The sequence below is a fragment of the Motacilla alba genome, chromosome 3 (assembly GCF_015832195.1).
Source record: "Motacilla alba alba isolate MOTALB_02 chromosome 3, Motacilla_alba_V1.0_pri, whole genome shotgun sequence".
In the NCBI taxonomy this organism is placed as follows: domain Eukaryota; kingdom Metazoa; phylum Chordata; class Aves; order Passeriformes; family Motacillidae; genus Motacilla; species Motacilla alba.
This window is the reverse complement of record NC_052018.1, coordinates 6235727-6667963: the sequence shown is the minus strand read 5'-3', so window position 1 is coordinate 6667963 and position 432237 is coordinate 6235727. Positions and strand designations below refer to the sequence as shown.

Below are 432237 nucleotides of genomic sequence, written 5' to 3'. Positions count from 1 at the left end.
AAACTGTGGGTTTGCTTACCCTGTGCCTCCATCAAATGCCTTGTGTGGACTAATCCAGCCTTCCCCTCTTCTAACTTTCTGTGATTATGATAAATAATTTATGGCACAGGCTGAATCAGGATTTGTTGCCTGGTATGAAGTGCACAGGCTTCTGCAAAACACCCCTTGGTCTTGCTGTTAGCCTACAAATAGGGACATTATTATAATAAACACATTATAGCCCTGGCTCTTCTGCCTCCTGCAGTGACACAAATTGGGGGTGACACTAGCTCGGCAAATGCAGCTACTCAGTCATGCCAAGAGCGTGAGAGATGAAGAGCCAAAGAGTCGAATCAGGAGATTTTCTGGGTCTGGCAGGGAAAAAAAAGCTGGTCTGGCAAGAACCAAATTCTGCAGGTCCCTGGCAGATGCAGCCTTTGAACTCATGAGCATGGTCACGTGCTGTGGAAGAAGTTTAGTGCGTCCCTAGGACACCTGAGCAATTCCATGCTGGGCTTAAAAAAAAGCTGTTTTGATGGCAAAATTAAAAGTAACCTGGGTTTTGTGCACCTCGTACTGAAATACCCTCAAGTCATTATTTTTGTTTCCCACTCCCTTTGTCTTGCTCTGCTTTCCCCTGCTCTGTGTCCTACAGCTGCATGCCTGAGGACCTCAGAGGGGAAGGATGAGGGGTGGCAAGGGCTGGAAAGGGCTGTTTTCCTGCATCCATCCCCAAGGTGATGCACTCCTTTACACGATCCCCATGGGTGAATGATGCCAGCAGTGCTTTGCTGCCATGGATGGCCATGTGGGTCTTGGACTGAGCTTGACACCCTGAGCCACTGGTGCTCTGTTCCATTCCAGACCCTTCTGAAGGAATCAGACTGAGATGGCATGCCAGATTTTAAATTAATAGATGTGTATCAGTGGAAGAGGCAGTGATACAGCACCTGGTGTGCATCCTAAAAGAGCTCTCCACTTCTTTTGGCACACTTGCCCCAACGTACAAAACCCACAGGGGACTCAACCCTCTTGTTTGGGTTTTGGGTGTTTGAAGATGTAAAAACATCTTCCCTAAGGCAGCAAACCTCCCTTTGAGGTTAGCACCTCTAACACTGCCCCAGAGCTGCCCAGGGAGGTCGTGGCATCTCCATCTCTGGAGACATTCCAAACCCACCTGGATGCATTCCTGTGTCACCTACTCCAGGTGACCCTGTCTTGGCAGGGGGGTTGGACAGATTGATCCCCAGAGGCCCCTTCCAACCCTGACAATTCTGTCATTCTGTACCCAGTGCTGCCCTGGGGTTGTGTCCTCAGGCCAGGTCCCATCTCCCTTCTCAAGTGTCACCCTCCAGGGTCTCCATACAAAACCCACAGGACCGTGTTTCAAATTCCAGGAGCGTTTCCCAATCAGACTAATTGGTTACTTGCCATAAAAAAATCCACCACTGCCATTACATTGCAAACCTGCACTCAGAGGGGATGGACAGACCCAGGGACACTCCATGACAGGTGAGTCACCTGAAATAACCCCTCATTTGTCTGGAATCCCAGCAGCTCCTGGAACATGAGCTGCACGATCATCACTGCAGCGTCAGCACCTGCTGATGCAGCACTGGTAATTATAGAGCTGAGGCTCAAGCGAGCACAGCACAATTAACATCTCTTAGGTGAGGCTTGAGAGCTGCTGGGCTCTCCCAGACCTCCTCCAGGCTGGAGGTGACAGCAGGATGCCATCAAGAGCTGCCCTAGAGGTGGTGGTCCTGTGGTCAGTGCATGGATTTCCACCCTGCTGCTCCAAGGCTGATGTTTGGGCTCACAGTCCAGCCTTTAATGCTGGAGCAATAAATTGCAGGTGATTTTTGGAGGAAGGCCAGATGCTCTCCACTGGCAGCTCCAGCAGGAGGGAGGGAAGGGGTGACAGTTTGACGTTAAGGTTTGCAGCACCCATCCTCTGCGTCATTATTCACTTTTTTTCCTGAAACCTGGATAAATAGTAGAAGATGTTTATTTTCAGCACTGAAATGCTGGCATCTTACACCTCCCATCTCTAAATGTGCAGCCATTTCCTTCCAAAGGAGACATTTTTCTGAAAATAGAAAGAAATGCGTATTTTGACCAGAGTAAGCAGTTATTTTCCTGCATTTCTTGATTTTTGGAGCATCTGGCAAGCTGATGTTACCACATTAAAGTTGCTCCACAGACTCCCCATCCTAAGGCTCTGGAAAACCTGGATGGCCAGGGACACTAAAGCACCTGGAATTCCACATTCAAGGCCAGAGACAGTCCCTGTGTCCAAACATATGCCCAACACTGCCGTGTGCCCAACACACTCCCAGCACTCCCAGCCTGGGCACCAGTTCCAGGCTGGAGTCTGTGAGAGTTAAGTGGTCCTTTTTAGAAGGTCCTGTTGTCACAGAACAAAGGGTAATGTTTTAAAACTAAAGGAGGGTAGATTTAGACCACCCTCATTTTACGATGAGGGTTGTTACACGCTGGGATAGGTTGGCCAGAGAGGTGGTGGATGACCCGTCCCTGGAAAACATTTAAGGCTACAATGGGTGGGACTTTGAGCAACCTGGTCTTGTTGAATATCTTGCCCAAGGGGTTGGACTAGATGACCTGTAAAGGTCCCTTCCAACCCAAACCATTCTATGATTTTGTGATCTCTGAAAGGGCTGAGAGGGGCTTTCAGGGTCTCCTTGTGGGATGTAGGTGCTCAAGTTCCATGCCAAGGACCTGCACTGGCTCTCAGCTGAGGTGATGGTGCAGAGGGAGTCCCATCAAGCCCCACGTGGGACATGTGGTGTTTTGGAGGGCATCCATCCCCATTGCTGCAGCGAGCAGGCTCCCCAGCATCCTCCAGCTTGGCACCTGGGTCCCCACAGGGTTTTGCTGGCATTTCAAAGGAGCTCAATGCCTGGCACATCACCACATCACCCCATCCCTTCTCACTGCTTCCCTTGGCTCTTGGCAGTGATGGAGCTGGTTAACGGGCTCTACTGGAGAGTTTGATATTTAACTCACTTCCACAGTCAGGCTGGAGAGGTGACTCAACGAGGTCTTGCCCTGGTTCAGCCGGGAAAATCACATCCTGTTCTTTTAGCTGGAAAAACACTTGGCCACAAATACATCACATCATGTTGTACATGGAGGCATCTGCTCCTCACCCAGGCTGATGTCACCTCTCCTGACCCCTACGAGGAAGGGCCAAAAACTGTCACCAACCCATGGGCTCTGTTATTGATGCACACAACTGCCTGGGCTGCTGTAGTTTCAAAGGGCAGCCCTCATGGTGCTCAGAACTTCAAAACAACTCGCCTTGTGCCTGGGACTGAGCTCATTCCATCTCACCCCAGTGACTGGTGTGGGTTTGTGCCTGTCCACGTGTGCGACTGCACATCCCCACCACAACTGTTTTAATGAATCTGAGGAAACGAGCACAAAACCATTGAGCCATACTGATTTTATGTCACTGCCAGGCTTTGCTCTCAGCTTGGGAGCCAGGGAGATAAAATACAGCTCATTTTGTTGATGCCAGTGAGGTTTAAAACTCAAGACAAATTAATTGCATCTGTATTTTTTGATCGTTGAAGGCAATTTTGTGAAGCATTTGTTAAAGATGCCACTTAAGGAGGAATTTGCTAACTGCACAAGTTAATAACTTTAAAACTGCTACTCAGGCTCCCTGCAAATGGGGCTTTGTGCTGTAAATCTCTTTGAGGCTCATAATTCGATCCTATTTAAAAGCAAATTTTCTTAGATTTAGAGCAATGAATATTTAAATGCTACCAGTTGAACAATTTTCAATTTTGAGATCATTTCAAAGCCAGGAGAGTTTACAGCATTCGGCTACTCTGCCACACTTCAGAGTCTGAATTGATCTGAACTAGTAGCTGACTCTTAAGCTGCTTAAACAGCTATAAAGGGTTAGAGTAGTTTAAAGGGTTAGGGTAGTTTAAGTAGAATATCGTGTTTTCAGGGCTTTGGTTAAAGAAATGAGAGTTCACAGGCTGTCAAAGCAAGCAGCTCCAGAAGAAGGATGTGACAAGCTTCACTAGAAAATCTCTCTGAAGCACTCAGCATCTTCTTTGCCTTCAAACCTTGTCTGTTTTTTTTTTTTTTTTCCTGAGAAAAAATAAAGAAGAAAAATGAAATGAAAGGAGCATGTTGAACATTGACACAAAATGCAGAACATAGGCAAAATGGTTGGGAAATTCTGTGAAGGTGGGTTTGCACTGACAACAGCCTTGTTTCACTCCCTGTATTTGACACTTCTTCAGTACAAACCACTTCAAAACACAGTAATGCTCTGAAAAGAGGCAATGAAAAAAACACATGAGCTTTGCTGTGCTCATGTTTAGCCCCTCCAATGTCAGATACATGCAAATTAAAAAACAAAATATGAAGCTTTTAAAAACTCTGTTGTGAGCCCAAACCAGATCTGCGCAAGATTTTGGCCAGGGTGATTATTTCAGATGGGAAAGCAGACAAGGGGAGAAGGAGAGGTTGCTGTTTTGGGTTTGGTTTTTTTTTTTGTTTGGTTGGTTTTTTGTTTTGATTTTTTTGTTGTTGTTGTTGTTGTTGTTGTTGTTGTTTTTTCCTTTGTAAGAGATATTTATGCCACTCCTAGCCATAGGACTGGCCTCTGTGTCCGTTACAATCCATTCCTTTTGACTAAAAGCCGTGCATATGCCAGTATAGCTGCTCCATCTGTGCTGTTAATGCTGGACTGTGCAAAAAACCACTCAGGTTTTGTTGGATACAAGAGACAGCTGAGGCAGAGGAAAGACCCCTTAGCTTGGCATATCACAGATGGAGGAACATGGAGAATCTGTTTCCAGGTGTTTCTCTAACTGCACTGGCATCAGGACAGCATCTGTGCTGGCACAAGCCTCCCACACCTGTGCCACAAAAGCAAGGTAAGAAGCAGTGCAGCTGAGGTGAGCTGCAAAGGCTCTGCCAGGGCTGTCTCTGCTGCAGTCACTTTACATCAGCCTGAGGGTTATAGCAATGGGACAGGGCTGATGTACCAGGCTGCACCATGTCCCACTTCCCCATGGTCCTGTCCCTGGCTCCAGAAGCAGATTTCTGGGAAATGCATCATGAAAGGCGATGTAATTTCCCCTGCAAACCCTCCTGTCTCCTCCAGAGCCAAGCTCCTGGGCTCTCTGGGTGCTGGTGATCCTCTGTGGGTTTCTCTCCTGTGACCCCCCAGGGTTCCCTGGAGAAAGCAGGACAAGCCTTTGCCATCCAAAGCTTCTGTGTCAGACCTTGTACCAAACACTGGCTAATCTGTTTCGAGCCTGGCAACCCCAGCTGATGCCTTTATCCATCTATTAATTTATTTGTATTTGTCAGTGGCTGAGGCACCGAACAGCCTGTCCTCTCCCAGTTCCATAACCCTCACCATGTTTCTACCCACCTCTTTTTAGGACAAATCCTGACCTACTCATGTTTGATCTTCCCTGCATCCCTTCTTTGAACGTCTCCCCTTCTGCCCATGGTGAGCTGTGATAATGGATAAGGCAGGACCACTTCCAGACCAGGATTATATCCTGACAGCATTATTGCTGCAGAAGAAAATGCCAGCCCTGACCAAATATCCCCTCTGAGGGTATTGCCAGGGTTTTCATCAGGGATGGGATATTTAGCATTGCCACGGTAGGATCCAGGCAATCACTCAACTGGAAAAATAACTCAGGTGCTGTGTAATGAGATCTGACAGAAATGTAGCAGTAAATGATTTAATTACTCAGCCTGTTTCAGTGATGGTGCCAGGATGGATGCAGCAGTGCTGGGTCCCTGCTGCTGACAGCAGCATCCTCCCATAGCCCAGCAGCATGCCTGGGGCAAGCCTGTGGCTTGTGACCTTCCATCTCACCGTAAATATACTCCAAAATTGAATTATGCTATTTAGAGTGGGTTTATTAGTGGCATAGCTGATGTGTGTATGTATACACTGAATTATTCCTTACATTGAGGGCCCCAGCAATCCCATTTCTTCCTCTTCTTCCTCAGCACCATTTCCCTTTTCCTCACTCCCAAACTGCTCCTGTCTCATTCCATCTTATCTCCATTCTCTCTTAGAACACTTTTTTCAACAATAACATCACTCTCCAAGATTATGATATTCCCACCAGTTCTTATTTTTCCAGTTTCTCTGTAGACATACACAAAAGATCTGCGTTGGTTTTGGGTTTTTTTCAGAGAAACACTCAGCACTTCCAGGAACTGGGTGTCTTCAACAAGCAGCAATGTGTGTGTTGTTTTAAAAGCATCCCACCCTTGCTTTAACTAACTTTTAACATGTCCCAGAACTGGGTGTTCTGGGACATATTTCTCCATGGCTTTGGGCTCTGGGTCAGGGTTAGAGCACCAGGAGGAGCTGATCTGGCAGGATTTTGTACCCCCTCTAAAGCTGGCAAGTGGCAGATCCTCTTTTTCCCCACAGCACTATGCAAGAATATTTGGAAGTAAATAACTTCTGTATCACCAGCGTTAGGATTTTCCTGTGTTGCCCGGGGTTTCTGGCTTGTGAAGCACCTTTTGGGACAAGCCAGCAAAAAAATTCCTGCATGATGGAAGCCACCAGCTGGTTTCATCATCCCTAAAGCTTTCCAGGAAACCCCAACCCAGAAATTCATGTTCCCCTTCCCTCACCCTGTCCACAGCAGTGGTCAGCCTTGGGAGCCAGAGATGTCGTCACCGAAATGAGTCAGAAAATGCACGATTTTAGGGAGGGGAATTCTCTGTGATGGTTCTTTCTACTGCGGCTTTGCAAGCAGATCATCTCCAGCTTGGCTGCAGCGAATCCCAGCGTCTCTCCGAAAGGTTTTCGCCCTCTGGAGGCTGACATTAGCAAATCAAATGCAAATTTTAAAGAGAAAAAAGGCTCAAATCTTACATTTGCAGGAATGCAGCCCTCATGAGAATAAATATGCAAAGTGCTGGTGAACTCCAAAGTGCTTTTACTGAAAAGCTGGGCACAGAGTCATGGCAATATCAGAATCACAGAATGGTGATTTGGTTGGAAGGGACCTTAAAGATGAGCGCATTCCAACCTCCTGCCACGGGCAAGGACACCTTCCACTATCCCAGGTTACTACAAACACCATCCAACCTGGCCTTGGACACTTCCAGGGATGGGGGAGCCACAGCTTCTCTGGCCAGCCTGTGCCAGGGCCTCACCAGCCTCACAGGGAAGAATTTCTTCCTAATAATCAATCTAAATTTCTCCTCTTTTATTTTAAAACCATCTCTCCTTGCCCTAACACTATCTGCCCCAGTAAAAAGTCACTGTCCTTCTTTTCCGTAAGCCCTCTTTAGGCACTGGAAGGGGCAAAAAGGTGACACTGAAAATATCAGCTCAGGCTTGTTTTGCACTAGGCTTGGTTTAGCCTTATTTACTTATCTTACTTTATTTCCCTGTGTATTTCTGCCATGACTTCATCCCAGTTCCCTGAAGACTGTGATAGCCTCCTGCTCCTATGGAGTTTTCTTGTCAGCCTCTTTATATCCTCTGTCAAGCTGCACACAGCTCAGCCTCACAAGTCCCAGGAGAACAGAGAGAGGGCTGTGCATGGAGGCACCCTGCCAGGAACATGCCCAACAGAGGCTGCTGGCCAGGCACGGGTGATGTGTTTCAGTGAGCTGGAGGCAGAGACACAGAACATCCCCTCCCAACCCTGTTCCTGCGCAGGACACCCTGTATTTTGTGTTTGCTCTCTTCCAGCCAGCCCAGGTCCCTGCACATCTGCCAAGAAAACAGCTGGAAGGCAGACGTGTGAACAACAGCTAGCACCTAGATCCTACCAGAGACAGGAATTCCCATGGGTGCTGGCACATGGTAGGAGTCTATATAGGAATGGGGCTGCTAAACATCTTTTTGGACAGGATCTTTTTGTCTAGAGCATTATTAGAGGACAAACTTCTTAGCTGTGTGTTAGAATAGTACACAGGGTGATGGTTTTAAAGTGAAAGAGGATTGATTTAAATTAGATAGAAGTGCTTTACAATGATTATGGTGGAACACTGGCACAGATTGCCCAAAGAAGTTGTGGATGCCCCATCCCTGGAAGTGTTCAAGGCCAGGTTGGACAAGGCTCTGAGGAAACTGATTTAGGTGAAGATGTCCTTGCTTGTTGCAGGGACCTTGGACAAAATGACCTTTAAATGTCCTTTACAACCTTCCAACCTAAACCATTCCATAATTTTATAACACAAAGCACATAACAGATGTGAGGGGTACCAAGGATTCCACAGCCTCAGAAGCCTTTGCTCTTTGCTCCTGACACCTTCTGTCCATTTACCTGTAAGAAGGAAATGCCCATCCATGATCTGCGCACATCAAGAGCTCAGAAAATTCCCATATTCCACCAAAACATCACAGTTCTACACCACCACCCATGGCTGGGAGAGAAGGTGTGCAATATCATGAAGCAGCACCTTCTTACGCTGCTCATCCTCATTTCCAGTCTCGACAAGGTGCCCACCTGCACCTCAGCAACATTCAACACTTCTGCATGGGCTCAGCTCCATCCCACAAGGCTGCAGAAGGGAAAGGCACACGTCTTTTCCAAAGGGAAAACCAAAGATTGTGGGAAAACAAGGTCCAGACAGGAGGGGTTCATAAGGAAAACCTAGATGGGATTTTCCACATTCTTGGTCCTTGATCCAGAGAAGTCACAAAGGTTTTTCCAGTGCTAACTGTCCACTCCTACAGACCAGGCTTGGTTTGGCAATTAACTTCTCCATGGGACTAATTTGACTTCCCATTTCTGAGCTGGCTGAGGTTCTGCACTGCTGCCAGTACAAGGTCCACAGGTCACTCAGTCACCCACAGGCTGCTCTGGGCCAAGAGCTCATCACTCTCCAGGGCCACACCAGCCACCATGGCTCCCTGGGGCCAACACCAGCAAGCCTGTGCAGGGCTCAGCTCAACAGGCTTTGGTTTTTCTTGGCCCCTCAGCACCTGAACCCACACAGCCAAGGGTTCAGCACTCTGGGTCTTCCCACAGGACTTGAGGAGATGTTCTTCCATGTCCAAGAGAGATTCTTCCCACGCTTAGATAGGCCAGTACTAGGGAAAAAGCATTCTACAAGGCAAACCAAGAGAAAAAAAATCCCTTGCATCTCCCTCTGTCTCAATAAAAAAGCAAGACCGTATCCTACTGTGCATTATTGGGGTTGTTCTGTCTTGATTCCCATCTTAGGGGTTTGAGGGCAATTTTGGCAGGTTGGCTCCCTGGGGCTGGCACTGGTTGTGGGAGCAAGCTGAGAGAAAATTCCCCCCTGTTTTCAAGGCTATTATGTTTTGTCCATGAACCAAGTTAGATTTTAGCAAAAGAGAAAGACATGTCACCCCACAGCAGTAGGACAGGGGGTCACTTGTTACAAAAGAAGCTGGGACAGGGGACACTTGTTACAAAACTCCCAGCAGTTCTGGGTACCACAGACATCAAGAGTAGGACAACATCAGTTTGTTGCATTACCTGTGCAGCCCAACACCTCCTCAGGCCAGAAACACCATTCCCAGCTCCTGGAGGCAGGAAATTTTTTAATAATTTAAAACTATGGTCTAAATGGAGGTAAACACACTTTGGTGGAGGAGTGGAGATGCATTCCAGTGCTGGGGTACATCTGGTGTGTGCTGAGGTTGCCACACTGAAGCAGAAGCCAGCAGGGCACTGTCACAGCTTGGTGAGAGGGGACAGTCACAGGGGTGTGATCACTGCTGCAGATTTGGGGTCAGCTTTGCCAGTGCTTTGCAGGGAGCCCAGGAAGGCGCCAGCGATGTTTTGTATTCTGTCTGCAGGGCTGGGATTTGTACAGCTGAGCAAGTTTTAATGTGATGTTTTCTGAGGCAAGAGACGTGGAAGCCTGAAGTGCCGCTATTATGAAATTCCAGTCCAAGCAGTGGCACATTTTAAATAAGCAATAAAGATGCAAGAGCAAGTCAGTACCAAATAGCAATTCCACTGTAAGATCACAGAGCCATGACCAGGCACAATCTGATTTTTTATGCATGTTAAAGTAATTGGAAATTTGCCTTGTGCTTGTTCTTCATCTTATTAAAGGACTTGCTGCTATGAGGACGTATGGGGTCATTTCCAATGTTTTTAGGGCTCTGCATAGTTTCTTGGCCAGGGTTCACATTGTTCCAGTAAACAGTTACCTGGTTGTTTACTGGAAAAGCCAGGATTCCAGGCCTTCTTTGGAAGATGATTTAATCATCTTACACAGCATTTTGCACTTGGATAAGCAGGTCAGCAGCCAAGACTCAAAGCAACAACAGGGTCTGTCGTGGCCTTACCTCCTGCCTCGAGCAGCAGTGGTATGCAGGAGCAAGGAACCCAAGGAGTGCACGCACATGGCTGGGTCTCTGCAGCTCTAGCATGTTTCTTCATGCCTGATGTGCACATGCCACATTAGCAAAATGTGAACATTTGACTCAGCCTGGCCTGCACTGAACATGAGTTGGAGGCCCAGCAAGTAAACAAACCCATAAGTCATCCTCCAGCCAGGCTGCCAAGAGGCTCTTCAATACCCAGGCAGAATTCAATGGGTGCCACTCTGCCAGACTGTGTCTGCAGCCCGCCGCTAATGAGGAAAAATCATCGCCGTCGAGCTCTCCTTTGGCTCATCTCAGCACACACAGACAGCTGATCCTGCAGGCTGATTCCCAGCTGGCCCAGTCACAGGAGAAGGAAAGGGAAGCTCACTTCAGGCACAGCAGCACAACCCTGCCTTGCTCAGCCCCTGGTGACTCACGAGGCAGAATTGCACCATCCCAGTGTGACACAGACATGCCACGTGATGTCCAGCACATTTCAGGAAGCAGCTGGTGCCTCCACTTAGCCCCACAAACTGACTTTTGGCACGGTCATGCACTGTGTAGTGCCTGGTCGAGTCATCACCCACTAGGTAGTCATGTGTGTGTCTGTGAATGATAACTGTTGTCAAACAGGTGAAAAGTTCTCAGCTGTAAAGTTCTTTGCCTGTGGAAGAACAAGAAGAATCAGACCTATGTGAGAAATTAAACTCAAAACCAGGATGACAAAAAAAAATATTTTCCCCCATTTCTAAGCTGTCTCTGACCTATCACCATTTTACAGCTGTCCCTACGTGTCCACCCTGAAAGCTGAGTGAAGACTGCTGCCTTCCTGGCATCGTGGAATCACAGAATGGTTTGAGTTGGAAGGGACCTTAAAGATCATCTAGTTCCAACTCCCCTGCCAAGAGCAGGCAACTACTACCCCAGATGCCATCACCCCTCGGCTGGGAGCTGCAAGAGTCAGTACAGTTGGGCAAATGTGATTTTTTGTGAATATTTTACCCTGCCATCCTGCAGAGTCTCTGTACATCACACCTGTGCTGCTTGCCTGTCCCATGAGTGGGGCACGTGAGGCACATTCCACTACTTGAGAAGGAACAGGGACAGGAGGAAAATGGCATACCAAGGGCAGAAAGGGTGATGGTGAAGAAAAGAGAATCAAGAAAGAAGTTATGAAAGACGGGAGCAATAAAAGAGAATCTCTGTAGAAAGCTACAGCAGAGCTCAACAAGATATGTCACATGTCCCTCTGGGTTCATTAACCACTAATAGGATTTATGAGAAGGATTTGTCACACTCTCAGGAGTATTTAGGAAAATAAAAAATAATCTGGAAAAAATCTTACACCCTATAAACATCTATCCTTTCTAATGAACACTTAATGCTTGTTAGGAGTGATGGAAATAAAAGGAACCAAGTGGGAGGCGAAGAGGCTCCAGTTTGAGATGAAGCCCCTGAGGTGTCTGAGGACCTGGAGTCCTTGGCTCACACAGCTATTTAGGGCTGTGCAAAGTACCCTGAGCATCTGTCCTGGCCCCCAGACACCACTTGGTGGCTACAAGTGGAACCTGGAGCTCACACCTCTGTCTCTGATGCCCATGAGCAGCTCAATAATTCTTGAGAGCTTCAGTAAAACTAAGCAACAGAGCTTCCATGTGCATGTTTGTACGGGTGCTGCAAATCATGGGCCAGGCTCAAGGCAAGAAAGATCACATCCAGTTGCAGGGAATGCCACAACAAGGATGGACCCAAATCCTGCACTATATCAGTGAGCGTCTAAAACAGCTGCTGGCATCCAGGAGCGCTCACCCTTGCTTGTGAGAAATTAATTTCAGGCAAGAACCTACCTGAAATAAGCTGTGCCACCAAAACCAACACTGGGGACATTGGGGTGGTTGCTGCTGCATCCTGGCTGCCCCACAGAGCGAAGCTCCTCAAGGTTTTTTTCATCTTTTCTGGGTTTTAGGAGTCCTAAATACAAATCAATTAAGTAATGCCTGAGGCACTTTCAATGCCCTGTGCTAAACCGCTCTGAAAATCCCCAGCTTTGGACACGAGGTGGCAGGCTGGCCCCAAGATGGGGAGCAGCCAAGGCAGCTGAAATGGCCAGAAACTGTCCTTTGTCACCAGAGAAAGGTGGTGACACTGAAGCTCAGCTCCTTCTTGTCACCTCTCAGAGAGGAGAGAAAGGGCACAAGGTTCCTGTGGGTCTTGGAGTGACTTAGGGGGAGGAGTATGAGGTGAGTGACCACATACTATGCAAAGATGTGACAAGACATGAGAAGATGTGAAAAGATCTTGTCTAAAACCACCTGCAGCTTGGGAGGAGGATGACTGAGGGAGGGGAGCCCACCATTTGGTCATGGGCATTGTGGGAGGCTGCCCAGAAGTTAGGTACTGGCAGCACTCTCAGCTTGCCCACTTGAGTCGTTTGGTCTCAGGGCTTGGGGTGAGACTGGAGATGGCACAGGCAAGAGTTGATCCCATAATTTGGACCTGCCTCACAACGTAGGGTGTCCAGTAGCACAAGAGAAAACAGCCTCAAGTTACGTCAAGAGAGATTTAGATTGGATATCAGGAAAAAAATCTGCAGGAAAAGGGTGATCAAGCACTGGAACAGGCTGCACAGGGAAGTGGTGGAATCAGCATCCCTGGAAGTGTTCAAAAGGCATGAGGATGTGGTGCTTAGGGACATGGTTTAGTGGTGGTCCTGGCAGTGCTGGGTTAATGGTTCGACTTAGTGACCTTGGTGGTCTTTTTCAACCTTAATTATTCCATGGATTTGTCTGGTGACCACTGGGCTGTTTCTAAGTCTGATTACCTTGATCCTACCCCTGCCCCTGCCCCTGCCCTGCAAACTGACTTTGCAGCTTGACCTGGGGCCTGCCTCATCACCTCAATTTACCTGAGCACTTGGACTCGACTGAAGCTGGCCACTATCTTCAAAGCTGCACCAAACCTGCACCAGCTCTTTTGGCAGGGCAGCAATGGGGGCCAGGGTGCTCCCCTCCAGGCACTGGGGCAGGAGTGCAGCACCCCCATGGAACACAGAGCTCCCAAAGGAGCAGGAGCTTCCCGTGGCTCCCGGGGCTCCTTGCCCTGCAGTTTATTCACAGAGCAGCTTAGATTATGTTGCAAGGAGTGCAAGCACGGTGGGACTGTGGAAAGAGCAGTCTAATCCACCTAGTCTGACCGTAGCTGCTGGCAGTAGGAGACCAGAGTGCTGCCTTTGACACTGGTGTAGGCACCTGAACACTCGGCACCAATGGCTTGATGCTCCTCCTCCCTCTTGCCAGCTGAGAGCATCCCCAGCTCATTAAGCCGATTTGCATACAGCTCTTATGTGAGGTCTTGAGGAGGCGCCGGGCACATGAGTGAAACATCATGAAAGCTTTCCCGGAGGGAACAATCCAAGGAAATCCCAGTGCTAGAGCTCCAGTTTGCCTCAACAGAGGGGAATTCAATTAAGGGCTGATTTGATTTGTGTAGCTCAGGGTAAAGCCAGCTGACTGGGTGTTGGACATATTTTTGGCTCTGCATCAGCCATAAATACCAAGAATTGCTTTAAGCAGGTTGGAACAAACATACTGGACCAAACCCATCCCTGGCTGCCAGCTGCACAGTCAGGGTGGGCAGCGGAGGCAGAACTGCCCCTCGCTGATGGACGACTGATGCGTGACTGCTTGCAGGGGCTGCCTTCCCCACACACCCCTCTGTATATGAAAATAAACCCCAGGGGGAGGAGACTCTGTGGGAGGAGACTCTGTGGATTTTGGCAGTGCTGGGTTTGTCTTTCCCTCTGCTGCTGCTCCTGCCTTCCAGCCCCTGCACAGTGTGTGAGACCTCGGAGACCTGTGCAGCTCATGGCACTGGAAACTCACCTTCCCACTTCCAGAGCTTTTGATCTCACAGTGTCTCTGGGGACACTGAGATAAGGATAGCCACCAGTTAAGATCAAGCTTTGCAGAAGTGGTTAGGTATCCTGTGTAACTCATTATCTTCCTGTTAACATTTTCCTTTTCTTCCTTTGAAAACCCACTGTTTGTTAAATCAACTGATTCATCCTTTGCCAGCTCAACCGGTGCCCAGTTTGGTTTCTTTCTTCCAGTTTTCTGGCTGGGGTGACTCAAGATGGGTGGTTTCCTAGTGATCCACCCCATCTGAACCCACCTCTGGTGGCTATCTATTAAATCCTATTAACCACTGTCTGCCCTGAAGCCTGAGCAGCTCGCCCTCCCTGTGAGTGCGTAGGGAATTTTAGCTCTTGCATGCCAAGAGCTGCTGTGCTCATAAAATTAATGAGAACTTTGCTCCCTGAAAACAAGACCCCCTGCACTGGTGTGCTGCTGCATAAACACAAATCAGCTCACGTGACTCCCATGGGCACCTTGTCTGGCCCCAGGGTCCCTCTGTTCCTGAAGGTGCTCATGGACTTGCAGGACCAGGAAAACTCCAATTCCTGCTCACACTGGGAACAGAAGAGCTGCACGCAGCTTCCCAGGAGCAGGATGAGACCTGAAGGCACATCCAGAACTGCTGCTTGCTCACTGCAGATGGCACAGGGCACATGGAGCACCCCTGGGAATCAGGGAGCAAGCAGCACTCAGAGACTGGCACAAATGAGATGTTCATTAGTTCTCCCAAAACTTCCCATATGCGCGGGGAGTTGGAGGGTCCTTCTTGAAGGAAAACTCATTTGCAGTACAAAGCAGTCCCCTGGGCTGACAGCATGGAGTGCTTTCTCATTTGCTCAGGGAGCAAAATGGAATTGCACAGCTCCCAAAGGGAGGAATGAACTGATTTGAAAGGATTTGCCCTTCACATCTAAAGAAAGTCATTGGAGCTGTGCCTGAGGTCCCATGAGAAGTATCTGTGCAAACGTCTTGCTTGTCTGAATAAAGCAAGGACTTCTTGGTAGCACTGGGCAAAATTCCTCTCTAAATATAATGTTTAAATGGGAGGATACAAATTTTCTGCTGAAAACACTCAAACAGGAAAATTCATGTGGGTAAGTTCACTAGACTTTATTTCCTCTTCTCTGTGTGACCCATGGGGGTTGAATGGAACTGATCATCTCCTCCCACTCTTAAGCATGTCCCTTTCTTGTCCCTAACCAGTGGCATCTCCACCAGTTCCTCCATCTGCCACTTTGCTTCATCCTGCCACAGTGGCTACAAAAGCCAGCTCAGAAAGCATCCATGAGGTTGCCTGCCAGCTCCATGGGCTGAATCCAGTGCTTCAGCAGGGCATCCTCTGGGTGCCTGGGAAGGGGAGGCCAAAGGGAGCAAGAGCAGCCAGGCTCACTTACAGCAGTGATGACCTGCAAGGGCAGCTTGACTGGATCATGCCATGCAGTCCTGAGGGGGCTTATGCCAGCTAAAAGCTCAACTAAAACTGGGACGGGGATCCAGGAAGGATTGAGGAATCATTGTGCAGTTTGGAAGAGCTGTGTCTCCCATGGACTTTGAATATTGTTGGTAACTCACTGCTCCCAATATCTTAGTTCTCCCAATTAGAAAGAATGGCTGGAATTGTCTGGCAAATTTTGAGGCTGGTACAAAGATCTCAGGATTTCTGTGGCAGTTCTAATATAAAAGTAGACAGGCTCTTGCTAGTCAACTACAGCTAAACCTATTATTTTCAATGCTTGGCAAAGACTGCACTTTAGTATTAAGTAAATATTCCATTCTTGGAAACATTTCCCTTTAAAACAAGCAGGCTGGATGAAAGGCTTCCCTGTCTTTCCCTACCACAAAAAAAAAAAAAAAAAAGGGGGGGTAAGATTTATTTTCTTGCTCAGCCAGCAATGCTGCTGGACACCCATACCTCAGGTTTTCCTTCCTGCTGCTATCCTGTCTGCTTATCAGAGAGTATCACCTGTTTATTTGAGAAAAGACAAACAGACTTTGCTCATCAGAAGCCTCTCAGAGACATCCTACGAGCATCCTTTGCAGCTGAAACTGGACAACCCGCAGCCAACAGGAGCATGCAGCTCAGGCTGGTCAGATTTGCTGTGTTTGGAGCTGCATTGATGTGGATTTCCAAGCAGAACTGAAGTGAAAGCTGGGCTGTGCTCCACCTGGAGCAGCTGACCAAATGTAAAGCTTCAGAGCAGAAGGAGGAAGCAAAAGCTGCTCTTCCCATCAAGGTCAGGGGGAACTGGTTCCTTTCCCACCTGACCTTGATTTTTGGCCATGGGAGTGGGCATTGTGGCCATGGGAGTGGGCATTGTGGCCTTGTGTGCACAGATTGGTGCTGCCCAGATGAATAATCATTGGCTGGTAGTGCTGTCCTTGGCAGCAGCAAGGGACTCTGCTCTGAGTGTGCTGAGCTAGATGCTGTGGAAAGGATCTGGGGAAAGGAGAGGGAGCAGGGAATGTGCCACATCCACCCCACCATGTTCCCCCTAATCCATATTCCCTTCACCTGCTGCCACTGGCACAGCCTCACCCTGTGAGACCCTTGCGAGGGGTGTCAGGGGACAGAACGGATCCTCTGTGTTCCTCACTGGGGTTAGGACAGGGACAGTGCTTTCAAGTGCAGACCAGTCCCAAGAAATTTATCTTGCCAGCTTCCCTTTCGTAACAGGAAGGATAGCGGGCAAACAATAAATGCAGGAAATGTGCGACTGACCCAGACAAAGGTAGAAGGTTTGCTCTGGATCAGCCTTGTGTGCATATGGGAACAAGGAGAAAAGCCAGTGCTGGGAGCTTGTGAGTCTTCTTCATGGGTGTTTTTTTGGCTGAGAAATGTTAGTTTGTCACCAATTAAGTGTTGTAGAAATGTGCCTGACTCCACAAATCTATGGATGGAACACTGACAGCATTACACGTGCTAGAAACCAGCTGGAAAAGATGAGATAAATCCTCCACACCTCTGGATAAGACTCTGCTTCAATCTCAGTATCATTTATCAGATAATTAGAGGGGTTTTTACTTCAAAGTATTTTCCTTATATTTCCTTCTGTTAGACACCCTATTAGAGATTCTCATTTAAGTTCCCAGAGCAGATTATATGTTGTACAGTATATGATGAATTTCAGCTGGAGGCAAAATGCAGCTTTCAGCCACCTCTGATCTCAAGTGTCTTCAGTCTCCATTCCCCAGTCCTTCAGACAGATTGGACACTCCAAAAATTGGGCTGAGAGAGAGAGTCTGTGGGGTATCAGTCCTTCTGGAAGGATCAGCATGTTCAGGGATGTGGGATTGAGGAGGAAGAATCCCAGAGGAGGAGCTCCACCTGCCAGTCCACAGGTGTAATTGTCCTCTCCATCCCCCCCTTGTGAATGAAGGATTTATTTTTGTGCCAATGAAGTCATGTTGGTGCAAAAGTGGAGTGAGAGAAAATTTAAGCTAAATATTTCTGTCCTTTCTGTTCAACTGGGACCAGTAATAAGGTCAAACCCATGCCCAATGTCAGCTGAATTTGCTGAATGCCCTCTGTAAGCTAAGAGTGGGGTTTATTTTCATATACACAGTCCACTGTTGATATTTTTAGTCCATTTGTGTGCTAATTGTGTGCTAATCATTCAGAAAGAACCACCTTTGCGTTGCACTAAGAAAAGGGCCAGGTGTGTTGGTTAATAAACACAGAGACCTTTTAAATCTATAAACAGCATTTTTGGGATGTGTTAACCTGATTGTTTGGTATTGCCCTGTCCTGTGTTCTTTCTCTCCTGGAGGGTTTTTTTTTTGGATGTGCAGTGAGAGTTTTCTGCCCATATCTGTTCTGTACTGAGCCACAATCCCACAGGCTTCCCAGTCATTCCTAGAAGTGAGTTCTGAAAGGCCATTGGGGGAAAACAAGTCTGGAAGGTGCAGCCCAAGGTATTTGGCTTGGCCAGGATCAGTCTGTGATCCACACAAATGCTTCCCTGTATGGATAACATCTGGATCTGGTGAAGCTCCTCAGGAAGGGACTCTCAAAAGCCTCTAAAGCTGAACATGGATTTATCCAAATAAGTACTGAGCAGGCAGAGGTGTCTATAGGCTTGGACAATGGCTGATAAGGACTTTCAGAGTAATCAAGAGTGGTATCATTGATAAGGGACACAGAACTGAGGTGACAATTAAGTACTGACATCCTTACAGGCATTTCATTTCAGCCAGGGAATTGTTTCCTTTGAAAAGCACAAGCACATTCCAGTCAAAGCTGTTGTTGGACCCAGCACCTCACCCCTGTACCTGTTTTACCTCAGAAATACCAACACAGTGCAGTCCCAGCAGATCCAAGAGATGTAAATGAGTCTGTACCACCATCCTCATCTGGCCCAAACCCTTTCAGGTCCAGTTTTAGCAATCCCTTCACCAGCTCTGCATGGATGGCAGATGCCAGGCTTAACCTAAGGGGTCAGACTGGTGTGACTCCATACCACAGAGGCATTTTTGGTGCTGGCAAAGGAGAGAAGAGCCAAGCAGAAGCCAAACTTTGGTCTCAGATTGGGGAACTGAGTGTCAAATCCGGGTTGCATGTGGCATTTGACCCCTTTGGTGTTTACTCCTTTGTTGTCTCACACTGAGATGAGTGTTTTCCTTGCTAATAAATGAAATTTTTTGCTGTTCTGATCTGTCTTTCCCTATCAGTCACTTTCCTTTTTTTCTTACTTTTCCATCACAGAAAGCCTGGCAAAATAAAGCCCTTAGTGCAATCGAGGCCCCACCAGGAGAAAAGCCTCTCAATGGTGCTGCTGAGAGAAGGATCCTACATCTAGCAAGGTGTAAGTGAGTGGGTACTCAAATACCTGGTCTACAGCACTTTGCTCTTCCTTCAGCTGGATCTGAGCCCCAAGGCAACCAGTCCCTCTCATGTGTAATGGCAAGACAGGACACAGAACTGAGGGCAAAGTGTTGTGGTGGGAGCAGATGCTCAGAAATTAGGTGCTGCCTCTTGAGATGTCTGGTTTAGCTAAATTTGAGTTTTGCCATATAACTGCGTCTCGATGCACTGAAATACCCCTAGAAGTCAGTTCCTATAGATTCAGATGTCTAAGAACAACTGCCATGGCTCTGAGAACATTACTTTTGGAGGCTCTTTGTTCCCCTGAGGCTTCCCTCTGCCTAAGGTCAGCTCTGCAAGGGTACAGCTGTGTAACCAGGGAGGACGCTCCTGGGAAGACAGCCAAGGTGTGAAGAGCTGGGAGACACCTCAGTGGGAACTCTTCCTTGGGTTGGAGCCACATTTATGTTTTCCCTTGGTCCTTGGCCAAGCCACATTTTATGCCTGCATGTGCCCAGATTTATACCCTGCTAATCCCAACAGGGACTTGCTGAAGTGACCTCCTGGCTGCACCTTGGACCTGCAGCTTTGCTATGGGCTCATTTGGTGGGACTGAGGCCTAAGCTGGTCAGCAGAGCTGCTCTGCTTTCCTTGTCCAGGTGCCACAGGGCTGTGCCCGTCAGTGAGGGTGCTGCTCCTGCCATGCGGAGCATGCGGAGCAGCCGGCTTCTGCTCCCTGCACTGGGTCTCTCCTTCCCCTGTGGGTTAAGCATCCACATGGGCTGCTGTAATCCAAGTTCTAGGTCTCTCAGAAGATGTGTTTTCACTGGTTTGTCTGGAAATTTGTCAGGTGAAACTTCCTTGGGAACGTGCTGTTGCAAGTCAACCAGGAAATGTGCTGGAGATTCCATGCCAATGGAAAGCACTTGAAGGTCCAGGGTAACGTTGCCTAGCATTTGGTGGTTCTGATCTGTAGTAGAATTCAGTTTCTTATGGCTCATCTATCTTGAGTAAAAATCAGCAAATGGACTCATGCACATCACGGATCAGGCGCAAAGCAAAGCCTCTTGGTGGAAGTTTATCCAACATAAACATGCCAGTGCAAAAATTCTACCAGGTGGTTCCCCTCTTGGGAGGAGTGGGAGTGGCTTTTGTCAGCATTCTCTTGATAAACAGCTAAATGTACCAGATTCCTTCACTCTATGGAGAAAATAAACTTTACCCTTCCTTATTGCTCTTACAGGGCTGTTTCCTCATTTCATAGAGCTATAAACAAACAAGGAAATCTGTTAGAAGACGGGAATTCAGGTGAACTGCCTCTTCACCTCTAGTATGCAGATCAAAATCTGCTTAAATGCTCCTCCAGTGGATCCAGGGTGCCTTTATCTGTTGTTCTGGCTCCAGGCTCATTGCTGTGCCCCATATTCTGGTTACTGGCCTGGGCATCTCTCTCTGGACTCCTTAGGGTGCAGGAGCATTTGGAACTCTTCAGCAATCTCTCACTTGCTTTACATAAACCTGTAAAAATAAAAAGTTGTTTTGTGAAAAATAGAAGTAAGGAATTTTTCTCCAGCTTTCTATCCAACACCTTCTACTGCAAGATCTTGGAGTCACAGCAAATTACTTATAATACTCACCAGAGCAACAGTCAAGCCCCCTCACCTTCCCTAGACTCTGCTCTAGTCCATCTGTGTCCTCTCCAAGTCTCTGTTTCCAGTTCTCTCCTGCATTTCCAACAGATCTATCCTTTACCTCCCAATGGTGCCTCTAAATTAATTTCTGTGCTTTCCATCCCTCCTAACACCATCACGCAACTCCCATGACTCCTGCCTGGCTCTGTCTGGCTGCTGGCCTGACAACTGTCTTCACCATGTAGTTGGCAACCACTTCACTGTGTTTGACTATCTGTACAGCTTTTCCAACTGCTAAGCAGCCAAATAAAACAAAAAACAAAGTCCTTTAGGTGTTTGTTCTTTAGCCCGGCCCTGAGAAGAAACATGTAGGTATTTATTAACTTTGAGATTACAAGAAATGGCAAAATGTCTGTGTGGTGGTGCATCCCCTACTCCCTCGTGGGGTTCACCATGGTCTCAGAAATGCTCATTAAAACTTGGCCTTGACTACTAACAGCCCCTGGGCTGAGCTCCTCTGAGCTTGTCTGAAACACTGTCTGCACCCAGGAACTCGTGCTGGCTAAGGAGCCCCCTGGGTTTTAACAGCCTTGGGAACTTACTTTTCTTAATAACCACCCAGGTGGAACATTTTTGGTTTTGAACTTTCAAAGAAAGGTACCGACCTGAACTGTGGCCAAGATGGAAAATTACTGTGACCAAAACCAGCTCTGTTGTGACTCTCTGAACAGTGGTCCAAAGTGAGACCCTCTGATCTCTCCAGACTGCAGCGAGCTGAGACCAGCCCTTCCCATTGAGTGGGGCCTCTCTGAGCCACACAGCTCCCAGGCTGGAGGTACCTGGGGACCACAGCTGAGGGACAGAGACAGATCCTGAGCTGAGATCCCCACTCCTTGAGACTCAACCCTTCACCTGCTGAGAAGGTGCAAAGGCACCAGGCATCAGTACTTCCCCGAATTCAGGAAATTTTTGCAGGTATGTACCTTGTACACCTTCCTTCAGGTGTGTCTACTCGTGAGTGTGAATATGCAAACACACTTTGACTGTTGCTCTCTTAGATGTTTAAGCACTTCAGATTTGTAAGTAGATTAGGCCTACAAGTGAGTTACTGTTGTGTCTGTAGGAAATTCTATATGAATGTTTTGTTAAATTGTTTGAATTAAGCTATAGACTAGGTGCTGTTAAATTTCAGTGCTGTTAAACCTTTTAGGCACAAACTGTTGGTCAAGTCTGGGGCTTAGTTTAGAAAGGGGATCTACTCTGAACCTTGTGACTCAGCAGGGAGGTCTTTCTTAATCCTTTCTATCCTTATCCTTTTCCCCCACACAGACTCTCCACCAGCCTCCATGTAGATAATTTTTGGATAAATTTCAGGTTTAGATTGATTGATTTTCAGTTCTAGTTTGTTTTTTCTCTGTGTGCTTTAACCATCCAGTTAAGTAGGACAGTGAATCTTGCCAACAAACTTTGTTGCACTTTCACTTTTTTATTAAATCTGCTTTTGCCAGTACCTTTGGTGGTGATTCTTTAAGAGACCTTAAAACACTCATTCACCACACTCTGTCCTTCAGAGAAACTGTGAGATCAGCCTAAAAAGTGTTACAGAAGAAATTAAGAAATGTCACAATACGCAAATCTAAAAATCAGTTTTCTTCTCCCAATACACATGGGGCTGTCTCTTACAAGTGCCAAGGATGTGCGGCCAAGGGATATTTGTGGCATTGTTGTCTTCTTTTTGACAGTAGAAAGAGTGCTTCTTGTCCCAGAGCAAGGAAAGACAGCAAAGAATAATTTGTTTTAATAAAAAAGATAGGTCTGGGTGCTGGACCTATGCGTCAGAAGGAACATGTGATGGTCTCATTCATGTCTGCAAAGGAAAAAAAAGATCAGACTCACACAAAAAAATGCCTTTCATATGGAATTGTACCAAATACAAGGTTTCTGTATAGCCAGAAGTTTGTGCTATGCCTAGACATTTTCTATGCAAAAGAGTAATTGCCTTGATGAATCAATGGACTATATATATACATATGTATATATGTATTTATTCATTTAAACATACTGACTCTGCAAGCTGCAATCAATATATCCTTTCTGAATTTGCCTTTCTTTGTGCTCAATTACCTCTAGTCATCCGTGTGACTCCAAAGCTCCTGTGGAGAGATCTCACCTCCATGGACATTTGGTGTGGTGGAAATTTGGGGCAGAGGGGTGAATGGAAAGCAGCTGTGTGACAAGAATGCTCTTTACCAGCATGATCCACAAAGATGTTCTGACTGGGTCAAAAGGTCTCTTCTCACTGGAAAGGATATGCAAATCTAAATATATACACAATGCCCTGAACGTGTACTTCAGTCAGCGCGATGGGAATCAGGCATCATCGCACAGCCCATGTTCTTTTAGAGTCAACAATTTAGAGTCTCTCACAGATAGCCAATCCCTTCTTTTTCACCTTCTAAGCTTGAAAAATGCTTTGGGGACCTGCCCAAGGTATTGTACCTTAATCTCATAGGTGACATTTGCTGTCAGAGCAAGGATTTTAAAGGCACATCTTCCTAGACAAGTTTATTTTCCCAATACTTACCTGTGCAAGGCTTCCTCTCTCCTGTAAATAAATCAATACTGGGTAAATTGAGTACTGAGTGAAAGCACATGAGAACATAAGGAAAGGTTATACGTATAGGTTACGTATAATTTATCTTCCCACTTTTGGGGCTGTCTTGGAGACAAGAGGAGAAGAAGAGTTCCTGGAACTCTCTCCCTACACCCTCCCACCCCTTGCCCCAGGAGAGGAGCACCATTTTCTTGAATCACAGTTGAACACATGAACTTTTCCACCATATTGGACTATGTGCCACATTGATCAGACTTCAAAATAAAGGTCTTGGCCCTGAAAGCAATCCCAGCTGAGTTCTTCATGTGTGTGATGTGCTTCCATGCCAAAGTCTGTGCACTGCTGGAGCTTGTCACTTCAAGAGATTCCCTATCTGTCCCGTCTAAGTCCTACAGGTTCTGTTTGACTCCAGCACCAGGAGATAGCCTCTTCCCTCCATCTCCATGGGTTCTGTCCATCTCACTGGTGGCACCTCCTGGCAATGACAACATTCTTCCATCTCCTTCTGCTGGTGTCTGCTCTTGCACACGTGTCTAGCCTGGGCATTGTCCCTTTGATGTGTCAAGACCAGGACCATTCCTTGTGAACACATCCTGTCCCATCTGTGTATCTTCAGCTACTACTTGTCCCATTCTCTTGGAGCTCTGGGTCTGTACACCTTCAGCACAAATGTGCCCCCCTTACAGCTGGGTTTCTCTGTGTTGTTACTATTAATTCTGTTAATTGCTTTTATGGGCAAATAATTACAATAATAAGTGGGAATTCCACAGCACAGTGCATTGTATGGAGTGTTGAAGACCCATGTTATGTAGGATACAGCTTTGCAGAGCTCTCCACACCCAAGCCTCTAGGGTGATGATCACTTCTGCTTGGTAGTGCACCATTCAAAAATCTTTTCTTCATTGTCCATTGTCAGATGAAACTATGGGAAAACAGGCCATTGCCTGCACCCATCCATTTTAAACAGGGCCCAGCTAACCCAGAGGAAGCTGCTTGAAGTTTCAGAAAGGGATGGGTGGGTTGTGCTTTGTGGGAAGGGACTCAGAAATCCCTGGAGGAATTACCACATGTATTCTGCTAGGGAAATCCAACAATCGCAGGAGCACAAAGGCTACCAGTAACAGGCGTTTTCCACTTCCTTGATTGGCTTTCACAGAAGCTCAACGAGTTCTCCATCATTCTCCATAAGTCCCTGCTTTGGCCGGGGTCTCTGCACTGGGATTTCCTATCGGCTATGAAGGCCCTTGGCTGCCTATTGTCAATAACTGCTTTTAGCAGATGAAGCTTTACATAACCTCAGACAAAACATGTTGTTAAAACCACAGTCCACTGAGGCAGACAGAGCCCGAATTTAACAATAAAAGAGCTCAGTAGGTCTAAAGGCTGAAAGAGTAGGTCCTTTATTGAGGATGTCAGATAGCTGTGTCTCTATCTAAGCCAAATAATGAAGAAAAATGAAGAAAAGCAGCCAGCTGTTACACAAATATGTCAAGTATTTGTGAATCACACTGAGGTTTATGTGTAAGATTGATTGCTGAGATTATGAAAAATATGGACCTTTGCTTTTCAATTAAGTTTCTCGGCTTCAGTTTCCCACATTTTCTTTGTCTGTGCTTTTTTTTTTCCCCTAGAAGATTAAATATCCATTTATCTTTTCGGCCATTCACAACTAGATGGTTACATTACACATTATTGTAGTGATCATCCTGCTATAATGAAATTCATACAAGTGTGGTAACTAGCCTAAAAAAATCTCATTATTAACCGAAATCACTTCAACCTAAAAGAAACCCATAAAGCTGAGTGATGGTAGTGTACAACCAAAGTACTCTGAATACCCAAACTGGTTGTTCTGTCACTGCAATGAATTCCTGGTGCTTCAGGAAAAAAATCATCTTCAGAGACCTTGTTCATGAACATAAATCGTTTCTGTGGACCACTGGCTGCAGGGAGACAGTGCAGGGCACGATGCTCCTTTTGGAAACCATGCAGCCTTCAGCACTAGAGTCAGTTCTAAATATATTCCTCAAGTCAGATGTATAATGAGACATTTCATTACTTCCTTCCTTCTCGGCACACTACAGCAAAATGAGTCAGGAATTAAGAATTAAACTTTGCTCTCCCCAATATGAGCAAAGTTTAATTCTTTGCCATCTGCCAGGATCACGAGGACAATTGAAATATCCCTTTATTTTCCATGTGCACATTAGAGTGTTGCAAGCCATGGCATTCCTTGATGACAGGACAAGCTTGTGATGAAGCAAAACACCAGCTTTATCTTCTTTCTAGTGACCCATGGCAATAATGACTTCTATTGGATATAGGTAGTGCAATGCCCCAGATACAGAGGTTGCTGTTAAATAGAAGGAAATATGGATCAAACCATTAACCAAAAGCACATTAAGATGGGATGTGCTGCCCAGGCTCCCCCACTGTCTCTTTTTCTCCCTCTCTGTTGCTAGAAAAAGTATATGTCAGTGAGCATGTGGGTGAGGTGTATTCAGCAGTGAAATGTCCAAATATTTGTTCTTGCTTTTGCAGTATGACCTGCATCAGGTAGAGTAACTTAAAAGTGATCCCGAGTGGAGATATCAGGTTGCTAAAATAAATTCTTGGTGTGTGCAGAAAGATGGGTGCTATTATGGGCAGGATCTGGAGTCCCAGATGCAATTTTCCATCTTAAGACATCCTCAGATACATGGTCAATACACGCCCCAGTCAGACCCTGAAACACAGAGGGGCAAGCTGTTCTCAGCTACTTGTACAGTCAAGGGGTAGAATCTGACACCTCTCATCAGAGACGAGAGATGCCATGGGCCATCTGATGGGTTGATGTTGGCCCATGGGACTGCAGTGACCTCGCCAGAACATCAGAGATGGTGCAAAGCCAGGAGAGACAGCAGCAAGGAACATGGTGTCCAGGGAAGTGGTGGAGGAACTTAAAAGATGTGGATGTGGTGCTTAGGGACATGGTTTGGCATAGGGCTCGGCAATGCAGCATTAATGGTTGGACTCCATCATCTTAGAGGTCTTATCCAACCAGATCCCTTTTATGATTCTGTGATTCTAAGGAGTATCCTTCATTTATCAGCATAACCAGGACTGAGCTCTGGGGCACCTTCCCCACCTTCCAGGGGTACAGTCAGCTTGAAAAACCCAGCTGAGAGCCCCAGCTGGAGGCAAAAGGATCTGCACAGTGCAGTTTATGGACTATTCCACGAAAAGTTGTTCTTCTTGATGCATGAGCCTGCCCAGATTTCTTCTGCATCTTGACAAGGAGCCCTTGTGGCACAGCTGCATTGCTGGGGTGTTGCTGAACACAGGCTCCATGTGGAGTGGCTCTCCATTATTACTTTGCAGAGTACCTCAGGACCTTGTGGAAGGAAATGCACCACAACTGAAAGTCTGAGGAGCACCTGTGGGCTCCAGATTATTCAGTATAGTGAAAACTGAGACTCTCAGAACAGCTAACCCTGGGTTAAAAAAAATAAAAATAAGAAAAATTTCTTTTACTTTCACACCCCTGATGACCAAAAAAGTGTGCTGCTCACCTTGAAATCACACTCCCCAGAGCTCTGTGAGCACCCCCACACAAGTGTCCCTTACATCCACTTTCCCCCCAACAGCAGGAAATCACTTAGAAAATATTTCCAGGTTCCTTCCTGGCCAGAGGTCACCTCTGTATTTCGAAGCAGCAGGAATCACCATGTTCTGTGACACAACAAACGGAGGAGGAAGACCTGTCCTGCCCTTCCAGCTTTCAAGCTTGTGCTTTTTAGCTGCAACTCCACCCTGCACTGGTGGAGAAGGGATCAGTTCCCACTGATCGCAGGAAAGGGAGGTCACGGGGTTTGCTTGATTAAATCACCACAAGCCAAAAGGTTCTTTCTCTCGCTCACTGAGAATTGCTCACGGGCTGTTTAATTTGTTCCGAAAAGAAAAGCAAGACAAAAAACAAACCCCAAGCCCAAGAAGTGACAGCACACAGGGAAAAGCAGGTGTGTCTCCAGATCCTGGGAAAACAAAGGGCAAAGGCTGAGGCAGGAGGTGACACTTGGAGGGAAAGTTTCCATCCCAGCACAAGAGGACAAGTTTGGAAAAGACTCGGACGGGACCAGCACTTGTTGCTCTACAGGTATGGATGCTGTGTGTGAAATGTGCCATTGCTTTGACAATGCTTTTGGGGAGGGCAAGGGTGGCTTGAAGGAATTTTTGGGTCTGGATTCTGACAGTGTAGTGCAACCTTTGCATCACCAGTAAACCTGCTGCAGTTTTTGCCAGGGGAACAGCAATCGTCACAGGTTTCATTTTGTGGTGATTACTTGGCAGTTTTCTGTAGGATGGTTTTGGCTGTTCAGGGTATGAATTAAGCCATTCAAGCTCCTGACAAAGTGCTACTGCCTGTTCACTTGGCTGGTGAATGCTAATAGAGGTTATGATTGCTTTAGTTTAAGCTTGGGGCTGCAGAGGTAAAGAGGGAAGTGCAGGGAAGTGCTGTGCTAATCCTCATTGCGTTTATTACCTCCTAAGTTGCGCTGCAGAGTTTCGGAGAAAAAAAGTCAACTGCAATAGTATTTAGAATTTTTTCTTCTTTTTTTTTTCCACTTTGTTTTGTACTTACAGTGGCTGGAATTTGCAGTGCAGATGCAAGCGCTGTATTTTGTTAGCTGTAGAGAACAGTGGGTTTGTTTCTTTTAAGAGCAATCTCCCTTTAGTTTCATTTTAGGTGAAACTTGCTGACAGGGGAGAGGGACTTGGGGCACTCAGGGCCACAGGCTGAGAAACTGCTGTATACTTTCTTTGAGCATCACATTTATCTTGTTTCCATTATTTTTTAATCTGTGTTTTCAGCTGCTTAAATGAAAGCAAATTTTATGGTGGTGTGCTGGAGTGCTGCTGCCAGTGTTCAGTGTCAGGGGGGATACAGGGAGGCTTTCTGATGCTTTCACCTCCTTTGATGTCTATATCTCCAAAAGTTCTGCTCCATTTCCAAACATCTCTGGTGGAGAAGTATCTACTTGGCTTAAATGATCATGATTCAGAAAAAAAGCAGTGCAGTGATGTGACCCTGTACAACCTTGTTTCTCTCTCCCCATCATGGGAAAGCAATGCTCACCTGTGTGCATGAGGAGCTTTTGGATTTGGGGGAGAAAGGTGTTTTTGTTTGAGTGCTGTAACTCACACTTTCAGTGGCAGTTTTACGAGGCAATGGGCTTATGACAAGCATGGAAATAGCAAAGCAAAGGATGTTGTGAATTTGAAAGCCTGAGGCCCATTTCTTCTGCTTTCATCACTTGCTGTTGCATGATGAAAATGGTATTTTGCAACCCACAGATTTTCCTCTCACCCAGAAAATTCCTCATCTATTTCTGTCACTTAACCTGTCCAGTGATGTCTGGCAACATTGCAGAATGAAGTGATATTTAAAGAAATTTAGAGGCAAGTCTTTAGCACCTGGGTAGCAGTGACACTTCACTGAACTCAGTGATGGGTCAGCCACCTCAGCAGGAACCTGCTGTGACTATTTGGCATCTGTCACTATTTAACTTCCCTAAATTCATCTGAGTTTGCCTCCGGTGATCCAGGTTTAAAAAACAAACATAGAGAACATGCGTAGGCACTGGGAAGATATCTTTGTCCTGATCTTCTTGGTTATTTTTATTTTTTTAACACCTCTTAGGCAGGCTTAATAAAGAAGTTCTCCAACATCTGAATTGGAGACGTGGGAAATTCCTCAAACTAGGCAGAGCTTCCTCTCATTGTTATAACACAAAAGACCAGTGCAGCCTTTACTAGAGTTCCTTTTTTTTAACCCATTCATCTTGACCAAGAAACCTATCTGCTGCTGCTACTGCTCAGGGCTGTGATTCACATTTTCCCAGAAGACAGCAGACAAGCATGGAAGTGAATTTCATCATCCACAAGGACGGCATTATTTTGGGGTTGTATTGCACTTGAAACTGAAATGGTTTGCTGCTGGCATTAAACTCAGCCTTGAGCAACAATCTATTTTCAAGAGCAACAATCTACTCTTTTCAAGATCAAATGGGATGAATCTACAATGAAACCAAACTCCTTGCAGAAAACCATTTCCAGTTTTCCATGAAAGAGTTTCTTAGGACCGTGATCTTCAGAAGGGGTTCAACTGACATCCATGAGCAGATCCACCCCAATTGCATGTTTATACAGAGTTTATTTCTCAAATGATCCTGCATGTGGCTCAGCCTGCCTGGGGGCAGTTACCGCCCATGGGTTAATCTGATCCTGCACCTGCCCTGCTGGTAAGGAGCAGCAGCTCTACCCCTTATCTATGCTGGGCAGCATCCTGAGAGGACTGAACCAGCACTGGGTGAGGGCAGGAGCTGCGGGGCTGTGATAGTGGCCCTGAACTGGTTGTATTAAGAATGTGGATGAGATGGAATGCACAAGGTTGGTGTGCAGGAACAAGTAAAATGGAAAAGAGATAGCAAAAGATTTGCAATGGCTTGTTTCTCTCTGATGGACGAATGATTGATTCCTCGTTTGTGCGGTTGGGAGTTTTTTAGAAAAGATGAGCTCCTGCAGAGCAGATAATTCACTGTAGCAGGTTGTCTAGTAATTACACTGCTATATTTGCATGTTATAATGCTGCACCAGTGGACTTTGTTAACGAGTTTTTGACTACATTTGCAGCCTGTTCCAAATGCTTATCTGCTGTTGATGGTGGCCTGGAAGAAGTTTCCCTCTCACAGCCATCCCATGGCATGACATGGATATTGTAGCCTTAATCCACCATGTCTGCACACAGTTTATATCTTTTCTACAAACTTCAGTTTATTCCTGTGGAAGCCTGCAATGAATTCTGCCCCAAAACCCTCCCCTCTCCATCATAATTCCCATCTGAGCAATCCAAATAAGATGGGTGTGCTGGGATTGAATTAACTTTCCTCATAAGGTGCTTTGTTTGGATTTGTGGCTGAAACAGTGTTGACACCATACCAATGTTTTGGCTATTGCTGAGCAGTGCTTGCAGAGAGTCAAGGCTTTCCTTTTCTTCCCACTGACTCCGTAGTGAGTGGGATGGGGGTTGGGAGAGATTACAACAGGGAAAGCTGACTTGAATTCACAAAAACGATGTTTCAAACTGTATAACATCGTGTTCAGCAACAAAAAAGTAATGGTGGAAGTCAGGGTTGTCTTCCAAACCTGCCATTGCTTGGACATTTTCTGGATATATATCTGCTTGTGGGAGGTAGTGAAGGATTGCCTTCACATCACTTTTTTTTTGCTTTACTCTTTGTTTCCTTATTAACCTCTATTTATCTCAATCCACTATTATTTGTACTTTTTCTCATCCTATTCTCTCCTCCATCCCTCTGACAAATGGGCGGTAAACGAGACCCTGTGTGGGTGTTAGCTTCAGACCAGGGTGAGCCCACACTAACAGGATATCTAGCCCACACTTCAGACACCTTGCAATGGACCACTTTTGCATAAACAGAAGTTTTTTCCCAGCCCAGGAAAAGAACCTTTAAACTCCCTTGTGTCATCTCCATCGGCTGATTTACACAAAGCAATACTTGTTTCAGGAAGACCTCAAAAGTCACCTAATATCCTTCTCCTGGCATTGATTTCCTTCATTCTGGATGAAAAGGGAGCCACATCTCATTTGCCTTCTAGATACTTCCACAAGTTTTGCTTTATCAGATCATTAGTGCAGCCACTGATGGGTTTTTCCTGTCCCAGGGTCTCTCTAAGTACCCTGTGAAGCGGAGACAGCAAATACCATCCTTGTTTGGCAGCAAGGCACACAGATTGCCAGTCTGCTTACAAAGTTGGCTGCTGCCAACCCAGGGTCTGTTTAAACTCACCTCACCAGCATGGAGAGTGCCGTGGCAGCCAAGTTTGAGGGTGTTTGTGAGCAGCAGAGCTGTATGCATGCCCTATTTAAATCTTAATATGAAATATTAATTTCCAAATGCCTTCCCTCAAAACATAATAGAGCTGTGATCAAGTATGTAATTTACTGTCTTCGGAAATTCCTCAAAACGACAGAGCTTCCCCCAATTGTTCATGCTCAGAGGAAAAGCTCTACTAGAGTTCCTGCTTTGGCTCAATCCTGTGAGCACAGGCTTGGCCCTCCATGACCATTAAACTGAGTGTGTGAAAGCCATCTTCATTCCAAAGGTGTCCCTACGTGCCTTATGACAGGCTATTCACAGAATGCCCCTTGCTCCTGAAATTGTTTCACTGTGCCTTCTTGAGAGAGAAATTCTTTAAATTCTTGCCCATTGTCCCTAAAATTTGGGTTGGCTGATCCTAGGCCTGAGATCCCGGATGAGCCTGTGCATGCCTCAAGTGTCTCTGGCAATTAAACAGGACTGATGGCACTTCCTTCCTTCCTCCTGTTATCCATCCTGTTTCAAGTCTGTGGCTTAAAAGGTTCAAGTGCTGTTCATAAACACTGTCCCTTATTGCAGTTAGGACACAGCATGTAAAATCATAGAATCACAGAGTGCTTTGGGTTGGAAAGGATGTTAAAGCTCATCTCAGTCCAGCCCTTTCCATGGGCAGGGACACCTTTCGCTAGACCAGGTTGCTCCAAGTCCCATCCAGCCCGGCCTTGGATACTTAAAGGGATTGGGCAGCCACAGTTTCTCTAGGCAACCTGTGCCAATTCCCCATCACACTCACAGGGAAGAATTTCTTCCTAATCAATCTAAACCTGTCCTCTGTTCATTTAAAGCCATCTCCCCCAAAACCCCTTGTTCTGTCACTGCAGCCCTGTTGTTATCCCTTTAGGTACTGGAAGGAGCTCAAAGGCCTCCATGGAGTCTTCTCTTCTCAAGGCTGAACAGCCCCAGATCTCTCAGCCTGTCTTTTTAGGGGAGATGTTCTATGTTACTATGGAAAATCTGCTTTCAAAGCTGCCTGCTCTTCTCCTGAGCACCTTGTTTCTGAGCAGCCATGCCATCGTCCTTCCAGCACTGCTCCAGCATCATAATACCAAACTTTCAAATGCTTAATCCATCTGACAGCAGTAAATGGAAGCTTCCCTTGTCCCCTTTCGAGGGTGTTGAAGCAGAGGAGGTTCCTACTGAAGCAAGGCCTAGATTGCTGGCAGAGTCAGCAGAGAGGAGCACAAAGGACTCAGAAAACTTCTTGTGGGAGATGCAACCAAAGCTCAGCTTCATCCCAGCTTCATCCCATTGAGCTGGGGGATGAGTGAGCTGGCAGGGAGATGAAGAACCTTCTTGTGCCTGAAATGTGCATTTTATTTTAGGCCGTGCTAGAATTAGGAGCAACAGTGTCACAGCAGCAGGGCAGGGTGTGTTAACCCTGAGGCCATCAGCAGGGCACGGCTCCCCTCCATGGGCCTGAACTCTCCTTTTCTCCCTAAACAAGGAGCCCAGGCTGTGCTGCTGACTGGTCCACGCTGTTCTTGGGATTCCTGTGAGTCTTGGCCATTAGCATTGGCTGAGACAGGGAACATGGTAACTGTGGAGTAGACCTCCTAAAAGTAGGCAGAAAGAGACCTCAGCAGCTCATCTACTCAGGCCCTACATGTCATGGCAGGTGCTTGTTTAAGCTCCTCAAAGGCTCCCTGTGGCTGGAGAAATGCCATTCCTTGGTGTTGTATCTCATGGTCAAACTTGCCATCAGGTTTAAATTGTCTTTGCAATGCTGTGTTTTTGTGCCATGTGAACCCAACAAGCACCACAGGGGTTCACAAGTTTGGATCATCCCTGGTCTCAGTCTGGAGATAAGCATCTTCATCCTTGGCACCAGGTGTGAGATCAAGCCACAGTATCATCAACACAGATGGGATTTGTTTGTTTTACTAGTGTTCAGAAGACTTTAATGAATAATAGACATTAAACAGGCTTATCTTCAGACTGAGAAAATTTTGAAAATATTATAGACAGGTGCAGCCTTCCAAGAAGTTAAAATAGTAAAGTGCTTCCAAGAAGTAAAAATAGTAGCACTATTTAGCCTTTCTGAGTTCTCCTGTGCTCTGAAAGACAGATCAGTACAAAAATAGGAAGTGAAATCACTGGAACAAAATAGAAACAATTATTTTTTTTCTCTCAGGCTTCATCATAAGAGAAGGCAATTAAGAGACATGGACAACAGAGACCTGTCTTCACTGGGTTAAGGGAGTTCCCTCTATTTATATGATTCTATGTGCAAAAGGTGGGTGCTATTTTGTACTTCCATCTTTTTGTTGCTAGGTGTAACAAGCCAGGCCCTCAGACAGGAAACACCTTCTGTCCAGAGCATGATTGTACTCCAAAAGGCTGACACCTACACAACTTACAGGAGCTTCCTACACAGCCAGCTGCAGTAATAACAGGAAAAAAATCAAGAGGTTAATAAAATGCAATGAGCAGGAAGCATGCAGTCATCAGTCTTTCTAGTACTTTAGTCTATAGAAGTAACCCATGTCTGGCCTGACTCAGGGACCCAATCCAAAACTCATTGCAGCACATGGAAATTCCAGTGCAACAGATATTGTTAGACCTCACTCTTTACTGCATTGATATGGGAGTACCTGGCAAGTTCCTCCTTCCCCTGTACTCCCAGAGTACTGAGCTTCAAATATCTTGTTGTGTTACTTCTCACTGTGAATTAGGGCTGCAGCCCACTGTAGATGCTCCACAAAGCACAAGGAGAAGAAAAGGTTCATGGGTACATCCCTTCTTCCATCCCAGTCATTAGAGGTGAGCTGGTGTGTGCTTTTCCACAGTCTTTCCAAACATGTGGTACCCAGCCAATACAGAGGGCTGAAATAGGAGGGTGGAATTAATTGGCTAGAACTTTTTTTTTCTTTTTTCTTTGTTTCTTCTCTACAAAACTCCAACATGAAGGTCAAGGAGGAGGACTTAGCTGGAGTAGAGAAAAACCCGAGTGGAAGTGAGAAAGAATTGCCAGGAAGAAGACAAGAATTGGGCAGGGCTTTCTTTTTCCAGTAAAGTGCTGATTTAAATGCCATTTCACTTTGGTTGCAGTTATCACTGTTTTCAGTCTGGCATGTTAACATGTCATGTGGCATGGGGAACATTCATCCCTTTACTTATGAGTGCCATGACATCTGTTTGCACAAAACCAACAAAAATAAGAATTACCCCTCTATTCCCACAGAAAATAAAACCCCTGCTCATGTCTGAGAGATCCTTGAGCATCCCATCAAACTCAGCCCCCTGCACCATGCTAGGCACAGAGCTGGAATACCACAGTTCCACAAACATCACAAAGAAAGCATGCCACAGCTTGTTTATTGCCTGTTTGAATCCTTATCACCAAGCAGTTCAGTTTTGTGTCCTTGATTAATTTCTGTTTATTTTATTTTTGTTCTTATTCAGATGTGTTATCTAAGGTCAGTGCAACTTCCCTTGTTCCCCCTTTCCCTTTCAGCCAACTCTCCCATGAAATATTGTTGTGCTTGGGTGTGTGTTTCTTAAAGTCATTGTGTGTTTTCTGTCTGAAACAAACATTGTCTGATCATCCAACTTATTACGCACCACCCAAAGGTCATGCTTTATGCAGAGAAAGGAAAGCTCTTCTGTTGTGGCTGAGGAACAACAAACTGGACAGGCACTGAAAACAAGGCTTTAGCCCCAGAGTTCAAGACTCTGGGAAAATGTTCCATAGCTCTTTGCAAATGGTAACCAAGGTTCAGCTGATACAGGCTACTGGGCAGCCATGGAGCCAAACTGTGCCAAACTGTGCCTGTGCCAGCAGCAGATCTGCCCTTTCACACCTTCTAACCTGTAGCAGTTCCTGGTTCCTCTCTCCAGGCATCCTTCACCTCCACAGATCTCACAGCACCATAGGCCTCATCCAAAATACCTGGAGGGAGGCAGAGTTGTTCAAGCCACAGGAAAATGTTGGCATGGGGGTAACTGAGCTTAACTATGTTACCAAAAAAAAAAAAAAAAAAATCCAGCCAAAGTGGAAAGATGTAGAACAAGTACCAAAGAGGCAGGAGGACTGCTGTGCTAAAATGGCATAGGACTCTTCATCCTCGACAGCTGATGGGGAATGTAAAAGTAACATGGGGTAAAAGGCCATGGAAAAATTTGTTCTATCTAGTTTGACAATTAAGGATCAAACTTGACCCTAATGAGGGGTAGATTCAAAGCAAGCAAAGGAATTCAGACCTCCTTGTTCCTGCAAATTATGTATTCTGCACAGTCTCATGGGTTTTCCTGTAATTTACTTCATTTGAGTCAGCTTAGTAGGCCTTTAGGGCTGTTAAACACCAATGATCTGCCTTTGCCTCCAGAAATCCCTGTAGCTCTAATAGCCAGAAGTGGAAATAACATTCTGAAGATGAGCTGCTGCAAACTTACTTCAATTTTGTAAAACTCTTCCCAAGGGCCTCTGCTCTAGCTCTTGTTGGATAAGAACCAACTGGGCTAGACAATCCTTGGATCCAACCAAGGGCAAATCTGTTCAGGACATTAAGCTAGCAGAGCCCATTAGAAAGGAGGGAGAATGGTCTCTCAGTGTGAACAAAGGAGTAAAAAGCACAGAGTTGAGGGCTTTTATAATGAGGCTTTAAAGCAGAATATGTCTGCTTGACCACACAGGGAGCTCTTGGCCTCAGTGACCCAGGACATGTCTCACAGCCAGAGCGGAGGGCCAAGAACTGAGGCTGTGGACTAATACCCACCTCACAAAGAACTGCTGGTTGAAGATGTGTTGTGCCTGCAAGGTTGTTTGTTTTCTTCTTCCTGCTGATGCCGAAGGTGTATTCATCTCCATTGCAGTACAAGAGGGGCAGCTTTCCCAGACACAGCATGTAGAAAGCTTACAGCCAACAGGAAAAAAATACTTGTATGTGGGATGGCTGCATGGGGAAGGATAACTCTGTGTCTTCTAAAACAGAGCTGCTTGCTTCCACTTCTGCATTTATAACCCCTTACCAGAGAAGCCACTCCACGGTGGGTGTATCTTTAGGTCCCCTCATCTGTTATATTTAGACATTGTCAAGATCCCCCTGTGCCTTTCCTCTTCCAGGCTAAGCAGCTCTCTCAGCCTCTCCTGGTATGACAGATGCTCCAACCTCTTAATCATCTTTATGGCCTTTTGCTGGGCTCACTTTAGTGTGTATCTCTTGTACTGGGGAGCTTAGGAGCTGGGCATTGTGCTTGAGATGCATCCAGAATCAGGAAATCTTCTTTTTCTTAAGTCTTGACATCAAATGAGAAATGTTGTCAGAAAGATTCTAGAAAAAAGACATGACTGGCAGGATAAGAAAAGCTTACAAATATGTCTGACTATAAGAGACAGAGTTGGTGAGTAAGACAGAAGGATAAGGTGGATTAGGCCAGGTCCCTCTGGGTGAACAGAGGTTACCTGAGCAAGGAACCCAAGTAAGGAGGCACAGGTCTGAGAGAATGTCTGTAGAGGCAGCTCTGCTGCAAGGGATTATACAGAATGCCAACAGCATGTTATTTCTGCCTCTGGTAGACCCCAGGTGTCTGTATCATGCTACACTGCCAAGGCCACAGAAGCCATGAGCTATCACAGAATCACAGTATAAGCTGAGTCGGAAGGGACCCACAAGGATCATTGAGTCCAGCTCCTGGCTGTGCATGGGACCATCCCCAAAAATCCTGCAGACATCACCACCCTGCCAAAGATGTCCTTTCTGTCCTAACACAGTAATGTGGCTGTTAGTGCAGGTCCGTTGTCACCCAGCCCCATGGGAGAGGCTGGCCAGAGGTCCAGCCTTAGTGTGGTACCTTCCCAGAGGGGTCAGCTGTACAGCTGGTCAGTAACCAGGGCGGTGTTCATGCCTCTCCAAATGTGCCAGGCTGTTTCTCACCTTCTCCCTTCCCTGAGATAATGCTTAGCCAGTAACTGTGGCAGCTGATGCTTATTCATGCAAGAATGCCCTCATTGATCTGGCAGATTGCTGTTCTCCAGTGACAAGCGGTAAGTCCAACTGTGAACTGTGCCAGAAGGGTTAGGAAAACATTGCAGGGCTGACTGGCACTGTCCAGAATGTGTTAAAAATGCTCAAAGAAACTTCTTTTGTCTGCTCTCAGAGTATAAAGAATGCCTGGAGAATGTGATAATTTGGACATTCAGCTGGGCAGTGTTCTCTGTGCTCTCTGTCATCCAGCTAAATGGTTGCTATTTCAGCTACTGTGCCCTGCAAACGTGAGTCCTAGAGAGTTGTTCTCTCCTTGCAGGAAGTCCTGCGTGGTCGTGGTATGATTTGAGCCTGATCTTCAGATAGCTGGGTCTAAATTATTTTCATTTTCCATGTAGATTATTTGGCTATGTAAAAAGGTCATCAACAATTCACGGGAACGCTGACAGAGGAATAGGGGAATCTAAAGTCATAATCATAGGTCAAAAGGAAAGATAAATACTGCACAAACAAGGATGGAAAATGTGAGCTGATGCAGAAAAAGGTGTGAACCATAGCCCTCCTCCGGAAATATTGTTTTGGGAAAACCCTTGATAAGGCTGTAGGTACAGTTTACCTCCTCTGTGCTTAAACCTGTGAGAATATTGTGCTGCAAAAGTCAAGAAAGGAATTCCTAAACCTGTCTAAGGTAGATTGGAAAAGAACTCTAAGGTCATGAGTCCAACCATCAAGCCAACACTGCTAATCCACTACTAAAACATGTCCCTCAAGTCCACGTGTGCACATCTTTTAAACACCTCCAGGGATGCTGACTACAACACTGCCCTGGACAGCCTACTCCACTGTTTGACCACCCCTTCCTCGAATAATTTTTTTCTAAATGTCCGAACTAAACCTCCCCTGGAGCAATTTGAGGCCATTTTCTCTTGTTCTGTTGTTTGTTACTTGGGAGCAGAGTCCGACCTCCACCAGGTTTCACCTTCCTGTCAGGGAGTTGTAGAGGGTGAGAAGGTCCCACTTGAGCTCCTTTTCTCCAGGCCGAGCTCCCTCAGCTCCCTCAGCTGCTCCTCACCATACTTGTGCTCCAGACCCTTCTCCATCTCTGTTGTCCTTCTCTGGACAAGCTCCAGCACCTCAGTGGCCTTCCTGTGATGAGGAGCCCCAAACAGAACACAAGATTTTTGATGTTTCACCAGTGCCAAGCACAGGCGAACAATCTTGCCCTGGTCAGTCCAACACAGGTCTGAGAACACAGATCTGTGCTCTTGCACATCTCTGAATCTCTTTGAATTAATTCATTGCACAAATTGAAGTGTAGAGATACACAGGTAATTAGAAGAGACCAGCAAACAATCTACCCATCACCCCACTGCAACAAACCCACATGGAAGCAGAATCAAAGCCTCTCCTCCATATCAGCAATTGTATAGCCTGTTCTTAAAAACCTCTACTGAAGAAAACTTTGCAGCCACCCTGGGTAGCCTAATTTTGTGCTTCTAAATGTTAAAATTACATATTTTTCATAATCACCAGCATATTTGTATGCATATTTTGCTAAAGATTGTGTAACTTCACAACATTCTTCAGCCAGCTATCACTGTGAGTGTCCATGTCAGGCCTTTTCCAAGGGACAAACTGTTATTGTGTCCATACCTGAGTCTTGTCCTATCTAATCTGAACAACCTTCAGCCTGTTCACAAGATTATGGCTCTTGTCACTGAGGTTATACAACGCTCTTGTCTTTGCATTCCCATGGCTCTGCTTTGGATGCTCTCCAATACAGCAATATCCGGACACAAGGCTCCAGCCAAAACATCAACAGCATCACACAGTGCACTTCTGTTACCTCCCAGGTCTTCAATTAAAAATATTTGCTAAAAAATTAATAATATTTCAACATCATTACAGTGAGTGAATTTAGGTAGAAATTTCTTAGGACTCCCTCCAGAATAATTTCTGCAAGATTGAGATGGGCAAAACTATCTAAAGTCATGTGATAGAGATAATAAAGGAAGCCCCAGGCATTGTCAGATTCACCCCAAAAACTGTTATCTCAAAGTAATCTACCTATAAGCTCCAATATGCTTGGGATTCACTCTGTCCTCACATGTTAAAAACACAGCTTTGTATGTCTGAACACACAAAATTCAGACTCAAGAATATCAGATGGTGTAAGAATCTGCAGTGTTGCATCCAGTTTCTGAGAGGTTCTGGCATCTTTTTTTCTGCATTTGGATACAATTGACAGTGGGGTTTGATTACACAAATTGCTGAGATATTAATTTCTAGAGATGAGACTGAAGTGTGAATGTCCAGGACTGGAATGAGGAAGGGTGAGTCATGAGAGCCACAACAGCTTCATTTCTAAGTTGTTTCCACATTTGCTTTCTCTTTGAACAGTATTTCCCAGGGTGCAGCTGGGGGAACCTCACCGTGGCCTGTCTTTCATGACAGATGAAATGTGTTCTCATGCTTTTGCATCAGCACATTTCCAGTGAACTACAGGATCCCTGTAGCTCTGCCCTGGTTTGGATGAGCACTTCTAGTTCAGAGCAAGTGTCCTCTAGAACACCTCTTGCTTTCTGGAGCCTGTGAAGGTTAATGGCAGACTCAATTGTTTAAATAAAAATGTTGTGGGGTTGAGACTTTGGAATCCAGGAAGTTCACAGTTTCTGGTGACATGACAGTACATGATGAGTGAGTTCAGGAAAAAACATCAGGACGATCAGAACATCCCCTGTGCTTGCATACCAAGTTGATTACATACCTAATGTTCTGACATTGTATAATTTTCACATTCTCCTGCAAAGTAAACCAAGATTTCTCATACCTTTAGGCTGCAGTTTGATGATAAACCTTGAGCAGAAACCCTCTTTTAAGAAAGCCTTGCTGACATTCTTTCATATTCTCACATCCCAGGATGCTCTTTCTTTAAATTTTTGGAAAACAAAACAAAAAACAAAACAACAAAACGACAACAAAACAACCCAAAAAAACCCCACAAAAGCAAAGAAAAAAAGAGGGTGTTTGGGGAAAGCAGGTAACACAGACCAGTTTTCCAGTCAAGGCCTGGCAATGTGGAAAGTGTGGCTCCACCACAGGCAGAGGCAACTCAGCCTAAGCCAATTCTTCAGCCTCTTCATCTCAGCCTCTGCACTGGCACTGCTGCTCATTCAAACCTACAAGCAGTCAGCCGAGGGAGCAACTTTGGGAGAAAATGATCAGCTTTTTCTGTAGGGATAGACCATGAACTTGTGTTGAGCAGCTTGCCAGGGCAGAAAGGAAGATGTCCTCCTTGTCCTTATCCTGCCCTGTCTGCCAGCCCTTGTTCCATCTCTTTTCCTTGCTTGGGGCCACTTAGCTGCTCCTCTCCTTGCTCTGGCACTAACTGGGACCTTCTCTAAGCTGATCAGACTCAGAGGAAAGTGAGCTGGGCACCTTATTGGTGCTTTGGTTTTCTGCAGGGACAGGGAGTTAAACTGAGTAAGAATCTGGAAGGCACCAGCACAAGGCCATCAATAAAACCAATCTGCAGAGAGAGAGGTGGTGGCATTAAGTGCTGTAGATGTAGCCTTGGTCTTCTACTTGTTCAGATTCCTGAACCAGCTTGGGTGGGCAATAAATCAGACCGATGGCACCACAGCAGTGAAGACAAAGACATGCTGTAAGGGTGACGAGGGCATCAGTCATGCCAATTTAATCACCTTAAAACTGCTGCAAGCAGCTGAGGTCTGACTCATCACCTTGCAGGTGAGCAGGTTTGCAGAAAAGGAAACAGACCTGTCTCATGAATTAATCAGTGTTTAAAAAATAATTCCCCCACAACATGAGCTTAATCCCAGGGGTTTCCACAGAGCTCAGTCAGTCACTGCCTCACACACTGCTGTGGAAACAAATTCCATCGATAAACCAACTGTTATCAAACACTGTAGGGACAAGGGTTCCATTGTTACTTGGACAGATGTCCCCTATTTGTGTGTTCTTGGCTCCGGATATTGTTCAATATAGAAACATACATGACACGTCAGAATTTCCCCTGATTTCTGGGAATTCCCATAGCCATCAGAGCCACAGGTCTGCATCTCTGTGCAGCTTCTCCAAGGGCATAAATGTGTGTCCACTGAGCCTTCCAGGCACAGCCCGCAGTAAGCAGGCTGGCAGCTCAGGTGGGAAAATTTTAGGGGTTTTCTCCTTTATAGTTTAAGTCAAAGCCCACAGACATTTTGCCATAGCTACGAAACATGATTTTGCTGCTTTCATTCCTCAACACCCTCTTTTGTTAGAACAAAGAAGGTGAGTAACAGCAGGGGAACAAGTTAGTCCACTAATCTGCAGATAAGACACTGAGGGACTCAGATCAGTGCAGGGGGAAATAATGAGTACAACCTGATGAATGGTATCAGGAAATATCTCCTCTTAAAATGCCTTGTGGGTTTTCTGCAGTGGCATGTCTGCTCAGCCTCACACTTGATATTTGAGTGCAGGCTCTAGAGGCAACTTTTCTGGGCAGCAATAACTTGTTCAACTAATTATAAAAGTTCCTGTGGTTTAATTTCTCTTTGAGAGAGCAGACTGGGCTATGTAGGAAGCAGATGATGTTTAAGATGAATCTAATTAGAAGATCCTCTCTTTGAACCACCTGAGAAGGTAAATCATGCTAAATCTCTGGGTGTTTTCTTTATTTTCTAAAATGTGTGATGGTGACTATTGTGCTGGGTGGATTTGCAAGAGAAGGTGTAATTATTTTACAGCATTCATGAAAAAGAAAAGTTTAGAGAAAAATTAATAAGAAGGTCATGTATCTCCCTTATGTCCTGGGTTAAAATGAGACCTTGCTATTTACCTCTAGGAATCCTCTGCATTTTAGAATTTTACCAGCCTAAGTGCTGTGGACAATGAGCATTTCGTAGCAAATCTGGACTTCTTTAGCTCTCTGGGTCTTTATAAGTTGAAGATACTTATTGGTTCCCAGGAGACAGTTGGTATGAGAAACGTGGAATGTGTCTGCACATGTGCTTTGCCCACTGAAGGCAGACAGATACTTGAGAATTTGGTCACTAAAAGTTTTACGGCAATGCTTTATTCATTGAGAAATTAAATGAACAAGGGGAACAGACACATTGCCTGAGAGAAACATTTAATACTTTTCCCCATTTGCAACTTGTTTGTTGGTTTTCTGGCTTTCTAGATACTGGCTTAGGAAGTTTTAGAGCTTTAAATGGTTACCAAAGCCTGAGTTACCAGCAGCCCAGCTCTCATTTACATGAGTTGTCCTCTATATGGTGTCTTATATGTACCATTAACAGGGTGTTTGCTGTCAGCTGCATAAAGTCACACAAAAGATGTGTTTGAAAATAGAGGCTGACCCACAACATTTGAATATGAAGGCAAGTTGGGGAGCAGGGCAAAAGATAAATGCAAAACTGTGCCAGATGTTGTTTACTCTCATCATAAATTTTGTTTAATGACCCTTTTGCCTTTTTATTATCTGTTTCATCAACCTGTTACCAGTGTGACACAAACTCTTTGTGCAGATTAAGTTTTTTTACCATATGTTGTGAGAATATGCTGAATATACAAAGCTACCAGAGACCTTTGTTTAGTTAGTGCTTCAATTATTAAGTCATGTCACTATCTCAGGAACTTGTGTCACAGCTTATAATGTTTCCCTCATGATCCACTTTAATCAATTGTGATCTTGGGATCAGCCAGATCCATGGAAGTCTTGAGTTTGTTACAAGTGGATGATGTCTTCAAAATAGGAAAATAGTCTCTTTTGTAGAATTCTGGATAGAGTGACAGAGATGCCCAGGAAACTGAAAAAATTTCTCCACATTTTTCCCCTGATTCTGTTAGCTATTCATTGATTGGATTAAAAAAAAGCCTGTAACATTCTTTTATTTTAATTGATTTTTGGAGTGGGGTGGGAAGATACTCTGAATTACTGTGATATCCTTTCTGGTTATTCCTGCATAGGAGTATAAGAGAAGCTATACTGTGTTAGCTCAGATGTCTAGATAAAAGAGGGTTTTTTTTCTTTCTTTCTTTATTTATTTTATTTTGTTTTGATTTACTCTTGTTTTGGTTTTGCTTTGTTTATGTTGGTTTGGAGGGTTCAGGTTTTTTGTTTTGGTTTTGGTTTTATCCTCCATTACTATCCTAAAATATCTTAAAATTAATTTTCCTTCTTTAATTGCATCTCAGAATTCAGTTGACATTCTCTTCAGGTCCCATTTCTGAGTGGTAATTGTCAGTTCAGAGTCCATCACAGAATACATACTGCCAGGATCATTTCTTTCTACCTTACACTTATGAGTCCTGAATTTCATGATCAAGTCACTCAGTCTCCTGTGACCCCAATGCAGGTCTTCACAGGCAGACTTTGCTTTTGTTAGTCTCAACCAAGTAAAATTTTCCATGGTGTTGCATCACTGATCACTGCCTTTTCCACATCACTTGAGAACAGAGAGTGAGGTACAGGCTTACACCTCATTCCTGCAGAGCTCTGGTGATAACATCTCTGTATTGGAAAAGAAAATAATTTATCCCTGCTTTTGCCTCCTATCTTTTAACCAGGTCAGTATCCAGGTGAAGTCCCACTCCAGATGGATCTCTCTGAGAACCACATTTGGTGAGAAAAGTCACAAATCCCTGCTGGGCACCCGCCTTGGTGATATCAAGTACATGCTTGACTACAAACTCCTTGCCATCCTCTTCCAATTCACGAGGTGAGACCACAGATCATGTTCATATAGTTGTTTTCTGTCACGGAGTTGATTGAGCAGGAAAGTGCCAGCAAAGCCCCAGCCTGCCTGGGAGCACCAGCTCTGATAAATGATGGTTGCAATAGGCAGCCACTGGTGCACTCAGGAGGTGCTGATTTTTCTGTTTTCCTCTAGTGACTCACTGCCTTGCAAAACTTGAGTTTGGATGAACAGCCTTTTCAATGTGAAAAGATTGTAATTTTACAAGAGTTCATTATTTTAATCAGGCTGACATTATCCACTCAGGCTCTGTTCAGTACTGTGCTTTCCTCAGGGCTTAAAATCTTTCCTCAGGGCTTAAAATTATTTTCACAATCCTCATGGGTTATGCCTTTTTCTCTTTTTCTTTAGCTCTCTACTAGTTGTTGATTCTGGAGCTAAGAAAGTGCTTTGTTAGGAATAACCAGAAAGTGCATATTCACAGCAAAATATTTATCTTTTATGGATTCTTCACCTCCATTTCTCTATTCCCCTTGGTTGCACAAATGTGTCAGCACTTTTGGGTCCATGAATGTTTTACCTCTCCCTTTATGTTTCATCATCCAGTCTGCTGTGTGACTAAATTAGCTCAGGAATTAATGAGGTAGAAAATGTTATTGGGGTGTGGGTATGTGTGTGTGTGATTTCAGGCACCATATTATATTCTTGTGTGACATGGTCCTTAGATTCTAGTTTACTTATTTGTTAACTTCAGTGCAATTAATGGAGAAGTTTGTTAAAACCTCAAAATAACACAGGTTATTTCCAGGAGATGCTGCTCTTCATTATGTCCATTGCTAGCCAAGGGGTAACAAACACACAGACTTTTGTACCTGAGCCCATGGTGATGCCACAACCCTCTCCAGAGTGGGATACAGCGAGTGGCAGAGCTCTCCCTGCTGCAAGAGGACAGGCCCTCACTTGCACAGCAACATTCCTAATTGCTCCCTCATCTCCTGGCTGTGCATTTCCCAAGTCCCACCAAGAGGGATAGTTGAAGATCCAAAGTCAACTTTTCTCATGGCAGATTTTCAGCACCTCCTTTGTCCCTGCTAGGAATCTGCTCAGAACTCTGCTTTCTTCAAGCAATTTCTTTCTCTTATTTTGATTAGGTACAGCTGACTTCAGGCTGCACAGCAAAGTCACCAGGCAAAATGCCATCCCCAACCACTACAGGTTTCCACTGCCTGTTCCTGCTGGTCTCAGCCTGCTGCCAGATACCACAGGGCTCAAACTTCTATCCGTTGTCCTACGTAGTGAGTATCCTTCCCCACCTCCACTGGTTTTCATTGGGTCTCTGCCTGTATCGCCCTGATGGTGTCCTTTACACCCACAAAACCTTGGAAGAAGTCAGAATAAAACCAGGGGGATGGGGTGGAATCTGAACCCAGAGTGTGTAAAAGGGATGGGGAAATCCAAAACTGGGCTCTTCATGTTTCCCAGTTTAAAGTCCCTCCAGAAGGCACTGAATAAAACACATCTTGTTTCTCACTGTGTTGGTCTGCAAGGGATTTCAATTGCTGTCACTGGAGCTAAGTCTGCATAACATATATGTGGGCACTGCTCCTGGATGGAATTCACCCATCCGAGGAGAGAGGAACCAAATACATCTAGAAGTGACATGTTTGCAGGTAGGTGACAGGTCTGTCTCAACAGGACAAGTGCACACGACCAAAACACTGCTCCTGAGTGTGTTTAGATGTTGGACATGTGCACATGACCAAAACACTGCTCCTGAGTGATTTGTGTTTAGATGTTGCCCATGAACTGAGATTTTACTTTCGTTTCCCAGTTTTTCAATAATCCTCACAGATCCTTTCTGTTTCACCAACAGTGTGAATTATGGAAAGCCATTTTGTGCTTCATCCTGTACATGTGTTTGTTAACAGACAGTTTCTGCACATTTTTCCCTAAAAAAAAAGACAAATTTTTCCTAACAAAAAAGATGGAAGAGGAACAGAGAAGCCAAGGTTCTAACCACATGGAAGTAAATATAATCTGGTAACTCTACCAACTCTTGGTCATCACAATTAGTATTAGACCAGACAATAGTTATTTTATCTTCTCCATTGTGAGCAAATGGAGAACCTCCTTTGAGAAAGTTGAAAAAAAGGAAAGGAAATTTGAAGAGAAAGGTGGGAACTCCTTAAGCTCTTTCTACCACTACCCCCTCCTTTGGCAAAACAAGGTATGTGTGGTTGCAGCAGCCCCATTTGCACTTCAGCAAATGTCTAACAGTGGCCAAATATCTAATTTGGTCTCATTTTCAAGCTGTCTTCATCTCAGCACTTAGGTGTTTTCATGAAAAATAGCAACACCTCTTTTTTTAGCACCACTGGTCATGGGACAGCTTGCAGATGAGTCATTACTTAATGGTGTGAAATATGTGAAGTATTTAGCAACCTAGCAATACCCTTTGGTTGTTTGGGAGAATAACTGAAAGAGGAAATCACTGAGTCCAAACTCGGAGGAGGACGTGGGTCACAGGGCACTTTCTGTACCTCCTGCAGCCAACCTCTAACACCAAGGTACATCCCAGCAGTGCAAAAAGTGCCAAGCAAGATCCTCGCCCCAGCACAGCTGTGATACAAAACCCAGCTCTAATCACACACCAGATGGTTCCTTTATGTAAAGAGATGACTCAAGAGTTGCCAAGCTATTCACTCTTTCTGTAAATAAAGATTACAGTAGAAACCAAGAAACTGGCAAAGCTGCAAATTTCCTGCCTGTGTCTTTGCTTGTTCTTTAGCCTTTCTCGCTAACAGTGGTGCCAACGTATTTTTAGGGCACAATTTAAAAAGAGATAAGATGGTCTGAATCTGACTTGGCTGCAGCCTCTGTAAACTCAGCCATAGTGAAATGGTGCTAACCCCTGCCATGGTCAGCTGTGTGTTACTGATGTCCCCAAAATAGCTGATCTGGGAACTGAGCTGGAGCCAAGGCTTTTCAGTCCCCTTTCTTCTCCTGCTCAGGCTGGCTCTGCTGCTGCAGAGGAAAGCAAAAGGTGATCTAAGTCCAGTTTCTGGATTCAAAGGCTGAGTGGCCACATTTCCAAGCAGTTCACAAGGCTGGCCCAGGACTAAGTGCACTGTGACAGCCCTGTGGAGGTCTTATGGCTCAGACAGAAAAATCCAACTGAGCTGGGACAGTTGGCTTGCAGAGACATGCAAAGAGGCATCTGCAAACTCAGTACATCCCTTAGCTGGTGCTTAACCCTTCCCTGCTTGGAAGACAGAAATTTTCTGTTTAAAGAGGAAGATGGATTGGGAGGTTGGAGAAGTGAGACCAAGATTACTGGGAAAAAATTATCTATGTCAGTATATTCTTCCCTAATTTCTTTTGCCAGCAACAGCAGCTGAAGTTTCACTTTGTTATTGTCATGGACCTTCACTGGTTTTTTGTTTTTTGTTTTTTGTTTTTTGTTTTTTTTTTTTCCCCACAGATTGACAGCACACTAGGGCAAGAAAGCTTCTACCCAGAGATGCAAAGGCAGAAGCGAAACAGTACGTACACAACTATATGGTAACAGAGCAGGTTTCTAGTAGGCCCAGGATGAAATCCCTGTTAGGGCAGCATCTCTTGATGTACTGAACTGGGAACATCAAGGTGTGGTTGTAGTTTAACCCCAGCCAAGCACCACAGTGCCCCTCGCTCACTCTCCCTCAGTGCGATGGGGAACAGAAGCAGAAGGATAAAGTGAGAAAATTCACAGGATGATATAAAGAAAAGATAATCTTATATGGCCCAGTCTGTGGTTGGCAACCCATCAGCTTACTGATTCTAGGGGGAGAAGGGATGAGACAGCTCTTCTATGAATGGATTGTGTCATTTGTATCAGCTTCCTATGCTCCGACACCAGAGAAATCTGGCTTTTGTTAGACAAGGAGCAGATAGAACAGAAGCAGAATATCTGCTGAGTGGAAAGCAAGAAGATTTCCTGAGCAGAATGCCACACTAAGCTACCATTAAATAGCAACAAAGACCCCCAAATGCTAAACTAGAGGCCATCAATTTGTGATTTACCCTCAAACACAGCTTTGCAGTCTCCTTCTATTTCTCTTTCAGTGCTTATTCTTGACCTCCCCCTTCCGGAGCATACTTTTGACATTGAAGTAAGCCTGCAGGATTCATCTTACCTGGAGCCAATCAAAGACTATTTCAAAAATATTGATCTTCCAATTAATATTTCAAATGTACAAACAACAGTTTCAAACATCAGCATTACAACAGGTGGGTTGGTTATTGATTTGTTTATTCTGGATAATGGGGGGTTTTGTCAGTATTTGATGTCTCCCACTTTTACCACCCATCATGCTTCAGAATCAGCAAAACTGAACCATCTCTGCTCCTGCTGAAAGACCCAGCAAGGCTGCAGCTGTAGCACACAACAGCATATTTGTTATCTGTCTCTCACCACTCCTCTTTATATAATGTTGGCGTTAGGAATAGCTCTGAATGCTTTTCCTAAGGAAGGGACAAAGCCAGAGGAAGCCTGAGCCAAAGGATTTTGCTCCAGTTTGGCTAACAAGCACAGTCTGAGTTACTTTCAAGTTTCAGGAAGCTGTGACAGCAGTTATCAGACTGTTTACTTCCCTCCTCCTGTATCTGGACGTAGATGGCTGTAAGAGGCTGTACTCTGACCCTGACAGAGACAGGCTGCATGAGATAGAGCTCACTTAACCTATTCTCACAGGACAAGACAGGTTTTATTACATGAGTTGTGGTTGTGCAACATCACATCCAAGTAATACAGCAGAGCCTCACACCAAGCATTTACAACAGCAGAGGAGATTTGATACCTTCTTATAATTGAGCCATAAAACAGCAAAAGGAAGTGTTCAACAGTTTCCAAAACAAGTTGCAAATGCATCTTATAAAGGCCTTCAGGCTCACATGTAATGACAATGACACATTAAGAGCAGAAAAAGTTACAGTGATGTGCTCCATTTTGCTTTTTTTTTTTTTTTTTTGAGGGGGTTTTTTGGCTTTGTTTGTTTGGGGTTTTTTTGTTTGTGTTTTTGGATTGGTTTGGTTTGATTTTTGGTTTTGGTGGTTTTGGCTTTGCGTTGGTTTTTGTTTTGGTTTGGGTTTGGTTTTTTTTGATTGGTTTATTTTTTTTAGTGCTTTAAAGCACTTAGTGATAATGCTACCTTCTCTCACACAGCACCTGCCAGGGGTCAGAACAACTAGAACACAACACCTCATTAGCCACTGGGACTCTGAATGATCTTGCTCTTACAATCTCTAAAAGCCTATACACTTGCTTTCACCTCAGGTGACATAAAAATATCCAGTCTAAAAAGTATTATGGCACCCTGGCCAGTATGCCAGATAAATTTTTAGGATCAGACTTCACATCTCCATTCAGTTACTTGAAAGCAATTGATCAGACTTTTCCCTGTGCCAGTTGGGTTCCCATTTCTTGTTAGTCATTTACAATTAGTAGAGTAAAATTTGCAAGCTGTCAGATCATCATTTTGGCATCATTCAAGTGAACTCACAAGAAGGGCAACTTTTTGAGATCCCTGTCGTGAAGACACAGAAAGGTAAATATTTATCTTGCAATAACTATGCCCCGTTACCATTCTCATGGTATTTCTCTGTCTGTCTGACTCCAGTTTGCCTGCCCAGTGGAGAGAATAGCAGCTGCTGTTTCTGTGAAAATGGATATGCCTGGCCCAGCACGGTGTGCAGTGATGTGATGCCCTGCCCTTCTCTGAGCCTGGAACCAGCCCTGCCCTGTGGCTACATGCAGAAAATGCCTTTCCATGGACCCTACTGTGAGCCTCAGACTGAAGGTGAGGAGACGCAGGGCAGAACTTCATCGCTGTGCAGCTCACACACTGCTTGGAGGTCAGAATAGTGATGAAAAGTGTGATGAAAAAGCACATCAGGACTGAGGTGGCAACCACACAGCCTGTGAATGTGGAAAGTGCAGAGATGGTCTAAAGCTCTTCTCCTCGTGATATGGGTCCACCTTGACCCAAACACTTGCAGATATTTAGTTGCATTTGGAGCCCTAACTCCTGGAATCACTCCCATGCCTCATTGGGACTTTCACCTTTTGCTGAGCCAAGAAAGTTTCATCTCATCAGATTTTCAATAGATGTTCACCTCATGAGCATTGTCTTTGATTATTTTGCATTTATTTTATGTCTTTCCTTACAGAGTCATGTGGTATGGGAGAGCCCATTGTACTGTATATGTCAGTCAGACTTGACTCAGACTTCCAGGACGATCTCAAGGATTCTTCCTCTCTGTTATACCAAAAATACAAAGCGGACCTTGAAAAAGCGGTAATGACTTTGGTTTTTTTATCTCTGAAGGTCGAGAGCCCCCTAAGTAATGTGGTGTTTACCCCAAGTGCCTGGGTGGTCAGTGTCTCTGTGGGGAGCTGGGAATTGTGCAGCAGTGGGAGCTGCAAAGTGGGGCAAAGCTGACTGCATTGATGGCAATGAAAATATTCCCATTTAATTTAGTATACTGGGAAGTATTTAGGGATCTTTTGTATATGAAGCATGAAAAAAAAAATCCTATTATTGGTCCTAGCTTAAATCCATGTGGGTACACATGGAACGAAACCATGAAGAGAAATGTGTTCCATGTCACCAGGAGAGCCCCAGGCCTGTTGTATCAGGTGTGCTACATGTCCTTACTGACATCAGGAATGGAGAGTTTCCTATTTTAAGCACACTGTAGTAATACACAGAGGACTTACACTATCTCATCTGTCTTTGTTTACAGTTTAATGCCAGCTACAGATGTCTACCAGGCTTTGTTTCAGCAACAGTAACAGGTTTTAGGTAAGTAAATAATTTCATTTTTTCCTGGACAACACAAATCTTCCTGTCCAGTCTCAAGGAGACACAAGTCAGCAAAGGTTACACTCACTCTGCCTAGAACCCACTCCCAGCAGGCACACGCTGAATAACAGAATAATTACTGCAAAGCAAAGCCCAAGTATGAACATGGAAATGGGGTTGTGGGTAGAATTCATCACTGTGCAAAAGTCCAAGAGACACAATCATTCCCCATCTGAAGCAAAGCCTTTTATGGAAAAGACTGAGCTCCACCCAAAGGGGAAAAGAATGCAAATAAACCTAACATCACTTCCTAGGCCATGAGGAAGGTGAATAGAACATTGACTCTGGATACAGCCTCGGATAAAAGAGACATTGCTACTGTCCACACATATTTAAATGCAGCTGCATTTTAGGTTTCTAAGGAAAGTTTACTAGAAACAAACATCAGACAAGAAAGGTGTCCCATAAAGGTGTTTCTTTTCAGGGAAGAGCTGTAGCACAACTTTCTAGTATAACAGAGCAAATGTTGAGTCCCAAGAGGAGTCTCCACGGGGGAGTCCTGTGAGGTATTCCCATCCATGCAAGATGGGTCACCACAACACAGAAAACCACTAACATACAAGGATATTTAATTCCGATGCTCATGTCATTCTTATGTCTGTTTAGCCCTGGAAGTGTTTTTGTGAACTTTGAAGTAAGAACAGGAGCAGCAAGCTTCAGTCAGGTTGGAGATTCCAACAGAGCTGTACCGCAGTTTCTGGATTCATCATACCAGCTAAACCCATTTACCTTCACAACAGTAATCACTAGTAAGTTTAAAGCTCTCAGTACTTTCCTTCAACCTTTATTTTACTATTTTTAGCCTGAATCATGTAGCTGCCCTGTAATGTTGATAATTTGCTACTGGACTTTCTAGAAACGTTTATTTCTTAGCTGTTTCATTTTATCCTGTATCACCAAAGCTTAGGACCTTCATGCGAGGACCATGCATGCAGTACCCCCCATGAAAAACCAAAGACTTCCAGCTACTCCACTGACCAGTTATTGGTTGGGCTTGATTATTTCAGAGGTCTTTCCCAGCCTAAATGATTCTAAATGATCCCTGATCTGATCCCTGGTCTGTCCAGGGGGAAGTTGAACATCCTTAATTCACCTCCAGAACTGAGACAGCCCTAAGAATGTCAGGCTGCCAGCACTTCCTACTCTTTAAAGCAAAACATAAAACTCCTGCAGTTTACATGACAACACATTCCCCTTGGCTCCCTTGGCACATTTTCCGTGCTGCTGCTGGACAATGTGTTACAATTCAGCTGCTGATCAAGTGCCCTGGAGGTCTTCTGCTCTCAGTGCACCAAGTGCTGGACTGTCTGTCTCAGAGGATTACTTCAACCTGGTTGCTTCTCCTCCCAGCTTATCTAATTAGAAAGTAGTGGTGGTGATAATAATATTTCTAACTCTGCATAAAACCTTCTGGAATTTTTAGCTGAGAAAGATACTGAAAGAATATGTTGAAGGAAAATCCCATGGCCTGTGTCAGAGGTGGTACCCTGCAGCTGATGTGAAGAACCTGGGACCCCTGTAAGATGAAAGATACCATAAAGATGTGAGGTGGAGTGACAGTAATGCAGAATGTTGCTCTCTGTCTTCCCAGATCAGACAAACTTCACCGTGAAACCCTCGAACATTTTTGAAGGGGACACAGTAAGACTGACCTGTGAGATAAATTCAACATTTTCCAATGTGACCTGGTATCACTTTGACCAGACCATCTCAGCCGGCTCCCGGTACTCAATAGAGACAGTTATAGCATCCAGAAGATCAATTCTTAAAATTACCAATGTTACGACGAAGGATTCTGGTATGATTTTCCCTTGTTAAAACAGCACGTGTAAATTTTTATTGTGGTTCTATAAAACCATTCATATAAAACCAAACCTATTGCGGTTTTCTAGTTCTATAAAAAGCAAAGATGAATGCAGTGGCTGCATTTTCTAGAGGAAATGGGAAAATGACACTGCCTCTCATAATTTTCCTGTTGTTTTCATTAATGATCTACGTGTTGACTGGCATTGCCAGTAAGATGTGAACTGACTGAAGTGATTGTACGTGACAGAGTGTTCTAAGTGCCAGGCTTCGTTATCACACCAGGGAGATGGTGGTGACTGCAAGGCTGTGAGGCCTTCCCACCCTTTTGGTGTGATGACTGGAGGCTGTGGTTGAATTTGTCCTTAATGCCCTTGCCCCCTACACACACATGACCTCACTAAATCAGAGCTCAGAGTTACAGTTTTGCATGGTTAGGGACGTTTGAAAATCAGAACAGGTAAACTGGCGGCATTTTTCTGGGAGGATCTATCAGGAGAATTATTATGTATTATCACAGCTTGGGCTCAAGCTTCCACTCAGTTTGTGTCTTTGAACCATGAATTCTACATTCAACTTCAGAAAGGGTAGCCTGTCACCAGATATTTGGGCACATGTATGTGAGGTAGGAATAGTGGATCCAAAATTCTTCGGACTGAGGATGCCCTGAATCTGGGTGTTTTCACTCCTATGTAAGTGGTCTGCTCATTTGGCTATCCCAAAGGGGAAGGGAAATCCACATACTTAAAATGTGTGGAAATTTGGAGCTCCTATTGCCAATCTCAAAACCAGGCCTGGCTGCATCCAGGGGACTCGTGCCTGAGAGAGTGGCTGATAAAGAGAAAGGGACCTGTGGGTCCTGGTCGGTGGCAAGTTGAATGTGAGTCAGCAGTGTCCTGGCAGCCAGCATGTTGAATGTTGGACAGCCATGTCCTGAGGAGGCATCAGGCACAGCATCACCAGCCAGGCAAGGGAGCATATTGTCCTGCTCTGCTCTGGGTTGGGGAGGCCTCACTTCGAGTCCTGGGGGCAGTTTGGGGCACCAAACTACAAAAAAGGCATCAAGCTATTGGAGAGAGTCCAAAGGAGGCCACAAGGATGGTGAAGGGCCTGAAGGGGAAGCTGTATGAGAAGGAGCCGAGGTCACTTGGTCTGTTCAGCCTTGAGGAGACTGAGGAGAGACCTCATTGTGGTCTTCAGCTTCCTCATGAGGGGAAGCAGAGGGGCAGGTACAGATCTGTTCTCCCTGGTGACCAGGGACAGGACTCAAGGAGGTGGCACGAAGCAGAGTCGGGGAGGTTTTGGATAACTGAGAACAGTTTTTCACTAAGTTTTTCACTGAGTACTGGAACAGGCTCCCAAGGGCAGTGGTAACAGCACCAAGCCTGAGAGTTCAAGAAGTGTTTAAACAATGCTCCCAGGCACATGGTGTCACTGTTGGAGTGACCTGTGCAAGGGCTCAATGATCCTGATAGGTCTCTTCCAACTCAGCATATTCTGTGATTCTGTGATAAATACTCTGCTCTGTTTGGCAGCGCCTTCTGAGCAGCTTAAGAGCCTCCGCTCCGAGGCCAGTTCTGGTGGAGTCCACCCTGGGCACCTCTCTGTCACCTATTCTCTGTAGGAATCCTTTTACCATGACATTCTGCTGCCAGAAGGACTGCAGGCAATATACAGATCCCAAAAGCACCTACTCAGCCAGATTTGAAGTATTTTGGTCTGAGAACACTGATCTCAAGTACCCATCAACAGTGAGTCCTAATCTGGATACATTTGACACCAGGGGTCTGCAGAAAGCATTCTGCAGGTGACCTGAGGGTACATATTGATCAGCAAGTAGCCCAGCCACTGCAGAGCAGGGACATGTGAAAACCAGCTGTAGAAGTAGTTCCTAATTCCAAAGCAGAGGCAAACTCAGCAAAAACTGTTGTTTATGCTTCACAGGTTCCTACAGTTGCGTGTTCATAATGAGCAGTCTGTATCACACAGAGATACACAACGCCACAGAAATAATATCTGTCTTTCCACTGAATGTCACTCCAAACTTTGAGGATATCGATGTCACATGTAACAGTCCTGAAGTGCAAGCAAAGGGTCTTTGGCTGTCCTGTTGCATTGACAGACACTTGACATCGCTTAAGGTTTCCTGGAAAGTAAATGGAACAATCAACATTACAGGTAAGATTAACAAAAGGTTGTCTTTTGCCTGCTAAATTTGCTCATTGCTCAAAGGTCTCCTCCTAAGGGGCTGCCCCAAAGTCCTAGGATGAATACAGGGTATGCTCCAAACGTGGCAGGGGGAAGGACAGACTCTGTATGTGCTGTGCAGGTGCCAGTGGTTTCAGGCATCTTCATAGAATGATGCCTTAAACAGTGCTATCCTGGATGGAAACAGCTGCCTGGACCTGCAACAAACCACCTTCTTCCAGAAAGTTTATTTCTGCATGGTCTGATTTTGAGAGCAGGGATGAGTGCATCAGTCTGTAGTGCTATCTCCAGAATCACCCTTGGGGTACAAAGATCTTTCATGTACCACATACTGAGATCTGGCAGTCGTGAGGTACTGTGCTGCACTGTGAAACAGCTGCGATGCAGATAAATATGAGCACTGTTTGTCTCTCCACCCATGGCTGTGATACTTCACATACCAGTTGAGTCAGAGGCATCCCGTAAGGCTTTCCAATATACCGAGTTAATAAGGCACCAAGTAAATGTGCTACAAAGAGCTACAGAGTAACATGAACAGAAATACTCATAAATATCTATGAACCATCACCCTAAAAAGTCTATTGCCTCTCTTAATATTTTATGAGCATGAAGTAACTGTTTATTGTTAACTACTGGCGGTAAATGAAACGGCAGAAAGCAGGACAGCAAACTGAGATGAAATCTTCAAAGCTCATGCATGCAGTCACTTCCTCAGAGGACAGTTACCAGAGTGCAGCAGTGCTGGCAGGGAGAGGGGATCCTGGCCCACTGCAATTGCCTGTTTTACTCCTGATTCCCTGGGCTTTCCCCCAGGAACTCTGCTCTGCTCTCATGTCAACTGCGCTGTCAGCTGCAGCGTGGGACAGCTTTAGTGCTCTCAGCTAAAGCAGCACTCTTCAGATTTTAAGTTGAATGACTGTCAAGTACCTCCACATTTTTATTTCAAAATTAGACAGCATTAAAATCTGCAGTGTTTACTCCTGTTTTACTTAACTTTACTCGCCCTAAATATCACCGATAATGAGGTTAGGCTTAATCAGAATACTCTTCATTTTGATTGACCCTGAGATTTCCAAGCAGTGTGGCTGCATTCTGACTGGTTTTGGCAGGAGGAATCTCAGCACAGAGCTGAGTGCTGCCACTCTGTGAGTGTTGCCACAGTAAAAGGTGTGAATGAACTTCAGCAATGATGAGTTAAAAGTGCCATGATGTCAATTACATACAAACCCACAAGGGTTTCCATGGCTGGAGTAATTGCTTGTGCTTTCCAGATGTATTTTTGGACAACTGTAGTCCTTCAAACAATGCTTATTTCTCCCTAGGAGTAACCATCTTGAGTGGAAACTGCACTGGATACCAGCTCAACATCAACGAGTCACTGTGCCCCCCTGAGAAGTCAGGTGCAGTGACCACATACACGTGTGAGATGGAGACTGGACACGGAGCCAGGCGCGCTCGGAGCATCGCAGTCACGTACCTGCGGAAAGGTGAGGGGCTGAGATTTATGACAGAGCAACAGCTCTTTAATGCACAGATGGCCTCTGTGACAAACAGAATTTGTGAGAAAATGATTAAAAGTAACTCTCACTAATGTGACTTTTGTCCTGTGTTGTCTCAGCCCACGTAACAATAACTTCAAGCACAAACTCAACAGTTTCCGAGGGATACGGGTTCAATGTAACATGCGAAAGCGATGTGAGCAATTATGACAGCATCATTTGGAAAATCCAGTCTGAAAATGACACAAAAACAGTAGACTGTGATATGTGCATCAAAAATAGCAAATTTCCAGCCATGTCTGTGCTCACAGTGAAGTCTGCCTCACAGGACTGGAGAGGTGAGTAAATCTGGTCTCTTTGGCTACAAAGGCAATGAAATCTCTGCACCAGATCATTTACAGCATCCTGAGCCCTGCAAATCACTGTGCAGCCTGGCCACAATAAATAAAAAGCCCCCCAGAGTTAAAATTTTAAGTGTTGGAAGACAGCAAGGCTTGATGTTGCCAACAGCACTGTATTTGTTCAGCATTCATGACCATGCAAAAGCTGAGGAGCACTTCTGTCAACTGAGACATGGTTTTGTATCACTTCTTTTAGGCACCTACATCTGCACATTCTCCCAGAAAAACCTGGACAGTTCTGCCAACATTACCATGAAGGTGATTTCCTTGCCCCTGAAGCAGAACATCCTGATAGACCCCATTGAAACATCGATACAGTGCCAAGTGCCACTTGCCCTCGAGTGCTGCATAAGTGCAAAGAGAATGGAAGACTACAGGGTTACATTTGTGGTTCAACAAAATGAATTTCCAGTTGGTAAGGCACAATAAACTTGCAGAATCATTAGTTTCACTCTGTGTCACAACCCAGTCTCTGGGTTTTTTGTTTTCAGTTAGGTCTGTGTAAACAAGTCGCACTTAGTGCTTTCATGACAACCCGAGAGCACTTCTGAGGGTGCAAAAAAAGAGAAATGGACTTTTTTTAGGATGTTGAGCATGCCTAGGGAACATGTCTGGGATTCATACTGAACTGAAGTCACTTGCTATAGTGATAAATACATAATAGGCAAACTCAGTGTTTGGTTTGACTTGTTAGGCAGGGAGAAGTGACCATCCTGACCCTTCTTCAGATTGGAAATTGCTGAACTCTTTTTATTTGCTTTTGTCTTCCATTCTGCCACTTTTTAAAATGAATACTGAGAAAATCTTACTAAAGAAAATCTACTAATTAATGAAAAATGTAGAATAATCCATTAAGAATGCAATTCAAAAAAAACTACTGAATTTTCTTTGAGGATACAGGGAGCACATCTTTAGCAATACAAAATCCTATGCTTCTATGTCTTCAAATTTAGGGCAATTCTGCAACTTCCCTGACATGTTTTTATATCCTATAAGTTTTCAAGCGAGTTGCTTTTTATACACGAGAATTTTTTGAGTGACTTTCAAAACTGTTAATTTGAAAAAAAAAGAAACCAATACGATCTACCAAAAATAACTTGGGAAACACTCAGGAGTGCAAAAACAACAGGCTTAGTAAAGCAGGTGGAGACTGAGGAGGCCTTCAGTAGCTAAGAAAAAGGCAAGGATGTTGCTGGAAGAGACTGCAGCTGGAGACCCACCCTGAGGCACAGGCATTCTGAAAAGCAGTGGGAGGGTGGCACAGATCCTGAGTTCAAAAGAACAATGTAAGAACAACCAAGCACTATCCCAGCCTAACAGAAACACCTGTGGTAAAGGCAGGAAGAGTATTCTCAAAAATTATTTTCAAAGCAAATTTTGGTTACTGGACAGTTAAGAGGGTTTGGGGAGGATTTGCTCACACAGCAGTAAATGAAAAGGTATTGATCATGCAGCAGCTGCCAGATTTATTATGGAAGGAGTAAGACACAGAAGTCAGCATACAGACAGGGAACTTTTTCACAAAGGAAAGTTGTTTTTTTCCTAGTACCCACAGAAAATAAAGCTTTGCCAATGCTTTCTGCTGGTTTTAGTTGACTGACCCCAGATCTGTATTAACTTGTCTTCATCCATCCATACAGAGAAAAAGAAAAAAGACAATTTGCTTTGCTACACGTACAATCACACAGAAAAAGAATGCAACAAAGAGAAAGACATCGAGGCGCATTGCAAGTTTGTCAACCGCATCGGACAGGGAGTTGACAGTGAACATATAACACTGCACTTGATACCTGGTAAGGAAAAAAGTTACTGTATATAGCTGTTATATAGGATGCTACAATATCTTTGTTAAATCAGGTGCCACAAATTCATCACCAGTGACATCTAACAGAAACAGCTTTTTGTTATCCAAGAACTTTTGTCTGCTTTTCTGATGGGAAATTTTTACACACAGAGGAAAATATCCGTTTTTATGTAATTTAAAAAAAAATAGACAAGATGTGTTGTCTTTGCTGTATTTGAGAGGAGACTCAGTATGTTCCAAAGCAGTGACAGTTTAATCACTACTGCAGGCTGCACCACCAAGCTTCATCCCCTGTGTTGAAAAGTGGTCATGCAGCTTCCAGCTTGCACCAACAATTTAGCAAGGATCAAAGACTGTGGTGCCTCATCAGGCTCAGGAGGACAGCCTGTGGGAGAGCATTTCCACTTTGAACACAAGAAGGGCAACCTCTGTGAGGTGCTGCAGAGACCAGGGCAGCTTCCAGTCAGCTCTGCAGGGAATGCTTGGTAATTAGAATTCAGCATTGCTAAATCCAGCTTTGATGTTTAGTTCTGACAAGAGTTTGGATATTTCAGCTCTTTTATTCTAAATTGGAAAGGAAGAGATGTTGCACATCCCCCTGATGCAGAAATGTTCTTTTTTCCACAGCAGTGGTACCTACAGTTGAATCACTCTATCTGCCAGATTTCACTCTCCTAGGCAATAAATATGCAGACACTTTAATTACTTTAATCACTTTAATCAGCAGATACTTACTGATATGACTAAGCCAATCAAAGACAATTAGCACCACCCCCGGTTCATCAAAAAGGTGTTGAGGCCTCACCATGAAGATCTTAATGAATTTCCTGTTAGTGGTACAGCAGTACTGAGTACCTTAACAGAATAAATTTTATATTAATCATTGTTCGTTTAATGGTCAATATAATCCCACTCCACCTCTGTCTAACCCTGTAGTCTAGCAGAAATCTAAGTCTTTGGGTGTTGGTTTGTTGATTTGATTCAATACTCAAAAATTGGAGCTTTATTAGATTTCCTTTTTAATTTCCTTTTTTAAAGTTAAAAATTAGGAGTGTGAGACATATACATCCTGAAATATCGTAATTAATGAAAACAGTATGCTGAAATCCTAATTTAAAGATCTTTGAACAGATCACAAGTTTTGTGGGGGAAACAAATTCATCTCATCTCCCTGCTTCTTATTTTCTATCTGTCTCCTTCCTGTACAGGTAAGAAAATTTCCTGCTCAGACAGCTTGGGCATTGGAACAGAAGGGGCCAAATTAATAAAGCCCTGCTGTGATGTAAAAAATCCAAAAGGTTTTACTCGAGGCAATACAACTTACAAGTGTATCAACAGCTCATGGAAGGTTTTAAGGAATGACTGCCTTTCTGGACCAATAAACGACCTGCTGAGTAGTGCTGAGGTAACACTCATGGATCTGTGGAGGTTGGGATAGGGAGAAAAAGTGTTGGTTGCTTGATTTTTGCTTATCATAATCTAAAATATATGAAGCATTTAAAAGTTTCTTTTAAAAGATATGAAGAATGTTTGGCTTTATTTACACCAGCCAGCAAAAGACCTGAGGCCCCTCCCGGGACACAGAGGGCCTGAGGCACTGCATGGATAATGGCCATACACATGAATGCTCTGTTCCCAGGCAAGGTGACCTTGTCCATGGCATCCATAAGGAGCAGTTCCTGGCCTGGAGCGTTCCCTGAGCTGTGCTACAGAGCACACCAACAGTGAGGCTGTAGGAACAACTCCGGGCCACTGCCCAGCCTCATCCCCATGCCCTTCCTTCAGTGCCCACATCCTTGGCCACTGCCCTTGACAGATGGGTGCCAGGCCTTGGTTTTCAGCCTTGGTATCATCCTACAGTGCTCTTCCCACCCACAAACCATCCAGAGTCACCTTTCCCTCAGCCAGGTTAGAGGATTTCACACATGGGATGTGCTGTTATCTTCTGTTCCAGTCCTTGGTCAGCAGCCCCGAGGCAAAAGCTCAACTACCCTCCTACCTTGCACAGCTTAAGGAACAGACAAAAAAGGAGCTAAGCACAATAAAGAATTCTTCAGCAAACCTAGGTGCAATCGTTACCATCCTGGATATGGTCTCCTCTATCCCAGTTGAGGCAGAGGAGGGCACTATGCAGGTAAGGTTTTATTTTAAGTCTTATCTACACCTACCAAGCCCTTTTGGCCCCTTTTGTCAAAGAGGATTATGTTCTCCCTGAAGAAGTTTCACACTTGCTTAGGATCGAGATCAGGAAAGTGTTAAGGGAATGAGATGAAGTGACAGCAAAGATACAGAGAAGTTTATGAAAATTCAAAATCATGAGGACAAGGAGTCTATGCATGAAAGAGAAGCTGCTGTAAGCTTAGCAACTAGAAATATTTTAGGAACACATGGATATCTCCAGCATTCTAAGACAGGAAAGTACAAGGGATGATGGATAAAAAATTGGACATGAGCCAGCAACGTTCTCTTGCAGCCCAGACACCCAAACATGTCCTGGGCTGCTTAACAAGGAGTGTGACCAGCAGGTTGAGGGAGGTGATTCTGTCCCTCTACTCTGCTCTGGTGAGACCCCACCTGGAGCGCTCCATCCACCTCTGCGGTCCCCGGGGCAAGAAGGATATGGACATGCTGGAATGGGTCCAAAGGAGGGTCACAGAAATGGTCAGAGGGCCGGTCAGCTGTCCTATGAGGACAGGCTGAGAGAGTTGACATTGTCCAGCCTTGAGAAGAGAAGGCTCAGGGAAGAGCTTATTGCGGCTTTTCAATACTTACAAAAAGGCTTTTTGTCAAGGCCTGTAGTGACAGGACAAGGAGCAATGGTTTAAACTGAAAGAAGGCAGGTTTGGGTTATGTGTTAGGAATAAATTGTTTGCTGTGAGGGCAGTAAGGCACCGGAATAGATTTACCAGAGAAGTTGTGGATGCCCAAAACCCTGGAAGTGTCCAAGATGAAGCTGGATGTCCCTGCCACCTGGAAGGGAGGTTGGACTGGATGACTTTTAAATGTCAAAACCATTCTGTGATTCTATGATTCCATGAGTAGAAGTAGGAATAGAAAAAAAAGGCTGAAATAGTAATAGGGAGAGTAAATTCCAGGAACCATGATCAAGCAAGGAAAATAAGTTGGATGTAACAACAAATGAATAACAAAAGAAACCTTAGAAATAATTGGGAACCTTGATTATGAGGTCCAGAGGAAAAGCACTGCCCTTCTGAACAGAAAAGTGCAAAAAGTTTTGATAGTTTGTAGACAGAGAGCCCTACATGAGATACCAAGAAATCAAAGACAGCAGGAACACTGAGAGAGAAAGGAAAGAGGGCTGGAGATGCCAAAATACCAAATAATATATAAAAAAATAGTCAGACAGCTCTGTTTTTGGAAACCTTAACTTGCAAACAGAGTATGCAGAGGGTTAACAACTGAAGACTTGATATGAACTAAGCAAAATAAGAAAATGCTGGGCTTTTTCGAAAGGCACTTCTAGGACCATGCATAAATTACTATTAGAAACAACAATTAATTGTGTGGGATTTCAGTAACTGCATTATTCTGTTGTTGTTCCAGAATTTCTTATCCACAGTGGACTTAATTGTTAACGATTCCACAACTGAAGCTTGGGAAGACCTGAATAATGAGAAGACACAACAAAGTTCTTTGTTACTACAGTCGGTAGAAAATTTTTCCTTGCGCCTCCAACCGGTTAATAACACCATTCCTTCTGTCTCTGCAAACACTGTTCATCTCCAAGGGGTAGTTGTCAAGGAAAATAACAACGCAGATTATAACAAGGACTTCCGCAGTGCAGGAAACCTCACAGTAAATGTGCTCATTAGTAAAACTGAAATCCAGACGCTAACCCAAAATTCAACCATTGTCAGTGTGATGTACTCAAAACTTGGACATGTTTTGCCCCGGAAAACATTTGAATTTGTGAACGGTTTATTGATAACAACAACTTTGAGCAGCAACAGAAGCCAGAATTTTGAAGTTAATATGACATTTGCAAAGAAAGACTTGTCTCTAAAGATGCCCAAGTGTGTCTTTTGGAACTTCACACTCAACAATCACAGGGGGGACTGGGATAATCGTGGCTGCACACCCACAGAGTTAGAAGATTCTGTCATTTGCTCCTGCAATCACTTGACATCATTCTCCATCCTGATGTCACCTGATAGATCCTCCGAGCTAATCTTTGAAAATTATATTTCCTACATTGGCCTGGCCATTTCAATCGTGAGCTTGGTGGTCTGCATCATTATTGAATCCTTGGTCTGGAAGTACGTGACAAACAACACAACCTCCTACATGCGCCATGTGTGTATTCTCAACATTGCTACATCCCTGCTGATTGCTGACGTTTGGTTCATTGTCACTGCCTCCATCACTGACCAAAACCAGCAGATGAGCAGAGACATCTGTATCATGGCCACCTTCTTCATCCATTTTTTCTACCTGTGTGTGTTTTTCTGGATGCTGAGCCTGGGCCTCATCCTTTTCTACAGACTGGTGTTCATCTTACACAACACGAGTAAGACTACTCAGAAGGCGGTGGCATTCTGCCTGGGATACGTGTGCCCCTTTGTCATTGCAGTCACCACCATTGCTGTCACACTGCCAAAGAACAGTTACACAAGAAAGGATGTCTGCTGGCTCAACTGGAAGGACAGCAAAGCTCTCCTGGCCTTTGTCATACCTGCCTTGATCATTGTGGCCACGAACTTGTTCATTGCCGCAGTTGTTATAATAAAAATACTGAGGCCAACTATTGGGGATAGGTCAAGTGGGCAGGAGAGGAAATCTCTGTTTCAGATTGGCAAAAGTGTGGCCATCCTGACACCACTGTTAGGCCTCACCTGGGGTTTTGGCCTGGCCACCATCATCAAAAACAGTCATCCAGCTTTTCACATCCTCTTTAGTCTGTTCAATGCTTTGCAGGTGAGTTGCGCGCATTTTTGTTTCCTCTATATTGATTTAACATAGAGACATTATTGTAGTGCTGTGCTTGGCAGGGCATGAGAACACCAGGGAAAAGCTTAAATTTGCCTAACACATCCTTATTCCAAAAGGACTCTTTGGGAAAGCCATTCCAAAAATTCAGCAGTATTTAATATTCTCAGCTGCCTTAGCAGATGTGCCGTATAGACAAAGCTGGCTTAAAGATAACTCCCTACTTTGCCAGTAGTTTTGGGATCAGCTTCACTGCTGAAGACCAGGAAAACAGCCCTGTTGTGTTCAGGTGGGCAAACTTGAGCATCCCTGTTTCCATTTATAGTGCAGCTGGAGGCATCATGTTATGCTTTTTTGGGTTCCAGTATAAACCACAAGAAAGTCACCAAGATCAGCTGAGAAGTACTAATGATAAAGAGAAGAACTGACAAAAATATACCATTGAGAGTTTTTAGTCAGTATGACTTTTGCAACATATTTAGGTGGTCAGTAGGATCCCAATACAAGGAAATTTCTTCAGGACTATATAGTTATGTGTATTCTCTCTTTAAAGAGAATTCTTAAGATTTCCCATTTTTAAGAACAGCATCAAAACTGTTTTCTTCAAACCAAACTCACTGGCCTTTTTCTTGGAGCCTACTAATTTGCCTGGAGAGTACAGGTAGGACATGTCTTCCATACACACACATTTATTTTTCCAAATACATTTAGTGCTACCAAACTATCTGTGTCAGTTTGTAGACCAGATCAACACAGAATTGAAATAGACCAGGCCTGGGGAGCTGCCAAATGAGCAGTCCACTATGTGATATGCAGTTAGAAAAATGCCCTCTATCAAAGAATTCAAAGTCTAAATTGTACCATGGACAATGTTGGAAATATTGCAATTATGAGATATGCAACTTATGAGACATTGAAATTAAAGACTGGTGTCATCAAAATACATGTAATTATCTGTCTCCTAGGGATTATTCATTTTGGTGTTTGGGACTCTCTGGGATAAGAAGGTAAGGATTCCAACTATTTCTTACATTATGTCAAAATACTGTTGGAATTTGAACAGAATTTCTGTATTTACTGATTGACTAATTTTTTTAAACAAATAGATACAAGAAGCCCTGTTGAAGAGGAATTCATCATCCAAATGGAGTTCACAGCAATCAAAGGTTGGAATCTTGACCTAAAAATGTATTTCAGTTACTGCTGAGTAGTTTAATGTTGTCTAGAGCACTTTAAATTCTGGATTATTTATTAGAACAAGTCAGAGAGGACACTAACAACATAAATATGATTATATCCTCTTTTTAAAAGTTCATTATTTTCACTATAATTGGTAAAAAATGAGAAGGTGGTTAGTGGACATTGCTTTAAATTCCACAAGACAGAAATTGAAAAAAACCCTGAAACTTTTAGTTTGAAAACAGAAAATTTTTTGGCACTAGTATTTATTCACAACCTGAGAGAAATGCAAGGGAAACTTCTTGGGGAATTATTATTTCAATTTACACTTCTGCATTTATAACACCTTAACAAAAAATGCCAGGATGTGTAAGAAACTTAGAATGGTTTGAGTTGAAATGGACCTTCAAGATCATCTAGTTCCAGCACCCACCTCCCCCTCTTCCTGAGCTGCACATGGTGCTGGCATCACCCTTCTATGACAATAAAGCTTGATTTTATATTGCTATCTGAACAGGGTTTATTCAGAAGAGCCTGTACAGGTATTGCTAAAGAACTAGGAAGCCGACTTAAAAGCAAGGATAATTAAGAAGATGAGAACACAGGCTCAAAGGAATTAAGGAGTCCATTAAGGTTGAACTGTTAATTCAGAAGAACAGCATTGGATCAAATCACTCCAGTTTCTGCAGGAATTGCTGAAATTGGAAATGACCCTCGAGATCATCTTGCACCACATTCCCATCAGAGCATGGCCAGCTAGAGCTCAGAGCTGTGTCCAGTTGGGTTTGAGTAGCTCCAAGGATGGAGACACCACAAGCTCCATGTGCAGCCTTTTCCTGTGTTTGACCACCCTCACAGTGAAAGAGTTTCATCTTAAGTGGGATTTCCCATATTTCTATTTGTTCTCAAAGCCTCCTGTCCTTCCACTGGGCACCAAGGAGAAAAGTCTGGCTCTGTCTTTACCCTGTCCTGATCAGACAGCCCTGAGTATGTCCTGGCATTGGGTTTGTTCCTCCCAGGGGCAGGAGGACTTTGAACTTCCCTTTGCTGAACTTCATAAGATTCCTGTCTTTCCATTTCTCCAGCCTGTTGAGGCCTGAGAATGGGCAAATAAAGGAATATCAGTCCTTGATTAAGTGTTTTATATGTGATTCATTTACCTTCTTTCTCTACCACCTTCTGATATAGGTGACAATACACAACACTGCCTAATTTCCCCCCACCAAAGTACATATAAATAATGAAGAAGGACTGGACAGCAAAAGATGTCGTTTTTGTACCTTTTTTAAATACAGCCTTGGAGGAATCCCCTTAAATTCTCCAACCACTCCAGAACCAAAAAATAAACTCAATTTTAGCAGCAAAAAGTTCCTTCCTTCCTTCCTATCCGGACTGCAGAGAGCTGTCTTCCAATGCCCTCTAGCGTGTCAAGTTAAATTTGCCTCAGATTATCTCAGGCTATTGGCTGTCAAGAACAATCCCCATTCACATAAATCTTAGCTATTGTGGCTACCTAAATGGCCATACTGGCACAGATAAAAGAACAGGATTCCATACTGCCTGTTAGGACAGGCTCTGGTAGCTAAGTCATTCCCCCTGGCCAAGAGTTAGAGACAAACAGGTTGTGCTCTGTAGTTTTTTTTTAAAGTTGATCTCCTCCATCACCACCATAAACATGCAAATGTGTGAACTTGATACCTCACAAACATCTAGCTTTGCCTTCTGTGGATTGTTTGCTTATACTACTGAAAAAATTTTATTGGAACCTTTTATTTTTCTCCCTAAAATGGGGCTACAAAGAAAGTTCTTTTGACAAAAAGCATTTTTCTCTCTTTCAGTCATCCTCCCTGATCCTGGTGACACCAATGCTTGCTATGAGCTACCCATTTTCAAGAACCTTTAACAACTTATGTGGGAAAACAGGTATGTGATAACAGATCTCCCTTACTGAAGCACAGACAGGATTTGGCCTTCACTCTTGCTCTCAGGGCCTGCCTGTCCTGATATCCATTAATCTGTTTGTCTCTCCATGCATTCATAGATTGTTTTTAATCTTCTAATGCAAAGGAACTGCAACAAGTCAACTGTAGCATAATGCTAGCAGCGAAATTGTCTATCTCTAAAACAATTATTGGATGTTTCACCAATTCTAAACCCCACTAAGTGAGCTTTGTTTTGAGCTTAATGAGATCATGGCACAGTTCATCTGTTGTTCATGTACTCTTCACCACCTTGGAACTGTATTTCTTCAAATGTTCTCTGGCTGTCATTTTGTGGATATCTCCACTTTAGTTATGACTTCATCTTGCAAAAAGCATTTCTGGAAATAACATTTAATTTCTAAGTGTCCAGACTTTGTATCCACATATTGTTCAGAGAAGATAGTGACACTTGGGTCTTAGTTTAAAGCCTTGTGGCCATAAGAGGGGAGGGAGCTGGGATTCATCTCAGGAGCCTGTGGATGTGTTGTGCTCTGGATGTGTCCCTGTGCTCCAGGAGAAGCACTAAGTGCCTTCATTTGTGTAAGAAAATCATTGCCCTGTGGCACGGTTGGCATTCTGACACATCCTGGCTGTGGCACCAAACACCCTGAGCTCTGTGGTTGCTGGTATTGCTGTAATCCAGGCAGTGCCAGGGCTGCAGGGCAAGGCAGAGCCACCTCGGCCACCAGCACAGCTGTCACTGTCCTTACTTTGCAGTGACAACATCCCGGGCTCTCTGTCCTTGTCTAACCCCTGTGCCTTGTTTTGCAGGCAAATACAGAGTATCTTCTTCAGAGCCATCCACCTCTTCCACTGAAAATACTTCCAAGGCATATTCCTTGCTTAACTGAAGCACTGCCAGTGCTAAATCATGTAACTCTGAAAGGACCTCTTCCAAGGCACACACAAAAAGTTCCTGGGAGTCACCGGGAAGCAGACTGCTTCATTTTGACTGAATTGTGCCTTGGTGAATTCTTCTGGAATAATCATTTCTGGTTAATGTGTAAGGCAGGGAAGCTGAGAGAGGAGGAATCTTACAAGGTCTGCCAATCCCAGAAGAGACCACAAGGATTTGAAGGCCTTCATGTGCAAGAAAGGACATTGAGAGTGAAGAATTCTCAACCCTTAAGTGGGTGCTTAGCACTATGCAGTACTGAGACATGAATTGCAGTGCTTCACACAGTTGTTGTCCAGTGGATTTGGTATTTCCCCATCAACTCTCCAAATGATCCCAAAGGCCTGTGTAGATACACAAATACCTCACAGCTTCTCATATTAGAGTCTGAAAAGGCCGTAGTGGTTTCCACTTTCTATTTAAGACTTTCTGGAACTAAAAATTTCCAACTGAGAAGGCCCATTTCAGATCTTCACTTTTGACTTACATAAAATGAAGACCGTGGTGATTCCTGCATGGTCTTCTTTCAGATGGAAAGACTGAAAGCTCCATGTGGCACTTTTTTGAAGAAAAGGAAGTTCTGCCCTTAACAATATTTTTCTTTCCCTTGATATGTAATGTGGAAAGACAGAGATGGTTGCTGCCCTCTGCCACAGAGGGGACTGCATTTATTTAATGCATAGAAATGTTAAGAATGCAAGGAGTGCCTTGTGTAAAGTCTGTATGTTTGGGTCTTCTCTCAGAGGAGAAACACACTTGAAGGACTCAGAATAAGCTCTATAGTGAATATAAATCATCATGTGCCAGGCAGGATGAATGGTTTTATATAAATTATTGCTCTAATACTACATTTGTGGAACCGTTTATTTCAAGCCTGTACACCTTTAAAGGCAGGACTCCTGTCTTGAGAAGAACTTGAAAAGTATTTATAATGCACACAAATGTTGCAAAATTTATTGTACAATATGGTACAATATGGTAGAATCATTTCTATTTGAGGTCAATATCAAATACTGCAGCCACATGGTACAGTTCTGTTTGATTATCAGGGAATCAGGCCTGTGTTTGCCAATGGTGAACCTGTTCCTGGAACTTTGGGGTGAATCAGGATGGGAAACTGTTCTCCACAGTTAGAAGCACTTATGATGGCTTGGTATGGGCAAGAGTTAATGAATTCTGTGTAATAGCTAATTAGTGTAAGTACACCAGCAGAGCTCCAGGGAAAGTGAGTGATGATGCACTGACTTACATAAGTATCTGTACCCTTTAGAATTCTTGAGCAATTTTTGTAGGAACATTTCCAGAATCTTAATACAGGTGTTTTGGTGTGATTTTTAACAGTGTTTTGAGAGGTTCAACCAGTTATTTAATCTAAGTTTGAACCGTGGCTGAGAGTAAATGCATAGGCTCTCAAAACTTCTGCTTGCTATGGGATGAAGAAACAAAATTTTAAAATACACACAAGAAAGGGAGTGTATGAATTTTCATCATACAGCAGCTCTACATGACACATTTTAACTGCCACATCCCTCAGAGAAAAAACAGATTGCTGCCAAGCTGTTGGCAGAGCTTTTCATCCATATGATGACTGGTTTTCTCCAAGTTACAGTTTTTCATTGAAAATGGGTGTCTTATGACCCAGGTTGAAATTTGTGCCCCCTGCAGTTCTTTATCTTCTAGCCATCATGGAAATGAGGACGATAGTTAAGACAATGGTTCCAGCAATTCCACCAATTGACATTCCCAGGATGTTCCCATGGACTTGCCTTGACTGACACCTCTCCCCAGTGAAGAAGAAGGCTTGTCCTGATGGGCACCTGTGAAAACAAAGCACAGATTTAGTGGATCAGGAGCCTTGTCATGCCCTCACCCCAAGGTCCTCACATTTGCTATCCCAGATGAGCAGTTCCCATTGGAGGGGTTCATGTCACAACATTCCTACCTTGGTAGGAGGCTATTTACACACCCTGGAAGCACCACAGAATGGGGCTTCTTTGCTTCATGCTGAGAAACCTGCCCTCCTGGCTGCTGGTAGGAACTAGCAACTGTGGTAAAGTATGTTGTTTCTACTGTTCCTTGGTGCTTAGACCTCTGAGGTCTGTAGCTCTGAATACTTTTTAGCTGCATTACTTGAAGAAGAAAGCCAAGACAAGGAGGGAGGAGGTCTGTGGTACCTGCAGCTTGCTTTTCCTTTCACATTCACACAGACTCCATCATTCTGACAAGGGTTTGGGTCACAGGGGTCTGGCAGATAAGGCAGCTGGTCTTGGATGGGCTCCATGTCCTGGGCTGCTCTCTTCTGCCTTTCAAGAATGAGGCCTTCCGTGAGGGCAGATTGCACAGGTTCAACAGGAACTTCTGTGTTATTGAGGTGAATTATATCTTTAAAAAAAGGAGAAAGACATCAGAATCAGTGAATGATGCTATGTGTAGCATGCTTTAAATCTGGGGCTCACAGGGTGCTTTCTGGACCAGAGGGGCTCCTTGTCCATTTTTCCTTTACAGAGCTCTTGCTGTACCACCACAAGTTCTGTGTATTTAAAGCACAAGGTAGAAAATAATACTGAAATTACAGAAACTAGTTAGGTAAATCTGTGATGATCTATGAGGCTGTTCTATTTGGAAACAAACACAGTGGGGATGGCCTTTAGTATGTTCGGTGCTTAGAAATGGACATAGCCACTGGTCAGGGTGCTTAAAGGTGTCCAAGAATTTCACATTTCAAAACTCACTGCCATTTAGATCCCTCTTAACTCACAATCACTTTAGTCAACTGTTACTATAAGACATGAAAAAACACAATGTGATTATGCTGCTGTTCTTAAGGTAAAGAGAGCAGTTTATTTTCTGACTCTAACATTTATAGATTTTTAAAAGTGACAGAGGATTGGAGGGTGAACGTGTCACCTCTCCAATGACACTGGACAAACTAACAGTCTATAAATTATTATTTTTTTATAAAATAATGTAAAACAATAAGTTATTTACAGAAAGTGTGTGAGAAAGTTCGTTACAAGAATGTAAACATCAGAAGGTTTAGAGAATCATCTTAAAATATCAGGGCGACAGTCAATCTCACCCACCTGACACTAGTCCTACTTCTGTGTCCCATCACAGAAATGCTTTTTAAAGTTGATCCCCATTAGAAGAGATTTTGGAGACAGGTGTCAAGAGTTATTTGAATGTATGAAAATAGAAAGAATCACCTATTTTGTAAGGAGAATCAGGAAAGGGGTCCTTACCATTAAATTCTGCAAAAATAATAAGGTCATCATTTTTCAGGAAGCTTCTCCGTCTCAGCTGGCTGTGAGATATGAAGTTACTCCACCCCCAGGTTATACTTCTGTTGCAATTGCACGACTCATCAAACCTTCCAGCAATTGATGGTTTATCCCATATTATAATTCCACTATCTGCAAAGAGAAAATGAGAATCACAAAGCTGTGTAGCTCGAAGTATGACATGACTTTTTCCTGCATTACTGTGTTAAAGAGGATTTATGGTATAAAATCAAGTTCAGGTCTGAAATTCCCAAACAAATCCCAGAGGACTGACAAACTAAAGGTGCCAGGTGATCTTCAGGTTAGGTCTGCATGAGGATTCATAGTCTATGTGAGGCCATTGAAATTCCACAACTTCTCTTTCACTGAGAACTAAACAAACACAAATTGCCTCCTCACTGTTACCAGCTAAGAATTCCCTTCTGAGTAAGGACACTCCCAGACCAGTTTGTAGGTACCTATGGTTTAGAATTTAGTTGATTTTTTGTCATTACTATGATTTTGTTAAACATATTCATATTTAGGGTTTAAAAACTCCAACTAAAAATTTTTGTATTTAAATTCCACTAGAAAAAAGTAGAAAGAGATGAAGATTCATGTGTAGTATTTTATTCTGTACCAAACTCAGTTTTGTCTATTATTCTTATTTCTATCATAGAATCACAGAAAAGTTTGGGTTGGAAGGTACCTAAAAGACCATATTGTTCCAACACCCTGCCATGGGCAGGGACACCTTCTACTAAAATAGGTTGCTCCAAGTCCCATCCAGCCTGGTCTTGAGTCCTTCCAGGGCTGGGGCATCCACAGTTTTTCAGGGCAGCCTGTTCCAGTGCCCCACCATCCTCACTGTAAAAAATTTCTTCCTAATATCCAATCTAAACCTGTTCTCCTTCAGTTTGAAGACAATTGCCTTTTGTCCTGGCACTGTGTGCTTTTGTAAATAGTCTGTCTCCATTTTTCTTGCAGGCTCCCTTCAGGTACTGGCAGGCCACAACTAGGTCCCCCTGATTGTTCAGCCTTCTCTTCTCCAGGCTGAACAATTCTGAATTAACACATCTGTGAGAAAGGGTGAATGTTGTGCATTTCAAACCATGTAGACTGAGGTTCACTGAGTGTATTGAAGTTGACTGAGCCTCCAAAATGCAGTTTTAACTTAAATTGTTTAGTGACAGAATACTGCACCCTACTGTCATTCCATCAACCTGTGGTAATATGTCACCTATCACAATGGACAAACCACAGATAGAAAGGAAATTGCCAGCTCTTGGGAAAAATCTATTTTTAGAGTCAATCTCAGATATCCAAGGGGTTGTTTATAATAACATCAACCTCGTATATGTCACTTTTCATGTTCTACAGTCTTTCACAGGCAGGAATTCGAGTCACACACAGGGAAGATGTACACTGGAAAGTGTACATCCCAAATTGGGAAATATGGCCAAAGTTTCTCAGCTCTGAGTCCTGCACTAAGTTCTCTTACTCAGATTCCTTGGCTGTCATTGTCAACATTCCTCCAGGCAGACACCCCTTACCTGAGCTAACATGGTCCTTGCTGGTGGTGAAGCTTTTGCTCGAGGACATCCTTTTCAGGACGTCGGGGTCCTGGTCCAGCACTGTGAGTGTTACCTGGCGGTTCAGAGCCGGCCACTCCAGAACTGCATCGTTCTCTCCACTGCACAGGTGGAAGGCAACACGAGCATAGTTACTGTTCTGGTAGTTGGGCAACACGCTGATGCCAAACCCATAACCCTCAGGGCTGTAAAACCGGGGGCTTTCAACAACGCTGATGGATGAGTTCTCAAGGATTTTGCTGAAGTTGCGAATGACCCACACGGCTGTGGGACAGGGGGTCTCTGTCAGAGTCACATCATCAATAGCAATCCCACCCAATGAAGAGCTGGGGTTGCCCTTCAGTCCTTGGAAGAGGTAACGGAATTTCTTCTGAGCGTTGAGGGTTACGTGGGCAATTTTCCAGCTGGAGTCACTGTCCGCTTTGGCAAAAGGAAAGAAAAACATTGCCATCAGTGGGATTAGAGACATTACAAAGCAACTTGCTTCATCTAACTGTCCATCCCAGCTTTGGACAACTGGACCCCTCACAGAGTCCTGAAGGCCAGAGATCTTAAGTTGATATTGTGACTATAATACATCCACATTGTTTTGTGATCTAAATGCTTTGGACATGTTGTACAAGGAATTCTTCACATGTCAGGGAATGACAGCCTCCAGTACAAAGGACAACAGCCTAAGGGCTAAGATTAAACAAGAGGATGGGAATCAACAATCTAATGTCTTCCTAACACTTTTTCATGGATTTATCCTTCACTGTAAACTGCTGCAGCCTCACGTAGGTAGATTATGATAGGTCTTGTGTTTTGACCAGATAAATCACATGGAAATGCAGTGGCTGAGTTTGTCCTATTTAGCAAATCACCCAAAGTGGGAATCCAGTTCACATTTCCAAAACAGCATATGCTTTTATATTCCAAACTATCTAAAAATCAGTCTGGGGTTCTTATTGACTGCAGAGGAGCACCTGAATAGCCCACTCTTAGATCATATAACAGCCAGTGGAGACACAGTCAGTGGTCTCCAGCATGGCCTGGGGTCCCTCTCAATCACTGAGTGCAACATAATATTAGGAATGTTGTGACTTCTGCTGTGAAGCACCAAAATTACATTATTACAACCCACAGTTTCTCTGCTAAATGTGCTCATGTAAAACCAAAATTCTTAGCTGTATTGCAAGATATTCTGGTAACTTCAGGAAAGTCTTCTGGTTTCTGAGCCAGTCTTCTGCGTTCATGGTCAGAGTAAGACAACTCCTCCTCACTACCCAATTATTCATCTTATTTCCAGAATTACCTTGAAAGGTTTGAATTTTCCTCATCTTACGAATGTTCCCAGTGCCATCATCCTCTTTCAGCCAAATGATCAATTTGTCAGAAGGGCTTCCTGTGGTCCTGTAGAAGAACTGGAGACACTGCTGAGTTCTCTTTGGATAAAGGATTCGGGACTCCAGGATTGCCACCTCATCTGCCTGGCCAGAGTTGGTGTTGAAGTACATGAAGTAGCCAGCATCTGGGAATAAAGGGTAGTCTGTCACTGCCTGTTTACACATTTCCTGCAAAGCTGCATGGTGTAAATTCATCATTTCATCTGCACTCTTTTAGTAAACAGAAGAGCAGTACTTAACATGAACAATAAAGGAAATGACAGGTGACAACCATCCAAGACAGACTGGGATAAGAACAGGAGTTGCAGTTCAGCATATATATGGAAATCACTGCTGTCAGCTCATGTCAGTTTTGCATTAGTTGGTCTAATTGGAATTTGGATTCCTCAGGAATGTCAGAGATATATGAAGCAGAGAATTCAGTGTTGACCACAAACAATTAGTAGATACATTTTTTTTACTTGATTTATACTGAAGATAATCTAAAAATGAGGTCTTAAAGGTCATGTGCTATATTACCTTGTAAAGAGTAAGATAATTTCTTATCAGCAATAAAGATAATAAACAGGGGTTGGACAGAAAACATTGTCCTGATCTTGAACATGCAGAAGGTCTTTTTTTACAGCTTGTCCAAACACTTCAAAACTCAGTGACTCACCATAAGAAAATTACTTAAGAATTCCTGCTCCTCTATTTCCCATTAACATTTTTAAGTGTTCTTTACTTTAGTTTTGAAGTGTCTACTTTTATCCTCATATTTACAAGGATTCACCATTTGTACCCCTATCATATCTTGGTATCACATGAAGTTGTCATGTTTTATCTGTATTGTGTTGCTTTTTAGTTATTCAATTTAGTCAATGATTACATTAATAAGTTAATTTTTTTTAGTTGTTGTGTGAAAGTTCCATGGACTCTCGTCCAAGATAACATATCTTAGAATCACAGGATGGTTTGGGTTGGAAATAACCCTGAGATCATCTTGTTCCAACAGTTATACCTGCAGCTGCATAAAGGCAGTGCAGCTTCCTGCAGGGTTAGTGAAAGGCCTTGAGCTGTTTATCAGGTTCTCTCTAATCAGTCAGGGGAATTATCTCCATTCCTTTCCATATTGTAGCAACATTTTGAACTCTAATCCACAGAAACCTTGCTAGAGATTGTTCTATGCAATGTATGACACTTAACCTTCAGTTAAACTTATTTTAGTTTTAAGGGTATTAAATCCAAGTATGATCACTCTTGCTCCAAGTGAGAAGCAGGGCTGTGAGCCTGTTGTTGCAATTGTTATAGTAACAAACCCCCAAATGGTCTAGACTCTACCTCCTTTTTGATAAGAAAGTCAAATAAAGGCAACATTAAGTACCTATGGCAATTAGAATATGGCAGACTTCAGCAGACTCCCTAAATGTTTAGCTGTACTTTCCCTCCTCCAGTTTAGCCAGCAATAAGTCAAAAACCCAGAATATCAAAACTATCTGGGGAAAATAGGATCCATCTATGTTAGAAACTTAGAATTTGCCCCCACTTGAAATTATTGCAGAACCAGTTCTCAAAATGTCAGAAATTCCTGGTGGAGTCAATGACCATTTGGAGGTGCCAAAAGGAGAAACACTCCCTACTCATGCAATTCATTTCTACACTCTGGAGATCCTCAGAGGCACCCACCCCTCTCCATTAACTCTTAAAAAACATTGATGCTTATTTTGTACTGAGTCACTGGATGTTAAAACCTAAGTGCATATTAAATGCTCAGTTCAGGCAGATTGGATTTTATGTGAAAAACTCAAAAACTCAGTTAAATTATCTTTTTCAGTTACAATTGTACTGTACAACAGGGGTGAGAAAGAGGAGAGAAAGAATTAAGAATCAGCTGAGGGTTAGAAGCATGTATTTCCAGAAAATATCAGGTGGTTTTCTTGAGTTATATTCTTGGGCCTGATCAATGGCTATCAGCATTATAAAAGATTGTTAACAACAACAACAATTAAAAAGGTTGTTAATAACATCTGTTATTTCCAGTTGGTGGGTCACTTGAGGGGAATAAACTACTCCTGAGTGCAGCAAGACAAAGAGTAACAAAGCACAAGTGAATGAGCTTTCAGTCAGGAGTCCTTCCCCCTCTACTGAGGCAAAATTTACCACAGAAGTTCACTTTCATCTTGGAATTGAGTTGTCGTTTACCCTGTCTAAACAATGACAAATTAGGCTCTTGCTTTTCAGAACTGCCTGTTGGGATTTAATCTTTATTCTCAGCTGTGAATAAACCAGCACCCTGTGACTGTGACTCACTACTCTATTTTTGAGAATGTCTTCCTTTGAAAAATGGTGAAATTACCACACCAAAACAAATTATCCCTGAACTCCTATCATAAAATCTTTGCAACTTTCTTCTACTTCCAGGACTAGAATTCCACAAGCTTAACTTCCCATTTGCATTGCAAACAAAACATTTATGAGTGGCTACAAGTGCTGTTTGATTCTTATCATGAGGTAATATAACTCTTACACAGACTTTGGAAGTTGCAGTAAACTGTTTTCCTGGTTATATTTAAAAGACCTCTAGTTCAGATTGTTCTTTGTCCCTTTGGCTCTTGCTGGTGTGGACAACATTCCACTACATTGATAAAGTTTGGTGAGAGTGGGAATGCAAACACTGTCTAAAGTCTTTACCAACTTCCCTGAACCCATTATCGCAGTCAGCCCTGGAGGAAACCCAGCTCAGAAAGTGTTTTGCTCCTTTCTTTTACCTCTACAGCGCCCAGAAAGTGTGTGGTCCTCCTGCCCCATCACACTGCCCTGTTGGTGGACCCAGTCTTGGTCATGCTTGCTGCCCTGGATCATACCACAGATGTTTTCAAGCTCAAAAGAACACTGGTCCAAAAAGGTGTGAGTTGAAGCTGAAAAAAAATACACACATGGTCATCTCAGAGTGAGCTTCTAGCTCATAAAAATTTCTTCTTTAATTTTGGGGGGGTTTGTTTACAGTAGTATAACCATCCTGTAGAGAAGACAACCCTCACGTTAGCAGATGTGAGCCAAATGACTCAAAAGAGGAAACATTTGATTCCTGGAGGGATTCCCTGGATAAAGACAACAATCTTTGACCTCTTTGCAGAAGGTTAAGAAGCCCCCTGTGGCAGTGACAGATGCTGACTGTCTTGGTGTCTCTTTGCCAGCCTTGGTGTATTCAACGATTCCTCGGCTGAGGTTATTGTTCTTCATAGCAGTTCTCTCATTGATTAACTTGAGCTCTGTCCTTCCACTCCAAGCAAAGTCCACCCAGTTACCTTGGGCTGGTTCAGCTGAGTTTGCCTTCAAGGTGATGCTTCTGCTGGCAGCACCAAGGGGTCAACAACTTCTCATGAACAACCGTGATCAGTGATAATATCTTCAACCAGTTCAGCAAACATCTAGGCAGTGTGGGACTCTAGACCTAGCCAATCTCAGGTGCAAAATAATCTGATTAAGTCCAAATGTCAGTAAAAGAGGACAAAGTGCGGTTGCATCCACCTCAAAAAAGCTCAACAAGGCTGCCCACACACCACAGGCAGAACACAACCATAGATCTCCTGGGAGCAGCATCGAAGAAAAAGCATGGATAGTTTGTTTTTCCTTGACTAATCTTTCCTAAAATAATGACAGTGAGAAGAGTCGAAAAGGGTTGAGAAGGGAATAAACTGATTGTGTTTATCTGCACATCACAGGTCCTGTCCCATACCTCTTTAAGCACATTTGAGAAGAAGTTTTGTGAGTTTAGAGACATAAGAGAGGTGAACCAGCCTGGCTCAAGTATAACCAAAGAAATTGTTTGCCACGGTTAAATTCTGACTTACTGCAGTTGTACATGCGATTCAGTCTTTCCAGGTCAATGGCACTGAGGTCTAGACGTTGTCCAATAATGTCATCAAACGCTGGTATCTTTGCTGTGATTGTGGGGACACTTTCATTTTTGTTAAATGAAAGTGGTTCATAGTGCATCAGTGATTCGTAGTCATAAGGGGTGTTCAGATCAGTGATGTAGGTGTCGTCATACTTCGCAAAATTGTGCTCTTTGCCTGGTAAAAGAACAGAAAAGTGCTTCCTTTTTAGAGAAAATGGAAAGGAAATGGCATTACCATGTCCCTTTGGATACAGTTTTCTAAGGCACAAATTATATACCCCAAAGCAATTACTTCACAACAAAATATTAAAACTTAGCAAGATTTGTGGTTGTCATTTGGACAACAAAGCAGTGCCTCTGGATTGCAGTTCCATCACTGAAGTCACAGGTGACTTCAGTAAATTCAAAAATTAATATCAATGAGCTGTAAAGAATGGGATACATGGGAGGTTAGATTAGAATGAATAGGAATGGTTCAACAGTAATGATCCTGAAGAATTAAGTTCAAGGATTAATGTTCTCCATTCCAGAACCTGTGAATATCGATGGAAACATTTTCCAGATATTAGATCATATATGGAGGAGAGGCCCTGAAGCTCATAAAGGAAACAAATATGACAGCCCAGAAGTGTCTTCAGGTTCTGCTCTTTGAAATAAACAATGCCCTAGCAATCTCTGGGGAAAAAGAAAGATATTTTTACCCTAGATTTACAATATTGATATGATATTTCTATTGAAATGGCTTTTGGAAACATGTTTCTTGGTGAAGTAATTTGTACTTAAAGAAAGTTTTTCATTATGAATGTGTCTGCTAGGGCAAAGAGAGGGAGCCATTTCTCATGCTTTGGTATAGAAGTAAAAAGAGCTTGCCAGCATTTACAATTGCAAAAAATGTTTTCAGAATATTTGGCATTCTTTTACAAAGACAAAACTGCACATGACTGTGCTGATGGGCAATTACACTTTCTCTGCTTAACAGCTGCCCTCCCCTTCTGCAAATCACAAAGGTCTTCAGTTCAAGGCTTGAGATTATTTAAGAGCTTAGAATTGTTTTCTTACAGAGACTTGAATTGCACCTTTTATCAAAAAATTTTAAAAAACCTCTTCTATTCACTCCTTTTCAAATATATTATTGTTATGCAATACAGAATCAGATCTCACAGGCGACAACAGGAAAAACTGTCTAGGGATCAGGGGGACTGTGAAGAGTTTGCTGAAACTCATAAAGCTCCTGAATATGGTGATATTAAACCTGAAGGCAAGAACCTGCAGACACACCTGGGCAGGAGAGAGCACGACAGAGCCCTATTTCATATTTCCCCTGCAATCTAATAATTTCAAGGGGTTTTTTTAATGTACAAAGTGAATATTTTCAGTTTCATGAAAGCCTGAATCTCTGAATATAAAACCTTTCAGATTTTGAAAGGATCTTTGCGTACAGAAGAGTTACTTCAAAACTCATCATGTAAATAAGTTTACAATTTGCATTACATGGTAAAAGGAAACAGATTCAGAGAGGGTAAGTAATTTGTTTAAAGTAAGAGAGCAGAGCAGTCCAAGAGCCAAGAGGAAATAAAAGTCCTGATTTCCAAGCAGGGCCTCTCTGTTCTGGCCTTAAACAATGTCCGGGTTTGACCAGAGAAGTTGCACCAAAATTTCTTAATTTACAGTGGTCTCAGGTGTGGCCCACTGTTTTTAAAATTCTATCCTTAGGAAGGTCTTTAAATCTAGAAGTGAAAATGGGATATTGATAAATCTACACTTTGCAAAATCTAACTTGAAAGTTAAAACCCACCTGCAATAATTTCATCCCACCAGATATTCACGTAGTCATCCCGGTCCATCCTCGACTGCTCATGGTAAAATCCTAAAGCATGCAGGATCTCATGTTCCACAATTGCTCTGTAGTCACACCCTGACCCAATTGAGAGGTTCTGTCCAGTCTGCAGGTCCCCCACCATGGACCAACACCTGAGAAAAAGGGAGAGCTTACTCTCTATTCAGTAGTTTTCTTCTCTGTATTTAACTTTTCAATCTGCTCACTGCATTTAGAGTAAGATTGTAAAAGTTTTTAATATGAAAAGAGTCACATAAATCATTATTTGGATGCTGACCACATGCCTTGATACCCTAAAAATACTCTAGCCTGAAAACAGACTAACCCCCAGAAACTATCACTTCATTATTTATCCTCTGTGTCAGGGAAGATCACCCTGCATTTTCGAAAGCCACAGAAGTTTTGTCCTGCATCAGCTGCCATTTGGCCAAGAAGCATAAAACACACAACCTACATGGAAACAGTAAACTCATCAAAACAGGCTGACCATTTTTGCAATAACTTGGACTAGAGAAAAGACCCAGGAGTATTTAGAACAGCAACATTTGGTCCTTTTTAACAGCAACCATGCTTGCATTGGCCAGAGGTATGAAAACACATTTCTAGTATTAAGATCTTCAACACTGACTTGTCAAAAATCATGGTGCTTGTAAACTTGTAAGAGAAGTGTTGTAGAACACTCAAGGAAGAGCTGAAGGCAGAAACATGAACTTCCGGGAAAACAAGAAATATTCACAGCTGATACAGTGAGAAGAATTTTGTGCTTTTCTACATTTTCTTTCAGAACATACTTAGCTGTAGGAAATAAGTCCTTTCAGTTCTTGTAAACTTGAATCTCTGTGCATAAAACTCTTTCAGATTTTGAGAAACCATTCATTAAAGAGTCATGTCAAAACAATAGAAGTATTACAATAGATTCTCTTTCCACTTTCTTTTCTTTTCTTTTCTTTTCTTTTCTTTTCTTTTCTTTTCTTTTCTTTTCTTTTCTTTTCTTTTCTTTTCTTTTCTTTTCTTTTCTTTTCTTTTCTTTTCTTTTCTTTTCTTTTCTTTTCTTTTCTTTTTTTTTTTTTTTATGCCTTCCCAAAGTTTCCAGAGTTAAATTCTAGTTCTTCACATTCACATTCTTGGCAAGTTAAAAGGATGCACATGGAGGTCTTCATCAAAATGGAACAACCCTAGATGGAAAAGTGGAAGTAGTTGATGACATCCCAGAGAGGCTGGGATTCACCTTCAGAGCTCATCCTCCAAATAACAGTCAGCAGAGGGAGCAGCTGCTTGCAAGCCTTTTGTCTAAGAATGTAAGATGAGGTGTTTTCCCGATGACCTCTTTTTCTCTGCTGACAGCAAACCTGCTGAAGTCAAATGGAATACGTTCCCAGCTGATTCTACACGGCAAAATTAAACAGAAATTGATATTATCCTTACCCATCTTGCTTGCTAAAGAAAATGTAGGTTCTTTCTCCTTCATACGGCTTGAAATCAATGCAGGACTTCAGGCGGAACATTTCAAATGCCTGGAGAATGACCCCTTTAGCATTCAGGTCTGGAAAACAAGGACTGAAACTTTAATACGTTGCAGTTTGTTCACCTTGGAAAGGTAAGATATGTAAAGATACACACGTGGAACCAAAGGAAAAATGATTGAAAAGAGAAATTATTGAATTTCATTAAATTGTGGTTTGCTATGTTAGCTGTAAAAGAAAGAAAAATAACTTTGATATAAGCAAGACTACAATAAGTAGTTATTAGTGAACTGTAATACTTTTAATTTGAAAGAGTTCTGAAAAAGAAATTTTTTTTTATCACAGTGACTGCAGTGCAAATAAGGATTGGAGATAAAATCTGAATAAAGTGTCTGCATTACCTAGGTCATCACCCAGAATATAGGGAATGGGAAACTTCCATCTGTAGGTCTCATTTCTTAAGGCATTTCGCTGATTTTTCTGAAAAGGGAATTAACAGCTGGTAATGCATCTACTGTAGGGAGATGAGCTGATTTGTAGCAAAAATACAATTAGGACAAGCAACAGAAAGCTTTTAATTACTTACAGGGAGCAAGATATCACCCTGAAAGAGGTCCAGTCCAGCAGCTGAAATGGAATTTATTCAAAAATAGTGTCAATGAATTTCAAATATATTTCATTTCATAAACCACATTGTACCTGCTTATACAAAGCTAATGTCCTTGGGCATCTACAGAAAATAAATAAGGACCAGCCTCTATATACTGAGTTACAGATAATAATAGAAGTAACAGGAGTTTCTAGTTTCTACTCAATATTTACTTCCTGGCAATGTCTTCTTGGCAGAGCCTGTTATTATCCATGGTCACCTTTGATGAGCTCTGCTTGCTCTCAAGTAGTGACAAGAGTCACACAATGGAACAGTGATCAATAAACATCTAAGTTATTTTCCATATCTGCAAAACTTTATAAAAATCATATAGAGATGGACAGAAAATGCAGTTGGGACTGCAGAGTCTTTCCGAATCATACAGTGTTTTTCTGTCTTAGCACCATGGGTCTGTCCAATATTCAGGAACAAAAGGCATCTGCATCCCTTGTTCACATAGAGTTACAGTCATGGAAATATTCAGGTGTTTCAGAGAGTTCTGAGCTCACTTGATTTTAATGCTCTTGTTACCACGAGCTACCTGAACATCAGTCTCCTTTACAAATACTGAAAATTCAGCATTATGCTCACAACTCTTCAGGCCTCATGAGAATTTAGATGTGAACTCACCCAGGTTGATTTGGGGAATGTCTTTGAATATCTCACCAGCTCCAGCATCTGCAAGACAGTCAAAACATAAAGTGTTCGGATGTGGTGGCTCACAGCAAGTAGAAGGAAATGCTTCAAAACTCAAACCAGCTCACACAGCACTTACCAGCTTCACTGGAGAGCTGTCCCACCTGGAGGAGAATGGAATACAACCAGTATAAGGTATGAGATGCCTCTGGACTAAGAGGAGCCTGAAGAAATCAGGTTTTACTTACAGAGACTGGAGAACCATAGACAGAACACAGCAGAAGTGTCAGGCTGAATGGGAAGATGCTGGAGCCCATTTTTGCAGTGGGAACAGAAACTGCTCCCTCTCGTCTCTGGCAATATATAGGGCACGTTGCTGAGCTTTCCATGGAGCTTCAGCCAATAAGCACCAGACATTCCACCTTTGAAACATTGTTGTAACAATTAGATTTCCTCCTGGATGGCACCTGCTGGCATTGCTCTTATCAGCTACCTAAGTCCATTTGGAGGAACATTGCAGAGAGGAATGTGGTAACTTCAAGTCTTCAAGGCAACTGGTGAAAGACCCACCCAGGCTTCACACAACAGCTTCTCCCTCTGGCCCAAAGTTGCTGACTCCTTCCCCTGTGTTTGTTATCTGTCAGCATTATCATCTTGACTGCACAGGAGAAAACCCACACTCTTAAGCAGAATTATTCTGGGTTTACAGCACTCCAGTGCCATTAGAATTTGGCCCAGTGCTGCTTTCAATTAATAATTAACATCACATTGTAAAGATTAGAAGTAAGAGAGATATGATTGTGAATCCCCTGACAGTGTCTTTCCACAGCTGATCCCACCCCAGATCTGATGCTCCATGCACAACCTGCCACTCTCTGCCTCCAGAATAGTCACTTAGAGCAGTAATCCTTGGCCTTCCAGATGGGTTTCAGAGATCACAAACTCTTGTCCTGCATCTGGCTATCTTCTTTCTTATGGATATGGGTCAGGAAGGGCTCCATAAATCTCTAGTTTGGTGTGCATCAGTGTTCCCACAGCTCCCATGTACCCTGGAGTGCCTGAGTGCCTTTAGCTTAGGCATGGAATTCTGCTCCTCCATTTCACATCTGAAATTACAAGTCATGGATGTGAGGATGCTCACCTCTATGTTCATAGAAAAGGGCTTGTGCCGTGACACCACTACCCACAGCACAAGGCAGAGAGCTTGAGTAAGCAGGTTTTGAGTAGGAAATGGGCCTGTCCTAAAAAGAAGTCAGTCCTTCAAGCTAAGCAACATATTTTTCTCTCAAAAAATCAAACTAGGAATCAATTCATAAGAGATAACATTGCAGAGGAAAAAGTGTAGAGATCTTTTCTTGTTTAGAGAAGAAGGGCCCCAGAGCGTAAACCTTCACCTAACATAAATGAATGTTCTTCAGCACTTTCTTTTAGGAAGGATTGTTGCTGACACCTAAGCTGAAAAGGACATACTACTAGCAAAATAAGCATGTCTCAAGATACAGCATGTCAAGGCTGTTTTCACAGGCAAGCAAAGAGAGTCAAAACACGGCAGCAAGGCCATATTTCCAGATGTTTGGCAGTGGATGTGAGAAAGGAAGCAAAAAAATGAAGCAAAAGCAGAGCTGTCTGAAAAACACTTGGGTTTTAGTACCCTTAACTTTAAAATATCTCAAGAACCTAAAGCAGGTGTCTCAAGGTAAGTCATTCTGAGGGCATATATTTGTTTCCATAGATACATATAGGGGGTCTGTTGGATGCCTTTTAGGCACTGTGCTGGGCTCTAAGGTGTTCCTGGAGCTCCCTCTTCTCCAGGCTGAACAGCCCCAGCTCTCAGCCTGTCTCCATAGCAGAGGGACTCCAGCACCAGTTGCATTTTGTCCTCCCTGGAGGGCAGTGCAGGCACATTATTCCATTGGCTGCAGCTGTGTGAAAAACTTGGTGATGGGAAAAGCTGCTGCTCTTCCACTCTGGGAAGTACAGCATGTGCCTTTGGTCTCTTACTCCACATTGTATGAAGTGCCCAAAATTGCTCTGCATCAGTATTCCCACATGCAAGGGCACATCCAGGATTCCTTGACACAGGCACTACCTGGTGTCACTAAATGCAGATAATACCTTTTGTTAATCTGCTTGCACTGGTTTTAACTCCACTGTAACATAGAAAAACTCAGATATAGAAACGTAGCTGAAATTCATGTCCTTCGTAAAAGCAAGAACAAAAACAAATGTCTCCGGAGCTGGAAAAACTGTCATATCAATGTGGCACCAACCACATTTTTAATAAAAAAAACTATCCATGAACGTTCCAAATTATTAGGTAAGTCTGTTTAGCTTTGCAAGGCTGGAAATCAACACAAAACTGAATTTGTCAAATGCCTACAGGTTAACAACTCCAGCATTCAGATCTGAAATACACAGCAGAGGATAACAACAGCAGTTGCTCTGCTTTTAAAGTATTATAAATATCTATAATTCTAGATAGAAAAAATGAATAAGTGTACCTTAAAAATAGGAGAACATATAAAAATATCTGCTTGGATGAAAGAGCAGAAGGTGGTTAGCAAAATTCCCTGACTGGAGTAATTTTGGCAAAGGTCATACAGAGATAATCTTTTATTAGATAAACTGGAAGTACTGAGACAAACAAGCAGCTTTTGGAGATTCAGGGCATTGTTCAGGTACCACTGGAAAATGTTATTGCATGTTATAATGTAATCTGAAATGTTGTCAACTTGGAGCTCAGGGCCAGCAAAACAAGATACAGGATAGATACAGGACAGATACATTTGATTTTCAAAGCAATTTACTATTTATTTTTAGTCCTGTATAATTCAAAATTTAAAACAGTGTCAAAATCAGAGGGTGACAAAGATAATGCCCTGAACTACTTTACATAGAAAATAACTACAGATCCCCTTAGCCTGTACTGAGTTCAGAGTGGTAGGAAGAGAAAAGACACAAAGGGTAGAGGAGATCAATAAGAATGTTTTACAGAATAGGATTCCCTCACTTGATTACTCATCTCACTGCCCTGGCTGCACTTTGCTCAGTGCAAGCCCCACTCTGAGTGACAATCAACGGGTACAAAGGGACAGAAGAACCCAGATCCTGAAGCCTGACACTGATCAAACAGGGATCAGGCTCAAAATCACAACACTCTCCACCACAGAAAAACATCTCCGCTCTTTGTGACACCCAGCACAGCCCCCCTGAACCAACATTCAAATAGGCAAGAGTGACACCGGCCCCGGGTAAGGGGATACCCAGCACATTTACATCCCTGCACCTGCCCTGCTGCCCAGAGCAGCGACACCAAATCCCCCCCAGCAGCAGCAGCAGCAACAGCAGCAGCAGCAGCTCTATAAAGCTCCTCTTGCCATCCCTGACACTCCACCAAGAGCAGCCACTGACCTGCCTCAGGCTCTGCTGCCACAGCCCCCTTGGCCAGCACAGCTCTGCTCCCCAGCTCGCACCATGGAAGCTTCTCCCTCTCCACAGCAATCCAATGTCACTTCATATGGGGCTATAACTGTGGCCATCATCACCCTGGTTGAGTTTCCTGGCATGTGGATCAATGCTTTCATCGTTGGTGTGCTTTGCATTGGCTGGGTCAAAAAGAAAACCCTGAACTCTAATGAGAAGATCTTGCTGCTGCTGGGATGCTCCAGGATTTCCTTTTTATGCTTCACATGGGTATCCCACTTCCTTTCAATAATTTATCCCAACTACTTTTATGGTTACCCGACACTTCAACTCCTTACAACTTTTCAAACCTTTTTTAATTATTCCACCATGTCAGTTTCAGCCTGTCTTTGTGGTTTCTACTGCATAAAAATTGCCAATTTCAGGAACAAGTTCTTCATCTACCTGAAAGTAAAAATCGACAGGATGGTGCCCTGGCTCTTGTTGGGGTCAGAGATTTTATCCTTGGCTATCAGCATCATTACCTATGATGTCATGGAAACTCTGCAGAGGAACAACGTCACATTCACATACGAAGAAAATTTTTGGGAAGCAAGAATTACAATGGATAAACATATTTTCTCATCATTTTTTCTCGCAGGCTTTGGATATGCTGTCTCATTCACAGCAGCCATATTTTCTGCTCTTCTCCTTCTCTTTTCTCTCTGGAGGCACAAGCGCAGGATGCAAACAAACTCCATGAAGGATCTCAGCATGGAAGCACACATCAGAGCCATGAAATCGGTCCTCTCCTTCTTAGTGATGTACAGCATCAACTTTTTATGTTTGATCCTGATAATAATTTATACCACAAAGAAAGAAAATATCAAGACCCTCCTTATATCCCTATATCTGTATGCTTTTCCAGGTATTCATTCCCTTATTCTGATTTTCAGCAATCCCAAGCTGGAAAAGGCACTGCTCAAGATGCTCTCCTCTGTGAAGTGCAAGTTTTCCATGAAGCAGGAAATGTGATAAAAGCTGGAGCCCATGCAAAATGTTGATCTTTTACTGTAGAAAACAAGTAATTTCATTGCTGATGCAGCTCTCCAGGCAGTGTAGATGATACTGATGTTCACTCTTCCACATCCAAGTTCAGAAAACTTCATTCGTATCTTCTGAGCTAAATTATTGTGAGCTAAATACATTATTGTTGCATTTAGATTTAGCTAATTCTTTGAGATATATATTTGTTATTAAGAAAGTCATTTAGCCCTGATGCTAGGAATGATGCCTAAGCCCCTGTGTGTTGAAGGGATTAATGTGGGCATGAGAGTCTGCTGGTGGGGTGATGGATCATCAGGCAGAGCCCCTTTACCACTGCCTGAGCCCAGTGGAAGAGGGAGTGATGCTAATGAAGTGTTCAGCCCCTGCCCAAGACTCACAGCCTTTGCAATCAGAACCCTGGGTATCCCTCATCTGCACAGCTGCTGGCTGCCCACCACCATTTACCATGGCAGCAGTAAGGTATTTTGACTGCAGCCTCACCTGCATTTCTCCCAAAAGGATAGATCTGGCAACTCAAACCCTCCCTGGCAGAGCATGAGAATATGACCCCGGTGTGCAGACAGGACTACAGGATTGCTTTGCTCTCCTCCCCAAAGCAGGGAACAGCTCTTTGTAAAGATTTCCTCTTCTGACTTTGTCAGATTGTACCCTGGTGAAATTCTGTTCAAAGGCCCACCTGGTGGTGAAGTTGAGCTTAATGAGTTACCCATTGCTCTTCCTTATTGGCTTCTTATTCCCTCAATGTATTTTTAGAGCTAATCCAGTGAGCATATTTATTAGTGGCAATTCCAAATTTGTATTTCTACAATAAAGTGCATTATTTGTGATTCTGTGACTCTGAAAGTTCTTATTGAACATGACAAGACTTACATGTTGAACTTGCCATAATCAGAAACTAAACTGAGCAGCACCCAGGCCTTTTCATCTCTGAGGATCAGCAAGGGCTTCATTTTCTGCCAAATGTCTATCCTCTTAGTGGAAGAGACAGATGTGAAACACTGGAACACCAACTGGCTGTAAAAATGGAATAACAGTACTGCCACCCTGCCACAAACATTTTGGTGTTCAGAGATTGAAATGGCTGCAATGAATAGGTTTCTCTCTATTTTGGTTTACCTTTTCTTCTGCTGTGGCCCTCTGCTGTGGGACACATTATGGCTGTATCACTGCCTGGCAGTGGCTGATAGCTCTGTGGGAACACTCTGATCCCAGTCACTCACCAGAGGTGCTTACTGACCCGCAAACAGCGAGGCAGGAAACGGCCCCAGGCAGCTCAGGGGGTGCAGAGCCCCCTCCCCACTCCAGCCCTGCATGTCCTCGGTGCCCCACTGCCTGCAAGGACAGCACTGCCTTCTCTGTGGCACGGCTCTCCTGGCCTGCTTGGACCTGGAGATGAGATTGGCTTTTCCCAGTGCACTCTGGCTCAGTAAAACACCCAGCTAACAGGCTTTGCTCTCGATTGGGGAAACAGCTTGAGGAGACAGGAGTGGAGGAGACAACTTGTTAAGAGCTGACTGCAGCCCCTATTTGATTTGCCCCTGTGCTGCTGTGGGGGAGGAGGTGGAGGAGCTGGGGATGAAGGAGGGAAGTTGAGCCTCAGGTATAAGGGCTGTGGTGGCAATGTGGTCAAGGTTTCAATTTGTTCCTCATTATCCTCCTCTATTTTCTATATTTCAATACATTAACTTCATTTTCCTGGTGTCTAATACATTTTGTCCATGACAGTAACTGGTGAGTGATGTCCCTGCCATTATTTCAAAGCCTGAGTGTCTCCAACTTGTTTTCCACCCTTGCACTTCCTGTGGGTGAGAGAGAAGGAACAGCTGGGTAGAGGTCTGGCTTCTCCCTGAGGTCAACCCATCACAGCAGGTGAGACACAAAATATTGCCAGCATATACAAAACAGAACTTGAATTGGTCACTTCTATCAGCAGCTCAGGTCCAGAGGCAGATCCTAATCAGCTCTTTGAGACACATCTCCCCTGTGAAAGGCCTTGAAAGGACAGGAACAGCCACACCTCTCCTCTTTCCCTGCTGCAGGTCATGCACTTCATCCTTTAACCTGAAAGCCACAGTTTATTAGACAAGAAGACCCTGGAAGACCCATCTTTTTTCCCTACATGCCCTGCAACATCCACCCCTCACAACCTCACATACTTGCACAAGGCTCAGCAGGCAAAACCCAGAACCTTACAGATGTTACCACACAAAACACCACAGCCCCAATGAAACACGCTGCAGAACCCTTCTTCCAATTCTCTGAAACCCCAGAGAATGTGACACCCAGCACAGAATCCCTGTCCTGTGCACCAGCCCCACTCAGCTGGCACTGGAGGGGACAGGCTGCCCATCAGTACAGCCACCCTGACCAGCCCATGGGGACAGATGCAGGATGTGCCCGGCCCATGGAAGCTGAGACATGAGAGATGTCAGAAGTCAATGGGAATGGCTGCCCAGTGCTGGCACAGTATGGAAAACTGCTCTGGGTCACATTCCAAGTCTTTATGATGGCCAAAAAGAACACAAGTAGGAGCATGTGATATGAATATTCATGTAACATACTGCTGGCTCTTATATCCCACAGACCACATGGCTATCATCATTTGGAAGAGAGACAGTGCTGGTGGTTCATTTCCTGTAGCCACAGAGCTCTTGGTTGGGGTTTTCATTGTCCTGCACCCACCACAGCATCAGATGAGCTCTCCTTGGTTCCTGGGGCCCTGATGTGCAAGGCCAAATGTGACAGCTCCTCTACTAACCCAAAGGGCATGGGCAGTCCATGCCCTACAGAGATTAACACAACTTGCCTGGGAAAAACCTCACAGCTTTCAGGGTCTACATTCATTTGGAAGCTTTAGGGCACTGCTGTGTGGGGGAAACTCAGCATGGTGCCATCTTTAAAAGCCTTCACTTTCCCAAGCAGATGAGATTGGAGCCCTGGCACAGGGACTTGTCCCAATTTTGACCCTTTTACATTCATATGCTCACAAACAAACTTGTAAAAAGTACCAGCTTTATGTTCTTGGTTCCCATCACCTGCCCCACCATGGGGCTCTTCACTTCCTCTTAAAGCAATGCCACAGGAAAAAGAAGCACGGATTTCAATGCCTGTGAAGCATCAAAACAAACTCCACTTTCCCAGCATCTGCACTGAACATTGCAGCACCCAGACTCTCAGACTAAAAAGGACACTGAGTCCCCTGACCTGCTGAGCACAGCCAGGGCTCTGCATGATCACCATAGGCAAAAAAAGGGACAGAAGAGCCCAGATCCTGAAGCCTGACACTGATCAAACAGGGATCAGGCTCAATATCACAACACTCTCCACCACAGAAAAACATCTCCGCTCTTTGTGACACCCAGCACAGCCCCCCTGAACCAACATTCAAATAGGCAAGAGTGACACCGGCCCCGGGTAAGGGGATACCCAGCACATTTACATCCCTGCACCTGCCCTGCTGCCCAGAGCAGCGACACCAAATCCCCCCCAGCAGCAGCAGCAGCAACAGCAGCAGCAGCTCTATAAAGCTCCTCTTGCCATCCCTGACACTCCACCAAGAGCAGCCACTGACCTGCCTCAGGCTCTGCTGCCACAGACCCCTTGGCCAGCACAGCTCTGCTCTCCAGCTCACACCATGGAAGCTTCTCCCTCTCCACAGCAATCCAATGTCACTTCATATGGGGCTATAACTGTGGCCATTATCACCCTGGAGGTGTTTGCTGGTATGTGGATCAATGCTTTCATCGTTGGTGTGCTTTGCATTGGCTGGGTCAAAAAGAAAACCCTGAACTCTAATGAGAAGATCTTGCTGCTGCTGGGATGCTCCAGGTTTTGGTATTTGTGTTTCTCATGGATGGATGTCTTTCTCTCGATTATTTTTTCCTACTGCCTTCTGATTCATCCCATATTTCAACTGCTTCAAGGTTCCTATAGTTTTTTCAATTGTTCCAACTTGTGGGGTTCTGCCTGTCTTTGCAGTTTTTATTGTATAAAAATTGCCAATTTCAGGAACAGGTTCTTCATCTACCTGAAAGTAAAAATTGACAGGATGGTGCCATGGCTCTTGTTGGGGTCAGTGGTTCTCTCCTTGATTATTGGAATTCTTGTCTACAACACTATTGATAAAGCTGTTGGTAAAAACCTCAATTTCACCTGCCAAGAAAGCCTTCAGAAAGCAACTATTGGAATAGAGGAACATTTTTTCCCCCTTTATTTTTTCACTGGTTTTTTATATACCACTTCATTCATAGCAGTCATCTTTTCTGCTGTTCTCCTTCTCTTTTCTCTCTGGAGGCACAAGCACAAGATGCAGACAAATTCCACAAGCAGTCTCAGCATGGAAGCCCACATCAGAGCCATGAAATCTATTTTCTCCTTCTTCATTATGTACAGCATCAACTTTATGTTTTTGATCTTGACTCTGATTTATTCATTGAAGCACCAAAATCACGTGATATTTCTTGGTTACTTAATTCAACATGCTTTTCCAGGTGTTCATTCCCTTATTCTGATTTTCAGCAATCCCAAGCTGGAAAAGGCACTGCTTAGGATCCTCTCCTGGGTGAAGTGCAAGTTTTGCATGAGGTAGAAACTGTAACAAATGCTGGTGCTCATGCAAAATATCTTTAGAGAAAACAAGTTCAATTAATTTTCATTGCAATTCTCCAGGCTGTATAGATTGTAGAGAAGTTCAGCTTAGACCTTAAAAACATACATTTCAAAACTCTATAAACTAATATTTAGAATGAGGTAAATGAATTTTTATTTGTATTTAATTAAAACAGCTCTTGGAATTAAATTATTTTCAGTAGCAAAGTTATTTAGTCCCTGTACAGGTGCAGGATGCAAAAGGATAATAATCAAGCTGCAAACCTGCCTGAAACATTTTGAGTTTCATTGATTGAATTGACTGAATGAAACAACAGTTTTATCTCAGTTTTGGTTTACCTTTTCTTCTGCTGTGGCCCTCTGCTGTGGGACACATTATGGGCTGTATCACTGCCTGATAGTTTGTGTGAACACTCTGATCCCTGTCACTCACCAGAGGTGCTCACTGACCCACAAACAGCGAGGCAGGAATGACCCCTGGCAGCTCAGGGGGTGCAGAGCCCCCCTCCCCACTCCAGCCCTGCGTGTCCTCGGTGCCCCACTGCCTGCAAGGACAGCACTGCCTGCTCTGGGGCACTGCTCTCCTGGCCTGCTTGGACCTGGAGATGAGATTGGCTTTTCTCAGTGCACTCTGGCTCATTACAGCCCCACGAAGGTGGGTCTTGTGCAAGGTGCAGCATGGAAGGAAGCCACAGCTCCATCTCACAGTGACCTACAGGCACATGTACGGGCTGCCTGGGCCAGGAGCTGCAGCTGGGGGCCTGTGGGGTCTCAATCAGGTGAGGTCAAGGCTGTCCCATGCTGAGAAAAGCCAATTCCAGGCACTCCAATGGTCCCAACACTGGACACCACTCATCTCATCAACGGCCCCCGTGGCTCCTCTGGGAAAAGAGAAGTCCTGAAGGACTGCAGGCCATAGGAGGGAGCCATGCTGGAGCAGGAGAAGAGTGAAGGAGACAACTGTTTATGAACTGACTACAACCCTCATTCCCTGTCCTTCTCTGCTCCTGAGGAGAGGAGGTGGTAGAGACTCTCTGAACGAGTTAAATGGAGCCTGAGATTATTGGGGGTGAAGATAAAATATTCTAGTTGTGTGCATGTTCTACATCATCTCCTACTCTGTTTCCAATAGGCAAAACATTAAACTGATTTTCCGTGTGTCAAGTCTGTTTTGTCTGTGAGAATAATTGGTGAGTGATTCCCCTGTCTTTATCTTGACTCATGAGCAGTTCCCTCTTATTTGCCACCCCTGTCCTCTTCCAGAGTGAGAGTCAAGGAGTGGACTGAGTGCGGCTCTGGGAGCTGCCCAAGGACAACTCGCCACGACAGTGAAATGTGAAATACCTCCAGTGTGGAGGAATACATTCAGTGCAGACAGCTCAGGGAGCAGCTGCAACGGGAGGGAGCTGCAGGTTGTGGGGAAGTGCTGGGAGTCCCAAGCATGGTGCCAAGCCTTGCACAGCAAAGGGCACAGGGACCTGTGGCACCAGCCAGCTGACTTAAGACACGCCAGCCATCATGTGCATGGACAGGAAGGACACAAATCCCAGGGATCCAGTTGTTTGGGTTACCTCCTCAGAGGCACCCAGCTTGAGCTGATTCTGCGTTACTGTGCCATGATTAAAGTGCTTTAAAGATCCAGAGGCCTGAGACTCTACCATGGCAAAGCCAGTGCCAAGCTGGTGAGGAAACCTGGTCTGGCTCTGAGAGTGCTGTGTCTAGGGAGTGGAGTGGGGCAGCTGCCCATGGTGAAGGGGCTTTGGTCCCCGCAGTGACAGTCTCTGGTGGTGGGGCGTGACTGTCAGATGCCTCCTGGGTGGTGAGACAGGAAAGTTTCCTTCACACCAGCATGAACAGAGCAGAACCTGAACTGGTCATTTATTTTACCAGCTGATGCTCAATTATTTACCTCATTTATTTTACCTCACGCCCAGTGCCAGGTGTGCATTTCTCATCTCCCCTTCAAAAACCTTTCATTCCTGCTTCTGAACTGAGAGATACAACCATTTAGGCCAGAGCAACCTCTCAACCACTGCAGTATCACTTTTTGCAAAGACCACACTTTCTAGCAGGCTGCCTCACCAAACTACCCAGCTCTCCTTAGACAGCAACAGCCCAGAAACAAGCAAACAGAAAATTAATGCCACTTAATAACATGCCAATCCACCTTCTGGAGCTAGGAAGCATTTGGAGTTGAATTCATATTTCCATAACAACTTCAGAATGCCTGCCCTGAGGAGATTTCATTTTGTTTTCCACGACTGTATCCTGAAACAATTGTGGGCTTCTGTGCATTGAAGTCCAATTATGGATGGAACATATTCCAGCAGTGAGAACCGAAGAGTCTTGTGAGAAACAGTCCTGAAGAACGGGGCCATGGAAGGGACGGGAAAGGTTGCCCCATGTGCTGGAGAAAGAATTCTCCTGCAGCCTGTGAAGAGAACCATGGTGAGGCAACTGTGCCCTGCAGCCCATGGACATCTGTGGTGGAAAGGAGAGACACCTGCCCCCCAGGAGAACCCCACAGCACAATAGGTGGGGTGGGTGTATCCTGAAGGACGGCAGCCCATGCAGAGGCCACGTGGGAATCAGCCCATGCTGACGGACTGCAGCCCAATGGAGATTCCATGGCTAGAGCAGGGGAAGAGGGCAAGGAAACAGTGGAGGAGACAACTTGTTGTGAACTGACTGCAACCCCCATTCCCCATCCCTCTGCACTCATGTACGGAAAGATGTAGACAACCTGGGAAAGAGATGTCAAAATGATCCGAGGAAGAAGGGGAAGGTGGAGGCTGCAGGTTCTAATTTTCTGATTGTTTCTTATCAACCTACAATATTTACAACAGTCAATAAATAACTTGATTTTGTTCTTCTCAAGACTCTTCTGTCCATGACAGTAACTGATGAATAATCTCCCTGCCATTGTCACAATCCATGAGATTTTCCATCCTATTTTTCACCCCTACCCTGCCTGTAGGTGAAAGTGAAGGAGCAGATGGGTGGGAATCAGACAGTTGCCCTAGGTCAACCCTCCAGAGTAGGTGACACATGAAAAAGCTCCAGCAAGAAAACAGCAGAACCTAAACTGATGACTTCAGTCAGCAGCTCAGGTCCAGAGGCAGATCATAAGCATCTCTTCTGGACACATCTCCCCTGTGAAAGAACAGGAACAGCCACACCTCCCCTCTTTCCCTAATGCTACTTATACACTTACTCCTTTAACCAGAAAGCCACAGTTTATTAGACAAGAAGTCCCTGGAAGATCTATCTCATTCCTTACATGCACTGCAACATCCACCCCTCACAACCTCACATACTTGCACAAGGCTCAGCAGGCAAAACCCAGAACCTTACAGATGTTACCACACAAAACACCACAGCCCCAGTGAAACACGCTGCAGAACCCTTCTTCCAATTCTCTGAAACCCCAGAGAATGTGACACCCAGCACAGAATCCCTGTCCTGTGCACCAGCCCCACTCAGCTGGCACTGGAGGGGACAGGCTGCCCATCAGCACAGCCACCCTGCACAGCCCATGGGGACAGATGCAGGATGTGCCCGGCCCATGGAAGCTGAGACAAGAGAGATGTCAGAAGTCCATGGGAATGGCTGCCCAGTGCTGGCACAGTATGGAAAACTGCTCTGGGTCACATTCCAAGTCTTTATGATGGCCAAAAAGAACACAAGCAGGACCATGTGATACGAATATTCATGTAACATACTGCTGGCTCTTATATCCCACAGACCACATGGCTATCATCATTTGGAAGAGAGACAATGCTGGTGGTTCATTTCCCGTAGCCACAGAGCTCTTGGATGGGGTTTCGTTGGTCCTGCGTCCACCACAGCATCAGATGAGCTCTCCTTGGTTCCTGGGGCCCTGATGTGCAAGGCCAAATGTGACAGGTCCTCTACTAACCCAAAGGGCATGGGCAGTCCATGCCCTACAGAGATTAACACGACTTGCCTGGGAAAAACCTCACAGCTTTCAGGGTCTACATTCATTTGGAAGCTTTAGGGCACTGCTGTGTGGGGGGGAAACTCAGCATGGTGCCTTCTTTTAAAAGCCTTCACTTTCCCAAGCAGATGAGATTGGAGCCCTGGCACAGGGACTTGTCCCGATTTTGACCCTTTTACATTCATGTGTTCACAAACAAACTTGTAAAAAGTACCAGCTTTATGTTCTTGGTTCCCATCACCTGCCCCACCATGGGGCTCTTCACTTCCTCTTAAAGCAATGTCACAGGAAAAAGAAGCACGGATTTCAATGCCTTTTAGGCATCAAAACAATCTCCACTTTCCCAGCATCTGCGTTGAACATTGCAGCACCCAGACTCTCAGACTAAAAAGGACACTGAGTCCCCTTAGCTGATGAGCACAGCCAGGGCTCTGCATGATCATCATAGGCAAAAAAGGGACAGAAGAGCCCAGATCCTGAAGCCTGACACTGATCAAACAGGGATCAGGCTCAAAATCACAACACTCTCCACCACAGAAAAACATCTCCGCTCTTTGTGACACCCAGCACAGCCCCCCTGAACCAACATTCAAATAGGCAAGAGTGACACCGGCCCCGGGTAAGGGGATACCCAGCACATTTACATCCCTGCACCTGCCCTGCTGCCCAGAGCAGCGACACCAAATCCCCCCCAGCAGCAGCAGCAGCAGCAGCAGGCAGCAGCTCTATAAAGCTCCTCTTGCCATCCCTGACACTCCACCAAGAGCAGCCACTGACCTGCCTCAGGCTCTGCTGCCACAGCCCCCTTGGCCAGCACAGCTCTGCTCCCCTGATCACACCATGGAAGCTTCTCCCTCTCCACAGCAATCCAATGTCACTTCATATGGGGCCACAACTGTGGCCATCATCACCCTGGCGGTGTTTCCTGGCATGTGGATCAATGCTTTCATCGTTGGTGTGCTTTGCATTGGCTGGGTCAAAAAGAAAACCCTGAACTCTAATGAGAAGATCTTGCTGCTGCTGGGATGCTCCAGGACTTCCTTTTTATGCTTCGCATGGGTATACAACTTCATCTCAATAATTTATCCCAATTTTCTTCATGTTCAAACCATACTTCAGAACCTTGAATCTTTTGCAACGTTTTTTAATTATTCAAACTTGTGGGTCTCAGCCTATCTTTGTGGTTTCTACTGCATAAAAATTGCCAATTTCAGGAACAGGTTCTTCATCTACCTGAAAGTAAAAATCGACAGGATGGTGCCCTGGCTCTTGTTGGGGTCAGAGATTTTAGCCTTGGCTCTCTGCATCATTACCTATGATGTCATGGTAAATGTGCAGAGAAAGAACATCACTTCCACCTTCCAAGAAAATTTTTGGGAAGTAACTGTCAGAAAGGATAAACATCTTTTCTCAATTTATTTTCTTGCTGGCCTTGTATTTGCTGCTTCATTCATGGTAGTCATCTTTTCTGCTGTTTTCCTTCTCTTTTCTCTCTGGAGGCACAAGCGCATGATGCAGACAAACTCCATGAAGGATCTCAGCATGGACGCCCACATCAGAGCCATGAAATCTGTCCTCTCCTTCTTAATGATGTACAGCATCAACTTTTTATGTTTGATCCTGACAATAATTTATACCACAAAGAAAGAAAATATCATGACACTCCTTTTATACACATATTTGTATGCTTTTCCAGGTATTCATTCCCTTATTCTGATTTTCAGCAATCCCAAGCTGGAAAAGGCGCTGCTCAAGATGCTCTCCTCTGTGAAGTGCGAGTTTTCCATGAAGTAGGAAATGTGATAAAAGCTGGAGCCCATGCAAAATGTTGATCTTTTACTGTAGAAAACAAGTAATTTCATTGCTGATGCAGCTCTCCAGGCAGTGTAGATGATACTGATGTTCACTCTTCAACATCCAAGTTAAGAAAACTTCATTCGTATCTTCTGAGCTAAATTATTGTGAGCTAAATATATTATTGTTGCATTTAGATTTAGCTAATTCTTTGAGATATGTATTTGATATTAAGAAAGTCATTTCGCCCTGATGCTAGGAATGATGCCTAAGCCCCTGTGTGTTGAAGGGATTAATGTGGGCATGAGAGTCTGCTGGTGGGGTGATGGATCATCAGGCAGAGCCCCTTTACCACTGCCTGAGCCCAGTGGAAGAGGGAGTGATGCTAATGAAGTGTTCAGCCCCTGCCCAAGACTCACAGCCTTTGCAATCAGAACCCTGGGTACCCCTCATCTGCACAGCTGCTGGCTGCCCACCACCATTTACCATGGCAGCAGTAAGGTATTTTGACTGCAGCCTCACCTGCATTTCTCCCAAAAGTACAGATTTGGCATTTCAAACCCTCCCTGGCAGAGGATGAGAATATGACCCCGGTGTGCAGACAGGACAACAGGATTGCTTTGCTCTCCTCCCCAAAGCAGGGAACAGCTCTTTGTAAAGATTTCCTCTTCCGACTGTGTCAGATTGTACCCTGGTGAAATTCTGTTCAAAGACCCACCTGGTGGTGAAGTTGAGCTTAATGAGTTACCCATTGCTCTTCCTTATTTGCTTCTTTTTCCCTCAATATATTTCTAGAGCTAATCCAGTGAGCATATTTATTAGTGGCAATTCCAAATTTGTATTTCTACAATAAAGTGCATTATTTGTGATTCTGTGACTCTGAAAGTTCTAATTGAACATGACAAGACTTACATGTTGAACTTGCCATAATCAGAAACTAAACTGAGCAGCACCCAGGCCTTTTCATCTCTGAGGATCAGCAAGGGCTTCATTTTCTGCCAAATGTCTATCCTCTTAGTGGAAGAGACAGATGTGAAACACTGGAACACCAACTGGCTGTAAAAATGGAATAACAGTACAGCCAACCTGCCACAAACATTTTGGTATTCAGAGATTGAAATGGCTGCAATGAATAGGTTTCTCTCTATTTTGGTTTACCTTTTCTTCTGCTGTGGCCCTCTGCTGTGGGACACATTATGGCTGTATCACTGCCTGGCAGTGGCTGATAGCTCTGTGGGAACACTCTGATCCCAGTCACTCACCAGAGGTGCTTACTGACCCGCAAACAGTGAGGCAGAAACGGCCCCAGGCAGCTCAGGGGGTGCAGAGCCCCCTCCCCACTCCAGCCCTGCATGTCCTCGGTGCCCCACTGCCTGCAAGGACAGCACTGCCTGCTCTGTGGCACGGCTCTCCTGGCCTGCTTGGACCTGGAGATGAGATTGGCTTTTCCCAGTGCACTCTGGCTCAGTAAAACACCCAGCTAACAGGCTTTGCTCTCGATTGGGGAAACAGCTTGAGGAGACAGGAGTGGAGGAGACAACTTGTTAAGAGCTGACTGCAGCCCCTATTTGATTTGCCCCTGTGCTGCTGTGGGGGAGGAGGTGGAGGAGCTGGGGATGAAGGAGGGAAGTTGAGCCTCAGGTATAAGGGCTGTGGTGGCAATGTGGTCAAGGTTTCAATTTGTTCCTCATTATCCTCCTCTATTTTCTATATTTCAATACATTAACTTCATTTTCCTGGTGTCTAATACATTTTGTCCATGACAGTAACTGGTGAGTGATGTCCCTGCCATTATTTCAAAGCCTGAGTGTCTCCAACTTGTTTTCCACCCTTGCACTTCCTGTGGGTGAGAGAGAAGGAACAGCTGGGTAGAGGTCTGCCTTCTCCCTGAGGTCAACCCATCACAGCAGGTGAGACACAAAATATTGCCAGCATATACAAAACAGAACTTGAATTGGTCACTTCTATCAGCAGCTCAGGTCCAGAGGCAGATCCTAATCAGCTCTTTGAGACACATCTCCCCTGTGAAAGGCCTTGAAAGGACAGGAACAGCCACACCTCCCCTCTTTCCCTAATGCTGCTCATGCACTTCATCCTTTAACCTGAAAGCCACAGTTTATTAGACAAGAAGACCCTGGAAGACCCATCTTTTTTCCCTACATGCCCTGCAACATCCACCCCTCACAACCTCACATACTTGCACAAGGCTCAGCAGGCAAAACCCAGAACCTTACAGATGTTACCACACAAAACACCACAGCCCCAGTGAAACACGCTGCAGAACCCTTCTTCCAATTCTCTGAAACCCCAGAGAATGTGACACCCAGCACAGAATCCCTGTCCTGTGAACCAGCCCCACTCAGCTGGCACTGGAGGGGACAGGCTGCCCATCAGCACAGCCACCCTGCACAGCCCATGGGGACAGATGCAGGATGTGCCCGGCCCATGGAAGCTGAGACATGAGAGATGTCAGAAGTCAATGGGAATGGCTGCCCAGTGCTGGCACAGTATGGAAAACTGCTCTGGGTCACATTCCAAGTCTTTATGATGGCCAAAAAGAACACAAGTAGGAGCATGTGATATGAATATTCATGTAACATACTGCTGGCTCTTATATCCCACAGACCACATGGCTATCATCATTTGGAAGAGAGACAGTGCTGGTGGTTCATTTCCTGTAGCCACAGAGCTCTTGGTTGGGGTTTCATTTGTCCTGCGCCCACCACAGCATCAGATGAGCTCTCCTTGGTTCCTGGGGCCCTGATGTGCAAGGCCAAATGTGACAGCTCCTCTACTAACCCAAAGGGCATGGGCAGTCCATGCCCTACAGAGATTAACACAACTTGCCTGGGAAAAACCTCACAGCTTTCAGGGTCTACATTCATTTGGAAGCTTTAGGGCACTGCTGTGTGGGGGAAACTCAGCATGGTGCCATCTTTAAAAGCCTTCACTTTCCCAAGCAGATGAGATTGGAGCCCTGGCACAGGGACTTGTCCCAATTTTGACCCTTTTACATTCATATGCTCACAAACAAACTTGTAAAAAGTACCAGCTTTATGTTCTTGGTTCCCATCACCTGCCCCACCATGGGGCTCTTCACTTCCTCTTAAAGCAATGCCACAGGAAAAAGAAGCACGGATTTCATTGCCTGTGAAGCATCAAAACAAACTCCACTTTCCCAGCATCTGCGTTGAACATTGCAGCACCCAGACTCTCAGACTAAAAAGGACACTGAGTCCCCTGACCTGCTGAGCACAGCCAGGGCTCCGCATGATCATCACAGGCAAAAAAAGGGACAGAAGAGCCCAGATCCTGAAGCCTGACACTGATCAAACAGGGATCAGGCTCAAAATCACAACACTCTCCACCACAGAAAAACATCTCCGCTCTTTGTGACACCCAGCACAGCCCCCCTGAACCAACATTCAAATAGGCAAGAGTGACACCGGCCCCGGGTAAGGGGATACCCAGCACATTTACATCCCTGCACCTGCCCTGCTGCCCAGAGCAGTGACACCAAATCCCCCCCCAGCAGCAGCAGCAGCAGCAGCAGCAGCTCTATAAAGCTCCTCTTGCCATCCCTGACACTCCACCAAGAGCAGCCACTGACCTGCCTCAGGCTCTGCTGCCACAGCCCCCTTGGCCAGCACAGCTCTGCTCCCCTGATCGCACCATGGAAGCTTCTCCCTCTCCACAGCAATCCAATGTCACTTCATATGGGGCCACAACTGTGGCCATCATCACCCTGGCGGTGTTTCCTGGCATGTGGATCAATGCTTTCATCGTTGGTGTGCTTTGCATTGGCTGGGTCAAAAAGAAAACCCTGAACTCTAATGAGAAGATCTTGCTGCTGCTGGGATGCTCCAGGATTTCCTTTATATGCTTCGCATGGGTATACAACTTCATCTCAATAATTTATCCCAATTTTCTTCATGTTCAAACCATACTTCAGAACCTTGAATCTTTTGCAACGTTTTTTAATTATTTAAACTTGTGGGTCTCAGCCTATCTTTGTGGTTTCTACTGCATAAAAATTGCCAATTTCAGGAACAGGTTCTTCATCTATCTGAAAGTAAAAATTGACAGGATGGTGCCCTGGCTCTTGTTGGGGTCAGAGATTTTAGCCTTGGCTCTCTGCATCATTACCTATGATGTCATGGTAAATGTGCAGAGAAAGAACATCACTTCCACCTTCCAAGAAAATTTTTGGGAAGTAACTGTCAGAAAGGATAAACATCTTTTCTCAATTTATTTTCTTGCTGGCCTTGTATTTGCTGCTTCATTCATGGTAGTCATCTTTTCTGCTGTTTTCCTTCTCTTTTCTCTCTGGAGGCACAAACGCATGATGCAGACAAACTCCATGAAGGATCTCAGCATGGAAGCCCACATCAGAGCCATGAAATCTGTCCTCTCCTTCTTAGTGATGTACAGCATCAACTTTGTATGTTTGGTCTTGACAATAATTTATACCACAAAGAAAGAAAATATCATGACACTCCTTTTATACACATATTTGTATGCTTTTCCAGGTATTCATTCCCTTATTCTGATTTTCAGCAATCCCAAGCTGGAAAAGGCGCTGCTCAAGATGCTCTCCTCTGTGAAGTGCGAGTTTTCCATGAAGTAGGAAATGTGATAAAAGCTGGAGCCCATGCAAAATGTTGATCTTTTACTGTAGAAAACAAGAAATTTCATTGCTGATGCAGCTCTCCAGGCAGTGTAGATGATACTGATGTTCACTCTTCAACATCCAAGTTAAGAAAACTTCATTCGTATCTTCTGAGATAAATTATTGTGAGCTAAATATATTATTGTTGCATTTAGATTTAGCTAATTCTTTGAGATATGTATTTGATATTAACAAAGTCATTTCACCCTGATGCTAGGAATGATGCCTAAGCCCCTGTGTGTTGAAGGGATTAATGTGGGCATGAGAGTCTGCTGGTGGGTGATGGATCATCAGGCAGAGCCCCTTAACCACTGCCTGAGCCCAGTGGAAGAGGGAGTGATGCTAATGAAGTGTTCAGCCCCTGCCCAAGACTCACAGCCTTTGCAATCAGAACCCTGGGTACCCCTCATCTGCACAGCTGCTGGCTGCCCACCACCATTTACCATGGCAGCAGTAAGGTATTTTGACTGCAGCCTCACCTGCATTTCTCCCAAAAGTACAGATCTGGCATTTCAAACCCTCCCTGGCAGAGCATGAGAATATGACCCCGGTGTGCAGACAGGACAACAGGAGGATTGCTTTGCTCTCCTCCCCAAAGCAGGGAACAGCTCTTTGTAAAGATTTCCTCTTCCGACTGTGTCAGATTGTACCCTGGTGAAATTCTGTTCAAAGGCCCACCTGGTGGTGAAGTTGAGCTTAATGAGTTACCCATTGCTCTTCCTTATTTGCTTCTTTTTCCCTCAATATATTTCTAGAGCTAATCCAGTGAGCATATTTATTAGTGGCAATTCCAAATTTGTATTTCTACAATAAAGTGCATTATTTGTGATTCTGTGACTCTGAAAGTTCTAATTGAACATGACAAGACTTACATGTTGAACTTGCCATAATCAGAAACTAAACTGAGCAGCACCCAGGCCTTTTCATCTCTGAGGATCAGCAAGGGCTTCATTTTCTGCCAAATGTCTATCCTCTTAGTGGAAGAGACAGATATGAAACACTGGAACACCAACTGGCTGTAAAAATGGAATAACAGTACTGCCACCCTGCCACAAACATTTTGGTGTTCAGAGATTGAAATGGCTGCAATGAATAGGTTTCTCTCTATTTTGGTTTACCTTTTCTTCTGCTGTGGCCCTCTGCTGTGGGACACATTATGGCTGTATCACTGCCTGGCAGTGGCTGATAGCTCTGTGGGAACACTCTGATCCCTATCACTCACCAGAGGTGCTTACTGACCCGCAAACAGCGAGGCAGAAACGGCCCCAGGCAGCTCAGGGGGTGCAGAGCCCCCTCCCCACTCCAGCCCTGCATGTCCTCGGTGCCCCACTGCCTGCAAGGACAGCACTGCCTGCTCTGTGGCACGGCTCTCCTGGCCTGCTTGGACCTGGAGATGAGATTGGCTTTTCCCAGTGCACTCTGGCTCAGTAAAACACCCAGCTAACAGGCTTTGCTCTCGATTGGGGAAACAGCTTGAGGAGACAGGAGTGGAGGAGACAATTTGTTAAGAGCTGACTGCAGCCCCTATTTGATTTGCCCCTGTGCTGCTGTGGGGGAGGAGGTGGAGGAGCTGGGGATGAAGGAGGGAAGTTGAGCCTCAGGTATAAGGGCTGTGGTGGCAATGTGGTCAAGGTTTCAATTTGTTCCTCATTATCCTCCTCTATTTTCTATATTTCAATACATTAACTTCATTTTCCTGGTGTCTAATACATTTTGTCCATGACAGTAACTGGTGAGTGATCTCCCTGCCATTATTTCAAAGCCTGAGTGTCTCCAACTTGTTTTCCACCCTTGCACTTCCTGTGGGTGAGAGAGAAGGAACAGCTGGGTAGAGGTCTGCCTTCTCCCTGAGGTCAACCCATCACAGCAGGTGAGACACAAAATATTGCCAGCATATACAAAACAGAACTTGAATTGGTCACTTCTATCAGCAGCTCAGGTCCAGAGGCAGATCCTAATCAGCTCTTTGAGACACATCTCCCCTGTGAAAGGCCTTGAAAGGACAGGAACAGCCACACCTCTCCTCTTTCCCTGCTGCAGCTCATGCACTTCATCCTTTAACCTGAAAGCCACAGTTTATTAGACAAGAAGACCCTGGAAGACCCATCTTTTTTCCCTACATGCCCTGCAACATCCACCCCTCACAACCTCACATACTTGCACAAGGCTCAGCAGGCAAAACCCAGAACCTTACAGATGTTACCACACAAAACACCACAGCCCCAATGAAACACGCTGCAGAACCCTTCTTCCAATTCTCTGAAACCCCAGAGAATGTGACACCCAGCACAGAATCCCTGTCCTGTGCACCAGCCCCACTCAGCTGGCACTGGAGGGGACAGGCTGCCCATCAGTACAGCCACCCTGCACAGCCCATGGGGACAGATGCAGGATGTGCCCGGCCCATGGAAGCTGAGACATGAGAGATCTCAGAAGTCAATGGGAATGGCTGCCCAGTGCTGGCACAGTATGGAAAACTGCTCTGGGTCACATTCCAAGTCTTTATGATGGCCAAAAAGAACACAAGTAGGAGCATGTGATATGAATATTCATGTAACATACTGCTGGCTCTTATATCCCACAGACCACATGGCTATCATCATTTGGAAGAGAGACAGTGCTGGTGGTTCATTTCCTGTAGCCACAGAGCTCTTGGTTGGGGTTTCGTTTGTCCTGCGCCCACCACAGCATCAGATGAGCTCTCCTTGGTTCCTGGGGCCCTGATGTGCAAGGCCAAATGTGACAGCTCCTCTACTAACCCAAAGGGCATGGGCAGTCCATGCCCTACAGAGATTAACACAACTTGCCTGGGAAAAACCTCACAGCTTTCAGGGTCTACATTCATTTGGAAGCTTTAGGGCACTGCTGTGTGGGGGAAACTCAGCATGGTGCCATCTTTAAAAGCCTTCACTTTCCCAAGCAGATGAGATTGGAGCCCTGGCACAGGGACTTGTCCCAATTTTGACCCTTTTACATTCATATGCTCACAAACAAACTTGTAAAAAGTACCAGCTTTATGTTCTTGGTTCCCATCACCTGCCCCACAATGGGGCTCTTCACTTCCTCTTAAAGCAATGCCACAGGAAAAAGAAACATGGATTTCAATGCCTGTGAAGCATCAAAACAAACTCCACTTTCCCAGCATCTGCGTTGAACATTGCAGCACCCAGACTCTCAGACTAAAAAGGACACTGAGTCCCCTGACCTGCTGAGCACAGCCAGGGCTCCGCATGATCATCACAGGCAAAAAAGGGACAGAAGAGCCCAGATCCTGAAGCCTGACACTGATCAAACAGGGATCAGGCTCAAAATCACAACACTCTCCACCACAGAAAAACATCTCCGCTCTTTGTGACACCCAGCACAGCCCCCCTGAACCAACATTCAAATAGGCAAGAGTGACACCGGCCCCGGGTAAGGGGATACCCAGCACATTTACATCCCTGCACCTGCCCTGCTGCCCAGAGCAGTGACACCAAATCCCCCCCCAGCAGCAGCAGCAGCAGCAGCAGCAGCTCTATAAAGCTCCTCTTGCCATCCCTGACACTCCACCAAGAGCAGCCACTGACCTGCCTCAGGCTCTGCTGCCACAGCCCCCTTGGCCAGCACAGCTCTGCTCCCCTGATCACACCATGGAAGCTTCTCCCTCTCCACAGCAATCCAATGTCACTTCATATGGGGCCACAACTGTGGCCATCATCACCCTGGCGGTGTTTCCTGGCATGTGGATCAATGCTTTCATCGTTGGTGTGCTTTGCATTGGCTGGGTCAAAAAGAAAACCCTGAACTCTAATGAGAAGATCTTGCTGCTGCTGGGATGCTCCAGGACTTCCTTTTTATGCTTCGCATGGGTATACAACTTCATCTCAATAATTTATCCCAATTTTCTTCATGTTCAAACCATACTTCAGAACCTTGAATCTTTTGCAACGTTTTTTAATTATTTAAACTTGTGGGTCTCAGCCTATCTTTGTGGTTTCTACTGCATAAAAATTGCCAATTTCAGGAACAGGTTCTTCATCTACCTGAAAGTAAAAATTGACAGGATGGTGCCCTGGCTCTTGTTGGGGTCAGAGATTTTAGCCTTGGCTCTCTGCATCATTACCTATGATGTCATGGTAAATGTGCAGAGAAAGAACATCACTTCCACCTTCCAAGAAAATTTTTGGGAAGTAACTGTCAGAAAGGATAAACATCTTTTCTCAATTTATTTTCTTGCTGGCCTTGTATTTGCTGCTTCATTCATGGTAGTCATCTTTTCTGCTGTTTTCCTTCTCTTTTCTCTCTGGAGGCACAAGCGCATGATGCAGACAAACTCCATGAAGGATCTCAGCATGGAAGCCCACATCAGAGCCATGAAATCTGTCCTCTCCTTCTTAGTGATGTACAGCATCAACTTTGTATGTTTGGTCTTGACAATAATTTATACCACAAAGAAAGAAAATATCATGACACTCCTTTTATACACATATTTGTATGCTTTTCCAGGTATTCATTCCCTTATTCTGATTTTCAGCAATCCCAAGCTGGAAAAGGCGCTGCTCAAGATGCTCTCCTCTGTGAAGTGCGAGTTTTCCATGAAGTAGGAAATGTGATAAAAGCTGGAGCCCATGCAAAATGTTGATCTTTTACTGTAGAAAACAAGTAATTTCATTGCTGATGCAGCTCTCCAGGCAGTGTAGATGATACTGATGTTCACTCTTCAACATCCAAGTTAAGAAAACTTCATTCGTATCTTCTGAGCTAAATTATTGTGAGCTAAATATATTATTGTTGCATTTAGATTTAGCTAATTCTTTGAGATATGTATTTGATATTAACAAAGTCATTTCACCCTGATGCTAGGAATGATGCCTAAGCCCCTGTGTGTTGAAGGGATTAATGTGGGCATGAGAGTCTGCTGGTGGGTGATGGATCATCAGGCAGAGCCCCTTAACCACTGCCTGAGCGCAGTGGAAGAGGGAGTGATGCTAATGAAGTGTTCAGCCCCTGCCCAAGACTCACAGCCTTTGCAATCAGAACCCTGGGTACCCCTCATCTGCACAGCTGCTGGCTGCCCACCACCATTTACCATGGCAGCAGTAAGGTATTTTGACTGCAGCCTCACCTGCATTTCTCCCAAAAGTACAGATCTGGCATTTCAAACCCTCCCTGGCAGAGCATGAGAATATGACCCCGGTGTGCAGACAGGACAACAGGATTGCTTTGCTCTCCTCCCCAAAGCAGGGAACAGCTCTTTGTAAAGATTTCCTCTTCCGACTGTGTCAGATTGTACCCTGGTGAAATTCTGTTCAAAGGCCCACCTGGTGGTGAAGTTGAGCTTAATGAGTTACCCATTGCTCTTCCTTATTTGCTTCTTTTTCCCTCAATATATTTCTAGAGCTAATCCAGTGAGCATATTTATTAGTGGCAATTCCAAATTTGTATTTCTACAATAAAGTGCATTATTTGTGATTCTGTGACTCTGAAAGTTCTAATTGAACATGACAAGACTTACATGTTGAACTTGCCATAATCAGAAACTAAACTGAGCAGCACCCAGGCCTTTTCATCTCTGAGGATCAGCAAGGGCTTCATTTTCTGCCAAATGTCTATCCTCTTAGTGGAAGAGACAGATGTGAAACACTGGAACACCAACTGGCTGTAAAAATGGAATAACAGTACTGCCACCCTGCCACAAACATTTTGGTGTTCAGAGATTGAAATGGCTGCAATGAATAGGTTTCTCTCTATTTTGGTTTACCTTTTCTTCTGCTGTGGCCCTCTGCTGTGGGACACATTATGGCTGTATCACTGCCTGGCAGTGGCTGATAGCTCTGTGGGAACACTCTGATCCCAGTCACTCACCAGAGGTGCTTACTGACCCGCAAACAGCGAGGCAGAAACGGCCCCAGGCAGCTCAGGGGGTGCAGAGCCCCCTCCCCACTCCAGCCCTGCATGTCCTCGGTGCCCCACTGCCTGCAAGGACAGCACTGCCTTCTCTGTGGCACGGCTCTCCTGGCCTGCTTGGACCTGGAGATGAGATTGGCTTTTCCCAGTGCACTCTGGCTCAGTAAAACACCCAGCTAACAGGCTTTGCTCTCGATTGGGGAAACAGCTTGAGGAGACAGGAGTGGAGGAGACAACTTGTTAAGAGCTGACTGCAGCCCCTATTTGATTTGCCCCTGTGCTGCTGTGGGGGAGGAGGTGGAGGAGCTGGGGATGAAGGAGGGAAGTTGAGCCTCAGGTATAAGGGCTGTGGTGGCAATGTGGTCAAGGTTTCAATTTGTTCCTCATTATCCTCCTCTATTTTCTATATTTCAATACATTAACTTCATTTTCCTGGTGTCTAATACATTTTGTCCATGACAGTAACTGGTGAGTGATGTCCCTGCCATTATTTCAAAGCCTGAGTGTCTCCAACTTGTTTTCCACCCTTGCACTTCCTGTGGGTGAGAGAGAAGGAACAGCTGGGTAGAGGTCTGGCTTCTCCCTGAGGTCAACCCATCACAGCAGGTGAGACACAAAATATTGCCAGCATATACAAAACAGAACTTGAATTGGTCACTTCTATCAGCAGCTCAGGTCCAGAGGCAGATCCTAATCAGCTCTTTGAGACACATCTCCCCTGTGAAAGGCCTTGAAAGGACAGGAACAGCCACACCTCTCCTCTTTCCCTGCTGCAGGTCATGCACTTCATCCTTTAACCTGAAAGCCACAGTTTATTAGACAAGAAGACCCTGGAAGACCCATCTTTTTTCCCTACATGCCCTGCAACATCCACCCCTCACAACCTCACATACTTGCACAAGGCTCAGCAGGCAAAACCCAGAACCTTACAGATGTTACCACACAAAACACCACAGCCCCAATGAAACACGCTGCAGAACCCTTCTTCCAATTCTCTGAAACCCCAGAGAATGTGACACCCAGCACAGAATCCCTGTCCTGTGCACCAGCCCCACTCAGCTGGCACTGGAGGGGACAGGCTGCCCATCAGTACAGCCACCCTGACCAGCCCATGGGGACAGATGCAGGATGTGCCCGGCCCATGGAAGCTGAGACATGAGAGATGTCAGAAGTCAATGGGAATGGCTGCCCAGTGCTGGCACAGTATGGAAAACTGCTCTGGGTCACATTCCAAGTCTTTATGATGGCCAAAAAGAACACAAGTAGGAGCATGTGATATGAATATTCATGTAACATACTGCTGGCTCTTATATCCCACAGACCACATGGCTATCATCATTTGGAAGAGAGACAGTGCTGGTGGTTCATTTCCTGTAGCCACAGAGCTCTTGGTTGGGGTTTCATTGTCCTGCACCCACCACAGCATCAGATGAGCTCTCCTTGGTTCCTGGGGCCCTGATGTGCAAGGCCAAATGTGACAGCTCCTCTACTAACCCAAAGGGCATGGGCAGTCCATGCCCTACAGAGATTAACACAACTTGCCTGGGAAAAACCTCACAGCTTTCAGGGTCTACATTCATTTGGAAGCTTTAGGGCACTGCTGTGTGGGGGAAACTCAGCATGGTGCCATCTTTAAAAGCCTTCACTTTCCCAAGCAGATGAGATTGGAGCCCTGGCACAGGGACTTGTCCCAATTTTGACCCTTTTACATTCATATGCTCACAAACAAACTTGTAAAAAGTACCAGCTTTATGTTCTTGGTTCCCATCACCTGCCCCACCATGGGGCTCTTCACTTCCTCTTAAAGCAATGCCACAGGAAAAAGAAGCACGGATTTCAATGCCTGTGAAGCATCAAAACAAACTCCACTTTCCCAGCATCTGCACTGAACATTGCAGCACCCAGACTCTCAGACTAAAAAGGACACTGAGTCCCCTGACCTGCTGAGCACAGCCAGGGCTCTGCATGATCACCATAGGCAAAAAAGGGACAGAAGAGCCCAGATCCTGAAGCCTGACACTGATCAAACAGGGATCAGGCTCAATATCACAACACTCTCCACCACAGAAAAACATCTCCGCTCTTTGTGACACCCAGCACAGCCCCCCTGAACCAACATTCAAATAGGCAAGAGTGACACCGGCCCCGGGTAAGGGGATACCCAGCACATTTACATCCCTGCACCTGCCCTGCTGCCCAGAGCAGCGACACCAAATCCCCCCCAGCAGCAGCAGCAGCAACAGCAGCAGCAGCTCTATAAAGCTCCTCTTGCCATCCCTGACACTCCACCAAGAGCAGCCACTGACCTGCCTCAGGCTCTGCTGCCACAGACCCCTTGGCCAGCACAGCTCTGCTCTCCAGCTCACACCATGGAAGCTTCTCCCTCTCCACAGCAATCCAATGTCACTTCATATGGGGCTATAACTGTGGCCATTATCACCCTGGAGGTGTTTGCTGGTATGTGGATCAATGCTTTCATCGTTGGTGTGCTTTGCATTGGCTGGGTCAAAAAGAAAACCCTGAACTCTAATGAGAAGATCTTGCTGCTGCTGGGATGCTCCAGGTTTTGGTATTTGTGTTTCTCATGGATGGATGTCTTTCTCTCGATTATTTTTTCCTACTGCCTTCTGATTCATCCCATATTTCAACTGCTTCAAGGTTCCTATAGTTTTTTCAATTGTTCCAACTTGTGGGGTTCTGCCTGTCTTTGCAGTTTTTATTGTATAAAAATTGCCAATTTCAGGAACAGGTTCTTCATCTACCTGAAAGTAAAAATTGACAGGATGGTGCCATGGCTCTTGTTGGGGTCAGTGGTTCTCTCCTTGATTATTGGAATTCTTGTCTACAACACTATTGATAAAGCTGTTGGTAAAAACCTCAATTTCACCTGCCAAGAAAGCCTTCAGAAAGCAACTATTGGAATAGAGGAACATTTTTTCCCCCTTTATTTTTTCACTGGTTTTTTATATACCACTTCATTCATAGCAGTCATCTTTTCTGCTGTTCTCCTTCTCTTTTCTCTCTGGAGGCACAAGCACAAGATGCAGACAAATTCCACAAGCAGTCTCAGCATGGAAGCCCACATCAGAGCCATGAAATCTATTTTCTCCTTCTTCATTATGTACAGCATCAACTTTATGTTTTTGATCTTGACTCTGATTTATTCATTGAAGCACCAAAATCACGTGATATTTCTTGGTTACTTAATTCAACATGCTTTTCCAGGTGTTCATTCCCTTATTCTGATTTTCAGCAATCCCAAGCTGGAAAAGGCACTGCTTAGGATCCTCTCCTGGGTGAAGTGCAAGTTTTGCATGAGGTAGAAACTGTAACAAATGCTGGTGCTCATGCAAAATATCTTTAGAGAAAACAAGTTCAATTAATTTTCATTGCAATTCTCCAGGCTGTATAGATTGTAGAGAAGTTCAGCTTAGACCTTAAAAACATACATTTCAAACTCTATAAACTAATATTAGAATGAGGTAAATGAATTTTTATTTGTATTTAATTAAAACAGCTCTTGGAATTAAATTATTTTCAGTAGCAAAGTTATTTAGTCCCTGTACAGGTGCAGGATGCAAAAGGATAATAATCAAGCTGCAAACCTGCCTGAAACATTTTGAGTTTCATTGATTGAATTGACTGAATGAAACAACAGTTTTATCTCAGTTTTGGTTTACCTTTTCTTCTGCTGTGGCCCTCTGCTGTGGGACACATTATGGGCTGTATCACTGCCTGATAGTTTGTGTGAACACTCTGATCCCTGTCACTCACCAGAGGTGCTCACTGACCCACAAACAGCGAGGCAGGAATGACCCCTGGCAGCTCAGGGGGTGCAGAGCCCCCTCCCCACTCCAGCCCTGCGTGTCCTCGGTGCCCCACTGCCTGCAAGGACAGCACTGCCTGCTCTGGGGCACTGCTCTCCTGGCCTGCTTGGACCTGGAGATGAGATTGGCTTTTCTCAGTGCACTCTGGCTCATTACAGCCCCACGAAGGTGGGTCTTGTGCAAGGTGCAGCATGGAAGGAAGCCACAGCTCCATCTCACAGTGACCTACAGGCACATGTACGGGCTGCCTGGGCCAGGAGCTGCAGCTGGGGGCCTGTGGGGTCTCAATCAGGTGAGGTCAAGGCTGTCCCATGCTGAGAAAAGCCAATTCCAGGCACTCCAATGGTCCCAACACTGGACACCACTCATCTCATCAACGGCCCCCGTGGCTCCTCTGGGAAAAGAGAAGTCCTGAAGGACTGCAGGCCATAGGAGGGAGCCATGCTGGAGCAGGAGAAGAGTGAAGGAGACAACTGTTTATGAACTGACTACAACCCTCATTCCCTGTCCTTCTCTGCTCCTGAGGAGAGGAGGTGGTAGAGACTCTCTGAACGAGTTAAATGGAGCCTGAGATTATTGGGGGTGAAGATAAAATATTCTAGTTGTGTGCATGTTCTACATCATCTCCTACTCTGTTTCCAATAGGCAAAACATTAAACTGATTTTCCGTGTGTCAAGTCTGTTTTGTCTGTGAGAATAATTGGTGAGTGATTCCCCTGTCTTTATCTTGACTCATGAGCAGTTCCCTCTTATTTGCCACCCCTGTCCTCTTCCAGAGTGAGAGTCAAGGAGTGACTGAGTGCGGCTCTGGGAGCTGCCCAAGGACAACTCGCCACGACAGTGAAATGTGAAATACCTCCAGTGTGGAGGAATACATTCAGTGCAGACAGCTCAGGGAGCAGCTGCAACGGGAGGGAGCTGCAGGTTGTGGGGAAGTGCTGGGAGTCCCAAGCATGGTGCCAAGCCTTGCACAGCAAAGGGCACAGGGACCTGTGGCACCAGCCAGCTGACTTAAGACACGCCAGCCATCATGTGCATGGACAGGAAGGACACAAATCCCAGGGATCCAGTTGTTTGGGTTACCTCCTCAGAGGCACCCAGCTTGAGCTGATTCTGCGTTACTGTGCCATGATTAAAGTGCTTTAAAGATCCAGAGGCCTGAGACTCTACCATGGCAAAGCCAGTGCCAAGCTGGTGAGGAAACCTGGTCTGGCTCTGAGAGTGCTGTGTCTAGGGAGTGGAGTGGGGCAGCTGCCCATGGTGAAGGGGCTTTGGTCCCCGCAGTGACAGTCTCTGGTGGTGGGGCGTGACTGTCAGATGCCTCCTGGGTGGTGAGACAGGAAAGTTTCCTTCACACCAGCATGAACAGAGCAGAACCTGAACTGGTCATTTATTTTACCAGCTGATGCTCAATTATTTACCTCATTTATTTTACCTCACGCCCAGTGCCAGGTGTGCATTTCTCATCTCCCCTTCAAAAACCTTTCATTCCTGCTTCTGAACTGAGAGATACAACCATTTAGGCCAGAGCAACCTCTCAACCACTGCAGTATCACTTTTTGCAAAGACCACACTTTCTAGCAGGCTGCCTCACCAAACTACCCAGCTCTCCTTAGACAGCAACAGCCCAGAAACAAGCAAACAGAAAATTAATGCCACTTAATAACATGCCAATCCACCTTCTGGAGCTAGGAAGCATTTGGAGTTGAATTCATATTTCCATAACAACTTCAGAATGCCTGCCCTGAGGAGATTTCATTTTGTTTTCCACGACTGTATCCTGAAACAATTGTGGGCTTCTGTGCATTGAAGTCCAATTATGGATGGAACATATTCCAGCAGTGAGAACCGAAGAGTCTTGTGAGAAACAGTCCTGAAGAACGGGGCCATGGAAGGGACGGGAAAGGTTGCCCCATGTGCTGGAGAAAGAATTCTCCTGCAGCCTGTGAAGAGAACCATGGTGAGGCAACTGTGCCCTGCAGCCCATGGACATCTGTGGTGGAAAGGAGAGACACCTGCCCCCCAGGAGAACCCCACAGCACAATAGGTGGGGTGGGTGTATCCTGAAGGACGGCAGCCCATGCAGAGGCCACGTGGGAATCAGCCCATGCTGACGGACTGCAGCCCAATGGAGATTCCATGGCTAGAGCAGGGGAAGAGGGCAAGGAAACAGTGGAGGAGACAACTTGTTGTGAACTGACTGCAACCCCCATTCCCCATCCCTCTGCACTCATGTACGGAAAGATGTAGACAACCTGGAAAAGAGATGTCAAAATGATCCGAGGAAGAAGGGGAAGGTGGAGGCTGCAGGTTCTAATTTTCTGATTGTTTCTTATCAACCTACAATATTTACAACAGTCAATAAATAACTTGATTTTGTTCTTCTCAAGACTCTTCTGTCCATGACAGTAACTGATGAATAATCTCCCTGCCATTGTCACAATCCATGAGATTTTCCATCCTATTTTTCACCCCTACCCTGCCTGTAGGTGAAAGTGAAGGAGCAGATGGGTGGGAATCAGACAGTTGCCCTAGGTCAACCCTCCAGAGTAGGTGACACATGAAAAAGCTCCAGCAAGAAAACAGCAGAACCTAAACTGATGACTTCAGTCAGCAGCTCAGGTCCAGAGGCAGATCATAAGCATCTCTTCTGGACACATCTCCCCTGTGAAAGAACAGGAACAGCCACACCTCCCCTCTTTCCCTAATGCTACTTATACACTTACTCCTTTAACCAGAAAGCCACAGTTTATTAGACAAGAAGTCCCTGGAAGATCTATCTCATTCCTTACATGCACTGCAACATCCACCCCTCACAACCTCACATACTTGCACAAGGCTCAGCAGGCAAAACCCAGAACCTTACAGATGTTACCACACAAAACACCACAGCCCCAGTGAAACACGCTGCAGAACCCTTCTTCCAATTCTCTGAAACCCCAGAGAATGTGACACCCAGCACAGAATCCCTGTCCTGTGCACCAGCCCCACTCAGCTGGCACTGGAGGGGACAGGCTGCCCATCAGCACAGCCACCCTGCACAGCCCATGGGGACAGATGCAGGATGTGCCCGGCCCATGGAAGCTGAGACAAGAGAGATGTCAGAAGTCCATGGGAATGGCTGCCCAGTGCTGGCACAGTATGGAAAACTGCTCTGGGTCACATTCCAAGTCTTTATGATGGCCAAAAAGAACACAAGCAGGACCATGTGATACGAATATTCATGTAACATACTGCTGGCTCTTATATCCCACAGACCACATGGCTATCATCATTTGGAAGAGAGACAATGCTGGTGGTTCATTTCCCGTAGCCACAGAGCTCTTGGATGGGGTTTCGTTGGTCCTGCGTCCACCACAGCATCAGATGAGCTCTCCTTGGTTCCTGGGGCCCTGATGTGCAAGGCCAAATGTGACAGGTCCTCTACTAACCCAAAGGGCATGGGCAGTCCATGCCCTACAGAGATTAACACGACTTGCCTGGGAAAAACCTCACAGCTTTCAGGGTCTACATTCATTTGGAAGCTTTAGGGCACTGCTGTGTGGGGGAAACTCAGCATGGTGCCTTCTTTAAAAGCCTTCACTTTCCCAAGCAGATGAGATTGGAGCCCTGGCACAGGGACTTGTCCCGATTTTGACCCTTTTACATTCATGTGTTCACAAACAAACTTGTAAAAAGTACCAGCTTTATGTTCTTGGTTCCCATCACCTGCCCCACCATGGGGCTCTTCACTTCCTCTTAAAGCAATGTCACAGGAAAAAGAAGCACGGATTTCAATGCCTTTTAGGCATCAAAACAATCTCCACTTTCCCAGCATCTGCGTTGAACATTGCAGCACCCAGACTCTCAGACTAAAAAGGACACTGAGTCCCCTTAGCTGATGAGCACAGCCAGGGCTCTGCATGATCATCATAGGCAAAAAAGGGACAGAAGAGCCCAGATCCTGAAGCCTGACACTGATCAAACAGGGATCAGGCTCAAAATCACAACACTCTCCACCACAGAAAAACATCTCCGCTCTTTGTGACACCCAGCACAGCCCCCCTGAACCAACATTCAAATAGGCAAGAGTGACACCGGCCCCGGGTAAGGGGATACCCAGCACATTTACATCCCTGCACCTGCCCTGCTGCCCAGAGCAGCGACACCAAATCCCCCCCAGCAGCAGCAGCAGCAGCAGCAGCAGCAGCTCTATAAAGCTCCTCTTGCCATCCCTGACACTCCACCAAGAGCAGCCACTGACCTGCCTCAGGCTCTGCTGCCACAGACCCCTTGGCCAGCACAGCTCTGCTCCCCAGCTCGCACCATGGAAGCTTCTCCCTCTCCACAGCAATCCAATGTCACTTCATATGGGGCCACAACTGTGGCCATCATCACCCTGGCGGTGTTTCCTGGCATGTGGATCAATGCTTTCATCGTTGGTGTGCTTTGCATTGGCTGGGTCAAAAAGAAAACCCTGAACTCTAATGAGAAGATCTTGCTGCTGCTGGGATGCTCCAGGATTTCCTTTTTATGCTTTGCATGGGTATACAACTTCATCTCAATAATTTATCCCAATTTTCTTCATGTTCAAACCATACTTCAGAACCTTGAATCTTTTGCAACGTTTTTTAATTATTCAAACTTGTGGGTTTCAGCCTGTCTTTGTGGTTTCTACTGCATAAAAATTGCCAATTTCAGGAACAGGTTCTTCATCTACCTGAAAGTAAAAATTGACAGGATGGTGCCCTGGATCTTGTTGGGGTCAGAGATTTTAGCCTTGGCTCTCTGCATCATTACCTATGATGTCATGGTAAATGTGCAGAGAAACAACATCACTTCCACCTTCCAAGAAAATTTTTGGGAAGTAACTGTCAGAAAGGATAAACACCTTTTCCCAATTTATTTTCTTGCTGGCCTTGTATTTGCTGCTTCATTCATGGTAGTCATCTTTTCTGCTGTTTTCCTTCTCTTTTCTCTCTGGAGGCACAAGCGCATGATGCAGACAAACTCCATGAAGGATCTCAGCATGGAAGCCCACATCAGAGCCATGAAATCTGTCCTCTCCTTCTTAGTGATGTACAGCATCAACTTTGTATGTTTGATCCTGACAATAATTTATACCACAAAGAAAGAAAATATCATGACACTCCTTTTATACACATATTTGTATGCTTTTCCAGGTATTCATTCCCTTATTCTGATTTTCAGCAATCCCAAGCTGGAAAAGGCGCTGCTCAAGATGCTCGCCTCTGTGAAGTGCGAGTTTTCCATGAAGCAGGAAATGTGATAAAAGCTGGAGCCCATGCAAAATGTTGATCTTTTACTGTAGAAAACAAGTAATTTCATTGCTGATGCAGCTCTCCAGGCAGTGTAGATGTTACTGATGTTCACTCTTCAACATCCAAGTTCAGAAAACTTCATTCGTATCTTCTGAGCTAAATTATTGTGAGCTAAATACATTATTGTTGCATTTAGATTTAGCTAATTCTTTGAGATATGTATTTGTTATTAACAAAGTCATTTCGCCCTGATGCTAGGAATGATGCCTAAGCCCCTGTGTGTTGAAGGGATTAATGTGGGCATGAGAGTCTGCTGGTGGGTGATGGATCATCAGGCAGAGCCCCTTTACCACTGCCTGAGCCCAGTGGAAGAGGGAGAGATGCTAATGAAGTGTTCAGCCCCTGCCCAAGACTCACAGCCTTTGCAATCAGAACCCTGGGTACCCCTCATCTGCACAGCTGCTGGCTGCCCACCACCATTTACCATGGCAGCAGTAAGGTATTTTGACTGCAGCCTCACCTGCATTTCTCCCAAAAGGATAGATCTGGCATTTCAAACCCTCCCTGGCAGAGCATGAGAATATGACCCCGCTGTGCAGACAGGACAACAGGATTGCTTTGCTCTCCTCCCCAAAGCAGGGAACAGCTCTTTGTAAAGATTTCCTCTTCTGACTGTGTCAGATTGTACCCTGGTGAAATTCTGTTCAAAGACCCACCTGGTGGTGAAGTTGAGCTTAATGAGTTACCCATTGCTCTTCCTTATTTGCTTCTTATTCCCTCAATGTATTTTTAGAGCTAATCCAGTGAGCACATTTATTAATGGAAATTCCAAATTTGTATTTCTACAATAAAGTGCATTATTTGTGATTCTGTGACTCTGAAAGTTCTTATTGAACATGACAAGACTTACATGTTGAACTTGCTATAATCAGAAATTAAACTGAGCAGCACCCAGGCCCTTTCATCTCTGAGGACCAGCAAGGGCTTCATTTTCTGCCAAAGGTCTATCCTCTTAACGGAAGAGATAAATGAGAAACACTGGAACACCAACTGGCTGTAAAAACGGAAGACCTGAGCTGCCAACCTGCCACAAACATTTTGGTATTCAGAGAATGAAATGGCTGCAATGAATAAGTTTGTCTCTATTTTGGTTTACCTTTTCTTCTGCTGTGGCCCTCTGCTGTGGGACACATTATGGCTGTATCACTGCCTGGCAGTGGCTGATAGCTCTGTGTGGACACGCTGATCCCTGTCACTCACCAGAGGTGCTCACTGACCCGCAAACAGCGAGGCAGGAACGGACCGGGGCAGCTCAGGGGGTGCAGAGCCCCCTCCCCACTCCAGCCCTGCGTGTCCTCGGTGCCCCACTGCCTGCAAGGACAGCACTGCCTGCTCTGTGGCACTGCTCTCCTGGCCTGCTTGGACCTGGAGATGAGATTGGCTTTTCCCAGTGCACTCTGGCTCAGTAAAACACCCAGCTAACAGGCTTTGCTCTCGATCGGGGAAACAGCTTGAGGAGTCAGGAGTGGAGGAGACAACTTGTTAAGAGCTGACTGCAGCCACTATTAGATTTGCCCCTGTGCTGCTGTGGGGGAGGAGGTGGAGGAGCTGGGGATGAAGGAGGGAAGTTGGAGCCTCAGGTATAAGGGCTGTGGAGGCAATGTGGTCAAGGTTTCAATTTGTTCCTCATTATCCTCCTCTATTTTCTATATTTCAATACATTAAATTCATTTTCCTGGCGTCTAATACATTTTGTCCATGAAAGTAACTGGTGAGTGATCTCCCTGCCATTATTTCAAACCCTGAGTGTTTCCAACTTGTTTTCCACCCTTGCACTTCCTGTGGGTGAGAGAGAAGGAACAGCTGGGTAGAGGTCTGGCTTCTCCCTGAGGTCAACCCATCACAGCAGGTGAGACACAAAATATTGCCAGCATATACAAAACAGAACTTGAATTGGTCACTTCTATCAGCAGCTCGGGTCCAGAGGCAGATCCTAATCAGCTCTTTGGGACACATCTCCCCTGTGAAAGGCCTTGAAAGGACAGGAACAGCCACACCTCTCCTCTTCCCCTGCTGCAGCTCATGCACTTCAACTTTTAACTGGACATCCTGACCAATTTCACAGGAAAGCCCTGGAAGATCTATCTCATTCCCTACATGCACTGCAACATCCACCCCTCACAACCTCACATACTTGCACAAGGCTCAGCAGGCAAAACCCAGAACCTTACAGATGTTGCCACACAAAACACCACAGCCCCAGTGAAACACGCTGCAGAACCCTTCTTCCAATTCTCTGAAACCCCAGAGAATGTGACACCCAGCACAGAATCCCTGTCCTGTGCACCAGCCCCACTCAGCTGGCACTGGAGGGGACAGGCTGCCCATCAGCACAGCCACCCTGCACAGCCCATGGGGACAGATGCAGGATGTGCCCAAGCTGGAGAAGCTGAGACATGAGAGATGTCAGAAGTCCATGGGAATGGCTGCCCAGTGCTGGCACAGTATGGAAAACTGCTCTGGGTCACATTCCAAGTCTTTATGGTGGCCAAAAAGAACACAAGTAGGACCATGTGATACAAATATTCATGTAACATACTGCTGGCTCTTATATCCCACAGAAAACATGGCTATCATCATTTGGAAGAGAGACAATGCTGGAGACAATGTTGTTCATTTCCGAAAGCCACAGAGCTCTTGGATGGGGTTTCGTTTGTCCTGCGCCCACCACAGCATCAGATGAGCTCTCCTTGGTTCCTGGGGCCCTGATGTGCAAGGCCAAATGTGACAGCTCCTCTACTAACCCAAAGGGCATGGGCAGTCCATGCCCTACAGAGATTAACACGACTTGCCTGGGAAAAACCTCACAGCTTTCAGGGTCTACATTCATTTGGAAGCTTTAGGGCACTGCTGTGTGGGGGAAACTCAGCATGGTGCCATCTTTAAAAGCCTTCACTTTCCCAAGCAGATGAGATTGGAGCCCTGGCACAGGGACTTGTCCCAATTTTGACCCTTTTACATTCATGTGCTCACAAAGAAACTTGTAAAAAGTACCAGCTTTATGTTCTTGGTTCCCATCACCTGCCCCACAATGGGGCTCTTCACTTCCTCTTAAACCAATGTCACAGGAAAAAGAAGCACGGATTTCAATGCCTTTTAGGCATCAAAACAAACTCCACTTTCCCAGCGTCTGCGTTGAACATTGCAGCACCCAGACTCTCAGACTAAAAAGGACACTGAGTCCCCTTAGCTGATGAGCACAGCCAGGGCTCTGCATGATCATCATAGGCAAAAAAGGGACAGAAGAGCCCAGATCCTGAAGCCTGACACTGATCAAACAGGGATCAGGCTCAAAATCACAACACTCTCCACCACAGAAAAACATCTCCGCTCTTTGTGACACCCAGCACAGCCCCCCTGAACCAACATTCAAATAGGCAAGAGTGACACCGGCCCCGGGTAAGGGGATACCCAGCACATTTACATCCCTGCACCTGCCCTGCTGCCCAGAGCAGTGACACCAAATCCCCCCCAGCAGCAGCAGCAGCAACAGCAGCTCTATAAAGCTCCTCTTGCCATCCCTGACACTCCACCAAGAGCAGCCACTGACCTGCCTCAGGCTCTGCTGCCACAGACCCCTTGGCCAGCACAGCTCTGCTCCCCAGCTCGCACCATGGAAGCTTCTCCCTCTCCACAGCAATCCAATGTCACTTCATATGGGGCTACAACTGTGGCCATCATCACCCTGGCGGTGTTTCCTGGCATGTGGATCAATGCTTTCATCGTTGGTGTGCTTTGCATTGGCTGGGTCAAAAAGAAAACCCTGAACTCTAATGAGAAGATCTTGCTGCTGCTGGGATGCTCCAGGATTTTCTATTTGTGCATCACATGGATACACCGCTTTTTTTCAATGCTTTATCCCAATTTCTTTCATGTTCAAACCATACGTCAACTACTTAGATCTTTGGACACCTTCTTTACTATTTCCAACTTGTGGGTCTCAGCCTGTCTTTGTGGTTTCTACTGCATAAAAATTGCCAATTTCAGGAACAGGTTCTTCATCTACCTGAAAGTAAAAATTGACAGGATGGTGCCCTGGCTCTTGTTGGGGTCAGAGATTTTAGCCTTGGCTCTCTGCATCGTTATCTCTGACCTAAGTGAAACTCTGCGAAGGAACAACATCACTTCCACCTTCCAAGGAAATTTTTGGGAAGCACCTGTCAGAAAGGATAAACATCTTTTCTCAATTTTTTTACTCTCTGGCCTTTTATTTGCTGCTTCATTCATGGTAGTCATCTTTTCTGCTGTTTTCCTTCTCTTTTCTCTCTGGAGGCACAAGCGCATGATGCAGACAAACTCCATGAAGGATCTCAGCATGGACGCCCACATCAGAGCCATGAAATCTGTCCTCTCCTTCTTAGTGATGTACAGCATCAACTTTGTATGTTTGGTCTTGACAATAATTTATACCACAAAGAAAGAAAATATCATGACACTCCTTTTATACATATATCTGTGTGCTTTTCCAGGTATTCATTCCCTTATTCTGATTTTCAGCAATCCCAAGCTGGAAAAGGCGCTGCTCAAGATGCTCGCCTCTGTGAAGTGCGAGTTTTCCATGAAGTAGGAAATGTGATAAAAGCTGGAGCCCATGCAAAATGTTGATCTTTTACTGTAGAAAACAAGTAATTTCATTGCTGATGCAGCTCTCCAGGCAGTGTAGATGATACTGATGTTCACTCTTCAACATCCAAGTTAAGAAAACTTCATTCATATCTTCTGAGCTAAATTATTGTGAGCTAAATACATTATTGTTGCATTTAGATTTAGCTAATTCTTTGAGATATGTATTTGTTATTAACAAAGTCATTTCGCCCTGATGCTAGGAATGATGCCTAAGCCCCTGTGTGTTGAAGGGATTAATGTGGGCATGAGAGTCTGCTGGTGGGGTGATGGATCATCAGGCAGAGCCCCTTTACCACTGCCTGAGCCCAGTGGAAGAGGGAGCGATGCTAATGAAGTGTTCAGCCCCTGCCCAAGACTCACAGCCTTTGCAATCAGAACCCTGGGTACCCCTCATCTGCACAGCTGCTGGCTGCCCACCACCATTTACCATGGCAGCAGTAAGGTATTTTGACTGCAGCCTCACCTGCATTTCTCCCAAAAGGATAGATCTGGCATTTCAAACCCTCCCTGGCAGAGCATGAGAATATGACCCCGCTGTGCAGACAGGACAACAGGATTGCTTTGCTCTCCTCCCCAAAGCAGGGAACAGCTCTTTGTAAAGATTTCCTCTTCTGACTGTGTCAGATTGTACCCTGGTGAAATTCTGTTCAAAGGCCCACCTGGTGGTGAAGTTGAGCTTAATGAGTTACCCATTGCTCTTCCTTATTTGCTTCTTATTCCCTCAATGTATTTTTAGAGCTAATCCAGTGAGCATATTTATTAATGGAAATTCCAAATTTGTATTTCTACAATAAAGTGCATTATTTGTGATTCTGTGACTCTGAAAGTTCTTATTGAACATGACAAGACTTACATGTTGAACTTGCCATAATCAGAAATTAAACTGAGCAGCACCCAGGCCCTTTCATCTCTGAGGACCAGCAAGGGCTTCATTTTCTGCCAAATGTCTATCCTCTTAATGGAAGACATAAATGTGAAACACTGGAACACCAACTGGCTGTAAAAATGGAATAACAGTACTACCAACCTGCCACAAACATTTTGGTATTCAGAGAATGAAATGGCTGCAATGAATAGGTTTCTCAATTTTGCTTTACCTTTCCTTCTGCTGTGGCCCTCTGCTGTGGGACACATTATGGCTGTATCACTGCCTGGCAGCGGCAGATAGCTCTGTGTGAACACTCTGATCCCTGTCACTCACCAGAGGTGCTCACTGACCCACAAACAGCAAGGCAGGAATGGCCCTGGGCAGCTCAGGGGGTGCAGAGCCCCCTCCCCACTCCAGCCCTGCGTGTCCTCGGTGCCCCACTGCCTGCAAGGACAGCACTGCCTGCTCTGTGGCACTGCTCTCCTGGCCTGCTTGGACCTGGAGATGAGATTGGCTTTTCCCAGTGCACTCTGGCTCAGTAAAACACCCAGCTAACAGGCTTTGCTCTCGATCGGGGAAACAGCTTGAGGAGTCAGGAGTGGAGGAGATAACTTGTTAAGAGCTGACTGCAGCCCCTATTTGATTTTCCCCTGTGCTGCTGTGGGGGAGGAGGTGGAGGAGCTGGGGATGAAGGAGGGAAGTTGAGCCTCAGGTATAAGGGCTGTGGAGGCAATGTGGTCAAGGTTTCAATTTGTTCCTCATTATCCTCCTCTATTTTCTATATTTCAATACATTAACTTCATTTTCCTGGTGTCTAATACATTTTGTCCATGAAAGTAACTGGTGAGTGATCTCCCTGCCATTATTTCAAACCCTGAGTTTTTCCAACTTGTTTTCCACCCTTGCACTTCCTGTGGGTGAGAGAGAAGGAGCAGCTGGGTAGAGGTCTGGCCTCTCCCTGAGGTCAACCCATCACAGCAGGTGAGACACAAAATATTGCCAGCATATACAAAACAGAACTTGAATTGGTCACTTCTATCAGCAGCTCAGGTCCAGAGGCAGATCCTAATCAGCTCTTTGGGACACATCTCCCCTGTGAAAGGCCTTGAAAGGGCAGAAACAGCCACACCTCCCCTCTTTCTCTAATGCTGCTCATGCACTTACACCTTTAACCTGAAAGCCACAGTTTATTGGACAAGAAGTCCCTGGAAGATCTATCTCATTCCCTACATGCACTGCAACATCCACCCCTCACAACCTCACATACTTGCACAAGGCTCAACAGGCAAAACCCAGAACCTTACAGATGTTACCACACAAAACACCACAGCCCCAGTGAAACACGCTGCAGAACCCTTCTTCCAATTCTCTGAAACCCCAGAGAATGTGACACCCAGCACAGAATCCCTGTCCTGTGCACCAGCCCCACTCAGCTGGCACTGGAGGGGACAGGCTGCCCATCAGCACAGCCACCCTGCACAGCCCATGGGGACAGATGCAGGATGTGCCCGGCCCATGGAAGCTGAGACAAGAGAGATGTCAGAAGTCCATGGGAATGGCTGCCCAGTGCTGGCACAGTATGGAAAACTGCTCTGGGTCACATTCCAAGTCTTTATGATGGCCAAAAAGAACACAAGTAGGACCATGTGATACGAATATTCATGTAACATACTGCTGGCTCTTATATCCCACAGAAAACATGGCTATCATCATTTGGAAGAGAGACAGTGCTGGTGGTTCTTTTCCTGTAGCCACAGAGCTCTTGGTTGGGGTTTCATTTGTCCTGCGTACACCACAGCATCAGATGAGCTCTCCTTGGTTCCTGGGGCCCTGATGTGCAAGGCCAAATGTGACAGCTCCTCTACTAACCCAAAGGACATGGGCAGTCCATGCCCTAGAGAGCTTAACACAACTTGCCTGGGAAAAACCTCACAGCTTTCAGGGTCTACATTCATTTGGAAGCTTTAGGGCACTGCTGTGTGGGGGAAACTCAGCATGGTGCCATCTTTAAAAGCCTTCACTTTCCCAAGCAGATGAGATTGGAGCCCTGGCACAGGGACTTGTCCTGATTTTGACCCTTTTACATTCATATGCTCACAAACAAACTTGTAAAAAGTACCAGCTTTATGTTCTTGGTTCCCATCACCTGCCCCACAATGGGGCTCTTCACTTCCTCTTAAACCAATGCCATTGGAAAAAGAAGCATGGATTTCAATGCCTGTGAAGCATCAAAACAAACTCCACTTTCCCAGCATCTGCATTGAACATTGCAGCACCCAGACTCTCAGACTAAAAAGGACACTGAGTCCCCTGGGCTGATGAGCACAGCCAGGGCTCTGCATGATCATCACAGGTCAAAAAGGGACAGAAGAGCCCAGATCCTGAAGCCTGACACTGATCAAACAGGGATCAGGCTCAATATCACAACACTCTCCACCACAGAAAAACATCTCCGCTCTTTGTGACACCCAGCACAGCCCCCCTGAACCAACATTCAAATAGGCAAGAGTGACACCGGCCCCGGGTAAGGGGATACCCAGCACATTTACATCCCTGCACCTGCCCTGCTGCCCAGAGCAGCGACACCAAATCCCCCCCAGCAGCAGCAGCAGCAACAGCAGCTCTATAAAGCTCCTCTTGCCATCCCTGACACTCCACCAAGAGCAGCCACTGACCTGCCTCAGGCTCTGCTGCCACAGCCCCCTTGGCCAGCACAGCTCTGCTCCCCAGCTCACACCATGGAAGCTTCTCCCTCTCCACAGCAATCCAATGTCACTTCATATGGCGCCATGGTTTTGGCCATCGTCACCCTGGAGGCATTTCCTGGCATGTGGATCAATGCTTTCATCGTTGGTGTGCTTTGCATTGGCTGGGTCAAAAAGAAAACCCTGAACTCTAATGAGAAGATTCTGCTGCTGCTGGGATGCTCCAGGTTTTGGTATTTGTGCAGCACATGGATGTATGCCTTTTTGTCAGAGTTTTACCCGTGTTGCCTTCTGGTTCATCCCATAGTTCAACTACTTGAAAGTGCTTATAGGTTTTTCAGTTGTTCCAACTTGGGGGGTTCTGCCTGTCTTTGCAGTTTTTATTGTATAAAAATTGCCAATTTCAGGAACAGGTTCTTCATCTACCTAAAAGTAAAAATTGACAGGATGGTGCCATGGCTCTTGTTGGGTTCAGTGGTTCTCTCCTTGAATATTGGAATTCTTGTCTACAACACTGTTGATAAAGCTGTTGGTAAAAACCTCAATTTCACCTGCCAAGAAAGCCTTCAGAAAGCAACTATTGGAATAGAGGAACATTTTTTCCCTCTTTATTTTCTCACTGGTTTTTTATATACCACTTCATTCATGGCAGTCATCTTTTCTGCTGTTTTCCTTCTCTTTTCTCTCTGGAGACACAAACACAAGATGCAGACAAATTCCACAAGCAGTCTCAGCATGGAAGCCCACATCAGAGCCATGAAATCTATTCTCTCCTTCTTCATTATGTACAGCATCAACTTTATTTTTTTGATCTTGACTCTGATTTATTCATTGAAGCACCAAAATCATGTGATATTTCTTGGTTACACAATTCAACATGCTTTTCCAGGTGTTCATTCCCTTATTCTGATTTTCAGCAATCCCAAGCTGGAAAAGGCACTGCTTAAGATTCTCTCCTGGGTGAAGTGCAAATTTTGCATGAGGTAGAAACTGTAACAAACGCTGGAGCTCATGCAAAATATCTTTAGAGAAAACAAGTTCAATTACTTTTCATTGCAATTCTCCAGGCTGTATAGATTGTAGAGAAGTTCAGCTTAGACCTTAAAAATATACATTTCAAACTCTTTAAACTAATATTAGAATGATGTAAATGAATTTATATTTGAATTTAATTAAAACAGCTCTTGGAATTAAATTATTGTCAGTAGCAAAGTTATTTAGTCCCTGTACAGGTGCAGGATGCAAAAGAACAATAATCAAGCTTCAAACCTGCCTGAAACATTTTGAATTTCACTGATTGAATTGACTGAATGAAACAACAGTTTTATCTCAGTTTTGGTTTACCTTTCCTTCTGCTGTGGCCCTCTGCTGTGGGACACATTATGGCTGTATCACTGCCTGGCAGTGCCTGATAGCTCTGTGTGAACACTCTGATCCCTGTCACTCACCAGAGGTGCTCACTGACCCGCAAACAGCAAGGCAGGAACGACCCCGGGCAGCTCAGGGGGTGCAGAGCCCCCTCCCCACTCCAGCCCTGCGTGTCCTCGGTGCCCCACTGCCTGCAAGGACAGCACTGCCTGCTCTGGGGCACTGCTCTCCTGGCCTGCTTGGACCTGGAGATGAGATCGGCTTTTCCCAGTGCACTCTGGCTCATTACAGCCCCACGAAGGTGGGTCTTGTGCAAGGTGCAGCATGGAAGGAAGCCACAGCTCCATCTCACAGTGACCTACAGGCACATGTACGGGCTGCCTGGGCCAGGAGCTGCAGCTGGGGGCCTGTGGGGTCTCAATCAGGTGAGGTCAAGGCTGTCCCATGCTGGGAAAAGCCAATTCCAGGCAGTCCAATGGTCCCAACACTGAACACCGCTCATCTCATCAACGGCCCCCTTGGCTCCTCTGGGAAAAGAGAAGTCCTGAAGGACTGCAGGCCATAGGAGGGAGCCATGCTGGAGCAGGAGAAGAGTGAAGGAGACAACTTTTTATGAACTGACTACAACCCTCATTCCCTGTCCTTCTGTGCTCCTGAGGAGAGGAGGTGGTAGAGACTCTCTGAATGAGTTAAATGGAACCTGAGATTATTGGGGAGGTGAAGATAAAATATTCTAATTGTGTGCATGTTCTACATCATCTCCTACTCTGTTTCCAATAGGCAAAAAATTAAACTGATTTTCCGTGTGTCAAGTCTGTTTTGTCTGTGAGAATAATTGGTGAGTGATTCCCCTGTCTTTATCTTGACTCATGAGCAGTTCCCTCTTATTTGCCACCCCTGTCCTCTTCCAGAGTGAGAGTCAAGGAGCGACTGAGTGTGGCTCTGGGAGCTGCCCAAGGACAACTCACCACGACAGTGAAATGTGAAATACTTCCAGTGTGGAGGAATACATTCAGTGCAGACAGCTCAGGGAGCAGCTGCAACGGGAGGGAGCTGCAGGTTGTGGGGAAGTGCTGGGAGTCCCAAGCATGGTGCCAAGCCTTGCACAGCAAAGGGCACAGGGACCTGTGGCACCAGCCAGCTGACTGGACACTTAAGACACTCCAGCCATCATGTGCTTGGACAGGAAGGACACAAATCCCAGGGATCCAGTTGTTTGGGTTACCTCCTCAGAGGCACCCAGCTTGAGCTGCTTCTGCGTTACTGTGCCACGATTAAAGTGCTTTAAAGATCCAGAGGCCTGAGACTCTACCATGGCAAAGCCAGTGCCAAGCTGGTGAGGAAACCTGGTCTGGCTCTGAGTGTGCAGTGTCTAGGGAGTGGAGTGGGGCAGCTGCCCATGGTGAAGGGGCTTTGGTCCCCACAGTGACAGTCTCTGGTGGTGGGGCGTGACTGTCAGAGGCCTCCTGGGTGGTGAGACAGGAAAGTTTCCTTCACAGCAGCATGAACAGAGCAGAACCTGAACTGGTCATTTATTTTACCAGCTGACGCTCAGAGGGTCCTTTTACCTCACGCCCAGTGCCAGGTGTGCATTTCTCATCTCCCCTTCAAAAACCTTTCATTCCTGCTTCTCAACTGAGAGATACAACCATTTAGGCCAGAGCAACCTCTCAACCACTGCAGTATCACTTTTTGCAAAGACCACACTTTCTAGCAGGCTGCCTCACCAAACTACCCAGCTCTCCTTAGACAGCAACAGCCCAGAAACAAGCAAACAAAAAATTAATGCCACTTAATAACATGCCAATCCACCTTCTGGAGCTAGGAAGCGTTTGGAGTTGAATTCATATTTCCATAACAAGTTCAGAACTCCTGCCCTGAGGAGATTTCATTTTGTTTTCCAGGACTGTATCCTGAAACAATTGTGGGCTTCTGTGCATTGAACCAAAATATGGATGTAATAGATTTTCTCAGAAGAAAGTGGACTACTAATAGCCTTACCAGTTAGCTAATCCTCTTGGTTTTTCTATAATAAAGAAGTATTCTGGAGAGGGAAGATGTCCAGCCTAAACCAAGCTCAGATGGAAACAATGCTGTCTGTGTGTGATATCTCTCAGAGCCTCATACAGCGGTGAGTCCCTCCATATGCATAAAATCAGCGGTCTGATGCATTTTGAGATGCACAATGGCATCGAAAAAATCCACATAAGCTGGTAGATATAATGTCCTGGAGAATCCTTCCTATTCTTGACTGGTGCCAGAGGGTGTGGATTTGAACAAAAAGCAGACTCCTGTCTTTTGAGCAACTGATCCATATTTTCTTGATCAGAAAACCCAGCAGTGGAGATTCTGATTTACACCACCTTTACTTTTTTTTAAGGTACCAGCTTCCTCATACTGAGCTGATTCCAAGCCTCAGCCACAGTACAATCCTTCTATTGTAATATTTTTTCCTGGTTCTGACCAGGACAGGGTTAATTTTTGCCAGGGTTAATTTTTAAAAATTTTTTTTATCATCTCCAGGTAGATGATACAGATGTTCAGGAAAGAGTTCAGTTCAAATGATACAGTAGTCATGAACGGGCAGGGCCAGTACTCAGGGGTTATTCTATGCCACCATATTGACAGGGGGCAAGGGAAAGGCTCTGTCTTTCTGACACGGATCACAGGGATCTGGCTCAAAATCACAACACTCTCCACCACAGAAAAACACCTCCGCTCTTTGTGACACCCAGCACAGCCCCCCTGAACCAACATTCAAATAGGCAAGAGTGACACCGGCCCCAGGTAAGGGGATACCCAGCACATTTACATCCCTGCACCTGCCCTGCTGCCCAGAGCAGTGACACCAAATCCCCCCCCCCAGCAGCAGCAGCAGCAGCAGCAGCAGCTCTATAAAGCTCCTCTTGCCATCCCTGACACTCCACCAAGAGCAGCCACTGACCTGCCTCAGGCTCTGCTGCCACAGCCCCCTTGGCCAGCACAGCTCTGCTGCCCTGCTCGCACCATGGAAGCTTCTCCCTCTCCACAGCAATCCAATGTCACTTCATATGGGGCCACAACTGTGGCCATCATCACTATCTTGGTTTTAAAAGACAGGTGTCTGCTAAGGAAGGCAGAAGCCTCCCTTGAAATGGAAAATGTAAACCCCCTCTCTCCAACTTATTATAATTTTGAAATCAGGGGCTCTCAGGAAAAGATAAGGGAATAGGAATAACAGTTCTTTACCAGGAAAATTAAAAATACAAATTGAATGGTACTAAAAAAAAACACTCATAATTTTAGAACATGACCTGACACCTTGTGGATCAGGGTGTTGGTAGCAGCCTGATTGAATGGTGGCTGCAGCCCTCCTGCAGTTACAGGTGTGGTTCTGTTAAAGCACTGATCCTGTAGAAGAGTGTAATTTTCTTCTGAAGGTGCAGTGGTGGTGTAGATGGGCCTGGTCTTTCTTCTGGGAATCCAGAGGGAAAAGGCTGACTGTGGTGTTCCAAAAGTCAGATTATATCCAGGTAGGAATGCTTGGCTCTTCCCTCTGGGTGGAGCATCTCATAATAGGATGATATAATTTTATCAGTCATGAAGTGAGACTCAGTAGCCCATTAACAGAAGATATCTCCCCTGAGGGAGGATTGGTCTTGGAAGATACAAAAAACTGTCCCACCTGGTTTTAAGACGTGACCCAATTTATAGAAGAAAACTGCCCCACCTCTAACAGATGGCAATAGAATACACACCCCCATCTGATTCTCACAATCTAAGACAATCACCCTCCAGGCATTTGCTGGCATGTGGATCAATGCTTTCCTTGTTTCTGTGCTTTGCATTGGCTGGGTCAAAAAGAAAACCCTGAATTCTAATGAGAAGATCTTGCTGCTATTGGGATGCTGCAGGTTTTGGTATTTGTGAATCTCATGGGTATATTCTTTTCTTTTAGTAATACATCCCTATCACTTTTGTCTTCCTCTTCTACTTGAATCTCTTGCATGTTTTCAAAGCTTTTTTGATTGTTCAAACATATGGGTTTCAGCCTGTCTTTGCATGTTTTTTATTGTATAAAAACTGCCAGTTTCAGGAACAGCTTCTTCATTTATCTGGAAGTAAAAATTGATAAGATTGTGCTATGGTTCATGTTAAATCTCTGCTTTTGGCCTTTATTTTCAGCATTCTTGTCTATCACATCTCTAATGAAACACAGTGTAACAAACACAATGACAGCAATCAAGGATATTATCTGAAACACATTATCATAGTGGATTAACATTTACTGCCTTTTTTTTTTTTTTGGTCATAGGATTTGTGTTTTCCACTTCATTAACTGCAGTTGTCTTTTCTGCTGTTTTCCTTCTCTTTTCTCTCTGGAGAGACAAATGCAAGATGCAGACAAATTCCATGAACACCCTCAGTGTGGATGCCCACATCAAAGCCATTAAATCTATTCTCTCCTTCTTAGTAATACCCAGCATTAACTTTATATTTTTTATTTTGACACTGATTTATGCAAGGAAGGAAGAAAATCATGTGGCTTTTCTTATTTTTGCATTTCTGTATGCTTTTCCAGGTGTTCATTCCCTTATTCTGATTTTCAGCAATCCTAAACTGGAAAAGACATTGATAAGGATTCCATCCTGTGTCAAGTGCAAGGATTGCAGGAGGTAGGAACTGTAATAAATGCTAGTGCCTACACAAAGTCTTTGTATTTCATTATAAGACAAAAGTCAATTTATCTCCAATGGAAATCTCCAGGTAGATGATACAGATGTTCTCTCTTTACCACTGAAGTTAAGAATAAATCTTTCCAATTCTTTGAGCCAAATGAGTATGAATTAGATTATTGGTAGCAGCTCATTTAGGTAATTCATCCAGGTAAATTTTTGAGTTCAATTCTTGTCAATAACAAATTCATTTAGATCTGGTACATGGGCTGGATGCAAAGGGGCAATAAGAGTACTGCAAACTTTCCTCAAACACTTTGGCATTTGCTGATTGAAAAATGACTGTACTGAGCATCAGGTTTATTTGTGTTTGGGTTTACATTTCTTTCTGCTGTGTCTCTGTTTTTTGCCATATTATCACTTGTAATACTGGGGGGGGGGGGGGGGGGGGTGTGAGTGCAACTTAAAAGACTGCAGCCTATGGCAACCCCATGTCAGAGCTGCCTGATCCTGCAGGACTGCAGCCCATAGATGGGATTCACACTTGAGCATGGAAGAAAGTGAGGAGGAAGGAGTGGAAAACTTTTTGTGGACTGACTGCAACCCCTCATTCCCCATCCCCCCACACCTGTGTGGCAGAGGAGCTGGAGAAACCAGGAATGAAAGAGTGAGTTTTGATTTGTGACGATGAAGAGGGGAAGGCAAAGGGTTCTAGTTTTGTGTTTGTTGCTCATTATGCTACTCTATTATCAATTGCCAATAAACTAAATTCACTTTTCTCAACTCAAGTCTGTTTCCTCCATGACAGTAACAACTTCTCTTCTCCCGTTGGCCTATTGCAGAACAAGAATGAAGGAGCAGCTGGGTGAGGGCATGGCACCTGCCCAAGCTCAACAAACCCCAGCACATTCTCTGAACATGAAATAATTCCAGCATGAACAGAGCAGAATCTGGTTTATTCATTTCTGTCACTAGTCTGGGCACAGAGGGACATCTTATCCTGGTGCCAGTGGTGCATTTTCTACCCATTCTTGGCAGGGTTTGTCTGCCCTCCTGTTCACCCAGGAGGAAAGTATCTGCCAGGGGTGGAGACCAAACATCTCAGGCCTCCCTCACACAAGGGAGGAGTTAAAGCCCAAAGTCTTCTGGACACAGCATTCCTCTGAGCAGAGACATAAAAGGGGCTGGGGGCACTGCTCCAACACTCTTGGAAGTCACAGAGACATGAAAGAAGCGATGAGTACCTGTTCCTTTTTGCTGGGCCAGGAATGGGAGTTACAGCCTGTTCAACATGTCCAGAGAAAGCCTAACGTCAACATCTCCCCTTGAGCCAGAAGAAGCAACTACAGCCCTGTTACAAGATGAGTGCCTGAGTTCACTTCAAAAATCACTGGCAGGGGTGACAATAAAAAACAGATTCAATAATAAGCAAGAGTGTGATGAACCTTGTTGGCAAGATTCACCCTACTTACTAGATGGCTAAGGCACACCAAGGGTAAAAAAACAGAAAAAAAAATCCCATGAAACAAAACAGAAATGAACCAAAGACTATCTCTGTGTGTGTGTGTGTGTGTGCATGTGTGTGTGTGTGTGTGTGTGAGTGAGTGTTTAGGTGTGTACAAAAAAAAGATAGAAAGAGCAAGGATAAAAAGGAATATGGCCTCAAAGCTCAACAACACTCAAAAGTACTTAAGTTTCTTCTTAAATTTAACAATTTAGCAAAGGAATAACACTTAACAGCATTTAACTAAGCTTTTAGCTTATATGAAATTTCTTTATAGGCCTAACACATAAATATCTAAGATACTTAAACATCTAAGAGAGCAGCATTTCTCCCATATTTATCAAAGCATATTCACATGTGTAGGCACACACAGAGAAAGAGTCATTGCAAGGTATCTGTGAAAAATTCCCCTCAAAGGCAGTGAAATACTCACTTTGGATGTCTTTACATCTCATCACCAGGCCAAGGGTTGAGCCTCGAGGAGTGGGGGGATCGGCCCAGGATCGGTTGTTGTTTGGGGATTCTCTGAGTACAGCAAACTGGAGAGTTCCCAGCTACATGAGGCCCCACTGGTCACGGCACGCTGGGAGAGCTCAAAGAGTCTCATTTTGGACCCTCATTTTTGTTTATAGGGCTGCAAGAAAGTGGGCTTTAGTCATAACAATGTTTCATCCTGGCTGCACTTCAGTTCGACAGTCTTTCTTTGAAAGTGTGAGAACCAGGATGTTATGCCATTCAGGCAAAAAAAGTGATTTCTTAGGCTGCTCATAAAAAAGGATCTCATTAGGCAGCAGCAATTCCTGGGAGCAGACAGCAGTTCTGATAAGCTCAAGAGGAGCTGGGCCCAGGTGCTGCTCATCAAGGCCGAGGCCTAACGAGCATTTCTCAGATCACAGCCTGAAAAGGGGAGGGAGAAGCACCACCTCAACTCCACTACCAAAAAAAGAGAAAAGCACCGCCAGACGCTACCAAAGACACAACACACTACTGCTTCCCCGTTTTAGTTCCATTTTTCTTTTGAGCAGAGGTTGTGCAGTTCTCCAGAAAACATGGCAGGTTTCTCTCAAGCTCTTCTTTCTTGAGTTCCCAGTCTTCATCTCTCTGGTCCAAAGGGGATTCCTCTTACTGGGACTTTCCTGTGGCAGTTCCTACTCTCCACCTGTACAGCACAATCCAGCACAGACACAGCTGCACTCACAGGTGCCCATCTGCAGGGTCAGGGGACGTGTCTCAGTCTGGTCAAAACCCTGATGCCACCAACACTTGAGAAAACACCACAGTGTGCCCAGCATGGTGCAGCCCCAACTCCCCTCACAGGGAGCCCCTGGGCCCCAGCACTGCCTGGATCCAGACATGGACATTCCAAGTGTAAATCTTGGCCAAAAGTAGACAAACCCTTTCCTCTTCCTGCAGGGCTCTGATTTTGTAGGCACTCAGGGTTTGTGGAGCTCTCTCCACAAGACCATCAAATATCAGGAAAAATCCTTTTTTTCTTTTATACAGCAGCTCTGTCCCATCAGTGCAGTGCTGTCCTGGCTGAGAGCACAGAGCAAAGTCAGAGGTTTGACACAGATGTGCTGCTGCACCATGTCCGGTTTATATACTTTTTTTTTAGTGAATTTAAAATAGTGCCAAAATTAGGTGGAAACAAGAAGGGAGGATGCTCTGAATTATTTTACTTGTAAAATATCTGCATTTCCTTCCTGCTTGTACTGGGACTGCTCAGAAGAGATAAGGCAGGAAGGGTGCAGGAAATCAGCATGCAGGTTCTTGAGATTAGGATTTCCTGACTTCATTATCTGGATAGAGATCTCAGCCAGATTCACTGATACCAGTTCAATCTGCCACTGCTCAGCATCTGGGTTATCACCGGGGCACATTGGGAACATCTGCTGGGGCAGAGCTGCACTGCTCGGGCTGGCCAGCAGTAACACAGCAGTAACGCAGCCATAACTCAACTGAAAATGGTGCATAAGCAGCCTGGAGATCTGGAAAAAGCAGGCTTTATCTAAGGCAAGTCATACAGGGATTCCACAACAAAAAAATCTTATTTCCCAGGATGTCACCTGGGATAAGGGCAATGGGAAATTTTCCTCTGTGGGAACTGTTTTTCAGAGCATTCCTCTCCAGTTGTTAAGGACATAAACATCATGCATTAGAGTTGATACACAGCTGTAATGGAATGGGCCAGAACTTAGGCAAGGATTCACCTAACTGGCTAGCTAACCAAGGCTAATCATCTGGGATTTCCCATGTCATAAAGGGAGAAAGAAACAGATTCTGGAGAGAAAGAGGCTCTGCCTGAACAAGGCACAGATGGTACCAATTTATTATCTGTGTGACGTGACTCACATCCCAATACAGCTGTGTGTCCATCCAGATGCAAAAAAACGGGAGTCTTGTGCTATTTGAGATGCACAAGGGCATCCAAAATATGCACATGGGAGGGAGATACAAAGTGTTGGATAACGCTTCCCCTTCTCAAAATATACTGGAGGGGGTGGATTTGAACCAGCAGAAAACACCTGCGAGTCATCACTTGATCCATATCTTCATGCTTGAAAATCCAACATTGGAGACTCTGATTTTATAGAATTATTTTTCAGAGGTGAAATATTCCCCCAAGGAGTTGAGGCGAGGTCCCAACCATAGTATTGTGTTGCAATTTAATTTAATTAATTAAAATTTTCATTTAATATACCTGTACAAGATCAGTCCCAGCACAGACTGTTCATATTCACATTCCTGTTGTAATAAAATAACTTCCATACACCTCACAAACATATGGGAAGAAGAAAGAAAGAACGAAAAGAAAAGAAAAGAAAAGAAAGAAAGAAAGAAAGAAAGAAAGAAAGAAAGAAAGAAGAAAACTAATAAATACAGAAAGAAATGCCCTATCCTTATACTCTGTTTTTCTTCTATCAGCAAAACGAGAGGAAACACACATCAAAGCATAAGGCAGACAACAGGAATATCAGGAAGTTAAAATTATTTCAAGGCAATGCTCTACCCACCATCAATATCAAAAAAACCCAACATAAATAATAGTTTTGAATTAATAAATCCAAAACTGACTTCTTTACTGGAGGTTACCAAGGGACAGAAGAACTCAGATCCTGAAGCCTGACACTGATCAAACAGGGATCAGGCTCAAAATCACAACACTCTCCACCACAGAAAAACATCTCCGCTCTTTGTGACACCCAGCACAGCCCCCCTGAACCAACATTCAAATAGGCAAGAGTGACACCGGCCCCGGGTAAGGGGATACCCAGCACATTTACATCCCTGCACCTGCCCTGCTGCCCAGAGCAGTGACACCAAATCCCCCCCAGCAGCAGCAGCAGCAGCAGCAGCAGCAGCAGCTCTATAAAGCTCCTCTTGCCATCCCTGACACTCCACCAAGAGCAGCCACTGACCTGCCTCAGGCTCTGCTGCCACAGCCCCCTTGGCCAGCACAGCTCTGCTCCCCAGCTCACACCATGGAAGCTTGTCACTCTCCATGGCAATCCAATGTCACTTCATATGGGGCCACAACTGTGGCCATCATCACCCTGGAGGCGTTTGCTGGCATGTGGATCAATGCTTTCATCGTTGGTGTGCTTTGCATTGGCTGGGTCAAAAAGAAAACCCTGAACTCTAATGAGAAGATCTTGCTGCTGCTGGGGTGCTCCAGGATTTTCTATTTGTGCTTCTCATGGGTATATTGCTCCCTTTCAATAACTTATCCCAATTACCTTTATGTTCAACCCACATTTCAACTAATTGTATTTTTTCAAGCCTTTTTTAATTGTTCCAACTTGTGGGTTTCTGCCTCTCTTTGTGTTTTTTATTTTATAAAAATTGCCAATTTCAGGAACAGGTTCTTCATCTACCTGAAAGTAAAAACCGACAGGATTGTGCCCTGGCTTTTGTTGGCATCATTGCTTTCAGCCTTGGCTATCGGCATCATCGCTTATGACTTGGCTGTTACAAACCTCATCATCAGCTGCAATTCCACCGGGAAAGGAAATTTTTCAAAAACTAGTGGTAAAATGGATGAAAATTTTTTCCAGATATATTTTATCTATGGCTTTGGATTTGTTGTATCTTTCACAGCAGTCATCTCTTCTGCCCTTCTCCTTCTCTTTTCTCTCTGGAGACACAAATGCAAGATGCAGAAAAACTCCATGAACACCCTCAGCATGGATGCCCACATCAAAGCCATTAAATCTATTCTCTCCTTTTTTATAATGTATAGTATTAACTTCATAGTTTTGATCCTCTCACTAATCAATTCAACAAAAGAAGATAATTATGTGGCATTTCTTAGTTTACTATTTCTGTATGCTTTTCCAGGTGTTCATTCCCTTATTCTGATTTTCAGCAATCCTAAACTGGAAAAGACATTGATAAGGATTCTATCCTGTGTCAAGTGCAAGGATTGCATGAGGTAGGAACTGTAATAAATGCTAGTGCCTACACAAAGTCTTTGTATTTCATTATAAGACAAAAGTCAATTTATCTCTAATGGAAATCTCCAGGTAGATGATACAGATGTTCTCTCTTTAGCACCGAAGTTAAGAATAAATCTTTCCAATTCTTTGAGCCAAATGAGTATGACTTAGATTATTGGTAGCAGTTCATTTAGGTAATTCATTCAGGTAATTTTTTGAGTTCAATTCTTGTCAATAACAAATTCATTTAGATCTGGTACATGGGCTGGATGCAAAGGGGCAATAAGAGTACTGCAAACTTTCCTCAAACACTTTGGCATTTGCTGATTGAAAAATGACTGTACTCAGCATCAGGTTTATTTGTGTTTGGGTTTACATTTCTTTCTGCTGTGTCTCTGTTTTTTTGCCATATTATCACTTGTAATACTGGGTGGGGTGGCTGTTCCTTGAAGAACTGCAGTCTGAGGAGCACCCATATTGGAGACATCTGATCCTGAAGGACTGCAGCCCACTAATGGGGTCCACACTCTAGCAGGAAAGAGAGCATGAAGAGGAAGGAGTGGAAGAGAAAACTTTTTGTGGACTGACTGCAACCCCTATTCAATGTCACCCTGCACCATGTTGGGGAGGAGGTGGAGAAGCTGGGAATGAAAGTGAATTTTGAGCTGTGATGAAGGGTGAAAGGGACAGTGCTCTAGTTTTGTACTTGTTCCTCACCATCGTAGCCTATATTCAAACAGCAATAAATTAAATAAAATTTTGGAAATTTGAGTCTGTTTTCTCCATGACAGTAACTGGTGGGTGATCTTCCTGTCCTTATCTCAACCCATGAGCTTTTATCTTCTATTTTCCCTCTTGACCTATTGCAGAGCATGAGTGAAGAAGAGGCGGGCGGAGGGTCTGGCAGGTGTCCAAGTTTAACAATCCACAGCAGGTCATGTAAATATTAAATAATTCCAACATCAACAGAACAGAATCCAAGTGTTCATTTCTTTTACCAGCTCTGGCTCAGAGGGACAATTTACTGCATACGCAGTGCCAGGTGTGTATTTTCATATTATCACCTTCAAAAAGATTCAATCCTGTTCATGAAATGAGAGAAACAACCTTTTAAACCAGAGTAACATCTTAATCACTACAATATTTCCTTTTCCCAAGACTACAGAGTCTCCACAGGGGGTGGTAGTGACAAAGTCTTGGTGAATCTCTCTCCTTCTCCAATGACACCGGAGGGGATGGCTTGGAACTAAAAGCAGACTCTGTATTTTAAAGACCCAATCCGCACATTCCATGCATTGAAAACCTGGTATTTGAGACTCTGGTTTTATATTGATTTTGTTTTCAAGGGGCCAGATTCCCCATGCAGAGCTGAGCCCAAAATTCAGCCATGGTGTGGTCCTGCACAGTCCCAGCATAGACAGTTCAAATAGACATCGGTTGTAATAGAAATAACTTTGATTCACAAAGATACGGAAAGAAGAAGAAAGGAAGAAAGGAAGCAAGGAAACAAACAAGGGGAAAAACCCAACAACCCCACAGAGTGTTTTCATTCAGGAAAAGAGAAGGAAATACACATCAAAGCATAAGGCAGACAACAGGAATATCAGGAAATCGAAAATTCCCTCAAGGCAATAGTCTGCCCATCATAAATGTAAAAAAATAACAAAAGAAATAACATTTCAAAATAAGTGCAATCAAAAATAAAATTGGACATAGTGGGTGACAAAGAAGTAGAAGAACCCAGATCCTGAAGCCTGACACTGATCAAACAGGGATCAGGCTCAAAATCACAACACTCTCCACCACAGAAAAACATCTCCGCTCTTTGTGACACCCAGCACAGCCCCCCTGAACCAACATTCAAATAGGCAAGAGTGACACCGGCCCCGGGTAAGGGGATACCCAGCACATTTACATCCCTGCACCTGCCCTGCTGCCCAGAGCAGCGACACCAAATCCCCCCAGCAGCAGCAGCAGCAGCAGCAGCAGCAGCAGCAGCAGCAGCAGCAGCAGCAGCAGCAGCTCTATAAAGCTCCTCTTGCCATCCCTGACACTCCACCAAGAGCAGCCACTGACCTGCCTCAGGCTCTGCTGCCACAGCCCCCTTGGCCAGCACAGCTCTGCTCCCCAGCTCGCACCATGGAATCTTGTCACTCTCCACGGCAATACAATGTCACTTCATATGGGGCCACAACCATGGCCATCATCACCCTGGAGGCATTTCCTGGCATGTGGATCAATGCTTTCATCGTTGGTGTGCTTTGCATTGGCTGGGTCAAAAAGAAAACCCTGAACTCTAATGAGAAGATCCTGCTGCTGCTGGGATGCTCCAGGTTTTGGTATTTGTGCATCACATGGGTATATAAATTTCTTTCCTTTATTTATCCCAATTACCTTTATGTTCCCACCATACTTCAACTAGCTATATTTTTTCAAGCCTTTTTTAATCATTGCAACTTGTGGTTTTCTGCCTGTCTTTGTGGTTTCTACTGCATAAAAATTGCCAATTTCAGGAACAGGTCCTTCATCTACCTGAAAGTAAAAATTGACAGGATGGTGCCCTGGCTCTTGTTAGGGTCAGGGATTTTAGCTTTGGCTGTCGGCATCATTGGCTATGACGTCGCTGATAAACCGCACTGCAACAGCAATTCCACTGGACAAGGAAATTTTGGGTCAGCAAACATCAAAATGGATAAACATTTTTTCCCTTCTTTTTTTCTTGCTGGCTTTGAATATGCTGCTTCATTCATGGCAGTCATCTTTTCTGCTGTTTTCCTTCTCTTTTCTCTCTGGAGACACAAGCACAAGATGCAGACAAACTCCATGAAGGATCTCAGCATGGAAGCCCACATAAGAGCCATGAAATCTATTTTGTCCTTCTTAGTGATGTACAGTATCAACTTTGTATGTTTGGTCTTAAATATGGTTTATGTCACAAAGAAGGCAAATCATATGACATTTCTCATTCTACTATTTCAATACATTTTTCCGGGTCTTCACTCCCTTATTCTGGTTTTCAGCAATCCGAAGCTGGAAAAGACACTGCTAAAGATTCTTCCCTTGGAAAGAACTGTAAAGCGCAAGGTTTGCATGAGTTAGGAACTGTAATAAAATCTCGAGCCCATACAAAATGGTAATATTTCATTATAGAAAACAAGTAGTTTAATCTCTAGTGTAACCCTCCAAGCATTGTAGATGATACAAATGTTCTCATCACTGATATTAAGAATATATCATTCAAATACTATGAACTAAATTATTGTGACTTACATAGCATATTTTCAATTATAATTTCATGTAGATAATTCTTTGAGTTTAATTATTGTCAGTAACAAAGTTATTTAGACCTGGTACAGGGGCTGGCTGTAAAAGGGCAATAAAAATACTGCAAACTGGCCACCAAATGCTCTGGCATTTTCTGACTGAAACGACTGAAATTAACTGCAGAGTTTATCTCTATTTTGGTTTACCTTTCCTTCTGCTGTGGTCCTGTGCTGTGGGATATATTATGGGCTGTATCACATCCAGCTCTGTGGGACTGCTCTCCTGGCCTGCTTTGACCTGGAGATGAGATTAGCTTTTCCCAGTGCACTCTGGCTCAGTGAAACACCCAGGTTTTGTTCTGGATCAGGGAAACAGCATGAAAAGGGAGTGGAGAAGACAACTCACTGTGAACTGACTGCACTTCCATTTTCCTTCCTCCTGTGCTGCTGTGGGGGGGGAGGAGGTGGAGGAGCTGGGAATGAAGGAGTGAAGTTGAGCCTCAGATGAAAGGGGTGTGGAGGCAGCGGGTTCAAGATTGTGTTTATTTCTCATCATCCTACTGTACTTTCAGTTGTAAATAAATTAAATTCATTTTCTGCACATCAAGTCTGTTTTTTCCGTGACGGCAACTGGTGAGTGATTTCACTGTATTTATCTTGATCCATCAGCTTTTCCATTCTATTTTCCACCCCGTTTATGGGTGATAGTGGAGGAACAGCTGGGTGGGCATCTGGCTTCTCCCTAAGGTCAACCAACCACAGCAGGTGAAACATGCAGAACAGAGCAGAACCTCAACCGGTCACTTCAACCACCAACTCAGGTCCAGAGGCAAATTGTAAGCATCTCTTCTGGACACATCTCCCCTGTGAAAGGCCTTGAAAGGACAGGAACAGCCACACATCCCTTCTTCCCTGCTGCTGCTCATGAACTTCATCCTTTAACATGACAATCCAAACCACTTTCACAGGAAAGCCCTGGAAGATCAGTCTTTTTCCCTACATCTAGTACAACATCCACCCCTCACAACCTCACATACCACAGACTCAGCAGGAAAATCCAGGACCTTGCAGATGTTACTACACAAAACATCACAGCCCCAGTGAAACACACTGCAGATCCCTGCTTCCAATTCTCTGAAACCACTGAGGATGTGACACCCAGCACAGAATCCCTGTCCTGTGCACCAGCCCCACTCAGCTGGCACTGGAGGGGACAGGCTGTCCATCAGCACAGCCACCCTGCACAGCCCATGGGGACAGATGCAGGATGTGCCCAGCCCATGGAAGCTGAGACATGAGAGATGTCAGAAGTCAATGGGAATGGCTGCCCAGTGCTGGCACAGTATGGAAAACTGCTCTGGGTCACATTCCAAATTTTATGACTGAGAAGTGAAAGTGTTAACAATGCTTTTGCCATGGATAGTGTTGATGAGCAGAAGCAGAACTCAGTACCAGTTGTACACCATTCCTATTTGTAGAAACATAAAAAATAGCTGTGGACAATGCTAAAAAAAAGGCAGTACTCCAATACCCTTGGTAGTCACAGCTGTCTGAAAGCAGCAAGGAAGGAGCACATTTTCCTTTTTGCTGGGCCAGAAACAGAAGATTCAGGCTGCTGGACCCATGTGTCCAGTGAAAACTCAACATTAATATCTCAGCTTCATCCATAAGAAGCAATTACATCCTACTTCCAAGAAAAGAAACAGGCATCACCAGAGGCTGCAAGTCCATATAGAGCTTCCTGGTTGATTCAGGGACAGAAGCAAAGATGCAAAGGCCACAGACATCAGGAGAGCAAGCAGAACCACAGTCCAAGATGCTTTTGTGAATCAGGTAGGATCAAGACTAATTTTTTCCCTGGCAATATGCATAACTTCCACTGCAGTAACTAAACATTGCAGTGATTTACAGTATTGGCATATTTAAACATATTCAATTTTTATTTTTGAGATCAGATAGTTAGAAACACAGAGAGGCTGAAGCACTTCTATCTCTTAAGGAGATTGTTTACAGTGTATCTCAAAGGATGCATAATTGTAGCCTTCTGCTTCTTCCATTCACCCAAATCTGACACTGCAGATCCACCTGAGGTCTGCCAGCATCTTTGCCCTGCATTGCAAGTGCTCAGAAGCACCAAACAGACAGAGCACACTACTGCTTCCCCCTTTTCCCCCCGTTTTTCTTTAGATTAGAGGCCGTACACTTCTCCCAAAAACAAGGTGGATTTTTCTTAAGCTCTTCTTTCTTGAGTTCCCAGTCTTCATCTCTCTGGTCTAAGGGCATTTTTCTCAGTGCAGCCTTCCTGCGGTAGTTCTTGCCCTCCACCTCTGCTCTGGGAGAGAAACCAAGAGTGAGCACAGCACACACATCTCTGTTCACAGGTGCCCATCTGCAGGGTCAGGGGACGTGTCTCAGTCTGGTCAGAACCCTGATGCCACCAACACTTGAGAAAACACCTCAGTGTGCCCAGCATGGTGCAGCCCCAACTCCCCTCACAGGGAGCCCCTGGGCCCCAGCACTGCCTGGATCCAGACATGGACATTCCAAGTGTAAATCTTGGCCAAAAGAAGACAAACCCTTTTATCTTCCTGCAGGGCTCTGAATGTGTAGGCACTCAGGATTCAGGAATCTCTGTCAGAAACACCATCCAATATCAGGAAAAATCCTTTATTTCTGTAATAGAGCATTTCCGTCACATGAGTGCAATGCTGTTCTAGCTGCCAGAACAGAGCAAAGCCAGCAGCTCCATATTGATGGATCTCATCACATGGGCTTTCTATGTCATAGAATCACAGAATGGTTTTAGTTGGAAGGGACATTATCTTATCCCATACATTCTGCCATGGACAGAGACACCTTCCCCTAGACTAGGTTGCTCAAAACCCCACCAAGCTTAGCCTTGAACAATTCCAGGGATGGGGCAGCCACAGCTTCTCTGGGCAACCTGTGCCATGGCTTCACCACCACTCACAATCAAGAATTTATTCCCAATATATCTAATCCTACCTACCCAGGCCATTCCCCCTTGTCCAAAGTCCCTCTCCAGCTCTCTTGTAGGCTCTCTTCAGGTACTGAAAGGTGCTCTAAGGTCTCCACAAAGCCAGTGTTTGAGAGTGGTGGTTGATGCCCCATGGCTGCTGGTGTTTAAGAGGCATTTGGCCCTTCGTAAGATGCTTTAAATTCTGGTCAGTCCTGAAGTGGTCAGGCCATAGGACTAGCAGTAGGTCCCTTCCAACTGAACTATCTTATTGTCTTCTATTAAGTATCTGGTCCCAAGGGTGAGAAACCTTTTTCTATAAACTTTTAAATATAAACAATTATTTATTTGTTTGTTTGGTTGGTTGGTTGGTTTTTTTACATGAGTATATATATGCCCTGCTCTTAGATAGCAGGACCCTTTGTTACAATTTCAACAGCTGGCACTTTGCAGAGAGGCTGGCAGCAGACACGGGCTGAGGGTCTCTGTGCTATTCTTGGCAGGTCTCATAGCATCAAGAATAAAGCCCTTCTCATGCAAACCAAATCTAATGCAAAGTATGCATTTGCTATTCAGAAGCAGCTGTTTTGAAAGCAGCTATTTCCTAACTTTTGCATGTTCATGCAAACCTCAATGAGTGGTACTGATTCTCAGTAGCAGAATATTCCTATTATTTGCATGTTAATAATATTTCCATGTTGATACATGTAATATTTCCATGTGGGCGCAGTCCTCGGCACAATTCAGTGGTCCAGCCCAGGTAGGCAGGTAGTTCATGCAGCTGGCAACACCTGGGGACCAACAAACAGCATGCAAGGGTCACGTGGTGCTAGAGGGGGCTGAATTTGGATTCATGAAGGATTTGGATGCTCATAGGCCTGTATAGATATGCACAGCCCTGCAGCTGCAGACCCTCAGATGGTCTTAAAAATTGCCTTTTCTCTCTTTTTGCATGACAAGCAAATATCCAACACTGACATGGATGGAGTGTAAAAAAATGTTCCTCATACTTATATCCCACACAGACCACTGAGTAGAGAGCAGAGCTGCTCTGTGCTTCACAGCATTTTGGGCAAGCACACTCTTAATTCTCTGTCTGCAGCACACACAGTACTGTCCTGTACCTTTTGGCACTGCCTGACCCTGGACATCACCTCTGGGGCCTTCTGCACATCTGAAGGAGCAGACAGTAATTGAAATTACACTACAAGTGACAACCATTCCCCCTAGTTTACTCCAAGTTTGCTGATGTGACGCCAGAGTGTGAGGGTGAAAGCATTCACTGTGGTCATAAATTATAGCGGCTGGTTTTAAAAAGTATTCCTGAGCCTCAGTGATAAACTCTCGGCTGCCCACAGGCTGGGTCATGGCCATGAGGTGATAGTACAGGCTTTGTGTGTATTATAAAATGTTCTAGACTGGGCATTTGAAGCATCTTCCTAATCATTAGATCTCCCAGCCATGCTGAGCCATGCAGCTGTGGGGTGAGTCAGACCAGCACGTGGTTCTGAAAGACAAATTTTCCACCTTAAATCTGTCATTCACCTCAGAAAGCCCTCCATCAGCTGACCTGAGTCACCATGGGCTGTTGCTAAGGTGTGTCAGACCAGGATGTCAATCATTCTGGCAATCAACCTGTCAATCATTCTCCCAGGTGCCTCTGCCTGCCACAGGCATTGCCCTTTGGCACCATCCAGACAATCCTCCTACCCCTGCTGTCAGCTCACTCCCATGGCTCTGGAGCACACCCAGAGCACAACAAATGATACAGATTGGCAGGAACAACTGGTGAAATCAGTGCAAAAAGACAGCATAGAATAGGCAAGTAATTGCTATGAATTTTTCATCCAAGGGGCAGAAGTCTGCAGACTTTCACCCTCTGGGTTAGAAAATATTTCCCTGTTCTGGTATAGAAACTAAGTATGCCAAGAGCTGAGAAGAGTATAAAGAGAATCTCCACTGGAAGACAATGCCCCATTCTCAAAGGTCTGGCAGACCTGAGCTTTACTACCTAGACACTGGCTAGGCAGTAAAAAAATCTAATTTGCAAAGCTTCATTATCAGCTGCTGGCTGCCTAAATGCCTTTAAACTGAAGGTCTGAGAGTAAGAAGAGCTGATATATCTGTGTGGAAGGAAAGTGGTGAATAGTGGGAGATTACAGTATGTCAGCTCCAAAACCAAAAAGACTTTAGCTCTAAGATGGTCTGGATGCCCCATTCTGGCAGTGTTCAGTTCCATCACACTGGAAAGGGCTTTGAGCATTCTGGTCAAGTGGAAGGGGTCCCTGTCCGTGGTAAGGGGTTGGAATGAGATGAACTTTAAGGTCCCTTCTAACCATTCTGTGATTCTGTGTTGGGTGGGCAGGTAAAATGCAAAGCTCTTAGCAGCTTCCAACAGCCAGAGCTTGTAAACCAGAGCTTGTGCCTCCACTACAAAGCTTTCTGGGCTCTGTACAGGGGAATTTTGCACAGTTTGGTTTTCTTTTCTTATGGAAGGACTCTGATGTGTCAAGATAAAAGGTGGGCATGGGGCATTTCAACAGGAACCAAGCTGTAGAAGTACAGCAGGACAGCAGTACCTACAGAAAAGTTTATACAGATTTATGAAAAGCGGCATTTGTAAAGCACTGGCCTCCTCAGATATTTGCCTGTCACCATGCCTGATTTTGAACTTGGCAGCTTGTGTGCTGCACTGGCAAGCTGGAGACTTTGAGTTGGATAAACCCCTATAAAAAAAATACAGGATATACATGGTACCAAAGCAGTTTTGAGAATGTGGAAGTGGTAAAAGAGATGCCAGTGAAGGATAATGATGGGATGATGATGTAAAGTCACAGAAAAACCCAGAGAGAAAACACTTTTGGGAGCTTTCAGCACTCCAGGGTCTGGCACATATATCTTTCGTGGACAGCATATTGAAGTAAAGTAGTGCTGGGACTGTGGCTTCCACTGGACAAGTTGGTTGGCCTCTGGTGACCTGTCCCACTCCTTTAGAGAGACGAAGGATGAGGCACAGCTCAAACCTCTGCAGTAAAGCATCCTGATCCAGGGAAACACCTTTGCAAGGATGAAAATATCTGTGAGCTGAGCCAACAGCTGAAAAACAGGAATGGTAATTGGGAAGCATTAAAAAGCATATTTATTATGGCATGTGCTGCCACAGTGTTAACTGTAAGCAATTAAGACAACACGGATTTTCCCAAAATTTGAAAGTACTATATGACCATCCCATTAAGTGGTCTAATTTATAGTGATTATGTAAAAAATAGGGTGGCTTTTTTTTCTTTACTATAAGAAAGACAAATGATATACATATAAATATATATACACCCACAGACACACACGCAACTGCTGAGGGCTGTTCCTAAACAACTCAACCCGAGTATTTGCTACTCACCACTATAAGGGGTTAACACTCGTCAGTTGTTGCTGTCATTTCTGTTGCTTAATAACGGCTCTGCAACATCCTTACAAAAACAATGATGTCATGAAGTGGTAACGATTTTGAAAACATACCAAGGGAAACCGCAGGAGGCAGGGGAATAAAAGAATGTCTTCTCACGGCTTCCCCGCGACAGGCCCGTGTTTGCTCATCCTCTACAGCTTGTGTGTCAGGGCTTTTGCAGGCTTTGGGTGGGAAGATATGTAACACACTGTGTGTGTTCTGGTCCTCTGTGGAGCACTGAGGTTAATTTTCAACCGCAGCCACAGCGAGACCTGCCACCAGTACTCACTTTTCCAAGAATTTGGAGCACTCCCGGTGTCCGTAGATCTCCGCGAGCCTCCGGGGAGTGTCTCCGAAGAGGTCGGCGGCATCCATAGCAGCGTGCAGGGAGTGAAGGGCGCGGAGCACCCGCAGCTTCCCCGCCTCGGCAGCGAAGTGAGCCGCGGTCCAGCCCACATCGCTCCGCAGGCAGTGCCGGGCACCGTGATCCACCAGGAGCCTGACCAGGTCCGACCGCCCTGGCAACACGCAGCCAAACCAGGAGAAGATGCTTTAGAATTTATACCTTCAGGATGCACAAGGCGGTCACACACAGCTGGTCATAATTCCCTCAGACATGGATTTCACCCACCTGACTATTTGGTTTATCGTATCAGTGATACTGAAAATAAAATGCTGGTTATTGTCTCCCAAACTAGACTGTTTCCAGAAGAAATTTACAACAAAAACAACCAAATCAAAAAGCATTCTAATTTCTGAACAGCACATCTCAATTAGTCATTGACCAATTGGCTATTTCATTGCTTCATTTTGGTTTTTAGTTCAATCGCAAAATAAAATTTAAATACTGAGAACAGGAAAACCTGTGAACAGCTTTATTAAAACAAAGATTTTTTGGATAGCAGGTAGGGAAACTACTGCTTTTTCATTCACCTTCACATTTTTGTAACCAGTGGAATTGCTTAAAGAAGCAAAAATAGTTATTTCTACACCACTTCACATTGCCTTGACTGAGCTAGACTATTCCAAATTACATCTAGGCTCTGTCAGCTTCTACCATCATTTTTGTTAAGTAGCTCCTTTGCTAATGTTAAGTAGTCCCCTTTGCTAATGTTTAAATGTCCAATAATCCATCAGGACAAAACAAAAACAGAGTCCTAAGTGTAAAACAGGAAATCACACGCTTGATTTCTGAGCAAAGCAGATATGATGACATGAGATCCCAACAAATACTGTAGCATAGAGAAGTAGAGGTCCAGTTTCCCATTTTAGACTGTGTGCAATTATGCATTATTTATTGCTGCATCATCTATTTTTTGGGCTGCAAAGGGATATTTGAGTTTACCAGACACTTCTGAAAGTGAAGGACCAAATGGGAGCTGCAAGCAGCTCTGGTCCTGCATTGTTCATTCAAACAGGTGGGATATCAAGAGCAATGTAAAAACACAGTTATTATTTTGTTCTATTTGGCTTGATAAATACCTGGTGTAAATACAGTGGGTTTGACTTCCTGCTCTTTCCCACAGGTGTACATGAGAAATAAACTCATGGAGTCATCTCTTAGAAAAGAAAGGGGGAAAAGGCAGCCATTCCCTATGTGTACATCATGTAAATCACAAATTGTTGTGTGATGGAAGGAAAAAAAAAGCTAAAAATCACTTCAAAAGCAGTCCCATAAACTATTTTGTCAGCAAAGTTTCCATTTAAATGAATATTTAACTTTTTTTTTGCACATTAGGGACAAAATTACCAAATACAAGCTGAGATTTTGCCAGCCTAGATAGATTCACAGGTGATCAGCATCACCTTTTATAATATCCCTTCACAGAGATAGCAGAGCTGGGGGTGCCCTTACCTTTGGCAGCAGCCCAGTGCAGGGGGGTCCTGTCATGCCAGTCGACATCCTTCTGGTTTGGATTGCAGCGCCCTGCCTTCAAAATCTTTTCCACCAGGTCATAGTCGCCCACAGCCACGGCTTCATGGAGCTCTGTCATGCTGCACTCTTCAGGAAGGCACCTGGTAACAGAGGGATGATCTTTCAGTGGGTTTTCACTATGATCAGCTCCTCTCAGCAGCTTGAATAAGTCAGGCAGCACCTGGATTAAAAATTAGACAGGCACTGCGAGAAACCAAGATTTGTCCAAAAATGAGGAAAAAGGAATGACAGGGGAAAAACAAAATCTTCAAGCCCGTGGTCACAGACTGATGGTGACTTTTGGTCTGTAGACACAGAAATCTGCAGCAAAGGGCAGTCCTTTATATGAAGGACTGCAGCTAAAGCCACATGGAACATTTGCCACGGGTTTGTTATGCTCACTAACCATGGGAACTGGCTCCTCCCTTGCCAGTGCTGCAGGTCTCTTACTGGAAGCATTTTATTGCAATGACAGAAACATCTATGCAAGCATCCTCTGAAGTTCTTTGGTGAAAATGATAAAAAGGGATAATAATAATTAAGCTTATAAAAAGACCTGATAGGGCAAGGACAAATGGTCTTAAACTAAGATTCATAGCCAGTTTCACACCTGGGTGGTTGGACTGTGTAGATAAGATCCAAAAGAAAGACGCATATTTGTCTTCTACTGAGTTTGACTCCTGCACATCTGGGAAATCTGAATATATTAAAAAGAAAATTAAATTTTGGAGCCTCTAGTGGGCCAAAGAAGTATCATAGGTTCTCTGTTACTGTAACCACCTTTGTAGTGCTTCCTCCTTCTCACTACCCTTGAAGAACCTGTTCTTTTAGAGAAAAAAAAAAATCTTCTGACTTGTTCTCCAACACCTTTCAACAGCATCAAATCTATCCTGAAAATGTCAATCTTTAATGCATCCAGCCCATCACTGAAATGAAGGCTGGACAAAAGTACAGGAAAAAAAATCTTGGACCTTTTCATACAACTTTCTTATTCTTTTCCAGGTTCAGCTCATACCCACACCATAGGGAAGGGAAGCTGCTGATCCCAAGGCAGGAGCTCAGCAGCTCTCCAAGGGGACAGTCCACAGGGGCAACTTCATAAACAATTTAAGCCAAGCCAAATTCTACCTCCCCTCCTCCCCTGCTGCCTCCCTTTGCTAGCCTTGAAACTCATAAGGGCATTTCACAGCTGTTGATCTCTCACAAAAATTAATTTTTTATTACTGGTGCTCAATTAATCTTTTATTACTTCAGGCAAATTCCCTGAATTCAGCATTACTGAGGGGGCAAACACCAGGATTATGCAAAGGGGGGTGAGTACAGATCTGCCCCACAAGTAGGGACCTGTGCTAAATTCCCCTTCTGCCACCCCAGATGTCATTCCTAAAAGCGGGATCTGCTTCCCTAGACTGTGGCTATGCCCTTCTCATAAGGACAGAGGAAAAGATTTGTATTGTTACAGCACAGCCTTGAGCCAAAGCGCCGTCCCCCGCTGCTCACCCGGCCACAGGCATTGCAGCTCCTCCACGGGGTGTTGCAACCCATCCGGGGGAATTTTCTCTTGGGGTTCCTGCTGCTTGACCCAGCCCCGGCCGGGAGATCCAGAACTCACAGACAAGGAGCCCACACAGGACTCTGTTCCTGCCATACCGGGGCACGGCCAAGCACCTCCAGGGCTCCGCTAGGACGCGCAGGCTGCGTTGGGCATGGCTCCATGCCAGAAACTTGTTTTCCAGGCCCAGGGAAGATTTCTCTCACAAAGATTGTCTCAGCTGAAAACTGAGGCAAAGTTTGGTCCCTCCCCTTCGGGGAGAGCCCGGCAGTCGCTGTGCCTGCGACAGAGGCGGCCTCCTGAGGGAGCAGCCGCTGCTCGCCCGGCTCCGGAGGGCCGCGGGTGGCCGGAGGGGACATCCTGCTCCTCTGGACAGCGGGACGGGAGCAGCGGGCAGCCAGGACACCGCACAACAGGTACGTGAAGCCCTGCAAAGAGCAAAAAAAAAAAAAAAAAAAGGATCTGGGGGGAGCACGGGAGGAGCAATGGTGACGTGAGGGGAATTTTAAGGAGTAATTTCTGCTCAGCACCCCACGCAGCTTCACTGCTCGCACTCCCTGTCCCCAGCCCTCGGGGGATCGCGCTCCTCGGCTTCCTTCCTTCCAGCCCCTTATCCGGCTCCACATCCCTGTGCGTCCCTGCGGAAGGGTGGGATTCACTCCGGGTAGCTGACAGGGGTAGCGGGGGACATGTCCCTTCGCCTGTCCGTGTGTGGACAGCATTCAGGGAAATATAACCCACCTCAAACACGGCTGTGTCCAGCGTCGGGATGGGACGCAGCAGTCCCAGGCTGCAGCAGGGGAAACTCCGACTAGATGGAAGTGGAAAAGATAATTCACAGCGAGGGTGATTAAACTGTGCTTCAGGTGTCCAGCACTGAGACATGCAGACCTGAGGCAGCCCCATGTGTGATCTGCTTCGAGCAGGAGTTTGGATTAGGTGACTTCCTGCATTTCTTCCCCACCTGAATTCTTCGGGGAAGCTGAGAGGGCCAAGGTGTAGGAGGTTTGAGTGCTCCTACTGAGCTGGTTTGAATGCCAGCACGGCATTCACCTTCTCCAAACCCAGCATCCCGCATCCCCATGCGTCCACGGGACCCTGCGCCCCAGCTGCTCTTGGAGCTGGTATGAAGAGAAGGTGGTTTTAGGACGTGGCTCTCCTGGTGTGTTTCAAGTCCAAGCTCAGGTACAAGGGACAAGTCGAGGACTGCCATGTCAGCCACACGGACCGGCCTGGACAGCCTGCCTGCACTTTACCCTGTGACACAACCATGCCAGCCTCTCCAGGAGCTGCAGGTGGTGGCTCCTCTGGCTAGGGATCGGGGGTGGTGCTGCTGCTGCCTGGGCTTGCACTCACCAACCCCACTGACATGTTCACAGCAGCCCAGAAACTGTGGTGACTTACTGCTGGAGACACATGGGATCAAACTGTGGTGAAACCCTGCTGGGGACACATGGGATCCCCTAACAGCAGCTCTAGGAGGAATGGGACGTGCTCATATCTCAATCTCTCATTAATGGGTGGCCTCCCCTTTCTCTGCCTGCTGGGAGCAAAATACTTTCTGTCTTCAAAATCAGCTGATACGAGGGAGGAAGAGACTGCTGTGCTTGCAGAGAAGTGAGAGGGGATGGTTCCCATCAGGCAGGTTTCCCACTACAAAGTCCTGCTGCAGGCCCAAACCAGCAAGCAGTGGGTCAGAAAAGATGCTTCACTGCCTAAAATGGTGTATTTAAAAGCAGGGACAAGAGCTGAGGCTCTCACGTAAATGCTGACATGACTCTTAAGATAATAATCCCCCAGACCCAGTGAATATTGAAATGTTTTGCTTCTGGGATAGGGACTAAGGTGATCTCATGCCCTGGTGATGAGAAATGGCTCTTTGGTTCAATCTCCAGGGTCAGAGCTGTCAGGGGATGTATTCAGAACACTATTCAGAGCTCAAAAAGGGGACAGTGACACTTCCATCTGCTATGGGGTTTCTTACTGGGGAGTGCTGCAGAGATGAGCATGGGGAAGTGCCCTTCAGCAAGGCTAGAAGGTCCTGGCCTAGCCCAGGATATAGGACCATCACCCAGAAACTTGGGAATTACCCAATTCCACCTTTGTTTCTCAGTCTCCATTTCCTATGTTGAGAAGGGGTATGTACCGTCCTTCCTCAGCCCCAAGGCTCATGGTGATGTGCTGTCAGTGATTGACTGAGGTCAGCACTAAGCCACACCAAAATGGATGGAAGCAGCCTTTAAAACATGCAGCACTCTTGTTTACTGGGAAAAAAATGGATCTTAGATCAGTGAAAAGCCACACATTTGCATTTCGGTGACAGCCTCAGCCTTTTACACACTGCAGCACAAAAGGCGTCAGTGTGAAGGACTCCTTCCCTCAGCTCCCCCACATTCCTCAGCCTCAGCTACTCTGCTTTGGCAGCCTTCAAATAAAGGGAAAGCCAAGGTCAGGAGAAAAAAAAAAAGAGATACAATAAAAGAAAAAAAAAAAAAGAGAGAAAAAAAAAGGGAAAAAAAAACAAAGAGAAAAATAACCCCCTCAAACCTAAAATCATAGGCCCTGGTAAAACCTCCTTTCCTGCTGCCCACTATGCAAGTGACAGCTCCTGCCTGGAAACTGCTCACTGTTTGTCAATGGCTTTTGCACTTCCCAGACCCCCCTGCAGCACCGTTCTCCCTTTCTGGAGAAGCTGGTACCCCTGCACCCCCCAGCTCCTGGGACAGGCACATATGGAGGTGGCAGTGACCAAGTTTTGTCAGGCATGGAGTGAGTTTGCCCCATGACCAGCACCACCATCCTCTGTCCTACAGCAACAACTTCCCGCAAGACACATGGAGATATTGGGGCAGCTGAGGAACATCAAGCCCACTTCCGAAGGTACGGGGAAGAAGCACAGTGACACCCAGGACCCCACTGTGTTACTCTCACATGCATAAGTTCTCCTGCTGCAAGGCCCTGGAGCACTGGAAAGTTTGAAGGACCTGGCCCAAAAAAGGGCAATGCTGGATCTTATCCTCATGCCAGTTCACACAGGCCCATGGAAGCTGTGCCAATTTTACTGACATTGGATCAGCCTTGGAATTTAACAAAAGCCTCCATGTTTATGCAAGCGTTGGGAAAGGCTGTAGGAGCTACTTCGTGTGCCCTTTCAATCCCCAGCTCCAGAAGTGCTGTGGGAACCATCCAGCAGTGGCCACAGCACGTCAGTCTGGAAAACAAAACCAAACCCAGGAACTAAAGGCAAAACCACCATGGAACATGAGGAAGCCAAAATTTCCCTGGTTGTAATCACCAGCAGGAATGTGGCTGTGCTGCTGGAACTTCCATTTTATCTGTTTATCACACTTGAAGCGGACCCAGCTCTGGTCAGGGATGTGTGAGGACACCAGCTGCTAAAACCTGAGGAGCAGGACACTCATCTCAGGTCTCAGCTACTGTACAACCAGCACAGTTAAGAAATTCCAGACTTAAAACACACAGACATATAAAGACACAGCCTGATTTCTCAGAGAACGTAAGAATTTGATTTCCAGTACCAGAGGAGGAAAGCAGGGGTGATGGATGCTGTTATCCCACATATTTCTAGGGAAATCAATTCTCACTGCTTAACAGTCTACAGGGTTATTTCTCTTCTGCTACAGATGCTGAAGGTGCACAGATGAATGATAAAAAGTAGGTTTCATCCAAAAGGAATGGGCTGATGATATAAATTGCAGAGGCTGGAGGTTTGCTATTTCCTTTTCTGCAGTTCCTCCAAGGGCTGCACACACTGGGCAGAGCAGGAGTTCAGCATCTCAGTAGTGAAATGCCCTGCACAGTCGCTGTGCTGCTACTTAAATTCCTCCAAAAGAGTAAAGCACGGCAGAAGCACTGGTTTAACCTGCACCTGAATAAAGCACCTTCTATATTTCCCAAGAAATAATGGCATTGTTCTAGAGGAAAGGGAAGCTGGGAAGGTGTTTAAAAGTCAGGCTTTATGTATGAAACTTTTTTTCAGGTTGCATTTCTTACCATAAGCAAGATGCACACTCTAGGAAAAAGGTTAAGATGTTTTTGAGGTTATGGCTACTGAAATTAATTCAAGTACAAACAGCAGTAGTAGGCAAATGGTTTATCCACCCGTTTAGTGTCTTTTTCTTAATATCTGTTATTGCTTTAATAATTTAATTAGTTCTATAACTTTAATAAGTTCTGCTTAATGCAGCTGGCTTATGAGATTGGAAAGAAATGTAAACATTCTGTTTGCCTTATAAAAACTTGACATAATATTTAGTGAGAGACTGTGGTCATGCAATACCTCCAAAACATACCTCACCTGAACACTTTTTCTGTTCAAAAAAGCCACACTAAGGCATCCACATCCAGAGCTTTGACAGTAGCTGCACTCCTCCAGCTCTTTGGAGTTGGGATGGACAGTCACAGCTCTGCTCCTAAACCTACTGCCAAATCCTTTCATAGCCCCAGGTAAGGGAAAGAGAGCATTCCTAGGATAAACTTGTTACAACTCAGTATTACAACTCAGTAATAGCTTTCTAGCTATTAAAATAAAACCAGACTTACATAAAAAACCAGACTTACATAAGTTACATAAAATTTTTTTTAAAAGTTCTGAAAGGTGGCAAACAGGGCTTACTGGACCATTTAAAAATCAGAATAAACTCAGAGAAACTACATCATAAAGCAGTCCACACATTTCTTTACCAGCAAAAAAAAACCTCAACAGTTTTATTTTTGTTTTTCTGCTTTTTCTATCAAAAGGGAACAAAGTTCCCAACAGCCCCTGGCTAATGTGCTAAATGCAAAAGTTCCCCCAAATCTGCATTTATGGTTAGATCAGCTTTTGCTCACCAGTAACACCTCCCCAGTTAGATCCACTTATGATAGATCATAAATGATGCCTAATGGCCATCTGGAACCCCACACAGCAAAGACACAACTCAAAGCATCAAACTTCCCTTCACAACTTCACATGACAATACAGTTTTTTGGTTTGTTTTGTTTTTAATTCTGTTTTCGGCTAAAACTTTTAATAGTTCCAGAAACATGATATTTGGCCTTCTTGTTTACTGCTGACCCCCAGAAATCCTCTTCTTATTCCTTGATATCAAAGGAAAACCCTTCCAGAAGTAACTTTGATTCCTGTGCATTCAACAGCTGAAGGAGGAACCAGGACAACCTCTCGGAAAAAGAGCAGTGAAGGAGCTAAACTCAGTCTTAAAATAGCCACTCGGCTTGGCTTAAAACCCCTTCCAGCAGCTACCATTAAACTGCCAAGCACTGAAGCCTGACCTAAATCCTCTTCTGCAACTGGGCAGAGACTTTTCCAAGCACTTTTGCTTTATGGGATGTAAAGATGATGGAGATGCACTTTTAAGGATGAGGGAGCTGGGCACGCTGGGGATGATGATGGAGCTGAGATATGTCCTGGGATGATGCTGGTATCCCCATCTGTCTCTTCAGCCCAGAAATAAGTTCTGCACCTTTAAAATGAGATCTGAGAGCAAAGTGGGGGAGAAGGAAAATTTGCCCTAAACCAGGACAGCGTGCCAGGGATGATGATGGAGCTGGGCCACTGGATGTATTCTTGAAGAGTGGATGTGTAAAGGTTGTTCCTCTGCATGGATGAATGGAACCATTAGCCATTAGCTGCGAAAGGGAGCCAGGAGCAGGTCGATATGCCACTGGAAGCGCACGGTTTCCTTCTGGCTCCCTTTACAGGTGTGTGAATATGCCGTGGTGGCACCGCCGTGGTCTCATGGGTGTGCGTGTCCTGCGAGGCAGGGCAGCAGGGCAGCCCTAGGCGGCCAGGTCGAAGTCGTCACGCTCCTGGTTGTAGTCGAGCACCTTCTGCCGCAGGCGCGACGCGTCCACCCAGGTGATGAAGTCCTCGACGGCGCGGGGCACGAGGAGCGCGGGGTCCGTCACCACCTCGGGCCCCACGCGGACGTGCCCCTGCTCCACGAAGGTGACGGCGTGGCGCAGGTTCTGCGCCATGCGCAGCTTCACCAGCAGGCAGGGCAGGCGCCGGCGGCAGAAGGCGGCGGCCGAGAGGCTCTCGCAGACGGCCAGCGACTGCCGGCTGTTCACCAGCCCCAGCCCGTACAGCTTCTCCAGCAGCGCGGCGGCGCAGCGGGCGCGGAAGGCGGCGCTGGCCGGGCCCAGGTCGCGGAGCCGCCGGGCCAGGGCGCGCACGGCGCGGGCCAGCGCCTTGTACTGCACGTAGTCCTCCCGCCGGCCCAGCCGGTACCGCCGCAGCGCCCGCACCTCCGCCAAGTTCCCGCCCGACGCCTCCCAGTTCACCAGGTCCAGCCGCCGCAGCAGCTTCTGCTCGTGGTACTTGAGTTTCCGCACCATCTTCACGAAACCGGGATCCGCCGCGCCGCGCCGCGCCTGAGAGGGACTTTTCCGGGGCGGAGCGGCTGGCGACCCGCGGCTTTTCCGGGGAGGAGCAGCCGTGACATCGCACTGGGAGCCCCGCCCCGGGGGAGCCCGGCCGGGCGGCGGGGTACCGGGAGAAGGATGGCTCCGCGTCTCCTTCTCCAAGGAGAAGGCGGCAGGTAGAGCCCAGCCCGGGATGCGGCTGCTTTCCCCCGCGCTCTGCGCATCGCCGGGGCCAGCCCGGCGCGGAGGGGTCGCCCCAGGTACGGCCACAGCGCCCCGACACCCGCTCCGGCACGGGCAGCCCGACCTTGTCTCGCCAGGGGCCGAGCCTGGGATTCGTCATTCCTGCTGGAAAAATGGCAGCGGCGTTGTGTTTCTCCGTGACATCCCACTCCCCCTGATGCACAGGCCGGTTTTCCTTGAGGAGCAGCAGAATCCTCCCTCTGTGCGGTTCGTAGCACCGCAGATCTCCCGAGTGCCGGCGCGGCCTCGCCAGCCAAAGGTTTCATCCCACTTTTCTGTAAGTGCCCGGTGCTGTCTGCTCCTTGGGATTCAGGATACAACAAGGAATATCCCCAGTAGAACAGGTCAGGTTGACAATTCGGGATTTCTTTGTTTCTTGCGAGAAGATTTCTCTATTGGTTCAATCTTGATTTTCCTAATTCTGGATTTTCAGTGTGCTGGATTTGTTTCAGTGTGGGTGGTCAGGTCATAGAGGCCACAGTGGTCTCTTGATTAGCTTTGTGTTTTTCCCCAGGTTTGTCGGTGAAGGCACCAATGGAAATGTGGGGCACCAGCAGCACTGAGAAGTTTTACAGGATCCCTGAAGGAAAGGGACCACACTCAGTTGGATGTACAGATCTGATGACAGAAAATGCAGTTGAGGTAAAGCTCTCGACTCTTTGGATTTAAGCTACAATGTTGGTGAAACAACTGGCTGCAGTTTTAAAGCAGAAGGTCTTGCCTGTGTGCTCCATGCTGACACTCACAGCTGAGCTTTCTATCCCCTCCATCCTGATGTAGGACGTGTACTGGATGTAACCTGCAAGCCTTTCCCATGGCCAATTCCTCCCTCTTCTAATGTCCTTGCCTTTCTGACTCTCCTACACAAGATACTGCAGAGAAACTGTGTCCTCCTGGGACCCAGGGGGGTCCTTCCCACCCACCCCACTGCTCCTAAGGAGGCTCCACATGCAGTCTCTGTGACTGTGGCTGTTCTCAACACAAAGATCCCAACAGGATTTGGCAGGGTTGGGAGAAGAAAGAGCCTATGTAGTGTTTCAGCTGTAGGGTAAAAGACGAGATGTCTTCTTCAGATTTTATCTCACTGAAGATGAACAGGATGTCAGTTTAGCAAGAGGTTAGCACAGTGAGAAGCCACAATAGTAAGAGAGGGACCATAACCAGACAAGTAATGAGCTTCCTTGTGACTTTCCATTTCAAATCCTCTTGCCTTTGAGAGATTACACCTGCATTTACACTTTACATTGTGGTTTCACTCCACAGAGTAGCCAGATGGAGTGAACTTGAGATCAGTTTGTAATGGTTCATATGCTTTCCTTTACTGAGCTTACTCTATATCAGCACAGAGAAGTTTCTCTTTGCAGTCAGCTTTTTTACATAAGCATTATGAACAATTGCAGTTCTCTCAGGCATAAATAATGAACCTCTTCCCCTTTCTGGTAATCAGTTAGTCATTGGGGAGGCTCACTGGGACTGTTCTGAGATCAAGATAATATCACTACCAATGTGGAGGAAAGTTCTTCCCCAATGGCCTCTGTGTCAAAGGTTGATTTAAGTTTGATAAGTGAATAGAAACAAGCTTCATTAAACAAACTTTTGGTAAACTGATAAATTAGTGTTCAAGAAATCAGGCTTCATTTCAAAGCTTATGTTTATTTTGGCCTTGATTGTAACTTGCTAAACCAAAAGTACAGCTGGAGCAAGACAGTGAATTTGAATGGGGTGTTGCAAATTCCCTTGCAAACCAGGAAATAAGAATGGAAATTGCACCCAGTTCTTCTGCTGGGAAATCTGTTTTGTGGTGTGTGTTGGTACATGGCTGCTGTCTGTGAAGGAAAAAGACTGACAAGGGGGATGGAAGGTCCCTCTGAGTGTGGAAAGCTTGGGTGCTTTCCCAGGATACCTGGCGTGCAGACAGTAAGAGATTTGAACTGGTAAGAAACAGAGGCAGATGAAACACAGGCTAACAAAGTTGTGTTTAGAAGGATGGACCACAAGAGACTTGTGAACATCTTGATGAGGAAGAAGAGCGATGTATTGTTCTCCCTTGCTGTGCAGCTGCCCAAGGGCTTTGCTGACAGCCTCTGCTCAGTTTAGGCAGGAACACTGCAGCCACGTTAGAGAGCCTTATTTTCTCCAGGCTGCATGTCCCCAGCTCTCTCAGCCTGTCATGCTTGGAGAGGTGCTGCAGCTCTCAGGTCATCTTCAGTCACCCCTTTAACAGTCAGCCCTATAAAACTTACCAAAACACATCATCAAACCATTCCCAGTGAAGACAGAAGAAAAGATCCAGCAAGATGCTGGACTGAGCATAAATAGGTAGTGAGTGTTTGTAATAATTAACTTAATTAGATGAAGCATTTCTAATAAGCCCTAAGCTAACCTAGAGAAGGTGATGTGTATCTCCACCTGTGATGATGTGTATCTTACGTTACTTTAAATTCATGGTAGGCACAGGAAGATTGTGACCTAGGATTAGCATCAAAGCCTGTATATGATAATAATTTTCTCATGAGATTCTCATAATTCTCTTGAACTGCATTCTTGCAACCGAAACCTTTTCTATAAATGTTTTGATCTTCCATTTTCTCTGCCATATATAAATATATACCAATATTCCTTTTTTTTTAAATTATTTTTAATTTTTCCTAATCCCAGGGAAGCTTTTTGCGCCTCTATTATCCAGCTTATGATGCCACAGATATCGAAGAGGCACGATGGATTCCAGACAAAGAATACTATCAGGGACTCTCTGACTTCCTCAATATGTACCGAATGGTAGGAGAAAGGCTTTTCCATTACTATGTTGGTAAGACCCCTTCTGGTTTTATTCCTTGCCTGTTGCTGCCTGCATGCTCATGAGCAGGGTGTTACTGCTAGAGGGCTGAAAAAGAGTCTTTAGTGAAAACTGTGGTTTTGTGGGATGGGTTTTTGTAGTGAGAGGGCTGAATGTGACCCCAGCTCTCAGGCAGTCCCTGACTGCTGTGGATAGGAGTGTGAAGTGTCTGGGCAGTTTGCTCTAGGTCAGCTGCACCTGTGTGTTGTGATTTAAATCCCACAAGGACATGTGCAAAGATACAAAAGTCAGAGAGATCCTAAGGTCTGAATATCAGCAAGCCTTGGATGCCTGACAGTAAAGATTCAAGAGATATGTAGACCTTGTGCCAGGCTGTGGATGGGAGAAGACAAGTATCTTCTGCCAAGTAGAATGTATTTTCAGAATCAGATCCATATTTGCTTTCTATTTCAAAGATGAGTCTTGGCACCTTGTCTTTAGGTGATTGCTCTGATATTTAGTGATCACTCCATTCTTGGGATCTCTCCTACAGGAACAAACACTTTCTCTCATTCCAGTAACAATGATGTACACTTCCATTTTTACTTAGGTTCAGTGACCTGTCCTGCAAAGTCAAATGCTGCTTTTAAGCCGGGAGAAAAATACCCACTTCTTGTTTTTTCCCATGGACTTGGAGCTTTTCGGTAATTTTGCAGTTTGTTGATAAACTGGTTTTGTTGTCTATGGAGACAGCAGTCTCCAAGGGTGGTTGTGAACAGATTTTCAGTAGGGGGGTGAGATCCTTGTGGAGCTGAAACAGATTTGAAGGACAGCCTGCCGTGTGTCATTATGCCCCCGCTGAAACAACAGCAGGGTTGGTGTATGGTTGGTCACGGAATAATAGAACAGCTTGGGTTGGAAGGGGCCTTTAAAGATCATCACTGCTGTGGGCAGGGACAGCTTCCCCTAGACCAGGTTGCTCAGAGCTCCATTTGTGTTTTCCCTTTGTATGATGGAGGGGAATATATTTACCAGCTCATGAGGATGTTGTGATTTCTGGTTGATTTTTGGACAGCTCTTTGAAGATGCAAAGTGCTGTATGTGCTACTTATTAAAAATCAGTGGCATTTTCCTTTCTGAACAGACAGTAAAACAGTACCAAGGTTTTGTGAACCTTGTACCTGTACCAGGCTTTGGTGCCTGGCATACAAAATCTTGCTCTGCTGGGTAGCAAATTCAAAGAGAAGAAATATTGAGTGGAGACGAGTGCAACCTAGTGTGGTCAGCACTTAAAGAGCAATGGAATTGAAAGAATGACATCTCACCAGAGTGTGGTTTTTATTGCAGGACAATCTATTCTGCTATTTGCATAGAGATGGCTTCTCAGGGCTTTATAGTGGCTGCTGTGGAGCACAGGTGAGTGTGCTGCACATTTTGGAGTTCTGATGGAAAGCAACTTTCTCACATTGAACAGAATGTTATTTATTCTAAAGAAGAACTTCTGTATTAAAAAAACAACAAAAAACAACTAACATCTCTTTTTCAGCCCTACCCACACTGCCCATAGCTCAACTCTTCTCCAAACAAAGGGAATTTTGTTTAGATAAGCCCGAGAATGAAAAGTCTTTGGCTAGATATCATTTGTCATTCTTCAGATATGCTACTTGTTTCACTCTTATTGTTAGAATATAAAGTAGGTGAAGAATGTAGAGGAGGTGGGAGTTCTGGTGGGATTATTGTATTATTTAGAAAGTCTGTGTACACTTGGATTGCAATTGCAACAGCACTGGTTGATAGCTGCATCTCTTCATATGGGTGAAATTGGAAAATTTGCTTACTTCATCTCAAACCAAATGGAATGGACAGCCAGAAATAACCTCCTCTTGGTGTTAACAGAGATGAATCTGCTTCAGCCACGTATTATTGTAAAAGAAGGTCCGTTTCTGAGTCACAGGAGGAGTCTCCGCCTAACATGGAGAAGGAGTGGATCTACTACAGGAAACTGAAAACTGGAGAGGAGGAGCGTTGCTTGCGCCATAAGCAGGTGCCTGGGCTGGCTCTGTGCTCTGGGGAGTGTGGAGGAGAGCTGTGTTTAGGGCTAGCAGAGTCTCCCTTTGGCCAGGGGAGCAGTCTTCTGCCATGGCTCAGGGAGATATGAAAATGGCCCCTGAAGGTGGAACAGCCAACAATAGCTTTTTCAGAGCATAAGCTGCTCCCTCAACAAAGCTTTTTCTTGAAGTTGCACTCTTGAGCTGAGTCATCTGTTTCTCTTCTGGTTCCACTCAACTTTCTGTTTCTTCTCTATCTCTTACATTTTTACTGCCCAGCCCAGCCTAAAAGTGACACAGAGTTGAGCTCAAGTGTTTGTGTGGCCTTAGGCTTGCATTAGCTTTCATTTACACCATGGAATGATGAATCATGGCTGCTCTCAGTGGGTGTTTGCTTTATAGTCCTTACCACACTTGAAGGTGTTTTTTAGCAATGTAAACAGTGCAGACTTCCAATTTATTATAAACAGTATCCAAGCTGGATGTAATGTGGCCATACTGACAAGCTCTTCCAAGCATACACTTGACCTTTAAAATATGTGAGTGGTTTTTCCAGCTAATGCAAACTTAGCCAGGGAGGTGCTTGTCTTATCTCCCTGGGCCATACAGACAATAATACAAGAGTCATTTCCTGGATGAGTACAAGGAAAACCTACCCGTGAGTGTCACTGTGTCATGTCTGAGCTTGGAAATAACCTTCAGAAGCTGTTGTCTGCAAATTTCACAAGTAGAGAAGTCAGGAGTTTGGGATTTATTTGAAATGCAGTGATGCACAGACATCTTGTTGGCTGCCAACACACTGTGGTTCCCAAGATCACTACTATTCCTTGGTTCTTCTTCAAGCTTTTCTTTTTCTGACATACCAGTTAAAAACTGTTCTTACAGAACAATGAAAACCTTTTTTTTGCAACAGCTTCACTACAGTTTTCAAGGATGAGCATATATAAAAAATGGGATGGGCTTCACTTTTTCTTAGCTTGGTTTATCCAGTGTAAGGACAGTTTCAAGGCTATTGTGTGATGGGGCAAGTGACAGAATGGCATTTGCTCATCCAGGTGAGCCTGAGAAGCATCAGTGAGTCAGCCTTCCTTGGAGTTTTGCAACTTAAGCCTTTGCACATCCCAACTTTTCCTAAGCAGTGACAGGATGAAGGAGTAGATGGCCTTTGGTGCATGTCACAGGGATAAATGCCTCTGTGTGTAGAGGTTCTACACAAGAGCTTCAGCTCTTTATACCACCAGAGACCAATTTTGTTGTTTGTCAGATGGCTCCATTCTGCAGTTCAGAATAGTGGGGGAAAGCTATCAGAGCAAGTCTTTGTGTCCAAGGGGCTTGTCAAGCCTGGCATTTTTCTGATGATTCCTTCCACTGCTCTACCCCAACCCCTCTTTCTCCCCAGGTGCAGCAAAGAGCACAGGAGTGTATCAAAGCTCTCAATCTCATTCTTAAAATCAATTCAGGAGAGGAAGTAACGAATGTATTACATTCAGACTTTGACTGGAACAGCCTAAAGGTGAGTAGAAGATGTCACCTGCATTTTATTAAACACCTAATAATGCTTCTGATTTCCCCCTTCCATTTCTAAACTGGTTCATGTAAAGTATTGTGAAGATCACTGTGTAGATCTCTGAAAATATTCTCAGGTCATCCAAAGCTGGATAGAGAGTAACAGAGCTGAAATGATGCTCTTCCTACTTCAGTAGAATCTAATGCCTAAAAAAATTATCCCCTTTAAAAACGAAAGTTTGGGAAAGAAAGTCTCTTACAGCACCTGGATTTTTTTGACAGGATTCTGTTGATACTAGCAGAATAGCTGTGATGGGACACTCTTTTGGTGGTGCTACAGTTATTGAAAGTCTCAGCAAAGAAATAAGATTTAGGTAAGTATGCAAAACAAGGCCAGAGACATTTGGCACTTGAGAGGTCTGGAGCAGGGCACTTTACCTAGGATCCCCCAACTGCTAATTGGCTCCTGAAGAAGAGTGTTGTTGGCATGTCTTGCTTTCTTCAGCCATGCTTTTTCCAAGTGTGGGGATGTGGTGGAACATAACAGCTGCATCTTAGTATATCATGATACTGTGGGACCCTGCAGTCCAGCTGCACCTGGCAGTGGAGACCAACACATGGAAAGAATGGACTAATTCTCTTCCCTCAGAGTAGAGATAATTATGAAACATAGTGATTAATTTACCTGTTCACTATCAGAGAGACTTTCCCATGTCTCTTGCAACTCAAAGCATGCTCAGAACTTCCAAGCTTTCTGCTTCTGTGCCAATATCCAGATGTTTTTGGCAGGTGTGGCATTGCCCTCGATGTATGGATGCTTCCTGTAGGTGATGACATTTACCAAAACAGCGTCCAGCAACCGCTGCTTTTTATCAACTCTGAAAAATTCCAGTGGGCTGAGAACATCTTAAAGATTAAGAAGCTCATCTCCAATGACACAAACAAGAAGATGATCACTATCAAGTAAGTGCTCAGGAGCCATTATTTCTGTCCATGGTTGAAGCTCTCATTGGAGCTGTGCAGTTACAGGTAACTGCAGACAGACAGTCCCTAGAGCACAAGTCTGAGGAAGAAGAGGAGCCGTGGGAGCTGGGGATGTTTAGCCTGGAGAAAAGGAAGCTCAGGGGCAGTTCAGACTGGATATTAGGAAATATGGAGGGTCGGGCTCTTCTCCCAGGGAACAAGAAGAAATGGCCTCAAGTCATACCAGGGGCAGTTCAGACTGGATATTAGGAAATATTTCTTCATTTAAACTGTTCTTAGGCATTGGACCAGGCTGTTTAGGGAAGTTGGGGAGTCACCATCCCTGAAGGTATTTAGAAGAGATGCAGATGCGGCATTGAGGGACATGGTTTAGAGCTGGAATGGCAGTGCTGGATTAATGGTTGGATTTAATAACCTTAAAGATCTTTTCCAGCCTAAATGATACTATGACTGTCTGTCCTCATGGTCCAGGTTTTCACTGTATGTTTAAATTAGCCATACATCCCCCTACAGCAGGGACAGAGACCTCTCAAGGCAGCCAGGATCCCCAAGTTTAAGACACTCCAAGGTGTGCATTCCTACCCTGGGGCACCAGCTTTGTGCTGCGCTGTGTGCATCATCTGCATTTGAACACTTGAAACAGCCTTCTGGGGGCAGGAATGCAGGCAGGGGAGGGATGGCTCTATCTGCACCACTGAGCAGGGAGACAACTTGATGTTGATGCTTTGCCAAACCAGCTCTTTATTGCTGTTGCAGTTACAGTGACTTACAGCAAGCATGTACAAACCTTCCTCCCCATTCTGTGGTTAGGGCAGAATTTCCTGCTAATCTTGCTTGTGAGATTAACATGTTTTATCTTCTCTTAAAGACGGCACAAGACATTTGACTGAAGTCTGTCCATCTTTTAATCAGGCAATTTGATGTAGTTTTACAAGCCTGTTGATCATTTTTCTCTTTACAGGGGGTCAGTACATCAGAGCTTTCCTGATTTCACCTTTGTGAGTGGAGGAATCATTGCAAGATTTTTCAAATTAAAAGGAGAAATAGATCCAAATGAAGCTATTGATATCAGCAATCATGCTTCATTAGCCTTCCTACAGAAACATCTGAGTAAGTATCTGTTTACAGCAAAGTATGAAGTTGACTAATACTTCATTCCTGTGAAGCTTTTTATATAACCATTCCGTTTAAAACAAGATCAAAATAAGTGTGTCAGTGGAAAAAAATAAGTCAGACTTCTTCTAGAGGTTTGTCAATTACTTTTGTAATCTTGGCAACTGAGAGGAAAATCACTGACATTTTGTTCTGGTACAAAAAATCTGGAGTATCATTTTTTCCTACTTAAAACATTTTTCCTTCCCTACTTAGCTGAATTGATTTCATTATTCAGTGTAGTTTTACAAAAAGCTGGTTACTTAACTCATGGCCACTTGGTTTTCTTTCCCCCATCCTACAGGTCTTAAGAAGGATTTTGATCGGTGGGATTCTCTTGTGGATGGCATAGGACCCAATGTTATTCCTGGAACCAATATTGACACATCTCCAGCTGAACCTGAGTAAGGAATACAAAGAAGGACTGAAAATGCCATGGACATCAGGACACTAATATTTGTCAGACATTGCTGAGACATGTGGTGGCATTAAACACCTACAAAGCTTTTGGGGTGTGGAACAAAAAAAAAAAAAAACAAACAAACAAAAGGGCAAAGCATTACGCTACATAATCATACAAAGAGAGGTTTCTGTTCAAATGAGTTAGTGGGATGCTCTGAAATACTGTAATAGGGTAACTTCTGCTTTGTAAGCAGCTTGAGGAAATCACTTGGTAATAATTTAAATGCTCTTTCTGGTTTTGACTGTAGTCAAGTTCGCAGAAAGACAGATTGAGCTCCAATGAATTCAGCCACAGGTTTGTTTACCAAGCTTTATGTCAGTTTGCAGCCAGCAAGCATTTCCTGCAAGGTAGGGGAAAAGAAACAAAACAAAACAAAAAAAAACACCAAACCACTACTTTTCTGTTTAGATTCTAAGTATTTCAGCTGTGCTCTGACAACAGCTGGGAGTTAGAGATGCCTGTGGAGGGTGGTCTTCAAGCCTGTGTCTTATTTTAACAAGTCACAGTAAAAGCTGCAGGAAGGATTTCAGCTGACAGCAGAGGAAGTCCAGACGCGGGACTGCTCACAGGAGCTTAATCCACTTAAACATAAGATGTGCTTAGTGCCATACGTAGAGGATGATGTTTATATCTCAAAAGCTTTTCCATGGGTCACACTGGTAGCAACTGTAATTGCCCTTGGGCAAAGCTCCAGCAGCTCCTCCCTTGTCTGTTTCCACTACCACACAGTCAGACTGCAGGGGAAATACAGATGTGGCACCTCTACAGCTGCCTTGCCATGGGCCTTGTTAGCACTGCTTCAGCTCCCAAGGTCTGTCCAGGTAGTAAACACTTCCCAGACACTCAGCTTTCTCCAGGTACTCACAATGGTCTCTAGGTGACTCAGTTGGCACAGCAGTGGTAGTACCTGGACAAAGACTGTCAGGAGCGTGGCCTTCTTTTAGGCTCTCCTTTTTGGATCAGAACTGCCTGAAGCTGCCCCATGAAAGGGTATCTTCTAAATTCTGTTCACTTCAAAATCAGGTTACAAAACCACTGAAGCAAACAAATCAAGAAATTAACAGTGTAATTAAGTATTTTACATAATCTGTGATCTTAAAATGAGATTGCAATAACACCTAAGATGTGTCTTTCAGAATTTAATTAAATTCTCCCCAGCCTAGTGCCGTGTATTGTCTCTGTTAAGCAAATAAACATGTTTGTCTTACTGAGTCAGCACTAACACTTGAGATCTACTGTGAGATTCACTATCAGCCAGCTTGGGTTCCTAAGTCCTTGTTTCAGCATGAAAAATCCACAGCTTCTGAAGAGGAGGGAGCAGCTATGCTATACAGGAGCATGGAACACCACTATAAAATAGCACCCCCTTTTAAACACCTGAGAAGGAGAGTAAAAGGTGAGATCCCCTTGAAACAGCAGCAGGTCCTTAAAATAGCTCAGCCTGTTGCACAGAAGTGGCAGCAAAACCATTCCATTGGATCTTCTTCGTATTTATAGGAAAAGCTTCATCTTTCATTAGTACAACTGCACCAAGTCCATTAATTAAGTACAATTAATGTTTCAAAACATTCACCATGGCTCACAGTGCTCTGGAGAGCTGGTTAGGGTCAAAACAACCAGTGACTGCACAACAGCCCTCACACAGCATTTGGGCTTCTGCACAGGATCAGACACAAGTCATTAAAACACACAAACAAACCAGTATATGCCGGCCAAAGCTTTATTCCAGCTTCTTCCATTGCTTTAGAACAGCAGCAAATGCAAGACTTCAACCCAAAACAACTATGTTCCCCTATGGAGAAAAAAAAACCTCCCCACCCCTATCCCCCAAAAAATACCCCCAACTTTTTTTTTTTTTTTTTGAGAAAGAAACACTTAACAATACAACTTTTCCGAAAGCAAACATCAGAAAGCAGTGCTGTACAACACAATAGCATATACAGAAACTCAAAGAAAGTTCTGTTGAAGAACCACCCACCAAAAACTCCATACAAGTCAGTGCAACCCCAATGAAAAAAAAAAAAAAAAGCCAGTCAAGAGGCAAATTCTTATTTAGGAAATTACAGCTATAAGAAACAAGCCAACAATAACAGTCTAGCAACAACAACTGTAAGAAAACAAACTAAAAATAACAGTCTGCCAACACTATTCCTTTACAGGGAAGTTCAGTAGTGACAGGTATTTGATCAGTTAGGTAGAAAAAATAAGCCACTCAATGCTCTGCTGGTGTTTTTGTTCCCACAAACACAGTTGCATGGGAACATTTTATACACAGGCACTTGTTCAGTTTCATGTGGTCAATGTGCCACTTGGTTTCAGCACTGCTGGAGGACATGAGGATCTTCAGCTAAATTGCTACTGCAGCCAGTTTGCTTCTCTATAGGGAACAAACACAGATTAGACCCATCAAGATATTTCTGTAAGTGTGTATAAGGGCATAAAGATCAAAAGGGCTTCAGACTAAATACTACTGACATACTGGACCATGTTAAAAGACTTACTATACAAAGATAAAACAGCTGAAACAGCAGAAGTGCCCAAGAAGATGAAGCAGCAATGCTCTCAGATTTCAGTTATGAGTTCAAGTTACTCCATCCCTCAGTGGGCTTGGCATAAACCACTGCAAGAGTTTTTTGCACCCTGAGTACCTCCTACTCAAACTGCCTTTCCAGGCAGGGGCAGTGTGTGCAGCAGGTTCCAGCTCTGTGACCTGTGGGTGCATGACCCTGACTCACCTTTCCTGTGCTGGTGCTGAGAGTGCACACACTAACTCCATGCATTTTCTGTTCAAGAACAGAAAAAAATCCACAAAATCAAGAATAATCCTGCATTTGGGGGATGCAATTTTGGGAGAGAGTTTGTAGATTGACCATTTAAACATTTTATCAAATTCTTTAACTACCCTTTTTCTTGCTCAGCAGGCAACCCAATCTCTGTCGCAGGCTTCCTTATTTGTTACCAGTAGTTATCCAGTAGTTATACTGAAATACAATCACCAATTAATACCTGAAAGCACAAATGCTATCCCCACTCCAACTCAGTTTAGTCTTCATCAGGCAACCACAGAAACAAATTGCCCAGACAGGTTTTGGAGTCTCCATTCTTGGACAGATTCCAGAAATGACAGTAAGGTCTTTCTTTAACAACCTGATCTAGTTGGCCCTGCTTGCACCACCAGGAAAGGCCCCCTTCAACTGGAACTGCTCTACAGTTCCATAATAGCATCTGAACAGAAAGAACCTGTACTATTTATTTGGTACACTTAAGAGGTGTTTACCAGTAACACTTCAAAAAATGTTAGTAATAATGATGTACATGTACTATTTACAATTATCCTTACAATAACTCAAATGGTATTATTATGGATTTAGATTTATAGATTATGGCAGTGGGGCACTCAAATGCTACACTAAATGCTTAATAGAGTCTGCCTAGCAGTTACTCACCTTGCCTCAAAAACATGACTAAGAACAGCATGCTGATGGCAATGCTCAAAACCCTGCCAGAATCTAGAACTTGGGTCAACCAACCCAGCTGTTCCAAGAGGCTCGGCTCATTAGATGAATAAATAAATACCAAATTGGTTTGTAATCCAGACACAGTAGCAGCTTTCATTCCATGTAGTCACCCTTAAACTGTACATAAGCTAATGCTATCAAGAAACCTCCAGCAGTATCAACTACATAAGGTCAAATTAGTGTTTCAACTGTATTTTCTAAAATAAAGCATTTAGTAGAAAATTAGAAACCATTCAAACACAGAGTACACAACCCATGTGGGGACTTAAGGTAGACTTACCTTGAAGTAGGGACTCCTCAGGTAAGGACTGCAAGTTTTCTGTTGCAGGGGTTAATGCCTACACAAAAAGGGATCCTGTTAGGAAGCTGGCACTATTGCCAAGACTTCCATTGAGGTGCTTCCTTTAATACCAGACTAACTTCTTACTGGACTCCTATTTACCATTGTTTTCCTCCCTTATAACTCACTACATTAGTCTTCTGCCCACTTTTCACTTGGATACAAAGGCTGCATGTGAAGGACAAACTGGAAATTCATGCTGTTATCATCACGAGCAGCATGGCTCATGACCTGAGCTTTGGGTTGCAGACATGAGTTTTTAATCCACTGGTAGGTCCTTCATGAAGAACATTGGTGAAAACCTTACCATTCCTTCCTAATTACTCCACAACAGAAGGATTTTAATGACTTAGCAGTCAGTTGGCAGCCTCTCTAAATGCCTGTACTGCCCTGCCCAGTCCAGTACCACACTGCCATACCTCAGATGATCTGCGAGCCCGGTCAGGAATTCCGTTCCAGACGTTCTCAGGATGCACAATCTCCTCATTGCCACTGCAGAGGTTCAAGACCTGTACGGATAGAGCCAAAGGGGATCTAGCATAGCAGCAATACACTCAACAAGCAAGACACAGCAGCAGGAAAACATAGCTGAGGACTCTGTGCCTTTGCGAAGGTGTTGAGAAGTCTGGATCTTGCAAAGAAGAACGAACAAATCTCTAATAAAACTGGAGGTAGTGATTGAGGTTGCTCAAGGCTCTTCTGGACTCTTAACCCAAGCATAGTGAGAGAAAGGCTGCAAAACAACTACTAGATCAGAAGCAGAAGGAAGCTGATGAATAGGGATATCATTACAGGACAATCCCTGACACTGCCTCTCATCTGAATGCACCTGAGCTTAGACACCCAAGGGATCCACCCAAGGGATCTACCAGCACAAGAGCTGGCTTGCACAATCTCAGACATTCCACCTTCCAAAAGGATGATTTTATGTAATGACCTTTTGGATTTGCAATCTTGAATTATAACCTAGAGGTCATTTTATGTAAGTATAATGTCTGTGCATGTGTGTACATCAATACACACTCCCCCTGGACTGAAGGAAGACGTCTCATTCATCCCCCAGCTCAAACAGCAGTAGAACAAGGCAGCTCACTGCATTATTCTCTACTATAAAGTTAACTCCCACCAACCACTAATACAATACACATTTCACTGAAGCAGAAATAGTTGTGGATTCATTATTACTTGCAGTATAGTTTGAGTTTCTTCCCAAGTTTCTACTGCTCTAGCACTAATTCCTCAAAACACCAGTAAAATAATGGCAAGTTTCATGAGCATTTAATGGCAATACAGCTCCACTGCAGAACACTAACTTTTCAGACCAGACAGAATCACACACAAACTGGAGCCAGATCCTTCAGTATTCCCAGTCAATAAAAGAGAGTAAGATGTGAAAGGAACATCAAGTGTTGACATTTATCACCAACTCAATTTGAGACACCGCTGTTTCTCTCTAGTCTATAAATTCAGAATCAGCCTTTGAAATACTTGAATTCTGTAACAAAATGTTTAAAAAATTATTTAGATTTTAGAGAAGGACTAAAGAAGGATTAGATCTTAAGAATGCAGAAAGAATATTTAAACCACACTTACCTTGGTACCCTTCTCAGATACCTCCAAAATGCGAGCATCACACCATTTGAGAGAAGTCCACACCACACATTTGGAACCAACAGCAAAGCCCTTCAGATTACAAGGATAGTCATGGTGTGCTACAAGAAATGGTAATTTAGCAATGAAGGAGGAAGGAAAAAAAACAAACAAAAAACCTCACAAAACCCCACAAAAATCAATCCTCAAAAAAACTCTCAAAAATCAACTCTCAGATACCTCAAACACTGCTGCCCCACCCCCTCCAAACTACTTGCTAGTTGAAAGTTAAAAATTTGTCATCCCAGACAGTCTGGCAAGTGTGCTTCATGTTCAGAAATGGATTAATGGATTTCCACTCAAAATCATTAATCTTCCCAAGTAAGACTAGTTGCTGAGACTGTCACATTACCCATGAGAAACTATACTCAGTCTGCTGTCCTTAACTCTTCAAAGCATCCACACTAATACAGTATCTTATTAGGGAATAAAAGTTCAGATTTTTACAAGAAAGCTATTCTCATTTTTGAATGGCACAACATTTTGATTGTTTAACTCTTACAAATCAGATACTTTACCTGTGCTGCAGTCAGCCAAGTTCTCATTTTGCTTTTTGACTTCCCCAGGCTTACAGCCTAAAGACTGAACACACATATTTCCACTCTCTTTAAATGAGTCAGTCAAGTCTTGTTCCATCCATTCTTCCACAGAGTCAGCTTTCTTCTTCTGCCACCCCTTCTGTTTCTCAACTTTACAGTCACATGATTTCACAGAGAAAATAGGCCTTTGATTCGCTGAGTCTTCCGAAAAAAATGAAAATTGACTTCCACTATTTGCAGAACTCTGTAGCACAGCATGTTCCAGCCCTAACAAATCTTCCTCCCTGTCTTCCTCAGGAGGCTGAACATTAGGCAGCACCAGTTCCAGAAAGGGCTCAAATTTGGCTCCTAGCATCGACTGCTTGTCATGCATCTTCTGGTGCAGCTCCTTCTCTGGTCTACCACCAGATGATGACAGCCTTAGGGAAGGAGGGTCTGCTTCCATCCAGTCATCTAGTATAGCTTCTGCTTCATGAATCCCAGGCAAATTCACTGGCAGTTTCTTGGTCTCCTCTCCCAAAGAGGGCTGAACATCAGATGGAATCAGCTCTACTGACTTTTCTCTGTCCCTAACTGGAGGCACCAGATTTTCTTTCTCTTTAAGTAATGGTAAAATTTCAAGACAGTTCAGTGCTGTCAACTGCCCTGTCTCCTCCCTCACATCTGGCAGCACCAGCAATTCCTGCTTCAACACTGTCTCTCTTGTTTCACTGCCTGACGCTGCCTGCATTTCAAGAGACTTTGCTTCCAGTGCTTCCTTTGCTCTTTCACCACAGGAGGACTGTTCCATAACTCCCTCTAGCCCCTGCAGGAGCTCATTTAGATCATCACATGGTAAGTGCATTTCTAATGGATCCAGTTCTCCTAATGTCTCTGTTCCATTGCTTGCAGATGGCTGTGCCTGGAGCACTGGCAATCTCTGAAGTTCTTGCTCTTCTCCTAGGAAAAGGCTGGCTGCTGGAGCACTGTCTGTCACTTTTGCTTTCAGCTCAGCCTCCTCTCCAAACAGTATTTCAGGCAAGTCTTGTTCTGCAGCTTTCATTCCATTCCCCACAATATGAGGGCTGCAGTTTCTCACTGGTTCTAGCAGCATACTGTTATCACTGTCACCTTCAGACGGAGGTACCTCTTTATCAAAACTGTTGTCATGCTCTCCTATTTCATATCCATCATCAGCCTTCCCACTGGCAGCTCCCACTGACACATTTGCTTCTGCAGTTTCTAAGCTCTCAGAAGTTACGCCCAGGAAAGGATCAGAACAAAATAAAGCACTTTCACTTTCCTCCTGAGCTAATCCACAAGCAGCAGTAGTTTCTTTGTTGAGACAAACACCCAAATTGCTGTCTAAACTTCTGTTTTCCTTTAGGGGGTTGCAAAGGTTTGAGAAAGCACTGTCACCAGTTTCTTTATTAGCCTTCCAAAAAGGCTTCATCTCTTCATTAATACTATTGCCAGAAGCTTCCAGCTTGACAACACACAGAGGGACTTCAGAATCTTTGTTTTCCCAAATTTCCACTACTTCAGCTTCTAATACAAGGTTTTCAGTCATATGATAAAACTTCTTATTTGCTTCACTAAGCCATGAGCCATCTGGAGAACTGAAACCTGAGAGACAGCAAGCAAATGCTTGCCCAGGTACTGCAAGCAGTTCACATGGCATCTGTCGGATCATCTCCAGCCTGACGCTTTCCTCGCTTCCATAATCCACGTGTCTAACAACGACGCTGTCATCATTCACACTGCTGATCTGAGCTCTGTAGAACCACCCATCCTGACTGTATTTTGCTAGACAAATATCACCACTTTTAATACAAGACTTGCCATCGTTCAGAGAGCTTAGTCCAAGCTTTTCAGCTTCCTCTATTTTTTTCTCAATGTAGCTCACATCTTTGGTATCAGCACGGTGACACCAGAAGTATCCTGGACTATTTACCACTGTGACATAAACTTTTAAAGTCTGACCTGCCTCTGGAAATTTCCAGATAAACGATTTACAATCACTTACACAGGAAATCTCATTTTGTACCTGAGGAGGCAAAGGCTCACAGCCAGTGATCATGTCACGGTTCTCTCTTTTATCAATTTTTCTTCTTGAGAAAAGTCTTTCTCTACTTGCAAGATCTTTATCAGCTAAATCCACTGTTATTATACCTTGATGGTCACTAAGAATAACTTCCCATTTGTCCTCAACCTTCTTTACAAATTCACATGACAGCAGGATTTCACTTGTTCTCTTGGTGAAGTAAAACACTGCTTTCTCTGTCCAGCCAGCATTTTTTTTGCATTTGAGTCCACCTAGAAAGCAGTGAATGCTCATTGCTGGAATAGATGACAAGTTCTTAGGGAGCCGGCGTGCTTGATCAACACTAATCACAGAAGTGTCACCATAATCAATATAATGTACCCTTATTGAATTGTCAGAAGTCTTCTCTTTTACTACAGCTCGATACCACAGGCTGTCTTCTGCATAAACAGCACTGATTAAATCTCCTGCTTGGAAAAGCTGTCCACACGGGTCCTTCACTGATTTCCCATTGTTTAAACTTTCCAAAATGTTCTTAAGCTGAACCTCGTCACTCCCTAGTTGAACATAAAAATCCTGCGGGTCACTGACATAAGACACATACACTAAGGTTTTAAGAGCTGGCACTATCTTCTGTGGTGGTAGATCAGATACATTTTTAAGCATTATACACCTGCCTTCAGCATCAGATTTAGTATCTGACAGTGTATCCATCTGGGAAAAGAGCAGAGACTCCTCCCCTACTTTATTCAACAAAACAGCATCGTTCTTACTGCTAAACACCTCATTAGGTTCTAGTAATCCAGATGCCATATGTCCCTTCACAGAGTGCTGGAAAAGGTTTACAACTTCTTTGAAGTGTCTTTTGCTCCCTTGCTCTTGCTGGGCTTCAGGTTGACATTTTTTTCTTTCAAGAGGCCTGCCTGCATTGAAAGGGGACCCTGCAGTCTCATCCCTCTCATACACATCTGTATTTCCAGTGCACGAAGTCTCATTGTGTACACGACTACGCAGTCCTGTACTGTTTAGGCTTAGCTCTTTCAGTTTTGTATTAATTTGAGTATTTCTATCAAACAACTCAACCAGCAGTGTATTATCAGAGTCCTTTGCTACCACTATTGCTTTTAATCTCCTTTCCAGGACAGCTTCCTTAAACCATGTTGCAGCTTCCTTGGAAACAGATGATATATCAGACACAGAACACTTTATGGCCTGCATTGGCACAAGCAAGATATCAGAAGCATCGTTGGGTAAAATAAGCAGATCATCTGTCTCTATTGTCTCTGTGTTCCCAAAATCCACAAAGAAGACTTTAGCCTTAGGTTGTCTTTCCATAATTACTCCCCTATACCACTGACTGTCAGAGTACCTTGCCAGACACAAGGTCCCAGATGTCCCCAAGGTTCCTGAGCTGGTCAATCTCTCACTCAGGGAAGTAATGTTATCAGCCAGCTGTGCCAAGGTATCTGCACACCTTTCCAGTTGGCAGTAAAATGTCCAAGGATTCTCAACATATGTAATATAAACATCTTCCTCACTCCCAATTTTGATACCATGACTAGAATAATAGAAAGAATGAAGCTGGACCAAAGATTCCAGATGCATTTGAGGAAATAAAGGTCTGGCTACACCTCTCTCAGTGAGAAACTGGCAAGCACTCTGAAAAGGTGTGATTAAATCTACAATGTTAAACAGGTCCCTATTTATTGAAGCCAAGGCAAAGATTGTACACTTCAGGTCAAGGTCAGATGATGAATCAACAACAAACTGACGAAAAGCCCGAATTGCTTCTTCATCCCAAACAAAAGGATTCTGCCCATTGGGTTGGATTAAGTTGTAAAGGCTGCACCTGAATGCCTGAGCCTCTAACCTAAGGAAGCGTTCATTAATTGCACGGAGCTTCGTTAGACACACCTGCTCTCTGTTGCCATAGTCAACATATATGACTTCTACTTTTTCTGCACGAACTCCTTCACTAACTATTAAAGCCCTGTACCATTTTTTGTCCTCTGAGTATTGGGCTAAACAGACAAGATTTGGCCAAACATGTGGCTTGGATGAATTCTTGCAATGCTCCTGAATTTCATCCATTAGTATCTGAAGATCCTGGCAATTTCTACTTAACTGACACCAAAAACAACTAGGATTCTCAACATATGACAAAATAACATTAACTGTACTTCCCACTTCTAAGTGGCCTCCACAAGAGGAGCCTGGCTTAATTTCCACATAGTTCTGCCTCAAAGAGCTGTGAAGATTTTCCTTACCCTCATAGTCTCGCGAAAGAAGAGATTCACTATTTTTATAATTATGAATGGCTGCAATAGGTCTCTCTCTGACCATCACACCCATGTAAGAACCAAATATTCTATCACTGCTCTTTAGATCACATTCTTCTCTGACCCTCTTCTCTGCATTTACTTGGCTTTCCTCTGCAGCATACACTAGGGAAGAGGCCTGTGTCACAGATTCATCTGATTTCTTGCAAGTCTTGGGTCTTTCATACCTCTGGTACTTAGCATAACCACCCTGGGCCATGAGTTTACTCACTCTTCCCTCACCTAACTGGGACTGGTCAAAAATTTCAACCATGTATTTCTCACCCTGCACATTCAAAAACCAAACCTTTAGTTCCTTGTTCAGTACCATCTCCCTGAACGCAGACACGGCAGCGGCACTCCAACTCCCTCCTGGAGGGGAGACACCAGCCAAACAACACTTCAGAGCTAAAGCAGGCAGCTCCCTGAACCGAGGCAGCAGTTCCTTCACAGCACACAGATCCACAGTTTCTGTACAGCCTCTGTCCACCAGGTGTACTTCCACCCCAGTGTCCAGTACCCTGGTAACCACTGCTCGATAAAAGACACCCTCATTCCCACTGGCACAACAAAGGGATCCAGGCTGTGGGTGCCACCCAGCACCATCCAGCTTTGTGGAATGGGAATAAAAACTCCACATGCGCTGCCTCAGCTGCCTGAAGAGCTGGTAATACTCATGGAGCTGCAGCCAGAACTCAGATGGGTCTTGGAGGTGGGAGACCTGTGCACTGTACAATGTCCAGGTCTTCAGATACACACCAGCCACAGCTGCAGCAGCCAAATCTCCGTGTGCTAAACCAGGAGGTGTTTCTGGCGGCAATCCCAACTCCTCAACTAAGGATTCCTCTACTTCCAGCTGCTCATGAGCCTCAGTTTGGCTCAGATGACTGCTGGCCAGGCAGCAAGCCTGAGACCCAAAAAGATGGTTCAAATCAACACCATTTTCCCCATAGAGAGTCACATAATAGAGATGCTCAAAGGAGTTAAAGGCTTTGATGTGAGCACTCACTCCTCTGTCGAGCACCAATGCTTTCAGCAAATCAACCTGCAACGGGGACCAGCCACAGCCCCCATCCGAAACACCCTGAAGAGCACACACGTAAGTGACCACAGGCATGCGAAAACATTCAGCAGGCAAATGGCGCAGGTTCGCTCTGGTCACAGTCTCCTTCTTGCCATAGTCCACAAAGATCACGTGAGCTGCATGCTGGTCCTGCTCCCCAGCAATGAGCTCCAGCAGAATGGCACGGTACCACTGGCCATCCATCCCACGGGCAGCACAGGGCGAGCCCACTTTGGGCAGTAAGTCCTGCTCCCACCGGTCATAAGCATGGCACATGGTCTCAGAAAGGCAAGAGATCTCCTCCGACAGGCACTGCAACTGGCAGTAAATGTGGTGTGGGTCCGAGACATGGGTCACTAGGACAGGCTCTGTCACACCCAACTGAAGCTGAGGGTAGTAGTAATCCAAGGCAGGTGACAGAGGCTGGTATGAGAGCAACACATGCACAAGCTGCGGAACGGCAAAAGCTCCAAGGGAACACGCTGGAGGCTGCTGACAGAGCTGCTTCTTTAACTGGCCAGAAGGCAGGCAGCGCCTGAGCACCTGGCGGAACCAGCTGGGACAGACACGTTTGGCCAGGCCCAGCTCCTGCATCTGAGCCACGAGCTGGGGCAGCTCGAGCACGATGACCTGCGGCATTATCACCTCCTGCACCACACCAGACACCTCCTTGCCTTGCAGGAAGCTGAGGAACTCCATCGCCTCCACAGTCCACTTGGACACGGGTGAATCCCCACTCGCTGTCCCCTCGTTACTGTGGGAGGGCATGACTTCGGCCACGACACAGCCCAGCACCTCCGGGGGCAGCTGGAACAGCTCTGAGCAGCCCCGTGCCAGGTAATAGGCAGATGTGGTCACCACGTACCCCTCGTCCAGCAGGAAGACACGGTACCCCTGGGCACTACAACTCACCACACAGCAGCGGTACCACACACCCAACACTTCCACCAGTGCCATATCTCCTGGGCACAGCCTGGTCCCGCAGGCCCCCGGCCCGCAGGGCTCTGGGCGGGCCGCCAGGCGCGGCCCGGCCGCCGCCTGGATCTCGCGGTACAGGAGGGCATAGTCAGCCTTACTTTCCCCCAGAAGCCCCCACAGTCGCAGGATGGGCACCTCGGGGTACAGCCCCACGGCACGGACCCGCAGGGTGACGGTATCGCCGCGGCCGAGGGAGCCCGGCCCGGAGCTCATCGCGAAGGCAGCGAGCGCCGCCGCAGCTCCCTGCACGAGGCGAATGAACGCCTCGCCCGCCGCCCCTCGGCCTCATATAGAGCACGCGCCGCCCACGTGACGCACGGGGAGCCGTTAGCGGCTGCTCCAGCGGCCGAGTCCATTTCGACCCTCTCGGTGGGGTGCAGAGCGGCGCGAAGCGAAAGGGGAAAAGGAGGGGTGAAGCCAGCTGGTACGTGGAGCCGCTCCCGCTACCCTAAGAGTGCGCGGAGGCGCCACGGAGAGGAGGGTTACGGAATAATGTCCGGGGCGCCCCGGGGCTCAGGGCAGAGCCGGGCGGAGCTGCCCTTGCCCACGGTGGAGCGCTCCACGAGGGACGGGTGGCGGCGGGACGACGGGGGCGGGGTGAGGGGGGAGAGCGCGCCGAGCCCGCTTAGCTCCCATTGGTCAGAGCGGCGCCAGGGGCGGGACACGCGTGCGGAGCTTGGCGGCTATTGGTTGCGGCAGCCTGAGGGCGGGGCGCGGCGTGAGGGCGGCAGCCGCGGCGTGAGGACGGGGGGCTCGCGCCAGACACCCGTCAGGGATCGCAAATGGTTCACAGCCGAAGAGAGAGATTTATTAAGAGTTCAAGAAGAGAGTTAAAGAAGTTTTTCACTACAAGATTTTTACGAGGCATTTTTGTCATTTTTATTTTGAGCTGTGCTTCAAGGGTCCGTACTGGGACCAGTGTTATTTAGTATCTTCATTAATTGCATAGATGAAGGGTTGGAGTGCATCCTCGGCAAGTTTACAAGTGACACCAAGTTGAGTGATGACGTTGTTACCAAATCCTCTGAAATCATTGGGATAAATAAGACCCTCTAACGAGTCAGGCATTACTTTATTCTCGGCCAAGGGGGAGTGTGTGGGTGTGGCTGACAAAATCCTGGCCTCTACACAGATGCAAATACAGAACTTTAATGTTTATATATGTATTTTTAGCAAATAAATCAAGATTCACTGGTTCTAAATTACAGAATTCTTGTGCATTAATTAGTATTCTGTCTTCTGTTGGATATTGATTTCTCACTTCTCTTGCAAATTAGTCTATATTCTTCAGTCTTTTTATTATCTTTTTCCCTAAGTAGGGACCTTCCAGGACACATACTGAGTCTTTGTTAGTCTCTTTTTTGTCTGCTGTTTTCTGCAGAATGTCATTGTGGTGCATAAATTGTGCACTCCTTGTATCCAGTTTCATCAACAGACCCCTCTTTCAGGTGTTGTTAATTGAAGCATATCAAGGTTATTCTAACAAAACTTAGAGTTTCAGTGATTTTCTCAAGCTGTGTGCCCATAAAAGTAGCTTATGGCAACTTTGATAAATGCAGGCTAAAAGTGGTTTTACACACTGCTTTAATAATATCCTGGTTATGATTAGCAGCGAGGCTGAACAACTGTCCTTTGTGGAAAGGCTGAGAGGGTTGGGATCATTCAGCATGGAGAGGAGAAGCTTCAAGGTGACCTAGCTGTGGCCTTCCAGTACCTGAAGAGAGCCAGCAAGAAAGATGGAGAGAGACTTTTTCACAAGGGCCTGGAGTGACAGGACAAGGGGGAATGACTTCAAAGTGAAAGAGAGCAGGTTTAGATTGGCTGTTAAGAAGAAATTCTTCCCTGTGAGGGTGGTGAGACACAGGAACAGGTTGCCCAGAGAAGCTGTGGATTCCCAATCCCTAGAAGTGTCCAAGGCCAGGCTGGACAGAGCTTGGAGCAACCTGGGATAGTGGAAGGTGTCCCTGCCCATGGCAGGGGGTTGGAACTGATCTTAGAGGGCCCTTGCAACCCAAACTGTTCCATGACTGTGTGATAAAAGTACTTATTCTGTCTCACGAGAAAGGTAAAGCTGTGTATCCATCACCTGGCTGTCAGGCTAACAGGATGGCAGGTGGGAGTGCTTGGGAGGGAACTGAAGCGGCAGCTTTGCTGGTTTGTCATTGCTGGTGCTGGAGTACAAGACAGAAAGAACTTGGATTTGTTTCTCAGGATGACAGCTACAAAAATACCAGGATTTCTGAACAAAACCTTTGGATTGATGCACAGGAAATTCTGCCTGAATATGAGGAAGAACTTTATTGGGCAGTGACCAAGACCTGGAATGTTTTTCAGAGAGGCTGTGGAGTCTCCCTCACTGGAGATATTCCAGAACTGACAGGGTGCAATCCTGTGCCCCGTGCTCTGGGTTGACCCTGCTTGAGCAGGAAGGTGGGACAGGGGAGCCACTGTGCTGCTTTCCAACCTGCCCCATTCTGTGGTTCTGTGCCTCTCTAATAATGGTGAGATGAACGTTTTCCAAGCTGGAAGCACACCCCCGGATGCATACAGCCACAACTGAACTACAGTACCATCAGAAAAAACAAGTGCAAGCCAAGAAGGCACCCAAACTGTGTTCAGTGAGAAAATGGCACATTGGAGACACTGGTTGCAAAGATTAGAAGAAATCCTGGGTATTTATTCAAAGAGCCACATTTTCTACATCAAAGCCAGCTTTGTTTTATCTACTCATGGCTGCTTTTAATACTGCATTTTTGACTCTTGATTGCCAAAGGTGAACCTAGTGACAAACAACACTAGTCTCCTTCTCTATGAAATCTGGAAGGCTTTAGGTTTAAAAATAAATCAATCACTCCTGTTCAAACATTTTGAATTATTGAAGAGAACGTTGTATTTCCATCAGGATTTAAAGTGGGCAGAGTGCACATTTCCATGGAAAATGACCCAGTGTGCCACATCAGCACCGACATTGTCACAGGACAAGTAGTTCAGCTTGGTCCTATGGAGTATCCTGAGACCTTCAAGCGTTGCAGAGCAAACTAGGCTTTTGATTTTCTGGGAACAGGACTGCATTTTAATCATGATCTTAAAGAGTTGTCTCTGGGAAGTGAGAGGAACACAAACCTGCCACTTTTTGTGCAAAGCAGATTTGGAATCAGGTAAACTGTTTTTGGCTTTTTTAATACCTAGCACTACAGGCTTGGCTTGCTGACACATCAAACTAACGAGAGGTAGTTCTTGATCTGTGTGCAAATGCAATTAACAACAAAAATTCCCAAATGATTTTATAGATGCTTATCCACAGAACTTGTTCAGTGCATTGATCAACCTGCTCTTGTCTTTAACAATAGAAACCATCTCCATTATCAAACAAGCAAAGAGTATTATGTTCTATTTGCTTGGTAGAATGTTTTTTATTCCTGTTTGCTGGTTTGGAAAGCTGATGCTGGCTGCTAGCTGAAGTATTGTTGTGACAATTTTATCCTGTGGATAATATAAATTTCATGTAGCAGTTTGACAATCAAATAGTACCCTTAAGTCATGGCTGTTCCCAAGCAGTAAGGCCTGGATTTGAAGCAACGAGCTATACATGTGATCCTGCTACCCTGTGGAATGAGAATTCAGCTTTCTGACTCTTCTCTCCTCTGCGAACATTGAAGGTTTTAAAAAGAAGTAACTCCACACAGCCTTCTGATTTGTTCATACGTAAGCCAGAATACCAGTGACCAAGGTGCCTGTGAAAGCAAACACTGAAGTTAGAGGCTTAAAACAGAAGTAACTCAATAAATAAGCCCATTAGATTAAACTGTATCTTCTTAAAAATCATATTCTTAGGTTCAGTCTCATATTGCTCTGGAGGTTCCCAAGCCTCTGTCTGCTCAGAGAGGCAGAACTCCCCATCCCTGAACTCCCCATCCCTGGAAATGTTCAAGGCCAGGTTGGATGGGGCTCTGAGCAAGTGGAAGGTGTCCCTGCCCATGGCAGAGGGTTTGGAATGAGATGATCTTTAAAGTCTCTTGAACCCAAACCATTCTACAATTCTATGATTATGTCTTCCATACAAAAATTGTAATATTACATAGGGTTAGGGCTGCATCCACACTCCTCACATTGTACTGCTAATTGTTCTTGTAAAGAGAGTTAAAAAGCACGTACCATTCGCATCCAGGTTGGTAAAAAGCCTTTGTACAGAGACATAAACCCTTCACCCTGGACAGTTTGAATCAAGCAGTCCATGGAAGATTTATAGAGCAGACCTCTAGCAATGTGCAAGGAGAACAGTGTTAGGATTACACATACACAATTAAAAAAATAAAACATCCCCCTCATAAAAATAATTTGTGCTGAGATTTTTCTACAAGCCAAATGCTTTTGTAAGCTCCTTGGAGCCTAATCCAGAACTGAAATCTACTGGTTATGCTTAGATGGCCATCACAACAACACCCCCCAGACATGTACTAAATCAGTAAAATCATCACTAGAAAGATGAAGAGCAAATTATCAACTTAGCACTTCACTCCCACTGAAATCAGTCAGAGCCATGGTTTCAATGTGCTGCTGACAAGGAGGTCTGTGAAGTGTCCATACCTTCCCTGCTTATCTCTTGGCTGGTTCATTATCCGGGTTTTGACCACGTCTGCAGGAGTTCCCAGAACAGCTGCTACCAGCCCAGAGCAGGCACTGCCAACAGCAACAGATACTTAAGGAAGAAACCAAGATGTATCATAAAAATTTCAGCATTGTGATTTCAGTTCTTATAATGAAGATATATTAAAACAGTTATTATCAAATCATGAGTAATAACTCATAAACTTGATGTGGGAAGCTTACTCTTACTGCTCTTGCTCACATGTCCTCCCAGTGCCAGCTGCCCACACCTCTGTTTTCAGTTCTGGGTCAGGGATGAAGGACCCACAATAGGCAATTCATAACGTTTATATAAAGCAGATTTTTTCATCACTTAAGAGAGTAAAAGAGGATGTTCTGCAGAAGTTGTATCACTGTGCTCCCACAGATTAGAGTAAAGGTGTTTACATGCACCAACAAGGCACTTCTAGTGAGGGCACTTTTGTAGCAATGGTTGCATTCTTTCTCTTGTGTCTTCTATAAAGTGATGTTCTCTAAGGAAAAGAATAATTGTAAAGTTGCATTTCATCAGCAGTATCAAAATCAAAGAATGGGGTCTTCTGCTGGCACAGAGAGGCAGATGAAGACAGCAAGGCTGGAAATGCTCCACAATGGAAAAGGGTAATTGGAGAATACAGCACCTGCTAACACTGTGAGTCACACTATTGTCCTCAAGTGTCGTGTTCAGAAGCAAGAAGTGTTTCACTGTGTCATAAGTGGTCAGATCTGTAAAGAGGATAATGAGAAAAAACAGCACTGTCAGGAGTGAATGGTCTGTGCTGTTCACAACACAGGATGTTCATTTCCATTGAGGCTCCTGCCTTTGGCACAGCTGGCACTCTCAGTTTTTAATGAGGGCGTTGGCACCTCAGTCCTGTCTTTAGACATGTGAGCACATTCTCCTTTCTGCTCCCATCTGCTCTGATTTACCTTACAAATGATGCTGAGCTGTATCTGGGTGACCCTCACCAGCCCTGCTGCTGGCTCACCTTCCTGGCTTGGTCTCACACCTGCCTCATCAGCACACACTTCCCTACGGATCTGGATCTTGGTGAAGCCTGGCTGCCTTTGCTGGCTCTGCCCTGCTCACCTCACTTGGGTGCTGGGTTGTGGCTGATGAAGTCCCTGCTTTGCTGGCCGTGGGACCCCTTCAGCTTCTGGCTCACTTTTCCTTAAATTCAGGTAAAAACTTACTTTTAAGCCATTTGATTTCCACAGGACCAAAACACAGGCGCACGAGGCAGAGGTCACCTGCAGCGTGCTCCAAACAGGGCCCCAGGTAATCAGGACAGTAACACAAAGGGAGCAGCTGAGCTCCTTTTTCTTAAAGCTTTGGTGGGGCCTTAAGTGCTGCAGGCCAAGTCATTCCATTTACCTCCCATATTCACCAGAGCAGCTCTCTGGACGTTTGGTACCCATCCAGCCCAAAGTCCCCTTACTCCTCCTTCAGACAGGATCTTCAGAAATGCGTGGTGCACGCCCCGAAACCTGAAATCAAGATAAAACCTGTGGGTAGACAGCCCAGCGAAATCTTTGCATGTTCCAGTACTTTACTGCACTGGGTCCTCACAGAAGATTAGGAATTTATACCTGCAAGGATCTGGCACTCCAGATCGATTTTTGGATCTGTCTTTGACTTTCATGCCACAGTATTTTACCAGAGATACCGGTTGCCTTGCAAAGCAGTGATCTGGTCCCTAACAGCAGACAAGCCTTAGTTCCCACACTGGGTTACAATACTAAATGTATGTGACACCAAATGATGGCAGCAGTTTGGAATGCAAGCAGCAGCATGTCCTGGTATCTGCAGAAGAGTCTCAAGCTCTGCTGTGTGCCAGCTTTCCTTGTGCCTGTGCATCCTGCACGAGCCATTTCACTCGTGCTTTCTTCCATCTTCAGAAAGCGTCCTTCCCTCCCCATGGTGCAGTGCTGGCATGGGCGTGCTGCAGCACAGAGGATGGGTTTGTGGTCCCTGGGACCAATAAGTCAGAATAAAGAAGATGAGTATAAATGGAATAAGGAGGAGGTCTTGAATCCCGCCCCTCTTCACTGCCCAGAGCCATCAGGTGCTCTCCCTGTAAAAGGGCACAGAACAGCTGGGGAAAAGGGGCGGCAGAAAACACAGAGAAACACACCCTGGGCCAAAGAGGGATCAGTAACAGGGGAAGAAACACCAGCTCTGAGAGGAACCAACCGTAACGGCTTTCCTTCCAACTTCCTTTTTCCCTCCATCTGCATCTGCACCTTCACCAGATCAGTTGGGCTGGCAAAAAACTGTCCAATGGCACCTGCAGATATGCCTCCAACCACAGCTTTCCTGCCAAATGGAGAAAAATTGTGCTCCAGTATACACTGAATATTTTCACAGGTCACAGTGCTCAAGCTGAAGAGTTCAGCAGCACAACCCAGGTGGAACAAGTCTAAACAGTTATTCCATATATTAACAGCCAAAGCAAAGGTAATAATTGTGGTGGCTACAGGTTGTTAAAGTAGTCAGTAATATTTCTTTCAGTTTTCAAAATGGGTTAAAACTTACCTGGGAAAAAAAAAAAAACCAAACAAAACAAGGTTACATTTTGCTCTTTGCTTAAGGTTTAAAGGCAGGATGGCAAAGTACACAAGTAAAGGATGATGCTCCATGTATTACAACTCAATGCCCACCTGAAATTCCAAACTGCTTGCTGACATATAAACCTTTTCTTTCTCTCCCACTGCTACTAGATGAACTGTGTTAATTTTATGGGTCTATTTATTTTAGTTAAATCAGAAATTTCAGTATCATCCATAGGTCCCCCTTCCTGTAGCATTTTATCAATCCCATTCTAAAACCAGATACATTTTGGACCTAAGATTTGGCTGTAGGTCTCCTACAGTAAGGACAATCCCCAAGCAAGCAATAAATATGCATGAATATGCAACATTACCAGAGAGGAAAGCTTTCACCCTCTGCCCTGCCAAGCACAGAGTCACGGAGATATTCATAAGTAACCATCCGAACACCAGTGTATACTGTGGAAACAAAAGCAGGAGACAGTTCTCGGGTCTGCCATTTCTGGACCTCACAGTGAGAGAGAGATCAAGACCTTGGTTTATGACACTCCAGGGCTCACCTGGTCAGCTGGTCACTGCTCTCATGTTTGTGATCCGAATGGGGAAAGTGAGGGGTTTGCCTGGTGGCAGTGGGAGAGCCAGGGCGTTTTAGCATCAAGAAATCTCTCTGGCTGAGCCTGCACCCTAAGGAGATGGGACTGCTTCGCCTCCTTCTGGGCTGATGCCAAGCATGAAACCTCCACAAGTGCTTTTGAGGTTTGTTTTTGTCACCGTATTTCCAGCCAAAGCACAGAAAGCTGTTATTCGTGGCAAACCGCTAATGCATTTCTTTTAAACAATTGTATTTCTCCCTTGTGCCTGCAACCTCATCTTTTTTCCCATCTTTTTTCCTAATCTGTCCCCACTTCCTTCACATATGAGACATTTATTGTTCTGAGAACTCTTGACTGTCTGGACTTCCTGAACAAGACCTTCATGCAAAGATGACAGAGAACTTATATTTTGTTTTCCCAGAAGCCAGAATAAGGCCACGAAGGACTGGGAAGGGGAAGGAAGAGATGCTGTTGATCTGAAATCTCATATATTTCAAAGTGGGATTGCAGGCTAGCCTGAAAAGTCCTCACAGATATAATTAGAGTACAAGAAAATATGGCAAGTTCACTCCAAAAGGCTTGGCCACAGTGGGCAGGACCCTTCGTGTCCCATGACAAGCAGATATTCACCTATGTGGCGGTAGACGGCCGGCGTGGCTCCTTGCCAGAGCTTCCGTACGCCCTCCTCCTGCGCGATTCCCGCCGCCGTGCGCAGCATCCCGCGGTACGGCACCGCCGGCCCGGCCGCCGCTCCGCCGCGGCGCACGGCAGCTTCACCTTGGATCTGCAGCCGGGTTTTCGTGAGATCCAGGGGAAATGTCACTGCGGGCAAAGGGCCGGGAACACGGTGAATACGAGTACGGCTGCAGGGAGATCTCCCGTGCCGGGAACAGCCTCACCACAACGCGCTGCCAGCCCAAGGGGCAGGGGCTGTACCCAACAGAGTCCAGGAGATCCCTGGAGAAAAGGAGAATTCTCATCCAGGTCTGTTAAAAGTGGCTCTCAGCACAAGAAACTAAATGACGTTCCTGTCAAACACACAGTCTTTCTCCCATATTTAGTTTTGCAGATTTCTCATGCAAATATGTGTACCTTCTGAGGGACTCAGGATTAAAAATCCTGTTCCAGTTGCTCCCCCTGAATACAGAGCAGTCATATGTCTCAACTGATCATGTGGTCTTTCCAGTTCTGTCCAGCCACTGTCCAGCACGGTGGCAGCACATGTTATGGTCAGGAACAACCCCGCAGAGGTCATTATAATGCTGACATACATTCAGATTCACCTACAAATTTACATACGTATCTGTCCTACAAACCACCCTAAAGCATGCTTGCTTTCATTATACAGGCACAGAAATAATGTCTAGCCTGTTATTTATCTCACTGAAATAACTGGTGGCCATGAAGGAGATCCAAGGTGATCTCAGCTTCCCAGGGCAGCTCCTAAAACAGTACGGATACATATTTGTGTCCCTCATTTCGGTTCCAGGCCAGGAGTGCCTGGTGATGGACCTTTCCAGCCTGAGGCAGGGAAGGAGCAGGGCTTGTCTTTGTTTGATCCCTCTGGGACACAACAGGGTCCTTCCAAAGCAGGATTCAGTTGCCAGGGGAAGGCACTCACTGCTCAAAGCCTCAGCAGCTTTATAGTCTGTTTGTGCATTAAGTTTGGAGTTCATGTTTAAAGATTAGCAAACATTGAGAAGTTACAAATCCTTAGAGAAATGTAACTGACTTGCCTGTAAGAGCCTGTAGAAATTATAAAGAAGGTGCTGAAAAATATTCAAAATAAGTTACTTGGTCACAAAGCAGTGATACACAGATGCCAGTGGGCTTCTAGTCCATGTTTCACCAAGCAGTTTTCCAACTCCATTTTTATAAGCATCTCCACTGTGACCAGAAACTTAAGAGTTGATTTTTTGCTGATTAACCTTCATTGACTATGAAAAGGAAGTTCCTGAAGGAATAAGGCCTTGCTAGTAACTTAGGCAACAGATCTGCCTGCCTCTTTAGTCTTTCTCTGGAAACCCAGCCAATGCAAAGCTTAAATTAGTCACAACTGCACTGAGTTAATGACTGCAGCCCTTTGGTCTCCGAGGCAAAGATTTCATCCTGAAAAAACCCTCCCTCCAGCCACGGTCAGGTGGCATAAAACATTATGGAAAAGCCACGACTAGCACAGCAAAATGCAGATTTGCTGGAGCAGAACACTGAGGAATGAGGCATCCGGGGACTGATGTTCCCCCTGCCCCCCGTAAGTAAATCTGACCCCCCTTCCCTCTCGGAAAAGCACGGTGAGTTGTACCTAGTTCTGCCACAGCCGCTGCACAGGCTGACAGAGCGAATTTGCTGGCTCGGGGCCATCTCTCTGGAAGGGATAAGCTCCTCTCTTCTTCTGCAGGTGACATCTAGCATCTCACATGAACCGAGGGTAACCAGCCACCCTGCCCTGCTGAGTCTGCAAGAGCGGGCCCTAGCGCCGGTCAGCTCGGGGTGGTTTAGGAGCCAAGCTGCGGAAGGTCATGTTCCTCCAGCGCCAGCACCGGGAACTGCAGCAGCCCGAGCGGCTCTGCAGAGCTGCAAGGTCCTTCTGCAGTGACACAAGAGACTCCGGCGCAACAGGCTCCTGGGAAATGTAGTCTGTCACCAAGGCTGCTCTGTGCCTGAAAACCGGCACTGCAGGTACAGACACACGCACGGATTTGTCCATTATCTACATTAAAAAGAGTAATCATTAACGAGAGCTCAAGATTATGCGTGGGGTCTGTTTGCTTTGCGGGGTGCTGCCATTGGCAGCACTGCCTGGGGACCCCCAAACTCTGTTCCCGCGTCAAGCAGCTGCATCCGGGAGGGATTAATTGATCAGATCTGCTTTAGAAAGAGCTGCATTAGCAACAGCTACGTGCCGAGCTGAGGCTGCAGATTAGGCACGCAGCACTGCAGTTTGAACAAGGATCCCAGCAAGCCTGGGATGGCAGAAATGGATCATTTCTCAGAGCTCTTAAGTGAAAACTTTAAAGCTTTTCCTCGCTGAGTGCTGAAGTCCTGTTTTGTGCCAGTCCTAATTTCTCTTAAATTACTGTAGGGCTTTTCATTTATCATTAAGGCTCAGCTGAATCCCTAAGTTAATCATTAGCCTTTAGTCAGTAATCCTCATGCTGATTTGAAGATTTTTTTTGGTCACAGAAACATCCCAGAACACCTCTCCACACCTCTGACTGCCTAAAGCTTTGGTGTGTAGTCCCTTTTGAAATAATTCAGACAAATTAAGGGAGCATTGCAGGTGAAATATTCAGTTGCAGTTGGATGAATCTGTCTCATTGGTCACCAGTAATTGGTATTAAATTGGATCCTTCTTGGGGTCAAAATTCATTAGAATTCATGCAGGGATAAAACAAACTCCTGACAAAGCCGTGGTTAAAAATGGGGAGAGGGCATATTGCAATCTAATGCAAACATGCCTGGCTGCATGGAAGGTACGAGTGGTTCAGAGACTGTTTCTGGACAGTTCATGCCATCTGCTGTGGCACTTTGTGCCTCCCTCCACAGCTGTTCTGTGGGCTTGGGTCAGCTTGTGCCACACTCTATCAGCCTGTGTATCAGCGACTCGTGATGTGGGGTAGAGAGGACTTCTAGAGTTCACCTGCAGTCATCCTACAGTCCTCTGTCACAGCAGGAGAGCTTTGGAGTTACAGCAGGTTGCCCAAGGTCTTGTTTGGTCCCCTGAAAACCTCCCAGAATGAGGGTTTCACAACCATCCTTTAGCTCTACACCTCTGGGTCATTCTGTTTTCTCTATGACCATGCTGTAGGGAGTGGAAAACGACAACTAGATCCCTCCTTAAAGTAAACCTCATAACATTGCAGCATCCTATGGAAGGAGCAGCTCTCCACGGTCATTTCTAGCCTGAAGAAATAGGTTCTTTTTTAAACCAGATGATTGGCGGATGGCTGTGAAGAGGAGTATTCTCTTCCCAGCCTGGTGGAAGCTGCTGGGTGGAAGCACAGCAGCGGGGTCTGGGCCAGCTGTGTGCTGCTGGAGAAAGGCAGCCAGACTGCTCAGTGCCTTCACCTGTGCTTCTGTGTTAGTTCACTTGGAGAAAGCATTGACCACTGCCCAGCCTGAGGAAAGCTTGGCAGTGACTGTCACACATTCCCACTGGCTGTGTCCTCCTCACAATAGTACCTTGCATCTCATGTTCTTCACCAAATAATGCCCTAAAAGTACAACCTAAACAAAACAAAAAATACCAAAACAAACAAAAAGGCCTTTAATGAATGTCTTCACAGAGGCTTGAGGAATTGTCTGACCTGTATATATAGATCACTTCAAACTCACTACTCAGTCAGTTTATGAAAATATACCATGCATATAATGAAAAGATGAATTTTCTACAATATTACAAGGCCTTTAGCTCTCTTATCACTTTACCCCTTTATAGTAAGAGAAATAACTTAAAGGATAAAATAAAACTAGGAAATAAACATATAAAGAGCTGTGATAACTAAGCACAGAAGTGTAGAAATATCACAGTTAACAGTGATTTATCTGTTTGTTCCAGACAGTTTGCAAAATGGAGATCAACACCCCGCCCTATTTGTCACAGCTGACGTATGTGAGCTTGATCTTCTGCACCTACAAATAACATGTAAGATCCCAAGGTATTTCAAAATGACTGTTTAATGAAGAACATGCACCTAATTTTCACAGCTCTTAACCCCCTACTATCAGGTATTTCCTATATTTCTGCTGTGCTACTTTTACTGTATTGCCTGTCTGCACAGGTAGAAAGGTTCCTGTTTGTGCACCTCTTCCTGTATAGGAAGTGAGTTAAACTGTTTTTGTGTCGGAACTCAGAATGTCCCACAGACATTCTCGGACGTTCCAGACCCAGGTCAAAAGCATCTGAGACCCTGGCATGCAGCCAGAGACCCCTGTGGTTTTGAATCTGACCCATGGAACAGTTTACCAACTTTGCAGGAAGAACAAGAAGTCACAAAAGTTTAGATATTGTAGTAGAAGTAGTCACGCAGTGAAAGGAAGGATTTCTGAGTGCTGTACAGGGGGGTTTTAAGCCTTGTACACAGGGGTCCAAGTTTTGTACATGGGGGTCAGGAGTTCTAAGATGGAGGGACTTGGGTGTGCCCTGTCCTCTTTCTTTCTCCTTCCTAACCTCCATGTCTTTGGTGGTGTTGGCACTCACAGATTGGTTTAGAGTAGAAAGTCACTATTCAATATAGATAGTAGGTATTGGAGAAAAAGCATAAACATGTAGTACGTAATATATGATATAAAAGATAGCACCAGCCCCCTGAGAGGCAGAGTGCCTTTGTCTGAGCTGCTGAACGGGCCACAGCAGTTCAGGGAGAAGAATCTTGTAGATAACCAACAATAAACAACCTTGAGAACAGACAACAGAAGACTACTGAGTCTTTCTTCGAAGGCACGGGTTGGAGGAGGGACTTTTCCATCTTTCGGGGTCATCCCAATCCGGGGGTGAAACCCCACATTTTTGTATCTGTATTTGTTTATGCCCACTGCCTCTTGCCCTTTCACTGGGCCCCCTTAAAAGAGCCTGGCTCCATCCTCTTTGCACCCTCCCTTCAGGTGTTCACTGAGGGGATCCCCCTGAGCCTTCTCTTCCCCAGACTGAGCTGTCCCAGCTGCCTCAGCCTCTCCTGAAATGACAGATGCTCCAGCCCCTTTTTGGCACTTCACTTTTGGCAGAGGATCACCTCCCTCAATCTGCTGGCAGCACTTTCCCTGATGCAGCCCAGGGTGCTCTTGAGTGCAAAGGTCCATCTCTGACTCGTGTTCAACCTGGTGTCCACCAGGACCCCAAATCTACAAAGTTCCCGTCCACCCAGGTGCCCCCTCAGCCTGTATTGGTGAACGGTGCCCCCTCAGCCTGTATTGGTGAACGGTGCTGATCCTACCCAGTGGCAGGACTTGGCATTTCCCTGTGCTGAACTTCATTAAGGGTTTGGGTTTTTTTTGTTTGTTTGTTTGTTTTTGTTTTGGTGGGGTTTTTTTGGTGGTTTTTTTTGTTTTTTTTTTTTTTTTTGTTTTAACCAGGAAAAGCTGGACCAGGGGATCCTTGGGGTCTCTTCCGAGCTGTTAGTCTCTGATTTTGAGATAAGTCCCTCTCTGCCTGTTTTCCAGCCTGCTGAGGGGCCCGAGTGGCAGCACACTCATCTGGTCTGTCAGCCTCTCCTCCTGGTTTTCTGTTCTCTTCAAACCTGCTGAGGGTGTGTGGGGGTAGATGCTGACAGCACTTCCTAGGGGTTTTTTATACTTAATGTATTCTGTAAGTAATTTTGATGTGCCACTTTCACACATGCAAAGAAACTAATCTGACCTCTCTGAAACCTTGTCTTCTGACATGGCACGGATATAATAGAGGTGGCCAGCAGGTTTTGATCTGAAGTGTTTCTCTGCTCCTCGGACACTGGACACACATCCAGCCTTTAATGAGGTATCTCAGACAGGCGAGAGATACCTCTCTTAAGCTTTCTGCTTCAGGTGATACCTGCAGAAGTTTCTTGCCATCTCTGAATTGCTGAAAGCTAAATGTCTGCAAATCACAGGCTCTCTGCTTTGTAATCTCCATGCTGCAAAAAAAAAAAAAAAAAAAAAAAAAAAAAAAAGTATATTTTTCAAGTTGAAGAAGGCTCGGCACTGCTTTGCCAGTGTCCCTGGCCGTGTCCCTGGCTGCCCGGGTGGCCTTCCAGCAGCCGGTGCAAAGTCCAAGGCTTCGCCACAGCAACATCGAGGTTTTGCAAGCAGCAGAGTTGGTCCTCGTCCCAGAACAGAGCAGAACTGGCTCTGCCTTCAACAGAACAAGGGTTTGTGCCCCGTGCTGCTCAGGGCTTTCACGCTGTCCCCGTGGCAGGGCTCGGCTGGCAGGGCCGGCCGGAGAGGTCTCGGCGGATGAACTCGGAGCGCGGCCAGCGCGGCCATGCCGGGGCTGGGACAGGCGGAGCAGCTGCCGGGGCTGCGACGGGCGGCGGAGCGGCAAAATGGATCTCGCTCTGCTCTTGGCAGCGCTCCTGGGACTCCTCATTGTCAAGGCTCTTTTGTTTCAGCTGAGAAACCCGAGCTCCCCTCCTTGCATCAGGAGCTGGATCCCTTGGTTTGGAGCCGCGTTCCAGTTCGGGAAAGCTCCTCTGGAGTTCATAGAGCAAGCCAGGAACAAGGTAATGCGTGTGCTGGCCTGCCTGCTCGTGGGTGCGTGCTCAGGGTGGCTGCCTGCGAGGGGAAAGGCAACCAGAAACTTCTGCGTTCAGTTTTGCCCTTTCCTGTCACGTTTTATAACGTCAGGAGCATTTAAATGGTGAAGAATCGGCTCCGTGCCGCCAGCATTGGTGAGCTGTGGATCTGATCCAGGCACAATCTCTGTGCTGTGATCATCCTGTTTAGACCTCTGCTGTTTTGCTTTTGCAGTCTGGCTTTGTGTTAATCTTGGTTTCAGATAATGTGGAAAGCTCTGTGCCAAGTGCTGGGACAAGGAAACTACTTATTTGCATGCCTAAAGTTAGGTGAGATTTTTGAGCACCAGCTGGTGTCCCTCAGCATCCAAGCAACACACAGATGTGCTTGGCAGATAAAATTTTCTGTCCTAAAAATCTTAACTAATCATAGGGGTCAGGATTTACCCCTTGGACTTGAATTTCTTTTTCTGTGTGTGTTGGATAGAAAGAGATCAAATTCTTAATTTCTAGATTTTTAATTATAACGGACATAAGCCCCAGTTTCCCACTTTCATTCAGGGATTATATCGCCTGCTACTACAGTGTCATCAGCCTTGAGTGTTCCATGCTGAAGGATCACACAGCTCCACTACTTGCAAAAACTAGCTGAAAATGAAACCACTGTAACATCCTGAAATTTGAAAAAAAAAACCAAAAAAAACCAAAACCCCCACATCAATAAATACTGGATGTTTAAAATTTGCTTTCTCATTTTGAACTGCTAGATTTCATATTTGTATTTCTCTTTGTATTGTTATAAACCCATGGCGTTAAAGCAGAAGATTAAATCTGATCTTTGAGAAGAGCTGTCAGTCTTGTATGAAAGCACATTGGGTGCATCATGGGGGTTAGCTCAGAGGTATGATCTGGAGTTTCTTGGCTTCTCTGTGCTTGACAGGCCAGTTTTAATTTTATATTACTGTGTCTTTCCTGTAGCTTTCATCTGTGCAAATGTGCACTCTTTGGCTCTGGGTTAATTAATTTTGGTGTTCGTTTGCCTGGAGACCCTCTAGGCTCCAGGTTGATGCTGTTGACACATCTGCACACTCCAGGATCACCTGAAGGACTTTATAAACCTCTGGTTTTGTTGGGACAGAAACTAGAACAAGAAACATTTTCAATGGCTGAAAACTCAAAGCAAAGAAGGAAGAGAAGGCTTTCTTACATCTCTCCCTTTACCGTGTGTTTGCTGGTAGGGCTTTTCCTTTGACTTTTGGTCCAGCAGCTCCTTCTGACCTCTCCCTGTAGTCCCTCTGGGCCAAGGGCGATGTCTCCATCCATCCCTCCCAGGTTGGCCACCTGCCTGCAGCACCATCACCTGACAGTCTCCCTGTCTCTGAGGAAGGCCACTTGTTTGTTGTCCCCTTCATCTCCTTAAACCTTCCTCAGGCCCTGAAAGTCTGCCTCCCTTCCCACCTCCCACCCTGTCACGCTGTGCTGAGGCCAGGAAAAATAAGTATTTTCCTGCCTGCTTCCTTTTAAAAGAGTAGGCACTGTTGGAGGGCACAGCCAAACCAAACATGTGCTGCTGCCAAAGGGGTCATTAACAGGCACTACAGGGCTTGCAAAATACATCTGCAATAATTCCAGGCTCCTTGATACTGCCAGAACAAGGTTAAGTGTCCTTAGTATGAGTGAGCTGCCCTGGTAAAAGGTGTTACAGAAACAGGCTTTAGGCAGTGTGAAACCTCCTCATCTCTGCAGGGTCATTATTTTCAGGGGAGACTCTTGCAATTCCTTCTCTGGATTAATCCTTCAGACCGTCAAAGTGACACTCATGTCTTTCTTAATTCCCTTCTTTCTTAATTCCTTTCTTCCTTAATTCTTTTTGTGTCCATCCTTCACTGTTTTTTCTCTCAAGTTCTGGGTAACACAGTAAAGTTCCACTGCTTCCAGCCTGCCCTTTGCTTGGAGTTTGCTGCTTCTATTTTCCTCCCACGGAAGAACACGTGGGCTGGAAGAATTGTCTCCTTTCCCCCTTGTGTCATCACTGGGACTAAGAAAAGAAAGTTCCCCTGCTCTAATAAAATATTAAATTTCTCATCTAATAAAAGATATCACCTCTTCCTCCTAAAGCTGCCTAAAGTTTTGTAGCAGTCTGGAATGGAGAGGAAATTACCAGAACCATCATGCCACATAAAATACAAGGTGAGATGCTTAATGAGGGGTTCGAAGGGTGTGGCTCCCCAGTTTGCTTGGCAAACGTGGTAAGAGTTAGTAAGGAATTTCAGATTCTTCTCATCAGTTTGCTAATTAAACAAACAGGAAAATTTCAGTTAAACACAGGAGATTGTTCTGCACTGTGGGATCCATACATCCCTCTCAGAGAGAGTGCTGAACTGGGACACGTGGAGGGGAGCAGGCTGGAGAAGGCTTCTGCTGGAGCATTTCCATAGCCAGTGTCCACAGCCGAGTCACTGAAGGTCTGTGACTGGTCCCAGGTGTGGAAGACCAAAATGCTGCAGTCCTGGAGCTAGAGAGGGGACATGGCATTGACCCTGTGTGTGTGCACACCCAGTGCTCCCAGCAGAGCTCTTGGTGCAATGCAGCTGTCTCAGCTGAGAGTGGTTGCTCCCTGTCAGTGCCCCTGGGGAATATGACTGTTTCCCTGATTTCCTTTGGGATTTTGGAGAACATCCTTCTGAAGATTTTATTTCTCTGGAGTGTTACTTTCCTTAGGCTTGAATCTGTCTCTTACTGTGGCACTGAAGTGTTTCCCAATCTTTGGAAAAAATTAGCTTTCATGAGTGAAAGCAATAAATCCTAAAAGGATTTTTTTCCTTTCTATATATCTCTCTATGTTGTGCAGTGTCCTTAAAAGCTGTTTCAGAGCTGCAGTGCTGGCAGCAGAGCCTGCACTCCGTTGATTCCTTCCCATAACACAAGTTCAGAACTGCCCCAGAGCTCCTTCCAGGAGCTGATTTTATTGCAGTGTAACATCAGTGTAATTACACATTTTGACAGATGAACACTGGTTATTCAGGTGTCTGTCTGGGACAGCAGCCATCAGGTGATGCTCAGTAACAGGGTGTAAGGAGCACACCCAGGTGAGAGTGTGTAGCCTCCTGCTTTTTCTTACCAGCTCCTGGTTTAGGGATTTGCTCCGCTGGAATTTGCATCTATATGATTTGACCTAATCTCTTTTGTTAGCCTATGTATAAATTTGGCTTCACAGCAATGCACAGCAGTGAATCCTTAATTTAATCATGACCCGTATGAATAAAGTTTTCTGTCTGGTTTTAAACCATCTAACTCCTAATCTCAAGCCCATTAGCTTTTACATTATGAGGAACTGAGAATAATGATTATCTTTTCCTCTTTTCCTGGGATCTAAGTTCCCTTAATCTCCTTTTATTGAAATATTCATGCATGTTGTGCATCCCTTTGACTAGCTCAGAATATCCTGCTGAGATGGAATGGGCAGAAACACAAATTAAAGATGCAGGCACAGGATGGGTTTACATGTTTCTTGTCCTTTTTCTTCTCCTTTCCTAGTGAGATAAGAGCTCCAGGTTAATTATCATAGAATGGTTTAGGTTGGAAGGAACCTTAATGATCATCTCATTTCAACCCCTCTGCCACAACAGGGACACCTTCCACAATCCCAGGTGGCTCAGAGCCCCATCCAACCTGCTCTTGAACAATTCCAGGGATGGGGTCATCCACAACTTCTCTGGGCAACCTGTGCCAGGGCCTCACCACCCTCACAGTAGAGAATTTCTCCCAAATATCCAGTGCAAACGTACTTGCTTACAGTTTGAAGCCATTTATTAGCACTTGCGTAATAGATTTTGGAATAATTTCAGAGTGTCATTGCTTTCTTCTATGACATTTCTAGGTCTTCTCATTTTTTAGACTCTCAAATGACTCCAGATCATGAGTAAGCTTTTAGTGCTTCTTCCAAAGAATGAATTAGAAAATATTTCTAACCCCACACAACCTTATGTCTCCCTAAAAGCTATACTGGGCTCTTTTGCAGTACATCCTATTTATCCACTACTAATTCTAATCTTTAATGATGCTTACCGTAATTTTTGAGTACCAAAATGACTCTGAGGCTTCCCAGGTCCTTTTGCCCCTCCATCCTCCTGTTGCTGAGGATGATTTACCAGATCACAGTAGGGAGTTCTGCAACTTCTTATTTCAATTCCTCAAGAGTTCTGAATTGAAATATTTATTGCTGTTTTATTTAGAACTTGTTTAAGTCTATTCTGCTCAAAACTTCCTTCAAAATAAGGTCTCAGTCCATCACTCTCAGTGAAAGGCTCCTACACTGATGTAATCCCTAACTCGGGTTCCTCCCCCACTTGGTTTCTTTACGCCTTGAGTGTTTATCAGGCTCAGCAGCACACTGGGAGACTTCCTACATCTGGCATGCTTGGAAAGGTCCCTATTGTTGGGAGGCAGATTGCCTTTATTAGTTTGATTCTCAAACCTTTCTTAGTAGTTTAATTTTGCATTGCATTTATCAAACGTCATATCTATTTGGACACAAAATTCTGCTTTCTGAAAGATTTGTTTGAATATCTGCCATGACAGTATTGCTCCATGAGGCTGACTTATTCTGGAGAAGGTCATCTCTGGAGCTTTCTTATTTCAGTTTTGTTAAATATTGGTCTAATTTTAATGGTTCTAAATAGGAAGTTGGACGAGATTCAAACCCAGATTGTTTGTGTGGGTGTTTGCAGGTTACCAAGATGGTCATTGACACGTAGTCAGTGCTGTCAGTGAAGTCCAAGGGCAGCTGAGCTTTCTTCATAAACAGGAGTGCAGGAGATGGTCTGGTGAATTGGTGTTTAGTATCCCCTGACTGCACAGACTTGATTTCTTTTATCTATTATGGGAACTCAGACATCTTGCTCACATGTAATCACCTAAAATAAAGTGTTCCAATCTTTAATTGAGTGTGACCTTAATTGAATAATTAAGTGTTTTTGCAGGTTGCTATTAGCTCAAATTTAATTTTATTTTAAAATTAGTTTAAGTACATTTTAATGTTAATTTAAAATTTTAAACATCTAATTTTTAAGCATAGTACAAATTCACTGATTTTTATCCAGACTGACGATGAGGACATGGACATCAAAAAGCAGTCTTGGAAATTTAGCTATTATAGAGTCATAGAATCACAGATTGGTCTGTGTTGGAAGGGACCTTAAAGCTCATCTTGTTTCACCTCCTGCCATGGGCAGGGACAAATTCCAGCTGACAGGTGCTCAAAGCCTCACCCAACCTGGCCTTGAACACTTGTTATTAAAACAATATTTTATTTATCATCACCCAGAGAGTTTGAACTGTCATTCTTTCTTTAATAATTTGCAATTGAAGGACACAATCAAAATTCAACTGATGCCAGGAGGAATCTTTTCCTTGGCTTCAAAGAGCTTTTGATGAAGCAGGATTTACACTACAGACACCAACAGCAAAAGAAATGGTTAAAGTCAATGGCATAAACAATGTGAGCAAGGTGGAATGATCTTTTTATGCCTACATTTAACAGACAGAAGATACTACACATTTGTTTTCTAGTTTAGCATATTCACAAATATCAGTGATCACTTTAACAATGTAGGAACTCAGAAATGATTTCCTATTGCTGGAAGTTTCAAGAAGGCTCCAGGATATTAGATTAAGGGAAGATGAAATAATGATTTATGGCATCAAAAACCTTTCCTGAACATTAGTTAATCTGTTCTGCTCAAAGGTTGTTAGCTATTTTGATATTAATCTCTACAAGAAAGAAATCATTGGTATTAGGAGAAAGGATAGGGGGAGGGGAAAAAGGAAAGGAAAAAGAAAAAAGGAGAGGAAAGGAAAGGAAAGGAAAGGAAAGGAAAGGAAAGGAAAAAGGAAAGGAAAAAGGAAAGGAAAAAGGAAAGGAACCTGAAATATTAAAAATATGCAGGAGGGTGGGCTTTTTGCTAAAACAGTGTAGACTGAAATAGTAGGATTATGGATTTTTACAGTATTGGTACTTTGCTGTGGCAGCCAAAGGATGCAGAGAAAATCCATCCCTTGAGTTCTCTAAATCCACATAGGTTGTATTGTTTGAACTGCAGTGTAATTCAAATATAAAGTGTTAATTTAAGAGAAAAAAATCTCTTCCATTCTGGAAGACATCAGGCACATACCACATTCCCTTCTGGTCATAAGTCTGCAAATTTTGGTCTGGTTCATGTTCATCCTTGTGCAGTTCTGAGCCAAGGTGTGCAGAGAGCAGGAATGACCAGGTCCTCCTTCCTGACCTCTCAGCAGCACTGAAGTCATGCTGGGGCTCCTGTAAAATGTGTTAACTGTACTGACAGGAAATCTTTCTTTGTTCCAGCATGGACCTGTGTTCACAATATTTGCTCTGGGAAAACGGTTCACTTTTGTGACTGAGGAAGAAGGAACAGAAGCATTTTTTAAATCTGAAGACTTAAATTTTGAACAGGCAGTACAGCAAGCTGTGAAGAATGCAGGTAACTGAGACCTGTCTCTTTTTTAAAGGAAACCAAATCTAGTTACCCAGGAACATTAAATCCCAACCAAAAGCCTGTTGGCTTTTTGATCATGCCTTAAAATGCTTATTTTAATCCATGACCGTGCTGTGAAATGGTGACATTCAATTTCTCCATGACAACCCAGTACTGTAAACCAGCTGAGGGATTTGGATTCAGTCTCAAGGAATGAGAAGTTTCTGATCCAGGGAATGTTACTACTTTTACCATCCAGCAGTCCCAGTTTGAGATCAGGTCCTTTGCTGTGGCTGGACACTCCACCTGCGTGTACCTTGTTAAGAGCAATCGTGGGTCATCCTATCACTTCATGGAAAATCAGCTTGCAGCAATAATTAGTTGCTACACAGTAGTACAACAGTCATTAGAAAAGGATGAGGTGTTTATGAGGATGTACTTCTGTACCATGGAGACACAAACTGGTTTTCTTCCACTTCAATCAGTTTTGTGGTGTGCCTGCACATCTCTGTACATCCCCCTGGGGGAAGTCTCTGGATTGTTGGTTCTGACACTGAAGCTTCGTGAGGCAGGAAGATGTTACACGGACTGGGAGAAGCAGAGTCATTACCAAAATCTTTACATGGTTACAAGGAAACTTCCAGGGAATTTTACTTTAGGAAATTGAGGGTTAAGGCATTTAAATTAGAGTCAAAAGTTAAGTGTAAAAATGTTCACTCTATCTTTCAGTGAAAAATCTACTTTCCAAAACATTTCTGTTTCATTTTGCGTTTAGTCTCTGTTCCTGCAGAAGCATTTTATCAGAACCATGGTAACCTCTACAGCATGATGAAGGGGAAGATGAGTCCCAGTAACCTGCACATGTTCTCAGGCACTTTGTGTAAGGAGCTCCATGAGCACATGGCTCTCCTGGGCACAGAGGGCACAGGCGACCTCAATGGCCTGGTAAGGTAAGGGAGTTTTGCAGCACATCTCTAACTCTGGGGTGTCCTACGTGGAAGGGAAATATTTCTGTAAAGCAGCTGGAGCTCAAAAGTCTTACAGAAGTTTTGTCAGGATGCTCATCACAGCTTCATGGTTTCAGGTGGCTCACAGGGAGGACAGGATTTCATGTAAAGGTGTTTCTCCCAGTTAGAAGAGGCATCTGAACTGCCTGTTGGGAAGAAAAAAGAAAACACAGGATGTCCCAGCAAACCCTGTTTCACAAAAGATGGGATAAAAGCTTCACATTATTTATAAAGAGCTTGGAAAAAAATGCCTTATCTTCTGCAGATTGAGAAATTTCCATGCTTGAGCCAAGCTTACCTTGAAACTTAACTAAGACTTTCTGCTACTGACTTGGCTGCCAGAACTTCGCATTAAAAAAAAAAAAATAAAAATTGTTTCATGTGACAGCTGCAAAGCTTTTAACTCCTCCTTCTTCCTGATTATTTGGGACAAAACCTTTTTCTTGTCTGTCCATCTGTACTACAAGTTGAATATTCATGGAATCACAGCATGGTTTGGTTTGGAAGGAACCTTAAAGATCCTCTTATTCCATCCCCTGCCATGGGCACTGTCCACTAGAGCAGGTCACTCAGAGCCCCATCCAGCCTGGCCTTGAAGGCTCCCAGGGATGGACACAGATAGTGCCTTTGGTTTGGACCTGTTTCTAACACCTCACATTCCCATTGTCTTTTGCTGCCTTTTCCTGCATAACACAGTAAGATACAGCTGTTAATGCAGTTAAATCACTTGGCACGTCTCACTGCAGTTACTGCAATTTGGATTAACTGGAGAAAAATGTGGGGGAGAGGGGCTTGGAAATCTTGTAGGGGGTGATCGTTTCTGCTTTGCTAAACAAAGCAAAGTAAAAGTATTGGAATGCAACATTCTGAGTAATTGTTATTTAGCTGTCTCAAAATGAAATCCATAGAGCCACTAGATGGCCCCCTCTTCCTAATTATCAGAAAATCAGAAAAGTGAGCACTGTTGCCTGAAATATTCATTTAGCAGCATCTGGGACACAGCAAAGGCTGCACAAGAGTTTCCTGGAGTGCAGGGGAAGGGTCTGAGGAAGGAGCTCGGAGTTTGCAGGATAACAGAGGAGCAAGCATGAAAGAGTGAGATGAAAAGAAACCCAAAAACCATTATCTGCCCAGGAAAGCTGCAGCCAGAGGAAGGATGTTCCAGTCTGTTTGGTCCAGAGGGGTTTGTGCAATGGCCAGAAGGTTCATGTGGGTCAAACTGAAATGAGAGGGGTGGTTAATGGAGAGAAGGGGACCTCGATGGGCAGAGCCTTTCTACTCCTACTCGAGTGACCAAACCCTAGCTGGTGAAGTTCAGCCATGTGTAGAAGACCAGCCTGTGGTCTGTGTATCTCCTGCCTCTGTTTAAAATCTGAAATAAGTGTGGGGCTGAGGTGTGAGCCTTGTGCCAGCCCTTCCATACTGGTGTGACCCTTGAGTCCCACAGCTTCCAGGGTGGGCAATCCAAGGTGCTGCATCCTGCTCTAAAACTGCTGCGACAGCTTCCTGTGGCCCCTAAGTCTTGGGCATCTTGTCCTTGCAGGCATGTCATGTATCCAGCAGTGGTGAACACCCTGTTTGGGAAGGGCATCTGCCCAACCAGTCCAAGTGAAATCAAGGAGTTTGAAGAGCATTTTCAGAAGTATGATGAGGACTTTGAATATGCTTCTCAGATGCCCGAGTGCTTCCTGAGGTAAAGGGGCAGAGATGATGATTGTGGTGTACCCACTACAGACATTTATTTTGCTGCAGTGTTAGCCATGGGAGACATTTCCCCTGGAGGACAATGCCCAGTTTTTATTGATGGTGTTCCCTCAGGTGAAGCAGGCTTTTAGCCGAATGCTTCAAAAAAGTTCTTACCTTGTCTTGTACATTTTCCTGGTATAAAGCAGAAATAACCTGGCTTAGGTGAGCAGAGCCCAGCTTGGACCTGCCAGGGAGCAGCAGAACGGGGTAAAGAGCAAAGGCCTGAGCCTAAATGTGAGTCCCACGAGACACACAATGTGAGTCCCACGAGACACCCATTGGGCCTCTAATGAGGTGTCTCTCTGCTTTTTTCCACACCTCAGCTGTTTTCCCAATACCAATCCCAGGTTATATGTCTGCACTGTCACAAAACTGACCTTGGGTAGAAACACCTAAATCCTGAGGAAATGCTTCCAGACACTGTCAGTGCTCTCAGGGCCCTCATTGCAACTATAGCACCTCAAAATACCTTCAGAAAGAATTGAGGATGCTCCAAAAAAATGGCCTTGATTTTCTTCAAGAGGATCATTCTTTAAAAGATTGGCCTAAGCAGTCAAATCGACAAGGAAAACCTGTAATAAAAAGGTATGAAAATGTAGGAGTGTTGCAGTCCCAGGTCCTAGCTGCAAGAGGAGGTCTGGCCAAGCTGAAGGCCTTGGACGTGCTGTTCCTCACGCCAGTCATCACTTCTGTCAGTCAGACTGACACTTGGCTGTTCATCAGCTGACTGCTGCCCAGGAAAACAACCCAAGGAGGGCTTCTGGAAAACAACCCAAGGAGGGCTTCTCATGGAAAAGGAAATGTTGGTTTGTGCTGCCTCAGTTAAGTGGTTCTTGTTTGTTGCTTTTCTTTACAGGAACTGGTCTAAATCCAAAAAATGGCTTCTAAAATTATTTGAGAAAGTAGTGTTGGATGCTGAAAGGACCAACCCTTCAGAGGCTGCATCCAAGGTAAACATCCGAGGCTAGGAAATAAGATGACTTCGTTGCATATTCTGACTGAAGCAGTGGAGGGCAGGAATTACTTCAGTACTGGAAGAAATAAGTCAAATATGTCAGCTTTTACAGCTGTACCCGAATATTCCAGTATTGCTGTCACCTGCAGTAGGACAGACCCATAACTTTGACTCCTGTTCCTCCATTTAGTTCATTTCAAGCAGTTCTGAGAATTAACACCTTCCCCTGGAGAATTTTAAGGGAAGGGGTCAGAGCTATGACCCATCCCCAGCCTGCAGTACCATGCTGCAGTGAGCAGTTGAAAGAGGTGAGAGAAAGACCCTTCAGTTGTTCCACTGAGGGCACCGTGCTGTGAAACTTCAAAACCTCACATGTGCTATTTATAAACCCTGGTGTAGAGTGAGCAGATCCTTCAACAGCCAGACTGGTAGAAAATAGCAGATTACTGGCTTGGGAGCCAAGTACCCTAAATATTGATTGTGTCAAAGCTGAGATAAGTTGTTCCCCTGGTTATTCTCCTGAGCTCTGGCAGGAATTCTGCCGATAGGGCTGACAAATGTGACGGCAGACTGGCCTGGGAATTTTGATCTACCAAATGGTTGTAGGACAGATCATTAAGCAAAACAGGTTTTATTTTGACTTCAAAAGCTTTACATACTGTAATTTATTTAATAAAATAAACCAGATCAGCAGAAAGAAAAGAAGGCTGGAGAGGAGCTGGTGGGAGGTAAGAAGGTACAGGAAGTAGGAAGCACAAACTTGGTGTCTTAGGTTGAATGGGAATTTGGAAAAAAATCAGCCATTTTTTATTCAAGATTGGCCTTTTCCCCTCTGAAAATTAGGCAGGAAGCTTTGCCTCAAGTGCATGGTTGCCCTGCATTTAAGGAAATACTATAAACAAAAGCTGATCCTAGAACATAACACAGTTGCCATAGTTTCAAATATCAGCCCATTGAAGTCACTGCTTAGGTCACCAACAAGGTCCCTGAAACTAGGGAGTTTGCTGATGTGTCAGACCATCTCTTTGTAACAAGCACCTTTTGGGCATGAACAGAGAGAACATTTTCTTCATTTCCATTTGTTCAACTGGCTCGTTCCCATTTTGAGGCTCTTTAAAGCAGAGGTATAGAAAAGGGATTAGAATAGAGATTTTATTTTCCTATCTTCCACATACAAGCAACTGTGGGCACTGAGGGAACCCAGTCCTCTAGAGCCTTACGGAAATGGAGAGCAGTAACAAGTATTCAGGAGGAATTCATGTGGTGCAGAGTTCTCCTTGCTCTCTGCCTATATCAGTCTCACTTTCCTTTAATAGCTGTCATCTCTACATTGTGCCTTCCAAGAAAGCCATCACTAACATTACTTCTCTTTGAGAAGCTAGTCCTCGAGCTCTAGTAAGCCCTGCCCCAAACAACATTTTAATATATTCTTGGAAATACAGATTATTTTATTTTATTTTTAACAGACACTTCTACAACATCTCCTGGATAACTTGCAGGGAAAACATCTAGCTCCCAACTATGGTCTCCTGATGCTGTGGGCTGCCCAAGCAAATGCTGTGCCCGTAAGTACATCAGCTGCAGAAACACCTTCTCTCTCCCCTGCTCCAAAGCCTGGATTTGGGAAGGAAAGGCTTTGAAGCAGGGGTCACACTCACTCCATGGATTCCAAAGAAGGGATTATCACGCCCACATGCATCACTACAAATATACCCAGGCTGCAATATCACAGAAGCAATGACAAGAAAAGCTCTTGTTTTTTTCCTAAATTATGTTGTCCCCTGTCATAACATTTCAGGAACATAAGCCTCACAGCTATTAAGATCACAGTCTTAAGCTGTGAAGAGTATTTAACTCTGTTTTGAAGCTCTGTGGCTGTATTATAGAAAAGACTATTTCAGATGCTCTGGTGTTACAAATTGTAAAGAATATCAAAAGCATAATATAGAGTAACTTCATCTGTGTGTAAACCCTCAAGTGTTTTTTTTCTCTTTCGTTTTTAGAAGATCTGCTATACAAATGCCAGTGGAAGAAAAGCAGTAGTTTGATTCTAGAGCTGTTAAGTTTTGTCTGTGTTAGAAAAGGATTTGCTGGATTAATGATACTGATATAAGTATGCTAACAAGCCCAATATATCTAAGACAGCTTAGACTGACCAAAGACATTTATAGGAATTTGTCAGATGAAAAATCCATAGCAGCAAAAACATCCTTTATTTACCATGACTACTAAGCTCTTTCCAGCACAGTTATGTCCATTACAGATGTGATTTAGAAAAACATGATAGTGAGTTTATATTTTTATACGTGCCCCTAACGCATATATCTGTGTTTTTTGGAGATTGGATATTACCACAGTTTAGCCTAAGGGAAATTCATCCATTTCAGTGAGGTTTCTGTGGATTCACGTGTTGGCATAAGTAGGAGGCATAGCCTGCTGTCTGTTATCAGGATAACTGACATTCCTTCCACAACACTTACTTCTGTAATATTCAGCTGTAAATAGACATACAGATATTTTTCTGTTTCTCAGAATAGTAACATCCACTGTTCTGGGGAATGGAATGACGAAAGAAAAGGCCTTTCACCTTCCAAGGGCATTTTTTACAAGCACTTTAAACCCTTTTATCTGAAACAATTCAGTTATCCCTTCTGAGCCCATGGAGAGAAGCCACAGTGTCCAAGTGCTGTATGGGAAAGCTAAGCTACAAGATTTGCTTTGCAGAAGGAGGGCTGCATCCATGTCAGTGTGTTTGGGAAATAACAGTCAGAGTTTCATCCCTCACCAGCACAGATGGCCTGTGACCAGATCTGTGTGCAGGCTGCGCCTCCCGCTAGCTCAGCAAGAGGAGAGAGACTCCTGGCATTGCTGCCAGTCCTTCTGGTTTCATCCTGCTTAAGAGGATTTTCTCCTTTCCTAAGTTTCTTGATTTTCAACTTCATTGCATAATCAGTTAAAAAATTATTTCTAAAGGGGATATACTACTCCTTGTTTTGCTGTTAATTAAAACTTTCCCTGCCCATTTTAGTGTGACTCCCTATGACAATGCCCTGCACATTATTTAACCTCGTTTCTGTAAATGCTAGTATGAATTTATTTTTCTTTCATTCCTGCAGCTAAAACTAATCATGCATGATGATTTAATAGTTCATTTAACACCTAGTTATTTGAAAAAAAAGGATTCTGTGTTTCAGAGCTCAAGGCCAAAGCTATATAATGTTCCCTAAAGATAAGTACGCAGCAGATGACTAGACATAATCTCCCAGGAGCTGAGCCCTTAGATATGGATTTACCCAGGAAGCACAGCTCCTCATGCATCTCAACCACAGCAGGCACACACAAAAAAAGTCAAAATGTTTTCACCTGACTCTGTGATTTGCTAAAAAGATACTGTCCTTCTGTTCCATGTCCCTCAATTCAAGGACTTCCATCTCTGTTTAGGTTGCATTTTGGACCCTTGCTTTCATACTCTCTAATCCTGCCATTTACAAGAAAGTCATGGAAGACCTGGCTTCTGTTTTTGGCAAAGCAGGTAATAAATGTGATTTTGTCCTTCTGGAAGCTGGAAGTGATTTATTCTGTGTTGGCCCAGCACAGGGCACACTTGGTCAGTGGCTGGGAACAATGGATGTTCCAATTAAGGGTTCTACTGACAGCACAGAGTCCAGCTCTCAGGTCTTTACTCAGTCTATGTTCAAGATGAATTTTTAAGCAAAACCATCTCTGGTGTTAGCAGAAGGAAGTAGGAAAAGAACAATATGTGTTTGTTTCTTCATTCCTTCAGAAAAGAACGCTATGTGTTTGTTTCTTCATTCCTATCACTTAAACTTAGATTTGTATTTCCCAGTCTTGTGCTTTTTCCAGGCACCTAATAGTTGAAGTCTTTCAGTACAGGTGCTTTTCATGGTGTGCTTTCCATGGTGTTCACCAGAGTTACAGCTATTCATGGTTAAAAAACAGACCAGGAACTGTTCTCTTTTCTGTCATCAGAGGCAAATTTTTCCAGCATGGTTCATCCCCCCGTGAGTAACCTCTTTCCCTCAAAAAGCAGTCACCTATTGGGAGCAGTCATTCCCATATGCAGTCCCTTGGACCAGAGTTAAACTTTCACAGAAGACTCTTTGTTGACATGGATCAAAGCTGTATCAAGAAACATGTCAGTAATTAACCAATAAAGAAAATTCCTGAAGCCTTCCTCCTGTCCTTTTTTCATTTTCTAATGTTAACAGAGCCCAAGAGCTCAGCCATGGCTTCTTGTCTTGGTGCCTACAGTCCCTGAGATTTCCATGCAGTATCCTATGAAAGCAGAGAAAAACACTGAAGACTTTTAACTTCCAACATGACTTTGTTTGGCCCCTTCTATCTAATGCCATATCTACACCTACCTTAGAGTTATTGAATTATGTCCAGTGGCTTTTCCTAAATTTTATTGATTAGGGTCTATTTATTTACTTTGAAATATGAAGACAATTTTTGGGTGTAAACAATGCTTTGAAGTCTCGAAGTATTTCACCCACAGTCCTAAAGCAAGACATGCCAGCCTGTATCAAAGCAAGTATGAAATGTAATTTTTACATGGAGTCTTCTTTTTCATGCCACAACAGGTAAAGATAATCTGGAAGTCTCTGAGGAAGACCTGAAGAAGATCCCTTTCATTAAATGGTGCACTTTGGAAACCATACGGCTGAGGTCTCCAGGTGCAATCACCAAGAAAGTCATAAACCCAATTAGAATTAAGGTGAGGTTTGGTTGTGGGTTTTTTTTTTTCCTCAAAGGATGTTGTGTGATTTGTCTGGAAAGGGTCCTCCCAATAGATCTGGGTAAAATTACAGTGATAGAAATATTCCCCAGCCTCACATATATATTCTTTTTAATAGATTTATTCCTCATCCTTAATTTATGAGTGGTTTGGATTGTCTGGCTCATGGTCTTGCCTTCAATTTTGAATTGATTCAAGATTGAATTGAATTGAACTGATTGAAATACTGATGGCATTGAAAAGAGGAATCAAACACAATAAGTATAGTAGAAGGAACTACATTTTAGTTACTGATGAGACTCCTTTTTGTCCACTACCATTCAGAAGGGAGGTGTCAGCATTCAGGAATCTGGCAAAGAAATATTTGGGAAAAAACCCACACTCTTAAGGAATCAGTGCTCGTGACTATTTAAGATTACTGATTAAATTGTCAGTATAATCCATCTACTGTCATAGAAGGCTTTCTTTGAGTGTCTTTGCATTGAGGGAAGTATTTAACAAAATATTTAGAAAAAAGAAAACAGCTCACATGATAAATGAAGAAGCAGGAAAGACAGAAATAATGCTTCTGATCTTTTGATATCCAAGAAAAAAAAAACAAATTAGAACACAAATAATCTTTCCAACTTCCCTATTGTTTAGGTTTTATGGAAAAAATAGCAGCAGCAAGAAGAAACTTCAGACATGTAATATGGCCACCATGGCTTTATTACCTTCACTTGTCTTTTCTTAGGATCTTCTGCCGATGGAAGAGAACTACAAAGGAGGGACTATTTTGTGAGATTTTTAGTTCTTTTCTTAGAGATTTTTCTCTTTTCAGAATTTCACCATCCCTGCAGGTGATATGCTAATGTTGTCACCATATTGGTTGCACCGGAATCCAAAATATTTTCCTGACCCAGAAATGTTCAAACCTGTAAGTTGTCACTCTTAGTGTGGATATTTTGCTGCCTTTTCTTCCCTTCACTTATTTTACAATAAAAGCATATGGACAAATGTGCTTAAATCGGGCTGGAAAATGGCCTTGAATACAGAGACATAAAGGAGTAGCCTGTAGGAATAAAAAAGTCTTTTCAATTCAGTGACATGTTGCAGGTAATATGGTACTATTTTAGTATCACTTTGATCCTGATCTTATCACTCTCTGTAACTCCCTGAAAGGAGATTGCAGCCCGGTGGGGGTCACTCTTTTCTCTCAAGTAAGAGCTGATAGGATGAGAGGAACCAGCTTCAAATTGTGCCAGGGGAGATTTCAATTGGATATTAGGAAAAATTTCTTGACTGAAAGAGCTGTCAGGCATTGGAACAGGCTGCCCAGGAAAATGGTCACCATTCCTGGAGGGGATGGGTAGGTGTGGCAGCTGGGGGTGTGGTGGATTGGCAGTGCTGGATTAATGTTGGACTTGATGATCTTAGAGGTCTTTTCCAACCTAACCAGCTCAGTGATTCCAAGTATTCTCCTCTCCCTGCTGGATGATTTCTTGTAGGTATTATCTCTGCTAATTCAGTAGTTAATCTACTTTCTTGATTATTATTCCACTGCAGGTGGCTGTGTGGGCAGGCTTGTAACTGCTCTTTTTAGCACCATCCAATATAGAACAGTTTGTCTTTTTTATAGAAATACATCAAGAAGTAATTTAAACAAAACTTCCCTTCTAGCAAACTCCTCCTGATTTGAAATCCCTTTTAACAATTCCTGCTTCTTTGAAAGAAGCTGAAACTCTGATGCAGCAGCTTATTTTTTTAGCAACTTTATATCTAAAGAGCAAGTTAGCTTGTTTTTTAGAAACTCTCCCTTTTTTCAAGAGGAATAGATGAGTGCCCTTTGGACATTGTCATTCCAAATGTGTGACCTTGCTTCATCACCACGGAGATTTTTTTCTTCTTTATTGGATTTTGATGCTGACTGTTTCTTCCTAAGAAATCTCTAATCAGCCTGAGCTGAAAAAAACCCCTTAAAACAGATAAATGCACAATGATTTCTTCTCTGGGACAGCTTCATCAGAGGAGTTCACTACCAGAAGCTTGACAGGGTGTTACTTGGCAGAGTAGCACTGAGTTTATGGAGGCTGGTACAGTTTGTCACCCAGCAGTCATGAGATTTGCTTCTCTCGGTGTCACCAACCAGAACTTCAGCCAATATTGCCTTGTTCTTGTGTAGTCCCTTTCCTCTCAAAGCAGTTTAGGATAGAGCAGGGTACAGACAAGCTGTTTTTTGTGGGGAATCTTTCATCTTCTCACACACTGCCTTACACCAGTTAAAGCTCACAGACCTTGCATTTGTCTGTGCAGAGTGTCTTAGAAATGTTTTTTCTGTGCAAGATGTGTGTGAGCTGCTTGTGTGTCATGACACAATTTTGTGGCTGAGGCTTCCCTCAGTACTGGTTGAACATTTGCATTTGTAGATACATTTAAAAAGAGAAGGTTGCATTTTAATAGCTCAAGATGCAGGATTTAGGAAATGGGGAGGTATAGGAAAACTGCTTTAGGGGTAATTTTGAAAACTTCTCCAGCATTTTAAGGCACCTAAATGAGTTTCAAATGGGACCCTCATTTCTTTCCCTGATTTGGTGTTGACTTTTGGATCCAGACTCTAATACTAACAGGTTGAATGCAAAAAAATGGTATTAGTGCAACTTTGTATTGAGGATTAGCTGTCCAAGGTCATTTTTAGCCTGAAGAAATAAAGTTAAGCTTTATTTATATAAGGCTGATTTGGAAAAAAAAAAGTTTCTTCCCACAGGATCGTTGGAAAGAGGCAAATTTAGAGAAGAATGCTTTCTTGGACAGCTTTGTGGCATTCGGAGGAGGGAAGCATCAGTGTCCAGGAAGGTCAGTGAAACAGCTGGAGTTTATTTATTCCCAAACCCTGCAGAGAACAACTCTCTTGAACTGGGCTTCTCTTACTCTTGGAGATAGCGTGTTTGCTTTGCTCTTTATCAGTCTCCTAATGTTCAGCACCATCTGCACCTTGTTTAAATTGATCTGAAAGTGGTTTCATTCCTGGAAAAGACAGGTGAAGTCACAATGAACAGGCAGAATCTGAGACCAGTGTATCAAGGGATATTGCCCCCTACCCAGGGAGGAAATTCAGCCTGGCTCTGCCTCTGCTGAGGTTTCTTTTCATCAAAGGAGAAACACACCATTTTACTGAACACAGTTATTTAGGTTGCCTTAAACCAGTTCTAAACAAACCTACAGAGCATTTCTCAGGCCTGAGACTCTTTCCATTCTCTGTGATGGCATTAACATCTCTGCTGATCTTCAGGTATCTTAACTGGCTCCTCTCTGTTTGAATCTGGTCCTTGCATTAGGGCACGCAGAGTTGTATAATGGCTTAAATTGCAGATCCTGTCTCACTTCACTCCTCCAGCAATGCCAGCCTTGGTACTTCCTGCATTCCTTCTGCTATTTTCTCTGCTGTCCCTCTTCCTGGAAAAAGTCCCAGGGAACCAGCTGCTCCTTGTTCCTGTTTTCAAACATCTCTGTGCTCAATCCTCTGCCTTCAAAACCTGAGCTCCTCTGAGACAAAAGTTTCCTTAGAATCCTTAAGATCAGTCATTTTACCTCGAGTTCCATGTGGAGCAAGGAATCTGGAGGGTGTTGCAGAGGATCTGCATTCTGGAATCTGCACCCTATGGCAGGCTAGAGATGAGTGCCAGATAAACTTTGTGAAGGCATTAAAGACATGAGCAAAATGAATAAAACTGCTTTCACCATTTAGGCTTGCCAAGGGGAAGTGTTCACTCACTGTACCTCAGTGGCTTGTACCACATTCCTGAGCTAAATCTGAGCATAGCCTCGTTCCCAGCAAGGGCAACAGCAAAATTCACAAGAGGCATCTGCAGGTACAGGGAAAGCTGCAAAACAATGTTTCTGCTTGTTTATATATCCTGACCTATATCTTTGTTCAGGCTGTTCTCTGGACTCTGATAACATCTTTCAAATAAGTTTTTGTTTAGACAGGAAAGTGTAACATTTCTACACAGACAACAGATGGAGAATCTTGTTCTTGCTGAGAAACAAAAAAGCACTTTCAGACCCTTTGGCAGTCCACATGGTAACACACACCTTCAGGTTTTTCAGCAATAATTGTAAAAGAATAATGTGATCGTCTTGAAAAAAAAGAAAGTTAAATCAAGGGTTGTATCAAGGATTCCAGATTGCAGATTTCCTTCATACAACTGAATGAAACAATGCTATTTCAAGTTTTAGATGCATTTTTATTTATTTCTGTAATGAGGTTTATAAATGAAATATATGTAACATTTAATTTCTTCATTGCAAAAGTTCAGCATAAAATTAAAAGCTACTTTAATCAAACTGAAAGCTAGTAAATAACTTAGCTGTACAATACTCTACCAAACTGATGTGGGAAGAGCTCCAAAAAAGCCATTTCTGTGCCATATTTTTTACCTAAGAGAAAAATTTTATGTCGGTTTGACTCCTTTGGTCAAACCAGATGATTAGTGCTTGTGTGACTGTGCTTGTCTTGCATGGGTGTGTTGTCCCCTCAAGCACTGGGGTCCAGGGCCCTGCTGTGCAAACAGAGCTGGGACTGGAAGGACCCAGCCTTGCATGGTGCTGCAGGCCTGGAGCTTGGGCTACGTCCCACCTGAGCTGGGCCAATAGCCATCAAAATATCTCTGTGCTCTATTCCCCTGAGCCAAGGCCACCAAAGGCTCAAGGCAATTGCAGTGTGAAATCCCAGGGATAATTTCGGTCTGTAGCTGTGCTGAAACAGAGATATCCCGCTCCAGAGCCCAGGGTGGCTCCATGTGCAGAGCCTTGTGGCTCTGCAGGAATTACCTTGGGTCTGTGAGGCTTTTTAGCTTCCCTTCACACCTGCCAGGCCAGCTCCATGTGCAGTCATGTAGCATCTTCCCCTGTGAATTCCCCCATAGCTATTTTATCCAGGTTTCCCAGCATTTCTCTGTACAAGAGCAAGGTGGTATTACTATTTTAACTGGGTGTTTAAGAATTGTGTTTAAACTCTGCAAGTGAGTAATCCCATGACCTCGCATAGGTGCACACTGGTGAATGCAGAAAGCTCTTGTACACATAAGCTTTAAAAAACAATAGCCTGGAGGATTTCACCTGCAGTTATCCACAATCTTCTCTGGCCTAAGAAAGACCTTTGGGAGTGTGCTACAGAAAAAAGAAACCATGCCCTTGGGTCTCCTACTGCATCCTAATGCTGACGCATTAAATAATAACTCCCACTGTCACCGCTCTCTGATGTCACCAGGCTCCCAGCTGTATTATATAACTTTATATAGCACAATTAGTCATATGGCCTTTTCTGTTTGACTGCCTTCTCACTCCTAGGAAGTTATTTCAAGTCAGCAAGTGTTAGGAGAACATAAATGTTTATACAGTGGAAAAATCCATAATGATAAGGAGCTGGTTTAAAATAGGTGTCAGAGGGATACTGTCAGTCCAGTGTTTCACCAGAGAAAGAAGGGGCAGCTGCCACATTCGTATTCTTAGCTGAGTGACAAACCCAAACTACAGCAGTTTTCCTATGGAAGATAAACTTCCAGGTGGAACTGAAGTACTGAGTGTAAAATGTGTCAGACACTCCGTTTCTTACCTGATAATAACACACATGTGATGGTCAGTCTGGAGGGCCAATGCTTTCCTCCCTTTTTGTGCAGGTGGTTTGCAATCATGGAAATCCAGCTGTTGGTTGTGCTGTTCCTGTACAAGTATGAATTTGTGCTGTTGGATGCAGTGCCAAAGGAGGTAAGAGATCCATGCATTTGTCTAGCATTCTCCATCTTTATACCCTTCATTCATCAGGCTCAGCTGAACAACCATGCTCAACTGTGGTTACATAGATTCTGAGAGTATTATAAAACATGCATCTTTGTTTTTACTCAGAAAATCCAGTGTAATTCCAACAATTCCAGTTAGTGGGGCTGCACTGCCGACACAACAAAGTGCTTACAAGGATGTTTTGTCTCATCATTGCCTAAACATTACCAGAGATTGATACTAGTTGCTCACAAAAACAGTAAATATGGAACTAGATCACTAAAACTTTAAAGATACGGAATCAGATGTAACACTTGTAGTTCTCTTCCACTCCATATTCAGGGGTGGAAGGTAAATGATTAGAGTAAGATTGAATGAGCAACTGAGACACAGAAAGGTTTTACACTTAAGGTAGAATGGCACAGTCACCACTTCATTATTTAAATATTTTGAAAGTATTCAAAACTGAGAGTTTCTTAAGAGCTCATGTGTCACCCTGACAGAGTGACTGGAATAATAATTAGGGCCATGAAGGCACTACTCAATGGCTTTGGCAAAGCCAAGAAATAATTACTGTTATTAGGTCTTGGTTCTCTAAGACTGAAGGTGCAAGAATGCTTATCTCTTAACATCAAAGCACAATGATAATTCCATTAACTAAACTAACTGATGTGTTTTTTCTTCATTTCTTCTTTCTTCAGAGCCCTTTACACTTGGTGGGGACACAGCAGCCCATGGCACCATTACAGGTCCGGTACAAGTGCCGGGAATGAAAGTTGTGCAGCACTGACCTTTCTTTGCCAGCCCACGCTGGATGGATGGACCACTGAGCTGCTTCCTAATCCCACATCTTCAGACAGCTTCTCTGCCTGCAGAGTTCTTGATTTCAGCTTTCAGTGGTGTACATTGTGCTGGGCCAAACCAGTGCAGTCATACCTGTGCTCCCCGCTGGCTGCCCACCTCCCAGTGCTTCAATCCAAGCTCTCCTGCTGCATTCATAATTTGTGGGCCAGTTACTCACCGACTTTGCAAATCTGATATACTAAACTCACCAACCAAACATTCAGGACCAAAAGCTACAGTGTCTGGAAATCCTGTGTGGAAGCTGTGCCAGAACCCGCAGAGAGTCAGCTCCCTTGGCCAGGTCACTGCTTCCTGCAGGGTGCTTCAAACCAAGGCCAAATGTGTGCCTCATGCTAAGAAATCACATTGGTAACAACAAACAGCTCCCTGGTGCTGGTGTGCACAAAATCCAAGACAGTCTGAGCAGAGACCTCTGGATCAGGACCACATCCTGATAAACTGTGGGGACTTGTGTGTCACTGCCTGTGTGGGCAGGTGAACGTCTGGCCTGCTCTGCCTCCAACTAATGCTGACTTCTTGTGAATAAAATGCATTTGTAATGGAAAAACTGCAAGTGTTTGGAATCTTGTTCCACTGGAGCACTGAAATTTCTGCTGAGCTTTATTTTGCTCCACAGGATTCAGAATCGGTCCTTGCGTGAATTTGCAATGGAAGTTTGACCATGTTTAGCTCCCAATAAAAAGTGACTGCAAGGAAAGCTGTTCCTGCTCATGAGACTGGTTGTCTATTATCTAGAACACTTTTACTTTCCCTACCATGAGTTAGAGAACAAATTGCACAAATCTAAGAATATTTAATCCTGTAAAGAATACCTAGTAAAAGTTGTTTGAAGACGCTGTCAAATAAGTTCAGATACCAACACTTTAACTGCTGTCAGATTTAATATACAGTAATAGCTGGCATGTATTTTTAGCCTTATAAGTAAAGATTATTCATCATTTTAAAAGTATTTGCAAAAAAATCCCCTCATACAAATAGACTTTGAACAACAGAGCAAACTATGGGAATAACATGCATAGGAAAATAACACATTGTATAATTCATTACATGGTTGGCTTACCTTTGTGATGAATAGAACAACTTCAGTGATTTATATGGCTGGAAAATGATTCATCCAACTTTTACTTTAGCCCACAATGGTTAACTGTGTATGAGTTGCAATCTTAATTGCTGTTCCAGTGTCTCTTCCATAACTGAAGGCCATTCCCTTGGATTTCATGCATGGTGTTACCTGGAAGTGTATATTTTAATTTTAAAATTTGGAAATGACCATAATATTTGTAAGGCCAGGCTGGATGGGCCTCTGAGAAAACTGATCTAGAGGAAAGTGTCCCTGCCCATGGCAAGGGATTGGAACTGGGTGATCTTTAAGGTCCCTTCCAACCCAAACCGTTCTGTGATTCTGTGATGATTTTTATAAATATTTTGCACTCACAGACCTCCACCCTGATCTGCCAGAGCAGGGGGCAGGATGAGACCACTGGTGCTGTTTGTCCGAGTGCTGAGTGTTTCTGTGTGAGCTGGACACTGGAACCATTAGTGGATACACACATTTTACACATCTGTGGATATGTCTGCTGGATCGGGGGATGTGGAGCTGCAGCAGCCACACCTCTGTGGGGCTACTGGATTTAGCAACTCCTCATCAGTTGCGAATCAGCCCTGAAAATTTAGTCCTGAAAGGCAGGACATGTTTTTATTGGAAGTGCAGGCTTTTGGCAGGAAAGAAATACCTTTTCATGGCAGAGGTGAAGAAAAGTGGGCCTAACTGTAGGGTCCCATCACTGCCCTGTTGTGGATGACAGCTCCAGGCACTTGCTGTACTTTCCAAGGTGGAAAAAAACAAGGGAGGTGGATTAGTAAAGCAATGTGATGGTCAAGTGATAGAGGGTCTTCTGCCTGGGAATAACCCAGAAGCTTCTGGGGGAGGGAAAGACTTTCCCATGGGACAGGGTTAAATTGGCATTAAAAGGTCATTGAGATACCCTGTGCAGGAGTGGATTAAGAGTATCTAAATTATTCCTCTTCAAGTGCTTGTCCAATCAGCTTTTAAATACAGCAGTGCCAAATTTCCGTGGAGGATCTGTCCTCTTACCTGACTCTCCCTGCTGTTAGAAAGCTGTCCTACATATCAGGACATAGTAGGAATCAGAGTAAGGTTTTATGCATGCCATTGCCAAAAGACTGTAAGAAGCCAAAGATTTTAGGCCCACAGAGAAATAAAATGTATTTCAAGCCACCTTTTTTATTTCTACCTTCTGTATGAAGTCTGGGTGTTAAAGGGAAAGTAGTAGATCATCCCTCAAAAAAAAATCTTAGAAAATTTAACTGTTCCTCCTCCAGACATGGCAAAGGCCAGATCTACCTGATAAATTCCAGTGTCAAAGTCATTGAAACAATGGTAAGAGTCTTAATGAGACAGGAAATATAGTGTTACGAGGAATGAGAAATAAAACTCTGTTACATTAATTTCCCTTTTATAATTGTATTTCAGAGAAGTGTTTCAGGGAAAAAAATAAGGAAACTAACATATTCCAGGCAATTAAAAAAAATATATACTTTTGAAGAGAGCATAAACATTTTCCCTGAAATAATGAATTTCCTGTGGAAATATAAAGCTCCTGAAAACATTTGGAGTTAAAATTGTTGACCCCCTGTAAGCAAATCTTCTCCAGTCAGCGCAGTGAAAAGATCACCCACAGTATCAGCAGCCACCTCCCAGAATAATCACAACTTCTTTCATGTCTTCCCTCTAATGAGCCTCCCCATGGCCCCTCTCAAGCCAAGTATTTCAAGTGGTCTTTCTCTTTTCTGTGCCACTGATTGTCACAGAACCCAGAAGTTTTGGCTTAGCACACACACCTCCTCAAAATAGCTGTCTGGGGACTAAAAGATAGTGCTGTGGCCATTGAGAGGTGGGCTAAAAATAATGACTTCCCCTCAAAAAGAAATTAATTTTAAGGCCCTGGCTTTGTGCTGGGCTTAGGCACTTTGCCAAGCAAAACTCAACTTAAGCATGTGTTTTGCTTTAAACAAACACTTAAAATGGATCTGGGGAATAAGAATGGATTTTGATTTAAGCCCAGGCTTAAGTGCTTTGCTGAACCAGGGTCCAAAAGCCTCAGTGCCTAACCTGTTGTTTACAGTTAGTCTTGGCATCTGCATTTGCAATTTTAAGGACATACAAAGGTTAGTGGAAATACTGAGGTGGCTTTGCTCATTTTAGGTGATCCTGGCCCACATGAAAGGATTTTAGGAAGCATTTATAGCCCAAACCAGTAGGCTTTGCTGGCAACAAGTATCTTTCCCAGTTATTTGGTACATTCTAAATGCGTGGCTCATCACACTGCAAAAAATACTCCCAGCCCACCATGTGGTAGAAGGGGAGTTGGACACAGGAAAGGCAGTCAGAAGATAGCAAGCACTTAATTGCAACAGCCAAGGAGAGGCTTTCATCATGTGGCCATTCTGGATGACATTGGACGTGCAACTGATTGGCACAGCATTATTTGGGTTTTTCACTTTGATCATAAAATTACCAGGAAAGGCTTAATGGAGTTATAAATATCTTGTTTCCATGAGAGTCCTGGGAAGATAATTATAGCACTGAAGTCTTTACAAAGATAGAGCATTTATGAAATGATGTTATCTGAGGCCTCCAATGGATCATGCAGGGAATTCTGCACTCTATTCCCAGCTCCCCTATTGACTCACGGTGCTCTTTGGGTGAATCACTTCATCCCTGTTTCCTCACTCTGGGGTAATAATGACAATTACCTACTGCTGCAAAGTCTGTATGGCTTAAAAGCTGTTGCTCCCACTCATCAGAGCACTCCTGCCTGGTTTTTGATAGCAATGGCTGGCTGGAAGGCTTTGGATGAGCTACGTGTTTTCCTGATGTGTGCTACTGGTAGATTATTACACTGCTTGTAGAGTTACAGCCAAAACACTCAGGAGAAATATTTTAAATCTCTTAATTCACAGTTTTTAACAGGATGATGAAAGAGCTGTACCTCACAGTCTTCAGAAATGCTTTGTTTTTAATGCAAAGCTTGGCATTTAAAGACTATGGAAAAGTTTCTTGTTGAGTGAAAAGAAAACTTCCTTTCATAAAACCAGCCCCAATGGAGGAGCACTGTCTAGAAGCCTGAGTAGCAGCTGCCTGTGAGCAGGAACTACATCTACACTTGAACATTCCTAGCTGCACTTCTGCTCTAGAGACAACATACATCATCTTTCCAGCTTTGAAAAAGGCAAGTGAGGAAAGAGGATGGCAAACGGGCAAATGATTGTCACATGGGATACTTTGCTTGAAGGCCCGAACATGGATTTTGGTTACAAAAACAAGAACTTCAGTGCTGGAGATGAGATCCTACCTCTCCCATCAATAGCACTGTAACAGCCCTGGCTGGGATTGTAAACAGCTCCTGATAAATTTGAGAGAGATCAGAGCTCTCCAATAGTGGATGGGCCTTTGGAGCTTACTGTGCCTTTTTGCAGTGGACTGAAATGAAAATGAGCAGCTTTCTACCTGGAATGAGGTAGAACTGCAGATGAGGAAATGGAATTGTTTTACCAAGCACTGAAATGACATTTCTATATGAATAGTCCTGACAACAAAATTGCCAATTTTTCCAAAATAGTAGCTCTTGCTCTGGAGCGTGTGCATTCCTGGGGTGAAGGAAGGAGGAAAAGGCAACCTCATTACTTTTCAGGAATCTGCAAAACATAAACCAGGAGAGTCTGAATATCTAAATTATCTGTATGGGCATTCTGCTTCCATGAAGCAACTTCTAGGTAGTCCACAAAGGCAGAAAACATCTTTTTCTGAGTGCATTTCTCAGATCATGTAATCACAGCTGAGCAGAGAAATCTAAACCTAAGGAGGATCACATTCTTTACAAAGCATAATTATGGAATGGAAAGACTTGGCATTCCCTTTTTCCTGTGTCCTTGCTCAGAGGCAATTACCAGTGATTTTTGTGATGATCTGACCCAAATAAGAGCCAAGAGAGGCTCTGTGGATGTGCTCCCTCAGCACTGCAGTCCAAACTACTCTTCTTGTGGGGTCTTGCACTGGTAAAGCAGGATCCAAGCTGAAGATGGGGCTCTGTCACACCTTCCCCTCAAAGTCAGCCAGACTGACTCATTTGAATTAAACACACTGGGTTCATATTAAACACACTGGGTGTTGGTCTTTGTACTTGCTGACACAGATGCACAGGCAGTTTCAAGGCACTGACCTTTTATCTGACCTTTGTTCTGCAGACCATCAGTGCTCAGAAAAGCATTGTGTCCTTCTGTTTGCTTGACACCAGAAGAAAATCAAGTGATTTCCAGTATCAGACCATGGCCCCCCAAATGTGATTCCCAGGTTAAAACGGAGAAGCAGCTTGACTTGCTCAAAGAGTTCTCCTCTTTAAGTAATTCACTAGAGCTGGAGATATTGCCTTTGATGCTCTTCTGCCCACATCTTAATATTACAATTTACTATTTTAAGCTTGTTTATAAAGCTGGAATAATACACAGATAAAAAAGGGATAATTACTAGGGCGTTTTCAGGCATTAAAGCTGAGGTTTGGAGTTCCTTTTTCTGAGAAAATAAACCAAGGAATGTTTTACTATCTGAAAACCTGGCAACTGGTCTTTGCTTACCATGAAGTAAAATCAAGCATCACTTTGTTAAAAGCCAGTTTCATCACAATGATCTAGTTGTTCCTTAAAATAATAAAGAGGCCTGAATCAGCAGGAGATGGTTTTATTCTGTCCTTTGGGTATTAATCAATATATCCAGCTAAATTTTTTCCAGCCTTGCAGCCTGGTTCAGAGGTTTTGTGCACATGCATAGTTTGTACATTCAGGCATGTGGGTCTGTAGGAAATGAGTTCTCTACACATCCACAAGCCAGGACAAATACAGGTGATTTGCTGGAATCACATCTGCCCTGAGCTGCCACACCCTGGGAAGGAACATTTATCCCTCCACACAGAGACATTCCAGATTGGCATCTTTGTACAGGGGTCAAAGGGGGAAGCTGGGCAAAGGAGCTGGAAGCTGGGGCTGTCCTGCCTGCTGGGCTCTGAGCTCTCACAGCCTGGGAAGGTGCCGTGCCACTGGATCTCACAGCCTAGGAAGGTGCCATGCCACTGGATCTCACAGCCTGGGAAGGTGCCATGCCACTGGATCTCACAGCCTGGGAAGGTGCCATGCCACTGGATCTCACAGCCTAGGAAGGTGCCATGCCACTGGATCTCACAGCCTGGGAAGGTGCCATGCCACTGGATGTCTTGGTGGGCTGGCTGAACAGGACATTCATGGCACAGCAGGCTGCTCCCCAAGGTAGCCCTGGAGCAGCCAAACGGCACAATCAGACTAGAGGCCCTGCTTCATCTTTCCTCATCTTCCATTTACTGTTTCCATCCTCCCTAGGAACTTCAATAGTGCTTTTTTTTTTTTCCCCTTCCCAGCTCAGCTGTAAACTCAGCTTACATTTTCCTTCAGGTTTTTTTAAGACATCCAGGCTGCCAAATGCCTGAAAAGCTTCAAGCTGGAGTGCAACACTGCAAGGGTAAGCCTGGTAGATCAGTGCCTCAGTAGGAGATAACTCCTGAATGGACTGGCTATCCCTTCTAGAGCTGTGCCACACTGATGGGAGAGCAGGAGGAGGGGGCAGACCCTTCCCTCCGGCTGATGTGGAAGGAGGACACTCCTCAGAGGTGCTCTGCTGCAGTGACTCAGTGCTGTGGAAGCTGTGACTGCCCAAAAATATCTGTGTTGCCAAGACCATTTCCATTTTGCCATCCCCAGTGCTCCCCTTGCGCAAGGGCTGGCAGGACATGGGCACTGGCACCATCCACTGTCAGTCACTGATGTGATCTCTAGAAAAATCAGTGCTAAAATATATGATAGCAACGATATAAATACAAGCATACCCAAAGATAAAGTGTGTAAGCAAACTATGTCTTAGTAGAAGTGTTGAAAAATTAAGTTTTCACTTCTAGGCACAATTAAGGCTCAAAAATAGTCTCAGTTGTTACTTAACCTGCTTGAGCTGCTTATTTTCTATTAACTGAATGTGTATGTGGTGTCATGCTGACTAATAACACAGCCTTCTGCTTCCCATGATACTCCAATTATGCCTTCAGCAGTCACTTAAAAGTGCCAGAATAATGAATGAAAATTTCAGAGAAGAAAGAAAAACACAAGAATCCTGAAGATTATGGATCACACTTAAGGAGACTGAAACATTCAAAAAAATTTTAATGATCTCTCAATATAAACAAAGCTCCTTAAAATGGCATTTTGGAAAGCTTTCCTGTGTCAATCTCCATAATTAAGGATAAAGATTAATAAAAGAGAAATAAATCTCATACAGTGGACTTCTCCATCAAACCTGTCTAGCACTGCTTCAGAACTAGGGCTCCTAAATTCCACTTCTCAACAATTAATAAACATTAATTACCACAATATTTGCTTTAGAGGAGTAAATTGTGTCTTGCAGTGAATTACACTCTGTGGCCTTCTTATTAGCACATATAAAAATAAAACTTCTAGTAGCTATTTTGTTTTTTTCTTAGTTGTTTACATTCTGAAGCAAATTAAATAATATATTCATAAGCTCAGTCTGTATTTAGATACCTAAATAAGCATCTTGATTTTTAAGAGCACCTACAACTCTGAGAGTCACACAGTGCTCCTGAAAACCAGGCCATTTATTTAGGTGCCTATATTTAGGTACATGAGTTTGAAGCGTTTGGCTTGAGGTCACATAGCTATGGCTCATTGCATTTTTTTATTTCCATTTGGGTCACAATGGGCAAATCACTTCTAATAATTCTCATCACAGATGTAAGAAAGAGCAGGAGAGGTGGTAAGAATTACCTACTAAAAACTATCATGATATTTAGCACTTCCTGAAAATACATGGGCTTTCATTCATGGAGAATTAAAATCTAAAAAATACAGAAATCAGTGCATCAGCAAGGTAAGACTGTGTTTAGAGACTAAACTTACATTGTGGTTAAACTGTACTCATTTCCTGGATTGAATTTTATCAGATCTTTGTCATTGCCTCTGTAACCTTGTGACCATTTTGACAAGCCAGATGTTTCAGCTTCCTGTAGTTTGACTGGGCAAATCCTAGAAACCAAGTGTTTCTGCTTGTTAACACATGGCAGCAAACCACAGTTCATTCTTGAGGAATTTGGGCTGACATCATCAGTCATGCTCTTGAATTGTGGCTATACCTCCAAGATTGCTTTTGAATTTGCACAGTAGCTTGTACAGGCCTTGACCTTAATGAACCAATTATGAATAAACAGTCCGGGTCTCTGCTGAGAGCTCTTGGAAAAGGACATGAGGAGTTTTAAAAGAAATTTTAAAGAAACAAGGAACAAAATGAAAGCCTTCTATTTCAGCATCTTCATTCAAATACGACAATTTGCATCTGGCCATAACATTTCAGATGTGAGAGTTGCACTTGTACTGTAAGGATGTTTTTTGTTACAGTACAAAAGGTTTGTTTTTCTTTCTTGAAATGGAGGTTGTTTTAAAAGTCAATGAAACCTGTTTTTCCCCTTGATCTATCATGCATCTAGGCTGAAAAAAACATCTCTTGGTTAAAAATATTCCTTCAACAGAAATGGGGACGTGCCATTTTTGTTGTCTTTAAAGCAGAGGGTTAGCTGTAAGACAGTAAAGTTCTGTTTTGTGGGACTTTATGTTAGATAGGGAATTTTTGCAATGTGAAATCAAAAAGCCCTTAACTTTTTTTCCAACAGCTCTCTCTCTGAAGCAGATGTTAAATGGAAAGATTCTTTGTTCCTGTTCTGGTTGCCTTAAGAGACACAAGCTCCTTGTCTGACCTCTGTCTGCTCCTGAAGATGCTCAGAAACAACAGGGATACGCCAGAGAAGGATTTAGGGAGCAACAGAGCCAAAATGCAGGGGGTGTCCCACTGCAAAGGTGGGAGCTCAGGGGTTCCAGAGCAGTGCCACAGGTTCTTATGGAAACACAGACAGGTTTGGGTTGGAAGGGACTTTAAGAATCATCCCATTCCATCCCCTGCCATGGGCAGGAACACCTTCCACTAGACAACATTATTTCAAGCCCCATCCAACCTGAACTTGAGCGCTTCCAGGGATGGGGCATCCACAGCTTCTCTGGGCAATTGGTGCCAGGGCCTCACTACCCTCACAGGGAAGAATTTCTTCCCAATACTTAAATTAACCCTGCCTTCCTTCAGCTTAAGGTCCTTTTCCTTGTTCTACCACTCCATGCCCCTAATAAAAGTCCCTCTCCAGCTCTCTGGTAGCCCCTTTAGCTGCTGGAAGCTCTCTCTAGGGCTCCATACTTGCCTGACCCCCACGTACCAGATTTGGAGAGAACAGAACACACATCCCAGCTGCAGCACGTGCTTCCCTGCATATCAAGCCCCCAAAGGAAACAGCTCTGCTCCATGATCAACCTGCTCATGGAGTAATGTGTACAAGGGCACTACAGGCACTGAAATTTTACAGCAGGTAGAGGATAGTCTCCTTTCCAGCAGGAATTTTTCATTTTTTGCAATTGTTATTCCTGTACCCAGAATGATGTAAAATGCTCTGTAGATAAAAAGCAAGACGAGACAGTGTTGGCTTTGCACATTTTTGCTTTTCTCTGTAATATGTTGCAGCTAAGCTGCTCTGCAGCTGCTGAGCACACTGAGACACTGGAGAGGTGTCGAGGCAATGTTGTCTCACTGCCCTGAGTGACTGGGTGATAAACCAGCAGATGAAGTTCAGCAGCGATAAGTGCAAAGCAATGCACAGGGGAAAAAATAACCCCAACCACACACACACAGACACTGCTTCCAGCACTGCAGGAGATCTGGAGACGGAAGTGGAAAGCCCTCTGGGAATGTCGGTGTGGGGCTAAGAAGTGGTCAAAAAGGGAAACTGAATGTTAAGAATCAGTAGCTTCCCCTTTAGATGATGAGGAGACCCCCAGAGTAATAGGACTCTTTGGCCCAGATGCTCAGAGTTATTCAAAGTCCCTTGGCCAGACAGCTCTTGTCTATTCCAGACCCAGCAAAATTCAACAGTCATTTTAGCAGAATCAAAGTTTCAAAGCAGTGTTTTCTTGTAAAATTAGACAGGCTAGAGAGGATGGTGATAAAGTCTCCCAGTGAAAACAGAGAAAACCACATAAAATTTAAAGAGGGAGAGCTGAAGGAAAATCCAGTTAAAGGCTAGAAAGTAATCACAGAATAGTTTGGAAGGAACCTATAAGATCATCTTGTTCCAACCCCTGCCATGGGCAGGGACACCTTCCACTACGCCAGGTTGCTCCAGTCTGGCCTTGAACACTTCCAGGGATGGAGAATCTACAGCTTCTCTGAGCTGGCTTCTACAGCTTCACAGGGAAGAATTTCTTCCTAATATCTAATCTAAACCTGCCCTCTTCCTTCATCTTAAGTCAATCCAACTTGTCCTATGATGATGGTGACAAGGTATAAGCAATAAATTTACTGCCTCTCTAACAAAGGAATTCTTGAACAGGGATAAGACTTGAAATTGTTTTTACACAGTGAAGAACCATCCTGTCACAGCACATTGTGGAAAGCAAAACCACAAATGGGTTCAAAAAGAGTTAAAAACTCCTAGAGAACAGGACCACTGGTAGCTACTAAGTGGAGCAACTAGTATTCAACCATGACTTCCAGAAATCCCTACTCCCTGGTTGCTAGAATATTATAAGGTAAATAGGAGAACATAGAGCCTATTTTTACACTGATTAACTAAGCATCCAGTCTTGGCTGCTGGAGACAAAAGACAAAGTTAGATGGATCCAACTGTGTTTTTTATGTTCTAAAAAAGTAACAGAAACAATCGAGATTATAATGCTGACAGAGTCGACATCAATTTTACTTGCTTTATCCATTCTAATCTCCAGACTCAGCCATTTGGAAGAAATCATAATCCATATCTGGCCAAAGAATTTGGGATTATCCCAGTGAACAGAAATGTAAAAGATGAAGCATTGACTTCTTCAGCATCTACAGATTTTCAGGCATTACTTACTTGTTTCTTCTAAAAAAGGGGAATTTGTCACCAGAATGTCTGCAAAGGCTGCAGGACATAGCCAGGGTTTGTATTTTGATGATCAGAAATCAAGGTTAACATTGTCAGGAGGCAAAATCTTTTGGTTACAGTGCTTCAGTTGTGTTGAAATTCTCAGCATCTGCTTCAGCACACTTGAGAGGCCACTTTTGCTTACAGATTAAATCTAGAGATGGGAAGCAGGTGCAGACTGAAGATAATGAGCAGCTCAGGATTTGGAGGAGACGGGCTAAGCCTGTGCTCTGGGATATCAGTAACAAACTCCCACTCAGTTCTGTGGGATGAGCTCACAGCACTGCTTGTGGATCCTGCAAGCAGCAGCTGTTTTATCACCTCCTTTGGTATCCTTTCCAGAATTACAGCTTCCTCCAGGTTTTGGCACTCTGCAACTGCTCGGGCTGTGGGAAGATGGCCACAGCCTTTGAGAGGCACAGGGTGCATGGCCTGAATAGCTCTGGGGTGAAGGGTGGGATTCCACAAAGGACCTTCTCTCAATTGCTCTTATTTATTTTTCAACACCATTTTTCCACGTCTAAATAATATAATATTTTTTGACCTTTCCTAATAGAAATCTTTAATGCTTATAACAGGGAATATTAAAATCCTGCAGTTGCTGCCATTCTTACAGTTATCTGCTTTGAAGAACATTTCACTGCAATCAGTGGAATTTAGGGCTTTTTCCCCTTCATCTTAGCAATAATGCCTGGATGCATACAAACCCAAAGGGCTGACCTTGGCTTTCCTGATTTTTCCTGAGCATGGGTTGGTTAACTTGCTTTCAAAATTACAGAGATTCCTGTTTTACCACAAGGAAAACATATGCTAGGGCAGCTTCATCACAATGGAAACATCCTTCCCAATATGAAAATGAAGAAAAGTTGAGACACAAGATAGAGTTAAGAGGACAGAGATAAGAAGACACAAGCAAATTGTATAACATAAAACGCAGGACAGAAAAAGCCCAGTGGATGCTCTTCCCACTCAGAATATTAAAATAACACATCATGCAAAGGGACCACACATAAATGGAGACAAAGGAAAATATCCTACCAGGTTTAATTCCCAAAACAAAAACCAACAAGCAGATAATTTGATTTAAAACCTGATTAGTTTATATAGTGGCATCTGTGGTTCCATAGCTTGCTTACTGTTCTGCATAATGCCTAAAGCAGTAAGATCATGGTCAGGGATCAATATTTTAGACACAAGGACAAATCAATGAAAATAATAATTACTATTATAAGTTACCTATTGTACATTTAAAAATAAAAGTAGAACTGAAGCAGAAACCCTGAAAGGTACCAAGGCATAAGTCAAACCTTAGTTAAGGGACCAGGAAGAAGCTCCTCTGTTGCAAGTACAGCAATCTCCAGTGCACTGCTCTTTGCTGTCTGCAGAGATGAGGTGGGATACACTATTGATTTCATTCTTCACATTATTTATTTTCTGCTATTATTGGAAAGTGCTGCTATAAATGGCACACATCTTTTTATATATCTTTTAAGTAATGGAGAATTATTCCTTACATAGATTTTTATAGGGTATTTAATAATTACATGGGAGTCTTCTAGTTCTTCATTACATTCTATAGATTTTCAAAGCCATCTTTACAAAAACCTATTTACGTTTCTGTAGCACCCTATTGATTAAATCCCTTTGTATTACATTCCAAAGAGAAAAGACCACAGAAAATCAGTGTTAGCCTCAGATGTGCAGCTGGAAGAGAGAAAATAGCCCTTCTTTTAATAAAACATGCCTTGGGGGCATCTGAGGGCTTTCTCTTCTTTTTAAAATCATGACCAGCACCAGCCTTTTTCTGTTGTAAACGTGACTTTCCTTTAGAGCCCTACAAATGCTTCTTCTGGTCTGACATCATCTGTAGTGGGGAAATACCCCTGATTCACCTGTTAACCTGATGATCTGTCTCTGTCCCAGATGGAGCTCACTCCAAAGGACAGTTTGGGGGGGAACATAGTCTTGGGAGCTCCATCCTCCAGAGTAATTAAGACCCCTGCAACATCACCACTGGAGGGCCTGAGGAGCTGTCACTAAAACCATGGCGAGGCGCCCTGGCACTGTGAGGATGTCCATCCACCACACCTCTCCCCCACCTTATCCCATCACCCCTTCTCACTCCTATTCTATCCCATCCCACCTCACTCCTACTCCATCTCTCCTCACTTCCATTCCATTTCATTCCTTTCCACTCCATCCCACACCCTCTTCCCAACCTTACCTCACTCCACTCATCCCAGCCCTCTTCACTCCCATCCCATCTTACCCCACCTCTCCCCTACCCTAAGCAATCCCATCCCACTCCACCCCCCCCTGACTTCACCCAATCCCACCTCACCCCAGGGTGGGGGCACGGACACGTTGAGGGAGAACACTTTGCCAGGAGAACACAAACATGGCCTGGTTCCTGCCGCTCCCTGTGTGCTGGGGTGTCATCAGCTCCCGCCCTGGCTCACCTGTGTCCCCTCACTGCCCTGAGCCACTCACCTGTCCCCACACACCTGCCACTTGTCCTCGGTCATCCCTTGTCCCCACACATCCCCTGCCCGGCTCGCCTGGCCCCATTAATCTGTCCCCGAACGTCCCCCGTGCCCTCGCCTCTGTCGCTGTCCCCTCACGGGCCCCGCTGGTCACCGAGTCCCGAGAGGGTCGCCGTGGGAGCTGGGGGCGTGGCCAGGGCTGTGGGAGGCGGGACCAATGCGATCCTCGCATTCTCATTGGCGCTACCTCCTGCCTGTTTAGGCGGGGACGTTGTTGATTGGGCCGCCCCGTCCTCCACCTTGGCGGGCGCGGCGCGGGCGGGCGCGGGGCGCTCTGAGGGAGCGTAGGGTGCGGAGCGAGGCGGACTCCGGGCGGGCCGGGAAGGGCGAGCGAGCCGCAGGTAAGGGCACGGCCGCCTCCCCAGGGGCTCCTTCCCCGCCGGGGCCGCAGCGCTGTCCGGCAGACCTGGGTTATGCAACCGCCCCGCGGTCCTGCCCCGGCGCCGCGCTGCCCTCGGGGCTCCCTCCGCCTGCGGCTCTCGGGGCGCGGGGGATGCGCGGCGAGCATCCCTTCCCCGGGAGGAGCTGGGGCCGGGGCCGGTGTCCCCCCCGGTGGGATGCGGAGGAGCTTGTGAGGAGGGATGGGGAGGTGGGAAGGGGGTTTGCGGCCGTGCTGGGAGCAGGTCGGGTCGCAGCGATGCGGACCCGGACCGGGCGCTCGGGCAGGGCTGCGCCGGGAGCCCTGAGAGAGAAGCTTTTCTTGGGATGCTTTAAACTTGGCTGCTGTAGCTGAGGGGGAATGGCTTTGGTGTGAAGGAAGGTTGGTTTAGATTAGATATTAGGAATAAGTTCTTTACTGTGAGGCCGGTGAGGCACTGGCAGAGGTTGCCCAGAGAAGCTGTGGCTGCCCCATCCCTGGAAGTGTCCAGGGCCAGCTTGCATGGGGCTTGGAGCAGCCTCGGATAATGGAAGGTGTTCCTGCCCATGGCAGGGGGTTGGAACGAGATGGTTTTTAATATCCCTTCCAACCCAAACCATTCTGTGATTCAGTGATCCCAAGCCAATATCATTTAATACTTATGTAATAGATAGCTCTCCAAACTTGCTGGTTTGTTGTTTTTTCCCCCTCACCTCTCCTGTATTCTTTTGTACCTCTTTTAAATATTCTGTTCCTTTATTTCTGGAGTTTGGAGTTTAATGAAGTTTCCTAAAATCAAATGTATGATAAGTTTATACAGCTGAAAGAAATCATATAAATGAGAATTGTAGTTTAATTAGGGGTTATACTTTACACCAGCTTCTGTCTTTGGCTTTCAAGTTTTGCCCTTGGAAGTGGTTTGGTCTTCTGGCTAGTTAGAGTGGCTGCCCTGATGAAAAGGAAAACTCCTATTCTATGAAAAGACATGATTAGTGTAGATAAACTGCTGCATTTATCTTGCAGTGAAACGAAATGATATGGTTGCCTATCATGCTTGTACAGATGGAAGTCTGAATACTGTGTGAATGTAAAACATTACAGAAAACTGCTAACACATCTCAGTAAACGAGGGCAAAAGAAGATTTTCTGTAGATTATCATCCCTGTTAACTGCCTTTGGTACATTTCACAGCAGGATCTGTCCTATCCTCCTTAAACTTCTGAGAAGTTGTCAGGTGTGTGATTCAGTTTGTCTGTCCCCTTCCAAGTATTGTAGTTTGTGTTCAGATTCAGTAGCTTGGTTTGTCATTGTTTGTGTTGAAAATGTTTGTCATTGCGTTGGAGTAATTAAGTAAATAATTTATAAATTACTTCGTTGTGCTAGCAAGAAATCTTTTTTAGAGGAGGAAACTTTGAAATGTTATTCCAAGTCATCATTGTGTCCTGTTTTCTAGGAGTTAAGCCCTGTGAATGGCTCCTGCTGCAGGTAGTTCTGGGTGAGATTTGGGGCACGGTTCTGAATTTCAGGTTCCAAGCTGGAGGGCTGCTGAGCGAGTGTTCCACTGACCCCTGTGTGAGGTGACAGCTCTGGCTGAAGGCCGGTGACGCTCTAATGCTGTGTGCCCCTTATGAAACTGGCTTGCTTTAAATAGATTAGCATAGAGGCCAAGTGAAGGTGATCAGGAGGCTTGTTCTGGTTTCTTTGTGTTTGGGGAGGGTTGGTTTTTTTTTTTTGTCCTTTTTTTTGGGTTTTTGTTTTGTTTTTTTTGTTCTTTGAATACCTTAATGTTGCCATGGTTACTGTAGTGCCCAACTGATTGAAGCTCAGCTTCTTGACTTTAAGAACGGCACAGGGAATCTTCACACCTGGCACTGGCTGCTCCAAAGTATCACCTTTCTGTTGTGCAGTGGCCCTGGAATTTTGGCTCCGTTGGGTTCACCAGTGCCTCCTGGATTGTTTTCTCCAGTGCTGGAGATGCAGATGCTCAGCAAGGCGATGCCAGAGTCCCTTTGTGGTCTCAGGATACATCCCTGGCATGGGAGGCACAGCTGAACTTTCAGTGTGATGTGCATGTCTTGGACTGCTTGAGCTGACCAGTCCTGCTGTAGAGGAATAAAACTGAATAGTCCCTTTGGATGTTAAAAGCTTCCAAAAATAGTTCCCAAGTCTCAGCTAAATTTAATGCGGCTAGAATGTCAATGGAAAGGATTAGAACATTTGGGATTTGCACCAGTTAGCATTTAGAAAAAAAAAATAAAATCCTCTTTCTCATATCTGCCACTTTTGTAAGAGGAAAAGTAGAGATTGGCACTATTTTTGTGTGGTGCTAACCAAACTGGAGCTGAAATGTGAGTGGACTTCCCTGTGCTGATAATTTTGATTCCTGTAAGGGAATTTGCCCAGGTGGGAGATCAGGGTGAAGGCTGTGGGAAGGGGTCACCATAGTCCTCGTTGCTTTTGAGGCTGCAAAGGTTCATTAATCCTGTCATGTGAGGTCTGGTTCTGCTCTTTCTAATTAAGTAAAAAGCCTCTATTTAAGTCCATAGGAGCTTTCCACAGTGAGGAATTAGCACCATTAAAATAATGCCCATCTCCAGTGTTCATTGTGCAGAGTGGAATGAAATTCCAGTAAGTTACTCTGTGACCTTCCCTGATACATTTGCACTTTCTGACAGAGCCTTCAGTGTGGGGCCAGTTGGATTCAGCAGAAGATGCAGCCCTAAGCTGCCACCACTGAAATTGGTGGCTCTGCTACTGTAAAGTCAGTGAATATTTTAAGTAAAAAAATTATTCTTTCAGTAAAATCTTATTCACTGGGTTTGATTTCCCTCCCTCCTGCCTCTCCCCTGCCTTTGAATTATGGTAAAAATTGCTATTTTGGGGTATTTTTTTTTCAGTAGGAGCCAAGATGGAATCCCTACACTTCTCCTGGACCCTTCTACAAAAGCAATTGCAACTTTTCTTGCATTGTTTTTTTCTCCACATTTTCTTAATTCCTGCAGATTATGGTTTCCAGGTTTGCACTCAGGACTCAATAATACTTCTAGTTTATAGTGATTATATTTAAAGCTTCTATTTGTAACATTTTGTTTGCTTTAGTCTATTTTTAGTCATGTTGTTTGTCATGGCAAGCAGTGTTTAATAAAAAAAAGTAAAGTTTCCTAGTGATTTCAAGAGATATGTGCCTGTTTCTTGATGTCCCTCAGGGATTCTTTTTAAAAACTCTAAAGACAGGGAAATGCTCACCAAGGAAATGCCTTATTAGTTTCCATAAAAACAGTGGATAAATCTATGAATGCTCAGTGATATAGAGGGCATCGGTCCATTCGGACACTTCATGTCCTCAAATTGTCTTCATTCAATACAATTTCTGCTGAAAGTTTTGGCTCTGGCAGGGATCTGACTTCATGAGAGGATTTATGTCTTTACCCTTTCAGTTTTATGCTAAATAAGTGTATTTTTCAAAGAGAAACTTTAGTGAACTACTGCTGTTTTCCAGTGAATATAATTTTCTGCTGGCCTCTGTTAATTTTAATTAGAGGTGTACTGTGTCTAAAAATAGTGAGGTAACAGAATGAACACAGAGCTCCCACTTGGAATCTCTACAGAGACTTTGGTCACAGCGTCTCCAGTGCTGAGCACTGACATGACCTGTGCCAGTGGGAAGCGTGTTTGCCTTGTGTTTGGAGCCACCCCAAATTAGAAACCTTTGCACACCTGGAGCACATGAGGAGAAATTTAAAGCAGCCCACATCAGAGTGAAGTGATGTGTAGGGTCTGGGAGGGAAGTGGCTGCTGTGGTTCTCCAAGGGTTGAAAGTGCAGCACTCTTGAGTTTCTCATTCTGCGGAATGTATTAAAGTTGAGGATCCAAACCTTACGCCGAATTCAGAAATAACACAGATAACATTCAGGTGGGCTTTAAATAAAGGGAATAAATGGATGTGGCAAGTGCTCGGCTTTAGCTGGAGGTTTGAAGTTGTTTGCCTCAGGTTTGAATCTGCCTCCGTGTCTCAGATTTTTCAGGGGAACAATCCTGACAGAGTTTGCTGTCATGATCCCAGGTAAGATTTTGGATAATTTAGCATCAATATTGGTTCTGGATAGTGCCTATATTAGTGTATAAATTTTTTTTTTAATAGCATTGCCTCTTTTTTTGAAATTCTGTGTGCCAACTTCTGGTATCTCAAGTATTTGTAAAATCTGATTTGGGAGGGGAGAAGCAATTGCATAACTCGATTTAAATTCATTGCATTTTAAAAGGAAGGTAAGTACAGTTTACTCTTATGTGAGGGTTTTTTTTGTTGGTTATTTTTTAATATAAAAAGGATCCTTAGAGGATGACATTAACTTATTTTGTCAGAAGCTATGGAAAGGAGCTTTAACATAAATAACATAAATGGAAATGTGATCTACTGATTGTATTATCCTAACATAAAAGATTACTTTTAATTGGGCTGATTTTACATGGAAATCCAATTCATAGATGATGCATGACTTAGAGTTAATTGTTTTAAGGGATTTGAAATTTAAATTCTTTTGGTCTAAATTAGTTGAATAATTGGAAAGATAATTTTTTTTTGTCAGGGGACTGCTTGAAGTGGTTAAGTAATTTCAAAGAAGCCACAAAACACTACCAACAACATGATACCTGAGCCTTAAGGTTTGACAGACATAATAAAGGATATGATTTTTATATATATATATATATATATATTTGAAAAAATGTAAGATTTGCATCTTATGCCTGGGGATAACTTCTGATTGAAGTCTGCTAACAAATGTTGATTCAAGTCTGTTTGTCCCCTCTGATTATCATTGAGCTCAGGCTCAAAGGCAGTGTATTTTTCTTGGGGAATATGTATGTATTTTCTTAGTGAGGTTTCTGTTTTAATTGTGGTGCTGTGCTTTCTGTGGTGCAATGCATGGCAAAGGCAAAATCTGGGAAACAACAGTTACTCCATACAGGTGATCTTAACCATCCCATCATAAATTGATTTAGGAATCAGCTATAAGTTGACTTGCTAGTGGAGGGAACACTAACAGAACTCTGGGTGTATCTTAAGAGTAGAAGGTGCCTGTGCAGGCACAGACACCTGCCAGTCTGGGAGAAGAGCAGGCCAAAAGCCTGTGAGACAGTGACTTTCCTAAAAAGGCTTGGCCAATACCCAAGTCCCACTGGGCAAAAATATCTCAATAATTGGCTGGAAAAAAAAGAATCAAGCTTTTCTTGTCTAAGAGCTCTAGCAGAGCAAGACTACTGCCACATGATATAAATATTTATTAATTTCTCATCTTGGCTGCTGCAGCATATGGTCATTTTGTTATTGGTTAAAAACCTGAGCTTCGTGGTTGTAACTTAAAATCCTGTTCTGGTTTGCTATTTGTCATAGTGGTTTTGCTGAATTCCTAACTTAAAAGCTTTCCTATGTAGTACTTCATTATAATATGGCTCTCCCAGGAGTGAAAAGTAAACAACTGTTTAGTGAGGAAGCTTATAGACTTATTCTGACTTCTGTCAATAGATTGAGATTCCTTGTTTCTCTGCACAATTAGCCTTGTTATGCCTTGGGAAAGGAGGTATGAAACTTGTTAGTTTTAACATTCATAATCCAGATTCCTACAACTTTAGTATGTCCAGTGTAAGTCTCAGATGGTCAGTGTCTTCTCTGGCTGCAAATTGTTTGCCTGTTGTGAATGAAATTCTTCCCACAGCCTGGCACAAGTCTGCTCTGCCATGTAAATTGTGTTTTGTAACACTGGGCTTGAGGTTCATTTCCATAAACCTAATGACACAAGCTAGACATGATGACAAACACGCTTAGAGATGATTGTTTTTGGAGAAGATGATTTTTTAAAGCTTTTTGCTAGAGAAAATACTGCATTCTGATGTGAAGTTTCTGGCTGCTGTGAGGATTTCTTTACAGTATTTCCCTGGGTGTGTTTACCATGAAATGTGCAGTAACAGAAAGCTTAAGTGAGTTGGTGCAAATACCAGAGGCAATGTTGCTGTGAGGGTGAGCTCTCCTACACTAACGTGTACTGCTGAACTCGTAGCCATCTCTTCTGCCATTTGTTCAGGCTTCCTCTTTCCAATCAGAATTTATAATTTAATTTGTAAACTGAAATTAGGTGGAGGTAATCGTGCTAGTATTGGGCTGAGCTGCTGAGGAAAGTGTGTATTTGGTAGCCTGAAAACCTGTCCTCAGGTTAACACTGTACTTTTGAGCATGGCTTCAGCTTGTGTACTTGAGAACTTCTGTCATTAGCCCTGAGACTCCAGCAATAACAATTACTGATATTTCCATAACCTTACGTTCTGGAATGATGTGCTCTGTCATCATCCAAATCTCATTTCAGAGCAGAGGTTGTATGAAAGGCACAGCTATGACAAATTAGCTCCGTAATTTAGCTTTACTGAGATTAAGTGTAATAAACCCATATGGTTTAATTTTGGACAGCAGTTCTATATAGTGTGTTTGAGCTAATATTTACAGCTATTTATAGAGAATAGCAAGTATGCAAGAGAGCAAGGGCAGAGCAGAACAGATGAGCACGCTGAGTTTATGTAACTCTCTAAATGCTTGTGCTAGGAGGAAAAGCAGCTAATGATTGCATATTGTTATTGAAAGAAACAAATAAAAGGGAATAGATTATTATCCAGTAAACTTCTAGTTAACTTACTGGGGCTCTCTAGATGCAATAGATTGATGTGTACTAAGGACTGCTAAATACCTGATTTAATACTAATTAACACACTGATCATTAATTGGACCTTGACTTTCTCCCCTTGGCTGCCATGAAGCTTTCTCTCATAACAGCAGTAGTGATACTGTTTAATGTATGGGCTCATTATGTGTGCCCATCATTTTGAGTGCCTTAAAATTACCTTTCTTTACTGATGCATTTGGAATAAAGGCTCCAAAATCAACAGGACTTTCCTAAAAGTGCTGAAACTCATCTTGAGTCCACTCTTCCCTTAACTTTATTTGCTACCTAGTGTGATTAAGATGCAAGAAAATGCTAATGGGCTTTGAAAACCAGCCTAAGTTCTGTACTTAAACTGCAGAAAAAATTGGCTGTGTTCTGTGTAGCAGAGATGTGTCTTGGTTGTACTGGTTTTTGATCATTCTGTGTTCATGCTCCTTTCCATAAGGGTCTTTTGTTTTGGTTTTTTTTTTTTTCCTTGAAGCCTGGTTTAAATTTCAAAGTTATTTTCTAAGTTCTTCTTACCCTGAGCATTATGCTTCCTGAGTTGACTGCAGACTCGGAAGCACCAGCAGCCTTCCCAGTAACAAACACGGTTCTTTTAAACCCAGATACAGCTCGGTGTTTTCTCACAGGGCAACGGGCCCTTGAGTAATGTCTCCTCTGCTTGTGTTCAGAAGCTTGTGCTGGTATGTTTAGGCCTTTTCTGTGCTAATAAATGAAGTTAAAGCCAAGTCCCTGTTTGAACCTTGGTGAGACTGGTGTCAGTGCCCTGTGTCCAAGGCCAGTTGGAATAGTGTGAGATTTACTTTCTACAAACAGAGCCCCCAGACTTAAGAATCTCTGAGTTACCTCGTGGATGAGAAACATTGAAATATGTTGTGTAACTGTGTGATGTTATCTTCTCTGTGCTGCCAGGGATGAGGGGAGATTCTTGCTTCTTTGGAATGCGGGGCCTTGGCCAGTATGGCTGCATCCCAGAGGATGGAGGACAGTTCCTACTCTACTCTATCAATGGAGACAACGGCCTGAAGAGATGTTTTGCAGAGGAAGATTTTCATGAAATAATTGATTTCAACGATCTCCCAAATTCTCTCTTCGCCTGTAATGTTCACCAGTCCGTGTTTGAGGATGAGGACAGTAAGGTACAGTGTCTGTTTCCAAATTTTCCCTGTAAGAGAAACCTATGCTTTATATCTGTTTATTGCTGTCAGTGAAACAGTTTTGTCTACTTCATGCAAAGAAACTTGATCACAAATATGACTTCTTTCTAAGGTGACAGCAGCATTCTGCTTTGACATTTATTTCAAGACCTTAAAAGCCTTTTTGTCAGCTGAGGTCAACAAAAAATATTTTTCTTTTGTTGAGATTTATAGAATACTGAAATGGAGGTTTGTGTCTTCATGGCAACCTTGGCTGCAGGGATGCTGGGAATAGCAAAGTCAAACAAGTGATGGCTGCTCCTGCTTGCTGATCACAGATCACTGAGATGGGAGGCTGCCTTTCTGTGTTTTCTCACAGAATTAGAGAATCCTTAGGTTGGCAAAGACCTTTAAGATTGTGTTCAACTATTAGCCCAGCACTGCCAAGTCACACTGAACTGTGTCCCCAAGTGCCACATGTACACATCTTTTAAACCCCTCCAGGGCTGGTGACTCAACCCCTTCTCTGGGCAGCCTATTCCAATGCTTGACAACCCTTTTGGTGGATAATTTTTTCCTAATATCCCAGCTAAACCTCCCCTGGCATGCCTTGAGACCTTTTCCTTATGTCTTATTGATCGCTGATTTGGATAAGAGACCACCACCTGCCTCACTCCAACCTCCCTTCATGTACTTGTAGAAAAGAGAGATAAAGTCTGGCGTGTTTTAAGTTATCTGTAATACTGTGTTCTCACTGTCATTCACTTCAGATTTTCTAGATAAAAACACATGAGAAACTTCATGAAAATATTTTGAACTCTGCAATTAATCTAAAACAGTGTTGAGAACAACATGGTCTTAATAATAATAATAAAAAATCAACTCTTGTAGGATGCATTCAGTTCCTGTTTCTTAGTCTAGTATTATTTCTGACTGAGACTTCAGGAATATAAAACTGATAGCTTGGGGCTTTATTGTCTGATGAAATGAGTCTGAGCTAATTGATATAGGCACATCTCAAGCTACCTGAGTGTCCTATTCAGAATTTTCAATTCAGAAACAATCTGGGAGTGGCACAGTGGGTTTTGCCTGAAACTGTCTGAGGTTTAGATAAAACTACAAAATCACTGGGCCCAGAGCTGGTCAGAATGGACAAAGACTTTTCAGCGGGGGGATTTCCAGATAAAAGAGAAATAAAACAAGATTTCTAAAGATACAGGCTCCCTGTTAAAGGTACTGAAAGTGATGTCTGGTGAGGCTGTACAAGAGGAATTATTTGGGTTTAATTTTTTAGGCATTTTTGTCTTTTGTAATAATGTCTTGAGTATGTTTGAGTAATAGAGATTAGTGCTGCAATATGAGCTTTAAAATGGGCATTTATATATTACAAAGTCTACATTCTAAATTGTAATTTTGAAGAACAGTTTTCCCTATTTTATTGAACAGGCCTCCCGCTAATAAGCATCTCGCATTTACATTCTGCCGTTTTCCAGAATTTTCTCACCATCTGGTAATGAACTTGGCTAAAGTTGAAGGGGTCTGAAAGTCCAGTTTTAAAGGGAGAAAACAGAAGCCCACCTGGAAGTAGAGAGTCTCTCTCTTTACCCTGCAGAGATTCTATCCCCACTTGCTCCTGAGCTTTTCCTTTTGAGAGCTGCATTCTGGTATTTAGCTGATGGCTTAGTTAGAAAATGGAATGGGTGATTATGTAAGTATGTGGGATAGCAATCCCCAAAGACTTGCAGGACTTAAGGATGTATCTTAAGAATAGCAGCTGGGTTGTGGAGGTGGATGTTCTGTGCCACGTGTGGGTCTGTAAATGCCCTGTGCCTGCTGTGGGTTGGAGCTCTGTTTGCTGGTAAGTGGTTACTTCTCTAAGTCTCTATTTAACAAGATGGGATTACCTTCAGATTTCTCATTAAATCCAAGAACCTGGGGAGTTGATGATGGTTTTTATTATTCCTGTAGAACATGTTCTTGTGTTCCCAGTTGATTAATATCCATAATCCTTTCTATTAATAACTGTTGCTGCAAGATAAGAGCACACATGAATTCAAAATAAAAATATTGTCAAGTTGCTAAGCTAAATTTTAAAATCTCACATGATCACTATTCATAAATGGTGCTAACAATCATATCTTCAATTATATATTGACCCAAAGTATATGTAATGGTACACTAAGCTTCTAAAAAGTATGTACTACAGTAATGCTTATATCTAAAATTGTTTCATTGTGGTGTTCATTCTGCAGAAAGTAAAGCTTTTTGTAATGTGTTTTTGACTTTTACTCTTGACCTTCACTTGCAGGAGTAAAGTGAATGTATGATTGGAAGTTACAATTTAGCTAGTAAAGGAAGCCAGGGAAGCCCTTCATTGTAAATGGCTTGTTTGATTTGGTGTGGAAAGTTCTGGGTGGCTTTAGCATGGAACAGTATTAAAGTTACCTTATCAGTTCTAAAGTTGCATTATCTGAGGTGTCCAAGGGGCTAAAATGTCAAGTTTAAACTTCTTACACACGAATATCTAGAGCAATACACTCACTAAAGACAGGTTTTAATTGGGAGGCAGTTAACTCCTTTGTATCAGACACAGGGTGAATTCCAGATTGTTCTGGAATGTGGACTGGCAGCAGCTACTGGCAGCACGTACACCTGTGCTGGGGATAAGCTGATTTGGTTTGTTCTGTGTCAGAAATACCCTTTCACCAGTGCTGTGTGTCTGCAGTCCCTCTTAGAAGGGATTCAGTCTCCTGTCAAAAGCAATGATGGCACCTGCAGGGAGCCTGAGTTTGGATGTTCATTCTCTGAAGGTGAGGAATTCTGGCAGCTGAAGGCCGTGCCCTTTTCAGGGAAAGACACAGGCTTGTGTTTTCTCCTGGCTGGCACCCTGAGGTCTCACTATCCTGAGCCTGAAGAGTTGTGAACTCTGGGATCTGAGGATGAGTTTGCCATCAGGCTTCAAGGAAGCTGCTTGGAACTGACTGCCCTGAAACACTGAAGAAAAGGGGAATATAGATTAAAATGCTACCTACAACTGATCTTACTTCAGTAAGAGAGCATCTGGTCAAAAAATATTTCCCTACCTTCCAGGCTGTGTTCCTGGAAAGAAATGTGTGCTTGGATCAGGAGAATGCCCCAGATAACTGGGTTGATACTATGGGCATTTAAGGATTTGTGCAGGATGTTTTAGCAGCTTCAGAAGGACAGCAGCTTCCTATAGCTGAGGGGAGGTGGCTTTGCTTATCTCCACTCCCATTATGGACAGCCTGCACCTTCCAATGGAAAATGAAATTGTACCCTCTTTACAGTGTGCTCGAAATACAGAGCTTTTTAGTTCCTAAAATCCAGCAAAGGTGTGGAGAAGATTATCCAACAGGATAATCTGTTGCTAAGCTGGGATCACATTTGGTTGTGCCTCTGTCACTGTCCTGTGTTCTGATCATTTGTTTTGGCATAAAGCTGTTAATGGTAGGGACAGATTAATTTGGTATTTTGGAGTGTACAGCACCGACTTGGTTGGGTCATGGAAGACTTACTGTAAAGAAGCAAAAAATAAAATTATGCCTTAACCCTGGGTTTTGTCACATTGATGGGAGTATTTATGTGTGAGCAAGATATGGCAAAATTGAGACTTTCTTTTGGCTGGTAGTGTGACTGAATGGGAGGTGCTGCTCCTTTTAGCTTTCCTGATAAAGCAAGTGTGTTGGTGAGCCAAAGGCCATGACTCTGATAACTCCTGAGGGTGGGCATTCGAGTGTTTCAGCAATTAATTGCTACCCATAGCCCTTAAACTCTGGCTGGTAACTCTTTTGTTGTGGTTTTGTTACGCATGTATCACTGTTTTGTAAAACCAACCTTTCTGTTCTGTGACTCGAACTTCCTTCAGGCTGGGGCTGGTAAACACACTGTCAAAGTGAAGCATCTTTGTCTCCTACAATGGTTTCTTCAGATGCTGTAGTGCCTCAGGAGACACTTACACAAAGCTAATAATATTCATTATTAGAATATGTTTTCATGAGGGAAGGATGTGTTTCCTCAAGCATTTCCTTTAGAAAGCATGCTCCTTTTTTTACCATTCTTTTGGCTCAAATTGGAAGGAGCACCGATTTAAACTTGATGGTTTTATTTCAGATAAAGAATGGTTAATCAATTTCTGAGCATTTTAGTTATGGTGAAGCTGCCTAGGCAGTGATAGCCAAAGTCCACCTAGTGCTTTTTCTTGCCAGTGTAATCTAAGCCAATAGGAGATACTATTGTTATTTCTGCTTGAGAAAATACTGATCAAATGTTTCCAGTTCTGGAATTTCCAGCATGAGGAAGATGTAGACATACTGGAGCGGGGTCACAGAGATGAAGGGATGGGAGCCTGCCTGCTCTGAAGAAAGGAGCTGTGCCTGTTGAGCTGGAGAAGGCTCAGGTGGATCTGAGCAGTGTGTGTGAACCCCTGAAGACAGGGTGCAAACAAGGCTGATCCAGACTCTTTTCAGTGGTGCCAAGTGCCAGGAGCAGAGGCCATGGGCATCAACTGAAACGCAGGAGGTTCCCTCTGAGCATCAGGAAACACTTTTTACTGTGGCAGTGATATCACAGGGTGCCCAGGGAGGTGGTGCAGTCTCTCTCCGTGGAAATACTCCAAGCTGTCTGGACATGGTGCTGGGTAACTGAGCTCAAGCTGACCCTGCTTGAGCCAGGGGTGTGTTGGAAAGTTTGACCTCCAGAGGTCCTTTCCAACCTCCTCCAGTCTGTGATTCTGTGAACATTTCTTGAAGTATATACTAATTCTTCTGATACAGAGGGCCAGTGTGGGAATGCAGGAGTGGGGAGTGAAGGTGATTAAAAATTCATCTTCTGAACCATGAGCTTAATGGAGGTGGGGTGGGGCAGGAAGGAGAAAAGTCAAACTAACAAGCCAATGGAAGAGATAATCCTATTTTAATAGAAGGACTTTACTATGAAAACAATTACTATTTTTATGAGGAATTCTTTCAATTACAACTTTATTTACATATATTGGATGATTGCTTGCTCTTACTGCAGAAGCCTCTGTTAGACTTCCTCTGACTTTTTATTTTTGAAGATGTATTATTGAACTTGGATTCTGAAAAATATTTAAGGTTCCCTCAGGTGGGTGCTGAAATATTTGTCCAAGGCTGATGCTTTAAGAGCTCTTTGTAGCCTTACTTGTGAAGGCTTTTTTTCCCTTTGTACTTGCATTCAGATTTCTCAACAAAGCCCATTTTCATACTGCTATTTTTATTTTTAAGGTTCAGTGAAAGACACTGGACTGCTTACTGGTGTGTTGTGTTGTCTTTAACTTTTATGTGTTAATTCTGGAACTGAAACTTTCTGCTGATGCTTTGACTGAAGCAGATAATTGAAATGTGTCTGTTCAGTGCTCCTTTTAAACAAAGTGGAGCCAGTGTGTCTGCTGCCATGTGTGAAATGTTTCTTCAGTTCCCTTTTCCTACAGGCTAATTCAAGATGATGCTCTGGGAGTCTCTAGGCAGGATGTGTGTCTGCAGGGGAAGGAAAATCTGTTCCTTTTGACTTGAGTTTTAAGCATCTAGATTGTGAAGTCAGAATCGCTTTGTTCGTATTACGTCACTGAAGCCTCTAGGTGTTGAGTCATCATTATATTTAGAGGGTGGCACACTTCTTTTTAGTCTAATATTAGTATTCAAGCCTGGACCCAGTGGAAGGTCACCCTAGCAAAGATGAAGTCAGGCTCCAAGGCTGGAAAGGAATGTAGGCTTCACTTTGCCTTCCTGGTACACTTGCTGTTGCTTTGTTTTACTTTCAGTTTTTCTACCTTTTAAGGTTGTTGGTGGTTGATATGATAACAGTATCAGAAGCTGCTGCTTGAAGCAGACTGTGCCTCATGCTGTGGAATCTGCCTCCTTTTTGTCCTGCTTTATAAATGGGATGAGTGTTATTCTCTGTCATTCTGTGAAAATTGAAGTGTTTCTTTACTATGCTCTGTCTGTGCATCTAATAAAATGAAAATACAGAGAGCTTGCAAAGAGTGGCTGCAGGAGCAGTGTCCTTCATGAATCACAGCTGCCCCCTGGGAATCCTATTTTGCACTTTTCCCTGGGTGCTTGTTTGCAGACAGCCAAGCACTGCTTTTTTTGTATGCACTTTTGGAAGCACTAAAATAAAGCTTTAGGAGGCTGTTCTTGCTTTAAGAAATATGCACTCTGAAGTTCATTTTCTACTGCATTTTTTTTCTGTAACTAATTTCAAACATTTTTCCTATGAACCATCTCTGAGCAATACAGTGTTTTGTCTGAAAACACCTGTGATCTTCCATGCTCTGCATCTGATATTCCCTCTGACTGCTGGAGTGGTAAGCCTGATTTTTTCAGCCTCATGATGCACATTCTCTCTACAGCTGAAAGAAGCTGTTGATATTTAGCCTTTAAATGGCCTTAAACCAAAAGGAGGATAGGTTGACATTAGATATTAAGAAGAAATTCTTTACAGTGAGAGTGACGAGGCCCTGGCACAGGTTGCTGAGAGATGTGAATGCCCCATCCTGGAAGTGTTCAAGGTCAGCTTGGTTGGAGCTTGGAGCAGCCTGGTCTAGTGGAAGGTGTCCCTGCCCATGGCAGGGACTGGAACTAGATCATCTTTGTAGATCCCTTCCAACTCAAACTATTCTACGATTCTGCATTTGTTATTCATAAACCTCCCTTTTACCCAATGGTGTAGCTGCTGGACCTTGTAATCCAGCTCTGCCTTGGCACATGGAATGGGATGTGGTGTCACAGATCCTCCCTGTAGCTGTTGTTCCTGTGCTTTATTCACGGGTCAGGTGTGAGTTCTGTTGAGGAGCTCCAATAAGAAAAGCAGTGACTTCATGAAGTTGGGTGTACTGTAGCATGTGAACTCTCTAAACATGACTGGCAGTAAGATCCACAAAGCATCTCAGTGTCTGGAACTCCTTAGGTCTCAAGCCACAGTAACCATAAGGAGCTGAGGTTTTACTGGAGAAAGGGAAGTAGGGAAGTTCACCTTCACTGACATTTGGGATCTGTTGAGTATTCGTTGTGGTTCAGAGGCAGAAAATGAGTTAATTTTGATTGGTGTGTTTTGCATATTCAGAATGTCAATGCATATTTATAAGGAGATGATTTAAGGCTGTTCTTGTAGCTCTTAACAAGACAACTTGCATTTATGTATGTATACAGGATCTGATGGTAATTTCCTCTGAGGTGATCTGCAGAATTTCCAAAGGAGCTGTAAGGAGTTGTCAGTGTAGTTTAGGCATTCCTTCCATCTTCTCTTGGGTTGTTCTGGAGATGATGCTGTTAGCATGCAGGAATTACCCAGCTCTGAAAATTCCTCAATTGCACCAATATTCTGCTCTGAAAATGTGGTTTGGCGTTTTTGTGGTGCTGCTGGTGTTGTTTTCTTTTTAAACAAAGAAACTCAACTAACCAAAAAGTTAGTAACAAGTATTTCTGGGTCTGAAAGGCCACTATCTGTCATGTGGGTGCTGTCTAATAATTGTTACAGTACTTGAGGTTGTTTTCCCATCCATGCACAGTGTTCTTGGTAGCACAAATGCCCCTGTTTCGATGGGAGAACGTGCCTGGCAAAAGACCAACTGGGTTAAAGGTAGGCCTGTATTCCTTGCAGCTGAAATCTGAAGTAGTGCTTCAAAGCATTTAACTATACTAGTTGTTTGTAAATTACAAAAATAACCTGATTAATGTTCTTTCCAGAACACACAAGACAGCAGTTACTTTCTGCTTTTTAAATTTGGAAACGTACTTTTTTCCTTAAGAGCAACTATGGAAAAATTCTTCCAGTGTTGGCTTTCTGTGCCTGTGTTCTACTCTGCAGTCTAAAGGGAATGTGTTATCTCAAACCAGGATGGGTGGGAAATCTTTCCTGGGAAAGGACCATTCAGGGTATTTCCTTTTTTTATTTTCTTACCAGTTCTACTAAAATACAGAGTTTTGAATAATGAAACGTTTTAACAAAGGCATTAGTAAATCCATGCCAAGGTTTATGAGGGCCTTCTGTTATGACATGAGTAAACAGGCTCTGGGAGCCACAGGGAATTGCAAAGTCTTGTGTGTAAGTCAGTAAAAAATCATCCTCTTAATTACTCCTTTCTCCAGCACAGTGGTCACTGTAGGATTAACTGTTGGTAGGTCTGATTTAGATATTCCTAAACACTGTACAAATTTAGGTTAAGATTCCACTTGGCAGTTGTCTGTCTCCTGTAATAGGTTGAACTAAATTCCTGGACTCAAATGCCTTTTGATCTTTGAGGAAGTTGTATCTGGCCTGGAACACTGAGGCTGGTGTGGCTTTCCTCTGAACTCCACCAGGGTTAGCTGGAACGGGGCTTCAGCCAGGGACTTCTGCTGATGGAGTTTTGGTGTTGGTAGAGTTTTCCTTCTGATTATCCTTCTTGAAAATACTGGAGTTTGACTGCGTGGGCACAGAGTATTGAGCCTTTCTTCTCCAGGATGATAGCAGGATATATTGTTTTCTGGGATGATAAGATTTGTTGTAACTGGTGATGCTTGCTATTCTTGGCCAGTGTTACTCCTGTTTGGGTTTTTTTCCTTGTCTGGCAATACAAGTCATGGCATGTTTTTATAAAGCAATAAAAGCCAAGATGATAAGACAGCAGGTCACACTTGGAATAAAGCACAGCCCTCTGCAGGAACTTCCTTGGGCCTCATTGAAACTGATGCTGGCACACTGCATATTAAAGGAAGAAGTTTAAAGGAAGAAGTCAACCCTTCTGGTATCTGCTGACATGAGCAAGAGCTACAGCTCCCAAAGGGAAAAGCTGCCTTTATGTGATTTATAGAAGAGTCTTTGGTTTGTTCCACTAAGTAGTTCTTATCAGCAAATATCTGCTAATAATCAAACACAGTTTTGGCCTTCTCCCTCCAACAAACTGTCACTCTGAAGTCAACAAAATTCCTGTTTTTCTAGCTGATAGTAATCAAAAAGTGCAGTAAAGCCATTCTAATGTGGTTAGGGCAACAGCTGTTCTTTATTTTAATAGCATCAGAGGTCCTAATCCAACCACAAGTTCTGATATCAGTTTTCTGGCCCAAGGAAAAGGCTGTTAAATGAAGGTCAGCCTTCATTAGCAGTGCACGAAAACACTGTGTTTACAGAAGCAACCTTATAGTTTAATCACCTTTAAAACAGTAAATATGCAACTGTAATTTCCATTTATTTAAGGGAATTTCTCAAATATTTAATACGAAATATGTGTTAACACTGTGCAAGAGTTAAATGCAATTAATAAATTAATGGTTAATGGAGGTGGATAAAAAATACTGCTTGGAGAGGAATATTGTCTTAGAAAATGAGGGATATGGGGAGGTGGTGTGAGAAAATACAGGGTGGAGAAGGGAGAGATGGCAGCTTTAAGATTGTGGCATTTATTAAGAATCTGCAACAGATTTGAGCACAAAGGTGAGATCATAGTTGATCAAGGTGATACAAATTATCCATTACTTCTGTGCATTTGAAAACATGTTTTTTTCTGTGCCAGATGAATTCCTGATTCTTGTCCAGCTGATGGAAATTTTAGCATTTGCTGCAGTAGTGCAAAGATTTCTCCATGCTTTTGTTCTCAGGTCCAATCCCAGGGCAAGAAGATCTGCTGATACCATTCCACCAGTGAGGATTTTGCTCGAGTTCTCAGTCTCCTGTGTAGTGTGTGTGAATGGTCTTTTTAAAATTGTCTTGGTTTAATGTGATTTCTTTTAGGTTGTTTTCTTCTAATTCAATTGTGTTTTGTGGACACTCTACCCTGCTTAAGTTACATAACTTTTGTACTGGGCTTTGAAACTTAATCCAGAAGCAGAGGCATTGCAGATACGGTAGATGTAATGTGTTTGTCTCAGAGGGATAAGAGAAGCCTTCCATATGATAGGGACTAATGAGCTGGAAGTTAAGGTGACAGTAAAATGGGAAAAAAAAATTACAGTATCTCTGGCAAGAGAGTAATGAAAGCAACTCTTGCACTGCAGCGGGGTGGACTAAAATCTGTGTGTATTGGATTTACCTGGCCCTGTGGTGAGTTAAAAAAGCATGAAGACATTGTAAGACTGCAGTATACAGAATTTGTAAATGTTCAGTTTAATTTCACTGGAACCAGCACTGGGGAGAAATCTGATGGTTTCTTCCCCGTGTTTCCAGTGTGTGGCTGCCTTACAAGGGAAGACCAAGCTGGAAACTTCAGAAGATGCTGAGGAAATGAGGTACCAGTCCTGAATGAGGGGGGGAGATGTCCCCTGTGTTAAGACCTCCATATCAGACTGGCATGTACCATGGGCTGACTTAAAAAAGCCATGATAAAGTCAAGAAACCCATGTTTCTTCCATTTTTATTCTTTGTTACTCTTTTGGGTGCTGATTATTTTTTCTACTTCTAAGCTTTTGGTGATTTTTTTTCTTTTTCCTTTTTTGGGGGGGGGTTTGTTTTGTTTTTTGTTAAACAGCTGGATTTTGTTGTATCTCTGACTGAAAGCAAAGTTAGTTCATGCAGGCTGAAATACCAGAAGTCTTGAAGAGAAGGGAATGGCTATTTCACATGGCTGAGGTTGTGTTGCATTGAGCCACAGGGCCATCTGAATCAGCCTTCTGCCAGTTTGGGGACTGGAGTTATTTTTACATGGTTTTCTTTGAGTTCCTGGGACAGGGCCATGTACAGACTGAGAGCACTGACATAGCTCAGAGGCTGCCTCCTGTGTGATATCAAACATTTTTAATGCACGTCAACAAGTTGGCACTGCTTGCTTTCACTTTTTTGTCTTTGCAAAGCTTCTGTGTGGATTCTCCCAGGAATGTTTCCTTAACAAGCAGAGACCCAATTTGGGATATATAATATTAGATGCTTAAATGAGAAACCTCTGGACTCATTCAGTTCTTACATACTGGTGATCCTGTTCCTCTAAATAAACGTGCAGGGCTGCTTCAAACTCTCTGACTTGAGGGATTTGGTCACAGACACTTCCAAATTCCTTTAAAGTCTGCTGCTGCCAACAGGAACTGTGGAAATATATCACTGAATGCTGTTATGTTGTCCTTCCTTTCCGTGTCCTTCTGGAAATCCCTTTATCTTTTGCATCTTTAACTACTAATCTTCCTTTCAGGTATTTCTTTACCTGGTGTCCATTCTACCTGCTGTGTGCTCTGTGATGCAGCTGCTTCTGTGATTGCTCTTCACAGTTAAGAGGGAGAAACAGCCCAAATGGTATAGAAGTGTTTCTTAGGAATATAATCTGTCTTCCTGTTTTTATATTCCAATTTCAAATTGTTTAAATGAAAAAGCTTATATCTTTTAATAAGTATTTCCCAAAGAAATTTTGTTGTCTTAATCACTCTTACAGTTCTGAATGGAAGTTTTTCTGACTCCCTGCTGGTTTTTGACCTATATATAGCAGATACAGTTTGTCCTGTGCATGTATTTAGATTTTGTGAATTTTTTTAGTGGAGCTGTCATGTAGTGAAGCACAGTTCTGATTATCTATTCAGAACCCTGCTGCATCCTAGTCTTTCTGTTGATCTAAAATGTATGATGTGATTGATGCTGTGTGGCGACAACACAAGCAACTGCTTAAAATAGCTGGGCCCAGCTACGTGTCTGTATTCCATGTGTTTACTTCAGGCCTAAGAATTAAATACTTATCTGATATTAGTCAGTCTTGAAACAGAGAGAGATGGATGTACACCTTATCAGTAGCTTGAGGGAAGATGAGATTTTTTCCATGTCTTCTATTCCCAGCACAACCCTGTATTTTTCCAGCCTGTTCTTTCTCCATCTAACAGGAGGAAGAAGAAAAAAAAGTGTCGCACAGATTTGCATTTGGTATGAGAATTAGTTTTGTGTAAAACCCAACTACTTTCTAGTGGTATAACTGAAGGGGAGAAGGGGTTATGGAGTTTGAACAAGAACAATAACAGGCACTGGATTTTCAGAAAATTCTTTATAAGGTGAAAATCATGTGAAGACAGTGACATTTTTAGAATTTTAGGTGATTTATGTACTGCAAATATGCAGTATAGAGTTTCTGGGTAGTCCAGTCTCCTTGAAATATTTAGTAGCTGTCTTGCTTTTTCTTCCACATTGGCAGTTAATGCCCTCCCTACCTTATTTTAGTATTGAGGCTCTTCAGCTACCCTTTATCCACATTCTTGTAGCACAAGGACTGCTGCTAGCCCCAGACCTAAAAACATGAGTTGTGTCAGTATTGTGATACTGATTTTTAAGAGAATTTTTGGTTCTTTTCAAAACTTCTGGCTTTTGACCTAAGTTGCCACCTGTATGTTGTTTTTTTTCTTTTTTTTATTTTTTGAGGTTGTATCTTAGGTGTGTGTTTGGCAAGGCGAAAGGGAGTATTGGCAGCTGGCATCGTTGCACAGAAACTGATGTAAACTGGGGTAAAAACATTGATACTGTGGAGTTTGAGATTAAAATTATGAAAGTGAAAAGCACCATTCCACTTCTTTCTGATGTCTCCTTGCATCTGAATATCATGGAGCAAGTCACCTTGGTAGTGAAAGTGAACTTAATTCACACACTCTTAGACCATTTACAGGATGTAAGGGAAAATCCTGGCTGGTACAGAAAGAAATCCCAGGTTTTTGTGAATAACCCAGCCCATGTGTGTGAACTAAGGGCCATCAGGGTGTGTGTGCTCTGGTTCGTTGGTGCCATCTGCTGACTCGTCCCTGCACCACACAGCACTTGCTGTTGGAAGAGGGAAAAATAATATATGCTAAGGAATGTAGTTTTAAATACCCCACCACTAGAATATTAAATTCAAAATGCACTTTTTAATCCTTACTGGTTTTGTGGAGTTAGAACAACAGTGTTCACCCTGGATGTGTTTCAGTTTCATTTCAGCCCTGCAAAATAGTTTTACAGAGGAATTATTATTACTATCAGATTTCTTTTGCAGTGTTTTTTCCTGTGGTGGAACTAGATCTTAATTGCCTCATTTAATTGTGGCTCAGCGCCTGAACTCAGCTTCTAGCATTTTAACTTCAACATTTTTGAAGTCTTTCCTCATTCCATGCATTTATTCCATCTATGGTATCCTGTATATAGCTAGGAAGTCAGACTGAAATAATTTCTGTGTTGTGCTTGCTTGGAAACTTGGTAAAATAGGTTCTGTTGTCCTTTGCAACCATACCAGCAGCACTACCAGGTAAAGTGGTGTAAATAGGTGATTACACCTGATTTAGTAACAAAGCTGAGAGGAGAGGCAAAATGGAGAACAGTTTAGCTAGATCCTAGAGTAGATTAGAGCCCACTGATTGAATTGGTTTTAAAGGCAACTTCTCTTCTGACTTTGCTTGTCATAGTTTTCTTTAAAACCTAAAATAGATTTATTGCTTTGAGTCACTTAACTGAATGTTGGTGAGTGTCTACTGAGAAGGAATTCAATCCTAATAAATATGACATATGTAATGCTGTTGTCATGGGCTGCTGTAAATCAAATCTTGTTGTGGCAAGGGCTCCATAACTATAATGTGAGATTCCAGCTAATCCTCAGTCATGGAGCAGCTTTGCTCTCCATGCTGTGGAGAGGAAGCATAACCAAATGATTATTGTCTATTTAGGACTTGGGACCCAAATTGTGTACAGGTTTATCTTTCCTGACAAGGACACCATTACAATTCCACCTACTGTAGCTGGATTTTGTTGGGATAAATGCAATCACAGAGTCATTAAGGTTGGGAAAAACCTCTGGGATCATGGAGTCCAACCATTAACCCAGCACTGCCATGGGCACCACTGATCCATGTCCCCAAATGCCACATCCACCTTCCTTTTGAGCCCTTCCAGAGAAGGTGATTCTACCAATTCCCTGGGCAGCCTGTTCCAATGCCTGGCAAGCCTTCCAGTGAAGAAACGTTTCCTAATATCCAATCCAAACCTTTCCTGGAGCAACTTGAGGCCATTTTCATTCATCCTTTTGCTTCTTACCCGGGAGAAGAGACCACCTGAATACAGCCTCCTGTCAGGCACAGAGCAAATATCCAGGCAATTGTACAGGGCAAATGTATCCCAGGAATGATTTAAGGCACTTAAGCCTGGCTGTTACAGGGAGCCCCTCATAATTTTTTGTTTGTTTTTAGTAAAGGAGGAGAAGTATTGTTGCATTAGGTAGATTAAAATCTGATCCCTGTTTATGCGTATTTATTGTCTTATTTGGCAAAACCCTACTGAAGTATATAGGATTACTTGAAAGCAAGGTAATGCATATGATGGATAAATTTTCATCCTGGTTTAGATGAATGGGACCAGCTGAAATATGTAGTAGTAAATTATTTAAATACATTTACAGTGTTTTTTGAGCTAAGTGAGAAGATTGAGTACTTGTGCTTTTCATAGCACAGCCTTGCTGAGGAGACTGTTTTTGGTAAAAATAACTTGATAAAAAGCTCTACTTTTAACTTTGAATCTTCTAATTTAAGAATATATCGCTTGTGCCTTCTCCTCTTGACTGTTAAGGGGCGGGGAGAAGTCTTTGGTATTCTCATCTTTGTGGGGGAGGTGGAATGTCCTCCAGATATGCACAGAAATACTTAGCAGAGCTAATTGGTGCCTAATGGGTACAGTCACTGTCTAATGTGAAAAGGTAGTTAATGAATGGACTGAAGAGAATGCTTCCTGAAATATTTGAATACATCAGTAGTTTTAAATGCATAAAACATAAGGAAAAATATAATTTTTAAGTCTTGCGAACAGGACTGATCTCTTTGATGTGGTTATTGGTTATCTTAAGTGTGTTAGGACTGTGATGCTTGTTAGTTTGGCACCTAATATAATGTCCTAGACTCTAGAGGAATAAGCACAACTGAAATGAATAATGTAACACTAGAGATGCCAGGAACAGTTTTTTTAGGTAGATATGACTCATGTCCCTCTAATACCTTAAGTAATCTTGGTGATACCATGTCATTTATGTAACTTGGACTTTTCAATTAATCCTAAGCCAGAACATTTAATTATGAACTTCCTGCTCTAAGGTAATAACTAAAAGCGTTTTTGCTGTGTGTAGAAAAAAATTAGCATAATATATTTGCATGAACTGAGTGTGATTATTACTTTTTTCTGTATTTTGAATATGTAAGAGCAGGTATTAAACCTTCCTACCAGTTGAAATTTTTTTGCTGTTTGTTTTTCTGTGTTGCATGTGCATATGCACCTAGTGTGTGTAAGCCTTCAGGAAAATAATTCTGATATGGAAGCTCACTGTGATTTTCTTGGACTAGTAGAACGGCCAGGTAATTTTAAGAACAGCAGTAGGAAGTCTGCTTGCCAGATTTCAAACAAACGTGTTACTGGAGCAGTTTAAGCAACTCAGACTGGGCACAAGAAATTTTTTAGGTTGAGACACAACTCATCACTGTAAGAGTTACTGTTTTATTTGCAAAGCAGTTTTCTCAAACTGCAATTCAACCCTGTGTACATCTTATTTCTCTTGGCAGTGGTGGAAGATCCTATAGGCCAACTAGGTAAGGATAGGTTTATATGCTCAGAAGTCATTGTGATGAATTATATTGTAATTGAAAGTTTGAGTAAATGCAGTGAGGTATTTAAAATGTGCTTATAGTGATATTTAAGTGGCATTCAAGGAGGAGTTGACAGAGATTTGTCAGACAAGAGAGAGACTCTTCTCTAAGCTCTTGGCAATATGAAGTACATTGTATTATTTGACTTTGAATTTAACTTCTCTCTCTACTTCAGGTTTTTTGAGTCTACAAGTAAGCAGATCTCCCTGCTTTTCCTTATGTACATTATAATTAAAAACCTGTAATGAGGAGGTCTGAAACCAACACACTCCTTTTTGAGTCTGAGAATGGTAACATGTCCCTGAGTAGAATGGGAAGTATTTTATTTGGTGCATCTATGTGTCAGGCTAAGGTAAGCTTTTTCCTCACTGGGAGTGTTCATTCCCCAAATTACTATTGCTGTCCTGAGCAATTCAGTTCCTGCATTGTGCCTTCGCAGGATCACAGAGACATGGGTTGGAAGGGATCTCTGGAGGCCATCTGGTCCAGCCTCTGCCTCCAAGTTTAGTTGCCAACACTTGTTGAGGTCAACTCTGACTTTTTTTCATCAGCTCTTGAAAACTTCTGTGTTACTCCACAGCCTCTCTGTGGAGATGACATCTGTATTATCCTTCAAGTGAATTTTTTTTCAGCACATTTGCAATTTGCTTTGTTGCCCTAAGTGTTTAGGAAGATGCAGAAGAGCAGTCTGTGCCCTGACACTGACCCTTGTGATATTCACCTGTTATTTTTTGTCAAATGGATGTTGAGCACTTTATAATTAGTGTTCCAGCCTGTCAGTTCAGCAAGTTCTCAACTCATTTTAACAGTCTGGTCATGCAGCCCATATTTCCTCAACTCACAAATGAGATCGTTGGGTCAGGATTTAGATGTCAGTCTTAGTGAAGACTCTTAAAAGTGCTTAAGAAACAGGTGATATTTGCATAATATTTGAATGCTTAGTATTAGTGTATTATTTTTCCTGTCTGTTTGGTTTTTTTTGGTTTTTTTGGTTTTTTTTTTTAATGTCTGAGAGTGATTTACAGAGCTCAGTTTGCCTTCTATGAGCTACTGGACCCTGAAACCTGAGCTGCTGAACAGCCAGAGAGATGTTGTTTCTTCCTTGGAAGCAGCTGAGCCCTGGGAAAAGCTGGCTTCCAGAGCAGGAAATAGCAGGGGAGGAGAAAGGTGAAGAGGAAGAAACCTGCAGTGTAACAGTTCTGGTAAGACTGAAGCACAAACTGCAGAGGGACTTCCCAGGGAATCAGAGAACACGTTGAGTTTCCTGCAGTGCAGGAAGCCACTTTATTGCTAGATGGAGAGCCCCCCACAGGGTAGCCCTTCTATCTCTAAGGATGCAGCAGACAGGGGTAAATTTGCTTCCAGCTGTGTTTTATTTCTATTTTCTCACCGTGAGCCTTCTGTATTTTAACACGTTAAGACTCCAGTCTTCAGTCACAGGTAACTCATCGTGCGCTACGTCAGCAGGAGCAGAGCCAGCAGCTGAAGGAGGTGATTTATTTTAGTTACTGGTGAAGCAGCATATGGGACAGCGTGTCCTGTGTTGGGCTTCTGCACACAAATAAAAGGTGTAGACAAGGTGCAGAGGGGGTCTGAAGGGTAGCATATAATGAGGACAGCCTGTATGTGGGGCTGGATTTGTTCAGCCTAAAGGAGAAGAATAGGACACTGGAGGGACCTAATTGTCCTCTGCCACCAAGTGTGCATGGACAAGAGACAGCCAGGCTTTTCTTGCACATGCACCATGAAAGGAGAGAAGGCAGCAAATAAACCCCGTCAGAATTTCCCACCTCAAAACTTACAAGGGTAAGCACTGAATCAAGCTGCTAAAGGAGGCTGAAGAACCTCCATCCTTGAGAGATTTTCTTGGAAGTTGACTGAACAGGGCCCTGAGCAATATGATTTGATCTTGAAGCTCTCTGTGCCTTGCGTAGGAGGTTGTACCAGATGACCTCCAGAGATCTCTTCCAAGGTAGATTATTCTGCTGGCCTATAAAATACATGTTCCTATGGCAGTTTATTGGAGTATCCTGGAAAGTAATGTGGATTTAGGTACATGTCTGCTTTTTTGTTCTTCGACTTTTGAAGGTTGTTCAGCAAAGTCAGTCATTTCTTTGTGCTGTGTTTCTCTTAGGGTTTTGTAAAGCATTTAATCCTTCCATGTGAAGACTGACACTTACTGAAGAAAACTGATTTCACTGAGTCTGGTGTCAGCCTTTTTCATGTCTGATTGGCAAATGTAGAGTTTCCTTACGTATAACCTGCTGTAGATGGAGTGTGGGTGGTTGCAGGCATGTTAAAATCCTACTTTTATTTGGACATATTCCTGGCCCTTCTGTGCATTGTTGTTACTACAAATTAGAAGTTTTCATATTAGTGTTCCTTCCTGCATGACTGGGAAGAAGTGGAAATTAGATCAACATTCTGACACCAACCTTATATTTCTTGCATTGATTAAATTTAATTTTTTTTCCACATAGTGGCCAAATACCCTGTGCTGAAGTTCTTTCTTTCTGACAACCTCTGCTAAAGGAAGCTGTCTCTGGGCTGAGATCTTGCTAGAGTGGGTTTGTTGTATTTGTGTGTGGATGTGGTATTTCAGACTACTTTTTAGCCTAGTTTGTGTTCTCTGGACTGAGAATGCCTGGAATGCCTCTTCCACTTCAGTTTTGTTCCAAGAAATCCAATTTGCCCACTCAGCCTGAGCAGCGGTGTGGAACAAAGTGTGATAGGTGAGGGTTGTCAGGAAGTTTGCTTCAAAAGCACAATCCTGGTCTGAACTAAATGCAAATATAGTTGCACCTATAAAATACTGTTGTGTGTGTGAAATGTATGGTAGTTGAGATTTTTCTTACCTGCTAATGGAGACTTAAAATTTATTCCTGGGGCCATATATAGCATGAGCCTACATCACGTAAACTCAAACATTTTAAAAGAAAAATACATTTTTGATAACGAGTGATTACTACATTACCATGGATTGTATTCTGATCTTTTACACGTCTGTATTGTGAAGCTACTGAACAACAATCTCTGGTTGTGCTAGGGTGTGCTTAGCTGAATTGCAGATGTGGAGAGAGAGAATAAAGAGCTCAGGGAACAGAGGGGCAAATAATGGAAAAAATGTTAAATGTAGGGTTTGGTTCATTCCTTAAATTATAGTGTGAAATGTTAAATATGTGGAAAGTCATGCCTGATGAACCTAATGATGGTCTGTGCTGAAGTGATGACCTCAGTGGGTGAGGGCAGAGCAGTAGATACTCTTTATCCTGATTTTAGGTATCTTGGCACTGCCCCTGTACCATCCCCTTGCACAAACTACTGAAGTAGGTACTAGATGAGTACACAGTGAGGAGGTGTAGTGGGTCTAGTGCTGGCCAAACACCAGTGCACCCACTTGAATTATTTACTCATTTTCTGCCGCAGGATAAGGATTAGGAGGAGAGCAAAGCAGGCTCAAAACTTTAAAGGATATAAAGAAAAGTCTATTAACAGACCTAAAAGAAAAATAATAAATCAGAATAAACCTTCAGAACACTTCTCTTCCCCTGAACTCTTCTTCCTTTCCTCTCTGATAACATAAAGAGACAAAATTTGGTATTTTCAGTCAGTTTACCATTTCTAAAATCATCTTTCTTAAGTTCATTTAGGGAGAGGAGTCTCCCTTACCATGCCATGGAGACTTTTCCACAAGAAACTGCCCTCTTGTGGTTTTAATTTTCACAAATAGCAGCCACCTGGAAATCTGCAGTTGTGAAGTCTCTCCCATGCTTTGGTAGTCTTTCCGCAGCTACAACCATGGGTCATCTCAGCTTATTGGGGTGCAGCTTTAAGGATGAACTGTTCTAGTATGGAAACAAGTTCTTTTATCTCCGGGAACAGAGGTTTTCTTCTTCTGTCCCTGGGGCAAGGTTTCTCATCTCTCTCAGTTCAGGCTTCTCATTGGATCACAGCTACTTCAACATCTGCTTGCTTCAACACTGCCTCTGCTCACGGCTGTAGTTAGAGCACTGCATCCCCCCAGTATGTTCCGTGAGTTACAGGGAAAAAATGTCTGATGCATCAATTCTGTCTTCACCATAGCCTTACAAGAGAATCTCAGCCCAAGACTAAGGCATCTCCTCGTTCTTCTCCCATCTGGGATTTGACTCCTTTTTCACTGACCTTGGTGTCTCCATGTTTTCTCTATGTGTCTTCACCCTTTCCATTTCTCTTACTTGAGAGAAAAGCAGGAAGGAAGAGAGTTTTTCCTGGGGTTCGTTTGTCTTTAAATGTGATTTCACAGAGGCGTATTCAGCTCTCTTAAGTGATTTAACACGGTGTCAAGATTCAAAACTAGCCAGCTGATTGGTTCTGTCAGGTCCAAAGGAAGATGCCAAGGTCCTTGCAGGGAATCGCTTCCGTAGCTCGTGGATTTTTTTTCCTTAACTAAAAACTAAACTATGTTAAACCACAACAGGAGGATTGAAAAGTGGCTCAGCTGCTGAGATAAAAGGGTTGAGGTCAGCAGCACAAAGTCCAGCTGGAGGTCAGACATTGGTGGTGCACCCCTAGGGTTGCTGCTACGGCCAGGGCTGTGCATGAGCTTCTCCTGTAGGAGAGTGAATAAGCTGAATCCAGACTCTTCTCAGTGTTGTTCAGTGAAAAAAAATACACTGGACACAAACTGAAAAAATGGAAAATTAATTTAAACATTAAAAAAAATTACAATAAAGCCATCTTTTTATGGTAAGGTGATCAAGTGTTAGCACAGTTTGCCTAGACAGACTGTGAACTCAGTCTTTGGAAATATTAGAATCCTGACTGGGCATGACCCTGAGTAACCTGCTCTGGTTTGACCCTGCAAAGAGCAGGGTGTTGGACTAAATGATCTCCAGACTTGCCCTTCAGCTGCAGCTATTCCCTGATTCTTACTCATCTGCCTTCCCTTATAAAAAAGTCACAACTTCATGCAACACATTCCTATAAAAGCTCTTTATAAAGCAGAATTTTCTTGGTACAGTCAGGAGTGTTGATGTGCTGGTATCAGACTACTCCTGTCATTGCAGACCACTTAACTCAAAATGATCAATTGCTCATACTGATTTAGCACTCCTTAGAATCATTTTATCACAGACTTTATTACACAAATTTGGGCACTTTGTTGACTGGCACTTGTTGAAGTTTTTACCCAAATTAAAATCAAACTCTGTGGAAGTAAAATAGCTCCTAGTATGTTCTTAGTTTAGGTTATAACAAGCTCCTGTTAGATCTGGGTTTGAGACTGCATTTTAATGATAGACATAACCCACTGTTGTTTGTGCTTCGTTGGCTCTTTTGGTAGGAATCTTCTTTAAGTTGTCCTGGATCATTGCTTTTTTTCTCTGACTTGAGCCATCAGTATAAAAGCTGGAGTTGATTCAGCTTCCCGATTCTTACCTGATTGCTTACATCCAGCTGGCCTGGTTTAGTGTTCGCTTACGTGTGCTTTGCTGGCAATGCAAAGACTTGAATGACTTCAACCGAACGCTTGTTCCTTTTCTGATGCCTTTTTTGTTCTTTTATGCTGAGTGTGTCGCAAACACCTCTGCCCTGGTTCCAGGTGGCAGGCCCAGACAATCAATCTAAGTTTTATCTGTGCTCAGCAAACTTCAAGAACTGTTCTTTCCCTGATTCTGTGGCTGCAGCAATGTGTTTGACCAGCAGAGCCTCTGAGCTGAGCTGACCACACGCTTGAGTGTCACGACTCCCACACTTTCTCCCAGGCTATTTCATTATTCAGCATCGTTGTTAAGCATCTTCCCTGTGAATCACTGTGCCCTTGATTCTGATGTATTGGAAGATGTAAAATGGTGTGAGATAGGAATGTGCTCAGGATTCTTTTTTCCCCTCTCCAACGCAATCGCTCTTACGTATTCATGCTGCTGTTTTACATTTCCGTTTCAAATTTATCACCTTCTTTGCTCTGCATTTATTCCCTCCCACACTTAAAAATCCTTCAAATCACTCCTCTCTTTTTCTTTCCCACAGCAGTGCCAATCATCCTGTCCTGTTAACATTCCCACAGACATCTTGGAGCTTGTTCTTCAATCACAGGAGTTATTCACTTCCTATGCCACAATCATTTCTCTCTCTCTCTCTCTCTCTTTGAATTGTGCTGAGGTGTTGTGAAGTGACATAATCACTTGTCTTTCTTTACCTGGAAGTATTCTCCTCCTAAAACCTAGGAATGCAGTGGCTTTTTCCAAATGCTAGTTATGTATTCTTATCTGGGTTGGTGGTCCTGGTCAGCTTTTGGTCCCAATCTTGATCTTTCGTGCTTTGAAGACTTTGAGCCATCAGCGGATTTGTGAGTGCTGACCTGTTCATGAGTTGTCATGGGTCACGTGTGGGTTGTCATGAATATGACAGATGAAATTGCTGCTAAAAATACAATTCAATAGGAGATGTTCACAACCTTCCCATGGATTGGTGCTTCTGCTGCTGGCACTGAAGGGAGTGTTCTCCTCTTCTGCACTTCATTCTGCACTAATCCTGCCTTGTCTGCATTAGCAATTTTCCGTTTGAGATTATTTATTATATGTGATCCCCCATTCATTTATCTGAGATAAACCATACTAGACAAAAATCTATTAAAAATTCTCTTCAAAAAAGAATCCAACTTTAAACTTCTGCTGCTTTGTTTTAGCTTTCAGGTGTATGGATTGCAATGATCTCTTTCAAAACACCCTCCCAACGTCTGTTGAATTTGCGCAGGCTTGTGCTTACCTACCACATGCCTGTATTTAAGAAAGCTGTGTTCATGTTTGTCCAGTCATGGGATTTTATGAGTTGGTGACACAGCCCCAGGCTGATGAAATTTAAGGTTGTCCTAACCCCCTGCTTTTGATTTGAGGTGAAAGTTTCAGATGTTTTTTATTAGAATTTGTAAACAATGCAATAAAGCAAGAAAGCACCCAAATAGTGAGATCTCAGAATTATTTAAGAGACAAGGTTAAATGGCTAGAAAACTTTATTCTGCAAGAACAGTATGTAGAGGGAACACAGGCGTCTCTTTTTCTAGTTCAGCTGCTCTGAGTGGTTTTCCAGATTGCAGCAGATTCTGTACATTGATAAATGGAGGTCTGAGATAGTGGAAAGAAAGAAGCTTGGGTTTGCTTCTCTGTTATCTGCCATTTTGAAGACTGAAATCTCTGTCTGGGATCTGTTTGTTCTTTTCCTTTGAATTTAAAACTGCATGGACTTCAGGCCACTTTTATTTACGTAAGTTCTGCAGTGTTCTGTTACTTAACAAATCCTTGTTGTAAATACCAATGACTCTGGCTTCCCATTCACCAGAGGAAGTAATACTTCAATTCCAGACAAAGCAAATTCTGTACAACTGAATTCTCCCTCATTATTACATGTAAAGAGTTATGGACAGAAAATTATTGCATATTAAAAAAATATTCTATTAGTTGCAGCATGCAGCTGTCCTGTGGATTATACAATCACTTATACAATCAATGAGAATAATGACTTTTAAACAATAGAAAAAATACCTCTGGGTTATTTTTCTGCCTTTTAAAATTTTGCTTTGAAAAAATATTCCTTCCATCACCTTTTCCTCTGGAAGTACTGCTAAAATAATTCTTAACCTGTAATTCTGCCTACATTTTAGGGGCAGAGGAACTTCTGTTAGTTTTGAGCATTAGGCTTGTTTGCATAAATGTTTACTTCAGAAATTTGTATAGTAGTAAATAATCCAGCAAAAATAATTATTTTGTGTTTACCCTGATAAATGGAAGCATTTAATTAGCAAATTGAAATACAGCAGTTGTAACTGGGGAATGGCTCAAAGGCATTAGAGGAAAAGTCAAAGATGCGGGCCATTAAAATTTAAATAATTTTTTTCTAGACACAAATTGATGTTTAAAAAATCCTAGCAGTGCCTTGAAGATTCTTCGTGGCATGATTTTGTATTGGTAACTACTCTGTCTTCCAGAAAAGCTTTTGTAATCTGTACTTTCAAAATGCCCCATCCCTGGAAATAGCCAAGGTCAGGTTCGACAGATTGCTCATTGCAGGGGGGTTGGAGAAGATGACCTTTAAAGGTCCCTTCTATGATCCTGTGATATTTAGTAGCTTTTGAACATTTATTTTACAGCTTTGTAACTAACTGTATGTGTAAGTGGATATTAATATAGAAACCTGTCTGTTATCCACCTTTCCTTTACAGAAACAAGGCAGCAAGTTGGGACTGTCTTCAGGGATGCCAGAATATGTGTCTTTATCAGTGAGTGTGGTTTCAGTCCCCGTGGGTTTGTGTTGCTGCCAGGGTGGGCTCAGTGTAAGCCCCTGTGGCTGCACAGTGTCCTTGGTTGTGACCACTGCGCTGCCTTGGCTCGTAGCCTTGGCAGACTGATGGGAGTCTTCTGGTGCTTAGCAAGGGGCTTTTTATGTGCAAATTTTATATATTATGTCCATCACTGCAGTGAATGTGATTTCTTGAAGGCTTCAGTGGGCTTCTCTTAGTACCTACCATCTAACATAGCAGACTCCCCTGAGACAATCTGCAACTTGATACAGGAATTGTTTTATTGGGAAATTGGTTATTTTTAAAATATGATCACTGTACATGGCCTGGTGTGTGTTCCTTCAGAAATTTGGCTGCCTTGTTGATGTATGTAAAATACTTTGTAAATGGCAGCCAGGCATTGCCATCACATTTTAAGATTTACAAGGACATTGACAGAACTGAAAACAGTAGCTCTTTCAGTTGCTCTGTCCAAAAGAGAAGACATTATTTTCTTTGTTCAAGTTGTAATTCAGTTACCTTCAAGGAATGTTTCTTGGTCCATGACTGTCTTCAGTTTGCCTCCATGTGTCCCAGAAACAAAGACAAGCTTGAGACACACTGAGATTTGTTCCTAGTCTAGATTCCTGCATCAGCTGCAGGGCTTATCCTTGCCATGAGAAGGGGTTGCTATCACTGGATATCATCCACTGTTAGAACTCTCTTTAGCACTCTTTTAAGTGCTAATTTAAAGAGTTGTGACCTCCCTGTGTTGCACACGTTTTGGAGCATGAATTCTTCTTGTTCAGCTCGATGAAACCAGGGCCATGGAATGAAACAAAGCAGTTCCAAGTGATCCTTTGAGAGAGCAGGTGGTACAGCCAAGGTGCCTCTTGCTGTGTGTTGTAAAATCTGAGCCTAAATTTATCTCTGTGGCCTGAGAAAATTGTAGCATAGTTGGTGGGATCTCAAATGAACCGAAGTAGGATTTTGCTTGTCCATCTCAAGTTGAAGGATGAATATGAAGTTCTGACTGTAAAATCTCTCAGTTTATGACTAAAATGCATAGATACTACTTTAAAAATTCATAATAAATTGCAAATTTATACTTAAATCTTTTTTGTCTTTTTAACAATGAGGAAGCAATCAACTTTCTATAGCAAGCTATGCTTGCTGCAAGGAAAAAGAAAGTGTTGAAACAAATTCATATTTTATGGTAAACATTAGTATGGAACACCTCACATCAGAAGGCACAAGGTGGAGAGGACTGGAGTTTTTTAGTCAGAGACTTTTTCCCCCTTAACTGAGATACTCTGCACTGTATAAAAAATGAGGCTATTGGATTAACTCTTTCATGGTTGAAATTTTTGAGTGCTTCAGTGCCGGAACTGTCCATTCATAGCTTATTTGCATTGTTGTAATTTAAGTGACTAGAGAGAAAATTAAGTGATCTATAACTAGGTGATAAGCTTTTAATTGGAGTTGTATCCATAACTTCCGTGAATTGATTCATATAACCAGAATAGAACATTACTATGAAATTGTGTTAACAGAGTGCAAAAATAATTAGCAAATTGAAGTTAAATCACCAATAAATATTCTCAGATAATTTAATGAGCTTATTTGTGAAGAAGTACAAACAACTAAATATGCATTGCTTGGTGATGAGGTGAAGGCAGCTGTGATAAGGTTGTGAGCAAAAGTCAGAGCAGAATTACCTAGGGTACAAGTGGTCATGAATAGGAATGTAGAACTGAGTAGGAGGTAAAGTCACCGTGTACTAACAGATAATTTTAACTACCATTTCTGTTGAAGACTTCCCTCATTTGGATGTTTAAATCTATGTTGGACAAAGTGATAGGTGGACTGGGCTACAGAGTACAACTCCCATCAGATTATCAAGTCTGCATCTGTGTATCTGGACATGCACAAGTGAAAGGCAGTTGCTGTGGGACTGAAGTTACGGCTTCATAGAAGTTTTACTTTGCAGTTTCTGAGATCCAGTGATTATATGGGTTTTTGACCTTTGCAATTCAAATGTTTTAATACAGTTTAAAAGAAAAAAAAAGATTGAGCAGATCCATTAGGCTCTAGAAAGTATTGATTGATAAAGTGTGGCTGGGAGTGGAGGCAGCTAAAAGATCTTAAACATGGTCAACAATACCAGCACCGATGTGGACTGTTGCATGCTACTGGGTCTCAAAACCAAGCTCGTTGTACTGAGTATTGAATGTTCCTGGAAGACTTAGTTACCTGGAGGAACTGCAGGCGTGGTTTAGGAATCAGTGCTAGGTCCCAAATGTGTGTAGCCACTTAATGTGAAATCTACAGAAAATTAACCAGCATATTCCCAAAGTTAAGTTCATAAGCTTGGTTTGCTTAGGTGTGAGGCGACGGGAAGATTACAAGAAGCTATGGGAGATTAAAAAAGTAGAGGATGAGAAAGTCTTGTTTCCAAGAAAATAAGAAACTTCCCAGAACTTCACAGAAACAGTTATTTCTGATTTCTCCAGTTTTGACAGGGACTTCTGATTGAAGCTGAATTACTTAAAGTAAAATAAACAAAAAAAAATCCCAAAACCAACCAAACAAACAACCTACAAACAAACTCTATCCTAAAGTAACAGCTGAACATGCTTAGGTTAGTTAGACCCAATATTTGGGTTCTCCCCCTTCTGCCTTCAGCTTTCCTAAACCTTTTTTCCTTGTCTATTTTCCTATCAAAAGTAGAATGAGTTGGAATTTTTGTATGGAAATGTTCTGCTACTGGAAGATGCTTTGGTTTGGGGAATATCATGCATCTGGGCTCATTGTTTGAAGCTCCATGTTTCAGAAGGGAGCTCTCTGTTTAAATATAGATCACTTGCTTGGAAATAAGATCAATTTTCTGTCACTCACTTGTACTTTAATGTATTTGCTATTTAATTACTGTCAATTTAATATTGACAATGGAGTGTCAAGCTCTTTTATATTAGAGAGTGGACCAACATTATAGAATAACTAAATGGTTTGGAACTGTTTTAAATACCTTCTGAAACCACACTGATATATCATATATGACATGCCTGTATAGGAACTAGTTCTGCTTCAATTTTTAAATTGTTTTATTTTTGTTGATGTCTCTTTAGAGCTGTATCATACTTCATAAAAATATGGAGATACTGAATTAACTGAGAGTTCAAAACATAGGAACAGAACTGGTTCTGGCCCTTTCCTGGGCTGGGTCAATGGAAGACTGTTTCTTGAGTTCTAGTTAGGAAAATAACTGTGTGTTTTAGGGAGAGGAGAAATCTGATCTGTCTTCAAATAAGATACAAGCTCTGAAATCGCCCATCAGGATCTCCTTTGTTTGTGAAATCAATGAAATCAGTCTTGTAAGGAGAAACCAGGATAAATCTATTTTATAAATACATTACAAGTGCACTAATATATTAGAATTACTCAGATTTCTTTTTTTTTCCTTGGTCATCATGTTCTAGTCTAGGGAAAAAAACCCTTCCTTAACAGTATTCTTATTTCACTTTAGAGCCATTGGAATCTTTATATCTGACTTGTAGGTCTCATTGTACTAATCTCCATCTGTCTTTCAAACATAAATAAAACACTAATAGCAGAGGATTTATCAAAATAGACAATAGTGTTACTTGCAATGAAGACAAGAAGTAATATTTGTATATGGCAAATTTTAAGTATCAACACCTTTTTTTTTTGTCTGCAGTTTAATCTGGGGATTAATAGAAGACGCTATTTGTTTTAAAGTGTTGCAGTAAAATAAATCCCATCCTATAGTATCAGGATAAAATAGCAATTACGTAAGAAATCTATTATTCATTGCTTCATTATTTGCTGTCTGACTGCATGCTGTTTGACAGTGGGCTTTTTTCTCTCTCTCCTTTTTTTTTTTTCCCCTTTGAACTGGGCTGCCTTTGCTGGCTTGGCAGTAAAGACTGTTTTCTCTCAGCACAGCTATTAAATCTCTCACCTGCGTGTCCTGTGCAGAGCTGCAGTTGAGAGATAAGGTTGGTTTCTCTCACAGCAGTGAGCATTGGTATTCCAGGCTCTTCTTTCAAGGGCATTTTGCTGTGATGAAGCGTCTGAAATGACAAGGAAAACATACAGGCATGTTAAATACCCTTGCTAGTCTGAGACAAGTAAAGGTAAATGGAAATGATTTTAAAATACATTTTGAAGCTGTTAACAGAGCTTGTGGATAACTGCAAATCACAGTTCTAGGCAGGAGCATTACAGACCAATTCCAGCTGGCATCATCCATTAAATAACAAATAGTAATGGAGAGTCCTTGTCCTGCCCAAATTACACTTAAAATCTAAATAAAACACAAAGCTCTGAGCCGTTCTGAATGTGTGTTCCTGCATGCTCTTCATCCAGGGTCACGAAGGTAGTTCTTGTGAAGAATTGAATCCATTTCTTCAGTGTCTTATTCCTGTGATGGTCCCTGAGCACCTCCATCTTCCCACTGGGAACTGAGGGAGGTGTTTGGGATTTCAGTTTCCTGCAGCTGTCAGAGCACTGACCTGGCATCCTCTGCGTGTGTGAATCTCGTACAGAATCCTTATGGGACCTGGTTTTAATTCTGTTTCTAAGTATTGCAAGAATAAACATATTTAAGAACTTCACCTGTTTTGTAGTCTTTGGTCATTTTTACTTTTATAAAATTAAAGACAGCATAAAAAATCTGTTTTACATGTGCTCATTAATATTGGATGCATTGACAGAGCAGGTATCACCATTCCTGTCTTGCTGTTGGAGAAATCGAGGAACAGTGATAACTTTGTGAGTAGGATTCAGTTATAGATTAGCACTTAAATTACAGCATCAGTTTATACATATGTACATACGTGCTAGATGCTTATATTTCTGTTGTAGTTGATGCAAATCTCATTAGCAGTCAGAGGCTGGAGAGAAATTCAGTCCATCCTAAACTACACAGCTAGTGATTGACCAGCAAAATCCCACTCTAATAGGCCGTGGAGTACATTGAACAGGGAGTGTGTTGAACAGTTGCCCAAATAATAAGTGCTTATTTAAATATCTTAAAGAACCTCTTGGGGCTGATGGTTCAGAGGAGGGGCATCTTCCAGAGGTCCTGGATCATGTCTGTCAAACCTGTATGTGTGTCTTGGATATCTTAGGTATCTCCCATTGCATTAGCTATCCATGCTGGAGCCATGAAATTAATTCCCAAATCTGTTGCTTATACTGGCAACGTGTATACCAGCATGTGGGGATCTATGTTTAGTTCTCTTAATTTGAAACCTATGCAATTTATCAATGATCCTGTATAGCTAGGCTGCAAATAAATTCAGCTTACACTGCAGGGTTATGGTCTTCTTCTGTTGCCAGGGATTCACGTGTGTGTGTGTGTGTGTGTTATGTATTCTGTAGGTGGTCATGGGTTAGCCAGATGAATCAAGGATGTCTTGACTCCTGAACTGCAGCAGTTTATTTTACCAGTGAGGTTTGCAATTTGGGACCATAACAGTTGTTTTCTATGTGGATCTGGCACAGAAAAGGGTTTGTAACCATTCTGAGTTGACAGAAGACACACGCACAGATTTCCACCCCCTCACACCTCCCTGAATTTACTTGGAAGTGAAGGACTATGAATGGTAGAGCCACGTTAAAATAATTGAGCAGCTCTGACTCACAGTTGCAGCTTGTGTGTAGCTAAATGAGACAGCAGAGTGATGCTGCCTGACTGACACAGTTGTTTATGCAGTCACTGAAGTATTCTCCCACCATGTGCAGGCCTTTGAGTTATTTGGTATTATCTTTATTAAAGAGGGAGAAATCCTTCATAATGCTGATGAGTTGTTTTATTTTCTTGGTGCCCTCAGATTCCGAGACCTAGAAGCATGACTAACAGAAAATTATTGCTTACAGAAAAGCAAAATATCACTTAAAATACAGAAAAGCTATCTTTCATGAAAGCAAAGTCAGCCAAGGCATTTTCTAAAATCAGAAGTCTCTGCATGTAAGAGGAACTTACTGATTTAGGATTATTCTAAATTTATTGAACTTTTATTGTCTGGGTAAAATTCTGTGTCTTTAAAAATCTTCGTAGGAATTATTATTTATTATGAGAAGTGGTGAATTGGAGTCACTTTTTTTGCCACAACTGATGCCAATTTAAGATTTGTAGAAACTTTAGCTTGGGGGTCAGACTCATCATGAGAAAATCAGTGGGTTTGTACCAGTTGGCTCACTCAGTGTTCTTTATTCACTGCAAATTATAGTTAAATATTCTATTTAAAATATACATTTCCAAGAAGTTTGATGGCTGTTCAGTTTGCTGGTGTGTTCCTCTGGCTGGATTTGTCTGGTTGTCTGGTGCTTCCATTGTTTTGGGGGTAATTGACCTTAGCACAAGCCAATGCTTATGGTGTTAAAAAAAAAAAATTCTTTCTGTGGGTGAGCTGAACCCTTCCCAGTCTTCAGTGTTCGATTTTCTTTATGTCCTTGTGAAACACCTTTTTGGAGGAGCTGACTTTGCTCTTGAAGAATGTTTGTGGTTGGCCTTTTTTATCTTCTGCTGCAGACAAAGAAATTGGAAGAACGATCTTCTTTTTCTGTTTTGTTTTTTTTTTTTTTCAGGGCTGTCTCTTACATATCTAAATTTTTATGTGGTTTTGAAAGTATTTATAATTTCCAATCCCATTAAAAATGAGATTATATTTGTAAAAGTATGTTCCTACTGACAGGTCTGTGCATGGCTTAAATGCTGTTTACTTGTGTAGTAGGCTGAACAAGATCGATAGAGATGCACATCATTAAAAGCACTTCAATCAGCCATAATGTGAATCCATTCCCAGTGTTCCATTCAGCCCTCAATGGGTCATTGATGGAGGCCTCCTTTTTATTTTTCTGGATTTGTACATTGACCTAGTAAGGTTTGCACCTGCAAGCAGAGCTGCTACAGAAATAACTCCTCTAGTACCAGGGAGAACAAGCACGAGCTTCTTCCATAGAGCAGAAAAGTCAGGATCTGAATTTAGCTGCTGGGTTTGGTTACCACGTGGCTGATGTTACTGTGAGGTCCAGAGCCAGTGGAGTTGCCCTAAGGCTAAATCAGTAGTAGTTTGCTTGTAAAAGGAGGGTCAAGATTTTGCAGCAGTTGTTTTAACGACTTCAGAGTTGAGCTTGAAAATCCTAAATTTGTGGTGCAGACTACAAGGAATTGTGGAGTGCCCTGAAAAAAAGCCATTCACAGAGGAATGTGTTTTGATTTCAAATGAGAAGTGAGCGATAACAAATAGAATATGACATATATTGAAAGATATTAGCTGCTGGGGTACTCAAAAGCTTTGTTGAGTTCTGGTAGGTAATCTTTGTTTTCAAGAGGCAAAACCAACTAGGTTATCTTTGTAAAGAGCTCACTAAAATACCATAGTGAGCTAGAGTAATTTTTAAGGGGAAAAATTAGGTTATCCTTTGGAATAGGCAAGAAAAAGCAAGAAATGAAAGTAATTGTGATCTCAGTAAGGTTTCCTTATTCAGATGAAGTGGAAAAATTGCAGTGATTCTCTTTTGAAAGGAGATGAGCGGTGGAAGTGCAGGAATAATCATGAAGTGGAACAGGTCAGTTTGCACATCAGGTGCCAGTTTTCATGAGAAGATGAAGGCTATTGAAATTGGTAGGTGACAGTTTTTAAAGAAGAAGAAAGGAAAAAAAAATAATTCCAGAACTATCCAGTGTAGCTCTGTAATGTAAGATCATTTTTCCATCACTGCTGTGGAACCACACTCAGGCCAGGCATCGTCCTCACTCTGGATGCCTCTATGGACCTCAGAGACCATCATCATCTGATTCTTGATCTTTTCCTTTCCCAAATGCTAGTTTTGTTTTCATCCAGTTGGTCCATCACTGTTAAAACTTTCATAAGACTCAGACACATGACTCATCTTTGCTTTCAGTGTTTCCTTCCAGCTCTTTGGTAGCACTTACTGGCTTCTCACTTTCTTGATGCCATGATTTTTCCCTTGCTGTCTGTCTACAACTTCAGTCAGGCCTTTATGGCTTTTTTCTCTGTTAGCACATACATATTATATTCAAATATACAAATAGAAGGTCCTCTAAACACTCACAAAAATGTTAGCTTCAAATTCTTTCTAAAAAGTGTTTTCCTGTGGTTTTGAAAAATCTTGACAGTGATTAAGTGACCAGTGCACAAAGGAATTGATAATCGTGACAATATTGATTCATTTTCTGCTGCCCTATCCATTTCTGTTGGTCCGTATAGTCTGGGTTTGAAAAATATTTAGTGCTGGGATAGGATTTTGTCCTGGCTGGGGATCTTAACTTGTGATTACTGCTGGGGAAGTTGCTAAAAATGCAAGTTGAAAAGTGGGAAAATTATTTAATAGAACTTGAAAAAGAATGCTCTAATAAGAGACATTGGCTCATCTGTCTCAGCATCTAATGTCACTGCTCGTTCACAGTAAAGAATTTGCTCCTAACACCTAGTGTTAGATAATTAGGAGTTTATCTGTGAGTGGAGGGCAGCAGAGCAGTCTCTTATATTGAGCCATAGTCTACTCCTAGGTTCATACCAGTAGTTAAATATTTAATTCTCCTTATTAATCTGACTATCCATAAATGCCAGTTATAGACCTACAGCAATTAATAGTAATTTATGGATCACAAGAATAAAATGGTAGAGGGAAAATAATGGTGGCAGTCTGGGATAAAGATCACTTCAGAAGTCCCAGACATGTAGATATTTTATTTCTTTCATTAAAAAAAAATTATAAAACTTGCAAAGAATAAACAGATCACTGAGTCAGCAGGGGCAAAGCAACTTCACTTCTACTTGTTTCTTTTGTTGAATGCAGTTCTCTTTGTGAAGGGTTAACCCTTAGGATGGATGGTGTAAAGTTTGCCTAGTATGAAGTCCTAATTTCAAGGAAATTTTCATGTTCTGTTCTTTGAAGGGGTATTGACTTCCAAATCACACACAGACATGCCTCTGATCTTCCTGGGGATGAGTCACAGTGCAACGTGGATGCGAAGCACTGGCATCAAATTTGCAGTGTGTTGATCACTTCTGGTGACAGGACAAGATGTTCTCTAATCCTGTGTGTGAGGTTGTAGAGTGTGCTTTATTAAAAAAGACGACTTAGAGCTATTAAAACCAGGGTGCTGAGATTTTGTTGATTTGAGGGTTTTTTTATTCGCTGCCGTAGATTTTCAAGTATAGTAAAGTAACAAATGTTACCTTGAGATTAGCGGCTTTAAATGCTGGGTTAATTTACACACAGAGTGGAGCTTTCAGTGTCAGGCGATCTTTTTTTTTTTTTTTTTTTTTTTTTTTTTTTTTTTTTTTTGCCACCGTAAGCACTCAGCTGAAACAACAGCTATGACTCAGTTGACAGTGAACGCTGCTTGAATTGATTTAGTCCGAGTTCAGATTTAGCACATAATCATGTTCAATTTGATCCACTGTGCAGCCTAGAGATAAAAGGGTTGAAAAAATAGATTTAGCTTATGTCAGTCTTTGTGGTGATGTCATTGCCATGAGAGATGGAATAGCGCTGTTACTATGCTGTGCCTGCTCAGTTGGTGGGTGTACGGGGGACAGGCAACCAGCAACTCACTTTAAGTGCACAGAGCTCGTGTTGGAGGCTTGCAGGCATTGCCAGCGCTGAAACTGAATCTTGGACTGTTCAATTGCAGTACTGAAGATTTTTTTTTTTATTATTCTTTTGTTGTTTTCTTGCATCGTTTGTGACTCTGAGCTTGCCTAACTCTGTGTACAAAGGCGGGGGATGCCAGCCCGTAGCATGGACTGTGATGTTTCCACTCTGGTTGCCTGTGGGGTTGATGTGGAGGTTTTTGCCAGCCAAGAGGTTAAGGTATGCGCCTGCAATCCTTTTGTTGCTTCTTAGAAAAGCCTTTGGGAGCAGTAGGCATTTGTACGTAGCAATTGACAATAAGGGGGCAGATGAGATTCTGCTGCGGTCATAAAAGAAACGCAGTTTAAAAAATCTGTTAATTAGGGGAGAGAAATCTGGGAAAGGAAATGTGTCTGCTTTTTACTGTGTTTTGATAAGCTGAAAGAATAGCCTGGTGTTTACTCTTTAATGATGTAAGAAATGGGTTATATAACTGACATCTGTGCATATGCATGTTTCATATTCATAAAAAATCTTTCATTGTTAATTTTGTCAAGTTATTTTTAGTCCAGTGTCACTTTTTAGATCAGCCTTGCCATAAATGTTATTTATTGATGTTGATAACCTTCAGATATCTTTACTCAGTCAAACAGTAGCTGTTTCTTTCCTTCACATTCAAATCAAATATGCAAACATAAATTTTTTGTGAAGGGCTAAAAGTTTTAGTAAGTATCTTTGTGCATCTGCAGAGTAACAGAACACAAAAAGTTATGCATCTTGAATATCATATGCATACCTGAAAAACAATGCTTAAATCTAAGGCTTGATATTCAGGGCTCATAGTCTCTTAATTAGACAACTGCTGTAGAAAAGTCATTGTGTGTAATTGCTTACTGTTGAAATCAATTATCTTTTTCACTTATTCTCATATTACTGCAGGAAAATCACTGCAAATTAAGTTTGAAAGAGGAATTCTAAATATGCTTTTCACAGATCATCTGAAAGAGCTCATAGATGTAATACAGTGATATTCAGCAGTTTATAAAGGACAAAGGTACAGACAAAATTAGTTTCTAATCTGATGGTTCTTAGTATTGAAAGACTGGAACAGGGTAAAAAGGATTTACAAATTGGAGGTCAGATTTTGAAACTCTGCTCTGTTTGGTTCTGAGTCAAACACTGAAACCACTGGAAATAAAACTACTTTGATTTGCAAGAGGCTCTGAAGATTGTTATTTGCCTGTTAGTCTGTTAATGTGTGAGATCATTTATACTTTATACAGATGCTTTGTGTTGGCATCAAGAGATTCTTCTTAATTTAAGAAGCTTTTTCTTAACAGTTTAATTGTGAATTTAGAGAGGAAAAAGTGAATAATTCGGAGGAATGATTCAGGTGAGGAGTCTTGCCTGCGTTGGGACATGTTTCTTGTATTATTTTGAAGTAGTAAAATGTTTATCTGCTAATTATTTTTTCTTTTATTTTTCTCTTTTTTTGTCACTTGAGAGCATTTTCTTTTAACATGTAGGGTTTACACCTGCATTGATATGATCTTGTACCTGGGTCTTTTTGTGTCTGGCCCATGTTTGATGTAAGACCATGCAAGAAATTAAAGTAGTAGTGAGCTTATTGTATCCTCATGCTACTCATATGTCAGTAGCAATGCAAAAGCAAAATTTTGACTAACATAAATCAGCAGAAAGCATTCCAGTGACTTGGGTAAGATTTAGATTAGCCTGATTTAAGCTGCAGCATCTATAAAGAGTGTGGCCAGGAGTATGAGATAAGAGAACAAAAGGGTTACAGAGACATTACAGGAATTGTAACCTTTTTGTGTTACTTGGACTTTCTGTACCTTGTTTGCTTTGGTTGAAATTGCCCTGTTCTGCTTTTTTCTCCCCCCTTGTTAGAATTAAAATGTTGATTGCGAGGACTTTGGGTATATTTACAGTGGGGACTGCACTGCAGACTGCACTGCAGCTGAGAAACGCAAAGTCTACTTGGAAGTTGGCTGGCTTGGAGGCTGTGAGCAGCGTGTGCTCCATGACCCACAGCTCACTGCAGCTCCTTTCCATTGGGTTGTCCCCAAATTCTGTTGTGGAGGCTGTGGCCAGCTCTGTGTTCATCCCTGGGCTCCCCATGCAGCAGCCTGCAGTGTAGGCATCCTCTTTGTGAAAGTTTCACTGCTGCTGATAATTTAAAGCTGGAGATACCTACTGCTCTTTGCAAAGGGTTCACTTCAAAGTGAGGCTTTTGGTGCCAGTGTGGTCACAGCATAGAAAAGTTTATGTTGACTTTGGTAGGATGAGAAACAGATTTAGGCTTAAGAAGGAAGGAGGTGGTTGCTGAGAAGAGACGTGTATGGAAGTCAAAGAGCAAAAGCAAATGCAGAATTCCTGTTTTCTTCACCTACCTTGTGAGTACCCCTCTGCCCAGCCCTTTTGTGGGTCAGCCTGAAGGCACAGGTAGCATTGACAACTGAAGTCCAGGCTATTGTCACTTCTCCAGTAGAAGGTTTTTTTGCAGGGAATCTTCTCCCTGTGTGAAGGGAATGTTCCCTCAGTGGTAGAACAGATACTGAAGATCTTAGAATAAGTGTGGTGCTTGGTGAGATTTGCTAAAATGAGCTGTTAGTCCTGTAGAATACTTCTCTGATGTCAGTAAGGGTTGTGTTCAAGGTTTAGGATATGCTTACAGCTTATCTTACTTTTATTTCAGTTTAGGTTTAGAACTGAACTGAGGCTTGGAAGAAGGATGCTGGTGTTACTGAGCCGTTGTTCTCCCATGAGGTTTGGGAGAAGGATGCTGGCAACATGGAGCCGTTGCTCTGCACTTTGCAACACATGTTGCCCACAGCTGCAGGCTGGGAGTCTGAGGAGCCTGCCAGGACTGCAGTAGCAGGGCTTGGAGTGTTGTGGCTCTGGAGCAGCAGTTCCTATGGCAGGTGGCAATGGGGACTCCTGGAAGTTGACACTTCTCAAGAGCATTGGTCCCTCAGACCTGCAGAATTCTTATACAAAGCTGGCTTTGGGTGCAGGACTTGGAGCAGAGTGAGCTCTCAAGCTTATTGCTGCTTATCCACCTCTGGAGACCTTATTCTGTAGCCATTGTGCTTTTAGCATCTGGCAGTCAGGCTTGGAAACACTCTGTTTCCATTTGGCCTCTGGAGCAGGGGAGCAGTTATCTAGTACTGAAGGCAAAGCTTTTTGGTTGCTGCATTTGGAGCTGCTCATCCTTTCGATGAACAGAGGCTTTTATGGGTACCTTGGCAGTGCAGCTGGCCCCCAGCACTGACGCCATGGGTTTGGCACCCACGAACCCATCCAACCAGCCCTTCACTTCTGATCAGCTGCTGCTTTGACTTGTCTTTTCTAATCCAGAAATTGGGTCAGGCTAATCAACATGCTATGTCGATGAGGAACTAGAAGAGTTGAGAAGGCAACCAGAGAAATCAAGAAGTGCAGTTCTGCTTTGAAGTTCACCTGGATAATTAAGATTCTTTCAGTGTCTCTAGATGATAATTTCATGTAATGATCTTTGTTACATAAGCAATTAGTTAATGACTATCTTGTTTATTTCTAATAGAGGAATCCCGGACATCGCTGAAAGAGTGGAAGAAAATTTAAGCTTGTATTTCTTACTCTAAGCAATGTGTTTTATATGATTAATTCTACATATTCTCTCCTCATTTTTGTTCACACAGACCGTTCCATTCAGAAACAAGGTAGAACTGAGGCAACTTGGCATTACTGTGAGAGAGAAGAAACACTAATGATCCAGATGGATCACATCCTGAAGACAGTAATGTAATGTGGATGGGACCATTATCGTAACACAGGGAAAAAAAAAAACAATGTGTACATGAGCCAGGCAGCAAAGGGCAAAAGTAGAAATAATTTCACTGTTTGGACTGCTGCTTTGGGGGATTAATCCCCATTGGAACAGGATCTCTGTCAATCTGTAAACTCATTACTCAGTTCAGATGCTCCAGTGAGCACCCTGCTAATGGGAATTGTTTGGAATGGCTGGGTTGGAGGTTCAGTCATTGTCCTGCAGCTGCCTGTCAGAGGCTTAGCAGTCTAAACTTCTGAGGTCTTGAGGGCAGAAGCATGCTAGATGCTTGTGGTTTTTGCTCTCCACTTCAATTCTCCACTTGTCTAAGTGGCTCATTCACAAAGATGTTCTGAGGTTTAAAGTTTAAGTGCTCTAAGGCCAGAGTCAAGTGAAGAAAACTGGAGAAAGGGGAAGAAGTGTAACTGCCCCTCTGGATGGTGCCAGCTGTCCAGTGGCAGGAAGCATGACTTGCTGGGAGAGTTTCTGGGTTTCTGTCTGTACATCCTTCTCCTTAGCCATGTGAGCTTGATCCGTGGGAAGAGTCTGTTGCACAGTCATAAGACTTCACAGACAGGCTATAAGGAGGGAACCAAACAACAGCATGACTGCCAAAAATACCCTGATGGCTCGAAAGGCCTGCTCTGTACCTTCTCTTGGCATTTTCTGCAGTTGGTAGTTTTTTCTAATTGCAAATGAGGTTGAGTCTGTGAAACCTGCACAATCCAAGAGTTCTGGAGAAATACACTTGCATGGCTTTTGATCTCTGCTTACTGTCTGTGTTGATCTGGAGCAAGTAATGGAGAGGAGCTTTCCAGATGCTGTAGTGCTGTTTCCAGGACACTGACCCTGCTCTTGTCTTCAGGGTCAGCCCAGAGAGATTGTGACAGCAAAGCTGGAGTTTCTGCAGCCAGTGCTGCTGCACACTGAGGTGCTCCCAGTTCCAGTCACAGGTTGGGCTTTGTCTCTGTCCTTCTAATATACCCTTATGGGAAGGCAGCTGCACTCTTTAGGGAAGTTCCCAAAGAAATGATAGACTGTTAAGACTTCTAAAGATCATAATATGCTCTTTAGGCTGATCTTCACTTATTTGAACTTGCTTTTCTCTTTCCTCAGAAGAAGAGGGTGCTGCTATTTCACCAGAGGTTGGTGGAAGCTGCAGGTGTTGAAACACCTCTGAATATGGCAAAGCTTCTGCTTCTCCTTCTTCATCCTTTTAATGCTAACAGGGAACAGCAAAGCAAGTCAGAGGGCTTTGTATTTTCTCTGATCCTCCTTTCTGTTGGAAGTCACATGAAGATATTTCCCTTTCATAAGGATAGCTAGACAATGAGTAATTTGTCAAATGGAAATAAATAACAGCTAGCATGTGTTGGTAGAAGGTGCAGAATTAATCCGAGGCAGGTAATAAGGTAAGATGGAGCTTATAATTCTACTGACAAATGGCCCAGCCTGTGTGAGGAGCACTAAAGAGATGGTGATTTTCTTAACCAGATTTGAAGAATGAATCAGTGCAGCTGTGGATTGATGTACCTGTAATATGGATACATGTGTGATACTGATTTTTCATTAAATAATTACTTAAATTATTAAAATTTTAGAATAAAATTTAAATTCTCAGAAGAATGTAAAGATATAAAGTACCCAAATTCTTTCTCTTCTTCTAAAAAAAAGATTATCAAGGCCACATTATTTTCAGGTCTGTAGTGATCCAGTCTCATTTTCCTCTAAAGGTGCTGTAAATGTGCACTCTTCTGTCTCAAATTTTACTGATGCTGTTTGCTGCTGCTTAGCATGACTAAGATTTGATACTGAGCAGCATTGCAGATTCTGAGGCAGAGGTCTGCACCAAACTTTTACGTATCTTTAGTAACTTTTTAGTAATTTATAGTAATTTTTTTGCTCAACCTTTTATGTATCTTTAGCAATTTTTTAGTCATTTATAGAATTTTTTTTCATAGACTAATGTACATGCTTTGTGGTTGGAGAGGTCTTCCTTTAATATTTTCTAGGGATGATTTTACCAGAGGCCTTAAATAATCTACTCAGTTTTGATCATTCAAGTGCTAAACAGCCTGTTTGCTTTGGAAGATGCTGCCTAATCATATGCTAGAGTGCAAACAACCGTGACAGTGTGGTCTTGAGCAGAGAATTCTTCCTTGGCAAAAAGGCACTGAGGAAATTGTACCACAGTTTGTGAAACACTTGGCTAACACACAGGCTGCCAAGGACCAGGAACCGGCCAAGCAAAGCCTCCAGTCAGTGGCCACTTGCTGGAAGACTGTGTGTTTTCCATGCACATATTTATAGTGGCACTAGCATTGTGTGCATGAGCCTTTCCTGAAGATTTCCCCCTCTAATATGATTTTCAGTAAGCAACTTCTCCTTCTAAAGGCCAACAGAATTAAAATTTCCCGCAGGGGAGACTTCTCCCCTTTCTTTTCCTTATTGGCAATGCCTCTAAAAAGCATGTGCAGCTCTGGAGTTTGGCTCCAGCCTGTGTGTTTTCCGTCTAGGATTCTGGTTGATTTCTGCTTTGTCCATGTCCATTCCTGGAAGCACAGACTGCCTTCTCACAACATCAGTGTCCTTGTGATGCCTTTAACTGTCCCCACATGGAATTTCTGTCGGTGCTGAATCAAGGAGAAGCCTTTGGTTGTAGCAGTTGTGATGGAGCAAACAGCTCCGCTGCCCTTGCAGGGTGGGAAAAGAGCTGGATGGGTTTGTGTAGAGCTGGATACTGCAGCAGCATCTCCTTGGCACCTTCTCTTCTGTACACCTGGAGCTGCTGGAAAACCTCAGTGATGTTGTAGGTGAAATGTTCCAAGTGTTCTCATTTGCACATGGAAAACTTAAGGAACCAGGAAGTAAGTTCTCTGATTAGGAAACTGAATTTGGCATGCAGAGCTGGTGTAATTAATAATTCTTGTTTTTATTAATCATGTTCTGTAGATGTTCAGTCTCAAATGTCGTTGAGCTCTAGGCATTTGCCATAGACCAAGGAGCTTTGCTGAGTTAGTAGCTGATTTTGGTTGGTTTTTGGTGGGGGTTTTTGTGGTGTGTTTTTGTTGGGGTGTGTTTGTTTTTAATTAGCCCAAACTTGCTGCTTTTCAGAATCTGCATTAGGTTCTGGCAGACAGAAAGACTGACTTTATCTTACAGGTTGGCTTCTTATTTATCAGGAACATGGAAGAGCCTCCCGTTTTGCAGCACCAGGTAGTACCACCTCTTGAAATAATAGTCCCTGAGCTGAGAAACCCAATGAACCTGTTGAGCTCTGAGCCGTAGCAACAGGCAGCTGTACAGGGGAATTTCTGTGGCTCAATTTGTCACTTGCAGAAGAATCTCTCTGCTTCATCTGTTGCAGTGAGGGATATGTTTGCTGTTAAAAGGTGGAGGGATCCAGAGGGCTGAATCAGGCAGCAGGACTTCTGCTGCACAGGCAGAGAGAAGTCACTGTGCTGAAATCTTGTCCTTTTATTCATGTAGGTCAGATGTGCTGGTGTAAGGCACATGAATCATGGTAAAACACGTGCTAATCCTCTCAATAAAAGAAATTCCATATATGGAGAAGATAAGAAAATTACTGTTTTATTTGCTGTACAAATTTTACTGAAACATTTCCATCCTCAAGTTTCATCATCCTTTGCTGTGTGTCCTCGTGCCTGGTGACAAGGTTCATTCAGTTTTGGCTACTTGTCCACATTTCTTAGAGTAACCTATAACTAAATTACTAAGAATAAAAACTTTTGAATTGTCTGAATAATTACACCTATACTGGCAAATTTGTTTTAACCACAAAGCAAATGTTGGTTGTGGTGGGGGTGGATGGGGTGGTGTATATTTTGTTTTGTTTTGGGGGATTATTGTTTTATTTCCTACTACTGATAGAAGAACAAAACCAAAAGCAACCCACCAGCAGAAATGGCTTTTCTCCCTCAGAGAAGAACATTTTTTTTTAAGAGAAGCAAGGATCTCTGAGGGGCAGATCATAGGTGTAGCCGAGGGAGGAGGAAATCAGTTGTTATTCAAAGTATGGCCAAAATGAGGAAGGGGAGCATGGGGATTGAGAGGAGGTAAGTCACTCTGATGAAGTTCCTCTGTTGGGAAAGACCAAGAGTGGGGCAAACTCCTGTAGAGGCTGGGGCAGGCTGTGGCACGTGGTGACAGGACTGGTGTCAGCAGGGGAGTTGGGATGGAAGGAGAGCTCATGAAAAGAGTAATAGTGGAAGACCAAGGTGAGAACAGATGACTTTGACTTCTTGTGCTGTAGTGGAATGATTTAAGGGCAGAAGATGATACAAGATGCTGGAAAAACCCATTGATGGTCTAAAAAAAGGGGGATTTTGTGACAAAACTTTCATCAAGCAGGTATTAAGCATCATTGAAAACTTAGTTAAATTAATCTTGACAGTAAAGCTTTCTGCTTTGCTGAAAGCATTTTCCACAAGCTTCTATCTCACCTCTAGGTAACAAAATCCCTTTGTGAATGGGTACTCGGGGCTGCTGCCACTCTGCTTTCAGCTCCTTCCTCAAAACTTTTTGCTTTTAAATGTCTCACAAGGAATTAAATGATTGAACATGAGTAGACTAAGCTACATATGCACGTATGGGACAGAAAATAATTTGGAAACCTTACAAAAAAAAATTTCTCTGTTTATATATTCTGTTCCCATCTCCTCTTTCTGCTTCATCCTCCTGGAATGCGAGAAGGAATTTTGTGTTTTCCCTTGTTTTTGTTCAGTGTGGTAGATGATACTAGAAACAAATAACAGTAATTTTTAAATTGTTGGAAATATCCAACCAGTCGGTGAAACAGTAAGACATATATCAAATTATGAGACTGTTCTGGGTGCAGTTTTTTTAGCAAATGAAGGTAGGTAATTTTATTTGGTTTTCAGGTTTGATTTTAGCAATTGAAGAAATTAAGAATTGTAAGTACTGTTGGTGAAAATTATTTTGACGTTAGCTTTTGAAATCAAGTCTTAAGTCAGAGGAAAATAATTTTTCTGAAAAGTCATTTTCAGTGACCTTATGGAGCTGCTAAATAGTGTCTCCTAAGAAGATTATCTGAGAGACCAAGAAGAACATGAGAATTAGCAGCTAAGGAGGCACTTTTGAATTCATAATTGAGATTATCTATCCTGATGCAAAGGACAGATGGGACATACAATGAAAGACTGTTGGGACTACATCAGATACTCCTTTTGCTTTACAGCAGTTTAAGGATTTAAATATAATGTGAAAATCAAGTGTGCAAAATCACAAAATAGGTTTCCATTATCAGAGGTTTTAAAAAAGAACAAGGGAAGTCTTGTGATATATAAAAATTAAGAGGAAAACAATGTGTAAATCCATTAATAGCAAGATACATAATGTGGGGAGGGTTATGGTGTAACTGATTTCATTTATGTTATATAATAACACTGATAATTACCTAAATTAATAGAAAAAGCAACCCTAGTAGTGGCCAGAGGAGAGAAAAACTGCTAAAAATGCAGGGGTAAGACAGATATTTAAGTGCACAGGAGCTGTTAAAATCTACCTAAGTATGCTTTAGGATGCATAATTTTTTACCATTTGAATTTATCTTTTAAGAATTCATAGGTTACAAAGAGACTGCTGAGGATGAGAGATAAAAAAATAACATTTGTGTTTAAAAGGGGGAGAGGAGAAATACCTGAATAATTACAGATATTTTTATCTGACTCAGACTTTGGAAATAAGTTTGGAAGTACTTTGAAAGGAACCAGGCCTGGGTTGTGTAGACCAAGCCATGTCAAATCAATGTGTCTTCCTTGTTTGACAGGGCTATGGGATAAGTGAGATAAAGGAGATGTGGAGTGTAGATATTTTGACCAAAGCTTTCACACTGCTCAAGTCATTTCCATAAGTAATCTAAACTACAAATATAATTTCCATAAGGTGGGTGCATAGTTGTTTACAGGATGTCTAAACCAGAACCATTTCATTCTCAAATGGTGAAGCCATTTAAATGGATGAGCTCACATGTTCCTTCCTGAAAGCAGGTTGAGAATAATGACAGGAGTCAAAGGGAAAAGCCTCAAAAAAAGTGAATGACACTTTCTTGGTAGGGCAGGGTCAAAATTCTGAACAACCCTTGCTTAAACAACAGGATGAAATTTTGTGCAAGAAGAAATAATTCAGTCACAGCTGTATAAAGACATTCTCATGACTAAACAGTTGTGTGATGCAAATCTCTTGAGTTCTGGTGAACGGCAGTGGATAATTACAGCAGTATCACACTTCTGTCAGCAAAACAAATCTGGAGTCACTGAATGGTTTGGGTTAGAAGGAACCTTTAAATATCATTTGGTTCCACCCTTTCCATGGGCAAGGACACCTTCCACTAGCCCAGCTTGCTCCAATCCCCATCCAGCCTGGCCTAGAACACTTCCAGGGAAGAATTTCTACCTTAAGTCCAATCTTAACCTGCCCTCTTTAGTTTAAACCCTTTGCTCCTTGTCTGTCACCACAGGCCCTGGTAAAAGTCTGTCTTTCTTATAAGTCTTTCTCCATCTTATCTTTTTTATGCATCCCAAGGCTGCTATAAACCTCAGAACTCCTAAAGCCTTTTCTTTTTCAGCCCCAACTCTCTCAGCCTTTCTTCACAGGAGAGGTGCTCCAGCCCAAGTTTGCTGTTGCAGCTGTGCTCTTGGTCTCTGGTGGGACTGGTTTGAATTTTCAGATGCACATTTTCTTGTCTAGAAAGGAGATTTCATGTTGCTACCTTGTTTACAGAACCTCAGAAGGAAACCACTGACGTGTGAAAAGTAGTACCTTTATCTTTAGAAACAGCTGATTCCATGAGAGGAACTGCAGGGCTGTGTGACCAGCCAGCTTTCTGCAGGCAACTGCCAGTCCTTGAACCAGAATTTGAGAGTTGTTGAGCTAAAAAAGTTCTTATTAATCAAGACAGCTGGGAGCAAAGCCAAATGCTGGGCCATAGCAGGAATGAGCATGCTGCTTATGTTAGACAGAAGTAAGTTATTAGTGTACTTAAAATTTTAGAGGCTTGGAAGCTGATGTGGTTTTGCCTGATTTTTTTAAAATAAGTGAATAAAGAGGAAATATGTTTAGCTATCTGCTTCATGCTTTTGTAGCAAATTATTAGACTGACACTGCTGAAAAACGGTAGTAATGTAAGCAGGCTGCCTGCAATCCTAACTCCCAAAGTGGTGATATTTTTTGGGAAGGAGTATACGTACAGTATACTACTGTATGGCATACAGTAGTAATCATGAAACAAGGGTTTACTCGATGAATGCTGTATCCTAGAATAAATTATAGAAAAATTTTTCATATCATTGTCTCAGTGTAAAATTCCTGCTTATACAGTTTTATCGTTTATGTGTTGTATAGTGAAATAGAAGCAGAGCAAAGGAGTAACAGTTCTGTAAAGAAAAGGTCTTGGACAAGGGGAATTTACTTTGGAAATAAGTAGTTGGTAGAAGTATGGTAAAATGATGGTATAATGGGAGTGTACACCTGTGTGTAAAATGAAGTGTGGATGATAGTGCTGCAGGTTGGTACCTATTTAATTACTCTGTTTTAGAATCATAAAATTACCAAATCACAGCCTTGTTTGGGTTGCAATGATCCTTAAAGATATCCACTCCCACCTCCTGTCGTGGCAGGGACACCTTCCATAGACCTGGTTGCTCCAAGCCCTGTCCCACCTGGTCTTGAACGCTCCCAGGGGTGGGGCAGCCACAGCACCTCTGGGCAACCTGTGCCAGGGCCTCACCCCCTCACAGGGAAGAATTTCTTCCTGATACCCAATCTAAACCTGGCCTCTTTCAGTTGAGACCACTTACTTATATGAAAGTACCCTCATTGGTTTATTCCCCCCTAATGTTTTCCATTTGTTCTTCCATAAATTTGAAGTTTATATGTAGCAAATCCACTTATATTGTGTTTCTGGTTTGAGTATCCCTTGGAGAAAGTCGGGACTATGCTGAGCATGAATGTATTCACTTTTAGTTGATAATTTGCCCTTCTTAACTTAATACTAATATCCCATACTGATTAAATACACAATTTCAATTTCAATTCAAAAGTGTAAATTCTGGTTTTGGGGCTACAGCTGATGCTGCTTCTGCAGTGCAGTGATTGCAGCTGGATGCAGGCACAGTCCGTGCATCAAGCTGAGTGGTCAGGGACACCCTCTGAACTCTGAAGATGTAACCTCCACAGAGAACATGTGGCTTCCCTTTATTTTGAACAACTGCTTCCACCAGATTTGGCATCCCACTTCTTCTCCTGTCATTTAGAATCTGTTTGCACTAAAAAATCTCCTTGACCTGAAAGCCAGACTCCCTGAGTCTGCACTGTGTCATGGGAGGCTTAGGTGGGACTCCCTAGAGGGTGATTGGGCACTGAGTGGGCTCCCCAGGGAATGGTCACAGCCCCAAGGCCGACAGAGCTCAAGGAATATTTGGAAAACACTCTCAGGCACAGGGTGGGATTGTTGGGGTGTCCTCTGCAGGGCCAGGAGTTGGACTTTGGTCATCCTTGTGGGTCCCTTCCAGCTCTGGATGTTCTCTGGTTCTGCACGGTTGTCTCCAGCATTCCAAACTGGCACAAGGGCATTTGCAGGGCAAATGCAACACAGAGCCAGTGTGAAACAGTGCCACAGGGCAAGAAACTATGGGATACTGATTATTTTTGTGTCCTACTTATTTGTAAAAAACTTGTTCATAAAAAGAAAAAAAATCTCCATTTGTTACCACTCTGCTTGCCAGTCACAGGGCTCGTTCCTTCTCACCAATTGCTCTGGATCTGTGGACAGCAGCTTCAGTTTCATAATCCCAGTCCAATATCTCTTTAATATCAGCTATTACTGATATATTTTTCACATCAGGAAATGAAAATTATTTTGATGAAGAGCAGTGCTAGTTTTAGCTCTAAGATAGGATTAGTCTACTTTCCAGTTCTTGTTTCTAAACAGAATTCGTGCCAACTGGAAATTTTCCAGTTGGTTGAAAAATGACATGGGAGCAGTTTGGTCAGGAATATTTGCTTTTTCACCCTGGGGTTCCTTCCGTCTGCCTAATAAAACAATTATATCACTGTAAGACTGAAATTCCCTGTGCTGTCTGGAAGTGGATGGTACTAGTGGCTGTTGAGTCAGATGGAAACCTCTGTTTATTTTTCTACCCTTCTGTACCCAGTACAGAACCTGTATCTGTCATCTCAGCCTTTTTGCCTGCTGGAATCTGCTTATTAAGTCCACACAAATCCTCTTTCCTGGCTTGCACAAGCCCAGTTTTCTGATGTGGGCTAAATTCTTGATGTCATGAGGTCCTGTAACACTGTAAAGTTCTAGAGGCTAATTAAGTATTGTGGTGTATACTGGAAATTAAAACATGCTGTTGAAATATTTTTTAATAGGCAGGTAAACAATTTTGTGGTGTTCCCTTGATATTTCAGCATCTGTGCAGCTTGAGATCCTGGCATCCTCTAAAGACTGGGACCTCTGATGGGGAAGAAAACAGCCTCTCCAAGTGTAAAAATGTTTCAAGCATTTTTTTTTCCACTGAAGTTTATTCAAACTGGAAAGCATCTTCAGTGTTTTTGTAGGTCAGTGCTGAACTGGGGGTTCCAGTGACAATCTAGAAGCAGCATGGAGGGAAGAGTGTATCATCTTTGTTTATGCCGATGCTTTCCATTCATTTTCTGTCATGATCTGCAAAATCAAATTCACATTTAAACTTTTCAGACTGATAATAGCATTAAGAGGAATTATACCCAACAGATTATAGCTCATTTGAGCCTCCTCTGAAGGCACCAAATCAGTGGATGTGCAAGAATGGGAAACTTGCAATCTTTAATAACTCTTTCAGTGCAATGTGTGAACATTAACATTTTAGTCTGCTGTTTAGTCTGTGGAAGTTCTGCTGTTTGAAGTTAGGAGGAACAGACTGTTATCTGTAGTTATTCCTTTTTCTGAATTGAAATTTTATTTATCTATTTATTTATTTATTATTTACACTGCTGTCTTTATATTTTAGCACAATTCCTGTTGTGGGGAAAGTCTATATCCTATGTAATAATTAAAAGAAAAAAAAATCTGTTCAAATAAATGCATCAAGTACAATTGTTCTCTTACAAACAATGAGCGAAGGAAGGACTACAAGGAGCAAATTAGGTTAAAAAGAAAATATGCAGAAAGACTTGATGATGAACAAGGATTTTCACTGGCAAGCTACAGAAGGAGATGTGCTCCATTCCTCTGAGCATGTGGCCTCCTCTGGACCTGCTCCATCAGGTCCATGTCCTTTTTGCAGTGGGATCCTCAATACTGTATGCAGAATCCTCAATACTGTATGCAGAAGAGGGGCAGAATCCCCTCCCTCACCTCCTGCACTCCTTGTCTTTGGTCCAGCCAAAGACATACATGATATATATGAAAGTCAATATCCTCCAGTTTGTCACATTTGTAAACAGGACATTTCCTGCTCTTCCAGCCCACTGATGATATTTCCTTTAGTTTTCTTTTTACCACTTCCTTATAAGTTTATCTCTGATATTTCTGTTTATGCCATTAATTCTGAAACACCATTTACTTGTAGTGGATGTAAGTTTGCTAGACTCCACTCAGCCACTTGACTGGAGGCAAAGTATTCCCATCCTTGGTTTATCTTCCCTGTGCAAAGAGCCTCCAGTCTCAGAGGCTGCAGCTCCTAGGAGCTGCTCAGATGTACAGACAACAGACCTGCTCGAGTAATTTGCAAATGAGGTGTAAGACAGGGAATGACAGATGGCTGGGACAGACTGGGAAGAGCAAGGAACAGTCAAACAGCACAAGCAGAGCATTAGACAGTGGTCACAGTGCTGCTGGTTGTGACTGGGGGGGTCACTGACTGTGGGCTGCAGAGGAAGTAGAGAGAGGATGATGATGAGAGGAAGTGCATTGGTGGGTCAGGAGTTCTCCTTGTACCTTTTTTCATCAGTTAAGTAACATTTATGGAGCTGCATGGTATTAGATTCTATTCTGCCCTCCTACTTTTTTTTTGCTTCATAGTCACTTTCAAAATTGTCAGTGTCCTTTCCAAATCCAGACAAGTTGAAACTGTATTTTTAGTCCTGTTCGTGCAGTTTGCAGTGTTAGAGGAGAAGGAGAAAGCATTCCCCATGACTGATGAGAACAGCTGAAATGCTATAAATGTTGATCACTGTAGGCAAAACAGTAAATCAGGGATGGGCAATGCAAGCATTTTATTAGTTTAAACTGTCCCGTGGCTTGTTCTTGTTTATTTTTCTAGTTTAACTGGGTTGACAGTGTCAGGGAATAAGTAGTGTGCATTTTATGGTTGTTTTACAACCTTGCATCTCCAAGACTATAAATAAGACACAGTTTCTCAGCTCTTGGTGTTGCCTTTATTGTAGTTCATCCTTGCATTTAGCATTTTGCACACTGACATCTTGATTCTGCATCACAGCAACAGAGGTGTCCCCTGACACTTCCACAGCCTCAGTAACAGTTTTTTAAGAGGCTGAGGTTTCTATACTCTAGTTGGGGATGGTGTAGAAATAAAATTATTCAGATTGAGTTATGAAAACTCTGGTTCTACTCATGGTTTCCCATGAGCCTGTAACCACTGTGACTGTGGGTCTGTCCTAGCCTCAGTGTCACCACACACACAGAACAGTGGGGTGGTCTCAGGAGGCTTGAGGACATGAAATTGCAGTTGCCAAAGATCAATGAAAAATAGTGTCATAAAAAGATGGATATTTATGTAGCTTTTCTCACCATATCAAAGTTTATACAGTTAATAGGAAGAAATTCTTTGGTGTGAGGGTGGTGAGGCCCTCGCACAGGTTGTCCAGAGGAGCTGTGGCTGCCCCATCCCTGGAAGTGTCCAAGGCCAGGTAGAACAGGGCTTGGAACAACTTGGTTTAGTGGAAGGTGTCCCTGCCCATGGCAGGGGTTTGGAACTAGGTGAGCTTTAAGGTCTCTTCCAACCCAAACCATTCTATTGTTCTATGAAAGTGAATCATTTTCACACAGCTTCTCATAATAAATAATTTCAGTCCTGGTTTTGTGTACAAGTTTGACCACCAGTCCCTTATTTATTATTGGCTCTAGCACTTCAGTTTGGTTGTAGAGTTGTTTTATTCTTCTTCTGGAGTGCCAGCTAACTATTTTTATAAGAGATACAGGCTTGTGCCTCCATTAGCATTTTGAGTCTGAGCTGGGCATTCTCATGAGGCAACTTTCCTGTTGCTGTTCATTAACTGTGCTTTTTGTTCACATCACAGAGCAGTTCATGAACTGGATGCCTTTCAGATGAAATTCATATAGAAGATGCACTCTAGCAGTGTGCCTGATATGCTCCAACTGCTAATGGGCATTCAGTCTGTGGCACCTGACCAGAAAGTCCTCAGCACCAACTGTTCTGCTGCAGAGATCTGCTCCTGGAACATTCCTTATTAACATAAATGTAGCAGCTTTTGGTAAAAAACTAATTAAGGTTGTTTTTCTTCCTTATTTTGTGTGCTAAATTAAGATAATGAGAACTTTAGAAACATATACACAGTAATTTGTTGCTTTTGCTACCAGGTAATTGTTGGGCTTAACAACAGGAACAAGACAAAAGCGATAGCTGGTATTGTACTATGAACGTTCTTAAATCCAATGCAGATGAGCCCCTTGGAGTTCACTACGTACATTATCTACTCAGTAATTATTTGAAATCTTAAAGCAAACAAAAACAGGCTGTTTTTTCAGGACAGTCTGAATATTTTCTTCACATCTTTATTATTAGCATTATTTTTACCATTCTCAAGCCAAAATGTTAGGCTGCTATTTGGAAAACAAATTCATTAAATCTTCTACAAGTCTGTTCAGGTTTTGATTTTTTTTTCTCACTGACAAATACAATGCAAAAGAGAAAAATAAGAGACAACTATTATGTGATGTTGCAAAATAATGGTAGCCAGCACTGGATTCAAATGTAGCTTTTCAGGGAACAAAGAATTATGTCTCTACAGAACACTCCCCAGCACTGGGTTTGAAACTAATGGATCTGGTCATAGAATGTGCACTTTGCCAGCTGGTTTGAAAGAGCACTTCCAGCATTTCAGGGAGCTCATACAGCATCTGGAACGGGAGTACTTCAAATATGGCTCAGAAAAGCTGTCGCTGATGATACAGTAAAATAACAGTGTTCCTATAAAGAAGAAATGTAAAGTGTGGATTTTTCTTTTAGCTCAATCGTTGGGTGTGAAATTGAATTGAGAACTCTCCAAACTATATTAAATCAGCCCCTTGGCATTGCCACAGGAACAATTTATTTCATCTTGAAGGAGCCTTTGGTTTCCAGATCAGTGGAGCTAAGCAGGAGGAATGTGCGTCACATTGAGGTAAACAGGGATGTGAGCTGGTTAAAAACAGAAAAGGCAACGCAGCAGAATTCTGTGCCCCTGACATTTGTCAGCCTCTTCCGAAATGTGAATGCATTTCCATTAAGCTTTGGGGCAGATATTATCTCTGTACCTTTTGTTGTGCTGATGAGCTGGAAGAGGAAGGAAAATTTATTTGGTTCGGCTGATTTTTCAAGAGGGACATCTCTGTTGTTCTGTTCACCAGGATGTTTGCAGTGCTCTCATGCCATGGTGGACATGTAATGCAGGAGGGCTGGTGAGGGATAGATGCCTTCTCCTGCCTTAGTCCCAGCGTGAGGTGGGACCAGCAAACTTCTTCCAGCTCCTGACCTACTTTTGCCATCAGGGCTCTCTGAGAGATGACGAGTTACAAATGTCTCTACAACGCTGTGTAACGTCTGTTAGACTTTCTCAAAGTCTCTCTCTGGAATGAGACACTGGATCTGTAAACAGTAAGCATTACATCAAATTTTTCTGCTGTCAGAATTATTTTGGCACAACGTGGAGGGCAGAACACTCAATGTATCCTTCAGGATCTAAAAGTTCTATTCAGATGCCTGTGAAGAGCCCTGGTGTGTAAGGATAACACAGCAGGATGTGTGAGCCATGGCCCAGGGCTGTGTTTTGTTGCCAGTGTGCTCCTGTTTAGGGTTGGTTCATTGCAAGTTGCAGGGCAACAAGGCCACTGAGCATCACTTTGGAAATATAAACTATGCACTCTTTACATAGTCAAGCTTAAAGGTATTAGGCTCCCCTTTATCAGGATTGCAGTAGTGCAGGCAAATCAATCTTCAATTCTCTTCATGAAGAGAGCAAAATTTGATGCTTTTTGTAATGCCCTCCATCTTGAAGCCCAGCCTTAAATTTTTTTCTGGCTTTACTGGTTTTTTTCATCTCTGATTCACAATTTACCTGACTTTCACCTCTTGAAAACAGGAGAAAGCCAAGCATAGAACAACAAACTGAATGGACTGGGGTAGCACACTGGGTTGGTTTGTTCATGTACTGAGAGAATTGTTCAATTTTGGAATATGCTAATTACTGCCATGTTTAATGTAAATAAACCCAAGCTCTTTCCAGTCCTATCTTAATGCTCTAATCCAACTTCATGAAGAAGTGAACAGGGCTGTGCACTGAGTTCCAAGGTAAGGAACACATTTTAGACAATACAGGAACCAGGAGGTCATTGCAGAGTACTTTGTGATTATGATTACCTGACAAAATAGCCACTGTTCCTGGTTTTCCCCCCTTTCAAAATGTCTCACATGAAGAAATATCCTTTTAAAATATACCCTGGTGAATGACAGGTGGAAAGACACATTTTTCCGTTCCTGTTGCCAGCTGAGATATTTCCTTTGGAAACAGAATAAACTTTCTGCAAACCAACATTCAGACAGTAATACTCAGGGTGAATATTAAAATAATACCCTCCCCCAATTGTAAGAGGGGAGTAGGAAGATCCCACACTCTCAGCTAAAGCTGCCTACAGTGAAAGGTGAAATAAAAAGTTATAAACTGGAGACCTTTGCCTTAAGGGGATCTCTAAATGGTAAATTTGTATTTTATTCTCCTGCCATTACTTAAAGGCAGCAGGACAAGCCCATAGGATTTCTCTATTTATCACCACTGGTGTAAAATATTTCCTCTATTTATAGCACCCCGGGAATTTTAAGTGAGAATCAATAGTAGTTTTTCATATGCACTACCAGGATTTCCCAATGAGTTTCATCTTTTTAGAAGCAGAGAATTTGAAGAGGCTGTTGCTTACACTGGCTACTTGTGGGAGTTCTTGCTTTTAAGGAATTTTCACTCGTGAGTTGTATCAAGCTGCTGGCTTGTTTTGTGTGGATCATTAAATAATTGTTAAAAGCACTTCAGATGAACCCAGTTCTTTGAAGTTTTCATTAGACAAATCAGGATCCCTTTTTGTTTTCCTCTAGTCTTTCCCCTCCTTTTGTCTTTAAGAACCACAGAAATGCATAGTGCTCTTCTCTAATCTTTCCTTCTTACCCTTTTCATCAAAGCAATTAGGCTTTTTTCTATTTCCGGGCCAGTGGCATTTTGGTATGTTACAGGTCTAGTGCTAAATAACTGCCTCAATTTATGTCTAAATCTTTTAACAAGCAGTCTTTGTTTAATATCAACACTGTTGGTTATTTTAATTCGGTTAGTCTCTTTCTCTTCACATTATTTGTTGATTTTCTTACAGACAGATGCAGCAGGAAACACCTCATACTTCAGGTTCTGTTTCCCAAGGCAAGATCCCAGAATCTCAGAACAGTTTGACCTGAAAGGAACCATCTCATTCCAGCTCCTGCCATGGGCAGGGACACCTTCCACCACACCAGGTTGCTCAGGTCCCTGTCCAGCCTGGCCTTGAACACTTCCAGGGATGGATATCATCTACCTTCACCTCCTGTGACAGGTTCACAACTTCTCTGATCATCCTTGCAGTCTTTTGTTGCTCTTCCATCTTGCCTCCATCTTCCTTAATCGTGGATGGAAAGAGCCACACACAATATCCAGGCTAGGTCATTACAATACCCTTCATGTGGCATTGACATATCTCAATGCTGAAATCACTTCAGCTCATATTTTCTAGGCTTCTGTTTTAGTATTTTTGTTAGAAGTGTGTCACCTTAGTGACTCCTTTATCCCTCTAGAAGTAACTGATGTGCCCATCCTCTTTGCTATAAGCAGGGGATTGATCTGTTCTTAGATTGTTTTTTCTACAAGACTCTTCAGTGCACAGCTTCCACAGTTTTACCAGATTCTGTCTTTTTTTCTTGTGCCTCATGAGAGCTTTGTAGGGTTGGAACCAGCACAGCTTGTCTGGAAACAGAATACATTCAACTCTGAGATAGGAGTTTATGTCTTACAGGAATATTTATATCCAGTACAGAACTAATTTCAGGAAAAACTAATTTCATAATTGTGAATTATATCCCTTTCCCTATTCTGGTTAGTTCCTTGGAGTATCTTTTACATGAATGAATGGGAAAAGTTAAAATAGGAAAAATGCTTTCTTTATTTGCTTGCAAAACTCTAGGAAACGCATTTGACTAAAGTTCTAAATCACAACCATATCCTAAATGTGTAGCAAGGGTGATAATGAGTGTAAACACACTGAATAATAAAATGTAATTCGGGTTCTGAGTTCTAGGGCTCTAATCCAAAACTCGCTGATGTCTGTGGAAAGGCTTCCATTGATTTGAATTAGGCCTTGGCTTTTGTCCTGAATGAACACAATACCAGTGGAGCTATTCATGAAGGAAATGTTTGGAAATAAATCACGGGAACTTGCTGTGTCAGAACCCAATTCACTTGCTAATTATGGCTGTCATGTTTTACAATGCTCATTGTGTCGATACTTTGTCATAGTCCCTCACATGAACTAACCAAATTCAATCTTAAAAAAATAATTTGCTGCCACTGCTGTAATTGGAACGTTGTTTCTGGATCATTACCCTGATGTTTGAAACCTTCTTTAACTTCTAGACTAAACCTATTTATGCCAATTGTTTCCACTTGTTTTATGCCAATGTAGTCTTCTAGATTTACACCATACAGTGTCTGAACAGTACTAGTAAATTACTGATGACTGTCCCATCTCCTCTCAGGCTTTGTTTTGTTTTGCTAAATAAGCCAAGCATTTAAATTTCTTATTTAGTAAGTTGTTAATTCATAGAATTATGGAATGGTTAAAGATGAAAAAGACCTGTAAGATTATCAAATTCAACCATTAACCCAGCACTGCTATGATGATCACTAATCCATGTCCCCAAGTGCCACATCCACCTGCCTTTTGAGCACTCCCAAGGATGTTGATTCCACCAATTGCCTGGGCAATCTGTTCCAATGCCTGTCAACCCTTTCAATAAAGAAATGATTCCTAATGTCCAGCCTAAACCTCTCCCAGCTCAGCTTGAGGCCATGTCCACTTGACCTATTGCTTGTTCCCTGGGAGCAGAGCCCGACCCCCACCGGGCTGTCCCCTCCTGTCAGGGAGCTGTGCAGAGCCAGAATATTCCCCATGAGCCTTCTTTTCTCCATGCTGAGCCCCCCCAGCTCCCTTAGCTCATCAGATTTGTACTCCAGACCCTTTCCCAGCTCTGTTGTCCTTCTCTGGAGTCATTCCAGCACCTCTCTGTAACTTTTATCTGGATCTGTTCCCATTAATCTGTTTAGGATACAGGCAACAAACCCTGCATTTTTAATGAGCTGCTATAGTGCTCCATACAATGCTGTTAATACTCTCCTTGCTTTACTGGAAACACTTTTCCAAATATACCCAGCATCTTGTTTACCTCCCTATGGCTGCATTTCACTGATCACTGTTACCATGTGACTTGCAGGGTCTTGGTCCCAGATGAGCTCCCATTTAGTGCTAGAAATAGTTTTGATTCAAGGACAGCATAGGCTTGTCCTTGTCCTCAGAGGCTTTTAGCTCTTGTCTGTCACTCCAGTGCTGATTTCTTCCTTGCATGCTGCTCTGTTTGTTCTCGGCACTGGCTGTCCTAAATGATAACCATCAAGCTGGAGTAATCAGCAGCTTTAATTAGTACGGTCCTACTTTGTGCTAATTTCGTTAATTTAGAAAACAAACAGACAAGAACTTTGGAAACTGCTAGAGGCACTGAGTGATGGGAGCTGACAGAAGGTGACAGGAAAGAACTGGGGAAAGATGCCCAGTGTTGGGTAAAGGAATAACGAGATGAAGACAGGGCACAGGGCCCAGGAGGGAGAAGTGGGAACTTGGGGAAGTTAAGGTTGCTCACGTCTTTCAGAGCATTAATTTGGCCTCATTGAGACATACTTGGGATGGATGAAGACTCTCCAAAATCCCAGAAATAAATGCATAACTCATGACTTTTTACATTTTGACTTTTTAAGAATAGCAACACTGCTGCTTAACTTTGGATGTTTCCTTTTTTCCCACAAGTTTCAAAGTGCTCTGAAAGTTCAAAGACTTACTTTCTAAAAGCATTTAAAAGTACTGAATCCTAAAAGCACTTTAAAAGTCTCGAATTGAGAGGATTATGAGTCTTGAATAATTTATCCACAAAACTTGAAAGGGAAAGAATTTGCTTAGGTCTTTATAATGTATATGATAAATTTTCTTATAGATTGGAATGACTCTGAAAGACTTTTATCCAGATAAGTGCATTCAGCAGATATTAGAAGTCACGGGCAATAGCAATTAAGGCATAAGGCTTTTCCTGGGAATTGATATCTAGCTCGGAGGAGTGGGGATGGCTCAAAATGCAGCTGAGGGCCATTAACTTCACTTGATGATTAATGACCTCTGCTGAGGTCGTTACTATTATCAGCTGAAAACATTAAAAAAATCCAGATGTATGAATCTTTTTAATGGGAGTTGCAGTTTCAGTCAGTGCAGTGGAAGTGCCCCCACTGTGGATAGACTGCCCTTTAATAATATCAAATACAGGGCTTGATTTCCCTCCTCCCCACAGCATTTTCAGGAGCGTTAATCAAGGCTGGGTCTCTAAAGCTGTGCCAGTATAAAATTGAAAAGCAAGCAGAATAAAGTCCATAGTGCTTTAAAGTTCTCCCAGTGTGGCAACAGCATCCAGGACTTAATCAGCTTTTTTGCAGCTCTCCCATCTATCCCTTTCAGTGCCTAATCAGAGTGAGTCTCAGTGTAGCCCAGGAATGTGCCCAGCACATTCCTTGTGCTCGCTGTTCGTGGACACACGTTTGAAATTGTGTCTTCCCTAATGTTGTGTTAGGTCCCTCACCAAGATCTGGGCTCTGGGTTGTGTTCCAGAGGGGGCAAGCACACAGCCCTGATTGCTCCATCCAGGCAGCGAGCATCTCTTTATTAATAAATAGTCATTAGGAATAGATGCTTCCCAGTGTCCACTCAAGTCCATGCATGGTTCCTTCCACTCTTGGTGAAACTTTTTTTTGTATGATGAATTTTATTGTTGGCTTGTAGAGAAACTGAGAGCTACTACTGGGAAATGTTCACCTTGCTGCTAATTTTTGACTTATGAGACTTCTGTTATAATGTCTTGATCATTCTATACATACATATATATATATATATATATATATATATATATAAATACCTTTCAATCTCTCACAGAATCATAGAATAGTTTAGCTTGAAGACCTTTAGGATTAACTGTTAACCCAGCACTGCCAAGTCCCCCACTAATATGTATTTAAATTTATTTATTTCACCTAAAAAATGTACTGAAGAGGTCTGAAGTAGGTAATAAAGACAACATGAAGACATAAGCTTTAATGAGCTAGCTTTCTGAATGCTATGTAAGTCCTACTTTACACAGACACTGGGCCCCTGTCCCTTTCTCTCCTTTCCCCCAGCTCTTTTTCCTTGGTCATTGTAAAGGTTGTAGCATCGAAATTCCAGTCAGGACAGGACTGAGATGACTTCTGCTTTTGGCTGACCTTTATACAAATGCCACTGGATGTAGGCTTCTGCTCAGGAGCATGGAATTTTCAAAAATATAAGCAAAGCAGATAAAAAGTGTAACTGAGGTGTAACAATTTGGACATTGGGTGGTAAGATTAGACCTGTTTGTACAAACCTATGCACTTCAACTGTTTAGGGGATTGCTGCATGCCTTTAGTCACCCTCTGCCAAACCACAGAGCTGTCACCTCCTTTTTTTCTTTATCTTCTTTCATTCCTCCAAAGTATCTCCTGCAGTGAGAGGAAGAGGTGAGTGAGGTCAGGCAGAATGAAATGAAAATCATGAAAGCTTAATAGACCATAGGGAGGTTCCTTTGAAAGGGTGCCAGTGATGGAATATCAGTTATGGGGAGGAAGACCACAGAGCTGGCAGTGAATGAAAGGAGATTGGGCACATGTGCCGTGGTGTCACAGCCCTGGCTGTGGAACCGGGCTGCTTCGCTGTTAACTCCTTAATAAATGTCTCACTCTGACAATAGTTACTCCCACGGGGCTGTTAGTGCTCCCTGATGCAGCTGCACTGTGCTTCTGGATGAGTTTTTCTGAGAAGTTCTGAATTCTTTGTTTTGCTGGTAAGCTCAATAGATGAGAACTGAACTATTGATGAGATTACATAAATTGCATTTTCTTTTTTATTTTCTGTCATCTATATCAGTTATCCACTGTAAAGGAAAAGAAATTGTTTTTCTGGATGAGAAGCAAAGAAGTATTTTAAAACATGTAAAAAATGTGAGGACTTGCAGAGATAGCAAAGAAAACAGAATCCTGGGATGGTTTGAATTGGAAAGAACCTTGAAGATCAACTCATTCCAATTGCCCTCCATGGGGAGGGACACCTTCCACTAGACCAGCTCTCTCAAAGCCCCATCCAGCCTTGCCTTGAACATTTCCAGGGATGGGGCATCCACATCAGGTTATTGTCAATATACATTAGGTTGTTGTAATTATACAAACCCTGACATAACAACCTTCAGTGTATATGAAATGGTGTGGCAAATCATCTCACCAATGGGGTTTTTTTCAGAATAAAGCAGTTGTAAAAGCAGGGGCTTTGGTCTGGCTGATTCTCTATCTTACAAAACTTAAGTCTTGATTGCAGTAGCCAAAATGCTCAGATTTGATGTGTGACTCACTGGATGGCAGTCTGAAATCTGGGTAAACATAAAAGCTGGAATAAATAATAAGTAGCCCCTTTCAGCTTTCGCATGAATCTGTGCTTGTGTGAATGAAAAGACCTGTGCAAGTGTCAGAATTGATGGTGTGGAACTTAGTCCTCTTTGTGCTCACAGCTTGCAAAGAAATCATGGAGTTTGAGCCTCCAAGGCTGCCAAAGTGCCTTGAATTTCTGCTCATCTTCAAGTCCATGGGTGTGGTAAACTTCAGACCTTCCTTTTACAATGCTAAAATATCCCTATTTTTTGTTGTGAGCTTTTAAACGTGTTTCTACAACTAAATGTTTTGAAGCCTGAAGTTTCTCTTTTAGACAGATCACTGTTTTCAGTTGCCCAATTTGTTTCCAGATGCTGCAGGACCTCTCAAAGAACAAGTGTGTATTCTCTTATGTATTTAAATGAGAAAACATCCAGAAAAAACATATCATGCAATGCAAAATGACCCTGCAGTGCTGATGTGGATGTAAGCCTCAGCTGCAGCCTTTGTCTGCTGATTCCACTGTAATTCAGCACAATGGTTGCTTCTGTGCAGATGAGCCCACTGTTGTCTGTTGTTTTCAGTCATGTGCCCTTTCAGCTTCATTTCATATGTCACTGTCATAGATTTGCTCAGCCTCTATGAGAAGTTCAATAGCTGCTGGGTTCTCAATTTGAAGGCTTCTTCCCCTAAACCCTTTGCAGAGTTCAGCACTACCAGACCACTGCTTTCCTTAATTTCTTTTCACAGAGCCTTTATTTGTCTATGAACACCTGTCCCCAAAGGCCACAGGTTGAAACCTCCTGCTTAAACAACTGTCCAGTTTCAGACTGTTGTTTGACTCAGACTGATGTGACAGAGCATGGAGTTAATCTTCAGCATTATTTCTTTTTGCTTTGCAGGAGAAATTTGAAGGTTTGTTCCGTGCCTATGATGACTGCGTGACATTCCAGCTGTTCAAAAGCTTCAGGCGTGTCCGGATAAATTTTAGCAGTCCCAAATCAGCTGCTCGTGCCAGAATAGAGCTGCATGAAACACAGTTCAGAGGGAAGAAGTTAAAGTTGTATTTTGCACAGGTAATGAAATCTGGAATCTACGTCTGTGTTACTCCACAATATTTCTTTAGAAGCTATGCACAAACACTGAATAAAAGTAATAAAGGTTTCTCCCATGCCCAATCTCTCTGATAGAAGATGACTTAAACCTCCTTGTGTTGACTGAGCTGTTTCTGCCCTGAAGGTCTGCAGTAAATTTAAGACCCTTTAGGACTAGAGTTGCTCATTCAACACACAGAATTATGTATCTCAGAGCTGATTTAAACACTGGATGTTGTCTCTGGGTAACTCTGTTAACTAACCACAAGAAAGTGCTAATGTAAAGAATCCAAATGAATAAAAAAGGTGGGACTGGATTACATATTTGGCTGCAACCCTGAGCCACAGTCAGGCTTCCTCCTTCCTTTTTGGCTTTTCCTTACTGAATACATGAATTACAAATACTGAATTCTCTAAAAGGAATTTATTGAGTCCAAGTCAAAGAAAGAAGGTGAGGGAAGAAAAACACTCCCAGCCTGGGACTGTAGGTGATTATATCTTCTATTGGAACTGTCAGGTGGGTGTTCAGTTCTCCTTGGCCAAGGGAGAGAGAACATAGATCTCCCACAGCGAGCAGGCTGGGCCCCAGCCAGGATAGAGAAAGTTGAAGGAGGTTGAGAACCCAACCACTACCTCTTCTGAAAGCAGTTTAATAAATTGATGTGGTCACTGTGGCTTGTGAGAGAACCACTAGTGTTTATAAGCAATGTAGGTGTGCTTTGAGCTGCCAGCTTGGCCCTTCAGAGGTCTGAGGATAAGGGCTGGCTCACCTAAAGGTATCAAGCAAACACATAGTGTTAAATTATGAACTTCCTCATCCAGGTCAGAATAGGAGCAGTTTTGAGCCTAGGCAGGAGCAGAACCACAGGAAGATGGGAAGCTACAACTGTGAAAAAAAACAAGGTATTTAACGAGTTAGATGAGCTCAGACGATCTTACAGCTGGATTTAGGTGTTAAGAATCTGCCTCAATCCCTTTTTACATGCCCTGATCTCCTAAATCTAGCTCTGAATTTTTTTCTGAAAGGTTTCAAAACCTGCAGTTAGGCAAAACTGAGAATAGTTTCATTCTAACTGTACATTCAGGAGGCTAATTGAAAACTTGAGATAACACCAAAAAGAAAAATGTGCACAATAGTGATTAGTCTCCCTATCTAAGCTGATTTCCTATAGAGCCATTCTGGTGCCTGCACTGTGCTCTCCTGTACACATAGTCTTACAAGAGCTTATTAGTTGTGTTCAGGGAGTGAAGATGTGGAAGCAGCAGTGTCTGGAGCAGTGTCTGGCCTCAGCCAGGCTGAATAACCACTTCCAGACCTACAAGTTCTGGGAAACGTGGAGTTGAGAGATTGAGACTGGTTCTTTGTAAACCCCATGTTTGCTGTCATGGAAATAGAGTTTATTGCATCTGTGCTCAAGCTGGTTGCAACCTTGCTTAGGTTTGGCTGCACTACAATTAATTTATATCAAGGCTTCTTTAACATACCAGAAAAGAGCAGGAATTAAAGTAGATAATTTAAGATGGAAATAAAATAAGGGCACTCAGTTGCAAATGACTAAGGAACATCACAGATTCATTTTTCACTTCAACTAAAGAAATAAAATCTGTAGGAACCTTTCTGAAGTTACTTACAAGGCCTTGGTGCAGGAGTTACTTGTGTGATCTCACTTTTTATTTAGGCATTTAGACCAAATCACAACAGTACCTTTACAGCCTCAAAAATCTCTGAGCTAGCAGCTTTGCATTTATCTTGAAAGAACGAACACAAGAGGCACAGACATTGTAGCTTTGCTGATGTCACAGCCCCACACTGCACATTTACTGCAGAGGCACCATCTGTAAGGCTGAGATGAAATTCATCTCCAGGCCCTCTCTTCAGAGACTGATGCCGAAACCCTGCCTGGGTGGCATTTGGGATGAGAAGGGTATGATTTGAGCAGTCATTCCATTTAGCCGTCCTGTGGGGATGAGAAGCTGGACAATGTGCCTTGGCATCCCACGTATCCTGGACTGCATCATCCCCAGTGTGACCAGCAGGCTGAGGGACGTGCCTCTGATCTGGTGAGATCCCACCTGGGGTCCTGTGTCCAGCACTGGGTTCCCAAATGCAGGAAAGGCATGGACCTGTTGGAGTGAGGCCAGAGGAAGCCACAAAGATGCTCAGAGGGCTGGAGCCCCCTCTGCTGTGGAGAGAGGCTGAGAACTGGGGTGTTCAGCCTGGAGAAGAGAAGGCTCCAGGGAAACCTTGCTGTGGATTATCATACTTAAAGGGGGCTTACAAGAAAGATGGGAATGGACCTTTTAGCAGCACCTGTTGCAGTAGGAAAAGGGCAAAATAATTTTAAACTAAAGGAAAGTTCTTTTAGGCTGGATGTAAGGAACAAATCTTTTACAGTAGGAGTGGTGAAACACTGGCAAAGATTGCCCCGAGGAGTTGTGGATGCCCCATCCCTGGAAATAATAAAGGCCAGGTTGGATGGGGCTCTGAGCAAGGCAGGAGGGTTGGAGGAGATGACCTTTAAAGGTCCTTTCCAACCCAAACTGTTCTGTGATTCTTTCCTGTACTAAACAGTGTCTTTGTTATGCTTTAAAGATTCAGACCTCTGAGACAGATGGAGACAAGCTTCATTTGGCACCACCACAGCCTGCAAAACAGTTTCTCATCTCGCCTCCAGCCTCCCCACCTGTAGGGTGGCAACCAATAGATGATGCAACACCTGTCATCAACTACGACCTCCTTTATGCAGTTTCTAAGCTTGGACCAGGTAAGCTTGTGGTCCTTGGGTGAAAACATGTCAGGAAAAGCAGACAAGAAATTCCAGTGTAGATAATAACTGTAGAGGGAGTTGGCATAGACCTGGAAGTTGCATTAAGATTTGGATTTCAGTTGATGGATGTCACCTGGTTCTTTCCTTCAGAATGAGTTTTGCCATGTCTAGGCACAGAATTGTGTGTTATCTGCAGCTTGTGGGAGCTGATCAAAGCTTTGCTTACACCATTTATTGTGCTGGGGTTAGTGCCTAGATGACACAGCTGATGGTTTAGGTGGGGACTGGACAAGTGTTTGGCTGTGGATGTGAGAAGTTTTTGCTGTACGTGACATCTGCTCAGTTCTGCATTCCAAGGTGCAGATTTCTCACTTGAAAAAGTGCACATTCACCGGAGTGGAGAATCTCTCACATTGTTCATTGAGAGAGAACTTCTGTTCCCCAGTCTCAGTGGGGTTGCTCTGTTAGGAATGCTCATTTCCTGCTGAAAACTATGCAGGAGGAATGGGATAAGTTGCAGCCTCCCTTAGCACAAGATAAATGTCAATGGATAATGCATCCAGGCTTTCTTCTGTCTTCCCATCTTCAGCTAATGCCAGGAGTTTAAGCAAGCTGGGATTTTCAAGCAATGCTTTTCCTTGGAAAATGCACATCTGATAAAACCAAAACTTTACGTAAGAGAGGGTTACTTTTGATTTAATTAAATCATCTTTACTAATAGTTTCCTTTCAAAGCTGTTAAAGCATCCTGGTTTAGAATTTTCAAAATGAGAAAGGTTCCAGTTTCAGGTCCAAGCAGTATCATTTACAAATTAATCTAATTTACATTCATAAGCCACAAGGAAAAAATAGCCTATTAAATTATCTTCATACCAAAATAAAACATTTCAGATCCAATCTAATAACAATTGCAGGGGTGAGCTCATAAAAATTTAGCAGTTTATTTTTGAAATTCTTGTGGGATGAGAGAATTGTTTTCTCCCCAGCTGTACTGGGAATGCTGCTTGCTCGCTCTGAGAGCAGCTTCCAATTGCAGACATCTAATCATTGGGGTTTTGTGCAACTGCACCAAAGGAACTCAGAGCTGGAGTGCATGGGGTGCAGAAGGATGTTTCATGATTCACAAGGTTTGCAGGATTATCTTCTGTCTTTTTCAGATGGAATCTCTCACAAGAGGAGAATATATATCAGGAGATTTCTATGGTTTGTTTCCCTTCAGCAGGAAAAAGTCAGTAGAAAAAGGCAGTCAGGGGAAAGACTTCATACGATATTGCATATTATTATTTCCAGGAGTGATACTTTGCTTCTAAAATGCTGAATAAAAGAAAAACCAAAAACCTCCTTTTTTTTTTTTCCCCTTTGATGCAGCAGTGTTATAAATGGAAACATGTAAACGAATTCCCGAGCTAGCTGGGTAATAAATCAATTCCTGTTCTGGAGCAGTGGAATGTGAAATATCACTCATTGTCCCACACTCTGGGACAGCTTTGCGTGAAGGTCAAATTCACCCGGATTTAAGGAGCCTGCAGGGAGCAATATGAAAAGCCATTGTGTGCTCTCTTCTTTCTATTTTTAGCCCTTGTTAGAGGGATCAATTTTAGTTAACTGCAGTGGCGGGTTTAAAATAGTGTTGCTGTTCTCAGTTGTGCATTTACTATGTTTAGAATTTCATTGAAAAACAAATCCCACTAACACTCGTTTCTGAGTATTGGAACAGTGAAACACTGCTGGACATCAAACAGCATTGATAGCCTCAGAGAAGAGATCTTTTTTGTTCAAAAACACAATTTAAAAATGTAACTACGGCTTATCAAGTGTCGAAAAATACTCACTTGGCACAGTTGTTTGCAGAGCTGACAATGTTATAATCTGAGTTCCATTTCTCTAACTTGTGAGGCATCTTTGCTGTATTAAATGCAGTGATTTGGTATAATAAACATCTGAGGACCAGGAAAACTCAATAGTGCTTCTAAATAGTGAACAGTGTCTTTGTATGCCCTCAGCATAAGGTGAGTTTTATTGTCCTACTTCACTGGAAATGCCAGATGTACCACCTGGACACAGACCCATGCTCCTTTCCCATTCCCTGAATCCAGGTCATCTCCTGTCACAGTATGGTGCCATAATCATCATAGCCACAAAATTAGAGACCAAAACTGTCCCTGGGTGCAAAATATTGGGAGATTTGCTCCAGAGTATAAGGAGTATGCTGGAAGTGAGTTAACAGATTTGTCATATGCCAGCAGCTTTGGACCAGTGTTTTAGCTGCAGCAGTGACAGGCTGGCATCTTGGAGATCTAATGGAACAGGTTTCTTTCTGTACTCAAAAGGAAGCTGGTTTTGGTCCCTTCACATGGAATTGAGATCGGTGAGAGTGCATTTACTCCTTAGGGAAGATCGTGGCATATTTAATTAAGTTCCTGGATGATGGATGTATATTCTCACTTTCTGCAGATGCAGAAATTAGGCTTTAAATGAGGCATGAACAGAGTGCTGTAGATCAGTCGGAGCCAGGAACCGTGACTATGCCTGGTGCTGACCACCAGCCTACAATCTTTACAATATATTGCTAATAAATGAGTGCAATTGTTAATCAGTTTGATGGAAAACACTTCCACTGTCAAGACAACTTCCAGTAGTTTGATATGCTGATGAAGGTGTGCAGACATCAGGGCCTGGGCTACAGAACAGCCTGGCAGGTTGCAAGCATTCCTGTAGGAAAAAGCCAGCTCCAAGTTAGGCCAGGTGAGGATACAACCTGGACCTGACAGGCAAACAATCAAACAACCGACGTTGCAAACATATTTTATGTGAGAAACCTTTGCAAAGTGGAGGGAGAGGGAGTCTCCAGGTCCAGCCTGTGTCCACAGCAGAGCTGCTCCTCTCAAAGGACAGGCAGCTCTTTGCCAGTTATTAGTGCAGTGATTTGCAAACTATCCTCTTGGTACTAGAATATGCTCTTTCTTTTCTGGAAAGCAGTCCCTCCCTCTCCCTGTCCACTCCCCAACTTGCCTATATGTGCCGTACTTCCTCCACTGCCTCATTCTTCACAAAAGATTGAACCCTGTACTCCCTTATTTCTATCTCTGCACTCCGGAGTGCCTTTCCCCAGGATCCCAGGTGTCACCCTGACTTCCCCCTGCCAGCCTCAGCCTCTGCTCTGCCCTGGGTTTGGCTCACCCTTTCGTAGGGAAGGGGAAAACAGGAGAGAGCAGGACCCTGCCCAGGAAATGCCATACATATGGATTTCAAACCATCTCACAAGGCAGATTTTCTGTGCCAAAGTGTTTTCAAACTCTTGTGTTTGTCATCAAGTCAAAGGAGATACTAAATACTTCATATCTACCCAGGGAAGATTAAAGGGGATGGAGGGGCAAACAAATGGTGATAGATAAAACTTTTCATCTCCATCCTTCCTCTCCCTACTGTTCTGTGGGTGCTTTTGCCCTTCCCTTCTCTTACCAGGGGCAGGGTACAGGAGAGCTGCTGGATGGAGAAAACTTTTCCTCTGGTTGGGAGAGGAGGGTATCCAGCTCCTGCAACATCAGCAATGGGCTTCCAGAGAGCAGCTCCTCCACTTTGCTATGGCAGATTCGTGCTGTAGAGGTGTTTTATGGAGGTTTTTTGTGGGATGGGCTGTAGCTCTTCTGTCACAAACATGCACCCATACAAAGGACCTCCTGTTATTTGCATCCTGTTATTTGTAAAGCACTTGGATGAAGGGACTGAAAGTGGAAGGTATTTTCATGATGCTAATGCCACATTTACATGAAATGGGTAGCTCTGAACTCATTAACCTTTGCTCATGAGTCTGAATTAGGGATGAGGTAGCTACACAGTATTATTAGCATTTTTACATTATTCTTTACGTATATGAGCGTGGTCTTTGCTGGACAAAAGGGCCCTGTTAGACAGGAACTGTACCATCAAGGAAAGTGATGGTAAACAAGGAAAGGTCACAGTATTGACTCACAAAGGGATAGAAAAATCCTATACCATTATTTTTAATTCTGAAATATCATAAGTTGCTTCTGTGCTCATCTTTCTTGCGTCACGCAAGGCTGTGGGCTTACTCCTGGCTCATGTGGTCACAGAAGGTGGGGCCCAGTGGCATAAAAGCAGCTGCGCTCATTGATAAGGGAGAAGACTTCAAATTCTTACTGGTTTTTTATGCAAAGCAAATGGTTAGAGAAGAACATCACTGCTGTTTTCAGGGGCTTATCAGAAAGTTTTATTGACAAATTGATATAGTGGACGTGCCACAGCTGAATTCTTCCCGGAAGGGCAGAGTATATTTGATAAATTTTATGATAATTTTCTGAGTAAATTTATGTGGGTTGCCACTGTTAGCTTATGTAAAGGTTTAAATTTATTATTACAGGATAGAGATAGGCCAAAGAGAGCTGGAGGAGAAAGACCCTTGTCCCCAATAATCTTTTGACTTAGCTAGCCTATAAGAATTCTTCAGACAAGCAGGAGAAGCAGGAGCATGGATCAATGTAGGACCTGGGAACACAGAGGAGGCCTTGTCAGAGACAGCTCAGTGAGGTCACTGGACAAATGCTTGGGTGGTATTACAGGAATTGGTGAGTCTTACTTATGTTAATTCAACTTGCTGCTCATAGCTTGGGACAGCCTAAGTCTTGTCACTCCAGTGACTCAACCATTGCTTCAGTACCTGAACTGCTGCAGGCTTAGCTCATTAATTTATTTTTTTTATGCTGGAAATGGTGTTTAAGAGAAAAGAAAAAGACATAAAAACGGGGAAGCAGCAGAAGAGAAGCGGCAATCTGGCTGTATCTATTGGATCATTTTGTGTTTATCACCTTAGTGTTTTTCTGCAAACAGTGATTACATTTGGAACAAGATATGGATGTACAAAAGTCTCAGAGTTATCGTTGTCTTGTTCCTAACTCAGCCATGAAAAGGTTTTGTGCTGTTTGCGCACAGAACAGAGTCTGCAGCTCATTTATGCTCAGAAATAACTGTATGCCTTGAAATCTAATTTATGAGTGCATCACATTTTGGTTTGCAAAGTGACATTAATTGCTGCTGCAGTTACTTGTGCCAGAGGCATCTGAATATTCTTCCTTGCGTCTGTACTTTTTAAACTGTTCTTTTTCAGCAGAAAGAGTCCTTCTGGGAGGGATTGGAGCAGTAAAAGAATGTGGCATTTGAACTGGGATTATTACCTTTTAAGAGGGCAGCGAATGTGATTTCCTGTGCGGTGCTGCTGTAGGAGGACAGGCCGGTGCTGGCGCTGCGTGTGCGCGGCACTGCGGAGCTGCCCACGGTGACAGTGACCAATGCAGCCCCGGTGCTGCCTGGCGGCATTGACGTCAGCCCAGAGCTGAGAGATTAGCTGCGGCCCGCAGGGAAAATGGGCAAAGAAAAACCATGTAATTCCTCAATGCAGCACAGCCAAGCTATTTCTCTTTTTATATTTTAGCCTATCAGCAAGACCTGTAATGCTTTGCTCGATTTGGATTCAGAGGAAAGGTTGCCAAAAATAGAGCAGTTAAATGTCAACATTAATGGTATCACAGCAGTAAAATATTTTTCACAGCAAGATGCCTGGCTTATAGCTATTATTCACTAGTTGCCTCTTTGTTTTTAGGCAAAAATACAGTGTGTCCTCTGGTCTCAAGCCACTCAGGCTTATTTGGACCAGGAATTTGTCAGCACAAACAGCATGTGAGCACAGTCGCAGAACTGCATGTGCTAATGCTGGGCCAAACCTGAAACTCCTTCTTCACATTAATTACTCAGCCACAAAGCGGCAAACAAATAAAACTCCAGATTAGTACCACAAGCAAGCCACAAGTGCCTTGAGGCAGGGACTGCTGTTTGCTTCCATGGTACAACACATGGCACTGCTGGGTTCTGCCAGTGGTGCAGCATTTAGGAGCCACTGTACCACAAACAGAGGCCAGCTGGGTTTGCTGTGGCCTCACCTTCCTCATCTCAGAAGATTTTGCAGGCAAAGTTTAAGGTTTTTTTAAAGTCTTAAATTAATTTCTTTCTATTTAATTACCAATACCTACTTGTAGGCTGAATTCAGGACTCAAAGCCCTATGTCTGATCCATTGTTTGCTTATCGCAGGTAACCACCCAAGCCCATATGGGCCAGTCTCTTAATAGTTGGACTCCATGATCCTTGTGGGTGCCTTCCAATTCAGAATATTTTCTGTGGAGAAAAAAAAAAAAAGGCCATGTTCATCTTCCTCAGAGGAGTACTGTGTTGAGACTTAAATAAGGAATGTAGATAGTTAGAAAATATATGTACTGTTTAGGCGTACAGCCTGCTCTAGTGAGCATTTATAGACTGCTCTGTAATCTCATCTGTAGAGACAAAATTTGTTACAGCCCAGCTAAAGAGCTTTGAAACTCAAAATCTGTCTGCAGCAGAGATACGGGGGAATTTATTTCTGGAGAAATTAGATTAAGTGTTGAAATCCGTCTAAGAGCAACAACTGGGCTTTAAATGGGCCTGAAGGAAAGCCACAGCAAAAAATAAAGACTAACCCCAACCCAACAGGTGTTAAATAACTTCAGATCACAAGTTGTATAGGTTGGGTTCCAGTTTATCTTTTTAACCATGAACTTCTGTGTTCTTTCTCCTTACTCTGCCTGTTTTGGGTGTTTATTTCAGTGCCACTGGCCACTAATATTAGTACCAAAACCCATTACAGACACGAGGATGTGTGTATTTTATGATGCCTTACAGACCTGGGATCAAACTGCCTCCTGGGGCAGGATCCCCAGGATAAGTTGTGGCAGCTGACAGAGTCCAGCTGTGCTGGTGCTCGCCTCTATTTAGAAGCAAGCACACACTAGCTCCCTACCCCGGGGTGGAGTATTCTGCAGCCCAGGAGTGCCACGGGCTGTGTTGCTACTCAGAGTGCCATCTTTTGATGTGATTGCTTTTCTCTGCTTCCAGGAGAGAAATACGAGCTGCACGCAGGAACAGAGTCCACTCCCAGCGTGGTAGTGCACGTTTGTGACAGCGACATGGAAGAAGATGAGGACCCAAAGAATTCTCCAAAGCCAAAAATCATTCAAACTCGACGCCCCGGTGTGCCACCGCCTGTATCTAACTGAGCCTCTCCGGCAGAAGCAGCACTTCTCTCTCCTCCAGCACAGCTCTTGGTTTTTGTTTGCTTTGTTCTGTTGAAAGGCAGCCTTTGCCTTCCGAGCACCGGGACATTAAGGTCATTGAAACCCCTTCACAGTAATCAAGCCTCTGTAACAAAAGGGCTAGGAAAAAGATCTTTGTACCTGTAACCATATCACACACCAACTGATAGATCTAGCTGGCCAGGACAAAACAAGGCTGAGGAAACAAGGGTTGGTTTCAGTCTGAGGATCTTTTCACAGCTGTAATTTGCATGCTGAAACACCACTACCAGAGATTGTTTGGGTGGGAATTAGGCCAATATCAGTCTTGATATTCAAACTCCCAGGATTGCTACTGCCCCTCATCAAGCAGCCTGCTCCTCTGCCCTCCTCACTTCCCAACAGTCTTTTTCCTTTTTTTTTTAAGGGGGGTAGGTGTGTTGTTTTAACTCTACTAGCAGCTTGGTGGCCTTTGCACCCCCTGGAATTTTCTTTAAGGAATACTATCTTTGCAACATTTTCAGAAACAACAGAAAGCAACACCTTTCCAGCAATAGCTGTAGAGAACGGTGGTCTGAAATGGTGGCAGGGATGTGAGATGGAACTCTCTGAGCCGAGGGGAGAGGCAGCAGCTGCTGGGGGGTCTGGTTATTTCTTCTCTCTGAAGAGAGCCAGAATATCAATAGGGATTGTCAGTTCATTTTCTGTCAAGGAATGAGTGGTCCTTCTCTTCAGGTCTGAGGAAGAGGAGCTGACTGACTGCTCATGTAAGATGGGATCCTTTGCTCTCTCTCATAGCTGAACGTTCCAGTAACATTACAGGCTGAATGCTTTCCTAGTGGTGTGGTGAATAGCCCTGAAATTGTCAGTAATTACTTGCGCATCTCTAATATTCAGACATTTTCCCTTCCCATGTCCTGTGCTTCAAAACCCTTTTTGAGCTGTATGCAGTTTGAGTTTGTGGAGGTGAGCAGAGGTTAGTTGATTTTTTTTTCTTTTTTAGGCCAAAGAAAACAGGACCATAATTACACACTTGAAATTAGACTGCATGCAACTGAATCCCCTTTTTTCACCCCATCCTGCATGTTTCTTTCACTTGCAATATATACTGGGTTACAAAAACTGTTCTGTGTTTGCATCATGGCTGACAGCAGACAGGTTCCGGATTCCCTGTCTGGCAGACCTTCCATGATGATTTATTTTTTTAAGGCGTACTTGTCATTTGGAGAACATATTTTCTAGACATTTGAGCTCAGATTTTGCATATATTTAAGCATGCGCTTAATTTATGCACATGAGTAGTTCCACTGAAATTAATACTGCAGAAACTGAGCGTATGTGTATGGTATGGTGGGATTTTTAAGCTAATTAGCTGCAGCTGTACTCCCCAAAGTGACTGTAAAATGGCACAGCGAGCCTCCATGGTTTAAAATCCTTTACAGATTAAAAGAGGTAAATACATCTCGGAAGCTTATTCTAGGATCTGAAAAGTCAGCTTAGGTTCTGCAATCAAGATTTTTGTCGTAAAACCTAACAGTCTGGTTTCTGAGGGAGGGTTCCATCACACCCTTAATTAGCAGCAATGCTACAGAGCTTCAGCAGAGTCAAGTCTCCCTTGCAGGGTCTTGGCTTGGCAGCACTTCCAGGACAACAGGCGTGTTTCTCTGTCAGTGAGGACAGGAGATGGCATTCCCAGCCTGCATGGTGAGGACATGTGGGAATGAGGGCTTGTCATTCTCACATAGTTCAGCCTCTGACCACCACAGCCTCAGGTGTTCCTGGTGAGACGCAGTTCTTTGCTCATCACTTGGCATGTTTCCATAATGTGATAATTGTTACTGCATTATGGGCATTGCTGTGTGCTGTTACACTGATAGAATACTGCTCATTAAACACAGCAGAGACTGAACAGAAAATGGGGCTTTAGTATCTTCTGATATAGGTGTGAAGTTTCCCTAAAGTAACTTCTTAGAGGTGCCATGTCAATTACTTTCCTAGTGATACATTTAAAATTGATTTAAGGAAACAAATTGTCACTCACAGGCCTAGGAATGTATCCTGTTGAAAACACCATCTAAGGCCACGAAGGATATTCCAGGAGTAACTCCACTGGCTTTTTTGAGAACACATCCAGCACTGATGTCCATGGGGTTTAGTTTAGCCCACTATAGACAGCTCAGAAAGATTTAAACATGTAAATGATCAGATATCATTGCTAATGGATTTTTTTACAGACAAGACTGTAGGAGGCCAAACCTGGTCCTTGTATCCACGTCCTCAAACTTTTGAGAGACATGGTTCTGAACTAAGTACTTTGGCCTCAAATGATGTAAAACTACACTGCAAATTAAAGCACTGGACCTTAAATGTTCTTTCCTCAAAGTGCATTTTCAAACAGATTTAAAATAAGGCCCCATTCAGTGACTACTCCGTGCTTTGGAAAGCTGTGTGGTGCTACCCAGGAGGCAGCAGGACACGGCTCATTGCTTGAAGCATTGAAATAGAAACACAATTACAAACCTGCAAATTCAAAGCAGCCTCTATGTTCAAAGCTTATATATCACCTGTATGTGATAAAATAATGATCATAATAATAATAAAAAAAAAAAGTGTTCCGTGTTTTATGGAATAATGTCCCTATCATCAATGTACCAGCATTTGAGACGCTAGTGTTTTACTAAAGGCTGATTCTTGCCTGACATGGAAAGAATGCTTCTTTCAAAAAATGCTGACTATCTGGAAGGAGAATTGTCCTATTCAGTAAATCACAGGCAGAGCCCCTACTCATTTGAGCAGGAATTTGCTTTTCTGTAGCTTTTCTGAGGTCAGCTGCTCTGACTTGCACTTCTCTCAGGGTATCAGGGGCTCTCTCCTGCTGGAACCCTGGAAGAATGGAGCCTCACTGTTACACTGTGGCTCCTGAGGCACAGCCCACATCCTTTTAATTTCCTCCCAAAGCAGGAGCTGGAGGGAGCAGCTGGAGGTGATGCCCTGGAGCCTCTGAAGGGTGGACATGGCTCCTGCTGCTCTTTGGAAATTAAAAGAAGGAAATCAGGGGAGTACAGCTGCTGCTTCTGTTGCCTGCTGCCTACTTGTCCTTTCTGACCTCTTCAGAAATGAAACTGACATTTTAATGACTTCCTCGCTACAGTTTAAAGCATGAAAACATTTCCAGTGCATGGAGAAAGAGTGTTTTACAATCTGCTCTTTTGGAACAAAACAAGTAATTTTTGTGGCCTTGAATTTTGTAATTAAGACAAGGTGTACAAACTCCCCCCTTCCTAACATACACAGACACGCTCCAGTAAACTTTGTTTTCAGCCAAGAAAATATGGCAAGAACATCCCTTATTCAACCATAGCAAGACCACAGCCATAGCCACTGTAAAGTGTTTTAGGTTATAAAAATTCTCCCCATGCATGAATTTTGTAGCACTAATTTGATCCTAAATTAGGTGAGAGGGGTGGGTTGGTTTTATTTTGGTCTTTTCCCCCACTCTGTCCCATTCAGCAACACTGTAAAAGCTTTCAGCAAAAATACAGATTGTTGTTTGTATTGAGGAATTGTCTGAACTCCTGGAAGGATTGAATTCCACTGGTTTGTCTGAGCACTGTCACAGATGCCATGAGCTTTTCCATTGTATTGTACATAACTTTTGAAATATTCTATTTAGTCATATTTTATAGGAGTAATTAAAAGCTACTGGCTAATTAATCACTTTTACACTTGTATAATTCAGAGCTTAGTTTAAAATAATAAATATGGCAAACAGTATTTTTGTGTTCTGCTTGCACTGGTGTTTGGAAAAGCAACATTTAAAGATTTAAACTATATCAATAAACTGAGTAGTGTGGTGTATCCCCCTGCTAGAACTGAAAATGCTTAAACGTGTTACGTAGGCCAAACTCTGTTTCAGTAGAAATTAAGGGGAAGGCAGCCTTCTTGTTGGCAGGATATGCCATGTTCCATTTTAAGCTGCTGCAGTTTCACAGTCATGTGAACTTGCTCTGGCTTGCTGTGGATTTGGCTCAGTGTACACAAAAAAATCTGCAGTGCAGTCCCTGGTGAGCAAAAGCTTGGCACGCCCCAGACCCCTGATGTGGTTCTCACTGTGCTTTTATAATCATGGGTGATGCTGTGGCCATGAGTGCTTGGACAAGGAGCGTGGCATCCAGCTGCCAGCCAGGCTGGGGAAGGAGGTCTGTTAGCATTCATTTTTATAAAAATTGAAATGAATTGTTGTCTCTTGCATCAGTTTGTGCTGGGTCTTGCAAAAGACTGGAAACTGGGAGATGAGTTTGCTGATAACTGTCCTGTGAAATTCTGATACTGAATTGCTGAAATCTGGATTTGAAAAAATGATTTGTTTTTCTGTGTGCCTGGCATAAAAAACTTCATTTCTCAAGGGATGTTTGTTCATGATTCTGAAAATTAGATCCACTTAAGAAGCCTCACTGGAGAAGTAAACTCTTGAGCTCTTTAATTCCTTTGAAAAGGACAGGCCTTAACTTCTGTGTTTTAGTCAGGTAAACTAGTAATAGTGAACTTCTTCTGGGGTTCTTTTCACCTCTTTTAGAGGTGAAAGGCAGGAAGCCTAGTTTATTCTTCACTTTGAGCACCAAAAGAGCTTCCCCCCCCACCGTGCGTTTCTTCATCCACCCGACTGAAATGCTGTGTTTGTGACATGCCGGCTGTGGCTCTGCCACCGTGCCTGGCACTGGACACAGCACTGGGAAATGAGCTTCAGGGCTTCAGCTGCGGATGGCGGAGAGCTGTGTCTCAGAGGACCAGACTGATCACAGTCACAGTGCTTTCAGATCCTCTAAAAAATATTCACTGAATTTATTTTTGGTCCTTCTTTAGTGGCAAACTCCTCAGCACTCAACTTTTTGCCGTTTCAGGCTTTCTCTCACATACTAGTGTGAGAGAAATACTTTTTTATTTCCTTGATTCCATTTTGCCTAAAAAATCACTTTTAATTCTGGTTTATCAAAAACCAAAACCAGCTATGGATTAAAGTCCTAGCCAGACCCTCATTTATGCTCAGCATCCTGCAGTGCTCTTGACTGATGAGTTACACTAGCAAAAACCCCAAACACTGCTTTTCCTGGTTTAACCCATCTTCTGGGGGAGTACAGCAGCTTTCAATATTCTAGGCTGCTCTTAAAAAGAGATGTTTTTATAACAGTAGCTGTGCTTTTTTTGAATACATGTAGACTGCAGCATTCAGGGGTAAAAGGACAAGGGAGGAAGTGTTGTAAAAGCTCTTTCCCACAAGTCTATTTGAAGTGTGGAGCATATTTGCTTTGGCTTGGAGGGGAGAGAAGCCAGCACTGTTAGAGGCAGAACAGCAGCAGCACTCTGGATGGAATGGCAGGAACCCTGAAAGTCCCTACTGCAGAGATGGTCAGAAAGCTTAAAAAAACCAGCCTGAATTCTCTCTCCCTTTCTGTCAGTTTGTTCAGTAACTACACAGATTCTGGCACTGATGGAAGAGTCATCTTAATGTAGGATCACATCCTGATGCCGCAGCTACAAAGCTTAAATAGGGACATTTGTTAGGGAGGTTCTTGCTGGAGTGAGGCTGGGAAAGCTGTGAAGTGTGAGCAGCCTTGAAGTTAATGAAAAATGAAGATATTCAGAACCTTAAAACAGACTTCAGGATGCAGATTGATGTACCCAAGAGCTGTATTAAGGACCCATTTGAATCAGGGGCTCACTCACAACATTAAGAGTATCCAACAAGAAAGATTAAACTTTTCTATTATTCTCACCAGAAAATCAGCCTTCTTTAAACAAATTATTGTAACTGATCATGTATCTAGTGCGAGAAAGTTGTGTCTACGTTAGTGTCACACAGATGTGTTCTCTTCACTGTTGGGTTAATGAAGGTAAATGTTTTGAATCCATTTTAGAGCAGAATTCTTGTACAGAAACTTCTGACAGAAATGCCATCTGTAAGGACTGGTGGATCCTTAAGTGTCAGTTTAGCAAGTTGTCCTACTGTGGGTAGCTGCAGAAATATTTCGTGTATGTTGTTGTAGATTTAAAAGCATTGCTCATGGTTTCATTCGAGTGTCTGCATTTCTGACACAGATGTGACATATCTGTATATATTATAAATCAATACTATTTTTAACCACATATTTTGTACAAATATTCACATTAGCGCTGTACTTCAATGAAAATCTATTATGGTATTAAACATTTTGGTGGAATTAGCAAACTCCTTGTCCATGCTTTGCTTTCATTTTATATCAGTGTTAAGCAACCGAGCCATTTCTGGCATCCAAGGCAAATATTGTAATTTCCAGCCATTCATGTTGTTTCTTAAATCCAGGTGCACCTGTACCCTCTAGTGACTGATCCCGGCCACTGCAGAGGCAGCTCCCAACACCTCTGGATCCCAGTGAGAGCCCAAAATCAAACCTGAATCAATATTAAATGTGAGCACAGTTTTTTCCAGCTAATGAGTAACAGCATGGGACAGCACACTGCTGTTGAGGTACACCCAGCAAGAGATTTCAATACATGCAAGCACAGTTTTATAACAACTTTTTCCTTTTTTTCCTTTCTCCAAAGTTTCTGGTGGTGTTCACAGCCAGGAACCAGATGATGAACTTTGTCCTGCAGGAGCAGAACAGCGACATCCACAGAGGTTCTACCAGGCACAGCAGCAATGTGATTCTCCAGGCTTGGACTAGCTCAGCCTCAGACCTGTAACAGGACAGCAGTAATGAAGGAGGGAGAAAAAAGACATTAAGAAACCAATTAGAAGAGCCTTGTTCCCAGTACAATCCCTGGTGGTAGGGTGAAGGGGAGAAAGGTATCACATATATGTATATAAATATACATAGAAAAATACAAAAATACAAATATATACATATTTATTTATTTATTTATTTATTTATTCAGTAGCTAGGCAGTGCTTGTATGCAACCTTGACTATTCTATGATTCTGTGTTTCCATGCAAGAGTAAGAAGAGGTTTTTGTACACTGCCAAGAATTGGGGTGGGGTTTGTGTACATACACAGGACACGGACTTTGGACTCATATGTAGCACAGATCCTCAACCAGGAGAGGTGGGAAAGCTAGCTTGGATTGTTGTCCAGTTCAGCAGTTTAGATTGTAGTGAGATGGGGAAGGATAAATTCATTTTCATTCCAGGCCATAGCTGTGGGTCTGGATATCAAAAGGTGGGGAAAACCATCTTCTGGGAAGCAAATGGAAACTGTAGAGCCTCAGAACACAAGAGGAGAAAAAAAGGCTGATAGAAAAACAGCAGAATCAAAGACAATTTAAAAATTATTATTATAATTTCTAACTGAAAAAGCACTTCCAGATATCCAGAGAATGACTTTTACTCCTTGTTTTACAGTCAGCCGAGCTAGCCCTGCCCAAGCTCTGTGACATGCAGCAACGCCCTTACAACCCTTGTGACATTTGTGACAGGGCTGTACTGGGGAGCCCGCTCCAAACACCACTCGGGGTCACCTCACCTGTGACCTGGGGCTGCTGAGGACAGCAGCTGAACATGAGCCAGCTGTGCCCAGGTGGGCAAGAAGGCCAAAGGCACCTGGGCTGTACCAGCCATGGTGTGGCAGCAGAGCAGGGCAGTGACTGTCCCCTGTGCTGGGCACTGCTGAGGTCACCTCCAGGGCTGTGCCCAGTTCTGGGCCCCTCAGTTCAGGAAGGACATTGAGGGGCTGGAGCGTGTCCAGGGAAGGGAACGGAGCTGGGGAAGGGGCTGGAGCACAGGTGTGATGAGGAGCAGCTGAGGGAGCTGGGAAAGGGGCTCAGCCTGGAGAAAAGGAGGCTCAGGGGGGATATTCTGGCTCTGCACAGCTCCCTGACAGGAGGGGACAGCCCGGTGGGGTCAGGCTCTGCTCCCAGGGAACAGGGACAGGACAAGAGGACACGGCCGCAAGCTGAGCCAGGGGAGGTTTCGGCTGGACATGAGGAAGAATGTTTTCACAGAAATGACGACTAGGCGCTGGAATAGGCTGCCGAGGAAGGCCGTGGAATCACCGTCCCCGGAGGTGTTTATGGAAAGACTGGACATGGCACTGAGGGCCGCGGTTCAGCTGACGTGGTGCTGCTCGGTCAAAGGCTGGATCTGTGATCTCAGAGCTCTCTCCCGACCCCAAAAACCGCCGTGACTCCGTAATTCCGTGTCCCCCTCCCGCCGGGCCCGCCCCGCTCCGTCCCGCCCCGCACGCTCTGAGTGACGGCGCCGGGGCCGCTCCGGGCGGGCCGGGCCCGAGCCGCTGCTGCGCGGCCCCTCAGGTAACGGCGGCGGCGCCGGGGCTCGGGGGGTGCCCGGTCCGGCCTCCTCCGGCCCGGGCTGGCGGGGCTGCGGGCGCTGCGTGGGGGGAATGGCGGCCTGGGCTCGGCATTCGCGTGTGCTGGGCTCCGGCGGCCGCCGAGCGGGGCCCGGCGCGCTTCTCTGTCTGTCTTGTCCGTCCGTGTGTCCGTGTGGCAGCTCCTGCCCTTGGCAGTCCGGTGGGTTCGTCCCCCCAGAGGCCCTCAGGTCCCCAGAGTTTTGTGGGGCTGAGTTCTGCAGAGACCCGGGTCAGTAGATGTGCTTAGGCTGTATCCGCAGATGAGCAGTATGAGAAGGCCTTGGAAAAAACCCAAACCAGCCGTCATTTATTATTTATTGAGAGCATGCAGTTAAGGAATTGGAACAATAGAATTATAGGTCATGCTGAGATCATTAGTAGTGTAAAATTCAGAAGCAGTGACTTGATTTCAATTTCATCTGAGAGTGTTTCGATCCATACTTGTCCCTTCCCAGAAGGGGAATTTATGGGCTATGTCTAATTTGGCAGCTGGGATTCCGATGATCACAACATTGTGTTGTCCCTTCGTCCTTCAGGTTCAGCTGGAAGAAATCCCCCATCAGGTGGATCTGAGGTAATCCGTAGCCTTTGGGTCTGTGTTGTTTGCTGAAAGAGGAATTAAGTCTCTGGAATGTCAGTTTGTTCTTAGCAGAACTCGAGGCCTGGATTTTAATTTTGAGGTTACACACAAGTTTGGTGTAACATTTGACTGCCTGCAAGTTGCAGAATCCTATAATCACAGAGTGGTTTGGCTTGGAAGGGACCTTAAAGCTCATCTCATTCCAACCCCCTGCCATGGACAGGGACACCTTTCACCAGCCCAGGTTGTTCCAAGCCCTGTCCAACCTGGCCTTGGACACTTCCAGGGATGGGGCAGCCACAGATCCTATTCCATTGTTGCAGTGGTATTCAGATGCTTGTTATACCGTAACTTCTTATATTCACTAGGATATTTATGTACTCTGAGTATTAGGATGGGTTTATTGGTTGCAAATCCACTTTTTTCCAGATGAATTTCTGTGGTGATTGAGTCCCAGAGGATTGCTGAAAAATGGGAACCTAAAGGGAACTGTAAGGAATATTGGTACTGCCCATATGCAGGATTGGATTGAGCAATATCTGTGATTAAATGATGCTGTTGAACAAAAAGTGGGGAATATTAGCATGAAATTTTAGGTCAGTTACAGAGAGGGAAGTTCTGTGTGAGGGTTCTTGCAGGCATCTTGCTTTGAGTAGGTATCTGAGTCTTAAACAAGAAATTGTTTGGAAAGAACAGGAGGAAACTGGGGCAGGGGAGCACGAGCCAATACAATGTGAAATTATGCGTCATATTTTGTCAAATAAGGACATAATAAGGACTGTTAGATGAGGAATACCTGTCATAGCTAGGAGGAGTCAAAATCCTTGAGTCTTATGATCAGAATTAGAATCACAGAATGGTTTGTGTTGGAAGGGACTTTAAATGTTCCAACCCCCTGCCATGACAGGGAGACCTTCCAGGTTGATCAGAGCTCTGTCCAGCCTGGCCTTGAGCACTTCCATGCATGGGGCAACCACAGCTTCTCTGGACCTGTTCCAGGGCCTCACCCCCCTCACAGTAAATAATCTCTCCCTAATATCTAATCTAACCCTGCCTTCTGTCAGTTTGAAGCCATTCCTCCTTGTCCTGTCACTGCGTGCTTTTACAGTATATCTTAGAGTATATTAATACATAAGGAATATTTTAGCCACTCATTCTAAAAACTAAGTTATGACTTTGACAACTTCTGCCTCTGCTCAACAGATGCCATGTTGCCTCAGAAGAGGGGACAGATACCTTCCACAATAGCCATGAGCAGTTATTGGAAAGTCCTGGGAATTTTCTTACTCTCTCTTCCAAGTGCTCTGTCTCTCCAGCCAGCCCAGCCCAGAGTGCTGCTGGTGTCGTTCGATGGCTTTCGGTGGGATTACATCTACAGAGTGCCCACTCCCAATTTCCACCATGCCATGAGGAACGGGGTGCACGTCAGGCAGGTGACGAACGTGTTCATCACGAAGACGTACCCCAACCACTACACCCTGGTGACCGGGCTCTATGCTGAGGGCCATGGCATCGTGGCTAACGAGATGTATGACCCTGTCCTGAACCAAACCTTCTCCCTGAACAAAATGAACACCCACAACTCCAAGTTCTGGGAAGAGGCCAGTCCAATATGGTTGACGAACCAGAGGGAAGGACACAAATCTGGTGCTGCTATGTGGCCTGGAACAGATGTGAAGATACATGGAGTCTTGCCTACACATTACATGCCCTACAATGAATCTGTTCCCTTTGAAGACAGGGTAGCAAAGCTCATTGAGTGGTTTACATCAGAAGAACCCATCAACTTTGGTCTCCTGTACTGGGAACAGCCTGACGAGACGGGACACATTCTGGGCCCAGAAAACCCACTTATGGGAGCGATCATCAGTGACATTGACAGAAAACTGGGATATCTCATTTCTGAACTGAAGAAAGCAAAGCTGTGGGATGTGATAAATGTCATAGTCACAAGTGATCACGGAATGTCACAGTCGTCCTCAGAAAGGCTCATCGAGCTTGATCAGTATGTGAGCAGAGAGCTCTATACAGTCATCGACCACTCCCCTGCAGTGGCCATTTTGCCAAAAGAAGGTAGGAGCTACAGCAGTAACGTTCCTGAGGAGGTACTTGAGTATCCAAACTTTAAAAACTGAGTTGGTGGTCACAGCACTGATGGCAGTAGGACATCAGCCTTGAACAAGGAGTGCTTGCAGGATCCCCTTGTTCTTTTTGTGGGCTCTGTCAAAAGCCTGGATGAACTTTCAGAAAAGAAAAGGGAGCAAATCTGTTTGCTGTTGACTAATATTGCCAAGGATCCTGTAGTCCTTGTGAGAAGTAAGATAATCTAATGGCATTACCAAGGCTGAATGGCGCTCTAGATAGATAACACCTGATTGTTACATATCTTGCCTTTCATCAAGATGCTGAAGCCATAGTGGAAGAATTATATTTCTAACTCAAACACTAAACTGAGAACAGATGGGGATCTTTGATAAAAAGAAAGCCTGTGCTGGCTGTTTGATTGGCTGCCAGCTATTGTAGTTCACTGAGTTTTTTTTCCCCTGTCACGCTGAACAGCCAGCCAGTTACATTCACACAATTTTTATTGAGATAAAGATGGGCAAGAACAATGTTGGAATCAAAATCTGAAATCTGGTTGTAGTCACCTAAGGGTTGCTGAGGTTTCAGGTGTATGTTTAGTGTCACTAATGCATCTGCTCTTTATTTTGATGATATAGTACTGTAAACTACTTGGTGCAAAACTGTAAACCTGGAAAATACCACCCCTGCCCACACAAAAAAAGTGCTAATTTGGAAGTTGAATTTCAAGGTGACCTTCTGGAAAGGTGTTTTTAAAGAATTCTGTAACATTTGCATGAGTAATGGATGTATAGTACTCTGTATTTAATGCCTAAGCAGGGTGAGTATTTTGCAGAATTAAGTGACCTGTAAGTCACTTAATTAAAGCATGAACAAATGTGTCTTGTCATTTTTAATTTGAAGAATGCTCCAGATTCAAATGTGAGTATGCCCAAACTGAGGTCTCTGCTGCCTGAGCACAGTCAGGCCCTGCAGCTGGGTGCTGTTTCTCTCTGTGGTGATAAAAGAGCCAAGTTTGGAAGCTTCATCCCCACAGAGGCAAACAGGTTGCTCAAGATGTTCTTATTAGCAAATAAAGAAGCTGTAAAAGTAAACTTCAGTGCTGACACTTCCCTAATGCAGTAAAGAAGAACTTTAAGATGCGTAACTCAATTCTCCTGTCTGCTAAATGCTGAAAAGAAACAGTATCTCTGCTGCAATTAGATGGATAGTAAAAAAGCCATTTCTGTGGATTTCAGAAACAGCTTGGATTTGATTTTGCCCAGAGATGCAGGTATTTATTACACTACCAATAAACAAGAATTAGTTTTGAGCACAGCTAAAATTCTTTCCTTCAGTGGTACCAGATGTGATTTTTATTAAAAACCAATGAGTTTCACTGTCAGTTCAGGTATGAACTAATATGTGCTTAAGTACATAACACTGATTCTTCACCTGCTGTTCAATTCGTCTTTCTTAAACCAAGGGAATGGTAAAACTTAGTGAGATTGAGGAAAAGTTTGAATGCTTAAAAATGCAGCGATTTCTTTTAACTGTTTGGCTGTCTATTGCTTCCCCAAGAGATGGATTAAAGCCATTATTAACCATGCTGGTGTATTTGTGTGTGGGGAACTAATTAGGTGTTCACAAAGAAGCTGTACCTGTACCACAGCTGGTGATGCTGGCCTTTTTCTTGCATTTAATATAAATATATTAATTAAAATCATTAGGGTAAAATCAAATTTGCTGTATCTGAGGCTTCTCCTCCCTGCCATCCCATATGGAAAGCTGACATAGCAAAATTCACTTTATTACTAATATAGTCCTAGAAATGCTGCATTAGAGTCCCTCTTCTTGTTGCTGTAACTGTCTCTGATACCTTCACTTTTGCTGTCTCCTCTTGACCTTTGTTTTGTTTCTTAATTGATTCTTTTTTTTTTTTTGCCAGTTTTACATAAGAAGCATTAATGTGTTTCCTTCAGAATGTATATATTAATGTATTTTCCTTCAGAATTTCTATACTGGATTCTAGGAGCTGAGGGGGAAAAGGAAAATGCTTTCTTTAGAAACACTGGCCACTTTCTTCCAGATTTTTTTCACTGATACCCATTCAGAACTCCATGGATACTGAAAATGGCAGTCTGAAAGGGGCCTGCAGACACACAGTGCATTCAGCTGCACTGTGTGTCACACAAATACTTACCTAAGTCAGAGAGCTGAGGATTTGGTGTGTCACAGGAGTCTGTTGTGTGCACTCCATGGCTCTCAAATAGCAATCTGGCCCTAAGTGGAGGCGGGGAATGAAGAAATTTGGTCAGATGTCAATTCCTGCACTTGCTTTTGTGTTCCTGGCTGTTTGTTCTGGTTCCTCCATTCTGTGCACTGGTGTTCCAGCCAGCTTGACCAACTGGTTGTGGCTCTTCAGTGGCTTTTACTGGAAAGGCAAGCTCAGAAACTGGAAATAAGCAAATAAAGAATTGGGAGTGGGAAATGCCTGTTTATTCAGCGTTAGTAGAGCTCCTGAGGGTCTGTGCTCACTGTGACTAGGGAAGGGAAAGGAGCAGGCACTGGGAATACTGAGGAGTAGCTCATGCTGTTGGCTGTTATTGAATAATAAAGGAAAGCAACAAACTGCTGTAAAATAGATGAAAAGTGTCACTTGTTGTCACAGCCAGCTAGGTGAAAGAATTTGGCCTGAATGCAGCCATTACCTCACAAACAAGTTCAGGAGGTGTCTTCTTGCTTTCAGGCATTGCACAAAGCTAGAAGGATTTGGTTCCTTTTCCAGGAGACAACTGAATGCTTCCTAACTCATTCCTGTGAGAAGCTTACATTCTGATAACTGCAAAATGAGGGATTTTTCTAAAATTAGCAAGGCAGTTATTGCTTGGGAACAGGCTGTGAAGTCTGGTGCTGAGGGGGATCTTACTCTGACTGAGGCTCTGGGTTTCTCACAGGAACTTCTGTGCACACACTGTTGTCTCTTACAATTGCAATTCACTTGTGGGCTTGTGGGGAACTGCATTTTCCCCTCTTCTTTCAGCTGTATTTTAACTACTGATGAGTTTAGCAAACACACTGATATGTTTAATTTTTGTCTTTTGTCTCCTTTGTTTGTTTGAAGGCAAACTGGATGAAGTATATGAAGCTTTGGCCAACGCTCATCCCAACATGACTGTATATAAAAAGGAGCAGATTCCAGATAGATTTCATTACAAACACAACCGTAAAATTCAGCCCATCTTAGCAGTGGCTGATAAAGGATGGGAAATTGTACATAACAAGACTGATGGTTTTCTACGTAAGTATTCTGTCTTTACAGTGTTTTGCTGTATCTTCCAAGGCAGGGACTTTATGTGGTACTTTATCTCCTAGTATCGGCAACCAATGTTCATTTTAATTTATTTTTTTTTAAGACTGGGAAGGAAAACTAAAGTATGTGAAATTTACATTTTTTTCCCCTGATGGGATGGGAAGGACCCTACTGTTAGGGGAGGAGGATCTGCACTTACTGTTTCTTTAAACATTAAACTTGCTGAGATAAGATCAATCACACATGTTTTAGTGGCCCCATACTTGAAGTCTTTCAGGATGTAGCAAACCAACAAGCACTTCCTGAGAGATTCAAAAAGAAAGTTGCAACTGAATGTGTTGAGTAGAGAATGCATAGGGTTGTTTTATCATGTTTTACTTTTCTACTGGAGAAGGGTTGGATTGGGTTGGAAGATTTTCTGAAAGTTCTCAGCTTTGTGGATGCTACACTTAGAGTAACCTCATTCCGTTGCTACAAAGAGTCTTTGGATATTGTGTTACTGCACACTGGTGATTTTTGTTTGCCTTGGAGGAAACAATGCATTCTAGGTGATTTGGAGGAATAAAACCCCCAACACTTTAAAGTTTCTCACCTTGCAGTTCTCAGATTTATTACAGGTAGCATGGAGGCAGTGAACTGTAACTTCTTGGTAACCTAAAATACAGGTGTTATATGGTCAGTTCTTGCATTTTTAAATGAGAACCTTTTGAACTTCACTGCTGGTTGTGAACCTGAAGTGTGTTATCAGCAAGACTTAACAAGAATTTCAGTAGCTGCTGAGAGCACCTTGTGCCTGTGTGTTTGACACGTTCCCAGTTTTTAATTCCCCTATCAGGAGTGGGCACTAGACATCCACCAGTGAGTTCTTCTTCCTTGCTGAGGAGTTGATGGTGCACAAAATTGGACAAAATGACAAATGTCTCCTTGGAATCACATGGACATTTTGACTCTACATGTTGGTTTTTTTTTAATTTTCTCTAAGAGATCTGGACCAGTTGCAAAGTTGGAGTTTTTCCTTGAGGAAAATCAAGGAAGTGTGGGTGTACACAGTGTGCCATTGACAATGCTGTTACTGCCATATGAGCTCACTTTTTTCCCCCCCTTGTTAAATAGTGCTCTCTGTTGTGGGTTTTTAGGTATTTTCTCTTTGTAGTTCTGAGATTTAGTATTTGCTGGGAGACATTTGTGCTGTCAATCAAAACAATCCTCTCTAAGGATGCTATGCCTTTTCTGCATTCTGCTAATTGTAGGAAAATGTTCAAAGCTTGTTTTGCAACTTTGGAATATTGACATTTATCTATCTTTTATTTCTAGTTGGTAATCATGGATATGACAACACTGTACCAGAAATGCATCCCATTTTTTTGGCAGTTGGGCCTGCTTTCAAAAAGAATGCCACCAAACAATTCATGAATGCTACGGACTTGTACCCCTTACTGTGCCATCTGCTTGGCATCAGCCCACTGCCCAACAATGGTTCCTTCAATGCTGTGAAGGATATACTTGCTGAGAAAGTTCCTGGAGCCCGTAGAGCAGATTCCTACTCCACTGTGGTAGGAGTCTTCCTGGGAAGCTTGCTTGTTCTGGTTTTTACTGCAGTTTTTGTTAAGCATTTTGTCCTTGCCCAAGCAAATTCCATGCAAATCCGACACACTGAAGCTGCCCAGCCACTGCTGCAAGATTAATAACAGCTGGGATTATTTCCTGTTTGAGGCTTAAAATAAGCCTATACAAAGAAAATAAACCGTGGAGGTGGATTAGCATGAATATGTGGAGTGAAAGGAGATGGATGCTGATCCATTGGTACTGTGGAGCATGCACAGACCAGGGATGGAGAGAGAGCATATTCCTGTTTCACGCTGCAGCCACTTCATCCTTCAGGGCTTGAAGACACCCTGGGTAAACCTGGGAAGCTCTGTGTGTATGTAGACCTGTAGTGACAATAGACCTCAAATACCTTATTATGGCTATTTTTAGGGAAATAACATCAACTGGGGTGCACTTCACAGACTATTAGATGGTGATTTCATTTCTCACCCTCTTTTTTTGTTTTATTCTTTGAGGGGTTTTTTGAGTCTCTTTGGTTTTAACAAGTCACTGAATGGTACTAAACTTTTTTTTTAGTATTTTTCTTCCCTGCCCAAGGAGGCTTTTGCACGGATCACCATTACAGATAACTTGGTGTGTTAAATCCTGCAGGAAAGAACAAGATTGTTCAGCTAGGTCATGGAGTGTTAGGTATCTAAGTTCAGAGTTACATATATTTCTTCAAATTACTGTGTTAACTGTAGCCCCAAAATACAAATCTTAGTGGTATTGCCTTTAGCAATCAGCATTAAACTGCTTGATGCTTAATGTTTTAAAAATTTATTGAAGTAAATAAAGGTTTTTACTACTTTAGATATGATTGCAGGTAAATGTAGGTCTTTACTTTTCCAACTTCCTGTACACTGCACTACGTTTTCTAGGCCATGCAGCTGGCAGGATAAAGACATGTACAAGCACCACACTTGTATATCCAAATGGAGTCTTTTCTATTTCTGTGGTACTAAGGGAGGTGAATAAGTTAAGGAACAAGGTTGCTCAGGCTGGTTTCAGAGTGTTGTCAGGCTTGTCCCTGGTCTGCTACTGGAGATTTTGAGTTTGACTTGTGTCTTGTGCTTTATCTGCTCTGTCTGGGTAGGCCTTGGATTGGGATGATCAGGATTACACATGCAGTTTAAGGGGCAGCTGTATAAATCTTAAGCCATGAATGTTCTTAAATCTGAAAAAGCACACTTTAATAATAAAAAAAGGTGTAAGACTGGAGTTTAATTTTCCAGAGGAAAACCTCTGTCAGGGAAAAATATTAATTCTGAGTCAACAAAGGTGCATATTCTCATTGTGTGTGGCAATAAATCTTCTTGCTAGTGTTGCTGTGGGGTTTTTTGTGAGCTCACTTAAATAGTGAGAATCTGCTGACTAAATTTTGTATGAAAAATGGTCTGAAGTGAGAAAAGTTGTCTACTGTCAGACTCCTCTTCTCCCTGTGAGATGAGAGTATTTCTCAGTACTTTGCTGCTGAGCACAATGCCTGAAGGAGAAAGAAACTTGCAAAATTAGTGCAGAAGTAGCAAACTGGGTATTTTTAAATGCAGTTTGTGTCTGTATCCACAGCCCCCAGCAGAGGGCAAGGATAAGGATGGGAACACCCCAGCTTTGGATGTGCTCTGCCAAACCAAGGGCATGACAGTCAGTACTGCAAGGGGAGGGCTGGGGTACAAAATTCCTTTTGCTGGGCTAAATTCCAGACTTAATGAAGATCTGTTTTGGTCGTCTGTGATGGCAGGGACACTTGCTTAGCACCGTGCTGTCTTGCAGACAGATGTGGACATTTCCAGAGGCCACATTTGGGTGCAGCAAATGCTTCAGAGGGAAGGCAATGAAATAGCCCAGCTTAAGGGTTATGCTCAAAGTTCAGCTTCAATAGTAGCTTTAGGAAGGCAGGGAAAATGCAGGTCTATTGGAAGACAGCCCTTGATTTGGGGGATGTATATGAAATCCTGTGAACTACAGGTGACTCTGTGCTGTTACTGTGCTGTGAACTGCCTTGCTTTCCTGCATTGCCATTTTTTTAAGAAACCACTGAAGGAAAAGGTCTGTAAGGCTGATTCTTAGTGCATCTGGCCCTTAGCTGTGCTTAAGTTGAATTTACTGGCACAAGTAAAACTGAGTGCTGCAGGGGCTCCAGCTGAACCATGACATCAGTAATATGTTCACAGTTTTCAGAGACCAGGGAAGTCTGAGCACAAAACCCAAACCTCTGAGTTGTTACTAATCCCTTCCCTACTCACCTTCCAAAAAGTGAATGGCACACAGCAGACTGATGCACCGAGTCCACATTTTCTTGCTTATCTGCAGCTTAAAAATGAATTGTAGCACAATGGTATTGTGTGTTTAAAGGAAGGCCTGCAAGCTTTGAAAAGGCAATAACAGTGACACTTGTCATAACAATGCCATAACCCTCACCTCTAGCTTCTGCACTTTGGAACGTGTTGCTTTAGTAGAAATTCTTATTGCAGTAATTTTGTAGTAGTAATCATGGCAGATGTAACAATTACTGGGTTGTAATCTCAGAGCTTTTCCTTAAACCCCACTTTAATTGTGGCTAGTTCTATCATCAGCCAAAGTGACCCTTGATTTTAAGGAGGGGCAAAGTTTGTCAGTGTTGATCAGTCATTTGGTACTTAGATTTACCTGCCCAAATATGCAACAAGGACAGGGCAGTCGGTTTCCCCCAGTAAAGGGTTGGTAACAATAATACCAGAATAGGCTGAGGACACAATGTGGGAATTGTTGATGTCATTGTTCTGTATTGCACTGTGAGGCCTTTCTTTGAGGAGGGCAAAATAAAACTTTGTAAAAAATGAAGGGAATCTTGTAGCATTTGGGTATTTCAGATTAGGGTCAAAAATTTCCTTTATTCTTAGGTGTATTTGCAGATACCTCTTGGGTAGTTCCTTGTTAGGACATTTGCCCAACTGTTTGAAGTTACTGGGTGTGAGTTTAATGAAATTGAAAGCACAGATGATGCCACTGGAGAAAAGTAGTGACTTTTTCTCCGATGTGACATTTTGTCAGACACCTTTTTGGGTGGGGGGGATGAGGGATTTGGTTTCTGTGTACATGATACTTTCTGTGATGTACAAACAAGTTTATTGGAAAGAGAATTTGAGTACACTGTGTACTGCTTGTAACTTAAACTTGGAAACCAGGAATGATGCATGATGTATTTCATTACTGACCTGTGGAGCATACAGATGTCAAATGTTTTCTTTGTTTCTTCTTGTTTGGAAATGCTGAAGTTAAAAGACATCTTTGCTATAATGCTGTCGAGCGTGGAGTGGTGGCTTCATTGAAAACACTTCTGGAAAACAAACTTGAACTGAGGGGAGATGACTGAGGGAGAATGGTTTCAACTTGTATAGATCCCAGATATTCCTTGGACTCTGCAAAGTGTATGCCTTTGTTAAAAATAACTGGAAGTGTGATAGAAGATTGGAATTTTGGGTCACAGTTCTTATGTAACAGACTTCTTGTTTCCCACCTTGCTCCCATATATGGAAAAAAACATCTATTGGTAAACAATAGTGGAAATCAGGCTTCTTTTACTAAAAAAAAAAAAAAATCTTCCAGACTTTCTTGGTCAAGAGCTGCAGTAATACTGCTACAAGAAATGCAGTCTCAAAATAAAAAACAAACAAAAAAAAACCCCAGAAAAATCAGATTAATTAAATCACTTACGTTGGAAAAGTCCAACTATTAACCCAGAACTGTCACATCTGTTGTGAGATGAAATGTTGTACAAACTGACTTTTCATAAAGTCATAGAATAGTTGGGGTTGGAGGGGACTTTAAAGATCAGCTCATTTCAACCCCCTGCTCCCCTGACCTCTGTCAGAAGTGTGGACAGCACAATCTTGACCTGCGTGTGGGAGAAGGACAAATGTGCAGTGGTTGAGTCCTGTTGTTTTGTAAAATAGAAATTTAACAGGCTTACTCCCCAGTCTCCTTCCCTGCTTAAATAATGCCATGGATGCTGTGTTGGCCATATCTATGCTGCTGTATAAACCTTTCATGGCATGTTTGCCCTACAGTAAAGGTGATATAAGCATTTATTAGATAGTAAGCTACAAAAATTGTTGCAAGCACATAAAAATTATAAATAGTGGTACCAGCCTTTCCATAATGAAATCCTAATCTGAATCCTATTAACAAACCTCTATTTCTGTTTTTTTTTGCAATAAAAGATGCTACCATGCATGTTACAGCAAACATCTGTCCCTGTGGTCTGGTCCTTGGAGGTACACAAATTTGGTTTATTTTCACAAGCAGTGTGTAGGCAGCAAGTTACTGAAAGCAGTGTTTCAGAGCTGTAGCCAGGTGAAATCAGCTCAATTCTGGAACTGTCTCTGTGATGTCAATGCCCGAAAAGCCCAGAACCCCAGAGGGGTTTGTTTTAGGGCTGCTGTACCCAGCGTGGAGCGTTCCTGCATGAAGGCAGTCAATGTAACAAAATAGCCGCCTTCAGTGCTGGAAATGTCACTAAATATCCCCTATTCCCCTCTAAACTGCAAAGCCAGTTAAGGGTGAGGAACTTCTCTTGAATTAACCTGCCCTGTGTGACCATTGCTGAGTTGTGTCTATTTAGCAAGTCATGAAATGTTGTCACAAACTACTGTCCCTTTATCACAGCCTTGAGGAAGCACAAGCCACAGCTTTGCTGCTGTTGTTCTGAACTGGCTGCCCAAAAGGAAATCAGCCACTGGCTTTCATGAGAAATACTTCACACAAACCAGAATGAAGCAGTGGAAATGTTTTGTCATGTTTAAGGCTCTGTTGTTAAAAATAATCATCTTTAAATAAATCAATTGCATGTCTTAAAGACAGAAAGATGTTTTTCCTAGATTCTCTTGATTTGTACATGATCTGTATGAAATTGGAAGTACAAGAGCTACTGTGAAACCCTTTGTGCCAGGAAGAACACTCAGCACCTTTACAGACCACACATCTTTGGAAATGAAAATAATCAGCAGTGCAACTGGAATATAGTTCATCTTACTTAACACTTAAATTTCCTCTTTAAACCCTTTCCACAGTAGCACTGTCTCATCTTCCTGCTAAAGGGAGGAGGAACAGTGGGTGATAAGGATTTCCTTCAGACACAGCCACTCGCTGGTTTCACAGCAGCTCAGTGCCTGTAGCAGCTCTCATCACAAGGGGCTGCCTTAGAGCTAGGAGGAGAAATGCATTTAGACCTTGATTTCCCCAACTGTAGCAACATTCCTATTTCAGGTCAGAGGTCTGCCCTCCTGCTTCAGTCAGCATTTACAGTTCTGGTCACCCAAGCCTTGCTGGTAGCTTTGCCACCTGCCTGGGAGGGGATGCACATAGGAACTGAGAGCACATCAACCACTCACTGTGTGGCTGCCGCTGGGGGAAGGAACAGAGTGGAGAAAATACTGTCCTAATCAGTTTTAGCTTCCAGAAAAGAACCCAAAACTCACAGGTAGAGGACAGGATGTTTGCCAGAAAGGTAAACTCGGTCAAACCTTTCCAAACACAGGTGATGCAAAGCATCTCCAGTAATTCTCTGACTGACCCTCTGAGGATCCCACTCAGGATTAGCAGAATTACCAGAGCCTAACAAAACTCTCTCAAACATAGGAATTCAAACATCCTCCCTTTTACAGCATATCTAAGCCTAGGTTCTACCCTGCAACACATTCCCTTTGTAGTTACTCATTAACCTGACCTCTTGGTGCATGTAATTAATTCATTTAAATATGGCAGGATGAGGAAGTGACTCTGTGTTCAGTCCAGCTACTGCTCTAGAATATCAACAGGCTAAAATCCAGTACTCTGTCAGTAACAGCACAGATTTTTCAAGGGGTCTGAGCCTTTTTCAATTAATCTGAACTTTTTCAAGTTCAGATTAATTCAGAGTAAAGCATTAGTAAGTATTATTTAGTAGTTTGAATAAATAAAAAAAAAAAAGCATAAGGGGTTAGGTTTTGGATTGTGTTTTTAATCAAGTACAATGGAATCCCTAGAGAGGAAGACACACATTACTAATACTTCTGCACATTTGTAAAACTCAAGTTTATTTTTTCCAGTCGGCTGTTCAAAGTAACCCCTTCCCTCCAAAGTTCCTGCTCCCTCCCTGCTGGATCACTAAAAGGCTGTGGCCAACACCAAACTGCAATGAAGCTGAAGTTGTGAAAGAAAAAGCCCATTGCTACCAGGTATCTCTGTCACTTTATTTTTTAAAGCCATCAGACTTGTAGGAAAAGGACCTGATAACTGTAGTTCTCTTTCTGGGTTAGCAATAACAATTTTATCTCACTGTAAGATAAGGTACCATTTACGGCTTTCTCAATCAAACTATTATTTTTATAGCAAATTACTAGATGACCATTAACAAAGAATCAAGAGTTTCAATTAAGAGAACAGTTAGCTCTGGTCTTCAGCAGGAATTTGCATCTATGTACCTCAAGCATTATAGAGAATTTATGTTTTGAGATAAGATCTGCTTCCTTAAAATTTCCAGGGTTTAAAATATGAGTTTGAAATCCTTGCTTGATGACATCCACATCAAACTTTCAGTTGTTGCTTTTTAGCTCAACAGCCTTCAAGAGACAATTATGAGCTGGTACACAGGGCAGAACCACCTTCATCTCAAGATAACCTCCAGCAGAATTTACTCCTGAGAAATGTTTGATGGGGTTCAGGAGCAGTGATTTTACACTACAGCTGATGGAACTGGGTAATTCAAAGACTCCCAGGTTAAACTGACTTTCTTGAGATAAAGCAGTAGTGCCATGCCAGCAGGACCTGTGGATCTAAGTCATCCAGAGACACATATCCAGAAATGCCAGAGCCATGTGCCCAGGCTTGTAGGTGCTGAATCACACAGTTTATTGCTCAAAATAGAAGAGATATGCACCAGTTCTTTAATCACTGACTTCTATTTTCTTTCTCAGAAATTTCTTGTCACATTGCTGACTTAGGGTAGAAACAGAAGTCTCGGATCTTCTCTTTCCCCAAATTTAAGGGCACATCAGAATATACTCTCTAAACAAAACTAACTCCTAACTCTCAGTAAGGTTTTTCTTTCCAACACAGGTGCAAGAACACTAAAAGTAGTCAATATTAATTTAATACAAAAAAGCAATTATCATTTACAAATATTAAAATTCACTTTGTCTGTTCTGGCTAGTCACACTCTGGTGTCTCCTTCTGAAATTATTCAGAGGCTTGAATGAAAAACTAAGCATCCTTATTTTGTTAAGCATCTCTTCCAGTAAAAAGCCACCTGTTCACTGTTTGGTTATGAAAATATTTTTATATTACACTTGTCACACAAATCAGCAGGGTTTGCCTGTACAGTATTTTACACAGATAAAGTGCATCAAACAAAGAATGCCATCCAGTGCAAATTGAAACTGTTTTCCTGAAATCTCAAGGTAGGAAGCGAGGCAAGGCTCCTCCGCGCTATCCAATCAAAGGATCGTCGTCATCGCTCTGTAACTGGAGCCGGGCAAAGGGCCGGGAGGGAGCCACTCTGTTCTTGGAGATGATGATGATGCAGGTGAAAGTGCTCAGGACCATGAACACCCCGATGACGATCCCAATGGCCTCAGGGATGCTGATGCACCACTGGTCAGCCAGCAGGCACTTGGTGTTGGCGAAGGTGCCGTTGTGCGGCCGCGGGGCGAGCCCCAGCACGTGGCACATCATGGGGTAGATGTCCACGTTGTCCAGGCTGCGGTGGCTGTAGCCGCGCCGGAAGGCCGGACCGCGCGCGGCCAGGAACGGGTGCATGCTGGGCAGGGCGTTGTCATAGCCGTGGTCCCCCACTGCAGCAGGGCAGAGCACAGGTACGGTCACAGCCCCTGCTGCAGAGCCACTGCTCCCCTCCCCATCTCCCCCACCCCCAAAGCACGTGTGCTAACCAAAGGTTAATGCACAACATAAAAGCAGCTGTTGGATCAACCGCACAAGTTCCTTCCCTCTTCCCCCAAATCCCACGTGTCTTTTCCCATACTGGCCTTTCCCCATGGTCCTCCCCTCCTATTAATCTCTTTTCCTTTCAGTGCTTAACATTTTCAGTGTTCCACTTCCCATTCTTCACGCCAAATTTGAAAAGGAGGTTGCCATTCCACAATGAAGCAGTAGATAGAATGCAAATTTTTACTCCTCAGATTTTGGAAAGTCATCTCTCCTTGCAGAATGGACACTTTACTTACTTATTAAAAATTAGGCACCTTTCCCTTGATAGTGTTCAGTTCGAGCATATTAAATACCCTCAATTCATGCTTATCAGATAAAGTACTTCAGCTGAAGGGACCCCCAGAGAGTCAAAACCAAAAGACAAAGGATCACTGTGCCTCTGGCAGGCACACAGCAAAACCTTTGTGGCTATTAGGTCAGGAGAATTTGGACATCTGGTAAGTTTTTAAGATGGGCTACAAACACCTGAAGAGCAGCCATTGTCAAATTTCCTAATAGTATTCCTGAAAAACCTGTCCAAGGTGCCAGAAGTCTCTCACAGCACAGTATTTGAGTGACTGCATTTAAGTTTGAGTCCATTTCTTAGTAAACAGTGGAGGAATATCCCTGAGAACTGTTTCCTTGGGTGGGTCTCTGAAGCTTCTGATGCAAAACATCCAGATTCCAACTGATTATGTCACACTCACCACTTCAGTAAGCTTCCACTAGCCCTTTTTAATATTTTCCACCATTCTGTTTGTTACCACATCTTGCTCATTTTGACTCATGTTTCTAGATTGTTTTCCCTGCCTTTTACTACTTGTTTGTTCTGAACAGAGCTACTCCAAGTTCCCTCTCCAATGAAGTTCCCATTTTTTCACATCTGAAGTAGGTTTCTGGTGTGTGGAGTTACTGGTACATAGGCAATCACTGTGCTGCCACTTTGTCCGTGAAGACAATAAACCTTAAACAGGCTTCTAGGCTAAAACCTCCCCTGCCTGATTCTGGGAAGCCTTAACAAATAAAATTGATTTGAAAAGAGATTTACTTCAACTGCTACAATGCTGTTCCTTATAAATATTCACTTACCAACTATTTTTAGATACATGAAATTGAATCTAAGCAGAAACAAGAACAAGAGAACTCTGATCCGAGAACACCTGTGCTACGTGTTGCCAAATTGAACGTAATCGTAGGAAATCCATGGGGAAATTAAAATATAAATGCATCTGTATTAAAAAGTAGTACTTCTGTACAAATACTGAAAAAACTTGAACTGGATTCTGCAAAGGGCAGACAGTAAGATCAGTCAAACTGGGTGCAACCAGGATTTTACACAACTCAACACCCTGTGTCTAACAGCAGTTGTACAGGGAAGTATCCAGGAGGGATATCCCTGACCCCACCAACCAGCCCGAGCTGTTGGCTGCTCAGAAACTTCCCAAAAGTTGGTACTTTTGTATTTAATTTCTATTAATGGATTTTCCTACGAAGAATCTGTCCAATCACTTTCTGAACACACACACACACACACACACCCCCCCCACACCCACACACACAGAGAGCCTTCATCTGCAACCAGAATTACAGGTTGAATTTTCATACTATTAAAACAAGGAAATCTGTCTGGAATTTCTTCTTTGAGGTACACTTTCATGTGACTATATGACTGTTGCATTTTTTCAGTAAATTATCCATGCCTCTTGTCTGCCAAAAAAATCCCTGCATGTGGAACACCTGGAAATATATACACATACATATATACACACATATAAAAACATACATATGTATGCATAATTTGACATTCTAGCAGGAAGAAAGGGCACAGCAGAGCAAGACACGGAGAAGTGACACCTGTTGAGTTTTGTCTTTCAAACATGCTGCTCTGTTCCTACTATTTTTAGTATTTCCTGCCATTTTAATTCCCTAGAACATGTACTGTAATATTAAAGTGTTGTGTGTTGCATGCTTTGATTTATGCACCCCTATGTATGTATTTTATAGACAATAAAAAGTCAAACTCCACTCCCAGGAAAGCTTGAGACAGACTGCTAACCTGCCTAAGATAACTCAAAGTGTTTCAGCCAACAGAATACTCCTCATCTCCTCCTCATCTGTTAAACACTCCAGGCTCAGGCTGAGAATGTTCTAGAAAATGCTGCATTCTTCCTAAACCTGCCCAGTGCCAGGACTCCCCTCGCTAAATGAGAACCATCCTGCAGCTGGCTGGAATAGAAACAAGGCCGTTTACCCACACAAACCACAGAGGAACACACACTTACACTTGGAAAGGGACTCGTTCTGTACGATTGTCCAGCCTTCATCTGCAACCAGAATTATGGGCTGGATTCTCCTGTGATGGCGATAATGGAATCTGTCTGGAATTTCTTCTTTCAGATAAACCTTCATGTGACTGCTGCAATTTTTGAGTAAGTTGTACACATCTTCTTTGCCTGCCAAGGAAAATATTGCACGTGAAACAGCTGGAAATTAACTCCTGTTTGCTACAATTATCTGTCATTAAACCTACGATCCATTATTTCAAAATAATAATATTTTTTTAAAAACACATAGAAAAGGAATTTTTTTTGTGTCTCTTACGAAATGCTGCAATTGTTGAGGTGAATTTCAAAATTTGCTTTCATTTTAAATCAGACTCCTCCCAGATGTGGGTTTGGACCTAAAACTCAACTTACCATCTGGGCTTGAAGGGCAAAATTCAGGCAGAGAAATCAAGAGAAAGCAATCAACCCCCTCAAGAAGTCAGTATTTTATCCACTGCAGTAATTTATTTTTTTTTTCTGTAGGAATCACTTTGTTCATTAGTATGGCCACAGAGAGGCCAGCAATGTCATGATTTCAGACATGCCTACTGAGGACTACTCTGAAACACAAAAATGGAATTCATGGCACAAAATATTAGGTTTCACTCCCAAAAAAAAAGTGGTAAAATTATCAAAGTTGGGACCAGATTCTTGGAAATTTGCACAGTGATGTTTTTTATTCTGAATAAACACATGGGTTTATTTCATGCTCACTGTGAATCACAGCTGCATAGACTAAGTGAGCAACAAGAGAGCAGGCAAGCTAAATACCTACCTACTTTCACAACCACCTGTACCAGGGTTATCCTTATCAGCCACAGCAATTTGACAAGAAACTCTCCTTGTCCCACTGATTGCCAAAACAAACTTCCAAATAAAAAAAAAACCATCATTTTTTAGCTTACTCATTATGTCAAAGTTTGGCAACATGAACTCCATAGGTTTTGCAAAAGATTAGAACAGTCTAGCATACTGTGTACTTTTTAGAGGCAAGATAAACAAGATTTAATTCTCAGTATATGCCTTAAAAAATAACCAAACCCAAACGTACTCTGCCTTGGCAGCACTGCAGCAACAGGAGTCCTGTCTATCAGGGTGTAGTTATTGCGCCCGAGGCATTCATCCAGGACAATCAGCTTCTCTGCAGAGCAGGAGGCCATGCCATGGTCACTTGTTATTATGACATTTACAGTGTCCCACAGGCCCGACGCCTTCAGTTTGTTCATAAGGAAACCAACATGTTTATCCACTTCTTCCAACACTCTGTGCATGTTCTGGCTGTCCCTTGGGCCGTACTTGTGCCCGCTTGCATCCGGTTCCTCCCAGTAGAGCACAGCAAAATTGACCACTGGGTCAGAGCTGTTCAGCCACTCAACAATTCTCTCCGCTCTCTCCTCAAACTTCATGGAGAAGTTGTACTTCATAAAGAAATGAGGGGTTGTGTTGTTGATTTTTACATCACTACCGGGCCACATTGCAGCAGCACTCGCTCCCTTTCCTTGTTGTTGATTTGTTACCCAAATTGGAACTGCATCATTCCACCAGAAGGGATCTGAATCGTTGAACTGTGAAAACGTTTTCTTGGCATCTGCATCGTACATGTCATTAGCCACAATGCCATGGCTTTCCTCATATAAACCTGTCACTATGGTGTAATGGTTTGGGAAGGTCTTGGTGATAAAAGCATTCATGACTTCTTTTACAAGCACACCATCCTCAATGAATTCCTGGAGATGAGGAAGCTTGTAGGTTTCCAAGTAATCAGCCCTGAAGCCATCAAAGGACACCAGGAGCAATTTGGGTACCGAGTCACCAGCTGAGCAAGCACAACAGAGGAGGATTCCAGCAAAAAATAACATCAATATCGAGCTCATTGTGGAGACTTTGAAGTGCTTCCAGCAGGTAATCAGATGCACCTAAATAATTTAGACAAGGCATGTAACCAAAACAATTCTTCTGTGACCAGTTTAACTAGCTATACATTATATACATCTTCCTTCTGGAGGGTAATTTCAGAACACCAAGTCTAAACAACCACTCGAGTCAACAGTGGATTTCCCTACTGACTTCAGGGGTTTCTCACATATTGTCAGTTTTTCATATATTAAAACAAATGTGCAGTGAGATTTTTTTCCACTGAAGACTAAATGAAAGGAAGAATTGTTTTCTTTTGATCAGTTACTCCATTGTTGTGTGTGTCCTATTCCAATTCTACATTCCAAGACAGAAAATCAGTATTTTTCCTCATGTTCAAGCACAGGCACAAGTACTTGAACAGCTCCAGACCCACATTTAAGAGTCTTCTGCAGCCCTAAATTCTTATTACACATCACTGTTCATGTCAGAAGCCTTTTTCCTACTATAATTGTAGTTTTCCTTTTTCATCTCACTTTTACGGTTTTCACCCTCTCGAGCTGCTGGATGACTTTTCAGCCTTTCAACAGTCCCATTTACTCATTGCTCATTCCATACACAGAACTGTCAGGAGTAGCTTCTCCTTCCCTTCTAAGCTGCTCTACATCTACCATATCAGCATTTAAACCTGTCCTTCTTACACACTTTTCTCTCATAAAAAACCCCCAAAATTAATAACCTTAGCTATGAGGTAAGTATTTCTCAGCAAGGAATTAATGATTATGAGTGCCAGGTACAATCTGTACCCTCTCTTAATGTATTATGTGTGACTTAAGCACTTTGTTTAGGAAGCTACAGAACAGATGCTCTACGTCTTTAAAAAAGAGGAAGTGAAGCTCCAGGTCGCACAAAACCTTCTGCAATGTTGTTAGGCAGTGTATTTGCTTCTCAAGAAGAGCCCCATTCCAGCATTTCTTCCCTTTATATTTCTTTTATCTTTCCTTTACGTGCAGACACATTGTGATTGTAGGAGGCACAGCAGCTGCCTTCCCAACACTTTTAACATCAATCCTTCCCGCAAGCTCCTTCAAACGGCAGGTTTATTTTAAAGGTGTAAGGAGCTTTCATGTTAGCTGTAGCTTTAGCAGGGACGGGAATTCAAGCACAGAAAGCCACCCCCCGCCCCGGTCTCCAACAGTTAAATTGTCTGCAGAAGGTACAAGAGTTACAAGGATTGTCAAAAACAGCATCAAGGCATCTCTTAGCACCGAGGACTCGGAGGACACCCGCCTTTTAAAGAAGGAGAAAATAAATGGGAAGCGCAACGCAGCGGCGAGATCACCCCTTCGATGCTGTCAGGTGCTTTAAAAAGCAGAAGCAGAGTTTTCCACCGCACTAAGAGGCAAACCCGCGGCGTTCCCTTCAAACGCCCCGCAGCCGCTCAGCACCGGCGTTTTTATGCACAAGTGGCACGTTCTAACCAAAAATTAACTCTGCCCCAGGCAAACCCAGCAAAGCAACCCAGCTGTGAAATACCACCACCACTAGTCCACCTGCTCCCGAACCTCCCGACCAGGTTTTGGAGTCGCTCGGCTCGGCCAGAACGGAGGTTATTCCGCCTGCCAAGCGCACACACGCGGCACCGCCGACCAACCGGGCGCTCCGGGTCGGTTTCCCCCGCGCCTGTCCCTCACCCGCACTCAGACAGGGCTCACCGTCCCCAGAGCCTCCCGCCGCGGGACACCCCGGTCCCCGCCGGGGCCCCAGAGTGAGGTCCCGCTCCGGCTCTGCTCGGGCCGGGACGCGCGGGCGGCACCGGAGGTGACCGGGGGCAGCGGGGTGGGGGTTCGGCGCCTGCGCACTCGCCGCCCGCGCAGCCCCAACCGGCAACTGACGGGCCCTGAGGGGGGGCACGGGAGCTCGTCGGTGAGCGCGGCCTCCGCCCGCTGTGATTGGCTGCGGGCCCGCTGGCGGGAGATCCGATTGGCTGCGGCGCGGGGGGCGCGGCGCTGGGATGAACGGCGGGGGGGGGGGGGGGGGGGGGGGGAGCGGGAAGTGAGGGGCGGGCGGTGAGAGGTGTTGTGAGGGGGCCGTGAGGAATTTCTGCGACCGAAGTGTCACAGAGTCAATTAGATAGAAAAGAGCTCTGAGATTATCGAGTTCAACCTATGGCCGATCACCACTTTGTCAATTAGACCATGTCTCTCAGTGCCGCGTCCAGTCTTTCCTTAAACTCCTCCAGGGACAGTGACTCTACCGCTTCCCCTGGCAGCCTATTCTAATGTCTAACTGTTGGAGTACCCTTTTTGTGAAGAAATGATTCTTAATGCCCAACTAAAAACCTCCCGTGGTGCAGTTTGAGACTAAGACCTCTTGTCCTGTCCTTGTTCCCTGGGAGCAGAGCCCGACCCCACCTGGCTGTCCCCTCCTGTCAGGGAGCTGTGCAGAGCCAGAAGGTCCCCCCTGAGCCTCCTTTTCTCCAGGCTGAGCCCCTTTCCCAGCTCCCTCATCTGCTCCTCATCACACCTGTGCTCCAGCCCCTTCCCCAGCTCCGTTCCCTTCCCTGGACACGCTCCAGCCCCTCAATGTCCTTCCTGAACTGAGGGGCCCAGAACTGCACATAGCCCTCGAGGTGACCTCAGCAGTGCCCAGCACAGGGACAGTCACTGCCCTGCTCCTGCTGCCACCCGCCGGGATGAAGGGGGCAGAGCTGAGGGGAGCCATGGGTGCTGTGGGATGAAGCCCTCCCAAGCAGAGCAATGCGGGCTTTCCAGGGAGCTCAGGGGTTTGTGAGGGATGTGTTGTACCCCCGGACCGGGATGCAGCTCACTTTGGGGCTGTTTGCTGGGCTTCCCACTGTTGTAGCAGGGCGCCGTGAGGTGAGGCTGCGATGGGACGCGTCCTTGGGAGTGTCCCGGTGTTTTCCCAGCAAGCCCATGATCTGCCTCCTACCTCCTTTGCTTGTGCCCGGCAGCCCCAGGCTGTCACCTTTTCGAGGCAGTGCTGCTTGTTAGCACGACTCCTCCATGACTACTCCATGACTCCATCTCCCTTTTGGTCACACAGCTCTGTAAGCTGGCTGTTCATTTTCTTTCACACACATTGCCTTTCTGTCGTCTCTTGTGGGGAAAAAAATAAATTGTTTACCCTAAAACTCAGAATACTGGCAGGAAATGGTCAGGTGTTGCTGAATGTACTCTGAGTGCCTCTGCAGCAATGTGTACTACAATGAGTTGAGATCTGTTTTGGGTCCTGGTGTAAGTTTGCTTCATAATTAAGGCAAATAGTTTACATTCCCATGGTTTTCCTTTTTATTATGAGAAGGGATTAGTAATTCTGCAAAACCTGTTAAGTTACTGGTGCTGAAAAACAATGAGACCAGCTCTGTGTAAATAGAGAAATGAAGCATCCTTTAATAGCACAGAGCAAAAATCATCACTATTTTAAATTTCATCCTAAAATCTGAGAAAAAGACATGCTTATGGCTTCATAACAGATTGGAGTGGATCTGAATTTCATTCTGTGTACCCTGCTAGATTTCAGCTTGTTTCTTCCTAATGGCTTTCACATATGTATGAGTTAAGCAGGTTTTGCTACCTGTGTGTGCCAGCTGTGGAGTGGCTCTAAAATGTGGTACAATAGGCTGAATTAAGTGACACACCCCTGATTCACCTTGATTTATGGAATGTAGCAGGTGTGGCAAAACATGGGCCTGTAAAAGAGGGAAAAAAACCCAAAACAAACAACATCTCCAGCTACTCAGGTGTTATGTGTCAAGTTCAAGTCAAGGTCCTTGTGTGGGTTTATTTTTTTTTTCCTCAGAATCTCTTTTTGATTACACAAATTCAGCTTTGTGAATATGCACATGACAACTCATCATGTGGAGGAGGGCTACGTCCTTTATAAATTACTTTGTTGCATTGCCTTAAAAAATATTTTTTACACAGAGTGAACTAGAGCTCCAGGGAATGTGTAACAGACCAGGTGAAATATTTTGAACAATTTCATTAAGTTACTATTGAGTTCTTGTTAAGAACTTTATGTACAGATGCAGGCAACTTTTAAGCACGGAGGCTCTTTTGCTTTGCAGCATACTCACTCAGCTATTTAGTCCTGAAAGGTGTGAGTAATGTCTTGTTTACCCTTGCCCACATGCTTTGAAAACCATTTGCAGTGTTCATTTATTCACGAGCCCAGCCTAATGTGTTGTGCCCAGTTTGACACATCATAGAGGCAGCACACCACAGCAGCTCTGAACTCTGAGCTGCTGTAGCCAAGATGTATCTAACGTGTTTAATACAGCTCTTGCTTCCATTTACAGTGTTTGCCTACAAGAAATGGCTGAGTTACATGTATACTTACATTAAGAGGAGTAAAACTGAGTACTACTGAGACATTTGCCTTTCTTCACGTTGATCTCTCTGTTGTATTTTAGCCCACATTTGCCTTTAGAAGCTGCAGTTCTAAGCACTGGATGCTGCCAGAGCTGTCCAGATTTACTGCTGGAGTACAATTGAGCATTTGCAGCTCGAAAACCATTAGTCAATGTCAGGAAGAAAAGAGCAGGCAAACTCAAAATATTTTCAGGGGTTGCTAGGTTTAGTACACTTAGATGGGAAACCATGCCCTGTAGTTGGCAGTGTTGTAGAGGTGAAGCAACTGAATTTACTTGGATTAATTAAATCTGGGGTTAAACTTGGACTAATTTAATTTGGATTGTTCAGTCTGGAGAAGAGAAGGCTTAGGGGTGACCTAACTTTGTCCTTTCGTCACCTGAAGGGTGCTTTCTTCTTTTCCACAAGAAAGATGGAGAGGGACTTTTTACAAGAGTGTGGAGTGACAAGACAAGGGGAAATGGCTTCAAACTGAAAGAGAGCAAGTTTAGATTGAATTTTAGGAAAAAATGTCTTCCCTGTGAGGGTGGTGAGGCCCTGGCACAGGTTGCCCAGAGAAGATGTGGGTGCCCCATCCCTGGAAGAGTCCAAGGCCAGGTTAGAAGAGGCTTGGAGCAACCTGGGCACAGTGGAAGATGTCCCTGCCCTGTATTGCATACTTTCTTGAACAAGAAATACTTCCTGTATTTCCAATTTTATTCTCAGTTTTATCCATGTGATGGAGACCTCTGTCACCATTTTTCCATTTTTGCTCAGTAGTTTTTTTAATCTGTCATTTAACCTGTAATTTACTGTGTTTTGATGCATCTAAATAAAATTGAGATAAAAAAATAGACGTTTCATGAAACCATAAAAAGAGCTGGGTAAGTAACAGCTGTTAAACTTTATTAGACCTTAAGCTTTTAGTGCCCATTTAATCCAAAGCATTGCTTGTATATGGAGGCTATAAAGAAAAAGGGCTCTTAACCTTTCTGTTTCTCAAACTATGTGGAAGGAGATCCCTAAGGCTGTATGACAGGGTGATACAGAGGACTGTAGTGTCTCTGCCTTCTTTATTCCAGTTACCAGAGCCTCCACTGCAAGCAGGCTTGAAACTGGGTTGCTGAGCTTTTCAAGGGTGCTTAGTTTCAGAGATAAACAAGGTTGTTGAAATTATGCCAGATTTTAAAGGCAAACAAAAATGTTTTTCTTTAGTTAGGGGCAGTTAGGCAGACAAAATGTTGGTATTTCTTAGGCTCTCAGATATTCCAATGGAGTTTCTAAACATGGATTTAAAGACCACATCAAGTGAAGTTTTACAAAATGAACTGGAAGACCAAAAAAAAAGGGCTTTGAAACATCAAAATTGGGAACAATTAGGCGCTGCAGCAGGTAAAGCAGGTTTTTTGAAAATGTATGTTGACAATGACTCCTGGTATTTTTAACCACTAAAAGCTGTTGATAACATGAGAATTGAGTGTCCTGTGCAAAGTGGTTTTCTATTGTTTGTCTGGTTCCAAGTGGAGAAATGTCTGTCATATGCACAGTGAAATTTATGCGTGTGTTGGCTTTCAATGTGCCTTTTATGCAGCCAGCAGCCAAGGAAATCTGGGTGAAGGTGAATCACCATTACTACAGTGAGGTCCTGGATTCTTGAACCAGCCCCTCAAGACTGCAGAATCCAGGTCAGGTTCAGCAGAACAAGAGATGGATTTCTGGATGCCCGCTTCAAGGATGTCCTGTGTGAAATGTGTCATCCTGAACATTTACCAAACCACTGTCTTCTGAAATAATTCTTTGGTGTGTTTGTTTTCCTTACTGCAGTACAAATAGAATACAGATAAAGGAACAAAATGTGGGTCAAAGTCTTGTCCTCGTGCTGTTTTTATTGCAAGATTGGCAGTGGATAGAGGATTACTGTTGATGAACTGTGTAGAGATGAGGTGCTGCCAACAACATAAGTAAAAGCTGAGGCTGGAAATGGTGCAGGAGTTTGTTTGTGGTTGATTTCCTCCAGATATTGAGTGCAGCCAGGAGTGAAGACAAAGTGGTATGAATTTATTGCAAGTGCCTTCTAGTATGTCTGTAAACCATGACCAGTCTGTCTCCTAGAGCCCACAGTGTAGTTCTGATAATGTCCTTGAACTACATGTTGCAAAGGTTTTGAAATTTTGGATCTTTATGAAGGAAAAAAGAGTGGGGGTTTTTTTTCTGTTTGTTTGTTTGTTTGTTTTGTTATTGTTGTTGTTGTTGTTGTAAAACCAACATCCTGAATGGCCAGGAGCATTAATGATTTTCATTGAGTGCACTTAAGTGCAAATGAAGGGTCTGATCCTCTGGGATGCTAAGATCCCTGAGTTTCTGAAGGACAGTAAACTTTGTTTACCATCATTCAGTTTCAGGTTCAGCTGTTTCCAAGAACTCTGAGTGTTTTAACGATTCAGAATTTTTTTTGCATCTGTCTGGAAAAAGATGCTTTAGAGCGAGCAACTGAAGTGCCTTAATTTCTTCATGATTTACAGGCTCTTTGCTTAAATTGTGCAAGTATCTTCATTGAGAACAAATAAAACTGAAGGACTCTTTTTATCAAACCATTAAAATTATAGGAATATCCATCTGGAAATGACCAGAGAAATTCCTGTAAAAGCAGGTTGCTATTTCTAAACAGGGCTGTGAATCACTGAAGCTATTTGTGGCACTGATGGATGAGTTGAAGTTTACAATATTATGCAATGTCTAAAATATGTGCAAATTATGGCTTCAATAAAGGTGTACCCGGGTAGAAGTCTTGGGAATCTGTACTAAATAGTGTAATGTGGGGTTTTGCCTCTGATTCTCAATCTCTGAGAATATGTGAGGTATGCTCTTTAGAGATCTGATATTCTTGTTACTCTTTGTTCTTCCCACCCTTCTCCTTCCACTCTGGAGGTGAGGGATTGCTGACTCTAGCAATGCAGGAATTTCTTTACAAGTCAGTCAGTCAGTCTTCTGCTTATCATTTTAAAATAAGTGCAAGGTGGAGGTGCTGCTTTCTGTTGGGGTTTCAGGGTGAACTGCTGAAGTTTCAGCAATAGCTTCAGCAGTCTGAATGTACCATAAATCAAGTTGCTCTAAGCAAACAACTTAAATACTAGTAAATGTTTCTGTGTTTGAGCTGCTGAACTGAGCTCCGTGTGTCTCTGCAGAGTGAGCCAGGCAGTGATCTGGGTTCCTAGCCTCAGTTTTGATGTCCATTTGTGGGCTTCTAAATGTTGATAAATACCAGCCTTGCTGTCTGAACAGACACATCTATTGTAGGGAGCTCTGATAACTGGGCTGTATTAAAGACCATCTTCATCTCCTTTTGATATAATTATTTCCATCTTTTTCTATGATGTACTTTGAGGTGCTCATCAGTGCCCACTGAACTGTAGAAAGAATCAGTGATTTGCTTATTCCAGGTGATGAACACTAACAGAACTGTAACTTGTGTCTAAGTATGCTAACTGGACTTGTAGTCATGTTGATTCTGGTACGTCTTCCTATAAAAAGAATAAAGTTGGAGTAAAATCAGAAATTCAGTCATAAAGTAAAAAAAAAAAAGCTTCTCTTGAAAATGAGGAGTTCTATTGCTCATGTTCTTTCTCCTTTTATGAACTTTTCTGTTGATGGGTTTTGTGCTTCTTTGTGTTTCTGCAGAGCCGGTCACCAGCGTTACCACTGGCTCATGTGGGTCAGATGGTCAGTGACACAACCTGGATTACAGAATTAGCAGCAGAAAGTATTGTGTTACTAAATTCCACATTAACACTTTCTAGATTTGGGAGCAGAGGAATGTAGGGAATGGATGAAATTGGTGATCTCTGTTTTATAATCTTGCATTCTCATGGCTTTAGGGTGGGACTGTTACTCAGAAGGCTTTAGTTGTGCTGAGACCTTTTTTTTGCTCTCCAGCTTCTTACAACCTCTTCCCTCTCACTTCCATGCAGGAGAGAAGTCCCATTTCACAGGACACCTAATGATAATTTTCGTTGCTCTTGGAGGGTGGCAGAGAAAAGAAGATCTTGGATAACTCACAATAAAGAAACCCACATAAACTGTATTTATTTTGAAATAAAACTCACCTTATGCTCTTACTCCTTTTTTTTTCTTGTGATATTTTAAACCCTCCAGCAGGTGCTGCTGCATCCTGCAAATGCTGTCTTCGTGGAGGGGAAAAAAAAAAAGTCATGGACTGGACTACAACTGGACTTTGTTCTTTGTTTTGTGTCATGCATATTTCTGTGTTCTTTTTTTCCCTCAAACTGTTTGCCAGGCGAGTTATTAAGGAGAGAGTTTTTATGATCCCAGCGAGTTTAATCCTGCAAGCACTCTGTAAGAAGGGGTTGAAGATCAGTGGGAGTTGCTGATCAAAGTCATGCTGAGAGCAAGCTGAATAGACCCAGGCAGAAGTACATTTGTGTTTCTACAAAATATGAAGAAATCCAAGTGTTTTCTTAGAAGCGAAAAGTAGTCCTAAAAGAAGTTGAATTTATAAAACTTAGCAGCTGTTTTATTGCTTTTCTGAAGTTTCTGGAACTTCAGTAATTTAAGTTCATGATTTTAAATTGGTCTTATCATTAGCCTTGGTCTTGAGTGCTAGAAGTTTGCAAGACAGATTACACAACACCCATTTCAGAACCTCTGAGTTAGGATTTCCAGGACTTAGTGAGGAGTTGTGGCTGAGTTACATACAGCTAATGTAAAGAGATGTGCTTTGTCCTGTTTGGTGATGGACCACTTGTGCCAGGCAGGAATGTGGGGGTAGTAAGAGTTGAAATTAGGCCTTGGTAATGGGTAATGTATCCTTGAAGTCCTTGAGTTGCAGCAGGCCAGAAATATCCTTGTGAGCTAAGAGATCTTTTTGATCTCTGATACTTACCTGCATCTTTGTACTGTACAATCAGAGTGATTAAACTTCATTGTGACCATGATCTTGGCACTTTTCTGGTTATCTAGGAGCCCTAAGTTTAAGTAAGATGAAATATTGCTGTGCTTTTGATATTTAACTTTAGTAGTACTCTAAACATCTTAATATAAGGGTAATGGAAGTTAACTACTGTCATAAATCCCAGGCAGGCTGCACCTGCTATCCTACACTGTGAAACAGCTTGTGTTCCCTTCTTGTTCTGCCTGGAATGGCTTGAATTACCATCTTTCTCTTTCACTTCTCTTCTTGAAGAAATTTAACCTGGCTGTGGCAGTTACCACTCAGGAAGTTACAGGAAAGGGTCAGGAGGAAAACACCTTCATTTTCCTTTTGACTCAACTCCAAAAGATTAAATATAATTAGTTTATAAGAATTCATGTAATAATGTATGTAATCCAGACACATTAAACATGGAGATCAAGTCTTTAGTCAATAAAGCTTGAAGTTCTCATGACTTTAATAGATTGGTAACTTTATAATAATCTGATAACTGCAGGTTTGGATCTTCCAGAAGTTTCAGCTCTGTTGAATCCAGTTGCTCTGGAATGTGTACCTGTCTCTATAAGGGCAGTTAATTCTTTGCTAAAGCTGGCAGTATTCACCCACTTTAGGTTCTGTGCACTTTGGTGTGTCTCTCCATTCATGAGAGAAAAGGAAATGTATACACAAGGTGGCAAACAAGATTTCTAAAGTGTATGTCTTATGACATGGAGATACATAGCCTAAATGTGATTATAATTAATTGATGCATTATGTATATGTAATCATGATTAATACTTCTTCATTGCTTTTTTTCCTATATTCCCAGGGCAGCTCATGAGAGCTTTTGCAGTTTTGGCCCTAGTTTATATTTCAGAGGAGGACGATGCCAAATGTGAAATGTGTGGCCCCCGCAGTGAATGAGTGTCAGTGTTGGAAAGAGTTAAAATTTACCTCTTTATAATTTTTTTTTGTAGCTGTTTCATAAATGATCTTCAGTTGTTGATGATTTTGTAAGCAACCACTAAAATGTTGTAGATGACTACTTATATTATTGAGGCAGTTTTGCCTTGCTTTTCCTTGAACTTTTTGTGAAAAAACTCACTCCTGTTTTGTGAAAATATGAATGACTGGGCAAAGTCTGCATTTCTACCTCTTTACATAAATAAGATTTCCAGTAGAACTATTTTCGACTTCCTATGCAAGAATACTTATTTTTTACTGTAGCTTTTTAGTACTGATAGGTTCTTTAGCTGGTTTTTGCTACACTTATCCAGGCAACGTCTGGAGAAACAGCTGATTACAGCTCCTGAGCTACAGTTCCCAGGAGTCAGATCGACAAAGGGGTTAAAAGTGAGACAGCCTTTTACTTGGTGGAAGTGCAGTTGTTGATTCAAGGCTCTCAGTAAATGATTGTTGGAGATCTGCCATGTGTAGCTGAGCATTCAGAAAGTACACCACAGACTCTGCTTCCTCCTGAGGAGCCTTGTCTGTCAACATCTCACTTTAATTGTAGTCTGCAAGGTACCAGCAGGCAAGCAAAGCTCATCAGCCGGCAGCCATGGAAGATCCATTCACTGACACCAATCAAAATGCTAACAACACCACTGTCTCTGAGGTTTCAGATTCTGAGGAAAATAAAGGGGGTGATCTTTTTGATCATGTCCATGAAGATTCAGCATCCCCTTTTTCCATCACTAATACCCCAGAAAACATGGATGGTAGTAAGGAGAACTCAGAAGACAGCTGTAATAATTCTGTGGCCTCTCAGCATGGAAGTGATGGAGAAGATGATTCTTCATCTCACCATGGTGCTGAAGAAGACTCCCCACAGCAGCAGATGGATCTGATGAGCCCAACTCTGGAAGATAAAGACGTAGAGGGCTCAGTGTTTGAGAGCAACCTGCATTTTCCTATGGATTTCCAGTTTCGTCAGAGACAGAGCACTTATACCAACTCTTCAACTTCCCTCAAGTTTCCCCTTAACAATAACTTTGGAGAAACTAACAACTTCCAGGAAGATTTTGAGATTTCCGTTTTTGTAAAGGTAAGAACCCAGGTGCTCCTAAGCATACCCTACTTTTAAACCCCAAATCAATATGTGTATCCTCCAAATCAGTGAAATACAGCTACCCACTGCTTTGATCCCAACTCTGCTGCAGGGAGCCAATCTCTTCACTTACCTATTGCATCTGTAAGCTGAGAAAGAGGTGATTTATGTTGTGTGGAAGTGCCTGGGATTTCTTCATTCAAATGGAAGTATGGTGCAGATATCCTGATGGTTGCTGCAATTCATTTATTCTGGGAAATCTCTCTGCTGGTACAGATAGGCTGCTACTACTTAGTTGAGCTAGTTCAGCTATCCCTGCACTTCACTATCTAGCAGCTGAGAGCTCAAAAGCTATAGCTGTGAATGCTATGGAGAAAACTGAATATATAGTTTAAATAATGCTCATCCCTGAAAGAAGTTTTTCTTTCCTTTCTTTCAATATTTAGATTTAAGTATTTCTGTGATAATTTAAACGTGTATTTTCATTAATTTCCAGTTAGGTATAAATTACTGAGAGGGCTTTCACACCTTCTCTCACCTTATAAAGGATTACTTAGGTTTCAAAACTGTAAACACCTGTGTTCTTGAATAAACACTATGATGCCCTTCATAAATGCACTTGTATTTAACCTTTCTCAACATTTATTAGGCTGAAATGCTGGCCTGACAGTTCCTTCTTTTTAACTATATAAAAATGTTCAAGATCTTGTGTACTTTGAATAGAACAGTACACCATGATTATAATATTCTGTTATTTCAGGAGAAGCCTCATGAAGTTTGTCACTTTTCAACATAAATAATATTATCAAAATCTGTTTCTCAGTTCCATGGGGGCTTTGGAAGCTGGAGAAGAGATTTTGTTGCAATACATAATGAGAAGTGTTTTCAGCAGTCATTATTTGGTTAAATGACTCCCTGAGACAGCACCTGTTGTATTTCTGTTACTGGATCATGGTCATTACCAAAAATATGTTGGTTATATGGTCAAAGTAAGAGCTGTGACATTAGTTCTGTTTTTTATTTCTGCATGTAGTCCTGTGTATGTGTTAAAAGTAGCAGCAATTGAGTATATTTTTTTGGTTAGCAACTACATGGTGTTAGCAACCTGTATTTGGGCTTTAAAATCATCTCTTTATTTTCCTTATTCTTTCACATTCCTCTTATTTCAAAATAACAATGTCTTCTTTTTCTATGGATAAAATAAGAAATGTGTGCAGACGTTCCCATTCAAGCAGAGATTTGAAAAAGTGAGAAGAGAGGCATTTTGAATAGAACTGTCAGGGACAAGGTCTGAGGAAGTCCTTTTCCTTGCTTTTGTTGTGTGGAGTACTTGATTATCCCATAAAGGTTCTTATCAGTTACTCCAAAGAGAAAGGCAAACTGTGCTCTCTTCACTTTGGAAACGTGATTGCCTGGTGTCTTTGAGATGTCCTTGAGCCCCAAGATATCCCTACCTGGCTGAAAAGCTGAGGCTCTCAGGTGATCCATGCTGTGCCCAGTGGTCAGGGCACTGAGTACTGCTGGGCTGGTGACTGAACTGAACTCCTGTTACAGTATTTTACTCCTCGAGAACATGATGATGTTTAGTTTTTGGCTTTTTGTTTTCCTATCTTTCTGGTATCAAGGTAGTAAGGCAGTAACTTCATGGAGTTCAGATCCAGCTTTGCTCTCTTTTATTATCTAGATAGCAAAAGTCAGCCTGTAAAATGAAAGGTCACAGAATAATATATAACAAGTGTAGTGAAATCCCTAAGGTCTGTGGCTTCTTACACATGGGACTAATATCTCAGGTGTGTCAATAAATATTACTCACAGATGGTTCTGTTCTCACATGGTCTCTAGTCCACCTGAGGCCAGTGTTACTCTGAAATTGGGTTCATCTGGGTTTGCACTTTTCTGCAGACACTAACAGTGACAGCAGCACCCGGTGTTGTAGGGCAATAGTGATCATGACAGTTCTGCCACTATTTATTCCTCCCTTTGCTTGTAGACCTAATAAATCTCTGTGAATGACTGGAAACGTGAGTATCAGAGGACTGAACACCAGAGAAAGTGGGAAGATTAAATGGTATCTAACTCACAGTGCAGCTGGATGGATAATGTTTACAATAGTCCATTCATTAGACACCAAGAAAATGTTTACATCACTTTAACTCATTTTTCACTGATTATCAGTGCTTGGTAACTATGTCACGTCAGTGGGCTATTTCAGGATGTACCATAAAGTAAAAAAGGAATTCCCTGTGCCTTTAACAGCAGAATGCAGCATGTAACAACATGCATCTGTTTGTGTGAATCCAGCATGTCCAGGCTTGTCACAGCCACTTTAATGCCTTTTCAATAACTCTGTAATTTATTCAAACAAAAGCCTTTGCAATTTGAACAGAAATATGACTGGCACACAGGCCGTGTTACTGAGTGCACAGGACAGCCTGACCCCATCATAGCTCCAAGGTCTGGCCTTCTCACCTGTACACTGTATTTTCCTATTGAGCAGGATGTTTGTTCTGAAGGTTTGGGTTTCTTTGAAAATTTTAACTTTTTTGTTTTCCTGATGCTTAGGTTATTATTTAAAGAGCAGTCCTCCAATTTTCTTTTCAGAAGAAAATTATTGCCCTTCTGTTTCTTTGATGACCTGAGACTGACTGCAGATTATAGCCTCTCTGTACTCACTTGTGCCATAGGAACATGGTTCCCAAAAGAAAGAAGTTAATTCTTTATCCTAAGCAATAAACACTTTGTGTTAGGCAAAAATACCAATGCTGTACTGGGGTTTAGCATCATCAACCTGCACCTTTGGATCACTGCACTGGAGTAACAGAGTTATAGATGCTGGAGAGCATCTCTGGAGATCACCTTGTCCAACTCCTTGCTCAGAGCATGATCACCTACTTAACTTACTCAGGGTCATGTTTGGTGTTCAATATTTCCAAAGATGAAGAAACCACAACTTCTCTGTGCAGTCATTCTAATGTCCTACCATCATGGTAAAACTGTTTTAAATGGAATTTTGTGTATCTAAATTTGTTCTTGTTGCCTCCTGTCCTTTTCATAGATACCAGTGCTTATATTTAAGAATCAGAACCTATGCATTTAGCTGTTTCTGTTTGGGATTATGGTATCCTTCTGTAAAATGTCATTAAGTCAGGAGCTGGAAAATAAAGGACATTTTTGTTTTTCCAACAAGATGTTTCCCACTCTCTCATTTGAAGTGCTGAGTCCTGCACTTAGGTCACAACAACTCCTGCAGCACTGCAGGCTGTGAGAAGAGTGGCTGGAAAGCTGGAAAAGGACCTGGGGGTGCTGGTGACAGCAGCTGAACATGAGCCAGGTGTGCCCAGGTGGGCAAGAAGGCCAAAGGCACCTGGCTTGCACCAGCCACAGTGTGGCAGCAGGGCCAGGGCAGTGACTGTCCCTCTGTGCTGGGCATGGCTGTGGCCACACCTCAGATCCTGGGTTCAGTTCTGGGCCCCTCATGGCAAAAAAGAAATTGAGGGGGTGGAGCATATCCAGAGAAGGGAATGGAGCTGGGGAAGGGTCTGGAGCACAGGTCTGAGGAGCAGCTGAGGGAGCTGGGGGGCTCTTGCTTTCCAAACTCCCTGGAAGGAGGGCAGAGCCAGGTGGGGGTCGGGTTCTGCTCGCTCATAACAAGTGACAGGATGGGAGAAAATTCCTCAGTTGTGCCAGTAGAGGTTTAGGTTGGATATTAGGATTTTTTTTTTTTTATGGAGAAGGTTGTCAGGCACTGGAACAGGCTGCTCAGGGAAGTGCAGTCACCATCCCTGGGCATCCAAAAACTTGTGGATATGGCACTTGAGGACCTGGTTTTATGGTGAACATGGCGGTGGTGCTGGTTGACAGCTGGACTTGATGTTAAACATCTTTTCAAACCTTACCAATTCTGTGATTCTGTGGTTCTCTGATTTCCAAGCCAGGATTGTCTGAGGACTCCAACTTGGTGGCACAACTAACTCTGTGCTAGTTCCCTACTGACTCCCCAAGCTGAGCTGAACTGTTGAGAATGACAGACCATGTTCCTCACAGGGACAGTGAAACTCATCTTGTCACTGGGAAAATCATACTTCTTCCTAATGAGTTGGCTTTTCTCTTGTTTTATGAAGCATTCTGGTATCTGTTGAGAAAATTCCATTTAGGAATGTGTATTAATGGTTCAGAACATGAAGTCACAGGACAAATCTAATTTTAAGCATGTATAATTTGAAGAGAGCAGAACCACATGGATGTCCAGTCAGAAGTTAGTGGTTAAACTGGTGTTTTGCTGAGCAGAACTGAACATTTCTTGCTACACTCATAATCTACAGAGGAAAACAGCTGTATTTGCAGTTTTGGGCTTTTAGATATTTGTAAGGAAAACTGCAAGTCCTGATACCTGCTGGCAATGGAAACCAGTTAGTTTTCTGATTGACTCCAAAACAGCACATGAGGCTGGTATTCAGACATATCTTCTCCACCAAGGTTTGCAGGTAGAAGGGTAAATTCAGGCTGAAGCCACGTGGCAGCTGTAACTCTCCATATGTACACAAAGTTATAGTAGTTTGTCTTTTTATGACATTTTAGCCTTTAAAATATTATAAATAATAAATCTAACAGAAGTAAGCAACTATTATTTTGGTCTTAATAATAAGCTTAGAAAACGGATGAGTGATTCATAATCCACCTTTTAAACAGTGTTAACTGAGCAACCTGAGCAAGGAAAAGATCCAAGAACTATTTTCAGAATCCTCCAGTCTTGGCAGATTTACAGACCAAGATGCTGAAGTTGACATGTGCACAGCAGGAAATGACTCATGGGGAGCCAATATCCTAACGTGATACCTGTTTTGATAATTAAAATTAAATTAATGGTTGTTTATTCCTGCAAGTAGCTTGAGATAGCTTACAAGTACAATTAAGTATAGAAATACATTTCTGGAATACCACGTGATGTGTCCCTCTACTCTCAGTCTTACCTAGACTGTGCCTAACAGATGCTTCTTTGGGAACATTCAGTGATGCCCATTCAGCACTTACACCAATTAGTCTATGTCAATGCTTAATTACTGTCCTGAGACAATATTTTCCTTTAGTAAAATTCTTGCTCTGATTTATGCTATTTTTCCTTTTAATAGACAAGACCTTTATGTATATAGAAGACACAGATCAAATTTCCTTCAGTCTACTTTCTTGAACTAAACAAGTCCTTCGGCTTGCCTTCAATCTTGAGTCATCATTTCTAAATGTTGACTGGTTTGGTGTGTTGTGGTTTGGGCTTTTTTGTTTTAGGGCTCCTTTTTATGACCTTTTCCAGTCTTTCTCCAGTTAATTTATATAATTCTTAAGCTCCAGTTTTGAGGTACAGGTAGTATCTCAAAAATAGCAATGCTAATGAAAATTACTACAGCAAGCACCTCTTTAATTCATCATTTATCCAACTCTCTAGTCAGAACACTTTATCTGCTGTATTTTAATGTATTTTTGAATCCTTTAACATTTATATGGTTCCTCCAGCCGTGATATTTTCCCAATAAATGCTTCAGTAGCAGTCTTGCCCACTTGCAAGCAGGTCTAACACAGTAGTGCTGCACAGTTTGCAGCTGCCATTTGACTTGTAGAGCATTAGGTTTCTCTTCTGCGAGAATTTAGGTTTCTCTTAGTGGTGTGATCAGACTCTGATCACCCCTCACCGAAAACAGCATGGTTTTGGAGTCAGAGAACTGTTCTGACATAAATCCAGTGTGAAGGATACCCTCACCAGTGCTTTTGCTCTGCTAACTCAGAAAATAGGGATACAACTCTAACACTTCCACACCACTGTGCAGACACAGTGTGGCTTTATGGCTCCCTCCTCCACCCCGTCATGTACAGCAGACTGGTAATCTCTGAAGTCTTCACATGTAAACCTAATAGCAACTGACCCTTATTTCTGAGGAGGAAAACTGTGCTGTCGGTCTCCTCACAGCTGGATTTATGCCTATCCAAATTACTTTGTGTGTGCATGTGTGTGTGAAAAGATTAGTGACGGCCGTTCTGCTGCAGATAACACCCATTTCCCCAACTATCAGTCACCAGCAGAACGCATGTTTCAGCAGCAGGGCAGAGCAGTTTGCTTAATCTTTTGGATACAAAGGGGGAAAGGGTCTTGCTTCCAACCTTTGCTGAGTCTGTGCCTCACTCAGGCACCTGCAGAAAGGTCCAGGAATCAATTCCGAGCTGGGGCTCAGTGCGCGGCTCCAGCCACAGCGGCGTCCGGGCACAGCACAGCAGCATAGCAACAGCTTCAAAATACAGACCTGGATTATCTAGGAAACTGTCCCTGAACAGTGATTGCAGCAATGGCAAACACAATGTAAATAATATAGGTCACACTGAGAGAAAATTAAAACGGGATTTATTTACTCATTTGTTTTCCTTATATATATTTCATTTTGTGATACCCTTTTTGATGTTCTGAAAACAAGGCCCTTATCCCAGCATGGACTGGTTTTTTCTTTTGAAACATCTCAACACCTACATTTTTGGAGTGAAAAATGTTTGGATTTGTGCATTAATTACTTCTTTGCTGGCCTTGAAAACTTATCTGTGTAGCAGTACTGTCACCTGTTAAATGGATCCTGTCCAAAACAGAGCAATTGGTATTATTTTGAATTGGTTATTTCAGAAGTACCTAAAGAGCAGCTCTACTGAGACTAATATTTCACAGACACAAAATAATGCATAATCCCTGCAGAGCAACAGATGATGATAATATGTCAACTATTTTGGAGTCTGCAAGAGGAAAGCAGCATTTCTGCTCTGCTCTTTGTTTTCTTTAGATATCAAGGGTTGGATTTGGCTCATCCAACTGAACGTGTGTCTGTAAGCCATTAACTACACCTCTGCAGGATGTCTAGGCTCTTTTTGCAGCAAAAAGCTATCTGAAATAGCAGGATGGGATGTTAATTCCAGTGGCCAAGTGCAAGCACATCTGTAGAGGGAGGTTCCTTGTTAGGTCAACTCCGTTCATGTTATGGAGCAGGGCCTAATTCAGTTTTCCAACCACAGGCATCCCCTGCTGGTTTAGATATCTAAAGGCTTCTTTCCTGGCCTCCAGCTGCCTCTGGAGTGTCCCACAGATCCTGTCTCATATATGTTTATGGATTTCCTCAGCTATCCTTACAAATGCTGCTGGGTATCTAGGCTTAGGCAACTGCATCAAGCCATCAACTTTCACTGAAAACAATAGCTTGGTCACCTGAAGTTAAATAAACTGAATACCACCAGTGACAGGTTAAATACAAATCTTGGATGACTAGATTAGACTAGAAGTGAATTCTGGTAATGGACATCTGGAAACAAACTTTGGATTGATTAATTTCTTTTTTCAGGCCATTTAATTTCCCTTTTTGTTTCAGTGTCCCCACTCAGCAAGGACTGAAGTGCAATAGCGATCAAACAGTGCGATGATGGACACTTCTGCTGTTGACTTACTGTCTAAATTAACCAGATAAAATTATCAAATATATTTTATCATCTTTCTAAGACTGAGATCCAGCACTCTTCCTTTAACTTCAGTCAAATCTTATCCTTTTTTAACAGCAATCCCCATATATGTGTCTTTCAACTGTATTTGTTTTAGAATTAAATTTTATTTCAGACACCACAATAGAAGAGAAAAGCTAACTGAACATACTGAATTTGAATTCCTAGATACTGCTGCAGACACAGCTTAAGATTTTAACTGGGAAAAGAAAAATTCTTTGTTTCTTTGGGTCATAAGACCCTTAAGACCCTGCATTAAAGGCAAATTTTCCACTGTTGTGCCACTGTATTTACTAGTTCATTTAGAATTACTCAATGTCCTCTCATAACTTTGTTTGTGGCTGAAAAGAAACATATAAATATTTTTATGTATTTGTGGCAATATAAAAATATTTAGTACTTCTTTGTGGAAAATGTTATGAACCTGTATGAAACTGCCTCCTGTGGCAGAAGAAAAGGAGGAAGTGTGTCACTCTAAAATGAGTCATTTATTTGTCATCTGCAGGTATGATTTTTATATTTAGATCTCTAGATGATCTTTTTCATATCAATTAATGAAACAATTGTAGGTGAATTTGTACTGTTGGTAGGTCTCTGATAATGCAAGACGTCAGTGACATTCATGACGTTATGACGACGTGCTCAGGGATAGCTGGGAAGTGAGTCTGTCAGTGTACAGGTCTGGTTTCAGTACATCCAGCAGTGTTCAAAACCAGGATTTTGATTTACAAGTTAATTGATTTTCTGTTGCAGGCTCCATGCAGGTGTTAATGAAGTAAAACTAGAGAACACATCTTCTGAGAGCAAAACCATTATTTTCCTGCTTATATGTTTATAAAAGATGAGGCATAGAAAGGTAGAAATCTGCACACTGACCAAGATGGTTTCTTTGGGGATTCTAGGAAATTTGAAAATGAAATTCATAGGACTGGAGCTAACCTTTGGGGACATGAAATGGAGTATTCTGTTACAGACAACTTCATCATGCAATACTTCATTCATAAAGTGATCAAAGTCTATTTAGAAACCATTACTATTATTATTAATTTTGGAAATCTGTTTCAGAATGTCACTGCTCTAAAGGTTTGACACTTTAATTTCCAAATTACCTTTATTTATGTGCAGCTAAAACATCCTTGCTCTTGTGCCAACATGGTCCATTAGTAGTCATTCATGCATTTAGCTCTTTTAAAAATCAGTTTAGGCTTAGACACCCTCAGATGTTTTGGGGCTAAACCAGCCAATCCTTTTTGTCTCCGTTTCTGCCAGTTGTCATAGTACTCCCCTTCTGCACATATTTTCTTTCCGCAAAGGTGCCTTTTTTTTTTTCACAGCTGCATCTTGTCCCAGGTTGCTTCTGCTTTTAAAGCTAAACTAAACAAGCAGCAAAAAAATTATTTTAATAACCTCCTGTTTTAAGATACCTGTGATTGTTTGAGTAAACAAATTCTATTTGAGGTGAAATGTCTACGTTGCTGTGCTTTGGGACATCTCAACAGTGTGTCCCTGTAACTTGAAGGCTGCTTGAAAAGCAAATGGAAGGAGTGGAAGCTTTGCATCTGAAAATATAAGTATTTAATTACTCTTCAGACCTCTGCTCACATGTATTTGTACAATTTTTTGATTAATTTTAAAATCTATTTGATTAAAAATCTGACCAGCAGAAGTGTTTTATATTTGCCCATGTTTATACTTGGTCTATAAATATGTTCATCTTTAGCTGTAACATTGATACTTTGGATGGCCCCTCATTGCAAGAGGGTCTCTGTTAGCCAGAAATGGCCAGTGAGGTGCCCAAATAATACTGGCAAGTCCTCAGTAAACAGAAATACTAGGAAAACTAATTTGAACTTATAAAATTTTTATTTTTCTTAATGTCATCAGAAGTTCTTCCTAATTTCAATACAGATTTTTCTCACCATTTCAAATTCACTTCTCAAAGCCTAAAGTTACTACAAGGTCGTATTTCCCCAAAAAGTTACTAAAAGAATATGCTGGACAAAGGTCCAGTGTCAAGAGTCTATTATACACAATGTGGTCTGTTTTGAAGAGGCACCAATCTGTCTTCCCTTTCTTCGGTGAGCACATGGATTTGTAAATAATCACAGTAAGTAGTTTCCAGTTACACAGTACATAGTTACACAGTGACATAAAAATCACCACCTTCGTAAAAACACCAGAGATTGATTTATATGTCTATCATACTGAATGATTGCATCACTTATTGGACTTCATGAGGCACCTCAAATTCACTCATTTTCACCAAATATAGGCAGGATGCTTATCTGCTGAATCAGTAACTCGCTCACGGTCCTAACGCGTGTCCTTGGTGTGCTGGCGCCTTGCAGGAGCCCAAATAAAGAACGGCCCAAGTTCAGAGCAGCGAATTCAGAGTCACTTGGCCCCTCCCTGGGAGATTGCTGCGAGTGAAGTTTGGCCAGGGCAGAGTTTCTGCGCGGCCCCGGGCGCGGATTGGCCCCGAACCCACGGCTGATAACAGCTAAAAATAGCCCCGCTATAAAACCCGGCAGGCGGCTCAGCCACCCTGGCATTCCCTCCTCGACTGCCAGCCAGGGAGGAGACCGTGCTCTCCAAGCCCCTGCAAGGATGTGACCAAAGAACGCTCTGCTGCCTAATTCCGCTTAACAATTAACTTGTCAAGACTGGACTGTGTGACTCATGGGGATGGCAACCAAGTACATTTTATGTTGATTAAAAAAAAAAAAAAAAAAAGAAACAGACTGAAGGCCAGATTTTCCAAGCAGATTTTTCAAGCAGAGCGTGGCAGGTGGGCTGGTGGAATGTCTTTGGAAATGCGCCTATAGAGTACTGTGTACAAGAATGTTGTACTTGTATATATATTCACATAATCACCTGTATGGAGAGTGTACTCCACGACTATGGAGTTCTGAACACTTGGGAAAACAAATGTTTTTTCATTTGACAATGGTTTGACTAAGCTGACATTGAGGAGTTCAGGAGTCTATTCTTAGCTGGCTGTTGATTCTGGGGAAATTGGGTCATTTCCTTGCATTTTTGTTCATTTTCAAGCTTTTGTTTAAGATGTAGCCTGGGGAATCAGTGAGTTCAGTGACTGAGTGCATTGCAAGATAAATCTTTGGGTGTCTGAAGTCCTTTGGATGAATAAAGACGACACCAGTGTTGAAAAGCTCCCTTTTTAAAGTCTGGCAAAAGTTACCTTGGCTTGAAAACAGGGTGTAAATGGGGAAAGAATTAGGAAGCATTAAAAATCAGTGGCACTATCAGCCCTATCAATAGTAAACTATTCCCACATGTTTTACTTCCAGTGGCTCATCTTTGATTTTATGAAGTTTTGCACTATGAAGTTTTTATGGTTTTTATGTGTGGATTGCCCTTTATTTTCATTACAGCATTTTAATTTTTTTTTCTGGTTTACAGTAATAAAGTGCATGGTTTATAATATCTTGGGAGAGTGATAGATGACCTGGCCAACTTACTTTCAGTTTTGATTCTATATGCTTAGTTCTCTAAAAAGGGCTATCAATTACCTTTTAATTTGTTGTTTAATTGCTGGATCTCTCACAGCATATGAGAGAATTGCAGAGCGTGTTGGTTTGATAACTCTGTACCCTAAAGTCATCTTTTTCTGGTCAGGAGATCCAGCATGGTCAGAGATGATAGAAACTCCCTCACAGTGACAGCCATTTAGTCAAGATGCAGAGCTGCGAGGAGTCAAACCTCACAACACACACAGCTTCACCCTTCTGAACTCTGCCTTTTCTCTCTGAAGGTCAATTTTCTGCATGAACCTGTAGGCAAGGCTTACCTGGAGAGTCTCTGTTTGCTGCCACCCTCTGCAGGGGAATCTAATTTTCTCTCAAGATCATGAGATATCTTTATATATATTTATTAGTTAGTCTGGCATTAGTCTAATATCAGCCAGTATCAACTCTGACTTGCTGCTTGGCTAGAAATGGGTAAAAGTTGCTAATAATGAGTAAAGGGGTCCATATCTCATTAGAACTTTTCCAGATGATGTAGGTCTCACAGGAAAACCTAGTCCATTTTCTACAGGATTGCATCAGAGTTTTGTCAGAGCAGTGAGGCTGCAAAGACAAACTGGGCTTTGACATTTTGGTGGTCTGTGAAGTTGCTCCAGGTATTGCAGCCAGTGGCCAAGGGTCCACACTTTTCTTATAAAAGTGATACCTGCTATATGCTCTGTGAAAGTTTGTGATTTTGGCAAAAGACGGAAATTATTTGGAAAATCTTCCATTTAAGAGGCAAAAAAAGCCCTTATGTCTTTCTAGTTAGACTACTCAGTATTCCCAGTTCTGACAGACTTAAACAAGGCACCACTGTTATTTAGACTGTGCTCAGTGCTGAATTTCACTAAAAATTTACTGTTGGTCTTAAGCCAATCACCTTTTCAAGAATTACCACAACCATCTTTCACTTAAGGATGTAGGATATGTTCTTTGAAGTCCTAATGAGCTGGGTTTGCTGGTCACCAGCAAAAATCTGTTAATGTGATAGTTACCAGCAAAAATCTGCTAATGTAAAAGAGTATTCGTAGAAGAGAATTTCAGTCTGTGCTTAACTCACCACCTTGCTTCAATTCATCCTAGTTGTTTGCATTAACTCTGCAGTGAAAAGGGTCCTCAAGCAAAAAAAAAACCAAAAAAAACCACAACCAAACCTAAAATGGAGTATCTCCAAGTCAACTTTAGGTGCTGCAAGATGTTGAACTCTTACCTTGGAGTTCTTAGGAAGGAAAAAAAGAACAAAGAACCCGCTGTTCATTTCATAACAGCTTGAGGTGATGCACTAAGGCAAGTGAGCTGGCAAACTTTGTGGAAAGTTTATCACAGAAGTACCAAAAGGTGAAATGAAAAATGAATGAAGGTAATTTATTAAGGAGAATGGAAGAGTTCTTCAGCTCACTGAGAGGCTCAAGGTCAGTCAGCTGCATTAACCCTGGCTAGCAGCACTGCCACTGACCAGAGGCATCACTGCTGCAGAGGTTAAACTTTGCTGCCACAGAGGGATGTAAGGATGTTGAGCCCTGCTATTTCACACTGATCCAGTGTGAGTTTATCAGGGAGCAAAAATCCATGCTATTTCACACTGATCCAGTGTGAGTTTATCAGGGAGCAAAAATCCAGAGGTCCTTTTCTTAAGCCAACAGTACCTACACCGCAGAGGATTCTGAAATCCATGGTGCAGATCCATGCACATTACCTGCCATGCAGGTACTGATGCCAGTGTGTAAACCCATGGGGACTAGCCTGAGTCATGAGTAATTTCAAACTGAGCTGCTGAAGGCTTCAACTTTTAGAAATAATGTGCATCAGAACATAGAAAGTAATTTCAGCTCTCAGCCAAATTGTTTGCTAAACAACAGTGTGAAACACAAATGTGTCCAATTAAATCAGCAGCAACTGTGCATTCTTTGTGCCTTACTTACTGGAAGGAATTATAGCCTAGCCTGAGATGTGCATGAGTTGTACATGCCATTTTGAAAACTTTCTGTAAATAATAATTCATATATCAGGATTAACATAGTGTATTGTGTGCTGGTCTTTTGTTTGGGGAGGGATTTATCCTAGTTTGCATGTTCATACTTCAAATCTTAATCAATTTAGACTTAATTTATGGTAAGAAACATACAAAGTAGTGAACAGAAATAATCTAAAAAGGGTCTTGCATGATGAACTCCTGTAAAACAAGACAGGAATAGGCATTACTTACTCTGTTGCAGACTTGGAAGTAAAATAACGTAATTTTAGTTGTATGACAGTAGTGAGTCAACAACAATGGGTACATCACAATTACCTGGTGCTGTTTTTCTTCACCACCCTTGATGGCATGGAGGATTTATTTTGAAAAGCAAAGGCTGAGGATTTCTACATTTCTCCTTTTATCAGCTGCATTATCCATATGGCTCACAGTTTGGGACAATCTGTCATGCTCTCCATTGTATCTCCTACAATACCACTTTCCAGAGCAGTCCCAGTCCTGGTTGGAAAGTATCTTTTGTTTTTAATTGAAATGTCAGTTTTGGAATGATAGTGAAATGAACCACTGTCCTCTAGAAGCCTCTGTACTGAATGCAGCATTAGGAGATGATTTTGTACCTTTTCAGAGCCACTTCCTTACAAATGGGTACCTGAGGCTGTTTCTGTGTGAGCACTGAGATCATTATCCATAATGCAGTCCCTCTTCACACTGAACAGCAGGTTCAGTTTTTCTCTTCAGGTTTTCTCTTGAAGGTGTTAATGCTTATTTATGTTACAGCAAAGTTTGATGCTGCATCCACGTGAAAATATAATTATATATAAAAATAATTCCATTTTGGACTAAAACTTTGCAAAACTCCAGTCTGAACTGATTCATTCTGCTAAACAGAAGAGTTTCAGCAAGGTCATTTTAGAGCTAAAATAATGCTTTTTAATAAAAAGATAAAGGAGAGCTGCTGTAGCTCATGGCTGTGATGGATTCATAATATCTGGGGGTGGGTATAGAGTGGGTTACCTCAAACTGGCCAGTTAATGGAGTGCAAAGTTTTCTGGTCTAGGTTTTTCCAGCCCATCCCATTTATTGAAACATTCAGGCACAGCTGTTTCTGTATCTCCTGATGTCTTTTCTTCCATTACCTTCACTGTGGGAAAACTTACAAAAAGGAACAAAATCAAAGTTCTTCCATCAAACCAACACATTTTGAGGTACTGTACATCTTTAGAGTCAAGGAAAAGTATCTGCTCACCAAGTGCTGGCATGAGGCTGATGAGAAGAGCTTTGTATGTCCTTGCATGTCTTGTACATCTGGGAATGGGAACAGATCTGCTGTCTGGCCCCAAATATCTGAGACAAACCTTTTGATTTTTCTGAAATTCAGACAAGAAATTGATAGTGACACATTGAAACTCAAAAGAAAATAAAAGTTACTGGATTGATTCCTTGCAGTTGTTAACTTGTGAAGTGTGTTGCATATCAAAACTATTAGCATCCAATAAATTCAGTTGGAAATTGCCAGTAATTCAGAACTGTCTCTGGAAGAGATATTTCCATAACCTGTTCATACTACCCTGGCTGCTGCTTAGGTGTGGGGTTTGTTGACAACTAAGCAGTTAAATAATTTCCTGGTAAAATCATAGCTCTGAATACCATTTACTGCATTTACTGCAGCTGCACAAAGCTTTTACTTCTTTTCATCCCAACAATGAAAAACGCTGTCTGTGTCATATAAAACTTGCAATACCTGCTCTGATGGAAGGAGCTGGATGGAAGCACTGGGGGATGGATGTGCTTTGTGCTCTGATCCTTCTTGGTAACGTAGCAGTGTGCTGGAGAACTGATAGAGTTACATTCTGGATGCTTGGCCTCTGCTTCACCCCCTCAGGACAAATCTTTGCTGGAAGTGAAGCTTGGATCAGGCCTGTGAAAGCTGATAGTGCTCACCTACAATAGAGCCTTACATAGGGACGTGGCTGTTCCTTTTCTGAAGCCATCCTCTTCTTTTATTAATGGGATGATGTGCTCATATTCATTTCTATATCTCATAAACCTCAACTTATAATGACTTGGCTTATGAGGAGTTCATAATTCAGTGTCTAATGTTCTTGTGTGTAACTCAAAGCCTCTGCTACTTCTGACTTGTGAGAAAATGATAGGCCAAACTAAGTGACTCATTCTTTGCAGTAAAATGAGAGTGTACTAATTATTTATCAGTATCTTACCCTTAATTTGGCTGAAGAAAGAGCTGATTTCATAATACACAAAAGAGCTGTGTAGACACTAAAAACCATTATGGTCAGAAAGGTTCCACCCAGATGTAAGTGATAAGTCAGTTTTATATGACAGAAAAGCAGTAAATGCATGAATAGATTCCTAAAGCAGTGCATAAATAAATAAATAAATAAATAAATATGCATCTCTATATATTTCCTCCTACTCACTGCCTTCTACAATGTTTATCCTAAATTCAGCTTCCAGAATCTCTTAAAAAAAACCAAAACAGCATTATATGAACAAGTAATGTTGTCTGTTATGTTTGGTCTCTTCTAGGGATTCCATGGGGGTATTTTTTTAAAGCAGAGGTTTTTTTTTCTTAGAGGTGGGTTGGCTTATTTTTCCATGGATACCTAAAAGCACAGCTGGAACACCAGATGTGTGGTATTTACTACTCAACTTCTGTAGCCTCTGAGCACCCCATATCAGGTCCTGGGGCAGGAGGTGAGGTGGAAGCACATGGGGAAGGCACCTCCCAGTGGCACCACTGTCCAGAACACCCTGAGCCAGGTGGGATCTGGCCGGTCCCTGCAGCAGTTTATATCTGGGTTAGGATGGAAATGGCTGCAGGGCACCTTCACTCCCTTTGTATTGCAAAGTTTCCCTTCTGCTTTGCTGAGCCTCAGCACAATAATCTTCATCTGCAAACTAATTACTAATTATAACACACCACTAAACCCAGACAGTAATTGGAGGGAAGGATTTGAATGTTTTAACACGAGGCTCTACTGAAAGTGCTACATCTAGAGTTTGACTTTCAGAAGCACAAGGCACACACAACTTCTGGAGTGAGGAATGGCACAGGAATCAGGCTCTAAAGCCATAGATTTCTTCTACTTAAAAATTACTGCAGGATTTGTCTGACCATTACATGTTTATCTCATTACCCTGGGCTCAGTGGAAAAAATTAGACACTTCTAGGGCATATTTTTTCATTCTAAAATAGACATCTAAATAGGTCACATGCATCACAACTTGTAAGTGCTGATGTTTGGAAACCTGATTTTATTTCTACCCTTTGGTTCAGCATTAGCAGCATTACCTCATTACTGTGCTCATAGCTGGCAGTATCTTCTCTTCCAGAGCCAATGGTCCTGGGATACAACTTGTTCAAACCACTTGCCTATATCAAAACAATGTTTTCAGTGAGGCTGGAGCTACAGGTAACCTCAGTCAAGACGATCCATTTCCTGTTGTTCCCAAGAACCCTCATTAAAGGGAAATTATGTCGCCACAAGGTGCTAGAGCAAAACAATTTTTTGCAAATCCCAAAAGCTTATAATTGTATAGGTAATAATGCATTATTTAGGGATGCATTTTAGAGATACAGTGATTACTCTTAAGTTTTTGGCAGACTTTTATAACTGTAATGCATAATTACAATGCAATGATTCTTTCTGCCACATGTAAGTACACTTAGCCCATGTCCTTGGAAACTTGCCGGTAGGCTTAAGAATAATTGTACTCAAAATGTTTGGTAATTAATGTGCCTAGTCCAAAAATTACATGTAAAAATTTGAAATCAAAGGAGTAATAACACTTAATTCTCTTATAGTTAACCTTCCAGTTATTTGAATGAGCGCTAATTAGATCTAAAAACCATAAGCATACTTTTACAGTAATTATAATGATGATTATGTTGTAATTACACTTGCAACAGCATAATGAGATTTACTTGTTAACCATTTCAGTCCTTCGTGTAGTGCACATGAAGAAGCTGTTGTGGGGACATTCCGATAGAACTCACCCAACGGGCCATGGAGGCGTTGGCTGTGACTGCTCTGGAGCTGTGTCAAATGCCTACAGAGAGAACAGGAGGTCATCACAGAAGCACACAGCTAAGAGCACTTTCAGGAAAGACGAGTGTTTGATCATGTCAAAACCCTCCCCAAAAGGCATCTCTGTGTCAGAAGGGGAAGATAAAACTGCTCATGTCTGGCAGCTCGAGCTGCCAACAACCTGTGAGCCAGAGCTTTGGCAGTCCTGAAACAGGATCGGGGCAGAAGTGTAGGAAGAGACTTCCCGAGGGCAGGAGGACACAAAGTTCCTCCAGGCAGGGATGGGGATGAGGAGGAGGTGCCATTGACCCCTTCACCTCCGCCTGCTGTCCCCTCCTGTGCCAGCACTCCCTCCCTTCATGCCTTTTGGCTGTGTCAGGACTTTCTATAGGTGCCACCTCATGCTCAGGGCTGTTGTGCGGTGCCCTCTGAGTCATGCCAGGAATGCAGGGTGAAGGAAAGGGTGTAGGGATGACAGCAGCGTGTCAGCAGCAGGCTGAGGCCCTTGGAACTGCTCTCCCATGCTCCACCCAGCAAATCATTGCCCTCCTGTCCCCCCTCTACAAGCAGCATCTCAGGTGACATGCTGAGAAATAGTTATGGGACCCAAACATTCCCATTCCTCTGCTCCTGAGCTCCATCAGCAGTGGTCACATCACAGGCGCTTCTCTCACCTGAGTACTCAGTTTTGGCTTCTACACCACTCTGTACCCCACACATGGCGGGGGATGCTGAGGCAAAGCTCTGCTTTTCTTCCCATTCCTTGATTGATCCAACAGCCAGTGCACAGGCTCTTTTTCTCTTACCTTTCTTAGCAATAACAATATTAGGACTTTGAACAGCTACAGGCAGGATGGACACCCTTCAGAAAAGCAGAAAAAAAACATCACTGTTGCTTAAAGCAATGAAACCAGCCCGGCTGCAGGAGTTCCTTCTTCCCTGTCCCTGTAGAATGAGGGAGGGAACAACAAAAACGCTGAAAACAGGGAAGAGCAGAATTATTTGTTCAGAGACTGGTCCTGCCGTAGGTACCAGGAGCTTGTCTCCTCCCCTATGAGTTTAACCCCACCCTCTGTTTTTTTATGCTCTGGGCTATTTTGGGCAGGCAGCGAGGGCTGCAGCTCTGACAGATGAGGATACTGTACCAGAGCACAGCAGCACTTGTTGCTCTGAAGAACTACCGTAACAGGGACTGCTCCTCTGCTGCCTTTCTTTTCTAAATTACTATTAATTTAATTGACTGCAAACTTGTTTACTCCACTGCTTTCAAGCTTTATCATTACAAGTGATGTTTTAACAGCTTTGTGGGAGCGGTTCAGAAGGGAAACTCACACGCCGTGCAGTTGAAACCTCCTTTTGCCATTTAATATCAAGAGATCAGCTGGTAGCCTTGGGGGTGAAAAATGACAGACTCTGTTGCTGCTAATGGGGAAGGAAAGGACCCTGAAATTGAGCTCTTTGTGAAGGTAAGTTGCGCTGTGAACTGGACACTGGTGTGACTCTCAGATCGGCTCAGCTTCTACTGAATAATCAAACTTTAATTTTCTGGCGCTGTGCGGAAGCGGTGCTGTGACAGCCTGTTATCTCCTGCACACACACTCACCCTGCTTTCTTCTTCGTGACATTAGAATTAGGTAATGTTGTGGAGGGAGAGTCAGAGTTCCTGTGTTTTATTGTTAATTCTCTCCTCGTGAGTTTGTTCTGTTATTCTTAGACTGCTGCCTGCAATATACTGTGTCCTAACTTTAGACTTGAGGCTGTAGGCTTCAGGTTTTGCTCCATGAATCCTGACTTTCTTTTCCATTTTTGGGAAGAGCAGGGGGGTACCAGGGTTTGGTACCTCAGCAGAGGCTGTTGGAGAAATGCTGATGTACCATAAAACAATAAGGATTGAGATAAGCTGTCAGTCTCCTGATTATTTACTGCAATGCTTCCTTTTTTTTTTTTTTTCCTAAACCAATAAAAACTTCATCAGTTTTTACTGTCAGTTTCCTCAGACTGAAGCTCATTCTGATTTTATAGAAGAGTAACTGAGAACAGAAAGCAATTAAATGAAAATATAGAAAAATCACCACACCTTTTATGTGGTTGGGTTGCAGAATGTTTCAAGTTGTGTATGACTGTTGGTCTTGGGCTGTGAAAAACTTACCATTAAAATCAGTGGCATGGTTGAAACCCATGACACATACAACCTTATTAATAGCAAACTTCATGAAAACTCTGTCTCAGTGAAGAGCTCAGATTTTTTGATGTTCAGAGTGTTTAAGGCCTCTAGACACATTGAGGCTGAGATCTCCTATGCCTGTGTAAAATCATGGAATGCTTTGGTTTGGAAGGGACCTCAAAGATCATCTTGTTCCAATCCCCCTGCCATGGGCAGGGGCATCTTCCACTAGACCAGGTTGCTTAAAATCTTGTCCAGTCTGGCCTGGAACACTTGCATGTGTTTGGTCTCTCTGAGCCTAATCCATTCCTGTAAATCCATTGGATTATTATTCATATGTGGGAGTTACCTGAGACCCTTAGCAAACAGGGCCCTGAATGATTAGGAAAGCAAATTCCAACCCCTCCCTTCTGTCAAGACGAGAGTATGTAATTGCTTTGTACTCCCTGATGGATATTTTGGGCTGTGAGTTGAAATGTCAGCCACATCCATGATGTGTATACACAGCCTCTTCACACATCTTCCAAAACCAGTCAGTTGAGGTGCAGGTGCTGTGACTGAGCCAGCAGTGAGGTCTTTTTCCATAGCAAACAGATTTGACAAGAATTTCAGGTTCAGAAGAGCCCTGTAGATACTTTTTACAGAGAGCTTAATGTACTAAAATGGACCAGCAAGAGTCCATACAACCAAACACCTCACCTCTTACAAGTTGTTTCTACCAAATTGAGTTTAATGGAGATGTTTACGGGCTAAAAAATAGGTTTGTGATGTTGTTTTCTACTCTGTCATCAGCCAAATGCGTGCTGGAATGGAAATCTGTAGCTACTGATTTGTTTTAGTGCTCGCACTGTTTCACTGAGGCTGACACGGGTGTTTGTGATATGTGGTTCTTTGAGTGCATCAGCTGTTAAAGTGAAGGTCATTGCCCAGATTCATTGTGTGAAGCTCTGGATCCATAAGATACTGGGAGAATGAGCACTGTGTTAACTAAGCCATGCCACCACCTGAAGATTTATAACTCCAGAAAGAACATTTTTAGTAATGTGACTTCCTGCATAATGCATTTTACAGAATTGCATAGAGACTCACATAAAACTCAGAGCTGGAACAGAAGAATTAATTGTTATCTTCCTGGAGACTTTCCATTTAGGTTGAAAAATTGCAATTCTTGATGTTTTGGAAAGGTGCCATTAATTTAATTAAAAGTTTAAAAGGTTCTATAGTAAAGCATGTGACCAGAGTATTAAATTATACACCTCAGAAGTTCAAAAATAAAAAGAGAACATCCAAAGGAGAGACAAGCTGAAAGCTGAAAAATAGGAGAATATAAGAGAATCATGAACAGGTGAAAACTTTTCTGGAGGGTGACTGCAAAGAATAGAATATTAGTCAGTGGAGGTAAACAGGAAGGCTGATCCAGGAGACACTCTGCAAAGGAGAAGAGACCTATTCTGCCTATTTTAAGACAGGAAAGAATAGAAAAGTGGTAACTTCTGGAGGACCGTGAGGTACTGGGACAAGTGGCAAATGTAAATATAGTTGACCACACCTGAGGCAAGTTCTAACAGCAGGGGATGTTGGGCTCAATGAGCAATTCCTCATTTTGAGTTTTATAGAGGTGATACTTCACCCAAGGAAAAGAGTTCTGTCCTGCATCCCTGAAGGAACACACAGAAAAGGCAGAAACAAGTGAGAAAATGTAGGACAGTAGATGTGGCCTGCTGGAAACTGTATCTTCCACAAGCCCAAAAAAAAAAACCAGAAAGGGCTGTTTTTCACCAGCCACAGTGTCCCCAATAAAAGCATTTTCTGTCTCAGGTTAAAAAAAGAAAGGTGTTACACAATTGCTCTATTTCCCTTTGCTGTTTGTCAAGCAGGAGTGCAGAGCCTCAGACAGACAAGCAGGGAGCGGGGTTGTAACCAAAAGAGCTGCTCTGTAACCCAATGCAGGCTGGCTCAGGAGCTCCTGAGCTGCGCACACAAGCTGGGCACCACCAGGACACGGCTCAGCTGCTGTGGCAGGGACAGGTTAAGTGGTTATCACACCTATTTGTTATCATCCCCATTGATTTCACTTGTTTTCTAACGGTGCCCTAACCTGGATCTGTGAGGTATCTTTTTGTGAACGAGTGTTTGAGAGCAGCTCCCCCCAAATCTGGGGCAGGACACAAGGAGAGCGATGGTGGGAGCAGCGAGATCTGCCAGGGAGGTGGGGCTGCCTTGATCAGATGTGCAGCTTGCGTGAGCAGGCCTTTGCTGAACATTGAAACTCTCCAGCAGCAATTCCCTCTCTAAACTTGTTTGACAGGGAATTGGAGGAGGCTGCCAAAGACGAGGTTTGATGCGTGGTGCCCTGAGACGCTGGCGGCAGCGGCGCAGGGAAGGGAACCTCGGGAGGTAGTGCTGCTCTGCGCCTAACCCAGCTCGTTGTAACTCAGGCTAATTTCAGTCCTCTGTGTGCTGGAGAAGCAAAGTGCTTCTGTATAAACGACAATGACACCCTGCTGGAAGATATATTTAGCTTTTCCTGGCAATCTTGCACCTGTATGCGTCAACATAATGACAAAATTGAAGTAGTGCTCATATTACGTGAAGTAATACAATTAAAACCCAGAAGGGAGGACCACAGGACTTTTGTGGATTCTTTCTGTTTGCAGTGGAAACAGGTGTTTAGATGTACATTCCTTGCCTTTCAGGATTAGAGTAGTACCTAATATGATAAGTTAACTTGAAGGGAGATGCATTGTACCCATAGAAAACAAAACGTGATGCAAAGAGGACTGCATTGCTCAGAATGCAGTCTAGAAAGGAAACAAACCCACAAGTGGAACAAAGTACATTTCATTTAAAAATTTTCCTGTTTTAGAAACACTCTATAACAAGATATTTCTTAACCCATATTTCTGATAGTGAAAAAATGGTGTATCATGGTGGTAGGAGAATGTGTGGTAAGCTGGCAGGCAGCTGCTTTTAGGAGGAGTCCTTGTTGTGGCACTGATGGATTGATATTACGGGTATGTTCATTTTTTTGGTGTCCTGGGCTGAACCCAAATCAGAGGGTCCTTGGTTGAGAGAGGTGATTCTGCCCCTCTACTCCACTCTTTTGAGACCTCACCTGCACTACTGCATCCAGCTCTGAGCTCCTCAGCAGAAGGAAGATGTGAACCCCCAGGAATGAGTCCAGAAGAGGCCACCAATTGGATGAGAGGGCTGGAACACCTCTGCTATGAAAACAGCTTGGAGAAGAGAAAGCTCCAGGAAAACCTTACAAAACTTTCCAGTAGCTAAAGGGGCTAGAGAGAGACCTTCCACAAGGGCAAACAGGATAAAGGGGGATGGCTTTAAGCTAAAGGAGGCTAGGTTTAGATTAGATATTAGGAAGAAACTCTGTATATAAGGGTGGTGAGGTCCTGGGACAGGTTGCCCGAAGTTGTGAATCCCTGACAGCGTTCAAGACCAGGCTGACAGGAGCTCTGAGCAACCTGGTATTGTAGAAGGTGTCCCTGCCCTTGGCAGGAGAGTTAGAATGACATGACTTTTAAGGTCCCTTGCAACCCAAACCATTCTAGGATTAGGTAAGCAAGAGCTTTTGCTTAAAATATGTAAGGCTTTACTTCTCAGTGTTCGCCCACAGTCACAGTGAACACCCTTCTAGGAAAATGTGAAGCTGCTGCAAGTGTAGAAATCAAAAGAGACCTCAGAGGCCTTGAACTTCCACAGTGTCTACTTCAGACATTTAACATGTCCCCATCTTCCAGCTGACTGGGCCTGTTAGGATTATGTCTAAAAGTGATGGCAAGATTTTTTACCAGACTTACTGTTCTGAGTGAATGGGTCAGTCAGAGAGCCTGGCTGCCAGGACAGAGCAGTCATCAACAGCAGTGTGCTCCATCACAGCCCCAGGAGCTGCTGCCCTCAGGAGGGTGTTGCTGCCCTTCTTGTGGACACAATTATTCCAGAAATTATCTCAGGGAGGAGCAGGTTGGGTGGGGTTTTGCTTTGGTTTTGTTTTTGCTTTTTTTTTTTTTTTTTTTTTTTTTTTTGTTCTGGCTGGTTTTGGGTGTATTTGCTGGATTTAAAAAAAAAAAAGTTATTTCTGCTTGAAAGGTGATTTCAAACCAGCCTTGGATTGGATTTTGGTGAAGTGTTGTCACATAGCCTTAAATGAAGATACAAATAAAAATGTTATGCCTGTTACGAGCACTCATTCCCCACTGTTAAGGCTCTTGTGGTTTTAATATGAGAGAGTCACTCTGATAAGAAAACTGATTTCAGTTTCAGAATTTCAGGGTTATCACAACCAGTACTGGCTTTGCAAACCGGGAAAAATAACTTGGTAGGAACCTTTTAACCCCTTATAACAAGACAGGCTCTGCAGTGTATTCGATTCACAGACTGCCCTCAAAAAGTTTTTTTGCTGATGATTAGAAATCAGAATCACACCTGGAGGGCTCTAAGTTCATTTCTGTTTCTTGAGAAGTGTGAGTATTTCCTGGGTATTGTGAGCTCAGCTTGGCTTTCATACAAAATCATTCCTATGTTTAGCTAAACTTTCTAGATAAAAAGGAAATAACAAAGATAAAAAAAAAAGCACAAGGAAGAATAATGACACTGAAACATCTGGTCCAACCTGTCTGGTGCTACAAGACTGACCATAACATTTTTTTGTTGCCAAGCCTTTCACATTTTGAAAAAGCCACAGCCACCCTACAAAACAGATGTGTACAGTGTGTGCAGCCTCTGACACTTTTCAGCTGTCACCCTGGAAGTGGTCGGAGCACAGGGTTTACTGTTCATCTTGAATTTTTTTACCTTTTGGAGCTGCCAAGCAGGTGATGAGCACCATGGTTTGTGTCTCTTCAAACTGCTTTTGGTGAGGCAGTGCATGATCAGCAGCCTGAGTCTCCCCCTCCAGCATCCTGGCCTTGTGCTTTGGTATTAAGGTTACAAAATTTACAAGGTCTACCAGTAGTCTGGACACCAGGGAGGAAAACAATTTTAATAGGTTTGTTCAAACATCTGTAAATGAGTTTTAAAAGTTCCGTGCAGTGGGACACAAGTATTTCAGTGTAGTGGTTCTTGTCAAATTAGGAGTGACCAGAGTGATAAATCAGTAACAACTCCACTTCTGACCTGCTTAAATCAGGGAAATGCTATCTGGACTGACCATTGCTCCTCTGATTTATTTTTTTTTAATTATTATTAAGCATTTTCAATAAAATAATTTTAAAATAGAGGAAAAGCATCCATCTTGGCAAGAATGAATTTTGTTTTAAAATTACATCTTAAAAAATAATTCAATAAATTGCCATATAACCACCCAGCAAATGTTTTAAAATTACAAGTTGCTTGTTTTTCCTTCTGATGAAGAAAACAATACTTTAAAGAAACTTTAGCCTGAGTTATACAAACCAGCGTCTGTGTGTCTGTGTGTCTGTTTTGTCTCTGAGCTTTTGGAGGTTTTGTTTTGCGTCGAGACAAGGGCCTTGTTGGTGGGAATATTAGAGACAGGCAGTAAATTGTTTAAGCAGGCCAAGTTTATAAAGTGACTTGGCAGGGATATATTCACTATCCCAGCCACCTTGAACCTAGTCTGGAATGTTGTTAGGATTGCCTGGGGAACTGGTTCTTAAGTTAAGAAGGGATTTCCAGCTGTGTCTCCTGCCTATGTTCATGGTCTCATCCTTAGTTTATGATTAAAGGTGAATGATACCCTGATCTGCCATGGTTTGGGGGTTTTCCTCTATAAACAGCTGTGACTATTTGCTTTTTAATTAAGCTTGTTGGTATTGATATACATGTTAATTGTGATCAAAACATCTGATTAAAATGAAACATATTTCAGGGCTTTGTTGAATATGCATACTTTCTATAAATGGGATCCATTCGAATAAATAAGAATTCAGAAACATTCAGCTTGGGTCATGGCCACAAAAGCAAGTCAGTTTTGTACTGCTGAGTTCAGTGGCAGCAGAATTAGGCCTGCCTGAGTGTATTTGAGATCTTGTTTAAACTCCATTTGCTAGCTCTTTCCTTTTTTCTGGCTTTTCTGAGCCACACAGTCAAATTGGGTAAACACTGTGTTTTAATTTAACCATGAAGAACTGGTGATACTTGTAATTATTATTGCTGGTACTTAGAATTAGCCACCAGTGTGCCCTGGGTGCTCTATGTTTAGCTGCAGGTTGCTCTTTTTCTATCTCTAGCAGCTCCCATCCAGTCAGGCTCAAAGGTTGCTGTGTCGTGGTTCAGCAGTGACTGTGAAGCTCCAGTATCCTCAGGAAACTTTTATTGGCAATACATGGCTCTGCTGAGGCTAATCCAGAACAGCAAATGTCACTGCGATCGTTTGACATAACATTCCAAAAATACACAGGGACCCTTTCCAGGAGAGCCAGCAGGAAGTACGTCTGCCCGTGCCCCAGGATTTAATGTTGGGATCAAATCCACCTGCCTGTGTCAAATAGAGTTTAATGGAAGGCTGTGTGAGGATTGTGTAGGAGAACGCATTGATCACCAACAGCAACAATATCATGTTGTTCTTGTGTGGCACATAATTCTTCAAAATGTGGCAGATAAGACCAAAATAATCCCAGCAGTGCTGCAGGAGTAACAGAAGCACTATTTTGTTAGTAGCATTTCCATTGCTCAGCTAGGAGCTCTGGTAGATTTTTCAAATTACTCCTTTTTAACAGAGTTAGGCAGATGTTAAAGGGTTGTGCCTTTATGTGTTAGTTTTGTACATGAATAGTAGAAGGTTTCAGTGGTAAACTTTTTTTTAAGCTAAGGTTATCTTAAAGTCAGGGGGAATCAGTCGGGATAAGGAAGGGTTTGGTTTTGTGCTGGATTCAGTCTATAAATCTTACATGATGTAGGAAATGAGAGCTGGTACCTAAAGTGCAGTAGGTACTTTGTAAATAGCTTGAAGTGATTTGTTTGACACAGTAAAATTTCTTGTGGTAATTTCCTTATTCCCTTTCCTTCCTTGTCTCTTGTTCTCTCCATTTTTTTTTGCACTTTTGTGTTGCTGACATGCAGTAAAATTCATCTAGATGGGGTAGCAGGGATGTATATGTACATCTGGAGCTATGACTTTAAAAAATCTGGGTTTTGTATATCTGAGGAATTTAATCAGCATCATGTATTCCTGGCATGATTTTTATATTGAACTTAAGACTTGGAAATTATTACACTGGAACAGAAGTAATTCAAAGAGTATCCAGCTGTGTTTTGCAGTTCCAAAGCCAGTAATTTTATCTAATAATACCTAAGGGTAGAACTTAATCTAACTGATTGCATTTGCAACATGTCATTGCTGTTTGTTACATAAGTTGATTGCCAGTACACACATAAATGTAGAATGATGAGCTGATAGGATTTTTTTTCTCTGAATCTCTTAAATTTAAAGATTATTTGTAAATTAGTATTATTCTCTCCCTCTCAAGAATAATTTCATGACTTATTTTTTGAAGTGTTTACGATTTTACTGTTCTGTATGTATCTACATTTTATTAATGGTGGTGTTCACTGATCTTCCATGATTTAACACATATTCTTCTTTAATTCAGTGACTCTGATGCCCCACAGAAATGTCATGGGTACAGTGTCATGTGTTCAGAAAAGAGATTTGATCACAAAGCCCCTGAGATGCTGTTCTCTAACACACCATAGCAAAGCTTTGCCATGTTAAGATGGCCCCAGTGTTGTCAAAATCCAAATCAACTTTTTTTTTACTTTCCAGTCTATGAACAAATGAGGACTTCAGCACTTTATCTTAATAGAGAGCAACAGCACAGCTTCAATCATTCAAACCCTCAGATTTTTATTTTTTTCTAATCAAACTGTGAAAAGGTCCTGCAATGTGAATTTTACATGTTAAGCTCAGTAATATTTCCAGGTTTTTACCCAAATTCTTTGCATGATTTCTTTACTTTTGTGCTTTTCTGCCTCCTTCAGTGACCCAAGGCAAGTTTTTCAGGCTCTCCTCACCTTGGTAAAATGCTGATACCAGTTCCTTTTCTGGTGACAGGTTTGTGCACATGTGTTGCATATTCTCTGCTTTTCCTGCTTGTTCTCACACACAAACAGACTCATAAATTTATACCAGTCTTGTAATCCCCATGATTTCTGTGTTGGTCCCCAAAGCAGCCTGGTTACTTCTCTTAAGAGGTATTGTATATCTGGAGCTCAAGGGCTTCTCCAATTTTTTCCCCTGTGCACCTGATTTCCAAAAGACATTAAAATAGCTCCTTTTTTATGTGTTTCTGGCAACCCTTCATAAAACTGAAATAAAGCACTAACTGAAATGCATTTCAGGAGGGCTGTGTTGTATTAATGCATCTGTAGGACAGTAGGAGTTGAAACTGCCCCTGCTACAGCTACTCTGGTGTAAAGGACATTCTATTAAGGAGGATAAAGGTGCTCAGATAGTGACAATTTGCTCTTCTAAATCCTCATCTTGATAGATGCTAGTTTTGTGTGCAGTGCAGATGACAGAAGCCCATGGCATTCTCCTGTATGTGCTTGCAAAAGGTAATTAAAATGCTGAAGGCCTAATATTCAAGGCTGAAACTGATTTTCATTTACTTTAAGTTCTATAAAACTTGCAAGGATATTAAATGGGAGCAGTAATTTCCCCCCCCCTCCCCCTTCTTTATGTAAATCCTGCTGTAAAGAAGCCATTCCTTAACTATTTCTGTTGCTTCTCTTGCATTTCATAGAATCATAGAATGGTTTGAGTTGGAAGGGATGTTAAAGATCATGTGATTCCCACTCCCCTGCTGTTGGCAAGTACACCTCCTACAATACCAGGTTGCTCAGAGCCTCATCCAGCCTAACCTTTAATACTTTCAGGAATGAAGCATCCACAACTTCTCTGGCCAATTTTTTTTTGTTTCTTCTGGTCTAAAGAAAACATCTGACTCAGGTCACTGTTCACCAGTATCTCAGGTGTTAAAACCTGTTCATGATTCTGGGAACAGGCTTTATGCACAGAGGAAATTTGCGTGATTTAGTTGTGGCTTTAGTTTCTGTTTCTCTTAACCAAGAAGATGCCAAAGGAGGCATAATATTTTTTTATCATTTCTGCTGCTGGTAAAGATGTAAGTGGAATGCTCTACTTGGAGAAGGGCTCATGACCTCCAAAGAGATTGTGCTGCTGCAGGCTCAATGGAGTTCAAAGTATGAGGAGCTAATCCTCGTGTGTTCCATCTCAGAAATCTGACAGCTGAGTTCAGCAATTGTCTGTATTCAGAAAAGACTGTTTATCATCAGTTTTAAATGTTCAGAAGATGGATTTTTTTGGTGAGTGTTGGGTTTTGTTTTTTTTAATTCTTGGTAGAAAAACACAGGGTGATACTAGAAATTCGCCAAACTTCCTAGATGCTGATAGCAATTAAGCATCCTTAGTTCTGCAAAGGAGGATGTGCAGGCTGCTCTGTGCTTTGGGAGCCACCTCTGTACATGATTCTCTTTGCATAACCCATTCCTTGAGGTAAAAAATAAATACAGATGCCTTTTTATAGCATTTCCAAAGCATTGTACAGTCCTGGTCAGTACTTTACAGGTGCAGAAGCTGAGAAGTCATTGCCTTGTGCAAGGAGGGCCAGCAAGAACTTCACCTTGGTCCTGTGCTCTGTCCTTTAGTCAATAGCTCTGGTGTCCTTGGGGTTTTGTACAGCACTTAGCATGACTGATTCAGTGTTCCTGTGCCACTCAGGCTCAGTAATTCACAGTAAATAGCCCAGTAACAAACACACAAATCATACTAATCACAGCTATGCATTTTTACTTTCTCTTTTTGCCACTGCTATTAGTAGGGAGGGGTCAAGGTTTAGATTATCTTTTGGCTGGCTATTTTAAATAACACACAGAGCTTATGTGTGTTAGGACATTGGAAAAGAAGTAGAGAAGAATAATTTTAAGGCTTAAAAATTGCTTAAGATTGCCATCCTGAAGGCAGCCTTTCTCCTTTAATTAAACGAGAAGACATCACTTCACTGCAATATTGAATGTATCTGTGGGGTAGAGTGGTAAGAAGTATAACAAGACAGAGAATCACAGAGTGGTTTGAGTTGGAATGGACTTACAGACTGTCCATTTCTAATCCCTCTGCCATGGACAGGGACACCCTCCACTAGACCAGGTTGCTCCAAGCCCCATCCAACCTGGCCTTGATCCCTTCCAGGGATGGGGAATTCACAACTTCTCTGTGCAACACATTAATAGTTAAGGTCAAATGTAGTCAGAGTAGGAGTAGGCTTAATAGTAATTGTAAAGGTGATTACCTGTTGGAATGAACCACCAAAAAAGTCATGCCCTGTCTGCCTCTGCTTCAGACCAAGACTAGATATGCTGTAATGAAGCACACATAGCTAGGGGCAATAAAGAAATAAACATGCCAGAAAATCTGCAAACCAGCAGGACATTGCTATGGAGGAGGTCTTGACGAAACAGAACAGGGCTTGGTTGAAGCACAGAAGGAATGTTTGCTTTCTGTGTCTCTGAATGGCAGCACAAATTTGGTTGAGGCTTGTCTGACAGAAATGATGCTGAGAGGCTGCTTACGTGTCCTGGGTGTGATAATGGAATGTGATTAATTCAGGGGCTGGTAAAATATGGGATTGCTTATCTCATGTGCTTATCAAACTTGGTTATACCAGGGCCAGACTTTGGAAGGGCCTCCAAAGGCTGAGCTGATGATGATTGCTGTGCCAGTACAGGTCAGACCTTGAAGATGAGACAAGGAAGAGCTAAACTGGGAGATACAAGAGTGGGATTCCCTTTCTGTCTGTCATTGCATAAGTCATGCCAGAACCCTGTGCCTTGGCTTCATTCCCTATGAAACATTTTCCCCAACATCCATTTTCATGTCTGTGTAGTCCAGTAGCATGTCCAGATAAAATTTCCCCTCTTTTCCCTTTACACAGATGAATGACTACCCAATCATTGTGGATTAACTCCTGACAAAATACTGAATTAATTTTCAGGTTGGGCTGGTGCTTCTCTGTATGGATTGCCAAGCTTGTCTTCTTTATGACATTTTAACACCCAAATAAACACCCTGAACCTTGACATGCAGGGCATGTAGCTATTGTTGTTCTGTGTGCTGGTGCGTGCCTGTACCTGTGTATTGTCCCAAACAAGTGGAAATCAGAGAAACCAGCCCCGATGGATCATTGCTATTGTTGCTGGTGTTTTTCTAGATTGTGACTCAATTTGTGTGGGTCAACAGGCACATTATGTTACTGCTTTCCTTTTGCTTTTAGCTGCTGAATGGGCAACTTCAAACAGATGCAAATGCATATAATGGGGGGAAATTATTTTCTTTCACTGCCCTGTGTTTTGTGATGAGCCATTGCTGCTGATTCAGTGTGCAACTGGAGACCTGTTTTGCTTGTTTATTTTATTTATAGTATTTTTTTAAAAAAAGCTCTTCCTGAATGAGGAGGGATTGAATCATGGAATATTCTTGCAGGTTCTAGGTTCTCTCAGAATTGGCAGTTTCAGCTGTTTTCCTGTGCTTAGTTCTTTTAAATGCCCAGGACATGCCAAGAGGATTCAGTGCAACAATGCCCTTAATAATTAAAGTCTATTTTCAGTCTTCAATTAGCATTTGGTTCATTTTATTTCACTTTTCATTCTGAGTGTTAACTGACCCATGCAGTTTGACAAGGAATTCTATTTTGCGCTTTCTTGTACCGAAACACGCTAAATTTGAATTTTTGTTTCTGTTTTCTTTTTTTTTGAAACAATATCTCTGAGTCTCATAGTTTAGCTCTAGATCCAGTCCTAGGGCTGAGTCTTGCGTGTGGTTCAAAAATGATGTTTCCACTGCATTAAGCGCTCTGTACTCAGCCTGGTCCAAGGTGGAGCCACAAGGAGCTCCTCAGAGTGCCCGAGTGTGATCTTCTATTGCATACCTCAATTCCACATTTACAAATCTTCCATTACATGTTTCTCTGAACACTCCATAAGTCTTCTTGCTATTCAGTCTCTAGTAAAGGCAGGTGAACGTGGATGTGGGAAGATTTGTTTCAGAGTGGGAAGTATCCCCTGCCCATCCTGGCCCGTTGGCACCAGCAGCCCTATGACCTGTGCTTGTGGGATCACCTCATTCTCTGACTGAGCAGAATCTCTGCTCGATGCCCTCATGATTCAGAGTTTATCTCAAAACAGATGATTCAACAATAATAATATTTCTTAGAAATGCTGACTGTAGACAGCTCCTCAGGTCCAACCTTGAAGAGCTGGGGAAGAATGTGGCCAAGATGGGAACTTTGAAAAAGTTATGTAACTTTTATAGAAAGTTATATACCTTTTTATAAAGTTATATAAATATTATAATCTTTATAAAGTTATAATTAGTCCCATGACATCTCTTTCACTCTGGGCACCAAGGATTATTAATTTTTTAACTTATTAAAAATTATTTGAATATTTATTTAACATTTATTTTAAGCCATATCCAGGATCTTTGAAAGTGAGTGCAGCATGAATACTAATCACCTTGTGCCATTCTGCCAGAAAGAGAGATTTTGTACTAACAGATGTTTAGCTTTTCATTGGAAGTGTGAAATTATAGGATTTCTCTTACTTGTTATTTTTTGAAGACCACCCACAGGTGCTTGACATTTTACAATAATAGGGAAAAAAAAAATCTCCATTTTAGAGAGAATTGTAAGTAAAGATTAAAAAAATAGCTTTTTTTTTCAGATCTTATTCAGGTATTTGAGGGAATTAGGCCCAGCTGTACTCAAATGTATAGAAAATGTTCAGAAATTCTTTTGCCAAATCCTGGTTTCTCAATTATCTGATTAACCTGGATTGTCTCCAGAGAAGATGGCACCTTCTTGTGAACTTAACAATAAATGGATGAGGAGATTTAGAGAGCATGACCCTTGTGTCACACTCCATTTCCACCACATCAAAAAGGATTTGTTTAATTTGAATGGAGCAGCTGGGTGACAATGGCAGAGAAGCAGAATGGAGATCCAGAGAAAGGGATGGGAGCTGGGGACAGATCTCAGGGTTGCTGTGACCAAATCAGTGGTGAAGCCAGGGAATGGGGAATATGGCTGAAAGATGAGGGGCATAAAATGAAATAAAATCGACAAAGTGATTATTTTTTTGTGGGGGGAAGAGTGCAAGCAAGAGACATTTTGAGAAGAAGGCTACTGATTACTTCTGAGGAAGCTGTGGGAGGAAAGAACAGGCTGGAGAAGAGTTCTGTTGTACAGCCACACTGCTGTCACTGCTGGTCCTTTTGGAGGGTGCTCCACTTGGAGCACGAGGAACTTAGGAGTGATAAGAATAAAATAAAAGATGATATTTGGAATTGACAGCATCATCAAGGATCCAAGAAACAAAAGAACAGTAAGAGGTGAAGAGGTGCTAGGAAAAGTTCAGTTGATTATTTTGATTAATAGCATTGAATTAAACTTAATTAAGCTTTGGTTTTGGGTTTGGTTGTTTTTGTTTTTCATGCTGTATAAGAGGATAAAATGAAATCAGAGGAAATTCACTCTGAGCATCAAGTAAAAAATTGTTTTGAGAAAATTATCAAAACTGTTTCTTTTTAAAGCATTTCAAACTGGCCCAAACATTATAGACAAAGGAATTTAAGAAATCATCCCGCACTGGGATACTGAGCAAACAAGAAATGTTTTCCAGACTTCTCTCTTTGATCTGTCCTTTTCTGTTTACAATATTTATCATACATTAAATTCAGAAGCCTATACTGCCAAAAAACCCCCACAAAAACTGTATATTCTACTTTTACTAATACACACACTTATTCAAAATTTTTCAGTAGATTTGGAAAGCACCAATGTTTATTTTCTCCATCATTTGATATTGAACACACAAATTGTTTTGCTTTTAGGTGGATCCCAAGGAACATCTTCTTGCTGTTTGTGTCTATGTCTTAGACTCTTGCTTTCACTGCAGGTATTTCCACTTATAAACTCAGAACTTGCTCTCTGTCTCTTGTTTAAGGAAATATTCAGAGGGAATGGCATAAGAAAAGACTGCCTTGTAGTGCAACAGCCTTCTAATGGCTAAATATGACTGCATGTCTCTGTAGATGATCAGATGAGCAAATGCAGCAAGGAACAAAATATGAAAAGTAAAAAAAATCCCCTCAATACTGAACTCTGTAATTATTTCTCTGTGAGTAGCTGGAAACCAGAAAATTTATTTATAAGGCATTTTTATTCTCAAGGCATTAAGGCTTGGTCCAAATACCAGTAATATTGTATTGACAATTAGTTTATTGGAGTGATTGTGGGTTGTGCTTGGAAGTTACACATGGTGCAAACATCAAACCAAAGACTGCTTTGGCCCTGTGGTTTGCTGGTCCTTTGCAGCACAGTTTGGTCTGCTTTCAGGGGAAGTCAGAAGCACTCATCACATCTCGGGATGGAGCTTCCCCCCGCCCTCCGCAGGGCTGTGAACTTTGGAGATGCAAAAGGAGAGAGGAAGGCCTGCCCACTCTGGGACACCTCCTGAGGGCTGCCAATTGCTCTTTTAGCCCATTCAGAGTCTCTGAGGAACAGTATTTTTATGATGTTAATAAAGTACAAAACGAGACCCCCAGGACGCTTTATGGGATCAGCTGATATGGTAAATGCCCTTATCAGCATCACCCACCATCCAGTCCTTTATTTGCAGTGCCTGCAAGTGACTCTCTTTCCTAAGACTGCAAATAAAGTCATGGAATTTCAATAAATAATTCAGCCCTGGATCTTATTTCAGGTTCAGCGTTGACTTTCAGCACCTGGCTGCTGTTATTATTTGTTACTCTGATATGCTGCTTAGAGGCATGGAAATTTGGCTGCTATTCACCAACATTTGCAGAATATGCTGTGTGGCCAGATTACTACCCCTGGCTCAGAGATTTTTAACAGACATCCAAATTCCAGATGTGCCAGATTTAATTCTCACAAGAAAAAATGCATGTAGGATTCTGGTACTGTAATGGGAACTCTGCACAGGTCTTGTTTTGGAGAAACACCTGATTTACACCTGATCTCCACTAGAAACAGGAATAATTTGGCTAGAATTTGCATTGCCTATGACACCTTTTGGCACTGATCTATCTCTCATTTTATTTTCAGCAGCTTCCCCAGGGGGACATGATTTTTTTGGGTATCTAATTAGCTCTCAGGATATAGAATCATCAATATCTGAAAGTATTAAAATCAGTGCTTTGTGAAGAGCTAAATAAGAGTTATTCACAAATTCTTTCTTCAGAGCACTTGTGGTTTTAATCATTTATTAGGAAGAAACTAGTGAATCCAAAGTATGACTCTGCTTTCACTGAAGTCAGTGGAAAATGCAGTGGGAATATTTTGTGTGAATACTGACTGTTATGGGATTAGATAAGGTACATTATCACTGAATCATAGAATTTTATGAGTTGGAAGGGACATTTTAAAGGTCATCCAGTTTGATTCTCCTCCAGTAATCAGGAACATCTTTAACTAGATCAGTTTGCTGAGAGCCTTGTCCAGCCTGACCTTGAACGTTTCCAGGGATGGGGCATCCACCACCTACTCCCTTAGAATATAACCCATTAATGGGTGTGGCACCTAAAGGCAAAAACCCTGACAGGATCCTGCAGGCTTAAGCTTCCAAAATGAAGGAGCTGCATTATGGATATGCAGAGCTGAACAGGCACTGGTATCAGTACCTTGCAGGACAAGATCCTTCCAGTGCCAATGGGAGCCAATGGGAAAGATGGAGAGAAAATATTTACAAGAGCCTGGAGTAACAGGACAAGGGGAAATGGCTTCAAACTGAAAGAGAGCAGGTTTAGAATGGATATTAGGAAGAAGTTCTGTGTGAGGATGGTGAGGCTCTGGCATAGGTTGCCAAGAGAAGCTGTGGCTGCCCCATCCATGGAAGTGTCCAAGGGTGGATGGGACTTAGAGCAACCTGGTCTGGTGGAAGGTGTCCCTGCCCATGGCAGAGGGATTGGTAATAGATGACCTTTAAGGTCCCTTCCAATGCAAACCACTATGATTCTAAGTTTTTTTTACCTTAATAAAAGGGATTTGTGACTTCCTTGTTCAAAGCCCTTACTTCTTCCTATGAGATACACGATTGTATCCAAAACAACCAACAGTAGCTGATGCTTCAGTGTCTTTATTGAATTTTACTAAAAAATTGTGAGAATTTTCTAAATACTTCTGTGTCCTGACTCCCCAAATCCTGTCACTAAGGTTCCTTCCTGTACTTGAACCCACGTGCATAAATGCCACTGATAGATAAGAAAAAAAGATTGCCTGTATAACTGATATGACAAGTTAGGTACCTTTGGAAACCTCCAGAAAAGGGATGTTGACTTCCTTGGGAGCAGGAGCTGCTCCCTGCAATGCAAACAGGCAACGCTAGAGGGGATTTTACTACCACTCTATGTGAGGCATGTGCCTCTCCCAAAAACCCTTCCAAAACATATGTTATAGTTCAGCCACAAGATGTTGGCTACAGACTGAGCAAAATCTATGTTTGTACGATGCAAAAGGTCAGGAAAGATTATGATAATTGTCCCCTCTGGCCATGAAACCTCTGAGGGAAATTCTGGTACTGCCAAAGTCACAGGCAAAATTGTCATTGATTTCACTGGGGCCAGACTTCATCCCGTGCAGGTCGGAGGGAGGCAAAAATCTTTGCCACCAAGCATCCAGCACTGGCAGCAGGAGCAGCTTTATTGTCAGAGTCACTAATATATACTGTTAAAAAGGATTTTTAAAACATTCTATGCCCTTTCTTTGCTCTGCAGCAGGATGAAATCAATCAAGACCAGTTTTACCAGCTTCTTTTGGTTTCTTCAAAGCCTCCACTCGATGCAGATTACACAATCTCCTTAGAAAGCCTGCTTTGTGTTTCATTAGTCCTATAATTACACTAGTTTTTTCCCCCTCCTAAATCTTTGTTGTTGCAAATTGAGCAAAATACTTAATCCCATCCTCTGTGGGCATGAACAACAATGGATCATCATGCTCTTTGTGAAGCAGTCTTATGCATGCTTGAGGAGACTGTTATGTTGTAGTAGAGCAACACGTGTACATCTCATTAACTTGTTGCTGTTTCCTGTAGAGGCACAGAGAGATGATTCACATTGTGATTTACGTAAAAACTCCTTCACTTTTCCCTCACCAGCTATTCCCCATCCTGCATTTTGTACATCACATTTTGTTTTTCTGACATCTCACACCTTGAAGTTTATTTTGCTGAATTTCATTTAAGTGGTTTCAGACACTTTGTTCCAACTTCTTAGCATCACTTTGAGTCTACTTCTCTCCTGGGAAATCCCAGTAACCTCTCTGTGCTTGTTGTTGGCAGGAAATTTTGTAAGGTTCTGTCTGTTCCTTCCTCCATTTTGCTAATGGAAACATTAAATATGACTCATCTTGTCACAGACCTTTATGGTACCTCTATTTGTTATGTGCTTATGTGCTAAAAGAAAACTTGATTATTGCTGCTCCATAAGTATTTTTTCAACTACTTGTACAAGCACTTTGCAGAGGTTTCATACAGGTCTTGTTTCCCTATTTTTGTTAATGGAAATATGGTCTGGATTTGATGTCATAAACCTTACAGTGGTGAACTCTAGGTACCTGCTCCTTCTTTCCTACCCAAAGTGCTGGGAAACCTGGCAGAGAACAAAATGTACTTGGCTTAATTCATGTTACTTTTTCCTGGTATATACATATGGTCTTTTCTTATCAACTTTAGATTTCCACATTCACTTGTGAGTTACTGTTACTCATTTGTTCTGATACCTTTCTATATGTTAAACTTATATAGCTGACATTTCTTGAGTTATTTTCTTGTTCCTGTGATGTCTCACTCACAGTGAATTATTGATGGGTCCCCAAAAAGCAAAGTTTTAAAAAACTGTTGCATCCACTGGCTGATGTGGGTACCCAGGATCCTGTGCCAGGATCCTGGTGAGTGGTGGGGGCACAGTTGCCTTATTAAATTGGAAAAGGCTCAGGAAGAAGTGTAAAGAATGATTGTTGTTCGTCCATCAAGCCAAGAATGAAACACCTGTATTTTCAGTCCACTATGTTCTGAACCACAGGAACTTTGTGTGCAGTCTGCTATCAAGAGCTATGACAAGAATGGCAATTTTTGGTTATGAAGAATTTCAAGATTTTGGTCTAAATTGCGCTAAGTCTAAAAAACCCATTTTAAAACATTCACAGCATTACTGAACAGAGGCTGTGGTGGGTTTTCTGTGAGGAGGGAAACTGCAATAGTAATTTTAGAAGGAAATTTTGTCTGCTGGGTGGGCTGCTGGGCAGCCAGGAGCCCTGAGAGTCCTGCATGTTGTGACCTCCCAGCTTTGTGTGGTCCCAGCAGCTTTCCCATCCTTGGGGGCCTGCCAAAGACCACAACTCCAGGTGTATTCCCCAAGGTGATATGGCCAAAGCTTTCATGCATCTCCATCAGGAATTTGTCAAATTCCAAGTGAGCTCCTCAAAGAATATTCTTCCAATGGAGACTTTGTTTTTGAACACTCTGATTTTTTTGTGTAGTTGCTCAAGAAACTCACAGTCAGTGATACTTCCCTCTTACTGAGGCTTTTAAAATCAGCTTTTCATTTTGGGTTGCTTGTGGCATGATTTGCCAAGTGTAGAGAGTTGATACTTGTGAGAAGTCAGCTGCCTTCAAATTGTCTCACAAGATCTAAAAAACTGTTAGCCACTCTGAAAATGTCAGCCTGCATTTAGCACCCATCCTTTAGCTTGTATTTTGCTGACATTAAAAGAATATAAATACATGCTCTATGTGATTTCTTTCTACTGTACTGCTGGTGTTACTTACTGGCTTCCACTGTTCTGGGGGCTTTTCCTTTATACATCACCCTCTGAAAGTCAGTCTCGGTGTTCAGAAGTTCCTCGTAGCTGAGCAGGCTGGAGTATGGTCTCTTGGAAAAAAATATTTTGGTGCCAAACTTTATGCATATATATATATACATATATATATATATATATATATATATATATATATATATATATATATATATTTGGTGTAGGAAGTTTTGTTATAGGTCCCAGTACCTCTGATTATCTAAAATTAAATTCTCATTAGGTTGACCACATGCAAAGCTAGGTAACAGATCTACAAATATAAATGAAATTAAAATTATATCATGTTCTAGGGTGTCAGACTTGTCTGTGCTCTTCTACTCTACTGATATTTGTGAAGTCATGGAACTTAGAAGAAAGCAGAAGAGGTGATGGAATAGCATAGAATCCTTTCCATGTGATCAGATCATTCACCCATGTCTAGTCTGTAATTTTCTAAATCTAAACTGCACATGACTGATTTGAGTTCTCAGACATCACAAGCTTTATTTCAGAGCAAAAGTTATTTCATGCAAGAGCAAATACAGTGGCCAGGGGCTTCAACAAAGTCCTTGAGGCAGCTGAGACCTATTGTGCAGGTTGATCCCTGTTCTGCTACCAGGACCTCAGCTGATGTGGCAGATGAATCTGATCTTTAACTGTGAATATCCTAAGCTGTCACAAAAGGATTCTCTGGAAGAAGCCAACCTACAGGACTGATCCCTTCCTGCCCACGCTGCCCCTCATGTGGATATACAAAGTTGAAAAATCACGATTTACCAAACCTATAGATAATATTTGTCATGTCCTAATTGCATGATGCCCATGGGGTCTCCAACCTGCAATTCCATCTCCTGAAAGTCCTGAACGTCCCAAGAGTACGAATGCATCGCTTCCAAAGCTGCAGAGATCTGAGTGTGCAGTGGCAGCTCCTTGGAGATGATCAGCCCTGCTGTGCTGCTCAGCTGGTTGGAACCCAGTGTGAGAAGCCAGCTCCCCTCAAATTGGCCAGCAGCACAGACCAGTTCAGCTTATGTGCATCTGAAATATATGCCTGTATGGAATGCCAAACTTGGACAGCATTTTGGCTGGCTTTTGGGGAGCTGGCTAAAGAGTCTCACCACTTCCTTTTTGTTTTCTTACTACCCTGACAGCCCTTCAGGCAAGTGCTCTATTTTTATTTGACATGTATGCACATGGTCCATTTCCATGTGTGTGTGCTTAGGGATATATTCCTGCTCTATCTTGCCCTCCTTTGGAGGGCTGCTGCCCACAGCTTCTCCTAGCAAAATGGAATCTCAGGAAAAGTCCAATGAAGTTGAAATGCTGCGCAGCAAATTTATTATTGTTTTTATAGGCCGCTGTTCAGGAAAGTACTTAAGTATGTGCTTAAGTCCTATTGAAATCAACAGGACTTAAGAACATGCTTAAAGTCAAGCATATACTTCCTCTGAATTGGGATGTATTTCAGCACATGCTTAAATGCTTTCCTGAATCAGAGCCACAGTCAACAAGAGTGTCCTGTGATACACAGGGCTTGTGAGACAAGATTTACTTCTTACCTAGGACCTACCAGTGCTGCTCTGTGAATGTACAGTTCTTAGCTTGCCTCTTGGTTGGTGGCACTCCAAAAAGCTCACTGGCTTTTGCCTTTGGATGAGAAGTTGGGAAGGAAAAAAAAGACAAGAGAATGGAAAAAAAAATAACCCTTGCTAAAGCAATACCTTGGCATGTCTGATCTCATGTTGCAACCCAAGTTTTTTGCTCTACAATGGAGATTTGTGCTATTGTGTGTGTGGTATAATTACTAAGACAGATTTTTTTTCTTAATTGCACAATAAATAGGATATTTCCTGGCCTGCTTTGCATTTCCAGTAGGATTTTCACTTCCCCTTTGGGTTCTGAGCGTAAGGAGAGTAAGTGTCAAAAGGCAGGAGCTTTCCCAGTTTTAAAACAGAGAGGATGTAACCATGTGTAATGTGAGCCTTGAGTTTGATTGCAGGGATGATGAAATCAAATCCCTCCTTAATCTTTACTGGGAAACATTTAGGTGAATTAGCCTGCTTGTTTTTGTTAACTTGTTAAAATCCTTTTGAAAAAAAAAAAAGTGTTTTAATTTAATCAAAAATATCTCCTTGCTTTGCCCCACAGTCTAACAGCCCTCTGGACCACGTGCAGAGTGACCTCAGTGCAGTGAAAAATGAAAGGAGAAGGAGGATAGATAAACCCAAATACATTATTTGCCTGGAAAAAACACAGTGCTTTGCCATATGCAATTCTTTCCAGTGCTGCCATTTTTAAGCTAGATGCTTAGTCATTATTAATGATGGTGTATTTCTTTGAAGTTCTGTATTTTGGGAAAAACTGGAACTTGTCTTTTTTTCCTCCCTTAAGGTTAGTTAAAATAATATACAGTTGTCTGTGTGTATTGCATGTACCAGTTGTTGTATTTTTTGGAATATGTGAGGTAATTTATTCCAGTTATTTCATTTATAGCAAAGTATTAGCTTGAAATTGAGAAGAGCTCCTTGTTCACATTGTTCAGCTGTGCTGTCCAGTAGTTGGAGGCTTTTGAGGCTGCCATGACTTCACAAAAAATACTTGACACAAGTTCATAAAATCACTGAGACTATTTTTCCTCCCTCCTAAAACCACCTGAATTTTGTTAATTGATAATGAGTTCATGCAGCCCCCACACATGCACACAAATGTTTTTAAGGTTTAATTAATTCACTAAAAATAGCTGAACAGTTTAAGGAGGAGTACCTTATAATTAATAAAGGAGAACATGTTGTTCATTCTTCCCATTACTCAGCTAGAGGGAAGCAGCTGGTCTGACAGGAGGCTTTTCCTAATGTTATTATACTGAGTTCCAGGGCAGGACCTTGCATCACTTGGTGTGAAGGACAAAAACAGCTGGAGACTAAGTAGAAAAGCATACTTTTCGAGTAGGTAAACCAATAAAATTATGTTTGTGGGAAGCAATGGAAGCAGAAAGTGCTGTTTCCAAGATGGAGAAATGTAAGACTCTAGAAATTCTGTCTCCACAAACTCCAGACTTTTCTATTGCTGGGGTCCACATTCATCTCACTGAAAACTAAGACGCTCAGTGGATTCAGTCAAAGTGAAGGGTGGACAGACTCATCTTTCAGATATGCATCTTGGCCTTGCTCGCACAGGAGACCTTCCCTTGGGCACCTCAGTTAAACTTCAGTGAGGTGAGTAGTGATTGGCCAGAGTCTCACCCAGTAAATCCTCAAATCTGTTCTACTTCTCCATGGTCACTATGGGAATTTGCCTTTTCAGGTGAGGCTCTTCTCAGTTGGGAGTGCACTTTAGCAGCTCTATCTCCTTTATCCTAGTGCCCACGAAGCCTCAAATCTATCCCTAGCTGCAGCCCTTTATTCAGAATTTCAGACTGTCCTTAGTTGCAATCATTGTATCAGAAATATCCAATATTACTGGCAGGGAGAGTGCATATGTCACCCACTTGCTCTGTTTTATAAGTGCTTCATCACTTTTACTGTGTTTCAGTGAAGTTGCATAAGAAAGCTTTTGTGAAAAACAGCAGAGATAAATATTGGTTCTCCAGCTTGTCAATTATATGTTCCTTTCTTTCCATGCACTGCTTGAGTTCTTGATCTTGATGAAGGTATTATTTAATTCCTGCCTTTCTGAGCCCTTACCCTTGGACAAATATGTAACTACTGGGGTGCTTTAAGACAGCTTTTTTTCTTTGAGGCTCAGAGTGACTAAGCCTGGGAAGTTTTCTTTCTCTTCTCCTCCTGGTAGTTAATAGACTTCACAAGGGACCTCAAAACACTCTGATAAGCCTTTGAAGTTGTTACCTACTAAGGTTTTGCTCTTTCTGAGTACTGAACGTTGAATTACTGACTGCTGTTAGAAGCAATGAGAAAGGATTCACAAAACCGACAGAGCCTTGCCTATAATTTCCACAGAAAAAGAGCTGAATGTAATAGATAAATTGTGTTGCTGGGGAGATTTTGATTTTGTTCTCTCCTCTGTCACCAGTTTGCCTTGTGATTTGTGGTAGCATTTTCAGTTATGCCAGTCACATGAGATCAAAACCCATGAGTCAGTCTCCACCCAAATCATGAGTCTGGCTTCCAGATCCCGGAGCTTTTAACAGAGATCATACTGTACTTTTTCTTTAGTTTATCTTTTGTTTTTGGAATTTCCTCTGCCTATTCCCAATGTGTCTCTGGCAATAAATGTTTCCCATTGCTTTGGAAGTGTTGAGAAGGAATTTTGACCATTTGGGACTTTTGGAGGCCTCATTTGACCTTCACAATTAATTTTATTTTTGATCACCAAGTCAATCTTATTTCTTCCAGATTTCACATCTTCTTCATTTTCCCTATGACTTCTACATCCCTTAGCCCCACACAACCCATCACTTCTGTTTCTCCCTTGTCATTATCATTCTTCCAGGCACATGGTGTAACTCTTGGGGGTGTCCTTTGCTCAGAGCTGGACTCAGTGATCCTTGTGGGTCCCTTCCAACTCAGCAGATTCTGTGATTCTGTGATTCAACTGATTCTATGATTGTGTGATTCAGCGGCATTGTCCCTCCTTTAGTCCTCTGGTCTGAAGATGGTTTTTCACCCTTCCCTTGAAGGACAGAGAAGGTATAAGATGCAAGTCTGGATAATCCTTAATCTTTGCATGAGAATAAACAAATGGAGGGAGCAGGGAAACTGTGTTCCTGCGTCTTTCCTGAAAAAGATGAAATTGTGATTTATGACTAAGATGGTGAAAAAATCAAGGGGAAGTTTGGTGTCATATTGCTGTTTTTTCCCATAGTGTTTGCCTCTTTTCAGGAAGGGTAAGAAGTCAAAAGCTCCTGGCAAAGGTTTAACAATGAAAATCCAAATCAGAAAATGGAACTTTGCAGTAATTATGGCATGCACTGGGGTGGTCCCTGGTATTCCCATGGTGACATTGTTGCTGTTGCCATGAAATTTGCAGAACAGAGCTAATGATTAAATCAATGAAATTTTGCAAAACCAGACTACTCATACCTCAGGTGGACGGGAAATGCATCCTTTCTTACTCATCCTCATGTTCTACCACTCTTTCACCCACACTGCTTGTTGATCCTTGCATATGCCATGTGCCAGACATATTGCAGATCCATAATTTCAAGTAAAACTGCAACCAGACTGTGACCCCCTATATCCAAGTACCTCTAGAGTGTGAGTGCTTGAAACTGAATCTGAACCCAGATCAAATCTCTTTTCACAGCTCTGAATTTCATGTCAGGTTGTCTCAAAGCCTTCAAATCACACTCTCCCCATAGTTTGGTGGCAGGAAACGTGGAATTTGTTTTTAAACCCAGAACTGTCAAAAGTTGAATTCAAGACATGAGAAAGACTCTTGATGTTCACAAGAAAATCTTTTGGCTGAACATTTCACAGGCAAGACCTGAACTTGTACCAACTGGACATGTCTCAAAATGTTTCTAGTTGTGCTGGGGATGTTTCACAGAGCTGCAATAATTAGAAAGGATTCATTCTGTAAGACAGAAAAATGCTCTGTTTTAAATGCTCCTCACAGCTTGAATATTAAAAAGAGAAAATTTATGACAGCCAGCAGAGTAATATAATAATTATAATTATAATAAATAATATTGTCTCCAAAGGAAAAGAGCATTTATCTGCTTAGCTCTTTCATCAGCCATTTTCGGACACACACTATGCTTAAAATCCAGTTATGCAATCCATGCGGGTCAACAACAGAAGGTTGGTTGCTTCACCAGGATTATAAGAATCTTTTAAACACAATAGTACCACAAATTAAAATGGAAATCTATCAAAACAATTATCGTCCTGAAAGCTTTGGCCACAAGCATGATTATTGTAGAAGGATGTTGTCCTTGGCCACAGCTTTGGCTCAGTTCAGCTGGTGTTATTTGTATCCCTCCATGGCTCAAAGTCAGAATCTGCATGGCTAAGGACCATAAATTTTTAGAGGAAAAAATAGGCTGTTCCTCAATGCTAACACTAGCAGTTTTGTGCTGTTGTGTAGTGGTTTGTAGGCAATTCATTAGATACTAGAGATAGGAGCAGACTGAATGTGGTGGCTGAAGCCTGTCTTGAACCTCAGAAGGATTCAGATGGAGATTTCTGTCTGGACCTGGCTGTTTGTGTCTGAGGCATTTGTTGATGTGAACAAGAACGAGTCAGTGTCCAGAGATTTTGGGTTTAACTCTAAAGTACATGTTTTAGATAGTAAAACAGTGAAGCAAATATTGAGCTGATATAAACTGCAGTCTACAGACTTAAATAAAGCAGAAATCGGGTCCTGAGTGTGTCCACCCTGTCCGTGAGACAGGCAGTCCTGTAGGGATGGGAGTAGTTGAAAGAACTGGATGTTGCTTGCCATCAGCAAGGGACACATCTCCTTAGACATATCCTCAGGAGAGGATCCATGTTGCATCCTTGAGCTCCTGACAAAGGCTGAATCCTGCAGTAATTCCATTCTTGTGTTGATGATAAACTGTATTAAATAACAAGCATTGCTGGTCATTTTTAAAAGGGTCATTTTTCTTTCACCATCCAATTTTCTGTCTTGAAGGAGGTAAATGAGTAAAAAATCTGAAATCCATTTTTCCTTTCCCCCTCCCAGGCCGGTATAGATGGAGAAAGCATTGGGAACTGCCCATTCTCCCAGCGTCTCTTCATGATCCTGTGGCTCAAAGGAGTTGTGTTTAATGTCACCACTGTTGATCTGAAAAGGTAAAAATTGTTCTGTTTAATTGAAAATAGGTGTATGACCCAGTGTTTGCACTATAGAAAGACCCCCTCCAAGTTAAATCAGATTTTTATCTGGCCTAGAGAGCCTGTGGTACACAACAAAATAGTTAAGATTCAGGTTTGGCTGTTGTTTTTATTTTTTTCTCACTTGTGGAATGTTTTTATATTAAACAGGGTGCTTGGGGTAGTTTCAAAGTCTTCCAACCACAAATTACTGGAGAGGAAAAAAAAAGGCAGACTGATTTTGTAGGAACTATAAATATCTGTGCAACTAAACTACCCGACCATAAAGATTAGTGATTTCATGACTTTTTCTCTGCTTGCAGAAAGCCAGCTGACCTGCACAATCTGGCTCCTGGGACCCACCCTCCTTTCCTGACATTTAATGGAGAAGTCAAGACAGATGTTAACAAGATTGAGGAATTCTTGGAAGAAATTCTTGCACCTCCAAAGTAAGACCTTCAGGTCTTTTTTTTCAGTCAATATTCCACTTCCTAGGAATGAAAGATGTCCTAAGAAGAGTTCCTAAAAAGCACTCCTTCCTACAACCTTTACTTACAGGAGTAATATTTATTTATGAAACTTGCTGGCTACAGTGAGATGACTTCCATGTGTGAAGGTTACTTATGTGACTAATAACTGCAGAATGTTTTCTCTGTACACATTTCAGGATGCCCTTGTATGCAGAATTAAGGAGACCAGTACTAGGAAAAAGATTGTAGGGGTCTGGTGGCCACATTTTGCAGAGCTAAAAATAACTTGGAATAGATGCTGAGAATTGCCACACAAAATATCTGTGCCAGGAAAAGCATTTTACAGTGAAAAACTAGAGGTTTCTGAGCTGTATGGTGTGTTAGGAAGGTTGGAATGGGAACTGATTACAGAGGACGAGAGGCTCGGGAGCAGAAAAGTGCTCATTATTCTAGTCAAGAAATGACAAGAGCCCATAACTGGAAGTTATAACTAAACTAATTCAGATTAGGAATAAGGTCCAGATTTTTTCAGTATGAAAAAGCTACCAATGAAAGGTTTAGATTTACCAGATATGCCTTACTAAGTCAAACATTTTGGACTTAATACAAGGATAATGGAAAAAATAAAGAGTTGGCTTGTGAGTTGGACCTTAGAATCTATGAATCCATCAAATTTGGCTTGGTTCCTTATGGAGCATTTTACCTCCAAGCAATCAGCAGCTATAGGCCAGTCCTGAGGCAAGAGATCAGGCATTTAAATTTTCTATGCTCTGCTCCAAGACCACTGAAGTCAGTAGGAGTCATTAGTTTGTGTTTGTCTTTCAAATCAATGTATTCCTTTTCACTAAATGTCTGTAAAAAGCGATGTGGAGACTGGAACATTTCTGTTCCTTCACCTGGTTAGTCCTAATACCCTTTGCTCTTCCATCCCGGAGTACATTTTCAGAGTAGAGGATTAGACACGGCTGCCATTCATAATGGAGAGATCTGGCTGCCAAACTCCCCTGCACCTTTCTGGAAATTTACATTTCCTTCTGATTTAAGGCTGGTTTTGGATTGTGGTTACATAAAGCATGAGTGCAATTACCTTTGTCTTGACACCATCCCTGTGTAACTCCCCACATGCCTGCCTCAACAGACAGATAACAGATAGGGTTAGGAGGGTCTTGCCGAGCTGTTGTTTTGAGATAATGAGTGTTAATTACAGTTCTTCACACAGGAGGTTTTCCCTCTCTTCTTGTAAATGATATTTCTAGCCATGGCTGTGATGCTGATAACAAGATGTTGCTCTCCCCACTGCTTTTGCCTGTTCAGGTACCCCAAGCTGGCTGCGAAGCACCGGGAATCAAACACTGCTGGAATCGATATCTTTTCCAAATTTTCTGCGTACATCAAAAACACCAAGCAGCAGGATAATGCTGGTGAGTATGACTGTTGCCAAATGTGCCAGGGAGTTCGTGTGCTTAGAAGTGGAAGAATTTTGCCATTCTCTCATCATTTTTTTTTTTTGTGTACTGTGTTCAGATGACATCAGGCTCTGCTGCTGATCAGCTTGAGGTGGTTGGTTAGGTGGACTCAACTCACATGTCCACAGTTGAATTAACTACATCTGTAGTAGTAAATAAAAGAGCCACAGGGTGTTTGGTAGCCTCTTTACCAACAGCCATGGCATGACTCCTGTCCATACAGCCCAGTTTCCTCCCCAGAACAGGCTCTCTAACTGCTGAGAAGAGACTGGTGGCCTGTGCTGCCTCCTCCTCTGCCCCAGCACTGCTTAGAGGAGTGTGTGTTGGCTGGAACCAAACCTGTGAGAGCAACTCATGCTTTATTAGATGTTGCCATCAGGCTCTTGGCCCTCTTATCTTCTGATTATGTTATGCTGTTACAGCTAATTGGCTCATATAAACTGAGACATTCCATATAAAATAATTAAAAGACAGAAGTGAATTTAAGAAATGTAATTGCACTCTGTAAGGCCCAGATTTTCCTTCACATTTGTTTGTGGAAAGAAAGAGTCCCCCAGAAGCCAGATGCCATTCATATTTATATGCATCCCACACTGTCTCCTTAATGAAATTGCTGTTCTCCACATTCCTTTCCCCTCAGAGAGGCAAAACTCCAGCAAAAAAAAAAAAAGTCTGAGCTCCTGTTGCTCCATAAAGTTGTGGATTTACACATCCCTATCCTTTGAGATGATCCAGTACAATATTTGCAGGCATTCACTGATGTGCCTCCTCCCTTGTGTTACTGATTTCACAGAGACATGAGGCGTGTTGAATACCATGGGCTTATATCATATCATTCAGAAAACACTAGATTTTGCAGGTTCCAGCTCTGCCACACACTTCATTTGTGCAATTATATTTCATTGCCTGGGGCTGACCCGTGAGATAAAAGTGGGTAAACGATGATTTATGTCAGATAACAATCTCCTCTGTAATATTTTTGTGTTGTTAACAGAAGGAAATAATTATAGTGCTTTGCTTCTCAGTGATGCTAAAAACCTAGGAGTTTTTTGTCTGATGCTAATGGGATGCTCAGCTGACCTTTATAGGAAGTTGTAAAAGGAAGATAAATTAAGTGTTAGACTAAATAGATGTAACAATGAAAGTAAAATATCCTGGCCATTTACAAGGAAGTTTTATGGTCTCCTGTACAACTGTAAATCTTCAGCTGTGCTACCCCACATGCACAGTCCCAACTGTTGCTTCTCAGTGACTGCAATATTCAAATCCCTGGGCTCACAAGGACTGGCATCTCCAGCCAGGAATAAATGATCATCCTAGAGCTGTCTGCATCTGGCCATAAGCAGAGCTGGAATTCAAGGTCTGAGATCCACTATGGTGAGATAAGGAATCTAACCCCACAAAGCACTCTACATTTTCAGAAGCTGCAGTATGATTAAAGAGAGCTTTCCCTAGTTCTGCATAACAAGCTCCTGGATTAGGTACTCTTGTAAATGACAATTAAGCACACCAAAGTTTTAGAGACAAGAGCTGTTAAGCTGCAGGAGAGACACAATCTTTGCTCCCTGCAAATATCCTCACTCCATCTTTGTTACCTGGTTCCTGCTCCTGTCTTACCCAGACACTGCAGTCTCTGAATGTACTGGTGCTCAACTTGCCTCTTCAAAGTAGAGCAAAGCTTTTAGCTTAATTTTATTACGGCTGGAGTGCTGCACTGCAAGAAGAATAAAGCAGACATGGACAGAGTAGAACTGGATCTTTCTATCCATAACTATGTTCTTTCTGTCAATGAAGTAAGGTCCCTGGGACTGTCAGTGCAGACCTCAATTTCACCAGAGTAATTGACTTCAGTTTTCAAGGGCTAAGGAAGAATAGTTTCTCCCTAATCCTAGGGATGTTTTACTCACCTTCTGTCTGGTTCATCTGAACAACAGCAGTTTTTCTGAAGGCTGATTTGGATGGAGGAGAGGAGAATGAGTTAGTCAAAAAGTAGTTGTCTTACTTTTCTTGAGCAGTGAAACGACTGCGTGCAAAGAGAAAAGGAGAGCAACACTGTGTACGTATTTCATAATGAACCTATTTATTTTTGATCTGTATTTCATAAATTTTTGTAAAATTGCAGCACTGATTCAAAAGGGATCTGGGGCTCTAGCTCTCATTTGGTGCATATTACTTTACAGCAGGTCCTGCTGCATTATTAAAAATAATAGAATAGAATCACAGAATCCCAGAAGACCTGGAGTCTGGAAATCTGGAATCTGGAAAAGACCTTGAAATCATCAAGTCCAGCCAGTGATCATGGCCCTGTCAATTAAACCATAGCACTGAGTGCCACATCCAGTCACTTCTTGAATACTTGCAGGGATGGTGACTCCAGCACGTCCCTGAAAAGCCCATTCCAATGCTCAACAACCCTCTCACTGACTAAATTCTTCTTGATGTCCAGCCTGGCCTTCCCCTAGTAGAGCTTGAGGCTTTCTATTGAAGTAAATAGCTATTATATTATATTATATTATATTATATTATATTATATTAATATTATAGTAGATTATATTACATATGTTAAATAAATTTTATACGTTCAATTTATGTATTGTAATATTATATTTGTATATTATATTATATTATATTATATATTATTTTATTTTTATTTTTCCTCTGTAATAGCAGAGGTAGTTGTATATAGTTCTGTGATCAAAAAAAAGCCTTTTTATAAACATAAAGTATAATTACTTAGGTGAAGTCCCTTTCCCTGTCTCCACATGAGCAGGTGAGATCCAAAAAGAACAGAGATTGCTGCTTAAAAATGTTTTCTGTAGCTCCCAGCTCTGACATAAAGGTTATATGTGTCTCATAGTCATCCTCTATATCTGTTCCCAGCTCCAGCTGATTCCAGTGCTCAGGTTAATCTGGAAAGCCACACCAGTGACTGGAACATCAGTTTCATGTGATCAAAACACAAATAGAAGAAGAGTTGTTTGTAAATTAAAAATAGATTATAGAACGCAGATTGCTATATACACAATAATTTTAATTTCTTTTGATTGGCAAAGAGTTTGGGGAGGGGAGGGGGACGGGGAGCAGGACAGCAAGGTGGCTAAAGCACCAAACATCATATTTAAATTATGTTCTCTTAACTCAGGGAAGTGAATTCAATAACATGTGAGATATCAGGCTGGGAATTTGAGGCATCAGCCTGTCTCTGGCTGTGAGAAGTGTGGGTTAGGTGTCATTATGTGTGACCATTCCTTGGAGGGTACAGGTTCAGGACAGGTCTCGTGGTGTGTGCAACATGAGCTCTCACCCCAGCCTGGGGCTGGTGTGGCTCTGTGGAAAAGTGACACAAAGTGGTTGGGATAATTAATGATATTTGTGCAGCATGAGGGTACTGGATGTGAGAATTGATGGGAATCTGATGCACACCGAAGAGAAGTCCAAGCTGCTGTCCCTCTTAGCAGAGTTTGCAGCCTAGGCCATGGAGAAGTGCCACGCTTCAGGTGATGCCACTGCTGGCTGTGTCACTGTGGTATTTCCTGTCCTGAGAGCACTGGCAAGATAGCACTGCTAGCACAGCCTTTACATAGCTGAATGCTTTTTTTTTCCCTGATAGTGGAAAAGTCAGTGAAGACAGCAAGAGATTGGTAAATCCTTGTTTTAGTCTGTGTCTGAGTCCTCATGTGTGAATGAACGGATGCAAGGATACATTTGTAGGTCTGTTTCTAAGATTGTGACACCCTCTGCTGGCAAATATATGAATGTATAAAGCAGCTCTATGCAAGCAGCTTGACAATCAGGGCAGAAACATCCCCTAACCAAAACAGGGTTCTTTCTGTCAAGACAGTTTCCTCTTACAAGTGTAACATTGTCAAAAGAGAAGTGTTTCATAGTAACCTATCAATTTTGACAAATTTTTCATGGAAAAAAATTATGTTTTTTCTGGATGAGTTAAATTTACTTTGAAGTAAAAATGCTTTAACATTACAGAGAAAAATAGTGGTTTTGTTTTGGTTTTTGTTTTTTTTTTTTTTTCCTGGATTCATGCAGTACTTCATTAGCCACACACCGTTATGTTTTATGCCTGGCACAGAAGCAGGTGATAACCTTCTCCTGTAAGTCTAGATGGCAATATGTTATTGATCATGATTCATTTACTTACCAAAGGTATTTGGCAGCAAAGCTGCCCTGATTTAATAGTTCCCTGAATTTCTGATTCTTTTTTTCCATCTTTGTTTTCCTAACTTTTCTGTCTTATAATATAAAAACGTTGAAATTTTTGGAACAGGCTGGCGAGGGCTGTAAGCCCAGAAGCAAACATGCTCATGCCATATCAAAGTCCCACCACTTTTAAGCTTCTTGAAAGGGAAGGAATTGATTCCAGATTCTCAGGATGTGGCAAGCTGTGTTTAAAGAAAGTGCGTGCATTTATTATTTCAAGTCAGTTCAATCAGAACTTGATTCCTTCCACCCCCTGTGCCACTTGATAATTTTATAACAGGCCTGTTTGAAGGAGTCATCTCCTCATTGTGGGATTAGATCTGCAGCACCGCTGGATTGTTCTGGCTGTTGTCACCAGGCTTCACCCCTTGTGCCTGAAATGACAAGGGCTCATTCACACATGGATAGGAGTCCTTGGGAGGTTTCAGTGGAGTACTCTTGAAAATTATTTCCTGGGTGCTCTTGCTCAAGTTTTCATGGCCAATTTGAGAGTTTTTGATTGCTTAGAGATTGTTTAATATCGAGAAGGAAGTCTTGTCTAAGCATAGGAAAGTAAACTGAGGTCTTGTGTGTTTACTTAGGTTCCTCTGGTTGATGCTGAGCAAGTCACTCTTGCTCTGCACGGTCACCAGGGAAGCAACAATTTATGTATTCATTGGAGGAGGATGAAATCTAATTAATTGGAATGCTGTGTACACAGTCAGCATCCTGCTTATTATTTTTACTTGCAAGACTGTGTGCTGCAAACCAAGGGGACAACCTGGGGTAACCACCCATTAACTGTCCCGCCTAAAATTGTGAGTTCTTTGGCTCGCAGAATGAGCCCTTTGATTTCATGTAGGAGTTTAAAAAGTTGTTCTTGAATTGAGTTCTTAGGGGGCACCAGCTCCAGTGTGGGTGGGCGCATTCATTAGTGGTACGGAAGGATATTTCACTGTACGGCTCCTCAGAAGGCGCTGAGCTGGGAGACCACCAACATGATTTCATGCAGAGGAATTTCCAGCCGTCTGACCAGAGGACTCTGCTTGTCTGGTTTGGATTTACATCAAGAGGCCAAAAATAAAAGCACATTTAAATCATTAACTCACATGTGATTAAGTGCTGTTCACCTCTTTCAGTAGCTCCATCACACTTTGTGGTTTGGTGCGTGAGGTGGGAAATGTCTCTCTCAGTGCACTGTGTATGTACACGTGCAGTAGAAATGCACACACACATACAGGCCTGGAATTAAGACTGCCCTACATCAGTTTTACACTGTGGAGTTACTCCTGCTAAGCAGAGGGTCAGACCCATAGCACACGTATGTGCGCAAGCTGAATTGTGCACACTGATCCTTCCTAGAAGCCATCACATGCCTCTTGTCATAAGCAGAAAATCTGTTCACTCCAAACCCCAGCTTAGAATATTCACAGTAATTCCAGCTGCAGGGTCAGACCCTCTGTGGCACCTGAGCCAGGAGTAGGAGCTTCTTGATGTGGTGGGGCAGCCTGGGACATCCTGACAAGCGTGGTGTGATCTGGCTCCAGCAGCAGGAGGAACATCTGTCCCCAGAGCATCTTCACCCATGGTGGGAAAGGAGAGGGAGTCACCCCTCTTCCTTCCAGCCTGGCTTCTCTCAGCCAAAGGGGTCATAATACAGATGTAACTGTGACATGGCTTCTCCTGAGTCTTTGGTTCTTCTGATCTGTTCCATTCCGCCCTGTGCCCAGAAAAGTTCCTGGCAAAGCTGCTCTTGAGTTTGCCAGAGCAAGTTTACAAATCTGTTTGAATGCTCTTGTATTGATGGAAGGTTTCCTGTGACAGGGATGTTAGATCAGACTCTAATTTGGGGCCAACAGTATGCTTTATGATTTTTTAACAGATTTTCAAAGTGCCTTATAAATATATAGGTAAAAATATAAATATGCATGTGTTGTCTCTGTATCAACTCACCATTACATTTTTTTTAGTCTTTCTCTTTAGTTGAATTTCCATTTTCCACTACAAACACCACATTGGTCCAAGGCCCAGAACAAGCCACAATTTGCCCTGTGGTGTGACAGTACCAAGTTTTCTCTATCACACAACCAGGAAGGACTAAAAAGAGCTTTTGAAATTGTTTTAGAGAAAAGGACTTTCTTAGTGATGGAGCATGTCAGGATGACAGTTCTTCTAGTGGAAGGTGTCCCTGCCCCTGGCAGGGAGGTTGGAAATAGATGACTTTTAAGGTCCCTTCCAACCCAGACCATTCCATTATTCCATGCTGATTCCATGATTCTTTAATTTTGGCCTTTTGAAGCACACACACACACACACAAAAAGCTATTTCAGAACATTTTAAACAAGTTTTTATTACTCCCCCTGAGCTGAATAATGTTAGGCTCATGGTAGCTAAAGTGCTTGGCAGCTTTACAAAACCAGCCCTAATATAAAAAATACCCAGTCTTTAAAACATTTGTAAAATAGCTTTTCTGCAACATTTGTGGCACATAAAGTACCAAATACATGTTGGTGAGTGTGATATAAAGCTTTTATTGCCATTCATTTGGGATGACCCACATAACTCACTCATGATACGCTAATAAAACTGTTCACTCTGTCTCCATATAAAAACACACATATAAAGATCACTAAACTGTGGTGTAGCTTTGTGCTAACTTCTTAAGAAGTGCTGCAAGTTGCATTTATCACCTGTCCTAAATTGTTTTATCTGCTTTCTGCCCAGTAATCAAAGACTAAAATGCCCAGGAACAGCAGTTTGCAAAATAAGTTTTCTTGAGAAATAACTTTTTTGAAAGTTCTCAAAATCGTGCTGGCTGGAGGCCCAGAGCCATCAATATTTTGTCTGGTACCAGTGACAGCTTTAAGGACCAATATCTTTTGACCTGCCAAAACTGAGAACTGAAATGTTATGTCATTAAAAGGAAGAGGTTTTCAGTTTTCTAAAATGATAACGCACCATCACCTTAACCTGAGAAATCCGTGCCTTACAAGGGAACCTTTCTGAACGTTCCATCTTCCAATACCTTGCTAATGGAGGAACAAAGATTTGCAGGTGGAAATGTGAAAAACACTATTTGAAAGCAACACAAAAGGAACATTACCTGTAAGTCCAGATGTGATCAGAGTGCAGGCTCTCCAAGGCAGGGATTTGGTATGCCTGGTTAACAGTCTTGGATGCAGCCGTTTTGGGAATAGTAAATATTTGCATTAAATTTACTAACAGACAAAATTTTCTGACATGTCTGTGCTGAAGCAACTTTGAAGACATAGCATACCATAGGGAGGAAGAGAGAGGAAAAAAGAGGAAGAATATATATATTTATATAATTTAAAGGTATAGAACATACTGAAGTCAACAAGGTTAATGACATCATGAAATGAAGGCACTTTCTCAAGCTTTTGCTGAGTCAGGGCCTGTATGCATGGCCAGGCCTAGAGTAAAACACTTGCAATGGGAGCAGTAGTTGGCAGACACTCTCCTTTAAGAGGGAATTATTTCCCCTGTGTGTTGGAATATTCCTCCAAGTGCTGCTGGCTTTGCTGGGATGCTTTGTTCTGTTTCCCAGCCGAGCTCCCATGCTTGCACACAGGAGCAGTAGCACAGCTGGAAATGGATTAGAGCAATCTGGCAGCAGCAGTCCTGTGAGGAATTAAGCGCCTCGCTGCTGGAATGGGAGGCCTAAATTGCATTATTATTTAGAATTGAGTTTTAACTTCATTGCTGTATGGTTTTGCCCTGGTGGATAACTCCCTTTGTTGTGATAGACTTGGTGTATCTTAAGTGTGTTCCCCACAGCAAAGACTTAGATGAAGTTATGGCCTTGCTCAGTTCAGTGTCCAAATCTTATATAACCAAATATTTGGGTTTAAACACCCAGCTGGTCTTGATGTCCTGACAGGATTGTTCACAGGCTTCCATTTAGCCATTGCAAGCTATCACATGGTAGATAGCCCAGTGACTGGCTCCTGGAAGTCAGTTTGGAAAACTGTTGATGACTTCAAAGGAAGAAGAATTGGACCAGGTTCTGTTTTGCCCTAAACAGATTTTTAAAGAATTTTTTCAATTATTATATTTTGTGCATGAAAATGTTCTTCATAAAATAACAGGGAAAAGAAGAATGAGATGTAAATGAAAATCAATGTTGCTAAGTTTCTTTATTAGATATATCTTAAGTCATTGACTTTCAGCTTGAAAACACTGCTAGAAATGAGGTCACAAAATGGGAATTAGAGAAATAATTCTTGTAAAAATATCCTGGGTTTTGTGATTGCAGAAAAAGGTAATTCGAATTTCATGGACTTTGAGGCCAGAAGAATCTTTGTGTTATTAACTAATATCTCCTACAGATCACATCCCAGTGAGTTTTGCCCATTGAGCAAACATGTTAATGTTCCATCCTTAAAAGGATTTGGTTTGATTGAGCAGACAACAGGAGAAACTGAAGTGTCCTTGGTGCACTGAAGTGTCTTTGATCTTTGACGCTCTTTTCCAGTCCTTGAGCACTGTCTTACTGTTTTCCTTTGACCTCTTGCTGGAATTCACAGTGCCTTTTTCCTTTTTTTAATTGGGGACACCAGAACTGGGAAAAATGTTTTTTAATACTTGCCACAGCAGCTCAGTTGCAACAGAGGCAATGTGACCTCCCTTCTAATTCTTGGATTGTTTTCATACATCCAGACTTAATTATAACTGATTTTGCTTCTGTTCCTTTCAGGGAGGTTGAGGCATAATCACGATGATCCATAAGTCATTTCAAGGAGCTTGAAACAAAAAAATCTCAAAAGCAGAGAAACAATGGGAAAGAATTAAGATGTGACTCATTTGTAAATCTCATCATCTCATGGCTTTTTTGTGTCCCAGTAACAAATTTTGAACACAAAAATTCTGGAAAATTGAACACAGAAAATTCTGGAAATAGTAAATAAATCTATTTGAGACTGAGATTTTTCCAAATGAACGAAGAGATTTGGGAACTTAAAAGCTTTAAAATTTCATCCTCTAGTGCTGCTAGCTAGGCATTGCTTTGTCTCCTTCTCATGTGTCTTCACCGATGCTGGAATTAAATAATGTATTTGAAAACAGTGGAAAACAATTTGGATTATCCTGGTGTAAACAGGAGCAGACTTCATTCTTCTACATGCCTGGAATTGGAAGAAATTAGTATTAAAGATTCAAGCACCAACAGCCTGTACAGGAAGAAACTTCTTCACTTAAATCTTGGAACACAAGGGGTCCCCAGAGCACTGCTGCTAAAGCCCAGCTGCACTCGCTACCAGAATCTCACTTTCCTCTTATTGAATGCAGATACATGAAGTTAGTTTTCCTTTGTTAGTCCCAGAATCGTCTTATTTGCTCTTCACTAGTAAAAAAAAAGTTTAAACTCTGAGTGAACACACTTAAAAATCGAGATAGCAGTAGGATAACCTCATACTATAAAATAATGTGTTTTTAAAATCTGCAGGGCTTTATTTTATTTTATTTTATTTTCCAAATTCCTGATGCAAATCAGCTGCTGCTTGTCTGCAGTTGCTTTAGGGACACCTGCACAAGACTAACATGGCAGAGGTCAGGATTAGGCCCTTGGGGACATGGCCTAGAAATGATTCTTGTCACTTACGTGCTGCTACAGGGTCAGGATGATTTGTGAAACGCAAGTTCAGTGCTGTTCTTCCTGGGGCACTTGTAGGCCAGTAGTTTTACATTCACTTGCTTCCTGCCCTCAGGGTCCCTTGGATTCCTAAGAGACTTGGGAATGAAGCTTTCCTTTGGTGTCATTTGAACACCTGGGTTTTCTTCTTAAAAAACAGCATTGGAAGGTGCTCTGACAGCATTCTTCATGATAATGTTACAAGTATTGCATTTATTTCTTGCCTCCGTTGTAACAATGGATAAGAAAAGGGAGAGAGGAAACCTGAGTTTTCAGTAAAAAAATCAAATCAAGTCAAAACAATCTTTCTAGATGCTTGAAAAACATGTCTAATTTACTATTTAAGGCATTGATTCACCTGCTTTGCTAGTTTTAATTTGGGAATAGGACAGATGGTATCACAAAAATAGAAAGATGCCAAGATGCCTCTTCTTTTTGTTATATTTACTGTTTATCACATGTAACCTGAAACATATTTCCACAGCTGGTGCATTACTGCTTTACTAATGTAAAGTTTGTGGCCAAAGAGTATTTTTGTTTTTATATTGTATATAGGATGTGGCAAAGCAAATGATTTAAATTATTTTTACAAGACCCTATAGAAAATTTCAGAAGAGACTCAAGTCTCCTAAATCCAGGTAACCTCTTAATCCTTGTATCATTGTTCTCTGTTTCAAGAAAAGGTAGCTGGGAATTGAGCTTTCAGTCTTTCTCATTCCTTCTGTAGAGGTTTTGACACATGTCTGTCAAAATATCCCAAACTTTTTGGGTGGAGCTGTAATCAATCAATCAATCAATCAATCAATCCATCCCCATCACCAGTCTGTAGATGGGGTGAGAAGAGAAGAGAGATGATAAGGGTGGGATCATTTCACCTAAATCTGTCTAAAAGTTATACATTAGTCACTCAAAAGTCCTGGTTTATTTCTGATCAATGGAGAGAAACATTTCTAAAGAGTGTTTTGATTTTTCTTAAAATATTAGTCTAAAGTTGGATAATTTCCTTTGGAGGTGCCTCTCTCTCATTGCTACCTCTAAGGGATACTTGAATAATTAGGTCAGACTAATTACCTAACAATTGGAAGTCAGGCAAGAGAAATCTTACCCATAAGCAAATCAACAGATTTTTGATGTGTCCAGGTTTCTGAGGGTGCCTGGGGTATCCCTCAGCTGTGTCAGCTCTGTGTTCCTCTGAGGTCTGGAGGAAGTGTTCCTGGTGCTCAGCACCTCCATTTCTCTCACTGCACATGCACAGAAAAACATGTATGTGCCTGAACAACATATATGTGCCTACACATATGGAAAATATGTCCCAGTTTATGCCTGGCTCAGACCAGGTCTGAAAGGTGATTTAGAACCAAAGTTGTGTGTCTGTTTCCATGTGTGCCCCTGTGTTTTTGTGACTCACCCCATTCCTGGTGTTTGCTCACCCCAGCACTGACTGGGAGTAAAAAACCCCTTTTCAAGTCTCAGCTCTGACTTGTCTGGAGGATGAACATGAGCCCCTGTCCCCTAAAACAACCCCAAACCAGGAAAAGGTGGATTTGAGGAGTAAGAGACACTAATTTATTTCTCTTCTGTATGCACAAGGAATTTGTTGATTCATTAAGTGGGCAGAGACAGAGATTATGGCTTTTTCACAAGGCTGTGTGGGCATTCACCTTTATTGTGGGAACATGCACAAGTCTCTTTTCCAGTGAATATTGAATTATTTATCTGGAGTGGAACATCTTTAATAGGAGAGCTGAATCACCCCAGAAACTCCCTTTGGCCCAGACTTAGGCATCTAAATGCCTTGAATGCATGGGAGCACACAACCTTCACCCTCCTCTGCATTTCCAATGGCTCTCTCAGTGACCTCCCACTCGTTTGCTGCTCAGAGCTGAGGATTTTATGAGGCAGAAACATGCCTGGAAAGGATGCTGCAGTTCTCAAATGGGCAATGTATTTGCCCTGTGGGGAGTAAACCCTAAGTAACTTTAAAAAAATTGGAGGTATTATCCTAGATCACTTGGGTGAACTGTGAAATTATATTCAAAGAGTAGGATTCATCTCGCCCGACTGCACCTCCCTGAAAGTGAGGTGTCTAGTCTGAGCTAGTCCTTTAGGTTTCATCTGTAATTCACGCAGCAAGAAGGGCAAGTGTGCAGTGAGTCACACTGCTCTGAATCAGGTGTCTCAGGCAGTTGGATGGAATTACCCTCTGGAGATGCTCAGTCCCTCTGAGCACAGAGGGAACCTACGGAACCAGCTTCAACAAGGCACCTGATTCTGTAAGGGCAGAACAGAAGAAGTCAAGGCATCACTCAGATCTCGAGTGTTTTATTGGAATTACAGGGGGAAGATAAACTGTTCAATATGGAGTACAGAGCCGCTTGTATTGCAGTCACAGCTCCTCCATGGAGAAGAATTAATCTATACAGATTAAAATTACAATACTCTCTTGAGCCAGCCTGGAAAAAAAAAAAAAAAGGGCAGGATGGAGAAAAAAAGAAAGTGAAAATATGAATCCTTGGGTTTTAATCAGACTGTCAGACTAGTGGAATGATATTATTTTCTTACCTTAAATAGCTGTTTCTTACCTTGTTCCTTTCTCCTACCAGAAAGCAGTATTTGGTCTCATTTAATATCAAACTGTGAATCTGGAAGTGATCAGGAAAGGTGGTTTGTTTTTTTAAAGGAAAAATAAATCTCAGATGGTTTGATTGAGACTGTGAATATTTATGTACTGTTCCCCCTTTTCCCTCATTGGTATTTCACCAAGTTCATTTGCGTGTGTTACAGGATAAATCTTACAGGAGGGCAGTGGAAGAAAGCAGTATAAAGGGAAAACATCAATCAGTGATCCAGGGTAGCAGCAGGAATTGTTCATTTTTGTACATGGATCAAGGTTTGTTGTACTTGCCTGGGCTTGACAATTAAGAACCTTGCAGTTGTGCTGAGATCAGCCAGGTAGTTTCAGATGTTGGCTACAAAACACAAGATGTTGCTGGGCTTCAGTCACTTTGAAGCCTTGTTGTCACAGGGATAATCACATAGAAAGAGGGCCACACATATTTGTCCTTTATTTGGAGAAAATGTTTTGTGACAAAGGCTTATTTAATAAAAATGCCACGGGTGGTGTGAGTAACCTGATTTATTGGCAAATGTGGATGGAATTTTGTGAATAATAACTTGCTTTGGAAAGTAAAAGTACTTTCTGTTCAACTGTTTGAAAGGAGAAGGTTATTCTCCTTTTAATTTGGAAATGATACATTAATTTTGAAGATTGTCACCATTTAAAAAGTGATGTAAAAATTATTGGATGTCTAGGCAAGACTTACTTAACCAACTATCTGCAAACATGACTTTGTTGTTTTCTTGTTTGTTTAGAAATCTTGCCTTTTTTTTTTGCTTAAAGTTTGTTTAAAAAATTAACCATTTTTGCTCTCTTTTCACATAATTCAAATAGTTTTCGTGTTCAGTTTGCTTAAAAATCTGTTGTTCTTCATAATCTGATTGTGCCCTCTATGCTTTGAATCTTTTTCCATAATAACTATCAAGTGAAATCCTTATCCTGCAAGAAGTTCCACACAAGCACATAAAAAAGGAGTCATCTCACCTCATTTTAGCTATTTAGCTATTTTAAATTTAGGTAGCCAGTCTGCCTATGACAGAGTGAGAGAGATAGAGAAAGTGAGATTGAATCTTCTCTGCTGGTAATTCAGCTTTTCCTAGGCTACTATTTTAAGATGGAAGGATTTGCCTTCCAGTGGCTCGTTCAGGCCACAGAGATTGGTGTTTATGTGCTTTGTCTGCTTTGCTATTTCTCCTTGTCCCAACATTAAACAAGGAAGGAAATATTTGGAGTTCAAGGAAGGGGAAAAAGAGTCCTTGCCTGACCTCTGCAAATGCTGTGGGTGTGGGCAGTCTGAATCAGTTTTACTTTTTCCAAACCATTTTTCTTTTACTACTTTCGAGTTACTTTCCATTTTGCTTCAGCCTTATTTGACCCACAGCAAACAGAGATGGAAACGACCGATGACGCTGGAAGTTTTATGGCTGGTATTATTTCAGGGGTCAGATTAACTGATTAAAATAGTCTCTTTTGGCTTTAAAAGCTTCTGGAGAAATCCTAATCCCACTGAAGTCAACAGCAAAACTTCCATTAGCTTCAGGATGGCCAAAATTTCGCCCTGGGCACCTATTAATGAATCTTTGTCATCTGGCCCTCTCCTTGACTTGCAGGATTGCTCCATGCATTACATTTTCCAATGTTTTGTTCAGATGTAGTATAAGTACTTCAAGGCACAAGGGTTTCTCTCCATCCCCTGGAAATAGTCGCACTGGCTAATAGTTTAAGGAAGTTTTTGCTTGAAGAGTTGAGTAACAGAGCCAAAGTCTGTTCTTGGTTGAACTGGAGTAAATATGGAATAGCTTGTTGACAATGCAGTTACTTCTCTTTTATGTCAGTGTAACTGAGAGCACAGTTTTGCCCATTATTAACTTTTGTTACATTATTTGTATTTCTGTGCATGTCAGAATTTGTTAATCTCATTGTTCAACATCAAGTAACCTTCTGCTGAAAACAGAACGTCAATGTGAATTAGGTATCATCAGCTAAATTGAACCTCACCCTGTGCATTTGACAGATGGTAATGCATTCATTAAGTGTTCTGTGGTCGCTTTGAGGTTGGAAAGTGCTATTTTTCTGGCTTCTAACTCAGAATTCTTAAGTAAAGTTGTTTAAAATCCTAGTTTTGAAGGGAGAAGAAAAATCACAAAAAGCTCATGAGGGTTTTTTTACTAATATTATTGTTTATTATTGGTGGGATAACAGGGCAGGACTGTCATTGCTAGAAGTTGTCTTTGGCTGCATAAGTAGCTCAGAATGAAGTAGAGAAGGCTGAGAGAGATGGTTCCACCATGGATTTTGTCTATACGTGGGTAGAATTTCTTGGAATTTGAGGTTATATTAAATGTATCCCAGTGAAGGCAATATAATGCTGGTGCCTTTGTGCTTGGTGATTCCACTGTCCAGAAAAATGGTTTCCAGGAGTTCAGACATTTCAGCTGCAGCATGGATAAGCTGATGACAGGGCTCCTCTCTTAGAGCTGGTCACATTTGAGATCTCTAAGCTCCTACTGAAAGTCTGCAGGGTGGGGAAGCAGTTGGAGGTAGAAATTTCAAAAGCAGCACAGAGCCACACACTCAGGCCTGGCTCTACTTGGTGTTGCAATATTGAATCCTCCACCCTGACATTACCAAGACAATGCAAGGGTGTGATTAGACACTTCAGGAGAAGTTCTCCCCACAGCTCATTTAGGGGTCACCAAAACCAAATGTAGAAAAGAAATCTCCACTGAACAGAGAGGAAGCTCTTAGGGTGTTTAATTCAAACCTAGTCTTTTAATTTTACTGACTTTGGGGAAGATTAATCCCACCCATTAGCTGTTATCAGCAAAGCTATTTAGCTCTTTAATGATGTTTCCCAGAGGACAAGTTGCCAAGGGAATTAGGTGCTTAGCCGCTTCTGAAATTCACTGTGGGTGGTACTCTCACAAATGGGGAATTAGAAACTTTTTAAATCTTCACATCTTTTTAAATGTCTTCATCCAGTCTGGTGCTGACTGGTGTTCACATGGCCCCTGCCTTGGTGAGTGCATCCTCTCCCCTATGTTCTCAGTGGAGACAATGTAGAGAGTCATCCAGCTTTTCATGAAACAGCCACAGTATGGGAAGTTCGGAATTAAGTCCAAGTTTAAGGAATTAATCCAAGCTGAGTTCGGTCGGTAATGTGAACCAAGACAGTTCTTTCCTCAGGAAGAGTCCCAGAACATTCAGAGCTGTAGGCTATTCTGAAGAGGTCATTTCCTGGTTTCCATTCACAATTTTTCACTTTTCACATAATGCGTAAATATCTACCAGGCAAGAGAGAAAATCAGATTCTTTTACACATCCTCCTACTTTGAGTAGGGATTTTCCTGAATACCTTCTCAAGGAACATAAGATTTCAAATCCTACAGATAGATCTGAGTGTGTTAGGGCACCTAGAAAGTAGGATTTGCAAAATGGATATTTGAATATGGATTTCAAAAACTGCCTTGGAAATCCTCAAGAGGCTTTAAAAATCTGACCCCGTGCACCTAAAATCCATTTGATGTGGCAATTTTTTGGTTTTAATTCTCTTAGTTTTTCAAATCTTTTTTCACTATTTAATTGGAAGGAGAGCAGTTCTCTCTTATTCACTATTTTTCTATTTTCCAGGCTGTTCTGAGAACTTTACTAGGATCTAGGATCTAGTTTACTAAGAAGAGTTTTAGTTTAAAAAAATGGGGTCATTGGTGTCACAAGTAGTTGTTCAGCTCTTGCCTGTCAGGATATAAGATTGTCCTGGCTCTGTGGTGATTTCAATGTGAGGTGTCAGCATCCTGTGGGCTCCAGCAGAGCCTGTGAATTAGGTCACAGATGTATTGAGCCCTGAACATACACACTTATTTCTGGCCTAAAGCTGCTGTATGCAAGAGCCAACTATGAATTCAGACGGTTGTTTTTCTTGCTGTCACAAACAGGCTGCACTCCAGGCATTGTTTTTGGGACAGCCATGACGCACTTTGATAGAGCAATGAGACCAAAAAAATAAACCCAAAACCTAATAAGTTCCAGAAGAGTTACATAAACACACCTCACCTGCTGCTGCTGTCTCCGTGCACACACCTGACTTACCCCAAGGGCTAGCACAAAGCATCAAACATCCTCCTGACACTGGAATATTGCTCAAATGACTTGGAGAACCAGCAATCCTACTGGGTGAAGGGAATACTGGAAAGTGGTCAGTGTTGAGCCAGTTCTCTAAAACCCAGATGAACAAAACTGCATGAAATCACAGTAATTCGAGTCCACTGTCTCTACATGAACACACTGTAAGAGGACACAGTCTGAGGCTGACCAAGAGAAGCAGAACTGTCTATTCAGCAGGTGTTACAGGTCAAACCAAAAAGAGATTGCTAAATCCTTTGAGTGCTGCCACACTCCACAGTTCCTACCCTCCCATGGAAGTTGTGAGGCAGGACAGCTGCAGGCGATTAAAGGCACCACTGCCAGCATCTGACAGCAGAATGTCAGTGTCAAAATTCAATTTGAATTGATTAAATGAAGGATGGCAACACTTTTGTTTTATGCATGGCAGCACTTCAGTCGCTTTAGATGCTCTGCTTTCAGAAATAAAATTCTTTCCCTCCCTGCTATGTTTGTGGGGCTGTTTTCAGTTCGATCGCAGTCATTTCTCCAGTCAATCAATTAAGCCAGGGTTTGCCACTGTGTCTCAGAGTCAGCCACAAAAGAGCTGGTATGGTTCCCTGGTGCTGGGCCAAGAGGCGTCAGTGGGAGCAAGGCATCAAGTGGCTTAATCTGACTTCCACTGCTGGCACAGGTTTAATGGATGTTAGGGCAGCAGGGAAATCATGTTCTGTGGTGTTCAGCTCCTGCTCTCTCAGTGGCACTGGACGTGCTGCCTTTCTCTCTGTGCCAAAAGCACAGGGGCAGCTGGCAACAGGGCCTGTGGAGCTACCTGTGCCAGCAAGGCTCTCTGTGAAGGGTGATTGCTGCAGCCCTTCTGAGTGCCTGTTGTGGTCCATAAATATATTTAGGACCATAGAATTGTAGAAGATTTGGGTTGGAAAAGACCTTAAAAACCATCTAGTTGCAAACCCCCTGCTGTGGACACCTCCCACTACCCCAGGTTGCTCCAAGCCTTGTCCACCCTGGCCTTGAACACTGCCAGGGATGGGACCACAGCTTCTCTGGGCAACCATAAAGAATTTCTTGCATATAATTAAACAAATTTCCTCTATTTCAGTTTGAACCCATTTGTCCTTGTACTTATCTCCATAGGCCTTGTAGTGCTATACCACCTGAGTAACTCTCCCCTAAATTCAGTGGCAGTAAGTTACTCAGAGATAAGAGATTTTACAGTACTAGGCCATTAATACTGACTCCAGGCCACATCTGCAGCAGGTATAAATCACTGCAGGTAATTTTCACCAGCTGAAATTCTGGCCTTAAGCCTATGAGTCATGTTGTTATTTTTTCACATTGTAAATTCTTGCTGTTTCTTATTTATGTTGCTTTAGCACTTTGGGGCACTTGTGGGGGACCAGTACTCCATCTTGCTTTTCACCCTTCAGACAGAAACACGAAAGACCCTTCTTTGCCCCGAGTGTTTGCAGTTTGAGCAATGCACAAACCTGCACAGAGTTATCCAGATTTTGTAAGTGCGAAGTGCACTTGCAATTGCAAGCAAGCTTTTCTATTTTCCTGACAGTGAAGCATAAAAACACAAATTCTTTGCCTAGGTGAAAAATTTGCACTCTGCTTTGGAGGTCTAGCTGGCATTTGAACATTGGACTTTGTTGGAGCCAGCAGCAGTGTGGGACATGATCTTCCCTAACTGAACTAAAAGGTCTGGAGTCTCCTCTCCATTGCGAGACTGTTTGAGATCTCTCAAAAAGAGTGTTTGCACCCAAGTTGAACTGGACTTAAATGGGAATTTTAACACTGGCTAATATCTCATGTCATTTGTAGCATATCTTTCAGCTCTATGGAGCTCTGGTTAGCATCTTTGGAATTACTGCTATTGCCTTTAATTACTCTGCAAGGTTGTTGAAAGAAGTAAAATTATGACTTGATAGAGCTGAAGTAATGCTAGAAAATTCTGCTTCTTTGCAGTCCTATGCGGCTGGTTAGAAAAATGAAGGAGCAGTGTACAGGGTACACAGTTCCTGTGTGATGGTTTTCAACAGACCAGAAGAATATCATAGGCAATATGTGGGTTTTTGGTGTATCATCTTGAAAAGCTGTTTTTTACTTCTGTGATCTCTTTCACTGCTTTTTATTGTTTGTCAGGAGAATGGTACAGCAAGGTCCCTGTGTCCCTTTTCCCGCTGCAGGATGAGCTTTATCCTCAGGCAGATGTACTTTGCTGGGTTACTTTGCCATTGGATTGTGTCAGCTTTGGAGCACAAATTAAAAACAAATAAATTGTGTCTTGGCTTTTTTTCTAAACACTACCATAGCCATTGATAATGAGCATTTATAAACAATTCTTATCCTGCCCTACTCACTTATTCTTTGCTTTTTTTTTTTTTGGCAAAGCGCTTGAAAGGGGCTTAGTGAAGGCTCTGAAGAAGCTGGATGACTACCTGAGAACTCCCCTGCCGGAGGAGATTGATGCAGACAGCACTGAAGAGGAAAAAGTGTCTAAGCGCAAGTTTCTGGATGGAGATGACCTGACACTTGCTGACTGCAACCTTCTGCCCAAACTCCACGTTGTGAAGGTAAAAGATGTTGTGAGATGGTCAAAGAAGTCTTCTCTGACATGATGTGCCTTGCTCTGACATCTGAGTACCAAAGCCAAGATGTATTTCAGCAGAGAATTTTTAAGGCCTAGAAGAGCAGTTGGAAACACAGTTTTGCTCATCAATGTTTCCTATAAATAAAGGAACTTTATACTTAGTTCATGGGAAAACCGTCCCGTCACTTATTAGTGGTGAAGGCAGTACTAAGTTCTAGACGTCTTGCCTCTTTATTTTTACCCTGCTGCAAGTAGCAGTTACTAATATTAATTAGTTCCTAATGCCCTTAAGAAATGTGTCAAAACTTTAGTCAGTTCCCACCCATTTGTAACTTAAGAGCAGCAGTCCATCTCTTTGGGGAATTTTTATTCCATCTGGTATTTCACACAGAGAAGTTAACAAATCAAAGTCATTGCCAAGGTCTGGGACTTAATATGTACTATGGTTGCTGGTATAGTGCAAATTACGTACATCATCTTGACTTCTAAATGTTGCATTTATTTAATTTATCAGATGACATGTTGCTTTAGAACAACGCAAGTACCTGGCAGACCTTGGCAAGCGAGTGAGCTAGGAATTTAAGCCAAGTCATGCATCTAATTTGGCTCTGTGAGCCAAAACATAAACTGAGCCTGAGAGCTGACTACACACATGCAAAAAGAAAAAAAAAAATTAAAAAACACATAAGTCACCAGGTAAGAAATGTGATAATATCCTCACAGGTTTAGCGCTTATTTTGGCTTGTCTTCGTTGGCAACGTTGGAGTCAGACAATGCAAAATGAATGTGTGGCCCCTCACTGATTCTTGTCTCCTAGGGATGAAATGAAAGATATAAAAAGAGAATTAAATTTTTTCTCAGACAAGCGTAGCCATAGGATATTGCCTGAAAAGAATTTAACACATAGAAGAAAAGGGTGAATTATTTTTTCATTTGACTGAAGATGTGTGCTGGAAATTTTGAAAATATTGACTTAAGTTGCCCAGCAGGTTTTATCTTCCCCATATGCATGTGAAGCATCATGGAAGGCAAGAATGCTTAATTAAATGCAGTTTAGGACAGGATTTGGACTTCCATATACCAAGTGGATCCTGGTAATAGAAACAAATCACAGTTGTTTCTGAAAACATGACTGTCCTAAGAAATCTGACGTGGAAAAAAGCTCTACCATGTGCTTTAAAAATAAAGAGGGACTCTGTGGCACATATGTATGTAATTTATGCCCAGGAACAATTTTATACTGTCAGAAAAATTAGAGATTGGAAGCACTCATTAAATTAGCTAATCCATCCTTTCCTATCAGATAGTTCACTCTGTCACCACAAGCTTATTCTGTATGGTATATTCCTACAGGGAAACTGAAATATCCCAATCCAGCAAGGTACTTAACCAACCAACTAGCTTTAAGTGCAGATTAATCCCACTGACTTCAATGGGACTGTACAGGTGCTTAAAATTAAGTATGCACTTAACTATTTCCCTGAACAAGAGCCTGAGTGTTTTTAGAAATCGAAAATTTGCCTTGATAGACAATTTCCTAGTCTAACAAGTCTTGAAATAACCATTTTCTCTCTCAGTTTATCCCAATGCTCCTGTTTCTAATATATGCTAAGTCATCTTGGTTTCCTAATCATGGTACCCATACCACCCTGAATTTTTCCTTTTCATGAACATGGATCCAGCCTTCCAACAGCTGTATGTGGTTATATATCCTCTGACACCATTTACCAGGAAAATATATTACATATATTAAAAATATAATACCATATATATATAAAAAGTTAAATATAATAATTAATATGAAAATATGTTGTAATCATTACTAATGCCTTTCTCTTAAATCTGTCTTGCTCTTGATGATTCAGCCCCTTCTTATGTGGTGTCTCAGCTTTAAGTGATGTACTTAAGACTTGTGAAAAAAAAACCCCAAAACCCCAATAAGGTAAAATCAATGAACTTCAAGTACCATAAAAGTTGAAATTTGGTAACAGTAGCCAGGTCGTAGCTTTAGAGTATCCTTAGGCCAAGCAGCAGCCCTGCAAGATAGGAGACAACCAGCAGTCACTTCTAAGGCTTTTCTATGACACATCCCTGATTCTCCAAACATTCCTCTCATTTGCTATTAATTGTATGACAGAACAGTGCAAGAAGCTCCCTAAGAAGGAGATGCATCTCCTGTGAGATGGGTTTTTTCAGGTGTTTTATCTTTGCTTTAGATTGTTGCGAAGAAATACCGCAACTTTGAGTTCCCGGCGGAGATGACGGGGCTGTGGCGGTACCTGAAGAACGCGTACAGCAGGGACGAGTTCACCAACACCTGTGCAGCAGACAAAGAAATCGAGCAAGCCTACGCAGATGTGGCCAAGAGGCTCAGCAAGTCCTAAGTGCCCCCAGCCATGGATCAGTATCCCCTTTTACAGACTGCTCCTTGTTGCCTTAAGACGTACTTTATCGTTATGCTGTCTGGTTGGCATCTTTATGACTTCACTTGTTCCAAGTGTATTGGGCAGGGACAAATCTGCCTCTCCCTAGAGAAGAGGGAAGGCAGCTGTAGTGGGGGGGGGAGGGGATGGGGGGGATGGAGGGGGGGGTGGGAGTGGACACTCTTTGAAGTCTAACCCAAGATCTAGCTCAACTAGCATTATTTGCAATCAGTGTTGGAAATGAGTCCGCTTGACTAGTGTCTTGTTCTCTGTTGGGGGTACATCATGACCTGCATTCTTTAGTTTTCAAAATAGCTGAAATTTCAGGTAAGAGAGTTAGGAACACATAGAACTGGTTCCTCTCTGGATTATTTCAAGGACGCTTTTTCCTTCAGTTCTATTAAGATCCTTGAGGCAAGAACAAAATTTAGGCAAGAAAGAGGGGAAAAATAGGAGTTTGACCCTAAAACAGAAATGCTCTTAGCAGTTATATTTAAACAAACTCTCTGAATGCATCTTCTGTCTTAGCAGGCCCAGGAGTTTATAGGGTATTTATTTTTAACTTGGCGCAAGAGGGGGAAGCCTGAGTGAATATGTCAGACTTGCAGATGCTACTCTGCATAAAATTTGCATGGTGTTGTTGGATCCGAATGTTTAAGGCAAGAGAGTGAAAGAGCAATTGAGCAGGCAGCCCTTGGAAGAGCAGGGCCTGTGCCAAAATGCCCAGTGGATCTGCTGGTTGGTAGAGACAGACAGACACAGCAATAACAGGGGCAGCAGATTGACTCCAGCACCCACAGAGGGAATTGGCACAGCAAACCAAACCACGCAGGATATTGTCATCTTGACTGTATGGTTGCCAGTTCCTCTATAATTGCTATCTTGGGAAACTTGGATCAGCAGTGGGAAGCTGTCGCTGCACACAGATTCCAGGCAGGGGAAGCGCTTTCGTCGCCTTGGGCTCCAGATGGGTCACTTTCAAGCGCTCATCATCTCACCCCAGGTGGAGTTTGCTGGGAGAGCCTCAGAAAGGGCAGGCTGGCACCGTGACAGGCATGTTTCCAGCCAGGAATTCAGCAAGTGTGCTAGCAGAAATCCATGCATGGTGCCTCAATCCCACTCATCCAGACCTTACCCTTCCAGGTTCCACAATTCTGAATTAGGCATTTTTTCCTAAAAGAAATTATTTTGCTCTGTCTGCAGTGCCTGCCTGGCACATCTGCTTTGCACTGGTGATTATTTGCACGTTTCTTCAGCAGATTCAGAATGACATCTCTTTCACTTGAAAATCATGTGCTCCAGTACATACAGGAGAGCACATGGCTCATGGGTTTCAGTTTGTGGAGGGATTTATTGCTGTTTTAAAAGATAAAATAAAGCTGAACTGTAACCTGATGTGCCTCCCCTTCTGATCAGAGCTGCTAAAGCTGCACTGATTTGAGGGGAACCCCAAGCTGGTGAGCTGTGACCAAGGGGAACCTCACAGCAGACTTGTTTGCACCCAGAGAGCTGGGAAAGTGGAACAACACCGAAAGCCAGGCTCTGCCGTATGATGCCGATGACAATCTGAAATCATCCTTTTGCTTCAGTGGGATAATTCCACTTTTCACACTAACCCAGCTGGGAGCAGAATGTTGCTCATTGACTGAAGAGAGTTTGTGGTTGACTATTGTTTCACATGCAATGGTCAATTTGTTCTGAACTTTCAAAACCTTGGAAGAAAATCCATGAACTCCCAAGTCTTCTCCTAGAATGGGTTATTTTAGCAGCGGCTAGACTGGAGGGCAAAGGCTTGCACTCCTTAAAATATTGCTGAGAAATCAGCTGGCTCAGAGAACACTAATAGCAGCCAGAAAAATCTGATGAGATTAGAAGTATCTGCACAAGGATATGTGGCTTGTTAAAAACGTTTCTTCATGAGGTTGAAATTATTGTGATATAATTTTCTTTTTTTATTTTTTCTTTTTAAAAATTCTGACAATTATTTATTTATTTATTTATCATAATTGATGTGATCCTTTCTTTCTGTCTTTCTGGTTTTTGTTTTCACTCAGCACTTGGGTCAGGATGGCTCGGTCAGTTTAGGAAAGTGTTATTAGCGAAGCTCTGCAAGTTTGTTCCTAGAGAAAAGTCTTCTATCAGATCAATGTTCCAGGGGATTTTTACTCTCAGTATGATCCTATCAATCATCAGAAACTACATTTTTCTCATTTGCCTTTTCCCAGGTTTGCACTTCAGTCAGTAGCTTTTCTTAGTCACAGTTGCTGTGAATATTTGAATAAAAGACGCAGAAGCAGATGCAGATTCTTGCTCTCTGATTATTATATTTATGTCCTAAAAGAAGACTGTGCAAACATGTAGCAGATCTCAGACAGGTGAATCAGGGTCTGCCCTGATTTCCATCTCAGAATCTTCACCATTTTGCTGAATCTCATAGTTCTGAAATTCTATTATATGTTTGTCTCTATTTTTCATAGAAGAGGGCCAAATCACAATCAGTTGATTTCAGTGACCTCAAATTGCATCTGTTTAAAAAAAAAAAAATGTTTAAAAATGGTTGGGTTCATATAAAAAAGAAAATTGTCTATAAATGCAATGAGCTTTTTCTGAGGTGATTTGCATGTTCTTAAAAACTTTCTAAGATTTCATAATAAAATCTAAAAGTCCCCAGGCTAATTTCCTTTTAATAAATTGCCAAAAAAAAAAAATCCTTAAATATACTAATTTTTCACACAATATTCCAAAATATCTAGATAAAATATAATGATGGATATGAGAAATTCGAGGAAAATGGAGCAGTTTTCAGCTACAGTGCCAGTTCTGTCTGAGTTCAAGTCTCACTCTGCATCCTAACTTTGCATTTTACTCATAACGCTATTATAGGCTGATCCAAGATCATGGACAGGTTCAGGCATTCCCTGACCTTTGTTTGGGTTTGAAATCCAAGCTCATGTTTTCAGATCTGTTAACTTCCACTCACCTTTGTGCTTCTTGGCTTTATCCTTTGCCAGAAGCAGGAAATACTGGAAATCCTGCATCAAAAAGTGTTTTGCTAAGATTTTGAGCTCAGTTCTCAAGGCTCAGGATCCATCACCAACGAGATTGTAAAGGGCTCCAGACTCTTTTAGGCAGAGTATTTTTGGTGACCTTCCATTGTATTTAGAATTATAAGTAATAAATATTAATCATACAGGATTGTATATCTACACTGGCAAGGCAGCATTTCTGAAAAGAATCTAAGTGACAAGACAGACATTGCAGATTTACAATAACTTTGTTCATAAATTTTTTGTAAGATGTAAAGAAAGACATAGTGCAGAGAGGGAAGAAGCCAACAATGTGGATTTAATCATCTACATTTCAGAAATGCAGACCAAATGTCTGTGAAGATGTCCATTTCATCCAAACATTTCTTAGATATTTATTTCAAAGCTCCCTGCTCAGTCAATCCAACACTCCATTCATACTGGAAGGAATATTGATTTTTCTTCTATTAGCAGTGGTATGGGAGTTCTTGAGGATCCCATAGATTAGTTACCCTTATTCTCTGTTAGAACTGTTTGAATTGCCAAGAGGTCATTTTGCAGCACAGGTAGGACCAAAGAGTATCTCTTTAAAGTCTATTTAAACCAGGGCTTCTAAGAAACATCTTTTCCTATAGAAATCACATAATGATACTGCTTTATCAGGTCTAGTGTGGAATATAGAACTACTGGTTACTCCTCTGGTTGCATCAGCTGAAAAGCCGTTGCCAGGGCAAATGAAAGTGTATAGCACAAAGAAAATAGACAACTTTGTTTCCTACGAGAAAGTTCAGATGAATTGCACATACTATTTATTTTAAATATATATCTATTTTATTTTGACCCCTAAACACCTTTCTCCCTCTCTTGTCTGTGCTCAAATTCAGCTCCAAGTTAGCCATAACCATTTCCTCAGTGATAAGTAGCAGGATTGTCATGGATGGCCTTTGGGGAAACTATGTTTTAGTGAAGCCCTTCCATCTGGTGGGATGAAGCCCCCTGTCTGCATCACCTGAGTTTGGCTAATAAGCTGAGTTGAAAGTATTACAAAAATTTAGCCAGTGGAAATCACGCTCCTGTAAAACCAGGAGCACATGGAAGCATTATTTTAAAAAAAAAAGGAATTGGTTTTTTAAAGAAAAAAATAACCCCTAGGTCTTGTGTCCTCCTTCATGTATATTCTTCTAAGCATCAGGAAATTTGTCTTTGTTTATTACTTTTCTAAATGTATTCATTACTCTTGAATTGTTTTTTATATACAGAACTATTTTTCCAGTAAGATTTTGCCTTTCTGCTGAATCTTTCATCTCTCCATTAATTTTGATGTCTGCAAAAACTTAGTAATTCCAGAGGAGGCAGGAAAGCTGTGAGGTTTATACTTGTTGAGAAGTGGAAGTAGGTAATGAGCTTTTTTTTGGAGAAAACAGCATTAATTTTTTTTTTTAAATTGTCTTTTCATCTGGGATCCTTTAACCAAGAGTTAAGTAACTGTTTAATCTGGAGTTTGAATTTCAGCACAGACATGAGTAAGGCAGCATGTTGAAGGTGGCTTTGCCTGGGGGTTTCTCTCAGGTAGTAGACATGTTCCCTCTGAGTCACAGATTTCCCATTTCCTCCTTTCAGGAGGGCTGTGCTGGCTTGGACACTGAGCTAGGACAGCCCACTCAGTGCTCAGCAGTGAAAAGAGGAGCCCTGGTCCCTTTTCTCCCCTTCCAGCTCACATGCAGGGAAAGCAGAGAGCGTTAAGCTGCTTTATTTCCTTGTCCCACATTCCAAACAACACTCAGCCCCAGAAAAGCCCAGAAGCCCCATCCAGTTCTGTTTTCCAAAGCTTGATATGTCCATTTTGTAACACATGACCTAAAAGCCTGAAGAATCCCATGTAACCCCTTAGGCATTCCCCACGCAGGACTCAGCAGCCTCTCAGAGACCACAGCAATCATCTTATTCCCCTGTTGCCCCAGCTCATTCCCCTTTCACCATTCACTGGAGGGATGCTAACCCTGAAAACACTGCCAAGGATGTGTTTGAATGTGGTGTATTTGAGCTGTGCTCATCAGCTAAGCAGCTCTGAATGGTGGCATTGTCACAGCTCAGCGGGTCGTGCCTCTGCTGCCAAGGGGACCCACCACCCCCTGGAGGAGCCAAAACTGCTCCACCAGTGATGGTGCAGCCATGATGAAAGGTTTGAGGGCCACCTTTCCTCCAGCCTGCCTTCCTGGCTGAAGTGTTAGAGCTCAGCTGGAGCCATGATCCAGCACTAATGAGCATTTCTAGCTTGCAGCATGCGAGTAGGGACTGTTGATGTGTTTAATGTTAAACATGTGCTTGCTTGCCTGCCTGCCTGCCTGCCTGGAGAGGGACCTTAAAGCCATGACAGAAAAGCTTATATTAATGAAGGGCATTATTATTCTCTCCCCTTTGAAATCTGGTGGCAGAATTCCCAGTGGGGGAATTCCCAATAGGAATTCCCAGTAAAGCCAAAGGTTGGCATAAGCATGAAGATGTTTGGAGTGCAGAGAGAACAGAAAACACTCAGGAAGAAGAGGAGGCAGAGTGGTATGAAGGTTCCTAGTGCAGAAGAAGGACACCAGGTGGTAACTGCAGGGACATGAGCAGTGCTGCCAGGCTCTGCTCTGGTCCCGTGGGGGGTTCAGAGTGGAGCAGGGCCCAGGCTATGCTGGCAGTGTAATGCCAAGATGTTCTGCCATATCTCCATCCACACTCCCTGTGGTGGTATCCCACAGCACAACGATGCCTCCACTGTGTCTGCCTCACTCTTATTATGAAGTGGCTTCTCTAAAGAAAACTAGGAAGGGTGGGGGATTTTTTTTTTATGTATACATGGAGTAAAAACAATCCAAATATGCTTTAATGGTTCTCAACATGATACTGTCAATTCTCACCACAGGGTGGAATTTGTTGGTGGAAATTAAATTAAATTAAATTAAAACAGAAAAGCTTGGCTATTGCTAATGGGTACTACTGGGAGCCCTAAAAGCAGTTTGCAGTGTAGAACCATAACAGGAGTGAACATCCTTTAATTCCCAGAATTGCTTGGGTTTCACAGGGTCAGTTTGGCCTATTCTGCTGCACTGCTGAGAAGTTGCTCTTTCCCTGTCCCTCTAGGTCCATAAACTCTGAAGAATTTGGGAAATGGCTGCGGGCACCAAATTAGTCTTTTTCGCTCCTTTTTTTTTTTTCCCCTCCTTCATTAAATTAACTACTTTAGTTTGGAAGTTAGCAATAAGTAAGTAGAATTTGCAACCAGCAGATTTCTCTACTCTTTCATTAAGAAAGTTTTTAAGAGCTTTCAGGAAATGAGAGGTTATCTCCAGTTTTGGGAATAAACTGTGGTATAAAATACAAATGTAAGTGGGATTCTGATTAAATTATTGAAGCAGAAAGATTGCAGGTTTTTTAAGGAGCATGCTTAGGAGTAAATGAACAGAATATTCCAGATACTGCAATAGAGGCTTCAGTTCTAGTTTCTGGTTTGGGTTTTTGGGGTGTTGTGTTTGGTTTTTTAGGTTTTTTTAATTACCTATTGTACAACATAAAAAATACATCTACATGTATGCATATATATATATATATATATATTCAGAGTATTTATCTGCATTTTTTTTATTTAATAATGCTGTGAAGTTTGTTGGGATGGAAAGTGGCATAAGGAGGAAAACTTACACTTTTGAAACAGCGCTATTATTTCTGTGTCTTTGATTTGGTTCCCACTGGAATAAACAAGAACCACACCATTAGTTGTGTGGAAGCAGGATCTCAACTTCACAGATCCCGAAAGTTTGGCAGTCCCTTGGAGGGCAAGGTAATTTGGAATTTAGCAATCCGAGCCTTGCAGTGGGCACGGCGTGTTTTGAAGGCATTCAGAGCCGTCCTTGGGTGAGGGAGTGATGCTTGCAAAGGACCCCAGTGAATCCCCTGCTGTTTTGAAATGAGATTAAGCCATCATGAGATGTGGACTGGCTAACCCCAAACCAGACACATTCGCCTGCAGCGCAGCCGCTAAATTGGTCTGACATCAGGAACCGCAGCGAAGGAGCTTGGCCTCAGAAGTGAGTCAAAGCAGCATCTTTGTCACCAGTCATTTTCTATTTATAATGACACAGATCTATTTTATAATCACGGGGAGGCACAACAGGAGTGTGCTTTGTTCTGCCTAAATCGCATTTCTCGTGCGGGTGCATTTAAACACAGCCCTTGGCCCCTTGCCCCACACCACACACACCCAGGGCGGGCAGTTCTGGCACAACAATGCACACCCTGTCGTGCTTGAATGCTCAAAGCCTCCAGTGCTGGAGCAATAAACTCCTGCTAAATGGCTTAAAAATGTTCCCTTAAGTGCACCGAGCTGCCCCACTGCTGCCTCACTTCTCATTTCCAATGCTGTTGCATTTCTAAGCCTTGTGTTTCAAAGAAACCAGGAGTATGTTGTGTTGTTTAGTGATGGAAATTGCTGGGCATTATTGACTGTAAGAATTTGAGATGAAAAACCCCACTCCCCAACCCAACCCTCTTTCCTGGTGCAAACCTGACAGTTTTTACTCCTGACTGTGTTTTCAGAGGCAATGAACAAATTCCCCATAGCTGCTTAGTTTGGTTCCTGGAGAACAGGTCCTCATCTGTGCAAACTCTCAGAGCTATGATGGTAACCCCCCTTTGCTCCCTTTTGTCCTTTCTATTTTTTTTTTTTTTTTAATGAAGGGTCCTGCCATGTATTTCCTAGAAAAATATGATTTTGTTATCAATAGATTTCTTTTTGTAGCCCATTTTCAGTTCTAAAGCCTGAAGATCAAAACCAAGTTGCATAGTAGGATTTGGGGGTGAGCAGAGGTGCTCTTTTCCCCTCCAAAACCTACTAGTTTTCAAATCCTGACTCATTTGGAGCACAATTCTGGTTACTTTGAGGAGGTCTGAGGTTGAAAGAGAGGAAGGGGAGTCCACTGAGAGAGGATAGCAGGAACCAGTCTGGAAGTCTTAATAGATATGGGGACAAGTTTCCTATCAGTGTGTGAGCAACCTGTGCCCCAGTGGACCCACAGTTGCTTAGACCTGCCCTGATACTGAAAGGCAAAATTTGGGCAGTGAAGCACGACATGATGATCAGACATGATACCTCTTCAGGGCATCATACAGGCAAAAAAGAGCTCATTTCAAAGGACACTTAAATTTTTAGCTGCTGGTCAAGACCTGAGTTCACATGACTGGATTTTCTCCTCCAAAATGTCAGTAATCACAGAAATGGCTAATGGCTTCAGGGCTCCCATCTGAAGTATTGGGCTAAAAGCAAGATCTGAAATTCGTGGAGAAATCAGGAACTACCTTTAAACTCAGACCTGGTAAGTTTCAAAAGAAAGTTATTTGTAAACATCTATTTTATAGTGTCTGACAGTGAAAAGTAACTGTATTTAAAGGTCTCCATCAGATAAGAAAGCAAGCCAGGATCCCTTTGTGAACTTGTGTTTTTCAGTCAAGGAACATCCTCTCTTAATGTGCAATTTTAGATTAGAGTGCAACCTCTTCGTGTAGGAACTCTGTATTTGTTCTCTGTATGTGCAGCTCTTCACATGACAGGACCCGGATTAGGGCCTTTGTGTGCTGCTCTAACCCTCATAATCTGTAAAATAAGAAAAATATAATTAAAATGTCATTGCAGTTCACGTTTAATATTATGATTGTGAGACTCTGTCAACTGTGAATAAAATACTGTCCTTTTTGTATAATAGGTAGTATATTTTATTATTGAAGAAAGAGTTAAATTCAATTTTTAAACACAAAAAAGTATCTGCTCATTGTTTCATTTTAAGCTTTTGAATATATAAGCAAATACTTCTTTTGTAATCCTTCAAATGAGTATGTGTTAAATGAAGAAACCCACCTTCCTGAATTGGAGCTGTTTATAATTATATCTAAGAGTGATTAACACCTTATAATTTGAATAAAAGTGGTTTATTTTCTCATTGGGTTATTCTGGAACTTTGTTTAATTTTGTTAATTTTTTTTTTTTCAAACAGGCCACTTTTCTTTGCCTACAAAAGTCCAAATGTGTGCTCAGAGCTTGAATACTGCTACAGTCATACCTTACTCTAAGATTGGGATATGAGAACTGGTGGGGTTATAATATACATCTATAAAATAATGGGGGGGTGAAATGGGGTGTGACCATTCACTATTTCTCATAGCAGAGATTATGTGTTCCTAATGAGATAATCAAGCAGCAAGTTTAAAGCAATCAGAAAGAAAAGCCTTTTTGCACAGTGTGTAATTAAACTTTGGAGCCCTTTACTGGATGATGCCGTGCAGATCAAAATGAGTACGGGTTTCAACTTCCTGAAGAATAGATGCATATGTGTTGTTAAACACGAAACTTTGGAAGCAATATCCAAGCCAAGAAGTCCCAAAATACCAGGGCTGAGAGAAAGTCCATGAGGAAGTAGGTTTCCATTTGCCTCATTTCTTACATTGTTTCTGCTGTGAGAGATTAGACACAGCCACAGGAGGGCTGGGTGCCTTGGCTTCAGGATGTCCTTTCTGGGATTACAATACACAAATGTGAAGTACTGTAAATTAAATTCCAGCACAGAATTTTGAATTTAGCTTCCCCAAAGCAAACCAGTTCCAGAGGTGCTTTAGATACAGAAGCTCAGAATCCCTCTCATAGCAAATGACAGGGAATCACATTCCATCTGAAACAAGAAGAGTTCATCATCCAACAGCTGCAGCGGGAGAGGAACAAGCAGAATTTCTCTGAATTTATGTATCAACTTCTCTTCTGTCCCAAACATTTTACCCAATGGGTCACATCTCTCTAGTCCTGCATTGCTCTGGTACCACATCTCTTTTGCTGTTGTGTGTGATATAAAAATGGGCATCTGTTTCAAATTCTCCAGACCTAAGGTGGTAAGTGCCAGCCTAATGTTTCTGCTCAAACTAGTGCTGAAATACCATTTCACTTGTCCAGCACTGTAGAAATCCAGGGCCTTGGTTGACTGCTTTTGGACTCAGCCCTAAATGTGCAAACACCCAGGTGCACCTTCATAGCAGATGTGATCTTTCCCTTTCTCTCCAGTCATGAAAGCATGAAAGAAAACCAGGGAATCTGAAAAACTTGACATCAGACTTATCAAAGTATTAATGAATACTTTTTTTCCGCTTAATTTGTAGGCAGTCCTAAATGGAAGTTCAGCTTTGCTCTTCAGTCACTCGGCTGCCAAGGGTTGCTGTGCGCTGCTGTGGCTGATGGGGACACTGCTGTAAAAATACACCTTGCACAGCTCCATCCTGTCACTGTCGTGCCAGAGCCACAGATAGGAGACAACTCCATCCTGACGAGTATCTCTGACACTGGTCAGTACTGAATAATTCACACAGGGCTGCCAGGAGCCCCAACCCTTGAGGTTTGACCTACTGAGGTCAGGAGCCCCAACCCTCGAGGTCTGACCATACACAAAAAATTGTTTGACACTGGTGGTTTTGTAGTTTATTTAATAAAAAATTATTCCCTATAGCCCTGCCCCCTCACATTGTACAAACAAACCTAACACAGGTCTCAGGCTCTCTGGACACTGGTCTGGGTGATGTTTGACAGTAGTAAAACTGAGTGCATCAGATCCATTAGGCACTGTGTAAAATAAGTGGTTTCTGTGCATAAGTGATTGTGATTGCGGATCTGAATGATGAAAAATGGGGTGAGTAACAACCTGGATCACTTATGACTTTTCCTGTCTTTATTTTATCATTCCTTATGCATTTGCTCTGAGCAAAGCCAAACCTTTCCCCTTTCCACAGCAATGTCTCACTGCTGCTGGTCATTTTTTTGGTCATTCAGTCTCTGAAAATTCACTTCTACCCAGATAATCGCTCTCTCTGACGGGGATTTGTGCTGCTGTCTCTCCCTGCTTGCTAGGTAAAAAATAGTGCCCTTGATGGGCTCCACAGAGCTACTGGCACCTCTTCCTTCAGCGATGGGGTGGGGGGAAGCTTTGTCAAGGAGGGTTTAAGTTTGGGTTTTCTTTTTTATCTGACTACCTGACGTAACACTCCACACGTCCTGCTCGACATGCTGCAATCAGTCCAGTCTGTGCCAGGCAAGAGTTTAGACATTTCAGGTGTCATCCATCCTTCATTTCTCATGCATGCCTTTCCTTTCATGAGCCCAGCAGATGCCTTTAATTGCCAGCCTTAGCTTCTTGGCTTTCCAAGGAGCAGCAGAGGAACTATGGAGTCCCTCTGGCGAAGGATGAAACGAAGGGGCCCAGCAGTGTTATGACATTTTCTTGCACTGAATTGGCTTTGGGAAGAATGGCCTCTTTCCTCCCGTTAGATAAGCACAGAAATCTTAAGCAGATGCTTGCAAAACATCAAACAAATATATACTTAAAAAAAATAAATATAGGCTATACCCACATGCCCCACAATCTGGCCAATATTCAGCCACTGCTGACAGGATCTAGCCTTTCTCTGGTGGAGCCTGGAGGAAAACGAAAACCCACAATCTGGTCACTCCTCAGCAGGACTGGAACTGGCTCCTCCACCATCCCAGAGCCCAACATGGCCATGCCAGTGGCTGGTGGCCAATTTCCAACCCGCCCTGTTGTTCAGCAGCTAGAGGGAAACAAAACCCTTCTCTCTTGGGTGTTGTGTGTACACCCCAGGGACTTTAATCTCTTTGAGTTTCCCCCTAAATCAGCATTGCAGAATGCAAAGGGGAAATTTAATGCCATAGGGAAGAAGGTGCAGCAGTTTGAATAGTCTAAACTGCCAAAAACAAGAAGAAAGGGTGTTGTCTTTAGTGTATATGTAAGCCTTGTAACCCTTATGCTCCTGAATTTTAGAGCAGAGATAACAGAGGGGTTTTCTCTGGCTTTCCTTGCACTGAAAAGCACAGGTTTTGGGAAAAGTTGGACAGAAGTACATTCAGTGGAAAGTGTGAGAAAGAACTTTTGCAAGAAGCGCCCCTTCCCTCAATTCTTTGTTAAAACAACATTAAAGAACATTATTGGTGCCAAGAGAATGACTTTGAAGAACCTGGTGGAGTTCAGGTCACCCGTGTAATCCTCATCCAACTCCTGGTGTGGATGGGTTGTGGTACCAGCTTTCATCAGCTCGTGCACCACATCCTGCACAGCTCCTGCCCTGTCGGTGCTCTGAATGGGTGATGCAATTTGTTTTCTTGGCACTGAGTGGTGCTGGGCCTTCTTTATTCCTTATTGCTCAGCCTGTTAAGAAACTCTTTAAAAGAGTCACGGTATCATGTGCTCTCTGCAGCAGCGTTGTTTGTGACTGCTTCACAAACATTCACCAGATCACTTCTTGTGTCCCCATGGGGCACAGGATGATGTTTCACAGTGTGAGGAACCAAGACTGAAAACTTCAGAGATGAGTTTTCACTTCAGATGCTCTGTTTCACCTATTAAAGATGTGATTTTCACACTGTGCTGTGATTTCAGGGAACTGCTGTACCAATAAACTTGATGTGCTGGGATCACTCCCAACCTCTGGGACAAACTGGCATGAACTGGCTTCTGTCCAAGCTGGTTTACCCTCCTCAACTGAATAGCTGCCTGCAAATGGCTTGTTAGAAACACCTCCTGGACAAATGAGCTTCCAGCTGATTTCAAAGGTTAGTTTGGGAGGGTACTAGATGGCCTGAGCCAAGATACACATACATATTTATGTATTTATATATAAAAATGTATAAATTTATGTACATATATCCACCAAGTAGTAAAGGCAGGTATTTGGGTTACAGTTCCACGTGCAGCTGTGACTGCTCAGAAGCTCCTGCCCCTCAGCTGTTGCCTCAGGTCCCAGTGCCACCATGAAGCTTGCATATGAAATGTAGCATATTTGGTGCAGATGAGCAGTATTTGATCTTTCCTGACTCTGCAGTGACTTTGCAATAATAGTTTTGCTGTAGTTGTGCTTTGTAAAATGTTTTGTACACATATGCACACCTACCCATACATTCACACACGTGCAGAGACATCCTTCCCTTTGAGCAGCATTTTAGTTCTGCGTTTTCCCTTGTCATCCTTAATGGTGGCAGAAAATCAGTGTAGCTGGGATTTGAGCTGCCACAGGACCAGCTGGCCTTGGCACCACATCTCTGCTGAATCCCAAGTCCTCAGAAGGTTATTTATCACACCACAGCCAGGGTTGTGCTGCCTGCCTGCCCTGCTGGGAATATTCCCCACCCCTTGCCACTGGCACGATTCCCCAGGGAGAGCTCCACGAGAGATGGAGCCAGTTGGATGCCTTGCTCTGCAACCAGCACTCATATTTATGGTGTATAGGGTAAAATCTTTATTCAAAAAGCAGCAGCTTTAGCTTTTCATTGTCAGCGTGGATGTTGAACTAATCAGAAAGGGGAACAGGGGAAGGGTGGGGACAGGAAAAGAGGAGTTTGTGGGAACATAACAATGTTAAAGAAAAAAATTCTGCTTGCTGTCAGTTAAGTCTCTCCATTAGTTACCTCTACTATTATGGATTCATTTTAAGATCCAGACTTCAATATACATAACTTTAAATCACTAACATCCTTCATGGCTCTGTGATTTGCTGGTTCCATATGTAGCCTCTTGGCCCATTGTGTTGGCACAGGTTCAACTCTTGTTCTTCCTTTGGGTTACAGTTTCCTTGCTTTGATGGGGGGGTCGGGAGGGGAAGAAGAGGGAGAGAGCAAGACAGGGATGGTGAGACAGAAAGCAAGTGATGGTGGAGAGGGAAGGGATGAAAGGAAAGAAGACGAGCAAGAGGAAAAGCAAAAATAATACAAAGAGAGAGAAATACCTTAAAATAAATCAGAAGTAAAGCAGAGTGGAAAGAGCAGAAAGAGGAAAACAAAGAGGTGTTGCCATGAGCAGCTATCCCCACCTTGCTGCTTGTGGCAGTGCTGGGATGCTGTGGAGTGGGAGGAGAGGGCTGATGCAGCCTTTCCTGAGCCCCTGGAGTGGCAATGCCAGCCTGCTCCTCGTCCCAATGCCAGGCTGCCCCTTGTCCCCTTGCAAGCAGGCTCAGTCTCTGCTTGAACTTTATAATTAAGCTTGCTGAGATTTTGCTTAGGGTCTGGGCTGACAGCTGTATTGAATTTTGGTTTATTGTGTGATTTATCAGGGCCGTCGATGGGCGTTTGGATGATTTAGTGCTGCAAAAATACCTTGGAATGCAATGCACAGCAATATCTGCATTATTAATAACAATAATAATAAAGATAAATGTCCCTCCTCAGAGCTTTCGATGGCTGTGCCACTCAATTTAACATTTTAACAGTGGCATGTGGCCTCTCCATGGCACCTGGTAGCGTCTGATGGATTTGAGCAGGCAAAGAAAAGGTTATTTGTCAAACACTCAGCCTTAACTGTACAGTATTTTGAAAGCTCCAGGTCAGAGCAGCCTGAGCTGCATTCCTGTCCCTGACATCCAGTGAGACTGAACTTTGTCATGTTATTAAGCTGTCAGCAGTGCTGGGTCGTTATTTGGATTTCTGGTGGGAACTCCTTGCACATGCTTGGGGTGCTCTAGTGGGATTATATCAACACCATTGTAAAACACACACAAATGAGCTGTGCTGTAATTACCACATGAAGACCTCACTTGGCTGGGTTAATCAGCAGAGAATGGAAATACCAGATAAACACAAATGGCCCACCAGGATGTTTATTCCAGTGGCAACAATGGCATTGTTTCCTAAGAGACCAGCCTGATTCCAGGGCTCTTGTGGCAGCCAAACCACTGATTGCTCATCTGTGCCATGGAGGAGCAACATGGAGCACTGATCCATCCTCTCCACCAGCACCTGACAGACCAGCAGCAGCAGGGCTGGGAAGAGTAGAGGGATCACAGTATTTACAGGTATTATAAATATCTGTGATACTTGTTGATTAAAATACAAGTTTTCTTTACACCCTTGCACCAGTTTCAACCAAAGATCTGCTTTGCATGAGAGTCCTGTGCCCACCAGGTAGAACAGAGGCTGCTTTCTCTCCACCCCTCCCCATGATGCTCTCTGAAGTGGAAGGGGCAATTATGGCTTTATCAGTTCCAGCTGCCTGTCAGGAAGGGAAGGCTTGGGGAAAGCAGCTGTCTGGGGTGGCTTGTTAGGTTGGTCGCCATTCAACAAATCACATTTTAATGTACTTTTACGATTCTCTTTTTTGGGAGAGACACAACCTGAATTAAATGGACTGCATTTCCCGGTGCCACGAGTCACAGTGGCCAGCTGGGACCTCGGTGGCACCAAGCACCCTGGGCAGGGCAGAGGGCAGAGATCCTCCTTCACAAACACTCCTCTCTCTGCCCAGTACATTGGTTTTGTTTTACCTACAGAGCCCCTGGGGGCTGTGACCAACACCGTGGATGTTGGTTTGCTAAGCAAATACTGAGCTACTGGAGAATGTCCTTGTCCCAGGTATTTGCTACAACTTCCGCAACTGTCTCCATGGTTAAGAGGTTGCCTGAGCACTCCTTAATTCAGTGATGGTGTTTATCCAGAGTAGTTTGGTTGAGCAGTGAAAACTTGCCTGGCTCTGTCAGGAGGTGATGGCAGAGCATTTGGTTAATCCCTTCCTCTGAAAGAACTCCAGGGAAGCATAAGAGATGGTGACAAATCATCAATAGGTAACGCCAGCAGGCTTTGAAAGAGGTTTTCCACACAGCCTGGCATCCCATCATAGTAACACCATTAAAATATTGAAAATATGTGACACTATATGCAAATAATATAGTAAGTTCTTAAAGTCCTTGTGCTACTCCCATGAATTTGCAATCCAAATGAAATGAAGATTTCATTCCAAATGAAAGGAAGATTTTATACTGGAGCCTCCATTTGCAAAGAGAGGATTGTCCAGAGATGTTTAGTCATCGCTCAAAGAGTCAGGTTAATTGTTGGTCTCTTCAGACTCTGTATGAAGAACAGGACAATCACTCCCTTCCCATTCCTGACTCACAGAAGGGTTTTCTCCTCCACAGAAAGGAAGAGGAGAGGAACAAGTGGTGGCTGTGGCAAGGCAAACCCAGGGACAGTAGATTAGGAAGACATAGTTGGAGCCAAAAAGATTTATGTTTCCTTAGGGCCTTTTTGCCATCTGCTGGTCCTACAGGAAAAAATAGCCAGACCATGCTCTGGAACCCCCCTCTCTGAGTCTCCAATGCTCCATTATTTCTGGGAACATGTAGGACACCAGACACTGAATAAACATGATACTCTCATTACCATTTCTTCCTTCCTGCTGTTTGCCACCTCTCCCTGTGCCATGTTCCATTTTAGCTCTTGACCTCCCATGTCATGCAGAGGGTTGAGGTCCACCATGCACTGGGGCTAAATAATGCAATTGATAAATAATGCTAACCAAGAAGCCCTTAATTGCTAAATAATGCAATTGATAAATAATACTAACCAAGACACCCTTATCCCTTCAGTGCCATCACCCCTGCAGCTGCCTGTGGTGGTTTCCCAGCCAGCCACTGAGCACCATGCAGGCATTTGCTCAATCCCCCAGTGGGGTGGGAGAGAGAATCGGAAGGGTAAAAGTGAGAAAACTTGTGGATTAAGAAAAAGACAGTTTAATTGGTATAGCAAAACCCATGCACACAAACAAAACAAGCCAAGGAATTCATTAACCACTTCCCATGGGCAGGCAGGTGCTCAGCCACCTAGGAAAGCAGGTCTCCATCACACATAACAGTGACTTGAGAAGACAAATGCTGTCATTCCAAACCTCCTCCCTTCCTTCTTTCTTCTGAAACAGGATACCTTATGATCTGGGATATCCCTTGGGTCAGCTGAGGTCAGCTGTCCCAGCTGTGTCTCCTCACAATTCCTTGTGCACCCCCAGTCTCCTCACTGGTGGGATGGGGTGAGGAGCAGAAAAGGCCTTGGTGTTGTGTAAGCCCTGCCCAGCAATAACAAAAACAACCCCATGTTGTCAGCACTGTTTCCAGCCCAAACCAACACACAGCCAAAGGGATGGACATCACAGGTCTTCTTCTCTCCTCCTTTTATCCACTCTGTCTTCCTGAGTGGATATCCTGTCTATCCTGATGTATTCCCTGAGCGTGGTTCATCACCTGCAGAGACCTGGTCAGGAACCTCTTGCTGCACAGGTGACTTGAGCTCCCAGGGGAACAGCTAAATGCTATCATCACTTCCCAAAAATTTGAATGCACAGCTCATACACCTTCTGTGCGTGTCTCTCAGTTAAAGGATCTTCTGAGCAATGTGTATCCCAGATGAAAAATATTTTTCAGCCCAAAGGAAATTCTCACAAAAAAATGTAATTCAAAATTTTCCAAATAAAACTTTTGGTTTGGATCCACATGCAAAACCCCACCAAAACAGTTAATCTTCCTTTACTAACCAGGATACCAAAGTTAAATATCTCACTGAAATTCAGCATTTGGAAATTAAATTATATTTTTATGGGAAATAGCGTCTCGAAAGGAATTGTTCCTTCCAGGGCTCCAAAATGGGCTATGTTTGGCTGATAGTCATTGCCACCTGCTTGCTTTATTCATTTGCTGTTCTCTGGCATGGGGACTGGGTGAACATCTTCATTTGTGTCCCAGCAATAATGTGTCCAGCAGGACCAGGAAAGTGATTGTCCCTCGGTGCTATGAGACCACACCTTGAATCCTGGGTTCAGTTTGGGGCAGCTCATGACAAGAAAGATGCTGAGGGGCTGGAGCATGTCCAGAGAAGGGAACAGAGCTGGGGAAGGGTCTGGAGCACAGGTCTGATGAGGAGCAGCTGAGGGAGCTGGGGGAGCTCAGCCTGAAGAAAAGAGGGCTTGGGGGGAACCTTCTTGCTCTCTACATCCATGTGAAAAGAGATTGTGGAGGTGGGTATTGGCCTCTTCACCCAAATAACAAGCAAGAAGAAAAGGGGAAATGGAAAGTTGTTTCAGGAGCAGTTTAGATTGGATATTAGGAAAATTTTCTTCACAGAAAGGGTTGTGAAGCATTGGAACAGGCTGCCCAAGGCAGTGGTGGAATAACCATTCTTGGAGGTATTTAAAAGTTGTATAGATGTGTCACTTGGGGACATGGTTTACTGGTGGCCTTGGCAGCGTTGGGTTAGTGGTGGGACTTGATGACCTGTGAGGTCTTTTCCAATGCAAACACTTATTCTATGACTGTGTGGTAAATGATCACTGTTTTGGTCTCAGAGGGTGGGCACAGGTAGCCCATAGCTTTGTTTTGCAGGTGATCAAAGCTGGCCAGATGCAGCTCCGACCCCATCCTTTGTTTCTTTGACTCCCATGAAAAAATGCATAAGCACATACTTGTCCTTAAATCCATGACTGAAGTCAAGGGTTACATGGTCTGTTGACCTGGGATAGAGTTTAACTTTGTGCTTGAAGACTTGAAGAGGTGCTCATTTGGTTTACTGAGTGGGAGCATTTCCACAGAATTTAGACAGAGAGGTTCACATAAATGAAAAAAAAAAAAAAAAAGACAAGATTATGTAAAATCAGTGTCACTGGACAGGAGTGACACAGCAAGAGAAGCACCTTCAGATAACTTCGTCCTTTGACCAGCACTGACCAGCACCTTCAAAAGTACTTTCTTTAAAGTGCCCACAGCTGGGTGCTAAAAATTGGGGAAAAATAAATAATTTGGGATATTTGAAACATAAAGATATGTAGACAACAGAATTTTGAGTAATGAGGAGTCATGTGGTGATGAATTGTTCACTATGTAGCCCATGTTTTCCTTGTGGTTTTATGAAATGTCTTA

The 432237-nt window shown here is 43.0% G+C and overlaps 21 protein-coding genes, 2 long non-coding RNA genes and 2 pseudogenes across 38 annotated transcripts; 18 read left to right on the top strand and 7 right to left on the bottom strand.

Moving 5' to 3' along the window:
- The first annotated feature begins 26995 nt into the window (after positions 1-26995).
- On the top strand, positions 26996-68308 carry ADGRF5 (adhesion G protein-coupled receptor F5). Of its 2 annotated transcripts, XM_038132005.1 has the most exons (23): positions 26996-27410; positions 33347-33448; positions 43716-43867; positions 44995-45138; positions 47325-47385; positions 47948-48112; positions 49501-49680; positions 50051-50178; positions 50627-50685; positions 51352-51494; positions 52337-52543; positions 54493-54726; positions 56079-56243; positions 56375-56593; positions 56853-57071; positions 58297-58449; positions 59669-59865; positions 60415-60594; positions 62025-63395; positions 64373-64414; positions 64514-64573; positions 66425-66509; positions 67340-68308. In XM_038132005.1, the coding sequence occupies exons 4-23, from the start codon at positions 45037-45039 to the stop codon at positions 67417-67419; spliced, it is 4050 nt and encodes a 1349-aa protein (XP_037987933.1). In that variant the 5' UTR covers positions 26996-27410; positions 33347-33448; positions 43716-43867; positions 44995-45036; the 3' UTR covers positions 67420-68308. The 2 variants fall into 2 exon arrangements, with proteins under 2 accessions (XP_037987933.1, XP_037987934.1); XM_038132006.1 differs by lacking the exon at positions 33347-33448.
- A 627-nt stretch (positions 68309-68935) lies between these two features.
- Positions 68936-82482, bottom strand: MEP1A (meprin A subunit alpha). 2 transcript variants are annotated; one of them, XM_038132008.1, is made up of 14 exons: positions 82414-82482; positions 82305-82329; positions 82160-82207; positions 81467-81507; positions 81282-81360; positions 80843-80960; positions 79376-79551; positions 77534-77755; positions 76448-76597; positions 73610-73825; positions 72270-72735; positions 70706-70872; positions 69638-69845; positions 68936-69280 (listed from the first exon to the last, which is right to left on the bottom strand). In XM_038132008.1, the coding sequence occupies exons 1-14, from the start codon at positions 82480-82482 to the stop codon at positions 69133-69135; spliced, it is 2133 nt and encodes a 710-aa protein (XP_037987936.1). In that variant the 3' UTR covers positions 68936-69132. The 2 variants fall into 2 exon arrangements, with proteins under 2 accessions (XP_037987936.1, XP_037987935.1); XM_038132007.1 differs by having other exon boundaries at positions 70706-70876; positions 72277-72735.
- A 2789-nt stretch (positions 82483-85271) lies between these two features.
- LOC119698584 (taste receptor type 2 member 7-like) lies at positions 85272-86693 on the top strand. The gene is given in 2 exon segments (XM_038130638.1): positions 85272-86587; positions 86589-86693. Coding segments are annotated over 2 exon segments (1053 nt in total). The 5' UTR covers positions 85272-85639.
- A 3576-nt stretch (positions 86694-90269) lies between these two features.
- LOC119699409 (taste receptor type 2 member 9-like) lies at positions 90270-91223 on the top strand. The gene has a single exon (XM_038132837.1). The coding sequence runs from the start codon at positions 90270-90272 to the stop codon at positions 91221-91223; it is 954 nt and encodes a 317-aa protein (XP_037988765.1).
- Positions 91224-96041: 4818 nt separating this feature from the next.
- On the top strand, positions 96042-96995 carry LOC119699396 (taste receptor type 2 member 7-like). The gene has a single exon (XM_038132799.1). It carries the CDS (start codon positions 96042-96044, stop codon positions 96993-96995), a length of 954 nt encoding a protein of 317 aa, XP_037988727.1.
- A 3673-nt stretch (positions 96996-100668) lies between these two features.
- Positions 100669-101622, top strand: LOC119699392 (taste receptor type 2 member 7-like). The gene has a single exon (XM_038132792.1). It carries the CDS (start codon positions 100669-100671, stop codon positions 101620-101622), a length of 954 nt encoding a protein of 317 aa, XP_037988720.1.
- A 3674-nt stretch (positions 101623-105296) lies between these two features.
- On the top strand, positions 105297-106250 carry LOC119699385 (taste receptor type 2 member 7-like). Its single transcript, XM_038132783.1, has one exon. It carries the CDS (start codon positions 105297-105299, stop codon positions 106248-106250), a length of 954 nt encoding a protein of 317 aa, XP_037988711.1.
- A 3672-nt stretch (positions 106251-109922) lies between these two features.
- Positions 109923-110876, top strand: LOC119699386 (taste receptor type 2 member 9-like). The gene has a single exon (XM_038132784.1). It carries the CDS (start codon positions 109923-109925, stop codon positions 110874-110876), a length of 954 nt encoding a protein of 317 aa, XP_037988712.1.
- A 4445-nt stretch (positions 110877-115321) lies between these two features.
- Positions 115322-116746, top strand: LOC119698580 (annotated as a pseudogene).
- Positions 116747-120314: 3568 nt separating this feature from the next.
- Positions 120315-121268, top strand: LOC119699244 (taste receptor type 2 member 9-like). The gene has a single exon (XM_038132463.1). It carries the CDS (start codon positions 120315-120317, stop codon positions 121266-121268), a length of 954 nt encoding a protein of 317 aa, XP_037988391.1.
- An 8789-nt stretch (positions 121269-130057) lies between these two features.
- LOC119698576 lies at positions 130058-130927 on the top strand (annotated as a pseudogene).
- A 4129-nt stretch (positions 130928-135056) lies between these two features.
- Positions 135057-138859, top strand: LOC119699047 (taste receptor type 2 member 105-like). The gene has a single exon (XM_038132031.1). The coding sequence runs from the start codon at positions 135910-135912 to the stop codon at positions 136861-136863; it is 954 nt and encodes a 317-aa protein (XP_037987959.1). The 5' UTR covers positions 135057-135909; the 3' UTR covers positions 136864-138859.
- Positions 138860-138865: 6 nt separating this feature from the next.
- On the top strand, positions 138866-139996 carry LOC119699046 (taste receptor type 2 member 7-like). The gene has a single exon (XM_038132030.1). It carries the CDS (start codon positions 139003-139005, stop codon positions 139960-139962), a length of 960 nt encoding a protein of 319 aa, XP_037987958.1. The 5' UTR covers positions 138866-139002; the 3' UTR covers positions 139963-139996.
- Positions 139997-140037: 41 nt separating this feature from the next.
- On the bottom strand, positions 140038-150093 carry ANKRD66 (ankyrin repeat domain 66). 3 transcript variants are annotated; one of them, XM_038132036.1, is made up of 4 exons: positions 149964-150093; positions 148404-148564; positions 146838-147066; positions 140038-142458 (listed from the first exon to the last, which is right to left on the bottom strand). In XM_038132036.1, the coding sequence occupies exons 1-4, from the start codon at positions 149975-149977 to the stop codon at positions 142278-142280; spliced, it is 585 nt and encodes a 194-aa protein (XP_037987964.1). In that variant the 5' UTR covers positions 149978-150093; the 3' UTR covers positions 140038-142277. The 3 variants fall into 3 exon arrangements, with proteins under 3 accessions (XP_037987964.1, XP_037987962.1, XP_037987963.1); XM_038132034.1 differs by lacking the exon at positions 149964-150093 and adding an exon at positions 148645-148821; XM_038132035.1 differs by lacking the exon at positions 140038-142458 and adding an exon at positions 143484-146199.
- A 40-nt stretch (positions 150094-150133) lies between these two features.
- PLA2G7 (phospholipase A2 group VII) lies at positions 150134-165670 on the top strand. Of its 4 annotated transcripts, none has more exons than XM_038132027.1 (11): positions 150134-150431; positions 157157-157284; positions 159301-159451; positions 160029-160122; positions 160766-160834; positions 161315-161462; positions 162866-162979; positions 163255-163346; positions 163762-163935; positions 164918-165066; positions 165413-165670. In XM_038132027.1, the coding sequence occupies exons 1-11, from the start codon at positions 150170-150172 to the stop codon at positions 165514-165516; spliced, it is 1485 nt and encodes a 494-aa protein (XP_037987955.1). In that variant the 5' UTR covers positions 150134-150169; the 3' UTR covers positions 165517-165670. The 4 variants fall into 4 exon arrangements, with proteins under 4 accessions (XP_037987955.1, XP_037987956.1, XP_037987954.1 ...); XM_038132028.1 differs by lacking the exon at positions 150134-150431 and adding an exon at positions 156473-156659; XM_038132026.1 differs by lacking the exon at positions 150134-150431 and adding an exon at positions 156473-156986.
- Positions 154715-156396, bottom strand: IMP3 (IMP U3 small nucleolar ribonucleoprotein 3). Its single transcript, XM_038132032.1, has one exon. The coding sequence runs from the start codon at positions 156370-156372 to the stop codon at positions 155815-155817; it is 558 nt and encodes a 185-aa protein (XP_037987960.1). The 5' UTR covers positions 156373-156396; the 3' UTR covers positions 154715-155814.
- TDRD6 (tudor domain containing 6) lies at positions 165630-178254 on the bottom strand. Its single transcript, XM_038132025.1, has 5 exons — positions 171598-178254; positions 171023-171141; positions 169849-169938; positions 169370-169427; positions 165630-167948 (listed from the first exon to the last, which is right to left on the bottom strand). The coding sequence occupies exons 1-5, from the start codon at positions 178211-178213 to the stop codon at positions 167887-167889; spliced, it is 6945 nt and encodes a 2314-aa protein (XP_037987953.1). The 5' UTR covers positions 178214-178254; the 3' UTR covers positions 165630-167886.
- A 2446-nt stretch (positions 178255-180700) lies between these two features.
- Positions 180701-188293, bottom strand: SLC25A27 (solute carrier family 25 member 27). 2 transcript variants are annotated; one of them, XR_005256559.1, is made up of 9 exons: positions 188072-188293; positions 186400-186591; positions 185551-185635; positions 184821-184943; positions 184002-184114; positions 183268-183352; positions 182588-182699; positions 182156-182258; positions 180701-181734 (listed from the first exon to the last, which is right to left on the bottom strand). XR_005256559.1 is itself a non-coding variant. In XM_038133824.1 (9 exons), exons 1-9 carry the CDS (start codon positions 188172-188174, stop codon positions 181663-181665), a joined length of 969 nt encoding a protein of 322 aa, XP_037989752.1. In that variant the 5' UTR covers positions 188175-188293; the 3' UTR covers positions 180701-181662. The 2 variants fall into 2 exon arrangements, 1 of the variants encoding a protein (XP_037989752.1); XM_038133824.1 differs by having other exon boundaries at positions 182588-182680.
- On the top strand, positions 186598-190718 carry LOC119699832. Its single transcript, XR_005256560.1, has 3 exons — positions 186598-188020; positions 188168-188448; positions 190328-190718. It is a non-coding gene; the product is annotated as an uncharacterized LOC119699832 (long non-coding RNA).
- A 1728-nt stretch (positions 190719-192446) lies between these two features.
- On the top strand, positions 192447-215106 carry LOC119699536 (24-hydroxycholesterol 7-alpha-hydroxylase). Of its 3 annotated transcripts, none has more exons than XM_038133177.1 (12): positions 192447-192962; positions 199342-199477; positions 200247-200421; positions 202022-202171; positions 203081-203174; positions 204646-204744; positions 206621-206711; positions 207784-207917; positions 208759-208854; positions 210669-210770; positions 213596-213683; positions 214397-215106. In XM_038133177.1, exons 1-11 carry the CDS (start codon positions 192786-192788, stop codon positions 213650-213652), a joined length of 1311 nt encoding a protein of 436 aa, XP_037989105.1. In that variant the 5' UTR covers positions 192447-192785; the 3' UTR covers positions 213653-213683; positions 214397-215106. The 3 variants fall into 3 exon arrangements, with proteins under 3 accessions (XP_037989105.1, XP_037989104.1, XP_037989106.1); XM_038133176.1 differs by having other exon boundaries at positions 192453-192962; positions 210682-210770; XM_038133178.1 differs by lacking the exon at positions 202022-202171 and having other exon boundaries at positions 192453-192962; positions 210682-210770.
- Positions 215107-215406: 300 nt separating this feature from the next.
- On the bottom strand, positions 215407-228264 carry LOC119699537. Its single transcript, XR_005256462.1, has 3 exons — positions 228161-228264; positions 226978-227049; positions 215407-215790 (listed from the first exon to the last, which is right to left on the bottom strand). It is a non-coding gene; the product is annotated as an uncharacterized LOC119699537 (long non-coding RNA).
- A 161-nt stretch (positions 228265-228425) lies between these two features.
- RCAN2 (regulator of calcineurin 2) lies at positions 228426-311926 on the top strand. 2 transcript variants are annotated; one of them, XM_038132215.1, is made up of 5 exons: positions 228426-228554; positions 236197-236423; positions 295626-295799; positions 298411-298582; positions 305525-311926. In XM_038132215.1, the coding sequence occupies exons 2-5, from the start codon at positions 236199-236201 to the stop codon at positions 305683-305685; spliced, it is 732 nt and encodes a 243-aa protein (XP_037988143.1). In that variant the 5' UTR covers positions 228426-228554; positions 236197-236198; the 3' UTR covers positions 305686-311926. The 2 variants fall into 2 exon arrangements, with proteins under 2 accessions (XP_037988143.1, XP_037988144.1); XM_038132216.1 differs by lacking the exons at positions 228426-228554; positions 236197-236423 and adding an exon at positions 269669-270116.
- A 1661-nt stretch (positions 311927-313587) lies between these two features.
- Positions 313588-325245, top strand: ENPP5 (ectonucleotide pyrophosphatase/phosphodiesterase family member 5). 3 transcript variants are annotated; one of them, XM_038132209.1, is made up of 5 exons: positions 313588-313987; positions 314580-314617; positions 315827-316696; positions 319809-319985; positions 321312-325245. In XM_038132209.1, exons 3-5 carry the CDS (start codon positions 315832-315834, stop codon positions 321680-321682), a joined length of 1413 nt encoding a protein of 470 aa, XP_037988137.1. In that variant the 5' UTR covers positions 313588-313987; positions 314580-314617; positions 315827-315831; the 3' UTR covers positions 321683-325245. The 3 variants fall into 3 exon arrangements, with proteins under 3 accessions (XP_037988137.1, XP_037988136.1, XP_037988138.1); XM_038132208.1 differs by lacking the exon at positions 314580-314617 and having other exon boundaries at positions 313590-313987; XM_038132210.1 differs by lacking the exon at positions 313588-313987 and having other exon boundaries at positions 314571-314617.
- A 2298-nt stretch (positions 325246-327543) lies between these two features.
- ENPP4 (ectonucleotide pyrophosphatase/phosphodiesterase 4) lies at positions 327544-335597 on the bottom strand. Of its 2 annotated transcripts, none has more exons than XM_038132212.1 (4): positions 335401-335597; positions 332904-333768; positions 331811-331981; positions 327544-329395 (listed from the first exon to the last, which is right to left on the bottom strand). In XM_038132212.1, the coding sequence occupies exons 2-4, from the start codon at positions 333724-333726 to the stop codon at positions 329031-329033; spliced, it is 1359 nt and encodes a 452-aa protein (XP_037988140.1). In that variant the 5' UTR covers positions 333727-333768; positions 335401-335597; the 3' UTR covers positions 327544-329030. The 2 variants fall into 2 exon arrangements, with proteins under 2 accessions (XP_037988140.1, XP_037988139.1); XM_038132211.1 differs by having other exon boundaries at positions 335422-335597.
- An 8845-nt stretch (positions 335598-344442) lies between these two features.
- On the top strand, positions 344443-416177 carry CLIC5 (chloride intracellular channel 5). 2 transcript variants are annotated; one of them, XM_038132213.1, is made up of 6 exons: positions 344443-345053; positions 389795-389904; positions 390249-390374; positions 391710-391816; positions 410840-411021; positions 413255-416177. In XM_038132213.1, the coding sequence occupies exons 1-6, from the start codon at positions 344568-344570 to the stop codon at positions 413420-413422; spliced, it is 1179 nt and encodes a 392-aa protein (XP_037988141.1). In that variant the 5' UTR covers positions 344443-344567; the 3' UTR covers positions 413423-416177. The 2 variants fall into 2 exon arrangements, with proteins under 2 accessions (XP_037988141.1, XP_037988142.1); XM_038132214.1 differs by lacking the exon at positions 344443-345053 and adding an exon at positions 363209-363591.
- Positions 416178-432237: the final 16060 nt, after the last annotated feature.

What these genes read in the sequence shown, in the direction of transcription:
- ENPP5 (XM_038132209.1), top strand. Translation starts at nt 315,832, where the DNA reads ATGTTGCCTCAGAAGAGGGGACAGATACCTTCCACAATAGCCATGAGC. An exon ending in GGCCATTTTGCCAAAAGAAG is followed by an intron (nt 316,697 to 319,808) that starts GTAGGAGCTACA and finishes GTTTGTTTGAAG; the next exon opens with GCAAACTGGATGAAGTATAT. An exon ending in CAAGACTGATGGTTTTCTAC is followed by an intron (nt 319,986 to 321,311) that starts GTAAGTATTCTG and finishes TTTTATTTCTAG; the next exon opens with TTGGTAATCATGGATATGAC.
- CLIC5 (XM_038132213.1), top strand. Translation starts at nt 344,568, where the DNA reads ATGGAAGATCCATTCACTGACACCAATCAAAATGCTAACAACACCACT. An exon ending in CAAGCAGCAGGATAATGCTG is followed by an intron (nt 391,817 to 410,839) that starts GTGAGTATGACT and finishes TTTTTGGCAAAG; the next exon opens with CGCTTGAAAGGGGCTTAGTG. An exon ending in CCAAACTCCACGTTGTGAAG is followed by an intron (nt 411,022 to 413,254) that starts GTAAAAGATGTT and finishes TCTTTGCTTTAG; the next exon opens with ATTGTTGCGAAGAAATACCG.
- PLA2G7 (XM_038132026.1), top strand. Translation starts at nt 156,593, where the DNA reads ATGCGGCTGCTTTCCCCCGCGCTCTGCGCATCGCCGGGGCCAGCCCGG. An exon ending in GAATATCCCCAGTAGAACAG is followed by an intron (nt 156,987 to 157,156) that starts GTCAGGTTGACA and finishes GTTTTTCCCCAG; the next exon opens with GTTTGTCGGTGAAGGCACCA. An exon ending in TTGACTGGAACAGCCTAAAG is followed by an intron (nt 162,980 to 163,254) that starts GTGAGTAGAAGA and finishes TTTTTTTGACAG; the next exon opens with GATTCTGTTGATACTAGCAG.
- LOC119699396 (XM_038132799.1), top strand. Translation starts at nt 96,042, where the DNA reads ATGGAAGCTTCTCCCTCTCCACAGCAATCCAATGTCACTTCATATGGG.
- ADGRF5 (XM_038132006.1), top strand. Translation starts at nt 45,037, where the DNA reads ATGCCATCCCCAACCACTACAGGTTTCCACTGCCTGTTCCTGCTGGTC. An exon ending in AACACTGCACTTGATACCTG is followed by an intron (nt 58,450 to 59,668) that starts GTAAGGAAAAAA and finishes CTTCCTGTACAG; the next exon opens with GTAAGAAAATTTCCTGCTCA. An exon ending in GTCTGTTCAATGCTTTGCAG is followed by an intron (nt 63,396 to 64,372) that starts GTGAGTTGCGCG and finishes TCTGTCTCCTAG; the next exon opens with GGATTATTCATTTTGGTGTT.
- RCAN2 (XM_038132215.1), top strand. Translation starts at nt 236,199, where the DNA reads ATGAGGGGAGATTCTTGCTTCTTTGGAATGCGGGGCCTTGGCCAGTAT. An exon ending in TTGAGGATGAGGACAGTAAG is followed by an intron (nt 236,424 to 295,625) that starts GTACAGTGTCTG and finishes TTTGCTTTGCAG; the next exon opens with GAGAAATTTGAAGGTTTGTT. An exon ending in AGTTTCTAAGCTTGGACCAG is followed by an intron (nt 298,583 to 305,524) that starts GTAAGCTTGTGG and finishes CTCTGCTTCCAG; the next exon opens with GAGAGAAATACGAGCTGCAC.
- LOC119699385 (XM_038132783.1), top strand. Translation starts at nt 105,297, where the DNA reads ATGGAAGCTTCTCCCTCTCCACAGCAATCCAATGTCACTTCATATGGG.
- LOC119699392 (XM_038132792.1), top strand. Translation starts at nt 100,669, where the DNA reads ATGGAAGCTTCTCCCTCTCCACAGCAATCCAATGTCACTTCATATGGG.
- LOC119699047 (XM_038132031.1), top strand. Translation starts at nt 135,910, where the DNA reads ATGGAAGCTTGTCACTCTCCATGGCAATCCAATGTCACTTCATATGGG.
- ANKRD66 (XM_038132036.1), bottom strand. An exon ending in GCACTGGGCTGCTGCCAAAG is followed by an intron (nt 147,067 to 148,403) that starts GTAAGGGCACCC and finishes GCGTGTTGCCAG; the next exon opens with GGCGGTCGGACCTGGTCAGG. An exon ending in TGCTCCAAATTCTTGGAAAA is followed by an intron (nt 142,459 to 146,837) that starts GTGAGTACTGGT and finishes TTTCTCTCCCAG; the next exon opens with AGCAGAGGTGGAGGGCAAGA.
- LOC119699536 (XM_038133176.1), top strand. Translation starts at nt 192,786, where the DNA reads ATGGATCTCGCTCTGCTCTTGGCAGCGCTCCTGGGACTCCTCATTGTC. An exon ending in AAGCATCAGTGTCCAGGAAG is followed by an intron (nt 210,771 to 213,595) that starts GTCAGTGAAACA and finishes CTTTTTGTGCAG; the next exon opens with GTGGTTTGCAATCATGGAAA. An exon ending in TGGATGCAGTGCCAAAGGAG is followed by an intron (nt 213,684 to 214,396) that starts GTAAGAGATCCA and finishes TTCTTTCTTCAG; the next exon opens with AGCCCTTTACACTTGGTGGG.
- LOC119699386 (XM_038132784.1), top strand. Translation starts at nt 109,923, where the DNA reads ATGGAAGCTTCTCCCTCTCCACAGCAATCCAATGTCACTTCATATGGG.
- ENPP4 (XM_038132212.1), bottom strand. Translation starts at nt 333,726, where the DNA reads ATGAGCTCGATATTGATGTTATTTTTTGCTGGAATCCTCCTCTGTTGT. An exon ending in TGCAGTGCTGCCAAGGCAGA is followed by an intron (nt 331,982 to 332,903) that starts GTACGTTTGGGT and finishes TTTCCTTGGCAG; the next exon opens with GCAAAGAAGATGTGTACAAC. An exon ending in GAACGAGTCCCTTTCCAAGT is followed by an intron (nt 329,396 to 331,810) that starts GTAAGTGTGTGT and finishes GCCCTGCTGCAG; the next exon opens with TGGGGGACCACGGCTATGAC.
- MEP1A (XM_038132008.1), bottom strand. Translation starts at nt 82,482, where the DNA reads ATGGGCTCCAGCATCTTCCCATTCAGCCTGACACTTCTGCTGTGTTCT. An exon ending in CATTCCCCAAATCAACCTGG is followed by an intron (nt 81,508 to 82,159) that starts GTGAGTTCACAT and finishes ATTCCATTTCAG; the next exon opens with CTGCTGGACTGGACCTCTTT. An exon ending in AGGGTGATATCTTGCTCCCT is followed by an intron (nt 81,361 to 81,466) that starts GTAAGTAATTAA and finishes TTCCCTTTTCAG; the next exon opens with AAAAATCAGCGAAATGCCTT.
- SLC25A27 (XM_038133824.1), bottom strand. Translation starts at nt 188,174, where the DNA reads ATGTCACCTGCAGAAGAAGAGAGGAGCTTATCCCTTCCAGAGAGATGG. An exon ending in GTGACTCACAGTGTTAGCAG is followed by an intron (nt 182,681 to 183,267) that starts GTGCTGTATTCT and finishes TGCTGTTGGCAG; the next exon opens with TGCCTGCTCTGGGCTGGTAG. An exon ending in TACCAACCTGGATGCGAATG is followed by an intron (nt 181,735 to 182,155) that starts GTACGTGCTTTT and finishes TTGCTTTCACAG; the next exon opens with GCACCTTGGTCACTGGTATT.
- TDRD6 (XM_038132025.1), bottom strand. Translation starts at nt 178,213, where the DNA reads ATGAGCTCCGGGCCGGGCTCCCTCGGCCGCGGCGATACCGTCACCCTG. An exon ending in TATCTGAGAAGGGTACCAAG is followed by an intron (nt 169,939 to 171,022) that starts GTAAGTGTGGTT and finishes CTATCCGTACAG; the next exon opens with GTCTTGAACCTCTGCAGTGG. An exon ending in GGGCTCGCAGATCATCTGAG is followed by an intron (nt 169,428 to 169,848) that starts GTATGGCAGTGT and finishes CTTTTTGTGTAG; the next exon opens with GCATTAACCCCTGCAACAGA.
- LOC119699409 (XM_038132837.1), top strand. Translation starts at nt 90,270, where the DNA reads ATGGAAGCTTCTCCCTCTCCACAGCAATCCAATGTCACTTCATATGGG.
- IMP3 (XM_038132032.1), bottom strand. Translation starts at nt 156,372, where the DNA reads ATGGTGCGGAAACTCAAGTACCACGAGCAGAAGCTGCTGCGGCGGCTG.
- LOC119699046 (XM_038132030.1), top strand. Translation starts at nt 139,003, where the DNA reads ATGGAATCTTGTCACTCTCCACGGCAATACAATGTCACTTCATATGGG.
- LOC119699244 (XM_038132463.1), top strand. Translation starts at nt 120,315, where the DNA reads ATGGAAGCTTCTCCCTCTCCACAGCAATCCAATGTCACTTCATATGGG.